This window comes from Tachypleus tridentatus, chromosome 7, assembly GCF_004210375.1.
Source record: "Tachypleus tridentatus isolate NWPU-2018 chromosome 7, ASM421037v1, whole genome shotgun sequence".
NCBI lineage: Eukaryota > Metazoa > Arthropoda > Merostomata > Xiphosura > Limulidae > Tachypleus > Tachypleus tridentatus.
In genome coordinates this window covers 76043812-76594719 of record NC_134831.1, presented here as the reverse complement: position 1 = coordinate 76594719, position 550908 = coordinate 76043812, and the positions used below count along the sequence as shown (strand labels likewise).

Sequence of the window (550908 nt, the reverse complement as noted above, 5' to 3'; positions counted from 1 at the left end):
TACTAAAGTAAGATATGGAATGTACACTTAGCTTAAACGTTTTCTAAAACTTTAATATTTCTACACATGATTAAAGCAGAAGAAATACGATAACAAAGGACGAGGTAATATTAATAAATATTTCTGAAGTTGTAAGATATAAGGACCCTTGTTTTGCGTCAAAACCAATTATGTGAATACTGTTTTAAAGAAAATGAAATTTAAAATTTAGATCTTTCTTGTTTCGTCATAAATATCGTCAGTTATCCAATATGGCGATGAAGTACTTGAATCCCATAATCGACAGAAATACTAAAGACAATAGCAACAATATACGTTGATTTACAATAATTCTACTTCATGTTAAAATATAAATACATTCGGATGGAAAGTTTGATTCATGAGCTTAAATGTTCTACAGCCAGGATTGTCTATTAACCTCTATATTTGATTTTGCATATGTTAACCTATGGTTTGTATGATTGTTTGTAGATTTAGATATGATTACATCTTGTAATCAGTAAGCTTGTGATGGACAAATGCTTTTTGACCGGGGATATGTGGCTATATAACAACGTTTAAGCGTATTTTCTGCGCTTTTCGGTATATTTCTAATTTTATTAATAAATTTAACACCAAAAAATTGTTTTATGGTTGTTTAATTTCGCCCAAAAGCTACTGGATGGTTATCTACGTTAGTCATCCCTAATTTTGAAGTGATAGAGTAGAGAGAAGGCAGCTAAATCAGCACCACCTATCGCTAACTCTTGAACTGCTCTTTTACTATCGAAAAGTGGAATTGGCCGTCACTATGTAACGCTAAAAGAGCGAGCATGTTCGGCGAGAGGATTCGAACTTGCGACCTTCGAATCTTGATTCGAATACCCTAAACACTAGACCCTGCCAGTCTTAACCCAAAAAGAAACAGACATTCTGTTTTGAATAGACATTCGAGTTATTAGATAAAATATGCATTAACGTTCGTGTGAAGAGATAGGTGTTGGCTTTTTTTTTAAGGTAATTGTCTTACTGAGATAGATCGGTCCTTCCAAGTTTAATTCCGGTTGAGGCACCACACCTAAAAATATACATCCTTCGAAAACCTTGCTGGTTTGTTCGAGGGAAGGGTGAGACACTTCCGTCATGCCTCACAACACCTTGTTTTCCCTTCCTTTTCTTCATATGGGTGGAAAAGTAGAATGCTCTGTTCCAAGTCCGTTTTCTTTGATCCAAAAACTGGCACCCATTCACAAAAAAATCAGTGGAACGAAACTGTCCCCTGACAAAGGAGTTTTTTTTTTTTCATGTGATGTGAATAAGGATATAACATTGTGGGCTTCGTGATGTAACCACAGTGTCATTGGGAAGTCAGAATCTTCCCAACATAAACAGAACACAACATAAACAGAAAATTTTCCACTACTCAGGAATATGAAGTATTTTGATTACGTGATATATTTATGATAATCAGGAATATTTGTAATAGCTAGATATTATTTAATTTAGATAACAAGGAATATTTTGATAAATAAGGAAACTTTTCAATAAAAAAGAAATGTTTCTTGAGACAAGGAGTTCGAGCACACCAGAACATATTTGTAGCTGACGATAATTCTAATCCGAAATAAAAATAAATAGACAATACTAATTTTAAGTGACAATAAAGTTTTCCTTGCACAGATGTAAATTTAATAGTTGCTCAAGAAAAGGAAGAATGGAAAATGACGATTCCAATAGGCAGAAAAAAATTCTCATAAACAGAGTTGGTTCCAGTAATTAACAAGAAATGTTTTAATAGACAACGACACTTCTAATAGCATTAATAGAGTTAGGTATTTCGGTATTGGGATTCTTAATCTGAATAGTACGTTATGAGTACTTAGGTTAAGGGGTCATATAGGAGAATTATAGTTTTTAGGTTTAGTTGTCCTTACTTTTAAACTATTGATCATGGAGAAGACAACCAATCAGCACCGGTCTCCATTACAGGAATTTTATTTGACTTTGAACCGACTAACAGGATTAACTGTCACTTTTATAACTCAACTACAGCTGAAGGTGTAAAGCGTATTTAGCAGCATTACTGTGCAAATCTTATATTTTTTGATCCGCAACCTGGCACGCTAACCATTTATTTACACCATTTCTAGTAGCTTGCGCTATTGGTACAATAGATAGATAATGAAGTATATTATACGGTTCTTCTCTGCACTCCACAACTAGTACAGCAAAGGGTGAAACATGTCTCATCACACTACGCCACATTCAGTATCTACCGATTACACTCTAAGCACCACTTAAACGATGCTTTCCCATTTGAGTTGAGCAGTTTTCGACTACCTTATGGTAAGCTTTTGTGGTGTCATTTGTATGGAGTGGATAGAGATAATCGAATCCTCAGTGTTGAAGAAATTGGACAGATAAGACAACTCCTTATGTTATTAAACTTTACGAGCAGATCAATGCTTGCTTGTTTTGTCCTAGGTTGTGATAAGTAATTAGCTGTTCTAGTTTGTTTTTTACGTAGCTGAAAGCATAATTTTTGATGGACTTTGATGAGACATCTTCAAGCACTTGGACAAGGATAAAAATCACTTTCGAAAGCCTGAGAGATCTTTGCTTTACAGTTGCTTTGCAGACAACCACGATAAACGAGAACGTCTCCCGATTTGTATGGGTAAAGCAATAATTTAATATTTAAAGTATAAAAACAAATGCAATGTCTATATCTGTGGAATGTCCTAGTAAAATAATCTTCCAAACTTGAAATGCGAGATATTTCATAGCCATTAAGGTACATTTTTTAAACTTGAAAGTTTTTAAATTACCCTTTATGACCAAGTTACTCTTGGTCTATACAGTGTTAAGAATCAAACATATTTCAGTTAATTAGAATACATACATTTATTTTCCAGTTGTTTTGATCTGCAAAACTGGTAAGGAAATGCATATTTAAACTCAAGCTAATGCATTGCTTTTAAATGGAACTTTTTTTTTAAAGTACCATAGTCATCAGCTCCGGGAATGAATGTCACTTGCACCTACAGCTTAAAGTGCATAAAATATTTTGTGTTTTTACATGGATTCGAACTGCCAGCCAACTTCGAAATCTAATGCTCTACCAGAGCGAAATCGCGCTCTTGATTTCGATCATGAAAGACAGAATGTGCACTAATATAAAACGTTATATCTCTTTTTAAAAACTAACAAACATTTATATTAAGCAATATGAGTAAGGTTTCTAAATTACATTACTAACATCAATATTTTCTTGTTGCCGGCTGTTCCCGACAACACCTCTCACCAAAAACGTGAACTTACCAGAACAGCTTGGTTTCAGCATTCAAATGGTCAAAGTAAAGAAATGTTATTATTGTAGCTTATCAGAACGGCTGGATATAAACATCCGAAGTGTTAAAATAATGCTTGTTAGAGCCAATGTATTTTAACATTTAAAGCATTAAAGTGACATTGTTATTGCTTATAATAAACTGATAACTTTATTAGTGATCTGACTGTTACTTCGACACACAACTTATATCGTAAACAGTTTCATATGATACAGTTAATCATCGCATAACTTAAAGTATTTTGCTAAATAACATCAGCTGAGACAACCATGTAATTCAGCCAACTTTGATGCTCTGGAATTCAGGAAAACAAGAAGTATTTGTCAGTGTCTTTCAACAGCAAAAAATGTATGGTATAAATGATCTTTCGCGACTTTCCTGGTTGGAGATTCATACTGAACTAGTTAGAGAAGCAGGAACAGAAATGTATTAGTTTCCAAGCTACGAGACTTTTTCAGGTCCATTGTTACAGACCATGACTAGAAACTAAAACTTCAGCAATCAGCTAGAAACTAAATAAAACTTAAATATAACACAAATACACCACACGAAGTTAATATAATTTGAACACAAAAGTTAGGTAAAATAAGTTTAAAAAATACTCCAAAATAAATCAAACTTAAAATAATACAACGAAATTATCCTAAAAACATCACAGCAGGATAAATCAAACGAACAATATATTACACTAAAATAGAATTAAACCATGAAGCAACTACAGTGGGCAACAAACATGGCCCGGCCTGGCTAGGATGCTCGGTTCGTAATCTGAGGGTTTCTAGTACAAATCCCAGTGACATCAAACATGCAGCCCTTTCAGCCGTGGGGGCGTTATAATGTGATGGTCAATTCAATTATTCGTTGGTTAAAGTGTTTCGCAAGAGTTGGCGGTGAGTAGCTAATTAGGGATGGCTAACGCAGATAGCGTTCGTATGACTTTGCGCGAAATTAAAAAAACAAACAAACAATACAACCACAATTTACTATTTATATATTCTCTTAATTAATTAATGAAACAAATTAAGAGGTTTTTGATATATATATATATATATATATATATACACAATGGTAATTCTTACCTGCCATAATTAATAATTACTTGAACATAGCATTTGTTGTTTTTTAAACGCTGGTGCCCCTCAGGGGCACAGCGGTATGTCTGCGGACTCCTACCGCTAGAAATCGGGTTTCTATACCCGTGGTGGGCACAGCGCATATATCCCATTGTGGAGCTTTGTGCTTGATTCTAAACATACGAATAATTTTTAATGTTGGTAATAAAAACCTCTATTTGTGCGGTATTTTAATGTACTTTAGGCATAACGTTGTTTTATTCACCTGAACATATACTAAAATCTAATAAAAACGAGCTTTTCTTGTTAGTTTTAACGTTTTCATACATTTCGTTACCTTAAGCTTTTAATACATTCAATTTATACACTCGTGTTTGACGTTAAATTTCAATATGAAAATTTTAAAAGTGAAAATATTAACTGCTTTCTTGGCGGGTACAATAGCATATCTCACATGTAAATAATCGAAGTGGTTTTAGGTGTAGTTAAACATTAAGCTACACACTAAGTCTGTCAGCCACGCTTATAAAGACTCCCTTTTTGACTTTTTAAAGTTAAAAACTCTTACGTTCAGCCACTTGATGGATATGCAAATGATCAGTAACTTTCTAATAAAAAATTCATCGTTGTCTGTAGTGGATTTCTACAAGTATATTGAGGCTTTATTGGTGAAGCATGATTTTCATTGCCTAATTTCTAAATGTAATTACTTTCAAATTATCTTTTATATTTCACTTATGTAAAACTGAGTAATGTGGTAATTATAGTGCACATACTAAAGTGTAATAATAATAATATCACATTTAATTAAAATAAGTTGGAACAAATAAAAAACGTTCAGCTGCATTTGATGTCATGTTTTGTTGAGTTAGATACAACAACAAACGTTGCTTTGGTTTCAAGCCTTAGTTACAAAGTGTTTTCCAGTATTATAATTTACAATTTTGTTATCCACCAAGAATGTTTTAAATATACCATTGGTTGCTTGATATAGAATACTCTCCAACACCTATTACTTCCACCCCCTCGTTACCTTGTTAGTTTTTGGTCGGCGAGGACACCGTTCATAACAAAAGTTCAGGATTACTAAAGCATAGGGTGAGGAACTGTCAAAGTTATTCTAAAACAAGAAAAGGATGCAAAAATGTTAAGTTCTGTAAATACCAGAGTTTACTAGCTGGATAAGAGATCTGAATGTACCCCTACATAAGGAAGCCTGAGGTGTATCTGTATTGGTCGTCTTGGTCGAGTGATAGTCTTATCTGATCCTGCTAATTAAATACGAGTGTAACGAAACGTAGAAAAAGTTAAATAAAGAAAAATATTGTTCCCGAGAAAATGTCATTATAATTCACGGTTAATTATTTTGATAGAATAAAATAACATTACAAGGTCAACATATCCCATCGTCTCCAGACTCGTATGATAAACTTATTGCCTAAACTAAAAGTTAATAGAAAAATTAGTCCTGTCCGTTGTATGTCCACTTTACTACACAGGGTGTGGATAGATGTTTATCAACATTGGTATGGAGGCTTCTTAGTTACACACATATGTCAGTGTTGCAATTTTTATCATTACTTCGCTACCTGTCGTTAGATTGTAACCAAATTTTGCATGAGCATTGGTTAAGTCCATGTGGATATACATGCAAATTTGTGGTTTTTTTTAAATAATTATATACAAGGAAAGCAACTTCATATTCCCAGATAACTTTTCATTAATCATGAAATCATATCTTCTGTGCAGAGGACGGGTACTCCAACTAGAGAAATATTATTCTCATGTACCTTAATATCACACACAGAAACCTGTTGGCAAGAAAAATAAAACCTGCCGTAACCCGAAGTTCTAGCTTTTATTATATTTAAATTAACCCTTGAGTGTCATTCTTGTTGCGATTTCTAACATTAGTATAAAGTTTGAAAATCAAGACGATTTTATTTTCAAATAAAACCGGATTTAAAAATATTAAAAATTCGAGACGAGAAGGAAGTGGTGCAAACGAAGAAAATGTTGCGAAAGGTTGTTGGTACAGGTCAGCCTAACGAACTGGTTAGGGTTACTGATTGAAGCTTTATAGTTAAATTAGCTTTAAGTTAAGTTTAAAACTTCTAAAGTTAAACAAGTAAGTTTTGGCACTTCACAATTAGCATATTATTTACTTAATATTTTGATTTAGGAATATCGTTCAAGGTATGGTTGAAACCTTATTAATATTCTAATTTAAAATTAGCTAGAGACCTGCAGCTCCATATAACGTTAAGATCATGGCGTCCAACGAGTTAAATCCTACACGTTAGAAAATCGTCACATTTACTTTTCTAAAGTAGTGCATTCGAATTTATGACCAAGAGATATTTATAAAGTGCGTGAAGTTAATTCGAAATTAACTTTACGGTCAGCAAAACCAGCAAGACCAGAGTTTTGGTTTTTCTTTAATTGTCTTTATTGTTATTTTCCTAAAAAGTATTTTGTTAAAGTCAGTCACCTGTAACGTTACACAGATTACGATAATCTAGCTGTTCAAGCGTGTCAAAACATTGAAAAAAAAGTAATTTGTTCTTTGCTAGTGAATTACAGGTTAAAAACTTATCAGAAAATTTCAATGAACTCATCTCTGGAGGAATAACTTAATACAAAAATTAAGGATTTTATTTGTAACTTAAACAACGCTTCAAGTTACTTCAGTACTCACAACAGATGTAGCTCATTCCTCTCCTTCAGCGTGTAAACAAAAAACACTTATGCAATAGTTATTTTATTCGTATCAATATTTACACAGATATTTAGATTAGAAAACATTAACAAGGACAAGAGACTCAACACGTAGAACTTGTGTACTTCGTTACAGCTTTTGTGCCCTCTGAAACTGCGTGTTTTGCTAGCTCACCAGGTAGTAGTAATCGCACTGCAGTTTGAATTTCCCTGCTAGTAATAGTGGATCTCTTATTATAATGTGAAAGGCGAGATGCTTCGGCGGACAGCCTTTCGAAGATATCGTTCACGAAGCTATTCATAATAGACATCGCCTTACTAGAAATTCCAGTATCAGGATGCACTTGCTTCAACACTTTATAGATATAAGTACTGAAAGAAATAAGAAGTCGATTTGGAGGAATTTCAGCATCACATACTAGTTACGAACACAAGCCTTAATCGTAACCACATTGTTGACAGAAGCTACACTACCGTAATATTACGATTGTTATTATATCTTTATACCCACATACCTGTAACTTTCCTTCCTCTTTCTTTTCTTATGTTTTTTATCAAACCCTGGTTTTGGAGCTTTAACAGCAGCCTTAGTGGGAGGTTTTTTAGCATTTTTACTTGCAGTACCAGAAGCCATATGAAAACACTTCACCTTATGTCAACTTTATATTTTCTTTTAACTGAAAACATAAAAGAACTCTGTTATTTATACTGTGACGACATGGAACTGGTACGTTAAAAATTCGTCTGTTTGAAAGGGGGTTAACAGCAACACCTATTTGCTCAAACTGAAAAATAAATAAATACATTCTGTAAATTCAAACATAAGCATTTTAAAAATACGAATAAATTTATTATTTGTTTCTATCTAAAAAGTCAGATAAAAATCTAAACAAATTCTGCTACAATAATACAGCGAATAAAAATAATTTTACAGCATTCTCGTGGATTTCGACTTCCATTTGAAAATTGATTCACATCGTTTGTCATAATAATTGTCTAAAGAATATTAAGATTAATTAGCCAGAGGACGAATCGACTAAGTATTTTATTTTTTTCTAATCATGGCTTTTCGATATCTACAAATTGAAGCGTGTTTGGCAAGGTATCGTGGTGTAACAAAATGTTTTAAGGCTATACCGTCTCATTTGACAGCAAATTTTTAACTCTTAAAAGAAACAAACAACCAAACAACTAAATACAAAAGTGAAAAAACATTTACTGAGCTATTAAAGATTCTTATAAGCGTGAAAACAGTGTATAAATAAATAGTACTCCAACATAATATGTTCGCTGTATCCACTGGCGATGACGCGTTTCGCTCAATCCAAATATATTTAGGGTCAGTTGAAGCACAACGAACACAGTAGGGGTTCGAACGCTGATTAAATAAGCTATTTGTTCCTTTAATAATTGTTATGGTGTAAACGACTTTTATCAGGTAGGCTAGACATCGCCTGGTGGTAAAGGCACTCAACTCTCACTCTGAGGGTTAGGGGGGTTCGAATTACCGTTATCAAACCTGTTTTCTCTCTGAGTCGTGGGACGTTTTAATTTTACGATCAATCTCCATTCTCGTTATTAAAAATAATAGCTCAACAGTAGAAGTTGGGTTACAGTGACTAGTTACCTTCTCTCTACTCCTTACTGCTAAAGTAGATACAGGTAGCCATCATGTAGCTTTTCGCGAAATTCCAAACAAACTAAACCAAAATATTACCAGATGGCGAAGCATAAATATAATTATAACACTCATAAGACATCAGTATTATACTTGTTGTATTTTTAAATACTACCTTCTTTATCTAGTCCTTAAGAGTGTTTCAAGAATTAGTTTGATTTGTTTTGAATTTCGCGTAAAGCATTTTTTTTATTTTGAATCTCGCACAAAGCTACTCGAGAGCTATCTGTGCTAGCCGTCCCTAATTTAGCAGTGTAAGACTAGAGAGAAGGTAGCTAGTCATCACCACCCACCGCCAACTCTTGGGCTACTCTTTTACCAACGAATAGTGGGATTGACCGTCACTTATAACGCCCCCACGGCTGGGAGGGCGAGCATGTTTGGTGCGAGTCGGGCGCGAACCCGCGACCCTCAGATTACGAAGCGCACGCCTTAACGCGCTAGGCCATGCCAGGCCCCGCGCAAAGCAACACGAGGATTTGTTTGTTTGTTTTTGAATTTCGCGCAAAGCTAGACGAAGGCTATCTGAGCTAACCATCTCTAATTTAGCAGTGTAAAACTATAGGGAAGGCAGCTAGTCATCAACACCAATCGCCAACTCTTGGGCTACTCTTTTACCAACGAATAGTGGGATTGATCGTTACTTATAACGTTCCCTCACCTAAAAGGGCGAACATGTTTGGTGTGACGGAGATTCGAACCATAAGTTCGAAATTAAGGACGACTAAGACATGTAGCTATTGTATAGAAATTTTATATTTAAAAGGCAATCATTCACTCATTAATATCTTTTAATTAGTACTTTTGAGGCTAAGGACACAACAAGGGTTGACAGTGCTGAACATCAGAGTTAACCACGTGATGGTAATTTCTGTTTGACTCATTAGAACCAATTGAAACTCGAAAATAAACTACGTAACTTTAAACATGTAAAGAAGGAAATATGGAATCAACTATTTAAACATGATGGAGTCACGTGCACCTTGCACCGATATGTGTACACGTTTAATTGAATATGTGAGTCTCCTATTTGGAACCAAAATGTTTATTTTGTTCCTAATCATTGTTACAGGTTAGGTAATATGTGAACAAACAGCCAAACGTAAAGTAAAAGTTTCAGTAGAATGTTCGTGAAAACAAATCTAACGACATCCCTCTACAGGCAACACAAAATATGCTAATAGTCTATCTTTATTGTTATTTAAGAACATAAAATTGAAATGTTCTATTGTTTACGTGGCAGATAGAATATTTAAAAGGAAAGTATGCATTTTTGTTTTAGCCTAACTCTACACAATGGGTTATCTGCACTGTGTCTCTCGAGGAATTCAACCACATGTTTTATCGTTGTAAATACGTACACTTATCGCTGACCCATCGGGAGATATTTAAAGGAATATGACATTTTTGGTTTAGAGCAAAGCCCTATTGAGCTTTTGCTGTGTCCATTGCGAGGAATCGAATCCTAAATTTTAACGATGTAAATTTGCAAAATTACCACTGACCCATCAAGGTCTGACGTGTTTGAGTGTGGAAGTATGCAGTTGTATAGGTTTTATTGTATTCGTTCCATGCATTGCCAGATATGCCAGTTGTAAATTTGGTGGTTCTCGAATGACAACAGTATACGGAGGTTTCGGTACTTCTATTTGTAACACGGGATTTTTTCTATAGCTATTCGTGAAGTTTCTGCATGCCGAACACTAATTTGACATCGCATATTTGTAGGTTCACCGGGGATATAAATATCTAGAATGAAACAGCAGAAATGTAGTCCTAGCTTTGTCCTGGCACTCGTACAAAGGCCTTGAGATTTGTCTAACAAATATCTGTTAATTAATAGAAGTGCGGATGTTCGGTTTCCTGTGTTGGAGTATGATAAGAGTCTGTTGCTCAAACTGAATAGAAGTTCGGTTTACTGGGTTGATGTAAGATTTGTCTAGGGAAAAAAAACCCTGCCTGTTGGTATAGAAGTCCTGGTTTTCAGTTTACTATATTGGATTGAGATTTGCCAAACAGAAACCTGTTCGTAGAAGTCCAAGTGTTCGGTTTACTATGTTGGAGAGAGGTTTGTCTAATAAGAACCTATTATTAGAAGTCCAAACGTTCGGTTTACTATCTCAATTATAACAAAAAACCTTAAACTAGAAGTGTAAAGTTTTGATTTATCCTTTCGAATAATATTCGTCTCATAAGTTTTAACCCAGTAGCAGGATTGACTGCTACAGTTATAACGCTGAAAATGCAGTACATATTAAGTGCTATATCGTACCTCGAGCGCAGGACTTCGATACTCAGCCCAACTAGTTTAACTATTAGACTATGCCCGGTCGTGTATATTACAGATTGTAACTTAAGATATTTTGAATATTTTAAAAATTGTTGAAGTCACTGTTCATAAGAAAATATAAAGAACGCCTGACTTCAAAATTAAAATACTGAAATTGTAACTTTCATAAACAAGTCACTTGTCACAACGATAAAGCCATTCATAAACGTGTAAAGAGAGTGGTATCCATATGTTCCAATCGGTTACGCACAACCGGTCTGATGTAATGCTTAACAGCCTTGATCGGGTATTTCTGACATCATCAAAAGGAAACTCCAAGATCTCGTGAGAGACCTCTTTGGGGTGAAGAAGGATTGCTCAGTCATCGACCATCCTTGGGAATAATTAATGTTATATCAAAACAACTGCCAGAAAGAAAGAATCTCGTGAAAAATCAATTCAAATGTCGATCAGAAACGATAAGTCGTCAGTTAAAGACCAGTGACCTTTTAACATAAATCTGTTGTTTTTAACCGGCAGCGTTTTGACAAACAGGATACCAATCAAATAAAAGCAGCGCCACTTGAAATTGAGATACGTTCGTAAATTTCCTAGACATGTTATGTATCGAAATTGTTCTCTTCAAGTGAAGGAATTTGGTTTGCTTTGAATTTCGCGCAAAGTCACACAAGGGCTATCTGCGCTAGCTGCCCCTAATTTAGCATAGTAAAACTAGAGGGAAGGCAGCTAGTTGTCACCAACCACCGCCAACTCTTGGGCTACTCTTTTACCAACGAATAGTGGGAATTACCGTAATATTATAACGCCCCACCATGAAAGGGCGAACCTATTTGATATGACGGGGATTTGAACCCGCGGTCCTCAGATTACGAGTCGAGTGCTTTAACCTGGCCATGCCAGGCCGTGAAGGAATTTGTGCACGGAAGCTATGCCAACAGGAAGCTGTATGTGTGTCGTAAATGGACCAGAAATAGAAAGTGTTGTTTTCAGTGTGTTAATTTCATATGATCTGTCCTCTTACTAAAAATAACTAAACTTGAAGCCTAATCTATTATTAACTTCACCATTTGTTACTGAGTGATACAATTTAGAACAATACCATCCTTCGTGAGTAATACTGGATAAGGGCAAATAGAAGCAATAAGACAAGGATTAAAGTGTATATTGTATGTACAATGCTTTCAGATGTCTTTCACTCGCCACCGTGGGTGTATATGTGAACATCATGCGGCCTATAATAAACATAGACTTGTTCTTTCGATTTACCTTAAGCCAGAATTATTGATGATTGGTGAAACTCCTTGAACTCAATTAGAAGAGGCGAATCTATTTATAGTTCGGTCTTTATATTTAGCTAAATATTTCAATCAGCTTTAGGCCAAATGATTCAAAAGAGATTAATTAGAGCCATCAGTGATATGCAATCCTATGTTGACGGTGGCGTGTAAAAAAAAACACAAAACACCACGTTTGTGATGTACGATTTTGTTTCTCAAAAATCTTTAGTGGTTATTTCTCTTTTAGTTTAGACATATTTTTTTTTACACAAAGCTGTTTTTCACTGCTAGAAATTATATAGATATTAAGAATGAATGAAGCATAGTGAATGTAGTGTGAAACGCAAAACACTCGTATGAGAAGACCAAAGAATTAAATACAACTAGTCTGTTGGCTTTGATGAAATACGCTGTTTTTGTTAAGTTATACGAAACGATAGGTTTGATTTAACTAACGTGATGAAGGCAAAACTCAAACGTGTCGAAACATCGTTCCTGACTTATCATACCGTGGTTGCAAAATACATTTATAAATCTAACCCATGCATGACACCAGAGGGAGCTAGAGGAAAGGATGAAACAGTCGTAAAAATTAGTAATTTAAAATAATATACTTAGAAATGTAGAGCGAGAGAGAAAGAGAAAGAAAATTAGTAACTGAAAAAAATTTTCGAGGAACCTTCTGGCTAAAAATAAAGTTGAGTACTTTGAAAATGTGTCTAATTACAAGACATCAGTGCTTGTGTGGAATTTCATATGATAAGTTCATTGTTTTGTTGAATAAAACGAATTGTTAGCTTGAGCTAAGTGCATCTTTTGTGTGTTTAGATAACTAAGCCTTATAACTTTGTGTAGTTTAAAAAAAATACATTGACGTGGATTACGAGTTGTAAATATATAAAGAAATAACATTCCTTTCCACTGAAGCTATGTAACTATTTTAATTGCATTTCGTGAACGCTTAACATTTTCTTTTATTCAGTATCAAAATTGAAGCACTGATGTATCTTTTCTCCAAACTTAATGCTGATTATCTTGAAGGAAAAAAAAAAGCGCGACTAGCTGCCAAAAGATTAAAATCCATAAACATCTGTCCCACTGTACTAAAGTCAAATTCCTAAGCCTAGAAGCAGAAACATTTATCAGTTAAAACATCAGAGATGAAAAAAACCAGCAAAAAAGTCTAAAAAGCAATTAGAGCAGCACATCTAATGCCTGTATAAATGTGAAAATATATACACATATAATAATTATTATATTGTTATTTTCTAATACAAAAAATTGTCAGATATTATAATTAATATTTCTCATTGCGGTCTGTTTTTGTTTTTTTTTTAATTACGCGCAAAGCTACACGAGGGCTACCTGCGCTATCCGTCCATAATTTAATAATGTAAGACTACAACGAAGGCAGTTAGTCATTACCACTCACTGCTAACTCTTGAGCTACTCTTTTACTAACGAATAGCGGGATTGACCGTGACATTATAACGCCTCCACGGTTGAAAGAGCGAGCATGTTTGGTGTGATGGGGATTCGAACGCGCGACTCTCGATTACGACTCGAGTGCCTTAACCACCTGGCTGTGCTGGGCTTATTCTCATTGCAAATGAAGTAAAAAAAGTGCTTGAAAATTCGTATGCAAAACGTGTTAAAAGCTGTTTGGGATTATTTTGTTTTCTGATTACCAAAACATGTTTTATTTTCGTAAATTTTGCTAAATAGCATTATAATTAACTTGTCGATAAGTACTTTTTTATGATCTGCGTGTGCATTGCTTAGGAAAACATTTCCGTGCTGCCTCCCAGGTTATCTAATAGGTCAAGTTCTCATTGGTGCATGCTTTCAAACACTGAACTAAGCCTAATAAATACAGTTTACTCAATTCTCTACTGGGATGAATCTATGATACAACAGAAGCAATCATGTTTAAACCAGGTATTGGTTTGTGTTCATCTATGTGCTCATGAGTATCAATCACTGAAGCGTCCAAGCTGAGCATTAAGTCATGGCCTTACCTCTCCTTGAACACAACGATTCCAGGAGACAGCTTACTTGAAACATTTGAGAAAATGGACCTACGTCTTGAACCCGTAAGGTGCTTAATGAAACTACATAATTATAGAATTAAGGAAGAACAAGATAACTGTACGTTTCACAAATACATTGTCTTGTTTTTCCTCAATTCTGGACCAATTTTTTTTTCATCCCTTTAAACATCAATACTTTATTGTAATTTTCACCACCACCATTGAGAAACAGCAGTGCGACAAGTTACCTGCTCTTAGGAATTCCACTACTGAATGGCTGAGATATCCTCGGTGATTGAAGGAGACCCTCCTCATCTTTCATGTGTCTGAAAACATGTGCATTCTGAACTGACACCCTTTGGTGAGGTCAGCAGAAGATTATGCTGTTGAGGAGTACACATTTTCATTGCATTCTGTTTTCACTTGAGCTGTGAGATGTTGTATTATACAATATATATGTATCTTGCCAACCTGCTGTGAGAACCTCGTAAATTACTGTGATATGTTGGTTTCTCCATTTGATAGTTTATGACTCTTCCTAATGAACTTCATTTATCATAGGAATTTCATGACACTCTCTTGTTACAGGTGACTCTGACCAGTGCCAAGTGATGTCTCTTTGTTTCTGTCAGTGAATGCTTAGGTGTCCCACGTAGACATCACAGTTTCCCTCGTTATTCGAACATTGGCTATTGCTATACAGTCCCGGATACCCTATGCTTCTGCACATGAGATAGTCAGTAAGAGTTGAATTAGTGCAAATGCTGAAGCTTTCCATAACCAGTTTTCTCTGGGTTCTGAGCAAGCATAAAAGTACAGCCGTGGTTCTTTTCATGGCTTGCAAAAGTCCTTGGTCCTGGAAAGAGTCTCTTCTAATCCTCACTAAACTCTCAGATCATGTCCTCACCTCAACCACAGTTTCCGTTTTTACATAATACATTCAACATAATATTAGTAAATAACTCCCCATAGTTGTAGTTTATAAACGTAGCAGCAAACAAAATCAAAGGAAACAAAAAGGTAAGTTCAGAATAACGAATAGCCCTCCAAAACAAATTCTTGAGCAATGCACCAAAATGGTAACTTAATAATTTAATCTGTTTTATTTACTGGTATAACTGAAACAAACAGATAAGTTCTAAGTATTACAATAATAAGATGATTGAAAAGACTTGTTTGCAAAGAATAAAATTAATATGTGCAAAAAATAAAAAACTTGTGTAAAACAGATATAAAATATTATTGTCCACAAATGAAAAAACAAATATGCTGAGACTTTACTTTGACATTGACCTGTTTCAATATCATATTTTTAAAAAGATAAGTGTTGAAACAAGAGAAGAACATTTCCTCACAAGGCAAGACATCTCAATATATTACAATTTCAAGTCAGATCTAAGTCCTAGTACGGTATCCCACAATACTAGATTCTTACTAATCAAAGCTGTTTCTATAGTGACACAAACTAGTGTGGTTACATTGAACTGTTTGCTGGGGCCAAAGAAAAAACTGCCAACGGTAGTTATTAAGGCTGGTTCTGCTTCTGATCAATTTCAATAGATTAGCAAAAACAGGCAAATGGTAAATGTGCTTAATGATAGTTTTGTTTTCACAGATGCAGTGAGATGTGGTGTAACTGTTGTGGTTTCTTATATTTTCATATAAAATTAAAGCAATTATAATCTTATTTAACGTAGTGTATCATGCGTTCTGAGTGAAGTCATCATGTTTAGTTCAACACAAACTTTACCAAACAATGATTATATGTAAATAGAGAGTTGCATATCTGACTTTAACTAAACACAGGCCACAGATAAGGTCCTATTGCTAAAGACTGTTAGATGGATGCGTACTTAGTTTGTGAACCTTGAATGAATCAAATGAGATGACCACATACTTCATGTAATGGTGGCATACCATGCAAGTCAAACAATCACTTAGATGTTCTCTGAAAATTTTATTTTGTTTTGGGGAGAAGTACAGATCACATAGAGTTGATATATAGCTCACCATCCAGAGCAAATGTGTTATAGGATCCCCAAGAATTAATGAGATGGCTGTATTCTGAAATAGTTGATGCACATGAATTTAAGCATTACAAGTTACTTAAAGTGGCTATAAATCAAAATAAATTTTACAACTAAGCAACAAACTTCCCTGCTCCTAAAACTAGCTGTACCACGTGCCAGATGTTATACACACCATGCACCATTTACAGAGTGTTACAGTTATGCTTCATTCTACTTTATATAAGTAAAACCCAACTCTGTCTGCATGTTTCAGTTGCTATTTCCAATGTTCCTGGTTATCCTTTTTGTGGTGTTTATGCGTAAGGAGAATTGTCACCACTCTCATGGTTTATTATAACTACAGCTGTAACACCTTTGGCCATTAGCTGACGTTCAATATCTAAACACTAAAAAAAACTGACATAATCTGTATACAGTTGCCACGATAATCCATCAGCATTTCCACATTGCTGACTCAGATGGTCGTGTACTCTTCCAGTGTCATTATCCCTATTTTGGAATCTCATAAGCAGTTTCAGAAATTCAAGATGTCTCAAATGTTGAGTTGTATAACTTTTAAATAGCACAGTTATACAAAAGGTTGAGTATGATATATTAAAATGATTTTAATTACGTAAGTCAGCATAAAGTCATGGAGTACCAATATATACCAAAACTACATTTATACATTGGCTTTTGGTAGTTAATGTGACGCCACCAAAGACTGATTACTTTTGAGAAAAGTGTACAACAGCTTTTTCCAACACAAAACATTCCTACTACACTCAGATAGATCATAAACATGTTCGTATTGGGAATTTATAAACTGTAAGATAGGAATATTCCTTGGACTTAACGAAATTTGGATTCACTTTAGAAGAGGCAATCGAAAAGTCCTCCAGTGGCTCAGTTGTATGTCTGCAGACTTATAACCCTAAAAACTGGGTTTTGATACTTGTGGTGAGCAGAACACAGACGGATTATTATGTAGCTTTGAGCTTAACTACAAACAAGAAAAGCCATCCAGAAAGACACCAACAACACTGTGAAACATAATTAAGGGGAATCTCTATATGGAAAACAAGATTGACAAAGTATGGGTTTACCATGATAAGGCTCCTAGCCATATCTCCCATTCAACCCTTGTTTACCATCTAGTGTAATGTATACGGCACTTACACCTTAGTTTACAATATCGTAATTATTTCGACCTTATTTTACCATGTAGTTTTTATACCTTCTAACTGACCATGTAGTGTAGTGTGATTTATATCCCTAAGTTTACCATGCAGTGTAATGTGATTTATATCCCTTAGTTTACCATGCAGTGTAATGTGATTTATATCCCTTAGTTTACCATGCAGTGTAATGTGATTTATATCCCTTAGTTTACCATGCAGTGTAATGTGATTTATATCCCTTAGTTTACCATGCAGTGTAATGTGATTTATATCCCTTAGTTTACCATGCACTGTAATGTGATTTATATCCCTTAGTTTACCATGCAGTGCTATGTGATTTATATCCCTTAGTTTACCATGTACTGCTATGTGATTTATATCCCTTAGTTTACCATGCAGTGCTATGTGATTTATATCCCTTAGTTTACCATGCAGTGCTATGTGATTTATATCCCTTAGTTTACCATGTACTGCTATGTGATTTATATCCCTTAGTTTACCATGCAGTGTAATATAACTGATTCTCTGTTAGTTATCATTCCTGAATAATAGTGTAATGATGTAAAGGCTGGTTAATAGTGCCTTAACACTGACAAGCAAGATTAATTTGGCACTGGTGGTACATGCTGAAAACACAAAGAGTGATAGTAATTATATAAGGCAATGTTTTCCCATGTGGAGAGCGTAACGTTAAACGGAGCATAATTGATTTTTTGAAGGGCGAACGATTAGATCAGTCAGTAGTGCAAATTTGAGCGTTTTAACATACTATTTTCTTTTAACAAACAAACTAATAAGTCGTTACATATACAACAATTGAATGTGTATCCATGTATGACATCTCGCCGCTTAACTGACTTTTTCACTCGTTTACTTAAAAGCGGGAGGCTGCGCAAGAAACCATATTTATTAGAGGAATGTGGTGTAGATGATAAAAGATTAGAAACGCTGTCTTAACTACTCATTAGAAAGTTCGATCTCCAAGAAATTTACAATGCATGATAGGATTGAAGTCTGGATGAGTGCGCTGGATAGTACACCCAGTTAATCCCCTTTCTTCGAACAAGGTGTCGACCAGTTTAGTATGGCTGGAGTCTGAGATATCATTCAACACTATGTAAGAAGACGAATCCGAAGTTACAAATAATTTTCAAAGACTATTGGTTTTTTTACTGGATGTACTCGTGAACTCGTACATGCTAGAAATTGATGTAATTAATCAAATGCAAAAACAATGTTACAATTCTAGGTAGCGGATTGTGTTGAAAATGTACAAAAAGAAGCTAGTCACACCACCTAAGTGAGACGGTTCCTTATTGAAAGTTTGGTTTGGTTTGAATTTCGCACAAAGCTACACGAGGGCTATCTGCGCTAGCTTGTTTGTTTTTGAATTTCGCACAAAGCTACGCGAAGGCTATCTGCGCTAGCTGTCCCTAACTTAGCAGTGTAAGACTAGAGGGAAGGCAGCTAGTCATCACTACCCACCATCAACTCTTGGGCTACTCTTTCCCAAGAAATAGTAGAATTGATCGTACATTATAATGCCCCCACCGCTGAAAAGGCAAGCATGTTTGGTGGACGAGGATTCGAACCTGTGACCCTCGAACTGGACGGCGCGCGCTCTAACCACCTGGTTATCCCCGGCCAGCAATAAATGGGAAAGTATCTGATACTTAGTTGCTTTCCTCCAGTGGCATAGCGGTGTGTATGCGAACTCACATCGCTAGAAATCGGGTTTCGATACCAAAGGTGGGCAGAACACAGATAGTCAATTGTGATCAATTCGAAACGATTTGATACAAAGTTCGTTGAAAGCAGGTTGTAGGGATCTCTATACTTTCAAAATTTAAAAACTGCTGAATTGGTAGGAGTTCGACACACCTTACAACGTATATAATTCCCACTTTATAATTATAAATACTTAACACTGATTATCACAATTAATTTTAAGCAACTTTACAGATGCATTACACACTGATCTGTGAATGTATTAAATGAAACAACAACAAACAGATCTGTATTTGAGATGATTTATTAACTGTAACAACAGCAAAATCAAACCATGTAATAAAACAATAACATCAACAAAATCAAACTGGCCGATTCTGCCTAAATATTTCTAAATAAATATTTTAGTAATTCACAGTAAATAAGCGTATACAATTATAAACACAAACACTCAAAAAATAAAGTTTTAATATTTTGAACATAATAGTTTTAAATAACAAAACATTAGTCATTAACTGCCTTTTTTTCTCTCAATATTTTTCACTTAAGATAAACAACTCGCCAACAAATAATAAAACTTGAACGTTTCCATTTTATCCCTAAAATATGTCTGTTTCTATTGCATTTTTCAATGAAACTTTTCCATTTTCATTCTGGAAAAGTAATGCTTATTCGTTCTAATATATTATTACAGAAATGTTTGGAAATTTAAACATATTCACGATGTAGATTCCAGATTTGTAAAACCGGGTTTAAAGGTCTATAGTTAAGGTCTTAAACAACATTTACACTTATGACCTGGTTATCATATTTCAATTTTAGATGATTTACAAGTCTTCAAGAAAGGCTTTATTAAATAGTAATTTCAAGGTTAAAATCTCAGACTTTAGTACCATAACAGTTGGATTTCTCGCTCAGATATTTAAAATATCACGTTAATAAGTCTGCCTAACACACAGCTAATAATTTAACTGCCAGTTGTTGTTGTTTTTTGTAGATTATATATATTTCAAGTAACAGATTTACAAGTTATTGGTGTGTACATTTGAAATTTCAACTACAGATCTACATGATGCAAGATTGAGAACTGTAGAGTTTGTTTCCGAAACCTTCCTCTTAGAAGCTTTAAATACCAACGTGTACGTGTTCGTAAATACATGGCTTTTGTATACCAAGGTCTCTTTGAAGCCTAGGTAATATGCGGTTTCAAAAGACTAGTACTTCTTCGAGGTCAACATAATGGCTCTAGAGTTAAAGGCTTATATTCCAGCTGGACTTACGAGTTGGAATACATGATTTATGTTTTCCTAGTTTAAGTCGCAAGATTTCACATGATCTTCAAGATTTAGGCCAGAAATTTAAAATACTAGATTAAGGAACTACCAATACCAGAATTACATATTTATCAAGGTTTAATATGAGACTCTCATCGCTAGGTTTACATGTCTCCAAGATTTAACCCAAATCTTTACTTTAAATCAATAGACTTGCGTTAACTACCTTGCACTGTTTCTCAGTCGCAAGGTTTTCGCGAGAAAAGCTAATAAACAATTTTAACATTACAGAAAACGTGAGTGTGATGTGGTGATTCGTTTATTAAATAAATATTTTTCAATAATTTGTTATTGCTTGGTGAGGTGAGCTGTTCTCAACAACATTGAAAGTTAAGTATTTACTCCAAAATAACATTGTTCATATAATTATTCAGTTAACAATAATAACAAAATGAAGAAACGAAAATAGCTTTTGTTTGAAAATACTATCTTTCAAAGAGCAGTGATGTAGTATTATTGCCTAGGGTGAGTTTGCTAACCATTCGAAATAAACACTCCGAGTTAGATATCTTAAATATAACTGTCTCAAGTAGTTTATATCATTAAATTTAATCATGCTGTTTATGTGGTTCCGCTAATAAACGGTAGATGAACGCAAGCGGTTAAGGAAACGTTTATAACACTCTCAGTTGACACAAACAAGCGAGCTATACCAAACTCTTATGTATATACCTAATGTAAACATAGAGTTAAATCTTAAAAAAGAGAGGCGTAAACACCTATGAATCTCGCTATTTCACGATCATCAAAGCATTTGACTAGAAAAAAACAAAATCATGCTACTACAAAGTTAACTACCAAAATACAACGTTCCCTATTTGAACATTTTAACAACTGTTTCTCCCAGTGAGGAATTTTAGAATCCAAACTTACACAAATATTAAACTATTTTATCAGCCTGAACTTTTTTTAAAAAAAGCAACGAAAAACTTACTGGCCATTACATAGAACTTGTTAAAAACAACTGTTATTACAATGTTTAAATATCATACGACTTTGGCTGTCGGTAGAAGTATTTTTGAACGAGACTCATACAAAGATCTGTATAACTTGAAACATCAGAACTTATAAATAATGCAAAGTTTCAAACAAAATCAGGTGCACGAAAACGGCGGTTTCTGATATTAAACTATTGTTATAAATCGAAATACAGATGTTTCTCCCATTTTCTTAATAATAATAATAATAATAAAGTATTCCAATTAGATGAATCAGAATTACTTTCAGTTAGAACAACCATTCTTCCATTAAGATGGGTTCGAAGTTAATTTCATACAAGATTGAAGAAATTTTTTATACTCTAAGAACAAACCTGCAACCTGTATATACATATGCCAATTTCCAAATATATGCTCTGGTAAACTATAGAGAATGTCGTTCTTACAGTCCAAGGTTACTCGTAAATAATTATGATAATCCTGTTGTCGAGTAACGTAACAGTAAGATGCTCCAAACAACAGTAAAACTTAACGATTAATACAAAAAGGATACAAAATATATAATGAAAAAAGTTTAGAAAAAAATTCAAACAAAAACGTAATTCTCTGACTTGCATCAAAATATTTTTAGGGCAGCCGTCAGCTTTCAATTCTTTGGGAACGTTTATTTGTTAAGCCTGACGATAGACGTGCACGCAGTCATTATTAAACGTTACTCATATATGACAGATGGCGTCTTGATTAATAGTTACTATAATCTAAAAATTCTTATTTTGACACGGGTACACCATATTGTTTACACAGTTTCTTTTTGTCAAAGGGACAGAGTAAATATTATTTAGACATCAAAAATTAGGCATATAAAAAAGAAAGAAAAATGATGTTTGATTAGAATGTAAGCGTAGCAAGAGAGTACTCCCCTCCTCCCCAAACAAAATCAAAGTTAGATATGCGAAAGTCTGAATCAGTGCAAGAATGAGCTGGCTAAACCATAATCAGTAGATAATGGTTAAACTGAAAACAGATATCGCACTTCTAAATAAATAACTACTAATATTTCTATGAATTTTATTTCTAATTGGCAGATAATAGCTTGAATATTTTAGGACAAACTTATAGGAGTTAAAATTTGTCCAACAGATATCCGTAGCCTAAACATAGATCACACTTTACTTTTGAAATACAAGCGAGTAACGATTTCAATCCATATAATGTACACAGAGAAAAGTTATTAATTAGACCATTTCACCTTTAGAATTTTGGGTTTTCTGTTCATTGCATATGTTCATATTTTCACGAACCAATAACTAGTTCAGTTTTACCAAATTTGTCTTTACCAAGAAATAAAGATATTCGATCGCTCATTATATTTGTTATAATAGTTAAAAATCAACAAGTGAAATATGATTTCGTGTTTGAAAATATCCACAAATCAGTCACACTTTAGAGTTAAGATGCAAGTCACTACTTTAGAGTTAAGATGCAAGTCACTTCAATCACATCGAGATCTGTTTTACTGTAAGAACCTCACATCAAGCAGAAGGCAAACTTCAAAATTCTTCTAATGGTGAAATCGTCAACTAATTTTACATTTTTTTTCTGGAAAACAATATTCATGCACAACCATAAAGAAATATCCTTCATGCAAAAACACGACACACGCCCCGAGACAATAAGTTGATCTAGTGATCTTTTACTAACCGTAAAACATTCTTATTTTAATCATCTACAAATTCTCAACATTTCAATATCCTTGATGGTTAAACGCATCTTTGACCGCACGTTCTGGGCCTGTTCTGTCAACCCTGCGCAGATCTGTCTTAATTTCGGCTCAAACATATTCACTTCTTTATGAATTAGACCTGGAAGAATGGAAATTATTTGTAGTGTCATCACATAAATACTACTTCAAACATACATGTTGAAAAGTCTTTTCCATTGGACCAGAAAGCGTGAAAAATATTGTTTTCAAAAAGTGGCAAAATTCTACGACTGGAGGAAATTAGTGTTGGTCGAAGTTACATTCAAAATATTTTGAAGCGGAAAACGAAAACTGCACAACTTTGTGATCAGTCTTGGATAATTAAGTTTTATATAAATATATTCTTGAATCTTATCATAAATTTCGCCAAAGCTACACAATTTCTTAATTTGATAGTGACGTGACTGCACATTTCAACAATATTCGTACAGGGTTTTAAGATATAGTTCACTGTGCTGTAAAATCAGCAGCTGTCTTTATTTATTTGCAATTAATCGCAAAGGAACATAGTCTGTGCCACGACAGGTACCAAAACCAGGTTTTAGCGTTATAAACCTTCAGACTTACCAATGAGGCCCTGGGTGAGCATAAAAAGGTCACTACTATTAAGAGTCCATATTAGCCACTTCTTTGTGGTGGCTACTGTGCTTTGGACACAAAATGCCTGTTCTGAATACTTGTCTTGGCTTTCGTGCAAATGGCCCATAATAAAAAAGATCTATAATATAAAATGGTTGGTAAACATATATACAAGAGTTACGCTTCAGCCACCTTCAGATTCTACTCTTGGAAAACTCACGCTTCGGTTAACTGAATCATGAGTATAGACTAGGTTGATATGCAAATTTAGTATTACGCTATGATAACAAAATATTTAGATCCCCGGTTTTTACCAATCGTTTTGCTGGAAATAATGTAGAGCAATTATCAAAAAGTCTTCCATTACATTTTTCCTTTAGGTGTTTCAAAAGAAATTCAGTTTAGTCTGCAGTACTAATACATGCACTACTTGTTTTACAGTTTAATTTCACCGTGTTAAACTATCTATGCAGCTCTAAATCAAATGACCATTTCCCGTTACATTCCACCTTGGTAAAAACAAGCAAAAAAAAAACCACCAAGAAAAACCAACAGTATAATTCTCAGTTCAGGACTATATTATAATTTGCGCGGCACATTAGTCCCACACCTTTTAATTGTAAATGAAAGGATAAGGTTTCTTTTGAATTTCGCGCAAAGCTACATGAAGGCTACCTGCGCTAACCGTTCCCAATTTTGCAGTGTAAAACTAGAAGGAAGGCAGCTAGTCATCACCACCCACCACCAACTCTTGGGCTTCTCTTTTACCAGCTAATAGTGCGATTGACCGTCACATTATAATGCCCCCACGCAGGTTGGTTGATTTAGTGTTTTATGGCATAAAGCAGCTAGGCTATCTGCGCCAAACATCCGGTACAAAGTTAAAATTAAAGTAAATTTAGTAAAATTCATAAAAGGAAGTTAAGGTGAAACAAAACAAAGTTTAAACATAAATAAATAGCATAAAACCAATGTTTACATCTAGTCTACAACGTTAAGAGAAAAACTACAGTAATACAAGTTGTAAAGGACTTTCTGTAGCATAATTCTCATTATTATAACTCGCCAGGATGGCTAACAGGTAAGTACAAAAACCACAGTCAGTCACCTAGCTGGCCTTTCCAGTACTCCTGGTTCCGAGTTATTTGACGTTATGGCCATTTTCAAAAAGTAAAGTAATAAAAGTTTTAAAAGACTTGTAGCAAAATTTTAATAACTCGCCGGGATGACTAACGGGTAGTTTAAACAGCAGCGTTAGTGACCTGAAGTTGGCCTTTCCAGTTCTGGTTTCAAGTTATTTAACGTTACGGCCATTTTCTATTTTCAAATTGAACTAGATGGACTTTGATTCTCAAAAATTAATCGCATTAAAAAAAGATTTAATATATAAATTAAAAAAACTTAAATGGCATTTAAAAGATTAATGGCCTTAAAAAACTAAAAACATGACCAAGGTGGACAGTGTCACCATCACCAATAACACTGTCTAACGTTATGAAAAGACCTTGGGACAAAACATGTTTAAAATGGTGCTGTCGTTGAGAGTTGTAACGACGGCAAGAAAGTAAATTGTTGCTTGTTGTGACCCGAGTGTTACACAAACTACACACTAGTGCATTAGTCCAAGTTAAAAGAAAACGATGAGTTAAAAAACTGTGACCAATGTGTAGGCTAGTTAGAACAACTTACTCTTTCCGACCCTTACGGAAGCAAGACATCACCCACACGAAGTTCAGGATCACTGAATACCCCCCGTTGGGTGCAAAAGTCCATACAAACGATTTTAGAGAGAGAGAGAAAGTTAAAGCCGTTTGCTGTGGTCCACTTCAGTAAACGATTGAGGGCAGTCTATAGCTGCCGCTCAATATACCTCATGTTCGACGACTGACATGAGATGTGAAAGTCGTCGACATAGAGCCCGTTTGCAACAGTGAGAGGGAGTTGTTCACTGATGGCATTAATTTTTATACTGAAAAGTGCGACACTCAGAACACAGCCCTGAGGGACTCCAAGTCCCTGTAGAAAAGAACGGAAAAGTGTCGAACCCACACGAACTCGAAATCTTCTGTCCCTTAAAGGTTTTTTAATAAAAAATGGGCAAATAAATGGCCACGTAACTCATATATATGGAGGTCTTGCAAAATGCCATACCTCCATGTTGTATCATAACCCTTCTCAATGTGAAAGAATATTGATACAAGATGTTGTCGTTTGAGAAAGGCTTCTCTGACTGACATTTCAAGTCGATTCAGGTGGTTCACGGTGGAGTGCTGTAGTCAGAACCCACACTGGTTGGGCGAGAGGAGGTTGTTTGATTCGAGGAACCAAACAAGACGAGCATTAACCATCCTCTCTAAGGTCATACAGAGACAGCTCATCAAAAGAATTGGACGATAGTTTGAAGGAATCTTGGTATCCTTCCCAGACTTAGAGAAAGGTAGGAGAATAGCCTGGTGCCAGGTATTAGGAAAAACATTCTCCTGTCAGGTCTGGTTAAAAACTATCAGAATAAAAGCAAGAGAAGCATGAGTTAGATGGCACAGCATTTCATAGTGTACATCATCAGGTCCAACCGATGTGCTGCCAGTTTGAGTTCCATCAGTGTAAAGGAACAATTATAATCATATAGACAATCAGCTCGAAAGGAAAGAGGTGATCGCTCTGCCTGAAGCTTGATGGCTAAGAAGGTGGAGGAAGAAGCAGAAGTGCTAGATACCCTGCAAAAGCTTTCACCTCGAGTATCGCTAATCCTCGGGGTATCAGCTACTTCCTGACCAGAGAGCAAGATTGAGAGGGGGGCAGAATTATATTGCCCACTGTCCTTTCGAATCTTGTCCCATGACTTTGGAACTGGTAGTAGAAGATATGCTGGTTGTGAACTTAATCAAGGTTCCTTCTGGCTTTGACGTCTCACCCACTGAGCATGTGCAAGGGTTGCTGGAAAGCATTGCAATTTGAGAGTGTGGAATACCTACGGAAAGCATCCAAGGCCCATTTTTGAGCCATCCATGCCATGTGGCAGGCAGGATTCCACCACAGACGATGATATAGTAGAAAACGTGTCGAGGTTTTAGGAATACATTGAGCAGCTGTTTGTATAATACAGTCAGTTACTGCTGCCACACAGTTGTCTATTGATAGCTTACAGATGATGGTAGGATTATGTTTTTCAAGAGTAGTGAAAAAGGGCCAGGTTGCGTGATCCACTGGGACATGTGGGTCGGGTGGCATCGACCACGGCCAGTCTCTCTCAAAATTACAGGAAAATGATCACTGCCTCGTGGATTATTGTCAACCCTTCATGAAAAATTGGAAAATAATGAAGAAGAGCAAATCTAGAGATCAATAGCAGTAAAGGATTGAGTAGGTGCATGAAAATAAGTAGAAGAACCAGTATTAAAAAGAGAAAGGTTGTGACCAGAGAGCATACACTCTACAGGGCGACCCCTCATTAATATCAGCACTTCCCCAGAGGGGATTATGTTCAATAAAGTCACCTGGGATTAAAAAGGGAGATGGCAACTCTTCAATGTGAATATCAAGGTCTGATTGATCATAGGTCTCTCCAGATGACAGGTAGAGAGAACTAATATTGATGGTATGATCCAAGGAAACACAAACGACTACGACCCCCAAGGGTGTGACAAGCGGCAAAGAGAGGGTGGGCACATGCTGATCAACTAACAGCACAACCCCTCCATGCACTCATCAATCACACAGGCTGTCATTTCTGTACAACAACAACAAAAAAAAAAAACTGCCGAAAGGTGACTGTATTGGCAGGTTTCAGAAATGTTTCCTGTAAGGAAAGACATACAGGATAATAGGAAACAATCAGTGTTTTTATGTATTCAGAATAGAACGTAAACCTCGGCAGTTCCATTGAATCAAGATAGACATTTTTATTTATATGGAGGCGAATTGGGTGGAGAACCCTTCTGTTTACGACCACGTCTTTTTTCTTTACTGTCTTTATTCGAGGGAGCTTTATCGACCTCCATGAATCCTATCCTGGATCAAATGGGTAGGTCTTTGCTGTTGGAAAAGGATTCCAGTGACTGAGGACGCAAACAAATGACTGTTTTGCATCTTGGGGTGGGAGAAGATGATGTCTGAAGAAATGCCTGTACCTGGAACCAAAGGATGTGTATCTTGGGGTTTGTTGGAATGTATGGAAGGGACAGAGATGGGTGTAGAAGTTGATTTATCAACTTTTTTAACCATGGAGGTCATGAGGCTTTTCATTTGTTTGAGAACGATTTTCTTGGAGGCACAGAGAGATCTGTCTGCACTCCCACTGTAGTTGTGGAACGAAATGCAGCAGCATACATTCGAGATGAAGTGGTGGACAGTAACTTTTGATCTTCAGGGCAAGTAATGTTATGAATCGTTTTCAAATGCTGCACCTCTTTTTCTTCCAACGATTTAGGGCAAGAAAGAAAGTAGGACAGGTGAGAGCCATTACAATTGACTCAATGAGGATCTGTTTCACACTCATGGGCATCGTGGTCCTTGTTACCACAATAAGCACACGTCAAGGACACTCGAAACATTGGAAAGGGTTTGGAATGTGTGGCCATACCCTGCCTTGATGGTGTCAGATGGACGTGGTGATGTAATTGTTAGAAATGAGGACATTGGTCAGCATCGTAATTCCATTTTTGTGAGTGGAAATACACCTCACTGCAGAAATTCCTTGAGTGGAGAAACCAGCGAGAATATCTGACTCGGGGATGTTCTTCAGATCCCTCTCAACAATAACTCCTCGTGATGAATTTAAAGTAGCATGAGGTGTAACCTCTATAGGTATATCCCCAATTGCCTTTGAATGCAACAGGAGTTCACTGTGCTGAGATGTAGATGTTTCCACCAATATGTCACCAGATTGAAGCTTTTTTACTGACTTGAGAGCCAACAAGTCCCTTCTGAATGAAAAAGGGAGACATTTGTCCTAAAGGTTTGTCTGAAATTGAGTGCAATATAAGAAAATGAGGTACAACTGGTGGTACGGATGGTGAGGATTGCAGCTCAGGATCTTCAAGACATGGTCGTTTACCTATAGACTGTTTTCACTATTTTATTAAGATTTTTAATTAGAGTATCCATAATAAAGAAAGGGAAATTTCGGTGCCCACTAACCCCACCTACAATGGAGCCCTACGATGGTATTCACTACAATGCCAAACAAAAACACTGCAGCAACGCCAGTTTCGTGAGCACTATACCCCAACACCAGCATCAGATACAATGTCCACAACACCTGTTGGGAATATCCAACACTGGTACTTGGTTGACCCTAGCCCAAATGGACCAACCAATTGAATCAAAGAGGGCCACCCCAAGGCCGTCCGTCTACAGGAATTCAAGGCCATAGTGGTGTGTTAGGGTTGGACCTCTCAACCACCAGGATCCTCTCCTCCCCTTCACAGGCCACCACGCAGGCGGATTGTTTATATTCCAGAGGAGGTAAACTGAAAGAACAGAACCTTCCCTGGGAGGGCCTCTCACCATGTACAGGAATCCACACCGAAAAAAACTCAAAGGAAATGACTCAGCTACGAGTTACTTGTAATAAGACGTTAGAGATCTTTACCCAGGAAAAATACGTTTCGCAGATGTTTTCCATCTATTGTTACGAACAAATACCCAATCTGAAAACACGCCGTGGCTGACTAGGTGTTCAAAGATAATAGAAGTTCTGACACAAAATGACTTTTGTATTCAATTCCTCTACGCTGCAGAACAAACAACATTAGCATACACAAATAGATCTACAGAGGATACAATAAGTTAAATACTTGTTAGCCACAGAAACAAGTTTTACGTTTATTGAAAAGGAAAACTGTAACTATAGCAAAGTTAGTACCAAACGACGTTGCTGTACAACATATTCATGAGGAAACCATACTTCCGGACACACGGACAATCTAGACGATTTTGTTCTGAAAATTAAAATGTTATTTCATCTATCCAAGGTTCAAAATTCAACAACAACTATAAACATAAAATTAACAACTATACTAATTGAAAACATACAAATGTAATTCTACGATTAATTTTATTATCCTTAGTATTCTAAAGTAAACGATCAGGAAATTGAATTATGTAAATCTTAAAATCTATAACTATTAGTCATAATCTTACTGAATGTTGTTTAGTTTAATCACGATTTTGAATTATGTAAATCTTAAAATATATAACTATTAGTCTTAGTCTTGCTAAATATTGTTTCGTTAAATCACGATTTTAAAATATATATTTAAATTTTTAATGCTAAGTCCTCTAAGTTTAATATCAAATTAACAGTGCCTTACATAAGAAAAACATATCTTCGATATTCCTCATCATAGCAATCAGTTTTTTTAAGGTTTCTTTATTGGATTTCCGACATCTCTGAATTAGTTTTCATTTTGAAAGAATAAAAAAATATTTTATTCATTCACTAGCTGGAGTACCCGTCTCATAGATGGAAGCTACTGAAATTTATGATTAACGAAAGATTATCTTAGGACATGAAAAGCTGTCTCCCTTATATGCAACTGCAAAAAATGCAAAAACACCCATAAAAACTGCAAAACGTTAAATGTGAAATTGCAAGTTTGCATGTATCTTCGCATAGACCCAACAAACCTTCATCCTAAATTTGGTAAATGTTCATCAACATGGGGCGAAATAGTGCTAAAAAAATGTAAAAACAACCAAAAGAACTGCAAAAGTTAGCATTTGTGTGCATCTCCCCCACGGATTCAATGAACCTCCATACTAAATTTGGCGAAACTCCATATCAGGTGATGAAGTAGTGTGTGTGTGTGTGTGTGTGTGTGTGTGTGTGTGTGTGTTTTTTTTCAAGCACAAAATCTGCTCAGCCCACCGAGGGGAATCGAACCTCTGATTTTAGCGTTGTAAATCCAAAGACATACCGCTGTACTAGCGGGGGGCGATGTAGTAGTGGCACAAAACGAAAAACAAACCACAAAACTGATAGTTTTTATGTACCCCGTAAAGACCTACTGAATTTTCATACCAATTTTGGTAAAACCATCCATAACCTGCAGAATAGTTACATGGACATAAAACAGAAAGTGCCATTATATTAAATCATTACAAGACAGTAATAGTAGTACTCTCAAACTCCATTAGAGCTAACATGGCATCTTTATTTCTACAGTTTCTTAAGCCTACAAAGTTAATGTGTATCAAAGAAAAAAATGGATTACTTGCCAAACCAAAATAACTTATTGAACAGTATTAGGAAAAATAGCCTTTCATTTTATCCGAGTGCAATTACAATACAATGAATGTTTTAGAAACATTCTTCGGCACAAAAAGTTCTTAAATACACGAGATCACGAAAGATTAAAATATGAACATGTAAAAATGATATAATATTCGACGATGTTCCATCAAGCATGATATTTAGAAGTGGTGTGTAATATTACATCACAATAAGATCGGTTATCATTTACGTCACATTACTCTTCACAATTCCAATACAAGTTTCCAGTAAGAAGAATACCTGTAACAGTAAGTTAATTATACCTTACTTCTTTTATGAAAAAACATTTTGCTTAGTACCTTAATTCATGAAGCCAGCTATGCTACATCCACGAAGTTTTAGTTGAAGTGTTGAATTTATTAAACGTTTATTGGCTAAAGGTTCTTATGGCATAGAACTCGTAGGCTTATAAAGCATGCAATTTAGTTTAGGTATATTTACAAGTAAAACTGTAAGACAGGTAAGTATTGTAACACAAGTGTAAAAAAAAAATCTATACTTACTTCTTCACATCAGTATATCTATAATTACCACACTAACTTCAGACCAAAGTCCGACTTTGGTATATCACAACCTAATATTGCCTATGTCAGTGATTAATTTCATAACAAACATTCTGGGATTAGAATAATTTCTAGCTCATACCACTTTGTACAAGTCTCTGCTCTACCCCTTCACTGTGGTATGCATACCACAACCATGAGAATATACGATAAAGAATGCCAACCAAGTACACAGAATCTTTTGCCAATGACTATGGTGGTCTGTAATCTTTACCACAGGTGATGATTAAAGCAAATTTACAAATTTAAAAAAAATCTGAATATTTAACAGAATAAAGAAATGTACTGTATTTTCACGAAAAACAAATAAAATCTGAGTTTTTAAATACCACATAGTCCATTCCTCTTAAGTCTTCTTAAGCAATAATTTTGAAAATTAACATCGAAGGCAGAATTTAAGCAACTAATGTAATCACCTCTTCTGACAACACATAGGAAGCCATAACACAAGAGAAATACAAATAACAGCTTCGTTAAACATGCAGATAAATTCAAATCAGGAATATACTGAAATCAAACTGGAATACCCTTAACATCACTACTCAAAGTTTTCTTAAATTAATAAAAACAAAATAATCTCAAAATTATACACAACCAGATATAAAACTTCGTAGAATACAAACGGAATTCAAAATACATATAATAAAACAAAGTTCAGTTTCAAAAAGGGACCAAAATTCAGTATTTAAAATAGTAAACATAACGAACATTATGTAAGTAGATAACAACAGAACAAGATAGAATGGAGGTTTAGGATAAACTTAAAATAAAAAAATACAGCACAAATTTAAACCCTTGACCCTCAGATCCACAATTTGTTACATACAATTGGCCATGCCCAGTTTCAATATGAAAGAAGCAATGACAGGCCCGGCATGGCCAGGTAGGTTAAGGTGTTCGATTCGTAATGTGAGGGTCGCGGGTTCGACTCCCCGTCGCACCAAACACGCTCGCCCTTTCACCCGTAAAGGCGTTATAATGTGACGGTCAATCCCACTATTCGTTGGTTAAAGAGTATCCCAAGATTTGGCGGTGGGTGGTAATGACTACATGCCTTCCCTCTAGTCTTACACTGCTAAATTAAGGATGGCTAACGCGGATAGCCCTAGAGTAGCTTTGCGCGAAATTAAAAAAAATCAAAAAAAAAAAAATCAATGCCAGTGTTTAAGGAATGGCATCATCTTCCTCCAATATTCACAAATAACACACATTCTGAAAAATGTTTCCTCAGGCAAAATCAGTTGCAGAATATTGTGATACATACAAATAAGCATAATTTTCAAATTCCATACTGACCTTAAATATTATGTCTGGTTTTAGAGCATAGAAAGCATGCCTTTCTGGCTAAGAAAGCTATTGTCTGTAATACTTGTAGGACGGTGGGAAGGTTTGCGGCTCTTCTTGACAGACACAATTCATTACGAGCATTTCAATCCATGGTCTTTGGTGGCTCAAACCAGCACATGGTAATGCTTTGGTTAGCCATAAAGCATTGAGGGATTTTACCCATTAGGTTTAGAATGTCCAGATTGATCATCACCACCTCTCCTAAGCTCCTACATACAACAGATAGTTGCCAGAAATTGAGGAGTAACAGCCAGTGATTCCCTTAATCACCCATTAACTTTTCAGTTCTAAAGATTAATTTAGAATAAAAACACAACTCTCACCACATCTGGCAAAAGTTAGAGGTCAAGGAAATAGTTTCTTATAGCCTTCACCAACCCCTTGATCATGTATTCACCCCGTTTTTGCTTCCTTATATATAGTTTCAGAAAGTGACTTTACACAACAGTCATGACTCACATAAACTGAGAACCAAATAGAAACAGGAACTTGTTCAAACTCTGTAAAACCATTCTCTGGTCAAAACACCAAATAATAATGTAATAACTTGTTATGTGGTAATCACGTTCACTATTTATAACATGTAAATATTTAATATTTCTGAACTGCTCATAAAAGCTAGGTAAGAAATAACCTCAAACAGAAACTATCCCAGTGTAAAAAAAGAAAAAGAAAAAAAGGAACTTTCAATGGAAAAACTGTGATAATACTGCTTTTGTGGTAGCTTCTCGATTACTTGTTAACAATTTCAGAAAACGTTCTGGCTGCACTAGGTTTTCTGGAGTACAGAATAAGGCAGTGCAAAATCTTACAGCATTTAGGAAACATTTCAATCCCAAGCTTTAGAAATCTGGAAATTTCTACCTGAACTTTGATCTGACAAATGAATATGGAATATTATATGCATTTCTAATAATTCACATGAATTGTCTACTGTCAGCAACTTCCAAGACCAATTCCAAGAAGAAGCCATCTAGAAGAATTAAGTACAACAAAGATACACGTGTTTCATCATTGGTCTTCAATCAGAATAAAAAGGAAGCCCATAATGTTATTTTAATAAACTGCAGCATTACGCCATATTCAGTGAAAACGTCTATGTATAGAACATCTTCACACAGTGTTCCAGAGTATGTCCGAATAAAATTACATTCATTTTCTAGGTTATGAAGAGCTTTACTCGTATATATGTTACATGGTTGACAATAATTTAGATGAGAGCCAAGAAAAAAACATACAAAATAAATAGTAAAAGAATCTATTTTTGATGATTTAAATGAACTGAGTTTTGGCCTTGTTTTCACTGGCATGCTATGATTTTTGAGTTATATAGTCACCGATTTTTCTCATTTTTAATTTGTGAAAAAAAAATTGAAATCTTTTAATTAACGTAGTATTACGAGGTCTATGATAAGATATGTGAAGGCATGACTAGCAATAGTTGTATCATAATGTTCCTTGGAGATCTGTGGCAGAAAATTAACGTTTAAATATTTTATACTTGAAACTGTATTTGGTGAATATAATTAAGGAAAAACAAGACAACTGTAAGTTTCACAAATACATCATTTATTAGAAACCCAGATATGCCAGTAAAAGCATCACCATGGTAATAATAAATTATGTATTTGTGAAACATACAGTTTTGTTTTAAGATTCTAGTACACATTAAGGGATTTGTGATGATTGAAATATAAAAATTACACTTCCTGTCACTTCAGTTCCCACTAAAGGTTGTTACTCAAACAACTTAATGATACAAATAGCATCTCAACTGCTGCTATGTCTGTAATGCTCCAATCAACCTCATCAGCACTCTATATAGCACTAACATATATACACTTGTCAATTCTATTCAGAAGTTATAACCTTTTTTTATGATTCTAGCATAAAATTCTAAAAGTAAAGTAGTATATCCACCCACACACACACGTATGATTTTATGAACATTCAACAAAATGTATAGAAATACCATGTTATATTTTGTATGGAGATTGTAAAATAATATTAAGTTCTTAGGAACCTATATAGTGGTTCACACATTAATACTGCTAGATAAATGTGGTTATATTTGTTTTTAAGGCTCTAGTTGTGAACGAGTTAGCAGTAGTTATGCTACGGTTTACACAGTTGCACTAATGTATCTAAGATATTTGGTTTGTAAGTCGAAGTGAGTTTAGTAACAGCAGGTATGCCAAGATTTCTAAGTTAACTAATTTTTCTCTAGACTTAAGAACTTGTGTTACAATTGAATATGTTGAAAAATGGAACATAAATAATATTTAGTTTTGAGTACATGCACATGTACCTATGTGCATTTATAAAAAAAAAGAAGTCAAATAGCTATACATAATAATTTAGTCAACAGCATGAATTAAAACATAACTTACAAATACAGCTTGAACACCTTATGCTTTAACAAATAATCACACTAACTGAATTATAAAAGAGTTCAGGATTTTTAACTTTCATAGTAACAAACCTTTGGGATGGCTAGGGTCAAGGTGACTAAATGCCAACTGTTAACATATATCATGAACATATAATCCTTTAGTTTCTAGACATTATCCAATTAACATGGCTAATAGAAGCTATATTAAAGTAGAAATTCTAGGATTCCTAAGGCTAGTAATATGCATAGAACAGTAACTTGTGTATTGATTTATTGTGTGAAAAGGATATACTTAAAGTTCTAGATAAAGTAGAAGAAATACATCTTTACAAAACAAGTACACTCCATAACATGCATAAACTGTATGTATCAAGATTTTTAAGAGTTTGGTAATGGTAATACAGAGATTTCTGAAGAACAAGTACATAATACATATTAGTGACCTTAGTTTATATTAGTTTCTGTGAATCCAGCAGTAGGAAAAACAAGGTTTGTAGGCACTTAGCAACAGATATAAGATCTAACACTGAGAACTGTCGCAAAAGTATAAATGTACATGATTTAATGGGGGTTGAACATCACAAAACATATTTGAACAATACATGTTACAATACATTAATGATAACAAGCCTGTCTTCACTGACTCGAAATGGTTTTTGAATGAAAATAATTTTATCTCTATTGCACACCTTATGTATTGCATGTTACTGTTTACAAGGCCTTTCACTCAATACCAGAATTCTAAAAGTTAACTGAGCAGTAAATACACACATACACAAAAGACATAATGTGCTGTAATGGTTGACATTTTATAAACAACTTGTGCCTTACACAGGCAAAATGTGATCTGCAGACCAACTATTTGTTATCACACTTAGCAGACATTAAATGTATTACAGTATTTTCTCCATGTGGTTAAGATAACAACTTCTACTATTCTGATGTAGAATCATAGGATGACTTCATTATGAACAACAGTTTCAAATTATATAGCTTGTTACACCTGTTCTTTTTTAATAGTATCATATAGAGTTGCTTATAATTCTATACTATCTGATGCTTGAGATATCAAATAAAAGGAATACACAGCACGGTATGAAAGAAATGAAACCTTTAATCTTTTAATAACAGAATATTTTGACTAAATTCAACAGCAATTTGAAACTTTGCATCCCAGGTAATCAATAGCTATATTCCACATGTACTGAAATGTGAAATTCAGACTAAAGCTTTTAAAAGCATTATTTACTAACTAACAACATACTTAACATATACTTTTTATTTCATTTATGGTCTAGAACTTTTTGTGTGTTTAATTTGTTAGAAACTAACAGTGTACATAAAAAAAAACAAAAAACTTTCTCACAATATAATTTCATAATGGAATAAAATAATTACAAATGGTTTAAAATAATAAAACAAACATTGCAAGATCCTTAACCTTATAGAATTAGTTACTGCTATCATCTGACAAAAAGCACCAACCAGATCTTATTCTATGCTATAAGTCCTTCAGTAAACCGATTTTGTTTTCATGATTTGGTAATGGGTGTTGTCCTTAACTAATCAGTCACAAAGTTACAAACTAAAACATTATCCTAACTTAAATGTAACAGCACCAACATATGAAATGTTCAAAATCATTTTGCACTTTACACTTGAACTTCAGCATTTCTCACACTGTACAGGCAATCTATGAAAACAGACTTGGAAGTTTCTTTCAAGTACGAAGTGTACCGTGTTCATAAAATAACACGACAATTTATAATATTTAGGGGAGACCCTAAAATGTGCCTGGTACGTGAACAACTAATGACATAATGTATCTTTTAATCTATAATGTTGACATGCAAACGTTACCAAAATGCTAAGAGTATAATTACTTTTTACATATCTCCAACAAGTGGCTTTTGCCACTTAAGTGGAACAAGATTTTATGGTATTCAAAATAAAACAAGTTATCATAAAATCAATTTAAAATTCATCTATTTTTTTCATATTAAAAATATGGGTATATTTAATACTCTAATCATTTTTACAGATTTTGATCACATTATCAAAAAGTTTCAGGAAGTTAGTTTTATTCCAAAAAACATTTGTGAATACCTAAAAACAGCATTAGTAAAAGCTTTTCTCAATACACAAAAAAAAACATTTCTTTTCCTTGATAACTTTGTACATTGTTAAATTCTTAAGTAATTTTGTGCATTAGTCCAATGCTTAGTTTTGAAATTCACTGAAAGCCTAAGGTAATTAGCCCAATGCTTAGTTTTGAAATTCACTGAGAGCCTAAGGTAATTAGAAGATGGAAGAAAAACAATAAACAAGATGATGTTTTAAATTTAGAGTAAAAATAAAAACAAGCAAAGCAGTTCACTATACATTACAACTCCTTTACCAAAATTATCACTAAAACCCATGATAATGTAACATCCTCATAATCTAATACAATAATTATGTTACATACTGAAATTGGGGTTTCAAAGTTAAACCCTGGTAAAAGAAGGCAATAATGACAAATGGATTAATAAGTAAAAAAACTGGGGAAAAATATTATCACAATTTTCCTAAATTATGTAAATATTACAATTCAATTTGTTTACAATCAAATGAGAACAAATTTCAAATGCTCCAATTTCTCATTTTTTTCACTCTTTCATGTAAAAAATGCACACATTAAAATGTTGATACATATAGAAAATTTAAACTTTATGAACAGAAACAAAATCAAATAAATTCCATAGATCTCTGCATGATATAATAATGTAGCGTATGTTTAGAAGTGTTTGTGGGCTGATACATATAAACAGGTAAGATCTATGTAGTTTTTTTAAAGCCCATTAAATACATTCAATATGGTTATTCAGTTTGGTATAAAAAATTATTTAAATTAAACTATTCACTTTGGAAAGAGAAACCAGACTACAAAATATTTGTTCTTATAAGTATTAGAGAAAATGTTTTGGCTAAAACAGATTTTTCAATTATAGTTATTATCATCAAAATCTGCAACAACTAATATCGTGAAAAGCAGATTAACAGAACAAATTTATTCAATATAACTTTAATAATAAGAAACAGATTGCATCAATGCTAAATTTCTAATATAAAAGCATACCATGCTTATATCAATTCTAAACTGCAAAATAGGATATTAAATACAAAATGTTCTATTATAAATATCAAATGTCACTTCTGAAAACCTGACATAAGAATTTTCTTTATTACACATCACACTCTGCTAAAGGTCTAAATCTAAATATCAGTCAGTCATGTTTCATATAGCTAGGTGGTACTTTGTGTACTGAGCTGTTTCAACTTTTGTTTATAGTTTGAACTACTTCAATGTGATCACTGTTTATGGACTGTTAATACATTGAAAAGAGCTTTCCTAATTTAACTTTGAAACATTAATTATATTTATTTTCTTGAATTTCTTTTTACTGCATATACTAATCTAATCTAATCAGAGTCAGTCTCATATGAATACATTATAAACCACAAAAAACTGCAAACAAGTTTTCAATTAATATATTCATTTAAACCACAACTACTTAACTTTTTCACATTACATATACTTTCTCAAATTTGTTTTAGTTACTTAAATTTGAACAGTAATTCAATTTGCACATAATTTTTTTATACGTAACAAATTAATTTCCATTTATTCAGCATGGCAGACTGAAAATACTAATAAAATTAATTTTATATGGACTTTTAAGCCTCCTTTAATAACCTATAATTAAACATATTTTCAAACTAAGTTTAAACTTCAAATGCACCCTGAGCCATATTGATACAGCAGCAGTAATACTTCTTAAATTGTTTTATAACAACCAGTGTAATGATAAATCAATAATAAAAAAATAATTATTGCTGTAACCTTAGTTTTTCTTATGAACTAACAAACACAGGATTTGAAGATCTTTCAGTTAACGGTTTAGAAAACGTTGTGCATGGTTATACCATGTTACCACAATAATGAGTAGAACTGAAATGACAAAATTCAACCCATGACTACTAATATATTTGTTCATTACTTCAAATACAGGTTAAAATAGGGAATTCATACCTGGACATTTTTCTTTTTTCAAAATTTCAGGCACACATGGCTTAAAATACATTTGTCAAATCAAGGTGTTTTTTTGTGTGTGTATTATCCTCTGGCAAATAGCTAGTAAATACACTGAATAAACTTTTAGAAGAAACATTTTACACATTCCAAAATGATCACATAGTATTGCTAATATAAATTCTATAAAACAAGGCAGAACTCTTCCAGTCCAAAGAAGCTTAACTTTGTACAGTGCAAATAAACTCAAACTTATACAATCTTTTAAAGCATTCTGGCTGATGAAATTTTGAGTCACTTTAAGTAGAGTCAAGAGGGAACAGGATATTCTGAAATAAAAGGACTGGAAGAGTCCACAGGGTTTTATCAATTTTCTACTCTAGTCCTACATATATCTGGAACCATTTTGCCAAACACCATTCCTTCCAGAAAGATAATAGTACACCAAAACAAATTGTAATAAAAGCTCTGTATAAGTTATCAAATACAGATTATCAGTGGCTTCTTTTATGGTTGAGGTCTCTCTGATTTAGGAAGCTTGAGAGGCAAGCTCTAATGTTGTTGATTTCCTGGTCTTGGAATAAAATTCTCGACTTCATCAAACACTAAACCTAAAGGGGAACAGAAAGATCGAACCTGTTAATGAGGGACTCTTCCAGTGTCTTTCAGGAAATCCCAATTTATATATGTATACAGTTTTTTTTGCTTGTTTTTTTGCACATGCTCAAATAATACCTACTAAACTTAAGTATTTATTCATTTTGAAGGAAAATACAAGACTAATTACATAATCAGAAGATTCTAGAAACAGTTTGTTATACAAGAATGACAGTCAATGTTTTATATAATACTAATAACAGTGTTAGACAGTAATACCAATGGGTGAACATTACAAATGAACAAACAAAAGACACAAACAACACAAGACAAACTCCTCATGTAAATGTGGCTAGCTAATAGAAGAAACTCCTGCACAAATTTTATGGTACTTGAAATAGGTTTTCAGGACTCATACACACACTTCTAGACTTTTACGTAACTTAATAAAACTTGTACTGAAAGACATAATGCAGTAACCAAATGCAGATGAACCAAGCAAGATGATCTGCTGAGAGACATGGGGAGTAACCAAATCACATTACAAACAGACATGTGGAGCAAACAAATGCAGATGAAGCAAGCAAGATGATCTGCTGAGAAACATGGGGAGTAACCAAATCACATTACAAACAGATACGTGGAGCAAACAAATGCAGATGAAGCAAGCAAGATGTACTGGCAGACATGTGGAGCAACCATGAGGTTCAAGAAATCTTGATACATTGTGATAAAAATCCTAAAACTGGATTGCTTTCAAAAGGTGGGCCTTTCTTCTTTTTCTTTTTTCTCCAGTTTGGCTCTGAAGAAGAAAGGTCCACTTTTCTTCTACAATCAGAATATAAAGTTTTTATCACTATGTGGAAATGCAGATAAGCCCAGCATGATGTACTAACAGGTATATGTAGTAATCAAATACAAAGGAAAAAAAAAAGATATTTCAATACAAAAGTTTGTGTTAATTAAGCTCAAACTATGATCACAATATCCTTACATCTTCTTTGGCAGAATGTCAATATTGTAGAAATGGGTGAGGAATGAATTTGCTAATTGATTATGTTCAAATAACAGATTATTTTAATGATTTAGCTATAAACAAGTTTATAATGCTACAATTTTGTTTTCAATACCTATTATAATCATGGCACCTAAAGCCCCTTGTGTAGCTTTGTGTTTTAAAATAAACAAACATAATAGAAATATAATTATGTGGACAGTTGAAATGACTGAAAATTATAACAATCAGGAGCTTTAAGTTAATTAGTTAATTCATTTCATTAATTAATTTCCTGACACTAATAAATTAAACTGAATAAACCTGAATTAATTGAAAATAATTAATGAAAAGTTATAAAGGCAATATGTTGATTACTGGATAGTAGAATAATTGAAAACAGTAATAACTTGAAACAATAACTGATTATTTTTCCATTACATTAACTAATGTACTTAATGCTCATAGATAATAAACTATATATTTTAATTGAGTCAATCAATCAACTCCTGTAAGTAGCAAATCAAGTCAGCAAGAATACTAATGAGGGAAATGGGTATGTTTACAACACATTCAAACCTGTAAGGTTTGAAAAACAATTGTACTAGCTAAAGTTGGGAGAACAAAAACTTTTCAGCCTAAGAAAACCACTGATGATTCTATCTTAGGTAGATCATTATTGGTTTAAACCTCTGAAAACTAGTATTGGTTAATAAATTAGAAGGCATTAACAATTTTTGCTTGAAAAATGCATTAGGGGTTAAATCATTATGAAATTACTTGTTCAAACCATAAGAAAGTAACATTGGTTCAGACCTACCTAGAGAGTGTATTATTGCATTAATCTATAAAAAAAGTATTACTTAATAAGGCTGCACTGGCTTATAACTTAAAAGTACTCATGGGTCAAACTTTGAAAAAGTATGAAAAACAAGGAAGGAGTTAAAACCATAAAATGTCATTTCAAACCTATGAAAAGTATTTCTGAATTAAATCATTAAAAGGTTTTAAAAACAGAGCTTAAGAAGACAAAGATGGATTAAGAAAACATATGAAGGCGTTATTATTACAAGACATCTGAATGAAAACAAAACAAAAACACCTGACTTACTCTTCCACTCTAACACAGCAAGATCTCTGTCTTCAAAGGATTCATCATAAGGTTCAGCAATTGGCTCATCACTTGGATCAGCATACTGGGCTAGATACGGGTGAGCTAAAGCTTCAGTAGCAGTGGGACGTTTGTCTGCATCTAATTCTAACATCTTCTCCAATAGATCGATTGCTGACAAATAAAATAAAAATATTCTATATAATAACTCATCATAACTGAGAACAACTAAAACATACCTACAGTGCAACCAATATTCAAGACTAATACTGACAATTAAGTGTACCTCAAAGTTTTAAAATCTTAACTCCTTAAAACTGAGAAGACACTACCAGCATCTGATAACAATTATGTCTCTTTAACTGAAAACTAATCCAAACCATATTTTCATCCACAAAATAAAGGAAGTTGAAATTTTATAAGGTATGGTGATAATTATTATGAAATCATGAAAGTAATTCCAGCAGGATGTACAAAAAATTATTGGTTTAATAGAGTTAAAGAGACCATGAATGAAGAAACATTCAAAACATCCTGAATATTACTTTGAAATTACCTTGACTCTTACAATCCAATACAGTTAGTTCTTTTTATGTTGTTAGTACAAAAACCTTGAAAATACATCTGAACTTCATTAAATTATTGAAAATCCTTCTGCTAAAAACAATGATAAAAACCAAAATAAAATTAATCCCTAAATAAATAACTAATTTTACCATTGGGATTAGCTCCTTTAAAGACATCTCTGAAGTTTTTCTTCTTCATTACAGGCAGTGAGCGAATATAATTCCTAGCCTAGAATAAAAAGAAGCCAATATATATTAATTTATATAAAACAGGAGAGTAAAACAAAAGTTAATTTTTCACTGCACACCTTGGTGGAGAGGCACCTCCAATCTTTTTATGTAAGCATCAAAATAAATATATTTTGATACAGTTCCATCTGATAACTTACATTATGTGAAGAAATGATTTAAACCATACAACTGCAAATGCAGGATAACAGTAATATTTAGTCTAAGAATAAACAAGCAAGCAGAAAAAAAAAACATCCCATTAGTCTAACATATAAGTTAAGAATTAAGAACCTAAGTTTATTATGATTAACATAATAACAAAAAAGCCTTATGAAAAATACTTCTTCGGAAAGTTATATAAAACAAAACTACAGTTAAGGCTAAACGTTCATGTTTTATACATATATCAATATAAATAAATAAATAAATGTCTTCAATACATTTATCCACACCAACTCAATAAACATGACTATTTGATACATCAGAAACAAATACATTTAAGGTCGGGAGAACATAACTATCTCAGCATTAGAAAAATCACTGCTAGCATCTAAGTTTTTTGGCACTACTTTAAAATACAAATAAACCTTTGACAAAATGCATCATTGTCAAAATATTAACTATATCTCACCCAGTATTATTACAGCTTTTACAATAGTGTCTCAAAGTTCACATATAAAACACTTGGAAGCAAAAATGAATAAAGACAAATATTTAAAATATATAAGAAAAGGTTACTCATACTAACAAAAATATAAACGTGTTATAAATCTGTGTTGACTTTGCAGCCTTTACGATTGATTTACTGGAACAGCTGAGCCTAAATAAAACTTTCAACAATTCATAACCAAATTTGTCTTCAATCACAAAGTTAAGTTTTTTTTAAATTATGACCTACATGTACACCAAGTTAGAATGAAGTCTAGAAAAATAAACAGCTACTAAAAATAGCAACTTGCATCTAAAATTCACCATCATCTTAATAATCTTTGATTAGGAAACAAATTTGTTTTTCAACTAAAATACAATACTGTTTTATTAATAAGTCAGCAAAATGAAAAGGTATAAATAGAATGTATGCCATTATTTGATTTACAGCAATCACCTACACTGTGATTAAAAAATTACAAGGACTCTACAGTAAGATTAAAGGCACACTTTAACCCACCTCCTCACTAGTAATTTTATTCATGAAATCCTGGGTTGGAGTCCCACATAACACCATGATTCGCATTAGTTGGTCAATATCTACTATGTGTTAAGGTCAGAATAACAGATACTAAAGAGAAAGATATTTTCTACAACTAACAATTAGATAATTATTATGCAGCATGCAAAGAGATAAATAAATAAAACTCAACCTACACATTTCATCATCAATGTTATTCTTTAAATAAAGGTTGATACTACTTAAACTGTTATACTAAATTAGCATTACATTTTGCATAGAAAAGTTAGAGTTATTAATCCTGCTCTAGTTTTATTTTTAAATGATAATACTGAATATTTTGGTTAGCTTAATAAAAAGAAAAGAGAAGCTGAAAGTATAATAACAAAGAAGCCATCAGATTACACAAGTGTGTGCTTGCCTGTGTAAGTATAAAGTTATCTCAAATGAAGTTTCAGGTCATATGAATAACAAAGATTCATTGAGATACAAAGATATTACATAATGTTTATCAGTAACAGATACATCTATCTTCAGAATATTAAAAAAAAATATGTAAACTCTACTTATGAGGGATGCACCATACACAAGCTTTAAATTAGGTTTTAAAGTTTTAAACACTTTTCAGTAAAGATACATACATGTATACAAGTTAAAAATAAACATAGTGGAATATCCAAATAATTTAAGCAAGTAAACAGTTTAGTTCTAAATATAACATTTTTGTTAACAATACTTCTATTATTCATATATGTTTGGCTTTACTGTTGTTTAGTATGAGATATATGCATGTGTATACTACTGCCAAACTACAGCTAAAGAACCAACTTTCAGAACTACATATAAAGAATACAACTATAATAGACCATGAGTGTGCAAGCACATAAAAGAAACCAGTACATTTTAGTTACTTAGTATTAAGTCTGTTACTCTCCACCCTGAAAATTCATGGATGACAATTAATAAATCTTTTGTACCAATTTCATTTCACTTTGTCACAGTAACAAGTTTAAAATACAGTATGCACCTATATCAAGAAAAGTAGTTCAGCAAATTGATTTACCATAATATTTTACTTTTACAACTGGGTTGGAACTTTTTTTTTCAACAAGGAAGCTAGGTTTCCAACAACTGACAAGTCAATGTATTATACTGTGTACTACAAAAATACCATTGAATAATACTTCAACAAATTATATCTTTGCTTCAGCTATAGAGATAATACGATACATTTCACGTAACTGGATTACATACGTTGTTTCTCTCTTTTTTGTTAAAGATGTGTGTGTTCATCATCCCTCCAAATACAAATGATGTTTACTTCACGTAGCAATGGCACCTATTTTTAACTGTTACAAGTTTCAAGTGAACTATAATATTTGAATAATAAAAGTGTGGGCTGCTATATTAGTACATAAATCTAAATACAAAGCACAATTATAATTCAACTAATTACATGCAATTCAGTAACACAAAAAAGGAAAATAATTTCGGTCAAATCAAATCATCAATTTGACTGACAGCATCTTCACGCTCCAATGAAAATGTTGTTAATACCTTGCCTTTCAAAAGTATGAGTTAAGAAAGCAGAAATCTTTAAAGCTAAAATACCTTAAGCCTTACCTTATCACAGTGTAGTAATGTTTGAGATTATCTCATTTCACATGCCATATATAAACCTTCAATCTTTGCAAAATAGAAAAAAAAAAGACATCAATACATTTTATACTGCTCTCAAAACCCTTTAATTCCACATTTGACTTGATGATGAAGGCCATCCATGATGAAGTTGTTATGCATTGTTAAAAGTTATTCACACACACAATTAGATCAATCACCCTCTGTTGCAAAGACCAATAAGGTAATGGGTAAAAATTCCATAAAATAATCAGTATTATTCATTCAAAATTGCAAGATAATTTTCTGCTTGCATGAAAACCACAGGTAAGGAAGGATTGTTAACAAGAGAGAATACAGGAAGTGTGTTAAACAGGTACCTCTTCACTGGAAATTTTGGCTAAGAGAGAATCATCAGGTGTCCCAACCAGGCCCATTATTCTGGTAAGCTGATCAATGTCTGCAAGGCATTAAGGAGAAAACAGTAATATATAGAAATGGGATATTCAGGAAAAGTGCAATAACACCAGTGACATGTGTAAAAATATGGTGGTATCTAGAAGTATGAAATCTAACATATGACAAAACTTTTTCACTGTATTTTGTTATATTGCACTATTTACTCTAGAAAGGTCACAGTATGGACAAATAAAATACTACTTTGCTTCTGTAATATTAATGTCACCTTAAGTTATACAGAATGTTGATATGACAGGCATCAATTTCATTTAAATATTCAACCTGATACAACCAAACTCAAAGGTAGAAACGTGCCATCCCATACATGCTTTCATACTGTTAAATATCTTACTAAAGTCCGTGCAACTTATCATACTATCAACACAGCAGAAACATCAACAGATAGTTACTATTTCCTATAGAAAAACTTTGGTTTACTGATACTGCACTGATTTTTGTTCAATATGAGCACACACACACAAAAGACAAATACTTCTTGACTCCTCTAAAACAAATTTAAGAAGGCATTTTATTTTAACACACAACTAGCATATATAACAATTACAACAAAGATTTAATGTAGAAAATCAAATACCAAATACAAATTAAAAGGAAACAGGTCAGAAAACAATTCATTAAAATCAAGCCACATCACTGAAATGTTTGCAACAGCTGGAAAGACACAAACACAAGTGAAACAAGAGCCACAGAACAAATCAAAACAAAAGAAACTTAAGCCTAAAATAGAAATTGAATAATTAGCACAAAGCAATACTTAGATACAAAGTGGAAAAACAATTACTTTTACATACATGTTATATTTAAATGTCTTTTTCTTTAATGATACAATAATAAATATTTTATATGAATTTTACTCAGTTGAAAAAAAGCTTTTATTATTTCAACTCACAAAAGTTTGGTCAATGCTTTAAGGAAATTTTCTTAGTTATCATGTAAATAATAGACCATTAAATAAAGTTGTATTTGTATGGTGTATGTATGACGTGTTGAATTGTATAACCAGAAAAACAAAATATTAAATATGTGCATTTCTATGAATATCTTGTAGGCAGGTTTCTCCAAAAGTCACAGATGACCCATTCCAAAGGAGTGGCAATCTACAGTAATTAATACATATTTTTACCAAGTCCAAAAGAACTACTAATAGGGATACTGCATAGAACTTTAGCCATATCATTCTTCTTTACATATCCATATTAAATTGTTTAAAAACACTGACCAATTTTCAGTTGGAATTTTTATAATTGTTCAGTCCAAATATAAAAATGTTTCATATCACTAAGTACATTAACTGACTGTTTTGAATTGTTTAGCTTCACATTAAAAACGTATAAAGTTGAAATTAAAAGTAATGAAACTTTCCCTTCACATGAAAAACAACTTGAATATTTACTTCCTATAAATTAATATTTAATTATCCAATTCCAGTTATTCTATGACATAACAGAAAATCTTCCCAAGTACACTTATACTAATCAAGAACACTAAACCTAAACAATATAAAGTAGTAATACTGATAACTGTTTACTAAAAACAAACACTAAACTGATAATAAAAATTAAAATTATAAGAATATGCTTTAGCTTTCTATGTGCTAGTTAGCTCAGCTATGTGAAGAACTGTTACATCTTTAACTTGTTTCACTTGATAAAATCGTATTTTAAAACTGAAGTCAATGGTAACATTAGTCTTAATTAGCTCTCCTTTGATTTTACAGATACATCTATACCAACCTTAAGACCATTTCTATGAATTTACATAAAAAAATATTACTCTGAGGTACAGACTAACAAAATGAGAGCTGATATGTAAATTAAAAAAACTGAAAATAAAATTAAAGATAAGATAGACAGTTACTCTCAAATATATTCAAGAACTTTCATTTTAACACGTTACGTTTCAGCTTGGGTCAGGCGCTATAAATAGAGATAAGGAATAAGTAAAAGAAATGTGAAGGGCAACCAGAAATGATTAGCTAACACCATATAACAAATATGCATTTAAGCCAATAGAATAGAAATATTTCCTTTCTGCTTTTTATATTTTACCTGTGTTTTTGTAGTTGTTTGATCACTAAAAAAGTGTGATTCAGAAGACTTACAGTAATGTATCCAAATATATAGGATATTTTTACCTCCTATACAGTACAATGTATGTACTGTACAAGTATGGTTGATGCATTATGTTGTTAAAATTAGCACAAATTATTATTACACAAAATACAGTTAAAAGTAGGACAAATAAGTAATCAACCTGGTAACAATCCACATGGATGCCATGATATGGTTTTCCAAAATATCACAAACTAGGCATTTCTTACATCCAATTGCTTCTATCTAAAAATCCCAGTGAATGACTAACTTGGCCACTGAAAAGAACTCTTACTCTTGAACTTCATCCCTACTAACATGAAAAATTTTAGACTTTCTTAATAATTCAACTCCTGAAAATATGTTTTTCAGAGTGGACTTGTAAGAATTGTAGACTTACATTTCCATTTAAAGCAATATTGTGAGTGCTCTTAATTTCAAGAGTTTTTTTTAAAAATAAAGAAACTGAAAAATCCAATACGAGGTTGATTAGCCCCACCTTTTGCCATTATGCTACAATATTAAATAATATATCACATACTGCCCCTGTAAACATGACTTTCTATTACTCAACCTTCATACCCTGGTTCTAACTATTTATATGAATTATTCCTATATAAAACTGAAGTTGTTAGACTGATTATTTTACCTCAAATGTATATCAACAACATAATGGATAACAATAATTCATGTTTGTTCTAATAAAGAATATACTTAGATGGCTTATCGTAAAACTTTTAAACCACAATCTCTATAGAGCTATAGCCAGTTCCAGCAACATGCAATCTCTGGTTATTGTTTGATCATTAGACCTGGAAGGATCAGGTGTACAATGGACCTTTATCTCCCTTCTTGGCAGTTCTATAAGTGCTTGGATCTGTTCAATGAAGTAATTACAAGAAGTGAGTAAAACTTGAATCAATATCAAAGAGAAGCTTCTCTCTCTCTCTCTCTCTATTGTCTAGCATTCACATCTGTTTATTTAACTGTTTAGGTGATATCCTCTCAATTAATCACTACTAGTTTACAATGTTTATAATACTGCTGTTAGGTGATATCTTCTCAGTTCCTATTGGCTTACATTCACCTCGGTTTATAAGATTATTGTTAGTGTATCTTCTCAGTTCCTATTGACTCACATTCATTTATGTCTATAAGACTGTTGTCAAGTGATATCTTCTCAATTTCTATTGGCTTACATTCATCTATGTCTACAAGACTGTTAAGTGATATCTTCTCAGTTCCTATTGGTTTACATTCATCTCTATTTATAAGACAGTTAGATAATATCTTTTCAGTTTCTTTTGGCTTACATTCATCTCTGTTTATATGACGGTTATTATATCTTCTCAGTTAATCACTACTGGCTTATGTTAATCTCTGTTTATAACACCATTGTTAGGTGATATCTTCTGTTCCTGTCAGATGACATTCATCTCTGTTTACGTGACTCTTATCTTTTCAGTTGATCACCTGGCTTGCATTCATCACTGTTTTATTGATTAATGTTAACTAGTATCTTTACAGTTATTCACAACTGGCTGATTTTCTTGTTTTCTACTTTTATAACTTATATCATTTATGTTTACCTCAGAACAAAATGTTGTGCATCAAAATGAAAATTTTTTGAAAGTATTTGTGAACAACTATTTTATCTTTCATTTTATTTCAACTTTTTTAAAATTTACCTCTAAATGAAGTCATTATTTGCCATACTTGGAAAACAATTCTCAGGTTTAAAATAATTAAAGCAACTATATATTTTAATACTATTTTATGGTAAAACTGAAATTTAAGTTTTTACTACATAAGCTTCAAACATTTGCAAGAGATTAAATCCTACATAAATATTAAAAACAAAAAGGAAAAATTTTTTTCACTCTTAAGCCTAACTTATGCACGATATCACTCGAACTTTATTGTTAAAATACAGAAGTTAATCAGGGTAGATCAAAATAAAGTACACAAGCTAAAACAACAAACTTGCAAAGATGTATTTGCAAAACATGTCAGAGCATTTTATGCTGAATCCCAAAAAAGTTACAACTGAAAGTAAAAGAATAACCTGTAACAATATATCACCAAAACTATGTATTTTACATCCAGTACTGATAAGGCCTTTCACTCAGTAACAATGATCTTAAGGTTAGCTATGATACAACAAGCACAGCCGCAGTGGGTGAAATACCATTATTAAAGAACAACAACAATTATGATGTGAATCAGATTAAGCTAGTGAAGTGTAATTTTTATAAATTTATTATGGTTCATTCCCAAATCAGACTGAGGACTAATAAACATAATATATGTTTACTTTCATTAACTTTACTCATCAATCAGATATAATTAATGGATGAATAATCTATACTTCTAACAGATAAAAAATGTAGAATATGCAACATGTTCAATAAGTATTTACAGAGAAACAGATCCATACATGTGTCAGCTGAAATTTTGTTTTGTTGCTGTAAAACGAGTAAACAGGTACCAAACAATTCTCTCACTACTAAGACAAAACCAAATCCTCAGAGTATTGCCTGATACAAAAACTCAATAAAATTTTGACCCTACTCTTACATGTTTGGATGTCTAAATAATTTACATTGTTAAGATATGCCATAATGAAATACAATGATAACTGGTAAAATCATATTAAAAAAAACATATTAGACTGAATAATAGTATTTAGATTCACAGTGTTCACATCTTAGTGTTACCTCAAATTAAGAGTTAATTAAACCATAGAGTATTCATGTCTCAGTAATAACAGACCAAGAATTTGATCTTTATATTATGATACTTCACACTCTCTGTAAATCTATACAAACTTTTTCTCTAGGTTAAGAGCAAAACAGAAAAAAAAATTGAATTATCACTTTCATACTGAAAACACCTCCAAAGAAAATGAAAAGCAATGAAACTGAAACAACAGGACATAAAATACAGCATATAACTGGTCTTTTTTTTTTTTAAATCTAAATGACACCTGGTCAGTCATTTCTGTGCTTCAGGCATAGTTATTCCCAATTTTGAACTGAGAACCAAAAAAAAGGCAACCAATCAGCAGCACCCATCACCTGAAACAGATACTCATAACTGAATAGCAAAGATGACTTATTCCTATGGCACACCCAAAGCTAAAAGTGAACTTGGTAGCACACCATGTATTGAATCCAAGACTCCTGGATTGCCAATCCACTAGGCTGCACTTAGACCATAATCAATAGAGACAGAGTAAAAAAAAGGTTTTAACCTTTAAGAATATTTCACACTCTATGTAAAATATTTTGTTAAAACTTGAAAAAACAAACATTTCATTTAACTTTATTACTGAAACTGAGAATTTATGTTGAGAAATGTGTGTGTGTGTGTGTGTGTGTGTGTGTGTGTAAACAAATACATCAACAAAATAATTTTAAAATTAAAAAATGTGTAGTGTAACTCTGGATAATTAAATTCAAAAGAAGTAGGTTTTAGAGTGAATCAAAATTCACAGATGAGCTAAGATAAAAACAATTTACTTACATGGTCAAATGGAAGTATAAATCTAAACCTTAATCAGTACTAGGTGAGTACCAAGCTTAATATTTAATATTTTATAAAATATATTTCCAATAAAAAATATGAAAAAATAACCAACAAAAACTACTTGAACTATATTTGTGATACTCATATGCATACCAGTGTGTGAAAGGAATACAAAACAGTAAAAGGCCTATACTGCCCAAAAATATTTGAAAAGAGCCCGCAGTAAAAACTTGAACACATGCATGAGATTTTTGACATATGTGTCAACCTATACATTTCTCTATGCTGTATTCTAGTAAGTTAATATGCATAAAAAGGTGTTTCATTTACATTTCTATGATTCTAAACACAAAACATACTGATTTAATGCTAAAAATATCAAATAAAACTGTAAACATAACAGATGAAATAAACATTTTACTAATTTTCTTGTACATTATCAAAAAAACTATATTTAAAAAAGTACAATTCACTAAAAAACAGTTTATTAACAAAAATAATACTGACTTTGATCATGTAACTTTTACAGACAAACACTTCAAGCTGTGAATTAGTGAAACATGGGTGTGCAATGTATACTGCCTGATAACCAGGACAATAAATCTTACCATTGTACTTTGCCCATTGGACAAGTATGTTTTGCCTCCCCCCCTCGCATTGATAATTGTATTTCTAGAATTCTAGCACACACACAGGAACATTTAGAAATGTTTACCTCTGAACTTCAAATCAAAATTTTATACCAAAATATCAAATTCAAACATACAGTAAAACACATACTTAAATCAATGCACTATTATTGTTATTACAGTTCCTTTTTTTGTACACAAGAGCCCATTAGAGTTTAACTGGTAGCTGTAGGAAGAACGTATAACTTAGCAAAAAATTACAAAAAAGCTTTAATGTTATGAGAGTTTTTCTTAAATATCAGTTCTTGCATTGGATATGCTTCACTGTAACATGTGAATGTTAAAAGGCCATAAAATATGTGACTAAATATACATGGATAATCTAGCACATAAACTTTTTGACAAAACCAATCTGTCAATGCCATCATACTGATAAATATGCAGCATTTTGGCCAAAGAAGACCTAAATGTATATATATAGTTTTGTTAAATAATGAAATATACACTTGTTATGAAAGGTTAAGTTTTTTTTCACATGGTTTTGATGTAACTGGTACAAATACAATACAAAACTTACTGTACACATTCTTTTCAAACAAGATGCTTTGTCAAAAACAAATGTCCACTGATATTTAATATCATAACTAGATACTACATCAGTCGAAACAAATTCACCAGTTTTGATTTAAAACACTATACTGAATTTTAAAAGACTAGTAAAATTGCTATTCAATAAACTATAAGAGAATATTAGCCTACAGAAACCCAAAAAGATTAAATTAATGCAGAATTTTTTCTATCTTAAACAAGTTATTAAGCCTATAAATAAAGGAAGGAAAAATCACAACAAAATAATATGTTCAGTACATGAAAAAAGAAGTTTTAGGTACAGTTACTGTCTGAAGCATTTCCACTGACCATTGATAAATAACTAATTCAAAGCATTCAAGACATGATTTTAAAAAATAAGAAATTTCATAAAAAACAAACCTGGCCAAACAGCTTTTTTCATAGTTGGCATTACTTTAACAGTTTTTTAAAATTAAAAAAAATATTTTTATGTTTGTTTACATTGTTACTCAGACACAAGTGAGTACAATAATCATTAAATAAATTATGGAATTTTTAGTGTTAGTTTTGTAAATTAATTTCATTATTGTTTAGCATTCTGGTTATAATTTAAAATTTTCTTTAAAAAAAAGACTAACTTTTTTAAAAATCATTTTGCTTTACTTATGCCATACAAACTATCTTGTGTAAAAAAATAATGCCAATCGAGCATACAAAAATGATCACTTCAGTACAACAGTGACCAACCTCCTTTCTATCTTTGGTTTGGAAAGAACACTCAGCAATTTATTGATCAAATCTTAATGAATTTTAACAAAGTCTCCCATTTTCTATTAGTTAATCTCTACATGAAATGTTATTTAAAATGTTTATATGTAATTACATTAGATTAAATAAGACAAAAGATTAAAGAAATGAGGGTAATTAAAGATAATGTTATTACAAAAATTCTCAGGATCCTTTAAATAAATAAAGCTTTACTAGAAAACATTACCCAACAATTTTCATTTGGGAACCAGTTTCCTGTTGTTTTTTGCATATTAAACAAAACTAAAAAGAGTAAAGATATTGAAATAAAAGAACATAAGTTACATCTGTTTACTAGAGTATGCTTGTAAATGAAATACAAACTGAATAAGAGTTGTTTCATGCCAAACAGCTGCTTTAAACTAAATAATCTGGTTAAAGGATACGGTCAGTTCCTGGGAAGAGAGTTCTTGATGTTATAAGCTCAGCCATGATACATCCTACTGACCAGATATCCACTATAAAAAAATTACAATTGAAAACAAAAATATCCTTAAAATCCAAATTTTGATACAAAAAGATTCAATAAGAAATAAGTGTACAGAAATGTACTTCTCCAGAGAACATTTCAATGTTTTCATTACACTATATCTTTATTAACAAGCTCCCCTAAGCACTTAAAATCACTATCACTTTGTAACAATGATATTTACAGAGATAAAAAATAAAAAGGTCCTATTTCAGCTACTTGTTAACACAACTAGTGCAACAGTAGTTTTATTTTATAAAGTATTTATTAAGTTGCATCTTTAGTTATTCAACCCAAAGTAAAAATATTTGTTAAGCTAAACTTATCAATTTAATCACTAGTAGTGATTTCAGATTAAAAGATCTTAGTTAGGATATACCATCCCACCTGCAACAAATTGCAAAGATATTCTGTTTAAGTAAAGCTATTAAAAATGTGCTGTGTAATACATTTATCATTTCAGAAATAAAGTTGTCAAATTAAAGTTAGCAACTCAAAAAAGAAAGAAACATACCAGTTTTCTTCTCTTTAGACTCATGAACACAAAGAATGCATTATAGTTACAAACATGAAGACAAGTAATGGTATCTTATTTACTGTTCCTGTACAGTTATTGTTAGTATACCCTAAAATGTTATATAGACTAATGGGTGTGGTCATCAATACTGACAGTTCACAGATTGCACCTTTAGCAACATAGTTTAGTAATAATTTCAAACTATATTCTTTATTAGGTCTGGTTTTTAATTCATATTTTTACTAGAAACAAATACATGGTATTTTCAATTTAAGCAATACTTTATGCAACACACAAGCAAAATGGGATTAAAGCATAACCTTAATATAAAATTGCTAACCAGAGGGAGAGAAATAAGTGGGGCTGATTTTTTAACTTATGACAATAAGAACAAAGGACTAACTAAACAGTGCCCCCCCAATCAGGTTTTTGTCAAGCCCCCACTTAGTTCAACTCTCAGGCTACACCTTTACAACAGTAACTTTATTGATTTTATGGAGTTTATATAATTATTTTTATAATTAATCATTTATAGCTCACTAACAACTGACTTCAAGTAATAAGGTTTTTAAAAAATAACTTTTATCTATGGAATTATTCAATCCTTAAACTACAGGAGAGGTGTAATTTCAAACAACAGGTCACACCATCAAACTCAAAACTAAAAAACTATTTGGAACCCCTTAAACACAGTAATAGAATAGAAAGAATATATATACGTCTTTCAGTAGTTTCTTTGCTTTCTAACGAGAAATATGTAGTTGTCCCTACTTCATTTTGACAGATTACCAACAGGTTTTTTTATAACACTATATAATAATCAATATTCTGAATCATTTGAAATAACACAACCTTTGTATCTTGGTTACAACCTGCAATGACTTATTACTCTTAACATATTCACTCTTAGAGCACATTTTTATCTCAGACTATAATATGATTTTCTATCAATTTATAAGAAAGTACATATTGATCTATACATGCACTTTTATTTATGTCAAGACATTTATTTTTAAATTCTGATGTATTGGCCCTTCTTAGATCCTATAAATATTCCAGAGCTTCCCACTTTATATCTACTTGTCTGGTTCTTTATTTATAAAAAAAAAAAAGCAGCTTTTCATACAGACATCCTTTTCAACACATGCCACAAAATTATACCAAAAAACATTTAAGATTTAATTGGGGTAATTCGTTACAGTATACAAATAAACTTGACATGAAAATATAGCTAATAATCCAAGTTTTAACATATGATTTAATTTTTTAATTGAATAAAGCAATGGAAATTTGTTCTACTATCTCCTCTTGTATAATGTATTTACCACCCCTCCAAGAAGTATGTAGTTGAACACAAGTTACTCATAACAATGTCATTACCTAAACAAAACAATTTTTATATATCTTGCACCTCAATTTATTAATGCCACAAACTAGAAAATCAGACCCTATTGCCACACCCACATGTTACATCCTCTCTTTCTTAAGTTGCCAATAGTTTTCTCTGATATTTAATACCATATTATTTATAACCAATATAAAGTTAAGGTTTTAACCTATCAAATGAAATATTATACTACATTGTTTTTCGTACAGAGAATTATCTATTTTTCTTCCAGTTCAAACTTTATTGCAATGAGAAACATAGTGATGTGCCTATCTAAATTTTTAATAGTTCTTATCACATAGTCAGAAAGCCAAAAAAAAAGAAGAAAAAAGATAAATATAACATATTGTCTGCTTTATACATGTTGTTATACTGTCTTCTTTGGTGCATTATTTATTTAAATTAAAAGCATTAACATAAAATAATAGGGTTAAGTTTCATAAATAAGAAGTAACAATCAGATCAGGTTAGATCAGGTGCAACAAAGAATAATACTAATAAAAAAAAATTGTAATGAAGTGTACTTGCAAGTAGGCTATGTAACTTAATAGAATAATGTGAGAAATAAGTATGAACATATAGAAGTTATAGTATGGAAACTATAATGTTCAATTTGGAATCAAAGACTCAACCAATTTGACCAGTCCTTTAGCAAAAATGATAATGCAGTTAAGTGTAACAGGATTGTTATGCTAGTTTTTTTAGTTGTATCTTTACCTGTCTGGTTGTATCTCATCCAGTTCAACATGATTTCTGGTGCTCGATACCATCTAGTGGCAACGTAACCAGTCATCTGTGACTCAGCTTGCCTCGCAAGTCCAAAGTCCAAGATCTGAAGTATAAGAGGAAAACCACTCAAACTTTTAACATACACTGTATCATACAAGTGGTTACTATTCTGTAGGTGAAATAACAATAAGAGTACCATAACTGAATCTGTATTATTAAATAACACACACCTCTCAAATAGATGGATATGATCCTACAGAGTACAAGTCAAATCATAAAACTACTTACCTTGAGTTCACAGTCTTCATTTACAGCAATATTGCTTGGCTTCAAGTCCTGGAAGTCACAAAAATGAACATTTAGCAACCTAGAATTATAACAACTTGAACCTACTTTGTAGTAATAATAAAAAGAACAGTATAGTATTCTAGCTACTAAATGACAAACTACTGAAACAAAACAATAAAAAAAGGGGAAGAACTGCTATATACAAGGGTAATGAATTAACAAGAAATAAAAGTAATAGAAAAATATTAAAAGGAAATAAAAAGTTATTCAACTAACCTCAGGTAAAGAAACAAAGGAGAATGTAATAATGTTTCTGGAAGATTTAATTTATTTACAAGTAGTAAGGAAATACACAAAGAGAACTTCTAAAATATGAATTACATTAAAATACTACATACGGAGTAGTAACCTTAGAAACATGAAAATTAAAAGGTACATGGGAATTTGTTAAATTCAACTTACCCGATGAATAATACCAGCAGAATGGATGTACTGTAAATATTTCAAAAACAGATCAAATTAAAACAAGTTAGTCAATAGAAGCATATAAAATCTTGAAAACTAGTTAATGACAGAATAAATTAAGATTATTTCATTCTTTCTGGTATGTGCGATTAACTGCAACCAACTTTTGATAAGCTATTCTTGGACTTCCATCATAAAACAAAAAATTTAATTAATACTTAAAAGTAATGCAAGATATTAATATACACAAATACATCATTCAACTGTACCTGATGCAAACACGTAACTTCATGTACGCCACACTTAAAATAATGATCAATATATGTAAAACTTGGATTTTCATAAAATATATTAAGATAGTGCCTGTAAGTTTATTTAGCTTACCTGGTTACTTTGCCCTCTTATGCCTGTCTACTAGTCAGTATAGATGTAAATACTTAATTACAGTATAGTCACTTATACAGGTCTTTTTGGCAACCATAGTGTTATTCTATTTGAAATCACTATGGTAACCTTACACTCCATAATTACAAAAATAAATCTTTTTTATCAGTCAAACTACAGAACAGTTATGTTGGTTAAACCACTTAATACTCTTATATTCATTGTTCTAGTTCAAATTAGTATAGACAATTCACATTGACTTAGCTCTATTTAACTTTGGCCATTTTAAACATCAGTTTAGTTGTTTTTTTTGTTTTGTCTGATCACCCTGCACTGCTATGCTTTTGTTTGCTACTAAAGTGGACCTGGTTAGTTTGCAAACCACATTTAGCTTTGTTAGCAATTTAAGTTGATCATTTTACACAAATATATTAATTAGGGTTATTGGACTCAGTACTGGCATAGTTGGTTTAAACCACTTACATAACCATTACATTTTACAGTTTTAGACCTCCATTTAACTCTGTTTATCAGTTCCGATCACATTTATTTGTATTAGTAAGTCATTAATATGTTTACTCATACTAATCAAAGTTGATTTACACTATTACTTTTGATTATTTTAGTCCAACAATGTTAAGCCTATTTTTTTGGTAGTGTTAACACAATATAACATACAGAGATGATGGAATGATTTGGTCCTTCAATGCTATAAATATTCTCTTGAATCTAAAATGTAAGCAGACAAATAATATTTGGTAAAATGCAACTATAGCAAAATTCAGTTGTTTTTTATTATCCTCGAGTCTACAAATACAATCTAGTCCACACTGAAATACCACATGACAAGAAGCCTTTGGATGGAGGTAAGGCTAGATAAAATTTTAAAAGTGCTAAGTCAAACTTGAGCACATGAAAAAAAGTTAAGGTTTGACACATTTGTCCAGATATTTTTCTAATACAATGTTACAAGTGCTGTAATGATTGAAAGGACAGAACACTGAATGTATGGCTTGTCAATTATTTTTCACAGAAAAGTGAATCTGCTACTGCACTTACAATTTAATATGTATACTGACTGATATATACTAAATAGTTATTACTTTAATTTACAGGCCCATACTGTTATCAAAACCTTAATATTTCTTATAAAGTTTTGTTTTAATTGTTGATTTTAATTATTTTTTCAAAGATTCTAAGAATAACATTAAACAACTGTGTAAAGTTTTAGCACCCACTGGAAATAGTTTACATACATTTTAACCTTACAGTATGTATCTTCATTAAGCAACAGAAAATAAAAATATTGTTTCTCAAAAAAAGCTTCAACACATGGCTAAGGTTTTCTTTAAAACATTTCAGAAGAATTACAGTTATCCACTTCACTAATCAGGTTTACATGAAGTTCACAAAAAATATCTGAAAAATTCTAACAATACACTGAACAAGTTTATAATTTTATAAGAATAAATTTTTACAAAGTGGTGTGTGTGTGTGTGTGTGTGTGTGTGTGTGTGTGTGTGTGTGTGTGTGTGTGTGTGTGTGTACATTCTTAATAAATAGTGTTACTAATGTGGATTAGTGAAATCACAAGTTAAAGGTGCTTTAGGTTAATAAAACAGTATTCAAAGATAGATTTTTCAACACTTATGAATACAAACTGCTCATACTAATCATAATAATAATCAGAGAATTGTGAAACAAAGTATCAGATGTTTTAAGTATTTAAAATCAGTACCAATACTATACTGAGTCTTGTAAACTCAAAGACTATTAAAATGTGACATTGGTAATGATTATATGATATGCATTGTATTCTTAAAACTTAACCCAAAAGGCTAAAAACAAGGTCACCATTTATCTTGTTTAATGTATCTAAACAAAAGTGCTATCTACCACTAAAGTGTTTTGATGCTGTCCAAAATATGTGTTGTTACAACGCAACACAGTGTACTTACTTTTAGTCCTCTGAGGACTTGGTAGATAAGGAACTGTACGTGATCGTCACTTAGTTTCTGAGTTCTGATAATGTTGTTCAAATCAGAACCCATTAGGTGGGTTACCAAATATCTGTAAATCAAATTTTTTGTAAGCTTAAGACATTTTTGAACAAAAAAAAGTATATATATCACATTTCCTATAAAAGTTATTTCACAATAAATCATAGTAAAAATAAGCTGAAGCCATTTGTTTCACCATAAAGATAGCATATGGTAAGAAATACAAATTTGTTAATTTAATACAAATTATACCAAGCTTTTAGAAGGGCTTCATCTTCCACAAACACTCACTAACTATCATTACATTACCACTTTCATCCCTGGATATACCCAGGACAATTTTTACAGAGATATACCCAGTGTTTACATTTGTAAGAAAAATAACATTTCATTATTTTTTAGCTAAACATTTTAGTTTTACCCAAAAATAACAACAACAGTGCAAGCATGCTTTAAATAAATAGTTTCATTTGGTATGCTTGACTTGGCAAACCACATTTGTTTTTAGGCATTAATTACCTGTTCCCCTTTATAGGTTTCATTCAGCGTTCAAAATAATTTACTCTCAGAAATGAACAGTAAACTGCAATATATATATATATATATTAATAATTATGCAGAGGATATATTTATTTTGTATAACCCCATTCTGTGCTGTGTAAAAATACAAAAATCACATCTAACAACTTAAATGTACTACTTAAAACCTAGCCATATTTTCATCTTCATTTTAAGTTGTGAATAAGCCCCTGTTAATATTGGCAGTGACTACATGGACTGAGAGTGGTTACTAAGCAACATTTACTGCATACTTGTAGGAACCTGATAATAAAATACTTTAATTCCAAAATCTTAAGTTTAATTACAAAACAAAATAAAAAAGGAGGAAAAATATTTAACTTCACTAAGCTAACCATTAAGTGGTTGGATGGTTTGGTGCTTTCTGGCACAAAGCAACTAGGCTGTCTGTGCCAAACATCCAGCAAAAGGTTAAAATTAAATTTAGTAAAATTCATGAAAGGAAATTAAGGTAAAACAAAACAAAGTTTAAAAGAAACAACATAAATATCATTAAAACCAATGTTTACATCCAGTCTACAGTGGTAAGAGAAAAACTACAATAACACAAGTTGTAAAGGAATTTCTATAGCATAATTGTAATTATCATAACTTGCTAGGATGACTAACAGGAAGTTCAAACAACAGCATTAGTCATTTAAAGTTGGCCTTTCCAGTCCTGGTTTCGAGTTATTTGATGTTACAAACATTTTCTAATTTCAAATTGAGCTAGATGGACTTTGATTCTTGAAAGGGAATCACATTAAAAAAGGTTTAATGTATAAATTAAAAAACTTAAATAGCATTAAAAAGATTAATGCCTTTAATAAACTAAAAACATTTCCAAGGTGGACAGTGTCACTATCACCAATAATACTGTCTAACATTATGGATAAACCTCAGGACAGAACATGTTTAAAGTGGTGTCATCGTTGAAAATCGTAACAATGGCAAGACAGTAAAATGTGGTTTATTGTGACTTGGGTGTTACACAGACAACACATTGGTGCACCAGTCCCAGATAAAAGAAAATAATGAGTTGAAAAACTGTGACCAATGTGTAGTCTAGTTGGGACAACTTCCTCTTTCCGATCCTTACGGAAGCAAGATGGTCAAAGTCCAACATGGGGTTTTATTTGGAAAAGCTTGTTTTCACGTTGCTTACTCCAAGTCAACTGCCAACTGGCATGGAATAGAGCCTTGAATACGGGACCATACTCCATGCATGGAACAGACACAGTGGTGAGAGTGTCAGAGCAGATAGATTTAGTTGCAGTGTCAGCAAGCTCGTTCTTGCGAATACTAACATGGCCCAGTACCCAGAAAAACTGGGTAGAGGTAGATGTTAAAGAGAAATGGGCCAGTCAGTTTTGAATATCAGTGAGAAGACGGTCAGTAGAGAACTAAGAAAGTCAGTATAAATAGTGCAGTTTGAGTACTGCTTAGCTTTTATGTGATCCAGGGCAAAGAAATGGCATACAGTTCAGCAGTGAACACAGAAGCTGTAGAGGGGATTCTGTGTGCAACAACAGAACCACAACAAACCATGGCAGAGCCCACATAGTCACCTGATTTTGAAACAACTATATAAATAGGAATGGAAAGATGGTTCAAACAGATGTTCAGCAAATGACAGATAGTATTTCCAACTGGTAGTGTCTGCTTTTCTCAGATGACTTAAAGATAGGTCACATTTGGGGACTGTAATAAGCCATGGTAGGAAAGGCTGATCAGTGGATACAGCAATGTTATCCAAGGACAGACCCAATTCATCCAACTGTACCAAGATATGAAGATCAAAAGGAGCAATGACAGATCTTCTGTTTTGAAAAAGTAAGGCTCACTGAGGAAGAAAAACACATCCCCAAGTGGGATGCTTTGGTAAGGAGCTTCCAAAAAGCTTCGAAGCATACAGTAAAGACAGTTGTAAACAGCGAAGGTGCAAAGAAGGTTCATGAGACTATGTATAAGCTCTGAACTGGGGAAATGCAGAAAGCCCCAGTGCAGAGCCAAAGTCCTTGATGATGAATGGGGTCCAGCATCTTTAAGGCCAATGGTTTGGCAAAGCCGTAGACCACTGATCCATAATCAAATTTCAATCTTATAAGAGCATGATATATCTTTAGCATAGAACATTGATCCTCTCCCCAAGTGGTGGAAAAGAGGACATGGAGGATGTTCAGTGCTCTTGTACATTTGACCCGTAGCTGCTTCATGTGTGGTATAAAGGTCAGCTTACAGTCAAAAATAAGCCCCAAGAACTTTGTTTTAGGGACCACAAGCAGAACAAGTTCACCGATATGGAGTTTAGGATCATGGTGAATACCCTGTTGGAGGCAAAAGTGCATGCAAATGGTTTTTAGAGAATGAGAAGTTAAATCAATTTGCTATGGTCCACTTCAGTAAACGATTAAGGGCAGCCTGTAGCTTCCACTCAATACACCTCATGTTCGACTACTGACATGAGATGTGAAAGTCATCGACATAGAGCCCATTTGCAACAGTGAGAGGAAGATGTTCAGTTATGGCATTAATTTTTATACTGAAAAGCGTGACACTCAAAACACAGCCCTGAGGGACTCCAAGTTCCTATAGAAAAGAATAGGAAAATCTCAAACCCACATGAACTTGGAATCTCCCATCCATTAAAATTTTTTTAAATGGGCAAATAAATGGCCATGCAACCCATATATATGGAGGTCTTGCAAAATGCCATACCTCCATATTGTATCATAAGTCTTCTCCACATCACAGAATATTGATACAAGATGTTGTCGTTTGAAAAAGGTTTCTCTGATTGATGTTTCAAGTCAAATCGGGTGGTCCACGGTGGAGCACTGTCGTTGGAACCCACACTGGGTGGGCGAAAGGAGGTTGTTTGATTTGAGGAACCGAATGAGACGAGCATTAACCATCCTCTCTAAGGTCTTACAGAGACAGCTCATAAAAGCAATTGGACGGTAGTTTGAAGGAATCTTGCAATCCTTCCCAAGCTTAGAGAAAGGTTGGAAAACAGCCTGGTGGCAGGCATCAGGAAAAACTTTCTCCTGCCAACTCCAGTTAAAAACAATTAGAAGAACAGTAAGAGGAGCAGGAGATAGATGGCACAGCATTTCATAGTACACATCATCAGGTCCTACTGTTGTACTGCCAGACTGATGAAGAGCCAGTTTTAGTTCCACCACCAGTGTAAAGGGACAATTATAGTCATAGAGACAATTAGCTCGAAAGAAAGAGGTGATTGTTCTGCCCAAGTCTTAATGGCTAAGAAGAGGCAGGTTTATCTTTGCTGTTGAAAGAGAATTCCAGTGACTGAAGACTTGAACAAATGATCATTTTGCATCTTGAGGTTGGAGAAGATGTATCCGAGGAAATGCCTGTACCTGGAGCCAAAGGAAGTGGATCTTGAGATTTTCTGGAGTATATGTAAGGGGCAGAGATGGGTGTTGAAAGTGATCCATCAACTTTTTTAACCATGGAGATCAAAAGACTTTTTTATTTGATTTTAGAACGATTCTTTTGGAGGCATAGAGAGATCTGTCTGCACTCCCACTGTAGTAGTGAAAAGAAGTGCACCAGCATTTGTCCACAATGTCCATTAAAGCCTCAGGGTAAGTAATGTTATGAACTGTTTTCAAACGTTACGCCTCTTTCTTCCAACCATTTACAACAAGAACAAAAGTAGGACAGGTGATAGCCATTGCAATTGATGCAATGAGGGTCTGTTTCACACTCATAGGCATCACAGTCCTTGCCACCACAACGAGCACACACCAAGGAACTTTGACATAACATCTTTGAGTAACTGAACCACTGACACTGGAAATATCGGAGGATTTGAAATGTATGGTCGTACCCTGCAATTAAGATAATTTGCCTTGAAGTTGGCAGGTGAACATGGTGATGTAAATGTCAGAAATGAGGACATTGGATGGCATTGTAATTCCATCTTTGCAAATGGAGATACACCTCACTGCAGAAACTCCTTGAGTGGAGAAACCAGTGAGAATCTCTGACTCAGGGATGTTCTTCAAATCTCTCTCAACAATAATTCCTCATGATGATTTCAAAGTAGCATGAAGTGTAACCTCAATAGGTATATCCCCAATTGCTTTTAAATGCAAGAAGAGTTCACTGTGTTGAGATGTGGATGTTTCCACCAATATGTCACCAGATCAAAGCTTCTTGACTGACTTTGGAGAGCCAGCAAGTCCCTCTAGCCCCTTTTGAGTGAAAAAAGGGAGACATTTGCCCTAAAGGTTGGTCTGAAAAAGAATGTAGTATAAGAAAATTAGGTACAACAGGTGTTACAGATGTTGAAGATTGCTGCTCAGAGTCTTCAAGACATGGTCATTTACCTATGAACTGTTTTTTCACTATTTTACTTAAGTTTTTATTTGGAGGATCCAAAATAACAAAAGGAATATTTTGGTGCCCACTGACCTCACCCCACCATGGAGCCCTACGAGGAGATGCACTACAATGCCAAACAAGGACACTGCAGCAACAGCAGGGTTTAGTGAACACTACCCAAACATCAGCATCAGATGCAATGTCCACAACACCTGTTGAGAACATCCAACACTGGTACTTGGTTATTCATAGCCCAAGTGGACCAGCCAAATAACCCAAGGGGGGTCACCACAAGGCACCCATCTACAAGAATTCAAGGCTAAATTGGTGTATTAGGGTTGAACCCCTCAACCACCATGATCCTCTCCTCTCCTTCACGGTCATCACACATGGCAAACATGTGGGTAGATGTTTAGATCTCAGAAGATGTAAACTGAAAGAACAGAGCCTTCCCTGGGAGGTCCCCTGACCCCGTACTGGAATCCACACAGAGGGGCTAAGCATTAAGAAGCACTTAATTATAACACAAGTAACTTTGGGAAATATGCAAGTGACATTAATATGTTTATAATACATTATTATTTTTAATACAGCTATGACATTTTGTAATCAAACATTTTATGTTTTCAGTTTTGCTGCTAAAGCCTGTATGTTCCAAGTCCATATCTTTTTCACCCTCTTTTCAATACTGATATTTCTTCATCTTCAGTTGAATACCCACAAAAAATGTAAACGTGACTATCTTACAAAGAAACAAAAAAACTAAACAAAGAAGGTTCTACATGTACTTGCAACTTAAAAGCATTCCATAATTTCAGGTTGAGCTGCCATGACAACAACTAGACCAATGTGAAGAAAGTACAAAAATCACTATTGTATAAACACTTCAAAGCAAATAATGGTTTCTGTGACACAGTTACCTCAACCCAAAAGCTCCTTGAAAGTTGAAAAACCAGTTTATGTCACATTAATGAAAGTAGAAAAGCATGAATAATGTTAGATTAATCACTGGATATCTATAACGATAACAACAAAAGAGGTTTACTCTTTACATCAGTCAGACTGAAATTTGGTTACAGACAGGAACAAACTGAAACTAGTTACAAATATGGCACTATATTTCAACCAACAAAAAGCAACAATTAATAAAATAAAAATACTCATGAAATTGGCAAACTCAATATCAATAACAAATTTTGAAAATTTTTACAATAATTTTACAATTAGCAAATTAATAAGTTCTAAAATGTGGATCTTTCCCATAAAAAAGCAGTCCTTAAAATAAATCTACTCACACATCTTGGAAGTCATCTAATGTAGTTGTTGGAGTAAAAACATCAAGCAGGCCTATCACCTGTTCAAGACATCAAAAACATCCACATTCAACTAGTGTTCTCACACAACAGGTCTTAGTTCTTGTAATAAGTGCCCTGGCATTAATGAATATACTTAACTTCATAAAATATTAAGAAGTCAAAAAGGTTAACCAACCCAATACATACTTGCTTTCTGTTTTCCACATATTTGATAAACATAATTGAACAACTTAAGTTACCATCTAGAAGTTTATTGAATCATCCTACCATTGTTTAACAAACAGTCCTGACCTGAAGTACATAATAAACATACTACAAAATTTACTATCATTCTTTATCATATTTTACAAGAAAAAACACTGAACTTTGACAGATGTTAATGACCTATTTTTAATCTTTTATAAACTGACTAGACATATTGATGTTGCTTATCCCAAGTGATTAATCAAGCTTGTGATTTTTATGTAGATAATGTATTAAATAAAGCTAATTCAATGAAACAAATAAAATGCATTTCTTTCTTTACCTGTAGTTTCAAGTACAATACCATATATCCACAAGTTTATTATTTCATAGCTTCAATCCACAATTAAGTTTAAAATCAGACTAAACTAATTTAATATTTTGTAAATATGATCTAGTAATTCTATTGTTGGCTATATCCAATTCTAATGCACTTTGTACATTCTTCAAAAGATGTGTAATAATATTACATGTAAATGGTGTTTGCTCATTTGCCGAGGTCCTGACATATTTCACATCCATCTGTATTTCTTTAGACACATTGCTATTGTTTAAACTGCTAAATGAGATCTTAATGTGTTTACTACCACTCTTATTTACCACTGAAATGTGCATAATACATCACCTGACATGTTTCGTATAAACATAAGCTTATGAATGCAATTTATATCATTCAATAGTAATTTGTGTATCTTGATAGAGCCAGAAGTTAAAATTCTCATATACTGAATTTGTATTTCTAAAAGGTACTTAACCTCATCCCACAGAGTAGCTATTCTCATTCAGTGCTGTTCTCTGTATACAAACTTCTTCTATATCCATGCCACAAGTCTTGAACTCTACCTTTTGTTGGAATACTACATTCCAATGTAACTTTCTTGCAAGTCATCATGCATACTCTATTAATCAATAGTTTCACAGTATGCTTATGTGATGCATGTGACCACTTCTACCAAACAGAACCTTTACTTTGAAGTTTGGCAGAAGGTGTGAGCACTGAAGAAGTGAGGAGGAAGGGTGAGAGGAGGTAATTACCCATCAGACATACATTTTTAGTATAGGAAATTTATAATTTCCAATATGGTACTTACCTCTTCTCACAAAATCAGCTAAAATCACACACTGAGAAAGAGGAGAGACCTGTGTGAGAGAACAATGAAAGCAACTCCAGAAGCAGCTGAGGCTACCCTTGATCATGAGAGAAAGAGATCCAGATACCAGAGGAGGGGAACCATTTTGGAGCCAACTATACTCTTCAGCCACGTGTAGAAATTTTTGAAACATCAGGGCAGAAACTACAAGATGTAGAATGGCTAGGAGGTGTCCAAATGTACTCGGCAAGTCAACTATATTCAAAACCTCCTGTACAGGGTACCGACATCCATGCAAGGGTAGGATGAAGATCAGAGTTTTTGCACCTCCAACCCTAGATTTTGGGGATTAAGATTTGCTCCAATTCCTGTGTACAACACAAAAATCAACACCTTACAGCACTCTGGGACTGGCCATCTGTCATCAGAAGGATGGATTCAACTTGTGTGAGGATTTATTTTATTGGTTCATTCGAATCCAACACCTCAATGCTTGGGAACCAACATCCATGCAAAGGTATGGTGAGAGTTCCTCATCAAAAGGAATGAACTACTTGTGCAACAGTTCAATTCCAGATGGCATGTGTGACAGGAGAAATTAACTCCAAGGTAGCATATAGGGAATCACATCAGCTTGTAATGTGACAGATCAACTCCAATGATTGCAGGTATTGTAAAATATGTAAATAGTATAAAGAAGCCATGTCATCCAAGAAGGCAACAGATCAACTCCTGTGATAGTGTGAAGAGTATCAAAAGGCCAATCATCCAGTAAGAAAATGGACCAGCTTCACATAGTGTGATCAAGAGGCCACATCCACCAGCAAGGGAATGGATCAACTCCTGTGAAAGTCAAATCAAATTTACACCAGAAGAACACCACTTAGGTGGACTGTCTTTAACCAACATTTGACCAACCCATGCTCTCAGGCTCTTGATGAAGAAACTGAGTATGAACATCAAATTTGACCCAAAAGGAAGCCAAAAGAAGTCAGCTGTCAATGTGGAAAATGAAGCCCTCTGGTATGAAGCAGTTTAGTAAATGACCTGACTGCTCAGCAGAAGACACAAGGAGCCAAAGATAGGCCAAATTGTAGAGCCAAAAATTGATAACTACACACACCTCTGATGAAACTGAGGAACTACCATGATGCCTGGGCAATGGGAATGCATAGGTAGGTATTCAACATACTGACCTTTGTCACCCACAATCCAGGAGTGAAAATCCACTGAGTGTTAAGTAGAGACTCCATCGTGAAATTGGAAATGACCACGAAATAGTTCAAGGGCAATAAATTATAAATGGTCATCAATTTCCAATATTTATTGGTACAACATAGAGACAGGAGTAAAACCTTAACTGAGAAGGTTCCCCAAGTGCTATTGCTTCTTTGCAAAGTAAAGTCCCAAATAATCTCCTGTAGATGCTGGCTAAAAACAGAATCCTTTGTTGAGGGAAAAGGCAATGGGATAAGGAGACAACAGAGGAGAGGAATGAAAGTGAAGAGCCGGATCTTCTGAAAGTACCTGTAGGACCTATAAATCCTTTATAAATGGTGTCCACATGGCAAAATAGGGAAATGTCTGGCCCCCAGTTTGGGGCACAAATCATCAACACTATTTTGCTGAAACCCCTTGAAATAATAATTAAACTGCAGATGGATGAAGAATAAGAAGCCTACCAAACTGGCAAAAGGTAAGAAAGAGTCAAACACACAAACAGTATGAAGAGGTTGGGATAAATAGGAACCTGAAGAGGATAAGGAATTATGCAGATGAATAGACTCAACTTAGGCCTTCAACGAGTTGAGAAAACCATCAAACATCTCTTCACATAAAAAAAAAGCTATCATATACAAGTCACACTGGGAAGTAGAGTAAATATACTCAAAAAAGAATTGCATCCTGACTTGAAAGGTCCCAACAGTATGTCAGCCATGTCTGAAGAGCCAGGACTAAAAATAAAAGGCACACCATTATAGTAAACAGAAGTCCATGAACATCATCTGAAAACACTTCAGGACACAAGCAAAAAAGTAGAGTCAATAATGCATGCAGAACTGTGAGCATCATTAGTTTGATATGGGAAATTTGAGGTTGAAAAACAATTAACTAATGCATTGAGGTTTAAAGCCTCACAATGTAATGAGAGATTCTAAAATGTTCAAGATAAGAAGTAGGATAATAAGTAGATCTAGGAAATGCACAATCAAAATCTTCAGATGAATAAGCCATACTACCTTCAAACTGAAATTGATTAAACCCAAAACTGTGGGCATGAACCTCAGCATCATGTGAGAAAGGGAACGCTAAATATTGGCCCATAGATTCATCACCAAGTAGGACAGATTGAGAAATCATAGGAAACAATAGATAACAATACAACAAAACAAACCTGATTAATTATGTAAAGGATGTAGGAGACAAGGTAAATCCCTTGGAAAGGAAGTTGGAAAAAAACAACCTTTCACAATTGAAAACTCAAACAAGTAAAGAAATATTAGAGAAAAATGAAGTCTGTAATATAAAGGAAAACATTAAAAAATTTGCAAGTAAAAATAAACACATCTACACAGTAATAAGAGTAATAGTGCCAATCAAGAAGTGGTTAAGAAGTGCAATGGTGAAGAGGTTACAATATATTGTCACACTCCTATTTGAAAAGAGCTGCTACACAGATCACTTACAAGTTGATATGCATAACTGAGAGATGGAAGGCTAGAGGCAAGCATAAACAATTTGCAATAACAGAGGGCAGTACTGAATAAGAAAAGCTATTTTGGGAAAGGAGGTAAGATATTGTATTGTATCAGAAAAGGTTTTAATAACCATTGTAGACAGAGCACAAATAGCCCATTGTGTAACTTGGCACTTAACAACAAAGAAATATAATAATAACATTTCGTTTACATGAATAATTCGAATAATTGAAAATTTAATAACAGAAAACCATTAGTTTTGATTAGTTATTTTCTTGAGTTGTGCTATTAATTAAGCTTCCCAAATTTGAATTCAAAATAATATTGAAAAATCTACCCCTGTGCTTCAGCTAGCTGACATTCAGTCATGTGAAACACTTTTTAAGATATCTGTTTTTAAAATTTCACACAAAGCTGCACAAGAGCTATCTGTACTAGCTGTCCCAAATTACAACGTAAGACAAGAAGGAATGCAGCTAGTCATCCCCACCCATCGTCACCTCTTGGACTAATCTTTGAATAGTAGAACTGACCATCACATTATAACATTCCCACAGCTGAAAAGGCAAGCATATTTGGTATGGGAGGTTTTGAACAGGTGACCCTCAGATTACAAGCCAAATGCCCCAGCCACCTAACCATGCCAGGCCAACTTTTTAAGTAATAGCATTAAATATGACATATTGTTGCTGGTGTTTAATGTTTTAATGTAATTATTATTATTTCTTAAGAAATATATTATAATAATATTTTAAAGAAATGTTTATATGGTAATATTCATATAATAATTGCTCACACATTGTTATGATAAAGTGTTAAGTTCATTTTAAAATAGCATACTTCCATTTTCTTCTTACAATTTTATTATACATAGATATATTACACTCCAAGGTAGATTCATAATCCTCATATAGCCCAGTATGATTCAGATATAAGGAAGGATGTAGAGTTAAAAAAAAAAAAAAGTCACAATGGGTCAAATGAAGAATACTATTTAATATTGAGTTTAAAGAAAACTATGATTGTGAAGTATATAACTGTCAAACACTGTTAATTATTTTACTAACCATTTCCAAGACTGACATCGGGATGTTTGTTATGACCAGTCATTCTGAATTTTTGTGACAAGTGTTTACAAATAAATTACACAATCATTGTCTAACAAGAGAATTTATTATTTAGCAAATTAATGCAAGTCAAATGCAAACCTATCAATCACAAAACATCCATAAAAATGTTACCTTTCCATCTGACAAACTTACATTCTCATGATCCATGTGCTTTAGCAGACGAAGTTCCCTATAGGTACGTTTAGCATGGACTTGAGACTGAAATGGTCTGGCAAGTTTTTTGATTGCTATTTTCATGTTGTGTACAGAGTCCCATGCTGAACTGCAAATTGGGTAAGCTTGTAAGTATATTATAAAGAACCTTATAAAAACATAAGTGCTGGTAATTTAGCATTATTCTTTTTAAATTGTCAATCACATTCATGAAACATCTATGCTCAAGCAGTTAGAAGTTTCCAATGCGAGTGTTTAAAACTTATTTTTACCTAGAACTATTGTGAAGTCACCCAAAAATATATTACATTATCATTAACTGGTCTGTTATGACTAGAGCTGGGTAATGAGTTGAGTTTCCTAATCATTTACATTTAATTAATTAATTATTCTCACAGACTTGGATAGTTAGAATAACTGAAAGTAGTAGTAATTTTACCAGCCTTGACTACACACACAAAAAAACTACCAAATGCTGACTCCAAATTCTACTCCATTTGTTTATAAGTAACATTCATAAAAACATAAAATATATATAATGATTCTCAAAAACAATAAGCTAATGAAATCTATACTGTGTATAATGTAATGGGTTTGAGTTTTATTTTACCACTACAACCTCTACACTGAATCCCCATTTCTAAATTTGTATTTGATATAAATTTTACGAGTTACACTTTAAAAATACAAGTATTATTCTAGAGCATAGATCAGATCACTCAGTGATTCACCTAGAGTTAATACTTCATGTAAATATATGAAGAAAAAATTTTTGAAATGTAATAATTCTCTTCTAAAATACACTGTATACTGGCATATTGAAAGCTTTTAATTACCTACCAAATTATTAAGTACAGTAAGTTAAAAAGATAAAAATATCTTTTGATATAACTTTGATAAATGCACCTTCATGCTAATGATATGTATTTTATTAAAAACTACATGTAAAACCTTTTTGGTATAACAAACTTCTATTAATTGTGTATAAAAACAATTTCTAAATGTTTAGAAAATGAAATTAAGGCTTTTTAAAACAATGTAACTAATAGTGAATATGACTGTAACTTAGTTTGAAATGAATCAGCCTAAATTTCAATCATTTTATATTATAAACAGAATAAAGTGGTTCCAGCAAAGTTAGATGCAAAAACATTTAAAGTAGAAGCTTCAGAAATATTTAATTATATTAGGAAAAAAGCAAATCGATGAAGGGATCCATAAACTAGTCACCAGCAAAATAGAATATACAAAAGGTAATAATGATAAAATATTGACAAAAGTTAATAACAATGAAAACTTCTATGGATTAAGAGAAGAAAATTTAAATGCTAATTGAAAATTACAGAATGAAAAATAGGGGCTATCTCATTAAGTATAATGAAAGCTTTCATTTTTGAGTATTATGACGGAGTTAAATTTATTATATCAAAATAATTTTATATGTGCAAAAAAAGAGTCATGTTGCAAGCACAATCAGTACATTTGCAGTGGAACTGAATATATCAGAACTGTTTAAGAAAAGGTTTGGAAATTTCTTAATGTGACGATAATGAAAAGTGATCACTTGTAAAAAAGAGTTCATGGAAAAATTTAATTTTTTTATCATTATCATCTCACTTATTAAGTTTCTGAATATGACATTTTAATTAACTTTATAGCAATAAATAAAAATCTTTCTTCATGACAAGAAATGTAATACTTATGTTTAACCTTTTTGTTGTTGTTGTCAGCCCTTCAACAGAACTTAATCTTAATTCTTTGTAATGATATCTATGATAAATAATTTGTTTAAAATATTTATTAAAAATATAAAATAGCTAAAACATTGTAAACAATATTTATATGACTACTATATTGTCACTGGCTTTTTAATTACAACAAGCATAACTACCATAATTCCCTTAACTATTACATCCAAACTTAAGAATATCCACTTTCAATCTATAATGAAATTATTAAAAACTTCTATGGATAACAGGATAGCATTATACATCATTTGTATTTCTATAGGTTAAAACTCAGAAATTCAAGTCCACCTGTTACCTTTTCTCTTCAACAAGTTGCCAGTAATTTTCACTGACATTTATTGTTGCATTTTTATATCTTTATAAACAAAGAAGTTGAATAGTATAAAAATTAGATTATGCATTAATAATATCTACACTGAGTAATTTACATTAAAGTGAGGCCAATGAAGGATCATAAAAACAGACAATAAGCAATACACAACAAATTAATATCACATTATACAGATAAGAAAGTGACAATTAATTCATGTATTTTGAAATTAAAGAAACAAATTCTATATAAAATTGATTTAAGTACTTTTATGCTAAATTTACTTATCTGTATTGATAATAATTTAAACTTTGAATGTAACTATGTAAAACATCTTGATGTGCATTTTCATCTACAAGTTTGAAAATTAATTACAAACTAGTCAATTACTTGCATGAGATATTTATAACTGTCATAATTGAAAATAGTAATTGCTATAAATACTAAGTTTGATGAATTAATTATTTTCATGAATCTTAAAATTAATTACTAAGCAACCATCTTCCATATGGCACCATAACAAAAATGATTTGATAATCTGAAATGTATAAAGTCAACATACTTTTCATCATACAGATAACAAGAAACATCCCCAAAATAACAGATTAGTAAGACAAGATACTGATTTGGTAAATCCATATTTGCTTTCATTTATGACTAATTTACTAAATTATTTTTAAAAGTTTTTTCTACAACACTACAATTTTTCCCTTACAGAGTTAAGACTGGTTGGTCTAGAACTTCCAAGGCAACTCTTAACCCTCATGTCTTTTCCAACATTGAGGTACATACTCACTTCCTACTGACCAACGAACAATAAACAGAAGCTTGCATACCTGGTCTTTAACTTCATTTTAAACCTTGGAGAAAACCTCGTTTATCCCCAATGTTTTATACGTTTTTGAAATAACTTTTTATTCTATTTCCCATCAAATGATCAGTATCTAGTTTCAGAAAAATTCAAGTATTGCTCACAGAATTCTCCAAGCCAGAAATATTGCTAATATCTTCTCTTGTAAAGAAAGAGAATATTCAAAAGCTTACCCATCTTATAATATTCAACAAAAACCTTCCTATCAGTTCTCACACCCCATTTTAATATAGTGCTCAACTGGTAAGAAAATTAAAGAAAATATTCTTGCTATTAGTTTTAACATTACTATCCAGCTGTTTCTTTATCATTTTTCCATTCAACTACAGTACAATATAATTAACTAGTCTTCACCCACCATCAATGGTTTGGTTGCACAGCTACTCTTGTGTAGCACCTTGTCAAAAGTTTTGAAAATCTAAATATACCAACTCAATAACATCTCTCTTATCTGCATGAGTAACATCCTCAAAAGATATCCCTTTGGTGAATCCATGTCTATTTTAATTAAGCCTGTAACTGGTCTCCACATCATCCACCTATACTAATTCTATCTAAAGAATTCCCTGCTATTTTTACAATCAATTCTCAAGAAAACTGGATCAGTCAGTTTGTTTACCTATGAAAACAGATTAAGATACCTCAGAGATGAAGAAAGTGTAATGTATCACAAAATGAGGATTTGTTAATTTGTTTAAAGGTTTACAGGAAAATAAAGGTAAGAGTTCTTGAGCTTCTAATATTTTATATATTTTCACATACATATGTACACATGCACTTGTTTTGTACTCCAGTGAAAATGTGTCCTTTTTGTCATTTGGAAAGTGCTCGATTCCTTTGACAACAAGTTATGAAGCTTGATGCATGCTACTAGTGCACGTGCACCACACACACACACACACATTATAGACATTCAAACACATGAAACACAGGAAAACAAACTGTCAAATTCTAGTCCCATTGACAGTGCATTTAATTGTAGGTTCTCATTATGGTACTGGGATCATTAACGTTTATAGAAAAGAAAGTAAAAAACTTAATGTGTTTTGTATTTTCTTTCAGGTAATCTTTCTGAAACAAACACATAAATTTGATTCAAAATTATCTTCACTTATCAGAACAAGAGTATCTCTTAATTACTAAAAGACATCTAATAATGTGCATTGACATCAATATACTGCCACCAATCTGATGTCATTCAACTCATATGCTTAGCCTTAATTAATGATATTTTGCTAAAATATTTTGTAAAGCTTGTTTTATTAGAACAAAAAGAAATTTTTCCCATTAAAAAATTAAACCTAACTGGACTATAGTCTTCAGGGCAAGTCTTTAAAAAATTTAAATAATATAAGCAGCTCTCCAATAATTTGACACCTGCTTACTCTGTTAATACATGAAAAAATAATAGAACCCTATGGAAAAACCTTGTATAGCCTTTCAATTTGACCTTTTACTTCCCACCAAGAACTTAATATCCACAAAATTGGGGTCAATTCCAGTATTTCCTATAGAATGTGAGGATAAAAATCATTCCTACTATTTGTTCTAGAAATCATAGAACATAAAATCTCAGTCCTCTCATGAGTTGAAAAAAGGCCCTTTCAATCAGCATCCAGTCAGTCATATTCTAATATTTGCCTACCTTTAACAGATGTAAAATAAAATCCTTGCTATTAAATACAATCAGATTTGTTTTTTGTTGGTTTTTTTCCAAATCCCTATCCTTCATACAATTCTATAAATCTTTCAACCTATCTGTCAATTTAAAACTTTTTCTTTTTAGGTCTTAATTAAGCAAATTAGACATGATACTCATTTTTGCTTTATACATAAACATGACATTTGACACAGAACTTGTTTATTAAAACTTATGTTTCCATGTTTTGGTTACAAACTTCCCTGTTAATTTGCACATATGCCTGGTTTTTATGAAATGATACATCAGGTAATAGCTTATTTATTAAGTATTCCTGTAAGATCTCCAGTTACATCTTTTATCCAAAATTGGTTTTAATATGCAAAATAAATTGGTAAATTCAATAAAAAAATGTAGTTACCTTTTGCTTATAACCAAATGCTGGATTTAAGGTATCTCTGAATTAGTTTAAAACAGACTACAATGGACGTTGCCTTGCTAACTTTACAATATTTAGTAATTTAAAAAAAGTGTTAGAAATGTTAATCTAAAGACTAACTAATGACTAATTCATAAAAAAATAAGATTTCCATTCTATAAGTTTCTTTTGTTTTAACCCCTCAACTGTAGGCTCAGTATAATATACAAAAGTTTGTATATTTGCACACGATAAGTATTCGCACTGTCTTTTGATACATGTGTATCTTCACAAAATTTGGTATACTTTTTGTATTACACATTTTTGTAAAACAAACCAGATTTTTGAAAAATAGTCTCTTCCATTACTAGTGTGAGCACAAAGTGATTTAATGTTACAATTAAAAAAAATATATTCTTCATCCCAAAAGTCTCAAGTATTTGTGTAATCTCTGAAACCTAAATACATTTCAAATGTTTGTTTTCAGAAGACTATATTTTATGTCATTTTCTATACTCTAACTATAACCAAACTCATAACAATCTTAAAAAAAATTAGAAATAAATATAAGTTATGCTTTATTCAAGCTAGAGTTACTACATATTATAACACAAAAATACAAATGTTTAGTTTCAGTAGCTTAAGTCTTGTAACACTATATATTTATTATCTTTTATTATATTGACCTTCTAGTCAAGCCTAGTTAACATTGCATAACTTACATTGATGCAGTGCACATATATTCATGTCATATATCCAGTAATATAAAACTGACCTTCAGTCTTCCCTGTCTTGGCTGTGTTTTAGTGAACTAGTATTTTGTAAGTCACATTTCAATTATTATACATTGTATATGTGTATATAGATTAACACTATTTAGAAATAAATCAGTAAACTTATTTTTTTTAAATATAGAACTATAAGTCAAGAAGTAAAGCAAACAATTATCTATTCTTTGTATCCAGTTGCTGCTGGGCATAGGTTACCAAGTGTTTTAAAATTTTATAAATGCAGATTATTCATTTTTTTTTTAGGTTTTATATATATACCATGTTTCTCCGAAAATAAGACAGGGCTTATATTAATTTTCACTCCAAAATATGACACTAGGGCTTATTTTTGGGGGATGTCTTATTTTGATATATTAAAAAAATGAAGTTACAAAGTAAAACTATTAAACTAACCATTTAAAATAAACTATTATTAAACTATTAAACTAACTGATTAATAAAACAAACTAATTAACTAACTATTAAACTAATTAATTTAATTTTTTTTATTTCTTTCCTCTTCCTGCCACTCTTAACTAGGGCTTATTTTAAGGGTAGGGCTTATATTAAAACTATCCCCAAAAATCACACTAGGTCTTATTTTATGGGTAGGTCTTATTATCGGAGAAAGACAGTAGTTTAATAACCAAGAAATCATGGATAACTACACTGATACCACAGAATTCCACTATAATTTATTAAGCTTAGTAACTATGCTGTATTTAGATTTAAAAAAATATAAAACTGCAAGCAGACTAAAGACACAACAAGATTAAAATGACTGAGAAAAATCACTCTGGAGGCATTCTAAGCTGTTTCTTAGTTATTCAAGTTATATACTGAAGCAAACGTATGTAAGAAACCATTTTCAAAAACAGAAAGAGGTGAATGAGGCCACTGTCTTTGATTCATAAACCATATCTCAACAAAATAGAAAGACATGAGCTTATTTTATATTCTAGATTGAAAATTGTAGTAAATTTAAGTTCTTAATTTCTACCAAACTATAGACTTAGTATTTTGACATCACAAACATCTAATTTTAAACAGAGCTATATTTAATATACACACAAATCTATATTTAAATGTGTTCTTTTAATATTTACTTTTAAATTATGAAATTAACTCATATGACATTAAAATTTGAATTACAGTTTGATTCCAAATTTATTGCATTAATTGATAAAATAGTAGTTCAATAAAATTTTAATGCAAGTCAACAAATGCAATGACACGACCTTTGACCCATCAAAAAAAGGTTAATGCATGTTACAGCTTTAAAATCTGACCAAAAAATAACTAATATTTCTTGAGAGTTAATCACAAATGGACAATTAACTCAATATAATCAACTACCCAAGTCAACAATGCACTAATCCTATTGTTTCTGATTATTCTAACTATCAAAACATTACCATTATAATTTCTCATTATTCATGATTAATTCAAAAGTGAAGGTCAAAGTGTTACATGTAAAATTTAATTAACCATATTTACTCTCATTAAAATTAACATGAAAATTGTCTTTAAGTTAGTACATCATAAGTTTTCATTTCTTAGTTTCAAAATGAAATATTTAAATGTCAGTCTTCACCTTTCTGTGTTATATGATATCTCTATACAAAATTCTCCATTACAGTTTTCATGCTGATTTCAGTGTCTTATCAATTAGAAAGAAACTATACATGACAAACAAGAATATAAAATTTGATATTTCTACTTTCTCAATTTGTCAAGACATCAAAATATTTGTCAAACCTGTCAAACAAGCTTCCAAAGTATTATCTAAATTGGAAGCCCTTATTTGATGGATATTTCTATAATCAATAGAAAGGGCATTTTTTCCACCTCTATAAAAACTGTATTAGTTATTGCTTTTTAACAAGCATAGGTAGTTAATTGGCTTTAAATCCTTTGTCTATGATCTGTGTTGTTAAATTTCAAGCAGCTAACAAAATTCATTTGTTTATAGTTTAGTTAGAAAGTCACTTAAATTATAGTGATATTAGGAGATACTATTCTAGTGCCCAATAAACATTTTCTGTTCTAAGATGCATATCTCAAAATCCCTATGTATATATATGCATATCCCTATGTGTTTTTATTCAAACAACTAAATCAGAAATAAAGGTTACTGGGCCAAAGCACTGAATGAAAAATAACTGAACCAAAATGCAAGTCATAAATTTTGTTAATATACATTTTCTTCATTTATCATTATATTGTAATAAAAAAAAAAAAAACATAAAAAGCAAAAACATTTAAGATCAGGAATTATTGGAGCGACAGAAAAGGATATGGATGATAATCTTAAAGAAGTTATAGTTATAGGTAATTCCTTCACAATGCATAGGATAAGATAGTTTATGTAGTAAATAGGGAGAAAATAATTATGCTACCCAGGGGCACAGGTTGAGAATATAATGGAGCTACCAAAGATGTAGATTTTGTTGTGCACATAGGGGCTAATGATGTAGGTAAAGGTGGGCCATAGGAGATAATTAATATACACAAGAGGTTGATAAAAGCATTTAACTCTCTCAACATAGGTTCAGTCAATCTGAACAATCATGTAACATCTCTGAAGTCGTTTAGTCTTTATACATTTAATATTTCTAACTTCCAATACAGCATGTACATCTTTACAAAGTTTGACAGTTTTTCAGGTGGCATTACAAGTCTTTCACATAAAAAATTATTTTTAATTAAAAATTTGTCTGTGAATATACTGAGCATTTGTTTTGAATAAAGTCTGTGTGCAAAGTAAGTTTCATGTTATGATCATAAATACTTTTACTCATTTAAAAATCTCAAATTTAATTGTGTAATCCCTAAAGCTTCTTAAATACAGTTCAAATGTACTTTCAGTAAAACTGTATTTTTCTGTTATTTTCTCTACCTTATCTCAAAACAGGTCAATTTGACCGAACTCATAAACACTGTAAAAAAATTGAAATACACTGAAGTTACCCTTTTCTTTCTATAATGATTTCAAGTTATAAGATGAAACTGCATTCATTTCGAGTAGTTTTAAGCTTGTAACAGTTTACATCTATATACACTTAAATTTTGTTTTATTGTTCTTTTGATTGCCCTATGAACCATGTCAAACTCCTATCTGCACCATTATAAGTTGTAAATCACTTGTAGTAAGTGCAGCTCATGTTACACTCAATTTACATTACTCACGTGTATGCTTTGTAAATATTTTTATTATAGTATTTATTTTACTTAATCTAATCTTAACTAACCAAACAAGATTCCCTATTTTTACATTTTAGTTAATTTAAAAATAATAATAAAAGAATAAACATTAAAAACAAGAAATAAAATACTTACAAAAACTTTTTTCTTGCTGTCAATTTTCAGTGAAACTAAAGCCTATTTTCTTATACTAATGGTAAGTAATGCACTAAATTTTTAATTAACTAAACACAACAAAGAACACAGACTAGTAACCTGCAAAATGCAGGCAAGCACAATTTTTCTGACTTTCAATCTAAGCGATAAGAGCAGTTACAAATTCATCCAAGTGAGGCAGGCATTGTAATTCCTGTGGGAATCAAAGTTATATTATGTGTGAAACTAACACTTATCTATTCAAAACACAATGCAATATATCACTTGATAGATGAAAAACCTTGACTTTATATTGGTTAGAGGTAATGTATAATTTAACATAAGAAATAACTATTATCAAATCCTGAAAGAGATGATGTAATAATTGGGTATGGCAGTAAGGGTTTGATTTTCTATTTTGTAGCTCTGTAATCAAGCAAACTTGAAGATTATAAAAACTAATTTGTCTGAGTAATGATGTTCCTATAGTGAGTAATTTACATTTAATTTTGTACTTTTCCAAGTGGTGGTGGATAAAATACGAGACAAGATGCCTAGAGAAAATGTGTCATGTTTTTAATATTGCTTTATAGAATTAAGAACTTAAAACATATACTATTAAAATTTGGATCATTAGTTAAGATTTTATGCCATACCAACTGATGTAACATAAAGTAATTTAACAAACCTCTGAAGACACTAACACTTTCTGTCACGAGCAGAAAAGGATGAAATTATAAATAGGTAAGTGCTGGGCTTAGGTTAATATGTAAAACTGACTGGCTGGATTTGTGGATCAATTCAATGAACACAGACAGAGTAATGGTTAATAAATTACATAAAATTACTGAAGATATTAAGGTCTTGAAAATTGCTAACTGTGAAGAGAATGATACTGATTTACAAAGTGATTTAGACCATTCAGTGATGTGGACAAAGAAATAGCAAATAGGTTTTAATTATGATGAATGCAAGACAATGCATGTGGATTATGATAATTTGAATTATATGTATAGTTTGGAATAGGAATAACCTAACAGTGTCATGAAAGAAAGGGATCTTGGTGCAAATGTTGATCAATCTCATAAGCCATTGAAGCAGTGTGCTATTCCAAGTAGTAGGGTAAACAGGATTTTAGGTTGTTTCTACAACAATATTGAATACAAGCCTAAAGAAACTTATAGTTTCATTGTACAGGTCACTGGTTAAATCACATTTGAAATACTGTGGTCAGTTTTTGGCTCCTTACCCGAGGAAAGACATTGAATTTTTGAGAAGTGGTCAGACAAAGGTCACTAGAAAGGTGCCTGAGATGGAGGGGTTATCACATGAAGAGAAATTTAAATCTCTCAATTTTTTTTTTTTTTCAATTTAAAACGAGTTAGGGAAGCAAATGTTATTGAGGTATTTAAGACTGTAAAAGGAAATGACAGTACTGATGCATCATACTTAGTGATGAGAACAGGAGACAAATGCATACATTTTGGCAGAGTGAGAGTCATCTTCAGCTGAGATAGTTCTGGTTGGCCTTTAGAATGGGTTACCTTCAGATGTTTTGGAGTCAATAAATTTAAGTGAGTTTAATAGAAAGCTTCATAAATATATGAATAATAAAGGCTGGCTTTAAGTTATTTTATTTTTTAATTTATTTATTTAATAGTTTTAAATTTAGTTCAGATGCTGAGACAGCCAAAGTGAATCAATTGGCCCCTTGTTGTCCCAAATTTAGTTAAGTTAGAAAAAAAACTTTAAATTTTACAGTCTCAGTCATTCAAGCTCCTGATATGGGTGTGAATGTAACCTAATTGTTTATCCTAGGCTTAAATTGAAACATCTTGTTATTAAAATATAGTTTTACAAAAAAAATGAAAAGAAAAACATATTTGGTTAGGAGGTTCTAAAGCGTTGTGTAAGTGAATGCGTAAAGTGCAAGATGAAATGAGGTATTTATATTTCTATCATGAAAATTACACCTCACTCACTAATAACTAGTGACTAAGTTTAATTGATTAGTGTCACAAGTTGTGAAAATGATCAACTAATCAAAACTAGTATTTCACTATTTCAACTGTCAAAGTCTCACACAAGAACAGTTGAATGTAACAATGTGGTATAATTTAAGATTAACCAATAACTTTCTTCCCACTTTCATAATCAAGGCCTGTTTTCAGATGATGTCATTAGTAAATTGCAAATTTGAATTACTGAAGCTTTTAACCTTAATTGGGTAATGTATTCCAAACTTTTGAAGATCAAAATCTATCCTTAATTATAGCCCTATTTAATGATATGCTCGAATGAACTAATAATATTAGAATTGTAAAATTGTCTGAGAAAAAGCATGAAATGAAATCTATAATAACTTTGTGATGAAATTCATAAATGAATTTAACTCTATAAATTGTATGTTCAATAAAATCATGTATGTTTCAAACACAGTCATACTGTCATACATGTTTTGGGATTAGCTATTATAAAGTAGTAAATGTCATTGTAATGCAGGAGAAAAACATCACTATGGCCACAAATCTCAACCCCAACAACATATACACACAAAGTTAAAAAAAAAAAAATTAACATCAGATACTTTTCCACTAAATAACTGTATGCAATCTGATAACTTTCACAGTAGATGACTTACTGTTCCAGATGTACAGGGTTCAAAGCAATATGAAGAATATTTAAAAGGAAAAAAAAAAAAAAAAAGTGTCAATATTATATTATGAAAACTAATTCTTATAGGTTTAATATCTGCAGTTTGTTTTTCAATAAAGTTAGAGAAATAATAAAGATATGAGGAAAATTGTGTGTCCTGCTGAGTTTCAATGATTATACACTTAACAGTTATTTTACACATGCTAAAAAAAAATGATTCAATAAATGCTAAAAATATCGTAATACATTTTCTATTTGACACAGAGCTACAGTTTGAAGTGATGAAATGAAATGTACTTTTACATTTTATACAAATCCACTATTGGCTTGATGTTTACAATTTTATAATTTAAGAATCTGCTATTAAGTCCTTATTTAAATTTAGAGGTAAGACCTTATGCTATATGTATTTGGATTGAGAATTCTTCATCTACAAGTACAAAAACATCTAGAATAAAATATAAAGATGATTACCAATGTTTCAGTTGTTCTGCACATAAATATTTTACCCATATCCCAATTACTAGTGACACTGCTAAAAAAACACTCTCCAAAGCAGATTATTTTACTTTGATTACATGAACTTCATGATGAAGTGAGAAATGAAACATTTGCTCAATTTATTTCTTTAAATAAATTAAATTACACTTACAGTTACACTTTACAGTACAGCATTAATAATTCTAACACTATCAAACCTCCTTCTTTAAACGTTTTTAGTTATAACTTATACCACTTATCAAGTGTAATCAAACTCAGAAGTCTGACTGTTAAAACTGTGACAATAAATAAATAAATAATCCACTGTACTCGGTAATCTAGACTAAATTTCAAGACAAATCTTATCTTAGGCTTGGCAATACTTACCAAACTTGTCCATAAGCACCAGATCCTACAGGAAGAAGAGACTGATAACGTTCTGGCACTTCCCATACTGTTCTATTTAATTCAATTCGAACAAATCCACTTCTCATATTGTTCGTAAGTTTATAAAGATCTAACCCTAAGCCCGAGTCCAAGTCTTAGGCTACGCCCGTCTACACAGATTTCAGGGTAACGCAAGTGAACCTGTACTGTAGCTTGGCAGTCACTCACTCTACAGTAATACTTATATATCATATAGGCCTACTAGACCCAAGGAAGACTATAAAATATATGTATAATGGTACACGAATACTATCAAATATACTAAAATACTGCGTTTATATCTGCTGCCCTAAAAGTTTACAACTGAAAAAATATAAAAAAATTACTGTCGTCTTCTGAAAGCTCTTTTACGTGTCCTTAAACTTACTTTCAATCTATCACCGCGAAACTGCTATTTTTACAAGTTATTTGCCTCACTCTACTCAACATGGCGCTCCAAGTTAATAAATTCAGATTATTTCAATTTTCCAGTCGTACTTTTATAGTTTATCTCCCAAAGTTCTCATCGCAGCCGAGATGAAGCTCGTTATTTATTCTTGATTCCAGATTTAATTAAATTATTTACTTTTTCAAGATTGAAAGGTGAAGCTTCTTATTGATATATTATTATATGCCTCACATTACGGAAGTTGAATCGCTAATATTATGTATCATTCTAAAGCATGAGACGTTTCTGTGATGACGAGAAACCCACATGAAGTTAAAATTTATCTCAAGATGGCTGATATGTGTATAAAAAATTTTATTAAAATAAAGTATATAACAATGTTTCGACTTTCTTGGGTCATTTTCAGGTTAACCTGCCGTCTTGAGATACATGAGGTGTTTTCCTTTAAAAGTAAACTGTACATTCTACAGTACAGCAGCACAAGCAAGCAATCATAACTTACACGATGAAAATAAAAGCCCTTTCCTCATTAATCGCTACACAATAGCTGCTTACGCGTTAAACAAGATTTACTTTGTTAAAGATTAACTACGATTTTGTAATTATACCTTCCTACATATGGACAACCAAAAACTTTATATTTTTTGATAGATGGAGTGGATGGATGTTAGTCATTCTATTCTTTTATAGACATATATATATTATTTTCAGGCCCTTATGCAAAACGTTTGAAAGAGGAGTTCTAATTTGTGAGATTAAAACCCAACACAATAAGTATCCAAAGCATGCTAATGCTATGGGAGTCTGGGAGCAAAATGCTAATACTTCATCAGAAGTTTGTATACTACACAGAAAACGTTAAATACCATAATTGAGCCCTCAAAATTAAAATGCTGAAAGATTGTTTTGCCGCATGATAAAAGCTTGTTTGTTTGTTGAAAGCTTCGACATTGCAGTCCATATGAGAGAGAAAGTGAAGTAAAACAAAATACAATACTGATGGATAGATACTATGAATGAAACTTAAGAAAGTGCGATAAGAACAGCTGGAGTAGTGTGATCTAGGTAGGGTCTGTGGCACAATGGTATGTCTGCTGACTTATACCATCAGAAACTGGGTTTCAATATCCATGGTGGGTGGAGCACATATAGCTCTTTGTTTAGTTTTGTACATGATAACAAACAACAACCACAATATTTGGCGTGTTGACAATACAAGTTTTCTATATCACCTATATTTGATTGTTTATCTAAAAAGGTGTGTATTTGGCGTATGTTAGGAAGGCATAGTATGAAACTCAGTAAAGATTTCTGGTTATTTGCTTAAATTCTTATTTTTAGTCAAGAAACACGAATCCCGAGGAAATATGCCACCATGTCTGCAAGCATATGTGGCATAGTTCCGCGTCTAAATTATGTGACACACGAATCTGTGCATCAGCATCAAGGAAAAACTGTCATATGTTAGAAGAGATGTTGTGATAAAGCAATCAAAGACCAAACATTTTGGAAAGAGGTTATGTGAGGCTTTGATACATACCCAAAACATAGAATCAACTTGTTCTATTTCAGCATGCTTTTATTTTGTTCTCCGATATTTCAGTGAACCTAACTTAAATTTATAGTTGGAGTGTGGCATGTATAAGCATATTCAACTCTTTTATAAGCTAAGGCAATATAAGGAAGAAGCTGCTAGAAATAATTATCTATCTATCTTAGGAGAGTAAGAAGAATAATTTTCAGTGGAGGAGTCATGTAACATATCTTATGATTAGCCAAGACAACACTGTCAACCTCTTGATCAGTGGACTTTGATTAACTACCTGACTAACAGTTATTATGTTGGGTTGACTGACAGATTTATTAGTAAAAGAGAGTTGTTACCTTCATTTTAAGGGATACTGAACACCTTTCCTTAGTGGAATGTCTATAGGACATCACGTAACAGCTGCCCATTTGTCGTGCAGTTAGGATGAGCACCTGAGTGAATGTTGACTGACTAAACGAAAGTGGCTAGCAAACGGTGTTTCACAATAGGATGAATCCACCACATCATGTTGTAACTTTGTGTTTATCATACAGCTTAGATTATCGGTTGACTTTAAGATTAAAGGGAGAAAAAAGACATTGCTACATCTACTTTCTGATTCATCAGTAGAGCTTCATTGAAAAATGACTACACGATTTTAAGTGATAGCCCCTCAATTGTCACACAGTTAATGCAGCTGATGTTAGTAGATGGATGTATTACATGTGAACATCAACAGTTTTTGTTTTTTTATAAATGTCACAAAATCCTGGGAATTCGCAACATTTATAAGCTTGAATGACATTTACTTTATGTTTTTAGTGTCTAGTCTATCAAATGGTATTTGATAGTAAAATATATATATTACATTATGTGATAGTTACTTGATTGTAGTATAACTAAGCTAGCTAAATATCGAACTTTACTTAGGTTACTATACGATGAAATAAAACGGACTAAAATTCCCATAAGCTAGTTGTAAGTTAGCTGTATTATCAAGAAAAATACAAATGAGCATTTTAAATATTCGTCTTCGTCAATGGCTTCATAATTTATTCCAATGAACAGTCTTCCCAGTGACACTCGTCATATCATTGCAAAAAGAGGTTAACTTTAGGACTTCCATGATTTGGGCTGTTCCATCTCCATCAATGAAGCTTTAACAACAGCATGTAACACCCAAAGTTGCCGATGAAAGTACCTACCACGATTTCATCACACTTTACTCTACAACAAATGTTTATTCTTGTCAGATTTTTATGTATGTATGTATGGGCTGGATTCTTCACAGTAAATTGAAAACACGCAGTTCACTTGTTGTAAAATAGTATACTAAAACATGTCAAATGTATGCACAAATGTTCGTTACACTGTTGGTTACCACAGTTGTATCAATAGCTATAAATAATCATCTCTTTTTCATCAAAATCCACACAGAGAGATTCAGTTACTTTAGAACACAATTGATAAGACGATTTATTTCTTCTCTGCTCTGTTATTATAATATATCTGTGATAATTTTACTTTAGAAATTGCCACTAGACGTACTTTATGGCTAAACTCACAATCACTCAGTCTACATCTATCTATATAATTATATCTTACTTGAACTTATGCATATTTACAACCCTCTCGAGATCTAGAACATTCTACATACTACGAGATATTATGATGCTATAATACTGAATCAAAGCAATGAGAAAAAACTTTAAAATGTTCTAGTAACATGACACAATAATACAAAAAATTGCCAAATTACAAGAATTGAACCACACAAAGTATGAATCTTACACAGTTGTGCAAATAAACCTACAGTAAACCATCCTTTCTATGTTTAACACTTAAATCACACATAACTTGGAAAAGTCATGAATATCTAGCAGTCCTTAAATATTACTGCTAGACCCAGAAACCTAAGGATAGAAGCCTGGGGCCTGTGTAAAAACAGATAACAGATGAAGATCTGTGAAATAACCGATCAGTCTGTAGTGGCAAGAGTACTTCGTCAGGTTCTAGAAGAATTATCTAAGACCAAACAAGACCAGACAAAAGCCAAGAATTTATCTGCCAGACAATAACGGCTCACAAAAAATCAAATAAGTTCTGAAGAATCTGTTTTCAGGCTTATAAAAACCATGTCTATGCGTATCTTCCTTTTGTTTTCAATTTATTTTAACTAATTCTCTCTCAGTAAACGCTTAGCTCAAGTTATTCATATTTTTATTGCAAAAAATATGTCGAATTTCTTCATTGTTTGTTGAAATAACTATGACAAAATATTTTATTTGTTTGTTATTAAGTCCAAAGCTACACAATGGGTCGTCTTTGCTTGTGCTCATACGGATATCGAAAACCCCACTAGCGTTATAAACGTTTAGACTCGTCGCTGAGCCACTAAGGATCCCAAAATTCTTTTTTTTTTCACTTATTATTCCTTCTGGGTCCGGCATGGCCAGGTTGTAAGGGCGCTGGATGCATAACCTGTGAGTCGTGAATTCAAATCCCTGTCACGTCACATCTGCTTGCCCTTTCAGCCACGGGGACGTTATAATGTGACGGTCGATACCACTATTCGTTGGTAAAAGAGTAGCTCAAGAGTTGGCGGTTGATGGTGATGACTAGCTACCTTCCCTCTAGTCTAGCACTGCTAAATTAGGAACGGCTAGTGCAGATAGCCCTCGTGTAGCTTTGCGCGACATTGAAAACAAACATTAAATAATTTCAATTAAAAATCCTTAGTAATTCTGAAATTCAAATTTTGGATAGCGTTCACAAAAATAACTTACAGCTGCAATACCGAATTTATTTTTAATGTTATTTTATAAAGATTTTACATCTAGTGTAATTAAAGTGGTTTCATGGTCAGCTGTGCGAGGCAGTTTAGATATAAAATATAAATTACATTTCACTCACGTATTTCTTAAGTTTAACTGTAAACGGTTTTAACGGTTCATCCACAAAAGAACTAATGTATGGAATAGAACATTAGGATCCTGCAACAAGCCTCCCACTGGTACAGCGGCAAGTCTACAGATTTACATCGCTAAAATCAGCCGTTCGATTCTCCTTGGTGGACTTAGTAGATATCCCGATGTGGCTTTGCTATAAGAAAAACACACACACTCCTGCAACAAAAGATTAACTGGCAATCCGGATGTTTGGCTCGTAATCACAGATAACAAAAAACTCATTGTGTATCTTTGTACTTAACTACAGATAACAACAATCTAGCAATGCAAAATATTTATGAACGTTTTGGATTTTTTTATACTGTTTGTAATGAGATTTATTTCATATCATTTCGTATTTTTCTGTTTTGTCTTGCCCTACATAAAAAATGTATCTCTGACAGTATTTGTTGATTATTAGGCCTCCTGTCAGTCAGTCATGTTGCTCTACAGTGTACATGTTCCCTGTTTAATATGCAGACACAGCTCTTATTTCTCGAGACGTTTTTACCCACCATATAAAAAACACATACAAGACTGAAAGTATATGATTATAATTTATCCCAAATTTTTATAAAATAATCGTTCAAGTGCACTAAATTCATGAAGTTACAAAAGCCATAAATATATATTAAGATACACTAAGATGTGCAAAAGGCATGTATATTTCAGCAAAGGTAATTTGATACATGCATTTTAAAAAATGACAACAAATCACGTCTAAAACCTGGAGCTTCATATTGGAATAAAGTTGGTATATTATCATTATTCAAATTAGTAACTCTATTATCATAGATTCAGAGTTACATCATGACAGAAACTACTCGTTGTTTCATTATTATAGAGAAGAAGACGGATTCAAAATCAGCATGAAAAAAATGTAAGAAAAAGTAAATAAAACAACATTAAAAAATTATTACAGGTCTACCAGATGTTGATGTAAGTAAAAAAGTACTACACCCCACTTGATAATATAAATGTGTGTAATCGTTTATTAGTTCATAAATCAAAGAATGTTTTAAACTTTATAGTAATAACAGTTAACTATCAGAGTTGGTGTAATCATATTTTGCTTTTGCCAAAACACAGAGGTTAAAACTGAGGTTGTAATGTTTTACGAAACCCTAAACTCGAGCGCTTTCGAATAGTTGGCAATTCTTCTTCAGGAAAACAAAGAATAATAATTGTCAACTATTTTAAAGAGCTCGAGTATACGTCAGTTTTAACCTCTGTGTTTTGGCAAAAGCAAAAGATTGCTTTAAGAGTAGGCCTGCGATCTTATAAGCTTGAAAATCATGGTTCGCTCAAGATATACTTGTTGGAAGATAAAAACCATTTCTAATAGAAAAATGGCAGATACGTTTATAAAATGACACTACGAATAATGTTGAACGAATTTAAACACTTATCAAAGCGAGAGTTTTGTAAATGACCGTTGGTGACCTCTACGTACATCTTAGTATTTATTAGTTAGTTATCACCAATAGATTCCATCTAGGAACTTAGGGCCGCAATCGCTTGCGGATTCTTCAACAAGTATTTAAGTGAGTAGGTTGTTAGCCCACTGCACCGAGCCGTCCCTAATTTAGCAGGGTAAGACTAGAGGGAAGGCAGCTAGTCATCACCATCTACCGCCAATTCTTGGGCTACTCTTGTACCAACGAATAGGGGGATTGACCGTCACATTATAACGCTCCCACGGCTGGGAGAGCGAGCATGTTTGGCGAGACGCGGCCGCGAACCTGCGACCCTCGGATTACGAGTCGCATGCCTTACGCGCTTGACCATGCCAGGCCAGTATTGATTAGTAATTTACGTTATTTCAGTTACAGTTTCACGCCTATAAATTGCTACTTTTAAACTTTGACCCTTGAATGACATCTAAATAACATTGATATACGTTGATATATATAACATTGATATATATATAATATTTAATATCGAGCTATAGGTTTTACTATTTAATATCTTTGTCACCTTTAAATATTCATTTTGGCAGTATTTTAAATTTTATCCTGAATGATTTCTTTTCTTGGAGCCAGGTTCTGACAACCATTATTTTGAAAACCTAAAATATTAAATCTTCTATTTCAGATGGACCGTGTTTTATCAACGGTGTCTAAGGGCATCCCTCCAACATGTGGGGTTCGTTCTTTGCGAAATATTATTATACTGTGCATCCCTTGTCATTCTACGACGTTAGTGTCCTCTCTAACCAAGGACGGTATTTTTCAAATGATTTCCACCAGATGGCGATTTGAATGAAACATCGCCATCAAGTATAAGTCGACTTGAAGACAAATGTCAAGAAAAGAGAATTCTTCTGAAATGCAAATATCACATATCTTACTCTCCTATGGTATATACTTTTAATATAGCAAGAACATATTTAAAATTCTCTACAGATTTAGGTTAGGACTTTGTAAGGACATATGAAGTTAGAAAGCTAGAAACAAAAATATCTGTTACTCTCAATTTTGGTTTTATTTACTGTTAACATTTGGCTTACTTGTTCGACGTTAAGCACAAAGTTGGACAATGGGTTTCTGTGTTCCACCCACCACGGGTATCGAAACCTAGTTTCTAGCAGTGTAAGTCCAAAGACATACCACTGTACCATTGGGGTGCATTTACTGTTGAAATAGAACACTTGTAGGACTCTGCGCATATACATCTAGCATGTTATAACTAGCAGTCTGTTTTACGAAAAAGTAGAAAGAATCAAAGAATTTATATAAAAATGAATTCATTGCCTTTATTAGTTACTAGTTAGTCTGAACAAAATAAACTTAAAACTATCTCCCCTCAAACGTTACAAACTGGTGCCCTTGTAAATGTTCATTACCTTAGTGTGACAGTATAATTGAGAACATAAAATTCCAAGTGGAAACAAAGTAAGGAAATTAATTGGATATACATATCTTCAAGAATAGTCAGAGAGTATTTTTCAACCTATTACCAGCATATTTCTTTCTCAATTTTATTTTGGGTTAGTATGCCATAAGATAGTCATTTATAGCTCTTTGCATACGTACATACCCGTGCTACATCATAGAATATGTGGGCTCCATCATTAGATATCTTTTCATACGCGTAAGAGGACATTTACCGTCAAAAATTGTGAATGCATTCTGTTCAGTGCATCACCATGCTTGCAACATTGGTCTTAACTCTAGTCATTTTAAGATTATTAGCAGAGGCTGTACATCCCAAAATGACTTGGTAAATAGAAAGCCTGTTAATATTTTACTTAAAGCGTAACAACAACATAGGCGCGGCATGGCCAAGTGTATTAAGGCGTTCGATTCGCAATCCGAGGGTCGCAGGTTCGAATCCCTGTCGCACCAAACATGCTCTCCCTTTCAGCCGTGGGGGCGTTATAATGTTACGATCAATTCCACTATTCGTTGGTAAAAGAGTAGCCCAAGAGTTAGCGGTGGGTGGTGATGACCAGTTTTCTGTCCTCTAGTCTTACACCACTAAATTAGGGACAGCTAGCACAGATAGCCCTTGAGTAGCTTTGTGCAAAATTCAGAACAACACCAACGTACTTAAGACTAATCCCAGTGGAAAAAAAGAGGCAATGAATGTGCGGTATGTGCGAGGTCATTGGACAAGAAGTGAAGAATCTACAAAGAATGAACGCAAGGTTTAATCTATTCATGAACTAACTTTAATTTATATCACAGTTCTAGCCCCGCCATAACTTTCCATTACCATATCACTCATGCAATCAAGTCAGTCTCATAAATAAAAACGAGAAACCAGCGTTTACGTCTTTTATATCCATGTATAAAATACCAGATAACTCGTTAAAAATTGATTAACAAATCAACCACCGAGTTTCACAAGTGTGAAAATATACAATACACAATACTTCGGCGAAGGCTTGTCTACAGCTTGCAACTAATAGAGAAATTTGCACTCAACATCTCCCGAGTTATTTGAACTTGTCCTCCATAAAATATGTTAAAGGATAATCTAGTTAGTGTTAATATATATAATTTCTGGTGTACGTTTCAAGTAAAAAACCTAAAAGTCAAACATTCCGAGTGTGATCAAAAAACAATAAAATTACTACATAAATGAGCTTACACAATAATTTATTGTTTACTAGTGTCTGTTTGTTTTTGAATTTCCCGCAAAGCTACTCGAGAGCTATCTGCGCTAGCCGTCCCTAATTTAACAGTGTAAGACTACAGGGAAAGCAGCTAATCGTCACCACCCACCGCTAACTCTTAGGCTACTCTTTTACCAACGAATAGTGGGATTGACTGTCACATTATAACGCCCCAACAGCTAAAAGGGGCGAGCATGTTTTGCGTGATGGGAATGCGAACCCGTGACCATCGGATTACGAGTCGCACGCCTTAATCCACCTGGCCATGCCGGGCGTTGATAGTGTCTTCACATATGTTGTTCTTTATAAAATTTGGTGATTTAAAAATCACCCACGACAAGTTATTATCCTTAGAAGACTAAAGTCAAACAATGGGCTATCTGTGTTCTGTCCACCTAGGATATTGAAAAACATATTATAAACCCTCAGACTTACTGTTAACCCTTAAATGGTGGCCATCATTAATTGATGCTGGTACCTACAACATTTCCCCTGTTTAATAAGAGTCAAGCCAGAGGGGAGGGACACCAAATCTGATGAATGCACGTGGTTACTCTGCCCAATTTAGAACTAAGCACGTGCCTCTGTTAAAAAATTCCCGTACGAGGTCAAACAAGACTTATGCACACACATTAATAACTCAAGAGATTAGGTACCTACATGCATCATTCAAATTTTCAATCTGAATGAGACCGCATGTGAGCTTAACGGCAAGATTATAAGCCTTCAAGATTCAGAAATATCAATTACTTATTCTCGACTACTGACCAATAGGAATGCAACAGACAACAACAGTCGCCGTCATAAGTACTTTTTATAGATTTTAGAACTTGATAACCGGATTGACTGTTGTTTTTATAATATTCTCACAACATAAAATAGAAAACCTGTCCACGTCTTCAAATCTGTAATCTTTGATCAAATGCCCAACCATTAATCAGGCCACACCTTTGTACCTATTATTTCTAGGAGTAAGTTTTATTTATCCTTCTAACTTGTTTAATACGTTTTGAAATACAGTATGCAGCTCTTCACATTTCCACGTACATTCTTCCCCTGGAAACAGATCATGTAATAATTAAAAGTACTTTTTATATTTGAATTAAATTTGCTTTAGGGGTGAAAAAAGTTTCTGGGGAACATTTGATATTAACGTTAGCTCTATCTCAACGATTTTTATTTTTTAACTGGGAAAAATTAAGTTTGGAAGATGTTTTGTTCACGATGCAGAACTTGGTAAAAATAGTTTCGGCACCACGCTGTTTGCCTCGTCAAACTGATTATTTTGAAAACATTCTTACGTAGCACTTTCCTCAAAACTAGGCTTAAATAGTAGTTGCTTACGATCACGCGTTTCTCCATGAAAGTCTGCTGCTTTATCGAGTTGACTGTGGCTTCCCCTATCAGCATTTCAATCAATCTTTTAAATATTTTCAAAATGGTGTATTCAGATTTTTCTGGCTTTCACGCTAGGTTGACCAAGGGTTTCATCAGTTAAAGAATGTAGACGGAATATTTCAGTCCTTCATTTTCTCGGGTGTATTTAATATCCTATTATTTTAGTATTATTCGAATTTGTCTTTTGATTTTCTTCTTTCCCATAATGGGTTACTACAGCTCAATTAGTCTTGCAGGATCTTGTTTGTCTGTTATGCTCTTGAATTGATTTTTTGTTTCTCCAATGAACTGGAATTCACATTCACAGAGGAATTGTATTTTTTTCTAATAGATATTTAGGTAATTTGATGTTTACTAACTACTTCCAAGTACTGCTTCGACTTTACGTTGCTTACATTATCCTCTGTATGTTTTCCGAGACATTTCTGACACACAGTAATGCGACTGTGTGGTTGCAATCTTCTTCCTACATATTATCGGTGTTGAGTTGTTTGTTAGATTGTTGAATTTTGCGCTAAACTATTCTGAGGTTGTATTCGATAAGCATCTCTACTTTTAAAGTGATAGGCTAGAGAAAAGACAGCTATTCAGTGTCACCCACCCCAAACTCTTTAGCAACGAATAATGAGATTGACCGCAACATTATAATGCTACTACGGCTGAAAGAGCGAGCACGATTCGGTAATTGGAACCCGCAAATTGCAAGTCAAATTTCCTAATCATTATTGGTGGTTATTATCTATATCACGTGTCTCGGGTGTCCAATATAATGTTGTAGAGACTTGTTTTTCATCCTTTTTTTTTTTCAATATATTCGATGGCATGTTTTCTTCATTCTGGAGACAAGTCGGTCTATGATACCTTTCTTTACATTACTGGGGTAATTTCACTTATAGTCGATGTATTAACCTGTATCTGTGGATTTTGCATAAACCCCTGTGGAATAATAACCATGATGTTAAGAAATGGGGCCCGGCATGGCCAGGTGGGTTAAGGCGTTTGACCCGTAATCTGAGGGTTGCGGGTTCGAATCCCCATCACACCAAACATGTTCGTCCTTTCAGCCGTGGGGGCGTTATAATGTCACGATCAATCCCACTATTCGTTGGTAAAAAAGTAGCCCAAGAGTTGGCAGTGAGTGGCGATGACTAGCTTCTTTCCCTCTAGTCTTGCACCGCTAAATTAGGGACGGCAAGCGCCGATAGCCCTCGTGTAGCTTTTGCGCGAAATTCAAAAACAACAAACAAAGTTAAGAAATGAGTACTTTTATCTTTCTATTTCCATTATAAACTATATAGCGAAACATCGTCTTGTCTGTTCAGGTCGTTCATAGGTTTTTGTCCGCATTGTGTGACCATATTAAATGTATCATCAACATATCTGAGCCAAATCTTTGGGCGCAGAACAGATGTTTCAAGGACGTTAACTTCTAAATATTCCAAATAGAGGTAAGAGAATACTGGTGATAGTGGGTGAGCCTATAGCTTGGCCTTCTTGTTGTTAATGATGGGTTGTGGTCACAGAGGGAGACTAGAGTTCTAATAGTGTGGGAATTTTAAATTAAAGGTATTTTTTAAGAATTGTATTATTTGTAAACAGTTGAAAAGCATTTGCAGTGTGTGAGGGCCCGAAACGTCACAACCGATCATTGTTTCTTGTGTTATCTGCATACAGAGGAATGAACACCTACCATGCAAGGATATTTTACACATTAACAGCAAATTTCTACAGCTAAACAAGACCAATGAATTTTAGGTAAACCACAGATAAATGTAAGAGATGGTGCTATTAGTTAATTTGTAGATGACCTAAGAAGGTCGAAACGTTGTTCTCTGTTTTATTAGTAAAACTGTTAACACCCACACCAACCACCTTGAGATACATTTTTATTTCAAGTGGACTTTTCGTCCTCACGAGATCGTTAATTATACCACGAATTAAGTGTTTTTTAAAAGTTAATATTTGTTTCCGTCTTGAAGTATGTACGACTTTATTAACTTTAAACTTAGCCTTTGACATCACAGGAGCAGTAAGTCCTTTAGGAATTACGTCATGTTTGTTAGATGTATGGAGAAAGACGAAATGACATTTAATTTAAGCTTGTTTACAATGAAGTTTTTTTAAATACATTACGAAATCCGAGGTTGTACAGGATGATTAATTACCTATGGCAAGGTTGAGACATTCAAGTATAAATTGGTTTTATAGAAATGAACTCTAACAAAACTTAGAATTCAAGTACATAACAAACAAACACGAATTGATAAATACCACTTTATCTGCAACAGTTTATTATGCCCGAGAAGACGACAATAAATAAATTAAAACAATACTCAAATAATAACACATGAACCACAGATCAGGAAAAGAAAGATGTCTTCTACATCTATCCGGTTGATAACACAGTAAAGGGATCAGCTCACGGTGGATACATAATACGAAAACGTTTAACTAACTTATTAGTTCAAGTTCTTATGCGATCGAGTGGACAATACGCCAGACTTTCATCAGGTATAAGTAGGATTCAATCTGGCCACTACCAACACAGAAATAGTCCTGTTTTCCTAAAGATGATAGCAGAATAGCGATTGAAATCCATATTTGCTTGGTTGATTTGGAATTCCGCGCAAAGTTATAGGAGGACTAACTGCTCTTGCCGTTCCGAATTTAGCAGTGTAAGACTAGAGAAAGACATTACTACTTACCAAGTTTATAAAATCCTCACGCTTGAAAGGGAGATTCGAACTCATGACCCTCAGATTGCAAGTCAAACACACTAACCACCTGACCATGAAACGTAGGATAAAACTAGTTTGTAGCAAATATCTCGTTGTTAAACTTAATCTGTTATCTGTTACTAATTAAATATCAGAGTCAGTTAATCAAACAGTTCACACATCATGATCACAAGTATGTTAATTTTTATTTGGATTTTTAGAACTTTTGTCCAAAGCTACATAAATGTTATTTGAACATAGCCCTTTACAGAAGTCGTCTCCAACTTTGAGCTGAAAAACTAAATGGTAAGAAATAAGTCAAAATCACTCTTCATCTACTTATCGAACAGCAGATAGTGGCAGTGACTTTCGTAGCGACGGGACGTGAACCGTATATCATCAGATTCACATTTCGGGTATGTTAATACTTGGCCACAGGGTGTAGATTTTGTTCCTTTTCTCACAATGTTCAGTAACAATTACAACAAAATTTGAATGTTTTTTCTATTGTTTTACTTCAAACTTTTTCAATTATACTAAATCTTATTTTTGTCTTTCTCGCAAAATGCCGGTATCGAAAGTAATATGTACAATATTTAATAAAATATTAATTTTCAGTTATTTTAATGTCCACATTCATTTCAGAGATCAAATACGAGTGAAAATAACTACGTTATTAGGACGATACAATGAATTTTAAATATATTCGACCCGCTGTCATAAAGTAGATTGTGATACAACCGAAAATAAAGTACGAGGGCTGTTCAAAAAATACGCGGACTGTTTGAATTGCGCGGCTCCAGTTGGTTTCAGGGGAATCCGCTTGGTGTCGCTAGGTTCGCACAGATCAGCTGATTACGACGCCATTTCCCGATTGCAGATATCTTCATTTGTGTATTAGCCACGCGGTTTTAAGTGAAGTGCGATTTTTTTCGTTTGGCGGATTTCAGAATGGATGACCTGAAGGAGCAACGGCTTGCTGTGAAATTTTGTGTTAAACTTGAAAAATCTGCGACTGAAACTTTTGCTATGCTTAACACGGCTTACGGTGATGCTGCTATGAAGCGTACGACATGTTTCAAGTGGCATGAACGTTTTAAGGATGGTCGACAGTCCATTGAAGATGATGAGCGTCCTTCCACATCAACTGACGACCCACACGTCGACAAAATCAACACCCTGGTGCGGGCAAATCGACGTCTGACTGTCAGGGAGCTTGCTGAAGAGTGTGGGATATCAGTTGGATCTTGTTACGAGATTTTGACCGAAAAATTGAAGATGCACTGCGTTGCTGCGAAATTTGTGCCTCAGAACTCGTGAGTTTTTGGCCAAACACTCGATCACTGTTCTTCCCCATCCCCCTACTCACCTGACCTTTCTCCTTGTGATTTTTTCTTGTTTCCCAAACTCAAAAGACCCTTGAAAGGAAGAAGATTTGAGACGATTCCTGAGATTAAGGCAAATGTGACGAAGGAGCTGGAGGACATTACAAAAGAAGCGTACCAGGACTGTTTCAACAAGTGGAAACACCGTTGGGATAAGTGTCTGCGTTGGGGAGGAGAGTACTTTGAAGGGGTCCCAGACCTGTAACTTCTAAATAAAGTACATTTTGTTTTATGACGTCAGTCCGCGTATTTTTTTTGAACAGACCTCGTATATAAAAGGCAGTAATGAGTCAAAACCCAGTTGCAGAGATGCCAACTATTTCAAATGACTGAGCGTAATGACTGTAGACAGAGCCCTTTATCATTTGCAGCTACTAGGCCTGACCAATGTCTCTAAGATATTTATTATTATTATAACTATTATTATTTATTACTGCTATATATTGCTCATTTATGACTGTGTTTTGTGTATTTAAATAAATTTAAAAATTCTTTTGAAATTATGCCTTTTATTCAGTTCAGAGTAACAAACATACTGGTAAAACTTTGAACATGCACAAACAGTAACCAGAAAAAGCCTTTGTGTAAGGACTAGTTTATATCATGTTTATGACACTTATTGTAATGGTTTTGCAGCTGTTGCAGCCTTTGCTTTCATGAGAATGTCTCTGGATGGTTGGGAGTTATAACAACATTGTCCATTTGACTGCATACACATCTTGTGTGTTATAATACTGCTCAAAATTGAGGTGCTCAAGTTTGGTCTGAACTTGCTTTTGTTTTTAGTCATTAAACTAAATATCCTTTCACTGTCAGCATGAGAATGGAAGATTGTAAGAATTCCAAGCATAACCCTACACAGATTGTCATACTTCTGGTTGCCATTTTCATCCTTAACTGTAGACAGCTAAACCCAAAACTTGTCAACATTCAACTGAATGACAGTTTCTGAGAAAGTATCAGTTTGATAGTTCAAATATTGCCCTTCGAACTGGCAGGATACCTGTCTGTGAAGAAGCGTAGAGAAGAGAAATCTTTGTTGACTTTCAGTTTTGGATCAGCAACCTCTGCATGAATTAGAAGTTCATCATTTAGAGGAAAATGTTTCATTATATAATTTGTAGCTGCAATATAGTATTTTTTTTTACACTAGTGTAGAAGCTGATCAGGTCCAGGTCCTTTTCATATTTAACAATGTATTCCTTAGCAGCATTTCCAATAAAAACTGCCTCATCAGATTTGTGTAAGGATTCATTGTTGTAGTCAAGTTCAGTGATGTTGCTTTCAAGATATTCTGGCTTGATGTATCTGACAAGTATATTTTTAACTTGTGTAATCAGAGTTCTATGCATAATGTGTATGAAAGGTTCTTCTCTTTGCAATATCAAATTGGCTTGCTCAAATAGAGGAATTGCATACTAAAGAAAAAGACAAAATATCAAGTTCATTTTGTTGTCCAAGAAAACTGTTAACTTATCTAACTTGCTCTGCGCATAACTTTTCTTGGTTACTTCCTTGCTAGCTTTCGTTTTCTTCTCTTTTTTTTCATTGTTTGTCTCTTCTTTAGTTCAAGGTAAGACTGCCTAAACATATATTGAGTTATATCAAATGGTTCTTTGTCTGCTTTTGGAGACTGTTGTCTTGCGTCCCTGTGTGACTGGGATGAGGTCTTGACTCTGTCCCTGTGTGGCTGAGAGGATATCCTGACTGTTAAAGTTTTGCTGTCTGACTGAGCTGCACGTTTAGATCCTTTGAATCTAGTTTTTCCTTTTCACAGTGAAAATACTTTTTCAATGGCTTCCACACGTGCAATATTCTATTGAGACACACTTCAAGTGATAGCCATCTTGTGTTAACAAGTTGTAGAATTTTTGTTTCTTTGTCATACAATTCTTGAAACTCTTTGAAATGTTGTTTCCTGCTAGCACTTTTGTCCAAAAAAATAGTAGATATCTATCAATATATCAGAAACTGGACAGGGCAGTTCTCTGGAAACTTTCTGGGCAGCAATATTCATGAGGTAAATGCTAGGCTGTCGTCTTGAGATATGTCCCATCACACCTTTACCTATACCAGACATAACTGAGGCATTGCCTGAAGTAAAACTAAGATAGTTTTTCCCATGGAATTTTCCTCTTTGTCAGTTCGTGATCTAAAAGCTTGAAAATATTCTTTCCCGTTGAAGCTTCTTTCCATTCTACTATTGTCAAAGAGAACAAACAATTTTTTTCAAGCAAAGGGTCAAGATATCGTACAACCACTGGATACAGTTTTGAGTCATCCATGCCTGTGGATCCATCTATAACTAAACTGTAAACACTGTTAGTAAGTATGCTTGAAATCATTTTGTCATCTTCACAACCCAACATTTGTACAATGGCTGTAGTTTTGGTTCCAGCACAGCCATATGTTTTCGCTATATCAGAGTCTGGGAACGTTTTTATGAATAGACGTCCTGCATGATCGGCTAGAGGTAAATTATGAGCAATGACGAATTGCGTGAACATCACTTCCGCATTTATGGTTTCATGTTCTGAATTCTTACTCATAGATGTCGTTATCCGCATCGTTTTTGTCTTCGCCTCAGCCTTTTGTTGGTGAGATGCCGATTTTGCATGTTTGGAACAATCGTTTATCCCGCCATGCGCCACAGAAAAATCGATGTGACAAAACGCATGACTGTCACTAACTTTTGATACAATGACCGGATATTTTGCACTATACTCTTTCCTAATTTTTTTATTTACAGTTTTAGTCCTTTTAAATTTGCCAGAAACAAGACAATCTGGTGAACGAGGCCTCTTTTCTTCCATCTTGGGAACGATCACATTGATGTTTCTATGCCGCTAAGAAAACGAGAAATACTCATTTACGCAAGCGCTGATCACGTAATTATGAATTTCCCCACGTACCCAGTATGAAGAAGCACCGCACTCAAAGTATTGGTAGACGTCGGAGATACAAATATTTTTTATTATTTCAAGCACAAACATGATTATTGCAAGTAGCCATTCGGACTATGTCTTTTATTTATTATCAAAATTTATTTGTATCTCACTAGAAATTTTCTTTTCACCCCTTTCAAGCCCTGGGGGAACAATTTATCACTTTATTCTTTTGGCCTATATAATAATTTGGGTGTTGCAACAAGTCGTAATATTTGTCTGTATGAGTGTATAGTCGTAATGTATACACCAAAATCGTAATGATTGGCATCTCTGCACTTGTAACTTATAATCTTTTAACTATCTTCTACGTGTTGAACTCTAACACGTTGTCAAATAATGAATGTATTTTGCGCCAAACACATTTACAAAAAAAAAAAAATATATATATATAAAATTAGACGTTAAACGAGCAACATTGTTTGTTTTGGAATTTCGCACAAAGCTACTCGAGGGCTATCTGTGCTAGCCGTCCCTAATTTAGCAGTGTAAGACTAGAGGGAAGGCAGCTAGTCATCACCACCACCGCCAACTCTTGGGCTACTCTTTACCAACGAATAGTGGGATTGACCGTCACATTATACACCCCCACGGCTGGGAGGGCATGTTTAGCACGACGGGGGCGCGAACCCGCGACCCTCGGATTACGAGTCGCACGCCTTACGCGCTAGGCAATGCCGGGCCACGAGCAACATAGAATTAAGTTTATTCTAATTCTATCGACGTTTCCTTGATCTGTATGAAGTATTTACTTATTAATAGGGTGGGTTGGGGCAGAAACTCAATTGAATAAATATTTAAGAAATCCAAACATGGTATTCAGGTCAAAATTTTAGTTGAATATAATAATTGATTTGATTTTTGCCTTATGTAGTATTAGGAAATACAAATTTTCCGTAACTAATTTAAATAACTCTAAATTGTCCTATTTGTTTTTGTTATTTAGTCTTTTTCTTAGTCCATTTTTGGTGTTTATACTTATATACCCCAACTATCGATGAAGATATTTTGTGTTCATCACACCATATATTTCGCCTTTCTGCCCCGTGCTTAAGTTAGTCTATTGTGTTGTAACGTTTAAAATAAGTGACGAAGGGTTCTGTTGTTATCGATACCACTAAATTACGACTGCTCGTACCAACACATGGCCGATTGAAAATATTTTGCCTGTCGCCAGATTCTATGTGTGCATGCGTAGACAGTGACATTTCTACAATGTTGTTGTATAGTTGTGCCTTGGTAAAGTATAAAAATGATTCTAATAGTCTGCTTAAAATCTATAAAGAAGTATTTTAAATAATAAAACTCTAGTAATTTTTTTAAAACTGTGCTACAATAGTTTTAAGCTCCTTATCTTTGTTGAAAATATCTGACGATTTTTTGTTCCAGTCAGGCTACTGAATGAATATATAAAGTAATAATAATTATTACAAGTGTTTGTGATTAATATTTTATTTTATACAGGTACGGTGGACATCTTTGATTAGTCTTAGACACTGTAGATGAATTTAGGGCACTTGGTAGGAACAGAAGATTTTATAATACAACGAGAATAACTGAAACATGGTTTAAATGTAGATGATTTGTATGACAAATTTCTTTTGAAATAATAGGGTTATAATACACTGTTTAATAGAGATGGAGTAATAGAAGAGCAGTGGCTCTATATATAAAGTGTGACATATCTTGTTGAGGTTGAGTATATTACGGATAATAGAAAGGAGATTGAATCAATTCGGGTTTTTAAAGAATCAGCAAAATAAGCGTAAACACAAAATGCCCGAGTTTGTACTTATCCTTTGATCATGGTAACCTTTTTCGTGAACACTTACTTTAAAATGAAATGTACGGCGGTACATGTAGGAAAATGGAATGGAGGCTAAAGCAAGCCCCCTCAGATTGGCCATTTTATGATTATTCAGGCAAGTTTCATCATCACTCAAGCTACTCGTAGAAAATAAACCTTCAAAAGTGTTTCAGTATCTGTACGATGACTTCATTGGCACTGAATGTTTGACCGATGATGTACAGACTTACTATTGTGTGAATATCTACTGTGACAGCCTCGACACGCCATGTCAAAAATGAAATCTGTTTGGTGAGAATGACCAAGCTATTCTTTGTGCATTTTCAGATGTTGTTTTTGCAGATATTCAACTATTGCAATGTTTTATGAACATAATAAGAAAAAATCTATGAAAACTATAAGAGTAAAGAAGATTCCAGTTATTTTCTAAAATTTACTGTCGAGGTTATTCAAAACGTTTTTCACAATAATCTCTTCCACGTGTTGCCTGTGAGTTTCAAGGTTACATCAATTCTGGCAACTTCCTGTTTCTCGAGAAAATCGGTGCCTCATGTCGAGTGAAAATACATCGAAGTTAATCATGGCTCCAGAGAGGTTTTCACTTACTTGATAAACATTGAGAAGTTTATAAAATGAAACTTTATCGAATAACAAACAAATTTGGTAAATTTGGTCGTTTAAATGGCAGGAGCTCTTAATTTATATTTTCCAGACAAATACGCCACTAGTTCCAAAAGTAATAAATTCACTTGTGAAATCATTTTGCATTTTTGTATGATTATGATTTCTCTTTTTACTATTTGCTCTCTATTATGCAAATAATTTTTAGTACGTGTAAAAGATTTTGTTTCACAAAAGGCTTAAAATAATTTTTTTCCCACTTTTTAGAAAAATATTTTTCACACAAACAAAGCTCAGCCCTACATGAGATCTCCATTACACTTACTGTAATAAGCTTAGCATATAAATATAGAAACGTGGAAGGATAGGCAGATGAAATAGATACATGTATTATTAATATTTTATAAAGTTATATAAACATTTCATGAACAGAAACAGTTGTTTAGGTGGTAATATATACTAAATGACATCAAAAACAGTTACTATTGAGATGAACAAGTTTGTTTTGTTGGTAATAGGTGTTATATGACTTCAGACATCATTTATTGTTTAGATAAACAGGGGTGTTTAAGTTGGAAATACGTGTTATATGACATCACACAACACTGTCTTTCTCCATTTATAGTATATAAAAAAACAAACAATAACATGAGTACATCTAAAGGAGAAACAAATATAATACCAGACTTTTTTTATCCTCAGTGATTGTATTAACCCTTTCTTTCACTAGATATACATGTCATAATACAACACAGTTATGGCAATAATACCCACGTGTTTGTACAACATACTCATGAGAACAATGAATACAGAGAGCTGACCGACAGTTAATCTTGCCAGTAAACGTTCATTCAAGAAACACTATAAGGTGTTTAAATACATTACTCAGAGTTCTTCAATTTCATTTTAACCACAAAACTAATAGAACAGCTTCTTTTTGTCATAAACAGATATATTTTACATTTTTACTTATCTCTAAATGAATTTACATGTCAAAAACTAACAATAATGTGTAAGTGAAAGATTGGTAGAAGGCATAACCAAAAGCATTCTTTAAAAAACAACTAAGCAGAATGTTTGACCAAAGTATTTCTTCTAAGGTAAAGACTAATATTTAGCTGAATGGATAATAGAAAATGTAACCAAAGCCTAAAACATGGGTTGTTAATTTTTATGTAAAATAGAGTAACGTAATTAATGAATAATCCTTATTTAATGACCAGTACTTACCTGCCTAATATGTATGTTGGTACAGACATTTTCAGCTTCGTGTAGTTTGACAGATAGACATTCATATAACTTTGTCTCCTGAACTAAAGAACACTAAATACCTTAACAGTTGAACGTAATATGGGTACCATACACTATTAGGATACACGTAACTTACTTTCAACACAATATTACTCGAGCAATTAAAAGTGATCTACAAAAGCTTTAAAATTATTTCAATACAAAAACAAAATTCAATGTTTACTTTAGTAATTTTCATCTAAGGCAACAGTTATTTTAACTGACTAATGCAATTCAGAAGTTTCTAGAAAGTCAGTCAAATAGTGACAAGTACCAATACAACACATCTAATACTTATAGACCTTGCCCTGTGCTGAACAGTATAACAGGTTTACATCCATTTGCTGCATTAGGCTTAGAAACTTCATATATATACGCACGTGTAGGATATATTTCACTGGAAATTCTAGGCCCTCACAACATTTTAATATTATACAAATCATTGTACTTGAGATAATTCAATGATTCCATTTTTTTCCTCAAAAAACACACTACAGAACAATATATAATAATTATTTTAGTTATGTTTACTAAAGGTAAAAAAACCAAAAGAAAATATATATATAGTTAAATAACTGTATACACAGTACTAATGAAAAGTCTCTATTGATTTCTACAACAAATGGAAAACATGATTATATCATTTCAGTCTAGTTTTCAGCTTTCTAGATATGGTTCAATAAAATTAGAACTAGGCAGGGTATTTGTTAAAGAATATTTTTTATAATTAAATAACTAAGAATAGCAACCTGAGAAAGAACACAAAAACTGCTTTGCTTGTTTAATATGCTCTAACATCACAGTATCTCAATACAGTTTTTTTGAGAACTGGTTAACTTCTGGCAAATACCACATCATTTAGTAAGAAAGCACAGTTATATTCTTGCTATAAGATCCTATTTCATCAGCTATTGTCTGGAAATTACTAAAATGGTTTTGATACAAGATCGAACTATGTTGCATTAACTTCTGGTTAGAGAGTTACACGAGTTTTGTTACACAGTTCAAACACAATGCACATTATAAAATACGAGTTACATATTTAAGAATGTTGAAGAGCTTGGAGGACTCAAACCATGTTACCTGTCTCTCTTAATGATGAACTGATTTTAGTAGTGATATGAACCAAAGAAAAAAAATTATCCTGGTTCTCATTCTGTTGTTTTTCATTTCATGACACTCAAGCACTTTTGTAAATATCCTGTGTAACTAACAGCATTCCCACCACTAAATCTTTAAATTATTGGACAACAAAATTGCTACTAATTAACATCTGGAGCAGCTAATCATTGTAACATATGATTTGATGTGTATTTAAAGATTCCCTTTGCACTCCATTAGAGAAGTGCTTGGCCATATTAGTATGGTAGTATGTCCTTAACAGAAGATAAAATGTCTAAACTTATAATTAACTTCAAATCTTTTTCAAATGCTAATGCTATCAAGAGATTTTTTTCAAGTATATTGTAAGATATAAACATATGTATAAGATGAAAAAAAAACACAGACTGAAGTTAGTAAATATATTCACTATTGCATCAGTTTTGTAAAATAAAAAGAAAATATTATTTGTTCTGAAAATTCTTGATTTTCTTTACTTAAAATGTGTTTTGTATAGTATTTTTATTTGAACTGAAACAAAAAAAAACAGAAAATTAAAAACGTGTTCAAGAAGCAGGGGTTAAAAAAACAACATACATATAAACAATTTAGTAGGTCTGGTACGATGTTACAAGAAACATACATACATGAAGACAGCATAGTAGGCCTGGTATGGATGTTACAGTGGCAGTGAAACTTCTTAAATGAGCTTAACTTGCCCTCTTTGAGGACAAGTTATTGAGAATACATACTAAGCTTCAAGAGTAGTATGAAAGAAATGGAAACCTACATCTATACAGATACTAGGTGGACATATTATTGATTTTCTTCTAATGTTTTACTTAACTGGTTCTTCTATGATACGAGTCACAAAGTACACACAGTGAAACTACAAATTAAGAATATAACATCAACAGTTACAAATGAAACTAAAAAACAAAAGATTTTTATGCATACACAGTGAATTCTCAATGATCAAACTGACGGGTCAAAATGTCATCAATCTTGGGTGATGCAAGAAAGCTTCCACAAGCATCATCACACGGTTTATATAAAACCACTGAGATTACTCAACTCTCCCTCCCAGACCATTAGTTTAAATATACAACTGTAATTCCTTGGGAAAGAAAACCAACATAATGATGCAACAGTTATTTCAAAACACCACTGTGTTGGTACAAAAATATTATGATCACTATGAAGAACCAACAATGAAACTGAAAGCACTATTATATAGTGCAACACCTCTGTAAAGATACAATAATGATCTTAAAAACTTACTAATAAAGATGTGAAGATACAAAATACACGGGTTATAGTGAGGAAATAATGATTACCAGAACCAATCTATTGTGGTATTAGAAATAATAACAAGAATATAGCTGTAATGAAACGGTAGTTGTAATAATACTACAATGTGGATTTAGAAGAAAATGGTATGATGATACCATAAAAATTTATCACTAACAGCCCTGTAATGATTTATCACTGTTTCTATGGCAACTCAACTGTACTGTGTCCAAGGAGTTTTCAAAGCTGAAATGTTTTACAATGACAGAAAGCTTCTCATTTGTCAAGTGTTTTATTGTTGTTACAAAGATGTTCTGTGACTAATTTATAAATTTATTTCTAACAGAGGTATTGACATAAGAAATTTAAAAAGAGAAAGTTTTAAAATTAATGCAGCTTTTCAACTAAAAATTACTTTTAAATAAGGCAACTGTGAAGTCGTACGGTAAATGATAAATAAGAAACCATGATGAAAGAGAATTTAGACATTTTTGTTTTTTTCAAAGTTTTTACACAATAATTTGTGAAGAATTGTTTACCCAACTGCTGACTGTTATTTTTACCTTATATGAGTAAGCTGATGCAAAAAACTTAATCATCAGGTGAATGTTTTCTGCTTTAAGTACTGCAAACATCATGTACTAGTAACTATATGTCCAATCATGCAAATAAAATAATGCTGCTACCACAGCATTTTGAGATTGCTTTTGCACTCTAATACAGAATTAAAGATAAAAATGTTTGATACCTTTAGTTCAGAGAATGAGAAGCATTATCAAAATAAATGCTTTGAACTTCATTTTCCTTCAAACATATAAAATTTCAGATTTGTTTAAAACTAATTATGACAAAAATATATCAAAATACAATGCTACAAATGACACATTAGCATATCTGAAGCTCTATTATTTTGCTGCTGATATTTAACTTTATGAAATATGGCTATAAGAACAGTGAAAAATATATGTTTGGGGGAAAAAAAGAGAGAGAAAAAAACACGAATAATTATGACTACACAAAACACAGTTAAATTTTCCAATTTGCAAAAAAGCATTGCTGATACCCTAAATGCAAGTTTCCAATTGTTCATTATGATGTTTCTATTATGACAAGTAACTGTATTGAAATATGAAGATATTTACTACCTATAAAATTTTTTAAAAATCATAATAGAAGGTTTTTTTTGTGTCTTAAAAATCAATATTTTTATACTAATAAATATAACATTGCCAACAATCACCCACATGTATCAAATAGTTTAATGAATAATATAGCATGAAAATTATATAAAACCTTGATCTAATTTTGAAATAATGGTTTTTCTCGTGTGTGTGTGTGTGTGTGCATGTTCATATTCCTACACATCCACAAGTGCGGGAAATATTCAAGTTAAAATTTCCACAAATTGCCATGCTTGTATAAAACTGAGAATACAGTACCACACAAGAAAAACAAAGTAAAATATAAAGTGTACCTACACTTATGACAAAACTTTTTTTTTCTCTCTCCTATTTTTAAGAAATAAAAATATGGTATGACTTAGCAATTTGTTATCTTGGATAACTGAATCTTAAAGAATCTCGATTAATACACCAATACAACTACTATCCAGTGGTAATTTTCCAAAGTTTTACCAAGACTAGTATTGAAACAGAGAGAACAGAAGGTGTATTTAATTTGGTGAGCATGTACAATAATCTACTTAACTGGGATTAATCTTATTTAGGCTTAGCTGACTGGGAGTACAAAGTACTTGTAAGTTTTATGTACTTCAACTTAATATGACAGAATCATGCTCTGTTTGATGGTGAACTGAGCATTCATCTCTGTCAATGGTCAAAATTAAGACTCGCATAGAAAAAATGTATCAAACACAAACCAAGTGAATTGCTGATTACTAGAAACACACTGTATAAGGATGGACCTATGATGACAGTGAATCTGCTCTTCTTTCAGCATTCTAACTGAGAACTGAGGCAATGGGCTGTATATGCATGCTTAAAGGACTCATTCACAAAAACAAAGATGAAGTTGAAAAAGGTCTTCCTTTGCTAGATATGTCTATTAGTATTCAGAGCTATTTCTTTGTTATTTAGTAGATGCAGACCTATCAGATTGTTTTTTCTTTGGCATGTCTCCTTCTGACTCGATCAACATAAACACATAAATATACAAGTATATTGATACTAGTTTTGTTATTACATTTTCTATATTCCATTGAAATGGATGTTTCTGACTATTATACACATGGCACTCGTGGTATTCCCATAGTCACCAGTTGCTGCGGCAGTCAGTACCGTGGTGGAATCTTCTTTAAACTACCTCCACTGATTAGCCTTCTTGCAAATATTGGCATGTACATATAGTTATCAAACCAAGCGATCACCCTGTACATTGTGGGGGACAGCCCCTGAATGAGACGAATGTCGAGGAGCCTGTACAATGGAAGACAAAAATTATAATTTGGTTAAAAGTTTTCCCGAGGAACGTAACACCAAATGCGCATGTGTGTGTGTAATTAATAAAAAAACAAATAACAGCAAGCCATGCATGAATAAGCTAAAACAAACATGAATAAAAGCAGCACAGACCAAGCAACAAGGGACAAGGTGGTGCTCTTACAAAGAGTAAGAAGTTGGGAACTGCAGGTCTAGCTATCTACCATGGAGAAATCTTCTAGCCTGTGAAAAATAAGGAAAAGCAGTCAAGCATACATCTATAATCTACTAAGCTGCTCATAAACAATGGCTTAAAATAAAACAGAAATAAATCCAATACACTCCAGTGCTCATTAATATATATATACACAATCAAAGAATTGTTTACTATACAAAACTTGTGTTTTAAGTGTTATTGTAGATTGGTAAAATCCTTACCACAGCAAATTCTGATATAGTTGAATAAACTAAGTGAGTAAATGCCATAAAATAGGAAACACTGTTGCACCTGCATAACCTCACTTTTTATCTTGGTTGTTAGTGCTTAAACTTTCTACTTACCTCATCTGGCTTTCTATCTGTTCCTTGAAGAAGAAGGTTGGAATATTCCCTTTTCAACAACTGTTTAGCCTTTAGGAAACAAAGAGTTACGTTTACAAACACTTGCATGTCTGTAACTGCAAATACAACACTATGTAACACAAATTTTGTTCCTGGATAGTATGTGTTATTTCTTAATTGCTTACATTATAAAAGTACAGAAAATGGCCATTATTCCCTTCAAACTTTGCTTTTGTGACATGGATAATGAAATGTAGAAATTAACCTATTTTCTATGTAAAAACGGGCAAATTTGTACATTTTCATTTATTTACATAAGGTCAGAATAAAACAATACATGAATCAAGATTTACATGTATTAATACTAAAGTTATACAAAAATGTTTAGAAGTTAGTAGTTTTTTCAGATTTGCAGGAATTATGTGCACTCCAGGATCTTTATTTGTGGTCCAACAAAGACAGCAGGTTTGACCTTTGCCTCAAATAGGTTAAAGAAGTCGTCTTGAAAGTACTTGAAGGCTGCAGACTCCTTATCAAGAGCTGTGATAAATTGTTTCATAAGACCCAATTTTATGTGCAATGGTGGGAACAACACCTACTGGAGGCCCACTAGTAGCTTACACTTGACATTATGCATTCCCCCCCACGGAGAATTCGGTCCATTGTGACCAGTGCTACCTGTTGTAGTGTGCTGCAGTGTCCCTGCTGTCCCAAAGGCAAAGATAACAGGGAGACTTGATAAAGCCTCCTTGGAGATCCATTAGGAATGCCTCCATTTTGAAGTCTCCGATAACTTCCCAGCCATCATACTTCAAGGCTTCTAGCAAGATCTTGACACTGTTGTATTCCTCTTTGAGGTGCACCGAATAAGAGATGAATACTTATTCCTGTTATGGAGCAGCACAGGTTTGAGGCTTCTGGATGAGCTATCAATGAGGAGGTGCCATTCATTCGGGTTACAGGCAATTCGAATTGCTTCGCACAGACTGGATATATTGTGGCAGAAGCAGAGCTCAACTTGACAGGTGAAGAAGCTTGAAAAATACCAGTGACGCTTCTTCTGACTTGCAACTTGCACACTTTCATCTAACAAATCCCACTCCTTGAGCCCAGATGTTAAAAGCTCAGCATTTGAATTGGTTAGACCAAGATCTCTGATCAATTCATTGAGGTCTCTTTAATTTGGTTAGTATTGGTTTCTCTAGCCAGCTGCACCTCTGACATTGTAATCTGGATCTTCAACATCTACCTTCTCTTCTGATTTGCTGCTCTCTTCTGAGGATGGCTGCTTTCTCTCTGGTAGAGTGGGTACAGGGAGCTCAGGATAGTGTGGAAATGGATGATGGAAGGTCTGGATATATGACAGCAGATGCATTCTTGCCATCCCGACACTTGGAAGAGTCCACCATGCAGAAGTAGCAATTGCTTGAGTGGTTAACGAGTTGATGCCAAATTCTTGGAATAGCACACTTCATGGCTCTTTTCCCCTCTGTACCATCCTGCAAAAGAGCAAAATAAAATTATTATGAAAAATAAATTTATTTCATCTACAACTAATGTGTAAGAGGTTCGTGCAAAATATTTTACATGTGATATTTTTTCTGTAGTATTGGAAATTTACAAAAAAGATACTTAAATTTTAAAAGGTCTAAAATTTGTATAATATAAAATCTTACTATTCAAACAAGAAAGAATTGTCCATCTTACCTTCTAGTGTTTTTTTGTAGTGCTCGCAGGTAAAACGAGGTGCCCAGGGTTTGTCTTGATCCCTGACAGGCATGCTGAAATATGTCTTGTAGGCTTCACACATTTTAACAGATGTTGTCACAGAGTACTTTTTCGCTCTTGTCTTAATAAATTGGCCACATACATAGTAGAATGCATCTGGAGAATGCTTGCAGCTTCTTGATGCCATCTCTCAAAATCAGATAGGTCTATGTGTTCATTTAGGCAGCTAGAACTAAAGTGAAGTGGTGTGTGGTGAGCCCCTGTATATATATATTACTATGGAAAGTTTTAGAACTTTCTCATAAGTTCTACAACATTCTAGAAAATTCTTGTAAGTTCTTGAAAATTCTCTATCAGCCACTCAGCACTAAATCTACCTGGAAAATGGGTAAATCTGAAAATTTCATTACCCAGGTCACAAAAGCAATGTTTGAAGAGAAAAGTAGGTCTTTTTCATTTACTTCAGGCATAAGCAATTGGAAAATAACATTTTCTGCCCAAGAAGAAGAAAAAGTAAAACTTTCGTTACATAGTGTAATTGAAGAAATGTATTGTACCTTCTCAGAGTCTTTGTAATTACAAAATAATATTAAACCTTTTTCAGTATCAATACTTACTAAACAAGCATAACTTTTCTTTAATAGATGTATACATGTAAAAACGGCTCGTTTGGGTTGAAAATATATTTTACATAGAAGAGCGAACAACGTTTTGACCTTTTCCGGTCATCGTTAGGTTCTTTGGATTAAACCTCTAAATTAAGTCTCTCAAACAAAGCTGGGCCTTTAACAGAAATGTGACTTTTATTTAATCATGAGACAATTTCACTTGCTCAGAACAACTCCTGAGCGATAGTATCAGAACAATAGCAACCCACATGTGAAAAGTGAAAAGAGAACAGGCTTTGAAAAACGTTATATACAAGGAGAAATGACCTAGAAAATATCCACATTTGATGAGAGTAGAAATACATGTATATATAATTATTTTCTTTATCATTTCAAGTAGAATTTTCTTGCATGAAAAATTACTACATTATACTTATATCAAAGCTTTATTGAAATTTTTCACTAGCAAATAAATAAATCTATAATAATTAATCATCTGATTTCTTAGGGAAATTTTAAGCAGCACAGAAGAATTGAAGCAAAGTCCAAATTTAGCCTCTGAAAATAAATTGGCTTATTTAAAAAAAAAGTACAAACTACAGAGACAAAAACTAGCTGTAAATATGGAAATTTGAAGTTAGCTAGAGCTTTAGTCAGTTCATTGTTAACTACAAACATTTTTTACTTATCTTGTATGATATACTGTAGGAGTTTCAAAGAAAATATTTAATTTCAACAGAACTATTTATGTAAGGTTTACCTGAGTGTTAGGAGTTGGAATTTGAAGAGCTAAAGCCATTGAGTTATAGTCAAAATTATCATCTAGTGCGATAAGAGCTCCATGAACTCCTGATTCTAATAAATTTTGGGAATATTCTTTTAATCCCACAGAATTCAACCATTTGATGATCCTGTCATTAGACCACACCAACACATCTGTGAAGGAATAATTCAAAATAAAAAAAAATTACTGCATACATAACTTGAATGATACTTAAATAAGAGAGCTAATCCACATTAAATTATAATTAATAAAAAATATATGCAAGAACAGATGAACAGTTAAACCATATCGTAGTTTGTTTTTATCACAACAAATTTATAAAAAATTTACCTAAATCTTACTTGAATGCTAAAACCACCTTAGTTAGCAATTTCAGTTTGCATGTTTTATTGGCTAGTTTGTAATGATGCCTAGGAAGTGATGGTTCAATATCAACTTTAGTATAATGCTAACAAAGCACTATGCCCAGGCAATACAAACTTCACACTGACTCTACTTCTTATCTTTTATATTGTCCAAAGTCAAAGAGACTGGAGTGAGAACAGGAGTCATGAATGTAGTTTCTACAACTACATGAATTATAGCATTACAGACATGAAGCTTCAGGACTGAATGTAAATTACCTGGTGACAAAATGTATGCAAATGGTCTTGCATGAAGATGATGGAAATCATCTGCAGCAGCCCACTCCAGTGGAAGCTTGTAAGATAAGAGTAGCACTGAGTTAAGGATCAAGATAAACAAAGAGTGGAAGAATACTTCCAATTTACCTTTATCCAAACAATCTTAAACTCACTGAGGTGAGAGAAGAAACAAGTAATGAATTATTATCCACATGTTTGTAGAACTCCCACTTAGTACATTGGGTTCAGGTTCAAGTCTTCAGAGAAGCAATAATGTTGAAACAAATGAGATACTTGTGAAAGATTCTAGAGCCCTATTCCTGGGTTATGTGGGCCTACTGGTTCACCATGGACAATGGTAAAATAGGATGTAGGCTAAAGTAACTGTATTAACAGAATATCAGCCAACATTGGGGGGATCAAGTTTGAAAGAGTATTACAGGAAGACCTGTTGTTCTTCAACAATTTTCTATGTGACAAACAAGTCAAATTATACTATCATCTCCTTCCTCTTGTGTTTGAAATTAAAATATTTACCATGTGAATTGTTGTTTACCTTACAAGAAGAAGGAAACAGACAGAGAGACCTGATTAAACATGTGGAAGTATATAATGGAATCATTATTCAAGAGGAAGGAAATATGATCCGAGAAAATACACTACAGAGATCTCTCGTACATTTGTCTTCACAGAAACTACAAAACAGGCTGTGTCTTCAAGAACAACAGAGAGAAGCACAGGATGTACCAGTATTTTCCCTAGATGATAGATAACAAACTGTAATCAAAGAGAAAATGAAAACTTGAATAGCATTGGATTCTAGTGACCTATAAAATGGTGTGAGACACAATAGCTAATGAACACTAGCTAACGTATAGACTTCTGCTCACTATAAACTTTATTTTTTGAGTCATTAGGGATGAAATAGAACCACATTTTTTTCTTAAAATATCAGTTCACTCTAGACAATCACACACTTTTTAAATATATTTCAAAATTTTGTAAGATTGAGGCAGAGCAGTGAATTATTTCTGGAAAATTATTGGTTGGAAAAAATATTGATGAAACAATTCCAAAATTACACATAAAATTGCAAAATAACATAATTCGTAAAGGCATAAAATAAAAACAAAGAAACAATCAGAACAATTATGTCTATTAATAAGAACAGGTCTGATAGTACACTAGGTGGCTCATATGTTTTATTATTCTTATGGATAGAAATTAATTTCAAAGCTGTAAAGCCTTGATTAGGAAACGTAGGAAGATCTTCCTCTGCTTCCAGGATATGTGGATATTTCTGACCCTACAATACTTAATATTTAATGATAGCAGCACATAGGATTCTTTTTCTACAGTAATATATATGTGTGGAAGGACATTATCTACCCCATTAAAGATGAAGGGAAAAAAATCACTGTCTAAAATGTGTGAGAATAAGTTAAAATCTTGTTATATTTGCTTCTAACTAACTTGTTATAAAACAGTTTATATACCCACTTCAATATAGATCTCAGTGTGCATATTTCTGTGAATAGTTCAAAAACTGCTCTTAAGTTGTCAACTCGAATATGACTATTTTATTGAAATGTTATGGTAAATTTAAGGATAGAATTTTCTGTGTGTGATTTATTGTGCTTTTATAAGACATTAGATCAACACCACACTTGTTACACATGCTTTTTTAAATGCTATTATTACCAACTTTGGCAAGTTTTTACTGTCAAATTGTAACACTTCATTAAAGCTATACCTGTTATGAAGTTTTGTAGATTTTTATTTAAAAAAACATAAACATCTCCTGGTATTTGATCTATTCTTTGAAAATAACAAAATTTATATGTACTTAACATGAAGGAAAATAGTTTTATATTTTATGTCTTTACGAAAGTGATAAAAACCTCATACAGAAAATATTTGAAATTCAGAAACATTATGTAAAGCATAATTTAAAAAGATACTGCATCAACAGATAAATACTAAGCTTATATTCTTACCTTTTATTTCATGTTCACTGTTTCTCCTTCTTTCAGCAAGAAGCTGCTTATCATAATTTAATCTTTTTAAACAGTTAATACCATACTGTAAGCTTGTCCTGGTGAAAGAAAAAACAGGGTCTCAGAAGTGTAAAGGTAACAATATTACAAAACTAAAGGTTGGAGATGGCTTATTCTGTGATTACATTACTATTTTTTAGTCCATGATTGCTGTTTGATATTTTCAGACAGAAACTGGTTTTCCGAGTAAGTGTTAGATACTAAGTCAGTAAAAATAGCAGATTTGCTCAGTAAATAAAGACAGTAATATGAATCCAGTTACTTTATTGAGTTTTCCTGTTGTATGTGAGCCAAATATTGGAACTGAACAAGTTTGACAAAATGAATACAAAAACCTTTGTTATACAATAAATGAAAAAGAAAGCGGTGTATGCATTTGCATACATGAAACAACAATTACTTTTACTAGACTGTGATTACATCTACAGCATTCCTTCTTTCAAATTAAATATGATAATCTTCAAGTAAAGACTTAAAGAACTTCAAAGCAGAACAGAATAACACCTGAATTCAACAGAGAAACTCAGTTTCTTTGTACCGTTAACATTGTCACCCTGTAACCTTTGCTCTCTCTTGGTTGTCTGTAACATTTATACAATGTTAAGTCTGTCAGTAAAAGATATTATGGTCATTAATCCTTTTAACCCAGACTGTTATATATGTTAGTGCAATATTCTATTGAAGAGTGTAAACATTATCTATTATAAAGAACAAAGAAATAAAGCAACTAAATACAACAATTTCAATGATTTCCCAGACCATGTGCTTAACTCTTCTGCATGAGGTCACTCAATTTAACTGATCCATTTTGTACACATTGCAGTTCCATACTATAACCTTTATTACAGCCTAAGTATCTACCAAATATTTGGTAAGTACTAAAAGTATTTTGTACATGGAAAATAATTTCTTCAATGAAGTATTACAACCAGGCATGCCAATGACATTTATGAAAAAAAGAGGAAAAGGTATATAGCCTGGCGCCAGAGGCGCCACAGCGCGGCTCAGCCGCGCCTGACTAGGGGGTCTGGGGTCATTTATAACTATAACTTTCATTTACAGTTTTTAGCAGATTGATTTATTCTTTTAATTTGCATTCATTTTTTAGAAAATATATCAAAATATCTAAAATTAACAAATAAAATAAAAAGTAAATAAATGAAATTTAAGATTGTTTATTTGCTATTTATTCAGTTTAATTTTTTTCTAAATCAAAATATATTAGTAATATGAGTTAATAAAGCCAAAATAACTCAGTAAATATTTCAAATACAAATCATTTCATTATTATCCTTTTTTGTCATCAATAACATCATCATCATCAACTAATGGTATGCTGCCAATTAAATGTTTTACAGTCATTGCCAATAACTACTTCTCTGCTGCATATATTCCATACAATTTTCAAATCACATAAAATTACTCTTTTGACTAATCATGACTACCTACAGTTCAAATTGTTCATCCATGCAATCTTGTCATTATACTACTGGTACCTTAATGTCAGTGAATTTTCCATTCTTTCACAAATTGACAATACAAACTAAAACAGCATATGAAGGAAAGCTATGACATTGCTTAAACATTCAACTACTGATATGGTTCAATATTAAACTGCTGATATCAGTGATATGCCTCAGAAATAAAATTTTGTACAGTCACTGACATCAACAACTACTGCTCTGCTGCATGTATTCCATTAAAATTTCAAATTACTTAAAATTACTCTACATGACTACCTACAGTAAAACTTGTTCATCTATACAATCTTGTCAGTAAATTACTGGTACCTCAATATCAGTATATTTTTCATTCTTTCACAATACAAACTGAAACAGCAAATCAAGGAAAGCTTTGACATTGCTTCAAAATAAAATGAATGATATGCTTTAAAATAAACCACTGGCACTGTATGCTGCAGATAATAATAAAATGTTTTTCAGTCACTGATATCAACTTCTGCTCTGCTGCATAAATTACAGTCAAATTTCAAATCACTTAATTTCCTTTAATCAATCTTGGCTACTTTCCTCTTTTTCGAGACAAGGGTTTCCAGTGCTCTCTTCCGAGCTTTTTTTCTCTCCTTCTCTGAATGGGCAGCTCTGTGTGCCTCTGTGGCTTTCTGGACTTTTTCTTTAGCCAAGGTGGCTGGGCCAGATTTCACAGAACCATAGGCCTCAAGCCTTTCTGCCCTTTTCTTCTGATTCTCCCTCAGCTTTGAGGTAGACTTTGAAGCTGCTGATCTAATGTCCTTACACATTCTCTTGTCTACAAGATCAAAATTAACATCTTTCCTTTTAAACATTTCAATCGCTGTTGTTTCTTTGGAGCATAGAGAATATTTTATCGTCTGGTATGCACACGATACCAGACCATGAGACCTGCAACGAGACGAAACGAGACTGCCTCCAAGATGGCGGTCAGATTTTTTTTTTCTGCAATAAACATTGAAAAAATACGATTTCTCCTCAAAAACCACCTACCCGGCCCCCAAATCGCTCATATTTTCTCCTTGAATTTACACGAATCTCGTAGGTGATCGTTGGCCGTTTGAAAACCGGGGAAATCCACGTTTCAGCGGAAAAATGGCACACATGTACAATTGAAAGATTTGTTTCTAAATATATAGTTTTTCTTTACTAATACAAAAGCAAAGTGATTTCCTCCTAAACAAATTTCAAATTTTTCTTTTCAATAAAACTTTATATTTTATCTATCTTCTCTACCATAACTCTGTACAAGATTGGTCAATCTGACCCAACCTCATAATTACCAATAGAATGATTTCAAACTAATATAAAACTACATTTATTTATTTTTAGTAGCTCTGACCCTGAAACATCTGTTTATTCTCAAATCTTAATGTTTTATCACTCTATGAACCTTGTCTAACTACTCACTATTCATGCCATTACAAGTTTTAAACCACTTGATAAACATGCAGTTCACATTGCGCCATGATATTATATTATGCAGATGCTACTTGAAAGTGAAACATGTAAAAATGTTTTCATTATATTATTACTAGTCATTTTATATGATTTAATGTAACTAACCTAAAGTTTCTTATATTTTAGTTATTTTTATAATAATAAATAAAGAAGACATATGAAATAAAGTATTTACTTTTTTTTAAAAAATATAATAATGGTATTACTGCACTATATAAATTATATTTAACTGAACAATACTCAAAGGCACAACATATCATAACTATATCCCAATTTTTCAGGCTTTTCATCCATGCAACAAGATCTGATAAAAATTCAGCTAAGTTCATCAATACGTTTCCCACGTGAATAAAACTGAATATTCTCTATACAAAAGACAACGTAACATTATACATAGAGTAAAACCCTGAGTTTCTATTGGTTATACATAATTTAGTATTGAATGCAAGAGGGAAATATTTGCAATTTCTGAGAGAAAGAATGAGACAGATGGGCACAGCAAGAGAGGCCTGATTTTCTATTTTATTGCTCTGCAACTGAATAAGATTGAAGGCTATGTAAATTACGCTTTGCCTGAGCAAAGATAACATTATAATGAGTAATTAACAATAATTTCATACTTCATGAAGCAGTGGTAAATAAATTAAAGAAAAAACATTAAGAAAGAAAATGTCATAGTTCTCATACAAGGTGAAATTCATGATTTTCAAAAAATATTGCCTTAAGAACTTAAAGTTTCCAAACTGTTAAACATGTTAAATTTTTTATGCTATAGTTATTGATGTAGTATAATAAGAGAGTAATTTAAATTCTGAAAGTAACTTACTAAAACCTCATCACATACACACAAACAGGTATAAACCATACAATAAAACTATAAACCATAGTTGTAAATGGCTTCTACTCCATTTGATCATTTTAGATATATTCTAAGAACACATTTACAGCTACCCTATGCAATATGTGAACTTTCTTGAAACCCCAATATCACGCTTACTTCCTTGTTGAAATTTTGGTTGAAAAACAAAATCATACTTAACAATGTTACTTAAAATAATCAACCATTCGGTTTACATCAAAAGTACTTAACCACAGCCATATTTTTACTGAAACTTTAAGTTTACTGATAATTAATTTGGTACTATCATACTTAAAATAAAGTGCAGGATTTAACATGTTTATTGATCATCAGAGGATATACACATGATGTGTAAAATATATTTAACTACAGAATTATGAAACTTTTTTCAAATGTTTGATATCACTTGCACATTAACAGCATTCACTTGCTCATTGTTCACTGCAAAATTAGTTAAACAAAATGAAATACTAATTATTAATATATCAATATGAAATATAGCTTATCTACTTGTTTTTACTTTTAACCTTACTGAGTCCGTTTCTAACTGAAATACCCAGTTTAAAGATAGTAATTACTTCATTTTTTAAATCAAAATTGTCAATATTATACACAACCTATAAACAATTAATTCTTCTACATATTGAAAAGTTGAAATTATTCATTTATTACCATACTTTCATGCACTTTTGTTATATACTGTATTTATTGAACGTTTTTCAAAGGGTAAAAGTTACATTTCCCACTGCTATTATTGTAACTCTCATGTATAATTATGTTTTGTATCTTCTAAATTTACATCAGCTTTCAAAGAAACTGCTCATTTCTCTAAACGTTACATATACAAATAAATTTCATAGTTTTTTTTTTTTTGGTTTTTTTTTTGTCAAACTTACTCACCTATGGAAACTATCCACCATTTTTAGATGAACTCGCAAATCTTTCTTAGTTAAGTGGTCAAGCATCCGGGCATCAACTAAACACTCCATGAATGTAGATCTGTACTGTGGTAAGCCAAGACTTGGAAGCCATTCATTTCCTATCCATTCATGATTCATCTCACCAAATGCTAAAGTCTAACAGTACAAAAGATAAAAAAAGTGTGTAATATAAATTTTGAACAACATGCTACACATACTCACTATTAATTATTTCAAGAGCATATAAAAAAAGTTAGGAAAATAATTCAGGACCAGTAACAACACCAGAAGTAAATGGCATATTTCCACACTTTACATTTAATTATACTCTTTACTGAAGAAAAGTAAAGCAAAAAGATAGCAATTTGTTTAAAGATAAAAAACTATAAAGTTTTACCAATTAATGATAAAGTTATTTAGGAAAAACACGTGAAACTGACTTTTCACTAAAAGTAAAAAAAATCATAATTCCTGAAACTATTTTTTTGTAGGAAAGAGTTTAATCATAATTTGGCAAAACTAGTCATTACACTAGAGGGAGCTATTTGTTATAGATAAATTTTACTTGCATACTAGCTTTGACTTTTCATATGGAACTTCTTATTGTCAAAAGTTCCAATATCTAAGTGAATCATGTTCAAATAGAAAATCAGTCATTCACATGAATCTAAGCAGACTAATAAAATTAATTTCATGAATTAATTCATAAAACTTAAATAGGTGTAAAGTTCACTAAAGTTACAAAATAATGAAAAACTTTGAAAAACAAAAATCTTTGAAGTAAGTTTTAAAATGTGTTTGACACATAAAAACAAAGTATTTCATTTGAACTTTCTTTTTTTTAATTAAACACAAAATTACATAATGGGCTATCTGTGCACTGCCCACCATGGCTATCAAAACCTGGTTTTAGCAGTGTGAACATACAGACATACTGCTGCACCATTGTGCAGGGAGCCTTGTTTTTTTTAGTTATGTAATTAGTTTGAACATTAATAATTTGGTAATAACCTACATAAATAAACATGTCAAATCATGCAACTTACTTTCAAAATATGTATATATATATATATATATATCTTACTCTATGTGCATACACTAAAACACTGTTATAGCTTTCACTATTTCAACCATTTTTGTGATTTGTCCAAGGTAACACTCAAGCAACTCTTCATGTTTCTAAAAAATAGTTGCAAAAGTCAATTCAGGCAAACCATTTTTCACATTTTTAATTATTTGACTTCATTTTTTTTGCATGTTGTCATGTATTACAGTTATTGCTTGTAAGATGGCACTGGAAATGCTGTTTGTGCTAACTTCTATTAGATTTATTATGAATCATGTATGAAAAACACTGGAGAAAATCATTCATATTTATTACTGCAGGTTTATTGAAGTAACATATATCACTTACATATCCAGTTGTGTAACATTTATTTATTGAGTATATTTTATGCAGAAATGTAACAACAAATCATAAAAGAACTTTTTGTTTCATTAATATGTACAAGCTAAAAGTAACTTATTTTAGCTCATTTCCAATAAACCCCTGATACGGAAGGGGCTAATACTAACTTTAATGGTCTATCAAAAATACAATATTGTATTTAGTAATGGAGTTATGAGCTTTCTTTAGCTGAACATTCTAGGAGCTAAAACATGTGTCACTTTTTCCAAGAGTAACAACGATTAATGTACCATGTCTTGTAAAAAACTGTACAACCATTTTTAAAATTGTGCCAGAGTTAGCTTGATTTTAAAATTTTGTTATTTACATCAACCTGTGAACAGAAAAAGATCAAATAATAAGGTTGACTCTTTCTGTTGTTACTTACTTTTCTGGTTTAAGCTGGAATTCACTAAACATTGCAGATGCATGTCAATAAAGTATTAATAGTACTTCAATCTATTTACTAAGCTCCAGAACTACAGACGTAGTATTAAAAACTACCATTTCACAGTTTTATAACAGATATAGTATCTTCAAAAAAATAAATGTTTATTAGCATTTTTCATTTACAAAGTCAGCTCATTGTCCAGCTGCAGTAAGATTCAATGTTTCTTTTAAGCCTATTTTGTTTTTGTAACTATAACTTTCATTTCTATGCACAACACTAATGAGTCAAGTTTGTTTCACACACATGTAAGGAGACTTAATGAGATGACAACTAAAGAGCAATATTTTAGTCTCATTTGAAATAAATGCCTTTGACACAAGGTTTCCTAATTGATGGTTTAGACACAACTTTGTAGAGTCTTCTAAGTGCTGGTTTAAGACAAACATTTTGCTCTGGAAGATTTACTAACTGTTTAAGAAATAGCATTTTGTTCTATAAGGTTTTCTACTTGCCAATAACCACTAATTTATAATCAACAATATACCTAATTAACATCTTCAAAGACTTAGTTGCTAATTCTTCTGATGATTTTTCACATCATTTGTCCTGAAATATTTGACAAGTAATTTACTTAAATTCTGCAATATTTAGTAAAATAATGATTTATGAGGACCTTTTAAAACTATATCCAGAATACCTAAGTTGATTATCTTACATATATTTATACATCATGTTCACCTACTGTTCTGGAATGTTTAGCAGTTGCTTAAGGACAAATTTAACATGAAGCTCAATTAACAAACATGTAAAGTCAAGTTATGTAGACAAACATGCCTGATAATACAAGTTGAACAATGTTTTAAATCCTTTTCATACTTTTTATTTTCAGAAACATAAAAGTGATCCAAACACATCATTCAATGTCTCAATAACATCTAAAACACATCCATGTTCAGTGAGCAACCTGAGGAAATCAGTAAATGGTTGATCTGATGATTTTATACCATCAAGTCAATGTATTGTTCTAGAATGTTTGGTGGGTGTTTTTCTTCTTCTAAGGACATTTTAATGTTAACCTCACTTACTGTTCTGGAAGGTTTAGCTGCCGATGGGCTGGTGAGAGCAACCATTTCCTGGATGGCTAAGCGAAGTTTTAGTCGATGCAGAGGATTGCTGATACCAATTTCTCTCTGGATTTCCGTATCAGATAAAGCTGACATGATGGCACCACTTTTGACATTAGCTCGACAAGCTGCAACGTACCAGGGTGGCATCCCCACCCACAGCTTCAGACAAAAAAATGTATTGTTAAGTGTAAAGTTTTACAGCAGATAACTAAAGAAAAAAACTCAAAATGTTAAAATGCAGCTCAGAGAAATCTGTTTCAATATGTTTAAGGGAAGGCATTTATGTACTATTGATATATTTTACATTTCTTAATTTGATTTTTCAAATATCTTTCTATTCTATACAATACACAATATTTTTTTCAAAGCCTCTAAACAAAGATCCTTTGATTAAACTAGAAAAATGTACAATTGCTGATACTGATAAATGGTGAAAAATATTTTTTTCTTTACACTTATAAACATGCTCATTTAGTTATTTTTGAAATGTAAACTTAGGCTACAGAAAATAAACTATTGAAGAAAAACAACACAAATACTAAAGAATCTAATCAATTTAGATTTTGTATCTCTAAAACTAAACTAAACCAATCACTTAAACACAGGTGGTTGTATAAAAAGAAAACAATGCATATCAGTCACAGTTTCACAACAAAACATATCAGTGGATTACAGTCACATGAAGTTTACTTTGGCAAAAAGTGCAAAAAATATACAAATACAATTAGATATCAAGACCTTGCTCTTCTGGCCTTGTATTTTGTAAGTCAATTTTTTAGTTTCCGAAATAAACAAAATTAGTTCTTCCTCTATTTTGTAAGAAACACCAGTTTAAACTAAGCTTTCTATTCACCTCTAACCATGCTACTATAGTTGGACCATTCCACAAAGCAAATGGAGTTCCTGCCTTCATTGCTTCTGCTAATAATTCATGTCTGAAAGTAAGAATAACAAGGTAATTAGCATGTCAAAACAAAGTACTGGCACTAGATACATTTTAACTCAACAGAACCATGCAATACCAAAGTCCTTCTTTTGAGTGGAACAAATTTATTTATCAAACCCCTGTACTTCATAAAACATGAGCAAAACTTCAGTACAACATATTTTATTAAATTAGTGTACATAAAGATAGAGTACAAAAATCTTGAGGCACAAGACACACAGAAAAATTGCAGTCCTCTTCTATGGTTAAAGTTCATGTTTGTTTTTATGATATCAATGGGTATTTGTATTTCTTTTTATTACCAGTTTTGGATAAAGACAATCAAATGAATGACAATTCACTAACTTTAATTTTATTTCCACTAACCTTTGAAATGTATGAACTTTTCTCTTAAAAGTTATCCTTCGCAAAAGGTGACAGTTCCAAGAAAGAAAGAGGATGAATGCTTACAACAAAAAATATTGAATATGTACTTAAATAAGAGTTATGTGGAGGCAGATGCAGCCCACAGAGACCTATGGACTCCAGTGGAGTACAATCTTCTCTAACTAAACCTTCTTTTCAACAAGAACAATGAACATGGCTGTATTTATCCTCTTCACAGCCCTTGACAGAAACTCTGGTTAAAGTAATTCATGCATAAAAAATGAACTGTTATGATGTAAAATCTTATAACTTTGTAGTATTGTAATAGAACTGTAGTTTATATTTTACTGTTGGGTAAGTAGGATATAAGCTATAAAATGTTAACATATTTTGAAAATACATTTTAGACTCCAACAAATGATTTATATTTGTAAATGTTGTCAATGATGTTAAGAGACAGCAAATATTGTTCTTTTTACTCATACTGTTCTTTAAAAATTAAAATCTTATGTTGAGATCAAATAACATTGCAGTTCAGTAAGTTCATATAGTTTTCTTTCCACTGACTACTTGGTTTTTTGGTATTTAATGGCATAAAGCAACGTAGCTATTTGCAATAAAAAAGAGTAAACCAGCCTTTGTAAAAAATATGACTTTTCATTTTTTTTGAAGTAAAACACTTCCCTGAAAAAGTAAAAAAAACCAAACAACATAGCAACAAATGTACAATAGTTAAAAGTAAACAAGGTAAAAATGGTACATATTAAAATATGGGTTTGCTGTTTTGTTTTTGGAGGTGGTGTTGAAATTCCAGAATAAAGTTAACACAGTCAAGACAGCCGGTATCACCATCACCAATGTCACCATTCAAAGCTAATGGTACATTCTGAGTGTAAACATGTATAAAATGGTGACACCTCTCCTGGCCATAATGATGGCACAAAGGTCACACAATGGTGCATCAGTACCAGATAAAAGAAAACAAAGGGTTCAAGAGCTATGACCAAAGTGAATCCTTGTGAAGACAACATCCTCGCTATCACCACTTCAAAAAGTAGAAAGCCAAAGAGCAATAGCAGATTTGGATTGAAAAAGACTGTTGGAGTGTTCTTTACTCTGAAGAATGGGTGTTCTTAGGGAATTCAAGGCCAAAGTGATGTGTTGAAGTGCTACTAATATAAACTGACCCACCAATGACAACCCTCAACCACTAGGATTTCTCATCCCTTTCACAGAATGCCATGCACAGCAAACATGAGGGTGGATGTTCAGATCCTAGAGGAGGGAAACATAAATACAGAACCTTCTTTGAAAGGTCCCCTCACCACGTACAGGAACCCCACCTTGAATGGTACTCAAATGTAGTTTTCCTTTATTAAACTATAATTCTTCATTGGTCAAAATTCAGAGTTGGCTTTCACGAGTGTATTAGTATTTAATGCAGGAACAAAATATTTAAAACTTTCTGAAATGAAATTATTAAAATGTACATAAAAAAACCTGAATACAGGAGTATATGATATACCTTGCTTAAAATTTACAACTACAATTTTAGGGGTGTGTAGGAAAAGTAATTTGTGTCTACTTCTTCAGCAACAGACCCAATTTGAGGTTATTGTGATTGATAAAATAACTATACGTCTGTGAGAATTTAGGAATATTTATAACTACATGGTACCATTTCTCTTCCTTTTTTTTCTTTGTTACAGGCAAATGATTCATGATTTATCTCTTCAATGGATTTTAATTTTTTATTTACAAGAAATTATTCTAGCATAGAAAGAAGTATACAGGAAGGTATGGCATAAGAAACTGAAAAAGATTGTTCTAAGGTGGTATCCTCTTTATTTTTAAAACTCTTTTTCCCCATACAACGGATAAAATAAACAACAAAATACCTGTTGTATGTAAATATCTTCAGCAAGTTATATTTTGTATTTTCCAATTACTCCATTATTCGAGGCAGAGACCCATAGAAGAATAAAATTCAATAAAGTAAAACTTAATAAGGCCACACAATTGTTTGACCTTCAGTAACTTTCCTAGTAGAAAAAGATCATAAAGATAAAAGAATGTTGTTATCAAATCTGAAATAAGCCCATACTGCATATCAATTTCATCATCAAGTAGAAAGTTAAGTACAAGAACTACAGAAATTCTTATGACATACACTTTCACAATGCAAGTGTGTTTACACGGCTCTCAGATGCCTGATATTTATCTTAAAAGTGGAAGTTATTTTTGAGGAGCAACCTAGTTATCGAACAAAGTTTTGTGTTACTTACTTTTTTTTTGTACGTCGATCCACGTCGGCTTTCTGACCCAAACCACCAGTTAATCCTAATGAATCTGCCACCAATAAGTCATTCTCCTGGTAAGTAGCACCTATGTGAGATAATATAAACAAAGAGGAAAATTAAAGGCTTTCTTGAGGAATCTTGGAGACTAGAAATGTGCAGTAGAACCAAGTAACTTGTTTAATAACAACTGAAGTAACAATCAATAAAAATATAATGTCATTAAAACCTTATTACTTTTACTTTATGATTTTTATTAAATTGTTTAGATAATAAAATATGTTTTAGTATTTTTGCTTGTTTAAGCTTAAAGCTGTACACTGATCTACCTGCACAGTGGGTATTACATGGACTAAACCCCAAATTTAAGCATTATAAGCTCTCAAACTTACTGTTAAGCCACTAGTGGAACTTTCAGATTTTTTACTGTTACAGTTAAATTTTCACAATTTTACAAACACTAAAAAAATAACATAAGTTCAATAAGGATAACATTATTACTTTTTAACTGACTTAAAATGTAGTTTTAGGTGTCTTAACAGTTATGTTTGTTTGTTTTTGAATTTTGTGTGAAACTACACGAAGGCTATCTGCGCTAGCCGTCCCTAATTTAGAAATGTACAACTAGAGAGAAGGCAGCTAGTCATCACCACCCACTGCCAACTCTTGGGCTACTCTTTTACCAATAAATAGTGGGATTGACTGTAACATTATAACACCCCCATAGCTGAAAGGGAAAACATGTTTGGCATGATGAGGTTTGAACCCACAGTGTCTTAACAGAAAAATTAAGTACATAAATTACCCTGTCAGTGTTAAAGTAATTGGCAACTAAAATTACTATGCTAAAAAGAAGTTAAAAACAAATAAACAATTTTAAAATAAACTAATTGCAATGGTACTGTCAAGGAAACAGTCAAACAAAATAATGTATATTCTATATTTGATTTCAAAAGCCAACTCTCTCACCTTGTTGTATGATTTCTTTACTTAAGGCATCTTTTGTTTTTACTTTGTCCTTTTTACTGAAAAATCTTCCAAGGGAGGACTTCAGACCTTTCTTCTTTGGTGTAGTTTTGTGCAAGGAATCTTGGGAAGAGTTGGCAGAGCTAAGGTGGAGGATCAGCAGCAAATTAAGCTTTATTTACTTTTTTTCTCCCAACAACCAATTTTTTTTTAATATTATTAGTTCAGTGTCAAGACTGAGTTTTCAGGGGGTAACATCAAAACTTAAGCTCCCTAATCTCTTATATATTTTAAAGAATTTTCCTCATTCTTACAAAGTTTATTTTGGGGGAGGGGATTCACAAAATTTAAAATAACATTATACTTTCTAGAGCATAGAGTAATTTTGAATGAACTTAAGTACATAAAACTAATAATTTCTGAAGAGTAAAAACTATGATTTGATATTTTTTTAAGAAATAAACTATTTTCTTGATTGGGCAGAGATGGGGTCATGGGAGAGAAATTCTACCTTTTTGAAAGAAAGCTGTGAATATTACCTTCTGTGTTTATGTATCTATTAAATAAATAGATAAAGATACAATTCCTCACAAAGCTTAAATTGATTAGAGGATGAAAAAATATTTAAGAATAGATAAATGTTTGTAAAAAACAAACAAACTTGTGTATTTAAGCCTACTAGGTTTCACAATAAAAGATATATTTAAAATGTACAACTGGTTGTTCAACTTCTCACAGGATTGGTATATGTGTTATGATTCATTTCCACATCATCACAAAAGTGAACAATGTTGTTTAACTTAAGTATTATTATCTAACTTATTGTGAAACTTTACTTCTCTCTGAACACATCCACAAGCCTAGCACATTATTATACAATATAACAATTTATACAAGAAAAATTATGAAAGAAGGTATGAACATAAAAGTTTACTATTTTTAACCATTTAAATTTATATTACAAATTATCACTTGCATATATCTGCAGTTCAATGATACCATAAAACATAATTGCAAGTGTAACAGATAAATTATGTTCTGTATGTCAGTTTTTCCTTTTTATTATTATGGAAAAGTTGCTAGGGTTGTCAGTTACCATTTCTAATTTTTGAACTACTGATTCAGTGGAATGCAGCCAGTTAGCAGCTCCATACTACCTGCCATTCAAATTTTGAAATTGACTGTCACTCTTATAAATGCACACACAGCTTAAAGTGCAGAGAACAGTTTGTGGTATCACAGATATGAACCTGGCTCACGAGCTCAGAAAACAAGAACTCTACTATAGTGCCAGTCTGCACCCATCCCGTTAGAAGGTTGGGTGCATGTTTATATTTCTCATTCTTCTCACAGAAATACAAAAATTACAGTAACTAACTTAATATTTATAACTTTAACATTGTATTTACATGAAAGAAAGCAAATATAAAAAAAGAAATTGTGTTTTATGAAGTGAATCATATCATACAACTAAATATTCTGGAAAACTTGCACATGACCAAGGAAGAAACATTTCTATCTATGTCAGTCTCATGTTCTAAACAGAAACATAATGCTAACAACTTTAGGTTCAACTTCCAAAGAGAGCCATTGTTTATAAAAGTAATAAACTCATGAACTAAAGAGAAACAAATCTGATACCACTGTTAAATCTTTTCTCCAATAAATAAATAATAATGAAAGAAATTCTTCCCCTGGCAAAATCTGGGTGCTAGAAAAATCATGTTGTCTCAAACCCCAGCACTGCCTCCTTCCTCAAAATTTGAAAATAATTTGATGGATGGACAATTTGACAACAGGAATGGTGAAAGTTTGTCAAACTTCAGCCAATTCTCATCTCTAAAAGCTAGATCTGTATTTTAAATACCTCTGTTAATCCATTGTTTTAAATAAAAATACTCAATTATTACTGTTACATCTGAGCTCTAAATAAAATCATCTCAGCACAGTTATTTAGACCTTTTAACTAACTAAAAATGCTGCTATTACTTTTAGGTCCGAGTTCTAAACAGAAACAGTTCTGCTGGTACAGTTAGACCTTTGGTCTAACCAGAATTACTGCTAGAGCCAACTCTGTTCTAGAAATATTCTGTTATTACCATTAGAGATCAGTCTTAAGTAGATATAACTATGTTAAAAGTTATACCTGTACTCGAAACAAAAACACTGTTCTCTATAGAAATGTTCTATTAATATTCTTTGACCCATATTCTAAAGAGAAACAGCTGTTACTGTCACTAGATTTATGTTCTAAGTAGAAATAGCTCTTTTTTAATTGTTATAAATATGGCTACTTCTTATAGACATCATGAGACAAAATAAATTTAGTTTGTATGAATAACATACTTCCAATAACTCACTGGAAAAAAAAATTATCCAAACAATAAGAACTGTTTAAAATATGAACAGAAAATTATGTGATTGGTCTTTGTTAGTGGACAACAATAAGAAAAAAATGTTTTAAAGTACACACAGCAGAAAACTAAAACGAGAGAATTTTCTTCAAGACAATATAGAACCTTTTGTGTTTTATAAAAGATTGAAACAACTTGTAAGAATTTGCAATGTTTCGGATAATTACATTTTATACAGTTAATAAAAAAAAGACTACTAACATATATTCTTTTCTCCCAATGTAAGATCACAAAAATACTGCCTCTTACCAAAGACATTTGAACTCTTAAAAGGTAATATTAATAATAGAAAATGCATGTTTTCTCTGAATACTTACAAATTCAGAACTACTACTTTTATCATTATCCTTTGTAGAATACTTTAATGTTGTATGTAACTATATGCAAGCATCTGTTTCAAACTGTTTTCAAATGCTTATAATGACCGTTGAAATTTAACAAGTTCAAACGAAGCATTTAAATAACTTGAACAAAACATTCATGAAAACACTGCTGAACATAAAGCAAAAAAAGACAAATAAGAAAATTGACTGTTGCAAAAATAAACGGAGGTGGAAACACAATACAATGATTTGTACATCACACATTTAAGCAGGAATAAGAGGTTAAAAAACAAAAGATAAAAAAAGAAAGAACTCAAACAGGACCACCTCAGATACATGTCTTGAGGAACTGCAGATATGGAAGATGGCATTGATGATGATGTCATGGTGATGGATGTTGTGGTAACAGCAGAGGTAGAGGGATGTAAGCTTGTATTATATACATTGGTTCTTTTCATTTCAGCACACCATCAAAAAGAAAAAAAAAAAAAGCCAAAATTACAGTGGACCAAACATATTATCAAAATACTTTAACATGTGACACATACATTGATGAAAAAAAAATTTAGAAATGAAGCATTAACAAAAAAAAGCATACAAAAGTTACACTTAATTACAATTAAGCCACTCGTATTTGATTTAGACTCTTCTAATCTCTAATTGTAATAATACCAAAGAAAATATGAATTGAAAACTGCATCAACTAAAGATAAAAACAAATTCCATACAAGTCAGTTCAGGTAAAATGCTATAAATCCAATTATTTTTCATTAATAAAAGTTTTAAATCAATGTATTTGACAACACAACTGACAAATGTCACTGGCAGAGTTTTATTCAAAACAAGTACTGAGAATAATAACAATGGAGCACATTACAATACTGCAGTGATACTTGAGAGAAGGTAGTTTTAAGTACTCAAACAAAGTAAGTATTCATCACTAGGGGATTTTGAGACTGTTTTAATTCACCAAAAAAAAAATCTTTAACATGCAGCTATTCATCTATTCCTCCACAAAAAATGGCATGTCAAAATATGTTGTTTAGACTTACAAAAGGTGGAAATAAAAAGTCCAAGAAAAACTGGTTATGTGTCCGATATTAAGTCATGTTGTGTTTGTGAAATTTGTTTGTTCATGAACTTCTCTCATAGTTTTGGAGCTAACAAGATCACATTTGGAAGGAAGACTTCAGATGTTCCAAAGTGGGTTGCTTTATCCGTACATTGTAGCCTCTTAGTTTTACACATGGGAGTCTAAGAGTAAGTTTGCTGGGATGCTAAAGTCAATTGTAACTTTGAATATTATGTTCCTAGCAATTCTCAGGATCCTAGGGAAAACATTTTTGAAACTACATTCATACCCCTACCCAAAAACCATCAAACACAAACTTGGCACACACACAAGTGATCTAATAGGATTTTATTTTATTTTTGTATCAACCATTCCTTGGGATATCAGTAGAAATGACTTGGGATAATGAAGGAGTTTGTTTGGTACACTGGAGCCTCTATTAATCACAAGGGGACCTTTGAGCACTGAAGTAGAGCAAACATGTTTTCTTCAAGTTTCTAAAAGGTATATAATGTAAAGATGTGCCTGAACCTTAGTTGACTGAAGAACTTGCACAAAGGTCAAAAAATGGTAATGTTCTGCATATTACTAAAGCAATGGTTGATACTCCTCTTCTGCTTTGATGATCTCAATGCCTTAGAGATTAAATGACCAACTTTGTTCCAAAAACATAACATCAACTTTTACAGTATTTAGAAGTTTAAACATAATCACACAACAAACCTACTCTGCCACCTCTTTATGTTTGGTTTGCTGATTATGTCATGAAGAACTAGTTTCTGGAGTTAAGAAGAGCACAGACCATAAAAAGTTTTGTAAAAAAACAGATTGATAATATACACAGCAATCAAACCACATCTTGCTACAATTTACAAACACTCAAGTTTTCCACATAATCATTATTAATATTTTTATAGAAGTTCAAGCAGTTAGCTACAAACCTAAATCTTAATATGGCATTTTACCTGAACAAAAAATCTGTTTCATTTTGGTAATTTAGAGGAACTCAACTAATTTAAAAATACATTAAGGGAAGGTTAATTGCATTAATTATACTATGAAACACACAAATTATTGAAAGGAAGCTAGAATAAGTTACTAAATGAGACTATGAATGTAACAAGTAATTTTAAAATAATCTAGATATAAATGTATTAAAATAAATACATTTATAATACACCACCAACATAATGAACTTTATACCACATAAAACCTCATAAAGGCTGAAAACCTTTATGAGTAATGTATACAAATGGAAAATATATAGACAGATCTAGAGAAAGAAATTTGTGGCATAAAGGAATTAGTAATTGTAAGCTGAAATAAAATTTATTACATAAATCTTGAAAATAATATAAAACACAAAATAAATTTATATTTAACTGAAGAAAAACCTTTACAGCAAAATTTGAGCGGACAACCAACAATGTTTCTCTGGATAAATAATTACATATAATGTAAAATGGGTTATCTAATACATGCTTTGTAAAAGATAACGTAAACAAAGAAACAGGTGTCACTACTTGATTGATAAAAGCACACAGCTCAGTAGTATATAAAATGTTAAGGAATACAAAAGCTTTGCAGTTCTTCACACTTATCAGAAGTGAGCTTCACATGCTTGAAGACCATATTTTGTAGTTCTTTTCTTTTAAAAAAAGATAAAAGCTTGACATGATCAAAGAGTTTACCTTTGTAGTTCTTCACTACTTTGTGCTAAAGCCTGTGCAACACGTTCCAGCCTTAAAGATCGCTGAGTAGGTGGGCTAAGGTCTCGTCGAAGCAATCTAGAGTCATCTTTAGATTCTGGAATCATTGGGGCCTAAAAAAATCAAAGATTTTTGATAATTTAAATATGTGTATTTATCTTCCTGGCAGTGTTATATTCAATTACATACATGAAGTCACCTCACAAAGTTTGGGATTAAATCCTTGTCATGCTGAAGTTCTAAAAAAGGGCTTTGAAAGTCTCTTTTGCAATCCACACAGTTTCTGGAATGTTCAATAACTTTCTTTTCCTATCTGAAAGTATATTCTTAGATCACCTAATTTACAGCTAAATAAATTGTTTTTTTTTTATTTGGTAAACGTAAGTAACAAAATACACAATTATAGTCTACATATGGATATTTTTCATTTATCAGAAAACACGAGCTGTCATAACTTTCATATGTCTCTAATCTTATACAGTGATGCTATGATCTATTCTATTTTACAATAAAAATTTCCATTTAAAAATTAAATGCAAAATTTGACCTTAGACCTACAGTAATTAAGTAATAATTGTTTTGTCTACGTTATGCTACAAGCACCAGAGAAAATGAGCATTGTTATACAGTAAACATATAAAGTACCCTTACTTTTAAAGTGTTAGGAAAATCACTTGTACTCTCTTACAATGAAAAAGAGATCTTAGTTTTGTTCTGTGTTTTAAGGTGAAGAATGTATGGGTGACCATTTCTTTATATGTTTGAAGACATATTTGTTGTCTTATGAAAAATACTACTTTTCAGTCTTGTTTCATGGTCAGAAAAGTACAATTAATTCTGTTTCAGTAAGACAGTCAAATTAATATTACATTGTAGTGACAATTACAAGGTTAATAGTGCTTTACTAGCAAAAAATTTTATTACTCGTATCTTAACAAGGTTTTTAAAGTGATGAAGATACAACTAGCTTTCTTTTATCAAGACAGACAAAATCACTTTTACTTTAGAATGATAAAGGTATGATTAATGTTGTTTTAGTGAAGTGAAAACAATCACTAGTCTTACACAAACCCTTGATTAATTAATTAACTTTCTAAAGTTATTTTTAGTCTTGGAAAATCTCCCTTTTTTCTATTTAATGGTAATGAATAAACTATTTTTTTTACCATACTTTAATAACAAACTGTTAATGTTTTGTCAAGGCACATACACCAAGTCTATATAATTACTATTAATTTTTGCTCGAAGCAAACTATAATACCTACTTAGATTAAAACTAAAATCAATGCAGTGAAGACAACAGTTAATATAGTTTAAGTTGGTTGGGTATAGTTCCAGTTGTAAGTCCAGTAATATTTCATAAGGTTCAGCCACCTAGTTTAGGAGATTTAGGTTTGTCCTATATCCACATGCCAGGCTAACAATGCTAAACAATCTCTAAAATAAAAATGTAGTAACAGAAAATTAAAAATAACTAGATATATTAGTTATTATAATCAGTACTGCTAATGAAATGAATATTAAAGAAAGAGTACCTAACTTACAAATAACATTTGTACAATAAAGTATTATCATTTCACCAGTACAGCACAAAGGACGGCCTTATATTAGCAAATCCAGGTACACGAAACTCTGCCATTGTCTCAAATTTCACATGAAAAAGTGGAGATTTTTAGATAGAAGTATTAAATTAGGAGAGTGGATATGAATAATTATGGTAAACAACAGTTTTTTTTTTATTTGCTAGAGACAGTTGACATGGATATTAAAAACATTTAGTTAAAATGTAAATAACAATGTTTCAACCTTCTTAGGCCATCATCAGTTTGTGTGTTAAATAAAAGGTTTTAATATTCATGTCAACCATATCAACTATATATTTTCTTCAAGTGGGATCCCTCTACTCATGAACAGCTTTTTTTCTTGTTAAGATCAGAACATGACATCAGAAAAAAATTACCAAAATATTATGCATAGCAGTTATGTTCGACTTCAAACTACATTTATAGAATCAAATATTCGAATGCCTATATAATGTCTGAGACAAAAAAACAAAAACAATCATTTTAATTAAAGCCTGAAGGTACTGGTGTAACAATTTCCATGGTTCTGTAAATGCACCTACCAGAACTATTGTTTTTAAAGTAAAGTTTAAAATATATACAATATATATGGGTAGAAACATTAATAATGTATTAGAATGACCTACCCATAGATCAGCCTGAAGGATTTATTTATAAAGGTAAGATCATGGTCTTCAAGTGTCTGAAACCAGGATATACATTGCACTAGATATTTATCATAACACAATTAAGGATATGCCTTGTATAATAGCAACAGTTAGTCCAAAGGCAGAGCTAAATCACACAACAGTAACCACTGTGGCCTCCCTCTAACAATGAATGTCTGGACACTTACAAGACCTTAAATGAAGGCATGTCAGGGGATACAAGCAATAAACATGTTTAAGAACCAAAGCTAGTTTTCACTCAATCATTGTGTCAGTAATAAAAATCTAACTTGTAAGAAGTACTTTTGATTCTGTTCTGTTTTACTGAAACAATGATTAAACAATTTTCAATGGGTATCTAGAGAAAACTAACATTTTTCTATATAAAATTACCATGCTTAAGCATTCTCATAGAAATTTTATATACTATTAAAATATCTATCTTCAAATAAGATAACTATTTCACTTTAATGTGCATTTTTTCTTTATATATAGGTCTTGCATAAAAAGAAAACCAAGAGATAAATGTAAATACTAGTACCAATTATAGAAAAAAATATCAATTGGAAACTCTAAAAAAAAAGTTTATTTGAAATATGAAATGTCATTTTATGTGAAAAACATTCAAGGTCAAATATTAGTTTTGAACATTTTTAAACATGTTATTTCACTTTCACTTCAGGTAAATAATTAATCAGAAACTGTAAATTTGTACTGTATGTTTTTTACTGAAAATATAAGCTCTGACTCACAATGGGAATAATTAATATGTGGAGTTATTCTAATCTTAGCACTTCCTTCGAAATTAAGAAACTAAAAATCACCTCAAAGTATCAGAAGAACTAGTTCTTACATGGTTACATTGAGAAATGTTATCTTCATCACATTTTAAATACAAGTTAAAATTTAATATTAACAAATATCAAACTTGTAATACCTCAAACATATTTTATAGTTATATAGAGGAAAAAAAACAAAACAACAACTTGCCTCTGAGTTACCAGTTAAGACTACATTTTTAGCATAAAAATGTTTTGTAATGGACCAAGGAATTGAATCAAAGTTTAATATCCAAGGTACATGAAACTTACTGTATGGTACTTCTGTAAATATTCCATCTGTGGACTGTGATGAGACTTGGGTGTGGACCGGCCACTGAGTGGAGGAGATGTTCTTTCAAATGTCTGTCCACGATTATTAAGTCCAATTGCTTCTCTACTTGCAACTCTGGATTCCAGTTCTTCAGCTCTCTGCTCAGTATTTTGTTTTTCCTCTTGTATTAGTCTGTGGAAAAAAAATATTTAAACCTATTTACAAGTACTCTAGAACTGGATATTAATACAATACTATAAGTTGCAAGTGAAAAGGTGTAATTATGTTAAACTTAATACTGATGAAACCAATTTATTATTGCAAGACCTAACTAATCAGTTTCAGAGTTTCTGTACAATCTGTGCTGTCTGCAGAGACTCGAGTAAAGATAATAACACGAAAAATAACTTTTTCATAATTTCTCTGGGAATTCATATGATATTAAACTTGCTTATGAAGGAGCAAAGTGAATTATTAAATAATTAGGAAAACACTGATACAAGTTTAGAAATGCATTTTTTCACACATTACTGTAAAAGTGTTCAGTGTCACCTTGTACATATTAAAAGATCCAGATCATAAAGTTGAGTTTCATCACACCTGAACAGGTTTCAAATTACTTTTCTTTATAACATATCAGTAAAAATAACAGAGAATAAACTACGCTCTTAAGGTACAACTAGGTTTGCATAGATAATACATGTATTCCAATCATTTTAATTACCAGCACAAGTTCACTGTTAAAAACAGACATCAACAATCAAACCACAACCTTAATTGCTAAATACATTTAATACTTTGGGACGAATAGTTTTGTACAGATCCTTATGACAAACCTGATTTCATTATTAATAGCATCTAGCTGCTCTTGAAGCATCAGGGCCAAAGTCTGAGCGTCGGTTTGACCAGAAGGAGATAACATATCAAACATACTTTCGTTGTCATCAGTTTGACTACACTCAGTGTCACTAGCATCAAATGCTTGTTGAACATTTGCAATTATATGAGGCTGTTCCACCGTTTCCCATTCTTGTTCGCTTATTGGTTGAACCTAAATGTAGCAAATGAGAACTTAACACATCCTAAACTGTCATGAGCTTAAATAAAATGATTAAATGCGAGATAGTACCATCTTTGCACATCTTTTTAGCATAAGAATCTAAAAACAGGTTTATCACTATGATCATTAACTTCCCACTGAAGATAATTATCAATGTATTCTAACAATAAGTAAGAATGACACATTAAAACTAACTTTTCATTAATTAGCAATTTTACCTTAACACAATACTATGTAAAGCATATTGACTATCTATTTTAAAACCATCTTTATAATTAAAATTTGATAACTTATCTCATTTGTCCATTTTTAATTACTGAATTCACCTTTTACTTGTGAAGACTGAAATAAAAAGACAGAATTTAACTCAATTTTTTTTGAAGCACAAAGCTACACAAGTTATTTGAGCTACGTCCACTCTGAGCATCGAAACCTTGGATTTTAGAGTTGCAAGTCTGTAGATTTGTATGCTTACCCACTAGGAAATGTTTTTTTTCCAACACTAAATGTTGGATTTTACTTTTGAGAACAATCTTCTAACTGGTAATATTATCTGCAATAAAACTAAATTATGAGTCGATTTTTAGAACAAGTTTTACAGATGATTTTCTTCTTAGAGATACAAATCCTGTCTTTTGTTTTAAAGATTTATTTTCCAAGTTTAAAACTACTTAAATTACAAAACTATTGCATTTATTTTCTAGATAACCAGGTAATAGATTCTTTTTAAATAACAAAGTTACAGATCCATAAGACAACAAAATCTTGGCCTTACCATTTCATGAGTAACTGAATATTTGGTTGTATGATCTTCTACAAAATCAAACCTTTGGATCTGTAGTCTTCTGAATAACTGATTCTAGGGCCACCAGAAAACTAACTTGTGAAAACTGTCCCAAGCCAATTAGTTTCTGGAAAGGTTTTGTCTAGTTTGCCACTGTAAGAGCTTCACACATAATCTTCATACAAGTGTAAAGGGCACACTCACCTTTGGTGGTTCTGCTTCTAGTGGCTGTTGGCGCCCCTTCTGGGTCCTACGATTAATAGATGCAGTAGGGGAGATGAAGTTAAAGCCAGTCACTCTGTGACTTTCATCAGTACTATCTAAACCTGAGCCAGATGATGGTCTGTTGGGTGAAGGTGTAAGTGGTGATGGGTGGGAGTACAAACGACTAGGCCCCACCCTGATCCATTCCAAAGCAGCCAGCATCATGGCCATGCAGCAATATAACATGCCAAAATGGAAGTAGAAAAAAAAATACAAAATGCTCTGTCAGCAAAGGCAATGCAGTGTTGGTGTATGAAAAGATGAGATAATTTATTTAAATACAATCAAACTGATTCAACTAAATCATCTGTTATGCCAATCCATGAACCTAAAACAGGAAACTCTGAAAGAAATATTCAAATTTCATACCCACTTTCAGAAAGTACTAGGTCTTATTGTGCAAAACTCAATGATGAGATAGTACAGTGTTTATGAAAGTATATTAAAGAACTCTTGCAAAAAATAAAAGTATGTTTGAGAGAATCGCTAATGTGTTCAAGTTCTACAGTCATGCACTGAAAGGGTAAATTGAATTAGTTTTATCATAAACTGAAACTATGAAATATGTTCAATTAATATACACCAGTAACTGAACAATTCACATGGAGTTAAAGTTTCAAATGAAAAATACCAAAACAGTATTTCTATGACAATTATAAAAATAAATGTATCATGCCCATAGTGAATAAAAAATATTTTGGCTTAACAAACTAAAAGTAACTGAAATTACAGATTTTATTTAATAAATTAGTCCTTCTGGTTTCCAGTTTTTTACAGCTTTAGTTATTATTTTCTTAAATTTGAAACTTAAAACAGAAATGTTAGTTACAGCTAATAAAATAAAACCTCACATCACCCTGATTTTCCAACAAAACAACAAACATGCATGATCCAGAGCATTAAAACAGCTATTCTAATATCTAAACAGACAACTAACTAGTAGCTAAGTAAATCCTATTTTGCTTCAAAAACATCAGAAATAAATGTTGTAGTGCTTCTAAGTTGTAATAATAATAATAATAAAAAAAGATGTGAGGGTAGAACCACCAAGATCATAATAAACATTCTGTTTTAACAGTTACGCTATGCAGGCTATGCTAATACACAATTCTAATCTGGAGAAACCGAACATCAAAGAGTTTTTAACTTAAATTGTAATATAAGGAAAATACAAGTTTTTATTTACCTGTATATATGATATTGTGGAAATTCCCATATACACAAAATACATATTTTTATATATTTCATGTGAAAAAGCACAATTTTAAAATTTTTGGAGAATAAGTTAAAAGTAATTGTATGAAATTAGCAGTTAGGAATAAAACCAATTAATTGGGTTTGAAAATAATTTGTGTTATTATTATTTAGCAATATGATGCACACATACATATATTCATGTCAAGTTTCAAAACACACTAACTCCAGATGATTTGATAATAAAATTAGCTTCTACTAAAATCTATGGATTACATTATTTTTAATTATATTGTTCTCCTGAACTGTTTAAATTTCAGAGCACTGAAGACAATAAAAGTATAATTCCATTACTTAACAACTGTTAATTTGGTTTTCTTACAAAAACAAAATTTTTCTCTTTTTTATACTTAACCCTGCATTAGTTTTCTGGAGTTTTCATGGACCCCAAGTAGTTTATAAACATTAGTGTAGACAGATGGAAGCACAAATATATTTGTTTTTTTCTCAGTAGTTTCAGTATTCAGCTAGTTTGTGTTAAATTATTACACTTGGTTTAGGTTGTCAAACAGAAACAATTTGTAATATTCAATGTTTATTTATTGATTAATAAAGGAACAGGTTTTGAATTTTGGTGTTTTTTGTTACTAAAATATCAGTATTTTTATTTAAATATTTTAAAATTACATTTTGATGATAGGGTCTACTGGGATTCCAGAATAGTGTTTGTTTTTTTGAAATTAAGCATAAAGCTACTCAATGGGCTGTCTGTGCTCTGCTGACCATGAGTATCAAAACTCTGTTTAAAGAGGTATTTGTCTGCAGACACACCGCTGTCCCACTGGGAGGCCCCAGAATAGTGATCATGGAAAATTTGTTACAGAAAATTAATGCAAGATTAAATTTCCTCTGATAGGTACTTGTACCTAAATATTCACCAACAATGAAAATAACTTGAATTTCTATGTTAAGTTTATTAATATTTAAGAAATATATCTACTATTGGAGTTGTTTCCAAGCCCTAACATGTTATTGCTATTATCCACACTGATATTACTTTTTCAACTAATAAAAACATACAAAAGAGTACATAATTTCCACATAAAAAAGAAGTCTCAAGAGTTCAAAAAACAGCAAATTAATCTTGCTTTGTGTCATTAAGAGTTGTCAGCTGAGAATGATTGAAAACACATGGCAATGTTTGTTTAAAACACCTACAACACTCATGATTTAAAAACTGACAATGATGCAAGTTAAGCTTTTGTTTCATAAGATGAAACATTGATGACTGACTACAAGTGGTAATGTAGCACCTTTGTATTACATGTATGATGACAAAGAATAATTCATTTTCCAAAAATATGAAATACATTATAATGGTTGTTATACAGGTTGAAGAAATGATACATAATGGCATTTTTTGTTTTTTTATAGGTTGACAACAATAGCTGATACATTATATTGTTTATTATCACAGGTTAACAACAAGAGATGGCACATTATAATGACTTTTATATAAACTAGTAACAAGAGCTGATACATCACAGTTGCTATATGTTTTGAGAATATGAAATGACACGTGACAATGTCTACATGGGTTGAGAACAAGAAATGACACGTGACAATGTCTACATGGGTTGGGAACAAGAAATGACACGTGACAATGTCTACATGGGTTGGGAACAAGAAATGAGACGTGACAATGTCTACATGAATTGGGAACAAGAAATGATGATGAAGCTTGTTATGCAAGTTAAGGAAAACATGTATTACACAATAAAGGATGATAACTGATAACGCTTGTTACATGGATATGGATAAGATAAGCTTTAATCTCTGTCGTTTAATAAAACTTAGACATTATTCCTTTTCAGTATTTATCAAAAAGTTTAGGTGAATACTTCTAATCACAAAAGTTTTTGCTGATAACAAAAAACAGCCTTAAAAGATAGGCAGTCAACAAACCTAACTAAACTCTCTGCTCGATAATTATTCACATCCTGTCGAAGTTTGTCCATTTCACCACGCATTACAGCAAGCTCTCGAACAATCTTTTCCTATAAAAGTATATAAAATTATGCTCTCATGAATCTCTTCTGAAATGTTATAATTGTTACAACTACATGAAGTTCATTGCACTACTTGAACAATATGTATGTGATAATTTCATCACATACTACAGCAGACCAGTTATGGTGCATATGTTTGACAAGTTTAACACTTATTCATTTAATTTAAAGCAAATTTCCAATCATCTGATATTTTAATGATGATACAGGTAAACATACAGCTAGAAGAAATTAACTAGCTCTTCCAATTGTTTAGGGAGAATAGTCTTTGAACAATAAAGAGCCAATGAAGAAAACTCTCATGCAATGTTTACATGAAACAAAAATGTGCACAGCACAACATTTAGAACAACAACAGGTTTCAAAACAGCAGATATCAAGTTAATTCAAAGAGATGTCTTCATTCACAAAGTGAAAACTGTGGTTATGAAAGAGAACCTCTCAGATAAAAAAGCCATTATGATGAATCAGGACACATCTATTAGTAAATGATAATAATAATAAAAAAAAATAATAAAGAACCTGATGAAAGCTAATTAGCCAAAAATTCATAAAATTTCAGTCACATCTCAAAATCTATATCTGTTTCTTCTTAAAGAGAGCCAAAGAAGAGGATTTACAACAATCCTTTTTGATTACATATTTGTCAAATCCTTGATGCAGTTGCAATGGACTTTGTTCTTATGTTTTTTCTGCTTAAACATGACCTTGGAAGCTAAAGCTCATGTACAATAGTATGTTAAAATGAGTGACTTAAAACTATCCTCATCATCCTTGCAAGAAGTGTATTACAATGGAAACTGTGATGTCAAGCAACAGTGAATAAATATGATCATCAGAGGGAACATCACTAATGAAGATGGCATTTCGAAGGATACCACATGACCTCGAACATCTTTCTTATGAATTGCAAGACATCTCTTTGCTAAATAACTTAATGTAAAAAATGCTTTTAAATATAATTTATAAAAGTACTGAAAAATAACATCGTTAAGTATATGTCTTAATAATCTATTTCTAATTAATAAAACGTTTTGTTATTTATTTACAAAAGTATACACAATTACTCTTTTTGAGCTAAAAATGGAGTCTGGGTGTTTTGGGTTTAGTTAAATGAGAAATTTGCTTCAGGAATATTAACATTAAAGAAGTGACTAGAGAAAAAAAAAGTTGTTACTTTTTTCAGTTCTGTAGAAAACAAAAGAATTAAAAAAAGCATATATAAAAACAATGTTACAAATTTTGATATTCAATCCTGATAAGGAGTTTTACATTATGAAGCACTGATATTCAACTTTTTTATCATGCCTCTAAATGTTTTGCAAACTGTTGAATTTCCCTTCTCCTAAAAGCAAACAGTGATACATTGTACTAGTTACAGACACTACTTCACATTAAAAACAAACAAGGTTCTAGTTATGAGAGAAAAAGCTTAATCAAACTAACTCTCATTTTTGAGTAACATAACTTCAAGTGTATTATCTTAAATTTAAAAATTATTTAAAAATTAATTTTTATGCTCTATTAATTGGTGAGAAATGTTCTAATTAATTTTTCTGTTGTATCATTTGTTCACTTTGATGTTGTTTAATACAATAGAATAAGTTTTACACATGGTGATTACTACATGCATATGTTGAATGGTTTTGCCTCATATATTAAAAGTAATTAATTACACATTAAGTTTTTTGTTTTTCTGTATGCCATATAAACCTTATGTTAATTATAGCATACACTTATTTAAGAAAACATGTAAAATCATTATATATACTGGGAATTATATAGTAAGTACAAAAGAGGATATAATAAAGAGCAAGTATTTCTATTTATACTTTCAGTAGAAATAACACTCCATTAAATGTTATAAAAAATTATCATATATGCATACTTCTATAGAGATGTGAAAAAACACCACCCAAGTTGACAACTGTTGCATCCAGGTACAGTTTGAGGCAACATAACTACTCTTACAAATTCAAGAAGTAAAAATCTACTAATAATAACTACATGGATTTCTTGATAAGAAGTTGAGAAAAACAAAAACATAGCAGACCTTTTCATTAAATGTGTCATCTAATAGTTTTCTAGTACGATCTAGTTCCTGAGAGAGATTGCTTTTCTCTTCTAATGCATTCATTCTTTCTTTCAGGTGAAGCTGAAGACGTTCATTTGATTCAGCCAGAAGTTTATCTACAGTTGCTGAAAGCCTCTGATTGTGTTCTTCATTCATTTTCTCTCTTTGCCTTGCCTAAAGCAATAAGTTAGTTGGTACTCAGAACTAAAGTCAGTAGGTTGCATTTTGATATAATTTCATGAATATGATGTACATCTTGGTATATTTTTATATTAAATGCAAATTACATATTTTTTTTAAACATAAGCTTAGATATGCAAAATTAAGCAATACTCATTTCAAAAAAATTAAAGCTTTATTTTAATTTCACTAGGAAATTTTTGCTCATTACATATACCCATTTACAGATAAAGAGTTGACAGCATTTGTTAGGAAAAAATATATATTAAAAAATTTATATAAATAACTGTCTGGACATTAGATACTCCAACATAGCTTGCAAGCTTTTGTTTCACATTAAATAAGACTTTCACATGAATAAACCTAAGAAACAAACATAAAACAAAGTATATTATAAGAATATCTGTAATGTTAAAAATTACTTGATTCAGAAAGTTATCTTGTAATTTGTGTAAGAACATTATTTCCTTGGAATATTGTTGAGCCATGTGGAGGCTTGATGACGAAATCAAATATCATGAAAAAATATTCTCCAGTTAACTAACTTATTCTGACAATAGGGTACTGTTGAAGACACAATTGGTACTGTTAAGACAACATAAGCTTGGTACTTTGGAAATTAGAATTAAAATCATTTAATAACTTACAAAAGTTAACTATAACCCATACATAAGTAAAAAAGAGATATGCAGAATTATGCATGAACTGTTCCCCTATATTAAAATACTCTTCTTTTATTTGTAAGCTTTTAGCTCTCTTACCAAACAGAGTCTTCATCAAACAACAATGAAGTCTCCAATAAGAGTCAAAAGCCTGTAAATAAACATATTTTAAAGTAGAGAACAGTCCATTTATAACTATACACATTAATTTACATACATTACAAGTCTTAAAAACCAAGGAAACATATATATTCACAATCTGAATAACAAATACGTACAAAGATTAAGAAGTTTCACACTAAAGGAATAACACCTTTTCAAAACATCATAATTCAATGAATATTATACCTTCAAATTAGATAATACAGTGATATTATATTATGCAAAAAACAAGTTTAATATCAGAAATAGAGAATAATAGGTTTTCAGTACTTCAGAACCAAGTGAATAACACAGCTAGTTACTCTCTGAGAATTATCTCATTAAAAAACATGTATCTTTGTTTTAAAAGTTAAGTAGAATTCTAGTTTTACCTTAATGTTTCAAAATAAAAGCATTAGATTACAATTTATTAATATTTAAATAAAGAGAAAACAATGTTTTCATCAGAAGTGAAGATTTATTTTTTAATAATTTTTTTGCCCAATGACAAAATACAGATATAAAACCAACAGAATGTTTTACTTTTGACTGTACATAATTTTAGTTGTGAAATGAAAAATCTTTAGATGTACAGTATTAGAAATAATTAAGGAAAGATCAAAGAAGATAAAAGGTGAAGGATAATAGGAAGGTCACTCTTAACACCCAACTACAATCTGTACCTTGAAACAATCTGCTGATAAAATTTGGAAGTTTTGGACAAGTAAAGGAAGGCAACACACACACACACACACACACACACAGTGTACTGAACAAAAATACATTTGGAATATAGCTTATAAACAATTTAATCCTACTCCTGAGACCTGCATGACAGAATATTTTCTTTTATCACACTTACCTTCATAAGCTCACTACTTTTTTCTTCAAGTTGCTGTTCTAACCTCTGTACTCTGTCTTCTATACTCATGTGTCTTTCTTGAGCCTATAGTTAAAAATATTTATACATATCTAACATTAATTGTACAAACAACTTACTATCTAAAATGTAAAGATAGGCCAAACCTTGTTAGTTTAACCTAGCCTCATTTTAGCACTCGGCAAGCCTTCTCCCATCTGCAAGTGCAATACATCATCAGTTCTATTTAAATTATAGAACTGTCACTAAAAACCTTAAAATTATATACACAGAACACATACCCCATGACACTGGAAAACCTCTCCCTTTTTGTTATTTTCTTTTATATAACTGTTTAACCCTTTAGTGGAAGAATATATTTATTTCTTTATGCAGACTGCTTAGTTTGATTGGCAGCCTGAGCTGGGTTATGCAAAGCATATTCCACTACTTAATGATGGACTTCAACATATTCAAACGAACAACAAGTGGCTTTGAAATCTTCTTGTAACATTCTCCTGATCTGTGCTTCTCTACTACTTAATCTCTGACTTGTTTGTGAATATCCTTGGTCTTCATGGTTCATTTCTCCACTATGTGAGTTGTAGCTTGAATAGATGCACTTACTCTGACATCAAGTTAAACCACACTGACCACACATGGACAGAGACCATAACATTAATTTCATAACTGTTCACACTAATCTTTTGCACCTAAACTAATTTATGGTTGCCATAACAAAGGAGTTTAATACTTGAGCAGTTGAGAATATTCTAATTTTCTTTAAAAATCTCATTTATTTACATAATATCAGCATATTTTTAGCTTCCTCAGTTTGGAATAAATTGTGTAGATTTTAAATAAAAGGTCCCATTTGAAAGTTTCATGACTGCAAGCTCAGACAACGACAAAATGTGGAAACTTCAAAGTGGGTAAATATTTTTGCAAGTTACTGTATTGTGTGTTTTGCAAAAACAGTCAGATTTAAATCAGCTATATCAACACATATTACAAGTTGAGAAGAAGATAAATGTTTAATCTGATGGGACATTTTCCATCATTAAGATTTGCGAGATAAGTTACAGCAAGTTTCTAGATATCATCAGTATGTGCAATATGTGTTGGTTTGGTTTTAACATTTTATGCATACAAGTTTTGTAAACAAATAAATGATACATTGGTTGGGTCATTCTTACTGCATTTTCTGTGTGAGTAGTAATGTTCCACTCAATTGTGTACATGTCTATGTATGTGTTCAGTGAAACAATAACTGGTGCATTAGCCTAGTCAATTTGTTCAGCAATCTGTGAGAAACAGTAAATATAACATTAAAAAACTGTATCACAAGTTTTTGGTAAATACCAGTATATGATGTACTGTTAGGTTGGCATATGCCAAAAATTTCATGAGAAAATAAACACTTTTAATGTTCATGCAAAAAAGTTAAGTTAAAGAAATTATGTAGATGGGAATTTTTTTTAAATATAAAATATTCAGTAAAAACATCAATGGTATTCATGACCAGTTTAAAGAAACACTTACTGAATCAACTTACAGTTTAATGGTACATTCTGACTGGTCCAAGGTTATAATCACAAATGTCCTGTTAAACAAAATTAACACTTGTCTATACAACTCAGTGATCCAGGCTGACCATAAAACCTATTACTCATAAAAGCATATTGTAACAAACCTGAGACAATGCCTCCATTCTCTGCTGAAGTTCAGCTTCCTTGGCTGGCAAGGCTTCAGCTTTCTTAGAGAACTGAGAAAGCTTCTGTTCAGTCAGTTCTAGCCTTTCTTCCAGTGCTCTAACTTTTTCTTCACTCTAAAAGATAACATTTTATTTTTTCATAACAAGAAATGCCATTTGCAATATTAGTTATAACTCACTGTATCACACTTGTATTTGGAGATGTGATATCTTGTGTATAATTCAGGAAGAAAATTTTGTAAGATTTTTTTAAATATCAATGCTTTATTATAATTAAGTTGCTACGTTCTGCCATTTTTGTAAGAATTGAGCCTGTATCTTAAATATGAAATAAAAAATAATAATATGAAATACTGTGACACATACAACATTAAAACATAAAATACTGACAACTTAGATCGAGTTACTGATGACATAGTTAGCTCCTTAATACATCGGCTACAACAAAATAAATTTAACTACTAATGATATTAAATAACCAAAATGGGCCAAGGAGCAGTCGCAATGTCATAAACTCATATACCACAAGAAACATTTTATCTTTGAAATATAATTGTATGTGACCCACCAATATCATGCAGTCCATAACAAAGCTATTTGTGACCCACCACTTGTCAACTAATATGTCGAGAGTATTCTGGTAAGCATAAAATACATTCATTTAAATTTCTGTTGATTCATTTGCTATAAATAGTGTTTACCAAAGGCTGATTCATCAGACACAGGAAAAAAAAATAAAATATTACAATAATGAAAGGGAAGAACTACATGTTAAATTGGTATGATGAACAGGTTTTTGATTGTCTCTGAATGTTAAGATATTTTCTTATTTCAATGTTTTTAGATCAAATGCTGAACATTTAGAGCACAGTTAGATCAAGGTTATTTTTTAAAGAATCAGTCCATAAGATACATATTAACATTTCTTCTTTTCACATTATAGAATACTGCTTAAAATAGTATTTTTTGGAAGGTAAAAGTTTGTTTTTAAAATCCTTTTAATTAAAATCCCTTTGTGAATTTCTAGAAAAAGGAATGTAAACAAAACTTACTAGTTTTAATTGTGCTTCTTTATTAATTAATTCTTGTTCTAATTTTTCATTTAGATCATGAATTGATGTTGATTCTCGTTGGGCGTTGAGATATCGTTTTTCTAGGGTTGTTATTCTTTCTTCCTGGTCTTCTTTTTGGGCGTTATTCTAAACGTAAAAAAATAATACTTCAGTTTTCACTTACAATCAGAATTTTATAAACATTTAAACTTTTCTTTGAAATTTGTTGGTCTGTAAAACAATTTGTGAGCTTAAATAAGTTGTGTGTGAATAAAATGTACGTCTTTTATAGCACATTATTAATAAATGTATAGAGGTACAGATCAATGTAAACACTGTAGAAATATTAAAGATCAGTTTGATTTTCACACGCCATTTAAAAATGCTGGATATATCATGTTAACAAAACAGAAAATGTATACACTGTGATGATTATTTTACTTTTTTTTTCCTGGTGGTTGGATATCAAAGTATAACTTAGTGGTTCAAAACACAATACTGTTGTTGAGTTTTTTCTTAATAACATGTATAACATGACTGAAGAAAGAAGATACAAATACAGAGTGATTTAGACATGTATTAAAAGTTTTTAAATCCATAATATTTTCTGTGTATCTGTCTGTATATATATATATATATATATATATATATATATATGAATACACACACCTTTTTCTTTCACACCTAATTATCTGAAATAAAACTGGATGTTGACAAAGGTAAATTTCCTAAAATTTCTTCTTGTAAAGTTATTGTTCACAAATGTACTTTTTCCAAAGTTTTAGGGAAAAAAAAGTTGGAGGACAGACTAAAGATAAAAAAGATCTGTGAATCCAGATACTTATATTAAACACCTGGATACAAAACTATATACCTTTAGGTACTTCTAACCCTTAATTTAAAACTATTTCTTCATTCATCTGGAAAACAACAAAAACCAGATGCTTCACTTCTTTCCTACCTCTCTGAGGTCACGTGCTAACTTTGTGTTTTCAGTCTGCAGCTTTGCAACCTCTTTCTGTGATGACGTCAACATTTCCTCCATATCTTGAATTTTAGTTCCCAGTTCTGATAGTTTTGTTCGAGCCGTTCCAAGTTCAGTATTTTGCTTATCTATTGTATCCTTAAGTTCCACCATCTTGGCCGCTTCTGCTGCTGCTTCTATTGATCCATTAGGTACCTGAAAACATGTATTGTGAATGTTAGCTCGATATATTACACTTTCAGGGATTGTTCATGTTGGTTTTAGTTCGGAAATTATTGACATGTTACAACAATTTAATAGTTTGTTATAGTAATATTGTTATTTATACACTTTGTTTGGTTTTATTACAACATGAGTAACAATTCCTTCAAATCAAATTATATTTGCAACATCTCATAGAATTTACATATTAAAAAAATAATAGAAAGATCACACACACAATTTTCTATTATTTGATATCTAAAAGTTTAATATTTAAATTTATTTATATAATGTGATAAAGGTTATTTGATAAAGAAGGCTTGGACTTCAAGTCAAATCAATGAAATGTATGTATATATAGCAGCCTATTCATCACTATGAATAAATTATGTACATACTAGGAATTAATGCAGGCTTTTCAAGACTTTTTTAGGGGTTCAATTCCAAATGTTTAAAATACATAAAACATTCATAAGATTAAACAGTAGTTTTTCTCATTTTCCAAAGAAATATATATAAAAAATTAATTTAAACTGATTTTATGAACTGCAAGTAATGAAAATATACATTTTCTAATTTCAGAAAAATTGAGTTTAATTTGTCAAAAATGTCAGAGTTTTCCCAAAGTTTATAGCATTTAATTATCTCCATAGAAAGAAAATCATAGTTAATAAAATTGTGTATTTATCTTTCTGATGTGTTTATGCAAATACACACAGAGACAGAGCAATATACATACAACTACACATTTCACATGAAACTTAATATAATGAAGAAGCTTACACTAACCAAAACAAATCTTTTACAACAATTTTCATTTTTGGAAATAGAATAACACTGTAATCAGGATGATCTAATTGTAAGTTATGGAATAGTTTAATACACTGCAAAAATTAAACTTTAAAGGAACTCATCCATCCGTACCTTTGACTGCTGAGATATTTCACCATTTCCTGCACCTATTTTATCTTCAGATACTTCACTTCCTACTTTACTTCTGAGGTACTGTAACTGCAGAGTAACTAGTTTTTATCCAGTGTTCTAACACAAAAATTTAATGGCTGATAAATAAAGAATTAATATTCATACCCTTGACTGGTGTGTTAATGTTACTACAAATCTCATCCTTTTTCACTTGCTTTTAATTGGTTGAAACACTTGACTATTAACACTACACATATGATAGTTTACATTCCTTATTATATATATATATATATATAAAATACACTTCAGATGATGAATAATGTCTAACCATTTCCAACAATTTATAATTGATTTTGCAGAAGTTCTTATACTTTGAATGTGTCAAGTAAATAAAACCTAGACCATTAGCCACATCGCCATTGGCGAAAAGAAACAGCCTGTGATTTAAAAATCTAGTGTTGGTTTCGCCACAGTGGCAAAAGATAATTTTTTGGTTTGGATGGTTTTCCTTTATTTATTCTGCTCAAGTTTAGGTCTTAACAGCTTTCCTGGTTTATATTGCCATCCACGTCATTAATGATGACAAATAACCAAAGGTGCCCCCCAGCAAGTTGAAGAAACAAGAAACGTTTTTATAAACTACCACTAACTGTAATTTATATTTTATTTAAATATGTATTTTTATGATTTCAGGGATATGACAACTAACAAATTAAATTAAAAAAAACAACTATTACTCAGCTGTGCTAATTATTTCTTTTATTTTCATCTCTTATGCTACATGTTTGATTCTGCCTGTGGTACACAAACAGTAAACAGAGAAAACATGACTTTCGTCAAACCAACAAATGGTCTGCATCAAAGTGGAAATCCCAAGTTTCGTTTGACGTGTGTTTGAATTGATATCATGACAACTCCTAGATTATATAAAAAGACATCTAAACAGTTAAATATATTAAGTTTTTTTTCAAAAGAAGGTCGAAGCAACAACATCAACTGATGGTGGGAAATCCAGTTCCAAAAGAAAAGACGGTTCTGAAGAAACTGAAGCTTGCAGCAGTGATCAGACTGTCAGTGTGAAAAACAAAATATACCCACAAGTTTCACAGAGTTGTTAAAGAAACTTGGTTTTCACAGTTTCCTTGGCTGGAACGTGTTTCCCAACAAAATACATTTCATTGCAAATTACGCAGGGACAACAAGAAGACAAATATTTATGCTACCACTGGGAAAACTGCTACTAAGCCTGAAAAAGACAACTTTGTGAAGCATGCATAATCAAAAAATCATAGCAGTGCAGTAGCATCACAAATTTTGAAGAAGGATATGTCAACTGCTGCTGTGAATGTGTAAAGGTGGCATTAAGGCACAGATGGCCACATTACTTATACAAGCAAAGGAAGCCATCCCAACTGTGAAGTACATTTCAGTTTTCAACCAGTTTGCAAAAAGCCTGAAATATTCTCCTAAGTTGTGTCGGGTTCTGGAAGAGAGAAAAGCAACAAAATCAAGCAAGTGTTCTTCACACAATGGCTCTCTTTTGATGATTCTGTCCAAGCACTTGTCAACTGTATTGCATCTGTGATAAAGCTGCCTGCAGGTCATAGCAATGGAACATGGTGGTACTCCAGGCCGAGCCTTGCTACATGGTCTAGTCCAGCAAATGTCATGTTACAGCTTTGTCATGATGACACTTTTTTTGGCTGATGCTGTTGGCATTCTTGGACTTTTGTCAAGATCTCTACAGAGAGCTGACTTATCTTATTATCAGGCTAAAGCAATTATTTATGGGTCAATTTTGTCAATTCAGTTGCTGGTACACATCCCTGGTCCTTACACACAGACTGCACTGAAGGAACTCCCACAAGCTCCTGATGCCAGTGGTTACACTTCTTACAGAGGCCATGACATCAAAGATATTGATCAACAACGTGAAAAGTACAGATAAGCTGCTGAGTCATTTGTTGAAGAGGTGGTCATAAGACTACAAGTAGCATTCCCAGACACTAACATCATGTCATTTTTTCAATATTTAGCCCATGCCACAGCAGAGCAGTATCTGATGAGGATGACCTGAAGAAACTCATCCAGCATTTCTCTCCTTTTGTCAATGAGGATGAGGCACTGACTGAATGGCTATTACTAAAAAACATAATGGAACAGGATGCTCACAAAAACAGAAACATGAAGAGCTTCTACAAGGAATACATCCACTAAACCCATCAAACTTTTCCAAATCTGTCTCAGCTTGCAGCAATTGGATTAATAATTCCAGTTACATCTGTTAACTGTGAGCAGGGAATTAGCAGGTACAACAGTATCAAACAGATGCCAAGAGCAGTCTGTCTGTGGCCAAGACAGAAATGTTACTGAACTTATCCGTGGAGTCCAAAGCTTTAGATTATTTTAACTTTGACTCTGCATTCAGATACTGGGTCACTTGCAAAGACAGACGTGGGTACCATTCCCTACTGAAGAAATGTGCTTCAGAACCTCAGGTGTCAACTTCTACCACATCTTCTGTTGAGAATGATTTGACTAAAGAGCTGCCATTGGATTTATCTACTTACTAGTCATGTTACTGTATTCTAGTTTTAAGTCATTTTTTTCTGTGTTATTTTGAGAAATGTATGTCTTTATTTTCCTCTTTATTATGTTTATTTTGTTCATTTTTTTTTGGCAGGGAAGATTGCCAAAGAATAAAAAATAGTACAAAACTTAACGTCTTGTAGATTTTCACATAATTACAACTATTTTTTTTACTGGATGGAATTGATGCATATTAAAAGTCACGCACCACACAAGTTTTGGCGAACTAAAATTGTGACTCAACAACTGTCACTGTGGCTATAGATTAGTTTCCAACAATGATTTCAAGATAGTTTGTCAATGAAAAGTTCTCATCATGAATATGTTATTTTTTTCTCTCCTACTTATTGAATATGCACTTACTAATAAAATAATATAACCTAAACTGAACATACTGTGCTTAATTCTTACTTCCAGCATTAGATATTGTGTTTTTTTTGTGTTTTTTACAGGAGTGATATCTCACTGTATTTTATAATAGGAACTCGCAATGATAAGTACTTAAAGTTAGTTTTTTGTATATTACATCATAAGCATATAGTTATGAAGAGGTCTGAATTTCCTCTTCCATGCTTCATCACTCAACATCCAATTATGCAAAAACATGAATTAGTAACAAAGAAAACTATTATCTAAACACAGAAAATTTTTATCTTACACACTATAGATACTAATAATCCATCAATCATATGATAAAGTAACAATAGCAACTACAAATATGAAACAAAGATAAATACACCAACAAAATGCAGCTCTTGAAAGCACCTTGTAGAGGATCAATAAGATGCACAAAGCACAAACTTAAGTATTGTTGATTACAAATTATTTAGGATTATAGTTAACATTTCAAACATTATCTATACTTATAAATAGTTCTTTTACCAGCAATGATTAACAAATTTGTTTTTGTACTGATTATCATTTTTGAAGCAGTAGCATAACATACATACAAGTATTTAGTTTTGTTACACAAAGACTGAATTGGTTTGTTTTGAAGGGCTATTTGTGCTAGCTGTCCCTAACTTAGCAGTGAAAGACTAGAGGGAAGGTAGCTAGTCATTACCACCTACCACCAACTCTTGGGCTACTCTTTTATCAATAAACAGTGAAATTGACTGTCACATTATATTGTCTTCACAGCTGAAAGGATGAGATTGTTGGTGGGATATGGACTGAAACCTGCAACCCTCAGATTGCAAGTCAAGTGCACTAACCACCAGCCATACCAAGCCCAATATACAAAGAACTGGAAGCAGCGTGTACAAAGTACAATCTATCAGGAACACTTACTACTAAGCAGATAAACTAGGAACTAGCTAACTACATGAACTTATGTAAATAATGTACAAATTAACAAGATACAGACACAATTAGGTACAAAAAAAAACAACAAATAATTACTTTTACTAACAACTTGCAGTTTTGATCAGTTTATGTAGTCCTGATTACAGGTTCGCTTATTAATCTAACTAATTTTAATTCATTAAATATACTAAGGTATAAGTACACAACATATATAAATACACACTGAAATGTATGCATGTGTGTATTCAATATCTAAAACCAAGGCTTATTCAGTGTGGTATCTTTAATGTGAGCCATGATATGTTTTCATTTAATGGAAGGGATAAGTAGTTATATTTATATCTTTCATAGTGATAGGAAAGTTATCTTAAGTTTGAGTGATTCAATGCAGTACCCTTTAGTGAAGAATATCACTCTCCTTGAAACTTGAATTTAACTGTACTGCTCTTAGTTATAATTAACATTTTACACGATGTCTCTGGAAGACATGTCAAATTATTTGTTTCACAGTTATCCTGCTGCTATTTGTATATCTTTCAGATTGGAACAAAAACACATCCTGCACATCTATTAAACATTTGTGAAACTACGAGTTTCACCACATGTGTCTTAATACTGGGTTTTCAGGTTTTAACAAGTCCTTATCTTCTGTCTATAACTTAGCTTTCCTTTTTTCCACAACAAACACCAATCTTACAAATATCTCTAATGAAACACCAATCAGTGACTTCTCTATTTAAAAACAAGTTATAAATTACAGCTCAGGTGATAAATGATGCCACTTATAGCCAATTACTACACAAACTCAATCACAAAACTAATTTTACATGAGACCTTGTGAGAACAGAATATATAATGGCCCCAAGCAATCCTTGTTTAACTTTACAGTGTTATTAGTATCATTAATTGAAATAACTTTATTGTGGTCACATGAAATGAAATGGGACTGCTATCTACATCTATAACAAAACAGTTACTTGTTTTAGCAACAAATATGCTTGGTATTCACCACAAAAGGAATGACATATTTATGTAATATCATTTATAGTTCCATGCCTCATAAATCTATATTTCTCTATAAAGACCTTTCTACATTCATTTATTACTTGAAGCAAAGATAAATTCGATAAATACACCCTCTATTAATGCTATTAGGTTCTTAAACAATGGTAAACAGCAGCACACACATACCTAGTTCTAATAAATGGCAAACCATAAACCACTTTAATGGCAGAGTTGATATCTAGTAACATCAGGAGGTGTGTATCATTTATCAAGGATGCCACTAGGGGTTTTCTATATGCTTTGTACACTCAGCAGTAAATGAATATACTTAAACATACAGAAGATTCTAATTACACAAATAATGGTAACAAATGGTTACGTAGCTATTCACATGTTAGATAGCACTGAGATTGCTTATGTAAAAGGTTAGTGCTAAGAATTTCACACAAAAGAAATCTTATTTTAGAAATAGAAGGTTTCTAAGGTCTGTTGAAATCAATATTAGAGTATATTCTTGATGAGAGTTATGTTAAAAATAATATGGAAAAATACTGTCAAACTACATCATCCATTTCATAAGGTGAGTTCAAAACATGATTTTTTTTAAGTAATGCTATTTGTTAAAAAAAAAAAGAAGTTAAATTTGTTGATTAACTTCCATATAGAATTTACCTGGAACATTCCAGCATGCCGTATTACTGTATTTTTCAAGTGCACAAAAATGCTGAATTTGTAATATTCTTTACATAAAGTTGATCAACAAAAATTGTTACCATATTAGTTTGTTATTAGTGTCATAGTAAGAGTATTGTTTTCAGTGCTTGTAACATATAATTTACATATGCCAAACCTTACGTGATTTTTGCTATTGAAATGTAAATTAAATTCACATAAAAGTCTAATAATTGTTCTTGTTATTTCTTAAAAGAAGTTATGGATACTGTATCTCTAATAAATGTGCATAGTTATGATATACAATGTACATATTTCTGTAAATCATAAAATACATTATTAAAATTTTCCTCATAATGCATACTATCTTATATGCATACATTTACATGCATCATTTTGCTGAATAGACAGGACTTACTTCTTCATTAGATCGAACCAGCTCCTCTTCTAAAGTAATGACTCTTTCTAGAGAAACTCTGAGCTTCTCCCGAACCTGTCAAAAATATGTGTCATTATAATGTGGTTCACTAATGTATATACAAACTACTTTGCAATGCACACACTATCACTCAGGCTTAGCAATCAATTTTTATCTTTCCAGAGTTTTAAAATATTTCAACACCCTTAGGTGAATTGTAATGACGAAGGTTTTTCACTTTATGTAAAGATATACTGATGTTTTCACCATATCAAAATATATACAAGTGATTAGCTAGTCTAAAATATAATTTAAAAATTATAACAAAATGTTGGAAGACAGTTTAATACAAAAAGAAAATCAGATACAAGTACCTTTCATTCAGGAAAATACTATAAATAAGAGTCTCAAGTAATTAGAGCAAGGTTTTATGGAACGGAGATCAATCATTGTCATTACTAGGAGACTAAATGATCAGTTATATTTAATTATTAATGTTTATTTTTTGTGCCAACTACTTAATTATTTTTCATCTGACATTTCTCTACTCCACTTTTACTTCCTGGCAATCCCTGAGAAGAACTGCATGGCATAGTAGGGCCCAGGATTTAATCCTGGTTCTTTTTGGTTGGTCTACAATATACTCATGTGATGTTTCCCTACTCATACTGTTTGAATGATTCAGCTGTTTTTTATGCAAGGATGACCAAGTTCTATCAGTTAGATACATGCAGAATATTTCTTTTATCTTTTTATTCTGTGGTCTATACCCCCTTTACTTTAGCATTACAATATGTAACAAAATGTTTACTTTTTCTTATTCCTGGGCAAAAAGTGTTATTTCCCAATTGCTTATGCCTAAAGTAAATGGAAAAGACCTATTTTTCTCTTCAAACGTTGCTTTTGTGACTTGGGAGTGTATAACGAAAACATGATGGGAGACTATATTTTGGAACCGATACGTGAAAGTGATTTACATTACAGTCACAAGTCTCAAAAAACTACTTACTTCTAAACATTTTTGTTCATTTTTGTATAACTTTAGTATAAATACATGTAAATCTTGATTCACATGTTGTTTTATTCAGACCTTATGTAAATGAAAATGTACAAATTTGCCCGATTTTACATGTAAAAATAGGCTAATTTCTAAATTTCATTATCCAGGTCACAAAAGCAAAGTTTGAAGGGAATAATGGCCAGTTTCTGTACATCATATGCAATTAAGAAATAACACATACTATCCAGAAACAAAATGTGTTACATAGTGTTATTCCATATCATTTTATGATGTCTTCTGACAATAGGTTATTGTTGATGCATTGACAGTCTTGAATGTCTACAATACTTCTGAATTCTGATTTTGTTGGACTATTTGATTCTGATGGAATTTTATAAGCAATGTTGGGCCTTCATTAGGTTCTTGAATGAATTATTACAGGCAAAGGGTTATAGTGATGGAATATTTCCCTTAAGGAGGGTTATAGTGATGTATTTCCCTCCTTCTTTCAGCACCTTCTATACTACAAACCATGTTTAGTCATGAAACTAGTCTGTCTACAGCTTCTATATTTAAGCTGTTGGGGTGGTTTGATTTATAGAGAAGTATTCACTCTTATCTGTGGGTTCTCTGGAAACTCTTAAAAGTATAAGAGTTGGTTGTCTTGATAACTATCGTGTTCAGTGCTTCTCATTATATCCTATTTGTCTTATGAAATGTACTGCTGTATATTGTCTGTCAATCAATTCTGGAAATTTGTCTCAGCATCTGGCCATGCTATTTCAGATATATATGAATCCACAGCTGTGTCTAGAGTGGGTGATATGGTAGTATTACCTAGGTAATGGTGATGAAGGTGAGTCCAATGTTAACTCCTTTACAAGGTAGAAGTATGTTGCATTTCTAAAAAAAAGTTCCAAGTTCTGTTAACATGATGATAAACAGTTGGCTGCATTTGTTGACAACTGCATATTGAAGAAATTTTCCCTGGCTAAGAAATGTGGGAATTATGCCTTTTTTTGTCTTTTTACTTACAATAAAGTACTCCAACTATCACAGTCTGTTGTAGACAGGTTGAAAATTCAAATAATAATGTTTACTCACTCTCTTTCAAAACTGAAATTTATGTTAGGCTTATAATGCGACAGAAGTAGTAACTATTTCTTGGTACTGCCTTCTAGCTACTCATATTTTAATAGTTGGCATCATAAAATAACCAATATATGAAAAATTTAAATGTCATAAACTTAAAGTGTTTACAGAATAAAAACTACAAACTATGCAATAAGCAGGTTTTCTTTTTTTAAAACACCAGTTGCTCATAAAATTAAATAAAAAAATAGTCTTAAAATTTTAAATTTTAAAACCCACAGACTTCTGCATTACCTGATCATTTTTATTTAATTGTCAGTATGGTAACTGGAGAACAGGGTAAAGAATAAAAGTCATAAGCAATGGTAAAACGTTTATGTTCAAAGTCAAGTTTTCACTGAGTGTGTGTGTTTCAGTGCACGGTTGGGGCTGCTACAGTTGTTGAATTTTGATGTGGGGTAATCACTGTTCATATTTATGTCCCTCACAAATTCCATTTATGTTTTACAACCTCAGAAAGTTACCCAATTTATGTGTACAATACTATAAGTATTACACATAGTTGGTGCCTATTGGTTTTACAAGATGATGTATGACAGATCCAAAAAGCATCCATTATGCTAACAGGAAAATATATTTAAATATAGCTACAAATCATCAGTTCCCTTCACATAGGTTTTAAAGCACCACAACTTTAAGCTGTTTTAAGCTGCAATTTAAATGATTTAATGCCGAGTTATAACACGCTTGGTTCTCTAAGCACCAAATCTGGTAATAACTACTGATTCAGCAACATCATTACAATCAATAAAAACTTAAGGATACTTTTATCTAATATATTTAATGTTTTTTAATCTACTAACAGTAATAAGTTTTTGCATAAAACTTAAATATATTTATCTAAGCTGGGTTATTCTAAAAAAAATATTCTAAAAAAACAACAAAAACAAATTTAATACATTGTGATATCACAACTTATTGATTTAAACCTCAACACTGTTTGGAACAGCATTTTTTTAAATCTTGTAAAGCCACACATACACATAGTAATGCCAAACTATGCACACATAGATAGAAAAGTAACTCTTTCTTCCAACATAAAATAAGTATTTAACTTGTATAGTATTAACTAAATATCAATGATAATATAAGAAACAAGACTTCAGGACAAAACACTAACTCAGTGCGATGCTTTACACTTTCAAAAGACAAAACATTAACTCAGTGCGATGCTTTACACTTTCAAAAGACAAAACACTAACTCAGTGCGATGCTTTACACTTTCAAAAGACAAAACACTAACTCAGTGCGATGCTTTACACTTTCAAAAGACAAAACACTAACTCAGTGCGATGCTTTACACTTTCAAAAGACAAAACACTAACTCAGTGCAATGCTTTACACTTTCAAAAGACAAAACACTAACTCAGTGCAATGCTTTACACTTTCAAAAGACAAAACATTAACTCAGTGCAATGCTTTACACTTTCAAAAGATAGTGATATTTTAAATCCTATTTCTTTTTACAATGAATTTAGCAACATCAAAATGATGCCATTTAAATCTGCTACTAGCAAAAATCATTTTCTAGAAAAGATTTTTCCACTAAACTTATTATAGAATCCTGTTCTTTGCATGCTGTGGCTAATTTATCACAAATGTATTTGTCACTACAAGAAAGGACCAAGCTGTATCGTGTGGAAAGATTTTAAAGCTGACTTTCTTGAGATGTACTAGCAGTAATGTTGTGGTGGTTAACATAACTAGTTCCAGCTGTCTCATTCTTCTTGTAAAAATTTCTTTATAGAAAGGGAATAAGATATTTATTCCAATAAAGACATGTCCTAAAAAAATTCTTAACCTGCATTCAGTTGTTATAAAAGTGGAGCCTTTTTTTTTCCTAGTACGATCACAGCAACAACTAAAATGTTACAATTTTTTATAGTCAATTTAGTGTCAAAATTATTATTACTTAGTGTACTGTTAAACATAGTAAATTGTTGCTATGGTTTCAATGTAACTTAAGCTGAAAATATATTTTCTTGATGTTTCATGAAAATTTGCTAAAAGTTTTATATATGTAACAGTTACTAACTAGTTTTTTAATTATAAACTTTTAAGATTCTTTAAGTTCACCTTTTCATCCAAAGCTTTGTGATGTTCAAAAAGTGACTTGAGAGCCTTGAGAACCTCCACTTCTGAAGAAACTCCAGCAGCAGACTGAGTCTGTCTTTTTACCACAGTCATCCTTAATGAACGTTCATGCCGAGAGACCAGACATTCCAAGTGTTCCAACAGCAACTATTAGAAAAAAAAAAGTTAGAAAAGACTGAATATTCTAAACATACATCTGTTAACTTTAAAGGATAGCATTAAAACAAACAAAACAGAATAAAAATGTTTATACTAGAAACAAGAGTTTCAAGTGACAATTCTTACAGAAAAACAAATCAAATACATAACTGGACATTTTGGTAGCTCTACACCTGTTATCTCTTGAATTAAAAAGGATATGAAAGTGAAAGTTTAATTGATGGAAAATCACCAAATGTTCCAGTAATCAGATGAAGAAAAATTTAAAGTTATTTTCATATTATGCTTTCTTTATTTTTGAAAAGCATCATCTTTAAATAAAATAACTTATCTGTATATGCACACACATGACAAACATGAATTAACATGGACATGACTGGTGAATCACATAAAAATGTAGTGAGAGAGTACAACTGACAAAGTCAATCTACTGATAGATACACCGACATGTAAAAGAGATGTTAGATGAAGTGAGAACCCCTAAAAAACACAATAACAGAGACAAGCAGATTTACATATATATCACTACCTGTTCTAAAATAATGAATAACAATAACTCACTTAAGCCAACTAATTTATTTAATTATCCAATAATTAAACACAGCTTTAAGATGTACCAAGTCATTGAGTTTTGCTAACTTTTATATCACTGCTATAAGCACATCTTGATTACAATATACATTTCATCTTGAAGACAGAAAACCTCAGCAGGTGGATACTAGTGCTATTAAGCGAGAAAATATTATCCAAGATACTTTATTATTATAATGTGTTTAAAGCCCCATATGTGAGCTACTTATCTCAACACATAATGAATAAGCAACTGGAGACTGGAAGAGAATGTAAGACATCAATTAGTTGATAATTATTACATGTAAAACAAAAGTAATTTAACCATTCAGATTACTCTGATTTCCCAAATAGCACAAGACAGGTATAGATAACATAAAAATAAGCATGTTTTGTCAGCTTTACTGATGATGGCAGGTAGGTGAATTAATGAAATCAAATGTTTTTTCATTATAGCACAGAATTCATGATAAAAGAGAAAACCAGAAGGTGGAAATAAGAGGGCCAAAAAGGACCAACACTGTCTGAAAATTAGTTTACCTATCTGGTAAATAACAGATTTACATCATGAGAATAATAAAGCTCAAAAATCAACTTTTTTTATGAGGATGATTAGAGAGTTATAACAGTGGATGGTGTATATACTTTTCAATATTGTTCACTCATGCATATTACAAATTCTGCAAGGTGCTACTATACTAAAGTTTTAATTTTTCTTTACAGCTATCTTTGTACTTTTAAATTTTGCACTCTGTTCAGCTACATTTGTTTTTGTCTTTTTTTGTAATAACATTTTGTTAAGCCTGGGTGAGTTCAACTCACACACAAACACGAATGGCAAAAAAAACAACAGAATACTCACTTTTCTTTTTTATACATGCATGACTTAAGTGAGTGTATTAAAATAAATAAATATCACACTACAAAACAGAAATTACATGGTCTGTCAGTTTCATTGGTTCATCAGTTATTATTCGATTCTCATATCTACGGGTAAAGTGTGTATGTTTTCATATAGTAAAGCCTAATGTGTGTGTATTTTCATATAGCAGAGCCACATTGAGCTATCTGCTGAGTCCACCAACGGGAATCAAACCCTTGATTTTAGCATTGTAAATCTGTAGAACTACTGCTGTACCAGTGTGGGACTAGGTAAAGAATCAAATGATAAATTCATTTGTGTAAACGTTCTTCCAAACTACATCTTCAAACAAACCAGATTTAGTAGTTGTAGTTTAGAATGCGTGAGTACTCTGCCATGTGATTTTTCTGTCTTTTGAAGTCTTACTATTTCAAGAGAGAGGAAGTACATGTGTAAAGTTGAGAGATTTAATTCTATCATCAAGAGGAATGCACGACAGTGCATTCATCTAATATTTGGTTATGATTAATTTTTAGAGGAATTTTTCTTTGATCTGTTCTGTACAGATTGGCTATAAGCAATGCAACAACAACAACTGAAATAAAAATTATGCTTCGATACCCCAGCAATATAATTTGTCTGCTTCATACCCATATGGTCCCAGTTTTATTCCTACAACTAGAGACAGAGAGATGTTTATTACATCATACACAAGTTTCAAACTAGACTTTCTCCAGTTATTGCTAAATGTTGTGCTCTTTTTTGTTTCAGGAGATTTAAACCTAGGTTCTCAAGACTTTATCTAAACAGTAATATCACAGCTATAATATCCAATTGATTTTGAAACCAGAGTGTATATAACTCGCTTGAGATCTAATTTCTACAGGATTGAAATGAGTTTCTTAATTGAATGTTTTGAGCAAGATTTAACCTTATAACTCTGGAATAAAGGCTAGATTTAAACTTATTTAACTTAAGTTTTAGTTGCACATCTAGAGCCCAACCAAGTTTCAAACTTGTAGACAGACAAGTAAACTGAAGTATAGTAGTAACTAACCTTACAAACCAAGCAAGTTTTAAGTTTGCATCTTGAGGACCAAAGCAAACAATCTAGAAAAAAATCTAAGATTCAATTGTGTTCCACAATCAAACCTACAGAGATTTTATTTCGAAGGTCTAGATCTTTTTGGTTTTAATCGTGAATCTATAGAACATGGAGAGACACTTAAACTTGGTTTTTGTTTGGTTTGTTTTGAATTTCACGCAAAGCTACACAAGGGCTATATGCACTAGCCATCTCTAATTTAAAGTGCAAGACTAGAAGGAAAGCTGCTAGTTATTACCACCCACCACCAACTCTTGGGCTACTCTTTTACCAATGAATAGTGATACTGACCATCACATAATAATGCTGAAAGAATGATCATATTTTGTGTGACAGGATTTCGAACCCGCTACTTGAGAGATCATGAGTGGAGCACCCTAACTACTTGGCCATACAAAACCCAAGGTGGTTCTACTTAAAGGTTCACACTCATAGCACTCTCCCCAATAATTCTGATGAGTTTGAGTGGGGGGTAGTCCGAAATGTGGTCCACAAACTAGAAAGTGCGAGAATGATCAGTTCTTTGTAACTTACTCTTGTATTGTTCCTCTCTGCCTTCAGCTCTTTAATCTCTTCTTCACGCTCTAGAAGCTGTTCTCTTGCTTGGTTTAATTCTTTTGTCAAGCTGGCAAACTCCTAAAGAAAAAATAAATTAGTAATTTTTTGGTAACAAGAAATTACAACAAAAATAAAGTTTTTAACATTCCTGAACTCGTGTAGAAGTGTTGTAAATGATATCTTCAGTGGTTCTGCCTTGTGACTTAAACTTGTATTTATTAAAGACCACATTAATATAATGCTTTTCTTCTTATAAAGGTGGGATTTTCATGTAATAATATTTAAACTTTAGTCCATCCAAACACTACAACAGAAAAAGGTACTTCAAGTGTTTATGTACTTTACAATTTACATTAAACTACAGGACTTTAAGTTCAGATTAAAGCCAAAAACTTGAAAAAAAAGTCTATTTTAGAGCAAAACCATATTGGTCTAGCTGCTTTGTTCACTGTGGAGAATCCAACCCTAGATTTTGGCATTATAACACCGTAGACTTACAGCTATCAATTGAGAGACAGTGAAAAGCAAAATAAATCACTAATGTAAAGTTATGCTTTATAATTTAGTTGACTTCCAAAGCTTTTCACAATCCAAAAATATCAAAAACAACAAAATGATTACTTATTTGTCATGTTTCTTGATAAAACAGACTGTCACTTTAAAAAGAAATGATTTCTCACTCACTTTCAGTATTATAAATATTAAAAATATACATAAACAAAGTTAAAGTTCCTATGTTTCTAAGACGCACTAGGTGAAGTATTTGTGTGATTTACTTTCACAACTGTTAAACATTTCAACCTAAAACTTAAAAATATGCATAAACAAAGTTAAAGTTCCTATGTTTCTAAGACGCACTAGGTGAAGTATTTGTGTGATTTACTTTCACAACTGTTAAACATTTCAACCTAAAACTTGTCTAATTCACATCCATTATGTCATGGCTGACCTATGAATGGTGAGATAAGGAGGTGACATTATGGGCCCTATAATTAATATTTTCAAGTTATTATTGGAAAATGTATGTATGTAAAATATATTTTATTTAGTTAAACGGAATTTTAAATGAAGGGGACAGAACATCTAAGTTCAATATTTATGAAAGACGAGAATGTTATATTTACGTAAAAAAAAAGAACATTGTACATATTTTTGAAAGGAATATTTACTAAAAGCTGAAACTGAGCAGAAGCTTCAACATAATTTCTTCATTACAGTATGAAAATACAACGTTTAGTGTTTTAACATTTCAAACTTATTTTCAAAGATAAACTATTTAAGATCGAATTAAAACCTACACAACGAATAAATCTCTAAAGGTCTGGGATAATACGATTAATAAGAAACAAATATAAATTTAACTTATAGAACAAGTAAAATTTATTAACATTTCAAGTTATTCGAAACTACTGTACGCGTGTGAACGCAGAATGTTAGGTTAAATCACTAAATGTTTAAACATCATTTCATTTTGTATTATTTTCCCGAAAAAGGGCCAAAGGGTTTGTTTTTGAATTTCGCACAAAGCTGGTGTTAGTATACACTAAAATAACGTAAGATATGGAACGCTAAACGAACGTTCGTTACGTTAGCAAAACCTGTGCATATTATGAATCACGAAAAGAATCAAACGACAGGCTGTAACATAATGACATATATTAACTTCAAAAACAACAAATAAAAATTATATTAATATTCATTTTAGTTTTATTTACTTTTCCAAACGGAACACTTTCTGGCACCCTGCGTAAGTAAATCCAGTAACAGTCATAATATCAGTTTCTGCTCATTCTTCATGTGCTTTGTAAATAGGCACTTATAAGGTCACGTACATTTAGTATCGTTATAATTTTACAAAACATGTTGGTTGAATAGATATCACGTCATTGTTTTATCTCAGGACGACTGGTATGGTTACTAATACTTTCACCAAAATAAAACAGAGACGGTTTGGTGTGATTTGAATTTCGCGCAAAGGTACACGAGGGCTATTTGCGCTAGCCGTCCCTAATTTTGCAGTGTAAGATGAGAGGGAATGCAGTCAGTCATCACCACCAACTGCCAACTCTTGGGCTGCTATTTTACCAACGAATAGTGGGATTGAGCGTCACGTTATAACGCCCTCAAGGCTGAAAGTGCGAGCATGTTTATTGCGATGAAAATTCGAACCCGCGACCCCCGGATTACGATTCGAGTGCCTTAACCACCTCTTTTTTTGTTTTTTGTTTTGCCATAGCTACGAGTAAATAATATTAAAAAGGAAAGAAGTAATGTAAAAGTGCATGCACAAACAAATACTATACAGAAATGGCACGTCATGCTGTCTGTTAACCGTTTATATAGTAGCGGTGTGTCTCCCGTGGGTTCCAAAACGATCGATAAGACTCGCGCGTCGTGATTGGTTTAGAGATATCTACATTCAGTTTACAACAAAGTGCGACCCGATATCAGTCTTTGAAAATGATTCACTTATTTAAAAGAATAAGTGATGGAATAAAATGGGTGTCATTTTTCTGATTCAGTATAAATAAACTACTGTAGAATATCATGAACTGGTCTGAATTTTCATGACCTTAATATCAGATACGTTAGTGTTTAAAAGGAAACATAACTTTCTTCAACAAGAACAAGCGTGAGCAATAGATGTCTGGAAAACATTATAAAGGATCCGTACAAGCCTATCTACTGGTTGAGTAACGCGATAGTTTAATTTTCTGTGCACATCTGTAACCTGCTTCATTAATACCATCATCAAAGAACCACTGTTACATCACCACATACACTTGCGATCTTAGGCCTAATAATAGTTTATATTTGCTACACTTGTGGTTTGATGTTATCTTAATAGTTTTAACTCAATGTTTGTTGACAAAGGCTCAGTAACTGGTTACGAATATATTTGTATGCACATACACAGAAAATCTTCGTACGTAATAAATCCGATTATTTTGTTTTACTTATTTAATAATTTATTAAATTATTACAAATTACACACTCGTGCATTAGATTAACAAAATAATAAACTGTTCTTCAGACACGACATTACACTCAAGTTATTTAATATTAAAGAACCACGGATTTTACAAACTTAAATAATAATGCAGTTACTATAAATATTTTAGCAGTGAATATTTCACAAAACCATATTATCTGCACATCTAATTATACTTTCTCTAATAGCTCACTGCTGTGAGAATTAGACAAAATACGTCTTGGCACAACAAGACACCTATTGGTTCACCACGACTGTTTCATCCATTACACTAAACTAAAACTGTTAATCTTAAAGCCACCAGCCCTTATCATTCACGTACTTATTAAGCCTTCTCTTAAAAACGTAAATGTAATACTTGCATAACATCATAAGGCAACCCATTTCAAAGGCCAACCATCCAGTTAGAAAAATGAAACTGTCTTAACAAAAGATGACTACTACTCTATTAAATTCATATCTGTGTCCCTTAGTCCTACTATTCTCACTGTTAAGTATGAACAAAGACGATGTAGCAACACCATCAGTTCTCTTCACAATCAAATCACTCAACTCTTCTTATATCCAAGAGAAAAATTGAGAAATTTCAACTCCTCGAATGAAGTCTCCTCTATCATCTCTTTAAACATATATTTAATATTTCTACAGATACAACTTGAAATAATAACAACAGCACACTTCCTGGATCGCTTCAGAGACTGTTCAACTACTGACACCAAGATACCTTCCTTTCGTAACACTGTTAAACATTCCCAACCAAATTAAACGTTCAATTAAAACTGTGATAACTCAGGTGCATGTGATATATTTAAAACCCATCCGCCATTTATTTGCCCAACTCACTAAATCCTTTTATAGATCAGCAGGATCCTATTCACAGCTAGCAATACCCAAGACCTTGGTACCATCTGAAAATGTATGTAATTTATTGACCATTTCTTCATCTGTATCACTGATGTAAATAAGAAATAAATATGTTATTCTGATATTGTATCTTGACAGTTGATATTAACAAGTATGTTTCACAATTTCACCAGACGCTACACAGCGGCTACTTGTACATAGTTAAATATACAAACTCCCTACATTTGCGCTACGCGCACACATATTTACATACATTCTTACACACAAATACAAGGTGCAGATGCAGACCGTTAAACAACAGGAGTGAGGGGTAAGTAGGCAGGAGATATAGGCAGAAAAATCTAGACTTCCATATTATTATCATCCTAAGTTCTATTTCTAGCGTGTAAGCTTAACATGTTTTTGTCAATGCAAATATAAAACTTATATTTAATATAACTTAATAAATGTATGTTTTAGCCTGTTGACTGCCACGTATTTCAGCTGCTACAATAAAACCCTAATGCTTCATAATTTTGTAACTTTTGTTGTGACGCCATTTTGGATCGAAAGTGAAACAATTTGTATGTAGGTCAAATGCATGCATGGTGCTGACATCTAGCGCTGAAGTTTATTGAGTACGAATTAACTCGTCCGTGGCACTGTGTTACTGATTGGTTTGGACGAGTTATTTGGTCTACGGCACTGAACAGGTTAATTTGGGAACTTCTTGTCAAAATAAACAAATTCTTACAGTCGTATATCGAAACCCCTGAAATTGTTTTCAGTATTTTCAATCACACACATGAATGAAACACTATGACACCGTGTCGTTTGTTCGTTGAAAATGGTGTTGTATATAGTGGATTTTTTAAACTTACAGTAACAGAACCTCCATCATCAACAACTACGATAAAGATCAATTTGCAGATTTCACCTTCTTGATAAACTTAAATAAAAAGTGCTATAAACTCGAAGGAGTACAAGAAAAGCATTTTAACTTCGAGATTTGATTTTGATGTTACAGTTTTTGTTGGTGAAACGAAACAGTTTTCCCACACCCAGTACAAAGTTCTAGGCCTGAAAAGGTTAAGTGAATGAATACAATTGAAGCGGAGGGATTTATCTCGCGTGCGACCTGGAGTTTAGTGTAAAACCTGCATATACTTGTGTGGGAAATGAGCAGAAAGTATAATAAACTATTCATATGAAAACAAAAACAAGCAGTTTTATATATGCATGTTTATCATTTCAGTTACAATTATTAAATTTAGTTTCGTAAAATATTCATTACCTATTAGAAAGATTGTAAAAGTATGATGCTGAATATGGACCTTTCACAATATTTTTTAAAGCCTGATTTAATGTAATTTATTAATCATAAGGTACATTTTGAAGTTTTATTAACAGAAAGATGTTAGCATAAACTACCGGGTGAAGATTTCTAATTCCTGAATTATATACATAATTCTTAAAATACAGTTGCATCACATTTTGGATGCTTGCTTTTGCCAGACAATTCTACGTTTACTTATTACAGAATAACGTGTCAACTTTTAAGTTTGGAAACGTAAAGGGTCGGTATTAGAATGTTATTGATCCCATTATAGTTTCTGGGATAAGAGCCAGCACTAGTATATTATTAAACTGTTGGAGCATATTACAGATTCCGAACTTCTCTAACCAGAAACTCAGTGACAGAATATTACAACTATGTTAACACAATGTCAGTATTGGTATATTATAGACCCCTAACTTGTATTAGCAGAAAGCCAACATTTGTTTAAAATTCCAAACTCTTGTAAACAGATAGGCAGTGCTACTGTATTATATATATATATATATCTAAACTCTGTAAACAGTAAGTCAGTAGTGGTATGATCCAGATCCCTAACGTCTGCAAAGAGTCAGTACTAATATATTGTAGATTCCTAACTTCTGTAAACAGAAAGTCAGTACCAATATATTGTAGATCCCTAACTTCTGTAAACAGAAAGTCAGTACCAATATATTGTAGATCCCTAACTTCTGTAAACAGAAAGTCAGTACCAATATATTGTAGATCCCTAACTTCTGTAAACAGAAAGTCAGTACCAATATATTGTAGATCCCTAACTTCTGTAAACAGAAAGTCAGTACCAATATATTGTAGATCCCTAACTTCTGTAAACAGAAAGTCAGTACTAATATATTGTAGATCCCTAATTTCTGTAAACAGAAAGTCAGTACCAATATACTGTAAATCCCTAACTTCTTTAAACAGAAAGCCAGTACTAATATACTGTAAATCCCTAACTTCTGTAAACAGAAAGCCAGTACTATTATACTGTAAATCCCTAACTTCTGTAAACAGAAAGTCAGTACTAATATACTGTAGGTCCAACTTCTGCAAACAGAACAATAGATATTGCAGTTTAACTTTCTTAAATAGGGAACTACGAGTATAAAGTAGATAAATAACTCCTGCACGTTGAAACAAAACAAAGAATACGGTACACATAAATAATAAACGTCAAAATATCTTATTTGGAAAAGAAGAAATGTATATGTAGGTGACAAGACTTGAAGGAACTTTCACACACCAATACGTTGGTTAAACGCTGGCTAATGTGTTTGAAGTTAAAATAAACCAAGGTGGCTGTCACTATAATATACATTAATTACGTCTGAAACGATTTGATAAAGTTACTTTATGACTATCTATTAGAAAACTAGTAAGGAAAATGTTCTTGCTTAAATATCGATACATTTTCGAACCGACAGATTCATTATTGGAATTTACAATAATAAACAATACTGAGCTACAAATAATACTTCTATTAAATAAATCATTACTATACATTTGTTTCTATTACAAAACAGTTATTATAATTCAATTTGATTACGTAATCAAAGTTTACTATCAATGTAATCTTCTGCTTCATCTCATTAACAATATCTGAAAATTGTTGCTTGAATAAGCCACAGGGGGACCAGAATTTTTAAATATTGTTTGTTTTTGAATTTCGCGCAAGGCAACACGAGGACTATCTGCATTAGCCATTCCTAATTTAGCAGTGCAAGACAAGAGGGAAGGCAACTAGTCATCACCACCCACCGTCAACTGTTGGTTCTTTTACCAACGAATAATAGGATTAACTATTACATTATAACGCCCCACGGCTGAAATGGCGAGCATGTTTGGTGTGACGGGGATTCGAACCCGCGACCCTCAGATAACGATTCGAGTGCCTTAACTGCCTGGCCACGCCGGGCGAGATTTTGTTAGTTCTCGAGTGTCTTTTACAGGTTTGATTGCATATGTTAAAAAAAACAACAACAAAAACACGCTTTCACGGTATCAACAAGCTTAACGAACAGGAAAATTTAATTAAACATACGGTGACAATTCAAAAAGGGGGCGGGGTGAAACCAAGATACCAGAAATTTAATGAATTACTTCTTTTTCTTGAATAAATCATTAAAGGATCAGAGATTTGAAACAAAAGTTGGTTTGTTCTGAATTTCGCGAGTGCTGTCTGGACTAGCCTTCCCCAAGTTAGTAGTGTACAGGCGATAAAAAAGGAAGCTAGTCAACACCACCTAACACAAATAATTGGGTTATTCTTTTTACAAACCAATAGTGAAACTGACCGTCACAATTATAACACCCCGACGGTTGAAAGGGCAAGCACGGTTGGTGACGAGATTATTTGGAAAACAAACCTACAGCTTTCTATATAGATTTGACAGGGAAAGGCTCAAATCATTATCAGACTCGTTCTTCTAGAATACTAAAATGGCTAACAAACAGAAATGAATTGGGATAGTGCGCTAGAACGTAAATAACATACTGTGGTCATTGTTTAACTGAATTATATTAAAGTAAGCAATGTTGGCAGACCTTTTTACAATGCTAAAGGCGGTTATGTTTCTGCTTATTACAGTTTTCTGGAAAGTTCTTTGGAGCAACCTGCAACTGTGAAGAATCACACGACAGAAAACAAATTAATCCACCTCGCGCATGTAGGATCCGATCTATAATACGCTTTCTTCTCTAAGGAAAAGGAGAAAATCGTATTTCTCCTTCAGTGTAGTTATTAGATTTTTCTTAACGTTTTCTGTGTGAGCCATTACTGCAACAAATTACGGTTTTTACTTCTGAAAAGACAAATACTTCATTTTTTATAATAGCTGCTGTCTCAGGAAAAAGAATCAAATTCAAGGTAGGATCCGTCCAATACAAGTATTTAATTGGACATTTCAAAATTAAGCCTGCCTCCTTGCGGGGTTGCAAGCCAATCACATCAGCAAGATTTGTTTATTTGTTGGTAAGCAAAAAGTACCAAAGTTGTGCTGTGCCCATCGCGGGTATTGAAAACCAATCTCAGCCTAATAAGCTCTGAGAACCACCAATTAACACGCTAATCTATCCACATGAAACCATTCACGATTTATTAACGAAATCACACATTACCTACTACTAACAACTTAAAGACTAAAAGTAATATATATATAAATAGCTAAGAAAATATTGATTACATTTATTGTTAATAGACGATTAATTTAGCACTATAAAACAATGAATTAAATACTGCGTTATCAGTTCAGGTTGTCAACTTATTGTTATCCGCTATGACAATATAATGCCTCAATATGTTAAGTTTCTAGATTCACAGCTTGCAGTGCGGACACACTCGCCCAAGAGTTGGCAATGGGTGATGTTAACTACCTACCTTCAATCTAGTCTTTTTCTGGTAAATTAGAAATGGTTAGCGCAGATAGCTTTAATGCAGCTTTGTGTGAAATTCAAAAACAAATATTAAACTCGGAACAAAAACGAGACAAAATTACATATTGTAAATAACCATACAAAATCGTGAAAAATCGCTTTACTGTAAAAGCAAATCCTGATTAGCAAATTGGGTGAAACAAAAAAGGCGTTTACAATGTGTAAAATAAATTATACGTAAAAATTATTAATATTAATTTAAGCCTAAAATTTGAGATAAAAAATAGAAGGAGAAAGATTTTTTCCCTCTTTTAAAACTGACATGCACGTGAAATATTAATGTTTTGACAGTTGGCCAGACGCATTTCTTCGCAACTTCTACTTGTAAGACGTCTCAGCCAGCATGTAACACTTGGAAGGTACTCACAAGGATTAACAAATTGATTTTTGGTGGCTTTCTACTAGAAGACCTTCTGTCAGAAAGCCTCTCTAACAACGGAAGCAAACTAAGCGAAACAAATTTAACACGACAATAAAAATCCCTTCCAACAAAGAGCGGACAGGCAAGTGTAAGGTTGTTTGTCTGATTCTACAACACGAGTTAGATATGTATAAATACAGAAATATTAAAAAGACGGAAAAATTTTCAATTAGTTCAAACTTCTATGACTAATAATTAGCAATTTCTGATGCCAGATCCTACTGTAATTAAGCTTTCCAACTCTTCGTTGTTAAGCGAAATCCTACCCAATTGGACTATCTACGCTGTGCCAACAGCGTGTATCAAAATACAGTTTTCAGTGTTTTAGTCTCTCAGACTTTTAGTGAGACATCGGTTTGGTTTGAATTTCGCGCAGAGCTATACAAGGGCTATTTGTGCTAGCCGTCTCTAATTTAGCAGTGAGAGTCTAGAGGGAAGGCAACTAGTCATCACCACCCACCGCCAACTCTTGGGCTACTTTTTTCTTTTACCAACAAATAGTGGAATTGACCGTCATATTATAACGCCCCCACGACTGGGAGGGCGAGCATGTTTGGCGCGACGGGGATGCAAACCCGCAACCCTCAGATTATCAGTCGGATGCCTTAACCATCTGGCCATGCAGGGCGGTTTCTGAGACACCGGAAGGGGGTATTAGTAATTTACGACGAAGTAAATCTTCGTGTGTAAGTCGTAACTTCACATAAACACATATTACAAAGTCTAAATAAAGTGTCATCAAATTACTTAATCGAATTAAATGGTATTATCTCAGTGTTTAACTGAGGCATTTTCATAGATCATCCTAAAGTTCATTTTTTCGAGTATTATGAGGACAACCTTCAAAATTACACCGTATTATTTTATTTGATTCACATTAATTTACAGTTTAGTTATTTATCTCAAAACCTTACTTAATCAAGGTACTTTCACAGATTATTTCAGTGGTTTAATTGAACGGCGTAGATAGTTTGACTTACGCCATTGTTTCTTTTTCCCGGGCAACTTGACAGTTTAATTTTTTCACGGGATGTTTTTACCTTTTGTCTTTTTCTCACTATATAGCTTATGTAATTGTGTTTAATAGTAGTTCAGTTTATTTCACTCAGAACCTCTGGCTAATTTTATACTTATTTCCAAATTTTATATGGGTAGATTTTACCAATTTTCCAGAATAAATTATATAATTTAGTTGATTTTACATGACCATCACAGGGTTCGTTATTCTAACTTGCCACCAGTTCCGACTGTTTTGGGTTAACTACATTTAACTTACCTGGTCCACAGTGCTGAAGTACTTTTGAGCACTTCATCCTCTTAAAGTACTCACTAGTAAAACGCACCAACTGACTGGTTGAATATCAGGACAAAGATGTTGATCTAATAAACGATGCGAGCAAAACTTTATTTTAAATCAAATCCACCTTGATGTATGCAGTTATGAAATGTTGTTTTAAACTACCAAAATGAAAGACCTGGACAAATATCATGAAACAGTATTCATTATAAACGTGCAATTTTTCCCGACTAAGATAAAAAAAATATGATAATGCGTTACATTTCCTTACAAATGTTGTTGTTTCTCAACTTCCTTTAAATAATAACTAAAAATAAAAACGTGTGTAATTTCCTTACTTTTGTCTGTTTGTATTGCTCTTACGACTAAGATAAAATACTTAACTACTTCAAATGATCGAAAAACACAATCAATAACCCAGCTCGAGTTATGATGATACAGCAGTCTGTCGATAAGAGTGAATGAAAAATGCAATGCTTCCTTAAATGCAAAGCACCACAAAATGGATTTCTATGAGGAAATTATGTAGTCAATCTCCACTTGCGTTATCTGATTCCAGCAATTATGTGCGATGCCTACCTAATGACGCATGCGTTAGAACAGTGACGTAAATCCATGTGGGTTCGTACCATTTTAAGTTACACCCCTGCCTTATTCAGAAAGTTTACCTTTCGCTATTATTATTATTTTATATATTATTGCCTCCTGTTTGCATGAGTTTAAACAAAATTAATTTAATGTAAGACAATAAAGTACAGTGTTGTCAAATGGGTTCGCCACTCGCCACATGTGGCGGGAAGTGACGCTATTAGTTTTTTTTGTATTAATATTTGAAATTTGAAGTTTTTTCACATTACCGTATTTTACTGCGTATTATTCTCGACTGCTGACAGTTTAGCAACTCAAAACCCATTTTCAAAAACTTTGCACTGGTTTTATTAATATTGCACTTATTATTACGTCACACGTTTGTCGAGCATCGAAGTCCTATCTAACACCGTTGGTATAGCAGCTTTCAAGTATTATTTGAGAGTTCAACACAGCGTAGAAAGAGTACGTTTTTTGACCTATCAGTTTCTAATAAGAGTTCATATTGTGTCGAAGATAACTACAGTAATTATTACACTAAATTAATTATATTTACATTGAATAGAAAGAGGTAATTATTCATGTTCGTAAATACAGAAAACAATAGAGAATTCTCAATAGCCGCGACACTCAAAATTATTTTAGGCAAGATTAAATTTAATCTAGATTATTTTTTCTCCCTCCTTTACATTAGCTATATTTTTTAGGCGCCAGAAATGTTAAACGTGGGGCGCGCGTATATCAAATTCGATTATTTTACTCATCAGGATCTTTATTAGTCTACCCTCAAAATGAAAGTCTTTTAGGCAAGATTATAGTAAATGTGTGACATAATGGGTGTGGTCAAATACATGAAATGAAAGGGGTTGATTTCATAAGTTCAGAACTATAACCAGATCTCAGCCTCTTCAAGAGATGAACAAGTCTGTGCTTGAGAAAAATAACAAACATCCATTCTATGAGCCGCGGCTGAAACCCATTTGAGCATCTGCTTTAAATATCATGTTAAGTATCATGTTAACTACTATGCTGATGATACTCTCGCTATTTGAATTATAGGTTTGGAAAGGGCACATTTTGACAATCGTAGATTTAAAACCGTACTGAATAAAGGTTCGAGCTTTCGTTGGTACTAATTTACAGAGCTTCCTAAAGACGTCATCATAGCTACTAGTTTTTCTTTGACTGCAAATATTTTTACTTTAAAGGTAATATACATAAATTATACAACGCATTCACGTGTGTTTCAATAATATATTCATATTTAAAAAATGCGCGCATTTGACATTGAGTGCGACACGTGTATATTTACATATAGTGAGCTTGCACTGTACAAGCAAACTGTTGTGGCCAACCAAAAAAAGAGCGGCTGATGTAGGCAAAACAAATCTTTATTTAATACTTAACGTTACAAACAATTGAAATATTTTAAATTCAAGACTGTTTATTAACATTTTTAATAAACTTAATAACAAATAGACAATAAAACAGAACATGTTGACTGATGCTAACAGTTCGACTAGAAAATAAATACGAAGTTTCTTATGTATTAAGTAGATATTTTTAAATATAGTATATAAACGTTAAATGTTTCCCTCATGCTTTACTATAAACGGTCTGTTCAAAGCATTGAAGGAGCGAGCTACTATATGTAAAGTACTGACTGTACGTTGTTTTTTTTTTCCCGTTAGAGCAACAATCCTTAGTAGTCAATATTATGCGTTTCAAAAAATCGAATTTTCCATGCGAATGACATTCAATATGAGATTAATAATATATACCGTCAAACGTTAACAAGAAACAAAAAGTTTAACACTGCTTGACTGCCCGCTGACGATGTTCAAAACTACTTTTGAATTTCTTATTAGCGAATGAGCCTTCGAGAACTTTCTCAAAGGTAAACAAGACAGAAATCGCATCGGATTTTTAAAACTATTTTTGCACTAAACTGATCGTAAGTCCATGACTTTATCGATTACAGATCTTATAACAACATATACGCCTCACAAAATAATAAAATAAAATAGATATATGAAATACAATTAATATCGCATTTTGCCCCGTTAATATTTACGGAGGTCCACGTATTTCACAAAGAAATGAGTGATTTCGCTCTATATATTTTTTTAATCACTCCTTTAAATGAAAAGCAAATTCATAATATATTCAGTATAATGTAAAATGAAGATCTCATCGGTAGAAAATGGTTAGTGAAGGTGCTTGTTTGTTTATGGAGAAAGCTGGTAAGGTGTATACACCGCTGCCCATAATACTGAACTACCAAGGAAAGGACAGATATTTACCGGCCGATAGCACCCACAGTTAATTCTTGGGCTACTCTTTACCAACTGACATTGGGATTACAATTTACATTATAACACTTTCACGATTGAAAGGGCAAACACCGTTTGATGCCAGATTTCGATCCTGGACCTGCAAGATTGTCCACTCATTGTAAGTGACAAAGTCAGTAATTTTTTCATGGTTAAACGGTTGTAATGTACGTTCTGTTGTAAAGAACACGATACAAATTACTTTTTAATATAAATATTAAAACCAAAAACGTTTGGCATGTTGACAACAAAACAGCATTACAAATTTGTATACTTAACACCTTACACAGGCAATAAATATCCATTTATCATTAGTTACGTTCTTAAACTAGCACACTGTTTAAATAACAGACAATACAAAACTCGCATACTAACACAAATTCCCAAACTGCCATACAGATAAAGCGAATTGTTTAGTTTGTCTGTCTGTTGTACCGTTCAACACAAAGCTAAACAATAACTTGCACGTGCTGTGAAAGCCGCCAGAATGGAACAGAGGGTTTTAGTGTCAAATAAACCCGAGATTCCCACTGTGCCACTGGGAGGAGGGCAAAAAAGAAAATAAATGCGTTTATTTGCTATCAGTTTCTTACCCGTGTTCTACATTCAACGTCAGTAAAACATTAGGTTCTTATTATGTTCAACTTGGGCAAGCATTAGTGGAGGTGTCCGAAAACGAATAATTGGTTTTATGGGAGTAGAAAAATTATATCTGAACTGAGGCTGCCCTGAAATAATTATCACGAAATTAAACGATGATGACAATATGTTACCGTAACATAAAACACTGGTCAGAATGACCTAACACTGAGCGCGTGCGCGCGCGCACAATTTCATCCTGTAAACACGCACGCAATAACTTCATTAAAATCTTTTGGATACAAAGACAAGGCCCCGTACTGCAGTAGGGGCCAGAAAAAAACTCTACGCCTCTGAATTTCAACTTAGAATCTAAGTTCTTTCAGATCAATATATGCAGAAATTTCATTACACGCAAGTTCTGGCGTACTGCACTACACACAGTTAAAGCAATTTAACTGTACATTTCCCAGCTGTGTAATGACTGATGCATATGATGATAGCTTTAATGATTTAATGATTGAAGTTTAATAAGGTTTCATATTTTCTATTCATCACCGATATTATTTTTTTAAAAAAAGGCATCAACCCAAATAATTTCTACAGTTTTTAAGTTGTTTAGTTCTATGACACCAGGAGGACCGTTAGTTTATATAGTAGTGGAAGTAAAAAATTATACAAGTGCGATAATGAAAGACATTACCTTACAAGACGAGCTATAATTACAGAAATAAGAAAACTTAAGAATATAGAACCATTCTCATGTGGTAAAGTGTGTGCATACATTTTAAAAGAACGACGTTAAGTACTAAAACCAACGGTACAAAACAACTTCTTAAAAACTGCTAAGGTTAAACCAAGTTTCCATTTTATAAATAAACCTCATTATAGTACTCAAAATCAATTTTTCGCAAGTAACTGAACGTTCTATTGTTTTAACACTGATTGATGTTAGGTAATTTTTTCCCCTGAAAGTTAAATTAGTTACTTCTTAGAATTGGTTTGTTTTGTTTTTGAATTTCGCTCAAAGCTATCCGAAGTCTAACAGATGGTAGCCGTCCTTAATTTAGAATAGAGGTAAGGTAATCAACTGGTCATCACCACATCCTCTAATTCTTGGGTTATTCTGTTAACAACAAATAGTTGGATTAACCGCACTTTATAACGCACCTATGGATAAGATAGCGAGCATGTTTGGTGGGGCGGGGATTCGAACATGCGACCTTCAGATTGCAAGTCAAGCGCCCTAACTGCCAAGCCTGCTAGAAGTGGTTCTTCTCATATATAAGTATCTTATTGTTGTTGTTGCACGATTGAGCTTCATCATGTAATTTCACCAAAAGCTAAAGTCGTTACCTACACACCAACGACTAACTTCTAAGGGCAAAAACGACGTACTCCACAGCTCTAAGTAAATTACAGCCATGAGATAATTAAGACGTTGCTTTCTTCTACTTAACATAAAGAAGATACCGAAATATTACTTTTATAGTAAGAGAAGCATGTTCGAATTTCTGTGCTGATTTGTTTCTAACCACTGTTGCAAACACTAGCTGACTAGGGGGTGAAGGCTTTTTCTAGCTACAAACCAACAAGTTTTAACTTAATTGAATTCGATATAAATGATGTAAGCTGATATTATATGGCGCCCATCCAGATAATCGCGTCCTCTCCCCTTTTGAAAGTACAACATCCGCTACTGATTGCAAACACGAGTGTTACAAAGGCCCCCGTTTATTAACTTGTAGTTGTGCTAAGTATTTTCATAAATGCTGTAACTGTGAGCGGACGAACCCAAATCCGTATCACGGCTGGTTACATTCTATATAGTGTATACGATTATTCAAAATTAGGGGTCAAACTATATAATAATCAGCTCTAGCCTGCCTTCAGTCAAATGTTGCCAAAACAAACGTCCAGCATATTCAAATTAACTAAGACTTTATAAAAGACATCGAAAATGGCAAGTTTTTTTTTTTTTTTAAGGGCTGAAAAAGATTTTCAAATCACAGATGCATGCTGCGGGGTATGTATATACTTGGAACATTTATGTGAAAGAAACAACAACAAAAAAAACGTTGGAAGCCTTGGACCTAGAAGTTTTAAACATACCCTTAGGCACCTACATTTTTCAAACCCTAAATACCATAAATAAAATACTCAAAAGTATACAATGTTAAGAACCACAAGAAAGTCTATAAAAACATTTTGTTACATATATAATTTAATGTTGTGACATAAAGGGAGGGAGAAGTACCTTGCCTGGTTTGTTGTCTGCAGTCTTCTAGAACTGTTAAGTTTCAGATTGTTTGGCGTGCATAAACACACAATCAAGTCAGGCATCAACTTAAGAAGTATAAACTTCACTAAACACTTGTACATATATGTGTGTTTTTGTTTCTCATTCAAGACTGATTTGCATTGTTCGCGCATTTCCTCAGAATCTTTCGTCGTTGTGCCTTGTAATATCACAACACGACGTACTTTTCCAGAGCAAATCCAAAATAACCTCAGATCAATGTGAAGTTAAATATATAAACGTTATTCGAGCATGAATATATCTTTAAAATGTAGAAGCTCCTGCGATGAGCTGAACTTAGGTTTTGTTTGTTTGTTTTTGAATTTCTCGCAAAGCTACACGAAGGCTATCTGCGCTAGCCGTCCCTAACTTAACAGTGTGAAATTAGAGGAAAGGCACCTAATCATCACCAAACACCGCTAACTGTTGGGCTACTCTGTTACCAACGAATAATGGGATTGACCAAAACATTATAACGCCCCCACGACTGAAAGGGCGAGCATGTTTGGTGTGACTGGGATTCGAATCCGGACTTACGAGTCCAGTGCCTTAACCACTTGGCCATTGTCGGACCATTTTGTCGTGAAAACAAATACAAGTAATTATTGTTTTCAGAAGCTCGTGAATAAAGTTTGGCCTTTGACATGTGCGAGTCGTGATTTTTGAACTGTTGTCAATGTTTAGAAGTGATTAAATAGCGGTTCTGTTTAACTGTAGTTCCTCTCAAAAGTGAGCCATTCATCGAAAAACAGAAGCTTTACGTAATATGAGATGAGTTGTTCTTCAAGTAAAGTTTGATAACTGGTTAAGCAGTAGTGGTGGTGTACTAAAACTCCAATTATATATTATGAAGCACTAGTGTTCTATAACTATCAAACAGGTTTCCACGTAACAAACACCCAGTGGTATTAATACACATACAGCAATCACCGTTCATTTTTAACAAAGCAAGAATCAACGACATCTCCGGTTAAAGCATAACAGACAGGAAACTTGGTAACGGTACTTTATTATTTAGCGAAAACACTCAAGTACCTAGCTTTCTTTAAAAGTTGAGAAATAATAATAATTCATTTTGTTATTATTATTTTTATTTATATAATTATTTAATTTTTATATTTAAAAAGGGCAGAGTTGAAACCCACATGCCATCTTAAAATCTCAACAAAGAATTGTTAAAATGATATATTTTTCAAATAATTTTTGCTATCCTTGTTGCGTGTAAATACAGTGAGCAGTGCAAGTTTAAGCATGCTTAAACCAAAATGCAAGTCACGAAATAGGCACGATTAAGTGGAAAAGCTTAATACAACAAAGAGAAAAGTAAACTTTAAGGAAAGGATTTACAAAGTTGAAAATTTTAATAAGTCGGAAAAATAACAAACAATTTGTTTTTCTATGATAAATAAAACGTAGCTGTACGAGATAAGGAACAGAAAGGAAGAACGTAATTAAAACGCTTCAAAAGACGATATTAACAAACGATATACCAAGTTGCTGCAACATAATGCAAAAGGTTAAAGTACCGTAACTGAATAAAAGTCTACACGTGTTAGCGACGATAGGAAAAGCTACCATTATAGTTTCACCACAACTACAGTCAAGTATTTCAATAGAGAAAGAGTGGGTGTTGTCTGTAGCATCTTATTATTTAGAATATTTTCCTTCAATTGCGAAGCAGTAGCGTAGCCACGTTTTCCACTCGGGAAGGAGTAGGGAGAGAAAACTTTATTGGGGGGACCAATAAATTAAAAGTCTGGAAATAATATAAATTTTAAATAAATTTTTCATTAAAACAAATCATTTGAAATGCAAGTGTTCATAAAGGTTTTCTCTTTTAATTAATTAACAAGAAGGTCCGGTCCCTCTTGGCTACGCCTCTGTTGTAAAGTAAAACTATCAAAAACTATTAGGTTGTCCAGAAATACATATCGGAATTCTCATGATGACATTTAGAAGCTGAATATTGAGTAACTTGGTGTTGTTGCTTATAAGATGTCTTAATTCTCTGCTGTTTCAACTCTACTCATAGTAAGTTTCGCAACCCCTAAAGCAGCATGGACAAAAAGGACTTTCGTCTGAGTTTGTTCTACGACTTGAAACTTGGATGAAAAGCTATCGAAACTACACGGAACATCAACCAGGCATTCGACCACGGATCTGTTACTAAAGGTACAGTTCAGCGTTGGTTCCAAAGGTTTTGACATGGAGATGAAAGTCTTGAAGACCACGAAACAAGCTAGGCACAAGGAAATCGATCATTGCCAACCACCTGAGTACGATTGGAAAGACGAAATTTGGGTAAGTGGGTTGAGCATGGGCTGACTGAAGATCAACAAAATCGGCGTTTTAAGACCTGTCAAGGACGACGGTATAAAAATTGAACCTTATTCCTCAGGTCTTACAGATTTTCATTTTTTTCATACACTTTGACAACTTGTTGAACAATAAACAAGCTGCAGAAGAAGCTTTCAGAGAGTTCACTGACTACAGATTCTCTGATTTCTACAGCAGGGGCATAAACAGTATCGTTACATGTTGACAAAAGTGTGTTGAAGCAAATGGTGCTTACTTTGATTAAACCACGTTTTACAACACTGGTCTTTACTTTTCCCAGTTCAAAAACATTTATTTCTGGACAACCTAATAAATAAAGCTATTCCATACATCCTACAGCAATCACCGTTCATTTTTAACAAAGCAAGAATCAACGACATCTCCTGCGTACACATTAGTATTAACTAATGAAGCAGTTAAAATAAACAAAGAGTAACATTTAATATTCTGAGATAAATTATCAAACAGATATACATACATACACGCTGAAAATCACTACGAAAATCATGTTTTGTTAGTTTTGTTTGGGTAAATACGAGTTCGTCATTAAAATGAATTTTAGATTTTTGTTAAGTGCAGAACTAAAAACCTGGCTACACGTGCTGGGATCAAACCCTGAATTAGTGTTGGAAGCACTCAATCTTGACACATTGCTACGTGTTAACGATACGTCTCTATTTGTAGGTTTCCGCTTCTTCCTTACAATAAAAAAAAATTACAATTGCATTTGTACCTACATAAAGTGCAGAGCATGTTTTTGAGGCAACGCGACGCGTTGCAATGTAACTCAGGTTCACAGTCTGAGCAAACCAACAAGTTGGCCACAACCGATATCCGTACGACATATCTTTAAGGCAGAATTATTTCAAATATATTACCTACTGTGTTTCATTGTCATACTTTGCAATTCTCATGTAGAACTAAAGATGTAAGTATGAAAAAATAAATCGATACAGTTGTAAACAACTACGCCCAAATATCAGTATGACTGTATGTTATAAACAACCAATCGAGTTACTGCTCATTCATTTTTAATGACTTGTTTATGTACATAATATTTCTTTCCCTCTTATGTTTAAATCAAGCAGAAAGGATTTATTGTAGTAAGGAATGTGTATCTCTCCAAGTGTAACAAAGATAATGAAAATCCTAAGTATCACAAAAGCTGCTACGCGTCTTCAGTTATTAATTGTATTAAGTTATCGTGAATACGCTTCTAAAATAATAACAAAGCTGTTTTTCAGAATGAAAAAAAGTACGTTAGAAACACAATTACAGAAACAGGTCATTTCATTAGCCTTTGTTTTGTTCTTCATTAACATTTACCAACACACTTACCACGTCATTTTATGAATTTATCTCGCATTGATCAACGTAAATTCATGTTGAGAAAAAAGGAGAACCATACAGCAATGTTTGAATTAACTAACAGTTTGATTAATAATGTTTATATAACTATTCTTGAACTACAAACAAATATAACTCCCATTTTTTGCTATTAGTTTCGGATGTTGCTTCTTAGCTAATAAATACATACAAATGAAGCTTCGACACTTTTTTTTTCAGAAATACTTTTAAAAGCTATTAATGTTCGCACAGTTTGTAAATACAGAGACCTGCCCTTAACGACACAGGAGTTTTGATAATTGGTACTTTTTTTATCTCAACAATAAAGACGACGACTGTTATGGCGTGAAGGCATATGTTAAGCTGACGACGCAAGGCTTGTAAATTATTATATTTGTGATAAAATATTACTTGACCTATTATATTTTAACACTATGTTCTTTATTCGATGTAATTTTTAAATGAAGAACTGAGAAACTGAGTTCTTAAAACTATAAATTCAGTGAAAGGTAATTCTTTTAACATATAAAACATTAAAGTTTATTTATACCAGTAAAAGCTATGAATATTTTTAGCTCTGTATTTGAACCGTTTTGATGCACTTAGTGGCGTATTTTACTACAGCACAATATGAACACATTTTCCGTGCAATACTTCTCAAAAACAAATCCTTTTCTAAAGAAAAATGTCCATTTTTTTCTAAATTAATAAATATATAGATCAAACTTCTAATTTACTGAAAAACATTACTGTGCGTTAGGCTGATAAATAAAAATTTTCAAGAGAAACCTCGAACACTCAAAAGGTTTCCATAAAGCTTATGATGGTAGTGAGGAAATGTTGACTAGCATAATCTAACCTCTGATAATGTTGTTGAAAATCTATCAACAATTATATCAGAACTCCTTCCCAAAATTCCTCTTTTCTTCTCCGTTTTCCGAACCAGTGGATCATGTGTTATAAAAAAAGGCCAATTCGGAAATTATCCCAAGGCTTTCTAATTACGTACACGACGTGGTAGTTTAATCATATAATTTTATGTGGTTTTCAATTTAGAAAAGCTCTAAATACGTTGGTTTTGGTTTTCTTTTTTTCGTTTAAGATAAAAAGTAATCAGCCGAAGAAATCCAAAACAACAATAAAGAACGAGATACCTCTTCTAAATATGCTAGACATTTGTCACAGCGTAAAAACTTGTTCAAAATTATTTTCTCAACGATTATGAGTTGCGTATCATCTTTTTAAAAGTTGTTAAGGTACCAAGAATAGATATCTTGATAAAAAGGTACTTCAATTGGGAATATCTGCTCTTCTCAGACGACTTAAAGAAAGGTCACATTCGGGGATTGTAATAAGCCATGGTAGAACCCACACAGCCACCTGATTTTGAACCATCTATATGAATAGGAATGGAAAGATGGTTCGAAAGATGTTCAGCAATTAACAGATAGTATTTCCAATTGGTAGTGTCTGCTTTCCTCAGATGACTTAAAGACAGGTCACATATGGGGACTGTGATAAGCCATGGTGGGAGGAGCTGACCAGTTGATACAGCAATGTTATCCAAGAACAGACTCAATTCATCCAACTGTGCCTGGATATGAAGGCCAAAAGGAATAACGGCAGATCGTTTGTTCTGAAAGAGCCTGGGCCACTGAGGTAGGAAAACACAACCACAGGTAGGATGCTGTAATAAGGATAAAAGTTTCAAAGCATACAGTAAATACAGTTGCAAACAGCTGAGGTGTAAAGAAGGTTCAAGAAAGTCTGTGTAGAAACTTTGGACTGGAGGAGTGCAGAAGGCCCCTGTGTAGAGCTGAAGCCCTTTATGGTAAACAGTGTCCAACACTTCCAAGGCCAAAGTACTGTCAGAGCCATAAACTAGAGATCCATAGTCCAGGTTTGATCAAACAAGGACACGATAGATTTTTAGCATAGAGGATATGGAGGATGTTAAATCCCCTTTTACACTTGACACGTTGCTTTTTGATGTGTGGAATAAAGGTCAGCTTACAGTCAAGGAAAAGCCCTAAGATCTTTGCTTTAGGGACCACGGGAAGAACAACTTCTCCGAGATTGATCTCGGGATCGGGATGAATACCCCCCTCCCCATTGGTAACATAAGTGCATGCAAACGGTTTTGGAGCAAGAAAAGGTAAAACTGTTGCTATGGTCCATTTGAGTAAGCAATTGAGGGCAGTCTGTAGCTGCTGCTAAATAAACCTCCACGAAATATGAAAGTCGTTGATACAAATCGCTTGTAATTGTAGGGGAGTTATCCATTGATGGCATTAATCTTTATAATGAAAAGTGTAACATCCAAGACAGCCCTAAGGACTCCAAGTTGCTGTGGGAAATAACAGGAAAGCATCAAACCAACATGGACTTGGAATCGCCGGTTCATTAAAAATGTTTAATAAAAATTGGTAAATGACCATGCAACCCATATGGGTGGTGGTGTCGCAAAATGCCATATCTCCATGCTGTATCATTAGCTTTCTAAAGGTAAAAATACAGAAACAATATTTTGTCACTTGAGAAAGGCTTCCCTGATTGGAATTTGAAGTCGAATCAGGTGGTCAAGTCCATGGCAGGGTGCTATCGTGAGAACTCACGCTGAGTGAGTGAGAGGAGGTTGTTCAATTCAAGGAACCAAAAAAGACGAGCATTACCCATTCTCTCTAAGATCTTACATAGATAGCTCATCAAAGGAACTGGACGGTAGTTCGAAGGAGTCTTGGAATCCTTCCCAGGATTATGAAAAGGGAGTACAATACCAAGCAACAGAAAAAAAAAACATTCTCCTGCAGATCCAGTTAAAAATAACCAGAAGAATAGCAAAAGATGCAGGAAAGAGATGTTGCAGCATCTCTAATGAATATCATTGGGTCTCACTGATGTACTGCCAGATGGATGAAGAGTAAGCTTCAGTTCCACCAGCGTACAGGAGGCAATGATAGTAATAGAGATAATCAACCCAAAATGAAAGAGGCTATCGCTCTACCTGTTTCTTGATGGTTAAGAAAGTCGGGGATGAAGCAGAAACGCTAGATGCACGAGAAACGCTTTCGCCGAGAGTATTGGTGATGCTCTGGGCATCAGCAACTTCTAGCCATCAGAGAGAAAGATCGAAAAGGGGCAGAAGTATACTGTCCATTGATTTTTAGAATCTTGTCCCTTATGATTTTGGAACTAGTGGTGGAAGAGATGCTAAATGTGCACTTAATCCAAAATTCCTTCTAACTTTGACGTCCAACTTGCCGAGCATGTGCACAAACTCACTGAAAGGCAATGCAGTTCAAGGTGTAGGATACCTACGAAAGGTATCCAAAGTCCATTTTTTAAGCTTCCCTTACCATGTGGCAGGCAGACTTCCAGTTTCTCTCAAAATGATAGAAATATGATCAATGCCCTGTGGGTTACTGCTAACCTTCCAAGAAAAGTGAAGAGGAGCAGACAGAAAGATCAATAGTAATAAAAGGCTGACTACGTTCATAAAAATAATATAAGAACCAGTACTCTATGTAACAACTCATCCCACGAATATCAGCACAACAACAGAGGGGATCATGTTTATTAAATAACCCCAGGATTAAAAAGGGAAACAGCAACTGTTTAATGAGAGTATTAAGATCCGATTGACCATAGTTCTCTCCAAGAAACAGGTAGAGAGAATAAACAGTGATGATTGACCCACAGAAACACGGATGGCTTTGGCTTCCAAGGATGTAACGAGTGGCAAATATAAGGTGAGCACATGCTGATCAACCAACAGTGCCACCCCACAATGCACTCATCCATCACACGACCTGTCATTTTTGTACAAAAAAAAACTGCTGAAGGGTGACTGTATCAGCAGGTTTCAGAAACGTTTCCTTGGAGAGACACACAGGATGGTAAGAATAAATCAAATCCTTAATGTCATCTATATTTGAACGAAAACCCCAACAGTTCCACTGGATCAGAGTGACAATTTTTATTTATGTGGAGGAGAACATGGCGGGGAGAGCTTATGTTTTCGACCACTTATTTCTTCATTGAACGAAGGTCTATCGACCTCCATGGATCCTGCCTTGGGTTGAGTAGGTAGGTCTCTGTCTGTGCTGCAGAAGAGGATGGACCCGAGGAAACACCCGAACCTGAAACTAAAGGAAGTGGAACTGAGCAGTCATTGTAAGGGAGAGAGAAAAGACGAAGATATGTCAACTCTTTTAAACGTGGAGGGCAAAAGACTCTCCAGATGTTTTGTAAACGACTCTGCTGGAGACACGGAAAGATCTGTCTACACACCCAGTGTAACAGTGGTTAAGGAGTGCAGCAGTATATGTCCATAATGGAGTTGGGGACAATAATTTCTGAGCCTCTGGGTGGGAGATATTATTCACAGTATTCAAACCTCTTTCTCCTCCACCCATTTAGGGCAAGAAATAGAGTAAGAGAGGTATTGACCACTACAGTCAACTCTGTGTGGTTCTAGTTGGCACTAGTAAGCGTTAGTCGTGATCTCTGCCACTACAATGAGCACATCTTGAGGAACCACGACATGGTGTTTTTAACTGATTAAACCATTCACACCGGAAACATCCGAGAGGATTGGAATGCATGACCATACCTTACAGTTCAGATAATCTACTTTGACTGTGGCTGGAGGTCGATATGATGTAAACGTCAGTATCAGAACATTAGTAGGCACCATAATTCCCTTTCTGCGAATGGTGATTCGGTGCAATGCAGAAACCATCAATGATCTCCTACTCAGGAATGTTCTATAAATTCTTCTCAACTATAACTCCTCTGGAAGAATTCAAAATTGCATGGGGAGTAATTTCAATGTCCTTCGATTTGAAGAGGAATTTGGTATGTTGTGGTGAAGACGTTTCCATCAAAATGTCTCAAGAGCAAAACTTCTTTACTGTCTTAGTGGAGTCAGCAAGCCCCTCTAGTTTATTTGTTTTGGAATTTCGCGTAAAGCTAAACGAGGGCTATCTGCGTTAGCCTCCCCTAATTCAGCAGTGTAAGACTAGAGGGAAGGTAGCTAGTCATCACCACCCATCGCTAACTTTTGGGCTACTCTTTTTACCAACAAATAGTGGAATTAACCGTAACATTGTAACGCCCCCACGGCTGAAAGGGCGAGCATGTTTGGTGCGACGGGGATTCGAACCCGCGACCCCCAGATTACAAGTCGAATGTCTTAACCCACCCGGCCATGCGTGACCGCAAGCCCCTCTAATCCATTTTGAATAATAAAAAAAGGGGAACATCATCTTAAAGATTTCTCGGATGAGGAACAGATAATTAGATAATCGAGGTATAGAATCTGACTGTGATGTTGACTGTACAACAAAGTCGTTCATGCGTGATCATTTTTCGATAGTCTTTTCTTCAATTTTTTTTTTCATAAATGAGGGTATCCATATTAAAGACGCTACATTATGGCACCTACTGACCCCACCCATCATAGAGCACTGCAATGGAACGTACTACAATGTCAAACAAGGACACTGCAGCAACGTCAAAGGTTAGTGAGCACTATACCCGAACACCAGTATCAATTACAATGTCCACAACACCGAATGAGAACATCCAACACGAGTACTCGTTTGACCCTAGCCCAAGTGGACTAGCCGATTGACTATGGGAGGGGGCACCCTAAGTCCACCTATCTACAGGAATTCAAGGCCAAATGGTGTGTTGGTGTTGGACTCCACCAGGATCCTCTCTTCCCTTCACGGGTTGCCACGTGCGGCAAACACGTGGGTGGATGTTTACGATCTCGGAGAAGGTAAATCGAAAGTACAAAACCTTGGAGTACAGGGTCTTGGAGAGCTTTTCAGCAAACCAAAAAACACAGATGATGTTACGCTGCGGTGTTTCAGTGGATATTGTTGTTTTTAAATTAAGCACATTACCACACAATGGGCTATCTGTTCTCTACCCACCACGGGTATTGAAACCCTGTTTTTAGCGTTGTAAGTCTGCAGACATATCGCTGTGCACTGGGGGCTTCAGTGAAGGTGTCTCTTCTAATCCTCTCCTTCTCCCCAACAGAAAAAGGATGTTTGCCTCATGATGCTTGAAGAAAAAAACTGCCACATTTTTGTTAACGATCCTCTGCCCCTTTAAATGTCCTTCATATCAGTATATATATATATATATTGGGAGTGTTTGGGGTTTTTATATGTAGCTTTTGTTTTATTGTCGAAACTCAATATTCTTGTGCACTATGGGTTTACACGAAAAGTAGAAGGGCACTTTGACTTTTCTTTTCCACAGTTCGTGGACAATATAAAGATGGAGGTTTGTCTTTCCTTCTGTTTCAGTAATCCGAAAAATGGTAGTTAATAGCGGTCATACGGTGACCATAAGCCAATCACAACCGGCTATTTACTTAGAAAGATTTTACTTGCTAGTCTTGTCACCCAAAGACTTTACCATGCCAAGGAAAAACCTCCCGGTGTGGAAGGGATTAAACTATGTCCTAACTTAGACTCTCACATATGTCTGAGTCCTTAACAGATACAAGAAACTAAAGATGGACCATGGAAATAAAAATACCCAGACAGAACTACGTGGAATTTCTACTGGGTTTAACTCAACCAAAGAGGAAGTGTGAAGTGAATATCCCCTCCCATCGCATCAGTATATAAAACAAAGAACCTCAGCACAATTTGAAACAAAGTCGAGAGGTTATTTCCTTTAAATAATTCTAGTTAATAAGTTTTTATTATTTTTGTGTTTGAAGACAAACAATCTCAGAATCTCTAACTCGTAAGAAATGTTTCAAAAGCTTCTGTATGGTAAATATATGAACGATGTTTAAAAACAAATGAATTATTGTCATCGTAACTAAGGAAAAATACGTAACGACCAACGAAATATCGTGCAATGGGTGGAGTTAATAACAGTCTTCTGTCAGCGAGAATATATGTTCTGTTCTTCTGCGAGAGGTGGCGTGTGATACAACTGTAAAACAGAAACTGTAACTAACGCTTACTTTGAATACTGCTGTAACAAGGTTTGCATCAACGATTAACAAAATTTAAAATCTATACTTCCTCATCACACGCACGAATGTATAAATGTGTCAAGAGATATGAAGTTGGTCCACAAGGATCATTGTCGAAGATACTGTGTTACGTATAACCATTTCAAATAGCATAAACTGAGTTAAATTGTAATTTACATTTAGAAGTTATATAAACGTCGATATGTATCAAATTTATGATATTTGCCAACAAGATTGATACATAGTTTTCTTTCCTAATACAAATATATTTTAATACACCAACAATAACACATATAATAACGGTTGTTACGAAATTATTATATATAACGATCTGTACACAAACGTTTTACAAACAATACTGAGTATTCTATCTGGTTTAGCACTGAATACTTTATCGAGGTATGAGCGAATTAATTTTGATTGATATAGATACTATTCACTTAACGGAGAGCTTTGTCCAGTTTTCCACCAATAAAGTTGTATAATGTTTTCGTAAATATATTAATGTATTATGTGAATCCACTAAAGTTAAACGGTTTGTAATATTTAGTGTATATAAACGTACCTGTTCAATACATCTGAATTTTCCGACTAATAAGCGTTAATCACAATTATAGCTACCGAGGTTTAGCAACTGTAGCAAATCAGTAATATCTATGCTGTCTCTTGGCGAGTCGCGTTGATTACATTTATAGGCGTGAGGTAAGTTTCTAGAAATTTTAGATATACTATTGTTTACGTACACACACGTTGTTGATTCTTACACTCGAGAATCTTCTACAAGTTTAGTGAATGGGCGGAAACTTTACAGTAAAGGTTTAATGGTATAGGTTATATACATTTGTAAACATAAATTTAACTTAACCCTTAAACAGCGGGAACATTGTAGGTAGCAGCATCACTTGATGATGGCCGCCGTTTAAAGGTAAAACAAATATCGATATTAAAACACGTGATAGTAAATCCGTAACATTTGTCAAGTATTACATATCTGGAGCCTCTATCTCTGGAGTAGCTTTGTATTTAGAGAGAATGTCTTAATTCTTATGTATGTTTCATTATGTATCTGTTCTATTGTAACCAGTATAGATCCAAAATTGATAAAATAACTAACATTATTACAGCTATTGTAATTAATATTTACTTTAACTGAATGTAATACATTTTTATTATGGAATAATTACCGCACTTTAAAGCACACTATACATGGTCGAGTTGAGTTTCGGTGGTTTACGTCCAATTATCATCAAACAATTGTCATGCTCCACACTTCGGGACAATGAGAAGCTATAGGAATAACAGTCATGTCACCATATTTGGTTTTACAAGAATAGTCAAATAGTCGGCGATAGATGATGTTCACTAGCTGCCCTTCCGCTAATATATTACTTCAAAATTAGGGACGGCTAGCGCAGATAGTTTTGGTGTAGCTTTGCGCGAAGCCATACAAACAAACAGACGCGTGTGATTTTAAGTTTCTCAGTGTAAATATAATTAAATAGAGTTACTACTGAATTGTATTAAAAGACACGATTTAGGACATATTGGACAAATTACAAGTTCGTCTACCTTGCACACAGGCGCTAAAAATACATTATACACACACACGTCTTATACACACAACATCTTTAAACACAAACGAGGATTCGTGCATGTATAAACTGTGTGCGCCAAGTAAATGACGTTACTGAGTAAACACCATGTTTGCAGAACTCACAATAGAACAGGAATGAAGCTGGATATTTTCAAAAGGTTAGAAACTAACTTTTCTATATAATGCACCCTGTTTCTATAGCAACAATGTAAGAACGTAAGATATTTGTGGAGGATCTACGAAGCAGTACAACAGCGGCCTGTCAGAGTTGAGAGATACACCTTGCACAAATTTTACCAAGTTTAATTTTCTTTAAATAAATGTTCTAACTCAAAACTCACATCTCATCGTTTCTCCATATACAATGGAAACTTATGAATATTCTCCAAAAATGCTACAATGTTATCACACCGTCCATAATACTACATGATTTATTGAAATCACTCCATGTACTCGTTTGTTTCAGAATTTCGTGCAAAGTTAAACATGAATTACACAAGAATATCCATTTTCAATTTTGAACTCGTAGACTAGATGGAAGGCAGCTGGTCAATTGTACACCTGCTCGTTAATACATAAACAGCTAACGCACAGGCCTTCCATTTACTACCTGACGTGTCTGTTCAACACCACCGAACAGGTCAACTATTTATTACTTGAAGTGTCTGTTCAACACCACCGAACAGGTCTACTATTTATTACTTGAAGTGTCTGTTCAACACCACCGAACAGGTCTACTATTTATTACTTGAAGTGTCTGTTCAACACCACCGAACAGGTCTACTATTTATTACTTGAAGTGTCTGTTCAACACCACCGAACAGGTCTACTATTTATTACTTGAAGTGTCTGTTCAACACCACCGAACAGGTCTACTATTTATTACTTGAAGTGTCTGTTCAACACCACCGAACAGGTCTACTATTTATTACTTGACGTGTCTGTTCAGCATCACCGAACAGGTCTACTGTTTACTACCTAACAGGTCTATTTACTACATGAAGTATCTGTCTAGCATCATTGAATAGGCCTATTATTTGTTGATAACGAAAGCCTAATTTAATATAAAACTGCATAATGTCAGTAAATGTATTCAAGCTGGTTACTGTATTATAAAAATAACTCGAAAGCAATTAACTGTATGAGCACTAATTGGGTATTCAATAAAAATGTCAGTTTTCGTCTTACATCTCTAATAACTAAAGATAAAACGCTACCAACTCTTATGGCAGCTCTAAAAAACAAACATTAACAAGGAAAATAATTCACTGAGTACCTGTGGAAATAAGCTGTATTCAACGAATAACTCGTTTGTAAACACATTGAGTAACTCAACCGTTTGACCATTGGTTTGTAGTTTTACTTTCACTCACAGGCTTCAACAATGTGCACCTTTACTACAATAGGTTTATGTGGTATTCTTACCAAATTACTTGGCCACTCAGGAGTGATTACACGTCTTAATTTCTTGATGTTTCCCAGGTGAGCTATAAACTGGCAACATTTTGCATTAGTCATATTAACTGTACACACACACATACACACGTTCACAGCGATGACCAATTCAATGTTCGTGCGTACTCTTCTGTTTCAAGTTGGTTGTTATAGCACAGAAAATGTCAACAGAAGTTGCTAACGTGTACTAACTCATTTGTTCAATTATTTAAGTTTTTCAACCTAATAAACCATATATCTCAATTAATAACGCAAGTTTGGATAATTACTTTTACATTTACAACAATACAAGACATAAAACTAAATCTAGCGACCATAAAACTTTATAGTTCTATTTGTTATTTAATTTCTAGAAGTGCATTCTCTCGCTACAACATTCAACTACATATACACAAAATACAATTATGTACGCTCAAAGGTACATTCAAGTATCGTGAATGCAAAAGCCACAGTCCTACCCACTCTCTACTGATGAAAAAGAAATTCATGGAGAACGAACATATTTAAGTTCGAGAAAAAAATAATCCTAGATTTAAAACAAACCATGTTATAATGGTATTAAGTCAGAAAAAAAATCGTAGGATAACAGTTTCCTCGTATGAACTTGTTATTCTTAAAAATGAATTTGATTGTCCCAACTTTGTTGTAAAGTACAACCAAACTAAAGCACCTCACAACACAGGGACATTGCTTAAAATACAGCCAAAGATTGGTTTGTTCAAGTTCAAATACACAACGTACTTTATGCGTTCTATTCACCAAGAGAAGTGAACCTCGGATTTTTTTAACTGCAAGTTCGTTCTTAAAATTACTATTGACCCATGGGTCAACCAAAGACCGAACCTAAGTGTATAAAATGAAGTGTCCAAGTTGTATACTTTGGAACAAGACCTGGCCAGGAAAACACTTCTTAAACTGAATGGTATGGTTAACTCCTTACGTTACAATAAAATGCAGTGTTATTTTTCAGTATTATTGTTATTACGTATAAGGTAAAAGATGTTCAAGCCTTTTCTAATACTTATTTTAACTGAGTGCTGAAAGTGGACACATTCTACTTAGGGATATGGGAATAACATCATAGTGAGCTAGTGTTAGAGATGTCTGAATGTGTCACTATTAATGCTTTAGTACAAAAGATGAATTAATGGGCCACGGAACCTGTGTCAGTGTAAAAAAAAAAAAGGTATTTTCAACTCCTTAGCGTGAGAGATGGGTGACAAAACCATGATAAATACATTAGTTCGAGAGATGAGTAAACTAGTTATAATGCATACGTTAGTGTTAGAAATGACCGAGTTACACTGACACGTTAGTGGCTGATAGACAAATAAATAAATTGCAGTGAATGTGTAGCGTAGTGTAACCATGATAGATGAGGTGTGGTCACATGCGATAGATTATTGAAGTAATGTAAGTTAGACCACCGAAATAAATGTAAAATATACGATCTAATGACACAATTGTGTTAGGTAAAGGAGCTGACGAAACGAAATATTAAAAGAAACGCCATGTGCAAAAAACTACAGATAACCTTATTGGACATTTGCACAACTTGTTTGTCGGGTTCCATACAAACAAAGCTACTTGAGGGCTATACGCGCTACACGTCCTTAATTCTGATATAATAGAGGAAAGGCAGTTCAACGCCATCCACCGCCACAGCTTAGGCCTTTCGTTTACCAACAAATGGTGGTATCGGTCTTTACATTACAACACCATCATGATCGAATGATCAAGCATGTTCAGCGACGGATTTGCGATCCTGCAAATTGCAAATGAATTGCTCTAACCAGCAGGACACGCTGTACAAATACAGTACACGCATGAAAAAGTATTAGCATCTACACCTGGTGGTTGAACAACAAAATATGTTTCAGCAGGTTTAAACTGATCTGGTACGGTTGTTGGAACTTTTTTTTTTGGGGGGGGGCGACGAAAAGGCAAACAGGCCGCCTCTAATACACGTGCCTTACTGGACTTGCAAACACGAGCGTAAAATTACATCGCCACTACAGACTCTAAAACTGAAGGGCATGTACACTACCAATCCCAACAGCATTATAGGACTATCTGCTCTTGAAGGAATGGAAAGAGTGAACTTCTCTTCTGTTAAGCCTGAACACCAGGCAGATAACGTAGCAGTAGCACGCCGTAAACGTCGACCACCTAAGAGATACTGAAAGCGTATTCTATTTAACTGCCCTTAGAACATAGCTAGAGCCCTAAGAAATCTCTTAACATGTGTACTTGTTCCCAGAATCAACACAAAATTTTGTAGAACACACAATGAATTCAACTGGATGCCATAAAAGCTGTACACATGAACCGAGAAACACAGCGTACTGGTATTAAAATATGTATTTAATAAAAATAAAATCCAGTTGCACTGAAAGATGTTCCTATGTTTTATACCTCTAATCTTTACGAAAGTTAACGCTATCAAGATTGTAAATAAAATTCGCACGTTTTTCAAACATGAAGATGCGATACTGCTGCCTTCACACAACGTCAGAAAAACACAAAACACGTGACTCAGTGGAATGCTTCTATTTACAAGACTAACTGTATCTCTCAAACTGTGTGCGATACTTTAATACTAAAGACATCGCATTTGTATGACTTCTTACATCTTGTTTAATAACTTTCAAATGATTTGTATTTATTTACGTGACCCAGTTGGAGTACATTTTCATAAGTCGGTTTTGTGTGATGGGAACCGAATAAAAATGGACTTACATACACACAGACTACTGAAGGACACGCTCCTAGAAGAACTAACACATAGGAAATAAAATGAGTAGTTATGAGTATGCAAACATGCTTAACTTTTAATTTTCTCGGTGCCATATTTATAGAAATAAGATGGAATGTTCAATAGTCACGGCAGTAACTAGATTTCAAATCGGTCCAGAGGTGGAGTTATTTGCTAAATGTTTGTACTCGAAAAACAAGGAATCGTCAAGAGCCGCGACGCTTGAAATTATTTTATGTAAGATTAGAGTAAATTAATCTATAATACTTTATTTTCTCACTTGTTAGCTATATCTCTATGCGCCAGCAATACTAAGTGTGGAGTGCGCATATACTCAATTCGATTTTATTACTTAGAAACTGCCAGTCTACCCTCATACTAAAATTCTTTTCAGCAGGATTAGAATAAATTAATTCATGAGATATTGTTAGTGGTCAAATACATCAATCCAAATGATTTGATCTTCCACTTATTATTTGCAGTTTAAATCTGAAATAGGTCAAGCGATGAAAAAGTTGTGAGATAAAAATCAGCACTTGGGAAAAAACAACTCATCCTGTGAGCCACTCTGTCGCGGCTGAAAACTGAAAGTTTTGAATTAAGAAAGCTGAGTTTAATGTCACACAACTAACAAAACTAGATCCCGCCCATTCAAAACAAAAGTCACCAAGTAAAAACAAGGCATACTTCTATGCATAAGAGGGATTCCGAAGGAAAAAGGGCAGATGACTCTCACTTTTTGTTTCGGACAGTGTACAATAATTCAGTACTAGATTTTTGACCCCACACACATTTTGATCCTAAACTTCTCCAACGCTTCCTTATCTCTCTGATTTATAGATGTAAAAGTGAAGACTTGTGATATGAGAGTAGAATACACAGTATTATGATACCTTTGGGGCTAAACGACAAAACGAGGTTGTTTAACAAACAAAAACAGATCAATTAACAAGCTCTGACACGTTAAAAGCTGCATTTTTAAATTTAACCTTTCATAAAACTACACATTGGGTACAGCTATCAGCAGCTTAACTTTCCAGCTACGATTATATATTGATAACAACGAAAAAGCTGGTCAGGTGGTTAAGGCATTCGATTCGTAGTCCGAGGGTCGCGGGTTCGAATCCCCGTCACACCAAACATGCTCGCCCTTTCAGCCGTAGGGGCGTTATAATGTTACGGTCAATCCTACTATTCGTTGGTAAAACAGTAGACCAAGAGTTGGCAGTGGGTGGTGATGACTCGCTGCCTTCCCTGTCGTTTTACACTACTAAATTAGGGACGGCTAGCGCAGTTAGCCCTCGTGTAGCTTTGCGCGAAATTCAACAAAAAAACACACGAAAAAGCTTGGAACCTGTGTATATACATATGAAACATTAACACTAACTAAAAGAAACTATCTCACCTGTTTCACCCCACTTTTTGTTGCTGTTATCGATAACGAACTTCAGCGTTACTCACCTTTAGTCACAGAACCATTTTAATAAGAGTCTTAAAATAGCCGAAGTGAAAAGAAATTAAATCGAAAAAGCAAGCACAATAACTTGGGATAACATCGTTTCGTGTATTGGGGGGACAGGGAAGTCCGGTACTTACCAACGAGTAGCTTATCACTGGGGTGGCGCCTGCTAATCTTTCTCCAGCAAGCCTAAGGTTAGTATCGTAGTGTGTTACGCTGGGAAGGGAAGATATTGCAACATGAAGGAAACGTTCACCTAGAAACTACGCTTATGGTTCTATAGACTAATAATTGACTGTATAAATCTGTTGAACAAATAAGCCCCCGTGTTTAAAGCGATGCTCTATATAATAACTGTAACGAAGACTTGAAACTAATGCCTCCACTTGGTCACGTGAGGAATCAAGATTCATAATGCTCGTGACTCCACGTAAGAAAAAGTTGAACCACGTGGTATTCAAACTGTTTACCAAGCTACCTTTTTTAAAACTACATTTTGTCATTATATAATTGTATTTCTACAGTAAAATAACAGTGAATCATAAATGAAATTAGAAATAAGATCAGCTGTATATTCGTGACAAATCTAAGCATTTCTTGTCGATTCATATTTTTAAAATTAGTAATATATATATATACACATATTAAAGTGTATGTGTGCTTGTTAAGTAATGTAACACGATTGTTTACTGACAGTATCAACCGTTATTACTCATTTGGACACCTGTATATGATATAGTGATAGTGCTATTCAGAGACCCACAAGAAGATAGCTACAATAATATCTTTTCTACAATAACAAGAAATGAGAGTATGTAATTATAAATACTGAAGAAATAAATAAGGAGCTACAGGTATTCAAAGAAACATTTTAGTTTGGAGTTGTTGTAAAGACGTAAAAACTTGTACTCCATTCAATGCGACCCACAACATAGTGTAAACTTTGTCACACAGCTACACAGTGTGAACATTACACTCAACTAACAAACTGTGCGCTAAATATGGATGTTTATTATCTAATACCTTGTGAATACCGAGAGGTTTATTGACATAAGCGTAATACGTTTAGCATTATATATACTATTAAATATACCCACATTGGCAGGTTGTGGTTCACAAATCACCGACTACTACAAACTGACGGGTAACGTTTTACCACTGCGAACACGAGTTCCAGAGTATTCTTTCAAATTAATCGCTTTAAAAGAAAATCGAAACCGGTGTAGTTACTGCTACAATTTCGCTTTTAATACCGAAGCTATACAACGAATAACTACATTAGTAGATTTAGCAAGCTAGAAATATGATGTAGACATTACCACGAGTATGAATCCAATACATGGATTATCTTATATTCATAAGGTACGCCTGTCGTAAAATACAAGTTGAGTTTTATTCCAACTTGGCACGGTACAGTATAACAATATTCGTACGTACATCCAACTGAGTATAACAATATTCGCCCTAACATCCACGTGATTATATCTGTAGGGTTTTCTTTAAAGCTTCGACATTTTTTCAACCTAAGTCTGAACTGTGACAGAAGAAATACAGTAACATAAATTCATTAATTTAAAGAATCGCGTACGTTGCTGAGAGAAAGCGTCAGCTTTTAATCACAGATGATACTCCACTTTCACGTTCATAAAATGGCCAAGGATGTGGATTCTATTGTACATAATGTTTATATCTGGGGTCAGTTTTATAAGCTCAAAATAAAATGTTAAAAACTTAAATAAAGCATTTCGATGCACACTAATGCTGCAGACAGTCATTCTCGCCTCTTGTTACTGTGTCGAGTTAGTGCTATTAATATTTTTATTTAACAATCCAACTAAAAGAACTGTAGAAAACACTATAAACATTTTTATCCCCTTTAAACAGAATACATATTGTGCTCCCCCCATTAAACGGAATACATATTGTGCTTTCCTTTAAACAGAATATATGTTGTGCTACCCATTAAACAGAATACATATTGTGCTTCCCTTTAAACAGAATACATATTGTGCTACCCATTAAACGGAATACATATTGTGCTACCCATTAAACGGAATACATATTGTTCTCCCCATTAAACAGAATACATATTGTTCTCCCCATTAAACAGAATACATATTGTTCTCCCCATTAAACAGAATACATATTGTGCTCCCTTTTAAACATAATACACATTGTGAACCACAGTTCTTCTTCATATCGCTATTATTCATTATAGAAAAACTAATGTCGGTTACAATTACAACTTTCTAATTATAGTAAAGGTAAACCACCAACAACATAAACTACACAAGCAAGCATTGTCCAACATACCCTTTATGTGACCTACAATCACAGCCATAGGAACTTCTTGAACTATGATTTATAAAGAACTAAAAACACCTTTATCTCTAAAAGCCAATTTTTTTTTTGAAACGCCTCAAAGTAGTACAAACTTTTCCATACACCTTCCTAATTTCGTACAATTCTAACATTACTGAACATGAACTACAACTACAGAATACTTAAATGTTAGCACACATTCACAATTAAAAACTAAAAGAGATCCCTGAATATTAGATGGTACAACTACTGACACACCCCAAATTTTAGCATCATACCGATAGAAATACCCTTTAGTTTCGTACCTAAAATATTTAGTATTACAGACTCTTCAATAATAGATAACAATTTCCAGCTTAACAGTCATTTACCTTGTGTTCAATTTCCTTATTAATTGAATAGTTAGAAATGGTGTAAAGCCATTTCGTCAACACACTACTTTTGATTTTGGCGAGTTATAAATATAGGAAGATTTGAGCCATCACATAACTTTAGTTAATTCAACCGAGATATAAGGGTGAAAAAACACACATATTTACTGTTTGACTGTTAATTCTTAGTAGGTTTACAGTAACTTAAAAATACAAGAGTGCACATTTTTTACCTGGAGCAGGATTAAATGGACGATACAGCTGCATGGCTTCACAATTCCATTTCGTGTAAAATTAACGTTTCCTAATAAATATTTCAAAGCGCACTCGTTTCTACCCTTGCTGTTATTCTCGCTATCGGTGCAACATGGCACCTCTGTCAAGGTTCTCCAATTCTGCATGGGGTTGATGGAACAAAATATCCCACCTTCAGTTGGTGGATCCACTGAGTAAAGTTGCTCCGTTTTAAAATTGGTGAAGGTGTTTACCACATACACGAGTTTTCTCTTACAATTCTGCTTCTCTTTTGATATTTTTTTAGTCTTGATTTATTTTTGCGTAACATAAGAATATTCTGAAGAGAAAATTATAGCGAGTCAAGAAGCATGCGAGCCGAGTCTGATGCTTCCCACCAATAGAGTATTGTAACCAATTGGCGCAACCAATCAATCGATCCATTATAAAGGTGAATCAATTTTTTTCCTTTTTCCGTCGAAGCCTTTCACACTATATAACAACCATTTGCCAAATACTATTCTTACATATCCATCTTATGCAGCAAACACAAACATTCCTTCGTTGGCTTCTAACAAGGTGACTATCTATACCACATTCTGCAGCGCAATATCCGGTCGGTATCAGTTTGTCTGGCGGTGGGGGTGTCCGTTTATGGGTGAAATATCTAATTATATCGTGAATAATAAAATTATTAAATATTCACGAATCAAAAGTTGGTGGTTTCTTGCAATTACTTTAGATTTTATATGAACTGGATATCATTATAGCAAACTAAAATTATATTTTGTACACAATGACAACATGTTCATAAACTGTGGGTACATAATTTATTTTCATATGTTAATTCCGTTCTACACTGACACAGAATTATGCTGTGAGGGTAGAGTTCTGTTACTTAACAAAACTAATTTTGTATATTTATTAAGTGAATCCATTCAACAGTTTGAGAGAACTTTCACTGGTGAATAATACTGTTTAGTTTACATAGTTTATTGAAAACAACTAGTACAATATATATAACCAGAGCGTGGATCCTAAAGAACTGTAGTCTGAAAATGAACGTTGAAATCCAACAAAACTTTTGTTTCACTACGCTATAATTGCTTTAAAATTAAAAAAAAAATTCACAACAGTTATTCAAATATGCAATATGATACAAGGCTGGAAAATTCTGACCAAAAATCATGCATGTGCCTGAAAAAAAAAGTAAAAAAAGACACAAAACCCTCACTAACTACTTGTGCACGCAGAACGCTATTCACGTGCGTTTATCTGCTAAAACCTCCACGCTTCTATTTTATCTGAAACAAAATCAATTCTTTCTTCAAAAGCATCACTAGCTAGCTACTCTCGAAGACTAACAAAGTTTGTCTTCGTGTAAAGGCAGTATCAGTTCTTAATGGTGAAGTAAGACCGTTCTTTAGCGTCTTTGTTTTAGTTTCAGCGTACTGTAATGGCTTAGAAAGTAAAGTTCAGATCTGTTAACAGTCGTCGCTCGTAACAGAATCACTACAAAGTTCCGTTCTGCTTGGTAACAGTTCTGTCCATGTCAAAGTTCAAGACAGCAAATTAATGTCTTGGTAAAGCGTAGTATCACTTGATATTCGATTCAGTAACCCAGACTTACCTGTAATCTACAACACCATTTTGTTTCAACAGCGTCAAACGTAAACACTGACACTATTTTCGGTCATTTGTGTGACTGTACCTAAATTCACGTGCACGTGATAAGAAACTCGACTCAAGAAAATAAAGGAAAAGCCCCACCAGTGTAAAATGCCTCATCTTTGAAACAGATTAGAAAAGCAGAACAGTTTTTAAAATATTTAATTCAGTTATTTAATTCCACTTGAAATTTATGTACACTACTTCATAACGGAGCTGCTCTATAAATCCAAACACTACAAATGCCTTTTGTGAAAGAAACAAGCCAAATGCAATTTGATGAAGTTACCCGAGTATGAACGACCGTTTTCTCACCAAATACTGAACTGAAGAATTTTTATTAACAAATTATCATTATAATTCCATCAATAAACCTATAAAAGTATCATTAAAATTCCCAAAGCTTCAAACTATTAATAAACCCGCAGAATGCGTGTAAAACTAGTTTTTTTATGTATTCACTACGTATTTTTTGTTTGTTTGCTGATACCTCAAAGTGTTAATAATGTCATCACCTGATAATGAGTTTTTGAAATGTGACGTACATTAGACAAATTATACAGCAAGACAACCTTATGATGGAAAATACGGCCACAATGAGGCGAGTTCCAGTGTGAGGACAAACCATGTAGAAGTACAGCAAAGGTAAACAAAAACAAGAGGAAATCCTCAACAACCGGGGTACTTTGTTTCTTCAATTACGCGCAAAGCTAAACGAGGGCCATCTGCAGTTGCCGTTACTAATTTAGCAGTGTAAGACCAGAGGGAAGGCAGCTAGTCATCACTACCTACAGCAAACTCTTGGAGTTTGCTAAGGTGGTTAGGACGCTTGACTCGTAATTTAAGGGTTGCGGGTTCGAATTTCGTTACACTAAATGTGCTCTTCCTTTCAGCCGTGGGGCGTTATAATTAGACGGTCAACCTCACTATTCCTTGGCCATGCGGATCTCGCCACAGTACTACCCGGTTTGATTTTACTACTCATCAGGATCTCTAGCACCTCATCCTCAAATTGAAATTATTTTAGGTAGGACTAGAAAAAATTAATCTACGAGACTTTGGACGTGGTCAAAAATCAATCAAAAGGATTTGATCTCTTAAGTCCAAACTCTGATTAAATCTCAAATCGTTTAAGAAAATACGGAGCTGCGAGCTACAAGTTTGTATTTGGAAAACAACAATAAACAAACAAAATACAGTGTCGTTCTATGAGCCGCAGCTAAAAAAGAAAAAAGCCAAGGGAAGGAATACAACGGATCACTGTGTTTATTGCGTTATCTACCACAACAGACGATAACAGTACTGACCAGACCTGAAAACGTGTTAAAAGTCCTCGTAAGCCAGTGACCGAACGTTATCCATTTATTAAAACTAGAATAAACTAAAAAATAAAGTCTCAGTTAATGTCCATTAAAAAAACTTCATATCGTCATTTCTTTTCAAACAAAAACTGCGGAGTCTTTAGCCTAATTAAATACGACTCGTATGACAAACAACGCCCTGAAAAACCGTGAAAGTAACGTAGTTATTTCACTGAATAAAAACATTTCAAATACGTTACAACTGACATAGAACATCTGACAAAACAATAAAAGTTATTCTTTGCAGGTTACTGTAATGTATCGTGCAAGAGCAATGTTAAAGTGTGTAGAAACATCTTTACAATAACATGCACATAAATCTTTCATTCATGTAGTTAATACGTGTGGTCGTCGAACGAAGCTGAAGTTGTGTGATGCTATGTGTGGAAAAAACAGCAAAGGCAAAAAACGAACAAACAAAAACAAAAAAAGCACTTAAACCATTTCCTACGATGTGGTGATCAAATTTCGATACTTACTCGGAAAGAAAAAAAAACATTATTGAATAGAAGATGACAATCTAACCGCAAAGAAAGATTTGTTTTATTCTACACGCTACTATACCGTCTAGCAATGGATTCACCGACTTACCTTTTGGTAACAAATTATTTGTATTTTACAAATTATTAACACTTGCTATCTTTTGGTAAGTATTATATTAAAACGATTTTAAATGTTTAAATCAGAAATTCAAGTGACAACCACGGTCGATAATATAAAATCGTAGTAAAATAGCATGTATCAGAAATACATTTTGATATTTTTAGTCTTCATAAGTGGTTTGATGTCACTGAACATTGCTCGCCTTTGAGCAAGCTCTGGAAGAACTATTTCCGGCGCAAAACATTCACACACCCCTGCCAATAAAGATCTGTTAAGATTGGGGATTTAGAATTATTAAAACTGGAATATTCATTTTACCTAATGGCACTGGAAAATATGGATCAACTTGGGAGCTCAGGGCTATCCAAAAATAAATCTGTAATAAGTCGTAACCCAGTCGTAGTGAGCGAAGTGCGGCGTCTTGTAACACAGAGATCAGTGACACAAGTTGCCCATACGCCTTAAATAACAGTACACAACATAATTAAGATGGGTCATGTTACAACAACACGATACAAGTCGCATGTAATTAGTTGTTAAGAAGTATCTGTCGAACTGTCGCATGTCACAAACAGTATTCCACCTATTCTACACAAGGGCATATCGGTCAACTCGCTGGAGATTTTATTTACTGTTAAGCACAAAGCTACACAATGGGATACTTGTGCTTTGTCCACTAGGGGTATCGGAACCCGGTTTTCAGCGTTGTAACCCTTCAGGCTTACTGTTTAATCACTGAGAGGCGTTGGAAGATTTAGACAGACTCTGGAAAACTCTAATTGCCGTACACTAGATGAGTTAGAAAAGCTTTAAACTGTTGACCAGAGGTTCCTTTACGCTGTGTTAAAGCTGTATAATTAGACAGGTTTCAATACAAACTTTGTGTGTTTAAAACAGTTGACTCAAACATATTCGTCTGAATTTTTTGTTTGAGCCATAGTGCCCTACAGGGTATTGGGTGCAAAAGTTTACGTCTAAAGATAATCTATTTTATTTCTATAGCTTTCAAGGTAAATATATGTACACGTAATTTCAATGCTACACACACCTCTCGCATTATACTGTGAGAACATCCAGAACATTACTTTACGAATGTGTTCAGCCATAACACCGATTTTAAATAGATCTTTTCTAATGTGCAGAATATTTTCTAATTTGCTCCAAATAAATGTTATCAAACGCGCAAAAATCAGTTATCCAAGTTCCACATCTTTAAGTGAAATACACCCTTTATTCTTAGTTAAAATATTTCGATAAATCTGTCAATCGAATTACAAATTACCTTTTTGATATCACTTGTCACAACTAAGGGACCACTCTTCGAATACTGATATATCAAGGAAAAGTTTAAAAACTATGACAAGATGTAATATAGATGTGTGCGATGCAAGCTACTTCATAAAAACGTTGGTTTCAAGTCAGGAATTCGTCATCTCATTCCGAGCTATTTTGTGTCAATTAGACTATGAATTGTTTACCGAACAGTAAATGCAATACTGAAACGAGTCTTCTGTACAGTTAATAGGTATGTCTGTACACAAACACTAATGACATATGTAACCTGATTAGTAAACATGTCTTATATGTTTCAATTACGACTGAGTACAAACCTAGAGAAGAATACAATGCAATATTAAGAGTATTATATCTGATATATCCTTTATCGACTTCGGACGAAGCCTTTCATCAGGCCGACTAAGAAGCAAGGGATATAGCAATCGTCAGTTACTTAAACATCAGCTCTTCATGTCAACTAGGTTATGTTGGTTAATTACAATTGTTATTAATTCTCGTCAATTCTCATTAATTATCAGAAATATTTTTATGAGTTTTGTTATTAACGTAACAACATGCAATTACTTTCATAGATATTTCAAGGGGTAGTCAGTGTAGTATTTGAGCAGGTATATCAGAGGGAATATTCAAATACTGCATCCCCACCAACCGCCAGAGGGAAGCTAGAGATCGAAAATCCGATGTCAAATGCGGGATCAGCGACCCTAAAAAAACAAATACTCACCCACCCACCCCGACACCATGTCTGGACAACCTTCCATGAGTAATTCAGCCTATTCACACTTGTTATGGGAGCTTCGCCATACAGAAAAGGGCAGTGAAATGTTAACCCCAAGTCTACCTGACAAGTTTGGTCCTGCTTGTTAAAAAACTGTGATGAGTTCGCGAACAAACAAAAAGTTATACACAAAATCAATTAAAAGAAGATAATAATGTTTATTTCGCTAACTCTTATTAACTGCGCAAAACGAATAAGCTCATTCAACATTCGTTTGTAGGCAATTTCCAAACATAGTTATCCTTGCGTTAATAGTGACTATCATACAAGTCCATAAACTAATCTGCTTCAATTGTCGTAACTAAGGAAACATAATCGTTATAAGTGGCAGAAAAATTTAATGTTCTTTAAGATCTCGATTGGTTCTTATGCCAAAACAGATACGTCACTTGTTTGTTTACTCGTGTGGCATTTATTCAAGTAAAACAAAACGTACAAGCGCTGAGTAACCCGACAGAAAAAAAATGTTCTCACCGAAGCATGACACGCAACGAAAAACATGCAGGCTCATATTCTTGCACAGAATATTGACCATTATGACGGACAAAAAATAACAAAAAATCCAGCTAATTCCAGTTATTAACTATTCCAACTTTCTTTTAGAACACAAAATATATTCTAGTTTCAAATGTAAAGAAACCTAACAAGGCTTTCGAAGCATGTATATATTATTTTTGCATTAATATAGCAATTGAGTATTAAAAAGAACTATATAACAATGAGGAAATAACTCGATTGACCACGCCTTTACTTTCCACAGGCATCCAAGAATAAACGCCACTGCAATTAATATACAGTAACAATTTGGAAATCTAAAACCAATTCTCGACGTTTCAAATTAAAATCAATATCAAATCACATAACAGACAATGGCGAGGTATTTACATGTATTTTTATTATAAAACCAGACAAGGGTATCTTACGAAACATGCAGGGTTTGTTTTCTTATATATATATTCCATGATGCCAAAATAGGCAAATTAGTCAGAGTACGATTACCATGGATAATTCACTATCAAGTGTATCCATGCTTGAAAATATGTTTCGTGAAAGCTGTTACAGCTTAAATGTCACTAGTTATTTAATTTTAGGAAGCTGTATTTCAGAAGCTTCACTAATCAATAACTGAAGAACAAATACGTTACATTCTATCCGGTTGTGGCAGCAAATCCAACAAAGCATTTGAATGCGTTACTACTTTTAAACAATTTCTGTTAAGAGACTTAAGTGATGATTAGTCCACAGAACTTTTCCCTGAAGATTATTTCACACATATTATGGCGAAATCCTTTTATATATACAAGTATTAGACGTTTTGAAATATACAGTGGTTACAACAAGGGGGGTATAGCCCAGACACAAAAATATAGATTGAATTGAGCTTCTCGGGGTATGGCTGTCATAAGAAATGGGAAAACTATGACATACAAATCTCCACCAGGTGGCAATGGGCATTCTCTCAACCTACTTTAAAAGCAGAATAGATGAAAGCTATTTGGGAATTTTTTTAAAACTTAATTATTTTCTTCTTCCGGAACAAAATAAAAAAAAATAACACGAGCAAACTGGAGAATTACGTAATACATGATGAATCTAGCCCTAACTATCTCTCACGTGTAAACATTATAAGAAATTTACAAGCCAAATATAGCTAGGTTGTGTGAATCGTAGACATAAAAGTAGCTCTATTCTGAAACTGTTTTGTTTGTAAAAACAGGATTATGTGCGTAAATAACTGCTAAGTGGAATTATATTGTGAACATGGACTAATACTGCGATCATGCACAAACGAAAGTAGTGAAAATAAAAGAATTATTGCCCATGAACTGCACATGGCACAAAAGGGGTATGTTAATTAAAACAGCAGACCACGGGCAAAATTAAACATATTGTGAACATTGTAACAAGGGTTATGTAGAATTCAGTAACATTAAGAACAAAATATTTGAGTGGGAGGAAGAGGTCAACACTGAAATAACCCTGTGTGGTCCGAAACATGGACCGAATCTTGATGGCAAAGAGAATGAGGAACTGGCTCATTTTGTCACGTGTTTCGGTCCGTCCAGTTATCTTTAACTGTTCATCTTCTTCACACTACTTCGGTCTGGAACATATCTTTCAACAATCAACAACTTATCATTACTTCTCCATAGCTTTACGATCCATACCACTAATTAACCCTCCGCTAGCGGGAATGAAGAGACGATAAACGTTTCTAAGTGTTCCCACTTGCTTCTCTTTATCTGATTGTAGAACTCTACAAACCGAAATTCCTGTCAAGATTCGATTCGAAGATGTTTGGATTTCATACAGGCAGCCAAGTAAGAAGCAACCTGAAAGACGTTATACACCAACATGGAAGCAATACTGTGGAAGTATTGTAATTTGTAAGTGTTAGGCCTACTGACAAGAATGTTTTACATCATAATGTCCATCGTACTGTGAAGACCACAGCTTGTGAATTTCAAGTCATTTGACACTCTGAGTTCCATCCCTCTAAAATGTCCAGCCCCTTAAAACAAACAATTCTATGCTAAAAGAGTAAAATAACTTGTAAACTGACAAGGCTTAAACATCACCACGCTTACATTGATTCAATACTTGTAACGCTTCTAAACTTAAGTAAAACACTACAAGTTCAATACCTATCATATATTTCAGTAACTTCAACATATAATTTATCTCAAAATTTTTAAATTACAACAAAACTTCTTTATAAACAACATTTAATTTGACTTTAGTCTACCAACAAATAAAGATATTGAAGTGATTCCACCCTCGGAAACCTCTCATTGACCATGAGAAAAACATGGTTGTTTGAGAAATAATCCAGCAACTTTCATACTTTCAATTACTCCCAACCTATTGACCAACAGGTTTTACAAAGTAGAAATAGATTTGAGATCAAATTTTGATCACCTCAACGTATTCCTCATATTTCATAGTGTTTACACAGAAAGTTTGCTTTGAGACTGGCCCAACAGGCTATGAAGTGTTATGGTGCACATACAAAACTATTGTCACGTACGATATAGTTTTACATTGAAAACCACTTTGCAAATTTGCTATATTCGTAAGCACAACACCTTTGATAAACATTCAATAATAAACACATGTTGCTTAGTTACCACACATAACACATGCGAGATTTATTCATTTAAATGGTTCTCACAAAAACTATTTTCTACAGTTAATCACACATTAATGTTATAAAAACAAGATACTGTTTGACACACAACGCTGTTTTATTTACGTGAAAATCGATAATGGAAGACAGTTATATTAAGATAAAATATAAATCTAATACGGACCAGCAAATATTTTTGTTGAGCAACAAAACCTAGCTTAGCAAATATTAGTTTGTTTAGATATACGCAACTTAAAGGCGAAAGTTTATTATGAAACAACATATAGCTAAACAACTAATTTAACGTGGCATTGACACTTAAAACTTGGCATGTTCAGAAAACACGGTTAAACACTTTTGATAACCTTAAAGTTGAGCGCAACTATGATGTTGTTAATAACTTTCAAGTTGAGCACAACTATGATGTTGCAATCTCTGAATATGCATTATTAATACCAGGGATAAAGAAATGGTTAGCATAAACTGTTTCATCACCACAGTTTTACTTAAGAATGACAAAAAATTGAAAATTGATACATCTGCTCTTGGAAAACATCCTCATAGCTTAAATTAAAAAACTGCAAATTTTCTTCAACGTTAATGAGCTATAGCCAATTAATTTTAATTAATACCTTCGTTAGTTGTAATTAAACTTATAACAAGATAATTTTTCAAGCTAAAGGGAAGAATGTAATATCAACACGTACTAAATTTCATGCTGCTATTGATTTTAATGGCGAAGTGGAAACGAAATGAAAGCAAAGTAATATTTATTACAGGATAATAAGTAAAGAGTTTAAGACAAAAACAAGTTATCCGCGTAGAAGTTAAATTATCAATTAAGGTTAAATTTGAAAAATGCGAATTTTGAAATATTGGGGGCGCTAGCTTAAACACAATATATAATTTAATGAGAAAAAATCAGCTTGTCTGAATAGGGAACAAAAATAAATATTAACACGTTTAACAGAAAATAAAATCAACTGCATTATTTAATGCATAAATTAAATTATCCATTCAGCCAATGAAAAGAAAGGAAAAGATGTAACACCACAACTGTCCGAAACTGAAATATTCGGTGTAAACGGTGGCGTGTTATTTGACACCATAACTGATTCAAAATGAAATATCAATTGTATACGGTGTGATATGCAATATCCTCATTGTCCAATACTGAAATATTCGGTATAAATGGTTGTGTATTACGATTGTGCAAATGGTCAGATGATATACTGTACCATAACAGAAATATCGCTGTGTTCAGATGATATACTGCACCATAACAGAAATATCGCTGTGTTCAGATGATATACTGTACCATAACAGAAATATCGCTGTGTTCAGATGATATACTGTACCATAACAGAAATATCGCTGTGTTCAGATGATATACTGTACCATAACAGAAATATCGCTGTGTTCAGATGATATACTGTACCATAACAGAAATATCGCTGTGTTCAGATGATATACTGCACCATAACAGAAATATCGCTGTGTTCAGATGATATACTGCACCATAACAGAAATATCGCTGTGTTCAGATGATATACTGTACCATAACAGAAATATCGCTGTGTTCAGATGATATACTGTACCATAACAGAAATATCGCTGTGTTCAGATGATATACTGTACCATAACAGAAATATCGCTGTGTTCAGATGATATACTGTACCATAACAGAAATATCGCTGTGTTCAGATGATATACTGTACCATAACAGAAATATCGCTGTGTTCAGATGATATACTGTACCATAACAGAAATATCGCTGTGTTCAGATGATATACTGTACCATAACAGAAATATCGCTGTGTTCAGATGATATACTGTACCATAACAGAAATATCGCTGTGTTCAGATGATATACTGTACCATAACAGAAATATCGCTGTGTTCAGATGATATACTGTACCATAACAGAAATATCGCTGTGTTCAGATGATATACTGTACCATAACAGAAATATCGCTGTGTTCAGATGATATACTGTACCATAACAGAAATATCGCTGTGTTCAGATGATATACTGTACCATAACAGAAATATCGCTGTGTTCAGATGATATACTGTACCATAACAGAAATATCGCTGTGTTCAGATGATATACTGCACCATAACAGAAATATCGCTGTGTTCAGATGATATACTGTACCATAACAGAAATATCGCTGTGTTCAGATGATATACTGTACCATAACAGAAATATCGCTGTGTTCAGATGATATACTGTACCATAACAGAAATATCGCTGTGTTCAGATGATATACTGTACCATAACAGAAATATCGCTGTGTTCAGATGATATACTGCACCATAACAGAAATATCGCTGTGTTCAGATGATATACTGTACCATAACAGAAATATCGCTGTGTTCAGATGATATACTGTACCATAACAGAAATATCGCTGTGTTCAGATGATATACTGTACCATAACAGAAATATCGCTGTGTTCAGATGATATACTGCACCATAACAGAAATATCGCTGTGTTCAGATGATATACTGTACCATAACAGAAATATCGCTGTGTTCAGATGATATACTGTACCATAACAGAAATATCGCTGTGTTCAGATGATATACTGTACCATAACAGAAATATCGCTGTGTTCAGATGATATACTGTACCATAACAGAAATATCGCTGTGTTCAGATGATATACTGCACCATAACAGAAATATCGCTGTGTTCAGATGATATACTGTACCATAACAGAAATATCGCTGTGTTTTGTTCTGACTTGCAGACTGTCCAACTCAGGTTCTTGAAAAATGTCATCACATCCACATAGGTTTACTGTGTGATATGGATTTGTCAGAACAAATGTTCCAGTCGACAGGAAGGTATGGTATGACACCTGGAGTGAGGACTGGTTTCTGAATATCTACTCAGCCATTTGTATCCGTGTTATGATGATGATTTTCTGATGTGGTGGGTCACATTCAGCTGTCTGATGTTGGTTATTCTTCAAACTTCTCTTATCACTTAGTGTTAGGTCGGTTTTAGACGCTTGGATTTTGAAGGAACTGTAATTTCCCGGACGTGTCTGAAACTGAATTATCAACATATCACCCTATTCACAGTGGATAGCTGTACCGCGAACATCCTGGTGACTTCTCTTTGAATTTGACCTCCATCCTATCGTTCAATTATACGAACATTTGAAAACGTGGTTGATCGTATTTCGCGAACTAAGTGTGTGTTTATGTTACGTGCGATGTCACAGAGATGATTTATATTCCTGGGGTTTCTCTTTGATTTGTAAAAAAAATTCTAAAACCTTGGACTAAATTTATCGTGGCCGTAACTAAGATTTGTTTTTATTTATCTGATCTGACCTTTGTTAAAGCTACTATGACTATAAGTCGCCGTCCTTATTGTTGAGCTGCTGACCAGAGGAAAAAGTACCCATCGTCAACTCTTGACCTTCTCTTTCACCAACTAATATCAGAATTGACCGTCGCATAATAACATCTCTGCGACTGAAAGGACGACGACATTTCGATTACATGACCTAGAGATTGAGTCGAGCGCCTTTACCACCAGACCAAGAAGTTATAAAATAGGACAAGTGAAATTGTTTAACATTGCATGTACAAGTTACATTAATTCCAATTTTGTACGAAATATTAATTTTAATAAAATTATTTCACACTTATTTAATAAGCTGGGGACTTCAACCTCCCCATATCCAACTACGCTTTAGTAGTAAGTTAAGGCTGAAACTTGAACAACGATATAACAGCTACATGGTACAACTATACTGCGAGTTAATTCATGTAACATAAAGATTGACCAGAAAGATGTGCATAAGAGATCGCTTCCCGTTCCATAGGCCTAGATATAAATTGTAAAATTCCGTGTTCGCTGAGGGAATCCAGAGATTCAATTAATGCGAACAGTTTGAAGAACACCTAACAAGCACCCACCCACCTATCTAGCTGAGATATCTAATCATGACCAGACCATTAACAGTGAATATTTCGATACCACCTACGTCCACGATATCAACTATGACGTCGATAAATCAAGTTAGCAACAAGAAGAACACGAATATTTCCTTACACTTTTAGACAGCCGGATTGGGTATTTCACAACATTAATCTTTTTTATTGGCGCTGGACATAATAACAACTTGATAAATGTCCAAGTTTCAGTGAATGTATCTAAAAAGGAAGTGGCCATCGACAAGATAACCACCGGTAAAAGAAAACACACTAAAACTCGGCAGGTAATACGTGGATAGAATCAAGTTCAAAAAGAGCATCCATATAAAATCACGATAATAAAATACAAACAGTAACAAGTGATACAGAATGGGGGAGCTGTATATATTATTTGTGAAGCATTTTGATAGATGTAATAATTATATTCAAAGCAAAAAAACAAACAAAAAAAAACACACGAGGCAATACAAAAAAGTTTAAAGCCAATGGAAAGGTATGGTGAATATACGTAATACTGTTCACAAGAACGCCTTGTCATTTGTTTATTTTTCTGAATAGTTTCCACGTAACCCTACCATATTTATTGTACTGAATTTTTCACTAACGTGCAAAACTAAAATAGGCATGGAAAAGAAATAACTTGTGTAGAGTTGTTTTTCTCAGGAATAAAATAAAAGGAAAACTTAACTAACTTTAGTCGGTCCATCGTATATCATGAGAAAGTTTTATAGATGTTTGAAATGAATGCCCGCCTAATAAATCAAATCCCAACAGTGTACGCTCCTCACTTTCGGCTGTGGAAAGCATTCTCCTCAGCAGGTACACCACCCAGCAAATTCGATAATCATATTATCAGAACAAAGAAGATAATAAATCAAATTAATCTGATAAAATTACAAACATAATACAATAGACCTAACAAATCAATTGATGAAAGCCTAGATAAATATCTTTTTCAATTATATACAGTTAAAAACACAAGGACAAGGGAGTCCTAGTAATGATACAGAGTTCTAAATATAACTGGGCGAATCACAAATTGAACATACACGAAATAAACAAGTTATCATATCGGGCAAATAATTTTTCTCTTTACACTTTGTGACACTAAATTCGGTAAGATTCTTTCCACTACGATGACTTTTAAAAACAAACGTACAAACAATCTCACCATACATTAAGTAACACACACAAGATACATTTCTAGATAATATTTTTTTACACAACCCACACACATATTGCAGGTGTAAGGATAAATACATTGTAGTTAGTGCATGCTTATGATCACATCAAACATCTCACTTCTGTACTGTTATTTCATATTCTGTACCATAGGAAAAATTATTTCCCAGATATTCCCTAACCTATTTTAATTTTCCTGGCTTCCCAGGCTTGTGAGAGCCCTGCAGACAATTTTCAATGTCCTTTTTATATTTGTGTATCTCAGTGATTTCTTCACTCGCTTGAAACGACTTCCTTATTTGATTTCAAATACGGTAAGAAAACAAAACAGGCAACGTGATAATAATTATGACATTCTTAGAAGACGACACGTTATCAGCTCAGAATTTCCACGGGAGCAAGTTAATCAGTCACACAATATTAGACTGATATCGACAGAAATTGTTCTGATTACAAACAGATGATTAAAGGAGTCTTTCGGTCATTTATCTCAAAACACGACAACAGAGGGAGTATTTCAGACATTTACCACAAACAATGTACAAGAAACAAAATGTTTAGACTGGACAAATTTTGAAAACAAAACCGAAAAAAAGTTTTCCGATAAGGTAAATATTCAAGATTAGAGGAACCAGACGGATTTAAACAATGTACCAGTGAAGTAATGAAGTTTACCAAAACAGTACAAAAGAACAGAATACATTTAATAAAACATTATTGGATAATAACTAAATAGAGAGGAAACTATAAAACAAGACACACGCAAGAACAGAATTAAATATTTTACACAAATATCACACTAACTTATATGAAGAAAAAAAAATTATTAAAATAAGATTAGACCAATCGAGTACCGGACAGGAGAATTATATGATAATATAAACAACAAAGAAGTTTAGATGGTCGTTTCTTAAGACTCTTAACGCGTGGATGTAAAATTACGCACACACTGTTCTCTACGTTAATATATATATATATATATTTAATTTGTGAGCTTTCGGTTCTATGATCGGAGTCTTCACCAGGTACGTTTGGAGAAATATCAACAGTTACGACCGCAGTGCCATGCTTTACACTTCTCATTTTATATCTTTTGTAGTTTTACGAGATTATCAAAACAGGTCATGTTTAAAAACTAAAACCCAGCCTGTATTCTACAGTTTTGCTAAATCTATAAGATTATCGATATACATATATAATACGTATACCTTAAAATTATTTTCGAATACCGGTTACTGCGGTTATTAGCATTCCTAAGATCCAATTCAAGTGCAATAAAACAATAACGAAAACAAAACATCCTACATTCCGCTATCTGCTTTCTCTACTGACTGCTTACAAAATGATCAAAGCGTATAGACCTCGTGAAACTTTGTGCGAAGTTAATAAACAAAGTCTTCGATAAACGTTGGTTGACCCCAACTAGATGAGCGAAAACAACTATCATCCACTTCATATTCCGGTGTATTTAAAATAAACGATATATTTTAAACGCCATCTAATGATTTAAAAATAGTATGTGTAGCCATAACGGTTGCTTTACTATGTACACCAAAATAAAGCGCAAATCATTTCGTGAAATCATAGTTATTTCACTTTTGTTTTCACGTGTGTTTTTCCACATAAAGTGATACTGAAAACAAACTAAGTTTTCATATTTAATAATAAGTGTATTATAATATTAGCTGGAGTACCCGTCCCTGTACGGAAGTTGTGTAAAACACGCTGATAAATACTGTAAAACACAAAATGTGAAACCCCAAAACTGTATATAATTCTGCATGAGTACATCAAACCTTCATGCCAAATTTGGTGAAGATCCAAAGGGCAAAATATTGGTAAAAATCCGCAAAACTATATATGTACCTCCATATGAACCGAATGAACGTCTATACCAGTTTGGGTAAAGAACCATCCATGTTCTCCGAAACAGTTATATGAATATACTACAGACAGTACTCGTACATAAATTAAAAATCACCTGATTTTTAGGGATAGTGTTGGCGTTGTTCTTAAACGCAGAAACAAACACGCATTTTGTTACAAGCAGTGACAACGGAATTTACAAATTCCAATCCTCCGAGAAACGCAAGCCTTAAACAAAAAGAAACTACACCGAGAAGGGGTGGGGAGTACAACAGCAATTCTAACATGGAAATGTACTTTCGTTGAGAATGCCAGTAACAGTTTATGTAAGTTCAAAACACACGTATAGCAGTATATAACGGCGAAAAATGCTTTCTGTGACGATTGTTGGTATGTTGCAAAGTCGTGAACTAGGAGAAAAGACAGCCCGCAAGAAAAGCACAAAGTTGAATACATCACCGTGAAAAACTCTCAGTAGTATGTTAAAAACATGTGAAACGTAAAGATAGAAAAACCCAGAAACGTACAAAGCTGAAAACCTTTCTACAAACAAAACCTGGAGTCAACAGCTGAAACTGAGAAGCCTGTTCCACTCCATTGCACTTCAAGTCTTAGTATTCCAAATTCTCATCTTGAAAAGCTAACATCTATACATTTTATTGCGTATTGTATTGTGATACGTCAACCTACTACGGAATAAGACTAAAGTAGTGGTAATAATTCTAAGAAAAAACCAGCACGTGTCTTGAACAAACAAAAATAGATTAATATTGAAATACTGATGCTCAAATGGGCTTTAATTGACCGACCGACACACTGGGTCCTTTAGTGTTGATTTTAATATTTTCGTCTGAATTACTTTAGAGTTATTAAAATTACCTAATTACGTAGGGCCCGCTACTTTATCATCGTTAACTCAAAGTAAAAGTTCATGCAAAAATCTCAACTTTTATAGAATATTTCACCAGTGTAGAATCACTGTCGGCCAAACGAGTATAGTAAAATCGTATAATCACTAGTAAATAATAATAATAATAAAAAATTAAACGCTACATGAACGCAACATATTCTGTTATGTTTGAAGACTGTAATAACTATGAAATATTTAATATAATTTGCACACTAGATAAATAGTGTACTTGTGGATTGTTTGTAACGTTGCTTAATGCAAACTATGTGATATCACAGGACACTTACCTTTTTTGGCTTATTAATGTTTACATAATAAATAAATAAATATTGTATTAAAAAACCAATAACTAAACGCCGATCCACGTACTTATTTAAAACAGGTTAGAATATTTCTACGCGGGCCGTTTACTTGTCACACTACCGTCAGTAGTTTAACACACCCCACCGCCATACATAACATCACTAAGTGTTTAGGCCAGAAATCAAAAGTGACGAAATAAGACAGCTTCTACCGTTGGGTCAACATATAAGTCATCGGTTATCCTACTTGCATGATGTGCTACCGACGATAACGCATTCATTGCAAGCGCAGGTGAAACAAGTCGACTGGAACACGGCCGTCATCGTAAGCTCGTGTCGACGAGCGCGCCACCTAGCATTTACTGCCACACTTTATGCTCCTTACTCGAATAAATATGTCGTATTTCAATACAACAGATTGTTTTTCTTCTGTGCCCTAAAAGGTTTTTAGTCCGTTGTTTGTTTTTATTAGTTTCCTATAAGTAACCTTACGACACTTTAAGGAAAACAAAGTGAAAATAAATCACATTCGTTTTTGTTCTGCACATTTTCCAGACTTCAGCAAAATTTGACTGATGCACATTTTCCCATGCACTTCGTTTTTTTCATGAACACCAATTCGAGTGAATACAAATTGAATACAAAAAAGGGGGTAACATAACAAATTATCTTACCATAAAATGATTCAATTCATTTTAAACATTTCTACACACGGAAACACGTTTATCCATCCATCCAACACAAAGGTTTTTCTTAATTAATTAATTATAACCTCATATTATCGGGGATCGAAGTACTTAAAAAAACTAAACTCTTTTAACTACAAAAGAATTATTTTTTTTACCCAATTTTTCATATTAGTTACCTTACAAGGTTTATTTTCTGCTGTTGCTATAGAAATGTTATTTTATTTCCTTTTTAATTACAACTAAAAGTACTGTAAACTGTAATTACAACTGAATTTCAAGAAGATCACATACAATCTCATAATTATTAGTTACCTAAAATATTGTAACATATTTTATCCGTGAAATTTCATATAACAACAACTGTTAATGTGGGATTTTCTATTTAAAAGGATAGTATCGCCTGTTTAAGTTTACAGAACCTGAATAAAGTTTTCCCAAACCAAAAATTTTAATCTTAATTGTATTATAATTAACACGCAAGCACAACAAAATATACACTGTTAACAAAGGAGAAAGCAGGAGGTTACATCAATAGGGGGCGTGTCAATCGGTTTTGCTTTCAGATATTCATACAAGGCTATTGAACAGTTTAGCAATAAAAAGGATAATGATCCTTAAGATGAACAACTGTTTATTTATAACAAAAAGGTTTGTTTGTTTGTTTGTTTTGAATTTTGCGCAAAGCTACTCGAGGGCTATCTGCGCTAGCCGTCCCTAATTTAGTAGTGTAAGACTAGAGGGAAGGCAGCTAGTCATCACCACCCACCGCTAACTCTTGGGCTACTCTTTTACCAACGAATTATTACGAATAGTGGGATTGACCATCACATAACGCTCCCACGGATGAAAGGGCGAGCATGTTTGGTGTGACCGGGATTCGAACCCGCGTAACGCAAAGGAACACAGGTAAACGTTTCGGAACTCTATAGGTACTGTTGTCATAAGCATTGCAATCCTTTTTATTGTAAAAGTTATCTTTCTAACACAACGACTGGTAATGTACTAAATAGCTACTATCCATCCCTAATTCTGAAGTGGCAGACCAGAAAGAAGATAAGTAATCAACACCGCTTTCCCTCTAGTGGATCAGTTCGAAATTGGGGTTTTTTAAAGTAGTCACTTATGTTTACATGAATTGTGCATGTACACAAACGAATTTTCAACCGTGTAGAAGTAAACTAGTTCTAGGTAATAGGGAAAACGTGTTCTACTAATAATCAGTTAGGTACACAAAATATCCATTTATATACCATTGTTATTTAAGAGAAAAGTTCTTTCAAGGCAATTTCAATTATCGGTAACTTAAGTATATTTAAACAGAATATAATTCATAATACTTTTAAATCAATCTCATAAAACGTCTAATGTGTAATAAATAGCACGCAACACTACATTTATGTCAGCTGTTTCATAAAATGTTTTACTTCAAATTTTCGCGTAAAGCCACCACACGAGGGCTATCAATGGCAGTCGTCCTCAACACTGTGCTACTCTTGTCAAACTTAATGGTGGGATTTCACTGTCACCCTCATACAAAACGCACCCACAGTCTCGTTTACGTTTATCCATGAAAGACATTTGGGTTATAAAGAAACGGGGGCGCTCAGATACAGAAAATTTCTGTTCACCCTGCTTTTGGCTTACAAGATGTAACTGGGCAACTTTGTTAAAAAAAACCAAAAAACTCATTGACCTTCGCCTCATTCCGACGAAAGCAAAGAAACCCGAAAGGCTCAAACATCCGCCCCTTCTTGTGGCGAAGATTCGTTATGGGGATTAACAGTAATAACCATATCGTATTTACTGTTAATTATCCAAGATACACAAGAGTAACAAACCGTAGTTTTTGAGATTTAATGTGACAACGGTGACAGAAAAAGGTTTATAACAAATGGTACTTTCCAGTTTACCCTTATTTTTACTCACTAAAACATCCAAAAGGTAAACACCCATTTGTCAATTTCATAATTAAATCTTATAGAATTATCAATGCTATACAGGTAAGTAGCTGGTCTGTCTGTATCATGCTGCTGAATTAAAATGTGTCATCATCAAACCTTAATCATACATCAGGTTTTCATCGCTTTTATAGCGCTTAACTTTCAAAACTGTCCACAAATAAATCACATAATAATGGAGATAAGAAGAACCCATAGCTAAACCTTTGTTCTATTTTTAACTTTGTTATTAATTTGAAAACAGAATTTAACACATACTTCTATCAAATTAATCATATCCATTATTTCTAAAGCTGAATAGTTATTTTCGTTTAGGTTTTCTCAAAACATGTAATAGCTTTTTTTTTTTCCACAGGTACTTTAGTGAAGGTTCACAACATTAAATGACACTACAATGTATTTTTGACATAAAATTATGTTAAAATCTTACCACAAATTCAAACAAAGTATTGTTTATTTATTTTTAACACTTTGAAAATGGGAATTTTTAAATATAAATTTTACTATACTTTAAGTTGAACTTTTACTATTGGATACAATACGTCTGAAATTGTTACTAATTTTATGATCTTTAGAGAAGGCAAGTAATCCAGGTAAAATAAAATTGTTTGGAGTTAAACTATGCTTTTCATAAGGTGTTACAGTTGCACAACTCCTATATTTTCCTTTAACAATTGTATGTGTTTATTTATAAGATCAAATTTAATACTTTCATATGGACCTTCTTTCAAATTTCATTCAACTTAAGAATCACAAGTTTTATGAATTACTATTTGTCCCCTTTATCAACGTGGTGACAACATCTTGTTCCTTCAAACTTTGTAAAATTTCAAAGTTTTTTGTTATTATTTATTATTTTCAAGTTTAAAATTATTTAATAAAGCACAATATTCAATTCAACAAGGACAAAAACGTCAAGATCACTTGCTGAAAAAAGTAAATACAAATGTTTACTTATCCTGTCAAATAACGAAAAATTAAAAAAGCAAATATTTTCTGATATACAAACTGATAAACAAAGCCAAATCGTTAATATGATTAAAGATAAAATAGATTCAATGAAAAAGATCTGGTATATATAAAATACTGTGAATGTAAAATAAGACAAACTACAAGAAATTTAAAATTCAGAATGAAACACGAAAGAAATGTTAGAAACAATAATATTACTCTTTCACCTTTAGCAGAACATATCAGTGAAACTAAACATACAACCCAATGTGGAAAAAACAATGCTGAACACAACATGAAAATTTAATTAGTATGAACATATGAGAATCTATTGTGCTAATTAGTAAATTTAAATTATTAAATAAGGATTGTGGACCTCATAAAAATAGGTCTTACGGTAAGTGTATAAATAATGGTTATTTTTGTAAAACATACACACTTGAAGATAATTCAATGATACGTTAAAACATGTAGACTGTATAAGACTTTTCCAGTCTCAGGCTTTTTACTGATTTTAATCCTGTAAAGTAAGGTATTGGTATTTTATTGTAATTTTAAGACTTGAAACTATAAACAGTTATTTTTTAGTTGTATATAAAATAACTGTTTTAACATGGAACATTAACAAGTTCTTGCCAAGGAATTTTTAAGTAAGAACAAAGTGCATTAAATATACTTTCACCACTTTTTGCATTACAAGAAAATTTAACTTAAAAGCAAATTGAACGTTATACACCAGCATATATGGACGACTATAAGAACGTCAGTTCATGTTGCGTTACATGAAATGACTGTGTAGATTTTTGTTATATGGTTCACGCAATCTTCGAGAGAAATGTCACAGATTTGAACAGACCCCCACCCCAGAGTTCAAATGCTTAACGAAAGAGAATTTCGTTAAAAAGAAACGTATATTTGAAAGTGTTAAAGTCAAGGTGTATGTTATCTAAATATTAACTCTTAAGAGCCAGCACGACCATGCCGTCACAATAGCGCTACTTTGTGAAGCGAATGTATACTACCAATGGTGAAACCATAGTGATTATCCCTATAAACGGTATTATTACACTGCTAGCCCAGGTCGTTCTCATGGCCTTCGCTGGAATTTTCATTTTATCATTTTCACGCACGCCATTTAAATTACGTTTTCTTGCTGGTCTTATGTATTGGATCCATAAATCCTGGTCTACCTGGAACAAAAATTATGCTGTCAGACAAACATGCACAGGTAGGTGTTACTTTATTCTTTACTTAGTTGTAGTTTTATTAAATAGTGTACAGAGTATGAAACAGTTATGAGTGTTCAGTGTATAATTTGGTTTTCGCGTTGAAAGAAAGAAACGCCAAAAACGAAGAATAAAACCCGCAGTAAAGAAAAAGTTAATAAAAAGTGTTTATAACAATCTGTGAAATGAACAGAAGCTAAATTATTGCAAAATAAGGTAAACAAAGTTGTCAAGAAAGCAAACTTAGCTGATATGCAGAAACGTCTCTATGAGTGTACATAAAGTAGCAAGTTTTGAATGAACTGCGCATGCGTATTTAGATCTAAATAAGTGAAAAAGTCCCAAATAAATTGTATTATGTAATATTAAATTTTACGAAAGTACAAAGAAATTAAGAACTGTTTGTGTGAAATACCTTGCAAAAAAAAACCAACAAAAAAACCAACTGGAGTTGAAATCGAAGTCAGTCGTTACAACATAGCAATGTTGTGCAATTGTAAACCACATTTGTTGCACTGAAAAGTTTGACTAAGTATACATGGTGGCCCGTAAGTCCCTACCCATCCATATGTTATTATGTGATATTCAATTACTCATGAAGTATAAATGTTTCTTTTTTTTTCAGAGAAATATGGCCGATGTAAGCCCATTTACACTTGAAGAGCGTTTTGTGACAAGTACGTCGCATAATATCATGCAGCGAGAGTGAGGGGCAACACATAGATACACTGAATACATAAGATATATGGATGGGTAGGAACTTACGGGTCACCCTGAATAAAGATAAGGTAGTTCAGAATTGAAAAGCAAATATGCAATGTGGACTCCTCGACAGGAGCCCTTTCTATTATACAAACGATACGAGATTTTTAGCATTTCATCAAGAAATGTTCGAGAAAAGTTTCGGATACATAAAGTAAGTTTTTTATTCATATAGATATCAGTCGTCCTTGAAAATGTGCAATTTATATGCGTTGAGTAAATAATACAATAATTACATAAGAGTGTGATAAAAATGTATAATTGTATACCTGCAAATAACAAGTTCATCACCACCTACTGACAGATTTATATATTATTTCAAGCACAAATTAACCTTTTAAAATGTAATATTTCGTCTGTATAAAGCAACTGAAGTGTATTACGCAATTCATACATCATAAAATATCTACAGTGTTTAAGTAATATAACGAATTACATAAAAACCTGCTACACTATAATTCTTCAGATGACAGTATTAATCACGGTTTGACTCTGTGCACAAGTAAAAAGACAAATCCGACAAAGGTTCTCCTAGGTTCTAAAGTCTTTACTAGATTGAACCATGAACGTTTTGTCACCTGCACAAAATAGATGAACGATTGAATACATAAATCCTAAAATTGTAAAACGTAACCTTTAAGCTCTGAAGAGAAAAAAAAAATCGCACACTGTCACGAAATATGATTAACGACAAATATTTTAAATTAGATTGTGCGTGCTGGAATAAACGTCATCAAATTGCTTGCCTGATATTATATATTTTTTAAAAATTCTAAGAAAAACACCCATAAATACACACAAAGAATCCACGAAACAATCAATAATAAAGTACCAGTACCAAAGATGATTTTCAACATACCGGTATCGCAGGTGACTTTCTAACATATTATTAGTATTCGACGTCACGTTTAAAATTCGTCATCACGTGATGTTGCCCGCCAATCTCTGTTAGTGTTCTCATCGCTGAACTGAGACGCTGTTCACGTCACCAGAATGAACGCACGCGTTAAGCCTCAGAGATTAAAATCCTATTACAATGAAAGCTCCACAGACGTGCATTACCGAGCCTGTTCCCGGTGGACAAAGAGTGAATAACGAAGATTTACACTGAAAGTTACACCATAAACAGTGCAACCCGATTTCATCACACGTACACTCGCGATGACACAGCTGAACTAATGTATCAGCGATACGTTTAAGAGATGTAAAGCAGGTGAAAAACTACACCGAGAACAAACTTTCACACCAAACTGAAACGTGACTGAATAAATATGTAGGTTTTTCCCCACCAATGGAAAGCCGTAATCCCATTATTTTTCTGATATTGTGTTACGTCAAACAATATCAAGTATTTAAGAGCCAAGTATCTTCACAGACAGATATTAATACGACGACCTCTTGTCAACAACAGTATCAATATATCTATTGCACAGTCATTTCAGTTACTACTTACACTACCGAATGTTAATATTTCTATCCTTTTATCGCACCATAATGTCAGTAACGGAATTACTAAAAACAGTAAAGAAGTAAAAATACAGTGAGAAGAGGGACTGCCAATAAATATTTTCATTCATCAAACTGTAATGTTAGTAATGGACTTTTTACGAAGAGGAAAATGTTTAACGATAGTAAGACTGGGGGCGTGTTCATAAATATACTCATTTTTCTCAATCTACTACCACCTCAACTGTTACGGTATCACAAGATGAACTTTCGTGTGCTTTGGTTGCGTAACGTTAGTAAAAAAACCCTCAATGTTGTATGAACGTCCAATAAGGAATAATAATTATAGGAGAGACCTAATATGAAGAAATCATGTGTAGAAACGCAAAGAAACAAGATGTTTAATGTTTTGGGGCAACAGCATCCAGGTGTTACAGCCATGCCTCAAACATCTACAACTTACTAGTGCAAACGACTGGTAATATGGGCTCTCCTATTTCACTAAAACTATACTTTATATACAAATCCAAATGCATCTCGCTCTTTCAAAAACTTATTTTTTTAAATATTAGTAGATCATGGGGTATGTCAGACCCATTAAACATATATTTTTATTGGAGGAACTAGGTTCTAACTGTGCCCCCTGTTTTTAATTCTATATATGAGTGGATCTTACAAATCTTAGAGAAGCACCAACAATTTCGACCCACTTAATCTTACATCATTGAATAACCGTGTGTGTGTGTGTGTGTGTGTGTGTGTAACAAATGCTAATATTTCACATGTTGTACTTCATTTAGGATTAGTGTATTTTACGCATTCTTACAAACTAATTTTAAGTTTTAAGCGTTTCGCCCGTATGTCAGTCCACTTCTAATTTCATCTCATCTAATTGATCGACTTCTCATAAAGTTTAATAAAACAGAAAAAGAAAACTCAATGCTGTATGAACGTCCAATTAGGAATAATAATTACAGGAGAGACCTAATGAAATATTCGATCCATAACACAAGACGTAAGTTGGGTAACATTGGACGTGAAAATATTCGGTGCCTCGAAGATATAAATGTTACATATGTTGTTTGTTTTGAATTTCGCGTGAAGCTAGAACAAGGCTACTTGCGCTGGCCGACCCTAATTTACCAGTGTAAGGCTATAGGCAAGACAGCTAGTCACCATCACCCACCACCAACTCTTAGGATATCCTTTTACCAAAAAATACTGGGATTGATTGTATCATTATAACGCCCTCACGGCTGAAATGGCGAAAATGTTTGGTGTGACGGAGATTCGAAACGGTGACTCTCCGATTGCGTGTCATGTGCCCTAATTACCAGGCCATGCTGGGCTGTCTTGATGATGAACTGTGTGTGTGTGTGTGTGTTGCATAAACTTACATGAATAATTTACGTGACATTCTATACAGGCTTGATACAGTTTTCCAGTAAGAATAACACAGCATAATTTAAATTTTACAAAGTACATAGTATGTCACTCATTAGGCGCAACAAAGAAAGTCATGTAATATCACACACATACTATTATATATTATATAAAGTAGCTAAAGGTTCTATATCCTAAAGCTTGGTGTATTTTAGGTGTCAGACACTGTTCGATATTGTGAGTAAAGAGAGCTCATTCTAGCTTTTACATTTAAATTGAGCACAACAAAATATCTCATCTGGGACGCTATTTTGATATACTCTGCAAATATAAGGTAAACATCTGTTCCTTCCTATTCGCATGACGAGTTTGCATACAATGATAATAAATATTCAACTTGAAGTTACAGCTACAACCAAAAGGTGAAAATTTGATGACGATAAACCACTCTTCGGAACTATAAAATTTGAAGAGAGCTTGAATGGGCAGTGCAGGAGGCTATAGCACGTTTCACATAGTAGCAGGAGGCTATAGCACGTTTCACATAGCAACAAATCGTAAATGCTTTGAAGAAATTTTTCTTCAAAAGGTACAAGTGGTTTACGCAAGCACAGAAGTCCATGACTGGAGATTGCTTAACGGTTTAGTAAAGATATCTTGAGTGAGGATGTTTGCCGAATTAAAACTGCTTCCGAGATTTGCCGGTTGTTTTTTTTTTTTTTTTTTTAATCAATGATTTTCAATACACACACACAATGTTTTTCTGAGTTGCAATGGTGGTAAACGTGGAAGGGATTTTAATCATGTTCTACTAATCTGGCTTTCAATTTACTTCTGGTTTCTCTTATGTAAAATTCTAGGTGTTTATTACAAGTTGTTGAGAAAAAGAAAACGTTCTAATTGTATGCTTGTAGATAATGTTTGTTAAATAAACGACTTTAATCCAGGGTCGAGTTTTGAAAAATTTGAGCTTGACTAGATTTTTATGTTTAATGGTAAGTTTGATCCAAGTGTGAATTACTTTTGAATTGATTGAAGGATAAACTGCAGTAACGTTGTGTATTTTAGGTTACTTGTATCAACTTTGTTCACAAGATTCATTTTGATGTCTTTTTGTGTGAGGATGTTTTTTTCAACACGGAAATGCACTGGTATGAATGAAGGAAATATTTCCTAAGGTTAACATCTTGATCTAAATCGCCATTTGAACGTAATTGCTTACAAGGGTTATTTAATGTTTTGATCTTCCGTTTGGTTTCATGAGTGGAATTTTAGTTTTGTAATGAGTTCCCGATCTAATCATGTTGAGGTTAAGAAAATATGACTGCTTGTTCGTGTTCCAAAGTCAATTTAATGTTGGAGTGAAGGTAGTTTTAAGTGTTTGAAGAAAGTTAAGTGTTCAGTAGAAGTGAAACCACTAAGAGTTCCATAAGCATACCTGTACCAGGAAAGAGAACATGGCGTGGAATGTCAATTCCTGTCATAAATATGTTGACTACAACAGATGAAACGGGACTACCCATGTTCAAACCATTTATACGAAGAAAACTGTTGCTGTTGAAAAATAAATTGAGTTTAGTTGTGACAAGCTCTTAAAGGGGACAAAAACCACGTAAGGAATGTAGTTAATACAAAGGCGGATTGCATATTACAAACCTCACTGATGAAAACCGACATCAAAATTAGCTATAAATGCTTTAGAATTTAGTTGGTCTTGGGTATTTCTGAAAGTGAAGACATCTTTAAACAAAACAAACCCTGTAGACTTTAAGTATGCTGTGAGAGTCCAGGCTACCTATCTGCCAAGTTGTGTAGTGCATGAGACAGACGTATATAACATAAAGATCGTGAATAATTATATTACCCTTTTTATTATTCGTAACAAAATTCTGTTCAGCTGTTTTTATCGTTAGTACGGTTGTTTGGGATGGCTTTGAAATTCCTTTTATCGGAAAGAATTTCTGCTCATATTAACTTTTAGAATTTAAACTAATGTTAGCGTTTTTCTTCAGGTTATAAATATGTGTGATTTCATTGCTTGCGAAATTACTTTTCCGTTTACAGGTTTGGTTCACTATGTTTATTATTTTGTAACCGAGTTGTTGTTTTTTCTTTTTAAACTGTTTAAAATGTGAGTTTGGAAAACTCCGGGAATCGCATTATGTTATTGTTATCTATCACAAAATTATGGTGGTTAAGGTTTTGGATTTTGTTTTTGAACTGCAGGTTGTTTAAAGTAGAGATGACATTTTGTTATTTTATGTAGTGGGTCAGTAGTCTAACATTTTTAGGGAAGTTTTCAACTGTAGGTAAGGAATATTTTTGTGGTTGACGGTAAAGTTGAGGCCTTTTTTTGTTTAGAAGTTGCAGTTCTCTGGTAACGAGGTTAGATGGCGTTTTTTTGTTGTGTCGTCTTTCAAGTTTGTTTAGTTTCCTTAGTTGATTTGGTCCAGTTCTTTGTCGTGCAAAGATTTATCTTGATTTAATACAAACTTATCTTGGACTAGCTGGTGGTCTAATTTCTATTTGAAGTTTTCTAAACAGTCCAGTTATTTACATTTAGAATCCGGGGATTGCTTTCAAAAGTTTTCTCTGCATGTTTCATACATATTTAAAATAAACAAAAACGATTTAACTTTTGGATAACTTCAACAAATTTTGATGGTTGTTAAGAGAGGACAAAAAGGACATAGCATTTCTCTTTTGAACGATTTTTATATTTAAGTCACGACCGAGATGTGCAAAAATATAACTTCTGAACCTTTAAACGGCGGCCATTATTATGTGACGCTGCTACCTACAACATTCCCACTGTATAAGGGTTAGAACTGTTACACAATCTAAGGTCATGTGACTTCTTTGCTCCGTACAGTATACGCACATTACTGTACCCATGTGTACTCACTGAACCCGATGATGACAAAACCTTGAAGACACTTTGCAGGTTTATCACGATGTTAAACTTGTAGAAAAAAGTGAAGATGTACTCTTAAAAAGTCACTTGCTCAGCTTCTTTCATGGAACATATAAATAGGTAATGAAGGAACAACTTGAAGTTAAAGCTGTGCTTCAAGGTATACCTCCTCAACTCGAGAAACGATGGAACATACAAGCTACATCTGTACGTAAAATAACATAGATTTATACACCGGAATTGTAATATTCCCGCTTTAAGCGTCTTATTATCCGTTCAGCCGGAAACTACGGAGAATTTTAACTAAAGAAATAAAATAAAAGAAATCGATCTCATTTTTAATTTTTTAAAGCAGAATAGTTTAATATCTTCAGAGAAGGATGTTGAAATCGAACAAAGGTCACTAAACACTCAAGCTAACATACACTACGTGTTTTAGAAAGACTATCATGTAACTAACACGCAGTAACAAGCATAAAAACCTCTCAGACTTTTTAAAAATTATAAAACGGAATTAACAAGAGGGGAGTTTGAATTATCACAGGCTTTTTATTTTCAACTATAGTAATACAGAAGTTTAACATTCACATTACGTGTGCAGTACCAGAAGAATAGATATAAACGATTCGGTGACTTCCGCATGTAAAAGAAAATAATAACGTATTATTTTAAATGCAGCCGCCTTCTTGGTACGTTGAAAACACTACATTAAAAACAACATTAGTTTAAAACACACTAAATACATTTAAATTACTGCAGAAACTATCTGGTACTTGATCAGTAAAGTCTAGTAGTATAGTCAAAACAAATTTTATCCAGGATTATCTTGAGGAAAGAGAAGTACAGCTGCTAGTCAGCTGCATGACCGCATGACTTTCTAATGATAGTTACACATAAAAAATAAATTAGACGTTGTTTTTACTGATAAAATAAGAGCAAATAATCAATAAATTTACTCGATACATGAATGTTACACAGAGAGCGAATCAACACTGCAGGCTGAGATTTTCAAAATACTGAATAAAATGTTTTTGAATTTCGCACAAAACCACACGAGGGCTATCTGCGCTAGCCGTCCCTAATTTAGCAGCGTAAAACCAGAGGGAAGGCAGCTAGTCATCACCACCCACCGCCAACTCTTGGGCTACTCTTTTACTAACGAATAGTGGGGTTTATCGTAACATTATAACGCCCACACGGCTGAAAGGGCGAGCATGTTTGGTGTGACGGGGATTCGAACCCGCGATCCTGAAATTAAGGCGTCGAACGCTTTAACCACCTGGCCATGCAGGGCCATCTGAAGAAATTGAACAATGTACGGACAGATGATGTAAGCGTTACTTAAATTCTGTACCACTATTGTTGGTTTTTACTGTCTCTCACTGTGTACGTGGTGGTATTTTACATAAAGTCTGCAGCTCTGATGTGAAGCCCGACGAAGGGCGTTTGCCTGAAAAGTCGCAAGAAATAACATTTATCACGTGAAGTTTTAATATTTCTATTTTTATACCGTACGGAAGAAATATAGTCTTCGCTGTGATGCATCGTATGATAATCAGACCTGTTTTTAATATTAATGGTTATAATATACATATAGCTCATACCAGACATTTTATATCGCCTTGATATAAAACTTCAGCGCCCTCTTACTGAACTCTGATGTTTGGAAAAAATTAGATTGGCTGCACAAGAGTAATACGAACGTGCTTCAAACTGCATAATAAATCACGTGATCATCCAATTTGTGAAATACTCTTATCAGTGATGTAGATAGACACATGCTCAAATTACAATACAGGAGCTAATTAATAAACTGGAAATGAAACCTTAATTAAACAATGGATTCCATGAGGTATCACGTGCAGCAACTTTCTTACGAGTAAACTTCTTGTTTTGTTTTAGTACAATGTGCTACCTTCGCTCTGACAACCACAGGAAGTCAAATCCTGGATTTTATGACAGTAGAAGGCCTTTAGAAGAGAGCATATATATATATACAATACCCCAAATTTTGCTGTTTTGTCGGAAAAAATAATCTCTAAAGTGCTATCAGTGTGGACCATAAACAGTGCAACTTACATGCAAATACCGTTAATGTATATTTAGTTACTTTGTAAAAGAAACAGATCACAACAAGCGAAACTTGTTCAGATTTCAATGTTACATGACTAAACCAGCTCAAAGATAAACTTGAACTGAGTTCAAGCTTAATCAGATACGATTGTAGAGCGACATAGACATGCTATTCATAGTTTCTTGTTGTTTTTTTTACAGAAATGCAGAAGAACAGACAATAACAGAATGAACAGAAACTGTGATCTGATATCCAGTAGAACAAATACGAGGGTACTGCGACATATAGATGCTACTCATAGTTGTTTTCACAAGTGCACAAATGAACAAACAATAACAATAATCACAAACTGTGGTCTCATATCCAATAAAGTAAAACGATCTAATGAGATGACTCGCACGTTTTTTTTCCTTCTCACCAAACGCTGACCTAGGAAGTAACAATATATAAAAGAAATTCAACGAATTAATGTAATTTAACAGATTTTACCTGAATGTTTTCAGTAGTTTAAGGGAAAAAATAAGTATTTTTAACGATGATTTTGTTTGTGGATACATACCAATGAAGTGGAGACACAATATTTACGAGTGAGACACATTGCACCAATATATTTCCTTGGATTTTTTCTTCTGTTGTTGACACACAAACTTATTTCAGACTTGTATGTCTGGCTAGTTCACTATATATATTATTAATTTATTTTGCTACAAAATGTTACCTCACACAACAGAACGTCCAGTAATGGCCCAGCACTCCTTACGATCAACTGCACGTACAATATAGGATAACACTGAGAAGAGGTTGTTATCCCAAGGTTCTCCATACACTAATTGTGCTCCATAAGTCCTTGGTTTTTTCTCGCAGTAGCGAGATTTAACGAATAAATTTTTTATTAAGTGTTATCACGTTTAAATCAATCCGTATAATTTGACATTTTATTTCATCATTTGTTATGTTGTGTATTTTCCAAAGTTTATTGTGAGAGTCTACACACTAGACAACAGTTGATTCCTTCAAGTGCAGATAGACTTAAAACGTAATTACACGAATTTTAGAGTTTTTTAACATTCTTTATTTCACGCAAAATATTTTCTGTAATTTTTGCCGATGTACCCACTTTTAAACAGATTATTAACCAAGACCATTTCTTGATTAACGTTCCTGGAAAACTAACAAAAACCGGACTGTACTCGACTTCAATTACTCTCGGGGTACTGAACGACCTATCTTGTTGAATGATGGTGGTACAAACTTATGTACAAAGAGTATCTGATTCAATGGTTCATTAGATAACGGTTTTAATAACAAATTTATTTGTGTAAATGTTTACAATTTCATCAGTATCGCATTTTCGCTATATATTGTAATAATTCAAGTTAAATAAAGAATGCAACTAGTTCAACCACTTTTGATTAAGATTTAGAATCCTATTATTTGAGTCACTAAAATCACGAACTCTCAGGATTCAGACAAAAGCTTCTGGACTACAACTCCTAAGCCTGAGCATAACTTATAGAAACAGTGCGTCAATGATGATTTTTACTTTTGTTTTACGCCTTAAGAATAAACGGGAGCCTCAATCAAAACAACTATATAAACAGAAGTTTTTCTCTCTTGTGTAGAAATTGAAAATATCGGTTATAATGTTTACTAATTCCATAACTGTTATTTTGTGCACGCTTGTAAATGTTTGTTTCAAATCCTTCCAAAGTTTTAACCAGAAACAAGTATGCAAGTAGCACGAATTTGAGTCACACGATGTCATGTACTGGTGTTAAAAAAGTAGAAACATTTTATACAAGACGAAGGAAAAGTGCCGAGACGAAGGAAAATGTTTTATACCACTTTCCACGAGCTAATGGACGAACTTGAGTTTGTGCAAAATCAATTTCTTTGTCACGCCCTCTCAATTCTAAGAAACCTTTTTCTACTACATGCTAATATTGAAGAACGAAAGAAATTTGACATTTAATATAGCCAGATAAACAAGGAAAAACGACTGACTTATATCAAAGTACCATGAGTTAAATAACACTATGAATACCGGAATACTATACATCGAACTGCTACCGTCAGTTCCTCCAGTGTCTGCAGTATTGACTTGTGATCTCGCTCACGCGAGAAAGAGAGAAAACACGTTATACAACTAGTCCATTTAAGTCTCTTGAATAATGAGGGAACGAAAAGCAGACAACAACGACAAAAGGACAACGGGCGTTGTCACGAAACAGTCTTGACGTCTCGGTTACCGCAGAAATGTGTTAAAAATGTTACTTCCTAAAGCCATTCGCGTGAAATATCTTAATTGGAGGATTGAAGAGGCGAGTGGATAAAAATAAAACTGCCACAAGGAGTCGGTTCAAATGTTCCTGTAGAAAGAAACGAGTCGCAAGAAAAACTGCCAAACAAGGTAAATACATGGTTGAGAAGATGAAACATCAGTAAACTTATCTTAAAGTGTGGAAAGTATGGAAACAAACGAAATAAACTCGCAAAAGACCTATAAAAAGATAGTTTAAAATAAAATCATAGAATCCGAAATAAAAAGTTCGCAAAGCAACAGAAGACACACGAAAGAATCAGTCGCTGATGAGTTGAACTAAACACATTAAATCATGGGAACAATAAAAAAAAACTTGGAAAATTAAACTAAAAACACGAAATCACGTGAATACAACACTGCACACTTTTATGGAAACTAGGATAACAATCTGAAATAACAGCATAGAAACTGGACTGAGAAACTCAGCCAGATCAGAAATAAATAACCAGAACAAAATATGAAATCGTGTAAAATAATATCTTAAACAATAAAACTGTAAAGAAATTCATTGTTCACCATCAACAAATCGGGTGTAGCAGTATACATTATTTACCTTTCCAATAAACTACAACTCAACAAATCGGGTGTAGCAGTATACATTATTTACCTTTCCAATAAACTACAACTCAACAAATCGGGTGTAGCAGTATACATTATTTGTCCTTTCCAATAAACTACAACTCTTCTGTGTTTCGAATTTAACAGCAGCTCACTAATCACGTTTAAAGCTGTTGGAGCATACAGTACCTTAATCGTCACCAACACATAGAAAGATGAGAGTATTCAACTCACTATCTTTATACAAGCGGTCATTTATTACTTATTCAACATTAAAATATTACTATCTAATGATAGTTTGATACTACATCCTACAAAGCCTAGAGTAGAGTATGTAAGCGGTTTCTTGGTGGATTACATACGGAAAAAGCAATCCAATTTCGACGTCCATGAGGAGTTTGAGATAAAACGTTATCAACATGGTAGACCGTTCAGGATGCTACAGTTAAAATACAGTAACAGTACATGTCCTTACAAACTAGATGCGAGTTGTATAACTAAACAGTATCTAACGCTTTTAACACATTACTCGCCACCAACGAACAAGTTTTACATGATACTACAAACATATGCATGTGCAGTATTCACCGTTTTTACACATTATTCGAGCCACAAACTGTTTATCTTGCATTGCATTTAGTAGTTGAAAAACCTGCTCACCACATATTAATAGCAAGCTTACAATGGTGAAAGTTCTGCTTGGTTGTTGTTACACAGCTAAACAATGGGCAATTTGTGTTGTACAACAATAATTTACTAGCAGTATACGACTTGGTCTGTTAACAAGTTTGTCATTCAAACTAAGCTTAACATATTAACTAAAACAAGCAAAAATACTACAAAAAACATTCAGAGTAAAATAAAATCTAAACACAATAACCAATAAAATTTCAGATTATAATCTGACAAATAAAAATTTAAGTTACATCTACACAATCACTTTTTAGGTTTGTTGTTTGTTTTGAATTTAGCAGTGGAAGGCTAAAGGGAAGGTAGCCATCCACGGCCAACTCTTGAGCTATTCTTTTTACCAACGAGTAACCTCATAACGTTCTTACGGCTGAAAGGGCGAGCAAGTTTGGTGACGTGGAGATTCGAACCCGTGACACTCAGATTGCGAGACAGGTCGTCAGTTTGAAGACAAAAATAGTTTTATAACAATGTTAATGTTACAAAAATATATTTTTACAAATTTAATGTAGCTTGTGATATCGATTAGACAGAAAACTAGAGACTGCATAATGCTTTTTAAAAAATACTTAAATTACTTCGAACGTTATACAATTTAATGTAAAAATTGTAAATAAGTTATTTTTATAACAATAGAGAATGGAGTTTAGAAAGATCGTGGCAAAATTTTACAAATTATGGAAAATTTTGAAATTTACATGATTTTAAAATTAGTAATAGCCAGCTGATGTTTGACCATTATTTCTTTTTCAGAAAAGTTTTTTTTGGTTTTTGAATTTCGTGCAAAGCTACACGAGGGTTATCTGCGCTAGCCGTCCCTAATTTAGCAGTGTAAGACTAGAAGGAAGGCAGCCAGTCATCAACACCCACCGCCAATCTTGAGCTACTCTTTTTAAAACGAACAGTGGAATTGACCGTCACATTATAACGCTCCCCCGATTGAAAGGGCGAACATTTTTGGTGCAACAGGGATTCGAACCCGAGACCCTCATATTACGAGTAAAGCGCCTTAACCCGCTGGCCATGCCGGGCCTTTTCAGAGAAGATTCGTAACACGTGAGAATAATAAACGTTAATAATACGTGTTTCAGATAAATACTGTTTTCAACACTTTTCGATACAGAGATTAAGCATGTCTTTTCCTTGTGCCAATAACAAGGATTTTATTAGACAAAACGTTTACAAAGTAAAAACAATTATTTTGTAAGATTCTGAACAAATACGCATATTGAAACTTAAATAAATTCAATTTATTAAATATTTACATGTAAAAGACTATATTTAGTTCGTTATATTTCTGATATATATTATAATTATATTACGTGTAATTCATTAAACATTTTTGTATTAAATTAGATATTATATGCTTACAAGATACATAACCATTCAGAAACCCTGTAATAAATTTATTAATATTTATATTTTTAAAACTTCAATTCATTAGGTATTTTCTCTTTAGGTTATAATTTGTTAATGAGATATCCTACTTTCAATTATTTAACACATTAGATACCCTGTACTTAATGGGTGGGAACATATTTTCGTAATTACACTCATATGTACTAGTTAACCTGGATTTTATGAGCCATAATGTGAAATTTAATGGCAACATTCTTATCTTTAACTTACAATCCAACTACCTGGGCAAAAGAGTAGCAATTCCTATGTTTCTTCTTCGCACCAAATATTCCAGTTGATAAATACTAAACTTACCTATAAAAAAAGAGAAAATATACATTAACATGTATCCTCGTGGAAACATGTTACTAAAATGTAAATGTACATTAATGATACCTATTAATTATAAATTCACATATCAGACAAAAAGAATAAATACGAATTTAAAATACATTTCGAAAGCACCGCAGAGTTGCTATTGCATTAGAAATGAGGTTCTTCATCGTACAGTTTGTTCTTTAAAATGTATTTGTGATGATGCTTTGCGTGATAAAGATATAACATTTGGGAAGGTTTGCAGCAGTAAGCAAACCTGGCCTCGTTCTTTTATTCTACCAATATTTTTTTAATATAAGAAAGTTCATGTACGCATCTCAGTAAATGTTTGATAGATCATTATCACAGCGAACTAAACTCCACTTAATGAATTCTTCATAACGCTTTAATTCTCAGAGCTTCGTTCTCAGTTGTAATGTAAACAGCAAACATAAAATAATATAAACTACGATGGTTGAATATTGAAAAACAAGAGCAGTTGAGAACAAATCGCTCATTTACTTAATTATGTGTTTTTATCGTTTTAATCTTTCAGTTGTTCAAAAAAAAATTATTAGATCATGTATATACACAACAAATTGTAATGACAGTGGAAGTTCGGATCATATCCAGAACACTTGAAAGAACAGACTCGAAAAAATCGTTTCCAATAAAGAAAACTAAATAATTTTAACTTTTAAAAGCATCACAAATCAGACGAATACGATAAAGTAAGATACTAAAGTCAATTATTCCAATCTTCACAAATTTTATTTAATATTCCTTGTTCACGGCTAAAAGCTGATGCTAATATTAAAGTTTCATTTAAAAAAAAATCGGATATAAAATATCTATATTACAAATGGATAAAAATATAGGAAAGCGGAAAAACTATTCTATATCTATGAGTGAAAATGTTTTCAAAACATAACTTCCATTATGTGATGAGGGTAGGATTATCACTAATTAGAAATATGATAATAAGAATACTCCAAATTTAAAAATACTCATAAAAATTTACAAAATTTGATAATAAAGTTCCCAAATGTAATAAACAAAAAGATAATAAAATAGCATGAACGAAGTTATGGTATCTAATTTAAATATTTGAAACAATAAAACTCGCATCCTCCTAAGAAATCCAGATAACGCCATCTTGAAACTTCATTAAAGGTACTTTAGGAAAAAGGCATCGATTACCCAAAGACTAGCTTTGTTTGAACCAGCAACTGATACTATAGATCGTAAGTTACTACTCGTGTCGACATTGTAAAATGTGTTGCAATCAGTTTTTATACGTATGTTAATATTGAATGCCTAAAGTGTGTGTATACAGGTTTGAATACATTATTGTTAGTTTTAAATTTAAAAAAGTGGTTTGAAATACTTAATTTAGAAAGTCCATAAGAAAGGAGTTTTGGAATGAACAATCAAGAGTTATTCGTGTCTCTTAACTGAAACTTTCTCCATCAAACTGAATAAAATTTTAAAATCTTCAGTTCGATTTAAAGGTTTTAATTTGGAAAGAAATAATTACAGATCTTTGGAAGTATAAATAACATGCAAAGGCATTTGTAGGGTACGCTCTTTGTTTGTTTCTGCCCAATTACTGGTAACGCTCGATATAGAAATGTTATAATTCGCTTCAATGCCACGACGAACTAATTACACGAGAATTTCCTTGAAGTTAAATTAATTACTGTCGTCTCTGCTTGATGGGTAATTAGCTATTCTCCTGCATCATTTACTTTGCTTGTTATTGCCACTGATAGTGTGTGTATGTATATGACGTAACATTTAGCGTTGGGGTTAAAAATGTAACCAGTAAATATGCCCTCCCCCTGCGATAATACTACACTAAAATTATATTCTCCTACCAAAGTTAATTACAATCACCTTAACTCAAGGGCAGTTTGCACTTTGAACGTAATAAACTGTAAAATGTTAGTGAGGATTTTATTACAAGAGAATTAATATTATAAAGTCATAAGAAGCAAACAAACAAACACTCTCACAACAAGTTATAAAAATCTGTCATCGCCTACAGTGAAATTCTCCAAGAGGATTCTAAGGTAGACGTGAAGTCCGATCCACAGAGAAATCTTGACAGGTTTATCCTTCCGTCAGTGGATGGAGACGCCGTTGCTGTTGAACATATTGTTGTTTTGTGCGCTTCGTTGACCTGATACACTTCTTCAGGGTCCTGGTTGTCACACAGCTCTGTTATGCCTGAAGTAATTGTTCTCTTCACTGAAATGTAAGTAAATCCAATAATCTTTGTGAATCCCAAGTCCCATCCTTCGCAAACATTGTAATGTATGTGGAAACAAAGTACGCTAGTTACTTGTAAATTATGGCTTCCATCATGGAATCTTGGAAAAGCGTACACTAATGAGACAAAACAGCAACTTCTCCGATTCCGGTCAGCTGTCGTAGAACAGGAACCGACTTGGGTCTTCATCTCCGTTGTGACCACGGTCCATCACCTCTACGACTTGTAGTCTAAGCGCGAAATTCTCTACAGTTCTTTAATTCCGCGTTGTTATTTTGCTTACAATATTTTGTGGTATGAGAGTCTCTCGTGAAATCACTAAGTTGCTGAAGTGCATCAGAAAATATAAAAAAAAATAAGAGCTGGATTGTGGCTGGTATCAGGAGCTGACGTTTTCATGTGAGACAGGCTTTAGTGGTCGGTTTGAGTTTCGGCTGTAGTTATTCCAACAGACTGGGTCTTGTACACTTACGGTTGCCCACGGCCTTCCTTTACATCCAGAGGTCCACTTGGCCAATTTCCACATTAGTAAGCCAAAAGTTCTCTTTCTTTATGGTGTACACAATACTTAAGACAAGGCACCCTTATACTTTTCTTTGACATGTAACTTCCACCACCAGCTTTTAATGATTACTTGGTTCCAAATTTATAAAATGTCTTGAGTAAAACTACCAGTCTTTAATACCCACAGTATAATTATAGAAAGTAGCTGTAACAAATGATACTCCTGAATATATTTCATGACAATTTGGAATAGATTTGTGAAGACTATGCATCTCAGTCATTTAAAGCCAAATACGAGGTCTGTTCAAAAAATACGCGGACTGACGTCATAAAACAAAATGTACTTTATTTAGAAGTTACAGGTCTGGGACCCCTTCAAGGTACTCTCCTCCCCAACGCACACACTTATCCCAACGGTGTTTCCACTTGTTGAAACAGTCCTGGTACGCTTCTTTTGTAATGTCCTCCAGCTCCTTCGTCGCATTTGCCTTAATCTTGGGAATCGTCTCAAATCTTCTTCCTTTCAAGGGTCTTTTGAGTTTGGGGAACAAGAAAATATCTCAAGGAGCAAAGTCAGGTGAGTAGGGGGGTGGGGAAGAACAATGATCGAGTGTTTGGTCAGAACTCGTGAGTTTTTGGCAAATCGACGTCTGACCGTCAGGGAGCTTGCTGAAGAGTGTGGGATATCAGTTGGATCTTGTTACGAGATTTTGACCGAAAAATTGAAGATGCACCGCACCAGGGTGTTGATTTTGTCGACGTGTGGGTCGCCAGTTGACGTGGAAGGACGTCCAGGACGCTCATCATCTTCAATGGACTGTCGACCATCCTTAAAACGTTCATGCCACTTGAAACATGCCGTACGATTCATAGCAACATCACCGTAAGCCGTGTTAAGCATAGCAAAAGTTTAAGTCACAGATTTTCCAATTTTAACACAAATTTTCACAGCAAGTCGTTGCTCCTTCAGGTCATTCATTCTGAAATCCGCCAAACGAAAAAACCACACTTCACTTAAAACCGCGTTGCTGATACACAAATGAAGATATCTGCAATCGGGAAATGGCGTCGTAATCAGCTGATCTGTGCAAACCTAGCGACACCAAGCGGATTCCCCTGGAACCAACTGGAGCCGCGCAATTCAAACAGTCCGCGTAGTTTTTGAAAAGCCCTCGTAACATATTTAACTAAATTACGTCAAAAGAAACTAACATCAGCCAATAATCTTATTAAACTAACGAATGAAATCTGAGCCTCACTTATAACAGAAACATCTTTTGCATGTTTACGGTTTTAACACGCTTATTGAATACCAACAACCAGAAGGGGAAGGAGAGGTGTCACAAGATGATATTTTCATCTACTTTATACAAAGGAACATTTTTATACAAATTCGACATCAATATGCCAATAATAAATTTCATAAAAATATTTTTGTTACTATTAAGAAAAACGTGGGCTAGGTTCTAAGTTATATTATACTCGCCCACATTTTAATGTGCGACCTCAGTTTTAAAGATGTTGGTTGGCCACGTTACGTTATCACCGGAAAACAATCGTTTTAACAGTATGATAATCAAAAGGCCACGTACGAAAATCATTTCACCAAGTATACTTTTTTTATATTCATAACAAGCCACTCGAGTAGATGTAGATCTGACATAAATTTGGTGCGCGAGCATTCACTGTTGGTTTAGTACAGGTATGATGACTATATTTAGTGACCACATAACACAGATTCAGTATGAAGTCCACATAATGTAAAGACAGAATCACTGCTGGTTTAGTACAGGTATGATGACTATATTTAGTGACCACATAACACAGATTCGGTATGAGGTCCACATAATGTAAAGACAGAATCACTGCTGGTTTAGCACAGGTACAATGACTATATTTAGTGACCACATATCATAGATTCAGTATGAGGTCCACATAATGTAAAGACAGAATCACTGCTGGTTTAGTACAGGTATGATGACTATATTTAGTGACCACATAACACAGATTCGGTATGAGGTCCACATAATGTAAAGACAGAATCACTGCTGGTTTAGCACAGGTACAATGACTATATTTAGTGACCACATATCATAGATTCAGTATGAGGTCCACATAATGTAAAGACAGAATCACTGCTGGTTTAGTACAGGTATGATGACTATATTTAGTGACCACATAACACAGATTCGGTATGAGGTCCACATAATGTAAAGACAGAATCACTGCTGGTTTAGCACAGGTATGATGACTATATTCAGTGACCACATAACACAAATTCAGTATGAGGTCCACATAATGTAAAGACAGAATCACTGCTGGTTTAGTACAGGTATGATGACTATATTTAGTGACCACATAACACAGATTCAGTATGAGGTCCACATAATGTATAGACAGAATCACTGCTGGTTTAGCACAGGTATGATGACTATATTTAGTGACCACATATCATAGATTCAGTATGAGGTCCACATAATGTAAAGACAGAATCACTGCTGGTTTAGCACAGGTATGATGACTATATTTAGTGACCACATATCATAGATTCAGTATGAGGTCCACATAATGTAAAGACAGAATCACTGCTGGTTTAGCACAGGTATGATGACTATATTTAGTGACCACATAACACAGATTCAGTATGAGGTCCACATAATGTAAAGACAGAATCACTGCTGGTTTAGCACAGGTATGATGACTATATTTAGTGACCACATATCATAGATTCAGTATGAGGTCCACATAATGTAAAGACAGAATCACTGCTGGTTTAGCACAGGTATGATGACTATATTTAGTGACCACATATCATAGATTCGGTATGAGGTCCACATAATGTAAAGACAGAATCACTGCTGGTTTAGCACAGGTATGATGACTATATTTAGTGACCACATATCATAGATTCGGTATGAGGTCCACATAATGTAAAGACAGAATCACTGCTGGTTTAGCACAGGTATGATGACTATATTCAGTGACCACATAACACAAATTCAGTATGAGGTCCACATAATGTAAAGACAGAATCACTGTTGGTTTAGCACAGGTACAATGACTATATTTAGTGACCACATAACACAAATTCAGTATGAGGTCCACATAATGTAAAGACAGAATCACTGCTGGTTTAGCACAGGTACAATGACTATATTTAGTGACCACATAACACAGATTCAGTATGAGGTCCACATAATGTAAAGACAGAATTCGTTACATTACAGAATTATGGGTACGTTATACAAGAGAATTATAAATGAACTGATGCCTAAAATTGATTGAGTCACATATACAACATCAAAAATAAAACCATGGCGAAAAATACCCTCTAACAAGAAACCAACCAGTACTTTTCAGTCATTGGTTACAAAAAAAAAAAGTACACTTCACAACTTTCAAGGAAACAACCGACCAAGGACGAAGATAAACCAGGATCGATGACCTTACAGTAATGTGTGGCAGTCATATTCAGTAAGAGTTATATGTGTCAACAAATATACTTGTGAAATATGTCTTTTACGTGTACCTACATTTATGTTATGAGTAACTTTATACAAGACACTAAAAGGTTTGGAGTCCTGCTACAAGGATTTGTTTTTTAAACAGGGCAGTGACACCGACTGTGTGTTTCTGATGCTTTATCTGTAACAATGACAACCAAGTCATATGATTTATATTCTTCATAATCCAAGGATTTGTTTCTGTGTGTGAAAAGTTCTCCTTAGTCAAGGTAAATTTCAAAATCATCATTATGCGAGAGGGAAAACGAAAACGTACTAAACTTACTTTGATGAAGAGCAAATGTAAAGAAAAAAATAAGGTTAATGCAAAACCAGAACCAAAATTAATAAGAGATCAATGGAAGAAGTAACATTGAGCCAGAATTTTCTAAACTTAACGTAGAGAATTTCCAATATAAAATGTAACCTTCAATTCTGATTGCAGAATTTGTTCACTAGATATGAAAGATTTCCAACTGTTATATAAAGCTCTACAAAGAAACATTCCAACAATAAAATATTCATGGAAATCATGGAAAAAATGTGTTTTCTATACATTAGAGGACAGAGGTTAAGATGAAAGTCACACACACATACATACATAAAAAACACAAGAAAAAATATTTAAGGAATGGATGATATTACAGATTCATCGCCAACTGAATTTTCGAATGGTTCTTATAGTTTGGTTTGAATTTCACGCAAAACTACATGAGGCCAATTTGCGTTAGCCGTCCCTAATTTTGCAGTGTAAGACTAGAGGAAAGGCAGCTAGTCATCACCACACACCGTCAACTCTTGGGATACTCTTTTACAAACGAATAGTGGGATTGACCGTGACATAATAACGCCCCTACGGCTGAAAGGGGAAGGAAGCATGTTTGGTACGACGGGGATTCGAACCCGCGTCCTTCGAATTAAGTCAAGTGCCTTAACCACCTGGCCATGCCGGATCCTATTGTTATAGAGGTCAACGTTTTATGTTACTTACCTAACTCCCGACTTCATTCTATTCTGGCCGACATCTATAACCTTAAACCGAGTCATAATATAACATTACAAATATAATCAGCGAGGCTACATATTTCATTCTATAAACATCCGCAAACAACTAGCATTTTAAATCAAAGTCACAATATGTTTTTCTTGCACTACTAACAATATTCCTTATTTTGTTTCCGTTACCCGCATCGAACAAATTCCATAGAGTAAATAATAAATTTCCCTGGTCACGTTTCGCGACTATGACATGGATGACTGCGTTGGAAGACCCCAGAAAACATTTTTTTAACAGAAATGTTTATGCAATGAGGCTAAAAGATAGTGTAAACGTGTAAAGATGGCGAACTTTATATGCCATTCTGTAAATGCATGAATTTCGATTCTGAGTCCTTATTTTAAATGTTTTTTACCTCGATTTTCAGCTTTTGTATAGAATCCTACAGACAATCTGTACATTGAACCAGAATTTCAGAATCGTCACGAATGCAGGAACAAGAGCAGCTCATAAAAAGCTAGCAACCGAAAAGCATTTAAAAAAATCATGCTACACTAGTGCCATCGTTTGACAGGAATTTAAACTAACCTTAAATATTCTATTTTATCGATTGCTTTTCGAGCAATACTTACTTCATTCATGGTACAATACAGCAAGCAGCAAATGCTTTCGCTTTTATTGTAAGAACTTCCTAAGCTTTTGCAAGTAACGTAGTAGAAAAGCATACATATTTATCTTTTCTAAAGTGATGATTTTTATTTCACAAAAGTCTATGTATTAGTATATTATAATGAAAGTCAAGTAGCTATTGAAGCATCATTTTGCGATACATTAATAATACAGTTTAGTTTCTGTTAATCACAAAGTTACACAATGGGCTATCTGTGCTTTGCCCACCAAGAGTATCGAAACCGAATAGCGTCATAAGCATGCAGCAGACTTACTTCGAGACACCGCGAGGCTAGTGTTACGAACACAACTGAACAAAACCTTCGTGTTAAAGAGCAGAACACGTTTGCAGCATGAAACGACACAGATTCTTTGCACTCACGTCCTACAACTGAAGTAGAAACTAGATGAAGTGAATGACAAAGGTCAAATCACTAAAGTAATGTGGCCCCGTATGACAAAATCCTCATTCCCGGCATTCTCAGTCACAAAACAAGAATTTTCCTGTTTTGTAATAGCATCAAATGACTACAAGGTCACTAAAGATTAAGAAAACATCGCCTTCGAAAGCACCGTTAAATAATCTTCATCCGAAACTCAAACATGTTACAAAACAAACCTCAACAAACACGTTTAGTGGAAATCACCGAATGAAGTGCGTAAACCACCTACACGACAATTTCGACCCTTCACAAATGAAGTAACGTGATGTATTTGCCATCTTTAAAGTTTTCAAAAAATGCTTTATAATTTCCCCGTCGCCTTTGGGCCTACTTTCTGTATTACCACAATAATTACAAATTCTTAAGTAACACCGGCATGTTCTACCGGATGTTCTCCGAATCCTTTATCACAAAATTCCCACAAAACTGCTTTAAACTCGCAGGCAATCTTAAACTCAGAACCTCTGAAGGAGGGGTTTAAAATAAAAACAAGTCGAGGAGTTAAGAAAAACAAATAGGGGGTCACGCCAGATCATAAACATATCAAATAACGCATAAAATGTATCTTAAACGAACAAAGTTTGAAGAGTAGAGGAAGGGGGGGGGGGTAGATGGTCACATATATGAGAAACACGGTATTTTAACTCGATTGATCATCTTACACTTCTCTACCTCTCTTCTGGTGCATAATGAAATGGTTATAACAGCACAAATTTTATTATTCGGTATTATACTCTCAGTAAACGTGATCTGGATTCAGTAAAACTCGTTATTCTTAGATCACCATTTAGTTTCACGGAAATTAGATTTCACGAATGGCCAGGTTTAACTAAAAGCTCCACGAAGCTGCAGAACGGGTGAAACGTACACATTGATAAAACGTGTCCATTCTAATACAGGAGGCTACAGTTAAGGTATCATTAGATACGCAAATGATTGCGAGAACAACATTAAGATGTTGATATATGAAACTATTAAGGAGTCTGGTGAGCAAGACAGTTTCTCACCACCATCCCTGTTACGCCATAAAAAGTCAACCGTAGTTTATTTGTCACGACTCTTCATTAGCACGACTGAGCTAAAGAAAGAACGATTAGCTCAGGGCGAGAAACCAGACATCAGATCATTACTGTGGAGCAGAATGGAGCATAGATGTCTACATCTTTCTGACCACGAAAATAAAACATTAATTTTCAAACTGTATTTAATCATCACGACTTTGAAACGGTTTCAAAATGTGGGACTGTCAGCGACAGTTCGTTTCTGAGCAACGCAACTTGGACATTGAAAACAGTGAACCATCTCATTTGTATAGGTAACTGACGTCAGTATGGTCATTTTTTACATGCACTGGTTAGTCACCTCATCAGGATCCCCTTCACAAATGCGATGAGTACTCAAATTACTTCTACAAAAGTTTAGGAAAAATCTGACTGGCAGGCATCAACTTGCCTGTATAGTAATAAATATTAATATAGTTTCATACGTCGTTATAAATTGATTTTAAATTACGAAACAGCGCTAGTAATTAAATTTAAAAACAATCATTTTTCACCTTTTTGTTTCTTGTTTCCATCGATAATCGCAATAGTAAAAACACACTATCACGTCAAAGCGATGAAAGTTTGAACTTGTCTTTCACTAAACAATCAATTAGTTATACGAAACAGATAATCTTCATTATTGAAAGCATTTTAACAGTTGTTTTGTAACACTTCAACACGAGCATAAAGTTTGGTAAAAAACAAACAATAAAAGTTGAATTTTTATTGGCAAAAGTATTTGAACAGAAAATCACTAACTACGCACTACTTTCTGGTGTTTTCAGATGAGCAATTACGTACCGCGGAGAAATACTCAATATGGAGCAGTGGAAAGGCCGTGCATGACGAATGTTTCTACCGTAGTTTTTCGATTAACTTATTAACGTAAAAAAAAACAAACTGTACGTAAATATTCAGTATTAAGCTGGATTAATTTCTCAACTACTAGAAGCCAACTAAACATCTAGACTAGAGAATATTATCAAAATTTTCATCGCGCTGAAAACAAATGGAGTAAGGATACCTAAATTAAATAGCTTTGTTTTATCGGTACTCGATTCATACAGTCACACTTCCACTGAAAAAGGGGCAATATAACTACGACTGATACAGAATTGCAACAGGACCAACCATGTTACAACACAATAAGAACAGGATTTAAGACGGGTAGTAATTACGTTCAAATTTACACAAAAACATTTGGGAGCTGGATTTTTCACTTCTAGGGAAAACATTAGAATATTAAAACGATTTGCTTCGTGCTTTAATAGTCACTTATTGGTTTCCTGTACCACAAAGTGAAACAAACTCTGAACATGGGAGAAAAAAAAACACACCTCAGAAAAACTTGCAAAGTTTGTAATGTTTTAATGATAATACTAAGATGGGAACTCAAATTGAGTAACCTAACTGTTCCACACGAGTCGTGACTGCAGTGACCATTTAAGATAGTTCATGTTTTTGTGTTTGGTTTGTAGTGAATTTCGCACAAAGCTACAAGAGGATGTTTGTCTGCTCTAACCGTCCCTAGTTTAACAACGGCGTTCGAGAGAGAAGACAACTAATCATCACTACCCACCACCAAATTTTGGGCTACCATTTTACCAACAAACAGTGAGACTGACCGTCACGTTATAACGACTTCACCGTTGAAAGGTGACAATGACTGGTGGAATGAATAATCAAACTCGTGAACCGCAGATTGCTTTTGTTTAGAGTTCACGCTTTTGTATGTACTCTTTAAACGACATAAAATAATTGATACTGTTTGATCATACAGTGAATATTATATCTCTCTAACACTCAGTGTTTCTCTTTCAATCTAGATGTCCACAAGACGAGTTCTTACTGATTATTTCTCTAGGTAACTAATTAGTTAAATATGCATATCTAGCTGCTTCTCATGTTTTTGTGCGTATTTAATGGTGTAAAATTTTCGGTAATATTACATAAAACATTGTCTATGACTGTATTTTATAACACTATTCTAACTACAGTGACATCGTAAATTGGTCTAAATGTTTGAAAGTTTATTTTAAGCAAAAATAATTATTGGTATTTATGCAATTCTATTACTTAAATAACACTATGTAACACAAATTTTGTTCCTGGATAGTATGTGTTATTTCTTAATTGCTTATGTTGTAAAAGTACAGAAAATGGCCATTATTCCCTTTAAACTTTGCTTTTGTGGCCTGTATAATGAAATTTAGAAATTAACCTATTTTCTGTGTAAAAATGGGCAAATTAGTAGATTTTCATTTGCATAAGGTTTGAATAAAACAACATATGAATCAATATTTACATGTATTTATACTAAAGTTATATAACAATGAACAAAAATGTTTAGAAGTGAGTAATTTCTTTTTTAGATTTTCGACTGTCATGTAAATCACTTTTATGTATCAGCCCTCAAGTATAGTCTCCCATCATGTTTTCGTTATACGCTCCTTGGTAGCGGCGTTCAAAGTCCAGTATATCTTGGTGGAAGCACTCACCTTGCTCCTCTGAGTATGCTCCCACGTTCTCCTTGAATTTATCAAGATGAGCATCAAGGAAATGGACTTTCAGGGACATCCTGCAGCTCATTTTACTATAGTTCTTCACCAGAGCCTCAACCAGTTCCACATAATTTTTAGCCTTGTGATTGCTCAAGAAGCCCCAAACCACTGCGACAAAGCTGCCCCAAGATTTTTTTATCATTCATACTGAGCTTCTTGGGGAATTCTGTGCACTCTCCAGGATCTTCTTTATTTGTGTTCCAACGAAGACACTTTAACCTTTGCCTCAGACAGCTTAGGGAAGAGATCTCGAAGGTACTTGAAGACTGTAGACTCCTTATCAAGAACTGTGACAAATTGTTTCATAAGACCCAATTTTATGTGCAATGGTGAGAACAACACCTTCTGGAGGTCCACTAGTGGTTCACACTTGACATTGTGCCTCCCTACAAAGAACTCGGTCCGTTGTGGCCAGTGCTTCCTGTTGTACTGCGCTGCAGTGTCCCTGCTGTCCTAAAGGCAAAGATAACAGGGAAACTTGGTAAAGCCTCCTTGGAGACCCATCAGGATTTCCACCATTTTGAAGTCTCCGATAACCTCCAAGCCATACTCATCATACTTCAAGGCAGATGCTGTCACAGAGTACTTTTTCGCTCTTTTCTTGATAAACTGGCCACATTCATAGCAGAATATGTCTGGAGAATGTTTTTAGCTTCTTTATGCCATCTCTTATAAATTCAGATAGGTCCATGTGTTCACTTCGGCAGCTAGAACTAAACTGAAGTGTTGAGTGGTGAGCCCCTGTATATAAATATTACTATGGAAAGTTCTAAAAGGTTCTTGAAAATTCTAGTACGTTCTACAACATTCTAGAAAATTCTTGTAAGTTCTTGAAAATTCTCTATCAGCTACTCAGCATTGAATCTACCTGGAATGTTCTGGAAAATGGGTAAATTTGAAAATTTTATTACCCAGATCACAAAAGCAAAGTTTGAAGAGAATTTTTTTTTTTTCCATTTACTTTAGGCATAAGCAATTGGGAAATAACACTTTATGCCCAGGAACAAGAAAAGTAAAAATTTTGTTACATAGTGTAATAATCAAACACTTCTTACAGATTTAAATATCCTTCCAATTAATAAAAATGTTAACTCTGTTAATGTTTATGTTGGTGAGAACAGTATTTATACAACATTAACCGAGTTATTATTTTTACCAAATAATTTCCATTTCTGTTCTGTTTAGCATTTTATTACTAACATGTTAATTCATGGTAGTCTGTTACTGATCGGCCGTATCACTGATAATGATAAAATTATGTCAGAAAGCAACAACATCTGTCATATGACTAAACAGGTTGTCCTCGAAAATAAATTTAATTTGATTAGTTCTTGGCATGGTTCTTTTCCATCTAATTATCGTAAATATTTTCACTTTTAAAGCCGGTCTTCAGCTTTGTTCTCAATCCTTTCAAGTTCATCCTTGTTCAATTCTTCTGTGAAAACGGAAATCTCATCAGAAGACTGGTTCTTGACAAGATACAGTCTTATTGCCAGGTTGGAGACATCAGAAGACTGGTTCTTGACAAGATGCAGTCTTACTGCCAGGTTGGAGACATCAGAAGACTGGTTCTTGACAAGATGCAGTCTTACTGCCAGGTTGGAGACATCAGAAGACTGGTTCTTGACAAGATGCAGTCTTACTGCCAGGTTGGAGACATCAGAAGACTGGTTCTTGACAAGATGCAGTCTTACTGCCAGGTTGGAGACTCGGAGTTGAACATTCCTCTATCAGTTCTTCTCTACAAAACCTTTAGAATTTGCGTTATATGCAGTACACAGCATGGTGGCTCTTATTGTTCAAGACGAGTCAAACAGTACTCTTCTCTCGTTAACATCACGCGCAACTACAGCGACCTTTCATAAGTAATGTGCTCTAATAGTATCCTCTTCCGTAGAACCTATGATGTTAGCAGCTACGTGAAGTAGATGACAGATAAGATCCCCATGTTCCTTACAGAAAACAAGGATTGACTTGCTTTCTAAGTTTGTGACTAGTGGCGTAAGTAACTCAGTTACCAAATGCTTCTGGGGATCGTTGAAAATGTGGACAACAAATACGATCCTTGGGGTGTCTAACTGTTGGATAATAACCCATTTAGCGCAAAATTTTAAAAAGAATCGAATATCGCAAGCCTTACTCACACACTGCCAATGTGCATGGTTCGAGCCTTGATCATTTTATCTGGGAAAGACATGCTTTCTTCAAGATACTGCATAAGTCTAGAGGACAAACTTTAAAGTCGATTGGTAAACCGACACACGTTTGCAAACAGTTTAAAAGAGACGCTCGGACCTTTTTTCTTTTTATGAATGTCATTATGCAGTGAAAAATAGAGGGGGGAGGGAAGAGAGAGACATGAACATATTTTACAATATACAGTAACTTGCAAATGTATTCACCCCTTTAAAGATTTAGGTTTTGTTGTTGTCTGAGCTTGCAATCATGAAATCTTTTGAATCGGACTTTATATTTAGAATCTATACAATTTACTCCAAACTGAGAAAGCTAAAAATAAACTGATATTATGTAAATAAATTAGCTTTTCAAAGAAGAAAAATAGAATATTCTCAGCTGCATAAGTATTCAACCCCTTTGCTACGACATTGGTAAATTAGTTCGGGTGCAAACGATTAATGTAATGGTCTCTGTATGTGTATAGTCAAAGTGGTTTAACTTGTCTTCTCAGTAAACTGATCTGTTCAAGCCAGAATTCCCATAGTGATACGATAAACCAATATTCAAGAGTTAAGCGAAACAACTGTAGAATGTCCAGTGGTAGTCAGGATATTCGTCTTGAAACAATCACCAATTGGGCAATGTTATGATACTATTGTCTGTCTCAACCCAAAATTAACTGTTTATAATTTCGCATTTAACAAGTCTAAGTTGCAGAGCTAGAGTTAGTTCAATAGTATTTGTCTTGTATGACATCATAAAGCTGAAAGCATATTTCACTACTGAGACAGCACAAAGACTGGCTTGCAAAAGTATTCACCCCCAACCAATGTCACATTCGGATGAAATACAAATGATGTAAGTTTTAAAAATAAATTTGTTTTTATTCAAAACTAATGATCGAACTTAACACTGGTACGTATGAAAGAGTTTTACTGTCAGCAAAACCTGCAAAATGAAAAAAAATATATACACATATATATATTAACTTGAAATTTGCTGATTGCGTAAGTATTGAACCCTTAAGTCGGTGATGGAAGGTAAGTATTGAACCCTTAAGTCGGTACCTGATGGAAGGTAAGTATTGAACCCCTTAAGTCGGTACCTGATGGAAGGTAAGTATTGAACCTTTCGGTACCTGATGGAAGGTAATTTGAACCCCTTTCGGTACCTGATGGAAGGTAAGTATTGAACCCCTCGGTACCTGATGGAAGGTAAGTATTGAACCCCTTAAGTCGGTACCTGATGGAAGGTAAGTATTGAACCCCTTAACCTGATGGAAGCACCTTTGGCAGTAATTACTTTCATGAGTCCGTCAGCAACTTGTTGCTTCGCTGTCCTGAAATATACAAACATATTCACGCTGTCCTTTGAATAATTTGGAAAGACATAGTAAGGATTACTTGGTGATACCGAGTCTGTGTGTTACCCAGAGAAGTTATCTTCAAAAAGCTATTTAACACACAGCCTGGTTATTTCATTTTCCATTAACACGCTTTTATTGTGGTATAAAAAGAAAACTTATTCCGTGATTTTGATTTATTATTATTATTTGTTCATGTGGTTACTCATCCTAGTTTCTTTAATAGTTGGAAGTATGTCCTAATATTACTTTTATCCTGATATAAAAGTAAGCTTACTTCTCGGTTTTTGGTTAAGTAATACTTGTTCATGTTGTTATTCACCCTGGTATCTTTACTGTATCTTCACGTATACACTTTCATCACTGAACCACATAAACTGAAATAACAACTGTATACAAAAACACAACAACAAATTCTGAAAGGTACCTGATCATTCCTATTAGCCTAGAATGTTCTCAGCTGTTCATGATTGGTAAAGCGAATGCTGAAACCATTTAGTAAGTTCAATGAAACCTACTTACAACAAACAGTTGATTTTACCCTTACAGTTTGCAGCCCTATGTGTAAAACAAGTGTTATACGTCAATGCTAGTTTATTTACTTCAGGCCTAACATGTGGCATATTTATATAAAGGCCTATTTGAGAGTCAAATTTAAGCAAACCCAAATAAGCAAGAACTTTGGTATTTGTGCCTAACTGCGCTTATAAAACGAATATAATAATAATAACGAAAGTGGTAAAATTACCATAAAATTATCTTTACGGGATATAATAAGGATTTATATCATTACGCTAATCTATATACCAAGTTGTCTGATTATCTACCGAAGTCGTTGATGAAAAGGTACTCAGATAAAATGGAATTCCATGAATAAATTCTTGAACCGAAAGATGTTTACACGGCAAAGAAGCCTAGAATCAAACAAAAAGCCAAACCAGTTTTATATCTGTAATATTATTAGAAAAAATATGCTTGCGTTATATCATCCATAAGAAATAAAACGGTTTATACAAAAAATAACGATTGAAGTTAAACTTACAAAAAAATCTAGACTTCATGTATAAAAAACGATCTATAAGCATAGAGGATATTAACACATTTACCTTACAACGTTACTTAGTTGATACCCGACAACCAGTTTTACAACATTACGTAGTTAATACCGGACAACCAGTTTCACAACGTTACGTAGTTGATACCCGACAACCAGTCTTACAACATTACGTAGTTAATACCCGATAACTAGTTTTACAATACCACTTAGTTAACACCCGGCACCTAGTTTTACAACATTACTTAGTTAATACCCGACAACCAGTCTTACAACATTACGTAGTTAATACCCGATAACTAGTTTTATAATACTACTCAGTTAATACCCGGCAACTAGTTTTACAACATTACTCAGTTAATACCCTACAACCAGTATTTATACTTATTTCAAATCAAGGAATGGTAGTACCTCATCAGATGAATGTTTATACAGAAAACGTTAAACACCTTGAGATACATTATGAATACACATGTGTGATTTTTTCATCACAGACACAGGGGGTTCTGTCATGCCCACTCGATCCCCACATGTACACGCGTCATTATTTTTAGTTTATAGCTATAAACGCATGTAACTTCAAGCATGTATTCCAGAAAACACGCTTTCAATTATTATGCTGCGTTTTATGGAGCCTTCAAAGTTTGTTTCTTAAATTATGAACATATAAGCATGAATTATCGTAGAGGAATCACATGCAGCATCATCCTTACTGCTATACCCCTTCCCCCTAAACAAGGCTTAACGCACTCAGATCAATAATCGAGATCAGAATAACTGGATAACTTCCCCTACATTCCCACAACGTGAAGTGTTTCTCTAACCTCATTTCCATAAACTGAAACTGTTATGTACAAGACAAACGGCTTACTCTGCTCGGGCGTGCTTGAAGTTGGTGCCTGTTTATATATGGTGATGTGTAAATTGTCACAATTTTCCCGGCTTCTGGCTTTTACTCATAATACACAATCCAATAAAAACAGCACGTGGTTATAAAAAGTAGGATCTATAGGCCTAGAGGCCCCCCATAGAGTAGCAATGATACCACTTCAACAGCATCTCTAACCTCATATATTTTGTTTTGTCTCATAGCCGATATGAGCTGTTTGTACTCCTCTATCATGGTAGAATTGGTTAAAAAGCAAATAGTTAAGACTTAAAAAATGTAAAAGTCAAACTTATAGAAGAATTTCAAGTATATAATAAATAGTATACTATATTTATTATATTCTTAATATACTTAATCAGTACCAATCTCTCTTTTCTAACTGCCTAGTTTCTATCTATATGCGATTCCGATTGATCGCTTATTTTTCTTTCTACCTATCTGTAGGGTATCTATTTTTAGAGTTTGCTTATAAAGCTACTCATTCATCTTTTTACCTTAACAATGTTATGAAAACCGCCACTTCTAACTTTAAATATTGTAACATGCTAAGTTTAGCAGTCCTTCTTGCCTAAAGTTTTATATCCCATGAGCAAAACTACATCAGACTTTCTGCTGTCTCCACCAAGACTGACTTCCCGGTCTTAGAGTTCTAAATCCGAAGACATACCGCTGAAAGAAAAAAAAAAAAAGAGAATGCAAAGGAGAACGTATTTTGACACGTCAACCACGCTACATCTGTTCTATCCAGTGCTGACGAGGTCTTTCATACAGTACCAAAGCTAATCACAGGTGGACTGCGATACGACAGACATTATTGTGGTCTACACGTTAAACATTTAAATGAATAACAAATGTTATGGTGTGAACTAGACTAAGAAATCATTAACAGTTTTACCTCATCTACAAATCAAACCTTTAGGATAAGAATTAATAACACAACACTATTTGCTTTATTTATAATTCATAGCTTATTAATTCAACTACATTCAGTTCGTTAAGATAGTTCAGTCTCGAGGTACATAATTCTTACGAAATTAAGAATTTTTTTTGATAGTTTGGAATTAAACACAAAGCTACACACAAGTATCGAAATCCGGTTTTAGCTGTAAGTCCTCAGACATATCAATGTGCCAATGGAGGCACGAAATCATGAACCGGATGATCAATTAATTCCAAGAGATTAAAGAATCAGGTATGTTTATGTTTTGTCACACGTGGATATCAATAGAAGTCTTAAACAATATAGACTCTACAACAAATACATCAGTTCATCTTCACCACATTCGAAAATGACTAGTATTAGTAAACAAAGGTACACAGTTATGTGAACATTTTCATAGTCCTGAAAACTTCAACTTGTCAGTCATATCTCTCTGTTATTAGTAAGTTTCATAAACTTTCATTCAGTTGTAAGAAGAACAGCCAATTAATTACAATGGTGCACACACGTAATACCGCTATGTTCTTGAACAAGCACCATTCCAGAGGGTTTCTGAGAGACTGTGGTGGGTTAGAAATTTAGAAATTAGGAAAGCGAGATGTATGTACTCAAACCCACAATGTCCCACATCTGTATCACCCCTCAGTGCCTTAGTTAAAAATACGGTCATTTATGAACTTAACACTACTTTTTGCAGATGTACACCTTGAGCCGCATATAAAAGCACGACAGTCACAGCAAACTATCACTTAACTGATGTCGTGTTAATTAGTGCCTCTACCATATTGGAGGGGGATTGCTAACTTCAAGAAGTTAGTTTATCTTACTTACCCCTAAATGGCAGTACCTTATTTTCCTTTTTTAATTTATTTATTATTTATTTATTTTTCATCTTTATATTTATCTTATTTTAACTTAGTAGAGCAGTCACCTTCCCACAACTGTCGGCAGGCAGTGAAGGGAGATATTGGTGTGAAACGTTGTGGGCTTAAGCACTCACATATCCCTCTCCTAATTTCTAAATATCTAACCTTCTTATATGAGGCTAGCGAATTGGAGGTTAAGACTGAAAAATGGTGCATCCCCACAGCAATGTGGGTCCCACTTCCTCAGTCACCTCCAAAACCTAAAATACATTTTATAATCTCACGTTTATGGCTATAATATATATCTGCACTTGAATTTTCACAGCTCAATCCTTCTTTGAATAAACAGAGACTGAAGAAAAAGCTATCAAATCAAAATTAATAAAGTTACACAAGACATCCGCTGTGGATCAAAATAACAATAGTAAAAATTACTTAAGTAAAGAAACCTGTAGAAATAGATAATACTTCCACCAAGTTGTCAAGAAAATCGAATGAAAAATGTCGTCGCCTAAAACAAGGAAGCTGCAGTTTTCACATCATACCAACTGGATGAAATTCTTCGCGTCTGTAATCTTAAGCTGTTTTCATTTCAAGAAAAAGCTTCAAACTGAAAAACAAATCTTTATTGTTATAATCCTTCGATGTGTAGCATTTCTTATGCAACTGCCATGAATGTCAACAACGAACCACGTGCGATCAATACAGCACGAATATTAACCCACTCGACAGATCACACATTTCAAAATCTGAGAGAAGGGTATGTATTAGGGCTAAAGTAGTGATTTTCCCTCACACAAAACTATATAATGGGCTATCTGTGCTCGGCTCACCACAGGTATCGATACTCAGTATTTTAGCATTATAAATCTTCAGAATTATCGTTGAGATAATAGGGCGAAAGCCACACAGCAACACTAACATTCCCCATCAACAGTAAGAGAATGACTGTCAATCTTATATCGCACCCACAGTGTTAAGATAATATTTTTGTAGTATCACACGGATTCGAACCTGCGTTGCCACATCAGAAATCCAGACCTTTGCCTCAGGGTCAACCCATCTCCATAAGAGAGAAGAAAAAACAAACTAACAACAACTTCATTGTAACAGAATATCAGTTCTCTGTTTATTTCAAATGTTCACGCAAAGATACGTAAGGCATGCCAGCACTAGTTGAACCTAATTTAACTGACAGACGTGAGGGAAACCAGTTAGTCAAAGAAAACTTCAAGTCTTAAGATGCTCTATTCGAATAATGGGATTTGCCCATCGCTAGTATAACTCTAGAGTACGAAGCGCAATTTTGATGCAAACCATTTTCTATCGTATTCACAGTCAGTCACGTTAACTGCAAGACCACATCCGGCCTAATGAATATCAGATAACACTGGGTCCTTACCATCAATTGTCTTAACGTAAGATCCACCTGGACACAGGTTTCTAACGCAGCGATTAGCTATTTCATTCGATTAAAAAGTAAATTTTTATCTAATGTGTCTGAAGATCCGTGAACCAATTTTCCTAAAACCGTTGTTGCATCAGGCAACTTAACCAAAGTGCTTTAAGTAGCATCCATAGTGCAAGACAAATAACTCTTTGAAAATGATATACCCATGAGGTACGCTAACACATTAAAAAAAACAGCAATAACTGTGGTATCAGACAAACAGTTCAATAAGGAAAGAGCACCTGAAAAGAGCTAAAATAAAAATATATATCCGACCTTGGATATCAATCTTGAATATTTCGGGAGTTCGTGTGAAAATACAATAATTCTTATTCGTATGTGCAAGCTTCTCGTTCCGCCACTTATAGCAAGCAAAAAACGCCCGTCCTCTATATTAATGTGAGCCCTGTGAATACACCTCCTTTAACAAGGAGCTGATGAAAGTTTTATGATCTTTTTTTTATTTTTCCCCTTGAGGCTGTATCCCTTCGTCTTTAGAGCCTTTTCTGATCTCCCTTTTGAGTGTTGCGCCCTTCATCCTCACGGAGGAATGTATCTTTTCGCGTGTTATAAGATCATTACACAAGAAGAGATCAAAAGCAGACAAAAAGTAAAAAATTTGATAGATCTCGATTAAGAACACAAGAGCTATATAGATGACAAAACGTTAAAGTTACATTAACCTTAACAGCTTTTGCTTTCTTTAAATTCCAATATATTTGTACAAAACCATGCCTAAAAACGTAAACAAAACTGAAGTAGTGTTAAACACTTCGGGGATGTGGATAGTTTATTTTTACTCAAACACAAAGCTACAAAATTGGCTATCTGTGCTCCGCCCAGACGGGAACCAAAACTCAGTTTTTAGCGTTGCAAGTCCGCAGACAATCTGCTGTGTCACGGGGAAGGGGAATAATATGGGCATAATGGCGGCTATAAATATAAGATGCGAGTAGAGTGGGAAGGGGGAACAACCTCCTCTTTCAGCATCTATTCAATCAACGTACAAGATCAACGGATCATCCTCAGTTACTTCAATTTATATTTGTACGCAAAATTCAATAAATTTCAACTTCTTACATTTGTAGTTATGTTAAAATTATACTATACTTTTAACATGATGGCCCGCTCGAGTTGTCTATATACTATATTGTCTCAAAATGGGTTTCTTGTCATCGAATTTATGGTTGTAGGTGTTTAATATGTCTATATTGTCTCAAAGTGGATTGCTCGTCATCAAATTTAAAGCTGTAAATGTTTCTTGTATATTAAAGTTGTCTCCAAGCAAGTCCCCCGTCATCAAATTTAAAGCTGTACATGAATCACGTGTATCTAGATTGTCTCAAAGTGGGTTCTTTGTTATCAAATTTAGAGTTGTACATGTTTACTGTTCCTCATCAAATGTTGTCCTGGTTAACGTTTCTTTTTATTTATACTTATAGTGTGTGTAATTATATACGTAACAATATGTTTAGCTGCAGTAGAAGATGTACAGTTGTGACTTGAAGAGATTTTTAACTCCAATCAACCAAATACTTTTGTGTTTTGAACATATTTGGACACTATCTTCAAAATCTCTTAGTCCAAACAAAATTAGCTATTCCATTTACTTTAACTTAAAGCCACATGTGAATGTTATACATGTTCTTAGATTTTATTTATTTTTTTAGATATTAACTGCATCTATTGTTTGATGACAATTTCGCGAACCCTATAAATTTCGTCTTTTATGTTCCATAAAATTGCCGAGACTTTCACATGGAATGTTTCTATAATGTTTTCCTTTGAAATTAACACGTTTCAATTGCAGTTAATATGCTATGATGTCTTTTACGAATTTACACACACGCGCGCGCACATACACTTTCAATTTTTCCCCTCCATCCACCTTGGTAACTCTTTCTTTGGAATGTTGTAGTGTTTTTGCATTCAATGCGAATTTTTTTCTCTCGTTCTGCTATCTCGTCCATTGATGATGAAAAATCAGTCCTAACGTGAGGTAAGCTTGAATATTAATGGGGGATTCCACACTGTAGCTCAAAGTATCGTTACGTATATAACCACAAGCACGCGCCATAAGTCTAATATAAAAAACAACAAACAGTTAACCAGGACAACGCGAGGATAAAACACGACATAAGGAACATCGAATAGAGGCGTAAAACACGTACAACTTTGAATCTGATGATTAGAAACCTACTTTGAGACCACATAAGCAGTTAAGACTGATACCTGAGGTTGGATAAGTACTTATTTTTACTTTAAGAGTTTTCAAATGTTCTTCTCTGATTGAGCCATTTACCTGATGCCTTAGATCTTTTTACACTGTGTGTGTGTGTGTGTGTGTGTTAGCGTACCAAATGGGTATATTATCTTGAAAAAACTATATTGTACAACAACCGTTTCAGGAAAATTGGTTTCGTGCTCTTCGGATGCATTAGATAAGTTTTTATTTTTGGCCAAATGTGATACGTAATCACTGCCTTATAAACTCATTTAGCTGTCTTTTACGCGTTTAGACTGTTGATGGTAGAGAAGTAAACAGTGTAATCTGATAACCAAAAGGCTGGATGTGGTCATGTGGTTTACGTGACAGACCATGAATACAATAGTCAGTGGTTTGCGTCCAGTTACCGCAAAATTGCGCTTCGTACTCTAGAGCCATGGTTGAGTTATAATAGTAATGGTCAAATTCCGTTATTCGAATAGAATAACCTAAGAGTTGGTGGTACGTTATTTTGACTAACTGCCTTCCCTAAAGTCCATGAGTTCAAAATTAGGGACAACTGGAGCAGATAATCCTCATGTATCTTTGCGCGAATGTGATTCAACTCTCCCACATTGCGAGTTTCTCTTCCATTACAATGGGGGAATCCTCGAATCAGAGAGTAAACTGAGATGCATGTCCGTCCCCCCCCAACATCTATACGTTCGTTTTATTTTGGAAACTTGTGTATTCATATTGACTGTTTTTGTTTTGCGACGTTCTTATAGCAACACAGAATAATACCAACTGTGTATTGATATATTACACACACGTATCAAATTAGGGTTAATTTTCTAATTCAACACAAGCTTTTCACACCATTTTCTTTTGTCGAAAAGATTTAGCCTGAAAAAAAAACAAACAAACACGGAAGAACAAAGTCATACCAGCAATCTAACACGGAACTCTCAAATCATAGTGGAACTCAGATATACAAGTTATCCCCCCCCCCCAACATGTGCAAACAACTATATCGTTGTTTCACTTTCACAAAATTGATTTGAAACAATCGAAGTAAACACGTGGTATAACGAAGTTTTAATACCCTCACAAATATCATGCAACAGTAAAAGATATAACTGTATATTAAATGTTTATTACCAAACACTAAGTAACACATACTGAGGACGAACACAATCCAATGTGTCTACCACACTCGCTACGCAAAACACACGAAATGATCGATACAAGGCTGACGTCACATCTCCCCACCTCTTGTCGCCGTTCAAGAAGTATATAAATGGCCCCTCTCTAGCTCGTAGATTTTTACGATCTAACCTTACGAGAAATTCTATACTAAACCTTATTTATGTTCGTTGATGCACTAGATCCCTTTACCACTGGGCGATAGGAACCAAGACCTGTCTGTCCCTGCAACTAAACACGTTGTAAAACACATATGAGAAAATGACCAATAAGGTGCAAGTAATGTCAAGGGAAAAAAGTGTTGTTCTCTTTGGCAGTGTTTGGAACACAGGGCGTGGAACAGAAATAACAAGGCTTCTCATAAGCTGAAATATGTCATTAAAATCTTAATGTATGCAGTGTGCAGCCTTCAAGTCGTTAAGAACAGACTCCAAAACAGTGTACGCATAGTTATATATGTTGTCTCAATAGTAAAACCAGATCTGCACTGTGGGTGTTATCAGTATGCCAAGCCGTAATATATTCCTCTAGCCTTGTTTACAAGTCTTGCCTCCAGGGATAATCTATCTAGAACCTTATGCTGTATTACTAAAGTTACAATCCACGTTAATATGTTAGGTATTGGTCTGTATGGGACCGGTTTTGAGGTTAAGAAGCCCTGGCATTATGCTTCTTAAGTGTATACTACTTCCGTAGACAGACAGCTCGAAATAGATAAAACCCACGATTCCCTAGAACGCCATCTATTTTTGAGTTTGAAATTATTAAATCGTTACTTGTTTCGATCTTCAGCACACACACTAATAAAACTTAGGATCAATACTGTTGTAGCACTTCCAGTTTATATCCTTCTAAAAATAAACTTAGAACTGCCAAGTAGTTTTGTTATGCACACCATATTTCCTTTTCTTGACAATTCAGTTATATCCCAGCCACGTTGAGTTAAAATCTAAATACAGCCAGATGATAAAGGCTCATACACTTTACTAAGTATGAAGTAATACCTATTGAAGACCAAACAGGTATGATGAGATTTGCAAAAATATGCTGATCTCTTGAAGAGTTTTGAAACTTACATTTTTAACTCTGTTAAGGCTTACTTATATTTTGTTTCCAAGTACAAGTTACAGTGGCATGCACACTTACGGCTCTTTCACAACGTGAAATATTTTCATTCCAAGACCCACGCCGTTAGTGAAGGGAATTGTTGTTGTTTTTTCATATTCTCACAAAGAATTTAACACAGAAGCAAGCTTACAGCACATCCTATTTTGTTAAAAGTCTTCACGCTAATCACGCAGATGCAGTACAGAGCTGAGTTTGTACTTTCATAGGGAACCCTCGAATCAAGCAGAGATGTAACCCTCATTTTAACAAAACAGATTTGAAATACAATGGAGCGCCATTAAGCCTCGAACCAGTAAACAGCGAAATCGCTTAAGCCGCTGTAGCAAATCTTGTGAGTGAGGTCCAGATATGGGAAGATTTTCGTCTACTATCTGCCCAAGAACACATCTAAGATCCAGTTCCTAGATCAAGGAATTATTTCAGCTTTTAAGACCAATTTCAGAAAAGAGTTAATTAAGTCCATGGTAGAAGAAGACAAGAGCGTCACCGAGTTTTTCAAGAAGGTATGGGTTAAGCAAGCGCTCTATTTATCAGAGACAGTGTGGCAAGCGGTAAAGGTAGAATCGATCCAGAAGTGTTGGAACAAGGCCCTGGGGGGTCCATGCACTGAAGGCAGAGAAGAAGACTCAGATGATGATGATGATGAAGAATTCCTTGGTTTCACCCCAGCAGAAGTGAATGAAAGCTGTCCACTCAACTATTGATGATGATGTACCAGTAGCTTCCTCAATTTTAGCAAAAGAGACCATGAGCGAAGATGAAGAAGATCCAACAAGAACTGCATATGAAGCCGTCAAAGGACTTGAGGTAGCCCTAGAGTACTTCGAGCGTGAGGGAAACAAGCTGAAAACACTACAACTAAAGTCCATGATTAGAGACGCCAAGAAGAGGACAACAATGAGCAAGAAGCTAGCAACAATAACGTCATACTTTACCAAGAAATAAACTGTATTTGAACTATATTATCTGTATTTGTAATTTTTAAAATTAATATATTGAATAAAATTGTGATAATAATGTAAAAAGTGGATAAAAATTTAATGTGGTTTCGTATATATTCGTAAGAATTTCAAATGTAATAACTCAGCATGAAACTAACTTTTTTGTTTATATTTGTGATGTTTTTAAAAAATGTGAAATAAAATTGTTTGAAATGTATTTTATTTGTTTTTTTTTCTTATTGTTTAACTGCCAGTTAATAAATTCGGTATTAAAAATTTAATAATTTATGCAACTGCGCAATATCGTTACCACGACATTTAAAATGGCGGCCCGCATGTAACACGGGAAGACGAAATTTTACAATAAAAAGGTTTATTTTTATTGTAATCTTTATATTATATTATTAATAAATCTTACTCAAAATTGTGTTGTATATTTTATTTATTAAAAAGGGGAAAAGCGAACTATCGTAATGCATTGGTCGTTTGTGTTAAAATGGCACTTGCCAATTGTATCTGAATAGTCTATACATTAATATTATAATGATCACGCAATGGCCCGGATGAGGCTCCTCGGCGGAGCTGTTGGCGACTTCGGCTTTTCAGTCACAAAGGTTTAAGCCGCGGACCATTTAAGCCGCGGTTAAGCAGGCTGACCCCCCAAATACCGCGGCTTAACGGCGCTCCACTGTAATAGGAGAAAATACCTGGTACAAGTAAGGTTGCAGAGACCTCATAATTATCACACAATAAATTAAACAATACCTTATCATAATAACGTCTGAAAAGAATCGTTTAACAAACCACCCACGTAAAATGTAAGGAAAGGTTTAACAAACATTTAACAAATATTAAAATAACTGATTACGGCAGCGAAGTTAGTGTGTGTGTGGTTTTCTTTAAAAACCAATATAGAATAGTTATTTTTACAACAATGATAGTCGTTACGTTAATCAATACGTCACATACGGCGAGGACAAGTATCTCAAGGACAAGTGTATTTAAATGTACTTATAGCTAACAGTGGATAGCTGGACATATCAGCCGCGGCTGAAAGAACTGCTTTCCGTCATTCCCCCTAAAACAGACTTAGTTCACAGCTCTGTTATCTCTTCACTGATTTGAGATCTGATTACAGTTTTGAACTCAAAAGGCCAGACCCTTTCGATTAACACACTTGACCACGCTCAAAGCCTCATAGATTATTTTAAACCTACCTAAAAGAATTTCAATATGAGAGTAGGTTGGTAGAGATCCTAACGTGCAATGTAGTTGAATTAGGTACAGGTGCGCACTAACCCTAGTATTGCCAGCGCACAGGAATATGTCTAATATAAAAAGGATAACAAAGATGTCACAGATTAATTTATTCTAAACCTGCCTAAAATAATTGCAATTGAAGCGGCTATTGAGGATTCCCTATCGTTGTACGTTTTCTAACGTCCACAAATTTCCAACTGTCCACTGCAAGCTATAAATAAATTGAAATGCTACAATTCGGGAGGAAAATTAACCCTTTTTAATATAACGATAAGCGTATGTTGGTTTGTTAGAAAATATATCGATAAATGTAAAGAAAATAAATCTGATTCTCTCAAGCAAGTGAAACTGCACAAAAAGTAAATTAAATGGCGTAACGTAATGGTTTTAGTTTTAGTAACTAAAACTTCAAAAAACTCATCTCACAAAATTATTGATTCTGAATGCTACACGTTAATATTATCATGAATAGCTTATCCTCTGACATTATGAGATCAATTTAACCTTTAACGCTACAAAACAACGCCCTAGGGCAGTCCTTTGTTTTTTAACAATAAAGACAAAGTCCTAAGGTAGTGCTTTCTTCAATACAGTATTTAATGTAATAACTAAATAAACAACTAATCTAATTAAAGTAGTTACGAGAAATACCCAAGAAATAACCCAGCTAATAAATTATGGTATTACATTGTGGTGTCATAAATACACAGTAGAACATACCAAAACACCATCAGTGGTTGTAACACAGTGTTACCAATGCCAAAGGTTTTGATATGTAGCAACAGCATGCCAAGCAACTGAGCGCTGTGCATGCTATGGAGAAAATCACCACATTTCACAATGTACCAAACAAAACCGCAAACCTAAATGCTGCAATTGTGGGGAAGAACATACGGCAAACTATAAAGGATGTCAGAAATACAAATCAATTAAGACTCTTATACGAACTCAGAAATCCAAACACGAACAAGCCACGAACAAAATTCACGAACCATCAAAACTAACTACCACCCCAGCACCAGAAAACACAAACACACAAACAAACTCATATGCTGCAGTAGTCAAGAAAACATCATTCATGCAGGAAAAACCATCAAGTTATGAATATTTACCTAAAACAACTGAAGACACACAAAACCACACCTACGAATATTGAAAACACACTAACCAATGTCATTACTTCCACCTTTTCGAAAATATTGACAGAATACACAAATCCAAATAATGAAAACAGTCTAACAGACATAATCATTAAAATAATTATGAAAAACAGTTCAAAATACCTACCACAAATGTTAACATACATCATGAACTCTGTTAAATATGGATAAATTCATAGTATTACACATCAATATTCAGAGTGCTATTGCTTCCAAAACCTTTCCCTGTTAAATTTGTACATCTGATAAAATCAAATTTAAATAAATAATAATAATTAATAAAATAGTGCTAAATTAAAACAGCCACCTACGTAATAGACTTATAAAGAAGAAAAAATAAGAACATAAATGGACATTGCTCTGAAAAGGACCAGTCTAAAGTAGATATTACTCCATACTAACCACTCAATTTCAACAATGTAATGGAAGGAGTAAGAGGTCTCGATGTAGCTGACCATCCAAGGTATTCCACATAATTACCAGCACAGAGAAAGCTCAACACTATAGTGTATTTTTGGTAAATTTCAACCTTTAACCTTTAAATGGCAGCCATCAACAACTTATGCTGCTACCTGCAACATTCCCGCTGTTTAAGGGTTAATAACACATGATAATGCTCTTTGGGTTAAAAGACAATGCCCAAGAAAGTTTATAATTTTATAAAAACATGTAGGTTCAAAACGTCTTGATAGAAATGAATAAAACCCTACAACTCGAGCGTTTTCGAAATGTGGATCTTTTTCAGGGGCAAACTGAAAATTAGAGTTGTTAGTCTTAAAACTACAAAACTCTCAGACTGTAAGATAGGATGCGACATTGAATACACAGCTATCTGTTTATCTTCGATATCTTAAGTACGTCTTGAATAATTAGATGACTGTGAGAATAGCGACAATCGTAACAATTTCACTAAACATATCTTGCGTTACAGATACTGACAAAGAATCGAGAAATCGTAAAATTGTATAGATACAGATATCGATTACTTTAAACAAATGGAACAACAAATAAATGTACAGAGACAAAGATAGTTGGCTAAAATATCTCAAATTACCACTTAAAAGGTCTGAAATTAGAAAATACTGTTTTAATCGTGTAAGATTTGGAAACAACGCAATGTTTATTATCATATTTTATAGAATTTTAATACAAAGTAAACAAAATTGTATTTAAATGGTCCTTCTTAAGCTATGATAAAGTTATCTTTCCCTCTGGATAATCTTTATAATAACAGTTAAAAAGGACGAGCTTTAAGATTTTTCGTCGTTTCCACTTACTTCTCTGTTTAATAATCACAACACAGTACACTGGAATTATCCTGCTTTTGTAAATCACGTGCTTCAAATGATTCGATATGGCGGGAACACAAGCATCAAGAGGATATCTCTACCCCACTAATTCTCTTCTAAGCCTGATAGATGCGATGATTGCTCGAATGCTGGTGGTTTAATAGCCTAACTATCAGAAAATCCCATTACAAAGGTGCACAGTGTCGTACGTTAAAGAAGCGTTTAGAACACTAAGTATTAGCAGGACTTGAATCTGAGGAGTTTGGAATGTAAGCAGTTTTCCTCTTGAGTTTGATACCAAATGTTCTCTCGTGAAACCTTGAAATTTCAGAATGTTTGCGGTGTTGTATTCTCAAAACTCAACAACAAAATTCGTGAAACATGTCAAATGAGGTCATTTTTAAATGAAAACTGATAAAGGATTTACAAACTAACAATCATCATGCGATTACCAGCGAATACAACAAAGCTTACATTTTTTTATTTTTTTTTTACTGACTACAATAATTCGATGTAAGTCATCACACTACGAAGTAACTAAACTAGTGAGATAACTCTGATAAAAGCCTTCAGTGAATTAAATACGAGTATGTTCCATTTCATTATAATAACAACAACTTCAAATACTGGTCTCCACCTGTTTCAGATGAGCCGGATTAAAAACATTCAACTGACATATTTTATGGTTAAATCGGAATACAAAACCCACAGAATATCAAGTTATTTTATAACTTTTTATCGTTATAATACTTTTGAAAGTACAATTACGTGAGAATCATGGAACATTACCATATAGCTATGATAATATTTCTTTCGTAAAGAGACTTATAATAGTACCATAAATTAGGTTTAAAGTCAATAGGAAGCAAGCTAACAAATAGAGTTTATGCATAGTGCTGCTACCTAGTATGGAAAATGTAAACTGCTTTTGTAAATAGTTTTCACTGCAACTGTTAACTAGACGTCAGTCAACAGTAAACAGCTGACAACATTCTAGATTGTTTTTGCGAGTAAGCCTAAGCCTGAAGGGAGGGATTTACGAGCTTCCAAAATTTATTTGTATGGTTGTGTTTTTAGACTACAGTAACAATTACAACTTTTTTTTTTCAGTGTTTCACGTCACACGAGTTAAGTGAGAGTGAAAAGAACAAGTCAGTTGTCCAGGAAGAATGAGTAACAACAAAAATACTGTCAGGAAGCATTCTTACCAATAACTAAAAAAAAATCAAAACCTGAGACGAACACAGGCTACCAGAATTGTTATTTACAACCTTAATTGCAAGAAATGTTCTCATGAAATCCAGATAAAGTATAAAAAAAACCAGTAAAGATTTAAGCGTTAATAGCTCAAAAACTAAAACAAGGTTTACCAACATACGTACATCATCGCTTTAGTGCCAGAGAAATAGCTTATATTGTGTTTTGTGTGTGTAATAAAAAAACACACACAACAAAAGGCATTTAAATATACTAAATTGTTAGGGTTATACGTATCATTCTGGTGGCATGAAATCTTGTCACGCCAACTTCACGACGTTCAAGCTCCAGCATGGGAAGGTACTTTGATCTTATAACAACAGAACAAAAACAAAATACACTCTGCTTACAACAACACTGAACATCGCCAAAGTCCAAGCTGCCAGCTGGCTTTAAATAAGGTATGTCCAGCTCTGCACTTTAAAATTCAATACAAATTGTTAAGATCTCTATTGAAAAAATAATTATAATAACGTTAAGCTAAAAGTGAAAAATAGAAGCACACTGTGCCTTCATTGTGATAGTCAGAAATGGCCACGGATTAAATCAATTGTGAACTAAGACACCATCTGTTTCCAAGACGGTTAGTAGAGCCAAACTCAAACAAAAGAGCGAATACATAGTTAGCAAAATATGCTAGATCACTAAAGAAAATATTATTGCAAGGTTCTTTGGTGATGTAAAGACAATGCATTAACATGAACAGGACCTTGGAGTTACTCCAAAAGAAACATCCTTCCTATCTCCTAACATTCGAGTAATATGTTTCCTGTATTGAAAATTTTTTGTAGTGAACATCACGACGCTGGTGATATATTCTTCAATCGAGATGGAATGCAAATATATTGAAAAGCGCATTAAAGGTTTTCATGTCATGAACATAGTGTATGCTAACATTCAAAAGAAGGAAAAATGATCTAAAAAATATGTCTGAGCGTTATCATGCTTGGTTCTGCATCTCTTGTAAAAATACAGTGTACTCTCCAGGTTATACTGATCTCTGGAGAAATCATGCTTGTCCTGAATGAAATAATCAATGCCCGAATTCTGAACAATGAGGCTTTTGCGATGACAGCTGAGAAATTGAGCTTTTGGAAACTCGAGCTAAATGTTCACTCTTCAATCAATTACCCAAATAATAAACCTTGTTTAACATTATTTCGACGGCTTAAAAAGCATTTGGAAGCAAAGTTGCCTATTTCTGTAATCGTCAACTCTGAAAGACACACCAATCAGTTCTTTTACTGAACGTTGGTTTACAGCATGTTTAAGATATGCGAATTTTTGATGTACCTTGCAAATATATTTAGTATTCGTGTAATTCACTGTAAACATTCTGGATCATGTGAACATGGGAATGTTTTTCTGTCTCCAAGAGACTGTCGGTGAAACATGCTTGATGCTGACAAGTTTTATGTTAGTTGTCTCTCTTCAGAACCAAAGAACGGCGAGAATTTGTCCACTTTGAAAGGTGAGAAAGACACGTGTCGGTCTTTCCTACAAACATGGTAACTATCCCTTAACGTCCGATATCTAAATTTGAATTTACGAACAACTTACCACCAGATCTGGGTAAGTAGCAACTTCTGGTGAAATAAACTGAAATCAGGTTACACAGTAAAAGCTACTATAGTAATACTAAAATAATCTTCCATTTTTCGCATTCAAGCCCACGTAATAGTTCACAATTTTATAATATTATAAAAAAAGCAACTTAGACAACTAGCGCAGATTACAATACTAACCATTTAAAATAGCATTCAAATTTACCCTTCTATTTCCAGCTAATGACGTTGTTTTAATGTGTCTATTTCGTGGTCAAAGAGGAAGATGTATGGTGTAATGAATAATTTAAACTCTTCATACGCCTCTTAAAGACACATTTAGTTGTTGGAACAATACTGCTGTTAAATGTTTAGTATATTCTTTCATAACATTGTAAACAACGGTTAGCGTTTTCGCATCACAAAAGCTGGTTTTAAATTAAGTACTTTTCCGATATTAAAAAAAGTTATAACTCGATGAGTAAGTTCTCGTTTTGTAAATATCAATCTGCTGAATTTGATGTCCATAATTAACCATTTCTATTTCCATCATCATTCCTCCACTGCAACAAGATTCGGCAATGGATGATGAGGACAATCTACATCTGGGCCACAGGCTCTTCACTACAAGTGAATGTCAGCTTCCAAGATTACGTTTAGGAATAATAAGAGCACATGAAACAACAGTTTAAGCTGCACTGGTAGAACTCACACGAGCACGTGCGGTCGAATGGAATTACTATGGCTTTGGTGTCTTCAGCATTTATTATCGTGAAAATAGCCAATGATTTCAACATTTCGTGGGGATATTCCAAACTCTTGGAACCACAAAAATAACATACGAAAATTACTCTATAAAGATGCGACTAATCCTCTGTGTACATAACGCGTATCCACGTATAATCTTATACGTATAAACACATTCTAAATAATTATAACTAAGTAACCACCAGTTCAAATGGTATCAGAAAACAGCACTTATCATTACAAAGATAATCTTGCATAACTATATAAAAATCATGAGGGTTCGTCGGGACGTAACCCTAAAACAGCCGATTCCAGTTGTCAGTTCTCTTTAGTCGATCCAGTTAATTGAACCATCGATTAAACTGGACGTCAAATATAATACCAGAAATGGGATGCTCGCTTTAAAGATCAGTGTTTACTTTTTCCTGATTGAAAAGAAGAAAAATGCGCGCTCAAGAAAATTTTGATTTCTGCTACACAAGAGAATTATGTCATCCAAATCACTCAAAGAAAGTATAACTAATGACAACGTCATGATAACCCCGCCGACATTTATATCCATTAAATAATTTGTATCGCTTATATTTATCTTTCATATAAACCTTTTAATGGTTTTATTATGCCACTGCGTTTCTTGAAACTAAAGATCTGAAGAAAAAGAAGTCAGATCATTCGAAGGCTTAGTGTTTGACACTGTAACGTTCACTCTTACAAAGTAACGTAAGTATATGATGCTAATTTTATAACAAACAATTTTAATAACCACTCAATGATTTAACAAATAAAACTTTTATTATTATCAACAGCATCTCAAGGTAATAACACAGTAAAATGTGAAAATTAGATGAAAATCACTAGAAAAGTGTCATACTATACTAAGCTCTTAAATTATGTTGCTATTAAGTACAGATCGTTAGCTTGTACAGGCATGGCGAAAGGTATGGTAATTAGTAAACGAAAATTCAAATGTGCAATTACAATTAAACAATTAACTCGGATACTACTTTTAAACAATTTATTCGCAATGCTGTTGGGTTATATTTAAGGTAATAAAAGTTTATTTATTTGAAGAAAAAAAATCAACGTTTGGTGAGCACGTGTTCGAATTTAATTGTATTTATCATCCTTGTTAAAACGATAACGTATTATTTGACACAAGTTGCAAACTGTTTTTAAAATATTGTAATTGGTTTAAATTGTGTTGAAAATTAATAAAGGGCAATTAATTCAGCATATGAATACCAATTATTAGAAGCAACATACTATCTGCATTGATCAAATATAGACAAGTGCTTCAACAAATAACGACAATGGTTCTAACGTCGTTTGGAATCAATATAACGTTCCCAATTGGTCGATTACCTTTATACTATCTAATCACTATGTGCTTTCGTGTTTGACCCAGGATGTGAAAATTGAACAACAGCGTGTGATTACTTAAAGAAAACCTGGACGTATCTCCACCACAACTTCATGGATCATTTGGTTTCCTGAAAGGACTTCCAGCTATTGTGACAAAAAGACTGGAAGATAAAAGCCATCCGGGGCACTCTCCTAGAATTGTTTAGAATTATGACTCTTATCAATGCGCAGTTTTTGTTATTTAACACTGGGTAGTCAATATTCACCTAATAGAACATGAACAACGTAAAACAACAGAAGATAAAATGATTGGTAAGTTATAATATTTTACCTCCGATCGTAATTTCAATTATTATAGTCCATCCGATATTTTAAATTCTATCCAGTTTTATCTTGTACGCAGTAGGCAGAACAAATACAGCCCACTGAGAAGTTTTGCACTTAACAAAGCAAACAGACTTTTCATATTTTAATCCCATATCTTTCATTCTCCTATATCACGTGACCGTCTTCTCAATCATCATTCTCCATCTTGTTTCTGCTGTACCTCCTTGTTACGCCTTAGTTCATTCTTCTGTACTGTTTTACCGTTCGGTCTCCTATTTTTTACTCTTAGTTAGATTTGTTCAATTTTTGTCTTAACGACTGTCTTTCTCTATTCATGTTGCCCTATATCTATATCATACCTGTTTTCGCGGTTTATCTTTGCTTTCCTTTTTAATTTCTTTTCTACACTGTTTAATCCTTTTTCTAACTGTCTTCCATAATCCACATTGTCATGTTTGTACTTTAATAGCTCTCACAATTTCTCTGTAACATGACTTCTTCCGTCTTCCGATAGTCACACAGTCAAGCTTGCACCTTAGTAGGTCACATGACTTTCCTGTAACATGTTTTGCACTGTTTCGTCATTCCTAGTCTTTTGTTAATAACTAATTTCCACCAACTTATATTTTAGTCTTTCATAAGGTCTTCCCCCGTGGGCACGGTAAATTTTCTGATTTACAATGCTAAACTCCAGGGTTCGATTCCCCGAGGTGGACACGGTACAGGTAGCTCATTATGCAGCTTTAGGCTTAACAACAGCCATTTTCATTATTTCCATTGAATCATTTCCTTTATCTTTTCTTAAGAGTGTCTCGTTATTAATAAACGACTTCTATTTTTCCCTCTTCACTTCTCGACACGGCCACTTCTGATTACTTGGAACTTTCCTCTTCTTCTGTTCCTCGTGAATCCTTTCCTTCTTTTCCAACAGATTTCTAAAGAGTTAGATCTCATTATGAACATAAATTATACCTTACTTTCTACCTACTTGTTGAAACATTTCTCAGTTCGTCCATCTTTACATTATTGCTCATCTTTATTCATTACTGAAATGGTTTTCCATAATTTAGTTTGCCCTTTGTTCAGTACATATTTCTCACTAATTTCTACTTTAATTTGTTTCTTTTTATATACGTTATCAGCTCTCTGACAGTTCTCATTTCATATTAATAGTTTTCACAAATGGACTAATTACAACTATTTTGATACACCATAAAATGTCGCTTGTATATCCATAATTCAAGTCTCACAAGTACAGAAGAAATGCAAGTTAACTTTAATTATAGTTGAACTCAAATCGTTTACACGAAGGAACGAACCGACTTCGCTCACTGTTCCTGTGCTATTAAACCCACGCGTATCAGATAAATTACAGGACAGGAAAATAAAAATTGTAATTACTGCGTTAAAACATCCACAATACGTGTACAATTATCCGATTAAAATTAATAAATAGGTTAACTTAATAAATAGGTTAACAAGTGTCTAAGCTTGTAGAAAGGCACTAAATTTATTAACTATGAACTGTACGAAAGAAGAAGACAGAAAACCACTAAATACATCAACTTTAGGAAACATAGAACAAACAGAGAGGACTACAAGTATACTTGAAATTGTGCGTGTTGTAAACACATACAAGTAACTGAACTATACGCACTAATGCTCATAGATTCGCCTGTTTTGAAGTTTAAACACAAAACTACACAATAGGCTAGTTGGGCTCTATTCACCACGTGTATCGAAACCCGAATACTAGAGTTGTAATTCTGCAGAGTTATTGCTGTGACACTAACATGGAGGGGGGTAATACTCACAGAAAAACGTAACAATGTAATGTATAAACATGCCAGTTCATAAGGTGATTCCCAGATGTGTACATCCTCTCGCAGCGCTTTAGAATTATTACTGTATTCTACATTCCACGGACGTTGAATCAGACGGTGGTTCGTGCTGATTCGTTAGTTTTGTGTGATAAATTTAACTGCTGTAAAAAATAAAAATATAAAACTAAATATACAAATAATAATGTGTTATTAGTTCTTAAACTAATCCGTATTTATAAATGGTTTAGATCTACATATATAACTAATAATAATAATAATTATTATATTTCACGTACTTAATCAGGTTCATGAAATTAATAATACAAATAGCGCCAAGACAACTTTTATGTCTGTATAATCATTTGTATTTGGCAAAACACTCGTTGGCATGGGATATTGATTTTTGTTTGTTGAATTTCGCGCAAAGCTACATGAAGGCTATCTGTCCCTAACTTAGCAGTGCAAGACTAGAGGAAAGGCAGATAGTCATCACCATCCACTGCCAACTCTTCGGCTACTCTTTAACCAACAAATAGTGGGATTGACAGTAACATCATAACGCCCACACGACTGAAAGGGCAAGCGTGTTTAGTGTGAAGGGGATTCGAACCCTCGAATTACGAGCAGAGTGCCCTACCCATATGGCCATGCGACTGATCTCTCACATTCTTCCTTGCTTTCATTCACAGGTTCTTATAATTACAGTGATGTAAAAGCTCCCGCTTACGAAGAAACCACCGTTTAAATTACATTGATGTAAGAGGACTTCAGTTCACATGGAAACATTATTTACATATAAAATACATTAATCCATAAGTATCACATTTTAGGAAGACAGTAGTTATTATGATTAATGGTGAGATATAACCATAAAGGTTAAAGAAAGAAACCATAGATGTTGTACAGTAAGGTGACTAGGAGTTACATGGACGTATGAAACGTGTTAGTACACAACACCTCAGTAACAACTCATGTGAGAAGAGATGAACAGCAGCGGGTTTCTCTCTACTAAAAAAATGCCTATAACAGAAGAGATGAACAGCAGCAGGTTTCTCTCTACTAAAAAAATGCCTATAACAGAATTAATACACAGAAAATTGTAACCAAGAAAATAAGAAGTCCGTCTTTCTTATCTTTCAAACTAGTTTGAAAATTTTATCTCAGATACAGTTAAGATTACTTCAGTTTGACTTTTTCAATCTGATCTATTTGACCTGCATGTAAGTATAGAATTTGTATATTTGTAGTTACGCTAACGGTCATCTGCCTTAATCCGTTCTTAATTTTTAAATACTGACAATAGGGTAGAAAGCCAATCAGCAGTAATCTCTCACCCATTATCAACGTTAATGGATTAACTGTCACTCTTATAACGCACCAACAGCTTAACGTGCTGGAAAAATTTCGTGGTATCGCAAGGTTAAGATGCCGGCTCGTATACTATTATGATAAAATAAAACAAAAATTCATTTCTGGTGGTTATTTACTTGGTTGTTCTTGATCACTAAACTACACCACGGTTTATCCGTGCTCTGTCCGCCACAAGTATCAAAACCGGATTTTTAGCGTCATAAGCCTACAGCTTACAACTAAGCTACTAGGAAGCTTTCTTAAACGAAGTCGTTTGTAAGAAATCGTGTTACTGTAATACTATTAGATATCAGTTCCTGACCGTCCTACTGTCCAGTACTCACGTAAAATTAGCTAAAACGGCGAAAGTAAATTAATTTTTCCTGCGTTTACGAGAGAGAGAAAAAAAAGACTGGCTTACATTTTTCTAAAAATTCTCCAAAAGAAAATGTAAGAAGTGGGTTATTTTACTCATTACTCATATGATAATAACCGACGCGAAGCTGCGAACAATAATATATCGATTTGTTTATGTATTCTTCACCAGATTACTTGCAAAAAAAAAAAAAAAAATCGAAATGCTGTTCAAAATCGTCGCAGATTCTATTTTAGTAATTATTTTAGCTGTACCTTTTACATTACTATATAATTTATTTTTCTGTATTTCATCTAATATCCATCGTGTGGCCCAGATTTCTATATAAAAAGCGTAACGACAAATGTTAGTGTATGCGGATACAATTCCTGAAAGCATGCAGTATTTTAAATCCAACCAGAGTCACACAGAAATGTTACAATGGTATACTTATATTAGACCATGTATCACAAACTATAGTACAATGCGTTCTTCATGACCAAGTCTATAGGATAATCAACACATGGGTTTCATCTAAAAGCGTTTATAACCGATTATACATTTTTTTCATCTCTAATTATATTTACAACCAGGATTCAGTGAGAGAAAACTACCTGAAAATAAAAGTTTGACACTTGATAAGCACTATATTAAACACAGGCTTTTCCGATATTAATTTTAGCCTTGAAAAATTAACATTCTATGTTATTATGGAAGATATATTTGAATAACTAATCGTTACAAGTGCCAGAAACTTTAATGTATATTAACAAGTACATTAAAAATAAAACACTACAACTCTGCTATTTTTTACAGACACAACTCATCGGCAACGTAATTAAAAAGAAATGTACACAAACAGAAAAGTGTTGCTGATTTCTTGGTGAATTTTAATAATTTTATTGTCTAAACATTACTAGCATTGTCTAGATAACTTAATTAAAGGAAAGAGGTAGAAATCCTCAGGGTGTACCTCTTTTAGAGCAAAGATTTTCAGGAGATTTTACATCCTAAAATCAATACCAATTCTTTGGTAAGAAAGAACAAAATAACTTCTAAATACCGTAAACCACTCAGACCTTTAACAACAAAAGTTTATAACAGTAATAATCTGAATGAAAGTTTTAATGTCGGGTCATGGTAGGAGAAAAAGGATCAAAGATTATTTACATTTGATCATAATATCAAAAAATATCTGCGAACGGCAAATTAGTACGCTAAATTTTACGTACTTTTAAAAATCTCAAATTTTTAATTCAAATTTCTTCCAAAATTTTTAAAGCCTACAAAAAATGTTACTTTACTGTTCCCAATTCGATTTCGATGGAGGGTGAAAACCATAAGAACTAGTTTAAAAGATAAGCCGCCTTCATTCAATTTCAACAGTCAATTCGAACCCATCTGGCGTCCAGCTGGTGGGAGGTACATGTCTGACAAGTACAGGAGGACCGACAGAACTATCTGTACATCGCTGACTATACATAATCCGTCACTTGTTATATACTATATAGAATCTCTAACAAAAACGTATTCCTTTCTACACCAAAGTCGTTCTTTATTCACGAATAAATACACATATAGTTTTAAACAATAAATAAATGTTTACATCTCATTATCGTACACTTATTAAAGATATTGAACAAGTCTTAGAATAAATGCTTTACAGAGTTGTCTCAGCAGCTTACGCTAGGATAATAGCATTTTAATTACAACTGTCTTAGGCTCGAATATTAACACTTGGGTCGCCACTCAGTCTTACGCTCGAATATTAACACTTGGGTCGCCACTCAGTCTTACGCTAGAATATTAACACTTGAGTCGCCACTCAGTCTTACGCTAGAATATTAACACTTGGGTCGCCACTCTAAAGACCTTAATACGAGTTTCCCCGTAGTAGTGTTAGTATTAGTAAGGTCACAAATCTAATTTTCTACAAAGTAAAATCTATTACTGATTATCACGAAACGTACATATGTTCCGCTTTCTTCAAGCCAATGCTTTCCCACATCACAGAATTAGCTCACCCTCCTTCCTCAAAATATTACAACGGACATTTCAAGATATACATAAAACAAATCAAAGCTTATTTTACTCAGATTTAAAACCGTGTGGAATCACCGACTCCAACACGTTGCAAATTGTCTACTGTAAATTAGAAGGCTCATTTCAATCCCATACTGATACCGTATTAACACATATGTACTGTTGTATCCTAGCACAGTTTTATGAGAACCAATTACAAAAATTTTACCCATCACACTACTTTAACTCTTGCTTCACAACTAAACTTTAAATATAAAAAATAGCGCGTATAGAAACCAAAGTAAAATGATTTGAAAATAAATCTTTAAAAGTGTTTGAACTTTACACACGTATGGCGCTTACCCTTTTATTATTATTATTATTCTTTACTTGCGACAGCAGTATGAATTCTCGGGTTCAAAGTTCGATGTGGCATTAAGAATGCATAGTAAAAATCAAACCAAAAATATATACAAGTCAATATTGATTTATCCTCTAATATAACGCAGGCACACCAGTAGATTTCATTCGGAATAACAAATAGCACTGTGCCTATTAGCAGTGTGGCCATCAGCAGAAAAAGAAAGATCCATCAAGTATTCTGTGTACAAGCAACGGAGAATAACAAAAAAAATCGAGTTGTTTCATTAACCAAGCCTAAATGAACTGGACTTCTTCATATCAAAGTATTATTGTCACGTTTTCTGGGCGAAACAAAGATTAATTTCCCCGCTGTAAATGAATTTCGAATTTCGTCCAGTTTAAATAATGCGTATAATAGCAAACCGTATCACATCTTTCTCTAAAGGAATACGTTTCTATATAAATTCAGCGATTCTCAACCTTTTCTAATATCATTCACACCTGTAAGTTTTTCACAACAGCTCACTCATCCAAGTTATAGAAAAAACAAAAACTTAAGTAAAATTCGTTATTATGACTACAAATTACAAGGCTACAACTCCAACTCCCTATGAATACCACATAAATGTATTTATCAAGCTACAACTGGAATAGTTTTTTTTTTTTTGCTTGTGAATTTGTTGTACAACTGATAATCTTAACTCACCCAACCATTTACCCCATCATTCTCATAACGCCTGATTCTGATGTCATTCACCCAGTTAAGAAGAACCAAGATAAATATATAAATAATGATATACAAACCAAGAAAGGGGAAGACAGACTGTCTGTAACAAATTTGTAAAGCAGACTGTTTAGAATTCAGTTCTGGGTTAAGATCTTGAATACGTACAGTGTTTTATTACGTAAAGAATTTCAAACAGATGCACTGCACGAAATACCGAAATAGAAGAAGTTCGTGGAATGAGAATCACGATCCTTCACGTAATGTTGACAGAAGTTGGATGGACTCGTTAAACACGCAACTGAGGACGAGTTTAGATCCCACGTAGCCTCGTTCACACTGAACATAAACGAAGTGTTGTTTGTTTTTGTTGTTCTTTTAATGGCAGGGCTACTATGGATATTTGTGACCGTCTCTAATTTTTGAAGTACTGACCATGAGGAAGACAACTGACGGGAAGTACTTACCGCCAACTCTTGGGTTATCATTTTAACAACGAATAGTGCATTTATCCTCATATTATATAGCGCCCATGGTTGAAAGGGCGAACAAGTTCGGCGCTGGGTTTCGATCCGGTAACCCACAAATTGCGAGTCGAGCGCTCTAACTACTGAACTATGCCTGATCCAGACAAATAGAAACATGTGCAGTGCACGCGCATTCAAAAGGTAAATTCATTATATTCCTGAGCCAAAAAAAAAACATCTATTGACACGCCTTGAGAGATATAAAAAGGAACTTGTGGAAATACACGCCGTTACTTAATTGTTTCTATTGATGTTCACGAACGTATATTACGAAGAATACGGTTCATTTGAGTACATCAAACTGCACGAACAGAGGAGCGTGAAGTATATTGAAGCAACTAGTGATCATCACTGAAGATTAACTTGAAATATTTCTGAAGAAAATGTTTAAAACGATTACAATTCTAAAAAACGAGAATATATCCTTATAACGATGTAAGTAGTTTTACAACAATCAGATAACAACAAAAATACCTATCAGCATTTTCTTGCTTATAAATTTAGAGTGTTTTTAGTTTTCCAAAATAAGATGCTTAAATAATAGCAAAGATTAAACTGCCAGTATTTATTCTTTCACTATTTTATGGTTAAACAGTAAATATGTAACATCACACAGACTGATCTAAATAATATAGAATTTTGGTGTCAAAAATATACTTATTATTTTCTTTGACGTCATCACACACAAGAAAAAAATTTGTACGAATGAACGTTGGCTTGTAATATACTGCAAATTTGATTTATATTCCACATGTGAATATTTTCGTATTGTATAAATATCACATTACGCAAAATTCTACAAGACTTTCAGTCCAATGCAACAAAATTCATGGGTCAAGGGAAAAACACGTTGTCGTAAGCCAATAGTATTTAAATATGTGAATTGTTAGAATTGTTACTAAGGGATAGTCCAAGTAATCGATTAAATTCGTAGAATCCAGCTGATGACATGCTCATGAGTAAAAGGAAAAATGTATTCATCTCTTGAGTTATGCGTGTCTGCAAACAATAACTTTGCATACAAAAATGACGAATCATCATCATGTCATACAAAAAGGACTATGGTTATTTCAGACATTCTTTCAACTAGAGTTGTTCAAACTAACTCAGCAAATAGCTAATACTGATCTCTTAACAATTTGATAATACATTTAACATTAAAAATGTGCCTGTTTAATGGGAAATTCAAGGATTTTAATAAACATGGACTTCGCTGAAATCCATTATTCATTAAAATCATTTTAGTATTTATTTGAATTATTTCATCTAGATATATATTGTTTAACATAAAGTAACACACTCGCACAAGTTCGACATATTGTAAATTCTTCATATGATCAAAATAGAACGGTTTGTTTTTTTAATACCAAGTCAATTCAGTTTTTATAAACGTATGCTTGTTTCTCTCGAGATAGATTATTTTCCCTAATTTTGAACCGGTAAAGTAGAAGAAAGGCAGCTATCAACAGCAAACTGTCAACTTGTCGGCATCACTCTTATAACGTGACGTACCTACGGCTCAAACAGCGTGGACAGCGATTATGCGACAAAGGGACGCGAACACTGAATTTTCAGATTTAAGAACGGTAAACACTAGGCCACACTTTGTAAAGATAATTAGTAAAATTCAATACAGAAAACAGCGAATTTAGTACTGTATTAACGTTAGATATAATCTGCCCTGGTGAGCAAATAAATTCTGATTTATGGTAAACCATACGAAATCAAACAGCATGAAACAATATCGCTAATCAAAATTGATTAATTTATCTAATTTTCAATCAATACCTTTGTAATGTGCTTTCCCTTACATTAGATTTACCAGAATTTAAACAAACAAAATTGTATCACATCCAAAATATCGTAAACATTTTCAATACATCCACATCCTAATAATATATCCAGAGAAGAAAAAAATATTTAAGAAACATGAAAAGACAGATAATACATACACTGATAGACAGAAGAACGATCAAACAGCTAATCCGAAAAAAAAACTAATACTGACCATCAATCAAAACCTACTTCTGCCTTGCAGAACAAATATCTTCCTCAAAATGATAAAGATGAAAATAATCTTCGTTATCAACATTTGGTCAATGTTTCGGACCAGTGAGGGTCAGGTAAAGCATTGACCTCTTACTCCATCTTACGAATTATTTTATTTGCACTATTACCAAACCGTAGATAATATCCCTTATGTTGTTGTATTGCTCACAGTATGTTAAATTCTACACGTTGTTCATAGTTTTAATTAACATATCCTTTTCATGCCATGTCCAATGCAAGGGGTAGTATTATATCATATTTTTACTAGCTTCCTTTATGTATGCTTCTAGTATTAGTTCGTGTTCACAATATACGTCCACTCAACAGTCACACACAATCCTATTTTTACATACAAAACCCTTTTAAAACAGAGCTACGTGTGTGTCTAGGATTCAGTTAGCCTAGCTTTGTTTGAACTGTCTGATTCTGATTGATGATGTTTAAAATGGAGAGGTACTTAAGGCTAGGCTCATAGTGTATTGTGTAATTCTCTACTTTGCACATCAGTTCGTTTTTATTAATATTTCTCTCATAATTTTGAAGCGAGTAATATAAGAATCTGTTTGATGTTTGAATAGTTGTGTAGTAGAAAATGAAACCTTGTTTGTCTTTCAAAGTCGTACTAATTTTGAATAGATAGACCACCAGAAGGGAAAAGGCGCAGCTCTGGAACTATTTTAACTTAAAATTAGAAGATACCTCATCGGACAAGAAAAGTTAGATTATGAATTAGCTGAAGTAAACAGCTATTGAAAAAAATAATTTATGTACCAAATTTATTTAATACACTTTCAAAAACTTAACAGATATTAACTCTATACATTTATGAAAAATAGCTATTTAATAACAAAAATAATTTTATGAACTAGTGTATACAATTAAAAAACATTATGTACTGTCGTACTATTGTATGATTCTTGCGTGATATGTTTTAATTTTGTATAGTACAATTCCTGAGAATAAGGCTTCTAGCTTAACTGGATGTTATTTGAATGTATTATGTTGTATTAACATAAACTGATTGATTAGTCACTACTCTTACAACGCACCTACAGTGTAAAGGCGCTATCCATAGAACCTCAGATATGCAGTACGGCACACAAACCATCAGACTCAAAACAATTTTTAAGGCCTCATTTTTGTTTTTCTCTTTATAACTACATGCATGGTCCTTAAGTTCAGAAACTAATTTATGCTGATAAAGAACAAAACAACCATCTTTGTCTGCTATAATGAACAACGCTGCCAAGAACTAACGATGCAATTAGATATTCGACCGCTGAAACGAGTGATGTAATTGATGACTGATCGTACTTATAACACGGGGAAACAGCTATACACACCATCGAATGAATCAAGTATGGATTATCTTTGTCTGGAGAATCAAACGTTTCTGATTTAAAACTAAGAACATAAATACTGTTGTAAAAAGTTAATTTACTAACGGTTCTGAAGCTAAAAACGTTTCAGAAAAGACATTCTTTACTTGTATAACCAAACAGATAGGGAATTACTTTCCTTTGAACTTGCTTTCCGCCTAACTATGAAAGTTTACAACGTCCACCAAAGTTATTATCTATAGTGAATAAAACATAAAATGATTTACAAAAAGCACACAGGAAAACGTGCTTTCATTTTCAGTAGAACCGTAAGACAAATATGCTTCAAATACTTAACTCAAATTTAACGTATTTCCCGACTACTGTGCATGTCTAGTGTGGTTGTGCATGTGAACAACCTGATCTTATATTTATTATTGTACCCCCTAGAATGGATTACTTGTTGTGACTGGTCGAGAACGCATCACGTGGTAACATTTTCAAAATTGTTTCGAATGATGAGGAACAAATTGCGCCAATGCTGCCTGGTAGTTATGCCATTGTCATGCATGCGTTAGTTACGTCGCAGAAAAAAACTGCAGACGACAATTTTTGCAGAATTGTGAGGAAACGCCGTTTCATTTCGTTCTAATTACAATAAATTTCATCATAACCATAAAATGGATGTGGACATCGACATGAAGATTTCAGTTATTCATAGACTACACAGTCGTTTAGGCAACAGAGTTGTATAAATAACATTCATACTGATTCATTTAGGCCTAAGTTACAAACAATGTCAAAACTTCTGCTAGCATTCCAGGCAAATTTTGTAATAAAGTTAACAGGTGAGTTATAACTACTACGTTCACGTTATGATTGTCTGTTATATTTTAAAAATTAAAGAAAATTCTAAATGTTATTGATTTACAACTGATTATTAAAATAAGACCAATATACTGAATGAAATATAAAAATACATGTAGACTAGGCAGGGTATATAGGTTAAATATACTGAGTGACAGCACTTAATCACATTAAATTAAAACTGAGAAAGAAGAAGGGTGAATAAAACAACTGACTGGCGATTTCGGGCAGCATACAATTGATTCCTCTCATAATCTGTCAATAATTGTTCACTGTTATTACAGAACTATTTTTGTGACTGTTCAAAGTTTAATAATTTCAGGAATAATCCTACCATTGTTTTACGTCTGTGATTACCATGGAAATGTTGTTATTATGACTATTATATATGCTAGATGTGACTTCATGAGTTTTTGATTTATGGCTGCTCATCTTAGATAATCATAATGTTACCGACAACTGATATTTATCCGCTGTTTACGGTTCTGCAACAAAGCAACTCGCGATATTTTTTACCTTGCATTTCTATTATCAGATCCATCGAAAATAATTTAGTCAACGGTTTAAGAACTCTAAACTGTAGGTCGCTACAGGGTTTTCTGTAGCCTGTTTTTGTTTGCTAATCCGTTCTTATATCTTATTTTTATTTTCGCTGGAGCTACACAAGGGCTATCTATCTTCGCTAGTCGTCCCTAGTTTAGCAATGTAAGACTAAAAGGAAAATAGCTAGTTCTCACCACCCTTCAACAACTCTCGAGCTAATCTTTTACCAACGAATAGTGGGATTGACCATCGCGTTATAATGCTCACACGCCTGAAAGGGCGAGAATGTTTGATGTGACGGGGATTCGAATCCGCGACTTACGAGTCGAGCGCCCTAACCACCTGGCCGTGCAGGACCCATTTATGTCTATTTCATCTTATCTTTAAAGCTGCAACTTCAGTGCGACCATGGTTATGTTTTTTTTATTTACATGTGTGTTATTTTTCTTTATAATCGTCTACTATAAATTCCTCATCTCCTATTTTTGGACTTCAAACTCAGCGAATTAAATTGTACACAACGCTGCTCGAAAACTATTTGGGTTAGTCGTCCCTCATTTAGAACTAATAGAAAGAAAGGAAGGTGCCTTGTCAACAGCACCCAACACCGACTCTTGAACTACTCTAATGGAAGCGGGATTTACCACAACATTATAACGCCCTCACAGACTGAAAGGCCGAGTACGTTTGGTAAGGGAATTCGATTACACGATTCGCTAATTGCAAGTCGAGCACCCTAGGAACCAGATCCTTCCTACTGGACAGTTAAAGTAACTAAATGATCTTCTGAAGGTTACAGATATCCACAACTTCAATATCTAAAAATCATACATGCTGAATTATGAGTGTCAAAATAACCAACACTTTTTGTAATAAATCGTCTTTTTATTGCAAATTTTATGCTTTTGTTGTGAAAGTGAAATTATGAACATTTTAGAAATACGTACCGACGAACTTGAAATTTATCCTAACAAAATTTGGAAAGATACCCATAAAACACGCGTTTATATTTTCACACATATGAAAATACTTTCAGAGATGTGTGAAACCTACTACTTTCACAAAGTCCTGCACCTTTTGTTGTACTTATTTTGAAATTTTAAAGGTAATCAATCTCACATTACCTTAATATACTACATGACATTTTCAGGTGAAGTTTTATCTTAAAAAGTGCAATCAAAGAACTTATGAAGCATGTTACGCACACTTATCACAAGTTCCCGTACTTTTACAAATACTTACGTCTTTTGAACAAAAATCTTCCTACACTTACATCTGCAGTTACGCCCTAACGTTTAATGGCTTTCTAATTTAGAAGTGGTCTTATTTTACCCACTTATGCGAATCTTACATACCAGACATTCTTTTCAAAAATGTTTGTTCGTATTTTAATTTCATGGCACTTTTATTAACACAAATACATTTCCCTAGTAAAATGTATTGTGGCCAAAAACTAATATAGGTTGCTCGTTTGTTTTAGAACTATACCACAATGGACTCTCTGCAGTGCCCACCACGAGGATTTGAATCCCAGATTTTGGCATTATAATTCCATAAACTTACCGCTGCTCCACTAGCGGACCTTATGTAAGAAGTTGTTCAACATGGCTTGAAAAAAAGACTCACTGATGATAAACTTTGTACCACTTAACAATATATATTTTGTGCTGTAATTCTAATTAAAATTTTAAATTATTCGGCCACGAAAATGAGCAATCGCAAGTAAGCTTCAATAAAGGTCGACGTGATTTAACAGATAGCGTGTCCGGGCTGCAAATCCAGGTATTCGTGGTTTGTAATCCGTTGTCGCAAGAAAACAAAATTCGCTCCGTACTTAGTTGTTAGAGGCGAGTCTTAAGAGTGTCAATGAAAATCACGGACAAGAGTAGCCTCCTAAAAATTGGTGTTGGACACTGCCAATTAACCGCCTTCCCTCAATATTCTACAAATTCAAAATGAGGAATGGCTATGTGCAGGTAGCCCTTTTTTAACTTTGTGAAATTCTGAAACAAACAAACACTAAACTCTTTAATAAACTAGAAATGGCATTTATCACGCTAAGTGAAATCATATTTAACTTGCCAGGAAACAGTAACAGCTATACGATTAGCAATACAGGACTACCGCAAAGACAAAATTCGGACGTAAACATTACCAGTTTTGTTGTTGTTGTTAACAAAGGCCAAACTTTGCAGCTAACTACTTTCGAACAATTTTATCTAGATGGTTATCTCACAGAATGAAGAGCAAGATAAATGAACACAATCCCATAATAACAGATAAAAACATAAATGCACAACTGCTTTATGCAGTTCTACAAAATTCGAATTCCCTTTGTATAATTTCAAACGATCCAAGAGATTTAATTACACTAGCAGGTTTTACACTGTTTGAGAAATTCGCTGTTGTTCCATTCTCAGATGGTCAAATACCCACTTCACAGCTATACTTGTGAGATTTCAATCACGAACTCGAAGTGAAACCATCTACTGATATACAAGATTAAATCTCTAGACACGTTAAGCGTTTTTACAATGTCTTTCATTCACAGAAAAAGTACAATATTTCATCTACGTAAAACACCTCTCTCTGGAACACAATGAAAGTTAACTGAATTAACTAATAACGACACTGGTCCTTTAAAACTATTGACTGCACATTGTAATAATAGTATTACACATAGTTTGTATGTGGAGAAGGACTACTTTGTAGCGTATCTATATTCTTTAACAAGCAATATGACCCTTATTTTACATATCTAAAAAAAGAACATTTATATTTCGAGTTCTCAGGTTTTCCTGTCTTTTCTGGTTTTTCAGTCGGTTTAAAGCTTTTACATGTCAAATTTTATTAGTTTTTCTGAACTTCTCAGTGGATTTCAAGCAGTCTCAAGCCAGAGTGCCAGTCTTTTCTGGACTCATCAGTAATCAGACAAATCACTTGGGTTTTGATTGTCCTTTTGGGACCTTCAAGGAGTAACATTTTATATAGTGAATTTATAATTTTCCCCTTAATTAAATTTACTCAGCCTTAATCAGCTTTTTAAAGTAATTTTGTTTGAAGTTATTATTTGATTTACAAATATAGTACATATAGCAACGAATTTTTGGCCAAAATTACATTGTTTATATATGAGGAAATTCAAAAACTGTAAATTCGCTTCCGGAATGGATAAACAATTCACTCAGTGACAAATGAACACTGTGCGGTCTGCATTACCCTAATTCCAATGTTTACGTATCCTTAAAACTAATTTATTCACATTCTCACATTATTTCCCATAATACACTACTTAAAAATAGAATATCTCTTCTGAGCACAACATTAAATGATAGCCAAAATAAAGAAATGTGTTTGTGAAACTGGATGTTGCATGATGCTTGGAACAAGTAACATCTAACACAACAGGATGACTACCGTAGTTCATTGCTTTATTTATAATTATTATTAATCACGACTTGACAGGCTTAGAATGTCAATTTTACGTAAAATTACATTATACTACGAGCTTAGATTCGTTTCAAATCCGAATTACGTAAGGAAAGAGATACGGTTATGCAAGTAACATATCACATTGAGCTGGAAATTGTTTTGTTGTTGTTGTTGTTGTTTTTTGGGGGGGGGACTTTACATCAAATACACTAAAAAATGTGACAATTTCCTTCGATGCTTCAAGAAATGAAACTCATTAAATGTGTTGCTCTACTCCTCAATGCGGGTTTTGCCTGCCTGCTCAATAAAAAAAAAACAACGCAAATAAACGTTATATCCTATTACACACACACACACACACACACACACGCTATATATGATATAAATAGTGAGAGAGAGGGGGTTCTCCTGAAAAAAGATTGTATAATGTAACCAAAATAATTGAAGTAATCCCTAGTCACATCCGATGACAATACAGAGTACACAGTTGTACTATATACTTGTATTTATACTTCTAATGATCACCTAGTTTAATGTACTGTACTACGTGTACAAAACTAAACTATTTAACATACATTTCTAGAGTGTAATCAATGCTACAAATATTTGTTAACACTAAAAATAAAAAAACAGATTCGTTAAATATGTAGTTCGAAATTAAAACCACAAAATAAATACGTTAATGACATATTTACTGAAGGCGCTGACAATGACATTGTAAGATACTTTTCTTCAAACTAAGGTATGAAACACTGAAACCTTAACAACGGATTTTCAAAATGACAGTGAATAAAACTGTTTGTTTTGAATTTTACGCAAAGCTACACTAGTGCTATTTGCGTTAACCGTTCATAATTTTACAGTTTAAAACTTGATAAAGGGAAGACAGCTGGTCATCACTACCCACTGCCAACTCTTGAGCTACTCTTTTACCAACGAATGGTGGAATTAACCGACACATTACAACGCTCCCACGACTAAAAGGTCAAACATGATTGATATGACGGGGATTTAAACACGCGACCCTCAAAGTACGAGTCGAGTGCCTTAACCACCTGGCCTAACACTAGAGGGAAGGGTAGTTAGTCATCACCCCCCGCCGTTAAGTCTTGGACTACTCTTTTACCAACGAGTAATGGGATTGACCGGCACATTACAACGTTCCCACGACTGAAAGATCAAACATGTTTGGTTTGCTGGTCATGCTTGGCAAAGTGATTAAAATGAACGAAAAAAATACCGTTCGTAAATTAAAAATTGAAAACACTGAAATATTTTTTTTCTTAATATTTTCAGAAACAGTTTTTATCTCGCACACTGTATCTCGTAGAAGTAAGATTTACCCGCAGTTCGATTATTTCTTATCTTCTTTCTACAGGCTTAAACACCATATGTACCTATTTGTATTACCAAACTCCATATTTTACGATAGTACAATTACTACAACGAAACAGATTTAACATCTTAAATATAAAAGAAAATACGTTATTCGATAAATTTGTACAACCCTCATGAATACAGCAATCTTTCACATAACAGAAACATTCAGGATCAAAACAACGGTAAATAAAACTGAAATTACTCTAAAAAAAATCAGGTAAATAGTAGACTGTAAATAACCGACATCTAACGCGTGAAAGGTTTTAACAACGAATACGAGAAGAAAAAAAATGGATTTGCAACATAAATACTGTATAAATACTGTCGTGACGCAGAACTTTTTCCATTCCTTTTAGTGTGTAATCTATTATCCTGGCTAGAACATTTTGACATATAGCTGAAGCTAACGACAGAAGTCGTTGTTGTTTCTTCTGGCAGTGACTTTGAAAACCAAAAGTATAATGGCTCATATTTTTGGCCTTCTAAAAATACCATTATACTTACTTACCTGAAGTTAACTATACAGATATCTTGCGATTATGCATCTCTGGACAGTTGGTATGGGTATTAACACTAACTACTAAAGCAGAGAACAACATTTCCATCTTCTATGGTCATCTGCATGTTACCAAAGATGACCTAAGAAGGTCAAAACGTTGTTCTCTGCTTTAGTCGCAAGTGTTCAGATCCATACAAGTCGTCCTGAGATAAGATACATTTTCACTTCAAGTAGATTTTCGTTATCACAAATTACTTCGTGTTTTCTAACCATATAAATATAGTAAAATTATATTACATTTATCTTGTGTTTTCTAACCATACAGATATATCACATACATTGTGTTTTCTAACCATACAGATATATCACATACATTGTGTTTTTAAACCACACTGTTATACCACATTTACCCGAGTTTTCAAACCATAGTGATACAAAGTTACCTTGAATTTTCTAACCACACAGATGTATCAAATTTATCATTGACCTTCTAATCACCATTATATTACACTAAACCATCACTCGGTGGCTACTTAAAAAATGGATATGATATATACCATCAAGATTTTCACTATACTATGTACGAGGTAGCAAAGACAAACCATCGCATCCATCTTCCAGAAGATGGATGCATATACATTTATATACAAACACCTCATAGGGTTTTAATCAATGTTCTCAACCACGTGCGACTGGTTGCGGTGTTTTAACACTTGATTAACTAACTGAACAATGGTACGGCTTGCTCAAACCAGATTCTTCAATAATGGCGTTATAAAAACGTATGAACAAAAAAAAAGTGTAAAATGTTACCTGTAGAAAATGACGTAGACACTCCGAGCCGTGGGTTTTTAGCAACTGTTGCAAGTTTTCCATGCCATACCGCCGCAAGTCAAACCCATTGGTGGTCATTCTGTGTTACGAGCAACAGAACACAGCAGGAAACTATCTTGGTCATCGAGAGGCAGAAGCTTAGGACTGACCATCGTCCAGAGTTGATAAGTGATCCCATTAAAGTACAGGGCAATCATTGATCATTCCCCACATTCCGAACAGACTGGCAGTTCTACTGACCCCTACATTATGGTTGATGGTTTTGCTAAGACTGAATATTACCTACTGCACAACGTAAAGTAGCGAAAATTCCACATTCACACGCAAGGAAAACTAAGCATACAGTAACGATCTCTGTTCCCCCACTATATGAATAAAGAGGACAACAACATAGGAACTCTACACTATTAAGAAAACTCTTGGGACAGAACTGGCATTCACTTGATATTCTTCTGTTTCAAAATGTCAACGGGTGTTGGTTGAGCATTATAATGTCTCGTTAGTTTCGATTTTAACAACTTCAGTTATCAAAACAACGGTAAAAACATGTACATAATATACTCGTGTTTAATCAAGAAGATTACAATGCATGTGCCACAGGTGATTATTTGGAGAATGCATCTATATATACTTACTAGATATGGAATAAGGATTTCATTCACCTACATCACCAAGGCTGATGGATCAACACGAAATATCCATTGCAGGACTCCAAGAAATAAATTATGTAAAGAACAGATTAGGTTAAAATATTAATACTTGCGTGCAGTATGCTTAGAAACACACTAGATGGTGTTAAATACAGCTGTGCTCTGCACTGATGTTAACGAGCTGTAATATACAGCCTCCTGCAGCCAGTAGAGTATTGTAGGAGTACCCCAGAGAGCTAGAAAACAGTGGGAGAGTCTACGGTTTATAAGCAGTGGCCATCATTAAGAGAGTTGGAGGTAGGCATATCCGATAAGGTTGCAATTTCACGATACATAATAAAACCGCCATCCACACCACATAACTTACAAGAGAATGAAAGGTCTAAAGTTTCAATGCTTTTCAAGAATATATCTATTTTGATATATTTATTCTGCTAAACTTGACAAGTCTTATCAGGTTCACGTAATACCGTACTTTAAAAAAAAGAGATAAACTGAAAGTTGCTACATTTTTTACTCATTTTATCCCGAATAGTCAAACAATCCGGTGAGCAGAGTTACTTTAGTATCAGCATTTTTATGCCGGCTTAATAAAATCTTTACTTAGCTCTACTAACGCTCAAGAAGAAGCGCTGGAATAACCACTCACCCTACAACGCGGTAGCTGGAACTCTTCTGTTTCGTTCATTCCACACAGTGGAGGCGAGCAGCCTGATAGAGTGGCCGATAGGTGGCGACAGAGTAACAAGAGCAGTTGATTTACAAAAGGAACAAGCGTGCTAACCCCGCCCCGTAACAAACGAAATATCAGTAGCAAAAATACACATTAGATTAGACTAGTGTTACTAGAAAGTACAACTCTTTTCACTTCACATTTACAGAATATTCTGATTATTAAATCCCATGTAAAATTACCAATATTTTTATGAGTTTCATGAAGAATTAAATCAAAACTTCATATTCACATATGTGCAAGAAACTCCAAGTAAATGTGTACTTTACGTGGAAGAGTCGCAGTGACCCATCACAGATTAAGTAGGGGCGACATAAAGACACTCGTGATCTGTGAAGGTGGTTGTGACACCTTACCATCTTTGCTGTTTAGGTGCACAATAATAGTGCCTCAGAGAAAATATGGTCTAAGAAGTAAAGGGACATCTCGGACATACGATGTCCCGTCATAATCGGTAAAGAAAAAACAAAAGTAGGAGCGATACTCAGATCAGATATGGGCTGCACACGAAGTATCACTTCAGAACACATTCGACCTGCTCTACAATCTCAGATTTTATAATATAAAATTTTCGTTAATTAATTCAGTTGTTCTACACTGTGGTTCAGAATAGTGTAATTAGATTTAATCAGGTATCTTATGTTATAAAATTGTTCAAAACTGGTATTAAAAGCCAGGCTTTCTCCACTCTGACGCCGTTATGAAGCAGAACAAATCTTATGAAGAAAACAGACGCGACAGAAGGTTAATAAATGAGAAGGTCCTTGAAGAAATGTAATCATCCCTTTATTTAATATGATCCGGTTAGTCAGAACTTTATACAGCGCTAAAGATCAGATTAAAAAGGACTTGTACTAGCAGAGTACGATTTTCATAAATGATATTCATTCTTACAGCCTGAGAGTAATTATCACGAGTTTGTTTAAAATGGACTAGTCACTTAACACGTTTCACGAAGTATACAAGACAAGGCTATTATGAGTACATGGAGCGCTAATATACTTGAAACAAAGTCGAACACAAGAAGTTAAGACTACACTACCTATTACGACACAATTAAAAGTTTGATTTATAAGGAGTGCATTCACAAGGAAAGGGAATTGTTTTCTCTCTACCTTAAGGATGAACAAGTTGCGGCCGACAACGTATCTATTCACAGGTAGGCTTATATATAACCTCCATAGTCGTATTTTATAACATGATTATTCATATAGTGTCTGTTGCGTAAGAACATAAAAACGAGAAGTTTGGATGGAAAGCCTTTCGGCTGACCACTTACAGTTCCGATTTCCCTGTGAATGTATGGACTGTTCGGCTGACCACTTATAGTTCTGATTTCCCTGTGAGTGTGTGGACTGTTCGGCTGACCACTTATAGTTCTGATTTCCCTGTGAGTGTGTGGACTGTTCAGCTGACCACGTATAGTTCTGTTTCCCTGTGAGTGTGTGGACTGACCCACGTATAGTTCTGATTTCCCTGTGAGTGTGTGGACTGTTCGGCTGACCACTTATAGTTCTGATTTCCCTGTGAGTGTGTGGACTGTTCAGCTGACCACGTATAGTTCTGATTTCCCTGTGAGTGTGTGGACTGTTCAGCTGACCACGTATAGTTCTGATTTCCCTGTGAGTGTGTGGACTGTTCAGCTGACCACGTATAGTTCTGATTTCCCTGTGAGTGTGTGGACTGTTCAGCTGACCACTTATAGTTCTGATTTCCCTGTGAGTGTGTGGACTGTTCGGCTGACCACTTATAGTTCTGATTTCCCTGTGAGTGTGTGGACTGTTCAGCTGACCACGTATAGTTCTGATTTCCCTGTGAGTGTGTGGACTGTTCAGCTGACCACGTATAGTTCTGATTTCCCTGTGAGTGTGTGGACTGTTCAGCTGACCACGTATAGTTCTGATTTCCCTGTGAGTGTGTGGACTGTCCCCTTTTTCAGTCCCTTCGATTACGGTTGTGCGAGATGCATCTCACAGGATAACGAAGAGCGTATCGGGAACTATATAACAATACAGTTCACAGAACAATAGTGGAAGTATATATGGAACTATATTATAATGTAGCTCACAGAACGCAGAAGGAAGTGTATCTGTAAATATTATAAATGAATTTAAAAAGAAAATATAAAGTAGGAGCTATGATAACACGAAACTTTCAAGTTTAATCGATACCTCTCTATTATATTGTGAACATGTTACAGTACTTTATCGCATTTTTATGATTTGTACTCAATATTTAACTTTACGTGGTTTTAGGATGTACTTTATAAATGTTTAAATATTACAGAACACTCGCATGTTTAATAACGCACTCGCAGAGATCCGCAAAATATTTGCGGTCAAATCAGTATCTTTGTTGCAAGAGTTATTTTTTTAAATACAGGATTTCTACAATAATATAAGATAATCAAAGACACCGAAATCCGTAACTACACTTGTCTTAGACCTTTGATGGTTGATACACTTCAACTTTGTTCGCATTTTATAAAACACATGGTTGTGTTGTATACCATAGCTTTCTTGAATCACACGAAACATTTCCTACACATGACTGCTTCTTTGTATCACAGGAAATTCGATTTATTCCACAACACTGGTCATTCTCAGACAACCGACCTCCAGTGACACAAAGCTGAAAGTACAATTTCTTATCTCAGGTTACGGACTTTCATAATGGCAGATTTTAACAAATCAGAATTGTGTCAAACGTTGCACATCTGTGCAAGTTCTACAAAATTAATCCACGTGTTTGATATGATTGTCTCAGTCTTTTACTTCTAAGGTTAATTGATTAAGGCTGCCACAAGTTACATAATTTCATTTATAATTATTAAATTGAAACAATGAAGTAAATGAAGACATTCCTGCCAGGCTGATTTCACTGTTGATATTTCTATTGATTTGTATGCACACAAACAGAACGACTACATGATATGCCAAGTATTCCTTCTGAGCATAATAAATGATGTAGTAATATCCTGGTTAGTGTGCATGGCAATGGGTATATACAACAGCTTTCTGAGGGGCACTGCAGTGTATGTTCGATTAGCAGAAACGCTGTTATTAAATACCATTTTTCTGACCGGTTCTTCAAACATCTGTTACAAGAGTTTATCGACAGCAGAAAACACGAAATAATGAGTCTACCACTAGGAACTGTGTCTGAGAGTAAGTTACTAAGAAAAGTATCAACAGAACCAACCACTGGAAATTGTGTCACAAAACCAGCCACTAGGAACTGTGTCTGAGAGTAAGTTACTAAGAAAAGTATCAACAGAACCAACCACTGGAAATTGTGTCACAAAACCAGCCACTAGGAACTGTGTCTGAGAGTAAGTTACTAAGAAAAGTATCAACAGAACCAACCACTGTGTGTCACAAAACCAGCCACTAGGAACTGTGTCTGAGAGTAAGTTACTAAGAAAAGTATCAACAGAACCAACCACTGGAAATTGTGTCACAAAACCAGCCACTAGGAACTGTGGCAACAAACCAGTGGATCAAGAGAAAAGACGATTAAACAGCCCCGAATACAGTAAAACACCCATTACTCTGTACCTCAACTGACCAACTGTTATCGCCAATTGACTTGTATCATGGACACGAAGAACATTATAGTGCGAAGTTAGTCCAACTTGATATTAAGAGCGGATTCTAATAAGTGTCCACTGTGTGTAGTAGAAAACTCGAGAATGCATCACAATAAAATTATTGGGTTGAGGAATAATTCGTGAGCGTTTTTCAAGTTAAAAAATATATTCATAAATGAAACGCTTTCGCAAAATATTTCATGTCATTTGGTAGATAATTTTTTGCTCTAATAGATGGTGTGTTTGATTTTCATATGTCTTTAATTTTTGCTTTCATTTTCAGCTCCTTAAATGGAATGTCAAGTGGACAAAATCGAGCATTTTCGACACCATCTGCTTTTCGCATTTAATTTCTTGCAATTTCGTTTAAAACAATGCATACTATATACCTAGGTATTACATGAAATAAAGTATCATAATAAATGTTTTGGATGTAATGTGTTCATGCATTGAAGTATTTTATAATCTTGCATGTAATGCTTGAATGAAATTATTTAAAAACGCTCACGAATTATTCCTAAACCTAATATATAATGATTACTTTACGCATACGCGTAATGTCAACTGATATTGCGGAAAAAAATCTCACGAGCAAGTCTGGCATATAACTTCCATATGACAACACCTGAGAAAGGATTTAAATGAAATCACACAAATGTTACCCCATTAAAATGGTGGATTATAAGAAATGAAAGTGGAAAAACATAACGCAACTGAAGAGACTCATAACATCTCCTGCGAAGGACGAATTTATCCATCACTAAAAATATTTATATCGAAACAAAAAGTTATTCTTTACTCTACAGACATAAATAGAAAGCGCCGAAGTTTTCCTTCAAAGACACATTAGAAGAGTCCTCTCAGCTACAGATAGCACCTAGTTATTAAAGAGTGTCAAGTTGTTCAATGATATGACGTGCACGCACTAACAACCCGCAGTCTATGGTAAGTTAAAAACTCAGTTTTAATGTCCACTCATCTCAGGTCTCGTGTCAACATAATTTGAGCGGTTACACAGTTGCAGATTCAGGGGGTTCGACACAGACGTTTCACAATGTTGACCAGCTGAACGCTGCAGCACAGACTCCCTCCCATTCCAGCTAGGGAATCTGTATTTCACGATTTAGCACCCGTGAAAGACAATAAAAATAAACAAGTTTTGATTATTTACGTTCTAAACATGTTTATTATGAAAAAACTACAGAAAATCACTTTAAACATGGAATGTGCTGCATAAACTCTCCCCTCCTTCTCCAAGCACACAAAGCAAAACCAGTTATATTATTGTGTAGAAGTTTGTTTATAAAGTCCGGTTACAGTGTTTAAAATATGTTTTAAATTTTGCAATACCAGAAACATACAGTCAGACGTAGTTGCACTAAAAGCCACGCGCTGCGCCATGTTTACTACTTTAAGAACATAAATATAATTACCGCTTTTCCTTTATGGTTTAGCTCTTTTTCATATAATCACATGCATCAATGAATTTTCTAGAGACGATATAGACGTGTCAACCAGTGGACGATCTGGAGTGTGCGTGTCAACCAGTAGACGATCTGGAGTGTGCGTGTCAACCAGTAGACATCTGGAGTGTGCGTGTCAACCAGTAGACAATCTGGAGTGTGCGTGTCAACCAGTAGACAATCTGGAGTGTGCATGTCAACAAGTAGACAATCTAGAGTGTGCATGTCAACAAGTAGACGATTCAGTTTGTTTTAATACAAGCACTTTATATAGACTGAGTTTGATAACAAGTTTTATTTCTTGTGTTTATTACAAACTATTGGTCCCAAGTAATACAACAAATGATCGCATATTCAATTATAGAAACACTGTAGAAGCACCACAAATACTAAAAGTAATACTTCACAACAAATTAATGTGTGTGTGTTTACATACAGTCGAAGACAAAAATATTTGGATGGTTTAATTAGAGGAATGTAACAATTTGATTATAATGCCGAATATGAACTTTAATACACATTTGAAGAGAACAATTAAAGACGATAAAACTACCATCTTTGTGTTTTTAAATCAAATATTTGTTTTGTATGCACATACAATCTATGAGGATAGAAATTTGTCATATGTATCTATATATGTATGTGTATGTTCATATTTCACTTATTCTAACATGGAAACTCCAAACATTCAAATGTATACATAAATTTTGTGCAATTATTTACACATACAGGTTTACATTCTGGGTTCAAGTGATATGGGCATTTGATTATTCAGTTTGTAAAACTGTTACTTGTTCTTTGACAAGTAAACTCGGCAAACGTTTATTAAGTCTAAAAAATATTGTCTAAAGAGAAAAATTTTCTACCTAAGAAATAATTAATTGATGTGTACTTTGGTAAATGTAAAAATTTTATGAAAACAGATTTTTCTAAACTAAATTACTGAAAAACAAATCAACTGGTAACTGACTTTGAAATGGCTGGTATATAACGTCCGGTCAAAACACGCGAGCTTGTGTTATGTTTCATAAACCTCGTGCACTTTCCACGTACTATACAACATTCTTCGGTATTGTAGAAGAGTTTATGTTGCAGATATTCTGCACTTAATGTGAACACATACGTGTGAGGGAAATTATTTTCTGCGTTGCTGTGGTGACACGAATGAAAGAAAATGTATTCTACCGTTGCTAAGGGAACATATCCCGTTAGAAACGAACGTTTCTTCCGTTGTTATGGCAACACCTTTGCAATATTTCTTCATTACAGTGTCCACACAAATCAGTGGCTCCAAACCTAAATACTTCACATGTGCAATCTTCAGTCATGCTCAATGCAAGATTCTGCCACTGTCATTTAGTCGCACAAAGTCAAGATATACAGTAACCATACAACACCTACTTTCTACAAACAGAATGATATTTATTTCCATCATTTTATCCATGTGTTTCCACGTTTCATTATACATCCTTCACTGCATTGGTTTACCCTCGTTTCCATAGAGATCCCTACGTGTTCTCGTAAATAAAAACTGTAGCTCTTCTGCTTCAGGCCTCATTTCTTTTACCACTGATTTCACAGCAGAAAAACAATTTTAGTGTTGAATAAGTGTTTATGATGGTAAATATACTGACAAATTTAAGTTTCCACGCACATGTGTCAAAGAAATAGACAACGTTTAACAGTTCACAATAAATATTTACAATGAGACTGTACACTAGCAGGGTACAAAATAGATCGGCGAATTTGATTAGTAGAAACTGCTAACCAATAATGAATTTCATTAACAATTAGCAAACACTGTTTGACATCTATTTAACAATCATCGTTTTAACACACTTTGGCAACTAAATTCAACATTAATAACCTTAAATATCTGTACAGACATCCCATCAGTGAAAAATAGATAAATGGTTTTCATTGTAATAATACTTTTACTCAGCTTCAAATCCTAATATTTAGCTGTATTAAACATAACATTTCACGAACAATATACATCATAGATATTTAACGTAAAACTTCGAAACTGCAAGAAATACCACACACCTCAGCCGGACAAAATAACGCAAGATTCGATTAGCCAGAGAAAGAAGTTACTTGATATTACAATTGAACAAGATCGCCACAACTCGTTTTTGAAATCAATCTAGTTTATTATGTTGACTAACGTGGAGTCGTTGACATTTTGCAGAAGGAAATGTCTAGTCACTTTTCAGCGGTAATTAGTAATTAACTCCTCTCACCGTGGGTATCCTTTATTGAGCATTTCATGAGGTTTTTAATTGGTTAAATTCGAAATGTAATCAATCTACTTGTTTGTTCATTATACCAATCAGTATATATAAAATCATAGCTAATAATCCATATTTTAATGTTTTAATTTTTACAATACAATATTAAAAAAATAATATTGTTACAAATAACTTTTTTTTTTCTCAAGACATCGCCCCATTTATTTATTTTATTTACCACCACCCCAACAAGCACAAAATTTAAGGTTTATTGTAATGCTGTAACATCTCAGGTAGGGAATACTGCGCATGACAAAGTTTGAAAATCCTGTTTGAGCCGTTTGGTGGGAATTTTCGAGAAATGAATATCAACTCTGGCTTTGGTGTATCAAACCTAAACAGTGTGGCACTTTCACAGCGTTGTTGGAGGCCTCAAAGACCTCAAGAGAAACGAATGACTGGCACGTCAGGCTAAGCAAAAAGGAAAGCGATTCGCAAGTTGCGATGCGAACCCTGATATTTCATTCCCAGTATCAAAGCAAATAAAATTATAGTACTTAATAACGTTACTTTATACAGATAACATACTATGCGACTGGGAACAACATCACACACACAGAATTTAGCTTAAAAGTATAAATCTAGGTAACATTGAAATTAAATTGCAAGTTAAGAATTTTACAGCTACAAATAACAACAACAAGATTACGACTTTAAAAGTGACGAATTACTGAAAGATGTGTTTGAGGACACAAAAATTAATCCAACAAATAAGCTTCATACAATAGTAAAATTAAATTAAAACTGTATAACCTCATCATCTCGAGCAAAACAAGGCTTAACTCCATATAACTTTATATTACTTAGATGTCATGCTGTACCTGAAGTTTATGAGACTGGGAACAGTTTTAGATCTATTATATCTAAAGGTTCCACGTACAATATGGTCCAATTTATAGTAAAAAGTTCTTATTTTTAAGGGATAAAAATAAATAAACAACTATAAATTCATTAAAATTTGTTGAAGAAATTAAACATGTGAAACCGATATTCAAGTTTCTTGATGTTACAATGATCAATAAAGAATCTGTTGGGAAAAAAAAAAAACCATTGTATGTTTTGAAAAGAAAAAAAAAAAAGAGAGAAAATCCAGCTTTGGAAATAATAGGTATGACTAACGTTCTTAGAGCTTGTGTTTAAAATATTAATTCAAATCAAGTGTAAAGTTTATGAACAGAATGAAGGTTCAGTTATAGGTCCTCCTTTATCTCTGTTATTGTTTGATTTCAATGTGTACATGAATAAATCACATAATAATCGGAAGTTTGGTTAAGGCATGATGTTGACACATGTTTTGATATAATGGCAAAGTAAAGAGAATTTAACTGGTTTTGCTAATTACCTTAACAACACCTATAATTCTATTAAATTTACATACGAAATTGTGGGAAATGAGTTTCACTTGGGGGGGGGGGATATTTTACTTAAAAAATTAAAGAAAATTGGAAACCGCTATTTAACGGTAATCACTTCTCATAAAAAAATCATGCCCCACTAATTCTCAAAACAATAACTGCTTTTTATTCTTATGTGAATATAATTTCAAAATTTAGGTTGTAAACAGGAGGATATTAGCAATACGTTGTTATTAATCAAGTTCGTAGCAGTAGACAAATGTTTTAATCTTGATACCGTTGATAGAATGTCAACAAATTGAAAAACACGTTAAAACCATTTATTGAGAAAAATGAGAAAGACTTGAAATACCACTTACACCTGGTTTATCTTGTCAAATAATATATAATAATTCAGAAAATAACAAAAGATGTTTCATATATAAAAAATCGACGAACAAAACTAGACAAATTGATTTAATGGAAACAAAAACTAATATTCGCAAAATCACGTGCGAATGTAAAAATGTTTATATAGAATAAAGTAGACGAAATTTAATATTAACAAAAACGAAATTTTAGAAATAATACTGATCTGAAAACGTCCGCTTCAGCTGAACTTACGAAAGTGAACATTTGATTCAATAAGAGGGGAAAAAAAATCTGGGAAGTACACGCAAACACCACTCAATGGTAATAATAATTTTATTACGTTCGATTATCTCAGTTAAGTTTAAAGTATTAAATACGGATGGAGGACCGTATGGAAACGTTAACAGACGGCGTGAAATTCTTTAGCTAAGTGGTATGTAAAATGTTGATCGTGTGATTTTGAAAGTGTATAATGGCCTCAAGTCTTGCCAAATATTGTACTATTCAAGATAACGCCGTGAAACGTTAAAACTTGTATAACGTACGAGACTGTTCCCAGTATTTTATCTACATATAGTAAAATTACCAATTAAAACAATTTTTGTTGCGTTTTGTAGCTGCAGACAAACTTATTTTAAATATTTATTGTACACTATTAAATGTTGGCTTTATTTCTTTGATACACGTGTGTGAAACCGACATCTTTCTCCGACACAGTAATGACCATATGCACACAACGAAAGTTAACACAGCTGTTTTATCATATTACACAGTGACATTTAAGTATACTTAACTTTTTCAATACAAGATTGAAATAAAAAATGTATACAGCTCTTCAAAATTGTGTGACAAATAAATTTAAATTGATCTCATGCTTTATAACCGGTGTTATGATAAACTGTTGAACTAACGTTATTCAGTTTATCAGATGCCATGATGCACCCTGACCTTATGCTACTCAACTAAGGTCACATTAATATTTATAATTCACGCTCTTCTCTTTAGCCGAGGTCACAGTAAGTTCCTTGACTGATGTTACGCTGTTTAAGTGTAATGAAACAGTAATTTATTGTAAAACAAGAACCAAAACCTAAAAGAGCTATATAACCATAAATTGGAGGAACTCTAAGAAATAACTAATATTGGAACATTTTATTAAAATTACTTCCAAACCAAAACTAAAAGACAAAATAAGTACTAAAATTTGGTCCTTCTGTCCCGTCAGCTCAGCTCAAACTAATGGAGAATCTTGTTGGAGAAACAAGAGACTATTTTTATTTTATAAAAATAATGATGGAAAAACTAGAATTACAAATTATGTTGCATTTCCGGTCACGTCAAACAGTACCATATTATTCATATATAGCTCAACTGTCGGTTTCAGGTTCATAGTTATGTGAACCTACTAGTTAATGCACTTTAATAAAAACTGTTTAAAATGGATAAATACCCGAACTGACAATCAATATCTTAACGTATGTTTTGGTTTTTTTCCAAAAGAAACGCTCCAAACCTTACGAGTTTTCCGAAAAGCTAAAATTGTATGACTAGACATATTATACTTTTGTCTTTCTTGCTATTCACATAAAGGACTAACCGTACGATTAATGAGCAGATTACAAATGATAGTAATTCCGGAAGCTTAATGAGGCTATTAGTCTGACAAGAAGAGAGTCACTTGTCGACAAGATGGTGTCGATTACCCATAGTCTGACCACAAACATACCTATAGAGGGTTTAAATTGTCGGATAAGAAATTTAAAATTGAATTCCTTCCTTAAACCAAAGCAACAAAAAAAAGTTTCATGTACATGTTTTATTGGTGTTTTCAGCTTAAATTTACCTTGAATGTGAAACACGATTTCAACTAGTTGCCTTTCTTACTATAACTGGAAACTTTTGATCAGAGGACACGCAACTGATTCTCAGCACAACACCCTCCGCCTAAACATATACTCTTAATCGAACAGCTGAACAAACAAGCACAATTATGACACTTAGTCACTGACACACGCACCCCTAACAGATGAGAGTGCGAAATGGTTCAGTGCTTGACCTTTGATCCGCAGTCTGTCCCGTCAGCCATTATACCAAGTTTGGCAATAATAATGTATATGATGGAAGCTACATTTAACCACGGATTAGAATCAATATATATATGACCTAAATTCGAAATCTTTTTTTTTTGACCAAAGATCACTGGTATCCATCAGTCAAACAAAAGTATGAGGATGTAAACCTGAAGCATACACACACACACATACAGGAACATTACAGCACCAACAGAAAGGTTGGGTCGCAGCATCCAAAAATTACGAATGGCGACATGGGAAACACAAGTCTTGAGAGGCATGAATTTTTAACTTCATGTTTCATAGCTTGTCCACCAAAAACTGAAGGCAGCGACCACTCTTCCTAATTAACGTCTAACTGGTGTACTATTATCTGTAAGTTATATATAGTTATTCAATAAAATAGCTACAACGTTATTTTTTTTGTTTTTGGTTTCGTTACTTCTTATTGATTAACCCTAACTTTTCTTTATCAGCTACGATCTTCACACACGATAAGGTTATAATGCCTGTGTTTGTATATTACAGATTATATATATTGTCATCAGACATTAATGTTGGGCCTATATATATAGGAAAGAGCATTTATTTACAAAATTAATTCCTTATAATCATAATATAAACAGAAAGTTACTGATATAAAATTATAAGTTTCGATTCCTACCAAATGACGTACTCTCATAACAACATCCCGATTAATAAAGTTTATTTTTATCTACATTAATTTTAAGTTGATTCTATTGTCACAGACGTACTTAATATGAGTAAATTACTGAAATACGTTAATATTAAAATACCAGACACTTACAAAATCCAGACCTCAAACTTATATTACGACATGACATGTTCTAACCACAGACTTAACTACTTACCTTTATACAAAATTTATTGAAACAGGTTAAATTTAGCTCTTCATTGGATGTACTTTAGGTTTAACTAGCGCGGAAAAAATAAAATGCCATGATGAATACAAACACACATCTATCATACTCAATTTCCCGCAATGTTTAATTGTGCCATTAGCAAATAACCATTTGTTGTGGCGTATATAATGCAAATATTACTGCTCCTTAATTATGCGTACGGTTTAATTAATTATACTTGTCATCCGACATTAATGTTGGGCCTATTACTTTTTTGACACGACATTCTTAATCTCGACCCTTAGAGGTTTCTAAGAACGAGAAGAATGTATAATAACAGTGTTTAAACCATATTACATACGTCATACCAACTGCCGACAATGTTTTTCCTCAAATTAAAAGCTTTAACTTATAATAAAATAATATTTATAACCAGCAAGTAAACTTGAAACGAAAATACTTTGGAGATAAAACACGCAGATCTTTCAAACAAAACTGGTAAACCAAAACTTAGCCTTGTGAATGCCCGTAACAACATGAAGGTAAGACTGGAGACAGTAATTTGCATGGGACATTAAAAAGGCGGAGACTCATTAACAAAAAAGGACACTTTTAAATAACGTAAGACAACATTTTTGGAGGGGGGTAGATATTTGATGAGACTATGGGAACTTGGGGTTGCTTTTAATACATAGCACACACAGTGAAAACTAATAAACATGTCTTCTTTTGTTCCTATTCAATTTGTTTTACAAACACTCATGATATAAATAAAGAATCCTTGTATAATAACACCTGATAGCATATTAGATATATATTTACTTTGATATCCTACAAATATCATGCTTCATTCATTTTAAAGCTGAAACCCCTTTTACCCTAGTAACTCGTAGCAAGGAGGGTGTAGAATGGGGTGCCCATTTTCGTAATCGCTGACAATTTTTATGATAGGCAAAAAAGGGCACTTTTGGGCACAACAATGGAGTCTTGAGCTCACCTTTTGCAAGTAACTGACTGAAGGACTACCAATTTCTCTTCAGAAAATTATCATCAGCATTTTCGAACGAGGATCTTATCTTTTGTTCACTGTTTGTATTAAGATTAATGTTTTCCTTGTTTCTGTATGGTCTCAGAAACAGGTATCAATTTATGCGCTGCTTATCATATAAAAACAAACTTGGTCGAACGTCCATATATGACATCAGAAATAGCATAACTTACACTATAAAAAATTCCAGTGATTTGTTTTGCTTCTGCAACACGAGTAAAACCTAAACGCAGCGAATATGGACCATGATGTTATATTTCCACGTAGATTCACTGTCAGTTAAGAAAATATTCGTTAACATAATCTGTACCGAGTTGCCACAGGGAAAAAGAAAAATAGACAGTAGATTATATACTCTTACTATTACCTACTAACACAGTGGTTTTAGCATAGCACACAAATCATCCAATAGCCATGATTTAGTTAGAAATACAATACCTTATCTACTGTGTACATATATATAGTAAATTCAATAAGCTATTCTAACTCGTATATTGTCTGCTTGTCACATTATTACATTCAGACGAATTATGATATATTTAACTCATTCTTCACTTTTATTTTGTTACATCACAATACACACACAACTATCAATATCTTGTATCCTTTTATCTATCGCATATCCTATACATTTATCTGGGTCCTTTCATGTCTCATCTTATACCTTCAAGTGAAAAGGGTAATCAAGACACGACTGACTAAATAATGTACAATAGCATTTTCAAAAATGTTACCAAAAAAACGAAGAGATATGTGGTTTTATACTGTATTGAAATTAAGAGTACTTCTTCAGTTTCCATATAAAGTAAAATATTTATACGTTATTCTCTAAGTTTAACTTGTCCTCGTGTTTTTCTGTCATTTTCTTATTTATTACATAACACTTCCTATAAATTTGTTATTACAGTTATAAGTCATATTTTGTTTAATGAGAAATATACGTTGTGTTACACCTCTGTACTTGCTGTACCAGCAGCATAATTTTGAATAATTCACCCAGGGCTTATAGAATTTATACATGAGCTACAAATCGTTTATATTTTGCATAAAACGTACCCACTTCGTGGATAAATCAATGCAACTCCAGTACCAATAAATCATGTGTAACATCTGTATACACACACACAAAGCACGAGATACGCATTGGTCTCGAAAGCTCATAAACGCACATGTATGTCATCTAGACATGTTGACAATCACATTTACAGACTTGTAACTTCCTAACGAACTGTAAAATGATTGATGACCTTTCACACTGTGCTTAGAACCTAGAGTTAAATTTCGAAGTGCAACGTCTATTAAAAGTTGGAAGGTCTGTTAATTCAGCATATACATTATGATCTCAAGCCGTCCGCCGATTTAGTCTTTGTTAAAACCTACATATACTATGACCTCAAGCCGTCCGCCGATTTAGTCTTGATAATAACCTGTATATACTATGTCCTTCAGTCGTCCGCTAATTTAGTCTTCATTAGAACCTGTATACACTATGACCTCAAGCCGTCCGCTGATTTAGTCTTCATTAGAACCTGTATACACTATGACCTCAAGCCGTCCGCTGACTTAGTCTTCATTAGAACCTGTATACACTATGACCTCAAGCCGTCCGCTGACTTAGTCTTCATTAGAACCTGTATACACTATGACCTCAAGCCGTCCGCTTATTTAGTCTTCATTAGAAACTGTATACACTATGACTAAAAGCCGCCCGCTGATTTAGTCTTCATTAGAACCTGTATACACTATGACCTCAAGCCGTCCCCTGATTTAGTCTTCATTAGAACCTGTATACACTATGACCTCAAGCCGTTCCCTGATTTAGTCTTTATTAGAACCTGTATATACTATGACCTCAAGCCGTCCGCCGATTTAGTCTTGATAAGAACCTGTATATGCTCTGTCCTTGAGCCGACCGCTGATTTAGTCTTGATAAGAACCTGTATATGGTCTGTCCTTGAGCCAACCGCTGATTTAGTCTTGATAAGAACCTGTATATGCTCTGTCCTTAAGCCGACCGCTGATTTACCATGTACACTGAATACAACTAAGATCTTTCTACAAATATTTTATATAGACATCAGAGGAAGTGTATGTTAAAACATTTGACGCACGTCTGAGAAAAGTAAGTGGAATAATCCCCACCAAAAAAAAACATTCTGACTAAGATATTAATTACAAGATATCAATGAAGACGCGCATGCAACTTTAGAGCTGCAATTTAATAACAGTAAATTTGGTTAAGTAAAGTACTCTTGTAGATAAGTTAAACAAAATATATCCCCATATACAAGTAGGTTGGCGAGTAAACACTGTCTGTTTCCCAACCTGTTGATCTAGTAAAATAGCACGGCAGAAAGAACCATAACTACCACCATACTATAACACCAACAAATTTCGGAGTTTTTGTTTCTCGCAGCAAAACTGGACATAAAACATTCACAGCTTGACATGGAAACGCAGTAACTACAACGTAATTTCGGCCCCAATCCATCATGGAGATATTCTTCTGTGATATGCATACTGGGGTTTTACCCAATTGAGATAAGCTGTGTTCAGCTTTATTGGATGGAAAAAAACAATTATCGTTCAGCGATTAAATGTTGATTATTCATGGGGCTCAACTTCGTATGAGATAATTCATCTTATATTATTGTTAACGTGCTCAAAACATAAACACAAACAGTTGCGTGACGCTACAGTTTCTGTCAACGTTCATCCTTCGTGTTCCGGAAAGTTTTTAGACAGCGAATCATACGCAATCCATCGTGTAAACCACGTGCCGTTACAATTCGATAAACTGTGTGTAATTTCACATAATTCAACTAAAGATAATAAATACACTGAATAGATGTACAGAAAACTCCAGACGAGTAAAATTACAGGAATTACTAGGTTACGTTATTCTGAAGATTTGAATACAAAAAGCATCCCACGCAGCGTAGTATGTTTGTTTGAAAAATATAAATAAAGCTTCGAACTACGAACATATTTTAGTTAACATTAAAGTATGTTTGCCATGACTTACACGCCACTGTTGAATAGCACGCAATGAAGCCAATACTAATAGAACCTCATCTGCCTCGAAATACAAACTTGTATTTCTAAGTAATTTTGAATGATCACGCAAGCTTTAACTATGCCCTAATATAATCGTTATATTGCTTTCTCTCTCTCTCTCTAGTTTAGATTTTTATTAAGGTTATTTAATTACCACTAAAGCCCGCTCCAATGGTTTGGTTAGATAACTACTTGTACGTTTCTTATTTCTAACTTTATTTAAAGGATTATTAATTATTTTAACCCTTTATTTGGAGACTTCAACGCTCATCAAGTATTTGGTAAGAAAATTTGCTAAATATTGCACCTTCGGCACCGGGTTTTTAAGGCAGTTGAGGACCCCGGAGGATCAGGTGCATTTTCAATATCTCTTCCTCAAGCTGAAGCATTGACTTAACTGTCAAAAGCTACTAATAGTATTTCAATACAAAACCCAGTTTTCAGCTTCTTCGCTTTTTCAGAGCCGTGTCTTTGAATATAATCGTAGTAGCATAGTAAGTTATTCTTTTTGTTTGATCACAAATACTCGCAAACAGTTCGTACCGCAGTATTTCACTTCATTTGGTTGAACAAGATCACAGACTTCGAAATAACATAACGATTTATTTCTCTTAACAGATCATTTTTGTATACACAAAAAATCACCATATTTCCACTTAACAGACATTGATAGATTGCTCGTTCTGCTAAGTGGAAATATGGTGATTTTTTGTTTATTATTATTACCTGATTTGGTGTTTTGAATTTCGAGCAAAGCTACACGAGTATTATCTGCGCCAGCCGTCCCTAATTTAACAGTGCAAGACTAGAGGGAACACAGCTATTCATCATCACTTACCATCAATTATTGGGCTACTCTTCTAGCAAAGAATAGTAAATTAATAGTCACACTATAATGCCCCCAAGTACTGAAAAGACGAGCATGTTTCGTGGGACGGGGATATAAACCCGCGACCCGCAGATGGCGAGTCGAGAGTTCTAACAACTTGGCCATAACAAAGTATTAAATTATTTATATATACACTGCTGGCCAAAATCTTAAGGCCAATGAACATAAAGAAAACATGTGCATTTTGCACTGTTAGACTCAACCACTTATTTGAGTAGAGCTTCGAAAGATGAAAATAAGAAAAGGGAAAATAAATATAAATTCTTTTAGCATTTAACAGGGAAAATGCGAACACCATGAAAATAGCCTAAATACTAGCTGGTCAAAAGTTTAAGACCATGCCAAAAACAAGTCCTAAACAGGATAGGAAATGCCCAACAAGAGGTCTCAGTAGTGAGTTGCATGGCCGTCATTGCGAATAACTTCAAACATTCGCTTTGGCATGACCGATATAAGCGTTTGCAGAAAACTGGCTGAAATGTTATTCCAAGTAGTGAAGATGGCATCACGAAGATCATGCACTGTTTGGAATATACGTCCATTTCTATAGACTTTCCTTGCCATCCACCCCCAAACATTTTCAATGGGGTTCAGTTCGGGCGAACACGCTGGATGGTCCAAAAGAATTGCATTATTCGCCATGAAAAAGTCTTTTGTCCTGCGGGCATTGTGAATTGCAGCGTTGTCCTGCTGAAAGATCCAGTCATTTCCACACAAGTGAGGACCTTCAGTCAATAAGGATGCTCTCTCCAACATACCAATGAAGCCAACTACTGTTTGACACCCCTGTATAACCTGAAACTCCATTGTTCCAAGGAAGGAGAAAGCACCTCAGATCATGATGGAGCCTTCACCACTGTGTCGTGTAGAAAATGTCTCCGGTTGGATATCCTTATCGTGCCAGTAACGTTGGAAGACATCTGGACCATCCAGGTTAAATTTATTTTCAACAGAGAACAAAACTACTTTTCTACGTCCCATATTAGGTGCTTTTCAGCAAAGTTTAATCGAGCTGTTTCATGGTGTGGAAGAAGGCGTGGCCTTTGAAGACGTTTACGATTTTTAAACCCTTCTCTCGTAGATGCCGTCTTATTGTTCTTGAGCTGCATTCTGCGTCAGTAAGGGCCTTAATCTGGTTCGAAAATCGGCTAGTGTCTTGCTGGATAACCCGTCGAATTCCCTGCTCAACGCCGACGAAATTTTCTTGGGCCGACCACTTGAAATTCTCATTCCGTATCCCTCACGGTCTTTTAAGAAATTTGCAACAGCAGTTATACTTCGCCCAATCTCACCAGCGATGGCGCGTTGAGAAAGACCATGCTTTTGCAACTCAACAATTCAGCCACATCCAAACTCTGTCAACTTTTTAGCCTTTGCCATATTTTTACCCAATATAACACAGGAGATGTCAGTGGGAGATGTTGACAACGCTAATGCTTGAACACAAATAACTAAATTTCGTTACGTATTTATCGATTAACGCTTCGTTTCAGTATGGTCTTAAACTTTTGACCAGCTAGTATTTAGGCTAATTTCAGGTGTTCACATTTTCCCTATTAAATACTAAAAAAGTTTTTTATTTTTATTTTCCCTTTTCTTATTTTCATCTTTCGAAGCTCCACTCAAATAAGTGGTTGAGTCTAACAACGCAAAATGCATATTTTTTTTTATGTTCATTGGCCTTAAGATTTTGGCCAGCAGTGTATATATTTTGTAGTGAGAAATTATATTTTAGGAAACCCTAGTTTTAGAAGGCTCCATTATATAATATAACCTAGTGTTCTGTGAAACGTTATCTGAAAACATATTGGGCGAGAGTTCTATCAAAAATGTAATTTTAAAACATTGAAATGCTAATTCAAAATTTGAAAAAAGTTTATACACACATCCAAGTACCAGCTTCATTTTAAATATTTTAAAGTTAACTACACATTCAACATGCAGTAAGTGTTCATACACCAGCTGTTATTAATTTTAAACGGTTCACTTTTCTAACAATCTACGAGTTATACAACTTGAATCACTGTTGCATGTAATCTGTTATGAACAGATCTTACACGTGATAAATGTTTTAGTGGTTGCAACAATAAGTAATCAGTCGCGCATTGAGTCGATGTTACATATAAGCTGTCATTAACAGTTTCTTTCAAAGAAACGTCGTGTTTATACACGTTTCGGTGGTTGTAAAGATGATCAGTCAGTCGTTAACTTCAGTCGGTGTTATGTACTATTATGAACAACAACATTTTTGAAAGAAATATATTGCGCATACAAATGTTTTGGTGGTTGAAACAATCAGTTGTGAATTGACGGAACGTAAAAGAGAAGCACTATCCGACGTCCTGCTTTGTCAATGTACAGGATATCCGGAAATAATGTTAAGATGCTGAATAGCATTTATCTCTGAATGTCCTATGGAAACCGCGTTATACTACCCCAAAGTTCCATGTATGACACAATATACCTCCGTTGGTCTAATAGACTTTTGAATGCCATTTCCATATCATTAACTTCAGGATTCTTTATGTGAAATGTATATAAATAATTTGGTTTTCTGACATCCTGAGCTGAATCTACTCATGAGATACCTCATTCCTATCTTTCCTATAATACATCCAAGTTCTAGACAAGAGATGAACAAAGTTGAAAGCATAAATTATGAGTAATAAATGATGTGTTAACAAAGTAGAGTTACTTTGGTTTGTTTTGAACTTCGCGCAAAGTTACACGAAGGATATTTGCGTTAGCTACACCTAATTTAGCTGTATAAAACTAAAGGGAAGGCAGACATCACCACCCACCGCCAATTCCTGAACTATTCTTATACCAACAAACAGTGGGATTCACTGTTACATTAAAACGTCTCCACAGTTGAAAGGACTAGCAAGTTTGGTGTGACAGGGATTCCAACCCGCAACCTAACCATTTGGCTATGGCGGGCAGTTACTTGGAATCTCGTAAGACTGAATCCAAAAGTGTTGAATGCGCATTTTAATCCAACTGTTCAGAATCTCACTGAGGATTCGGAATGCTTTAACATCTAGAATTTCAGAGAATTCCGAATGTGCAACAATAATAAAGAAAAAACTGGTTATCGACCGTTTTTACTGTTATGATGCACAGACAGTTGAGATACGGATATGTATGCTGTATTATATTATCTCTTGTAACTATATCGAAAAAAAAGGCATTTTCGTGTGTATTCTTTTTGTTGTTTTTGCGGTGTCTGAAACCTATCTTCTAAAAAAGACTCCAACACACCAAATTTAATAAATCACCTCAGGGTACGCCATTCCACTGAATACAATGATGGCAAAGCAAAAGCAAGATGTAAGCTCAGAATGGTAGAAAAAAAATGTGCCAAAGCAGCTAGTAGTTACCTTTGCTTCGAGAACTAAAAAATACAAAGAAATCAGGTTGGGAAGATAACAGGGAATGAAACATGACGAACCTTTTAATGAAATTTGTAGTTCTAGATAAACAAGTAACTTAAACACTATTTTTACTAGGTTTGATTAGTATTACGAAATGTACCACATCACTTTCTTTTCGTAATTTTACCCGCCTTGATCTCAAATGATCGTTAGCACATTTGTGTAGTGTTTACTTTCAGGATAATGAAGAGCAAAGATGAGCTGGAAACAGAAGCGACACCAAATTACTCTCGTTCTGAGCTATGCGTAATGAACTATGGTAACGAGAGTGATCTGATAATAAAGGGTGGGTTTTACTTATTCTATTTTTTCACTGATAAACGTTATTTCTCATTCATTGCTAATTTGATAAGCTTTCAGAAATAGACATCGACAACGAACACGAAATAGGCAATTTCTAAGTTAAAGAGAGACATATTGAAGTTATCGCTTGATGCTGCCAGCGTTAGGATCGGTTTACATCGTAAACTGGGCAAGATTAAAGAAATGTTAAATAAAATTTTATGTGCCTCTAAAATTAAAAGTAGGAAGAACTGGTGAATTAAATATTAAACGTAATAACGTTTAAACCGTTACTTTTACGAAACTCAATCCGCCCCCGTCAACAAACACATACACACACGTGTGTGTGAAAGTACATTTTCACATTTTCTTATTTAAAACGTGATACTACAAAAAGGAAATTGTAGCATATGATAAATTACATTAAACACTTCTCCGCTTCCTCGATAGCTTTTAACCAATAGATCTGACGGTTTATTGAAAGAAACAATAAAACTGCTTTTCGATTTTGCACTAAATAAAATCTCCTTTTCTGATCACTGGTTGTTTGTCTCACCCAATGAACCAATAAATTATCGCTTGCAACTTCCATTTTTCAATAATATGTAATAAACGAGGTGAACATTACAGTAGACCTGAATATAAGCTTATGATGGCTGTTGTACAATCGTAGTATCTCGACTTGACCAATAAGATGTTCATCGTTTACTCGTGTTGGCTAGTTCTGGAGCAGATTGGATAAGGTTTTATCTTTGATTTATTTTATTTAGTATCTAAAACTTCAGACTATGACAACAAGAAATGTTAACATTGTGTTCAACTGCAAAAACAAATTGCATTTCAAATAGGATTTTTGCGAGAAGATTGAACACTGATATTACAATGGGTTTATTAAGAAAATCCAGGATTCAGAACTTCTTTCGACATCTATAATGGAAGCAAAGGTGTGTTGTTTTTTTCATTAAATTACTTTCCGAAGGTGATTTCTTGACAAATCATCCACGTGCTACATTCAAGTATGGGTATTTCTCAGAAAAATAAATATACCTGTGGTGGTTCTGAACATTTTGTCTATTTTAAATTGAATTTGCTTGGAAAGACTAAGCGGGTGTTTGTTCAATTTACAATCTATAGTGTTTTATCATTGCTTGTTCACAAATTTGATTTTTGAATTTCGCGCAAAGCTACGCGAGGACTATCTGCGCCAGCCGTCCCTAATTTAGCAGAGTAAGACTAGAGGGAAGGCAGCTAGTCATCATCACCCACTGCCAACTGTTGGGCTACTCTTTTACCAACGAAGTGGGATTGACCGTCACATTACAATGCCCCCACGGCTAAAAGGGGCGAGCATGTTTGGTGTGACGGAGATTCGAACCCGCGACCCTCGGATTACGAGTTAAGTGCCTTAACCACCAGGCCATGCCAGTTGAAAAATAAGGCTTAAGCTTTTGATTACTTAGAAACCCTCAAGCTAACCAACAAATTTCTACCACTTTCTGGATTTACTATTCGCCTTCTGGTTACGAAGAAACTTCCAAGCTAACAAACGTTTTCTGGATCTACAATTCGTATTCTGGTTACGAATAAACATCAAACAAACAAGCTGCTTTGGTATTTCTTTCTTTCTTTGTTGAAGCTGTAAAAACCGGCAACTGCCTAGTGGAGAGAACCTTAAGATAGACTTGGGAAACAAATTCAATCAGATGAACTAACATTATATAGTTTATGTACTTGGTAATTGTATACACTTCACTTATTCCTACATAAATGATGGGGGAATGTTTTAACTTGAAAGCTGTTTTAATTTTTGAGATCTTGCACACAGAGCTAAAAATAATGGAAGGTAGGTGCACCAAAAGCCTCGGGTAAAAGTCGTTCGAAGCTCAGAGCTCTATACTTTCTGTAAAACTAGTTTCACTCCGAAAAAACTGTTATTTCACGATAAAGGAGTTACAACTCCCACAAGTGACGTTTTACGTTGGAATGCACGTCTAGCTTCCACTTGAATTTTTTATCCTCAGTTTGTTTTCTGCAGCTCATGAGACCTTTACAAATATAACGAATGTTAGCTATCTTTTCACTGTGTCATAATATTTCTTCTAAACCATAAAGTATAGCTATAACAAACGACAAACCCATGATTCCCATCAGTTACACTTACATTTGTTCATCATATTATATATTTTGTTGTTGTTTTCTTAAATGGTCATTTTTGATTTATTTTAAGTTCGAAGAGTAACTCCTAAACGTCCAATACATAAAATGTTCACAATTCGTTTCACCTTTATACGCTAACGAGGTGCTGGACATTTGATTGTTCCAGTGTTTGGGAATAAACCGGTTAACACACTGTAATACACAAGTCACAAGACAGAAAAATTACTAACACGTTACACAATATTTTTTAAAACAATATATATCATTCAAGTTTCAGGATTCTTCAGATAAGGAGAATGTATAATGTTTACATGTCATCACAAGACACATACGGTATTATAGTAATACACATAGTAGTACTTTCAATTGTATATCAAGAACTACCTAGATTATTTGGCGCCGTACCTAATTTTGAGCTACTGCCCGAAAAGAAGGCAAATAGTAGCACTTATCACAAGCCAACCATGCTAGGGAATAAATGCCACTTATAACGCACCCACGGTTTAAAGTGATGTAAATATTTAAATTAGTAATCGTTAATTCAGTTGTTTTTATTTCTCTCTGGTAGCAATAACTTTATGAAATGATTAATCACCTGAATATTCAGATGGACTTCGAAGTTTCATTAATGAACGCTTAACTCAAAACTATATTTTGTTAACTGTGTCATATAGACAAAGAGGCTTGTCAGTATGTTGCAAAACCGCACACACATTCTATCGTCTAATCTTTAAGGTCTGTTTGTCTTCGACATTCCTTCGCAATCATTTTGTACTCAATGACCTATACAGTCTGAATAAGTTAGAATTTACTGAATAGTTTCCAATATATCTGTTAATCTGATATCGAAGAATCTCTCTATATCTACGTTTTAGCTCCTACTTAATATTTCGGTTTAAGTCATTTATAAATGGTAATGATAGGTTAAAGTCAGAGTTGCAAAGGGGCTTGACTCTGGATCCTTGCATTATATATATCGACCTGTATATAACACTATTATTTTTGCCTTGTCTCGCTCACGGTTTTACAATAAAGTATTTGTTATGTATTGCAGACAACAAGAAATTACTATTCCCCCGCGAGTATCCATGTTCAACACTTTTAATTGCCTCAAGAAGTGCCACGTTCAACGTTGCTGTTCGTAAACTGACGAAATCTATGTCTTGTGGCTCAGGATGAATTTCTGTTACAAGTTCGCAAATTGTGTGAAAGTCATTTTTAAAACTGTAACACTTACTGTGAAGCCAGATAATGAAATATATAAGATAAGAATTGTGTGATGAAAGAGTGTAATATAATTCCATTTCTCACAGCAGATGCAGTTGGCTGCTTAAAAGATTTCCAAATCGAGGAACTCAACGTTTCAAGACTTACAAGTTTTTCAATACCTTTTAACATTAAACCAAACGTAAATTGCTCTTTTATTTTAATACACCTATTTAAATATATATTTAGTCCACCCATGCGCAGAAAGGAGACTGGTATTCAACTTTTTTTTATTCACGTACCGTGACAAAATCAAAACTGTTGCATAAAGAGCTTGGCATCTCTTACACAACCATCAGTAACACTATTTAAGCACCTCATGCTGAATGTATCCATAGTTTTCTTGTAAAGGAATTATTTGCCGCTTTCCCCAAGAAATATTTCAAGATCATTGTTTATTTGCAGCGAACAAGATGGTCAAAATGCTTTAGCAATATATTTATGTTTCCATCCTGAATAAGGTTGAATTACACCCTTGATAAATACAGCATTTCAGGCCAATATCAAGTTAGGAACAACATCTAATATTACTTTACATTTTATAAACTGAACTAATAAACTACACTGAATTAAACGTCAATTCCAGAGTTTTAATTTCAATAATATATCTGACAAAAAAAAATTATTCGATTTCACGACAATGAGTGAATATATATTGTTTGTTTTGAATTTCGCGCAAAGATACTAGAGGGTTATCTGCGCTTGCCGTCCCTAATTTAGCAGTGTAAGACTAGAAGGAAAGCAGCTAGTCATCACCACCCACCGCCAACTCTTGGGCTACTCTTTTACCAACGAATAGTGGGATTGATCGTACATTATAACGCCCCCACAGCTTAAAGAGCGAACATATTTGGTGCGACCGGGATTCGAACCCGCGACCCTCGAATTACGAGTTGAACGCCTTCACGCGCTTGGCCATGCCGGGCCTGGTGAATACATATAACAAGCAACAAACGTATACTGTCATGTTGATTACAACATTAAAACTATATATTTTCCCTTTAACACACATTTATTCTTCCCTCTGTTTTAGCTTTCAAGCGTAGTAAGCAACCATGTTTAGTGGTACGACTTGTTTCAGGACTATACAGGATACTCAATATTTAAAGATTCAGGATTCTTACTCCGGATTTTTAACCAATAAAGTTTTTTTAAAAACAATGCTGGCAATATATAAATACGTCTTTTACATTTATAGAAATTATATTAAGCCTAGTAATAAACAAATCATTTTGTTTCTTTTGTTAACGAAGCACTAAAAATATTAAAAAACAAGTGTAATAGTGAAACCAACACTAACTTTTGGAAACCATGGTCATTCATGCTAATAATGAAAACTGGTATGCAACAAATAGTAGGTTGAAAGTTATGTCTATCAGAAAATAGACATTTCTACGAGACTGTCGAATTATTATTTATTCATTTAACACACTAACACTGATAAACTGTAATATACTAGGCTGTACGGTAGCCGAATGTTTTTAGGAGAATGTAACTATTGATCAATATAGAGATAGTGCAAGGAAAAATGTGTGAACTTACGAAACACATCAAGACAAAAACAATAACAAAGATCCTGAAGAAAAAAACATGTTTCGTATTTGTGTTAGAAATAATATCTCCCGGACTGTATGAGTCCAAAAAACTACAGTGGGTGAAGAGAAGCTATACTGTTATAAAAAACAAAGCACGTGAACATTATGGACTCCTTCATCCCAAGGAAAAAAAATAGAGTGGGAGTGATTCAGTTATCCCAAAAAAATATTTTACGTAAACGATACGATAGGTGGTCTTAACACACACGAGGAAATAAATAAGATAGGGGTGATTAATTTTTATTTTCTATCCTGCTAATATCTATCCATTTTAACACCATCGTCAGTTCCTTTCTACAAAAAAACAGGTTCGTTAGCAATGAGACAAACACCAACAGATATTGAAATACGGACAGACAGAAGAGCATTATCATCCTTGCTGGCAGACTGACACTAAAGCAGAAACATACGGGTATTCAGCGACACAGGCAGAGGCACCAAAACAGAAATACGTAAATATTCGGCAACAGAACCAGACACGAGACAGAATAAATACGAACAAATGGAGCTAAATCGGAAAGAAAGTATATCTCATGATATTACCCAAGTGATATTGATCCAAAATGTGAAAGATCTATCGATATATCATTTGTGAAAACCTTCCCGATCAAGAAATATGGGTAATCTACGGTAATTTAAAGTCTAGCTCCAGTCTCGTACAAAGTGTCTCATACTGTTTTTTCTCTACTTAAATGAGGCACCAATTCCAAGCGCAATGTATACACACCTACATGTATCCCTTCCTACCTTTATCTCACCAATGCTGGAGTGTCTAGATTAACACGTGTTTTATTCACACCTGGGTTACACTGAAAGTTTCCCAGCAACAAGAACTCACTCTTCTTGAAGTATAGCACTCAACAGAGGGAAGTTATGCACACGCAAATCCTGAAAAATTAACACACGTACGTGGTAATGAAGAAATACAAAGGTAGACAATCAAATATATACAAACACTTCCTTGGGTTGTTCCTTCTTTTGCTTCAACATAATTTTAAGATTCTCCCCTTCGATTCACAGAAATATATTTTCCGCGACTTGACATTTTAGACAAGCACTTCCATTACAAAATTTACACTGTACATTAACATCTCGAACATTTTAAAATATCGTCCTACTTTGTTAAGTACCAGTAAAATAGCATATGTTGTCGTTTTTATCCTCATTCGTGGCTTCCCAGACGTCTTCGTCTTACATGCCCGGAATCAGTTTAGATTTCCAACCTTGGTTGTTTTCTTTTTAAACCAGAGTTTCAGAGTTGTGCCACCAGTCGTCTCCCAGCAGATATAAAATTTTACATTCTAATGTTATCACTTCATTAACTTCCACTGCAGAATAGTGATTCCCTGAAGAATCAGTAACGTTTTCGTATGATGTCCCTCAAAAGACAAAAAATACCCCTTACTAGTTGCTTTGCTCAACAGTATCCTCAAGTTATTTTACCTCATTTACATCATGAAATCACTTCCAAACAGTACAATATAGGTGTGAAAAAAAACAACCTAAGGTTCCATAGAACAAATTCTTTCTTTGACATTCAAGCGTGGAAAGTTCCGTCTTTGTCTTCCCCCCCTTTGTTTTAATTGCGTTTGGTAAAAACAATGAAACTTTATTTTGAATTTCGCCAAGGCTATCTACGCTAGCCGTCCCAAATTTAGTAGTGATAGAAAGGAAGTCAGCTAGTCGACATCACGCACCGCCAAGTCGAGGGCTACTCTTTTGCCAACGAATAGTTGGATTAACCGTCACACTATACCGTCTTCAGGACTGAAAGGGGCGAGCATGTTTGATGAAGGGGACTCGAACCCGCGACCCACAGACTGTGAGTCGAGCGTCCTAACACAACGCTAACAGACACCAGAAACAAAACTAAATGTAGTTTTAACATTTCATATTTATTAAGAGTCTATAATACTAGCCATCCTGTTGAATATACGAAAGTAGCTTTTCTAATCTCTACATTTTTGTAAGCTAGATATTTTAAAAGTTTAACCGAAAGACTAATTAAACGGTCTAAAATGGTGATAAAAATATTGCCCTACGAAAGTTGACAGTAAAATGGCAACATCCACGGCAATTGTAAACATATGCTATATATGTTAACGTAAACAACATATGTACTGTGAACTGTCGCAACAATTTTTCAGGTGTGTATGTGTGCAAAATCGACCAATGTTATCAGTAACCCCTCCCATTAAATTATTCACACAAATAAAAAACACGATTTTAAAGAGCATTTATTTCAGGCATACAGAAGGACAGTATTCCTGAATGACCTTTCCAGACAGCATGGCAAGCTTTGTTTTCTTATACAATCAATACTAATTTCATCTTGCTAGGCCGTCGGTGGCGGTATCCACATTAATTATTCCACGTACATCGTCCGGAATACGTGCGGGCTGGAGGAAGATATAGGGGACTCTGGATCAATGCGCACCGTACCACGGCAGCAACAATTACGGATTTCCACAGGAGACCAGAACACTTCTGTAATAACATGTACATACTCTGCAGAAAATTGAAAAGTAGTATTAGAGGGCTGCTGGACAGGTTTTTTTTTTGTTTTTTTTATTGGCTATATCGATTCAGTTTTAAAAGGTTCGATTTATTAGTCCCCCCCCATGCCCTCTATCAGAACAGGAAACGGACATTGATAAAAGAATTCTGAAGTCGCGTATATCGCAAGATATGTTTTTTTTTTATTAATGTAATATGACAAATAACACAAAGGCTGACAGAATTGTATACAGGTAAACATTTTCAAGACCACCACAACTGAATACATTCAGTTACCTACACTTTGAAAATGAAAGAGGCAGAATTTCGAAAAGCAAATAAATAACAGAATAAAACAAAGTAGAAGAAACAAAGATGGAGAAATATACACATATCATGAGAGAGATGCATATATACAGACCTAAATGTAGTGGAAAAAAGACAGTAAAATGGATATACACAAGTGAAAGTATAGATGGGACACCACTTAAAAACAAATCTGATATATATATTATGTTTTATATAATTCAGTTGCTGTTTTTACGAAGTATACCACTTAAAATTATCAACAAAAGTGTAGCGTTGTGTCACTATTCAACACGACCTCCATCTTGTTTCTACAGAGAAAATAGGTTCATCTGGCTTATCACTAACAATTTACGCAAGATCAAATGTTAAAGATAGGTTAATATTCCCTCTAGTAATTGAACAATACACTCACACACATAATAGTTACATTATTATGCATCTGAGAACTGTACGTTAGTTTATTAGTAACAGTCAAACAAGTTTAAGTCAACACGGTGTGAATTTAAAATGAAAATTAAATTTGTCAAACCCTATCAGCTGCTGTTCACCTCGAATAGAACAGCACGACAGTTCACAATTCCTTCGTTACCATGGAAGTCTTGGTTTATGGCCACCAGCTGACACTGCTATCTTGTTTAATGTGCTCAATAATGACATTTTAGTTGCATCTGAGCGCTAAGTACACATTCTTAAAGTTACTATGGAAACCTTCATTCACGGCCATGACTAGTCGCTATGAAGGACACTGTTACCTCATGTTAAATTCGTTCAGCAATGGTAGTTTGGCTGTATCTTAGCATTAAGCTGTAATTACACACCATTACCACCGAATTTACGGCCATGACTAGTCACTAAAAAGGATACAGTTATATTTCGTTTACTCATTCAACAATGGTTGTATCTACGTGCGAAGCAATACGTACAAAGTATTATTGTTACGACAGAAACCTTGATTTACGAACATGACTAGCCCTTGAAGACACTGCTACCTTTTGTTAAATGTGTTCACCTCTTTTTAATTGCAAACCCACACTACTGACTATTTGCTTGACACCCATATCAACCTCAATTTTTGGCGCTACAATCTTTCAAGCTTATCACTTATTTGCCAGGAAAATATGGGGGGGGCTGATGGAAAATAGAAACTCATTCTACCAATGGAGTTTCGAAATATAACCACACCACAAACGAATGCCGTATCTTACGTTGGTTTATAATATAAAATCCTAACAGACAAATGTTAAAAGATTTTCTGAAGAAGACAAGTGAAATATTCGAAAACGCTCGAGTTTTGCGTCTCGTTTGGAAACCATTACGACTTCTGCTTGTGAACCCGAGTGCTAACTTCTTCACCAGAGGACAAATTTTAAAGTTAGTATAGTAATAAACTTTTTAAAATACTAGTTGAATATTTTACTTTTACCGTGTATATATACATGTATTTTGCGTGCGACTATAAACAAAATACATAAATAATGCACAAAACACTATTTTTACTTACATACACACTACCAGTCGGATACTAAACAAAGTAAAAATTGAAATTAATTATTAACGTTATTTTTGGAACGAAAGTTTTATTTTTTGTTTCGACTTCTGTGTAACTTGACTGAACAATTAACTGTGTGATTAAAAGGTCCAGCAATGTTTAAAACTGTTGTTGATACTAAATAACTAAATTTATGGTTTATTTAATGTATACGGCACACACTTTTAGGATAAAAAAAATCGGATATGGAATGAACTGGTAAACTACACACACACAAAACACGTTATTATATACACTTAGGAAACGATAGAAGGGCAGAACACGGATTTGGTTCATATGACAAAACTACAACACATAAGAAAGACGTTGTAAATTTCAGACGTTTTGCAGGTCATATTTCAACTTTTTTTTGTTCTTGAACGAAAAATGTGATAAAGTCATGCTGTTTTTATCTAATGTTACTTAAATAACCGTGTTTGTGCACACATTAATTTTACAAAGCCTAACAACACCTAATCAGACATCAACGAGAATACACACAAACCATCCTCATGACTATGCGCAACTAATCACAATGTATAAAGAGATAACTTGATAAATACTGTTGAATGCAAACAGCCGTTCCATAAAGGAAAAGATCCCTAGAATTAACGACTTCTCCAGTACTCGAGTAATTGGATGATGGAAGGGACAGCCAAAGTGAATGAAAAAATCTTAGATCAATTGCAACACCACTGTCCACAACAAATACGATGACTCCAGTCATGTCGAAATAACTGGACGAAAAAAACAACAGATGAAACAGACCAACAGTGTAAAGCCTGATGGTTTGGTTGCTGTTGTATGTTCCAGTACGATCACAAGTCATCTTCATAGCAACAGAAGGCTAGCTATGTGGTATTTCTGTTAGGGTAAGGGGTAACATTTGGACAGCTGAACGATTATAATCGGCGATATCCAGAGGGAAGGTCATTGTTGCTCTAAGAAACCTGTCTATGAAAATGACCACGTTACCGCTGTCACCAAATATGGCAGTTGTTTCATGTATGATACCTCCTAGTCATTGAGCCCGGGTTACAAAACGATGGCTTGAAAATATGGACAACCTTATTCACGTTCTTAGACAATAATGAGATACGGTGTCACAAACCCAGATACACGATATATCATCTAACAGCTTTCCTACCTGAACTATAGGAAATGAGAGAACTAGTGAATACTGTTAGTGATCTTACTTCCCGTGTTTGTTTTTATCGAACGAAGTCGCAACCTTTCTGGTGTAGATATCTATTTACTTATTGGTAACCTGTGTGTGTGTAGCTTCTTAATCGATAGATGTGCGTTTTTCTGGAAATAAGTGGTGCTGACGTTCAACACTATTAGTATCGTATTTTACCACAATCTGCATTATATCCGTATTCTATAATTAGAAGCTTCAAATACGAACAAAAACTCGGACAAAAATATGACTTCTACACCAAATGCAAATATTCATTACAATTCGTAAACCATCAATCAATACGAATATCCTCTAAATATATATGCAATTATTTTTTGCGCTCATCAGAATAAAAGTGAAATCACAGTACGTTACTTAACATGGTCTTAATTAACAAGGGGAATGAAAATGTTGTATATACTAACAGTTAAGGGAAAAAATATATATTTGCACACAGCAGTAACCTACGTTGCCTCTATCCACAGGCAATATTGCCTGTTGCAGAGTTTGGGGGGTATTTTTTTAAAAGGTACCTTTATTCTTAAGATATTAAAAAATGCAACAGACGCAAGTTACTTACGAAATCTTTTTTTTTTTTTTGTACGTAAGAATTGGGAAAATGTAATCAAGACAAGAATAGCTAAGTCAGAAATGAATCAATACACCCAATTTAGTGGAGACATTTTACACCCTGGAGGCGAAGCCACACAGAACTCGAGTATATTACGTCCATTTCGCAGTTTCCTACATAATCTATAACATTCGTATGATGCATAACGAGTACTTAAAAAAAAAAAACGGTGAAGATGTCTAACCTTTTCTTGGTAAACACTTTATTTTCATTATTCTAAAATAATTATTTTAATTGTCTCGCTCCAACAGACATACACACACGTATCTGTAAATGTATCAGAATAAACAACAAATGGCAATGTAGGTTTTAAAACTTACAGTACAGCTTCCCACACTCTATGGTATACTGAAAAATCTATTGTTCATATTTGGCAGGAAACTTGAGTCGTATTTTCGAACTGCAAATACAACTGAAGTTTGTTTTTGAATTTCGCGCAAAACTACACGAGGGCTATCTGCACTAGCCGTCGCTAATTTAGCAGAGTAAGACTAGAGGGAAGGCAGCTAGTCATCATCACCCACCGCCAACTCTTGAGCTACTCTTTTACCAACGAATAATGGGATTAACCGTCACATTATAACGTCCCCACAGCTTAAAGGGCGAACGTGTTTGATGTGACGAGGATTCGAACCCGCGACCCTCAGATTACGAGTCAAGCGCCCTAACCACCTGCCCATACCGAACAGAACACTTCTGCCCATACAGAAGTGTAAACTGTTAATTTTGTTCCAAAGTGTGAATTGTGATCTTTTATAAAAAAAAATGCCATACCCCCACACCAAAAATACAAAACAGGGTAAACTGAAATTTTAACACGAAGTATGAGCAGTGATAATTTTCAGTAAAATACAAAGTGGATAAACTGAGGCTCATGATAACGTTCCTTAAAATAGGTGTGAATTATGATAGCTGTCGATAAAATATAGTTGTTTTTCAAAATACAAACAAGGTTAACTAAGTTATAACGTCTATTAAAATGTCAATTTCTACCCTAACAAAAAAAAAACGTATTTCTATAACAAATATAAACTAACATAACACAAATTTGATAAAATTCGAATGGTCTTGCAAAGCAGGTCTGTAAATGAAGAAAGTGTAATTACAGCTAGAGACGAGCCAAGTGTATCGGGCAATATACACTAACTTTCCTCAGCGAACTGTGTTACAGCCTCGTAGTATTTATGTTATACCTGTTAAAATACAATTAGTCCATTTATTCAGAAACAGTTAAGCGTGTGATTAATATAACAAAATCTCAACTGTACACAGATAAAACCAACAGTCATTATTTACCAGTTACGTAACATATACAATTCATTAAAAATTTGAGGAATTTCTGCTAAACAAAGCTTGTTGCTAACAAAGATAAAATATTCACTTAGATTATCTAATATGTTCTCATCTTCTTCTCAAAGAAACTGTAAATAAAATGAAGCTTAAAAGCCCGTCAGTGGATCCAAGTAGCCTCAAAAACAATAAAAACTGTTTTCCCAAACACTGAAAAGAGCGTCCATATTTAGAGGATATAAAAGAGGTATACATGTAAGAACTGGTTTGTTTAGAAATTTGCATAAAGATTTTTGCGTTAACAAAAGTCCCTAACTTACCAGTGGAAGACTAGAGGGAAGGCAACTAGACCTCATCACCCACCGCCAACATTTGAGCTACTCTTACGAACGGAGGGATTACATAATATCGCCCACAGGGCTGAAAGAGCGAAAATGTTTGGTGGGAGAGGGATTCGAACCCGCAACCCTCAGATCGCGACTTAATCGCCTTAACCATTTGGCTATGCTAGGTCGGTAAGAACTCGTAGGTAAATATAAAACATTTAATACAGCCTACGATAACTGGTATGTTAATACTGATAAATACATGCGACATATAAATCGACAGAGAAATAAGCAGAAAGATTGAAATACAAGCGTATAAATGAATCGTGTATTAATAGACGAGTGAGTAAATGGTTAGGATTTTCATTCTTGTGTATACAAGTAAAATGTTTGTTAGGCCTATAACACAACTAGGACTTCATTACAGCCAGCTAACAGCGGAGAAAATAAAAGGGCACGATTCTTACCTTCTAGTTCTTAAATAAATTCATTTGTTAAACATCCGTGTAGCTTATACACACACACACATCAAAAAGACCTCTCTTTTTTTACCATACTGAATAACAGTGGCAATATTTTTAGCGTGAAACATACATCCCACTTTCTATACAGTGATCTGTGCACAGAAATGTTTCCAACTTGTGTCAGCATAGAGCTGAAATTGATTATTGATATTTCGCCCTTTCATGATTCTACTTAGTTACACGTGTTTACTGTGTTTCTTTTGTTCGTATAATAACCGGTTCAGGTGTCATGGACCTTGGTAGAACGAGTCATGATATTAGCGTTGGGCATTTTCAAAAACTGTAAAGACTCAGAGGAAGAAAAAAAAATAACACGTCGAGCGTACAATACGTATTCAGTATTAAATGACCTTTCTTAGGATAAAATATGTTGGTCAGCGCATAGAAAATTCTTTTTTTTTTGCAAAATACAGTAATGCAAAGTTATATGTATTCCGTCCAATCACGTAGTGTGCATAGATAGCCTGCCCATTACCCATAATAATAACAATTAACCATCTTCATGACACTATACTCAAATAACCCCAGTGTACCCATTGAATTATATTACCAGTAAAGACCACAAAATAAAAAAATCCCACGCCACGAAAGAAACGAATACCGTGAACTAATTGTTCTAACTAGCTCGTCTGGAGAAACGAAAGGAGTGTGGTAAAACGATAAATCGTCACGTCACATGCAATGCCACTGTCCACAGTAAATAGGGTGACAATGCAGTTCGAATGACGTAAAGAAACAACAGAATGGACTATTCGTGCCATGAAATAAAATGTAAAGAATGTTCCTCAACACAACCAGAAGTTATCTTCATAGCAAGATTAGCTGGACACTCCTCATCCTAGGCAATATGGTATGTGGATACCCTTTTAAACACTTCATAATTTTCTTAAGACGAATTTATATTTACACAGTTACAGAACAGTGGACGCAGATGGGTGACTATCCTCCCAGGAACTTTCACTGAACCGTTTACAACGTACAATAAAATACAACAATATGTTTATGGTGTTGGACACCACTTAACCACCTGCACAATCACAGCTGGCTGTATGGTAGAAACACTACTTCACACATAAGGCTTGGAGCAAGGTTTTCTATCGGTCTCGGGCAATCACCATCTTACCACTACTGTTAAACAAGGTAGTGGTTTTGTGTAAGATGGACTCTTGCTCGTTCAGTCCGAACCACAAAACATGGATATTCTGTGGTCAGATCAGTCGACGGATATCAACCCTGTCGAGTATCTATGGTCCATCGTAGAACATTCCATGCATAAATAACTAACTCCTAGAACCATCCTCTTCCAAGTAACCAACTCCTAGCACCATCCTCTTCCAAGTAACCAACTCCTAGCACCATCCTCTTCCAAGTTACCAACTCCTAGCACCATCCTCTTCCAAGTTACCAACTCCTAGCACCATCCTCTTCCAAGTTACCAACTCCTAGCACCATCCTCTTCCAAGTTACCAACTCCTAGCACCATCCTCTTCCAAGTTACCAACTCCTAGCACCATCCTCTTCCAAGTAACCAACTCCTAGCACCATCCTCTTCCAAGTAACCAACTCCTAGCACCATCCTCTTCCAAGTAACCAACTCCTAGAACCATCCTCTTCCAAGTAACCAACTCCTAGAACCATCCTCTTCCAAGTAACCAACTCCTAGAACCATCCTCTTCCAAGTAACCAACTCCTAGAACCATCCTCTTCCAAGTAACCAACTCCTAAAGCCATCCTCTTCCAAGTAACCAAATCCTAAATCCATCCTCTTCCAAGTAACCAAATCCTAAATCCATCCTCTTCCAAGTAACCAACTCCTAAAACCATCCTCTTCCAAGTAACCAACTCCTAGAACCATCCTCTTCCAAAAACCAACTCCTAGATCCATCCTCTTCCAAAAACCAACTTCTAGGACCATTCTCTTTCAAGACACCAACTTCTAGGACCATTCTCTTTCAAGACACCAACTTCTAGGACCATTCTCTTTCAAGACACCAACTTCTAGGACCATTCTCTTTCAAGACACCAACTTCTAGGACCATTCTCTTTCAAGACACCAATTTCTAGAACCATCCTCTTCCTAATAACCAACTTCTCAGACCATCCTCTCTTCGCCTGAGTGGGTGTAATTTCACAGATACAGATTTTATATATTGTACTGTGCACAATCTTGTGCCTTTTGTTTGATGTTTGTTCATTTAATAAAACATTATTTATGTGATTGGTATCTGTTTACTTAATGGTAGGCAGTGTATATTGTCATACTATCTGCATTAAAATAAAATAAAGAGATTATCCCAACATACACAGCAATATGTACACCTGTATACATAAATATAGTGTATTTGGAAAAAACGTACTGACCTGTGCACATTAAACATGTCCGTTTACTGTGTTTATAAAAATACCATGATAAAAACTGTAATATTACTCGTTTAAAGAAACACATGTGAAGGATCAGTAGGTTCTGTTTATCGTTTAAGATAATTTTCAACATGAATTAATTATAACCATAAATGAAGCAGGTGAATTCAATATTTGTTTTCAAATACAAGTTTCGGTTTTAAAACATCACATAATACACAACCACTTCAGGCTTCCATGGTGGATAATATACAGTACTTAAATGCCTCTCTGATGTTCTTTAAAAAACAAATCCAGCCATTCAATTTGAAGGAATGAATTTTTTTTATTGCTGTTTCAATGTGTCAGATACTTGATATTACAAATACGGAGTTCATCTACCACAAAACGACGGATACGTTACAAAAAAAAAAAGTGTGGACGAATAAAGTATAAGAGGCTTAAGACGCCAGATTTTTTGCAAGTACGTATCATAAAGCTGTAAATTATTACATGCAAGACTTAAAAACTCGTCACGTCGCCATGACAAATAAAGACCAAGAAACGTAAATGTCAGTTTCCATGGAAACTATAATGCAAATAAATCCTCGCATTGTACATCAAAAGAAAAAATAGGAGGTGTCTACCCTTTTCTTTACAAACAGTACAACCAATTAGAAATTAGTACAATCTGTACGGTGAATGTTATACACAAACACATGCGCAATGTTTTGTCGTGATAATTTAATGAACGTTGTGAAAGCAGACCAAAGTCGATACCAGTTGAGGTCATTCGACCCGGTTTTACAGAAATGCAATCAATGATTTACTATATTACTAACAAAAACACGTATCCAGGTGTGATTAGTGTGTTACTATACACAGGTTATTATTAACATTTTTACACATGTCTACAACTTCCGTAAAAGCTAGAGGGGCACTCGGTAGTCAGTTGAGCATATACCTTGGCTACACAGTATTTATTGTATTTGGCTCTTAAAAGATGATTATTTCAACAACAGTATGTTTCAACTGTTGTTATTGCCTACCACGAACAGCCCGGCATGGCCAGGTGGGTTAAGGCGTTCGACTCGTAACGTGAGGGTCGCGGGCTCAAATCCCAGTCGCACCAAACATGCTCGCCCTTTCAGCCGTGGGGGCGTTATAATGTGACAGTCAATCCCACTACTTGTTGCCAAAGGAGTAGCCCAAGAGTTGGCGGTGGATGGTGGTGACTAGCTGCCTTCCCTCTAGTCTTACACTGCTAAATTAGGGACGGCTAGCGCAGATAGCCCTCGTATACCTATGCGAGAAATTCAAAAACTTACCACGATAGAAATTAAAATATTTTTATGTTTCTTTGTTCTGTTGAACTATTTCATAAAAAGATTTCCTCGATATTTCGAAGTAGTTTAATTACCTTCTGTGTTGTATTTTTAATAAGTATTAAAATATATGTAGCCGCCAACAGAATATTCAATATTTGAGAAAAGTCAAAGTTTTAATCCCAAGGCAACAGGCTTACACATGAGCATTTTATCACTTCAGTTATCTGTACATTCTTACGATTAATTCAAAATGCGGTAGTTTTTACGAACAATTTTACCCGATTTTAGCTAGTATTTTGCGTTCACTAAAAGATATTTAAATTATACATAATTACACATGGATTACAGAACTGATACTGAAATAATGGTATTTAATCACTTAATTACCTAATTTCTTTACTTTAATAACCATCCGAACGAAGAAAGGTTTATCTGATTTCATATCACGTGAAATTACGTTTGAAGTTTTAATTCGGTAATACCTCAAAATCATTTCCTTTTCAAGCGGGGACTTCCTTCAGAGAGGATTTTCAAAAATAAAAGAGCATTAAGGCCTAAAGGTTTTATCAATAATTCATAAGATATCAAGACTACTTGGATGTATTTCCAATGAGAGTTAATCAACCATATCCGTCGCTTCGAACATACGGAAAATAGGCCAAAAAATCATAAAAACAATTTGATCTTACAGTGTTTGTTTCTACCATATCTCATATTGAAAGTTTTTCAATAATTTATTAATATTTGACTCTTGTGCCAGAAGTTTCTTGTGAACTTACCATTCAATGACGACTTCGCACAACCCACCGATGTTGATCGTTTTGATGGTTTGTTGCATCTAAAGGTCAAACATTAACAATTACACGTTGATACTTAGGTGTAAGACAGCAACACGCATACGATTCCCAACTTAAACTATTTATACTGTATATATATTATACACAGTACATGTGAATAACTAATAGAGTATCGTCGCATAGAAAAAAACACTTACTCTCAAAATCAAAAGCTCTTACATATTCCACTACTGCCATCTGTTCGGACAATATTCAACACTTGCAATGAATATCACACTCGAAAAATGTTACTTTAGAGCAAAGCCTCAAGGAGTTATCTGTTATGTCCAGCGAAAAGAATCGAAACCCAGATTTTAACGTTGCAATTTGAAACAATGAAAAAGGTTTATTTTGAAGCAGACATCTAGTAATGTTAAGCTTCTCTTGAGCTTTGTTAACAATATTATAAAAATTTTAAAGTATATATTTCATTACCAACAATCATAAACCACGTTAACTATGGTGTACACTGCCAATCTCAGTCACCATCAAAATGGAAGTCACCATGTTAAAGCAATTTAACGCTATTAATAGTTCACAACGTCGTGCCAGTTTAATAATCACCAATTCAATATTACAAGTTGTCACCATGTGATATAAATTTGACGTTAGAAACAGTTACTATGTTGCTTGTATCCCTGTCGCGCCAAACATGCTCGCCCTTTCAGCCGGGTGGGCGTTACAATGTTACAGTCAATCCCACTATTCGTTAGTAAAAGAGCAGCCCAAGAGTTGGCGGTTGTTGGTGATGACTAGCTGCTTTCCCTCTTCTCTTATACTGCCATATTAGGAACCACTAGCGCAGATACACTTCGTGTAGCTCTGCGCAAAATTTAAAAACAAACAAACAAACAATATATTGTATCAATTTAACGTCATAAAGAGTCACCATGTGGTATCAATTTAACGTCATAAAGAGTCACCATGTGGTATCAATTCAACTTATATAGTCACAACGTCGTATAAATTCAATGTTAGTTACAAAGTCGTATCAAGTTATTGTTGTAAATTGTCATCATGTTGTATGATCTTATTGTTATAAATTCTTACGATTCAGAAATTCAATCATGAATCATGCGTAAATTTGTGCAGTTTCCCCCCATAATAAAATTAAATAATAGCATACGGATTTATCTAAAGCACTTCAATTACACTGTGGAACCTTTACCCTTTCTTGATGAAGCAAAATTCGGTATTTCCCTACATATACTCTTTTGAATGTAACAATCACGTAACGTCGCACATGACAACTGAAATGTCACTGTTTTGCTGTTGAAGTTCCCAACATTAATAATAACTCTTTTACTTAATAAGGATCGCGGTCCTCTGTTACAGCTTCAGGAAGCATTACTTTGATAAAAATTTACGAAAAAAATCCTATTTCTGCGCACAACTTTCATTAATTTAAGCGATTATATTAATAATTGCTTCGTAATAAAAAAATTACATTTTTACTCAATCCTTATTCTAAAACAGATCTTAAAACAAAGTGTTAAATTTCTGTTGTGTAACACGAAACCAATATACGCTTACAGTTTCCTTTCTCACGAAATTGGAAGTTTGATTAAAGTCAATGTCTACGATATAGAAGAAACTCAAATGTTCTACGTTATGGAATAAAACAAAAGTGTTCATAAAAAATAAGTGTATCGCTACCCACAAAAAATCAGTTTTACTTCGAGATATACTTTCTTGCAGATACAAACTACGTTTGAACAACGCACCACCTACAATTCTTTTAGAACGCTGAACAAAAAACTTTTCCCACGTTTTATCTTAAAAGATGAGCCTCTGATTTGAATTTAGCGTGAAACTACACGAGAGCTACATGGGCTAAACATCCTTAATTTAGCAATTAAAGACGAGATATTGTTTTTGAATTAAGCACAGTGGGCTATCTGTAACCTGCCCATCACGAGTATCGAAACCAGATATATAGCGGTACGAGGAGTCCGCAGAAATACCGCTGTGCCACTGGGGGGGGCGAGACTGCTCGTCAACACCCCACACCGCCAACTCTTGAGCTACTTTTTTTTTTTTTACTGACGAATACTGTAACTGGCTATTGACCGTCACATTATAACGTACCCATGGCTAAAATAGAAAGCATGTTTGGTTGGATGGGGATTTGAAGCCGCAACCCTCACTCACATCTCGAGCCAACAGTCCTAACCGGATGGCCATGCCAAGCTGAAGATTAAAACAGAAATGTGAGAAAGCAACGGTCTATCAAATTAAAATAAAATTTGTGGCTATTGTCCTTTACGAGGAAAATCGTCTATACCGTTGTTTTAGTCATGTTTCAGGTGTTTTCTCAGGCGAAAAATACATTTCATTAGAGACTTGTAACTTATTTGGAGCCCGATTCGTATTTTGAGTAATTGATAACAAAGTTCAATAAATTGAAAGTGACTACAAATATAAACTAATGGAAAGAAAATAAACTCTGGAGAAAATGTTAAGAGTTCACTTATACGTTTGAGAATGAAAGAATTAATTTAAATATTTAATATGTAGATGAAAACCATGGTTTTTTCGAGTTACTTTTAACACCTTTCTTATAAATCTAAATGCGCGTCGGTACGAAATTGTTGATATACACCTAACACCAGAACATGAGAAACGCTTTGCAATGTATAAGTGCAAAAAGTGCCATCTGTTGGCAGCTTTCCGAATTTGTATTGGTAAAACCAGCCACAATCACAAAAACACTTTAGCACACCCTTATTGGAATAAATTTTGCATAATGAGAAAAACTTAAGTGATGAATTTGTATATAGAAGAGTATTATAATTGTTTCAGAAGTTCTCAAATTGTAACTGTAAACCGTCTGGAGGGGGGAGGAGGGAAGGTTGGCTCTTAATTTATTCCGTGTTAAGACTTCCAACTACACATCCAAAATGAAGCTTTTAACAATTATTTCCAATAGTATTTCTTTAATATATTTCATTATTCACTTAAGCATTTATTTATTTACACACCACGAGTAGTAACCAAGTTTTACATCTTTGTCCATATACACATTATCAAGTTTGAGCTACTTTTAACAGTAATACAACATCTTTAATTTAGGAAACAAGCCATACAACTGGGGTAATACACAAGTTAAAACACGAGGACACAAAACTTTACACTGGGACAATAAGCCACTGTGGTTTTGAAGGATTAGGATATTCAATTGCAAAACTTCATGCTATCAGACACACAAACATACAGGTAAGCAGGCAGCCAGAATAGATAAACAGCTAAAGCATTCGTTAAATAAAAACTTCGGAAGACGTTGTCAACTGATCTTTGAAACATTAATTAACCAGTAATTTACTTAGTATTTTATACCACCTAACTGTACTTTGTGGTCTATCAGAAACTTTTTAAATAAAACATTTTCGAGATTTTCTTTGTCATTATTTAGGCTGCTGAAAACTAACCTCAGTGATTTCGTAAAGTGTGAAAGTATTAGGCTAACTTAAAACCCTCAAAACTAACGTTAACGACAAGCGATTTAAATTCATGTTAACTTTAAAAGTAATATTTCTTCCCTACCAGTGTCTCCATTGTAAAACACTGTACAAATACCTAGCGCCCATTAGTGAAATCAAAATGCTATAGAAGCTCTTGATGGAAGTTTGTAATTATCAAGTTGAAAATTGTGAGGAAATTGTGGCGAATTTTGTCACAAATGAAACGCAGTTTAAATAATACACCATAAGATGGCAGCACTAATGCTACCAACGATATATACATTCCTTCAGCCTATATAACGCGTTCAAATAATATTGATGCTTAGGTTCTGAACTTCGCAATGCATAAAGGCAACAGAATATTCGTATTTCAAACACTGCAAACGACGATATATTGTAACAGAACATAGAAAATTAACTACGTTGTAAATACCTTTGATTGACAAACAATTTGGTACATAAATAGTTCAGCAAAATATGTTAAGTACAGTCCGTGAACCCCAATTGCTAATTCGTGGAGTAATAACCTCTTTCGTACATAGAAGAATAAATTATACAAATCACTATTTAGAATGCTTTAACTAACTTAAATATATTTAATTAACATTACTAATATTTTGAATATTATTATACGTTGTTTACTAAGCATATGAACTTATTATGACTTATCTAAATGCTCTAAACTAACCAAGCTTGCAAGGCATTGATAGAATTGAGACTGAAATGATCGAATAATAATTCAATGGATTCTAGTTTCTTGATACTGATCTGTTACGCTATACTTCAGGGTATCCTGTAAACTTGTACACGTTACGGCTCGGGCTGTATCGTAGTTTTTCTGGAGCATTCGGGAAATCCGAAATATGAACCAAACATAAATTAAAACTAAAATCTACTGATGCTCCAGGGCACCATGTAACGAGACACAGCATCAACTGTTTCTAATGCTCCGGGGCACCATGTAACGAGACACAGCATCAACTGTTTCTAATGCTCCGGGGCACCATGTAACGAGACACAGCATCAGGTGTGTCTAATGCTTAATGCTCCGGGGCACCATGGAACGAGACACAGCTTCAGGCGTTTCTGATGCTCCGGGGCACCATGGAACGAGACACAGCTTCAGGTGTTTCTGATGCTCCGGGGCACCATGTAACGAGACAAAGAAAGCATCAGGTGTTTCTGATGCTCCGGGACCCCATGTAACGAGACACAGCATCAAGTGTTTCTAATGCTCCGGGGCACCATGTAACGAGACACAGCATCAGGTGTTTCTAATGCTCCGGGGCACCATGGAACGAGACACAGCATCAGGTGTTTCTAATGCTCCGGGGCACCATGTAACGAGACACAGCATCAGGTGTTTCTAATCAATTTCTTAAAGATGGAGAAAAACTTACCAATCATGACAAGCACGGATATTTAATATTGTAAAGTGATAATTATTACGTCAAGGACGGAATCTTTAATACGGGAACAATACACACACACACACAATATAAGCTGTACAGTAGTAAACTAATAAATATTGCCTGAAAGTTCATTTTAGTGACATTCATTACACGTACGAAGAATGAGCTTCAAAACGAAGTGTCTGTAAACGGGTTAAAAAAAACGAAAAACGACTGATAAATTATTAACAACGCACACGCTTGCTGTCATATTCAACTGCTGAAATACATATATTCTAGTTGAAGATGTCTTCGCGTTGGCTCCTTATACACAGAATATAATAATTCGAGAATTCTTACTGAATATATGCAATATAAAAAGGCATAGGACCCTTCTCGTTGGACTTGCAAGTAATTTTCTATTAAAATATTTCAAGCACAAAAATGACGTTTTCAAACGACCTCATTTTGGCGCGCACACTCAATTTCTTTGGCAGAAGGAAGAACACCACGTGATAACCAAACGTCGAAAAATACGTGTGAGAAGTTCAACCAACAATATTTTCTTATTTAATAAAGGTTAACCTATCGACTATCGTTGTACATAACATATTTGAGGAAAATGCTATAAACATAACATGATTAACAAGTAATCATGAACATCTCGTATTCAACGATATTTTAAAACAATTTTTATTTTAGAATCAGGGAGCCCAACAAACATTTGGTAGGAACACGCTCAACACAATCTTTAAAACAAGAAACATAAAGTTCGCGAAGTATTTCTGGTTGTGAAACTCGGGAAGGAGGTGCTCGTGGTTATACATAAGTATGACGTTAATCCAACAAAGTTATTTGATTGGTTTAAAAACTTGCTTTTACACTGTTCATTTCACTTTGTAAATAACATCCATCACTTCACTCACACTCTTCTAGCATTCGATATAGAGTATTTAACTAAAACGTGCCACTTAAAACAATACTACTTCGTGAGAACGTGCTGTATAAAAATGATAATTTAAAACAATACTACTTCGTGAGAACGTGCTGTATAAAAATGATAATTTAAAACACTACTTCTTGAGAACATACTATATAAAAATGATAATTTAAAACAACACTACTTCGTGAGAACATGCTGTATAAGAACGATAATTTAAAACAACACTACTTCGTGAGAACATGCTGTATAAAAACGATAATTTAAAACAACACTACTTCGTGAGAACATGCTGTATAAAAACGATAATTTAAAACAACACTACTTCGTGAGAACATGCTGTATAAAAAACGATAATTTAAAACAACACTACTTCGTGAGAACATGCTGTATAAAAAACGATAATTTAAAACAACACTACTTCGTGAGAACATGCTGTATAAAACGATAATTTAAAACAACACTACTTCGTGAGAACATGCTGTATAAAACGATAATTTAAAACAACACTACTTCGTGAGAACATGCTGTATAAAAACGATAATTTAAAACAACACTACTTCGTGAGAACATGCTGTATAAAAACGATAATTTAAAACAACACTACTTCGTGAGAACATGCTGTATAAAAACGATAATTTAAAACAACACTACTTCGTGAGAACATGCTGTATAAAACGATAATTTAAAACAACACTACTTCGTGAGAACATGCTGTATAAAAACGATAATTTAAAACAACACTACTTCGTGAGAACATGCTGTATAAAAACGATAATTTAAAACAACACTACTTCGTGAGAACATGCTGTATAAAAACGATAATTTAAAACAACACTACTTCGTGAGAACATGCTGTATAAAACGATAATTTAAAACAACACTACTTCGTGAGAACATGCTGTATAAAAAACGATAATTTAAAACAACACTACTTCGTGAGAACATGCTGTATAAAAACGATAATTTAAAACAACACTACTTCGTGAGAACATGCTGTATAAAAACGATAATTTAAAACAACACTACTTCGTGAGAACATGCTGTATAAAACGATAATTTAAAACGATAAAAACGATTTAAAACAACACTACTTCGTGAGAACATGCTGTATAAAACGATAATTTAAAACAACACTACTTCGTGAGAACATGCTGTATAAAAACGATAATTTAAAACAACACTACTTCGTGAGGAACATGCTGTATAAAAACGATAATTTAAAACAACACTACTTCGTGAGAACATGCTGTATAAAAACGATAATTTAAAACAACACTACTTCATTGAGAACATGCTGTATAAAAAAACGATAATTTAAAACAACACTACTTCGTGAGGAACATGCTGTATAAAAAACGATAATTTAAAACAACACTACTTCGTGAGAACATGCTGTATAAAACGATAATTTAAAACAACACTACTTCGTGAGGAACATGCTGTATAAAAACGATAATTTAAAACAACACTACTTCGTGAGAACATGCTGTATAAAAAAAAACGATAATTTAAAACAACACTACTTCGTGAGAACATGCTGTATAAAAACGATAATTTAAAACAACACTACTTCGTGAGAACATGCTGTATAAAACGATAATTTAAAACAACACTACTTCGTGAGAACATGCTGTATAAAACGATAATTTAAAACAACACTACTTCGTGAGAACATGCTGTATAAAAAACGATAATTTAAAACAACACTACTTCGTGAGAACATGCTGTATAAAAACGATAATTTAAAACAACACTACTTCGTGAGAACATGCTGTATAAAAACGATAATTTAAAACAACACTACTTCGTGAGAACATGCTGTATAAAAACGATAATTTAAAACAACACTACTTCGTGAGAACATGCTGTATAAAACGATAATTTAAAACAACACTACTTCGTGAGAACATGCTGTATAAAAACGATAATTTAAAACAACACTACTTCGTGAGAACATGCTGTATAAAACGATAATTTAAAACAACACTACTTCGTTGAGAACATGCTGTATAAAAAAACGATAATTTAAAACAACACTACTTCGTGAGGAACATGCTGTATAAAAACGATAATTTAAAACAACACTACTTCGTGAGAACATGCTGTATAAAACGATAATTTAAAACAACACTACTTCGTTGAGGAACATGCTGTATAAAAACGATAATTTAAAACAACACTACTTCGTGAGGAACATGCTGTATAAAAAACGATAATTTAAAACAACACTACTTCGTGAGAACATGCTGTATAAAAACGATAATTTAAAACAACACTACTTCGTGAGAACATGCTGTATAAAAAACGATAATTTAAAACAACACTACTTCGTGAGAACATGCTGTATAAAACGATAATTTAAAACAACACTACTTCGTGAGAACATGCTGTATAAAAACGATAATTTAAAACAACACTACTTCGTGAGAACATGCTGTATAAAAATTATAATTTAAAACAACACTACTTCGTGAGAACATGCTGTATAAAAACGATAATTTAAAACAACACTACTTCGTGAGAACATGCTGTATAAAAATTATAATTTAAAACAATACTACTTCGTGAGAACGTGCTGTATAAAATTATAATTTAAAACAACACTACTTCGTGAGAACATGCTGTATAAAAACGATAATTTAAAACAACACTACTTCGTGAGAACATGCTGTATAAAAACGATAATTTAAAACAACACTACTTCGTGAGGAACATGCTGTATAAAAAACGATAATTTAAAACAACACTACTTCGTGAGAACATGCTGTATAAAAAACGATAATTTAAAACAACACTACTTCGTGAGAACATGCTGTATAAAAACGATAATTTAAAACAACACTACTTCGTGAGAACATGCTGTATAAAAACGATAATTTAAAACAACACTACTTCGTGAGGAACATGCTGTATAAAACGATAATTTAAAACAACACTACTTCGTGAGAACATGCTGTATAAAAACGATAATTTAAAACAACACTACTTCGTGAGAACATGCTGTATAAAAACGATAATTTAAAACAACACTACTTCGTGAGAACATGCTGTATAAAAATTATAATTTAAAACAACACTACTTCGTGAGAACATGCTGTATAAAAACGATAATTTAAAACAACACTACTTCGTGAGAACATGCTGTATAAAAATTATAATTTAAAACAATACTACTTCGTGAGAACGTGCTGTATAAAATTATAATTTAAAACAACACTACTTCGTGAGAACATGCTGTATAAAATTATAATTTAAAACAACACTACTTCGTGAGAACATGCTGTATAAAAACGATAATTTAAAACAACACTACTTCGTGAGAACATGCTGCATAAAAACGATAATTTAAAACAACACTACTTCGTGAGAACAAGCTGTATAAAAACGATAATTTAAAACAGTTACTTCATCCTGTCAAACTTGGTTCAAAACCTCAAAAACAAACTAATTAAAACGTACTAATTTCAAATGTTTGGAGGAGGGGATTCTGTTAACAGCCTGCATGTTTCTAAAAATCAATCACACGTTACAACAGCTGCCCCAGATGTCCTCTAGGATGCTGGTACATATAATACTAATACACTCCAGATAAAACATCATATTAAACACAGATATGCGGTATCATACTTTGATGTGTTAGTTGCTCGCTATCATTCGTTAAAATAGTAATAGTTACTCATAACACTTCCAGAGCACAGTGTTACACCAATCACATACAAACATGTTCGGAATGAAACTCTGTAACTAATTGTTTACAACCCACCCCTCTTGTCCTGTTTGTTTTTCTGTACTTTTAGGCCATTTAACAGCATGGCCTTCTGTCTGACTTTCTCTCTCAAACCTGCTATAAAATTAAACTATAACTGAATGTTTTCTTTTGTTTAAACTTTATTAACAATTATTTTTTAAATAAAACTATATAAAAACTGCTGCTCCTTATTTTAGTTTATCTGTGGAAGTTTTACTACTTTAGTTTTAATGTTAGTGTAGCAATCTGATAATTCATATAATTTAATATACATCTTTCTGAATTACTTTCTTAGACACACATAACCTTCCATTGTTGATCAGAAATCAAGTGACAAACGGATAAGGGATGTGGATAAGCATGAGAACTCAGAACAGAAAAGTTTGGGAGCATCTTATCTACACCTTAAAACATCTGGAGACTGTTCACACCAAGGGATGTGGACGAGCATGAGAACTCAGAACAGAAAAGTTTGGGAGCATCTTATCTACACCTTAAAACATCTGGAGACTGTTCACACCAAGGGATGTGGACGAGCATGAGAACTCAGAACAGAAAAGTTTGGGAGCATCTTATCTACACCTTAAAACATCTGGAGACTGTTCACACCAAGGGATGTGGACAAGCATGAGAACTCAGAACAGAAAAGTTTGGGAGCATCTTATCTACACCTTAAAACATCTGGAGACTGTTCACACCAAGGGATGTGGACGAGCATGAGAACTCAGAACAGAAAAGTTTGGGAGCATCTTATCTACACCTTAAAACATCTGGAGACTGTTCACACCAAGGGATGTGGACGAGCATGAGAACTCAGAACAGAAAAGTTTGGGAGCATCTTATCTACACCTTAAAACATCTGGCGACTGTTCACACCAATATTGATCGACGACGAGGCAGTCGAAAAACGTTGTGAACAAGTATATTAGAAACATACCCCGTTTTAAAAATATAAAAATACCGAATACTACCACGAGCGCCCTTATGAGCAGAAAAAATAAACTTGTGACAGAATATTATTGTTATTACGCCTAACATAACCTATCATAAAAGGGATACGAAAATTACTTTGAACATCATGTAAAACTAGGTTTAACAAGCTAGGAATATGTGAACACGAGTCACTTTTTTTAGAATGTAAGCAAAACGAGACTGGATGTTTTAATAAAACAAGTTGGGAAATAAAATCGCGAGTTATTAGATATTATGTTGGCAACTAGAGGTCGTTACCGAACTTCAAAGTAATATGAATTAGCCGCTTAACTATGTCCATAACAAAGTTTAACTTATGAAAAACCGATTGCTTTACAATGGTCACCTCACAGTTACAAGCTGCACTCTTTATTACATTGTTATGGTGTTCTCTGCAGCGGTCACTCAAGAGCGTTGTTGTTGAAAACGCTCACATTTATCTAGTACCATTACATAAATATATCTAAAACTATCTAATAACAAAGTATTTATAGAATTCCGTTTTTCTTCGGATACAAGGTTGATACCAGCTAAGACGCACAACGATCAATGGAGGACTCTATACAGTGTTATCCAATATCTTCTCACTGGAGTACCATACAAGTTACAAATTATTCCAATGTAATGTGTTTGTTTTTTTTATCCAGTCACAACAAACTTTGTGTCCTGTTGTTGCGAAACAATTTAAAAGTCATCTCAAATTATTTATTTTAATTTTAGGTTCAACACTATTACAAAATTGTATACTTTTGCTTGAGTTTGCACGCATCTAACGCTACACGAATAATTCAGTAGTGCAAATATATATTATTTCAGATCTATACAGGGAAATATTAAACAATGATAAAGATAAATAAACAAGCAAAACACGTTAATTGAAAAACAAACAGACATTAAAAAAGTAAACTATCACATATTACGATGCCTAAAACAACAACGATTGTATACACAGCTGGCAGCATTTCCAGTTTATTTTCCACGTATATAAAACGACGGGAGATGAAGGCAAGTCCACCGCAAACTAACATGCGGTGCCTTTAAGCTCAAGCCACGTCCTTCGTAATGAACAAAAGGCTTCCAACCTGCCACTCGTGATCAATTTCCCAGGCGCGATATGGGCATACCGCAGCGATACTTATTTCACTTTATTCACTAACTGACTGGCTTGCTCAAGGAATCATTCTCGCTTTAGTTACAACAATGGTAGAACTCACAACAGATCTGTATGTATGGCATTACTTTCTGGAGATGTAATCCTTCCCAATCCAGTACATACCGCCGTTGTGGCATCAATGTTCTCTAACGTCAAACGAAACGTCTTCTATTTATATGCAAAAACGGCTCGTTTGGGTTGAGAAAATATTTTACATGGAAGAGCGAACAACGTTTCAACCTGACGATGACCGAAGAAGGTCGAAACGTTGTTCGCTCTTCTATGTAAAATATTCTCTCAACCCAAACGAGCCGTTTTTGCATATAAATTTCTCAACAAGTGGGTTTCTCGACATCACTGATTATTAAACGTCTTCTTACACTTACAATTGAAAGGAGTGAGTGAACGAAAAACTCCATACTACTGAGCACAAGACAGAAGAAAAAAAAAACAGCGTGATGCATTTCATATAACATGTATGTACAGAAAGGGAAGTGTGACACTAAGTTCCTCTCCAAATACGTATAAAAGATAATTACTGTATCTAAATAACACTTCTACTGATATAAACTTTTGATCGGATCGAGACACGAACTCGGATCCTCACGATTATCCATCAGACCTGTCAAGGTATATCACATATTTATGCTTTATATATTAAGGATTTTATTCATTTCTTGTTTTAAGTTCCCGATTCAGTCTAAGTGGAAAGAACTTCTATCACAAAAAAACAGATACACTCATTTTGATAATGTACAATTATTTCTGATATTTGATTAATTTATTTTATACATTTGGGTACGAGGTGGACGAAATGTTACAATGTTTTCATAGTGTAGCGTTTTGTTTTTTTTAAATAAAACTGCTATTGTCTGTCAGTGGTCACAATTTAATTAAGAAACATTAAACGTCAGTATCAACTTGAAAACTAAAAATAATGGGCTGGTCTTGGGAAATTTTGCACGGACACAATAAAATACATCCAACTATAATTTTTTTAATGAAAAATGAGGTCATCTTGATTTGCGGTCGCAGTACGATGTAACACAGAAATGTTACTGTAACAGTCCACAATCCCGTAATACAGCAGGAGAATAATAAATGTCGAAGCACAAAAAAAATATATCCAAAATCATAGTAGAAAGAAACTGGTCTTAAGTCTTAACAACAGTAATGCACAATACCGAAATGTTACTAGAACACTATGCATTCCAGTAGAACAGAAGGAAAAACTAAATAAACAAGAACTTGGGCTTAAGTGTTAACTAAACTTTGGTCAATAAGTTCCTAGTGGGAATTTAAAAATGTAATGAGGTATAGCATTTTGTAGAGAAGTCCCAAGACTATATCAGCATTTTTGCACAAGAAATTAAAAAGTGTAACACATGGTTATGAAGTTGCCTTTTAACAAGTTATTAGAAAAGTGAAAATCTGAGAAATTCATGGACACACTAGTAAAAAGGTGGACCTCAGCTTAATGTAACCGACATTACCCACAGACGAAACTGTTGCATACTCAATGAGCTATCAACTCTTCCATTTAAAACCCTTGGTGCTTTTAATATATTAAGAACTGCATCACAAAACAGGCAAACACACCTCTAACAAAAAAAAAATGAAAATTTTCGTTTGTTAAATACAAAGGAAAAACCATCAGTTGCTCAATGGCTCAAGGAAATCAGCATTCAAAGTTCTGTCTTCTAGTTGTGTTACCAACTCTTAAAACATTCAGCTGTCCACAGGAGAAACATGGTGAAAAAAATGTTCAAGCCAACTACTTTCAGTGACTATCCTTTAGTCTTGCTAAAAGACAAGCCAAAACCTGCATGGATTAGAACCTGCATGGGTTTAAATTCAAAAGAAATATCTCGAGGTAAGATAAATATTCTCGATATGAAGACATCCACAGACTTTGGTACTTCTGGTGAAGATTGTGGCCTCCAAAACATGAGACAATAGCTGTTTAATGCATAATCTAGTCTTGGAGGATCCAAATTACTGAAGAGAATTGTAGATGCACCTACCTTACGTTCCAAGTTGTGTGGAGAAACACCAGGAAGTTAAAGAGTATCTTACATCTCTGTTGGACAGTGCACAACCTGATCAGTATTTATTACAGTGTCAATTGACTTTGTAGATGATTTTGGTCAAGTACTAGTTCCAACATGGAAATATTAATTTCATTTGCTGCTTCATTTTCACAAGCAAATTGTTCTTCCACACAATTGCTTATAGCTTTTGAAGTGGTCCTTGACATTGGGGAAGGCATTTGTTTTTAGTTTATCTCTGGTTTGACATTTCTTTCATGGAGGTAAGCATTTAATTATCAAACTGTAAACTAGAATATGATCATTGTAAACAAAGCATTACAACAGTGGCCTGCTGTTCAAGAAAAAAGACCAGGTTTTGATATTGTTCTTTATGTAATGCCTTTGTATCATGAATTTTTTTTATCTTTCTTCTCCAGCTCTTACCAGCCAATTTCAACATCCTATCAAGCAAATTATCTTTATGGGACATCTAAGGCCATAAAATACGTTTTTAAAACGTCTTTTTTTTTTTTTTCCATTTTCTTGATAAATATGCAAGTTATTATTTCTATGGCATGACAAGATGCTAATACAAAGGCTTGTGAGATTTTAAAAATTGGATAAAGGATGAGTAATCTAGTTTAGTTTAATATCTTATAGAAAGTTAGGTAAAGCTTATACATGTCACACAGTGAAATAGAATTCCACTTAACCTTATGCCAAAGGATATATCAACTGGTGACATCCTAAAGAAGGTTTGTTTGAATAGCACTGCAGGGGGAAAACTTTATTATCTACACTACTGTTGTAATAACCTTTTGACACTCTTTGTTTAACCTTAGGTACCTGTATATCAAATTTCATCTCGTATGAATAAATATCCACCATCTTCGTAGTGATCATAATTTATAGGTTGCCAGCAAGAAAACTCAGTAGTTCATGACCATCCATAGGTCAGTGAGGGTGGTCTTGAAAAATTAGGTTTCAATTTGTTAAAAACTTGGGCATGTACAAAGAACAAGCTTTAAACTTCTCGAATATAGTGGATGTAATATGACTAAGATTGCCAGTAATATCAAAAAAAAAAATTTTTTTTTATCTTGTAAGTTCAGGAAACTTGTGTTGCTTTAAATAACTTGAATTTTATTTTCAAACAAATATTATTGCTAATAAAGCACTTATTTAAAAACATTAGTTTTATTACTTAAATGTTGATAGTTATTACTTGTATACATTCTGATACAGACTTCTTATACTTTACAAAAATAATATTCACTATGATTAAGCAACTAAATTAATACTGTTGTAATTATTTTAGACGTTTTTAAAATTAAAATGTACTTTAAGGTAGTAATTTCAATTTTTATCTTTTTAGTTATTTACATAAGATTATAAAAGGACTATTTGAGTTGATTATCTCTAATTTCAAGCTTACAGAATAGATTAAAAGGGAAGGCAGCTAGTTAACAGCACCTACAACCAAATCTTAAGCTACTCTAATCACTGGGATTTGACATCATTCTTATAATGCACCTGTGGCCCTAACTTGCAGAGGAAGTTTTTGTTTTATATATTCAGCAACAGAATGTAAACCTTGGGCCCTTGGGATCTACAAACCCCATGTAACCCATTATATCAAAGCAGACAATGTCTCTCAGTCATACTAACCATCTGCCATAAATTTTCATACAAATAATTTGTTCTACAGTCTTCCTCTTGCTTCTGTAGTGACAGTGATTCTTACAAGAACATCAAGGTATATGCTTCTCTTTAAAGTTAAATATCTGATTCAAGGATGGTACTACCTTTACTTGGTAGTACATCCAGTGAAATATTCAATACTTTCTCAAATCTTACTTAAAATACATTGTCTAGAATTTGGATAGTGATTGTTCTATATAGGATAGGCATGACTTCTTTAGAGATTGCAACATTATTTTTGTCCACGATCTCATTATTTTTTTCGTTGTCATGTGTGTGCTCGTATATCTACCCATTGATTCCTTGTAGATAATTGTGTAGTCAATACACAGTTCACTCTGAAGGTAAGTAACCTACAATACTGAAAGCCCACATTCAGTAAACACAAATCTATGAAGGTAGTTGAATGCCAGTACCAGCACCACTGGTTATTATTAATAATCAATGATATCCCTGTGTCATACACTGCTATATAAGTCAGCAATTCTCACACACAGTTTTACTACTGTGTGTTGTCAGAGTGAAAAAAATTTTCTATCTTAGAGTTTGAATCATTTGAAATCAGTGTCAAATGGCACGAGCTAAACAGCTTGCCACCTTAAAATGTTAGTCAAACGTTTTTGACACATGCACAGAATACACTCAAATTGACTATTTTATCTTTATTTTCACAAATATATGGAGCTAGAACAAAAGTAGACCAACTGCTAGTTTAGTTTATTAACAGTACAGCCTTTGCCAGTTTTCATTTTTAAAAAAATACACAACTTCATTAGGGCATTTCTTACAACTGTTGTGTTTAACTCATTCTTGTAACATCTGAAATTAAGATTTTTTTCCCTGGGTTCTTTACCGCCATGAAATACTTATTTACCTTTCTTTCATTTTTATTCTCTCTTCCTGAACAAGTTGTATTACCCTTAACAGTTACTTAAGTCACTGAACTCAAAAACAGGACACAAACTATAATGCTAATTGTATCTATTTTACGTTTAAAGGCACAACAACAAAAGATACCAAGTCAGTCCAATTGACTTAGACACAAAAAATGTAAGAGCTAAATTCCTGCTGTCCTATTCAGGTAGTAACTGTTGAATGGTTTACAATGTAACTATGACTAGTAGAAAATTAAAATGCATTAAAATGTTAAGATATATGTAAGAAAAAGTCAACAAATGATGCTAACAAAATGGACCATCAAAAGAACCAGATGACTTGGTACATTGGACTTTCCTAGTCCATCAAATCTCTCCATCTGTCATACCTTGAAGCAAGTGAAAAGCATTTTAAATATTTATGTTTACATAGTAACTTTTACTGGTATTTTAATATCATACTGGTTTTATGTATTAAATCTTAGAATATCCACACTTTATAAGAAAATTATATGACCAATCATATTACGAAGGCAAGCACACAAATTATATGACCAATCCAAGTGCAACTTTGCCACAGTTAATTTTATTAACCATCTCAACATGTACGTGGTAGCCACATTTGGATGAAGGTGTCAGTTTTGTTTTTTTACTTCCTTTTGTTTGCTTGTCTTCCTACTATGATTCAACAAATAGTGGGATACAACAAAGATTAGATAGAACTCTTGAAAGATTCTTTCTCAGAAATGTCAAGTTTATTTAATGAATCATTTCCTTATAAATATTCTTGTTGTTACTGTTATTTAGTTACCCACAGTGACCAAAATATAGTTTTATGTGTGTGTCTCAAATGTGGGGCAAGAACTTTTAATTTCACTACTTCTTAATCATTCTTATTCTTTAGTGTACTTACATAAAGATTACTGGACAATATTCCAGAATACCGAAGTGATCCAATAAGATGTATCATAATGAAGACAACTAAATATCAGTAATATCCTTCCATTGAGTCAGTGGAAAGTTTAAAGACTTGCAATGCTATAATCCTTGAGATGGATAGAATGCAAGTAGCTCACTGTGCAACTTAGGATTTGAAAAATATAAACACTAACAATGATAAGATACGGTATAATTGAGAAGACTCTCCAAGGTCAGTAACAATAAGATACGGTATAATGGAGAAGACTCTCCAAGGTCAGTAACAATAAGATACGGTATAATGGAGAAGACTCTCCAAGGTCAGTAACAATAAGATACGGTATAATGGAGAAGACTCTCCAAGGTCAGTAACAATAAGATACAGTATAATGGAGAAGACTCTCCAAGGTCAGTAACAATAAGATACGGTATAATGGAGAAGACTCCCCAAGGTCAGTAACAATAAGATACGGTATAATGGAGAAGACTCCCCAAGGTCAGTAACAATAAGATACGGTATAATGGAGAAGACTCCCCAAGGTCAGTAACAATAAGATACGGTATAATGGAGAAGACTCCCCTAAGATCAGTAACAATAAGATACGGTATAATGGAGAAGACTCCCTAAGGTCAGTAACAATAAGATACGGTATAATGGAGAAGACTCTCCAAGGTCAGTAACAATAAGATACGGTATAATGGAGAAGACTCCCCTAAGGTCAGTAACAATAAGATACGGTATAATGGAGAAGACTCCCCTAAGGTCAGTAACAATAAGATACGGTATAATGGAGAAGACTCCCTAAGGTCAGTAACAATAAGATACGGTATAATGGAGAAGACTCTCCAAGGTCAGTAACAATAAGATACAGTATAATGGAGAAGACTCCCCTAAGGTCAGTAACAATAAGATATGGTATAATGGAGAAGACTCCCCTAAGGTCAGTAACAATAAGATATGGTATAATGGAGAAGACTCCCTAAGGTCAGTAACAATAAGATATGGTATAATGGAGAAGACTCCCTAAGGTCAGTAACAATAAGATATGGTATAATGGAGAAGACTCCCTAAGGTCAGTAACAATAAGATATGGTATAATGGAGAAGACTCCCTGAGGTCAGTAACAATAAGATATGGTATAATGGAGAAGACTTTAAAATTCCTTTTAGATGAAGTTGAGAGTTGTTACCTCACTCATATCTTAACTTCATAACTACAAATTTTTTGGATGGGTTTTCCTCCACATGCATATAATAGCTAAGAATTCAAATACTCCAATTAAAAAAAGATTTCTTCTTTAAGAGAAAAATGCTTTATGTTTTCAGCACAGTATACAATAAGCAATCAGTGTAAACTTACAAATACCACTGAAGTAAGATTACTTACTATAAAGCAAGACACATACTCCAATTCCTACTGTTTACCATCAAGCGTACCACTATTTCATTGGATAAATGTTGGAACTTACCTAAAAATGAAAAGAAAAAAAAAGGTTTTATCACTTTATCAATACACAAACTCAAACATCAAGAACAGTTACAACAGTGGACAGAAATAGTCACAAATTTTAAATATCCAAATAGAATGTAAAGCAATACAATTGAACATTTTTAAGTTACAATAGTAGCATGATGCACATTACATAACATTACACAAAAAGTACATAACATCAAAGCGTTACATTTATATTCAATGACACAGTCTGTTAACTTGACAAGTGTATTTATATATAATCCACAGTCAAGTGCATTCTTCAAGCATATACAACAGTCATCACTTAAACAACTGGCATAATTCAATAATTTAACTTCCATGAATTCAAAAAAAAGTAGAGATTTTCAAACTGTCTCCTTTCTTCCTGTGACTTCTTCCCTACATACCAGTCAAAGGAATAGTTTAAAAAGTTCTCTACTATTAAGACACTGGATTTACAAGGCACATTAACAGTGCCTCCATGTGCCAGACACCCATGATTTTGCAGAAACTAAATTGTCAAGTCATTCTGGATCATTTGTTTATTGTCTAACAATTTTACTAAAACCTGATTGGACAAAAAGCAGGTGAATGTCACATCATATGTGAAAACCAGATCCACAGCTGGCCACAAAACAGGTTACATTCAAAATAGTGAAAGAGAGATTGAAGATTAGAGAATAAGTTTTTTAAACAACTAGATGGCACTTTCAGCAATTGCAGTATGGGTTTAAGCTAGAATTTACAATGAGGTCTGTCTAGCCTTACTGCAAGCAAAATGAACTGATGATGAGAACTATCTCACTGATGTCAAGCTCAAGACTTTCATATCTACTCCGAAAACTAAAAACAAGAATGGGAACAAATAGCCAAAAACAAAAACTATGCTTGGTCTTAACTAGATGACCATGATGATAAAGTCAACATCACGTGTACATCATCATGTATCATGGGAGTTAAAAGTTTGCAACAGCATCACAAAATCTGCAAATTTTTTCATAAAATGTTGTGTGGAATTTTAGGTCAACCTGAAAATGATAAAAATGGAGTTTTAGCTCATCCCAGAATGATGTCATATACTAAAGTCTGACATGCAGCCCAAATCCTGGATGCCTGACCTATGGAAGTACCGATAAAAAAAATAAAAAATCAGCAGTAACAAAAAAAAAGATATAACAGAAGACTTTCCAAAATTGTTATTTAACAATTAACTTTCAAACTTAACTTTTTTGTGTGCAATTTTTTACAAGTGATATTTCTCCATTGATTTTTAATGACACCTAAGGCATTTGATTTTGACAGATGTCAAATTGCTCTTTAAAAGAATTAAACCCATAAATTTTCTAAAATGTAGTTTTTAGTCTGGTATTTAAATTGAGAAAAACTTTACAGCAAGCATATCATTAACAGAACTGTCAAGTGTGCCTCTCTCATGTAAGAGCTGATAAACATATATCTACATACCAAGATACTCCATTTCAGTTGCTGCTGTGTTATTTAAGATAGCTGTGAATTAAGTTCTTAATTTATATTTTTAAAAGAATTTAATATAATAGTTAGCTAATGTAACTCCTCTCTTCAAGAGAGCTAATAAAAATCATCTCAGTATTTACAGACCCAGTCGTCTTACATCAGTTGTGGGAAAAGTTTTAGAAAGTCTGTTAAAATATACCTGCAAAATCATTTAATAAGTTTAAAATTTTATTGGATAGTCAACATGGTTTCACTAAGGGAAAATCTTGCCTTACAAATCTTGAGATTCTTTGAAATGGTTACTATTTATGTAGATGGTAAGGATGTAGAGGTTTGGTGTATCTTGATTTTCATAAAGCATTTAACAAGGTGTCACTTAAAAGACTTGTAAAGAAATTGTCTCTATAGGTATGGAGGATAAGTTAGCAAATTGGATATGTTATGTATTATAATTTACCTTTAATGAGTCTCTGACTTACTATGTTAGGCATTACAATTTCAAATAGCTGAAAATTTAATTCTAATTTGAAGTTTATTCAATGTTGATATGTATCCAATATATGGTATTTGCCAACAGCATTCATGCACAGTTTTCTTTCTTATGATACAAACAATATAATTTCTAATAATAGTTATTACAAGCAATGATTCATAAACAAAAGTTTTACAAACAATACTGAGCCCTTATCTTGTCTAGAACTGAATATTTTATCAACTGTTCACAATGAGCTAATTAATTGTGTTGATACATAGGTGGATGGGAAGATAACTAGCTTCCTCACATGCAAGTTTTTCCTGACAAAAATTTCTAATGTCCTTGTAGAAATACTAACATCCAAAGTTGATTTCCTGAAGTGGTTTGTAATGTTCAAAATCTATAAACGTTCCTGGTCAAATGTCTCCACTTTACTGATTAATAAGTATCAATCACAATTACAGCTTCCGAGGTTTACAGTAAACTAACTCTAGCTAACCAACAACATTAAAAGGTCTCCTCACACATCGATTTATAATCTTTAAGGTAAGGTTCTCAAAAGTTCACTTGGCAATAATACTAGTAATCACAAGTATTTTTACATGCATAGTACTCTGTCGATTCTTACACTTGAGAATATTCTACAAATTTGAATAGGTAGGAATATCACAATACATATTTAACACTAAGTTATGCACTTTTAACTACATACAAACATTGATATTCAAATAAATAGACAACAGTAAATCTGTTACAGATAGAAAAATGGCTGGATAGAAGAAAGCAGAGGGTTATTACAAATGGAGGTCAGTTAAACTGGATTAATGTCACAAGTGGGATACCACACAGCTCAGTCTTGGGACGTTTGCTCTTTTTCAATTACATCAGACATAGATGAAGAAAGTCATTAAATTACTTAAATTTGATATTATGGTTTTGGATGTTGCTAGCTGTGAAGATGGTGCTGCTGACTTACAAAAGGATTTAGATCATTTAGTGTGTTGGGCAGATAAATAGCATATGGGGTTTTAATTGTAATAAATGCAACATAGTACATGTGAATTACCATAATGTGAATCTTAAGTATAATTTGGTTGGGAATAATCTTAACAGTATTATGAAGGAAAGAGATCTTGGTGTAATAGTTGATCAGTTTCTAAAACCATTCAAACAGAGAACTGTTGCTTGTGGTAGAACAAATAGCATTTTAGGTTGTATCCACAGAATTATCAATTATAAGCCTAAAGAGGTTATAATTTAATCATACAAGTCACTGGTTAAGCCACATTTGAAATATTGTGTTCAATCTTGGACTCCTTACATTAGGAAAGACATTTAATTGTTGGAAAGAGTTCAGATGAGGGTTACTGAAAATGTAACCTGGGATGGAGGGGTTGTCATATGAAGTGATTGAAGATTGAAATCCTTAAAATTGTTTTTTTTTTTTTCTGGGGGAGGAGAGTTAGAGGATGACAATACATTTAAGATTGTAAAGGGAACTAATAATGTTGACTCATCTTTTTTTTCAATAGGACAAGGGGACAAGTATAAATTCTGCAGGGTAGAAATCATCTTCCACTAAAACTATTTCATTTTTCTAACAGGGTGGTGGGCCTTTGGAGTGGGTTGCTTTCAGATGTTTTAGATCACTAAGTTTGAGCAAGTTTCAAAAACATCTTGATAAGCATTTTAGATATAGATATCTTTAATTTAGTTTAGAGGATGGAACAGTCAAGATAGACCAATAGGTCCCTTGTTGTCCCAAAATGTTAAGCAAACATAAGACAAAAAGAAACTACAGCCTATTGGGTATCACATGTTAGAAATGGGTAATCTCCAAATGCCAACTGTCTGTATTACTTAAGGGTGAATTTCAGGTTTCACAACAACTGAATCAGTGGTTTGTCAGTTGTAAATGAATGAATGCTTGTACTTTTGACAAATAACATTTTGATTCCAACTGACATTTCATGCTGCGATTCTTTTCATTATAAATATTATCATAAAAAAAGCACACTCTTTGTGTCTTAAGATATTCAGCTTACTGCTGCAGTAGCTTTCAAATTCAAATAATAAACTTCTTATACTGAATACATAAATGTCATTCCAGATAAACTTTTGTGTCTCGTCATCATGGTACGTGCATCACATCTTCAACTTTCCTTTATTTATTTCCTCCTTAAGACTGACCAATCAGTGTACAAGTATACATATCTAAGGACAAGGTGGGGCACTTTTGCCTCTTGATCTTGAGGGTCCCAGATAATGCCATTGTCCCAATGTACCTGACAGTTACTCTTTGAGGAGAAAATGACTTTACTGTGGAAATTTAAGATGTATATTTCCTCAGCTCTCTGTATCCAACTCAGAACTTCTAACCAAACAAGTTTTATCAACTGAACTAGAAGGTTAACCCACAAACACTTGCAAGTATGACACTTTTTAAAAACCAAACTACAACACTGCTATTAAATAATACTGCAGGCAGCAGCTTGTGAGAAAGAAACAAAATCTGTTATATTAAGTTTTGATACTTCAGATTTGAAATCTGTGACAGATAAAGAGAAATTAGTGTGTATATGGGGAGTATTGTGTGTGTATACAGGGAGTATTACGTTATTTTTGATATGTATAAAGTTATTAGTTTCCAATATTTGGCCTAGCTTTTGGCATTTAAGCCATAATTAATTAATGGTTTTTCCACAATTTATAAAGTATTCTACCAACCCACATATTTTCTGTTCAACCCATGTATGTCATCAGGGTAACTGTACCTTTTATTAAAAGAATTAGGGGCAAAACTATGTATCCTTGAAAAGCCTCACTAATTCAAAGAGGGTGATAAACAAACAAACAAATGTTAAGAAAATAGGTTTACACTGCATTAATATCTTGCATCCAGTTTTTAATGGAGCTAGGTTTTAACCTTCTTCAGAAGTTATCATTAGGCTTAATCAACATAATACCAATATAACAATGAATATGATCAATATAACATGCACTATATTTTTTAAACACTATTTCTGTGACAGTTGATATGGAAATATATGAAAATGAAATTAACTACAATTACAGAATAAAAGAATTGTAAATAAAATTAGAAGCTTAATAAAAATTGATTCTCATGGTTATTTGATTGAGACACCATATATAAAACCACTGTGCTGGTGTCACTAATTCATTTCTCTGACACCTATTAGTACCCAAAGTGAACTCCAAACAAAAGTTTGTGAATAATGCATGTAAATAGGCTACAATATTAATAATAATAAGTTGTTTCAATGTTTCCCTACTATGGTTTTATCAGAGTTAGCACTATAAGAATCATTTCATGTTCTATTAGTCCTGGTGAAACCACAAGTGCAAAAGGTTAGCTGAAATAGTTATTATCTGGAGGGTAAAAGTAATTCAATTAAACATCTAAGCACCTCCATTATTGATTAAAAATTCTTAAATATTTTAATTATATTTTCACTCATAAATTTCAAAAAAGACCACTGCCAACACATCAAAAGGATATGGAGTACAAAATAACTTGTGGATGTAATTATGCAGATGAAATGAACACCCACAAGTCACAATACATGACCACCTTCTAAAATACCAGAACACTGTATGGAAATTGACAAAAGTTGCACTAACAAAAAAAGCAAATACGTTAAACAAAGCCAGTTCAAACAATGCAATATTATAACAACTCTTGACACACGAACTCAGTGTAGTCCCTGAAAATGTCAAATGCTTTAGATATTTATTATTACACTGAAATGTTTCAAAGACTAACAAAGAAATTATTGTAAATATTTTGTTTTTAACTCAAAGTATAGCAAAAATAAACTTTGCTTTTCTTAACCATAATATTTTATTAGGTTCTTACTGTGAAACAAACAGCTTAATAATAAAGACAACGTTTTCCAAACCAACTTCAGTATTATCATCAATAACAGCATAAAATTACCTTACAAATTGTTGTATGTCAGTATAATTTACTTATTTTTATTGTTGTGATTTCAAATGCTACAAATATGGAAGCCACAAAATTGACATACCCACTAATAGCAGGCCTATACACAATGTTTGGGAGGGTCAATTTAACTTGGGACCATTTCAAACAAAAAATGCTTCATCAAAAGAGTGTAGGTGAATATACCATAAACAGTCAAACCACAACAATATAAGCATAGTTGTTTTACATTATAAAAATAAGGGGTTCAGCCCTGTGCACTTGTTAATAGTGATTAAAAACAACAGTAATGATTACAGATGTTTCTTTCTTGATTCCCCTTAAATAGTCCATGATATATTTCAGTTTAGAAATAGTGTGTGTGTGTGTAGAAATGTTTTTGTCTGCCACATGTCAGTGCCCAAAGGGCTTTTTCGTTCAATGCTATAACTTGTCAGCTGCGTTGAACATGTCGACAATTTGTTTATATATCAATTTTCTTTAATTTCTTCCACATTTATATTATGTTCTCACTTATTTAATCAATTTCAATTTTATATATTTATATTTAAACATTTTTTCACCAGTACAGTAGAAGCTACTCTTGGTAAGTTGAATGTTGTCATTTTTCTACTTTTAAATTTATGCACATATCACCTTAACCTTTCAATAAACCTATTGATGACTCCTAAAATGGTAAAACCCAACAAAAATTAGATACAAGATAGTGTGATGCACACTTGTTTGTTTTTGTTCAGACCTCTGTAACCTTAAAGATTCCTAATATCCAAACAAAACCTCATAAATCAATTTATTTTCTAACAAAACACAATCTGTTAAATTCAATACTCCAACATGGTGTTATCACATCGCTCTAGGGAGAGACAGTTTTAATAGCTGATTGCAATATTAAAAGTGATAATACAGTTAATTACTGTGCTTATAATGATACTACTTGCATTGATATTAACACAGTCTTGTTGTGTGAGTTAATCATCTGTATAGGTTTACATCACTAAAGCAGTAGATTACTATATTTTAATTAGCATGTTAAAATATGTATTCCTAATTACTGTTTTAAAATTAAGATCATAACTAATTCTCGTGATGTAAAAAAACGTATTACCACTAAAATGAACATTTCTATATTTACATTTATCTATTGCATTTATTGTGTAGCTTTTAACAATTTCCACAACACAAACCAAAGCAGTAACAATCTGCAAGATAATGTTTATACATATATATTCTCGAAATAGGTAGTATCCTGTATAATATTTAATAATGAATTTGAGGAAATGTCATAATATTAATCACATACCTAAATTAATTTGGGTTAAGGATAACAAACTCAGAACCCTAAAAATAGTTTCTAAGATTATTCTAGCCTAACAATATTTGGTTTTGGTTTGTTTTGAATTTTGAGCAAAGCTACTTGAGGGCTTACTACCAGTAAGCTGCCATCCCTAATTTAGCAGTGTAAGACTAGAGGGAAGGCAGCTAGTCATCACCACCCACCAACAACTCCTGGACTACTCTTTTACCAATGAATAGTGGGATTGGCCATCACATAATAATCCCCCCACAGCTGAAAAGGCAAGCATGTTTGGTGTGACAGGGATTCAAACTTGCAACCCTCGGATTAGGAGTCGAATGCCTTAACCAGGTGGCCATGCTAGCTGATCTAACAATATTTACATGTTTTAGTAACTGAATAAGAGATTTAGTTCTAATAATGTTAGAGATGTAAATAGTTCTTTGTTTCAGCTTTATTCAGTAATAAGAGTTGAACTAGTTAACCATTCACTTCTAACATGAAAAGAAATTAACAGAGAAAATTTTAATTTTAATAACATTTTATAAATGAAAAAGTGCTTATAATAATAATGTTATTCCCTGGTGTTTTAATCAACTAAATGTTCAAAATATATTTTAAACAATTGAAGCCAAACATTAATTCTTAGAACTTATAAGTGAAAGCAAAAGAATGTATGTAATCATCAACTCTATATCCAGTACTGACAAGACCTTTCACCCATTACAAAGGTTTCTCAAGTCAGCTGGATGTAACTTGGTAGTGATCTAAAGCTATTTATATCATCAATTTCATGAACAGTTTTGGTATGAATCAGGTTATGCTGGTAATGTTTAATATTTAATAGCACAATATTATATTAGAATTCTTATTTGCTCACATTTATAACTTCTACATCTATCAAAAAAATAAATAGATTAATTTTAGCTTATTTTCAATTTAATTAGATTCAGTTTACATACATAAAATTATTTAAGATACAAAAGGAATAGTTGAATTATTTATAAAACTAAATGAACTGTTAAGTTACACTTAACATTTATAAAGGTCATTAAGAATTTACTGTTATTCAATACCATACAACTTTAGAAAGTTAAATTTGATAAAGTGCCCCTGGGTCTATATATTTCAAGAGCCCCTCTTATTACAAACAAAAAAATAAAAATCACAGAAGGTGAATTTACTTTTCAGTACTCTATACTGTAAGTTGAAAGAAAAATGAATTCTTAAACAGATGCTGTCAATTTCACTCACGAAGATCCAGATGACAGTCTAGTGTTGCACACAAAAGAATAGTTGGAAATCTTTGTATGTCATTAACTGCCTTTCCTTTTTTATTCTTTTTCCTTGCTGGTCTTATTTCAATAAAATATAACAATACAAAACAGTTTAATTTTTATTTTTCAGAGAAGCACGAAAAAGAAACATACACCAAAACAAAAAGGGGAAGGTTAAGGAATATCCACATGTATTGAATCACTAATTAACAATTGTATAGTGTTCCCTCTATGAATTTGGAGAAGAGAATTCTTCATTAATAATAAAATTTTACATTCTGATACTATTTGTCAACAGCTTTACACCTTTAATTACTGACATTTTGGAATTTGTACAAATTCCATCATCATTGTTAAAACTTCAAACACACAATTAACAATATTGTGAATTACGTTTTTGAGGTTTTAATGCTGAATGTGGATTTGAAGTAATTCTGAAACATCCATAATTAAAAGTGTTTTCTGGTATTACAGTGTTTCAATATCTATCATAAAGCTTCCTTTTCTATCTGATGAATCAGTCTTACACCCCTCAAACAACATCCTATTGGTTAAATAATACTATACCAACATTTATTATTAACTAGTTGAAGTACCGATTTCCTGGATGGAAATTATGTAAATTTGCTTGTTTATTTCCCTGAAAGGGGGTAGAAGTAGCCTGGAAATCAGATTCAAAGATCAGAAAAAGTCACCTTCACACGTTTTCAAATACTGCAAATCAAATAAACACAACATAACCATAGAAAGCACCTAAATACTAAATAAAGAAACAAACATAAACAAATGCAAAATTAAAGAAGCCTTACTTATACAACAACTCAAACTCAAAATAAACCAATACAAAGGAACACCTTTATACCTATACTAATAAATATATCCAACATCTAAGTATACCCTCTATACTCCTACACTCAATTACACAACTGCCTTCAAGCATGTGGTCAGCTATTGGTCAGTAACCCTTTCTTTCTTTGTGCACCTGACGAAGAAGGTCGAAACGTTGTTTGTTCCTCTACAAGGTGCTTTCTCTATCCATACTGGCCATTTTTAAATATATAAACTTAATCTCTTATTCACTTACATTTAACTGGTTTAAAGAGTGAGTTAACATGCTAATCTTCTGGTTCACTTTGCTGTTTCAGAAGCTGATTTTGTTACGTATATGTGCATTATAAGTTACTTTTTCTGTGACTGTTCATGTTACAATTTCCTTTCAACTGGTTCAAACAATGGTTACATATACTACTTTTACTAATTTCCTCTTCCATACAAAGTTGTTTTAAAATCAAATATCCTGTTTAAATTGTCTGTTAAAACAACTGATTATAATTTCCCCTCAGTTGTAAACATTTACATGTTAATCAAGTCCTGATGATTACAATGGTAGCTTTATACATGTTTAACTTCATTTGTTTCATTGGTTTAAGGGTCTTTACATTATTTTATTATTAATTCTGACTTATTCTCTTAACAGCTTTAGCATACAAGTTATTGATACTCCTCCCAACAATGCCTTTACATGATATTGTTCTTTCTTTAAACTAACCTAAGAAGTTTTTTTATAACTGTATACAAAAGAAAACTTCAAAGAGAAGCCCACGTACATAGAAAGACAGAATTCACTTTCTATGTGAATTGGAGGTAACCAGTCATGGAAAGTAAAATAAGAGGTAGAGGTCATCATCAGAACACATTCTACAACTAAATAATTTTACTTCAAGTGTTATTTTAATATATATACATCTGAATCCTCAAAACACTTGATCAGAGATCAGGAAGAAAACTGGAAACATTCCGACATCTTTGGTGATATTTCTTTGCTTGATAAATCTTAAGATACATGGATGATAAAGACCACAGCGCCAAAACGTACTACTAATTTAACAACAATTCCAGTTGAAATACGTAACACTAACATGAAATTTTAGTAAAGCTATTTATCAATTCAGTTATAACTAGTCACGTGCACAATGTACCAAAACACTCACTAAATGACCTTGAAATTCGTAAGGCGTATAGTGAACGAAAGTCCTTGGGACTTCTTCCAAACACTTGCTCATTCTTGAAAATTAATAAATTTCAAACAAATCAACAAGGCAGGTAGAAATCACATTCCTAAAATATTTTCACATTGTTATCAAATGTACTAAAACAGTGTTTAACTTTTTTTTTCAAGGTCGGAATTTCAAAAATTACTGTACTAAACACGTTTTGTCAAAGGAAGAAAAACATTCATTGATCGAAGTGCTAAGTGATACAACTACCTTTATCTTCGTTGCATGAAATAATAGCTATACAAAAATTTCAATATTAAATGTTTCATGAAAATTAATCTTTACTACTATATAAAAATGACGGTTATTATTGGATCACGAAGTTCAATTTTTGAAAGGGTCACAACTGAGTTTATGGCTCTGACAACACTAAGACCTTTAATTTTTTCAAGTTTGGTAGTGTTGATGAATATTTGAAAGGCTGAAGTTTCAAATTTAAACTTATCAGCTATCGTTTGATCTTCCCTGTTCGTTCATAAGTTTCCCCAATTTCGATGAGTCACGAATAAAGAAAGAATAGAAAGAGCTGTACTATTCATACAATGTGCGTCTTATTCTACAAATCTCTTACTCAGATACTCACCAATGTTAGTAATGGCTTATCTCTCCCTCTTAAGGGGAGAAATTGTTAGTCTAATCACTTTATGAGAGGCCTACCGTTCAATGATGCGCTATATTTACTTACGAAATACAGCTGCACTAAAACGTCACTAGAAAATAGTATATTAAACCAAAGTGAAGCCTATTCAACCATCACCCGTATTCATGTTGTGCCAAAGCCTGGAAAGCTATCAGTTTTACCAGTAACAACAGCATGTAGTGAGGTTTCTACCCTTATATTTTCCCCAAGAAATATAAAAACCACATACATATATGTATATATTCTATACAATAAAATGTTACTAAGTGCGCATACAAAATTTAAAACACATTAACAAGACAGTGTAAAATTTGGAAAATAAATTTCAATAAAAAAAGGATATTGATAATAGCGTCCATTAGAGGGTGAAATACTTAAATGATCGATCGCAAACTTTAACACTTCCTGACGCAATGACATCATCTGTATTTTGAAGGAGTTTCACTGAGCCAAACATTGCATTCTATATTTTAGATTTTTAACGCTAGTCATAGAGCATATTGTAATAAAATTTACTGATGAATAATTTTCAAGAAATTAATAATCGAACATTTTTGGTGGGTGTTGAAGAGCTGTCTTTCACTTCATGTAAGCGGGAGAAACCAGAATGAAAAATGCAGAACGGTAAACAACAGTTGTGGATTTAGGCTGAGTTACTCTGGCGAGTTTCACTTAATATGCAATTTAAATCTGTAGGTTTGAAAAACAGGTGTTTGTCTTTCATAGAATTAAACGTAATGGTTCAATAAATATACGACATGGAATACAATAATCATTAAAATGCGCTTTAGAGGGCATGACCTACATACGACCTTTTGCTAAGTAATTTGTTACACAAATTGTGGTATATCGAAACTTGGATGGTGTTTACGTGGAATTCATCTACAGCAGGTTACTAATTTGTGCAACAAAATCAGTCTTTTTGATGGCACCTTCATTACGTCACTGCTTAAGATGCTGAAGGGTCTAGGAACGAGTTAACAGTTCGTTTTCTTCTTTCAACGAACCCTGTCAATTAACCATTGTGTGAGCAGTAGACATGTGGAGAATTTGATACCCTTTGCTCCACTACACATTAAGCACGATTCTCACGACTTCTGTTTGCATATGTTCCATCTCTGTCGCAAAAAGATACGTTATTTCTGTCTACACTTTCCGAAAAGAACAAAACTAAATGATGGAAGACTTTAAACATTCCACTATTTGGATTAGTTTGATTTAAATGTCGTACAAAGAAAGCTACACGAGGGCTACCTGCGTTAGCTGTCCCTAATTTAGAACTGATAGACTAGGGGAGAAATAGCTAGTCAACTCTTGGAATTCTCTTTTAAAAACGAATAGTAAGGTTGACCGTAACGTTATAGCGTCCCCACGATTATCTGCTATTACAAAAATTAACACATTAATGAACATGGATTTATAGACATCGCTTCAGGAAAAACAACAACTGGCACTTTATTTGTATTACTTTGTACAGAAATATCAATACCAAGCCTCCAAAATAATGAAAAATCATAACTTAAGAACAGATAGACTTACGAAATACAAAAACAAACAAACAAACAAACGAAAACGTGGGGCGCGAAAAAAACTCATCTCTCACGAAGATGACACCACGCTCACAATAAGTACGGTAAAACTAACGTAACCAAATATCGACCCTTGACCAGAACAAAACAGAGTTCGTGTATCAAGTGACTTCAAACGCTTTTCATCACGTGATATGAACATAAACGTGACTCATTACATGCAGGTGTATCAGCGACATGTTTAACGATCTGTTCCGCCCCCCTGTTAATTTGATCAATGAATGACTGGATCACGTGCACCACCAACTCAAAATTCTTCTTACGTCAGGTACCAAAGCATGGGCGTAAAGGCTGAGTGAGATTCATATGTCATATACGTGAACTATACAGCTATGTAGTTTGGCACCATATGTCCATATTGATTAGCTGCTCTGAACAAGGAAAACTTTTCTCAACCACCGATATTTCTCACTTTGTGTGTGTGTGTGTGTGTGTGTGTGTGTGTGTGTGTGTGTGTGTGTGTGTGTGTGTGTGTGTGTGTGTGTTTACAAAGTATAAAACTACAACGCTTTTTTGAAACTTCTGAGGGCACGTGAATGAAACTGACAACGAGTGAAACAAAAACACGCACATGGACGAAACAACTACTTCTTATCAAAGAATATCTTTGCATTGTTGATATTATTAACTCCGTAATACAACTGTAATTTGGTTTGTTTTTTTTTTCCATTAAAGCTTCAAAAGTTTGAAAATTCGTTTTCTTTTAATTTTCAGGTTCATTTTAACACAAGTCTTTCACAACCACGAATCATGACTCCTCAACATGTTATTCTAGCTACAGCTCCCACGTGCTCTTGGAACCAAACACACCTTCTTGATTTTAACATAAAAATGTTATATTACGATATTCTAATGTAAAGGCCAGTGAAGTACAGTATGTGTGTGTTTTCTTATATCTACTGAGCCCACTGAGGGGAATCGAACCCCTGATTTTAGCTTTGTAAATCCGTAGACATACCGCTGTACTAGCAGGGGGCTTGAGAAGTACAGTAAAGTACAAATGTATGTGTGTGGGTTTAATTAAGGATTCCATTCAACCACGTGATCAAAAATCTCGATTCATTTGAGTAGTGTTTAAACACAATATAACACGTTCTGATTCGAATCTCTAACGATTCTTTCTTGCTACAGAACATATAAATTACACTCATTTGACGTATCTATAAAGTACACAATGTATCACCATACTATGGAATATATAAATTTCATACTTACATTTATCATGTCTGAAAGATATATGATTTACCTCGTGTCATGTTTATACATTACAAGTGCAAAATATATACCCTATATATATATATATATACATACATCTCAAATGTAAATATAACCCGTGCCACGTTTATGCAACAACACAAGTGTAAATAACATATTTACCCCACGCCATGTTTATACAATAACACATGTAAAATACTTACTTCATGCCATGATTATACAACTGTAAAATATTTATTTCCACCCATGCTTTTACTTACCTCAGGTCACGTACGTCAAAAATAAACAAAAAAAAACGTGTCATATTCATACCACGCGTATAAAACATTTATCACGTGACATGTGTGGAAAAGAAGAGAAATAGAGGAACAGCTACGCTGAGAAACGTGTATAAAATATATGAAACGCAACTCCAAAAGCGTCTAAAAGAAGTAGTGTACAACGTGTCCATAACAATTATAAAACACCTATTTTGTGAGGCGTGTGTACAATATACACAAAGTATGGAAAATTGTTTTTTGTCCTTGTGTATCAATACTTCTTAGTTATGTATATATTGTCACATAAGTTTTTGTCTGTTAAAACACTCCGTTTCATAAATAACACACAAAAGGTTTCCGTTTACTAAAAATGACTGGTTACCTCTCACCATATGGTTATCATTAGGTCAGTTGAACATATGAATGTTTTAAATACATCGATACTCTAAATATGTGTGCGCGTGCCTCTTATAGCAAAGCCACATCAGGCTATCTACTGAGTCCATCGAGAAGAATCAAACCCATGATTTTAGCGTTGTAAATCCGGGGAACTACTCTAAATGAAATATATACTAAAAATCATTCTGATGCCTTTTAGGTACCGAGCATTTAGTTTAGAATATTACTGATATCCCCATTAGCTTAATTAACCCTTTCATTTCAGGTTTCTTTAAAATGAGCTGAAAAAGACAAGTTTGTTTTTATTCAGCTCTTTGGCTGGTTAGCGTTTATTGCTGTCAAACAACCAGTAAAATATTAAAGTAAAATTATTATAACATGTAAAAAGAAAAAGAAATCAAGTAAAAAAATTCGGATAAAAGATTTCAACAGTATTAAAAAGGCCAATAGCCCTTTACAGTTTATAAACACAAGTAAAATGGACAATTTCACCATCGCCAATAACAATGTGCACATGAAAAATGTCTAAAATGATGCCGTTGTTCAGGGTCATAACGACGGTACAACAGTAAAACATGGGCTATTATGACTTGATTGTCACAAAGACCATACATTGGTGCATCACTCCCTGATAAAATAAAACGGTGAGTTAAAAAACTGTTGCTAATGCGAAGCCAACCCAGGACAATTTCCTCCTTTCCGATCCCTATGGAAACAAGATAGCGAAACAACAAAAGAAGGTTTGATCTGGAAAAACTTGTGTTTTCCACCCAAGTCGACTGCCAACCGGCGATGAGCCTTTAGCTCTTTGACAGCCCATTGTAAAACTGTTAACAGAAAAATAAAATCGGGCAAATAATTAACAATACGGCGAGTATTAAAGTAAATATATTTTTAACCAGTTACTACTCAGTAAGACCCACACAGAGATGTCTCTAAAATCTACCACTACATACGCAACACTGTTAATAATAATCAGAAACCTTCGTTCGACCCACACCTGTCATACACAGATTTACAATCACCTATTGGTGTACAAGTCTACGTTATCAGCTGACGTTACGCTATCTCACTTCGATAACAGTGCTCCCTACTGTCATACTGAAACAGAATATCCTGTCGTGTGCTTACAAGTTCAAAGCCTTTTCCTGCGCTCTTGAATGGAAGATACAGGAATTCTACGACATATACGCCAGTTGGATTTTTTAATTCAAAAAACATTATTGAATCAGCTTCTTTTTTTTTTTTTTGCCAATTAGAAGCAACATCAAAGTTAGTTGTGCAGCAAGGACATTTGAGGATCAGTAGAAATTGCAACACTAAATCCTGCAAACCACAAGCCATGACTTGCAGAAATGACCAGTTCAAATATTTTACATGTATGAACCACCAAACAACACACACAATTAAAATATTTAGTTGTGCCTATTCCAGCCGTATTAAAACAGCAGTTATTGTTGTAGCCCATTACAAATGGTGCTTAGTTTAGCTTACACAAGCATCACCATTTCGTAGTCCCAAGCAAAGCTGAGCAGCTTTAGCATTTGATGCAGACTTTCCTAAGCCTCGCACGAGCATTTTATGGAAGGGAAAAGGGGGTGGGGAATAAAAGAGCGCGTGTACCTAATGGTATGCAGACCTTGGCCAAGAGTATTCCTGATATTTCAATCCTAACAGCATTTATGTCTCCATCCAGTTCAACAAGAACGAAAATAGCTGAGAGTTCTAACTTAGCACTTACGTCCAAGAGACGAACAGTGCTTTACTGTCATCGGAAATGTCATATGTCTGTTTATACACGTATACAAATTATTACCATAAGAGACGAGTACATTATCAAGGTCAGTCCCACTATTGTTGTTTTGTTTCGTTTTAGAGAAGAACAGAGAAAAATCCTCTCACACTGCTTAAATACTGTGACTTGGAACACACAAAACACTAAACCTAACATGAAACAACGTATACTTAAAAAAAAAAGCTTTAAGTAACACTACAGATTTGACAAAAACTTATCGAAGGCCAAAGTACAGGTCCAATGTTGAAAATCGGTTACCAACTTTTTATCATTCACACCCACGAACCCCCAAGTACTCAGGTATGCCCATTTAAGGAAACTGGTTCTACAACGTCTAAAAAACTATAGTGACATTAATATTTAAGGTAATGAATTTTTCAAATAAGACATTATTTTAATTTATCTGAATATATCGTTAATTAAAAAAATGAAAGCATTTATTAAACTATCTCTACCAATGTGAACCGCCATTAAAACACTCACGAATAACTAAAGTCCGCGAACTGCAGGTTGGGAAGGCATACGTAACCGATGCGTCAAAAGTTTTCTGGTTTATTTAAGTTTCATCCGTGGAAACAATTTACCTACTTCAGAGATTAAAACATTAATTCCTTTCCGTTAAAGAATAAATGCGTCTCGCCTTGCATGGATGGTTGTTCATGAAGGTCCGGAACGATTTCTATTTACCGTATTTCCCGGCGTCGAAAATGCTATTTTGTACCAAAATAAGTCTCAAACATTTACCCTGCGTCTTCCAGGCCGAAGGTTACGTTGCTCATAGGCCTAAACTTAAGCCTAGAAGAAGCGTTTCGATACTAGACAGTAATCCAAGCCTCTCTATACGACCCAGAATGAAATGTATAAATTATTTAGTATTAAATAACAAATAAATAAACAAGAATATGTCACCGTACATCTGGTGCTGTAATAATGGCACTCTTTTTTTTTTATTTGCTCAGGCTTAGAATAACATTATTTTAGTGGTAATATAAGGTACACACTTTCAAAGGTTGATATGATAAACATATAACTCACAAAATACAAGAGGCCAATAGAACTTATATAAAGTAAGTCACTAAACAATCCACGAAACATCTTGATAAGACTGGTGGAAGTGATGCAACATTATTATGTTTATCTTTTGTTGTTTTGTATTTTTTTTCAAACTTTAGCTAATCAACTGGGGGTGCGTCCTCAACACCGGGAAATACAGTATATCATGAAACCTAAAATTCCGCATGATCACAACGCTACCTAACTGTCTATTGTTCTTGTGTGACTTCATGATCACAACGCTACCTGTCTGTTGTTCTGTCCTGGCTTCACACACAACGCCACTTAATTACCTCCTTCATAAAAACAATGCCACTTAACTTCCTATTGTTGTGCCATGACTTCATGCAAACAATGCCACTTTCATAAATATACTTTCAGTTGACACAAAACTATCCGTCCTTCGCTGGGATAGCGGTAAGTCTTCAATTTACAACGTTAAAATCAGGGGGTACGACAGCAGATAGCCCGATGTGGCTTTGCTATAAACCACACACACACACAAAACTATCCTTGAACTTCACGTAAAGAATTAGCTGATATCGAACTGTAAAGCGAAGAACAAGAATACAGTTTTGTGACAAGATTTTTACAGTAACGCCTAAAGAGAAAACAAAAACAGACTTAAGTGTCAATCACTTTGTAACACAAACTCACTTATTACACACAAGCAATCGAGTTTTTTAGAAAAGGTTTAAGTTGATGAGTAAATAACGTCTCGTACATAACTCTACACGTGGGTGAAACTACAATGTTACCTTTATGTCTCTGTAGCTGAAACAAACGAGGGTGGGGTACTTGTCACCTACAACTTAAGTACCCCTGTAGAAATCTGTACTTTAGCTTTTTTTTGCAGCACAGTTTAACTATCAAGGTTTGTGCACGTATGCAGCTGACGAAGCCCCCTCCCCTTATTCTAGATTCTGTACGTCAATTTGCATAACACATACACACAATGTAGTGGCAATAATAGGACTTATTTATTCTCACTGTAGAAATTTCAGCTATTTACTGTATTAACCTATTCTGTTGATTTGTAATTATACTTTTCTCCCGCTTGTCAGTGTTGTACCAAATGTCGTTTTTTAAAATAAACAGCTTAAAACGTGTGCTGTCGAGGATATTAATTTACAGAATGTCCTATAAAAAAAAAGGCGTACACATTTTTTAGCACACGGAACTTCATTAACAGTCATTAACTTCAAGCGAAAATGTATACTGGTATGTTATAACAAACGAAAAGTATACCGCATGACTGACGTTTCAAGATAACAGGCTCAAGTTTAAAACTTTTGATTAGAACAATAACGTTTAACTAATTAACAGGAGTGGCAAGGGGGGGGGAGAGAAAGGAAATTATGAAAAGGAAAAAGCCGATCACTAATAAGAAATGTGATCGACTTCACCTATTTACTTAATTCATTATCTTGTTCTCGAACAGAATGCTGTGTAAAGTAGCAATACAAAAAAGTATGTTACCTCCTTCCAATGACATGACTGAAACCAGATTACAAGTAAGCTGATATGATAAAGACTTCCAATTAGCCTAACGATTACAAACAGAGTCAACATGCTGACCCATAAGAAATATTCAGGTAGTTAATCTCTATGGGTCCTTAGCTAGAGTTTTAAGTACTATACACCCAGAATAGTTAACACAATACACACCGATCTAGCATATAATTTTGTTAGTTATATAGTATTTTCATCTATAATTCCTTTTACTGTATATCTGCTTCGTTTTGCAACTCGACTGTATGGTTAAACAGTAACGAGTGTTATATCAATTTACCTTAAACGTGAAGTTCAATACCCGTTAAGTGCGCTTTCACTAGCCACAAGTAGCGAGTAATTAGGGGAAGTTACATTAAGATTTGCGTATACTGACGTCAAGTCCTTCCAAGGACCAAGAAATCGCCGACACTGCGCTACAAATCCTAGTTTTTGTATTTTTTAACTGGTATTCCTTCGTTAATGTTACCATCATTAACAGTACTGGTAATAATATCTGATATAGATGTATTTATTCTTATACTTTAATTTTATCATTATTATATATCTTTATTATAAGGATTCTTTTTGGAAAGTTAGTTTATTATATGAATGTGCGACTAACCGAAATATTGTAAGTTCCAGGTTGAATATCGTGTTATATTATATCATTGGGATTACATTCGTTCGAAAACGTTGCCAACAGCTACTAAAGTTCCGAGTTGATGAAGCAAGTAATTACGTGCACAGTGTATTAAATTATATATATTCTCTAAAGATCTAATTTGTAGTTCTGATATACACGTACAACTCTGCTTTGACAAGAAGTTAATACTAAATAATATACACCGGTCAAAGAACGAGTTCACGCGCTATCCACCAAGAACTATTTTCTCACACAATAAACTTGACAAAACTTAACCTTCGTACAACTTGGTCAGAAGAAAAAAGAACGTGGTTATTTAAAAGAAACGTAAAAACAAAAAACAATCTTACCACATTTCATTAACCGGTTTAAAAGAAACTCAGTAAACAGTAACATCTTTAACACTTACGTACATCACACACATTTGTTTATTACAGTTCTTATTTTAAACACTATACGATTACAGCCTCCTTACTCGGTGCCTTACACCGAATCTAAAAGATATCGCTTTCATAAGTTGTACCAGTATGCAACCGTATACTGGTGACCTTATGATGGCGTCAGTATACGCTTTTTGTAAATAAGCAAAATTTAGTGAAACTTGCTGTGTAATATTTATATGTGGAATTAACACTTGCAGTACGTGATTCTAACGTAAATCTATATCCGTCTATCACTGCTAGTTCATGAATTACTGTGATAGACACTTAAGTTTACAATATGCCTCACACGCACATAAACACTAGTTAAAATAACAAATTATTCCGCTGGTAAGACGCCACTAGCGTTAATATTACACACAGCGATTTCTATTGGTAATCCTGTAACCAATGGCTGGTTCTAATTAGAACAGATAACCGAGATGAATAAGTTTAATATGATATTTGAAATTGGCATTGTCATACTTGGTACCATTCAACCAGATAATAATTTTGTTTCGTTACTTTGTAGTTAAGCGCACAGCAACACAATATGCTCTTCTCATCACGAGTAAGTCTGGTAAGTCCTCAGCCTTACCGCTGTGCCGCGAGGAGACAGAAAATAAATATATTGTTAATTTCACAAGTGTAAACAGACAGTCGTATGTTCAATGTTTCACACAATCTTCAAGGGACAAAAAGGTCATTATTTTCCCAGTTAACAAGTATAATCACCCCTTACCTCTCAATCCAATCTTTTCTTGAACTTAACTTTTCTACCTCCCAACCATTGAAGGCAGTTCATTCCAAAAACCAACCACAAAATTCGAAAAGTAATGCAGTCTAAACTGCTGACAACTTCTGTGCTGCCAAAATTTGAACTTATGACCCCTTGTCCTCTTGTTTTCACTGCTAAACATAAAAACGTTTGAAGAATCTATTATCAATATCTTCAGTCAAATACCCTCTGACCCTTTTCCTCTCTAGAAAACAATAAGTTCAGAGATTTTAGTCTCTCCTCAAAGGACAATCCCACCATCCTAGTGGCCCTTCTGTGAACCTTCTCAACGAATTCAATGTCATGGAAAAATAGTTCATTTGAAATTCGTTCTAAAATATTGTCCGTACACACAAACACTTGTAACTTGAAACTTCAGTCTTCGGATTCTGTGATGGAGCAGTAACACTTTGGCGTTTAAATTATTAAACAATCTATTTTTACTGCAAGCCTCTGTATTGTAACTACAAAAAAAAGCTTAAATTTACCAACAACAGATTATCTTTTACCGACATAAAAGCCAGACTGAAGATTTCCGTAACTTAACCATTGTCTTTCTAGATTTCATCTTCATGAATATTAAATGAAGATACTTAATCCTTTAAGAGCTAGCAAAACCTCTCTCATGTCACTGAAGTTGTCTCCATCTTATCTGAATGGCTTCCAAGTCAAACTGAAAACGTCGGTACAAATAAAAAACAAAGCCATGTGATCTTGACTTTTGACAAAGGTTACTAATTTCTAAGATAAACCGAAACCGTCCTATATTACATATGGCAAGTTTTTCCTTCTTATTTTGGTATTGCTAGAGAAATGTTTGTGAACTCAACGCTCTAACATTGACCACAAACCAAAAACACAAAGTTATGTTGTGTTGTGTTAACAGTTATTTTCACACAATGGACCAAAGCTCAGGTTATCTTTACGTAAAAGAACAGTTCGAGGTATGGGTATGGGTTGATTCTCAGGGATATTTTTACCGTTCCCTTTATCATGTACCTTTTACGCTCGGGGTAAAAAAAAAAAAAAACGTTATAAACAATTCGTTGTGTACATTGTATCAATCAATGGGTGGATTTCAATTTCCTTAATATGAATCAATTATATTTTTAATTTCATTGTTTTATTTTTAGTTTCAATTCTCCATAAACTGTTGTTGTTTTGAATTAAGCACAAAGCTACACAGTGGGCTATCTGTGCTCTGTCAACCACGAGTATCGAAACCCGGTTTATAGCGTTGTAAGTCCGTAGACATACCGCTGAGCCACTGAGGGGCCTTCATAAACTATCTGAGACATCATCAAATGTTAAGAATAATATGGTAATTGATAGTATGCAACATTTAAAGCGGTCAGGTAAATTTGCGGATTTACAACGTTAGAATACGAAGTTCGATTCCCACATTAGACAGAGCGCACATTACCTACACTGCGCTGATAACAACAAAATATACATTTAACACGATTCTTAGCCCTTGACTGTTCTAACAACAACTTTGTCCGGAGAATTAATGTGAATAAGCCTTTCCGAATGTTGTGTAGTCGCGTCTGAAGTAAACTTTGATCAAATTTATATCCAATCAACAAGTTCTGTACGTCTACACAACTTCTAAAGAACTACGTCTAAATAATTTCTATAAAAATATACTCATTTTCTACAATCTAGATGGACATATTCTTCATCATGTCTGTACCAAATTATATCATATTTACACAACGTATTCATGCTGACAATCAAAGCATATCAACAGAATAGTGGTTTACACAATGATAAAAGCTTCATTAAAAAGTCCTGTACGTTTTCACATCCAACACATACATAAAATCTAAATCAAATCCTGTGAATTTGCACACTGTACATAATCCAATGATCAAATCAATAGTAACTAATTTCTAATCGTTCGTGCAATCAAAATGAATTTGTATGTTCAAATCCAAAACAGGTAAATAAAACTCAAATAACAGCCAATAAAATCGCCGAAGCTATATAATTATAAACATGTAAATTTGTTAATATACATAATAGCTAACAAGTCAGCTTGTTAATACGTGGGTTATTGAAAGTGTACTCAAACTTAAAATATAAGTTAGTTATATTTTCCACTGTTTCTGTATAGTTTCTTTCGGTGTATTTATATATATTACCATGCACAACTTTGGTTCTAGAACTGGCCATTAAAATCCGATTGCATCACTATCATGAGGCTTGTCTATTTCTATACATTTTTCTGATGAAGCTTAAAAACGTCACTGTTAATTGTCCAAGAAAAAACAACCTTCATAAAAGTTCTAACATTCGAACACGTCGATATGTTAACCCATCCAACATTCCAAGTGTGTGTGACCAATTCAACAAATACATACATAGAATTAGTTGTCGTTTCCGGAAACGCGAGACAACGTGATGGGATACTTCCGGTTTTGCGTTGTTGGGAGGATATCCAGAGAAGATTAACTTAGTGTTACAGGATATAACAAAAACGGGATTTTCTTGAGAACTTGATTGGTGAAATGTGTTTAAAAAGCAGGAATACACGTGGGTATAAATGATTTTGAAACGTTTAAAATAATAAACGGTACGAGTAGTAATACAAAGATGTCCCAAAAAAATTGTTTTTCAAGGTCCTAAGACTAATTTCTATGTATATAACAGTCCGCATTTTAGTCTCCACAGTTTAGTAGCTTTGTCAGGAAAAATGTTTCGGGTTAACGAGTTCAACTTATTGAATCTCGGCGTCCTACAAAACAGTCGGTGATCGGCCTGGAGAGTATATTCGCGAAAATCAGCAAGGAAGAGTATTTTACTCGATTTAACTACAAAAGGCAAAATCACGCGTAATTTGACACCTTCGTCCACGTGTTCGGTGGCGACTGAGCACCTTGGGTTGGTTAACGGTAGAACGCTCTCGCCAACTGTTCACAAGTGCAATGAATTCTGTTTACAAACGAATATTTCTACTCTCGACTTTATCTCTCTTCTGATGAAAATAAACAACAAAAGATGATTGATTCGAGAATATACACTATGACAAAAAATTTAAATGCTTTAAAAACTGTTTTTATAGGATAGTTAGCAAGAAAAATATTTAAAAGTATTTATTGTGGTCTAGACAAATACCATGACCGTCCACTTGCCGTCTGCAAACATAGTTCCAAAATATATATGTTCAAACAGCTGGTTTGGGTTGAGAATTTTTTTTTTTTTTTAAATGTAGAGGAGCGAACAACGTTTCGACCTTCTTTGAGTGGGTTTTCTCGTCATCACCGGTTACAGTTCCAAAATCACTATATATTATACTAGATCTTCACTAACGGTCATACAAAATAACTAATATCTAAATGAAGTTAATGTTAATTACTTTATAAATATGAGACTTATGAGAAATATGTTATTCATTACCAACAAATATTTTTAGATCATTTTTTTGTGTTTCAGGTTCTGTTGGCAACAAGCCTCCAGTTATACTTCATGAAAAACAAGAGGAACTAACGCGTATAACCTATAAACATGAAACGACAATGAAAAACAGGGGACTTAGACTTACTCGGACCCAGCCGACTGTACCACAGTACCGTGGTGCGTCCATTAGTTTTAAATGTGAAGCGAAACAAGACGCTTACGACCTTCTCGGGCACAGCTGTAAAAATCTTATGTTAGTGGGGAGTTATATATTCCATTCACAAAAATACTCTCGGAGACTCGTCTAAACCAAAATCACGATAACGATAAGGGTGTGGATTTTACGTTAATCTTCCACCTCGTGCAGATTGAAACGTAGTACAACTCCAACACTACACCACAAAGTCAGTGAAAGAAATGAAAATGTTGTTCTTGTAATTCTGTTAAAACAGTAGCAGCACTTCTGAACAAGGTATCACTCACAGTCCTCGGTTTGCTTCACAAACAATCAATTGGTTGTGTAGGTCATCAGTCAAATTCCTACCCCTCCCCGCAATAGCAGTTTCAAGACTAAAATACAGCGATATCTACAAAACAATGTCATGGAAATGCACACGTCATTCAAAATACTGTTTGGTAAAAAAGGTAATTTTGAGTATCATGGACCAGTTCTGTTATCTCACTTGTGACGTCTGAAACGTTATCAAAATATTTAGAAAATATCTTCAGCCTTCTAGTGTTTGAAATAAGATGAAACTAAGATATTTTGCTGACTTACGAAAGTAACATGGTTTATCCACTAAAAGAAGTATCTATACAGCTTTCACAATAAAAACAATAATAAGAGAAATAGTTACAAGTTTGTTTAGTACTGAGTTAACTCACTGTCCAGTTTTCCTTACGCTTTTCAAAAATCTCTGTATCCGGTTAGGTTCTTGGTGCAGAACTCTAAAAGTGAAATGTTTCAGAAAAATAATTTCTCAGATCACTACTTAACTGACAGATCCTGATATCAGGCGAAATACCTCGACGGCACTGGATATTGCAGATACAGCGTGGTTGACGTAATATATGACCTTTTTACTTTCACTCAAAAGTTCATTAACACTTGCACCATCTGGAATAATGATAGGTCGTAATGTTTTAAATGAGCCACAGATTCATCATGAAAATTGTGTTAACTGTCATACTTATGACGTCATTACTGCTGTCGGCAATAATCAGCAATCTGTTGGTCAGCGTGTGAAAAATAACGTGGTCGACCTCATGTAGCTTCTGTGGACGATGTGGAAGTTTACTCTAAAGTAGGTTGGAAAGAACCAAATGAAAGAATTCTTTGACAGATTGTTTAGACAATGTCTCCTGAATGACTAGTACACTAGGAAGGACAGACGGGAACTGTCCACTATAGAAAAAAAATCAAATGCAGAAGACGAAGTCTAGAATGTCTTTCATCTTCAGACTTTCGAAATGCCCTTCACATCTGTTTTTTTCTACAACAACAGTTGCCGTCCATTCCAACGTACTCAAGTTTGTTCAGCCACAATACGATTCTGACTGTTCTAGTTTTATCTTATTTACTGACCTCCACTTTTGTAATTTTTGTTCGAGATTTTACGAAACTTTTTATCCAAAATACTATAAGACCGCAGGACTGACCCCAAATGCAGCATTTCAAACAAGTTGTTGTCCAAACTTCCGTAATAAAACCAATCACGTGCAATGTTCTTTGCAGTTTTCAATACACCAAGAATATCTTTTAATAAATCAGATGGCGAAAATTAGTTAAGTATCATTTTAATAAGGTACTAAAGGATCTAAATAGAGAGAAAAACATAACTTGGTTCACTTTCGACAAAAATTTATTGGCTATTATTCAAATATTTAAAAGCAATGGTAAGGATTTTAACAATTGGTGCATTCTGATACTTGGAATGATCCATAATTACTGAACCAAGAATAGGCATGTTTTCAAGAAATTTAACGTCATTGTGCTTAGAGAAATTCGTTGTCAATATAGAAATTCACAGATGAAAAATCCATTAAGTCTTATAATAAAAAAAGAAAACAATATTGAACAGCAGTGCAGTGGATTGTTTCACCTAGGTCTTAAGTGATGCAATCCAGATATGAGCAATACAAACGCATAAGGATGTCATTGTATGCTGACTTAAGAAATACCTTACATTTATTATGGTATATAACGTCTCTATATTAGCGAAGTATGATCCATTGATCACTAGTTTGTTATATCACGATACACACAAACACATTATCTTTATTTACTGTTCCTATACCTCACATAAATAAATACATTCTTCTATTAGAAACTCGTAGTACCTGGCTATTAAAAAATATCGTCATGACTATTGTGATGTAGTACCACACAACCTAGATTACATTTACATTTAACTAGTTCATTCAATTTTTCATTAACTGATGGAAGCGAAGGTTTGGATTTTGCACAAAGCAAAATCAGGGCTAACTACACTAGCGGTCTGTTATTTAGCAGTAACAGAATACAGTGAAGAAAGCTAGTAAACACCACCAACAGCCAACTCCAGAAGTACTATTTCACCAACAAACAGTGGGATTGACCGTCATATATTATAATGCTTCTACGGTTGAACGGGTGAGCATGTTTGAGATTAGAACTCACAGATTGCGAGTCGAGTGGTCTGATCACCAGGTTATTGAAAATGAAGGAATGCAAAACAATGTTTGTCCCACAAACCTTTGCAGTTTGGCTATGTTTATTTCGAGACCTTCAGGTGAACTGATCGTTATTATATCCAGTCCTTTGGGAGGATTCATATTGACATTGTGCATATTTTTGTGTAAACACCGATGTTTTCATTATATCGTTACTAACTTTAAAAACAATGGAGGAGTGCGTTACAATATATCAACCACATCTGTTGTGGTATCAAATGATAGAATGGATTAATCTAAATTTCCAAATAGTCTCGTGAAAAGCACGAATTTTTCTACAACTTGGCTTGCTTCAACAAATAAAACAAATTAATGTAACCGAATAAACTGGTCTAATCTATAAAACCACAGCGTTTTAGTGCACGAACTGGTCTAATTTATAACACTAAAGTGTTTCAGAGTTGACACTTGTATATTCTTCGTGAAATGATTTTCACCAAGCACGTATTATGGCGAAAGTTTACACAGATCATAGAATTATACCATAGCAAACAAGTGCTTGGGACCTGCTATCGCACGTGCACCCCACATGTTTTCCACCTAAACTGGAAATACCACGACCCTTGCAAAATGCGATGGGCTAGTTTCATCTTCTAAACTATTACAAATCAGTACCTCCTGAGCAAACGTTCTAAAATAAGTTTGGTATTTCTGCACCAAACTGATAGAAATCACGCAAGTATATAAATAACGTTTGGAAGTCAGCACGAAGTTAAAAAGGTAATTTACTGATTCATGGAAGACATTGAACGGTATACATAAAAACTAGCAAATGTATCTACAAGTTTACTGATCAATGGAAGACAATGAACGGTATACATAAAAACTAGCAAATGTATCTACAAGTTTACTGATTAATGGAAGACAATGAACGGTATACATAAAAACTAGCAAATGTATCTACAAGTTTAATTTTGTGAATACTAACCAAAATATCTATTAACGCACTAACTTATAAACAATAAGTTTACTTTCTATATTCTAGATAAATCTGTACAAATTTTACTGACATGTACGTCTTCCAGGTTAATGGATGGTGGTGTTATTCTGTAGACGTGAGCACATACCACGATTGTTACGCAAAAACAAAACTGTAATTTGAGAAATATTACAGTTAACGTGTTTTCAGTAGGTAAATATTTACATATATTTAAAAATGATACTGTTTTATTTGCTTCACGGAAAAATGGGAGATTGGCACACATTCTAATCATAAATCACGTTACACCTTCAGGTTCTTAAGTGTTAACAACGACTGGTTAAAATGTCACCTGTTCAACACTATCTACATCCATCACATCCTAAAGAGGTGTCACGTTATCCTTGTTTCAATCTCTTAAAAACATGCAGAAAACATCAATAGCCCTTTCTAGGTATTACTGCCCTCTTAAAAGTTACAGAGATTGAAAACTAGCTATCTTACCAACTTTGTTGAATTTACCATTTTACATTATAACAGTATCCCAAACTTTTTGCTACAGCGCCCCCTTTAGTAAACAGTGTGAGCACTTGTGTCCTAATAAATTTTTGGACCATTAAAATGCTTTAATAAATTGAAAGTTGCAAGACAATAACAGTCAATTCTTATGGTTTAATTTTAACAAATATAGCTTTGATATCCTCAAAACTTTTCTGCCCATCTCAGAGTATACAGACCCCCTGAATTTTAGAATGTACACTGAGGGATGTACAGTACCCAACCATGTTAGTAAACACTTTACAGCAAACACTTCAACTACTATGAAGGTAGTAAGAGTAGGTTAAACCATTTTAATAGAGTGTGACAAGAATAAATCAAAAGGTTAAGTAAAGAACAGCTGAATTTTCTTCAGCAGTTGAAGATATTAATGTTTGAAATTCCTTGAAATCATTAATCAAATGTTTTACTTATCGATGCCACATATTTTTCAGCTCATTATTTTCAATACTTCCAAAAGACTAAATATTACTACAGTAAATATAATGCACTTGGAAACTTTGGCAGTATGATGGAGTTCTAATGATTTATTAAACTGGTAACCTGTACGAGAAACTAAAATTCTTTCACAACAGTATTTAAATGCAACCAATAAAGTTACGTTTGACTCTATGTTAATTGGCACAATAAGGTAATAGAATACACCAATAATTTAATTCTAAATGTATATATTTGTGGTGAGACATCCCCCACCCTTTAATTATGTTAACTGTTTTGTGGTATGAGCTTTAATTTTACCCAGCAGTGTACCATCTGAACAGCATACGTTTTTTAACTTATTTAAATATGTATACAGCTGCTTAAAAATGTTTTGATTAAGTGAAAACTAAAACTTAGTAATTAGCAACTAAAGTTTGAGTTAACTGTAAGAGTAAATATAAATAATTATGAATATTTATAAAAATAATTTTATCAAATTAGCCAATAATAATAAAAATAAATTCTTGAAAAACTACATTCTAATCTTCTTTATATAAACTGCCACAGGTAAACCTCACAAGGAAGTTACTACTGAGTAACTTTAAACTTGTGAACTTAATTGCAAAAATGTCTACACTTTTAACAATTATAAATTTTAGCTAGTGAATCTGCTCAAAGTTTAAATTAACTACTTTGTTAATTTTTGTATGTTTTAAAACACTTCATTATAAAATTATAAAAAATACAAAACAATTACATTATTCATTCATTTACTTCATATTATACCTAAGTTACATAAACCTTTAATTATCCATCAACTACAATTAAAGTAATCCAGAATGTCCCTTGTAAAGGCAAAGAAAAACAACCAAGTTAAATCATAATAAAAATATCTATAACACCATATGAACCCAGTCGTTGTCAAATACAACATTTAAAAATAATGTGTCTTAACATACAAATTTAGTATAATACAAGTGATTAAATTATACACACACACACACACAGGAAGCAAGATGACATAATTAAACAATCCTGAAACAATCAAAACTACCACAAAGCTTTGAAATAATTCTGTCATTTATAGTAAAGTACACAAGATTTTAACAATGATGTAACATGATAAACAAGTTAATTTAGCTGTTGATGTAATTTGAAAGATCCTTTTATTCAAAGTGGTTCTACATTTCTAATATTTCCAAGTTTGAGTTAAGATAATATACTTTCATTTTATCAGTATGTATGACCCCAAAATTCTAGGTAATACATTAATAATGCATGTAACAATATTAATATCACAAGAATACAAAATCATATAAAATGCAAACAAATAAAAATATATTCCAATGTATGTATTCTGTTCATTCAGCACAAATAAAAACTATCATTCTGTTACACACATATAGATATCCTACAAGATCTTGTACCAAATACATACATTGTATAGTTACCACAATACTTTGAATTTGCAGCTGATGTTTGTTTATTACGATTCACAGCATATATGTAGGTAGGTATGCATGTGAAAATGGTAACATATTGGATCACAATAAATCATACAAAATTGTCACTTAAGGTAGCTTCTGATTTATGTCAATAAAATACATACCACTTTAAGTCTTAAATTTCCAGTTTTATCTTAAAAACTAAACAATACAATTTGCCCCCTCAAAAAAAAAGTTATTACAATAAAAATGTTTTCTCTATCAACATGATTATTTAGCTTACTTTCATACATTAACTATACTGTTTTGAGAAGTGTTTTATGAATTATCTGTAAAAACCAAAAACATATATAAACTTGTATAAACTTGTTATGTATTTAGTTATACCTTTCTATAGGTTTGTTTTCTGCACTTGAAACATTCTAGCAATGTTTCTTTCACTATAAGAAACTTTTTGCATTCATTTTTAAAACTTCTTTTCATCTTAAATTCATAAATAACACTTTGGAGTCTTTGTGGTATATTTTAACAATTAAGAGGTTTTGCTTTGGCTATATTTGGATTTTTTTTTCCAATAAAGAAGAAATAAATGCAGTACAGATGTTATCAGAACTTTCAGTTACACGTTATGTCCTTCTAAAATGTGTCACCCCTAGTAATTATTCTAATTGTGTCAACATAAGTACTATTCAACTGACATGTACATGTGTAGCATACTTTTCCTTGATAAACTTTCTGTGAAAATGTATGCTATTTGGATGAAATATGGTATGCCTAAACACCATTCAAACTTACTGTTTCTTTTAACTAAAGCTTTATACAGTGCACAATGACATAGAAAATTCTACATACCTAAGACAATCCATAGAGTACCAATTATACAGGCACTGTTCTACTGAAAAACAACTAATTTTTGGCTAGTGAATATACTCATATGAAAGTTTAAACTTATCTGTGCCACAGTGTTTTTAATAACCAAATTTCTATATATTTGGTGGCATTAATAGTTTTTTTTGTTTTTTTCTGGAGCAAAAATTATTACTGTACATAAATACTAATTCTTCTACAGAATATTAATCATATTCAGGAAAAGCAAACTTGATTAAAATATACTGATTAAGGAATTCAACTGAAAAACTAGCCCTCACATGTGTAGCTATTATACATTGCATACTGATGATACTTGTGCTTACTTTTGTTTGATTACAATGGGAAATGAACATGGGAAAAAAAATTAATCATACATATTCAAAGTAATAGCATTTCACATATTTAATACATGTATGCGAGAACAATGTATACAAAGTGAAATAAAAAAAACCAAACTATAACTAAAAGTAATTTATCCTTTTAAAACACTTTATACGTACTGATACCTAGAGATTAACTATTCACAACAAATTATACTTTAAGTCAATTTTTAACTGATAATAGATTTTTAAAACAACACATTGTAGGGATTTAATTGTAACCTCTAAATTGTTTTAATATTGCGTGATGCTATCATTTTTAGGTTAGATTTCAGCTAGAAATTGCTACAGTCACAAATAGTGAGGAACACTCTGAGGGAGGGGAACTTGTTTTTGCCAATTCAGTGCTAAGCTGGCATATGGGAGACTTTTCAAACCATGAATTCAGTTCTAATAGACATAAGCCTCTCAGATGCATAAAAAAAAAGGATCCAGAGGGGCTCAAGACCTCCAAATACACAACTGAGATACGTTTTTCAAATTTTGCTCATTTACGTTTACTATTTGATGGATTTAACACACTGTTTTAATACTAGTTATAAACAACCTAAATTTTGTTTTTGTTTCTTTAATAGACCATTCAACAACTTACTCTACAGCATCTGGAGCATTTTACTAAAACTGTAACTGTCAATACAAAGCTTTAATTGGTTTGACATGTTAACTAGTAAAGTTTACTGTTTAAAAAAATTACATTGTTTAAACAAACTACTAGGCATAATAAAAGGTTTAAATCACAAAAAATTAAAACTAAAATAATTATAATCATTGGTGCCAGCATTTGTTTTTGTTTATCTGTTGTCATAAGTGCACCATGAGAGAGCTTTAAAATTTTCTATCAATGTAATTGGTAGTGTTGGTGAATATTTGTCAGGGAATGATAGGTTACTGATCAGGAGGAGATTGTCCATTACTTTAAACATCACCTACAATTACACTTCTTTTATATTGTAGTTTATAAATACAGCCACATGTTCTTCTATCACTTATGTAGGGTTCTTCTGTTTTTCACTGATGTACACATGATGGCAGGCAGACATTACTTTTAAGTTGGTAAACAACACTGGAGGCAAGAAACAAATGTAAGTAAATATGATGTCCCATTAGTTATTTTGTACTTTTATACAATTACAACTGTTGCACAAAGTTTTTTTTTTCCCAGAATAATGTAAATTTTATAACAGTATCACTCAACTTGTTGCAACTAGCAGTACAGAGTCCCTTTTCCTAACCTACATTCTGAATCTGTCCTTTCTAATTACCCATAAAACTTATAGAAAACTTAGTTTTGACCAGTTATTACATGAATGCCTCTTGTAACATTGTTTGGCCAATAAATGTTCTCTTGTTATCTTTACCAAGTGCAATTAGCAAGTCACAACAAAATAATTTTAAGGAAACACTTAAGTTTCCACACAAGGTCTAAATCATTTTGTAATAGCTGTAGCTGACTACACATTCATAAGTGGCTTTTAATCAGCATTTATTGCAACAAAGCATTTCTGCATGACTATAAAAAAAAAAAAAAAATCACGTTTCCTCTACATTCACAGAAGTCATATAAAGGCAATTCTCACATTAACAGTAAATGGTTCAAAATATGTCCATGATGCAGAAAACAACACTCTCATGCAAGACCTGCATGAAACATAAGAATTGGAATATTTTTATTGAGGAAAAGACAGCAATGTCAAATATTCTACCACCACTAGCTTTGTTTTTCTTCTAATGTTCTCTTCACTTGAGATTCATAATTAATAACCAATTACATACTTCTGAATATAAGCTAGAAATAGCCTTGAGGCTTCTAACCAAAAAAGGCAAAGTTACTGTAAATATTTTATAATGAAAAACTAAACTAATTTTAAATTGTTTAATTCTCCACAATATCCAATAATTAATGTAATTTCTTTCACACATAAACTAATGAAAATGAGAAAATAAAAGGAATATTTAGAAATGGAAACACTTTACATTTTTATTTTATACCACTATTTTATTCAGTTTTCAGAAAATTTGGTTTGCAAAAATTTAAAATCAGTAAAACCAAAAACAGATAACTACAACTAATGTAAATAATTCACTTTAAAAACCACAAAACTAAAATACAGATTTAAAACTGTCTTGCATATTTGCAAGTGTAATAAACACCAAATTTTCAGTTAAAGTGGTTTTTGAAAAATTGTCATATCTTAAATTATTTTAGATGTATTCTGATTATAAGATTGACAAATATCTATGCACAGTCTCCAACACCTTTAATTGTAAAAATATCAATCTGAAATACATATCCTTACGTACTACTCGTAACTTTAGGTAATAGGAATAAAAACTGTCACAACAAGAATGGCCAAAACCCTCAGCTATTAGCTTTATATTGACACACACAGTATATTTAAGAGTATGTATTTTGTGGTAATATACTTTTGTATAAAAGTAACAAAAACTAAAGTAATGACAATTACTTTTTTTTTTAAATCACAAAATCAATAGGGTTCTTCCTCATATCCAAAGAAAGTAACCTGTACTGTTTGAATAATATCTCCAATTTAGAATTCCAGCTACCCTGCAGAAAGTAAATTACTACAATATGAATATAACATCATCTTGGCTAAATGTCCCCACAAATCTTTCAAGTTGAAGGGGTAAAAAAGAATTATGAAAACAACAGATAACTGAATAAAAATTAACTTTTTGGTTAATCTAAAATGAAAATAATACAAATAAAAAAACATCAACTTAATATCCTGCACCAGTGTACACTATGTACCTCCTGTGTAAAAGAAACAGGTAATTTCTAGAAATTAATCATAACCACACCTATTTCACTTTAACAAATCAAAATGCATATAAAGTTACACAAGGTAAAAGTTTCCTTTTAGGTTTATTTCACAAAGCAACAATGTTTGATCATGTACAGTTAAATGTAAAACCATCCAAGAGGCAAAAAGGGTCTACAGTCATATCAGACCCAAATCAACCTTCTGTTACTTCGACTCAATCACTTCATAAAAGAAAGCCTTTTATGCAAATTTGTGAAACTAAGAAAATATGTAGGATATAAAAAAACAAAAAGAGACTAACCACAAAACAAAGAACTCATTAATGCAAACCTCTTTGGAAAGAAAGTTACCTTTACTTTTCCAATTTATGTATAGGTAGGTGAGTCAATTTTTAAATCCAATGTTTTTGTTGATAAAAATGTTGGACACTTTTCAAACAACAAAGCAAGATGTATGAGTAATAATTTTTAAAACTACTAGCTTTTAAGACTGAAGGACAAAATGAGATTCCTTACTTGTCAAATTTACTTACAAGTAAATTTATAAATCATGTTATTGTTAAAACAAGTTATTTCACGTAAGTTGGACATTTTCAAGTGAGTAAAATTAACCCATTTATCTTATTTTAAAAATGTAAAATTTGAGTAAGGAATTTATTCAGGAATTTACCCCTTTTACTGCAGATGGGACATATTTTCCGATGCTCCCACCCCTTCACACTGCAATGAAAAATTGTCATTCAAAATTGCCCACAAGACACATAGGAATAAAATGAGTTAGGAAGTATTTATTGGCATCTCACCTGATCTTGATACATGGTTTTTCTCAATGTTTTCCCCTTAGTCCTTCAGTAACCAACAAGATGCCTAAGTGGAATGTATGGCACCTGCATGCTGTATTTGCCCACATCACCAGAGTGGCAAGTAGTAACCTTAGTTATTATGCAAAATATGCTTGATTGATATAACTTAAAAGATAGTGAAAATGAGTCAAGTGGTGTTTAAATGTATGACGATAAAGAAGCAGAGAGACAAGAGGATGCCAGATCTCCATCTGGTGATGACAGTAAAGATAAAACTGAATGCAGCACAGGAAGGAAAAAAAAATTTACAATGGGAAACATTTGTCCTTGTGATGGTGTGAAGCAACAGGAAATATATGCCCAAGCTGCAGTGAATGGGTTAGTGAATATCTTTCATAATTTTCCAGATAATGGAAATATTAATGCATTGAAATATTCTAAGATATGATGAAGGATCCAGGAAATTACATCATCTTCATTTGAAAACAGTTTGAGAAATGCATACCTTTTACTATTCTTTGTTAGAATTTACAATGTTACTGTAAAATTTGCTTTTAGTAATCCATCAATATTTTGCATGAAATGGTAAATTCAGAAAATCTAGTGCTTCTTGTTTAATAGAAAGTTTGGCAAAGACTGTAATTAACTAAAAACTCCTGCAGACTACATCTGCCTTAGATGTTAACCCTTTCAAAGCTGGCTCAGTGTAATGTACACAAATTAAGTATTTATACTAGTGATGCAGTGTCCATACAATCACAAAATTTCGTAAACTTTTATTGAAGATTTTGTTTTTTGTGAACAAAAAAAATTTTAATGAAGTATTTCAATAAGGTTTGTTTGTAAAAGTGCCAAGTATGTTTTATTATTATTATTTCAAGTCTGAAGTGATTTTCATGTTATGACTAGAAACTATTCTTCATACCAAAAATCTCATTAATCTCTAAAACCTCCTAAGTATGGTTCAAACATTTGTTTACAGTAACATTTATATTTTATCCATTATTTTCTCTACCCTATCTATGGGGTCTGTAAATCTGACCAACTTCATAAACACTGTAAAAATTAGGCAATAAACAAAAATTAGGCTTTTTTCATTCTAGAATGATTGCAAAATAAACAAATGTTTAGTCTAAATTTAGATCTCATAACCTTGTACATTTTTTATACTGACACACCACACAACTCCCTCCTGTTACTACTGTTTATAAATAAATTCTTAAACTTTTCTTAAATCACAGAACAGTAAATTAAGTACAGCAAACAATTATCTTTTAGTTATGATGACCTTTTTACTCATTTCCTGCTTACTGTTAGTTGCTAAGCCTTTTCAAATTTCAGACATGGGTTTTTGGTTACTTCGATGCACAACTACATCAATACCATAGACTGGCACTATAATTTATCAAGTTTAGTGACTAAGCTGTATTTTGTCTAAAAATATGTTATTTTGAGCAGACTAAAGATGACCTACCTACTTAAAGTCTTGGTTCAAAACAAGGTGGCTTTGCAGCACTTCACAATGACTGGGAAAAAAACTAGAAGAACATTCTGAGCATCTGATTGGTTATTTACGTCATATACTTAAGTAAATGTAATTTAATGGACCATTTCCAAAAAGGAAAGAGGTGGGCAGGACCATTGTGTTTGATTCAGTTTATATGCTGTATCTCAACAAATAAGAAAAGATATGAGATTCTTACTTTATATTCTAGCTGGTCAGTATCATTACCTTCAGTTCCTAATTTGTACAAAACTACAGACTTAGTATTTTGACATCAAACATTTAATTTGAACCAGTGCTGCATTCAACGTACCACATGACATACGAAGATCAATGTATAAATCATTAATATTTATTTTTAAATTAAGAAACTGAATAATGTATAATAATAAAATTTAAATTATAACCTATCCATATGTTAGAGAAAGGTGAGGTTTCAGCATCATACTAATTGATTATCGATACAATGCAATGTATATCCAGTAAGTTTCTCTTATTCCATTTACTTTACTTTGCAACTAAAGTATTATTACTTTTATTGCTATTTATTGATAGCATTGTTCATTTTATCTTATTTTTACATATATTAGTTGTATTTTTTACACTTTTACCACCATCTTATTACCATCTCTATAGCTAAAAGATAACATGTAGCTATCTCAAATGCCATGATAATCTAAACTTATGACATTTGAGCCATCTAATTGGCTTATTGACATAAATTCACAAAGCAGTTGTTCAATAAACTTTGGAATGAAAGTAAAAATGCGATGACATGACATTTAACTCATGACCCATCGAGATAAGGTTAATGCAAATCATTATGTAATGATGACAACACATATCAAAATCTCAGTTCACAACCTTCAATCAAGTGTTTTCAGTGAAATGTTAAAAACTGACTCATATGACTAAAACAGAGAATACTGATCAATGGTACTTACTTGACCAGATGAGTGTCATGAATACGGATCGCGAGGATCTGTCCTTTGAAACTTTATGATTCTTTAGCTACGTCAAGAATTTAGACACTTATTTGGGTAGTAAGTTTTCCAAATTAAATAAAAATACTCAACAATAGGTAAGACTGATTCTATTGATAATGTTTATTTAATTCAAATGGAACTGAATATGCCTGGTGACCAGTCAGGAGCTATAACTGTATTTAAATATTCAGAAATGTACCCTGAACGAGATGAAGGATTTAGATATGGTGAAATGAGCAAGAGTTCTAGGACCCACTGATATCATCTTCAAACTCAGAAGTTTATAATATAAAAACTATGATGATGCCTCTCTGTAATACTAACCAAAGACTTGGTGATGAGAAGAAATATTAGAAATGTAGCTGAATTGCAAAGCCCAAATTATGAGGAGAGGCTTGAAGCCTCTTTTGACTTGCTTTTATTTTAGCATAAAAATACTAGAGGTGGCTTCATTAATATTTTTTTTAATGTCAGGGACTGAGATTAGTTGACCATGAGAGATGTCTTTGATAAAGTCAGAAGCATAAAAAAGCATGTTCTTGAAGTCCAGGTCTACACATTAGACTAACTGCTTTTCTATTTATGAAACAACTTTCCAAAAATCATAGATTAAATTCTGTTGGTACAGAATAAATAAAATGGTTCCAGATATATCTACAGATATAAATTACTGTAATTATCTTCAACTGATATTTTTGTTTGGCAGAAAATGAGTAACACCTGTAATAATTATCAAAATAACCACTTTTTTTTCATAGCTTTACATATATTTAATGTTATACAAAAACCAAATCACAAAGTTTATTTTTGATTAATTTAGTGTCCTCCAATTTTACAGGAAGAAACAGTGTCTCAGAAGAGTACTTTTTAATCATTTGTTCACAGGAAGATTTCAGCCACTTCAAAAGAAGGTTGAAAACATAAGTGTTGTAAAGTGAAACACAGCTACTGAAAAATACTGTTTTATTGTGTAATTTAAAAGTTCTTGAAAAAGTTAATGTTGTATCAAGTGGTCCATGAAACTTTGGGATTGGAACTAACTAGTCCTCAGTTGGAAAAAGGTTCAGTCACTGTTTAAGGTGTCTTATACAGGTTGATCTGTTTATTGTTTGTCTATTAAGTAGCACCCTAAATCCTAATAACACACGATTAAATTATACATTTGTTATTGCTTATGCTTATCCATATGTGAGAGATAGGTGTGGTTTTAGCATCATACTAATTGATTATAGATACAATACAATGTATATCCAGTAAGTTTCTCTTATTCCATTTACTTTACTTTGCAACTAAAGTATTATTACTTTTATTGCTATTTACTGATAGCATTGTTCATTTTATCTTGTTATTTTTACACTTTTACCACCATCTTGCTACCAACTCTATAGCTAAAATACAATATGTAGCTATCTCAAATGCTATGATAATCTAAACTTGTGACATTTGAGCCATCTAACTGGCTTTCAATTGTTATAAGCCTTGTTAACAAAGATGGTAAAATTTCTATATATACTGATGCCATATATACTTTTCAAAGGACAAGAATATGAAACATTAAATGAAACAAAACAATAGTTGTATGTATCTTGTAAGCAAAGTTAGTTTCATTAAGTGTACTGGCTAAAATGTAAAAAAAAAAAAGTGTGTGTGTAATTAATCACACTATTGCTCTATTTTGTACACTCATACATACAATAATATGAGAGAGAATCCATATATGGATTTAGGCAAGACTAAAGTTCAAAAGTTGCTCAAATCTTATGGGATTACTGATGTAAATAGTTTTAGGTGCCAGCAAGAATACCTAACTGATGAATCGATGCATTTTAATCATAAGGGGCTTTTATTTTATGACATTACGTGCCCCTAGTTAAGACTAGTATATTAAATTAGCCACATTATTTACCAAGTTAAATGTCATTCTTATCTACATACATTGCTTGTTCTGATCTAAAACTATTTATAATAATTGAAATTATAATTTAAATCTCTATAAATTAATATTACAGTAGAGAGAACCTAATAATATTGTGTTACTCTTTACAAGAAACAAAAGATAATTTAATTTATGCTCTTAATTTATCAAATATTCCTTTACTTGACATCATGTTGCAACTCAACATTACTCTTACATTCTACATTTCTCTAACATTTTTCACTTATACATGTAGAATAAATTAAATCTTACTCATTGATTACTGATGATTACTAGCAAAATAACCTTAAAACAACAAGGCCACACAGTTTGTTCACTCTTGATAATAATACTATAACAGTAATCTGAAAATTACTGTTTATTATAATCAAACAAAAATACTACGAGAAAACCTGAGAGGCATGAATACCAGCATAGAGACCACAGGTATGAACAAACACTGGAATTTTTTACACCAAACGATAAAAACACTGAATGTCCAGTAAGTTCACTCTGTAGATAATTAGCCTAACCTACACATCCTTTACAAGTTAACAGTCACACTCAGTATGACCAAATGCTTATTTTTACATGTGAGAACTAATGAAATTAAGAAAAATGATAAAAGAAAGAATTTGCCTAATAATTACTCCTCACTAACAAACACTGGAGACCAAAACATGAAGAATAATTTTATTAGAAAATTACTCCAATGTTGGGCTATTACAGTTTAAGACTATTATCCTTACTATTAGAGAACATATCTCCAACTGTTTTATTTCATTACTCAAAAAGACAAGCCACAGAATGGTTGTAGAAACAAGTTTTAATATCTGAATGTAAACTGTCATAGTAAGAATAAAATACAGTGACAGTTTTACCTTGTCACTTAAGTTACTTGTACATTATTCTAGTTTGTCTTCTTTTCATCACATATCACTTTTATTGTAAGAGGATCTAAACTGCACACATTAATTCACGGGAGATCCAAACAGTATGAAATAAAAATAAACTTATTACTTCTAAATTTAAAGTTCCTGAAATAGAATCTGGATCTCTAGAAAGATCAACAGTTACTAGATCTTTATGATTTTAATAAAAGAACATACAAATCTTCTTCCACAACATCAATTTTTATCACACAGAAGATGACTTATCCTTTTATGATCCACATGCATAACAATATCTGTCAATATTAAAGTTTATTTTATATATCCTGGTCTACTGATTCAGACACTCACTGTCGTTTGGAGTAAGATAAACATCTGTAACAGAATTAACTCTTCCCACAAACTTAACATCACAAGAGAACTTAAAAACAATATCCACAGAGCAAACTCAATTTCTAATGTAAATTAAAGGTTTTAAAACAAACCCTTAAGAAACCACAATAGCCCTACTCTTTCAACCATAAAAATTACATTTATTTACTCCTCTTTGCTCTCTGTCAATTAACCAGTTTTTATTCATTCTTAACTTTGACACCACTTCTATAAGTTTCCAACTACTTGTGAGGTTCACTGAAACTCAAGGGATACAAAAATAACCATGAAACATTCTTCCAAAAGGCAAATCTCAATAAAGAGAAACCAACAAGTGAAAAGGGAAAAAAGTATTTGCCAAGAGTTATTAATTAAGTTCTACTAAGCTTCTTCTAGGCTGAGATATTTAATGTCAAGTAAGGTAGTTTTCAAAATTTTTAATCTTTAATGCAAAAATTAAAATAAAAAAAACACTTAAAAAACCTAGTGAGCTAAGGAATCTCTCCTATCTACCTATAATAACAATACCACTCTAGGGAAACTATTGTTTTAGCTATATTCCCCATTTCTTAGATACCCTTCAAGTTTTTATATAAAAAGAAGCTATCATAACCCTCTTTGTCTCAACAGCTTTCTTGTTTTTATTTTGGTAAGCCTCTGCACTTATCACTCATCTAATGAACTTTACATTTTTATAAGCTAAACAAAAGTCATTTAATGCTTCCATTGACTTATTCAGGAATGGAATGCAAAGTATCCAGCTTGACAGAACTAACAGAAGCACTCCAAGACCCATTAACATTTTTAACAGCATATTCTAGAATTTTCTGGAAGTTGGCTTTCCTGTAATGAAGCTCACAGTTCTTCTTAGTACCACAAAGTATTAAAACAAACATCTTCCCTGGTAGAAATTCATCATCATGCAATAATACACATTAACTCTAAAGTGAAACAAAGTGGTTAGGAATAGTAGTAGTAGGAAACCTAGATGCAGCCTTGTTTTAGGACAATCATTTTTAAGCTAAGTTGTAGTTACATATTTAAGTACTTCATCTAATCATGTGACACGTAACTTATGTTTATGATCTCTATTTGACAGTTATAGATTTCCAGATGTAAAGAGTTGTACTTTCCATGCAGTTTACAAAACTAAAGTGTATAAAGTGGTGACCATGCTCTGCCAAATAACCTTCCAAACTTTGCCTTTTCATCATCATCATCATCATCATATGTGGAAATTTTTTCTTTCAAGGACTTTAACTCAAATATTTAAACATTTTTGTCAACATCATAACTTTCTACCCACAAGCTTTCAGTCAATTTCTTATGAACAAAATTACTACTTCCATTGCTTTATTAAATACCAATAAAAGAACCTCAAAACATTCTCAAATAATATAATCACAGTGGTCTTTTAAAGAATTAGTAATATTATTAACATCTAAATACAACACATTAAGTGCAACATCAATCAACTTGTAACTCAAGCAACTTGCAGCATCAAAGTTTAGAGTATCCTCACATCAGTCTAATCTTAGTTTAAACAATCATTTAGTATATAAACAGTCTCCTTATCAAACTACTCAAGTGAGGCTCATATATAAATGCTTCATCCCATCCCACAGTATTAACCAGTTTATTGGTTGCTCCAGAAATACCCACAGTGTTTTCTAACTTACTCCTTGAATTCTACTTCAAGTACTCTTCTGAAAAACTTGTAAAAAGCTACTCAATGACTTCTGTCCATAATGTTCCAAAGTAGCTTTTTGGGTATGGTTAATAAAACCCAAATTTTCATTAATCTTGAAATCCTTAATGAATTAAGGTTTGTCTAAAAATATGCAACACAGAACAATGATTAATGTGTCACAATTGTGTTGTTTCACACAGCATACATGATTGATGGGACTTCTAAAAATTTTGTTTTGATATTCTTCCTTATTCAATATTTACATCCATAATTTGAAGAGGTTATTTTTAACAGTAATATTTCTAAAATCCCTGAAGATATTCAAATGCTGGGAAGAGATGATTTTACTGAGAATGTATCTCTCACTGATAATGACTTTTGAAAGTCACAGAGAATAAGTCAATGTGAAAAAATTAATTTCAATAATGAGGAGCAAACAATTATGCATGTAAAAATTAAAAAAAAAAAAAAAATCAGAAGTTACTTTCCATTTGAGATGTAGCAGTTGTGTTGTGAAAAAATAAAAATTAAGGCCTTACATTAGGGGAGGTCAAAGAAACTTTGAAATTTAATTTCAAATAGTATGGGAAAAATTTGCCTTATGTAGCCTGAAGTATATTACTGTAAAATATTATTGAAACTGGAAATTATTTAATGGTGCTCCAAAACTTTAGTACTATAGCATTTTATCATACAAATTTACCAGACATTTATATAGAGAAATTTTCTAATGGAATGCTACTTCATTGTATTGGTTGATATAACCTTTATAGGTACCTATTGATATGTCTTGAATCCTGCTTCAGGAATGCCTTATTTTCATATCTTAGAGAAATACAAGTTTGAAGCAATACTATCTAAATAATAGTTACAAGTTTCCTTTTTCTAACATACAAATATAAATTAATTCAGCTCCTTATTTTAATTAATTTGTTACAAAATTTAATGAGCTCTTTACTTAATGCTACAGTTGTGCTATATATTACTTGATACAATATGCCACTAGATCCTATCTTGATTTGAAGTAACAGTGATTGAATTAACTGAATATTAACTACAATTGAATATTGTAACTTGAAATACCACAAAATTTCTTTTGCTAAAGTGACAGTGACACTAAGTTTGCAGATTAATACCATAATTCTGACACTATGGTTCAGGAAGTGGAAACATGGAGCAAAACTTGTCCCATTTTTGGTACACTTAACAAACTAGACTGTCACATTTCTAACCTATCAAGATGTGATATAGTATTACCTGTTAGATTGTATCAACATAAATGCAAAGAATGATGAAAATGAATCATTTCTTAAAAACATATCACAGACAGTTGCTCAAGATGTGAAGAAGATGTGGGCAGAAACTTTATTGCCTGCAGTGAGTTAGGATCAGGTTGTGCAAAAGATTAGGAGCTATCACGATAAATGCAGAATGCTTATGAAACCAATAAAATACACAAACTGCAACAAAACCAAAGTCAAAGAAATTCAAGAACAAGCAGCAAAAGATGTTTTTCAACATTTATTCCTGTAAGTGTTCAGATTTTTCTTTTTGTGATGATGCTAAGGAATACAAATGACCAAAGAGAGCAGGTTTTCAACTTACATCAAAAAATGTGACAAACATAATTATAGACTCAGATGACACCTCAACAACTAAAAGAACTCCAAGAAAGGAAGAAAAAATCTAGAGTATTACCTATCTCTGTACAAAGTGACAAAGATGCTGGATAAAACACAGACAATAAAATCAAGACAAAATGTGATGATGAACTACATGATAATGAAACTCTCCCTGAATCCAGTACCAACATTGACCAATGTTTACCCAAGTACTACTTGTAGAGAGCTGTGGAAAATGGTGATGAAAAAAAAGCCTTCATCACCAAAAGGCAAAGAGATATCTCAAACAAAGCTACAATTATGAGCATTGGCAGATGATTTCAACAGGACAAGAGTACATGACATAGCAGCTTCTACAGTCACTAGTGCAATTATAGATTGGTTGGTTGGGTATTTTATAGCACAAAGCAACTAGACTACCTGCACCAAACATCTGGTAAAAAGTTAAATTAGTAAAATTCATAAAAGGAAATTAAGGTAAAACAAAGTTTAATTTTTGAATTAAAAATATACATAAATAGCATCAAAACCAATTTTTACATCTAGTCTACAGTGGTAAGAGAAAAACTACAGCAATACAAGTTGTAAAGGACTTTCTGTAGCATAATTATAATTATCATAATTCGTGAGGAATACTAACAGGCAAGTTCAAAAACCACTGTTAGTCACCTGAAGTTGGCCTTACAGTCCTGGTTAATAGTTATATGACGTTATAGCCTTTTTCAAAAAGTAAAAATTAAAAATCTTAAATAGCATTAAAAAGATTAATGGCCTTTAAAAACTAAAATCATTTCTAAGATGGACAATGTTACCATTGTCAATAACACTGTCTAACACAGGGGTTCCCAACCTTTTGGCACTCACGACCTCTTACCTAAAAGTTTGAAACCCATGTGACCCCCTACTTAGGGCTTACTATCAGCAGCTTAATTTTTCTTTTATTTTCTGTAAAGGAGAGGGAAAGAAACATCTAAAAAAAATATTTAAAAATTCTATAATTATTTATTAGCAAATTAAATCACATTGGTCCAACCAGAATTCACAAAAAGAACATATATTTCTTAAAATAATATTAACATAGGTTTGAACAGCTATCCAACCTAGCTAGTGAGATGCCTGATGTTGCATTTCAGCAGCAAGCTTTGAAATTCGTGGCCGAGCATTTGTTAGAGCCAGTCTCATGTCATCTCCAACATCCAATCTGTTCCTATTCATTGTTTTTATATTGACAAGAGTGGAAAATCCTGTTTCACACAAGTAGGTAGAAGCAAATGGAACAAGGACACATAAAGCTATCATGCTGACTTTGGAGTATGACTGATACATAGTGCACTAGAACTGAGTCACAGATTTCACCTTGAAGAGTTCACGAGCTGAAGAGTCGTTCCTTAGATCCAGAAATTCATCTTGGATATCATCTGGGATGCTGGATACATCAAGTTCAGTACAAAATGGGTTCCTTACCAGGGCCTCCTGTTCCTGTGATAGCTCAGGGAAGTAACGCTCGACTTCCTTTTCTAGAGACTGAAGATGTTCGGTAATCTCATCCTTGAGGAACTGATCCAGTTGTATCTGAGACTCATCCGTCACTCCACAAAGTTTTTCAAACACAGCGATGTTTCCAAGATTGGTTTTCCAACGCCAGTTCTGCAGTTTGGAAACAAAGGCCCGAAGACTATCTTGAAAAAGGAGAACATGTGTTTCCCTTCTTTGAAGCTTCAAATTGAGATTGTTCAGCTGGTCAAAAATGTCAGCTAGGTACGCAACCCTTTTATTCCATGCTTCATTTTTGAAGTGAGCTACAAGATCTTTCCTTTCTTATATCTCCAGGAATAGCTTTATTTCATCTTTCATTTCAAAGACACAATTAATAACGTTTCCTTTCGACAACCAACGTACTGCTGTGTAGAAGAGAAGGACTTTGTGGTCAGCATTCATGTCTTTGCATAGTTCTTTGAATAGGCGAGTGTTGAGTGCTTCAGTCTTCACATAATTTACAATTTTGATTACAGATTCAAGCACTTCCTGCAGAGAGACAGGGAGAGTCTTACTGGCAAGAGCATATCGGTGAATCATGCAGTGGATGCCCTTTGCTTGAGGTGCTAGCTTCTTCACTCTCGACTGGAATCCTGATTTCGATCCCAGCATAGCCAATGCCCCATCTGTACAAACCCCACACACGTTTTCCCATTGAAGATCTTCATCTTGAAAAAAAGTTGAAACTTTTTCCATGACATCATCAGATTTTGTTGTGGTTTCAATGCACTGCAAAATAAGATTTCGTCTTTGATGTCACCTGAATTAATGTATCTCACAAAGACAAGCAACTGAGAACATGAACTTACATCTGTTGACTCGTCAAGCTGAAAGGAGAACAGAGGGGAACCCTTGATTTCAGTCAAAACCTGTTCCTTCACATCCATAGACATTTTAGAAATGAGCCTCTGTATTGTATTATTTGGCCGGGATACTTGCTGCATCTTCTTTGCACTGGCTTCTCCAAGAATAAGATTTACTGCTTTCATCATGCAGGGTTTAAGAAGTGTTTCTCCAATCGTGTGAGGCTTTTTTTGTTTAGCAATTTCGAATGCAATCTCATATGAAGCTTCCACTATGGCTGCACTCTGCTGCTGAAACGACCCACTTCTATCGATTCTTTGGCTTTTAAGACACCATTCATGCCGTTTGAAGAAATCCAAACCCTTCTTTGCATGTTCTGGATGTTTTGTCTCGAGATGGCGCTTGAGTTTTGATGGTTTCATTGACTCTGCACTCAGGACAGCATGGCACAAAACACACTGTGGTTTCTCGATGTCGTCGTTGGCGAGCACAGTGGTGAAGCCAATGTTGAGGTAGCATTCTGAGTATCTGCACTGTTTAGCCATGGACACAACTCACCTCTACTGCTTACTTATCTCCTTGTTAAAATAAAATAAAAATGTTGAATAATGAACACTTTGGTAAATGTAGATCTTACACTGACTACTTGTGGGGTGCAGGTAGAGTAATGATGGGGTAAGTATTTGGAGGGAAGGGAGCGTGGCTAGTCGCGCGATTTGTCATCCACCATTGAGCAACGGACATGTGACTCACGTGTCGACAAGGAGCACATACACACTTAATCACAGCTAAACAGACACACAAGCATACGTACATGCGCGTGCACTCACATACTCGCTACTCACTAGTACACACATACATACAGTTGCAGACACACACATTCACACAGGCACACATGCATACACCCATAATATCACCTAATGACATTGAACTAACGTAGCACACGTTTTGCTTTGCACCGAAACAAAAAAAAAAATATAAGAGCATGAAAATGTAATTGATGAAATAAAATTAATGTTATCCCAAGCTACTTCTAACAAGGCTTTGCGACCCCTCTGCCAAGGCTTCCCACCGGTTGGGAACCCCTGGTCTAACATTATGGATAAACCTTGGGACAGAACATGTTTAAAATGGTGCCATCGTTGAGAGTCACAATGATGCAAGACAGTAAAACAGAGATGCCAACTATTTCAAATGACTGAGCGTAATAATTGTAGACAGAACCCTTTATCATTTGCAGCTACTAGGCCTGACCATTGTCTCTAAGCTTTTTATTATTATTATATTGTTATTTTTATAACTATTATTATTTATTTCTGCAAAGACTGCTCATTTATGACTGTGTTTTGTGTATTTAATAAATAAATTTTAAAAAATTCTTTTGAAATTATGTCTTATTTAGTTCAGAGTAACAAACATACCAGTAAAACAACATTAAACATGCACAAATAGTAAGCAAAAATAGCCTTTGTGTAAGAACTAGTTTATATCATGTTTATGACACTGAACATCACTTCTGCATTTATGGTTTCATATTCTGAATTCTTACTCATAAATGTCATTATCTGCATCATTTTTGTCTTCGCCTCAGCCTTTTCTTGATGAGATACCGATTTTGTATATCTGGAACAATCGTTTATCTCACCATGTGCCACAGAAAAATTGATGTGACAGACTACAAAATGCATGGCTGTCACTGACTTTTGATGCAATGACTGGATATTTTGCATTATACTCTTTCCTAAATTTTTTATTCTCAGTTTTAGTCCTTTTAGATTTGCCAGAAACAAGACAATCTGGTGAGCTAGGCCTCTTTTTTTCCATCTTGTGAACGATCGCATTGGTGTTTCTATGCCTCTTAAAATATGAGAAATACCCATCTACGCGAGCACTGATTAGCTAACAACCACTGATGACGTAACTATGGATTCCCCCCTGTACCCAGTATGGAGAAGCACCACACTCAAACTATTGGTAGACGTGGGAGATTTTTTTTTATTATTTCAAGCACAAACATGATTATTGCAAGTAGCCATTTGGGCTATGTCTTTTATTTATTATCAAAATTTATTTGTATCTCACTAGAAGTTTTCTTTTGACCCCTTTCAAGCCCTGGAGGAACAATTTATCACTTTACTGTATAGGCCTATATAGTATATAATAATTTGGGAGTTGCAACAAGTCATAATATTTCTCTGTATGAGCGTATAGTCATAATGTATACACCAAAATTGTAATGATTATGCTCAAATTGTAATAGTTGGCATCTCTGGTAAAATATGCCTTTTGTGACCTGAGTGTTACACAGACAATACATTGGTGCATCAGTCCCAGATAAAAGAAAATGGGTTAAAAAACTGTGACCAATGTGTAGTCTAATTAGAACTTCCTCTTTCCAATCCTTACAGAAGCAAGATGGCCAAAGTTCAATAGAGGGTTATATTTGGAAAAGCTTGTTTTCACATTGCTCACTCCAAGTCAACTGCCAACTGGAACAGAGCCGAGCCTTGAATACAGGACCATAGTCCATGTATGGAATAGGCACAGTGGTAATAGTGCCAGAGCAGATAGATTTAGCTGCCATGTCTACAAGCTCATTCCCGTGAATATCAATGTGACCTGCTATCCAGAAAAACTGGATAGAAGTAGATGTTAATGAGAAATGGGCCAGTTGGTTTTAAATATCAGCGAGAACGGGGTGTGAACCAACGTGAAGTGATTCCAGAGCCAGTACATAACTGGGCGAGTCTGTATAAATAGTACAATTTGTATACTACTTAGCTTCCATGTGGTCCAGAGCAAGAGAAATGGCATACAGTTCAGCAGTGAACACAGAAGCTGTAAAGGGGATTCGATGCACAACCACCAAACCACAACAAACCATGGCAGAGCCCACACAGTCACCTGATTTTGAACAATCTATATAAATAGGAATGGAAAGATGGTTCAAAAGATGTTCAGCAAATAACAGATAGTATTTCCAATTGGTAGTGTCTGCTTTTCTCAGATAACTTAAAGACAGGTCACATTTGGGGACTGTAATAAGCCATAGTGGAGGGGCTGACCAGTGGATACAGCAATGTTATCCAAGAACAGACCCAATTCATCCAACTGTACCTGAATACAAAGGAAAAAAAACAACCCCAGGTGGGATGCTTTGGTAAGCAACAAAGTTTCGAAGCAAATAGTAAAGACAGTTGCAAATGTTGAAGGTGCAAAGAAAGTTCATGAGTCTCTATGTATAAGCTCTGAATTGGGAAAGTGCTGAAAGCCCCAGTGCAGAACTGGAGTCCTTGATAATGAATGGGGTCCAGCATCTTTAAGGCTGAGATCCTGGCAAAGCCATAGACCAGTGATCCACAATCGAGTTTCAATCAAACAAGAGTGCAATACATTTTCAGCATAGAATATCAATCTGCTCCCCAAGTGGTGGAAGAAAGGACACTAAGGATGCTCAATGCTCTTGTACATTTGACCAGTAGCTGCTTGATGTGTGGTATAATGGTCAGCTTACAGTCAAAGATAAGCCCCAAGAACTTTGTCTCAGGGATCACAGACAGCACAACTTCACCAATACAGAGTTCAGATTCAGAGTGAATACCCCGTTGATGGCAAAAGTGCATGTAAACGGTTTTAGAGAGAGAGAAAAAATGTTAAAGCCGTTTGTTGGCATTTGCAACTAGTTTTAAAATGGGATTGAAAAAATATTGGATATGTATAATGATACCAGTGGGATTTCTGTTTTTTTAAATAATGTTTATTTTAGATGAGGTGTGACTTTCAATGGCTTCTGTCAACTTGCTTTTCCTTGTGTTCTTTATATTTTGAATTGCAATCCCAAATTAACAAACATGTACTTTACTTACCATTCATAAAAAGCCTTAAAATATTTCAGTGTTGATATAAAGAGGCTGCACCTTTATACTGTTCTTAAACACAGAAAGAACATGTTCTTTCCCTTCTTGAAATTGTAAAGTGGTTTTGAACTGTTAGAATATGTAACAAAAAGTGGTAACTGAAAATTTATTTACAAAAATAAAGAAAATCAGACTAAGTTACCAAATAATTAGAAGTATTGAAAAACACCTGAAATAAAATTTTCATATTGAACACAACAGATTCCTGGTTAGATGAGTAGATAATGTTTATGTGGAGGGTGAGACAAGTATATGCAAGGTACAGGCTTTTATCTAATCAGGTTTGAGAAATCAAGTGTATGAAGTTGCATTAAATAACTATTTAATGTGCAAAATGTGTTATGGATTTTGGAGACATCAAAAGAACAAACTGGTTGGTAATGTTTTGTGGTTTTTTATGCTCAGATTCTTTGTGAAGTATTTGCAGTAAATTGACTGAACTAGAAGCTATAATTGTAGTACTGTTGAATCATAGTTGGCCCTTTCATTAGAATCTGGGTGGAATCTACCTAGCTTGTAACGATGGCAGTATCCACAACAGTATTCATACCTGATTTTTGTTAATGTATGCATGTGTTTACAAAAGTTTGTAGATTATTAATGAACATTACAAGGCTTTCTAGACCAAATATCAGTTTCTTAAATTCAGATTAAGGTATTTTAAAGATTTTCTCATAATTTTATTCTTTCAGAATGTTGACTAACATGCAGAGTAATTTTCATTTTAAAATTAAAAATACTTGAAGTTCAAGACAAGTACAAAGATGCTTAGGTAGTTTTATTATCTTACATGGATAACATGTTAAAAACTGGAAAGAGTGAATCTGTTTGTCCTGTGCTGAAAGTTTCTGAAACAAGTGATAAAGGTTAAAAAAAGTGTTTGAGTTGAGTTTCATGACATGCAGAGAGAAAACTTGCTTATTGGTATTTTCCATAGACTACAGCCAAGTTGCCAACTTTAAAAGGTCTTCGATGTATACAGAGGTTCATTATCATGCCACTAGAAACAGGCTCATTTCGAGTTAGTCTCTCTTTATTGTATAATTTAGGATTAAAGAATTTCTTTATGTGATGGACCCTTTTACTCAGTATGTGAAAGATACTACTGAGAAGATATCATCTTAGATCAAGTTCTAGCAACAAGAGAGATACTGTTTACAATTCTGGGCAAAGAGCACTTTTGAATTAGCAATTATAACATTACCTGTGATCTTTTTACCTATTGAGTAATTTAGAAATATAATCTCTAATCTTAAAAAAATCCAACTTTCAAAACATGCAGCAAATATTGAGCAAGATTTGATAGCTATCAGAGAAACAAAAAAAGGTAATATGTCCCAACTTAAAAACATTTGTAAAACACATTAACAGAATAACTTCATACTTAAAGTTAAAATCCCCATTTTATTAAAATATAAAATTAATTTGTAAAATGGAAAATACTGAGATTGAAAGAGAGGAATAAAAGGAGATGAACCATCACTAACACTTTCATGAATTATGAATATTTGTTTATCTCAAAACATCAAATTTAAATAAAAGGACTATTGAAAATGCTTAAATGCATACTAATTGAAAAAAAAAGTTAGTAACACTAACACTAAGAGGATGTTTAAAGGAAACTTACTACAGAAGAGAACTTGTCAAATTGTTATTCTACTTTTTCCCAGTACTTTTTACAGACAAAACCAAATAACAAATTCTTAACCAATCAAATTTTTTTCAAAGAAGGGAGACTTTTCACTTAACTCTACTTATATTGCAGTAATGTATTTTCTAGAAAATGTTTTGAGAGTATAGTTCCTTGTCTTGACAAGGTTTGTCCTAATTCCCTGAAAGTACTTGCAGGTAGTTTATGTAGGAGATACTTCAACGTTATTTACTGAATTCTCTGCCATTAGAAGTGGAAGATCAAATTATGATCCTTCTTTTCTGTTTTAATAAAAGATGGTCTAAGATGATCTAATATCAAAGAAACTATGAAAATACTGATTTCACTCCCACTATTAGCTGTATTTTGTACTTTTTAAAAAACATTTTCTCAATACAGCTTTTATTTTGCATAACAAGCATGTTACAGAGATTTTTAATGGTTTCCACCATTTTAATGAATATATTCCAGTTAATTTATACACATACTTTGACTTTCAGGAAGCTCTTAATATGATTCTTCACAAGAAGCTCATTAATAAGTTGAATATATACGTATGTAGAATTGAAAGAAGAGTCAAAAGGTAGATTGAAAATTAGCACACACATAGAATAAGATAATAGACTGGCATTTTTCTGAATGCAGAAAATTTAATTACTGATCACCCACCACTAAGAAAAGAAAGACTGAGAGCTGTCCTTTACTTTTCAAGAAACCATCAATTCCATTCTTAAACTTCTCTAAATTTCTGGCTTCCACTCCTGGCAAACAGCAACTCATTTCATAAGTCAATAACTCAGTTAAACATAAAAGTGTCTTAAGTGGAGCCAAAACTGTCTTTCTTAAGCCTCAAGCTGCTTCTGTCCTCTCATCCTATTGCATTCAGAAATTAAAGACCTTTACTTTATCTCATTAAACCCCCAAGATAATCTTGTAAACCTCAACAAGATCATCTCTCTTAGCATTCTTTTCTCAAGAGAAAATAGGAAATCTTAAGCTACAGTTGTTGGATAGGAACATATATTTAACATTTTCTAAAATCGAATCTGTTATTTCCAATAACAAATTTCCTACTCTCACATCACAGATATTGCTTGACTTTCCTTCCTTTATCCACTTGAACACTGCTTTAAATTTTTCTCACTTGCTCCAGTCTTTTATTCCTCACTTAATTACCCTTGGCAATATGTGTTACATGATATTCTTCACCTACATCAATGTGCACTCCATTCTGGTGCTGTACGTATGCACCTCATTCAGATAATATCATCACTTTATCAAAATATGCAGTCTCTAACACTAGTTTTTAGTGAGTAAGAAGGGCAAGATAATGCATATAATGTGAGATAGAAGTAGTGGTGGAGGACTACATACCAGCCAATACCATGTCCTCCAGTGGGCAATTCAACTAGGCTGCTAAGAACATACAAATGTAATGAACCTGAAGAGATCTAACTTGCAGAAGACTCATCTCCAAAAACAGCCCAGAAAAAAGCAATGAATAAATTGCCTTGTCCACCTCAATCAGGTAGTTTGGGAGAAGCCTTATGAAACTGAAGGATCCCAATGAATAAAAAATCATTGTTTAGCACCTCGAAATACATCAGTGTGGTCTTGAAGTGTTGTTGCCCCTCACTGGACATAACAAGCAACTGAAATCTCACAGGTCACAGAGGTGAGAAATAGTAGTCTGATGAATCAGCGAAAAGGATTCATCAATTTTTCTGGCTGCCAGTGTCTTAGGGAAGAACTGTCTGAAAAGTACAATCAGCACAAACTCCACTTCACAACATGTATAGGTTAGCAACAACAAAAATCAAAGCTTCAGAGAAAGTTGACATGTGATGCAAGTAGCTAAGGTTTCAAACATTGAGAATGGTCATGCAATGCCACCTTACTATTACTATACCAGTTAGAGAAATGAAGTAGCAAGAAAAAACTCATAGGATTGACAGAACCCCTATGAATAGAAGGTGCATTAACACATGTGGAAAGTATCATGTAACAGATATCACTAAGGTAAGTTACATGAGAAATAAAATATTGTAGCAAAGTGAGAAAAATTCAATGCTTAGGTGAGCAAAGGAAGTAATAGCTGTATTGTGAATGTGATAAGAGGTGTGTTTTGGAAAATCCAAAATGCTACCTCTTGTAGCATACATCCCATTTTTAACTGATTCATAATTTTATTATTCTAAAATTCATAGGAAAGTTCCAAAGCCTTAAATATTCATTTAAATACTAAATATATTATTAGCAATCAATCAAGTACAAAAAAGCTTTTTGGGAAATGCCACATATATTAGAGATTTGGCTTAAAATTGTAAATTTACAAAACCTCCAAGTCAATATGAAATTGGTATTATATTTTTTAATCAATGTTGAACAATAGTTAAATCTGACAGCAAGCTTGGCACAGCACACAGTTTTCCTCGTATATGCACAATTTCTTTGACATTTTTGATGAAACAAACTGTAAATTGAACCTTGAAAATTGAACTTTCATAACCTGTAATTGATCTTTTTCCTTTCCTAAGTATTTAGGTAATAATCTTTACAACTGTAAATGTAAGCATACATAATTGCATGCCATTCATTACACTAGCCTTACAGGCATCTGAAACTAAGCATTCACAAAAATTATATTTTCAAAACACACATACGTTCATATACACAACTTTTCTCACTATATGAATAGAAATAACAATATATCTTAATGAACAATGTTTAACTAATTCCAGATATGTCTGATTTTGTGTACCAGTTGTTTTGCCAAGCTCTCATCAATCAAATGTTCATGCATGCTGGAGAAGTGATACTGACTACAAATCTGAACTCACTCTGTATCTACATAAAATGTAACAAGCTTTTAGTAAACTGCAGAAGTCTGTTGTATCTGTCCAAAATATACATCTGTGAATCAAAGCTGGTCTGATTCAGACTGTCAAGTTAAATTGTATTGAAGTTCATGTAAGAATTAGCACACTTTCTTCCAACAAAGAGTTTGCATATTTCTTTTTTCTAACCTCTTCAACCTCCCAAATACAAATACCTGTTTTCAGAATTTTTGTTACAATATTTTGTATTTTCTCTACTGAACTACAAACTGTCACAAAGTCAACAGCGTAGGATAAAATGAAAAGCTGGTAACTCTGACATCAAATTCATAATACCACGTTGAATGGTACTTTATACAAGGTGTGCACTTTGATCCCCTCCACTGGTCACAATATTTACACAAACTTTAGTTTCTGAGATGTTTGAACAGTGTAGATGCAATTAATAAGTAGTTCAAGAACTGAATGGTCACAATTATCCCTGTGTATTAGGATAAAATATCTCAATAGATTAATGGATGACTGAAGGAGAAGTTTGTAATAAATATAGTTCAGTAAAATGTCAAGCTAGATTAGAGCTGCAAGTGAAGTACCTCAAGGTTATTTTCTAGGACCCTTACTATTTTTTCATATACATTAACAAATACTGATAAGAGAATTATCAATAGGTCAGTCAAGTATGTTAGTGATATTTAAGGTTTTTTCATACATGGCCATGAGAAGAAGGTTATTCTACAAGGGATGTAGTACTTATGTAAAATAGGTAAATTAATGGCAGACAGAATTTAAGGAAGCTAAGTGCAAGGAAATCTATACAGGCTACCTTAACTTCTAAATACCACCTTGATGGAAATCAACTCAAAATGTTGCAAAAGAAAAGTATTTTGATGTTTCTGTCAATTAATCTCTTGCACTTTACAGGCATTATGTTGTTGCTAGTGAAAAATCAAATATTATTTTGGGATATAACTAAAGAAACAATGAATGCAAGTTAAAGTTATCATTTCTTCGTGCAGATCTCTCGTTAGAACTCATTTAAAAAGCTGGGTTCAATCTTGGTCTCTTTTCTTTGAGAATGGCACTGAATTGTTGGAAAACTTTCAAAGTAGAGATATGACGTTTCCAAAGTTAGAGAGGATGTCATACGAGAGCAGTGTGAGGTCCTAAAAATTATTTTTCTCTTGTAAAAAAAAAAAAAAAAAAAAGGTATATAGGAGATGTGATTCAAGTGTTGTTTAAATTATAAAGGAAATAGATAAGGCTGATGTTCCACCTTTTTCATGTTTAACGGTAAGACTAAAAGGAAAAGATTTATGATTTTGTATGGTTGAAACCATCTGCAAATTGTCAATATCTGGAATGAACTGTCTTCAGATAGGGTAGATATGACTGGACTGGGATAGTTCAAGAAAGAGCTGGATGAGTACTTTGAGAAATATGGCTATATATAGATAAATGGGTGTTCTGTGAAATGAATGGGACAGCCAGAATTAGCCAAAGAACTTTTTGTTGTCCCTCAATTGTTGTTATCAATGATATGCAATGTAACTTTTAACCTCTTTTTCTCATTTCATGTAAGTTTGTTTGCATACATTTCTTAGTCTTCAAATTAAATATTTGAGGTATACCAATGAAAAATAATTTAAATTCAACAATGTTCACATCTGCTTGTACACTTAATATTAATGTTGGGACTCTTACACAAAATAATCTTATTTAAAAATTTCTGGTAGTATTTTATTATAGTTATTACTTAATTTATTTCTCTATTTATTTGTTTCATTGAACCAGAAGAAAAGTTAATTAAAAGCATGCAAACACTACTTATTAAAAAAAAAAAAAAAAAATCCAAGTTTACCTTGTTATCAAGGTGTTATTCATTTGATGGTTACAAATCAAATGTTAAATTTTGATATTTTTCCCATTTCATTCAGATGTTTATTTATCCTTTTCAATTTTTTATTCCCTTTAAACCCAATTATTTTAGATGTACACAAAATGAACCCCCTCAAAGAATCTTAAAGCTCATTTTATTTTTTTTTACAAGATGGTTGGCCTTTGAATGCACTATATTCAGATACTGTGGATATAGTGAATGTAAAAAGAGTTTACGGAAAGGCTTGATATATATTTAAATAATAAGAATGAGCTTTGAGTTTGTTTTCTTTTTAATGGATGAGATAATCTTGATGGACTAATACATTCCTTGTCCTTAAACTGTGTATATTAATTTTAATAGGTCTCCTTAACACACGAGTAGGAAGAACATATCAGACCATTCATTTAAACAACCAAACCTTACCTGAGGAAGGCTGGCTTGTAGCTGTCGTTGTAGGGAATCTCTTTCTTTTTCAACTTCAGATAGCTTTGTCTGAGCCTCATGCAGTTTTTCCATAAGTTTGTCCCGCTCATCGAGCATATCAACCATAAGCTGTTCAAAATTGGCTTCATCTCCAGTAAATTGTCCTGTCCTCTGACTGACACTGTCTTCAGATATTGTTGGCATCACATCACACATCATCATATTCCACATTTTTTTCAAACGCACCACAAAACGAATAAAACTAAGTAGTTTTTGTTTTACATTAGTCTTGAAATTGAATGAAACTGCTTAAAATTTATCAGAAATTATTTCAATGTTTGGTTTTGATACTGATTTAGTCTTATCTATAATTCTTGTTGTCCTGCCATATAATGCAAGCAATTTACCACAAACTATCGAGTCAATTTCTCATACTCCAAAAGCACAATTAATATTTAAAGTATTACTATTCTTCACATCCAACCAATTATGTCAACCGAGTCCAGTATATGTGGCTTACCAAGCAATATTATTTCAGTTTTAATGGTAAAAAAGAAAAATATTGTGACTAACTAGTTTATTTGAAAATATTAACAACTTGCAATTCAATAAATTTGATCATAAGCCTAAGTATTGGGCATTTAAAGAGTCCTAACATTTGTACCGTGATTACCTTGTGTTACTACGCCTTCACAAGGTTTTACTAAGATACTTTACTAACGAGTAACGTTGCTCAACTCACCGGCGTGGTTTACGAAATTACGTTGCTCACGGCGCCGATGGACAATCCTAAGATACTCTGAATTTGTGGTTAATTTTCAGTTACGTTGTTTAAATTTATTAATTAAAAATCACCATACCTACAGAATAGAATAATTTTCCACATACCTCACTTTTATTAGACAATAAATGAGTACTAATCGTAATACTGTAAAGGAATAAATACGATATAAACTTTGGCGCAGACTACAGAACCACACAAGGCCACAATCACCAGCTCTAGCGGGGCTTTAACTTGTAAGCTCGATTGAAAAAACATAGCTGCTTATATAAGATACTCGAATATTACTGAAATCACTATTATGCACCTTATGAAACTGTAAAGAGTTGTCACAGATTACTTAACAACTAAATCTAAAGCATTATGACTAGATAAAGGATTCTATAAGCCAGAAAATTTGTCTCCATTTTTCCGCACTCTTAACTTCCTCGACTGGAAGCCATATCATATAAGAGTCCAACGCCGACTACTTCCCACAATGCACCGTAATAGCCTCAACTGCAGTGTTCTATTATGTAATGCAAGGCGCGAGAAATCAATCAAAACTATATACCTATGATCAGTGAAGTGAACAGAAATATTTATTATCCTAATTTTAGTAAAATATGTTACTAAATAACTCAGCTGAATTAAATTCAGTGGATTAGCAGAAAAATAATATTTTTACACTTAAACTCTCAATGTATAGAATTGAGTATCATTTTATAAGAACTGTGGATCATGACATGAATTCCAAGAACCATATCAGCAAAACAAAATTGGGTTCAACTAAAAAATGCAATAACTTACGAAAATTCATGCTGTTCGAAGCTATAGGTATCTGACTATAATTCTAAGAATTTTATGCGTGAAATTAAAGAAGGACGTATAACAACATATCAACTACGCCGTATTTGCTATATCTAATGCCGATAAAAGGAGGAATCATCACGCCGGATGGAATACGACACATACAATCGTGGTTGACACGCTATATTTATATTATGAAAGTTCACTTTACCAACTTAATGTAGTTCACGTAATAACAGTTGTTGTTCCTGTAATCTGATAACATAAATATAGCGTGTTAACCATGACTGGATCTGTTGTATTCTTTTGAAAATGAATTTGCATAGAAATCGTATTAATTAAAAACAGTTATTTATTTTTACTAAAATTAACTTTATTCATCGTTCACAAAATATGGTAGACCAAGAGGCTAGTCTTAATTCTCCCGAAGAGCGCATCAAGCAAACACATTGCCAACGGGAAAAAAAAAAAAACACATTAGTAATTATAAGAATGTATAAGTAAAAGTAAGAAACAGTGTATAATTATACGTAAACCGCACTGCATCTACTATACCCCAGCCGATAAGAACATTCGCACAGTACCATGGCTCACTAGTTTTAATTCATATTAGAAATTATAGTTTATTAACACTTTATGTAACGTAACCAGATTTTTTAATCATAAAATCGTAAAATTCTTCGATTTTCAAACATTAAAACTGGGAACCATAATTTTTAATTGAAACTTATAAACAATTAATTATGCAAGTATTAAATGCCATCGAGAGAAAAGGATATTGTTATTTACATCACTGTTGCTATAGATACCAATCTGGCGAGTGACTTTTCTCTGAGCAACTTATTCTTGGCTTAGAGTTTGTTGAAAAATTCTTAGTAACTGTCATTAATGTTTACATTTAAGCAGTAGCGGATTTGAGGTTTTGTGGGATCAGAGGTTAATAATTTTTGTAGGCCCTAAATCCCATGTAATTTCACATAGAATAAAATTACCAATGGACCCCCGTTAAGACCATAAACCCTAAGGCTCAGCCTCTTCTGACACTTACCTAAGTACGCCACTGCATTTGAGTTACTTTAGAGAAATACTTCACAAGGTGAATATCCAACATCGGCTATAAACAGCTCATTCTATTTATATTCAGATAACTTCCTCTGTCAAAAATCACCTGATCGATGATGTATTTAGCAATGACATCAGGTCGTTTGGTGCAGCCAACTTTCAGAAAGTGGCAAAGGCTATGTCGTTATAAGCTGGGTGATAATTTCCATTCTTAGTTCTTAAAAATTCGTATTTCTTTATTCATGATCGTCAGAGGCTCAGGATACTAAACACAAGTATAAAGGTTAAAGACATTGACAAAAAGTAAAACCAGAATACTCATGACGTCTCAAAAAGATTTTATGAAGACACCAGGATAACATTTCAGGAACCGGAAATGTCCATGCCAAACCTTAAGTGACTCACAAGAGCTAACTAACCGAGTCAAAGACTACTAAAGTTAAGGCATTATCCTCCCTTGTTTAAAAATACTGACTAGAGGAGTACCTGGCACCTGCGCATTTACTATTAACTGACGCATATTCACATACAAAATTTACAAATGTTTGGCGTCGGTGCACAATAAAAACAGATATCCTTTTTACCCAAACTATTAAGTTTAATTTTTGGTTTCATGGATTAAGTTAATTAATGGTCCAATTCAGTGTTTTTAGTTACTTTACATTTAGACACTGGCGAAGAAAGATAGGATTGAGATGTATGTCAATTATTCCCTTAGAGAACTCTTTGGATTACATCGATTTATAAAAATAGGGACTAAAACAAAATTTTTAAAAAATGCAGCAAATATAATTTGTTTTATTCAGAAAGTAGGAAATATCAAAGTATTTCTTCATCTTCAGTATAATTATACTATTAATAGTCAAACATCGTTTTCCTTGGATACACTGATTGCTGATGTCTTGATATGACCATATGTGAATGAACTGTTGCCTGAATGCTGTATGTACTTTAAAATGTCACTTACAATTTAGGTCAGTTATTCATGACCATAAGGTACATGACATATATTATATTAAATTTTGTGACTGTGGTGAGACAGTAATGGTTAAGAGATTTCATTAAGTTTGACTAAAAGAAATAGGAAAAGATTTAATTGTATTGTAATCAAGGTGATTTTTCGTAGTTTATAAATAAGGAACGTTTACAAAACCTAAGATAATATAACACTGGTGCTTCCTATCATTTTCTAGGAGTTCTAAATGCGTTGCGGCTGAGATTTCACCTCGCATTTCCTAGCTAAAACGATAAATGGACACTCCACTTTTCGCGTCTGCGGAATTCGGATCCTATAGACATGTTATTGTCTTCATCAAAATGTTTGCATATTTTGCAACAAATAAGGTAACTACTATTAACTTGGATTACAAATACACTGAGCAGTGTTAAACTGAAAAACGCGTCATGTTAAACGCCTACATATATAATTTTTATAATGAAACAGGTTCTATGGACATCATGAACAATTTATTAGAACATAAAACAATTTTATCGGATGCCTGTAGAAAGATGTGCAATTCAACATTTCACCTATTACAATAAAATCTCACCTAAACAGTTCTCAATGGGATTACAATCTGAAGACATTGCTGGCCATGGTAATCTTGTAACGTCCTCCTGGTCGATATAATCCTGTATAATAAACGCATAGTGAGCAGTGACATTGTCAACCGAGAACACAATGTTGCTGCCGAACCTTACCTTAGCAAATAGCAGAAATATCATTTCCACGTAATGACTGTAGGAGGCGCCATTCCTGTTTCCCTTGAGGATACGAAGGGCAATTTTTTTACCATGATGAATAGCTGTGGGAAAAACAGTCTTTCCTCGTCTGTTCTTCAGGCAAACGACGAACACGAACTTTACCATAAACTGTAAGTTGGCATACCGTCTTGCCTAAGTAACACAGTAACAGCGGTGAATTCTGGTTAATATTGGTTTGCAGATAACCCTTCTTGCATAATGACCTTGTTTAGTCAGTTTCATATTCATTATTCTCCTGAACACCCTGGAATGAATGTGTTCATGTCATTCCTCTCATAAGGTGTTGCAAGACTTCTTTCGATGTTAATATATTAGCATGATCAAAACATGGCCCACTCGAACAATAGTTTTCCGCGTCTATCAGTATTCTTTCCGGGAATGTTGACGTTTCAGAATGCTAGATACAGTACACTGGATGTAGTCTACTGTCCTGACAACGTCCGTTTGCTTCAAACCACTTTTGAACAGTCGAACAATTTGGCATCCTATAGTTTCTTGCACGTGACAAAGCATGACTCTACAACAAATACTGAAAAACTGTCTGAACAAAGAGTTTGTCTGTTTCGAAAAAATATTATATACCGAAAGCACACCTTTTTATACAAAACAGGTGTGCAAACGTGTGTTTCGACAAACAGATGCTCGAAACACCTTGTACAGATCAGAATAATAGCTCGTATATTCTCTCTTATTATTGGATATTTACTCAATAACTGTAGACAATAATATAAACATAGAACAGTATGCAAACATTTTGACCAAGACTGCATAACCAGTCACATCACATTCATCTGAATAAACTCCTGGATTTGTCAGTGTTGGACAATAAGAAATGAACTTTCTATAGTTTTAACAATTATATTTAGATAACAATTCAAGTGCTTAGTTCGATACTCTACTACAATAATTGAAAATATTTCATTTTAAGTCGATGACGTGGAAGATAAAATATTTTGAATTTCAGTTTGAGAGAATATCCTGAAATCAAAATATACTGATATTCGAAATAGCTATTACAATGGAGGTTTTCTTATGACAAACTCTGTAGTTAGTAACGTCAAGGCATGTCATGACTAGGTGGTGAGAGCGCTCGACTCGCAATCTGAGGGTCGCGGGTTCGAAAATCCCCGTCATACCAAACATGTTTGCCCTTTCAGCTATGAGGTCGTTATAATGTTACGGTTAGTCCCACTATTCGTTGGTAAAATAGTAGCCTTAGAGTTGACGGTTGATGGTGACGACTAATTGCCTTCCCTCTAGTCTTACACTACTAAATTAGGGACGACTAGTGCAGATAGCCCTTGTGTGGCTATATGTGAAATTCAAAACAAACAAACTAACTAATAAGTGTCAATTATTATGTTTTGTTTTTTTTTGTTTGGAATTATATACAAAGATACACGATGGATTATCTGTGCTTTGTCCACCAAAATGATTTAAACCTGATTTATAGCGTCCTAAGTCTGCAGATATACCGCAGTGTCACTGAGGGGTCAATTATTATAATAACATTTGATTTGATTTTTTTTATATAACTGTCGTATGACCTGGTATTTCTTTTTCTAAATCATAATATCTAATTATTGGTTGTGTATTTCACTTTACATCTCAATCGTGAACTATATTAAAGTTCTAATTGGTTTATGTATATTTCACGCTTTGGAACACACTTGAAATTTAACAAACTCTAAAACAAATGCAGACTGGAAAAAAAGCACGACAAAAACAAACAAACTGGAAACATTTTGATTCAAAATTTTCTCAGATTATTAGATCTTTACTCTGAAAGCAATACCGAAACCCACAAATTGGTAACGTATGGCTATTAGCTGTAGTTTGACATCATGAAACGTCTTCCGTTGAAAACAATCTACTTTCTGGGTCCCCAAGAAACAAAATGGAAAATGTGGACATTTCCTTTCAGAAGGAATTACAGTAAGTTTTTCTAATTTGGTAAACAAAAATAATGTAGACCTTTAACGGAACTTAGGCTGACTTGTGTCAACATAGAATACGAGTGTAGTGGTGGATAATTAATCTTTTAAACGATGATATTAGAAAACTGATCTTTCTTCATGGTAATATTAGAAAATCTGCTGTGTGTAAAGTGTACAGTTGGGTTTATGCATTATTTTGACCAGTTTATATTTACGTACTAAAATTACTGAAGTATGTTTATGTAAAGTGGATCTCATTCTCAATGATAAGGTCACATCTCGATAGAAGACATTGTGATATTGAAGTCTGAGTGTTAAATTTAGTTGGAAAATAGCCTTAAAACCTCTTTATAAATGAGAGTATAACACCGTATATGTATATATATAAGTATACAAACTTGGGCTGATTTATGTTAGGAGTTAAACGCGAAGCTACACAATGGGTTATCTATGTCGTACTCACCATTATATCAAAATCTAGTTCCTAGTGTTATAAGTTACGTCACTAGGGCATCTTGGGATGACAAGAGCAATCAATGCTCGAAACCGTAGTTCTCAGTTGGGTTGGTCATGATACAAATTTTGTAATCTAAATTTTGATATCATAGTTCATCCTATCGAAGTATATGGTTTACTATGAACCTATTGGCATTCTTACAATCGACATACCATTGCTTTAATATGAGAATTTTCAACATCTTTCTTTAAAAAAAACATAGAGCAAACTATGACAAATCCATCATTATTGTGACTACGACAGAGAATTGTTTGTATTGTGAATAATAATGGTTGTCTAATGTCATCAAGGTTCAATCAACCAAGAACATTTTATAATTCAGTTTCTTTTAGACATTGAGACGTTTGTGAAAGGATGGAACAATGGTAACGAAGGCCTGTAGAATGAAGCTTTAGTTCGTAATGTTGTTAAAAATGAGATAAAAAAGCAAGATAGAACGTTGTGTAGATATGGATATCTATTCTTCTCATTTTTCCAAATAAATAAATATACAGAACTGTAATATGAAGAAATATCTGCTTGTGTATATATCATACGGAATTACTCATCACTATCGTGTAGAGCGACCAGTCTCTCATCATTTTCCAATGAATCTTTGTGACAGCTAGAAATCTTTCAAGCAAAGAAGTTAACAGATTGCCTGTGAAGTTTGCTGTGTTTGAAGAATCAAATGGATGTTCGGATAGGATAACATTAACACATTACCACATAGCTGCAAGTGATGGTGAAATCCACTTCGCACGCTTTCTTGAAGCAATAACGATGTTTCAATAGGAAAAATCAAGTATATATTGAAAGACGAAATAGTATGCTGAAAATGTTTGGTATTACTAGTAGTTATTATGAGAAGGAAAAAATGAACTTCAAGACCCATCAGACATTAAAAGGTTGAATGTAGTAATACGTGTCAAATCCTTTCCTTTGCTATGAATATATAAATCCTGGACATAAAAACGTTGACTGTTGGTTTAGATTTTTAAAGCTCATTAATTTTAATAAAGCATGGTGAACATTAACGATGAACTTTCCACTTTACAAATGGTGCCAATAGTAAATTGTGAAACCTACAACTACCAACATTTTTTCTTTGTCATGGTGTATCTGCATTCAGGAATGATAAACATATATTATTACAAATTCTACTCTATCTTGCTTCACTGCTTCAATTCCACCATAACTGTCATTAATGTCTCATAAGAATCCACTCTCTTGCCCTGCTGTTAATGGAAAATCTGTTAATGCAAATTACTGCGTTCACACATCCAAAATTAAGAGAATCTACTAAAGTACATTCCCTCTTTCTGATCCCGTTCTTCAATATATGATGCATCTCAGTGTTGACCACATCCATAGTGCCCTAGGAAAGCTGGCGGAGCAGTTACCTGATTGGATGTGCATCACTTCTATCTGTGTAACGGTGAGCTACTGATGTTTGATCCATTCTACCATCTTGTTTCACAAAATGACGTTCTAGAGTCAGTGACTAGGCAAGACTTGAGCTCCATTATTTTATTAATGTCAGTATTTACATCTTGCATGTTCATTCAGCAAATCACTGAGTTGCTCTCACTGTAGAGGGTCCAGATTGTTTGCACAGTCGTTTAACAAATTATGATATGTGTTGGCATGTATTTGCTTTTAAACATAGCGCAACTGATACAACCATTGTATTACCCCTATCCTAGGTTACTTTTATTTCGCTTACTATACCTATGTTCATTCAACATAAAGTTGGATAAAAATTGCTCAGAATTACAAAACAGCACTGGGAAATCATACCATCTTGAACATATAACCATAAGAGCTAATGGTGCTGCATTTATTGGCAGGAAATAGTTTGTTTCGTATGTAGGCTTTGGATACGCTAGTCTTCATCTTTATTAAAGCATGAAACACCACTTAGGTATGTGAAAGTTACGTTATAACCTTTACTACATATACTTATACAATTCACTGCTACTGAACTCAAACAGTCTATCAGTTCAGAATTAGATATGGCTATGTGCAGATAATTTTTGTGCATACTTTTGCGAAAATTCTTAAACGCAAAACTAAAAATTTATGTAAACACTATTTAGAGACTTAAAACTTCAAAATAACGTTCTGCTTCTAAAACTTTAAAAGAACGATAATAGCAAATTGTAATCCTAGTAGGGTGTAATCCAGTGGTTAAGATGCCCTATTTTGGAACTAAGATTCGGTAATTATCCCTCGACTCGTATTCTAAACGTTTTGAATTTAAAAACCTGTCCCATCAAACATGTTCATCTGTTCAATTTTCTTTTAATTCTCAGATTTGTATTCTTCTTCCCATGTTTCTCTTGAAAAAAGAGAATTTGGCAGAAAACTTTCATATATTATTTATTCAATAAATGAGTATTAGAAGGAAAATATAATACTTTTATTCAGACCTCCAGAAGGCAGAAATGTGGGGTTATAGAACAAAATATTGTCCAAGATTTTTCTGAGTTAAATTAAAAAATTACTACCCAAATACACATCCTCCCAATGTCCTTAGGTAAAAAGTTTCAGATCTATAGGTTTACTACTCTTCGTGCAGTAGCGATCACACACTCATATAGACACGTATGCGCGCATGGGCATGTTTGTCTGTGATTTCTATTTGTAGTACAATGAACCACTTTTCTAGGTGTTTTTTTTTTTTTTTGCTAGAATGCCTCATTAAAACGATGCGAATGCGTCTACGCGCGTGCATGTGAATAAGCAATAAAATATTCGTAACAAGTATACTGAAGTGTGCAAAAGTGTTAAAACAAAATTAAATTAATTTCAGGCTACTTTATAAAACAATGGAAAGTAAATCACAGGTTAAACATCAAAATATTATTAATATTCATAGTTAGTACAACAGAAACTCAGTGGAAGTCCTCGAGTTGAGCAAACAGTTAATATTTTACGTCCTCCTTGTGCTATAATAACCACAGACAGTCTTTCAAGCATTGATTCAACGTATTTAATCAAAGTGTCCTTTGGGATTTTACCCCGAATGTGTTTAATATACCTCCATAAAATTTCCTTCGAAGTGATTGTTTATTTATCAAATGTTTGACCTATTAAATTCCAGATCTACATGCACAAATGGGTTGAAATCAGGGTTCTACGTAGGCCGTTGGATTATTTGAATGATTTCAGCATCTTCTTTCTTAATTAAGTAATTTATGCATAGGTTGAAGGAGTGTTTGGGGTTATTATGTTTTTGGTAGTAGAATTCTTTACCAATAATACGCAAACCATTTGGTATACCATGACGGATCAGTCAATATCTGACGGTACTTGTGCTGGTACATTATTACATCTATTTTGTAAATATCTCCTGTCGTCTCAGCAGAAAAATACCCCCAAACCATCACACACTCGACCCCATACTTCTACGCATCGAGGTAAGTATCTTTCACCTCACTTCTGCCAGGCGTACAACCAACGCTTTGAATCAAATATTTCAAAATTGGACTCATCCGTCCATAACATCTTTTTCCGATCATCAACAGCCCAGTTTTGTACGTTGTAGCAATATCTAGAAATCAAAGTCAAGGTTTTTTAACTGCTACAGAACCAAACACTCCATTTTTGTTGAGCCCTTTTGATACTGTAGATGTGAACACTTTTCTGTCATTTGATACATAGTTGTTTATCTCATACTTGAAATCAGTGGCAGTCTTCCTTCTGTCCCGAAGGCTGAATAAACGAAAATATTTAGCATCAGTATCATTGAGTTTAGGTATTCTACCTCTTCTTTTCCTATTTTTCCATTTATCTGTCCTCACGATCTATGGTGTACTTAATTAATAGTATTTGGGGAGCATTTCAAGCCTGCAGCAATCCATCGAACAGTCCAACCAGCATCATGTGAAGTTTTAATGCGAACTCTCAGCTCTAGTGACAACTCTGTACGCTTTCTGGGTCGTGGCGTGACAACAGGCTTAACATATAGGGTTAACACTGTGTTTTTTAACATTTAATTGTGGAGTACTATTAACTCGATTTTTTCTAGCATATACCAGTACAATATGCTAGTTTCTTGCAAGCTTATTTCTCTATAGTTAAGACGCTGCATAGGGTACCACAACAGCTATTTCAGACCCTGAATTTGATCAGTGTGTTCAAATCATTCAAGCAGAATTATTGTTACATGCTCTTAGTAGAAGTATATGGGAATTTTAAAAATGATAAGTATTCTCATCCTGGCGCATTCGGCTGTCAACAAAAATCCGTGAAGCATTACCATAACGTTGAAATTTATATTCTGTAATGGCATGGTAGAACTAGCTCAATAAAATAGAAAGAATCGCAAAATATTCTCTTAACACTGTACTGTATATCATATCAAACAAAGCTCCAACAGTACAACTAAGTATCTCTATGATCGCTTGTCTGTTTGTTTTTGGTGAATTTCGCGCAAAGCTACGCGAGGGCTATCTGCGCTAGCCGTCCCTAATTTAGCGGTGTAAGACAAGAGAGAAGGCAGCTGGTCATCACCACCCACCGCCAACTTTTGGTCTACTCTTTCACCAACGAATAGTGGAATTGACCGTCACATTATAACGCCCCCATGGCTGAAAGGACGAGCATGCTTGGTGCGACCGGGATTCGAACCCGCGACCTTTGTATTACGAGTCGATGCCCTAACACACTTGGCTATGCCGGGCCTGATCGTTTGTCCTAAAATATTTGAGACACAAAACCACTATAAAAAAGCAATTTATAAAATTCAGTAAAACTTTTTAAATGTGAAAAAGTTTGAAATATTTAACTGAAAGCAGATAATATTTTTATATATTGATTAAAATAATATCTATTTTGAAGAAACGTTGGTTTTATTCTTTGAATTTAAATTTTATTATTTGATTTTAATTATAAGATTGCTTAGTATCTTTTTCTTATGACGATTTCATTTTAGAGAATAATAAATGAAGGTTTAATATGTGGTTATATATTCATATGATTTAAAACGCCTGCCTGTGGTTTCCTATAAATTTATAACATTTCTGTATAATTATTGTTTGAACGTGGTGTGTAGATATATAACTTTAGAAGAAATTATAACGTGAACTAACTGGGACATTCTATACATTTATAATAGTTTGAGGCTCAAACAGAAACTCCTTTTAAATATTAAATATGCACCCCACCCATTACATAAAAAGGTTAAGACATTTTTATGAAAGGATAACCCCCTGGGAGTGACTTTTAGTGATTTAATATTGTATTATGCGGCGATAATTTAATAAATATGGATCGTTTTCAGATTAATGTGAAGGTGCCATGATGCAACTGTAGAAAATATCAAAATAATAACTTTCAGTTAACATGATTTACGTGCAACATGGCTATTTTATATGTGCTCTCTGTTTCTTACTTGGTTTAGGTGTGTAGTTTATGATCTACTTACGTGATACGATTTATTCATCTGTTAATCGTATGTCTACAATTCATGACCCAAACTTACAAACCTTTAGTTAATGAGTTGGCTTTTTTTTTTTTTTCGGATATCATTTTATTTTTTAACAAGTACAAATTTCGCACTTGCCTGTTGTTTGTTTGTTTTAAATTAAGCACAAAGCTACACAATGCGCTATCTGTGCTCTGCCCACCATATCACGGATATCAAAACCAAGTTTCTTGCAGTGTGGGTTTGCAGAATTCCGCTGTGCCACTAGGAGGCCTGCCTTTTGCCTAGCCTAATAATTTTTTTGTGCAAGTCCTTTTTTGGATTAACGATTAGGCTTACCGCTACAAAGATAGTAGAACGCAGACATTGCAGGTAATGAAATAACATGTGAGCCAACCTTCTTGCGTTAACTTGTCTCACTTTTGAAAACATGAAGTTTCTCTATATCTGGCTATAAAACGTTGTAAGTATCTTTATTATTCTCATGTTTACTTTCAGTACAGACAAGAAGTTATTTAATAGTCTTGTAGTCGTTTCACAGAGAAGGGAGATCCATCAGAAGGAAGTTTCCACACACAAGTCCTTTATAGTTCAATTTTCTCTTTAACATTCTGATTGTACCCTGAATAAAACTTCATCAAATTTTAACTATAGCTTGAATAAGAAAAAAGAAACAGAGTCACTGTAACAAATGCCGGCATTTACCGTGCCCTCAGCTTGAATAGTGGGCAGCATGGCTGTTATACAAATGGTCAGGAGAAGAATTATCAGTAGCTTTAAAAAACTTCCTATGTTCGTCTTTAGAAAAGTAAGCTAGAGTTATGGATGCTGCAAAAGAGAAGATATCGACTTCGATCCTTATGATATAAAAAATTCTGTTAAAGTATTTGGGCATGCACAAGGACAATTCTCAAAAAATGATAAAGTTAAAATCCATGGTTGCAATTGAGTAACTTCATAATAAAGAAAACATGGTAAAATTTTCATCAAAATATTTACTCATCCCGAATCAGAAAATGGTTATCGCAGATGGATTCAAGGACGACCTCATTGTTTGAGTGGTTATTTCAGGTTGATTTGTAGACCAAGATCTATTCTCTTCACGAGAAGAAATAGGTACCAGGCTTCTACTTCATGTTTTGCATGCTTCACGAGAAGTTCTTCGCTTAGAATATCTCAAGGCATTGAAGTTGCTTGTCTGTAGATGCATCGTATCCACAGGTTGGAAGCAATACAATAGCTTTGGTTTCGTATCAATTGAACTTGGTCAATGTATGTTGCTAGAGTACACACAATGATTGGGTGTGGCTCAACAAATAGTTTTGTAAGGGTTGGCAAACTAAAGCCATGGCGGTTTGTCAAAAAAGAATCCACAAACATTTAGAAGCCTTACCAGGTTTGGAATTACTAATTGTTTATCTCCTGCTAAAAGCTTCTGACAACACCTCCCAATGACCCAACTGCTGACTTAACGCATATAAGTTGTGTACGATATCAGCTTTTCTATTATAAACAGGTTTGGATTGAAGCTCTCTCCCAAATGATAATATTCTGCGAGATACCAGATAGGCAAACTATTCTTATCTGGAACCATTCTCTGGAAGCTCAGCCTAACATTCCCTCACCTATGGTAAATCGCAAGCATCACGGCAAGGATAGACACCTTTTTCTAACACAGTGGTTCTTAACCTGGGTTCAATCGAACCCCAGGGGTTTGGTGAGTCAGTCTCAGGGGTTCGGCGGAGGTCAAGACACACACACTGTGTGTGTGTCCGTTCCGTTCACCCCACTCGTATTATTCGTGACGTCATGCTCCACTTGGCCATCAGTGGCTGCGGCTGATTACGTAACATCACTTGGCCTTAATATCTGTGCTGCAGGGAACTTCGTGCGCTTAGCAGTCGACTTGAGACTGTAGTAATCGTGCGTCATTTGTGATTTTTTCCCCTAACCTTTCAATCCCTTTATACTAACTATGTCGAGCGAAAACAGAAAGTGGTCAGACGAATACGTACAATATGGATTCACGTGTATAACGGAACTTGATGGGAGTCGGCGTCCTCAATGCATGATTTGCAATGCCAAGTTGAGTAATTCTAGTCTAGCACCTTCAAAACTAAAAGAACACTCCCTAAAGCTACATTGAGATGGGAAATACAAGAACACAACGCTTGCTGAATTCAAGGTAGAGAGCGCCAGGTTCGATGAAAAGGCTACTTTGCCTGTTCTCAGCTTTGCATCCATCGACAAACCGATCCTCACAGCATCGTACGAAGTTGCGTACTTGATCACAAAGCAAGGCAAACCACACACCATTGGTGAAACACTCGTAAAACCAGCTGCGTTGAAGATGGCGAATATCATGCTGGGAAAAGCTGCTGAAAATAAGTTATCCCAAATTTCTCTGCTGATGACACCATCAGCAGTAGAATAGATAACATGAGCGATGACATCTTGGCTCAAGTAGTTGCAGATCTGATTTCAAGCTCAGCAAAATTCAGCCTTCAGCTCGACGAGACCACCGACGTTTCCAATCTAAGCCAGCTTGTTGTATTCGTGCGCTATGTGAAGAATGACGAGATAAAAGATGATTTTTTATTTTGTAAGCCTCTTACAACAACAACTAAGGCAGCCGACGTGAAGAAACTTGTGAATGACTTCTTCAGAGAAGACGATCTTTCGTGGGATATGGTTTCTGCAGTTTGTTCTGACTCCAGTCATGCTGGAACGAAACTCTGGTTTTGGTGCGCTGGTGAAAGCCGATGCACCACACATCATTGTAACGCATTGTGTTCTGCACAGGCATGCGTTGGCAACACAAACCGTGCCTTCAAAACTCACAGAACTATTAAAAATTGTAATGGAATGTGTAAATTTTGTGCGAAATAGTACCCTGAAGCACCGCATCTTCAAAGAGCTGTGTAACGAAATGGGCTCTGAATTCGAGGTACTTCTGTACCATTCTAACGTTCGGTGATTATCCCGGGAAAAGGTGCTGAATCGTGTTTTTGCCATGCGTGTGGAATTTGCGAGAGCACCAACATTGTCATGCAGATTGCTTTGAAAAATCTGAGTTCATTCTCATTTTGGCATACGTGGCCGATATCTTCAATGCTCTCAACCATCTCAATCAACAGATGCAAGGAGGTGGAGTCAACATCATCGAAGCGGAAGAAAACCTGAAGGCTTTTCAAAAAAAAGCTACCGTTATGGAAACAACGAACAGAGAATGATAACTTCGCAAACTTTCCCCTGCTGGACGACTGTGTAAGTAAGATCGAAGATGTGTCTGAAATCGGAGACATTTCTGTACCCGGGGAACTGAAGCAAGCAATTGCCATGCACTTAGATGAGCTCGCAAAGTCTCTCGACGGATACTTCCCCACCAGAGAGTCATATCCAGCATGAGTAAGACAGCCGTTCACGTTTAGTGTTGCGACAGCAGACGTCAATGATGAATACCTCGACGAAATCATTGAACTTCAGAAGAGCCAGGTTCAACAGCAACTTTTTAGAACAACAACGCTCTTGACGTTTTCGTGTCATTAAATCGTAGCGTACTCTCTTATTGCTGAGAAAGCCCTTGAGATAGTCATACCGTTTGTTACAACGTATCTTTGCGAGCAATCCTTTTCAAGGATGGTAGACATAAAAACGAAGGAAAGGAACAGATTTTGCTGCGAAAATGATATGAGAGTGGCACTTGCCAAGGTGAAGCCACGCATTTCTGAACTTGTCTCTGAAAGGCAAGAGCAAAAGTGACATTAATTTGCAGTAAATATTCATTGAGTTTTTTGTTTTTGTGTGAAATTCATTTTTTGTTGGTTTAGTTCTTTGAACACAGTGATATTGTGTGCAACTGATGCATGGTTCATTTTGTGCACTAATAAAATATCTACTTATGTTTTGAATTTAAAAAAAATCATATTCTATTTTTCCAATTACGAAGGGTTCAGTGAATGCAGGTACGAAACTTCCGGGGTTAAGTTCCTCCAACGAGGTTTAGAACCACTGTTCTAACACTAATGTCAAAAACACCTACTCTAGTTGTCTTCTGGAACTCATTACACTTAGGTGTAAAAATATGGACGTAGCTTCTGCTGTTTGAGACGAAGCATGGAGGTTTGCTTGTGTAGTGGTGGTGAGAGCTGATATAATCCTTATAAAGTTGGCAGTGTGAATACAAATTAGTTTGACACTACATGGGATTCACATGTAGACATATAACGTATGACACATACATTGAAAAAAGACTAGACACAAATATGTATATGCAGTGTTGTCCATTGTTGAGAGGAGGGCACCGATTGGCAATTGTTTAGCTCCATGATATGCAGTAGTGTTGCTGACTTCTATTATAATGAATTCAGTATTTAAAAGTTTAGTGTAATAAAGTAATCTGTGCTTTAACTATCGGGTCCTCTTGTGCCAAGCAAAACTTCTTTTACGACAAGTACTTTTTGTCTATCTAGATAAGTTATTAATCTGGGTTAAAGAAAGCTTTACATTACGAAAATTAGCTTTGTCTTTAAAGTAGCTCAAATCTCTATATGTCAATCCTTTTTTCTTTAAGACTAGTCTTGATAGATTAAGTAACTTTGTTTGACCTTTCAACTTGAGCAAAATGTTGTCATGGATATAAAACTCTTTCATTTCCATATTTTTTACCACTTTCTAACACAAAATTCACCCTAGACAAGTGCCTAGGAGATATTCGGGTTATTTTTCAATAACACAGTTGATGATATAAGGGACTATAAGTTTATAAGGTTGTTTGTACGATGTAACAAAGTGAGCAGTTTTTTTCGTTTCAGTGATTCTGTGTTTATATATACGATGAGTGTTTTATTTGTTTAACAGTTTCTGAAACATAAGACTAAATATGATTTTTTTCCACAAAGGAAAAGAGCAGTAATAATCTTTGTGAATTTTGATCGTAGTTTTGTAGTTTCATTTTAAAAATCATAATTTTCAAATTTCGAGAAATAATTTATAACACCTAAAATGAAAACATTGAAAGAACTAACAACTAAGAACTCGGGGCCCGGCATGGCCGAGCGCGTTAAGGCATGCGCTCGTAATCTGAGGGTGGCGGGTTCGCATCCGAGTCGCGCTAAACATGCTCGCCCTTCCAGTCGTGGGGGCGTTATTATGTGACGGTCAATCCCACTTTCGTTGGTAAAAGAGTAGCCCAAGAGTTGGCGGTGGGTGGTGATGACTAGCTGCCTTCCCTCTAGTCTTACACTGCAAAATTAGGGACGGCTAGCACAGATCGCCCTCGAGTAGCTTTGTGCGAAAATTCAAAACAAACAAACAAACTAAGAACTCGGTTCCAGCGAAATGTTAATTTCACGAGAACTGCTCAGACGAAAAACGTTGCAACGTTCCAAATTTAGAGTAAAAAAAACTAATTTTTATAAACACCTTTATCGTAAAGATAACATGTTAACATTCTTTCTTTTAGCGAACGTCTTAAAAAAAAAAGCAACTTGCAACATACTAGCTTGCTGTCTAAAGATATGCACCTAACTCTACAAGAAAGTTAATTATTTGTACAACTACTGTAAGAATGCAAAAAAACATTAATTTCCAATATTATGCCCTATGAGAAGAGAAGTGAACTCGTTTATTCGCTTTGCTTTACTCGAATGTTCTATGCTCCGTATTTACTGTTTGATTTCTCTTTTTCATTATACATTTATAGGAAAAATCTGAAACCTGGCTCGACGTCTGGAGGATTGATTCGTTTTGTCTGTTCTTGTTTGCCATGCACTTTTGAAAGAGTATTAGTTAGCCTATTTTGTAAAGTTTCAAATCCATTCATTGATCCAAGAAAGTCGTATTCCCTCGGTTTCAGTAGTTCATTCTTTAAGAAAGGCTGTTTTTACATAGTTAAACATCAATTGACTTGCGTGACTTCATTCAGATAACTTCTTATGAATTTCAACTGATTAAAGCGTTCTAATTTCACAAAGTCCCACTGATAACTGAAACTTTGATTAGTGAAACCACTCAACTCCATTGTTCGTACACTGTTCATGTCAATACTTATTCCTGTACACAATTTTCAGAAACAAAGAAAACAAAAACAACTGATTTTTGAAACTTTTTCTATTGAAATTTGAATGTTTTACAAAAACAGTTTTAGATGTTTCAAATCTCAACGTCAAACGTTTCGATAGGTAAACTATTAGTACTCTGAACAGTTATTCCATGTTAACTTACTGTGTGATTTATTGTATTTAGTAATTATTTTAGCTTAGGACAGAGTTTTAAGCGAGTTTGAAATCAATTCAAAATATTAACACTTGGAGAAAACTTGCCATTAAACACAAAATTAATAAACTGCAGTGTAATGCTTGATGTATTTGTGTCAAATTCTCTCAAAAACCTGTCCGAAACTAAAATAATTATTTAATAAAAATTATGCAAAATAACGTATAAACTTCATGTATAAACTATTAGTATTTTTTATATAGCAAAGCTACTGACGTTATCTGCAGCTGTTCCTTATTTGATCTATTTTCCAGAGAAAATGTTGTTAGTCAGCATTACCCTACCACCCACCATCCCCTTTAAGGTACTGATTGCCACTCTTGTAACGCGTAGCTTAAAAAGCAGGAAATAGTTTGTGATATATTACTTTTAAACTCTGCTTTCCACCAATGAATAAGTAAATCTGAAGATTAATTTAAGAATGTAAGTGTTTATAACTCTGAGATAGACAAGTGTGATAATCTCTAACATATTGGAGCATTGAAGCTGCCATAATATGTCTGCAGTCTTATATAACGTCTGAGGTAAAAAATAAATGTCATATTTTGGAGAATCAACTACAAATGCATACTTCAGTTTTAACTCTATCTGTTTTTAAAAAATGAGGAACCACAGTTGTTTCGAAAGAACAAAATATAACTGTAAATATTTTGTTTTTGTAGAACTATCTTTGAATTATGTGGTCTTTGTCTTCAAGTATAAATACAAAGAAAAACAGATTTTACACCTTTTGCGCTATACAACACTTAAGATCAGTGTGTTGTTAATACAGCAAAACCACATCTGCTGTGTCCACTTAGGATCAGACGTTAATTTTGTGAGTGTGTGTTTCTTATAGCAAAGCTACATCTGCTGTGTTCATTTAGGATCAGATGTTAATTTTGTGAGTGTGTGTTTCTTACAGCAAAGTCACATCTGCTGTGTCCATTTTGGATCAGACGTTAATTTTGTGTGTGTGTGTTTTTCTTTTTACAAAGTCACACCTGCTGTATTCAGCGAGAGGAATTGAGCCCCTGCTTTTAGCGTTGTAATAATTTTTTGTAGTGGTTTGGACTTACTATTGCTGGGATATAGTGAGGTTTATGAGCTTACGTTACTATCTGCTCGAATTTATACTTAAAGCAGTTAAAAGTCAATATTCTTGATTAATAATACTTACTGTGTGTTTTGATCGTTCACGAATACATTATCAGATTTTTCTTGATGACGTGAAACCCATCTTGAAATAAAAGTGTATCTCAGGACGGCTGGTATGGATTTTAACACTTTGACTGAAGATGACCTAGGGAGGTCGAAACGTTTTCTCTGCTTTATTAATAAAAGTGTTAATACCCATACCAGCCATCCTAAGATACATGATCAGATTTTGTCTGATAAGATTGTTTTATGAACAGCCATTGGTTATAAAATCAAGTTTCTATAGCTATTTAGAAGTATGTAACTGGTACAAATGCTTACTTATTTAATAATTTGGAGTGATAGCTTAAAAGATAGAACGACATTGAGACATGAAACTGAGAAAAAATTACAAACAACATTTTAAGGTTAGTGGAAAGATTTAAAAGTGATTAGTGTATTGTATAATTTTCAAGTTATTTTAATTGCCATGAACCCCGAGGGCGATAATTAAGTACTGTAAATATTGCTTAATCTGTATAGACTATTTCAGAACTTATTTCTTATAAGTCCAAACAATATGTTTAAATTTTTCAATTTACAGTTATATTTTATATAGTATTTTATAATTTCAAAAAAACCAAACGTATTTTGTTATATTTCATAAAAACCTAACACAAAATGTCTCTCACGAAATAATATTCTATACGCGATTAAATAGAAAGATGTCAGAAATTAACAGAATAAAATAAGTACAAAAACTTCGTCTGCTACTTATTAAGCGTAAATCTATACAATAAGATATTTGTGCGCTATCCATTATGACTATTGAAACCTGATTTTTAAAATCGTAAGCCTACTAACTTACCACAAAGGAACTGGAAGAAGACAAAAATAAATCCTGAAATACAATTCAAATAACAGTTTTATTAATTAAATAAGCTAATTTAACTTAACAGCCCACACTTACGTGCTTTCTTTGGAAGCAGTGAAAATTGTCAACCGATAACTGACAACCAAACTATTTTTGCATAAAGCTATTCTCGAACCAAGGAATTTTTCTTGGTTTTCTTCGATTCCTACTAATACCAGCTCAGTTATACTGGTGTTTCCAAAGCATGTCTTCGCACCAAACATGCTCGCCTTTTCAGCCGTGGGGGTGTATAATGTTACGGTCAATCTCACTATTCGTTGGTAAAAGAGCAGCCCAACAGTTGGCGGTAGGTGGTGATAACTAGCTCCCTTTCCTTTAGTCTTACTCTGCTAAATTAGGGACGGCTAGCTTAGATAGCCCTCGAGCAGCTTTTCGCGAAATTAAAAAAACAAACAAAACAAACCAAAGCATGTAAAATAAAATAAAAAACATTTAGCTTTAAAAAACTTTAACAGTGTATTCAATTATAAAAAGTGACGCTTACTTATGTTAAAAACACTGAACAAATAGATGATAAGCGAACTTATGTACAGTTATTAAAACAAAAATATTAAACTAAATGGGCTATCGCTTGGCAAAAAAGTATTTGTGTGGTAAATGTGTAGAATGATTCAGTTAATATGAGATTTTGTATTCTTAAATATTTAGCTACATCATTAAGTTTCTACAAAAGTGTTTTTGTTCTAAAGTGGCAAAACTACATGAAATCCTAGAAGCGATATTATGAGACATAGTGAAAATGAATGTTGGAAAGAAGCTTATACGTGGATTAGGAACTGAAGAAAAAGTACCACATAGTTGAAGTAGATGTCTGGTTTTTGAAATTTCGCGCAAAGCAACACAAGGATTATTTTCGCATAGCCATTCTCAATTTTAAACTGACAAATTAGAGGGAAAGAAACTACTAAACAGCACCCTCCGCTAAATCTTGAGTTATCTTCGTGTGATCGAATAGCAATATTTAACTGACACTCTTGTAACACATTCATTCAAAGTCTCCAAGTGCAGGACGTGAACCATGAACCTTCGAATTCACAGGGTTGGGTTGTTAAACACATTGAAATAAATAAAGCAATATGAGTGTTAATATACAAAGTGGTGAAATATTGTTTTTGACTGTACAGTTTGAACGGTATTGTCAAATCAAAAGGCTTAGTGATACTGAATTCTGCTGCACGGTTTCTTTTAAGCAATTAGTTTATTGAGCTTAGTTTGTACAAATGAAAAATGTCACACTTAAACGAAACTAGATTAATTTCATATTGGGATATGATGTTCGATTTTTTTTACTTCATTTACATATTTTAGTATAAATATCATTTGAAGCCAAAAGTGTAAGTATAGTATTTCTAATATTGGACTGGTACAGAGGAATACTTTAACACTAACAGAGATCCGCAAAACATTTGCCATCAGATTAATATCTTTATTGCATCAGCAATTCTTTAACTATCTTATTTCTTCAATCATGCAAAATAATTTTCATCGTAAACACCGAAATCTGTAACTCCACTTGTCTTAGGCTTAATATAGTTAAATCTTTATTAAGTACGACCAATATTCGATAAAGAGACAAATTAACACTGTAACTTATGTACGTTTTTTGCTTTAGTTTAGTTAGGGCTAAACTTCACTGTACATAATACTATTAATAAATTTATTATGGTATTCTACGACCTAACGTTAGCTCGTTTTCGACACTTTGATATGCTCTTAATATGCTTTACAAAATGTCTACTAAAGTATGTTTACATCCGTTGAAATGAAGTGCGCTCACATTTTCAGGCAGACAAACTGATTGTTATTATAATCGAATGCTTTTGCATAGACAGGTTGGGTTCCTGGCGCCGGGGCGCCTACATGTTTTAGAGAGAAAAAGTTTATAGCTATAATTTGACATACTTGGCAATGTGAAAAAAACAAAAACAACAAACAAATGATTTATATGTTGGTAGATGGCTGCTATGCTGCCGGTAAAAAAACAAAAACATTCAGTTACCCTTTACTTAAGAGTATGCTCTGTGAATAAGCAATTTTATAATTTTATAAGCTGATAAGCGTATGCTTGTAACTAGCATGCACTGACACATGCCTTACTGTAGCTTTGCTGGGTACAAGTTGAAAAGTACACATTCTACTAAGGTCCGGCATGCCCAGGTGGTTGAGACGCTCGACTCGTAATCTGAGAGTCGCTGGTTCGAATCCCCGTCACACCAAATGTGTTCGACCTTTCAGCCGTGGGGGCGTTATAATGTTTCGGTCAATTCCACTATTCGTTGGGCTAATAGTAGCCCAAGAGTTGGCGGTGGATGGTGATGACTAGCTGCTTTCTTTCAAATCTTACACTTTTAAATTAGCGACGGCTAGAGCAGATAGCCCTCCTGTAGCTTTGCACGAAATAAAACAACAACAATAACACTGTATTAAGTTTATGGAATCATTTTTTCGCTTTGTAGATAATATACCACAGACGAAGTGAGTGCTATTGGCTATTATGAGGCTTGTTAACTATACTTACGAATGGCTTCTCTTTGATGCTCGTTACCTTATAATTTAATCGCACATTATACTGTTGCTTCGACATTTTTGAACGACATTTACACAGTTCAGCTTGCAGAGGTTTACTCTTTTCAACAGATGTTTGTGACACAAACACGGAGTCCCGGCATGGCCAGGTGGGTTAAGGCGTTCGACTTGTAATCTGAGAATCGTGGGGTCGAATCCCTGTCCTACCAAACACGCTCGCCCTTTCAGCCGTGGGGGCGTTATAATATGACGGTCAACCCAACTTTTCGTTGGTAAAAGAGTAGCCCAAGAGCTGGTGGTGGGTGATGATGGCTAGCTGCCTTCCTCTCAGTCTTACTCTGCTAAATGAGGGACGGCTAGCGCAGATAGCCCTCATGTAGCTTTGCGCAAAATTATAAAACAAACAAACAGACATAAGCACAGATGGTTACTTACAATGTATTTGAAATGAAATAAAGCAATATTTTTGTGTAACTTAACATATTTTACGGACTGGAATTCTTACAAACGTTTGAATTTTATGTACAACAATTTGGCAGTTGTTACTATAAAGTGAATGCCAAGAAATAATTTATTCAGTACTTATACTTGTAGTAAAATAACTTGTAAATTTTCATATACATAAATCAAACAAACAAGACAATTGTTAGGTATCAATTAACTATAAAAAGCAAAATTACTATAAGTTTAATTAAAAAATAAAACAAAAAATTTTGAAGCAAATCATATTCAAAGCAAAATCGTTATCCTACTAAATACCAATCATTTCCCTGTCCCTAACTTACTTTTCACAAACGCTTTTGGAATTAAAAACTAGTGGTGACCCACATTTTTTTTTTCACTCTGACTACGCCCTTGTGTCAAAAGTATATATTATAACCTCAACCAGGCTTGAAAAATACGACCTTTAGATCTACAGTCATTTGTGTCAAAATTAAAAGTAAATAAGATAGAGGTATTTACCTAAGCGTCAAAATATTATTACGTTAACCCAAAGCAGTACTGTTAAAAATGGAGAACTTTAACTCAGGATACAAACAAATCTTATAGTAATCTGGAACACCCATCAAGAAAGAGGGCCCTAAATCAGCATACAAGCAGTGTTATGGTGTCCTAAAATGTAGAGTTCCTAGCTCAGGCTACGAACAGGTCTTATAGAGGTCAAGATGAGTTGTTGAGAAAGAGATCCGTAACCAATCTTAACGGAGATAGTGTAGCAACCTAGACCAGTTGCTGAGACAGAGACTATGAGATAGAAACAGGCTGTATAATAACACATAGCAGAAGTTGAGACGTAGAATATTAACTGAGCATACAAACAGTATTATATTTATCTATAAGTTATTGACATGTAAAATAATCTAGCATGTCCACAGACGTTATAATGTTTATGCTGATCACGTAATACATTTAAAAAAAAGTTGGGTGGTGATTTGGAACAAGTTTTTAGAAATGTAATCCTTTACTGAATATAAAAATTAAACGACTCTTGCTAAGATTAGTCCTGTATTGAACAGGTAGATAAAGTTACTGTCAGTCAGAAAGACAAAATTCAAGCTGGACCCTAGAGACTAAAATAAGCTAACCTGTTATCATTGTCCATCCTATGAAACTGACACGCTCCCTGATGCATGTCCTCCAACGATAAGCTTTCGGACTTATAACTCTGGCTTCCGGCATGGTCAGGTGGTTAGGGCGATCGACTCGTAATCTGAAGGTCGCGGATTCGAATCTTCGTCACACCAAATATGCTTGCCTTTTCAGCCATAAGAACGTTATAATGGTACGGCCAATCCCACTATTCGTTGGTAAAAAGAATAGCCCAGTAATTATCGAATCTAAATCTGTAAAAGCCCAAACACAAATCTTCTGCAATCATTTACAGATTAATGGCTAGAATTTATAGTAAATACGTATTTTTCTCTTACGAATATTCATTTGAGATGGAATCTGATTGAAGTTAATAGAGGAAAATGAAATACATTTTGTCTTTGTAGATTTCCAGATTAATATTGTTTCTAATGATGCAATGTAGCAGGACACTCCGTATTTTCCAGTCTTTACTCGTGTGTAAGCATTTAACAGTAATGCTCATAATGGTGAATTGAAGAATGATTTGTTTGTTCGATTTTGAATTTCGCGCAAAGCTACACGAGGGCTATCTGCGCTAGTCGTCCCTAATTTAGTAGGGTAAGAGTCTCGAATTAATGGTATTGCTTTTTTTATTGTCAGAAGTACAAAAAAGCCAAAACTGCTTCCAGAAAAGTCGTGTTTTGTGTATCACTTTTGAGCCTTATGATCACGTCATTGAGCTTTCTCAAGCAACAATAACTTCCAATAAAATTGAATTTTGTATATCATTGTTGTGCCTTACTACCACATCATTGAGTTCTCAAACAACAGTAACCTGCAAAATGGCTGAGTATTCCATGAACCATTGTTGTACATTATGATCACCTCATTGACCCCAAGCGACAGTAATATTCAAGAAAACTGAGTTTCTGTGTGTGTTTATACATCATTGTAATTATTACGTCAAAACTAGATATATAAACAAATCATTGTGAAAATAAATTGATTAAAATGTTGAAAAACTACAAAAATATTTGAGAAAAGAAGATATTTCAACATGCGTGCTATCACATTAATAAAACAGTAAAGCGTTTTAAGGTTTATGTTTTAAACGTTGAGCTTGCAATGAGTTCTTAATTCTTATATAAAATTTGTTTGTTTTGAGAGCTATCTGCGCTAGCCGTCCCTAATTTTGCGGTTTAAGACTTGAGGGAAGGCAGCTAGTGATCACCAACTACCGTTAATTCTTAGGATATTCTTTTAACAACGAATAGTGGGATTGACCGTCACTTATAACGGTCCCACAACTAAATTGGCGAGAATGTTTGGCGTGGTGAGGATTCAAACCCGCGGCCCTCCAATTACGAGTGGAGTGCCTTAACCACCTGGCCATACCGGCCCCGTTATATTGGTTTTATATGTGTGTTAAATAATACTAAGTTAAAAGTAACTTGCTACAGTTTGTCAGTGAATTTTCAGAATCACATTTATTGTACGTTTTGCACAAAGCCAATTTTACGTTACGAGTCAATACATAGAAAATTCTACTGTAAGACCAACTACTCGCTTTGCAATATTCCACTGTTAAGATACAATACTGCTTTAGCCTAAAACAGCTTGACTTTTCATTTTGGTCTTTTCTTAATCCAAGGATCATATATAACTAAAGAAATATAACCTGGAAGATCGGCATGGCCAGGTGACTAGGGTCGCCGGTTCAAATTCCCGTCACACCAAACATTCTCATCCTTTAGTCATGGGGCGTTATAATGTTCGATCAATCCCACAATTCGTTGGTAAAAGAGTAGCCCAAGAGTTGGTGGTAGGTGGTGGTATTAGCTGCCTTCTCTCTAGTTTTACACTTCCAAATTAGGGACAGATAGCCCTCGTGTAGTTTTGCGGGAAATAAAAAAAAATATATGGAAAGTTATAAACCTGGTTTTGTAAATGGTTTCTTTTTTTTTAACCTGACAGAACTCCAAGATAATAACAAGTTATATACTTTATAAATGGACAAAAATCAGCTATATTTTACCCCACTGAAACACGCTAGAAAAAGAACTGTTTAAAATAATGACGATTGGTAAATTTAATGATGCATCTTTGTAAATATATTAAAGTGATAATTGTTATTTTTAGTGGTAAAGTAAATAAAGGAAAACTTAAGTTTTACGAGTGGACAGAAAAGCCTATTTTAAATAAAATTGTGTAAGTCATCATGTAATGTTGATAAAGATTTTTATAGTTTTGTTTATATTATACCTAATTAGCTTGGCCTACAATAATTTCTTGGCTCACATTTTTCATGTTCTTTAGAAAAAAAAAAAGTCAAAAGGTGGCGTAACTAAATGACTCAGTAAAGGAAAAATCCAAGCTTTTCTGAAGTAAACATTTAAAAGATAAATTTTTACCTCCCTGGCTGCATAAACAAACAAAAGTGATGGGTACTATTCTAGGACATTGTCCTCAAACGGAGTATCTTTTGCTCCACATCATAAAGTTTTCGTGACTCTCTCTTTGTATATATATATATATTACAAATTCCCTTTCTTTTTTGCCAAATACGAAATTGAAAAGACAATTTGTGACGTAAAAGTCTAATGCTTTCTTTGACTGGCCATACCCTTTGCTATGGACTGTAGTTTTGGTTTCTTTTGAATCTCGCGTTAAACAACACGAGGGCTATTTGCGCTAGCGTTTCTAATTTAAGAATGAAAGACTAGAGAAAAGACAACTAATCATCACCATTTACCGCTAACTCTTGGGCTACTATTTTGTCAACGAATAGTGGGATTGACTGTAACATTATAATTCCCCACGATTGAAAGAGCGGACCAGCGACCTTCAGGTTACGAGTCAAGCGCCCTGACCACTTAATAATGGCAGGCGAAGTGCAATTCCACTTATTCAAGACTCATCAGCACAAAATGGGCTAACAAATCAAACTATGCAGTCTAACCTCTAATAACGTTTATGGAATTTTTAACTTCTTTTCTATAAAGTAACATAAAATAACCTAGGTGTTTGAATAATGACGATAAAAAATCTGTAAGGTGCACTGTATACATAGTGTAGTGAAATAGTTGGTCCGATATATAATATAAAATAACGATTTAGGCAACATTCGTTACAATGTTCACATACCTAAGTTATTTTCGGTTATTTTATTGCTGACTGAAAAGGACATAAAAATTCCATAATGTTTTATGCTTCGTCATGATGACTGCTCTTCCTATGTCCAAAAAAATTTGCATCATTAATATAATATTGTTTCTCCGTTCATTTAGTTAGCTTTGTCATCAAACGTGAACCAACAGAATATTTTTACCCGTGAAGTTTCCTGTTTACGTATCAGGACAATTTAAATAATCACACATTGTAAATATTATAATACGGATTTCAGCAATAGTTGTAACAGTTTTCTCGCTGTTCCAGTAACATTAATTTCAGGCCTCAGATTACACTGTGTAACACCAATTTTATTTCTGGATAATATGTGTTATTTATTAATTGCGTATGTTGTAAAAGTACAGAAAATGGCCATTATTCCCTTCAAACTTTGCTTTTGTGACCTGGATAATGAAATTTAGAAATTAGCCTATTTTCTAGGTAAAAACAGGCAAATTTGCACATTTTCATTTACGAGAGGTCTGAATAAAACAACATATAAATCATGATTTACATGCATTTATACTAAGTTATACAAAAATGTTTACAAGTGAGTAGTTTTTCAAGATTGGTTACTGTAATGTAAATCACTTCACGTATCAGCCCTCAAATATAGTCTACCATCATGTTTTCGTTATATGCTCCCAGGTCACAAAAGCAAAGTTTGAAGAGAAAAATAGGACTTTTCCACTTACTTTAGGCATAAGCAATTGGGAAATAACACTTTCTGCTCAGGAACAAGAAAAAGTAAAAATTTTGTTATGTAGTGTTATAGATGGGGACACATTCTTTTATTCGGCCCGACATGGTCACGTGGTTAGGGATGCTCGACTCGCAATCTGAGAGTCACGGATTCGAATACCCGTCCCACCAAACTTGCTCGCCCTTTCAGTCGTGTGGTCGTTATAATGTAACGGTGAATTCCACTATTCGTTGGTAGAAGAGTAGCCCAGGCGGTAATTACTAGCTGCTAAATTAGGGACGGCTAGCGCAGATAGCTCTCGTGTGGCTTTGCGCAAAATTCCAAACAAACCAAACCATCATTTTATTCGAATGCTCTGTTCAGCAATGGACCTTACTCAGACCAAATTCTCGAACTTTCCCTACGTCCAAAATCACAATTATATATTTGTTTATAAGTTTCACCGATCGAATAAAATGAAACTTGTTCACTCACAAGCTGAGGCCTGAGATTAACGTTATTGGAACAGCGAGTAAACTACTCTGATTATTCTAAAGCTGCTGTTATTCGTTGAGGACAGTAATAAAGCTCATCGCTAAAGAATAAAAACGGTCTGAGAATATATCATTCAAACGAATTTTCTACTCAGCTCAAATCAACCAAATAATCAAATATCCTACTGTTTAAAAAAAGTTTCACACTTACATTAACGACTTATTTTTATACTATTCACTACCAGTAGAGGTTCACTCTCATTGCATCATACTGAGAAATTATGTGTGTTTATAACTGTTAAAATTCTTAGTGTGAACAACTGAGCAAAGAAAAAAAATAAAATCGTTCTCTGTGTAAAATGCACATGAAACAGCAACAGCAAGTAGTCGAGTTAATTATCATACTTATGGAACAGCAACAATTAGTAGTCGAGTTAATTATCATACTTATGGAACAGCAACAATAAGTAGTCGAGTTAATTATCATACTTATGGAACAGCAACAATAAGTAGTCGAGTTAATTATCATACTTATGGAACAGCAACAATAAGTAGTCGAGTTAATTATCATACTTATGGAACAGCAACAATAAGTAGTCGAGTTAATTATCATACTTATGGAACAGCAACAATAAGTAGTCGAGTTAATTATCATACTTATGAAACAGCAACAATAAGTAGTCGAGTTAATTATCATACTTATGGAACAGCAACAATAAGTAGTCGAGTTAATTATCATACTTATGGAACAGCAACAATAAGTAGTCGAGTTAATTATCATACTTATGGAACAGCAACAATAAGTAGTCGAGTTAATTATCATACTTATGGAACAGCAACAATAAGTAGTCGAGTTAATTATCATACTTATGGAACAGCAACAATAAGTAGTCGAGTTAATTATCATACTTATGGAACAGCAACAATAAGTAGTCGAGTTAATTATCATACTTATGGAACAGCAACAATAAGTAGTCGAGTTAATTATCATACTTATGGAACAGCAACAGTAAGTAGTCGAGTTAATTATCATACTTATGACAGTTTTCTTTAAATGGCTCACATGTAATTAGAGACCATGTATTTAACAAAGTTATTGATAAAAGAAAAGTGGTTTTGTCTATAAATAATACAGAACTAATCCAAAACAATGTAGACGATGGTCTGTCTGCACTTTATTCACCGCATTGATCGAACTCTGATTTTTAACGTTATAGACTAAAACTAAACAAAACATTGTATGCAATATTCTAACATACTTTAAATAAATATATTTCAAAACAATTTTATAAATTGAATAAATGAGCTAAGAATCTTACACAAAATTATAATATTATTAAAATTTTCAAAGAAGTGTTTTTATTCAAATAGTAATATATTAATATATTTATATAAAACAGTTTTTAAACACATTATTTATCCATTTTTTATTGCTTTCTTATTTTTAAAACTTCAGAAAAATGTAATAGATAGTAATGTATTACTAATAAAGTTAATATCTTATGGTGTATTTTTATTCACAACTGTTAACTGCTTCTACAACGTTATTATCTTTTTTGTTCAATATTTTTCCTTAAATCATTGGAATTCAATAAGTTTTATCTCGAATGAAATTTGCTGGCACTGAAAACATTTTTGCCAACAAAAGTTAGTTTTGCATTTCGAATTGACCACTCGGTTTTTTAAAACTATGAATCTCAGTAGCATTTCGCACCCCAGTGGCACAGCTGTATGTTTGTAAACTCTCATTGCTAAAAACCGGGTTTCGATATCCGTGGTGGGCTGAGCACAGATAGCCAGGTGTGTAGATTTGTGCTTAGTACCAGATAAATGGCCTGGCATGGCCAAGCGTGTTAAGTCGTGCGACTCGTAATCTGAGGATCGCGGGTTCGCATCCCCGTCTCGCCAAACATGCTCGCCCTTTCAGCCGTGGAGGCGTTATAACGTGACGGTCAATCCCACTATTCGTTGGTAAAAGAGTAGCCCAAGAGTTGGCGGTGGGTGGTGATGGCTAGCTGCCTTTCCTCTAGTCTAACACTGCTAAATTAGGGATGGCTAGCGCAGATAGCCCTCGAGTAGCTTTGTGCGAAATTCAAAACCAAAAACAAGTTCCAGATAACTGATCAATAATCAAACTAAAAGTAAAAACAAAGAGAAGACATTTTAAACAGTAGTGATGTGAGTGAAACATAAAATCGATATATTAAAGAAAAATTGTTTATTAGAAATATTACTCAGTAACATTAATCATTTCTGATTTGAATAAAAGATTAAAACATTCATGAACACAGTCTTCGATTCAATTTGGCAGCGCCATCTGTTGACAATGTTGTTATAAATTGATTAGGAAATACTTTTGATAAGCCAGCATATGGAAAGGTAAAAATATATTATACAGATTATTGTAATGAATCAACAGACAGTTACGAGCTTTTTATATTAATAATAGCTCAATGAACAAGGACATATTTTTGTTTAAACTAGGCTATTCCTTCAACCTTTCCTACTATTGCTTATGAGTTCGTCTTGCAGAGATGTACCATGACAAAGCCATTCCCATGTTTGAGCTTGATAGTTCTATTTATTCACTGTTATATACATCGTTTATCATTCAACATACGAAATACAGCAAGAGAGACTCGTCTATTCTATGATATTTTACACGACAAACGAACGAAGTCGATATGAAAGCCTGAAATGGAAAAACATTTCTGTTGTCAATCGATCGTTTCTCCGAGAGTGTTAACAATGGCGAACGACATTTTTCAACATCGGATAGCAATTCTTAGAAGAGTTATATTAGAGTGTTACCACAGTGAACGAAACGATGAAACTAGAAATAATATGTGGAAAAGCTAATAAAGTAAAGCTTCTAAAATGAGCGTGGGTATGTTCTGTTCATGCGTAAACCATTCGTGTGTACAGTAACTGTGTTTCAATTAACCAATCGCGAATAGTCATCAAGGTTCAACCATTTCGTAAGCCTCATCGTTTTAACCAATTAGTTATTTACACATGCTTAAAAACGACACTTTTAAGAAATAATTTTCGTGAATATGTGAGGAATGATTATAGAATCAGGTCCATTTGACTTTTGACTCAACTTGACCTTGTGATGTCACATGTGACATTTATTGTTTTTATGGAAATACATGTATTTTTTACCTTACTATTTTAATGATACACATTTAAAATGTTAAAGATTTTTGTGTGAATTTATTACCTGAAATCAGTTATTGTATAATTTTATGATGTTTTAAAAATCTTAGTAGCATAAGGAAACGATAATGTAATAATGATTAATATTAGTTCACAAATCTACCCATTGTGTCATAGTGTGAAATTTCTGGTTTGGGGGCTGTTCGTTTGTCAGTTTATTTCTGAATTTCGCGCAAAGCTACTTAAGGGCTAACTGTGCTAGCCGTTCCTAATTTAGCAGTGTAAGACTAGAGGGAAGGCAGCTAGTCATCATCTCCCACCGCTAACTCTTGGGCTACTCTTTTACCAACAAATAGTGGGATTGACCGTTACATTATAACGCTCCCACGGCTGAAAGGCGACCATGTTTGGTGAAACAGTGATTCGAACCCACGACTCTCAGATTACGAGTCGAACGCCTTAACACACCTAGCCGCGTCGGGCCTGGGGCTGTTCGTTCCTCTGAAAGATAGTTTATTCAGTAATGCTCATCAAATTCATTTGCACGAGTTTCAAACAATAGAGAATTTATTCCTGACAATTCTTAAATTGTTTTATAGCAATAGTTTCTCTTTTTTTTTTCTCAAAAATAAAAAAGAATCATGGTTTAAAAAAAATGTCTCTCGTCAAAAAATATTTTCTATTTCTGTGGTACAAAAGAAAAATGTAAAACGTGGTATTTATGTTTTCCATTTTTGTGTTGCGGCAAAATAAAAGCTAAACAAAACAACAACATAAAACTGTGAAAATTGAACAGTCACGTCCCTGGAACACTTTTGTAAAAATCTTATTATGCATTTTTCCCACTCGAACTCACTTGCCCGGATGCATATCAGACTTTTTAGGGAATTTTGAAGGTTTATTTTTGTCATTTTTTATCGCGACTCTAGATTGGCTGATTTTGCTGTTAGGAGAGGTATGTCTGGAAAGCAAGTCAGTTATTTCGAGAAACAATGTGAGAGAAAAAAAAACATTCATAAAGAAGCATGTTTTGGTAGGACGTAACACCAATATTTGAAGTTCTTTTATTAGCACAAGGTAAAAGAAAACCAAACCTTCTGCTTGTTCGTATGTTGTATTTCGCATGAACTTCCACGAGAGTTATCGCGCCAGCCGTCTCTGATTTAGCAGTTTAAACAGCTAGTCATCATCACGCCAATCATCGGTTTGCTTTTTTATCAACTACTAGTGGGATTGATCGTACCATGATAACATACCTTGACTGTGAGGGTGAGCATGTTTGGTGTAACGGAGATTCTAACTCGCGACACTTTGATTGCGAGTCGAGCGCCCTAATCACTTGGCCATGTCGGGCCTTCAAACATTCTGGTGCATCGAATTTACTAAATTGAAAATCACTGAGGTTATAATCGAGGTAAATTTCCTTCATAGTTGAGGAAGCACACAAACAGCTACAGATTAGTGTAATACACCCACAGATGAATACGTTTAAGGGACTTATAACCTAACATTTAAGGTTCAGTCCTCGCAGTGGGCACAGCAATATAGTCCATTAGGCATCTTTACAATTAACAAAAAACAACAAGTAGTGTAAAACATGGATTAGCTAGTGACCAACTTCCTTCATTTAGAGGCATTTTCCTCCACATTAATGTGGGTACATCAAAAGATGCAAACTTTATATTTATAATTCATGATTATCCATATAATTAAAAATGGCACAGCTGAATATGAAAACTTTCTTTTTTCATCATATTGAGTCTGGGCAGCCAAATGCGTAATGCATACTCTGGACAAATATATTATTATTTTTCCTCTTCTTTTTTTTTTTTTTGACCCCAGTCAGAGGAATCATCAACAACTGCTAGCATTTTTTGATGGTCAGTATTTTTTCAAGATAACCACGGATTTTAAAACTGTTAATTAATCTGTAATCATGACATAGTGTGTTGCAAATATAGAAGATAAAAAAACGGCCATTTACTAAAAATATATTTAGTTGGTCCAACACTTCGCATTTATGGCTTCTTCAGGGTTCACATAAAACTCTTCTTTTTTCTTTTTTTTTTCAGGGAGAGAGTCTGGGTGAATGGTTTGTAGGATTGAAAATATATTTTTCATGACAATATTAGCAAGATTAGGTAAATATATTCCGTTTGAAACCATTGAGGATTGTTTGTTTCGAATTTCGCGCAAAGCTACACAAGGGTTATCTGCGCTAGCCTTCCCTAACTTTGTAGTGTAAGACTAGAGGGAAAGCAACTAATCATCACCGCCCGCCTACAACTCTTGGGCTTCTCTTTTACCAACGAATAGTGGGATTCACCGTAACATGATAATGTCCCCACGGCTGAAAGGACGAACATTTTTGGTGTGACGGGGATTCGAACCTGTGACCCTCAGATTACGAGTCGAGCGCCCTAACAACCTGTTTATGTTTGGCCGGTCATCGGAGAATAGATTGAAAATGTAGTTTTGTAGACTTCAAAGTACCTAGAAGATTAATTTATGAAATTTTTCTTCAGGGGTTCCTTACTTTCTGATTTGTTTCGAAACTAGAAAATTATCTCAAAAGTTCTCGAAAAGAACGGTATTATGATCTTCAGAATGACTGTCACCTTTGTTCTCTTAGAAATCAATATCTACATTCATTGACATTTTGCTTTGCACAATAATTTTGACTTACTGATTTTCAGTGTTTAAATCCATACGATTACTGAATGATTACTTTAAACTAAAAACACAGGATGACACAAACAAAAATCCTACTGTGATATACGAGTATATCATACACTTTCCATCATTTTAATTGATAGCTAATTGTTTTTTAAATGTTCAGAGTGTTTCAGGGTTTATTCTTTCTATCGAACATCTTTCCAGAGAATTACCAAGTTTCTCTTCAATTAGTTATTTAATGGACTGCATGAGTCACGTAAGTCTTCACATGTGCCTTACCGAGGTTACTGCGGCATGAGTGATGCTAGGAATCGAAACAATGGTCTGTTATGACCGCGAATCATGTGATTGTCTATGGGTATGACAACAATGCTAACAAGTGGTCGTCAGTCACATGGATGATGCGTGTGCCGGAGGAGAGAAAACACTTATATATCATTAGGCTGATTGTTCTTGACATATATACTACATTTGGAAGATATAAGTCAAGTTTAAGAGAGATTATGTGTCTATCAGACTTATAGTGATTTATTAACACTCATTGAGACTATTTGTTTTAAGTAACACTTGAAGTAACACTCATGTGGCGTACTTTATGTTTCTCATTAAATAGGCTGGTCTGTATCTCAAATAAGTTAAAAGGGAATAACACGCTAGAGTTAATGAGCTTCCATGGTCTGAGAATTGAGGTTAGCACCTATACGGTAGCCATCTTATCCTTTTACTTACTTGTCTAGATTGAAGCGTTTATATTATTGTCGTTTATTTTCTTTATTCTATTCAGAGCCCTGCCTCCTCTTTGGAAGGAATGTGGCTGGTTTCCAGAAGGGTTGGGGATTATTGTCATTGCAATGGAAATAGCAGAAAGCACAGTTAAATTTTCAAGAACAAAACCCAGTAAGGCCTGAGCGGATGGGGGACTTTTAAACCTATCGAATCATCATATTTCCAAGGCAGTAGTTTTAACGTTCTACTTCTAAAGGAAATGCTATGATAAATAATATTTTAGTGTTACTGGCCGATTAAAAACTCAACCTTCATTTTTTATCAATTTTTCTAATCAATCAGAGGTTATTTGGCCTTACACTTTTAATGTCAACTCTTTCTAGTTTGCTTTTAACTTGACAGTTGCAGAAATATTCTCTTTGTGTTACTCTTGAATCTTGAAGTGATATTAACATCATGGGCAGTGAGTATGTAAAGAGCTACCTGTTTGGTGTCTTTGAAGGCCTACATGAATATTCATTGACATTTAAGATGCCTGGAACTAGTTTAATTTTAATATAATTAAAAGTCATGAACAGGAATACATTACTGGACAACACAATGAAAATAAGAGATGTCGCTAGGGCTGTAACTGGAGTCGCTCTGAAATTCGAAAAGTATCCAGCGAAAATCCAACAAAATCTACTCACCATGGGACCACCAAAGGAAATGCCAGTTAAGCTGGAGATATCATTTTTATCAAGTAGACATATTATTATTAATCTCTCTGAAACTAAAAAAAAAATAAAACCAATTCCTGAAAAGTAGCCTAAAGTTTGTGTTTCACTCAAGCACAATGAACTGACCTACAGATGCCCGCTGTAAGTTTGCAGTATAGAGGAACCAGAAGGACACTATCTGCTTGCAGATTAAATACAGAAGTGCTCTCTACACCTCCTGACCAAAACATCAAAATAACTCATCTGTTAAAGTACCACTGTCAAAAATAGGCAGTCAGGTGTGTAAAAGCTTGGGTTCTCTGAGACAGTAAGGAGAGTAAGCTACTGAAACGTAAGAGACTCAATTGCAGATGGAGGAAGATGAAACAAGCTGGTGAGGACTCAAGACACTTTAACTAAGAGATCATTCACTAGCCTACTCTCATGCATAACAAATCCACCATTGTTTTGGAATTACTGCTGTCAGGGCTTTCATTGGTCAGACATTGTCCTTTTCACAGTAAATTATGTGTATAATAAAGGTTTTAGTTACTTCACTTTTATTACATTGGAGTGAGAGGGCAGAAGAAACTATCTGTGCAAGGTCAGTAGGAATTGTGAAACCGTGAAAACTGTTACTGAAGCTTACAGAAAAAAGAATAAAGTAAGTAAGAGGTATGAAATTATGAACTAACTAATCGCAGTTCTATAATAAACAAATAAAGTGTAAGGTTAAAATAACATTTTAATTTTAAAAGGGTAGTGTTTTGTATTTTAATACACTTAATTTTTATGTGTGGAGTGTATTACATTTTTACACGCTTTAAAAATACACTCTTACTGAAAAAGGTTGTTACATGTGATATTTTAAGGCTTGTTTGTCCTTGTTTGTTATTATTCTTGTGTTTTTAATGTGTGCAATACCTTTTCTTTGGTAATTATTGGTAAGTGTGTTTATAACATGAACAGTCATGTAATATTTCATGATTATGTCTTTTTTATGGAAATTTCTGTCGAACTTAAGATCTGTACCACCAGAAATGGACATTTTTTTCTTCAAGTCAAAACAAAGACTTAAACACTTTTAAGTCAAAACAAATAAGACCGTCACATTGTGAAAATATTTAGTATTAATCTGAAACTTTCAGTAAACGTGCAGCAATTACATTCACATCAGAATATTTAACTCAATAACGTAGGTGGCTCCCACGTGTTACAATAATTTCCTCTAGGTGGAGTGACATACTCTCAACTAACGTTACAAGTCTTTGATTTGGGATTCTGTTCCATTCTACAGTTAGGTTGTAGGGGGATCGTTCCTATTTCTGACTGCACGGACAAGTTCTTCCCAGAGATGCTTTATCGAGTTGGTGTTTGGGCTTACAGGTGGTTTTCTCAAGAACCAACACACGTCGTTGTTGCAAGAAATATTGCACATTCCGAGCATTATCCTGCTGCAGCCGGAAGTTGTCCTGGAAAATAGTTTGGGCAAATGGCAGTAAGAGGCGATCCAGAATATCCTGATACACACTACCAGTGACGTTTTGATCCAGAATGACCAACTGGCTGACAGCTGCAGAACAGAATGCACCCAAAACGTGCACTGAAACTCCGCCTCCTGCGACGTTGGGTTGAACATTTTCATCATTCAGTTGTTCTCCAGAAAGCCTGCGCATTCGTATCCGTCCATCACCGTAACATAATAACGCCCCCACGGCTGGGAGGGCGAGCATGTTTGGCGCGACGCGGGCGCGAACCGGCAACCCTCGGATTACGAGTCGCGCGCCTTACGCGCTTGGCCATGCCGAGTCTTATTTTTAGAAATTTAGTTTAGTTTAGTTTGTGTGGCCATTTCAAACAGATATTTTCTGTATTGAACTTAAAAGAGTTTTTAAACCTAGATATTAATCATAGGTTTTTGTTAAAAGCTATCATTAGTTTTTTCATTTACGATTCTAAAGAGTCAGTAAGTTTAAGATATAATCTCAAATTTTGTAACTTCTGTTAGCCTTATGGTTCAAGAAGTGTTAAAAAACCTTTTTGATTTAAATATTGACAAGTTTTGTTGCAACTGATATCGGAATAGTGAACTTTTGTAACTGTACATCTAGCGTGAATATCAACTTTAAATTTACAATCTGAAGCTGAATTTCGACATATTACGTTTGAGGGATTACGTTGAATTGGAGAGACAGTTTTTATGTGGAACTACCAACAAAGTGCGTTTGTTTTATATTGTACACTTTTGTAAGTTATTGTATAATATTGATATTTGATGTTTGTGTTTTTTTATGTTATAATATATCTATATATATTTTACATTTCGCGCAAAGCTACAAGAAGGCTATCTGCGCTAGCCGTCCCTAATGTAGCAGTGTGAGACTAGAGGGAAGGCAGCTAGTCATCACTATCCACCGCCAATTGGGCTATTCTTTTACCAGCGAATAGTGGGACTGACCGTCACATTATAACGCACTCACGGCTGAAAGGGCGAGCATGTTTGGTGCGACGAGAATTTGAACACGCGACCCTCAGATTACGAATCGAACGCCTTAACCCACCTGGCTGGCCATGCCGGGCCAGAATATATCCATAAAATAACAAAACTGAAAAATGTTGTCTTTTTTTTATGTATTAAACAGTACGGTAAAACGGGATCGTCACGGAGTATACATATATGCCTTTTTTTTATTTATGAAGGTTTATTTTACACGTTTTTGCATTTGTTTCACATTGTACGCGACCGAAAATAATTTTTGGTTTTATATGTATATATAATATAAATATTTTGTTTTAATGTGTGATATTTTGTATTTTTATAGTTTTTTCTGAATATGTTGTTTGTTTGTGTTATCGGGTAAGGGGTTTAAAATGGTAAGAACAAGTTCTTTGATTTTTTTATTCATGTATTAGTTAATTTTGTATTGGTTTTAAGGTTTAAAGTTAAGCGTGGCTGTGCATGTACGAAATAATGTGGAGAGGAGAAGTGTGATAGGTAGGCATAACGTGCGTTTTCTTCCCGCCTATCTGTAAGGTAACGTTTAGAAACATCAACGTGTTTCATGGTTCATTCTCACTATAGAACACATGTTTTCCCAATTTCATCAAAGAGGCGATAACTGCATCATGGGTGATGCTATGAACAAAAGCAGTGGTCTGTTCTGACAGTGAACCGCGTAAATACCTAGGTGTATGATATCCATTACTGACGTAAGAATGGCCTTCAGTCACGTGGATGACATGTACACCTGGAGAAAGAGAACTATATTTATACACCGATACTTACCATTGTTAGTTAGATGGCTCTTGGCATATTAATTGCATTTAAAAAATGTAGGTTATGTTCCTGAGGGAGATTTTGTCTGTGAGACTAACGGAGGTTTACAAACAATCATTGAGATATAGATAATTCAGGCACATAAATTGCAGTAAGCATTGAAGAAGTTAAGTTATAGAGAACACAATCTATCTATCTCTCCAGACGACCGCTTGCTCTACTGTTATTATTTTTTTCAACGAACAACGTTTCCACCTTCTTTGGTCATCGTCAGGTTCACAAAGAAAGGAAGAGGTAACCAAACGAGCCGTTTTTACATATATATTTTTCTCTACAAGTGGGTTTTCTCGACAGTACTTGATATTATTTTGTCTGTACTGACGATAATTATTGTTTACAAATCTGTGTTCAGTCTCTTTTGTGTAAAGACGAAGCTAATGCAAACACTGCTTAGTAATACATTATCTAACAAATCCTCCAGTTTTAACAAGTCCTGTAGGTTTCTTTGAAAAAATAACACACTTCTAGCATTGTGAGATAAACAGTGGAAACATAAGTACATTATTAATATAGAAGATCCTATAAGCTGTATATAAAGAATTTTAAAGTTCTCCGTTCCTAACGAAACAAGTTGAACTATCACCAAAAACTCTACTTGAGAATTATAAGATGTTAAATTTCAGTACATTTTATATTGTTTTGTAAATATCATTTATTGATTCACTTTTTGTGGGCAAGGTAGTATTTATATTATTTAAAAATAATACGTTTTTAATAACAAAATGCCATTTTTGCTTGACAGATGGCACTAGTAGAAGAGATATGAAATCGAGGTGCAATTAAGAGGCGTTATCGTCTTTTTAGATTTAAAATCTAACTTTTTGTTATACAGATGAGTTATAAGTTGATTATTTTGTCTTAAGAATAGTTCTTCAAAATGTAAATTGTTTTTAACGTTAGAGTCAACACATTTTTTTTACTTATTTACTAACTAGTAGTATGACCTGTGAACAGCCATCAAGTGTCTTCAGTATGTGCTTACTTTACATTTATTCAAACAAGAATGAAGACATAAACATGAAACAGAAAACATTTGTGAAGCTCAGTTAAAAAAGAGAAATTGTAATGGTTTAAACAAAAAAAACAACTGATAACTTCTGAACACCAAATAATTTCACACAAAATAAAATATAATCGTTTTCTTTCTTCTCTCAAAATGCCAACTTAACGTATAAACCAAACTATCGAATTAGAAAGATATGAGACTCCTAGAACGACTTCAGTCTATTCTTGATTATAGCTTAGAAGTGCGAGGGGTTTACACGTGACTTATCATTGTTTTCTTACCATAACCAACAGCTATAAAAGTGCTAATAATACATATGGTAAACTTTGTATTATCATCAGTAACTACGGGAAATTGTAGAAATATATATATATATATCGACTGTAAATCTGTTTATTTGTTGCAAGTACACTCGAACTAGTTTAGAAATGTACAATATTTTAGTTTCTACACAGTGTAGCCAATCTTAGTCACAGTAGTATACTTAAGTAAACTTGAAGATAGATCACTACATACAGACTGAAAAATTGTATTTGAAACTTTTTAGGAAAGCATAAATTTATATGAATTATAAATAAAATTATATTATTATTACAGAATTAAAGTAGTTTATTGCTAAACTATTTAATAGACATCATTAGTTTCCTATATCAACATGGTTATTAGATAAGTGAATAATTTCTGAAAGATACAGTACACCTTGTAGCGTAATAAATAATTCATTGATTATATCCACTCGTTTTCATGTAAGGTCATCCTCCCATAAGGAAATTCTAACAGTGAAACGTTATTAGGTCACTACCAGTTTAGGGCCCGACATAACCAGGTGTTTGTTTGTTTTGAATTTCGCGCAAAGCTACTCAAGGGCTATCTGCGCTAGCCGTCCCTAATTTAGCAGTGTAAGACTAGAGGAAAAGCAGTTAGTCATCACCACGCACCGCCAACTCTTGGGCTACTCGTTTACCAACGAATAAGGGGATTGACCGTAACATTATAACGCCCCCACGGGTGAAAGGGCGAGAGTGTTTGGTTTGACAAGGATTCGAACCCGCGACCCTCAGCTTACGAGTCGAACGCTTAATTACCCTGGCCATGCCGGGCAATAACCAGGTGGTTAAGGCACTCTAATTGTCAATACGACAAGTTGACGACACAAAAGCACTCTAGTCAAGAAACAAGACTTTTTAATAAGTTCACGACACAATAGCACTCTAGTCCAGAAACAAGACTTTTTAATAAGTTAACGACACAAGAGCGCTCTAGCAAAGAAACAGGACTCTCTTACAAATTGAGGACACAAGAGCACTCTGGTGAAGAAACACGATTCTCTTACAAGTTGATGACACAAGAGCACTTTGGTGAAGAAACGCGACTCTCTTACAAGTTGATGACACAAGAGCACTCTGGTGAAGAAACACGATTCTCTTACAAGTTGATGACACAAGAGCACTCCGGTGAAGAAACACGACTCTCCTACAAGTTGATGACACAAGAGCACCCGGTGAAGAAACACAACTCTCTTACAAGTTGATGACACAAGAGCACCACGGTGAAGAAACACGATTCTCTTACAAGTTGATGACACAAGAGCACTTTGGTGAAGAAACGCGACTCTCTTACAAGTTGATGACACAAGAGCACTCTGGTGAAGAAACACGATTCTCTTACAAGTTGATGACACAAGAGCACTCCGGTGAAGAAACACGACTCTCCTACAAGTTGATGACACAAGAGCACCCCGGTGAAGAAACACAACTCTCTTACAAGTTGATGACACAAGAGCACCACGGTGAAGAAACACGATTCTCTTACAAGTTGATGACACAAGAGCACTCCGGTGAAGAAACACGACTCTCCTACAAGTTGATGACACAAGAGCACCCCGATGAAGAAACACGACTCTCTTACAAGTTGATGACACAAGAGCACCCCGGTGAAGAAACACGACTCTCCTACAAGTTGATGACACAAGAGCACTCCGGTAAAGAAACACGACTCTCCTACAAGTTGATGACACAAGAGCACTCCGGTGAAGAAACACGACTCTCCTACAAGTTGATGACACAAGAGCACCCCGGTGAAGAAACACGACTCTCTTACAAGTTGATGACACAAGAGCACCCCGGTGAAGAAACACGACTCTCTTACAAGTTGATGACACAAGAGCACTCTGGTGAAGAAACCCGACTCTCTTACAAGTTGATGACACAAGAGCACCCCGGTGAAGAAACACGACTCTCTTACAAGTTGATGACACAAGAGCACCCCGGTGAAGAAACACGACTCTCTTACAAGTTGATGACACAAGAGCACCCCGGTGAAGAAACACGACTCTCTTACAAATTGAGGACACAAGAGCACTCTGGTGAAGAAACACGATTCTCTTACAAGTTGATGACACAAGAGCACTCTGGTGAAGAAACACGATTCTCTTACAAGTTGATGACACAAGAGCACTCCGGTGAAGAAACACGACTCTCCTACAAGTTGATGACACAAGAGCACCCCGGTGAAGAAACACAACTCTCTTACAAGTTGATGACACAAGAGCACCACGGTAAAGAAACACGATTCTCTTACAAGTTGATGACACAAGAGCACTCCGGTGAAGAAACACGACTCTCCTACAAGTTGATGACACAAGAGCACCCCGGTGAAGAAACACGACTCTCTTACAAGTTGATGACACAAGAGCACCCCGGTGAAGAAACACGACTCTCTTACAAGTTGATGACACAAGAGCACTCCGGTGAAGAAACACGACTCTCCTACAAGTTGATGACACAAGAGCACTCCGGTGAAGAAACACGACTCTCCTACAAGTTGATGACACAAGAGCACCCCGGTGAAGAAACACGACTCTCTTACAAGTTGATGACACAAGAGCACCCCGGTGAAGAAACACGACTCTCTTACAAGTTGATGACACAAGAGCACTCCGGTGAAGAAACACGACTCTCCTACAAGTTGATGTCACAAGAGCACCCCGGTGAAGAAACCTTATCATACAAAATGGCTAGTATTTATTAAAAATCATTCTTTCTGAACATTTCCATAAGTATATTACAACACATACCTTACGATTGAAACATTTTACAAAACAGCCCCCTCCCCGAAATAACAAACACTAACTTTATAAAATTATCATTTATTTTGCTCAGGATTGAAATTACAATGACTGAAATGAAATCGAATGTTGTCGTTGAAATGTTTTATCTGTTACTGTATGTCTTAATAGTGTTCTACAATTTTATTGTAAGTGTCTTTTTCAGTGTTCCGGTTCTAGGGTATGGTTCAGTCGTTCCCCAGTGGCTCAGCAGTATGTCCGCCGACTTACAACGCTTCAATCCGGGTTTCGATACCTGTAAGGGGCAGAGCATACATAATTCATTATGCAGCTTTGAACTTTATTCAAAACAAAAATAACAACATTTTAGTAGTAAAATATTTCGAGACCACCTGTATATTCCAGAAATAATATTTTATACTCTAGGAACGACCATGTAAAAGGAAATATACAAAATTAGATAACTAACTACGTTAAAGGATTATTTGTGTCTGTGGAGCTGAGGGAGTTATTCATATGAATTTGTAGCTTAAAGGCAAAGCTTCCTTTTAACTGCGTTGTTTCTGTTTACTGTATATATAAGAGCAGGTCAATAGCAAAACGTCCCTACAGGTGAGACGATTATGCAACATATTTCTTACTTTATGGATCCACATATCAAACGGAAAACTTTAATTCAACTCGTCAAGAAGTTGACTGTTGAAAACATGTAAGAATTTGAAGGAATAATTCTAAAATTAGGCTTACTTCTTGTTTACATTTTTCAAATTTAAATAACAGAAGTGGTTGAATCTTATAAACATGTAGAAATTGGGTGGTAAACAGGTTCACAAAAAGTAAAATATTTTATCTTTCTTTGTTCTTGTGACTCAACTGTAATTCACAATCATTGTGTTTGTTCACTTTCCATGACTTCACGAACTGTAGGTGTATTATGGGTGTATAAAATGATCATGTTGTCCTTCTGTATAACATGATCATTTTATACTTCCATCATACGCGACGACTTCCTTCATCTATAGTTCATGACCATTCATATTGTTTTACTAAGTTGTTTTGTCTATGCATAATTTGTGACAACCTTGTTTGTCGCGAGGCAGGGAAATAAAACAAGGTCAAAAAATATAAATCATATTTCAATATAAATGAATCTGAGAAATCGATAGAGAGATAAACTTGTAGTAAATTAGACTCGTATATGAATATATGAAGTCTAGAGATGTACATGGTGGTTCATGTTTGTGTACGTATACAATCTAATATAATTTTATAATCCCACGTGCATCGTTCTCAGGATATTATGTCCATCACAATATATTTGGAAAGTGTGTTTGGTGAATTGTCAGGATGCCACTTTATCAGCTAAATACTGAGAAATATGATTAATAAATGAGTATCAGAGGGTACAAAGCGTACTTTAACAGTAGTTGTTTAGTATCATTGATAAATCTTAATTGACTTTCTGGAAAGGCTTGTCTCTCTCACATCGTATCTTAATCAAAGGTTAAAACAATACAGTTGAGAAGATACACTAAAGTTCATTGTCGATTTGTTGACAGTAAGGTTGTTGATGTAAATATATCTTATAAATGGTTAACTAATTACGGAAAATTCGCTGAGGTAAAGATTATACACCAGATCAGTTATATGAATCAGAACAAAATATTATTTTGCAATATTTAAAACAAAAATTAAATTACTAAATATTATAATTATCATAGTTCTAATTCGACAGAGTAAAGGTAAAAAGAGAAACGAGAACCATTACGTCAGTGAGATATATTCTACATCCATGTTATAACAAAAAGTTGACCACCTGGCTTCAAGAATAACAACTTTTCAAAGTACTACGTTGTTCTTGGGACGTATGTGTGATGATTCAGTTATCTTTCCTTAGTTTCATGTGACATTTACTGGACTTATCAAGACTGCATGTGTGATAATTCAGTTGTCTTTTCTTAGTTTCATGTGATATTTACTGATCATATCAAGACTGCATGTATGATAATTCAGTTATCTTTCCTTAGTTTCATGTGATATTTACTGGACTTATCAAGACTGAATGTGTGATGATTCGGTTATCTTTCCTAAGTTTCATGTGATATTTACTGGTCTTATCAAGACTGCATGTGTAATAATTCAGTTATCTTTCCTTAGTTTCATGTGATATTTACTGGACTTATCAAGACTGAATGTGTGATGATTCGGTTATCTTTCCTAAGTTTCATGTGATATTTACTGGTCTTATCAAGACTGCATGTGTAATAATTCAGTTATCTTTTCTTAGTTTCATGTGATATTTACTGGTGTTATCAAGACTGCATGTGTGATAATTCAGTTATCTTTCCTTAGTTTCATGTGATATTTATTGATCTTATCAAGACTGCATGTGTGATAATTCAGTTATCTTTCCTAAGTTTCATGTGATATTTACTGGTCTTATCAAGACTGCATGTGTGATAATTCAGTTATCTTTCCTTAGTTTCATGTGATGTTTACTGTACTTATAAAGACTGCATATGTGCTAATTCAGTGACTGTCCTTAATAAAGTAGAATATTAGTGCTTACAAGACCAAAGTCTTAGCGTATTAAAGTCTAACTCCTGAAGAATTAATTAAATGGAATATTACTAATGTTTGCGAGATCAAGGAGCGTATTAAAGTCTAGCTCCTTTAGAATTAATTAAGTGGAATATTACTAGTGTTTACAACACCAAAGAGCACATTAAAATCTAACTCCTGAAGAATTAATTAAGTAGAATATCACCATTGTTTACAAGACCAAAGAGCGTATTAAAGTGCAGCTCTTGAAGAATAAAATAAGTAGATTATTAGTGTATTGATGTCTAGCTCCTGAGGAATTAATTAAGTATAACATTATTAGAGTTTATAACACCAAAGAGAGTATTAAAGTCTAGCTCCTGAAGAATTCATTAAATACAATATTACTAGTGTTCACAAGACCAAAGAGCGTATTAAAGTCTAGCTCCTGAAGAATTAATTAAGCGGAATATTACAAGTATTTTCAAGACCAAAGAGCGTATTAAAGTCTAGCTCCTGAAGAATTAATTAAGCGGAATATTACAAGTATTTTCAAGACCAAAGAGCGTACTGTTTTTATTGTTTTGAATTAAGCACAAAGCTACACAATGGGCTATCTGTGCTCTGCCCACCACGAAACCTGGTTTTTAGCGTTGGAAGTCCGCAGACATACCGCAGAACCACTGGGGGGCAAAAGAGTTTACTAATGTCTAGCTCCTGAAGAATTAGTTAAATGGAATATTACTAGTGTTTGCTAGATCAAGGAGCGTATTAATATCTAGCTCCTGAGAAATTAATTAAGTAGAATATTATTAGCGTTTACAAGATGAAAGATCGTGTTTAAGTCTAGCTCCTAATAATTAATTAAGTGGTATATTAGTGAAGTAAATACATATTAAAGTTTAACTCCTGAAGCATTAAGAGGAGTATTCCCATAAAATTTATCAGACTGAACAGTGCATTAATAATCAGTATTTTGTTTCGATGTTTACAATATGTTTTATGGACTGGTTTGTAAATTTTTTAATTATATAATCCATAAATACACAGGCCAGGTGGTTAAGGCACTCGACTCGTAATCTGAGGGTCGCGGGTCGAATCCCCGTCGTACCAAACACACTCGCCCTTTCAGCCGTAGGGGCGTTCTAATGTGATGGTCTATCCTACTATTCGTTTGTAAAAGAGTAGCCCAAGAGTTGGTGATGGGTGGTGATGACTAGCTGCCTTTCTTCTAGTCTTACACTGGAAAATTAGGGACAGCTAGCGCAGATAGCCCTCGTGTAGCTTTATGTGAAACTTGGATTAAAGGTTCTGATGTGACGTTTTTTGTGACGTGTCAATCGAGTTCATTATGAATATTTTTCTGGAAACTGGGTGTATCTTGTTAATCTGATCCTAAACGTTAAACACGGTTTTCCTGCTTCTATATATATTGTTCAATAAACTCGTGCTTTCTTCTTGTTGTTTCTTTTTAAGAGCTTTGCATTGCATCATTGTTCGTCTTACACCTTTTAAACTTATTTCTATTGGTCAATGATGATGACGTCATTAGCAATTTTATTAATAAATGCTGCGAGATCGAAGTTGAGATGGACTCATCTGACGTCAAATCAAAATCTGGTATTTGAGGTAAACCTCTGAAGATCGAAAGGTACCAGCCTTATTCTCTCTGAAAGGAACGGTTAGTTAATCCTGGATACCGACTTCTACCACTTTACTGACCAACACTAATTACTGAAGGTAAGGTACTTATTTGAAAGTTATTCTAACAGGAGCAGTCGGGTGAATATTATTCTGATTTAAGAATATCGTAGGTTGGAAATTATATTCATTTCGGTATATCTTTGAACTGTTATTTCGTAAAAAAAAAACCAAAAAAAACCTGGACTTTTAACATTAACTAGAGTAGTGACTTGATTTATAATTGATTGTACTTAGCCCTTCAGATATTCACTTACTGTAATTCAGCTGTAATGCTATTAATTCCACTCATTTCTTTTGTATTTTTGTTCTTCTTTTATTGACCAGATGATTCGAGTGCGACTATATTTTATCAAAGTGAACTTTCAGTTTAATTCTTCTCCTACAAAGTGTATTGGTTAGAATGATTTATTTTATTTCGCGCAAAGCTACACGAGGGCTATCTGTTCTAGCCGTCCCTAATTTAGCAGTGTAAGACTAGAGGGAAGGCAGCTAGTCATCACCAACCACCGCCAACTCTTGGACTACTCTTTTACCAACGAATAGTGGGATTGATCGTAACATCATTACGCCCCTACGGCTGAAAGAGTGAGCATGTTTGGTATGACGGGGATTTTCGAACCCGCGAGCCTCAGATTGCAAGTCAAGCGCTCTCACCACCTAGTCATGACATGACCTGACGTTACTAAGCACAAAGCTACACAATGTGCTATCTGTGCTCTTTCCACCACGGGTATCGAAACCCAGTTTTTAGCGTTGTAAGTCCGCAGACATACCGCTGAGCCACAGGGGGGCTTAGATAAGATGGCGCCAGAATAGTTAGTTTCAAGATAAATTTCCGCTTCAAAAACAATAGGACCCGGCATGCCCAGGTGGGCAAGGCACTGGATTCGTTATTTGAGGGTCGTGGGTTTGAATCCCCGCCACACCAAACATGCTTGCCTTTTCAGCAGTGAGGCGTTATGATGTGACGGTCAACCTCACTATTCGCTGGTAAAAGAGTAGCCCAAGAGCTGTCGGTGATGATGACTAACTGCCTTCCCTCTAATCTTACACTGCTAAATTAGGGACGGCCAGCACAGATAGCCCTCGAGTAGCTTTGTGCGAAATTCAAAAACAAACAAACAAAAGGAAGGCAGCTAGTCATCACCACCCACCGCCAACTCTTTGGCTACTCTTTTACCAACGAATAGTGGGATTGACTGTCACATTATAACGCCCCCACGGCGGAAAGAGCGAGCATTTTTATATTTATTCTAATAAAAGTTATTAGGACACTTTGAAATAACCATAAGAAAAGCTATAGAAACGTATTGGAATATCAAATAGAGTTATTAAATCTTGTCGTAATGTTAGTGATACGTATGAAGATAAACAGGAAATTTATCAGAATACGCTTTAGTAAAACAAATAGCAATGTTGAAGCTATGGGATGGAGGAATAAAAATGTTGGGATATCATAGAATAATGAATAAAAGTTATTAGAACATTTTGGAATAAGTACTAGATGTTATTAGGTCATGAAAAATGAGGAATAAACGTCATTAGGGAATAGTGTAATAAGGAATATCTGTGAAGGTTTTGTTACTTACAGGATATCTAGACTGGTTGTCCAGCTATGTGTCCTACTGTCCAGTTATCTTGACTGGTTATCCCACTATTCAATTATCAAGAAGATTATCTTACTGTCTAGCTATCTAGTCTGGTTGTTTAGTTAACTAGAAAATTTATCGTATCATCCAACTACATAGGTTTATTATCCTGCTATCCAGATATCTAGGAAGGCTGTTTTACTGATATCTATCTGGAGTAGATATTATATTATCTAGCCACGAAAGAAGTTATTCGATTATCCAGCTGTCATGACTGGTTGTTCTACTGTCTAACTATATAGAATGATTGTCTAACTAGCAACTATTTAAAGTGGTTATCTGCTACTCAATTATCTGGACTGGTTGTCCTACTATCCAGCTATTTAGAAAAGTTATCTAATTATCCAGGCTTGTTATCCTACTCTTTAACTATCTCAACTCGTTATGCTATCACCCACGTAACCAGACATTTTGTCATACTATCCACCTATCAAGGGAATTTTTTATATTATATCTACCAATCTAGCAGGGTTATCTTACTATCCAGCAATCTAGACATGTTATCTTATTGCTCGGCAACCTAAGTAAGTTGTCTGGGAACGTTGTCCTATTATTCAGCTGTCCAGGTAAGTTGTCCTACTGTCCGATTGTATAGGTATGTTGTCCTAATGAAAAGTTCTACTACCCAGTTGCCTAATTTGTTCAACTGTTCAGTTTTCTAGATACATTGTCCTATTACCTTCTTATCTTTGTAAGATGTCCTACTATCCAGTTGTCTAGGTACGTTGTCCTATTATCCCATTATCAATGTAAGATGTTCTACTATCCAGTTGTCTAGATACGTTATTCTGTTGCCTATGTAAGATGTTCTACTATCCAGTTATCTAGGTGCGTTGTCCTATTATCCTGTTATCTATGTAAGATGTTCTATTATCCAGTTATCTAGGAGCGTTGTCCTATTATTTTGTTATCTATGTAAGATGTTCTACTATCCAGTTGTCTTGGTACGTTGTCCTATTATCCTGTTATCTATGTAAAAAGTTCTACTATCCAGTTGTCTAGATACGTTGTCCTATTATTCTATTATCTATGTAAGATGTTCTACTATCCAGTTGTTTAGGTATGTTATCCTGTTATCTATGCAGGATGTTCTACTATCCAGTTGTCTGGGTATGTTATTCTGTTATCTATGTAGGATGTTCTACTATCCAGTTGTCTGGGTATGTTATTCTGTTATCTATGTAAGATGTTCTGCTATCCATTTGTCTAAGTAAGTTGTCCTGTTATCTAGACATATTTGAACTTTCATCTTTATACTTTCCAAAGTTGTTATTCTCTCCAGTCAACTCAGCAAAAATAACTGGCCAAAATAACCCACGTAAATACTAATAAACATACTATAAATGCTTTTTTTTTATTATGTTGTAATTGCATCTCGTCGAGCTCTACAAAAGAAATCATATCAATTTCGACAAGAGCATTATGATCAAACCTTATTTGTGTAACATAGAAACAGGAGAGAAAAGGTATCTCAAGTAAACTGTATATTCTATCATAATTCACACCTGGAAGGAAAACGTTTTCCTTGAACTTTTAAAGTTTCTTATAATCACATCTAAAAGTTGTTTTTGAGATCGAGCCAGATCAATCAAATTAAGTAGAAAACATTTACCTAAAACTGAAGAAAGTCATAACTGATTCCAGACTCTGTAAAACGACGTTTATGTTTTCTAAAGTAAAATAACAAACAAAATCATTATTTTTAAAGACCTATAATGAAAACTTAATACTTAACACAACAGTTTTCTCTTTTCGTTTGCTACTAAATCCAGTTAATTTTTTTTTAAATACTTTATAGTGGTATCAGAACAACTACCACGATAAGTGTTAGTTTATCTACCAATGCTGCTTTATAACGAAGTCAGTGCTGATACAAATGTGTAACTCTATAACATTTTTACAGTAAACACATTTAAAAAATTACGTACAACTCTAGGAAAACTAGCTACGTAATCCTGTTACGTAGAAAACCACAAAGGTGGTTGTTTCATTTTCACGATTGTTTGTTTGTTTATTTTGAATTTCACGTGAAGCTACACGAGGGCTATCTGCGCTGGCTGTCCCTAATTTTGCAGTGTAACACTAGAGGGAAGGCAGCTAGTCATCACCACCCATCACCAACTCTTGGGCTACTCTTTTGCCAACGAATAGTGGGATTGACCGTAACATTATAACGTCCCCACGGCGGAAAGAGCGAGCATGTTTGGTGTGATGGGAATTCGAACCCGCGACCATCGAATTATGAGTCGAGTGTCTTGACCACCTGGCCATGCCAGGCCTAAATTAAGATGTATATATTAGCTATATCCGTGTCTTTAGTTTTTAAATTGGATTCTATGTCTAAATCTAGGGTTGTTTTTCCTTACAGGAAATGCCAGGAAGTGTGTCATTAATGTTTGGCCTATGCCTATGGCTTGTATACTTTCATCATTATAATGCTCACAGAGCACAGAGAGAGGTGGCTCTGCAAGAACTATCATTTTCGGATCCTCTTTGGTATATTGGTTCCAGTGGAAAAATTATATCATTCGGGTACAAAAGTCGTAACGCAGGGGCTCAACAGAAAAGAAGCTGGTAATTATTTTGAGAAATTCTGCTTCCATAGGCAATCGTCAACATCTAATGGGCGTAGGAGACAACATAAATCTTATGTTAAGTGTATTTGTTCGTCAACGGCCTACACCTTCGTTGTTCGGCAATGTACCATTCAATAATGCTGCCCACTACAACACCAATTTGTACACCGATTCAGATGTGCGACAACGACGAAAGTTTCCGGAGGTGGATTCACGCGGTTTCGGCGAAGACATATTTGACAAAGGCTTCGGAGAATGGTCTCCAATGAAAATGAAAAAATAATTATTTCGAAACGTGCCATGTTTACTTTGAAAGTCGGGAATTTTGACCTCATGTGTTTGTTATATGTATACCATTAGATTAAAAAACATTTACCCATAAGCATTTTTTATCAGTTTAATATCTGGAGGCGTATTTTGATGGTCAGTCATCAGTTTAAATTTAAAAACAATCGATAAATTTCTCTATTAGATATATATGCAGAAGCTCTGAGGAAGTCACTAACCAAAGTTATAAGAAAAATGTTTTGGAACCAAACACAAATTAGATATTTTACAAATACTATCGTTACTATCTTTTCAAATCGTTTTCACTTTCTAAGATAATTAAACTTGACATCCCGCTTACCTTCCGTTTTCTTAACGAAACCTATTTTTCAAATATCCATAATATCAACTTCGTTTTGCTCTAATCGTAGAATATTTGTAATATTGATGTAAATGACCAATGACTTGTGGTCTCATGTACTTTGTTTCATTCTTTCACCTCAACGTCTTAATATTCTACATGTGATGAAATTTCGATTCTTATAAATGGAAAAGAAAATAATAAAATGGTTGAGAAAGCATTCCTTTTTCACTTAAAAATATGTTTTAAAGAAACTATGCTCCTCATTCAGAATAATATCTTCCCTTTACTTAAAATATTTCCTAATTCATAAGTATATCTTCTTTTACTTTCACCCTAATGTCTTAATAAATTGGAGGTGATGAAATTTTGATTCCTGTAAGTGGAATAGAAAATGATAAACACTAGACAAGTTAAAGAAGCTTTTCTCTTTCAAATTTCAAAAAGATATTTAAAATTTCTTCCTTTACTGAAACAATGCCCTTTATTCACAAACATTTCTTCCTTTACTTAAATAATGCCCTTTATTCATGAACATTCTTTCCTTTACTGAAACAATGCCCTTTATTCACAAACATTTCTTCCTTTACTGAAACAATGCCCTTTATTCATGAACATTCTTTCCTTTACTGAAACAATGCCCTTTATTCATGAACATTTCTTCCTTTACTGAAACAATGCCCTTTATTCATGAACATTCTTTCCTTTACTGAAACAATGCCCTTTATTCACAAACATTTCTTCCTTTACTGAAACAATGCCCTTTATTCACAAACATTCTTTCCTTTACTGAAACAATGCCCTTTATTCACAAACATTTCTTCCTTTACTGAAACAATGCCCTTTATTCATGAACATTCTTTCCTTTACTGAAACAATGCCCTTTATTCATGAACATTTCTTTCCTTTACTGAAACAATGCCTTTATTCATGAACATTCTTTCCTTTACTGAAACAATGCCCTTTATTTATGAACATTCTTTCCTTTACTGAAACAATGCCCTTTATTCATGAACATTCTTTCCTTTACTGAAACAATGCCCTTTATTCACAAACATTTCTTCCTTTACTGAAACAATGCTCTTTATTCATGAACATTCTTTCCTTTACTGAAACAATGCCCTTTATTCGCAAACATTTCTTCCTTTACTGAAACAATGCCCTTTATTCATGAACATTCTTTCCTTTACTGAAACAATGCCCTTTATTCACAAACATTTCTTCCTTTACTGAAACAATGCCCTTTATTCATGAACATTCTTTCCTTTACTGAACAATGCCCTTTATTTATGAACATTCTTTCCTTTACTGAAACAATGCCCTTTATTTATGAACATTCTTTCCTTTACTGAAACAATGCCCTTTATTCATGAACATTCTTTCCTTTACTGAAACAATGTCCTTTATTCATGAACATTCTTTCCTTTACTGAAACAATGCCCTTTATTCACAAACATTTCTTCCTTTACTGAAACAATGCTCTTTATTCATGAACATTCTTTCCTTTACTGAAACAATGCCCTTTATTTATGAACATTCTTTCCTTTACTGAAACAATGCCCTTTATTCACAAACATTTCTTCCTTTACTGAAACAATGCCCTTTATTCATGAACATTCTTTCCTTTACTGAAACAATGCCCTTTATTCATGAACATTCTTTCCTTTACTGAAACAATGCCCTTTATTTATGAACATTCTTTCCTTTACTGAAACAATGCCCTTTATGCATGAACATTCTTTCCTTTACTGAAACAATGCCCTTTATTCATGAACATTCTTTCCTTTACTGAAACAATGCCCTTTATTCATGAACATTCTTTTCTTTACTGAAACAATGCCCTTTATTCATGAACATTCTTTCCTTTATTGAAACAATGCCTTTTATTCATGAACATTCTTTTCTTTACTGAAACAATGCCCTTTATTCATGAACATTCTTTCCTTTATTGAAACAATGCCTTTTATTCATGAACATTCTTTTCTTTACTGAAACAATGCCCTTTATTCATGAACATTCTTTCCTTTATTGAAACAATGCCTTTTATTCATGAACATTCCTTCCTTTACTGAAACAATGCCCTTTATTCATGAACATTCTTTCCTTTACTGAAACAATGCCCTTTATTTACCAATATCTCTTCCTTTAATGACAGATTACTCTTTATTCAAAATCTTTTCTACATGAAAATTATGTTTTCTGATCTTTTATCACGACACAATTACAACTTTAATGATCATTACATCATACAGTTAGCAACGACATGAATTTATTAGATATTACACATTTTATTATTCAAATGAAATTTTATCAAAACTCCTTACATTTAAAATGGACTGGGAGTGGTTAAGTGGACAGTGTCCTCGGACTATGAATTCGACGTGTCTCTGTTCCCTCTATAAGAGTGAAATCTGAAAATACTTTTTTTAGTAATGACTATCTAGAACCAGGACTCAGTAACTACAGAATATAATTAATGTATAAAATACAAATTTCTGGATCAACAACGAGATATGGTTAAAAGAAAGGTCATATTATAACGTCCACCAGCTGGGAGGTTGATCATGTTTGGCGCGACCGAACCCGCGACCCTCGGATTACGAGTCGCACGCCTTACGCGTTTGGCCATGCCGAACCTGAAAGAAAGGTTTTATTTATGGACATTATCACAAAAATTACTTGTTCAACTGTTCAAAGAAATTTACGGCTTTATTTATAGACATTATTACAAAAATTACTTATTTAAATTATCAAAGAAATTTACCTGAAATAAATAAAAAGAAAAAAACAATTACAATAAAAATGAAATAAAAATTTATTGATCACTATTAAAGGTACACCAGTCAGACCTTCCATCGATGCCCAACATGGCCAGGTGGATAAAGCACTTGACTCTTAATATGAGGGCCGCGGGTTTGAATTCCCGTCACACCAAACATGCTCGCCTTTTCAGGCGGGAGGGCGTTATAATGTTACGGCCAATTCCACTATTCTTTGGTAAAAGAGTAGCCCAAGAGTTGGCAGTGAATAATGATGACTAGCTGCTTTTCCTCTAGTCTTCCACTGCAAAATTAGGGACCGCTAGTGCAGATAGCCCTCGTGTACCTTTTGCGCGAAATTTAAAACAAACAAAACCTACCATCTATTTCGTTTGCCTCGTGTAAATGAAAAGACTGCACGTGTTTGCATAACAGAAATGCAGCAGCAAGAAGGAAAATTGAAATGGCTGTAAAAGTCGTAAACTCAGAAAATGAATAATATAAAGTGTTTTATAGTGGCATACATAAAAACATCTGAAAGTTCCATGGTGATCAAAGATCGGGCGATTGGAAATTTTTTGTCACAGGACAAATAAGACAAACTGACACAAACCAAATTACAGTATACATTAACTTGAACAACACTATTGTTTTATATAAATATTTAAAGATTAATTTTACTATACTGTTCAGACTTTAATGTTTAGCACAAAAATATTTTTTAAAAATTAGTTAAAATTATGAAATTAAACTTAATTGGAAATCATATAATATTTTACTTTCATACAACTTTGGTTGTTTGTACATTCGCGACTCATTGGGTGTCAATCTAATCTTTGTATATATATATATAACTCATTTGTATTATAATTAATCGACATTTATATATATATTTGTGAGCTACAATACGGAAATCTAATTTAAACCATTTTTATAAATTAAGATGAATTTTTGTTTTATTTTTCTCTCAAGAACCTATTTTGGAACACTTGTAGAAAGCTAATTTTCCAAACAGTTTCTCTAAGATATGATGGATTTATTTTTTAACTATCACTTACCCACCTTGATAATATTCTAGAATATTGTTTGCAGAATTTTTCACGTAAAATATATGTCATTAAAAGAACAACGTGTGTCAGTCAGTTTTGTTGTGTATTCGTGCTAGTTCACGTGGAAACCCATTATTCTTTTGGCTAACTGTACACTGACAATTTTACACGAGTGCAAAAAATACCGATGTTTAACACGCATTGTTCTATACGATGCAAAAGTACAATTAATTGTACTTAACTTCTATAATTAAAAGCTGTAATTAACTTCAAAGACATTTCTTCAATGGCATAAAGAAACACGCAAGGAAACGCGTTGAGTTAATTCTTTACCTTTCTGTAGCTGGTAAATAACGAAATATCATTACATTTCTATACAAATCCCAACAAACGCCTAAACATCGACAATTAGACTTAAAGTTTAAATAGGCTTTGTACGCCAAATCCAAATTTATACGCTGTTTAATTTTCGAAAGTTAGCCTTAAAAGTTAGTCACTGCTACAACTTCATTCGTTTTCGTGGGCATACAGTTAACACATTGCGCGAAAGAAAATAATTACAAATTTCGGATGATACACAAACGCGATTTAGACACATATACACACAAAAGTTAACAAAAAAAGGCATAACGACGCTTGACTTTTACACCTTTTGATACGACACTTTTAAAAATTCACTATTTAAAACTTATTTATGTCCAATTATCTCAATATAGGCGTCTAACAATACGCTAGGAGATTAAAATATTATATATCCTCTCTTCTTTATTGGAGCTAGGCCCGGCATGGCTAAGCGTGTTAAGGCGTGCGACTCCTAATCTGAGGGTCGCGGATTCGCATTCCCGTCGCGCCAAACATACTCGCCCTCCCAGCCGTGGGGGCGTTATTAGTTACGGTCAATCCCACTATATGTTGGTAAAAGAGTTGGCGGTAGGTGGTGATGACTAGCTGGCTTCCCTCTAGTCTTACACTTCTAAATTAGGGACGGCTAGCCTACAGATAGCCCTCGAGTAGCTTTTTGCGAAATTCAAAAACAAATAAACAAACTTTATTAGAGGTAGTGGATCCAAAGATTTGTTAGTCAAGGGCTACTTGCTACTCAAGGGCTATTTACGCTAGCCGTATCTAATTTATCAGTGTAAGACTAGAGGGAAGCCAGCTAGTTATCACCACCCACCGCCAACTCTTGGGCTACTCTTTTACCAACGAATAGTGGGATTGACTGTCACATTATAACGCCCTCACGGCTGAAAGGGCGAGCTTGTTTGGTGCGACCGGGATTCAAACCCGCAACCCTCGGTTTACGAGTCGAGCGCCTTAACACGCTTGGCCATGCCTAAGTAAAAAGAAAGAATTGATACTATTATGAAAGAAAAAAAGAAAAATAACTAAAATATCGACAGACGAAGACAGTTGATTTTTAAACATCTTGATGTCACAAACTCTGCAATTAGACTGAAGTTGTTGGTGTTAATAGATCAAAAGCTTTGCTAATACTGCATGGCAGATTAAAAAGGAAGAGATAATGCCATTATGGAAGAAAAAATGGGAAATAGCGACAAACGAAGACTTTCGAGATTTACATATTTTACTTTAAATCTGAATACAACAGGCAGGATTATTTACATATCTTTACTTTAAATCTGAATACAACAGGCAGGATTATTTACATATCTTTACTTTAAATCTGAATACAACAGGCAGATTATTTAAAGGAGTAGTGTATTTAAAAAATATGGCATTCTCACATGTGTATGGTATTCCACTTAATAATACAACATATGTGAAATAAATATTTAGACATTTGCTCACATGGCACAGGACATATTTCGTATGAGGGAGGTCAAGGATTCAGTCTCGTTTTTTATTTGTTTTTTTTAAACAAATGTTTTGGTAGTCTTGATTTTTGGTGCAAACATTGTATACGAAACACGAGTGCATGCCCTAGTTGTGTATTGACACTAGTTACTCTCGGACCAACTATTGTTTGTTTCCAGCTTCAGCGTCGAATATGTAATGGTGTGATCTCAAAACATAACAGACCTAAAATAAATGAGCGAAATTGTAACCATAAGACTTACAATCACAGTTTATTTTCTATGTTAATAACTATTAAATTAATTATAAGGCTGAATAAACAGGTATGTTAAGAAAAATAAAACTAGATATCGACAACAAATTATTCATATTATCATTAATGTATTATATGTGTTATATAATAGTATTAAAGTATCACTTACTCTAACCACAAACACCTATTAGAAATAATCTACCTCTCGCAAAATAAAGCATTTAAAATATTTTCCGGTTTCATTAAGAATAGAAAGCTTAAGAAAGTGGTCCCCCGCTACGGATATACAACGCGAAAATCAAGGGTCCGATTCCCTTCAATGGGCTCAGCAGATAGCCCGATGTAGCTTTGCTTTAAGAAAACACCTACATCTTAAGAAAGTATCGCCAAACAATGATCTATTTTATATCCATGGGCAATGATACAGTAGCCCATTAAAAACAAAGAAACTGAATTAAGATCTTATGTTATTACACACTTACTAGCTCACATTACCATTGCCCTTAGAAATACAGAAACACTTGTTAAATAACTCTTCCACAAATGTATACATAACAAAATAAAGCAGCCATTGATCAAACGCTCAAATTAAGAAAAATAATTAAAAAAACACAACATATAACTGACAACTAAAAACATGAGATAAACTGATTGTCGTCGAAAGCCAGCCCTTCCATCTCCTTGGATATATCGCCCCCAAGTGGCCTGTACAGTTACAAAGCTAAAATCCGGATTTCGATACCTGTGGTGGCTAGAGCACAGATAACCCATTTTGTAGCTTTGTGCTTAATTTTCAACACACAAATGTTGGTTATATCCAGTTATGCAAAGCGACCTCTTTTTTTTTGTGTGTGGAAGTTATGCCCTGACTTGAATGGCTAACTTGAAATTTTCCTGTGCTGTGCATTATCAGATTACATTTACCATTAACAAGACAGAAAAAAGAGTGTGGTAAACACCCCTTGCTTCGTCAAAAGTGGTGCAGATAGTCGTGAAAATATTCACAAGCGCTACCCATGATAGCTTTCTTTAATTTGAAGGTGATAGACTCGAGGGAAGGGATATTCTAATCGAATAGGTTGATTGGACTGTTAATCATATAACGAATTCACAGTTCGCCGTGTTAACATCATGGCATATTTCTTTCAACTGTGCTTTGGTTTATTATGGACTGCTCCTACCTTCCGTCTGATTTTGAAGAACCTTCCTAATTAACCCTCAGAACTAATGAATAACACAGCACAAAGTCTGAAACTTCGTTTCCAGCACCAGATAGGCGCCAAAACCGGTTCTTATAAAACCATTTATCATATAAACACATTAACTATTCTTTTCTTTAAAAGAAAATAAATAGTTGTTCTACTCTGTTGATGTGTCTTAAACTGTTGAAACCTGGAAGAGCAGTAAGAAACAAACAAACTTTGCGTCATAAAGAGGTTTGAGTGAAATAATTCGTTGCTAATTAGGTATGGCAAAACTGACATCAGAAGTCTTTCATAATAGTATAAATACACCAATATTTGAAGGCATCTAGTGTTTAAAGTGTGAAATATTACTGAGTGTGTCTGCTTTTGCCTAACTGTTAGACAGGCGCTCAAATTAACACTTTGTTTAAATTGGAAATAAAACTGTCATTCTTTAATTTATGAAATAATATCTGTACTTCTTAATCTAGTATTCAATTATATTTGGAAAATATATTTCGTGTTTTGGAAAACTCGTCGCTTTATGACAAAAATGATTCCTGCTGGTCAAACGAGTGGTCGTGATGCAGACAATTAATAAATAATGATAATCACTGGCATATCACTTTATGGTCTAGATCATGCACCAATATTATCATCCTAATAAACATTTTTTCTAAGTCTCTTTTACCTTACAGCCAACGTCTGTAGGAACTGATGTCCCAGGTGGATCTTTAGGTTTTAGTACAATAGGAAGATATGATTTATTGTGGCTGGGTGTGATTTGCCCTGCAGCAAATTTGCAAGTCTCCAAAACTTACAAATGATGGTTGGCGAGCGGCATGGCTTTCGTACACCAAATAAATCACTTTTTATATTTAACTCCAAAGACAATATGCAGTCAACCTCCACCCTTTTGGAAAAACAATTTTTTGTAGGAAATATTTCTAGGGTACAAAAATGTGCAATGTTCTTTCTCGCCCGTTCCTACTCCACAGTTCTTGATTGCGGCAAGTAAACTGATTTAATAATTCTATCCTGAGTAAGGCTCGACACCTGCTTAGTCTGAATTAATGTTCATCTGTGTAATTATTATTTTGCTTTGTATAAGTTTTTTTACCATTTGTTGTCAAAACACGCATACACATCTGTTTTGTATAAAAAGGTGTGTTTTTGGTGTAATATTTTCAAAACAGATCAACGCTTTATTCAGGTAATTTCTATGTATTTGTTGTTAAGTCATGCCTCGTGACATACCAGAAATTATAGAGCATAAACTTGTTTGATTGTCCAGAAATGGTACGAAGCAAATGGATATTGTCAGAACAGTAGGGTACCCTAGTGTATTATATTCAGAATCCTCAAACGTCATCATACCACAGGAAAATTGTTCCAAGAAAGTTTAATGGCAGATGCTGAAAAGCTACTGCCTGAGACGACAGTCTTGCTACACCTTACGACAAGAATGACATGATCACGTTCATTCTAGGGTGTTAAGAAGAACAATGAATATAAAACTGACTAAACAAGGTTATTTCGCAAGAAGGGTTATCTGCAAAACAATATTAACCAAAATTCACTGCTTTTTCCCTACACGATATTTTTGTTAATAATTAATAATATCATTTTTTATTTATTCTTGTATATTGTATATATTTTGTGTGTGTACTTTTATAAAGTTTTTTTAGTACTATTTATGAGATGTATTAGGTTGCACTTCAGAAGACGTATTCTTTTGATGATGTGACGATATCACATGTGAAGAGATTGTCACGTACAAATGCACACACGAAAAGGAATATTCTTTGGTATTCAGATTTCTTTGAGCTATGTTTCATTTTACACAGGGTTGAAGCAATTATATCTCATAGCAGAGAGTACCACTTGAATGTTTTTTTTTTCTTCTATTTTGATACTGTGACTACAGCTTCTTCAAAATGAATTTGTTTGAAACAGCAAAACCTTGTAAGATTAATTGAAACTTTTTTCTTTAGAATTAGACAAATAAAACTTGTTTATAAGATGTTCTTACGTTACTTCCACATGACACACAATTATGTGCATATAACATGTTTCCATAAATAGTTCTTGGGACACATGCAACCCAACAGATATGTGTAAAGAAACTTTCAGAAACCATGCGTAGGAAAATTTTTCAAAACTTCGGAAAGCATTCCTTACGTATCCTAAGTCATTTATACATCTATTTATCATACTTTTTTCTATTTTAAGAATACAAAATATGTATTGAAAGGTCTAATGAAGCCAAATGACCCTTTGTTGTTCATATCTTAAGATATTTTTATATAAATATTTGATACCAAGGCTCGTTTGTTAGTTATTTTATGTTTGTTTAAAGTTAAGCAAAAATTTATGCGATGGGCTATCTTTGCTTTGTTCCACGAGTATCGAAACGGGGTTTTTAGTTTTGTAAGTCGCTGGCTATCCGCTGTGCTCCTGGAAGCTGCTGTTTGTTGGTATAATAATCAAATTGTGTAAATTGCAATAGTAAACTGAACAATTACATATGTGAAAGGAATGCGTCCAAAGTATGTGTTTGGTATATGTTTTCCTTTCATTTTCAATTTCACTCGAGTTTCATTTTCAAAATTCCCTACAACGATTATATTATTAAATTATAGAAAATCCCAGTTACATTGCATTGAGGGCGCTTGGATTTTATCTGTCTTTATTATTAGATGACATCACTTGAACTTATTGTCCATTGTGCTCTATGATTGGTTGAACTGTATTTTGGCGGTTAGGTTTAATTGAAGCGACTAAAACGAACCTAAGCCAGACGATTAGTGGAATAACGAATTTTATCATTTGAGCATTTGTGTTAGACTTTATAAAAGAGATTAAAGTTAAGGTGAAGTTTTTACCGAAGAGTGATTACACCGAATAAAAATATTGTTTGATCTTGTTATTAAAGCTTTAAGCGTGCTTGATAACAATTACTGTTTGCAGTCTTATTAAATTTAGAGTCAAGTTTGGAAAGACAACGATTAAAATGAGCAAATCGGGAAATGCTGGAAAAAGTCCTCTAAGGGTAAGACAAACTTAACCTAATGTTAATTGAATGTTACTGGTAGTAAATATGTTCTTGTATTTCACCTAATTATGCCAGTTAAACCTGTTTAAAAGTTGAAGATAGGATAATCAAAAGTTTTGCTATATACAATCGATAAACATTGTGCGACGTTACTAGTACTACAACTAGACTAACAAATATATACGTTGTTAGTAGTAGAAAGTAACCGATTTAATATTTTTAAGCTCACATTTTCATTCTGAGTTGTTAACCCTAGTAACTATATTATTCATTATTATTCATAGTTTAGTGCTACTATAACGAATGATTAGTTTTATTTTTCCACAAAAATGATGTTTCAGAGTGAACCATTAAAATTGCAAAAAAAAAAAATGGAGTGAGTTTCAATTATAAAACAATAAAAAACAAACTTAATTTTTTTCTTTTTGACTTTATTGAATATATCGTGAGGGTTGCAACAGAAAAGAAAGCACTTTCATTGACAACTGCATACAAAGAAATACTTAAATAAAATTTAATGTGTAAAGTGTAATACAATGCTGTGACAATAGCTCATCTAAAATTTCAGTAAAATTCTTTTGTGAGTTGGCAGTGACTGCTAAATTAGGGATGGCTAGTGCAGATTGCCTTTGTGTAGTTTTGCACAAAATTATAAAAAACAAACATTATGACTGTAAGGTTGTTAAAAAAATATCTTCTTTCTATCCCTGATTATTTAAATATCTATTAAGCCTTCCTTTAAGCTCCCTTAAATTTACTATATTCACCATATCCAAAAGCAATCCATTCCAAAGGCCAGCCATACTGTTAGAAAATAAAACTGTTTAGTTGGAAGATATCTTCTAGACCTAGTCCCACACTTTCAAAATTAATATTTGTAACCTGTTGTCCTACCACTATCACTATTAAACATAAGGAATGTTGCATCAGTAAGATCCATTTCATTAATAACCTTGAATACCTCAATCAGATATCTTTTTGCATAGAGTCCTTTTTTATACCCAGTCTTGATCTCAACTACTAATCCAATCTACGCTTAACTTCATTCATGTAACATGTTTTACTAAACCTAAAGCTAAGGCAAAACTTCACAAGATAACCACTTTATTACTGTTTTATATAAGTATCACTGTCATAGACTCATCTGGTTTTTCATATTTTAAACTTATGACTGTTTAGTTTTGCTGTAAATAATTTTTTTATGAAAACGAGTATTTATAGTTTCTAATTTTTCAAAACAAAGTAATCCCTTCTACAGAAAAAATTTGGGAGATTTTAATATCATCACATGCTAACCTATACAAACTTAAACATTTTGGTGGTGGTTCACAGAGCCCTCTTTTTAAAACATTAGTTTTGTTACTTTCAGTGTTTAATAGGATAACTTTAAATGCTTATAACTGTTGCCATTGGTTGGTTGCATAATGGATATTGAAAACTGAAGTGAAAGTGTTGGGAAAGCAAACTTGGTAAAGAAATATGAAACTATGAGGAGGGACCTTTGATAGTAGTGAAATGTGAAATATCCCTGTTTAAAAGAAGGACCCAGACTTGCAAAATCTGTGTTCTTTTACATTTTACATTTTATTTGACCAAATAAAGAAACTTAAGTTTTTGTATATATCACATAAATGTTGGTCTAGTGTTTCTGGCAAATCAGCAGAACAACTGCTCATCACTGGTCAGGCCACATTTTATACCAAAAACTTGTGAAACTAATGAAAAGAAACTTAAATGTATACTAACCTGGACTTGGAGACTGACCACTTGAACATTTATTTTGTTTTGGTAGTATAATTAGGATGACATAATTTTGTGATATGAAACTCCATTTGTTTATCCTAAAACGCTTAAAACTTATAACAGTACACATCTATTTATATTTAAATTTTGTTTTATTGCCCTTTGAACTACGTCTGAATGCTATTTGTACCATTTCAAGTCCTAAATCATTAATGGATGTACAGCTCTTGCTATGCTCTTCAATTACACTATGCACAAGCTTGTGTACTCTAAGGTAAGGATATTAAAGTTATTGGTAAGTAGGTATATAATATGTTTATCTGAAAAAAAATTTGTTTTTAATGTATGACAGTTTTTGTGTTTATCTTTTTCATAAATTAAAAAATAAAATTATGTTTTTGTTTATTGTCTTTTATCTCACATTCTGGGGCTCTTAATGAGTGCATGTTTCAACCTTTCTAAAGTACTACTTGTGTAAAATTTGATTCTTAAATTATAGCCTAAAAACTGGTCACAAAAATTCAACTATTAGGTGATTATGTATATTTAGTATTAAGTGAATGGGATTTTTTAAATGTGTACATCAATCTAAAGTTGTTAAAAGCATCATTGGGTCCTTTCATTTTTCTATAATTCTTCCTTTTGGTTTGTTTCTTCAAATGTTACTTATGTTTGAATTAAGGTTTATAAACACAAGTACAGTCTCATTAATAACTTGAATAATATTCAGATCGGTGCTTCTCAAGTTGGTGAATGGTTCACCCAGGGTTTGATAAAGTTAGAATCATTGAAATGAGTATTATCAATTATAATCCTGTTAGGGGCCCATTCTGAATGATCTTTGGTGAACAAATTTATAAAAATTCTGTTTTGTGTTTATTCCTGAAATGATCCTTCAACATATGTTTGTGTGTTATCACAACACTGTGTGGGGAGCTCTTGAAACCTGCATTACTTCTCACTATGTTGGAATTGTGCAACAAATTCAAGAGCAAAAAAATCATCACTTATTATTTATTTCAGTTATAGTGTGATAAATACACTTAATTTATTGATGTATATTTAAGTCATAAACATTTTGTTTTATTTTAATTTAGTACATTTTTGGTTTCTTTTTTTTGTTAACTGTGATGAGAACTTATGAAAATGTATAGGGTTGAATGATGCTGGAAGAAGTCGAAGTACTACTGTAGGCTATATTTATAATGAGTTGTAACCATCCAGAACAGTTTACTTGATAATTGTAACAGTTGTATGTTTTACTTACTTTTACTTTTAACTTGATGTTTTTAATTGAATGTTTGTGTTTAAGACATTGTGATCTTATTAAAATAAGCAAGTCAGACTTTAGAGTTGTGATATATGTATTTACTTTTAGCTTTAGTAAAAGCTTCATTATATCTGATTGTTGTTAATTTTTAGAGAGTTTTTGGCATCTTTTATTTGGCTATTAGGTGATTCTGTGATGTAAAATTTTTTTCCTGTTGATTATCTAACTGTACTATTCATGTATTTAAGTACGGATGTTTATAGGAAGTCAGAAGGAATACCAAGACTATGCCCTCATGTTTTGAAGAATATATATACAGGCTATTAGTTATTTCTGGCTGAAATCATTCAAGCCACTTTTGAAGTCCTTAAAAAATTGTGAAAAAGATATAAACATATAAATATTGAAAAACTGGCCATATTTAAATCAGTCTTAAGAAACACTCAGTGTTCCTAAATCTAAACTTATTTGTTTCTATATTTAACTGTCTTTTGTTTTTGTTATGCTTAGAAAATTTATCAATACATACTTAACATTGAAATCCTAAATAAGTCCTGTTTTGTCAATTTCTTCATTACTGGTATTTAGAGTTATAAATATTTGTATGTCCAAAGTAAAACAAAAAAAATAATCCCCTCATGGAACCGTTTAAATATAACAATAGTTTTTCACATAATATATTAAATATTTACAAATTGGCAAAAAAATAGTTTCTTTAAATGTGTAAGACTTTTGAAATTCTAATTAAAATCCCATTAAGCAAGTGGAAAGTTTTAAACAATCAAGTGCTGAAGACAGCTTAATGCTCCTTAATTTTGAGGAAATTAGTTTCTCAACCTGCTTAAAATAGAAATTTTTATGACAGTGCTTATTGGTAATTTCTTAATTTAGTACATAAAATTATCTTAATGTGTTATAACAAAACATGCATGATTGGAGGCAAGTGATTAATTTGATTACCTATGAAAATCAGTTACCTCAGTTCTTTATAAGAAAAGTTCCATCTGTTTGTTAACAGTTTTTTTCATACGAATGATGTCATAGTTGTAACCTTGTTGGTGATGGAATTTAAAACAAATTCTGAAATTTCATTAAACAAATGTCTGTTGCAGTAGTTTAAAATAATTTGAAATATTGATTTCAAAATTTTAAATTATTTTAAAACTAATGAAATTACCCATTGTTATGAGTTTCCTTGACAAATAGTCAATGTGGTACAGTCATTTTCTGATTGGTTTGAATTTTCCATTAAATTATATATTTATCCCATGGTGACAGATATTTTCTAGCCTTACTACATGAATTCTAAAGTTATTTTCAACAAAGAATTAGTTTACTTAGTTTTAGAGCAATAGTTATGTGAAATCATTTAGAAAAAAACCCACAGAATTAGAAAGAAAAATCAGTACATGCGTATTACTGAGGGGCCATTAAAATCACTTGAATGTATGAGAAATTTAAAACATATTAACACAATATTAAATGTATACAGTTTATTTAGATTAATTTGTTTTGTTTTTTCAGAACAACATAAAACACTTAATAAGAAAGCATTAGACTCGTACATACTACACAGAAGAAACAATTATTTTTGGAGCCCAAAAATTTTGATTGCATTAAGAATGGAAGTGAATAGATCTTGATCACATAGCGACTGTATTCACATAAATTCAGCTAAATATGGCTGTCACGTAGCGACTGTATCCACATAAATTCAGCTAAATATGACTGTCACGTAGCGACTGTATCCACATAAATTCAGCTAAATATGACTGTCACGTAGCGACTGTATCCACATAAATTCAGCTAAATATGACTGTCACGTAGCGACTGTATCCACATAAATTCAGCTAAATATGACTGTCACGTAGCGACTGTATCCACATAAATTCAGCTAAATATGACTGTCATGTAGCGACTGTATCCACATAAATTCAGCTAAATATGACTGTCACGTAGCGACTGTATCCACATAAATTCAGCTAAATATGACTGTCACGTAGCGACTGTATCCACATAAATTCAGCTAAATATGACTGTCACGCGTGGCGACTGTATCCACATAAATTCAGCTAAATATGACTGTCGCGTGGCGACTGTATCCACATAAATTCAGCTAAATATGACTGTCACGTGGCGACTGTATCCACATAAATTCAGCTAAATATGACTGTCCGCGTGGCGACTGTATCCACATAAATTCAGCTAAATATGACTGTCACGTAGCGACTGTATCCACATAAATTCAGCTAAATATGACTGTCACGTAGCGGCTGTATCCACATAAATTCAGCTAAATATGACTGTCACGTAGCGACTGTATCCACATAAATTCAGCTAAATATGACTGTCACGTAGCGACTGTATCCACATAAATTCAGCTAAATATGACTGTCACGTAGCGACTGTATCCACATAAATTCAGCTAAATATGACTTTTGATGGTAAAATGTAGATTTACTAGAAAATTAAAAAAAAATTGTTAAGTTAAATTTTTAACATTACCTTTATATTAAATTGGATAAAAAAAAAGAAATGAATGCCCCCCCCCCCCTCCATTTAATATGTAAGTACTGAAAAATTTGTAGTTTAATCAGTATGTTGCATTTCAAGGCAGTTGTGATTCAGATCAAGCATTATAGAAGTGAACCAGATGAAACTTGTGTTTTGTGTAAATACATTATGGAACACAAGCTCACCTCATAACCTAAGAAAAACTTTCATTTATCAGAAACTATAGAAAGTTTCATATGATGCAGAGTGAAACTTAAAATTGAATTCTGGTTTAACCATATCAGAAGAGCCTTAAGTGTTTGTAAAAATTATTTGCATATTTAGTGATTATCTGAAAATAAATTTTATAAGGGGTGTGATACTTTTAGAGACTATACCAAAATAAAACCTTCAAATGTTACAATTTATTCAAAGAATTGGTTTCCATTTTGAAAACTTGCATGCAAGTTGTATGTGAAATGGCATATTTTTCTGATGTAAGTAACTTTTGTTATTGGGAATGGCTCATAACAGAATCACCAATTCCATATGAGAATTTTCATCATAACTTGAAAGTCTTGAGGGAAATGGATACCAAACAGTTTGGTAAATATTGGTGTTATGATTTCCACATGAAGGCATTAACCTTCCAATAAGTTAAATTGTATTAGAATACAAGAAGATAAAATATGTCATAAGGTCAAAATTTTTTATTTTATCATAACAATAATGAATACAATTTCTGTGTAAAGGGTAGAATGTAATTTGGGAAGAATGTTGTGGATGATTTTTGTGGAATGAGTGGCTAAAGGCATACCACTCCTCTGTAAAGTTGCAGTGTGTTATTTCAATGTCATAATATATTTTATTTGTTAAATTTTAGGAACTTTTTGCAAACATTGCTGCAAAGCAAACTAAAGAGGTGCCATTGAAACAAGCTGAGGAACAGAATGATGGAGACATGGTGAAAGATGAAAATGTTCTAATGACTGCTGGTACCAAAAAGAGTAACAAAAGATTGTCTGTAGAAAGAATTTATCAAAAGAAATCTCAGTTGGAGCATATTTTGCTCCGGCCAGACACATACATAGGCTCTACTGAACCCTTAACTCAGGTAATTGTTTCAAGTGTTTATTTGTTTATAAGAATTGTTTTTCAAACATTTTAGTTGTTTAAGAAGTATAAAAGATAAAAGGAAAACATAACCTAGCCTACAAATGAATACTTTAGTTTCTGTTGTAGTGGAGAAGGTAAGTGTTTGTATACCTTACTTTCCTATTTCATAAAAAAAATTCAAAACTTCTAATTTAGAACATAGTAAATTAGATTTAGATTGCGTGCTAATATCAACTCTAGGTGTTTGCATTCTGCAGATTTCATCAGCAGTCATGTTTTTATTATAATATTTATCATTAGCCATTAATATTAGGTCTATTATATTCTTAAACACTAAATTTTTTACATAGTCTCAGGGATTTTTTATAAATTAGAATAGTATATAATGGTATTCCAACCCTACAATATAATCCTGCTTTACCAACTTGTAAAAGGCATTCACCATAATAACTGTTGTTGTAACAAATGTTTTGTATAATTAGTGTTCCAACTGCTACTGTGTGTTGTATTCCAACCAGTTTGAATAGCTCTAGATTGAGAAAAAGGATATGGCAAACATAGTATGTTTGGAATATTATTATAATACACTCTTCTAAATCTTGAAAATCAATAAGAGACTAGATAAAAACAAATGTAGTGTTCAAAAATATAATAGGCTTAATACTAATTTAATGTCTTACAATAAATATAATAATAACAATCATGGTTTGCCAGATTGCAGAATGATGTGTTTTATTGAACACATGTGCTATATCTCATCTTGCCTTGTACAAGACTACTTTACAGTTGCCATTTGGATTGTTGGAGCAAATATGCTTCTGAGTACTTTTTATCAAAATAGACTTGTTTCCACCTTAAGAGAGTTAAAACATTGAAGCTATCGGAGATCTGCATTTTACATGTAGAAATTTATCTTGCAGTGTATGAATTTTTTTGGTAACTAGACAGATAATTGTATTTTTTTTCTTCCATTGAATATAATATTTAATATTTTCTCTTTTAAGTTTGACTGATTGTTTTAATTGGTAATTTAAACTCTCAAGTGCCCAGATGTATTTATTCAACTTACCTGTTGCATGGTTTTATTGTACTACTAAATGGGATCTTTTGAAATTTCATAAGACCTTTCAACAGATACTGTTGTGTATGCAAATATTTTTTTTTATCATTATCATTGTGGGATATTTGTGTGAATTTGCATCTGTAACAAAAATGTAAAAGATTTTATTGCAATGTATCTTTTTAAAGAAACAAAAGTTTTTGCACTTTTTGTGAGTTTCAAATATTTTTGTTTTCCAACATGTGAAGTTGTTATACATTTTATTGTTGCTTTGAGTTGAATAACAACCATAGAGAGAGATGTTTGTATCTCTGTTCAGGTTTTGTGCATCTAATGTAAATGTGTTTTTTCTAGTAAGTTGTCATTTTATGTATGTAATGACAAGGGACACCAGAATATAAAGCAATAGTGTAAAATGAAGTTTACCAACATTTTTATGTCTTTGTTAGCAAATGTGGGTTTATGATGAAGAAGCTGGTGGGATGGTTCACAGAGAAATAACGTTTGTGCCAGGCCTCTATAAAGTTTTTGATGAAATTTTGGGTAAGTTCTTTTTCAAGAACAATTATTTGCTGGAGTTCTTTGTTTATTTTAACTGCTAAATATTCTTTAGTGGTAAGTTGTCTATTTTAGGTTAAGTAGTTTCTATAAAGAATGTTGTATAAGAACTTGTTATTTAACAAATGCAAATTTTCTATTTTCACCTTTTGATTGGATCATTACAGAGGAAACACTAGTACTCAATATTTAATGTTCTAGTCATGGTGTAGATGTTATGTGCTTTTAAATGTATTGTTTTATTTATATCTTTCAACATGTCCTCACTAAAATTAATGTAGATGTATCTACTCTTTAGTGAATGCAGCAGACAATAAACAAAGAGACAAAAAGATGGATTGTATTAAGATAGAAATTGACCAGTAAGTTGTCTTTTAATCTTTCAGTTAACTTGTGTATATCCGTGGTTTACTTTTAATGGAAGTTTTTAACAAATGTTCAGTGAATTTTAATCCACTTTAAACTTGTATAGTTCTTTCTGTGTATTCAACTGACAATGAACTTTGATTTTTTTTCAAACCTTTCTGAAAGAAATGGTTTGAGAGGTAAAAAAAATCAAAATGCTGTTTTGTTTCCTTTAAAAAAAATAAGTTTAAACTGGAATCAAATGTTTAGTTTTACAAATAAAACTGAGAAATGGAAAACAATCACAATTTAACCTATTGACTTGCAATGATACAATAAATCTCTTCTCCCGTCTGTTGAGAGTTCCTATTTTATGAAGTAAAATCCAAAAGTTAATTAACTGTTGCACTGTGAGAAAATGACTTACACTACTTACAATTCTTTTTCAAATTATGATTATTATAATCAAAGATTAGGTTCATACATTTTTAGTATTTGTTGCTGATGAAAAGGTTATAGGTTGTATATGGTTTATTAAATTATTAATTATCTACTGGTTTTTGGCTTGAACTTTTAATGTTAAAGCACTGCTTAAAATCCATAACTAATTAAAAGTGTAATAAAATGATGAAATCATGAAGTTTATTTAATGTATGAACAGTTATTAATTTTTACTGTTATCTTGACATAATTACACTAAAGTTGGTGTTAAAAAACTGGTCAGCCATTCTTTTTTTTTATGGACTGGTTAGCATATTCAATCTTGAGAGAGAACTGAATTATTGTGTAATCTATAACTTTTAAAATTAATTAATAAAAAAGGCCAGTGCCTTGAGATATTTGAGAGATGAAAGAAGTATTTTAACTTTGAGGATCTTCCTGAAGTTGCATTTGAAATCTATTTTAAAATATTGATTATGTAACTTCCTTCTGTTGTAGAGAAAACAACAAAATCAGTGTTTGGAACAATGGTAAGGGCATACCGGTTGTTGAACACAAAGATGAAAAAATGTATGTTCCAACCTTGATTTTCGGACACTTGTTGACATCATCCAACTACAACGATGATGAAAAGAAAGTTACAGGTAAGGTATTTTCACTAGTTTAGAAACATGTTTATTGGTCATATTTGACTTAGAAGATATATGAACTCAAGAATTGAAATGTGCTTATGTGTAAAAGAAAACAGTCCTTAAATGTGTATTGTTTCTCAATCCACCATAACTTTGAAAATAATCACATTATGTCTATTTTGACACATTAATTATGCCATTTCTTATATATATATTTTGTTCTGGTGTGTATGCCATTAGAAAATACTCTCTAACATTTAAGTTCGAAACATTTTAAGATGCCTGATTTTTGGAATTTTTTTTCCCTCGCAAATTTTGAAAAACATTTGTGTTTGCAATTACTGCCTATTCAGTGGAAAACATGAACTGTTAAGTTTATTTCAATTTTGCAAACAGGTTGATCTGGCCTATTTGATCTTAGAACTATAAAAGATTAAATTTTGGTAATGTTACATACACACTTTTTGAATCTGTGAATCACTTGTTGACCATGGTGTATACAGTTACCAACTTACAAGCTTTAACAAAATGATACAATATTATAAGTGTTAGATGTATGGAATATATACCCTTGTATCTAATAACAGTATTCATTCATTCTTGGTTGTGCTAATAGCTCTGCAAGCTCTTGTTTTTTGTTACTAATATGTGTTAATTATAGATTAAACTTTATCTGTAACAGGTGGACGAAATGGTTATGGTGCTAAATTGTGCAACATATTTAGTACAAAATTTATTGTAGAGACTGCTTCAAAGGAGAGTGGCAAATCATTTAAACAGGTAATTGTTATTGTTATCTTTTAGACAGTTAAACTTGTTTGATTTGCAAAACATTTATTTTAAGTGCAACATTTCCAGCTCGTAAATGTTGGAAATTGAACTCAACAAGGTTACAATCAGTTAGCTTTTGAAAAGTGCACAGTTTTTAGTGGTGCAACAATTGCAGAAAATGTATTCTAGTCTTAAGAAAGTGAATATGCTTTTTTTTTTTGTAATTAAAAACAAGTTAAAAGTAGTCTGACATTTGCAAATAAATGCATCTTCAACGTGTGTGTGCATGGGTCTTGTAATGTTTCTTTTCTGTTATATAGGTATGGATGGATAACATGGCAAAAACAACAGATGCCAAGATTAAACCTTTCAGTGGAGAAGACTTCACATGCATCACATTTTATCCAGATCTTGCTAAGTTTAAAATGGAAAAACTTGAGAAAGATCTTATCTCATTATTGTCTCGACGAGCATTTGATATTGCTGGAACATCAAGGGGTGTAAAAGTCATTCTGAATGGGAAGAGACTTCCAGTATGTTATGTATTTATGTACATATTTTATAATTATTAAATTAAACAAAATATTTAAATGATAAGTTTCCTAGTCTTAAGTTAGTGATGGGCAAACAGTGTACCAGACATGTAAGCCCCAAAGGTCCTGAGACAATTTCACCAATGTTAAATCAAAACCTAACGCCTTAAGTTTCATGGTTGTGTGGAAATATCATTAAATTCAAACTTTGCGTTAGAGCCATTGGAGCTCAACAAATTACTTAAAATTATAAAATCAAAATATTTTATAAAGCTTATATTATGATATATTCTTTAGTTTTATATAATTAAGTCATTCAGAAGTTAAGTAAGTTTAATCAGTTACTATGTTTGTTTACCTTTATTAGTGGTTTGTGTCATAGTACATGGTTTCTGAGAAGTGTCAGATTTTTCCTTCAAGAACAATATTTTGTTAACATGGTTTTCTAGTGTCAGTGTGACCCCACAAGTGTAGTGTGTGAAGCAAAACAGTAAGCAAGATAAAACAGTAGTAAATGTTATTGTTTGTGTATGTTGTAGTTTCATGTCTTAAACCAAAGAAAGTCTGTATTTAATAGAGGAATTCAAAAATTGTGACAAAGGATGTTACTAGAAGGCATATTGCATTGTTTGCAAAAAGAAACAATTCATCTGTGTAAGACTAGATGAAAGTGTGCTGTGATCATGTATGCAAAGTGAAAAATTGTACATTGGGTTTCTTCAGAAAAAGACAGCACAGCTGTTTTTTTATATGGTAGGACAAATCCAGGGAGTTATCTAATGTTTCAGGAATGTGTTGTTGGGAGTCCATGAAAAATAATAGATGGAGCTTTAAGAATCCCTTGAATTTTATCATGAATGTGTGTAAACCCTAACTATACACTTGAATACAAAATGAGCTATACATGAAACACAAAACGAGCAAGAGAACTTTTATGCAAACTAATATTTTTTCCAACAGCTATCACCTAGCTCTCTGTTAAGTTTAAGATTTTGGATTTAGCTTAATTTTGTCACATACAGATGACATCAACTACTGTAAACTGCTTGTGTTATGGTTTGAAAAAAACAACTGGACTCGAATTTAACTCCTAGGGATCAAATGTGGGCTACAAGTTACACTTTACTAAGCAAGACTAAATGAAAGATGGAAATTGATATTTTATTAAGAAGTACACATTGTATGACAGAATGGTGGTAATTCTGAAAAAATGTATTATGATTACTTTTAGGACAAAATATTTTTGTCTCATTAGTTTGCTCTCCTTGTTTTTAGAATTTTATTCATTGATCCAATGTGTGCTGTTTTTTAATTTCAATATTGTCTTCAATTATTCGTCTTGCTTCACTAGATTAAACAGTGCATCTTAAATCATTTGTTGATATTTTTGGTTATTATAGAACTAGATTGTAGTTTGCATGATACACATTGTAAATGCATTTTGGGTAAAAAGTTATGAATCGTAAGAGGTGTGAAGTACATTTTACTCTTAAGTTGTGAACTGTAGCCAATATGTAATTAAATTAAAAAATAAAATTTCAGGAAAATAATCTAATGTGTGCATGACATGAGACCATTAATTTGGATCTCTGTTCATACAGTTTAATAAAAATTACAAACTTAAGTGAAAGCAAGTTGATACTAAATTTACTGTGAAGCTTTGCAATATAAAGCTCACGTTAGAACCAGTATTTTCTTCCACATTCACCTAAATTGTACCTACATAAATAATCTTGTTTATTGATTTCCTAGGTTAAAGGCTTCAAGGATTATGTAGAACAATATGTAAAGGGACGTGAGGATGAGGATGGCAACCCCTTAAAAGTTGTTTATGACAATGTGAGTGAACGATGGGAAATAGCTGTGACGCTTAGTGCCCACGGATTTCAGCAGGTCAGCTTTGTGAACAGTATTGCAACAACAAAGGTATGGAGCTAAGATACTGTAATTTCTTTAACATTGATGTTAGAAAAGAAGTATTATTTAACCATAAAAATCTGTTACAGAACCATAGAAGTACAATATCATTTCTGAATTAACTTTTTTCTTCCATAGTTTTATATACCATTGTACAAGTTTCCTTAATTCATCCTAGATTTGTTTTAAATGTACTACCCCCTTCTCTTCAAAACTGTTCCATTATCCATAGTTTAGAACTATCTAGTCACATGATTTATAGTGGGGGGAGGTGGTTTTTTTTCCCCTCAGTGGACATGCTAGCAAATTTATGGTCATTAATTTGTTGATGTTTAATTTGTGTACTTTTAAATTTGTCATTGTTCCTTTTTACTGCTTTTATGAAAGAGATATTACTTACATTAAAATAAGGATTAATAGCCACTGTATTCTGTGTAAACCAAGATTTTACATAAAGACAGGGAACCAGTCAAACTTATGAACCACAGTAAGCAGGGGTTACCTAGATGTTGCTGAGTATTTCAGTTAATGAGGGTTTTTTTGTTGGCTTTGTTAGTGTCAGAATGGTAGTTCAGTATAACAGTGTGTGTAATTAAATGGACATTAAGTTTTGTTTAATATACATTTACACAGGAAATGTACAAATCGACAGTCACATCTGTGTATTACCTCCTCCAGAACCTTTGGCTAGTGTGAATAATTTAGTGTAATCCAACCTTGATGTGATCCAGTTTTTTTGGATCATTTGAATAAAACTAGAAATCATCAGGACGTTGAATGCTGTATCCAAGTGTCATTCATACAGATCTTTCCAAAGAAAGTCTGGGATAGTTTGCTGCTAAAATAGTTTTCTCGTGGTGAGATAAGAATGTTTTTATTTAACTTACTTTAGAATTGCTTCATATTATAGGTCATTTATGTCAGCCAAAGTTAATGCCAAAATGAATCACATATGTCAGGAAATGAGGTGAATTTTGCATCACATTTCAGGTCACTTCTATCAAACAAAATTAACAATGCTGAAATCTACATCTTCCTTTTCCTAAAACTTGGAATCACTGTGACAGAATGAGCAAGTGTATTTTGGCAATGTGATAACACACCAGTATGGATTTTGTATCTTTGGACATGTTGGAAGAGAGAGTAAATTTCACTGCTTGTGTTAAAGATCTCAATCTGTTCAATTGTCTACAAATATTAATGTATGGATTTTAAGTAAACGGGAAATTCTTTAACATGTTGTGTGATAAAATGAAAGCTGACAGAACATTTGTAGTAAACAGTGGCACTTGACAATAACATTGTTTAACCACTGGTTAGGACTTTAAAAACCTCTTCCTGAATATATACTGCCTGAAATTTTTAGATACCTGTGTCAGCTGTGAAGATTTTGTCAAAGCTAAACAATATAGTGTATCCAATGGAAGTATGTGAAATAACATTACAATATGATGACATTCCATTAAAGAGAAAGTCCTGCTAATTTTTCCATAAATATTGACACACATGCAAAGAAACTGCCATAAAATAGTTTACTGATATTAAAACCAAGTCATCTGAAATAGTGAAAGACCTGCAGTAACATTCTGTATATTCCCAAAATACAGTTTTTCATATCTATATTAAGAATGACCACTCCATTTCAAACAACATTACAAACACAGGCTTATGATTCCATTTCCTTGCAAAACAAAATGTTAGTTGCCTGGTGCAGAGGTTCATAGGAGTTTTGAACTTGAAAAAAACAATTAAATTTTTCGGACTAGTTTCTGTGATGAAAGAGAACTGATTTGAAGAGTCTTAATCCTTGTAATGCTTTAGATGAGTATACAGTCTGTTTCACAGAACTGTGGCTGGTGAGGCAAAGCACATTTCAACATAGCGACTTATGCTCTCGTAGAGTAAAGTGACTGTAGAAAGGAACTCAGCATCGACATAAAGATAGAAGTAATGAATCTTCATGCTTGAATGTTTTTTTTTAGTGGTATAGAGGTTGATATATGACCACTTTATATATGTCGGTGGTTCTGAGGGATGAAGTAGAAAGGTTAAAAAGCAAGAAAAGGGTTAGAAGATAAAAATTCTAGTCTTGTTCAATGTGATGTAGGGTATAGAGAAAAGACAGTCACCAGCATACTAGACTCATTGGCAAATCTAATCTCATGAAACAGTCAGCCAAACAGCATACTTTGTCATAATGGTTGTTCTGTTCAAACACTAATTTATGTGATGCAATATTCATAACTACATTTTAATTTTCAAATATGCATATGAGATATGTGGATTTCTTATTCAGTGACAATGAAGTGTTATTTGTAGCATAAAGTATATGTATACTGGAGGTCCTAATTGTATGAATTTTTCTGTTCAGGTAAAACTTTATTTGGTGTTTAGTTTGCTGTATTATTAAATCCAAGTTACTAAAAAAAAAAAAAGAAGCAAGAAGATATTTCATATCTCAAAAAAAAAATTGGACCCACAGGCTAGTTTTCCAGATTGTGGATCTATGGTTCTTTGGACTGTGTCCTATTAACATGCAAACTTTTTTTTTCTGCACTTTGGGGCTGTGGTTGCATTATGAGGGTGATGGTCAAATCCCAATATTCCATCTCACAAAAGTAGTCTAACAGGTGGAGCTGGGTCGTGTTGAGTAGCTATGTTTCTTATATTTTAACACTTCCAAATTAGGGATGACTAGTTCAGATTGTCTTCTTGGAGGTTTGAGCTCAACAAACAAAAAACCTGGGAAAGGGCTTGAACTTTACATTTGACAAAGTGTATGTATGTTAAATAAAACATTTAATTTGCTAGTTGTATTAGTAACTACTAATTTCTGTTCCATTTTTTTAGTGTTTCTCGAAGCCAGACTTGTTAACTTAAAACTTTCATTCTGAATTTGAATGATTCTCTTGAAATTTGTATTTACTTAGGTGTCCCATAACAACAATGTTTTTGGGAGAAAATAAAACAACAACAAAGGAGACCCCAAAACTAAACCTTTAATTATACAGGTTACAAATTTTTATTACAGGGTGGTCGACATGTTGATTACGTTAGTGACCAAATCATCAATAAACTTGTGGAAGCAGTGAAGAAGAAAAATAAAGGTGGCATACAAGTTAAGCCTTTCCAGGTGGATATTTGTTTTTAGTGTGTTTATATTTTTAGTACTTTATTATGTGATTAAACATTTAGATGTTGGTCTACGGATTTACATAAATTGTGTTTATCAAATTATTCAATTACCTAACGTATTTTCACTCCCAATGAAAACATTCATGCTGACTTTCTACAGTTATGACAGAAAGTGTTCATACCCCTGAGTTGTGAGTAGTTTTTTCCTCATAACTTAAAAAGTATCACGATTAGGATAATGAAAGTATAGTATATTATAAATATTATACTAATACACATATACATAATTTTTTTTGTAAATTGAATGACAAATAAACTGTTTATAAACAAATAACCAAACAGAGGAGGGTCAGAAAATGTTCGTGCATCTACTTTAATGGTCAGGTGTGTAGCCTTTCAGGTGAAATACTTGGCGCAATTTCTCCTCATAGCCCTCCATGATCGTTTGACAGAAATTGATTCGTATTTTCTTCCATTTTGCCTTACAGAAGGCCTCCAACTCTTGCAAATTTTTCGGATAACTCTGATGAACCCTGGTCTTCAACTCATGTCTAACGTTTTCAATTAAGTTGAGATCGGGTGACTGTGATGGCCACTCCAGAATGCTTATATGGTTCCTCTGCAACCAGGATTGCACATATTTTGATGTGTGGTGAGGGTCATTGTCGTGCTGGAAGATCCAACGACACCCAAGCTGCAATTTCTGAGCATCATTCTTGATATAAGTGCCTAATATATCAACGTACTCTTATTTCATGATTTTATTGACACGGTAAAGGCTGCCTACACCAGAAGAGCTGAAGAAACCCCATAGTATAATTGAGCTACCTCCGTGTTTAACTTTAGTAACGGTGTTCTTTGGAAAATTTCATTCCCCCTTCTTCTGAAAAATATAGCGAACATCATTGTGGCCGAAAAGCTCGATTTTTAGTCTCGTATGACCAAATAACCCTCTTCCAATAGGTAAAGGGTTTATCTACATGCTTTCTTGCATACCTCAATCATGCTTCTAAATGAACAGGCTTTAAATATGGAGTTCTATGAGGATGGCATGCTTTGAACCCAGAAGAGCATAACATGTTTGTAACTGTAGATGTGCTTACTTCAACCCCAGTTTCTCTTACCAGTTTCTGTATGTCATTGCGTGTTAAACGAGGTTTCCTACTAACTTCTCTGAGAACCTTCCTCTTGGTTCTCTCTGGAATTTTGGTGGGGCGTCCGGAATGAGGGAGGTTAGCAGTTGATCCTGTAAGCTTAAACTTGACAATTGTGCTTTAAACAGTAGATTTCGGCACATTGCGTTGTGTAGCAAAACCGGAAAGAGACACGCGAGACTTGTATTTTACAATAATTTGATTTTTTAATTCACTGGGCAGTTGTTTCCTGTTCCCCATGATGACCAGCAGATAATGACGGAGACGGTGCTAAATTGTCGGAAGTAAATTTTTTGCTGGCTAAATGACAATAATTTTGAACCCAGTGTCTAGTTCTGGAATGGTATAATGTAGTTTATTTGCCAAACTAAACAAAATTTTTACAGGAATATCAGTTTTGTCACACGTTCTGAACTGTACGAACACTTTCTGCTCCTCCTATTTTCGGTTATTTGTATATAAATAGTTTAATTTACATAAAAAAATTATGTTGATGTGTGTTCATATAATATTTTTATAATATACATCTATTAGCCTAATTGTTATACTTTTTAAGTTATGAGCAAAAAACCACTTGGGATGCAGGGTTATGTGCATAAGTCAGTGGTGTGTGCTCATTTAAATTGTACAATTGCTTGAAATATTTTGTGAAATTATTGTGAGGATAGTAATAAATATTAATTTGAAATTTTAATTTCACTTGCCTGCTATCTACACCCAGATCAGAAACCATATGTGGATATTTGTCAATGCCCTAATTGAAAACCCAACCTTTGATTCCCAAACCAAAGAGAACATGACCCTACAGTCAAAGAACTTTGGATCAAAATGTCAACCAGGTGAAAAGTTTTTCACCCAGGTTAGTGATATATATTATAATTAGTTAGTTTTGATGTTCATGTGTGAAGATGGTATCTTGTTATGATTTTTCATGCATGTGTATAATTATTAATTACTATATTTTTTGTAGGAGGACACATTTATTTGTTTATAGTCTTGCTTTTAAAAAATAGATGATAAACAAAATATTACTAAATACAAATCTTCCCCTTCCATTTTACCTCTTAATCTGTCTGTTGCAGATCAGAAATGGATTTTAAAAAACTGGATAAAAGAAATGCTAAAAAATAACATGAAATCAAAATTATATATTTATCACAAATTATAAGTGGTTTCTACATGAAATCACAAATTTGTTGCCATAGTGGGAGCAGATAATAATGAATCTCATAACTTCTGGATGTAATGTATAAAACATAAAATTGAGAGTTAAATAACAGTCAGGCATAGCATTACTAATTTTAAACATTAGTATTATATAATTAAAATTTCTTTACTTGTTGTGTTACCTGTAAACAGTGAGCCCCAGAGTATTTTTAGTTTTGCAGTAGTTTCCATGTGACAATCATTTTACATTAAAAAAAAAAAATTTAGGAAGAAAGTGAAAAGTGAAACAATATGATACTTGTAAAACTGCTTCTTCTGTAACACTGGAAAATTTGTCCTTGTTTTGGTAATACTATAACTGCGTGATACAATAGTTGATTATATTAGAAATATTTCATTGTAAACTCAGTTTTAGTAATTAATTATTACTTTGGAAACTCACAATTTGAGATCCTATATTTTTTACTGAATTTTCATACAAGTTAATCTTTCTTTCAGGTTTTGAAATGTGGAATTGTAGAGTCAATCATGAACTGGGTGAAGTTTAAGGCTCAGGTATGAATATTTTTGCATATGTTTGGGGTGTGTAATTCTGGTTACAAGTAGGTAATTTATTTGTGGAAGTTTAATATCTGATAGCTTGAATTTTAAAAGAAAAAGGGGTCTGATTTAAACTCAATATTTCTGAAATGTCCAAAGAGACAGTAGGGGTTTGAAATTAGTTGACTCACTATTTTAGACATGGAATAACTTAAACACTTGATATATTAGTCTTCAGACAAGAATATAAAAGTTACATGAACCATCATACCACAAACTTCAAAAATTGTTGTGCATTACCAGTATTTATTCTTCTATTATAATTGTTTCATTGCTTGAATGTTGTGTTAACATATTTCCATTTCCTCAGCTGCCTTGTTACAGCAAATATTAATAAACAATTTGAAAAAGAAACTTGGAAATCTAGGTTGAAGGGCTGGCTGCCCAACTAGTTTAAAGTAACAAAAGTTTGGTTTGCTGTAACTGATGTAGCATTGATTGATGAATATATTTTTCTACGAGAAGAATTGTGTCTAGTTTTAGAAGTAGAACAGCATGTTTGTTTACTTTAGTTGTCAGTTTAATTTATTTGTGAATGAAAAGTTGCAAATTAATTGATAAAAAGTTTGGTTTATAAAGGTTTCATGTTCCTTCAGACTCAGCTGAACACAAAATGTAGCTCTAAGAAACATTCCAAACTCAAGGGTGTTCCTAAATTGGAGGATGCCAATGATGCTGGCACTAAAAACTCTATCAACTGTACTCTTATCCTGACTGAGGGAGATTCAGCCAAATCTTTGGCTGTGTCTGGACTTGGTGTTGTGGGTAGAGATAAGTATGGTGTTTTCCCCTTAAAAGGAAAGATACTGAATGTCAGGGAAGCAACTCATAAACAGGTAAGTCAGTTCCTTGTGGAATAGCTGACATTTAGAATTATCATTGGACAGCTGATTACTATTATTTTTGCTTGTATTTTGTGATTGGTGAAATTTGTTTTCAACCCCAGTAGTCATTCGAATAGGGTATTTAATGAGGTATAGACAACTTTTACATGTAAAAAAGTAGTATTGATAGGAAAGACTTAAAATATGAGGGTAAATGTTTGTGCATTTGTGTGAAAAAAATGTTAGATGCAACTTTGTTGGTACTTATCTGGCTGCTTAAGTTCTACAATTATGTATTTATAATTTTCTTCTGTAGATCTTAGAAAATGCAGAGATCAATAACATCATCAAAATTATGGGCCTGCAGTACAAGAAAAAGTATGAGAGCATGGAAGACTTGAAATCACTGCGTTACGGAAGATTGATGATCATGACAGATCAGGACCAAGATGGTTCACACATCAAAGGTCTCCTGATCAACTTCATCCATCATAATTGGCCCAGTTTGTTAAGACTTCCATTTCTGGAGGAATTTATCACCCCCATTGTGAAGGTCTTGTGTTTTTTATTACCGTTGCATTATTTGTTTCAGTAAATATAACAGTATTTTGTATCTTGCTATTTCCTAATGAATGAAAACAAAACTGAAACTAATTAAATATTTACAGTCATAAACTTTTTAATGATGTGTGTATGAATGTTTGTGTCAAAACAGCATTAAAAGTTTACCAGTGCAATTTAAACAAAAGTTTAGTTACAAAAAATTCCCAATATGGTTCATCTCACTTGTTGTTCCTACTGATCAAATTGATTCTATGGGTGAGAGGAAGCTTTAAACTTGGTGTAATTACAGATTGGTACTGATACTTAAATGCAAAAGAATATTATGATATTAAAGAAGTACATGGAATTTGTCATCAGGATTTGAGGAGAAACTGCACTAAAGACTAAACATGGTGTTATATGAGTAAATGTTTGAAATCATCAAAAGTATTAGCTTATCACTCCTGGCTTTGTTCTAAAACTTTAATAGTCAAACATATGGTTTGATATGGTGTGACTGCTGGGATAAAAAAATATGAAATTGTTGTCTATGGAAGCAAGTTTGTTGCAAAATTAAGTTTTAATTTATAACAGGTTACCAAAGGTAAAGAAGAAAAGAGTTTCTTTAGTTTACCAGAATTTGAGGAATGGAAAACTCAGACATCAAATTGGAACACTTGGAAGGTGAAGTACTACAAAGGTATCATATCAAAGTTTTGTTAATCAGTTTATGTATTGTGTAAAAGTAGTAATTTATGTGGCTAAGTTACAAAAATACTTTATCATTAACAAAAAGAAAGTATATTACTTGAAGCATTAAATATGTATGTTATTTAACTTTTGATTTCCAAGGGAAATGTTTAGGTGAATTTTCAGTCATCACTCCTGTAACATGTGACACTTCATTCTGAATTGCTCATTTTATATTTTCTTATTTAACCTTACATTATATTTGTTAATCTATCACCAGTTATACTTATAACTAACCATAATGCAAATTTATTGCCATCAAGCTTCTTGTTTTATTGAGATATGAACAAGAAAGTTAAGTGCATATGCACACCCCTCGTATCTCAGTCTATCTTCCAAAATATTTCAGTGTTTCTCTTTGACAGTAGCCATTAAACCATTTATAATCAACAGAAAGAGAATATTCTTTGAAGAAACGTTCAGTCAGGTGCCAGGTTTGGAAGTACTTAGCCTATGTTTATTTTCTCCCTTTCTGGTGTTTGGCTTGAGTAGCTAAGTGAATGTTCTCTTTATAGTTTAATTAAAAAGCATATTAAATTGTAGTATTTTTAAGATATTCTGTTTTTTATTGTTATATTTTGTTTTCTAAATTGCATATTTGAATTTAAAATAATTTTGATCACCAGCATTGATACAGAAAAAAGATTAGGCCTATGATGCTTTATATGCCAATGGCAGAAAGATGAGAGATCAAACATAAATAGTAAATTTCTTAATTATTTGCTGTTGTAAAATAAAGTAAAATGTAAAAATTAGAAACTAATTAGGTTATCTAGTAAAACTTGTGCTGGTCTATCATGGCACATGTACATCATGAGGTGTGATTGTATATCAATCATGACAGTTTTGTAGATTGTTTTCTAAAAGTTGTCTAACTGTGGCTTTTGTTGTACTCTGAGACTGTATGGATGGTTATAAAGCAGCAGCACTAAATAAACCTATATTTGGAGAGTATTAGTTATAATTGTAAGAATAAATAGTGTATAGTTGTTACAATATGCAGTCTTTTTACAAAAAGTAGATTTATTTTATAGTTTCCAACTTATCATTTCACTGCACCTTGCTGATTTTGTTGTAGTCAATGTTAAAGTAGAGAAAATAAGACAGTGTAGAATTTTGTCAACAAACTTTTCATATTCAATTAGGAAGATCTAGAGGTTAAGCAAATGAAATATGGAAACTAAGATAAAAATAGTTATTATTTCTAAGATGAAAATCAGTTTGCACTCAGATTAATCTGAGACAGACTGACTCAGTAAATTCAAAGTTATATTAATACTAATTTTCCAACATGATCATTTAACCCAAAGCTCCATCATCTTGCACAGGTTGACCTCATAATCAGCAGATACTGCATCATTAAACATAATATTTTATAATTTTTTTAATATTTTTAATATTTAATTAACATATTGGATGACACTACTGTCCCTACATTTATGGATACTTGAATTGAGATGGGTTTTTAGCTAAGTGATGAACATCTCACTTCCTAGGTCTTGGTACTAGTACTGCAAAGGAAGCCAAGGAATACTTTGGTGATATGAATCGACACAGGATAAAATTTCAGTACCAAGGACCTGAAGATGATGAAGCTATTCAGTTAGTAAGTTTGCAGAAAGTTATCTGATTTTAATATATTTAAAAAAGAAAAGTAGTGATTGGTTTAGGAAATTTTCTTTTAAATAAGCTTAATTTTAAAGTATTATTAATTTCATTTATTCTTAGTTCTACAAACTTCCAATTTGTTTCCAGATAAATTTCTTTTATTTTTACATGTTAGTAAAAAAAACTGGCATTTTATACACTATGCAAATTTATAGCTGGGATTCAGAGCCAGATTAAAAAGAACATTTTTTTCCCTATTTGAAATGGTTATTGTTTAGTTTTTAAAAAAGTTCTTGTTTTTAGTAGAGAGCAGAATATCTATATATTTTTTTAATATTTATTAGGCTTTCAGTAAAAAAATGATTGAACAAAGAAAAGATTGGCTTTTCAGTGGCATGGAAGAACGGAAACAAAGACGAGAACTTGGGCTGCCAGAGGTTTATTTTTCTATTTCTTAAGCTAAACTCATACTAAATATTGACTTACATTGTTCTTAAAAGAAAATGACTAAACATCTTTTTACAATGTTGATTTAAAAAAAAACGACTAAATATTGTTTTACATTTTTTCTTAAAAACCCTGTTAAATATTGTTTTGTATTGTTCATTTTAAAAACTGCTAATTGTTTCACCATTGTTCATTGAGGTAAAGTGAAATAAGTTAGAATTTATAGAATAAATTTAAAAAAAAAAATGTTAGGGTATTTTCAACTTGTACATACTTGAAACTTCTTCATTCACTTATTGCCAACATTGATCTTGCAGTTGATAAGGATGGTCAGAAAAAGACCAACAGAGAATTAAAAACTGACATATCATTTTTAAGGTTGATAGATAAATGTATTTATAGTAACTGTTTCAGGTTCTAATAGTTTTGGTTGTTTTTGCAGCTGTACTTGTATGAAAAGACAACAACCCACGTCACTTACAATGATTTTGTGAACAGGGAGTTGATCCTTTTCAGTAACATGGACAATGAAAGGTCTATTCCATCACTTGTAGATGGTAAGTTGTCCACTATACTTTCAGTTTTATTTCTTTTATCATATTTATTATACATCGATTTAACTTTGCAGATTCCACACCACACATACACAAATCTAGATTAAAAAGCTTTCTGACTCAGCTGAAACTCTGAAGAAATACGTATTATTTGATGAGGTATCCACAAAGTTATGACTGAGTTTTTTGGTCAGTAGAACTATTGGATACTGTTTCAATACATTATCTATAAAATTATTGTGAAAAAAAAATGACAGTGAACCAGAATTTTGAGCATTTGTACAAGTTGAGAAAGAAACAAGGTCAAAGCTAACCTGCAAATGTAAAGTACCAAAATGTCCACTGTGTTACAAGTGTAGTAGGTGTGGATGAAATAGGTCAGAAAAGGTATTGTCCAGTGCCCAAAGATAGGTTTGTCTAGGACTATGCATGTAGGAGTGGTAAACTTAAGAATGTATTTGAGGACTTGACCTTAAACAAGGATAAGAGCAGGAGGAAGAACATGATTTAATATCAGGAAAACAATGGGAAATGCATTGTTTTTGTTGGTTTTGTGTGTGTGAAATCCAAGAATAAGAGGACAACTAAGATACAGGCCAAATAGCATGCAGTTGGTCCACTTTGGTTAGAAAGGATTGTCATAATGACTACTTGGATTGAAGTAGACAGCATGGCAAAATTTTCCCTGGATCATGCCCTATACAGCTATGTATGTAACTCAGGATTCTGAGACCCAGCATTACTAAGGGGTTAAGGAACTCGACTCGTAATATAAGAGTCATGGATTCAAATCCCCATCACACCAATCATGGTCGATTCCACTATTCATTGGTAAAAGAGTAGCCTAAGAGTTGACGGTGGGCGGTGATGACTAGCTGCCTTAGAATTCTGAACTTAGTAGGGTACTTCACTATCTATCAAAATGGCCATTCCAACCCTCCACCCCATTAAGTCAAAGATTGCTTGTAATGAAATTAATGAAAAAGCCACCTGCTCTTTGTTACACAAGTCCTGGACACTAACAACAAATGACTACATGTCTGACAAATATGTCAAGTTTGCTGACAATAAATTTTTCTTAATCATAATATTCACAAGATACTTGATCATTTTATTTCATTAACAAGCAATATGGTTTTAAATGCATTTCATTATGGCTTTCAAATTATAAAAATGTTATTTGAGTTTCAATTACCAGATGAAAAGAAAAAAATTGGGCTATCATTATAGAAACTTGATACATTTATTCTAAAAGACGTAAACTTCAAAAAGTAATCTTTGTTATCATAGTTTTACTTCAGTTTTAGAACTTTTCTGAACAGGTATTGTTTTTACTAGATTTGAACAATGTTATTTTTGTCTAACTTCATCCTTGGTGTTATATGGTTATTGTTATGCACAAAATAATTACAAAGTAATTCTCAAGCAATGTTTGATTAAATTAGCATTGCTTATGTAGTTACTTATTTAAGAATAATGTAAATCTGTAAGATAATGAATATTGGATTTTTAAAATTGGGATTAAAAGGCATGGGGAGCTGCCAGTTAGAATATTATTGACATTCTGTTAATAGTTAAATTTAGTGAGAACTTTATCAACTGTAACAGGTATGCAGGTTTTAAATTCCTGATGTAAATGCATAAGTAAAGTTTTATTACCACACCAAAACAAAGACTTTGATAGCAAGATAACCAAAAGTTTCCAGTGAAGAACTGGAGACAACTCAAGCTCATGTTTTTAAGATGTGCTACCTAGTTGAACTTGTGACTCTGTGTCAATTTCTAGGTCTTTTTCATGATTGATTTTGCAGTGGACTTTGAACTCTTTATAACTGTAATGTTGATAGCACTTCTGTTAAAGGCAGTGACGAAATTTTAAGAAGAGCAGTAATTAGTATTTATCCCTAAATATACTAAAAGTGAAATTTTTGGGTTTATTTTGTTTAGGGTTAAAGCCAGGACAAAGAAAAGTAATATTCACCTGTTTCAAAAGAAATGACAAAAGAGAAATCAAGGTTGCACAGTTGGCCGGTTCTGTTGCAGAACATTCTGCATATCACCATGGTGAAGTAAGAACATTAATGTTTCTTAAATTTACATGCTTAGGTACTAAATGACATTGTTCATATTGTTATGAAAATGGTATCAGAAGCATATGAGTTTGCAACTGTTAATAAAAATCTTCTATTTTAGTTACCGTGAAGGTTTTGTACAGGTATGATTGACTTAAAGAGCAGTAATCAATTTTTAATTAACGTCCAATAAGTGTATTTCTTGTAAAATAGTTTTTACTTCAGAGTAATCAGATAAACTTGTTAATTAAAGGTTTGGAGAACAGATCTTTCTAAACTTACAAACAGAATTGTCTCCAAAAAAGTCTTGACGACAATAGAAATATAACTCCAGAAATGTTTTATTTATAAAAATACAATATAATGACAAAATCAAAATAAGTACATGTCATACCAATAAGAGTAAAGTAAAAGTGCTTTTCAGTTCGGTGTTCACTCCTCTTGTTAGTATGGGCTAAAATAAAACTTCAAACCAAAAATAAAAATAAACTCCAAAGTTAACATTATCAAGTCAGATGAAATTAAAGGTTTACCACCTAAACTTAAAAGTAAACCAATCAATGTGTTTGCTTACTGACAGTTAAAACTCATATTTACTTACAAATTTAAGTGAGAAAAATATTCAAGTAATTCATCCAATAATCTATTGTTAAACATTAGAAGTACCTAATATCCTACTTAAAGTTTCACCAAATCAGAATAAACTGTCAAAAGTTAATGCTAATAAATGTCACCATTTAATATGGGATCAAAATTCTTCTCTGATCCTACTTTACAACAGAAAACCTGCCTTTTAATACAATAACTAAAATATACTGATAAAAGCGAAATTAGTTCACCTCAAATCAAACTCCTGTGTCTACTTGGAGTTGAGCTTTGTGGTATGATTGTATATAATTTATAGCAGTGATCTTGGAAAATGGAATGGGATTTGGACCTTTTCCTACCATTTTCTGCTAAATGGCACTTAATGTTTTGTGTTTTACAACACCTGTGTCAGTATTCCACAGATACTCTTTATCTTAGAATAGTTCTAGTCACTGCTATGTTGCAAACTTGAACAATTTACACCCTAACTTCTCTTTGTTCATCAAACAACTGACTGTCCATCACTACTGTATTTGTTGAATCTTGACACCATTAATATGAAAGAGGAAAATACAGGGTGAGGATTATAATTAACTGGGATATGTTTGTTTTGTAAAATTTCTATATATGTTCTAAGAAAAATCATTCAGTATGAAGTTTTATATTGTATAACCACAAAATAATGAGAGTATCTTAGTTTTTAGTCATTTTCAATTATGGTGGAATGTCATTTGAGAGTAACAACTGAAAAATAATTTGGTAGCTGTATTGGGTTTTTGCAAATTACCTCGTTATTCGTGGATAGTGTTACATGCCCCATGTACATATGTTTTCAAAAATGCCATTTAATTATCCAACTTAAAGAAAACTAATATGGAAACAATTTCATTGTGGTGTATTGTTTTGTTGCCTTATTGAAATTGTGCTGATGAATCTTTCATCCAATTAAGTTTAAATGGTTTTCTTGTTATTCTCCATATTGAATACCCCATTTCAGAATATTGAATTGTGAAAATATGCAATTTAGAAGCAAAAATATTACAATATATATATAGGTATCTGATAGTCATTTTGTTTTATTCAAATTAGGCATATTTCCTGTACTGGTTGACAGCTCTTTGGACTTTTGTATGTTGTTCAGGGAATCTCAGAGAAATGCATTGTAGTGAAATATATATATATTGTATTTATTTTTTCTCTTGAGTGAAAATTTGTTCTAGATTGCCTAGCCTATATTGTATGCTCTCAAAATATGTAAAAGTAGTGTTACTTTGCATCAAAACTCAAATCTAACAATTTTGAAACATTTTTCATCTTAACTGATGAGGTTATAGACACACACTACAGTTCTGTACTATTACATTCAAACCATCTTTTGAAAGAGCTTAATCATTTGTTAAGAAATTGTAAATTCCAATTTTTTTTCCCAACTTAAACTTCTTTGTTGCTGATTATAAAGTTGACCTTGGTCACATTATTTATATATAAAAATTAACCATGGCTTTACATTAGAGAAAAATAATATTTTAATATTTTCTATAATAGAAAATAGTGTTGGGCTGGAAGGCCGGAGGTTCAAAATGTGTAATGCTACTAAACATACATAGCATTTTCAGCTTTAAGTTCATTTTTACCATGAAAGTCAGTCTTGAAATTCGGTTATCAAGAAGTTCTTCTAACTAAATGTCCTTTTGATCAGATGTTTCAAATTAGGGGTAGTTGTTCCAAACCTTAGAAGACTTGGATCTGACTGTTTTTCTTGTGTTGTATAAGATGCATTTCAGGTTGAAATTTTAAAAATAAAGTGTTCTGAAGTAAATTGTATACTATAATATAAACCTAGAAACAGACCCCTAATATCCAGCTATATTAGATTTGATTGTCAGGCTTTAATAAATGAAGCTTCCTTTGTTTTTATGTTGGTAACTTTAACAGTGTTTTGTATTTTTAGACTTCCTTGATGGCAACTATCATTAACTTAGCACAAAACTTTGTGGGTAGTAACAACATAAACCTTCTTCAGCCAATCGGTCAGTTTGGTACACGTCTTCAGGGAGGGAAAGATTCTGCCAGTCCTCGATACATCTTTACCATGCTCAGGTGAGCTATTGCTCTGAAAGACCTTGTATGTGCAACATAATTTTTATGTATTTAACATATGAAACTGCTATTTTTTGCTGTAAGGCAAGGCTTAGTGTAACATGAATTCCTTTTTTCATGCTTATGATGACTCATTCCTGTTCTAATTTAAAATGTTGTGGTAATGAACATATCTGTTAAAATATAATGTTAATTCTGATAAGATCTGACATTTATGAATAATTTTCATTTATACCATTATGACTTCTAAGAAAACATGGAAAATAGCCTGAAAATCAAGTTGAAGTTGCTTATTACCAATAATAGATAATTTGCTTATTTTTCTCTTATACACTATATAATTAGGTTTTATGAAAGACGTTTTTAAAACCAAACTTTTTGGTGATTGTGTTTTACTTTTATACAAAACATTAATGAAAATGATGGGAAAGTTTGTGCTCGATGCAGTAGAATTGTTTTCATTTTGTGTGTTCTTACTCAATAAATATAAATGCTGAAACACTTCCTTTGTGGAATAGCACTTTATAAGGTTTAATTTATAATTTTCCATTTAAATTTCCTGACAAGTAAAATCACAAAATCTGATATTAACTTTGTAAGGTGTAGTGTAAAATAATTTGTTTACAAACTTGCATTTTATTCAGCCCTTTGGCTAGGCACATTTTTCCATCTACTGACGATCCACTACTGTGTCATCTATATGAAGACAACCAGAAGATTGAGCCTGAATATTATGTACCCATAATTCCAATGCTACTTGTAAATGGTGCAGAAGGTATTGGAACTGGTTGGAGTACCAAAATTCCAAATTATAATCCAAGAGAGATCATTGATAATATTCAAAGGATGTTGGATGGTGAAGAGCCACAACTAATGGTAAGCTCTGTAATGCACACACCTGTTTAGTAACAGTTTACCTAAAACTGAGATGTAATGACCACAGTCTAGTTAGAAAGACAAGATGAAAACTGATTTTGTTCTTAAACCACCAAGAGACATTTAACTCTTGAGGGAGCTATGTTTCAGTCCCCAAAATAGGCTGTTTATTCAAATAAAATGCAATAAGTTAAAGAAATGATTTGAACTGCATTTTAATTCTTTTTTTTTTTAGTAAGATTTTTGCAAACTTGTAATATCATACCAAGTAGTTAATGTCTTTTGATGCTAATCATTTTCTTAGAAACCCTGGTTCAAAAACTTCAAAGGTACTATTGAACAGTTAGACAGTCATAGGTATGTCATTAGTGGGGAAGTATCTGTATTGGAGAAAAATAAGATTGAGGTTACAGAGTTGCCAGTACGCACTTGGACACAGCAGTATAAGGAACAGGTCCTTGAACCAATGTTGTATGGCACTGAGAAAGTCTCGCCACTCATTACGTAAGTTCACTGTTTCTCTGATGTAGCTAAATTGATTATATTACGGTTTTAGTTTCTTGGCTGGGAAGCTATTAAGTTTGTTATTATAATTATCAGTTTACATACCTTAAAGTGAGTAAAATCACAGAAATGTCCTGATATAGTTGTCACTGAAATTCTAATCACATTTATCAATATAAGATAATATATTGTATTAATATATTTAAATAATAAATATGCTGCAAATTATAGATTATTGTTTAGAATATTGTGTTAATATTTTTAATTATAAGATAACTGTAAAAGGTATGAAGTCTTGTCACAACTGGAAGAAACTTACCACTGATTTTTAACATGAGATTTGGTTATTATATATAGATCAATGTTCATTCTCCCTGTTTTCCTGAAGTACAAAAAGTATGGGTTTATAAAACACTTTGTATACTTATTTGTAGTAAATGTTTTTCTTTTGTTAAACATTTTTTTTCAGTGATTACAAGGAGTACCACACAGATACCACAGTAAAGTTTGTTGTGTCTTTGAGTGAAGACAAGTTAGCTAAAATACATGACGATGGCTTACATAAAGTTTTCAAGCTCCAGTCCTCTATTACTACAACTTCAATGGTAAGTGTTATCAGTTACGGAATAATGAGTTCTAACTATTGGCTTTAAATTAATGTTGTCCTCTATTCTAGAAAAGGTAAAACAAGTGTTTCCATTACTTTAAATCTTTTACATATAACTGTTCTGTACTGTATTTATCATGCATTTATTCTGGAAGCCTGTATAATAATTTAAGTTTAAAATTGCTTTATTTTGTCTTGTGTTTTAAAACTTCTCAGAAGGTGTTCATGTTTCATTACATAGCTACTTTCTGTTTAGGTTTTATTTGATCACAATGGGGTTTTGAAACGTTATGATACTCCAGAAGATATTTTGAAGGAGTTCTTCAATGTTCGATTGGATTTCTATAACAAACGTAAGGATTTTTTAGAAGGAATGTTGTCAGCCGAATCCAGAAAGTTAGAAAACCAGGCAAGATTCATCTTAGAAAAAATTGAAGGAACAATTGTTATTGGTAATATGTTCTTCTTAGATTAACTATTATTGTATTATTTTTTTCATATGGCTGATGAAATGTTTACTTTTGTTATTTTTGTCTTGTAAACCAGGCTCATTTCCTAAAAATGCAATGTGAGAATTATGTTTCAGGTGAACTTGATTAGCAGGTTGTTTTCTTAATTTCACTAAGGTGATTTGCAAAAAAAAATATCTCTCAAGGTGGATTTTTAATAGAGGTGAAAAAATCATAAAAGGGCTGCTCTTGATAAATTAAAAAAAAAATGACAAAATTAATATTCAGGATACAGTGAGACTGGTTATATGCAATTTTATAAGTTATGAAACTTGTTTGAGTAAGAATGTCTTTCATACCTGTTTTTATAAATTGATTAGTGTAACATATCTTTTTTGGTCTGTTTCCAGGCCACCTTTATTATAAAGTAAAATATTCCTAATACATTTTTACACACTCTTTCCATTGGCTGCATTGTACCAGAAATGAGATACTTACAACAGGATGTATAAAAATAGATATTACCTGTAAAATTGGATGATCTTTATGATATCACTTTATATTTATCACTCATTTAATTACATCACCACTCCCAATTTTCCTCTGAAGAATGGTCCATCTTTGAAAGCTCTCAGATTATATGGTTTTTATTAATTTCTACTAAATATACATTAATATTTTTCAGCCAGAGTTTTTTGATGCAAGTCTGTGAATGGAGTATATTTGAAAGCTGCTTCTGTGCATTAAATACTTGTTTTATAAATAATCTCTTCTCAGTTGAAACAATGCAGATTTCATTCAGTTCTTGGTAAGTGACATTAAGGATTGCCTCAAATTCACTGTTGCCTCCATAGCTCATCTGTAAGCAGGGTTCATACACATCATGAAAGTCCATTCATCTAAAGGTGCCTTTCTTTGCAAAAGTGGTTGAAAATATTATGTTAAATAATATTATATCTGACTTCAATGCATGTTGCATAGTTGAGAGCATTAAATAGTCTCCTTTTTATTCTACATTCATGTGTTGAACAAATATATAGAACATTTTATAAAATTACAGTAGAATCCAGTTGATTTTGATGTGGATTCTAGCTTCCAAAAAAATGCTTGAAAATCTTTCTGAGGATGTGTAAACTGTCCTGGAAAAGTGCTTGAAATTGATCTGAGTGATTCAATATGAAACATGAATAAGTTGAAATGTAATAAAACTTTGCTAAAACACATTACCACCAAAGCATATTGTCATCCACAGAAGGAAAATAGAGCTGTGTGCATTGTTATCAAAGAAAATATTAATTACAAAGGTATTAAAAATACACAGTGAAAAACTTAATTAACATTTGATAAATTTGTTAATATTAGTATTGGAACACTACTGAATTTTATAGGACATTACTTTAACAGATCTTTCATGAATTGGTCTCGCAGGATGACGTCAGATAAGGTTTGTTTACTCAGTGATAAATAAACATTTTACAAACTAAATACATCATTAACACTTGGAACACAACCAAAAATGTGTTTATTTCACATGGCAGCTGTTTGTGGTGTTTTCTCAATTTTGAAGGCCAAAAACTTGGAATTCAGCTTGGTAAACTATGTTTTGATTTAACATCTTCTAATTTTCAAATACAATTTGCTAACTAAATGTTTTCCTAAAATGTCTTATGTTACCAGAATAACCACTTTTCTATGAAATTAGCCTAGTACAAGTAGTTGTTTATTTATTTTATGTACATATGAAAACAGGCAAGTAAATTTCTATAACTTTTCAGCAAGTCAAAAAAATTAAATTGGAACACAGGGCTAACATACTTCCTGGAAAAACTGTTAGAACCTTTTTAAGATCCTGGAATCTTCATATATCAGTAACATGTGCAGTACATGTACATCACTTGATGTCCGAATTTTTAACACTGGTCAGAGGTTCCATCAGTAGACTTATTTTAGACCTTTGTTTAACCCCACCCTTGCCGTCTTTTACATATAACGATATAGAAGTGTGTGAGCTAGTTCTTGCATTCTATTTAGTAAATTTATTACTGATGCTGCAAAGATCAGTTTCGTGTATAGTTTTAGCAAAATATTATTTAATGTGTAGTTTAGAAATACAGTTCTGTCAGTCTACATCAGCCATAATTAATTTGGAACAGTCTCATATCTCACTTGCTACCCTAATATACAATTTTATTTATCTTCTAAACTTGTCTAATAGGTTCACTAAAGGATATACAAATACAGTAATCACGTAATGACTTGCTACTATTTTTGTACTTTCTGAAAACAGACGTTACTTCAAAGTAAGCTAGAATACAGTTTGAATTTATTTTATTATATTTTAATAACTAAAGAGAAATGGTTGTGATTAAATGAAGAAAAACTATCTTTAATTATTTCAGTCACTTCAGTATTGCGTGATAATAATCATACTGCTAAAAACTGTCTGCTTTTAAGTGGGCTATTGAATAAAAAATGAAAGTTTATTACTGACTTCATTTTCTTTGCAAATTTGACCATAACAAAAGAGACGTATAATGTGATTACTTGTGGACATTATGGGATGAAGAATGTTTAGGTCTACAAAGTGATTGACAGTCATACAAAGGGCAGAATGTCCAACCATTATCACTGATTCTGTGTTAAGTGTATAAGTATGATTTAATCGTTTTTTGTATATTGTTTGTATAAAGGATTTTCTTTCAGTTCAATATTGGAATTCATTATCTACATTTGAGCTACAACAGCCAGAATCCAATAAGAAATGCTATTTATTTGCAGATTTATGGGTGCATGACTGTTTTCAGTAGTGATTGATACCAGAATAATTTAATTAGAAGAATCTTTGCTGCATTGTAGATAAAATAATTACTTATGCAGTGTTCAGAAAGTTCTAAGACTTCACTTTTATTCCAAAGAATAATGTACATACATCAGTATTATATCCTACCCCCTTCAAAGTAATCTCTCCCAGCTGATGCACACATATTCCAACATTCCTGCCATTTTTGGAAGCAATGCTGGAAGTCTTCAACTGTTATTCATCTAAGTTTTGTTTTCACGTTATTATGGAACGTTATTTGTTTTTTTGAACTTAATTTTAATTTTTGGGAACAGAAAGAAATCTCACAGGACAAGACCAGGAGCATATGGGAGTTGTGATATTGTAAGAATGTTTGCCAAAAAATTCTCGTACAGATAGAGCAGTACATGAAGGCTCGTTGTCGTAATAAAGAACCAGTGACCATACTCCAACAGCTCATGACAGTTTTTAACTTTCTCCCTTGAGTGAATTAAAACCTCTTTTTAAAAGGCCAGGTTAACTGTCTTTCACATTAATGACTGTTTCATCAGAGGACAATGTTGACAGTTGCCCAGAATGTGGGTCATTTTTGACCAGTTCCCAGCCCCAGCCATCTTAACATTTTATCCACTGGTGAACACAATAGCCTTACTTAAGCAGTCATCACCAAAGGCAGTTCTAAACATTTCGAGGATTTTTGTTCCTCCTTTTACCATTTCTCACACAAAACCTGATGCAAACATATTCTTCTTTTCTGTCTTTTTTTATTATGACGGGGGCAAGAGATATGTCTGTCTTTGAACAACGTTTTTCACAACACGGGTATAAATAAGGTCTGGAGAAATGGCTTGTTCATGGGGTAGACCACTATTTGTAGACACCTCAGTGAAGCTCACTGCTTCTGTACTGACACCTGTAAGAGAAGAAGTCTTAGATCCTTTTGATTAGATTTCATATTTTCTGATTTGTGTGGAAGGAAGAATTAGGTTATTAATTTCTTTTCCCACAAAATTCTGCTCATGAACAGTTTCATATGATTTGATTCTGTAACTTCCAGAAGTGTCCTGATAGTACATTTTGTCTCCTGGATAATTTCTAATTATTCCACTAGAATCTGTTGGAAAACAGTTTATTTGGAAGTGTGGAAACAGCTAATACAAGAGGAAAGATTTGCCATTGTTTAAATTTTTCATTTCAGTATATATACATGAGAAACAGGTTATGTTATGCTTTCTCTTAGGGACTGTTGTCATACTATAACTAGCCAGTTTTACACAGAAGGAAACTGGATGTGATTCAAAATGTATTTCTTATGATTAAATATGTGTGAATACTTTTTATTTACTAATAAGTACAGTTTTTTTTCACTCTTGCCAGTGTATTTACTGTTGTATAAATTTCAGAGAATAAGAAGAAATTGGATATGATTCAAACACTGATTGACCGTGGCTATGACTCTGACCCGGTAAAACTCTGGAAAAAGGAAGCCAGCAAACAGCAAGTAGAGGTATAGACTATCTGTAGTTTTTATAAACAGTAAATCAGTATAGAATTATATAGTTAACTTGCATTATTTTTCTTTCAACTTTAGTATAGGAAGTTATTAAAATGACAAGGGTCAGGTGCATTACAAAAGAGTCGTTTACATATAGCATTTTTATATACCACCTTCAAACTATTAAATATGAATATTTAAAAACGTATATATGTTTCCGTTCTTTTAACTCTTGTTTCATTATATTTGAAATACATGAATTCTTAACTCATAATTTTGATTTGCTCATGTTTGTAGTTATTTTTCATTGTGTCTGAGATTTAAATTACATGCCTGAAACATGACATTTAAGCTTGCACATGTACTGGTTAGCAGATGTTTTATTTAAATGTAACAGAATGAAAACTCAACTGACAGTAGTGAAGAGGAGACAGAGGTGAAATCAACAGGGCCAGATTATGATTATTTACTTGGAATGAACTTGTGGAGCTTAACAAAGGAAAGGAAGGATGAGCTGTTGAAAAAACGTGATGACAAGGTTAACTTTTACTGTGGTTTAACAGTTGAAAAACTCCCATCATTTAAAAAGTAGTTTTACCTGGATAGAACTGACAATTTAAATGTTAATTTACTGTTCCATACTTTTTTTTGTTTTTCACTATGGCATTTACTAATCAGTGTTCTTATATTCTGAACAGGTATTTCAGTTTTATGTTGTTTAATGTAATAAAATTCGATATATGTGCAATGCAATATAGAATACTATGTATACTATGGCTGAATATTTTAATGTGTCTAGAGTTTAAGGAGCTGTGCCCTCTTCAGTGGAAGGTAGTTTCACAAAATTTAAATTTTACTTTTGTTCATGCACCGATGTGAATTTTTGTTATTATGCTTAAGTAAAAAAGTGTTCATATATTACATCCTATTCTCCTTTTTGTCATAGTTTAATATCCATTATCAATGGTATACCAGTATTGGGCAAAATGTGCTAATATTTCACACCTTGTTTGCTCTATTTCTTCCCATTTAATATCCAATGTAAAAAGTGTAATGGTATTAGGCTTATTTTACATTTGTGTTCACTTGTTGCAAGGCTAGTGTGAACACGTAAATTGTTTGAGTTTTTAAAAAACTAGATTTGAAAGGTTTAATGAATTTTCAGATATGTATATTTTCATTATGTGTATCAATCAGTCAAATTGTGTGTATTTTATACACTGAAAGTGTAAGGCTGTTCTAATATTTTAATCTACTTTGTTACTACTATTACAGAGGTTGGAGCTCCAAGTCCTTCAGAAAAAGAATCCAACTGAATTGTGGAAGGAAGACTTAGTCAACTTTCTCAGTGAACTAGATGTAACAATCTTGCTGATATTTTTGCTAACTTGTGTAAAGCTATTAAAATAATGCAGTTTATTATATGAAAATTAATATATAACTCCCACATTTTGAGGTTTCCACAAAATGAACTTGCAGTCAGTTTCTTCTACTTGTTTTTACTGTTGTTCCTTGACAAAATTATTGTTCTTATTTTTGCTGTAAGTTCATCTTCCCTTTTAATTTGTTTGTGTCGATGTGAGTTTGTACTAATAGTGAAACCTTTAAGTTTTTATTACTTTAAATTAAGATGATGTGACACATTTCTCACTTGACATTTCTATGTAAATTCCTGCAGAAGAAAGAAAATATGGGGGGGTAAGAATTCATGAAAATTGCAATTTCCTTTTTGTATTAAAAATGCTTGTTATGAAAGCTATATGAATGAAAAAGGGATTGGTTATTAAAGTTCTCACAAGGAGTGCTGTCAGTTCCAGTTTTAAACATGCTCAGTTGATATGCAAAAATCTTCTGGTACATTTTCTAGCCATAAAAAGTTATCACCAAGGCAAATTTATTTTATATAAGATTCCATGTATTTCCGGGCTGGTTCAGTTAACGCTTTCACCATGGGCTCGGTATAATATACACAAGTATATATTTGTAACACATTTGCACATGTTAAATATTTGCACTATAACCTTTGATACAGCATGTGCATCTTCACAAAATTTGGTTGACTCTTAGTAAAGATTATAGTATTTTGTATACAAAAAATCAGATTTTTTTTTAGTGAACAATTTTTACTGAAGATTTGTTTGTGAAAATAGTATTTCTTTACTAGTCTGAGCACAAAGTAATTTCATTTTACGACTTAGATTATGTTTCATTCCAAAAATCTCAAATATTAGAGTAATTTCTGAAACCTAAATTCATGTCAAATGTTTGTTTTCAGTAAGACTTTATATTTTATTTTCTATACTATAACTATATGGGGTCTGTCATTTGACTAACCTGATAAACATTATAAAATGTTAGCAAATAAATATAAATTGTTTTTGTTTCATACTAGAATGACCACATATCATATGAAAACATAAATGTTTAGTCTAAGTAGCTCAATTCTTATGTTCTATATTCACACAGACATTTTTTTTATCAAACAAAATTATTTAGGTTTTATATATATATATACAATTAAATAACCAAAACAATCATAGTTACACTGATACCAAGGAATGCTCACTATAATTCAGTAAGCTTAGTAACTAAGATATATTTACATTTAAGAAAAAAATATGAAACTGAGCAGACTGAAAACACAAGATTAAAATGGTTGAGAAAAATACTGGAAGCATTTTAAGCTGTTGATTAGTTATTCCATTTCATCTTTTAAATTAACTGTATAAGGGACCAGTTCCAAAAATGGAAAGAGGTGAACCAGGACTACTGTGTTTGATTCAGTACATAAGTCATATCTCAGCAAGATAGAAAGATATGAGCTTCTTATTTTATATTCTAGCTTGTCACTATTAATTTGAGTTCTTAATTTGCACAAAACTTTGGACTTAGTATTTTGACATCACAAACATTTAAATTTTAAACAGTGCTGCATTCAACATACCAACTCAGCTCATTAACATCTATATTTAGATGTGTTCTTTTAATACTGAAGTTTGAATTACAATTTGATTCTGAACTTATTGCATTAATTCAAAAAATAGTGGTTCAATAACATTTTGAAGGCAAGTTCACAAATGTGATAAGGATTTTGACCTATCATAAAAGGGTTAAAAAACAACAAAAACTATGGAGACAAGTAATTATTGTTGTTTTATTAGTGACAGCCTACCAGAATAAGGCAAGGATCTAAATATTTTGACTAGTCTGATAAAACTGGTTTTTACATGTAATTCATGAAGTTCATTATTTATTGTAATCTTACTGGAAGAAGTTCAACATCCTAAACTTGATGTCCAGTGTTATCGATTTCTGCTTATAGTAGTTCATGAAGATAATTATTTGTAACTATCTTACTGGTGACAAATTAGTAGAACAACTAAAACTTGTGAACTTGATTGGTCTGATAAGATGTAAAGATTAACAGTAACTTAAAATTCACATTATAATCTATTAATAAATTATAAATTAGGACTCTTGTCATTGTAAAAAGATACAGTATAATGTGTCAAGTTAAATTTTTAATGCAAAGGCAAATGCTTTTCCTTTTATTTGTCATGTTTTTCAGTTTTGAATTGTGTTTATTTTTATTATGTAATTGTAAAACTAGTTTTGATATGTTTCATAAAATCTGTAGAAAGTTGAACAGAAAGAGAGAGAAGATGAAAATGAGGGTTTAGGTGGTAAACCTTTGAAATTTGGCAAAGCAGGAAAAGGAAAAGGTAGAGGAAAGAAAATTAACTTGGAAGAAACTCAACCCTCTCCTATTGGTGAACGTGTAATTCCTCGCATTGATCCAGAACTGAAGAAGAGAGCTGAAAAAGCACTTAAGGAGGGCAAAGGCAAAGTAAGAGTAAGTTTAGTATTTAATACTGTAATTGTTGAATAAGATTCTAACAAGTTAATATGTGATTTTTATTTTAATAATAACCTTTTTGTACTTGTAATAATTTTCATGCTATAACTTTCAAATTACGAAGTGTATGTTCACAAAATTTGACATTGGTAAACATTACAGGGCTTTGATTCTCAAAATGTCAGTTTTTTTTAAAGTCTTAAGGTTGTTTAAACAATGTTTTTCTCATGCCTTTTTTATTTTAGCATGTTACCTATCCAACATGCAAAGTAATTTTCATTTTAAGATTATAAAAAACTTTTGTGCATCAAAAGATTTTCAAATTTCACATGCAAAATTCCCATAATGTCCAGATGTTTTTTTAATTTAAAAGAAACAGACTATTATGTTATTTTCACTAACAAATCTGAGTTCAACTGATTAAACCGATTTTGTAACCACCATAAATGTTTAGACTGTATAGCTTAAATCTCATAACATTATATATTTATGTAGATTTATTGTTTTTATTATATTGATATTTCAGTCGTGTCTAGCTAACAATACAGAAGTTACAGCAACATAGCAGTTCATGTTTACTCATGTTACTGTATCCAGTAATATAAAACTGTTCTTTAGTTTTTACAAACTCGCCTGTCTTGACCGTGTTTTAGTGGACTAGTATTTGGTAAAATGCACTAACATTTCATTTAATATAAATTGTATGTGTTTAGATTTACTATTTACACACAGATTATTAACCTTGTTTTTTTTAAGACATGAGACAGTAAATAAATGCAGTTATTTATTCTAGTTATAACCTTTATTCTTGTTGCTTGTCTTAGCGTGCTCCAGTTTGGTATCAAACTAAAGGAGATAAGTTCATAAAGGAGTAGTTCAGTAAAATTTTGAATACAAGCCAACAAACACAATGACATGGCCTCTGACCCATCTGGAAAGGGTTAATGTAGTCACATTTATTTAAATAATTAAGAAGTTGTGTAATATATTGCAGTTTAATCTTCTATATACAATGTAACATTTAAAGTTATTAGACACTGCTTTATGAAATAGCACTGTTGCTACAACAATTTAATGTTTCTCTAATCAAACTCTTTGTATATGTAGTATCACGTGTGGAAAGTAAATTGTATTTCAAAGATTGACTAGTAATCTTTTGTATAATAACTCTTGGTACTGAAAATTTAATTATGAAAATATCACTAATGATTTATGAGAAATTAACTGTAACCCTAAAACAGTGTGGACAGATGTTTGTAAAATGATTTTTTTCTCTTAGTGTCTTGTATAAAAGTTTTTCATTATAACATAAATACAGTTCTGTAGATAATTAATTTTTATGTGGTCTCTTAATGTAATGAAGATAACATGAAATAAACTGCAGAGAATGTGTTACTTGCATGTTCTCTTTAAGAGGAAAGTAGCCTAAAATAAGCTTGGAATATTTCCTATCAAGAAACCAAAAGAAAATGTGAAGAAAGAAGATGATAGTGATGAACCCAAACCTCTGAGTTCTAGATTAAAGAATGCAGCTAAGCAAGACCCAGGGAAACATGCAACAGGTAGAAGGTTGTTGATACCTAAAACACACTCAAAATATAGTAAGGTGTATTATTAAATTAAAGATGTCTTAATGGTTTAGTCATACAAACACTTTGGCATTTGATGAAGGGGTCCTATGTTAATTTGAATGAGGTAATTTATTAATTTTTTCTGCTTAATTCACGTGTGCTGTAAAATAAAGTAATTGGTAAGTTTTGTATGTTTCTACTATTTTTTGAATGGTTGTCATTTATTATTTTAACAAACATCTTTCACTGTACCATCCTGTTGTCCCACACTAGTTAAACAGATATACATGTTGCAGTAATTTATCTAGGATTTTAAGTTATTCTAAAAGTGTTGTGTAACTTACATTGGCTACCAGATGTTGAGGATATTGTCTTGTTTTTTATTATATATCATATTCAAGTTCTTTGTTTTTTGTGGAATGTGAAACCTATTATTGTTGTAATGTTTGTGCTGTGTAAGTATGAGTCATTCTATTTTGCTATTAACAGTATTTGTTAGAATGTTTAATATATTTGATTTTAGTATTTTTGATTTGTTAATGCATGTGTTATTTTGCACTTTTAACTTTAGTATTTAGGTTTTGGAAATTTGAGAAGTTTTAGCTCTGACTAATGAGGCTTTGTTATTGAAGTAAACATAAAGTATACTTAAGTGGTGTAAATAGAAACTTGATTAGTGCTTCCATTTGAGTTGTTTAGAGTTTCTCTTCACTGCTTGTTTCATAGTCTTGTTTTGCTTGAATAAAATTCTTCTGTTTTTATTGTTATGGCTTGGTTGTTCTTGTAACATTTTGTGCAACTGTTATTGCATTTGTTTTGTGAAATATAATAAAACATTAGTTACCTAATTTTGGTGAAGTATCTGTTTGTTAAAAGTTATAAGTTTTTTTCCTTGAAAATAACAGTTTGGATCCCAAAATCCTGGAGCAGAAAATAATTAAGTAATAAAGAAAACTAGACATTAAATATTTCTAACTTTGTATGTTTGGAAAATTACCCAATAAGAAATATAATTTTATATTGTTGAAATAAAGAACTTTTCTTCTCAGGATTGCTATTTTCAAAGTTGCTATATATATATATATAAAAAAGGTGCATCACTCTATTTGATTAACTATTCTTTGTTTTTCAACAATTCAGGTAGTAATATTTTGTTACCCAATCATGGGTAATTATTTGAATAGTGAAATAATGAGAAATAATTTAACAGTAAACACATTTTCAGGAGGGATGAAGCAAAGCAAGTTATCCTTCCTTCCAATGCAGAAAAAGCAGACAAAGAAAAATTCATGGTCAGGTTCTGATTCTGAGTTAGAAATATCCAGTGGATCTGATTTTTCTGATTTTATACCAGAGAAGAGAGAAGTAGCACCCAAAAGGATTGCTGGTACATTGATTTTTATCTCATTGAATTTAATTATCTATAAACTGTTTTTCTGTTTGTTTTTAATCAAGGTATTATTATGTGGAGAAGGTGTCTAACTTGTTTGTGCATGATATCTTACAGAAAAGAAACTCATTTATTTGTATGAAATTGGCTTCCTATTAGTAGGGAGACAGTTAATTTAAAGTATTAAGTCTTTGGCCTTAAAACTGAATTTTTTTATTTTTTTTTTCTGATTATATTTTTTAAATCAGATGCACATCTGATTTAAGGTGTTTGAAATTGATTCTTGCTTACAGCTTCCAAAGTGAAATACAATTTTGACAGTGAAGATGAAATAGGTGAATCTGAAAACTCAGAAGATGGAAGTTTCAATCCTGGTGATGAACATTTTGAGAGTGGTCATAAACCAATGGAGTTACTGCTACAAGAAAGTGATGAAGAAAATGCAGTTTCAACTGGTCATAATATTAATTCCAAGTGAGTTCATCTTGTTCTGAACCAATTTACACAGTGCATGTATTGCCAAGTTTCAGGTTAGTTAAATCTATTGAGATTTTTATTCAATAAAAAGGAAAACAGATAGTGTTTTGAGTCAGGTTTCACATGAGGTTTTATACTACAAAATGTCATGTGACTTTATAATGTACTTGCCACAACTTTTTTCTATAGATTATTTTATCTCTTATAATAGATATAATTAATAACTACCTTTTGTTTTTTTTAAATAGAAAAAGTAACCAAGTTGTGAAAGGCCATCAAAAGAAAAATGACAAAAGTAAGTTCTTAACTCCAAAATTATGATAATCAAGTCTAACTGGCATAACTAATGGTGTTACACATTTACTGGATCTTTACACATAGTTGGATTGTTTATTTTTCACTTACTTCTCTGAAGTATAAATAATTTACAAAGAATGACCTGTTTAAAGACTTTGTTGTAAGAAAGGTTGGCTTACAAATATGATCTTTTAAAATAATACAGGTACCTTAACATTGACAGTGTGCTTTACAGTTTCTATGTGCATTTATTTGTATAATGCTTTATGGATAACTATAACTTGTTGCATGAATAGTCTGTGTCAGTTGGGTATGGGTACCATCATCTGTGTAGGATGTTTCTTGTCATCACGATTTACTCTTAAGTTTCTAGTGTTAAATGAGTGTAATGTGTACTTAAGATGTGTTGAATTTTTACCCTTTAGGGGTTAGTATTAAGACAAAAATGCCAACTAAATCAAGATTTTTAAGTCACTTTTAAGTTAATTTTTTTTATCTTGTCACTGTTCTAGCAATTCTATAAGCATCTTGTTTTTTTTTTAAATAGAACTTTAGTAATGATAATGAAAATGTGTGCCTGTGTTTAAAAATAATCTTTACTTGAACTGATATTATAGTTTCTTGGTTAGCTTGCATTCTGTGAGTTGTGGAATTGAAACCTGTCACTCTACATGTTTGTCCTTTCTGGTGGATGGTGCTAACTAGCTACATTTATCCTAGTCTCTCAACTTTCTTAGTGACATCGATTATGGTTGTGGTTTTCCATCACAAGTGCTTCATTATAAAATATTACATTTTCCACACTTTGCAGTTGCATTTTAACTGGTTCTGGTTAATGTCTTTGATTATTTATGACAATCTAACAACTTTTGGTCCAACTTCATCAGTAGAAGCCTATGAGCAATGTCTTCTCTGGTTGGTTAAGGTAAATTTATTCTTAACAAGTATTTCTATTCGTGTATTATTTAGCTGTTATGTTATTTTTGCAAAACTTAAGCATATTTGAAGATTATTGTTGGAAGTGACGTGCTGACTTTATTGTTGGTGTATAGGTTATCCAAAATTAGTATAAAAAACTTATTATTTCTTTGGTTTTTTTTCCTTTTTAAACAATCCAAATAATTGTAAATAATAAAATGTTACCATTGTCATTTCAACTTAAATTTAGATTTTTTTTTTTTCTATCACCAGCAGTCTCACCTGTGATGGAAATTTCAGACATTGAGGGTGAGGTGAAGAATGCTGTTTCACCCATTCAGATAGATGGAACTGATTTAGAGGGTAAAGGTATGTGGTGCTCAGTTCTCAAAGAACTGACATTTGTTTCTATGTATTTTCCATCTGTTGGGCACATTGTTTAAGAAAGAATGTTCATTTTAATCAAATATACTGTTTCTGACTGACTCAATTACAATGGTACATTGTGGAAGTAGAGTATTTAATACTGTTGGTGAAACTGTCAGTGAAGTGAGTGTCCACAAAGCCATTGTTTATTAAAATTAATGTTCAGAAATCGGTAGTAACTTTTTATAATTTCCTCATCTTGTTGGATAACTGAATTTGTCCAAGCTCATTATGAAAACTTTTGCATTATGTTAATTGGTATCAGTTTGTTATCTCCTAATTAAAGAGAAACTGATTTCTGTATGTGTGTATTTCTTGAACATCCTTGATATTTGTGTTGCGCAGTTATATGATATAAGAATTTCATTCTACATCTTGAAAATTATTTTATGAACTAAGTGTATTTCATAGAATTTATTCATCCATATTATTATGCATGATACTATTTTGAGTCCAGACCATAAATTTCAGATAACAGTATGAAAACGTTTGAAGTTAATCAGAATATAAATTTGTCTCTATACATTTAACTGTGGAAACTTGTGTTGGGTTCCAGGTTCTTCAGAAAAGGAAGTACAACAGACTGATAAAACAGGTCCTTCGTTGCTATTAAAGCCTGCTGTTAAAGTTAAGAAGAACGTTGACAAAAAAGAACAGAAAAAAGGTACTTCTACTGTGCTGAGCCAGTTACTTCCCTGTATCAGTAATTTTTTATATTTTCACTGTACTAAGCCAGTTACTTACTTCCCTGTATCAGTAATTCTTTATATTTTCACTGTACTAAGCCAGTTACTTACTTCCCTGTATCAGTAATTCTTTATATTTTCACTGTACTAAGCCAGTTACTTACTTCCCTGTATCAGTAATTCTTTATATTTTCACTGTACTAAGCCAGTTACTTACTTCCCCATAGGCCTGGCACGGCCAAGCGTGTTAAGGCGTGCGACTCGTAATCTGAGGGTCATGGGTTCGCATCCCAGTCACACCAAACATGCTTGCCCTTTCAGTCGTAGGGGCGTTATAATGTGACGGTCAATCCCACTATTCGTTGGTAAAAGAGTAGCCCAAGAGTTGGCGGTGGGTGGTGATGACTAGCTGTATTCCCTCTAGTCTTACACTGCTAAATTAGGGACGGCTAGCACAGATAGCCCTCGAGTAGCTTTATGCGAAATTCAAAAACAAACATACTTCCCCATATCAGTAATTCTTCATATTTTCATAAAATTCACCTACGTTTGAAGCTTACACTTAATAATAACTTATGGCATTGTTATAAGAATGTTTTTACTGTGAAGATGAAACAATACAACTGAAAAATATATGGACTTTAGTACTTGTGGCTAGTAACATAAAGAACTTAAATTTGATCAAACACATTACTGATCACTTGAGAGCTATTAATATCAAAAGATTATTCTTCGGATAGTTTGCCGTTTAGCTTATTAGCCATTGTGCTTGTATTTTGACTTTACAGGTTGATATTAACTTATGGTTCATAGTGTATTAAAAATCTCCATGTTGCCAAGGTATTGGTTTTATATTATAAATTCCATATGACAGCTACTACCCAGAAAAGGCCACTCAAAAAGGCAACATCTGAGGATTCAGATGACCAGTTTAACCCAAAACATGCCAAGACAGTGTCAACAGGGCCTTCTAAAAAGAAAAAGGCGAAAACTGAAGATTCTGAGCCAGTTAAAAAGGTGTGTATCATATAAAGTTACATATAAACTTATCTTTTACAGATTCTTATTTTAATGAATAATGTTAACTATCTTGGCTTCAAAACTGAAGTTTGTAAGAATATTTTCAATCAGTTGTTACCTATATATATCCCATGGGAAAAATCCACTTACAGTTAAATATATGTCTTGTTTACATTCCCTAGTAGTTCAGAGATGAATCTGAAGGCATAGCATCTTTGAAATTGGATTTTAATACCTGTAGTTGGTACAACATAGATGGCCCATTATGTAGTTTTGTCTTTAGCAATGCAAAAAAATCCTTGTCTTATGAAACATAATGGAGTACTAGAGTGAATGTGAAATGACATAATATATCAGATTAGGACATTCTTGATCCAATGATTTTAAACTTTTGCAATACTAAATTTCAAAGGTTTTTTCAGCCCTAAATGTTAATCTAAACCACCTTTGTTTTGTTTTTTGTATTAATTCATTCTGGTTTTCAATGTAAATACACTAGTTGGACTTTGTCAAGCTTTTAATATTGAACTAAAGCTAATATGCTTAAAAACTAAAGGTAGCACATAACTTAGGTTAAGAGAAGACCTGTTTTAAGATCATAGATAGAAAGTTGCTGGGAATGAACCACATTCTTTAAAAGACACTGGCAGTTAACAACTGCAGAGTCATTCCAGAAAAAATCATACCTGTTTGTTCATTTTAAGGTAACAAAAACAAAGGCTGCTACCAAAAACGTTGACAGTGATGAAGACATTGTTATACCAGATTCGAGCAGTCCACCACCACCACCAAGATCTCACACTGCTCGTTCACGTGCGAGAATCGTATATAACTTTGACTCAAGTGATGAAGAGATGTAGCTTTCAATTTAGCTGGTCAAGTTACAGGAAAAAACCTTTTAAATGTGGTAAACTGTTCATGCATTTAATTTTTTGTAAACATTTTTAAATAATTGTAATTCATATCAGTTTAAAAACGAAAAGTAATACTTTCACCATAGCTTTCAAAGTAAATGAAATGAAAATTTATCTTTTTATTGTAGTTTGATTTTAAAGTGTAAGAATGTTTGAATTTGACTTGCACAGTTAAAAATTTCTGCCAAAGTTTCTGTGCCTTGTAAGATAACATATTTTGTGATTACTTGAAGGAAATTTTTAGTATTTTATAAACTTTGTTGTGTTTACTTGTAATTGAATGTTATTGTCCTTGGTCAGACTTTTTGTTTATGGTTTGTTATTTTGTCATCTAGATGTGCTTGTGATTTTGATACTTTAAAAGTAGTTTTTGGCTGTTATATTTTATCTTGTTCATGGTCAAATTTTTTGTTTTTGTAATTTGCCATCGGTGTATTCATGACTTTTGTAACATTCTGTACAGCCATCAAATTTTAGTGCTGATGTGTATTGTTCTATTTCTCCTTTAGGTTTGATTGATACAAGCACATTAAATTATTACATTTATTCGTTTGGTCTCAATTTTTGCTTTAGAATGTTACTATTTTTCTTCATTAGGTAGAAAAAAATAAAATTTCAAAATTTAGTTTAATGTGATCTATTACATACCTTAGTTTTTGTTTTATAGACTTATGTTAATTATGAATTGAAAGAGGACAAAAAGTGAAAAACCAAATACACCAATTAATTACAGTGGTTGTGAATAAAAGCATAAGCTTGATTTGATATATAAAGTTATATTATCAGAGTTGCACTGTTTATCTGTTTGGATAATAACAGGACCAACAGAAAAACTTGAAATATCAGTTTCTGGCAGATTAAGTTTGAACAGAGACTAGATGAAATGTGACAAAGGCAAACAACGTGAACATGTGCACCTTCTGATAGTTTTTTGGTTAACATAATGAGATTATCAAAATCACTTTTAATGTTTGTTCTATTCAGAATCTAATAGAATAGCATTATCTTTTTTTGCAGTTGCATTATTCACATAATTCTCATTAATTCCAAAAATTAAAAGAGATAGAGATTTGTAGTGATTAAAATTACTGTGAACATATACACACAGTTAGAATACAATGTGCACATAATTGTAATATTTTGTATATACTAAAGGGACAATTACAGCAAATTACCCACAGTTAACTCTAGTGTTATATCTCCCTGCATGTGTGTGTGAAAATATTTAAGAAGTGGACACTTGCATCCTAAAATCGTAGTGTATGGGAAGTGAATCTCTCAAAGTTTAGGCATCAACAACCTCAACACAACAAATAGGTTATCTATGGATTTATTGTTTGCAGGCCATTGCTACATTTGTACTTAGAAAGCAGTGCATAGCATCCACCATGTTTTTGTAATTTACTCTTAGAGACTACTGGGTGCAGATAACATTTATGTGAAACTTCTCAGAGAGAAAAGAATTAAAAGTTAAGGGGTTTCACATTGTGATAATACACTATTACATGAATCTTGTAAGGTTGTAACACTTCAGTTTTCAATTGTCTTCTCAAACTAAGTTAATAATTAAGCTGTTGTAAAATTGTATTCATGTCAGCTTACTCGAATCTGAGTTTCCTAGGAAATTTAATTACTGGGAATACTGTTATTCCATTATTTGGTTCAGCCAGATTTAATGAGGTTTCTTTTTAACAATAGAAGGTGAAGTATTTTAATAAAAACAAACCATTTTTCATATTTAAATAAATACAAACTATCAGAATCTGATACCAGCTGTACTACACATTGAGAGAGAGCTTTAATTACAAACATTCCTTTCAGTCTTGGAGAATACCAGGTTTATTCAGTTCCTTTATCTATGGTTCACAGTTAAAAAAAAACATTTGCATTGTTTTGGGACTGTGTAGTTTACATAGCATAACAGGCACTGTTTTCAATGAAAGTTTGTCTGTTTTGATTTGTACTCTCAAGCCCAGTTCCTGTAAGACTGAGGCTTCAGTAAATAAAGTCTTTGAAAATACTTATTTGATTAAACAGATTAAGGTGTATATATATTTCACAAGGAACAGTTAATAAGAAGCCATTTTTATTATAAGAAAACCTTTATTACAATGACAGTAAGTTCACATATATTTATATATGTACATACGATGCAAAGGACTCAGACAAGATTTATTTACAGTTACAGTCCTCGTTACACCTACCATCTAGTTTTACTGTTATTCTTGTTATGTGAAACAATTCTAGAGTAAAGTTCAAAACAAAATTCTTCAAACATAAATAATGCTATGCTTGGCTGACAGACTTTATATAAATAGATTATGGGAAGATAAAATTGTTTTGGAATAATTTTCAGAACAAACATGCTGTACAAGCAACATAGAAATACTCTAATGACACTTTACGTAGAATATAAATTAACTGTTCAGTCTGTGTGTGTGTGTATATTGGAGACGACTGACTGAATGGTAATACAAGTACCATTCCCTTTACAAGACTGGTACATGATTGTCTGGTGGAGCTATCAGCATTAGTTATTTGAAACAAAATTGAATGGCTATCATAATAACCACCCAAATTTGATGAATATAGGTGAAATCTACAATATAACAAGGTCCATCTATAAATAATAAAACAGTTTGGATTGTATGCAACATCCAACTGTAATTAAAGGAGTCAGAATCCATACTTTGAAATATCTTGTTAGAATATAAAAATCTCTAATGGCAAGTATATAAAACGTTATTGAAGTTACTTCTGAAAGCTACACTTAGAGCCAAATAAAAAGTTATACTGTAATTCACTATAGCTGAGCAGTAGCTTTAAAAACATTATACAGTGCACAATGTGACACAGGCAGTAACATTTTCAAAAGTACCTACAGGATTTGACTTTTTTACACAAAAATTAGGTCTAAAAGTGAAACTGGTTATACATTGATATGTGAAGGTAAGGATGTATTGGAGATGTGAGCAACATTTGTATACACAATGACAAGCAAATTTGAGTCAAATGTAAAACTCATTTAAAAAAATAGACTTGCAGGGGTGGAATTTAACATTTGTATTTTATTCTAAGCTCTGCACATGAATTACCTAAAATACTGTCTTAGGCAGAAAAATAATTTCTTATAACATCTTTAATTGATATGCTAAATTTCAGACAAAGTAAATTAATCTATTAAAAGTCCATTTATTGCCTATTCCTGACTCCTATACACATAACTTCACATCTTTCAAAGAATAAACTGGCCCTGAACTAAAATAACTGGAATTTTCACTTATACGTAATTAGTCTAAATTTTTCTGGGATATTTAACTTAGAACCTATAAAGAAATATTAGTTTTTAAGCTTTAACAGTACTTAAACCAACTACTATAAAACAAAATGTACATCTTATGGTTGAATACTTGATAGCATGTTTTATTTAGTTATGAATGCTCTCCTACAGTTATATTTCAATATATAAATATCAGATTGTGGATGCCCAACTAAAGCAAGTAAATTAAATACCCATAAATAATTTCCAAACAAGACCAAAAAGCAATGACCAAAGAATAGAACACTTGAATATTTGGTTTGTACTTGACACAATTAACTCTTTTTGAATGACGTGTTCTACAAAAGAGCCATGAATATATTATTACTACCTGGTTTTGTTTTTTCACAACACCTGATATAATCAGCACATCAAAATAAAAATATGCCTTCATACCAAGAAGGGTGCAGAGCAGGTTCACGACATTCGATTCAGACTGTGAGTTGACGAGGAATAACTTTCTGCACAAGAGTCACTGAAAGAAATGTGGTCCACTGATCCTCCATCTTGGGAAAGGAGAGTCATGGATGACAGACAACTTTCAGTCAGTCTCCTGTTACTACATGTCAAAGTACTTTCAAGATTCAAATGATCTAAAGGAGCAAAACTGGACACAGATACATCAAAAGGATGAAGAATATTGGACGTTTCTATGGATTCCTGGGGCAAAATGATGTTGTTGTTTTCAATTACAGGAGTTATTGATAGATTTTCATCATTTAATATTTCAGAAGATCCCACTTCACTAGGAGAGGTAGAAAACTCATCCAAAAAGTCAAAACAAGCAACAGCTTCTCTCTCCTTTTCTCCAAACCGGTAGAAAAAATTGAGAGAGTTAATGATAGATGTCCGTATTCTGGGCATAAAACTGATTACATCATCTTGGTTGGAGGCTGGAAAAGTAAGTAAATATGGTTTTGAGTAACACATTATAATTCCTTTACCAAGACGTACCTAAATATGACCTATCAAGTTTCATTTAATATAAATGGAAACAATTCATACACTAATTTAGCTAAGATCAAAAATAAACTGTTTCTTGACTTTAGAAATAATAGAATACAATAGTATTGGATAAACTAGACTCATATTTGTTAAATTTTACTATTACAACTTCATAACACTGCAGTTCTTAATTTGTTGTACAAATTTACACTTATTGGTCATAAGCACTTTGATGGCCATACATCTTAATTCTATAATTAATCATTAGGGTGTGTGTGTGTATATATATATAAAACACTTAAGTATACACAGATTTCTTTACTTTAAGATGTACACTACAGAACATATACTAATGAAAATTACACAAATTTGAATGATAGTTTTTGTCTTGTGTTTCTTGCTTTACCAAAACAGTCATGTGCACTGACAAATAATTTGTAAGAAAACATTTACACTGTAAATGCTATATTATCTCATGAAAATGGATTCACATGCGAGATGTGTTGATTATGTCACTGAACTTTAATATTGCAAATAGTTCCTGTGGATAACATGGAATAACTTCATCATAACATAAAAGAAAAAAAAATACTATCACCCAAGATTAAATTACCTGATTCCAACAGTATGTTGCTATCAATGTTTTTTTAAACTGTAAATGATGTATTTATAAGACATAATCAAACGAGAAAACAGTTGATGTAAAAGTACATACAATAAGTTAAACAGACCTAGCTTTTTATGTCTACGGAATCTGTGTAGAGCATGAAGCCGTTGATTGTGTTGGTGTTCCTGTACTTCGTCATCATCTTCCTCACTGCTGCTGCTGCTGCTAGCCATCATTGAATCTAACAGTTTAGCTCTTGCCTGTATTCATGTTAACAATTTAGAAGTTAAATTAACATCTTTGACTTTGGTCTCTCTATATATAAATAGATGTATGAGACAACATAAATTTCTTGTATGACCTGGAACAAAGTTCTCACTGACACATTTCAGGTCTTAATAACATATTATTCATAAACATGTGTAAAGGTAAAACATACATTGTACTACACAAACTGTGATTAAAAACTTACTGTTAGGACAATTCAATAACACTGGACATTAATAATATATGACAGTCAGTTTTAAAAGTGTGGGAAATAAAAGTAACAGGAATCAGCAAATAAGAATTAAAATAGTCTAGTTTCAAATACAAGGGACTGCATACTTAATGTGCAAATTATATTGCACTCTTGTTGTCACGTCTAGACATACCTTTATACTACAGTTCCAAACACCATACCATCAAAGAATAGAATTTGAAATAGGTATAATAATAGAGGATCATTAGAAGGAGCAGATATATTAATGTGTCAGAAACAATCATCTCTTAGTTGTTGTCAGCGTGGACCATAAGAATTGTAATGTAGAAACAAACACCAACATACGTTAAGCCACTTTGTTAAAAAAAGAAAACAATGAGCAAAAACATGCTTAGAGTTCACTTGTAGATACCCATAGTCAGTTCAGAGATAAATTGTAGAATGTAAGCTTAATAATATATGATGGTAGAATAGCATATACATGTTATTTATCATTTTAACAGAAATGCAAAACTGCCAATAAAATGTTATAACCACAAACTGTAAGACAGTCTAGTTAGTTGAGTCAACACACACTATCTTATCAAACTCAGAAAACACACAAGAAAGATTAAGACATGAGTGTATTGTTTAAACTAGAAAAAAAGGCCTAGAAAAATATTCCAGTGTTGAAACCAATCAACAACTAGCCTTACTGTTATTAAACTATTAATGATTCTTTAAGACCTATGGTGGCCTAAGTCTTACTAGACTTTTTTTTATACTAGTCTTTGTATTTTCTCTCATCTCTTTATAATTTCTTTTAATGTTACAAAAAACACAATACAACCTCAGTGAATCAGTTAATGTAATACTGTGTGTGAGAGCTACCAAGTCCTTCAGCCTACAATACCTGCAACCCTGCTTCAAAGACAAAATATGTAGCAGTGCTGTTGGGTTGTTATTGCTGCTTTGGGTAGCCATGTTTACTATTAGTTTGACAAACATCCCAAAACTAGAGGCAATATTTGCATCCACAAGTTAGAGAATTGATCTTTCTCTAATAATTTGTAAGTTGTAAACTAGCTGTTATATTCTAAAACATGCTCTAATAATTTGTTCATCCATGATTTATAAATAAATAACCTGAACTCCTTTTAGTACAGAAAACAATTCAAAAACAGGTTAAATACTTTCTGGTATTAACATTATGTTTGTATTGCATACTAATATATTAATTAACAACACCTTATTCTAAAAATTAGATACTAATTTAAACTGCCATTCTTTGGATCAGAAACAACTTAATATTATTATTCAAAAGATGTTTTTAAAAAAGTTAGATAATACATTGTATATTTTTTCTACCTTTGGATCACTCAGGTCAACGTCAGCTTCTACATGAATCCAAGATGTCCCACAGCCTTCTTTATCACCACATTCTTGGGCTTTTTCTGTTTCTTGTCTACAAGTATGTACTGCCCTTTCTGAAGCAGATTCTGTACGTGGGTATTCTTGGACTACTTCTGGCCTATGTATTTCTGATTGTTTTAAAGAAGGAATTAAACATTTTCTTTCTTTCTCACTCTCAGCAAGAAGAGAGTTCAAGTGTTGAATTTTATCTGCCACAGATAAATCTGGAACGTTGTCAAAGTTAAATGTTACGTTTTCTTTAGGTATTAGCAAGTCTTTAAAACTGTCGCATTTTCCTTTTTCTTTCTTTGGAAAACAATCTCTTTCCAGAAGTTGGTTACTATGTTTTTGTTTCATGTGCACATCTTCTCTACTTTTACTTTCCGGTTTTGGTTTCTCTTTCAAAAATACCTTAATATCTTTTCCTTCACTATCAAACTCTCTTCTAAAACCACATTTCTGAGGATTCCTTCTAGTTTCTGGACTAAGTTTTCTTCCACCACCATTTAATCTGGAGGGAGATTGTCCAACTTGTTCTGCTACTTGATGTTGAAATTGTGGATATTTGCTACTGCAGTATTTGTCTTTTGCTACTTTTCTTCTGTCAATGTTCTGCTTGTCAGAAGAGATAATGAAGTTAACTGAATTAACACTGCTGTGACTTCTGCGATGAGTTGGGCTCTTTGTTATAATTGGAATCTTACTTTTGTCACGCTTGTTTAATTTTCCTTTTTCACGAAAATGGATGGAGCTTTGGAAATCTGAACTTCTGGAAACAACTTTGGCTTTGGATTTTTTGGAAGAAAGTTTATGACTTAGTTTTGAAATAACATACAGATCTTGTGCAGGATTTCCTTTCACATGAACAGATTCTTTTGAATTCTCTGCTTCCACTGGAACATTTTGAGCTATTTTCTTGTCCTGTACATTAGGAAGAGTCTCTCTTCTAGAACTTTCTTTTCCATAGACTTTGTTTTCTTCCTGTTGTAAAATTGTTCCTGGACCATCATTCAACTCATATTCAACATTCTGATGTGAAACATCTTTGAGAACTGGTGAATTTGATGTTAGTGTACAAGGATCTGAGACATGTTCACCCGTCTCTTGAAATTTTCTTTCTGAAATACAACTATATGAAACTTCTATGCCTGTGTTCTGGTGCTGGATATCCAAATCATTTTGTTCTATATACATACATGGTTCAGAGTCTGAAATATTATTCAAAGAGTCATCCAAATTAGTAGCAAAGTGTTTTTCTGCTAACATTTCTGAAGAAATGTTTACCTGCTGAGAAACATTCATTGGTTCACTTTGTAGAGAAGTCTCTGGATACTCATCAGATAGGCTTACAAGCTCTTGTTTTCTTGCTGAAAAATCTTCAATAAAACTCTGTCCACAGCCTTGTACAACATGCTTCTGTGGAGATAACAGATTTACTGAAGGACTCCCCTTCTCTTCTAATGTATTCACCAATTCAGACTTTGGTGAACTCTTTACACAATTAACATAATGTTTAGAGCACTGCTCTTTTAATGTTGATAAACTTTCTGTAGAGATTTCTTTGCGTTTCAGACTGTCCTCTCCTTTATATTTTGATACCTCTTCAGGAAAACTGTCCAGGTCCTTAGAATAAGACTTCTGTGATAATAAAGGCATTACAAAATGGTTTACTTGTTCTGTGGGGCTCACCGATTTAGATTTTGGTAAAGTTCTTGGGGAATCATTCAAACTTTTATTAGAACCTAGAGGACACAGTCTGTAAAAGTCCCTATTAAATTCAGATGTATCAGTAGGGATAACTTCATCATCACAGTTCTCCTCTTCAATTACACCACTACTACATTCATTGTTTGGAATTCTGTCATTAACACCATACTCAGCTGATTGGTTCATTCTGTACTCTTGATTATTCTCATATTCACCAATAATATTCCAAGTAAATTTGAGATTTGGAAGTGACATACTTTTAAAAAACATGGGATAAGTTTGTATCTTAAGGTGTTTATCAAGCAGTACTGCAGAATTTTCCTTGATGCTGGTTGACATGCTGCAGTGGCAAGATTTATCAAATTTGTCATTGTGAGGAGAGTCAACCATATCTTTATCATTTTCTTCACTAGTTGGAATGTCAGTCAGTTTGGGATTAGAATCATTATTTGTTGCAACTAATAAGTGAGGCAGCTCTTGCTGACCACTACTATCTGTCCACACTGTGTTATTCCACAATTCCTCTTCGTACACATCTTCTGCTGTTGATTCTTCCTCAATTCTTCCCAGATGAATTTTGTTAAAATTTTCCTGGACAGGAAGTGTCAGATCCCAACTATCACAGGTAGGTTGGCTGACATCCTCGATGGATAACTGGAAAGTCCAGTTGCCAATTTCTTCTTCATCATATGAATAGAAGTCCTGGAAATTTTCAAAAGTGGTATTTATTTTAACGTAATACCATAATTTGTCTTACATTATTCAGTGAAATTAAAAGTAGAAAATAAGGGAATTATGATTTGATTGCAAAAGTGCAAACTTCAACCATTCAATTTGGCATTTATTTCAAGAAAACAAAATTTAGAGTCAATAGAACTTACACTACAAAGAACATAGAAGTGCATTCAAGTCAATTCGTTTTTTGTAAGAATATTCATGCAAATTTTGAAACAATTATAAATTTTAAAACAGAAAATTTCTCTACGTTCTGATGAATACTGAAAATCAGATGTCTATTCTGAAAGTTTCATAATTATTTTTATTACACTTCTTACTTCAAACAACTCATCAGAATCTCCAACGTTTTTGTTAACACACAAAAACAAAACTCACATTTTTTTGTACCTGAATGGTCAAAGTATTTCAGAATACCCACAAGAGTATTAAACTCACATCTCAATTAAAGACAACAGAGTTCCACACAAAAATCAGAAATATATTATTTGACCCAAGATTCTAGCTACAAGGTTTTGTTCTACACATAAAATAACATCAGAAACCAGAAACAACTTTCCAATTAAGAATGCAAGAAGGTGCACTAATGATAGGGCATAACACACTGACAGGGGATACAATTCAATAAATATCACAACCCACACACACAACTTTTCTCAACTACTTATCAAACAATTAACAAGAATATTCAATACTACAAAACAAATACATAAAATGCATTTATCCAGATAGAATAGTTCAATTACTGTAAGACATTACAATTAAAGTGACAGTGGTGCATGGTAGCCCATTGTGATGAGGGTGTACTATGAAACCCTATAAGTATAGTAAGTGTTGATATAATAAGACTGAAAGACAGTTTGGGATCATTAACCAACAGTCAAATAAATAAAATTTATCATGAAAGTAAAAACAGGTTAAAATTTAAACTTACTCTTTCTGTATTAAGCTATTTTATGTTACCAATGTTTTAGTTAAAAACAACATTCTTTAATCAATGGAGAATCTAAATTACAAAATCAACAGATATTTGTCCAGTTTTCTTGTCTGTCTATACATTTCATTTTATATTTCACATATACAGACTAACAACAATATGAGAATACGCTTTTGGTGCTAAGCAACATAATATAAAAGTCACTGTTGGAATGCAGTGTTACCAAATGTACTGGCTTTTCTATATAAGAAAAGCTTTTAATCTGATTTTATCAGTAATTTTGCAATGAATGTGCCACAAGTTAATTTCACGAATGATCTTAATTTTGATTGGTACACAAAGGAATTTATCAACGTTTGACTGTCTCAATTGCACTTCTCTGCCTCTTTGCTGGTCAAGCTTGATTTTGCAAAGTTTATTTCAGTTAGCTATGAATGAGATTAGGGAATACTATAGAGAGCAGATGGTAGTACTCTCCCCCATCAAAAACAACAGGCTATAGTCTCATTACTTTAATAAATATAAACTCTTGTAGTACTGACTATTCTCATGTTATGGTTTCTTCTAAACCAAAATTATTCCATTTATCATATTTGGCTAAATGTATCACTGTTATCTGCAATTTTAATTTCTTCATCTTTTTCCTTCTCTGTATTTTTTTTTAATTATAGTCTTGTTTTCATATCTTTTTAACAGAAACAATAAATAAATATAATTAGATATATTTCATGTATACTACAAAAATTAAATTCTTTAACAAGTACACAAATATTTATTATACAACACTTATCAAAGAATATTGGTCTTTTCAAACAACTGTACCAATATTTCACTTCATACTAATTTTGAAAGTTCCTGAATCCTTGCTTGTAAGATGGCTGGCCTTTCTCATTATTTATGTGTAAAACAATTCTTATAAGTGTAATGCTGATAAATTAAAATTGTTTTTCTTCAAATTTTATTCTTTTTAAATGAAATGACACGCACAGTTAAAAAACAGAAATACCTTGACGAAATGACACACACAGTTAAAAAAGAGAAATACCTTGACGAAATGACACACACAGTTAAAAAAGAGAAATACCTTGACGAAATGACACACACAGTTAAAAAAGAGAAATACCTTGACGAAATGACACACACAGTTAAAAAAGAGAAATACCTTGACTGATTCTTGTAACCGAGAGTCATCTTCCTGAAGCCACTGCTGAACAAAACTCTGGTCTTCCACCAAATTACACTCATCTTCGCTCTCGCTACTCAAGTGATAATCCTTGGAGAAAAACATGAGACAAACAGTTACCATGTCAATGTAAGTACAATAATTTAGATAAGTTCTTAACATTTTGGAAGGAAAACTTCTAAAATATAAAAAGGAATGACTGCATAATAAAATAAATACATAACAAATATTCTAATCCACTTTAGAATAACTGGAATCCTGTATCAAGCAAAATTTATGCTGTGCATTATTATATGCACAATACAAAATAAAATCATATTCCAAAAGCATTGTGATTTTAAATATTGTGTTAAAGCCCAAGTGATACACTACTACACATTTAATACACAGGAAATGCTGTCCACAAAATTATTTTCTAATTTATAATTTTCACATCCCTTAGTATGCAAAGTGTAATAATTTATTTGCATTTTTCTTGCAATGCATATGAAATATTTTGCAAGTTTAGAAACTTTAATGTATCATTAACATAGGAACAAGTTTTTAAAATATGTTTCTTTTACTGACACTCTTTGTGACAGCCACAAGCCTAAAATTCAAACTACTAATCCTAGCAAAATAATTCACAAGTTTATCTTTTTAACTCTTTCAAGAAGGGTCATAGGTTAAAGGTCATTTTATCAGGTTTGTTGGCTCACATTCAAAATGTTATTACACCACTACTTTATGAACTTATCTCCTTAAGTTTGGTATCAAACTGTAGATAATTCAAATTTTAATGTTATACATTATTAAATTTCTTAAAAGTTAATATAGAAAAAACAACACTTAAAGATCAATTTTTGTATGTCCTGTTGTATGTTAAATGCAGCATTGGTTCAAATTAGACATTTCTGATGTCAAAGTACTAAAAGTCTATAGTTTCTTACAAATTAGGAACTCAGGTTCCCAGTATTTACAAGCTATAACATAAAATAAGAACCTCATATCTTATATATTTGCCGAGATATTCCATATATACCTAATCAAACACACTGGCTCTACTCATCTCTTTCCATTTTTAAAACTCTCCCATATATAAGCTTACTTCTTTCTGTACATGACATGTAAATAACCAATCAAAAGCTCATAATGTCCTTCTCATAGCTTTGTTAGCCATTTTTAAGGGTTACAATGTTCTTTCAATACAAAATTTCAGAGAGGAATGTTGAGTCTTCAGTCTGCTTTTTAAAATAAGAAATGAACACCTAAACTCAGTGATACTGATGTTAAGTATCTTCATTTATCAAGCCTTCGTGAAAGAAGAAAGACTGCTGCTGATGTCGAGCATGAGATAACCATCTACCAAGTAGCAGGAAAGGGTCCAAAAAAACTCAACACGAATGGCATATTTGGTCATGTAGCAGTTAAGAAAACCTTTACTTGGATCTCTATATATTGTTAAGAGACTGAAATTTGATTAAAAACAGTACAAAACCTGGCCTGTTGACTGGAAAAGGTGTAATAGATGGCCAGTCCAAGTCTGAAATATATAGTTTGAAGTGTAGGTTGTACATCTGGCAGATAACAGGTGAATGATGCTTACTATACATTATAGTTATGGTGATGGAAGTGTGATGGTTTGGTGGTTTTCTCTGCTATGACGACAAGAGATATTTGCAAGATAGACGGAATAATGGATCAGTGCAAGTATCAACAGATACTAATCCATCATGATATATCCACTGGCTCATGTATTATTGGTAAAGGATTCTACTACTAAGAAGATATCCCAAATACTCATCCAACCTATACAGAAATTTCTTGGCTAAGAAAGAAGCTACTGGAATCATTCAAGCAATGCAATGGCTCCACACAGAGAGATCTCAAACCCAATAGAGCACACCTGGAATTTGAGAGATTAAAAACTTGACAAATCAAATGTTATTTCCAAAGAAACTACAGGAGTGCATTAGAGACATCAGGAGTAAAATTCCAAAGGACTCTCTTATCTCAACTTAGAGCAGATCTGGGATTTTATAGGTCAAAAACTAGACAAATCGAAAAATACTTCCAAAGAAACTTTGTTTCACTTATGATTTACCTTCCACTTTTCTGTAAAAGTGGCCTAAAATATAACTCTTGACTTTGCCAACAATTTTTGCACAGTACTGCATAATAAAAAGTTTCATATCCTGTACAAGCAGAATTTTAAAAGGCTTGGCCATCTATGACAGACAGCAATCAAGTACAAAGGTCAACATAGATGATTGTTTGCTTTTCTAGTTTATTTACTCTTCAGTGTTTTAATACAAACAAGTTTAAGAATTTATTGTAAATTGTAATAATCTATGTATGTATATAATGTATAATAATCAAAATGTGAATATCTTTTACCAAATATTAGTCCAGTAAAACACAGACAAGACATGTGGTTATGAGATTGGTCAAATTGACCAAACTCATACAGAGGTTCATTAGTAAAAATAACAAATACAATATAGTGTTTTCTTATGAAATGTTTGATAATCCTCTGGACCTTATAAAGAATTTGAAAGTGAAATTTTAAAATTTTCTGATACATAAAAGTATTTTTAACCTTAAAATAAAAATTACTTTTCATGTTGGCAATATGCAAAAAAAAAAAAAAAAAGGCATGAGAAAATCATTGTGTAATGAACCTTAAGCCTTAATAAAAAATATTATATTTTATATGTAAAAGCATTGTAATGTTTACTGATAACCTATCAAATTTCTTGAAGATACACTTCCTATAACAAGTAGACAATGATTACAAGGTTTGTCTCATAGACCGAGCCAGTGTTGAAAGAGTTAATCAAATTTTAGTACTTTGAAATATTACTCTTCAAAAATTTAAACTGTTTCTCTTGGATATGTTTGTTGTTGTTTTTCTTTACTGTAAAGCTACACAAATGGCTATCTGTACTCCATTCATTGAAGAGAACAAAACCCAGATTTTAGTCCATAAACTTGTCAATGAGCCACAACGGACAGCTGAGTTGGAACAACTATAAGATTTATCATAAATTACACAACTAAGAAAAGAGCATGAGGAACTTGAGAAGTAATTGTTTAAGTCACTTTTTTCAAATTGTTAAGCCTTATCTTATTAGTCATTTTAACAACCCTGGTTTGCTGTTAGCAGCATGCAATAGGCATCTAATTAGCATTTAACTGGTTGAGCATTACACAACCAGCAGAATAATAAGGCATTTAAACAGAAATTTTATGGGTAGTTGAATTCCAAAAAGTACCACATAAATAACAGATTCATTTATCACACTATGAGCAACATACATTCTGATCAAATTTCATAAATCTAGAAAGGGATAAATTTATTTTGAAATAACCACAAATAAATATGTTAAACAATGCCATGTAGCAAGTTTGGAAAATTTCTTATTAAGCATCTGTTTGTAAGTATTCTACAATTTTGATTGACAAAACATCAGTTTTCATTAATTTAGGTAACAAAGAATAATGCACTGCACAAATATAGTAACATTCTTTTCGCATTGTATTTTATATTCCTTCTTGGATGCCATAAGAGAACACTGAAAGATGCACCTTCAAAACATTTTTACATTTTGTTGAAACTTACAGTATCCTTTATAATGATTCAAACTTGATTATAACACTGATGATTTTCACAACTGAATGAGCTCAAATGTGGTCAGACATCTACAATTCATAACTAACTCTAAAACACACAGACTTTAGGAGGAAAAATTAGAGAAAATTATTCTTTTTGTGAAACACCTTTTATTACAGTGTGTGTGCGTGTTACAAAAACAATGTCTACGTACTAACTCACCCTGGAATATTTCTGGTTGGATATATCATATTCTTCATACCCTTCGCTGCCAGAATGCTCAGAGGCTGATGACTTAATGGAACTGAGAGAGATGCTGTGTGAAGGATCCTGTTCACATTTTTTCCTATTCTGACAATCCTACAAGGAAGGAACCACTAATAAATCAAAGTTTCCCTACATAAATTGAAAAGTGTATCTCGAGAGTACATGAACTTTTGACAGAACATGACTGATGTTATATCACCAAACATATCTATGACCTAACCTTAGTTTCTCAGTTTTGTCATTTCTAACTACCAGTTCATTTTAAAACTAGCTGTATTCCCAAAAAATATATATAAATGTACAGTTGTGACTTAGTACTTGTTTCACAGAAACCTCTTTGAACGTAAAAATTAAGTATTCTATTTGCTGTAATATTAAATTTATCAGCTCAAAATAAGACAAGCTATTGCATGAATATTTTGTAGTATAAATGCTTTTCGATAGTGAAATTATGAACTAATTGGAAATAGGTCATTCAATAATAGGACTAATGATACTAAAAAAGTTGTATCTGTATTTTGTATTTATGGCAAAGCTACTAAGTTTATCTGCCAGAGTCCCTAGTTTTAGACTATTGACCAGATGGAAGACAGTCAGTCAGTAACACCCATGCTGAGAAAGTGAAGGTTATTCTTTATAATGTATCCATAACTCAATGTGAGTTGAATATTTTGTGGTATTGCAAGGATTCTAAAGTTAATTGCAAACTCTGAAATCCAGAGCTTTAACCATAGGACCAAACCACCCACACTAAAGTCATTAAAAAGATATTAATAGGTCAATATAATAAATTATAAATAAACTTCCATATGAGTAGCTGTTAAAAAAACAAAACAGACCTAATGAACAGTATTGTCACAGAAGCTTTGCCTATTCAATGGAGATCTCTATTTGTTGAATAGGTTAGCTTTTTTTCTAAAAAAACAAAAATACCATTACTGGTTGAACCTTTTAATACATTCCTTGTAAACCACTATAAAGACTTTTTCTAATGAAAAACCATAAGGTTTAATTTTTGTTAAAATTATCTGCACTTACATAAATGCTATTATATTCCCATGGACTACTGATATAGATGACCCTCCTCCCAGGTTAAACAAGCAGCATGTTACAATACAAATGAAAACAGAACTTCCACTTACTGTTTTTGGAGAAATCTGATGTTTAAGTTTTGTGTTATTTTGTCTTTGGTCCACCAGAACTCTGCAATGGGTTCGTCGTAAACCTGGTACAAAACCCGAGGAAAAAACTGGAGAAGGGTAAGTAAGGTTCTGGACTGATGTGTGGTGCTCTAATGGGGGATCTAATTTCATAAGATCTTGAAAAAGATACTCTGCATGCTCTTTGATATAGAGACAGGAATCTGAAACAAATTTTCTTATGTTTGAAGAGTTTAGTGTCAATGAAGCTACTGGCCACTCTAAACAGCTTTGGCAACGACTGTGAAAAATATGGTTTTTATATGTACTGGGATATTGGCATCTCAGAGCAGACTCACAGTGAATATTTTGATATGTATTGTCTTCACTAAATGCCTTTTGGCTATAATCTGCCTCTACACTAGAAATACTCATTGAACTCCTCAGGTTCCTATTACTGTTTTTCATACCAACAGAGGATTCTGAACAAGAAAATTTATTATATTCTGTTGCTGTTTCTCTACACACTTGCTGCTTTTCCTTCAATTCCTTTAATACTTTCACTCTACCACCACTTCCAACAGAAGACACAGAAAGACTACTGTCACTATGAACATTTAGGCCTAAACACAAAAGATCCATTGAAGTAGATTTTTCTGCAGTTTCAATTTGGCAAGTTGGGGGTAACTTAATGGCTGGATATGTTACTTGCCTCGCATCACTTCGTCCAGTCTTGAATCCCTGAGGTGTAAGCAGATTAAGAATTTTATCATAGCTGGAATCTAAGCTTGATTGATTGAATTGTAGTGAACTCTTCTTTTCTGGCTCAGAGAACGATGTCAACCGAAGAACAGGGGGAGAGTCTCCAAGGCCACTATCAAAATGTATCCTGTCTTTATCATAACTTTTAGGTGAAGTAGGAGAAACTCCAGTTACTTGGTTTTTACCTGTAGAGGAGACAATTCTTTCACTTCTAATCAATGAGTTGTCCAAGTCTCGTTCGAAACCCACACATCCATCTTCATGGTTTTCTGACAATTGCTTTTGACTCTGTGGGCATTGGAGTAGCCCCAAACCACTGTCAGATGATGATACCATTGCAGAATCCACATCCACTGCATTAATTACGTATTTTGGAGGAGCTGGATCTGTGTCTGTTGTATGGTCTTGGTTCTTTCCCACAGAATTACTGGCCATGTTTACTTCTGTCTGTACATCACTAGACATTGTGGAATACCCTTCATCTTTTCCACCACGTTCCACTGGTACAAGACTTGCATTTGCAGTAAAAGTTATGGAAGATTCTGGATCTTGTCTTTCAGATGAGTGGACTCTTATGTTTGATTGCTGTATTTCTTTTGAACAATGTGTCTGTGGCTGCTGATTCAATGCTCTGGAAGTCTCTGAGCATTCTTTCATGGACTTAAGGGGTGAAAAGACAGGAATGGATTCAGGTTGAACTTCTGTTTTCACTTCTGAAAAACTGACATTTTGTGAATCTTTAGGCACAGTACAGTACTCATTGTCCTCAGACATTCCATGTCCTACCTGACTTCTTCGAATTACAGTGTTGGTGCACTCTTCACCTAAGGAATTAATCTTTGGACTAGATTCAGATGTGTACCAGTTTTCAAGGCTTTTTCTGTTTGGAGAAGCCATGGAATTTGCATCTGTAGAAGTCCTTGACACACTATTAGTATCAGCTGAAAAAGAAGGTGGATCTACTTCTTCGTAAACATTTACACAGGTGTCATGAAGTTTTTGTTCTAATGCAGGGAAACTAAAACTATGAGATGTTTCACACTGGACAAAAGGGACAACATTTAAAGTAGTGGGTCTTTGAACACTAGTTTCTGATTTACATATATCACTTTTTGATGAAACTAGATTTCCAGATGGTAATGCAAAGTAATTATGATGAAGCATCTGTGGAAGACAAGAAGAATGTCTATTTGTTGATGATTTGTGATAAACATCTGCAGAAGTCGTTTGTACACCTTGATATGTATGTGAAACATTTGGAAACTTGCACCCCTTTGATATTAATAATCTTTGGGATGTAGTCAGATATGGAAGGCTTTCTAATGTTAATATATGTTCACTGGGAGTCTCTATGGTGTCCAGACTCCCCAGATCAGCAGATTGGCTCTGACTGTTTAGGTTATACTCTGCTTGGTGGATTTCACTATTCAATAAAGAATTTGATCTTGCTACATTGTTCTTTATCCTTCCACACACTTTACCATCTAGCAAATTTCTAGTACCATAGGACTTGTTAGGTTTATGGCTTTCTCTCAATTCCAACTGCTCTGCTTGAAGAGCATAATTATGAACTTCATCTCTGCTGTAACAGTCTTGATCAGATGGTCGTGGAACAAGGTCAGACCAGCATTTTGTCATACTTGTTCTATGATGTCCATGTGGAGTACTTGTTAGAAATGATCTTGCTAGAACACCTGTGCTTGAGACCTGAGGTTTAACACTGTATCCTAATGTAGACAGAGAATCTTGAGACCATTGAGGAGGTGAGCTCATATTTGGGAGCCCTGGATATGACAGAACCTGTGAAAGCAAAAACAGTCAAAGAAAGTGAGTAATTTGATACAATTATTTGCATGCAGAAATATGTATATTTTATCTTTCTATGGTGGTGTGACCTCATTGATATTAAACTATTCTAATAATGACAATAAATAAATAAAGATGTTACACAATTTTATACAAGTAATTTATGTTTCATAACAAGCCTTTTAAATGGAAATTGACTGACATACCATAAGTTCAACTTTCTGAAACAATCAATGATTTATTTAACTTAACTGTACTTCCTTGTATCTTAAGCATTCAATATATGAGAAAACTGTAGCACAAAACTTAAATGAATTAAATCTAAATAAACAATTTCTTCTAAGTAGTGTATATCGCACATAGTCTCTTAAACTGCTAGAAATAACCTTATATGAAAAACTAACATGTAGTAAATTCTTCTATATTCTAAACACATCCTATAATTTTACAAGCCAAATGAATTTTCCTACATTTCTTCCACTGTAGCCACTATTAAATGAGTAGTCACTACAGAGACTTGCTAAAGAGTCTGTACTGTCTTCAGAATGATTAGCACGACTTTGAAAATTTCTGCCTGTTCTCTGATTTTGGTCCTGATTATTCTGTCCAAACTCCAAGTTCTGTAAAGGTAAAATGTTGTCTAGAACCTGAGCCTTCACTATACTTTGACATTTAATACAACCAATTACATGAAGAGAATTATTAAAACTCCAATATTTTAATACAGTAATATACTTCAACTGTGTTTTATTATTACAATGCTAGATTATCATAACACAGTGGTTCTGCAAGTGTGATACGTGATGTACTGATAAAAAAACAAACAAATCAGTAACACGCAATGCTATGGCAGAAGCTATGTAAGAAAACAGAACAGGCAGGGTAGGACTGATGGGTCAACCTTGTTAACTTGTATGATCAAATATTCCACAGAAAGGAAAAGGCACTCATCAGTTTGTTTCTTTCTAACACTAATTAAAAACAGCATATATACATTTATATGTATTTTTCAGATAAATCATTATCTACAATAGTACTATACTAACCTGCAGTCTGTTGGCCAAGATCATGTCAACAGTGTCTTGATCGGGTGAGTTATCAGCTGATGGCCAAATTTTCTGTAAAGAATCTCTGTGATACAGCTGTGAAAAAAAGTTTTCTTTAGACACATACACACATCTTACATTAAAATTATATAATGAGACATACTCTCCAACAACTTTTATTTAACTTATATTTAACAAACTACTTTCAGAAAACTAATTATTTTGTTTTTTGTAATAGCAACCCAAGGTTTATAAAATATTAAGTTGTCAAATCCAAATACTTTGTCCTTTTCTGAATCTAGTGGTATTTACTCTAGTTATGAACACTTAGTAGCATCTTTGAGAAATTTCAATGAAATAGTCTCTAGGATGATAAGCCTGAAAATCTAAAACTTATGAAGATTAAATATAATAATTGAAACTGTATGCCATAACACATACATTTGTTATTAATAACACATTTTTACAGATCTTGGATATACATGTAATTTTTAGTATTAATGCACATTTAGCTACACAACTGTCTACCTGTGCTCTGCCTTCCTTAAGGAATTGAACCCTAGATTTTAGCACTGTAAGATGACTCATTATGTTGTAAATTTATGGTTTTCTTAAACTTTTGTACTTTATATTAGAGAAGAGATCCTATAAGTGGCTTCATATTAGAGTACAGTATATACTATAGAAAGACATCAGCATCCATGGCATTTCAATTTTCTTCAATATATTTTTGCTTAATTGAAAAGATAAATTTATTAGATTTTGAAGTTAAGAAATGGCAGTCATCATTAACCCTGCTCATAGAAGTTTTGTTTAGTGTATTTTTCTAACACTAACAAAAATCACCTGAGATTGGAATTCCCCAGAATGAAGTAGCTGTTGTTTAAACAGAACAGACAAGGCCTTATTCTGTTGTTCTAGGTCCTGGACTCTTCTTTGTAATTTTCCACATTCTTCTTGTAAACTCTATAATTAGGAAATTTAATAAAACATTACAAATTGTCTTATTTTCTTATAGACTCTTTACACATATTTATTACTCCTTTTAAAATCAAACTCTGTTTTCAACAATGACTTTTACATGTTGCATAGTAACGAAATACTGTAAGTCCATGTACTGACAGGGTAAAATGGAATGTCTAGACAGCAAAACTGGAAATATATTTGTTGATTTTTAATGTAATGTCTGTTCATTAAAAATATTTGTCTGATATGAAGTTTTAAAAATAAGGATTGATTGAAAGTAATTTTAAAAAATAAACTTTGATCAATCAGATGGGTTTATTGTTATTCAGATTGCAGTTAAATGTTGTTTATGTGATAACTTGCTTTGCCTGACTTCTCAAAAACATGATAGGTTGAAGATTTTTTTTGTAAAATATCCTGGGGGCCCCCACCATTCCATCAACATAGTATTTAAACTACACAATAAAAAGGGAAAACGTTAGGTCATACAATAACACAAGTTTATTTATTGATAGTATTAAGTCCAGCTCTAACTAAACAATAACAACAAACCTGCACAGCTTATAGTGGTAATTCATATTTCTATCTAACACAAGAAATATTTAATGAAAGGTTTAACTATTGTTGAGCTAGGAGAAATGGGCTTATACACTTAGGTGTCTGTGACTGGAATTCTCTTTGCAACTGAAAGTTTCCGATACATTAGCTTAATACTTGGCAATTGTTTTCTTCCCAACAAACTTCACCTTTCTTACTCCACTGCTTTAGATATTTTTTGTTGAAAGATAAAAGTTGCTCAAGTAAGCAAATATATAAACTAAAACTTGACAGTTGGATGGATGGGCATATAAAACCACAAAACTTCCAACTAAATAATTAAATCTATACAAGATCCTACTCTCATAACAAATACGGTAATGCAATTTAAAAATCAAATAGATAATTATTCTCTTCAACGATAAATTTAGTTGATTAATTTTCAGAGGGAAGAAAACAAACCTTTTGTGTTAATAATGCCTGAACAACCTGATTTGCAACATCATCCAGACAATGTTCATACTGTAAACGCTGTTGTTCATTTTCAATAATTAAAGCTGTATTTTCTTGTTCTAGAAGTCCTAGTCTTTCAAGCAAAACCCTACACAATGTCTGTTCTCTCTTTTGCTCATAATCTTTGTTCTGTAAGAAAAGAAAAGAATTCAATAACAAGTATACACGTACAACACTAAACAACACAGTATCATAACATTCAGATTATGTTATAATTCTATCTGATAACTTCAAGAACTTACATGACAAGTGTTAAAACCAAAATTTAAAAACCCTAAAAAACACTAATTTGGAATTAAAACACAAACTGAATGTTAACAGATAATTTTGAAAACTTACTTGGCAAGAGTTAAAACCAGAATTTAGAGCATGGAGAGAGATTCAGTTTTTATTAGCTAAGAAATATTTTTCTTCAATAAGTAAATTTCATGTGCATTGAAAAAAAAAATCATAAGAACTTGATAGAATCAAGTTCATGCTCAAAAATATGTGAAGTTGTAAAATGTTTATCTAATTTTGTGGCATTAGATATGAATGAAATACTTCTCATAGAGAATTGATGGCAATGCCAAGTTACTGTAACTTTACTTTTAATATGTAGTTTTATAATATTTATGGTGTTACTATTTCTTCTAGGGTAATTTAACAAAATTTTATTTGAAACATATTATCCTAATTATCAATAGCCTGTTTTCACAGGTGACCACTAACATTATACCTAATTTCTAACTTCAAAAAGTTTCTCATCAAATTTCTTCATATAAAATGGGGTAATAGTTAAGTTGTTTTTCATTAATGTTGCTTATCTTAAAAAACAATTAACCTGTTTTTCCATTATTTTTGTACTTTTACAATAACATAAACATACAAATACACTTTCTATTTTGAATACTGGTAACTAAACATAAAAGTATCTTTTATACACACAAAACTGTTGGAACACTTATTAGTCTTTAAATAATTAACCTATTTCAACAATCAATACTCAACATATGAATTAATCTGTAAACCTTGTGTTTCTTAATGTTGAAAGGAATTTTGTTTTCACCTGGTTCACATATTCCATGAACAGTGAAATGTTTATCATTTATTTTTCAATTAATAAATACTTACACTTTGATTCAAAATGCTGGTATTTCTACATGAATGCACATTATTTTACTCTACTAATTATGTAGACATGAACACCAGTTAAATAGTAGACTGAAAGAACAGCATGAGTAACATTGAGAGAAAAGTCAGAAGAGCTAAAACAAGCAAGTTACAAGGTGACTATTACAGATGTGTGTTTAAAGCTTTGAAATTCTACAAAATTGGGTATTATATAAAAAAATTTCAATTATATGTTAACATTATCAAAATTATTATGTGTTCATTGTTGTATTAATATAATATACATTATATATACACACACACATTTTTAGAACATGAACTTTCATCTAATTTGTAAAACACTTCCATTCACATACCAAAAATCATATCTTGTTACATTCAAATATATGAACACAAGTGTAAAACATCCCAAAGACAGATCTTAAAATCTTTACATCTATTAATAAATGTACAGATGTTTGCTTACATATTCAGCCAAGCTATCCAATACAAATGTACTTTAAGTACATTACAAGTTACTCCAAAAATTTAGTAATTATGCACGACTGTTGATTAATATAAAATAATTTGTCCTCGTAACTGATAGGGCTTGCACTAATAAAGATAATGTACTGAAAGCAATACTACACAGATAGTCTAAAACGCACGCATACCTTGACTCCACAAGCATAAGGTTATGACCATTTTTTCTGCAGGAAAACCACAAATTCAAAAATATACTTGGAAGTAACAATTTAATAATAAAATTTCAAGAGGGTTAGTGACCAGAAAGTAAAGGAAATAAATTATGCAAAGAAAGAAAATATTATAATTCAGTTGACACTTCAAACAAACTTACCGATCCTTCTAAATTATGAAGTTCATTCAAAAGCATGAGGTTTTCTTTCTCTAAAGAAGCCAAACATGTTTGATACTTCCTTATTTTAATCTGAAAAATTAGAGAAGAAACACATTCAGAGAATTAAAACTCAACATTAAAACTTAAAGTTTCTCTTGACACCACCTGCACAGATTAATTTTTAATGACTAAATTTATAACTCTAAAATTATCAACATGATACAGATTTCTAATTAATGTGATTAATAAATTCCAATACTGATGGTACTCAATTTTTTCTCAAGAAACTCTTACATCGTTTTGAGAAACTTACGTCATTAGGGACCTTGTAATCAACAGTATTAACACAGTCCTCACCAGTAATTCTATTATAAAGATTAAACTTCCAATTTGCTTCCTAGTATCACAATATAAGTAGGTATTTTCAATTATACAGAGTGTCTGAAAAGTCTTCAACCATCAGTGATTTGCAGTTTTTGATTTTAGATACACAACCATCCTGTTGTTTAGCAGAAACAGTTGGTACCTGCAGAAGATCACTGTCCAATTTGATGCATACTATATCCAGAGAGAGAAAGAAAAACAAAAACATCACTCATAGTGCTGTTGGGAGGTTGCTAGCTAGATTTTAAGGCAACTGACAGTGGGGAGCATTAACAATAACACATATATGCTTTACAGTGGTCAAATGGAATGGAAATGCAAACTTCAAACTTGTTTTGAATTACAAGGACAACATGTGGAATATATTCTGTAAATGTTTGTTGAAAGTGCCCATGGTTCCATACTTTTTTGACACCCTGTATGTATAAAAACGTAATGCTATTATAATTGTTTCAAGTATAAGTCAGCTGATTAAAAGAAAATAAAGTTATTCGGGCTCTATTGTGTTGACATATATTAAGGAGAAAGGCCAGGTTGACACACAATTTTCTAGTCAGGTGTTTCAGAGTTTTAATTTAAAAGTTAACATAGTTATGATGAATTGTTAATAATCACCATTTGTGTGAGCTGTTATCAGTCTAGGAAACTGAAGTGGAAAGTTTCCAAATGCATTATAAACAACAAGACTATTTATTCATCTTCCTAAAATAAACATTACACTTCGTTTTTTTTTCATAATGCCAAAATCTATCAGTATCAGAATACATACACAATCATGTTTTTGTCTTTTGAAATTGGATTCAGTATAAAAATTAATAAAATTACATTTAAAGCAAAACTTTTGATATATTAGGAAAAAATCATTATTAATAGAATAAAACAAAAAAAATCTAAAGGTATTTATCAAATTATTTTTCCTTATTTCAGAATGTATGAATATAATTTTGCAAGCTACAGACTAAATTCAATACTAGAAATAAAAGATTATTTTTTCTATTTGTCATATGAATTTAGAGAATTTCATCTATGAACTATCACACAAAAGTCTCCTTAGGATCAACCCAGTTAACTATCTTATGTCAGGGTCCACCCAATCATGACAAAGTAAAACCATTGGGCACTTGAAAACTACAGTCCATTAGCAACCTAATTAGATGTAAGATGCTTAAAGGTCTTTGTTTCTCAAGTGAAAAATCAACAAAAAAACTTGCAGATCAACAAGTTATACAAAATAAATAAAAAGACCTTAAAATATTTAACTAAGATGTGCAATATTTGTTTGGTTTGAATTTCATGCAAAGTGACATGAGGACTATCTATGCTGGCTGTCCCTCATTTTACAATGTAAAACTAGAGCGAAAACAACTAGCCATCACCACCCACTGCCAACTCTTGGGCTACTCTTTTGTCAACGAATAGTCGGATTGACCATCACATTATAATACCCCCACGGCTGAAAGGGCAAGCATGTTTGGTGTGACAGGAATTCGAACCCATGGCCATGCTGGGCCCACAATATTTGTAAAAGCATTGATTTATCAACAAAAATATTTTTTTCCATTAAATAATGATAAACTATAATAAACAACAAAAGTTTGAGTGAAGTTTTCTCAAACTTACCTCATATGTTAAGGCAAGAGATGACTTTTCATGTTTCAACTGGTCTATACGAGACTTGAATTGCAACATGTTTTTAATCATTTCTTCCATTCTGGTAAAACAAATTAATGATCATTATTCAGCATTTAGACTTTTATCTTGTTTCTTTATTTTGATGCAAAGACACACACTGGGCTATCTTACTCCAATACAGGGAATTGAAACTTGAATTTTAGAATGATAAATGCATAAACTAATCATTAGCCCAACAGAGAATAACTTTTACCTTAAATACATGGACACATAAGCAGCCCAGTGACCTAACCAATGAACTATTACTATTATAAGCTAATACAAGTACAGTAGTTCTCCTCTGTTCTCTCTCAGGTAAAGTTGGAGAGAGTTTAAATCACAATTTTAAAATCCTATAGTTGCTAAAAAACATGCAAAACACATTTATGCTGAACACAGATTTTACAGCTTTTAAATTAAAAATAACAGTGAATGATGCTTTGTTCCATCTCATGTACTTGTATCTGTTTGAATACATCTTTACTCTGCAATTCTGTATAAAACTGCTTTAATAAAAAACATTATGTTAATGCTATCAACACCATGCATATATATTTATCACCATTGTTTACAACATTTTGTACATATTACCTAACTGAATAACATAACGTATAAACACTAGCTATGGTCATCTTACTATCAAAGAAATGTCTGAAATGGTAAAAGCAGGTCTAAGGGCTGAACAATGGAGGTTGAAGGTAGGCAGTTTTGGACTGTGACAAGGAATTTATCAGGTCATGTTTTCAAAGAGGAAAAATGTTGTCTACTATAAAACTTCAAACTGATGCAGTCCAAAAAATTGCCTCTGTGTGTTATTTGTAAAACAAAGACTAGATCGATTAAAGACATATCCCTAATAATTAAGTTAGCCTTAATAAACACTGAAAAGATTGTATGGTAATCCTCAAGGTTGTGTTTACCAGGTAACAAAACACATTTGAATAATCACTTACTTTAGGAAGTCTTCTTGAAGACTTGCTAATCGAGCCTTGCATTGTTCACTCTCTAACCGTACCTCTCTAAGACATGCCTCGGCTTCTAATCGATGCATTTTTTCTATTTCCAGTTCTGTTCTCAGACTTTTCTTCTATGAAAAATACAGTAGATAAATGTAACTTTATGCAAAATACAGAAATTATAAATATTTCTCATTATGAAGGTAATCTAGTTATGGCCAATTTTTATCATTGTAATAACTTTTTACTACTTCATACCTGTAGTTGTTGACAAGTCAATTATGAGACAGTAGTTAAACTTCATGTTTGGATGCTCTGAATATATAAAGTGTACACTTAATATAATCAAAAGTAATTCATTTAGTCTTACAACAAGAAAAGTAGAAAGAAATGAAACTATTCTATGGCTTTGAAGAATAATATGTTGATAAAAGTTATTACCATTATAATACAGACTAAATAGTTCATAGTTGAACTTAAGGACTGACAAAACAGCATAGCAGTGTGTATTTTCTTTACACAAAACTTGAATAAATGTTCATTATTTGATTTGGAAATAACAAACATTCAAAAGGATTTTAATTAAAATCTGTTCCAACTACATTTTTGTTTTTTGCTGTATGTATATATAAAAAAAAAATTCAAGGCAGACATTATATTAATTCAAATTATTGCAAAAATTTATACACTATTTTCTGTAAAATTTAATTTCCACATATACACATTTAATATTCTATATTCAATATTAAAATATTTCAAACTCATTTTCTGAAACATTTTTGTAAAGGAAAATAGTAACACTAATAAAATAAAAGACTAAAATACAAATGCCTCATTGTCCAAAACTTAGCACGAACCAAATATACACACACATATAGACAACGTAGTATTGCACATCCAAAAAGGTAGTATCTTCTCTATAAAGGATTACACCTTGTGAATGAAACAAGAAATATTATTGGGAATACTCGCTCATTTTCTCTTTCTCAGAATCTTCCCATTAATGTGCTTCAAACTACTGCTACCATTATTTTATTAATGTTTATCATTAAACACATTCAGAAATGTTTCAATGATGAAAAAAAAAGTACCATTACATAAATTCATTTTGCTTATAAAATCAGTAAAATATTAACTGCCATGAAACTTGTTTCCACGATAAGTTGTCTATAATTCACCACTAAATGTTGCCAAACAAAGCAAAAATGGAATGCACGCCCTCTATAATTCAACAGTGGAAGTCTAATAAATTTTTGCCAATCTTAAAAGATTAGTTATCATTTTCAATGCAAAGGTGAATGTTGTTCCAAATTCAACATAACTATCATGTTCAGAGGTGCTATATATGTTCAAGTAATAATTTAACAATTTTAAAAGTGTAAATTCAAATACTCTTAATTAAATGTACTAACACACTGAGGGTTGTTTGTTTTTGTCCAACATTCAGGTATGGTGATTTACAACATGTAAGTTATATATCATACAGACAAATGAGCTCCACTGGAAATACTTTGTGAATAAATCAAAAGCAATGTATGAAGTAAAAAAACTGAGCATAGTTCTTTGGTACAAAACCATTTTTATTAGACATCTGTACCAGCTACCTTATTTATTTTATCTTATCTCAAGACTTCACAAGAACAAATGTACAATGCTAATAAATGTCTTGAACATCACATAATTTATTCATAGCTTTTGGTTTTAGGACTTACGAATGTACACCAGGTCCAAAAATTGCATTTTTGTTTCAGTTCTACATGCAAGGCTTAGCTTGGCCGGGTGGTTAGGGAAACTAATTTGCAATCTGTGAGTTGCGAGTTCGAATCTTCGTTACACCAAACATGCTTGCATTTTTATATATAGGCCATTATAATGTAATAATCATTCCCATGATTTGTTGGTAAAAGAGTAGCCCAAGAATTGGCAGTGGCTGGGGATAATTAGGTGCGTTCCCTCTCGTCTTTCACTGCTAAGTTAGGGACAGATGGCACTTTGTGTATCTTTGCGTGAAATCCATAACAAACTAATATACTGGCTAAAGAATGACTAGTTATAACGTTACTCCTAAGTTTTACACCCTGTACAAATGTTCTCACATTTTCACAATTTAAACCATCCTTTTTTTTTAATGGATTTTTTTTTTGTCTTCACACATTCCCTGCTACCAAGGTACAACATGAAATAAGCATTCTACTTTGTAGATCTAGCACCCCAAGAGAAAACAAAACTTGATATACAAATAGACAATTGTATCAAAATATAAAAAAAATTGAAAATAAAAACTTGGTAATTTAATGTTAATCATATGTTTCATCCTTATTTCACTTCGATAATTTTATAAACACTTACGTATAAATACGAAGTAAATATATTTAAAAATATGTTGCTCCATAGCGATAACGCATTTGCTTTAAGACTCAACATCGTAAAACTTCATGACGTCTTTTATTTGAATCGATTTTTTCAAGTGTGCGCCGACCTTGATTAATTCACGGTAATAAATATCATCTAGGCCGACACGGATTCTTGTTTTTTAATACATTATGGTGCTTTAGAAAACATTACAGACCATTCAAACACTGGTTTTGCCAATATCGATAGAAGAAAATGTAATATCTGATAAAATAATTTATTTTGATGTTTTACACAAAAAGTTACACTATAGACGACCTATGTTTTCTCTCCACTAGGGGTTTCGAAACCAGACTTGCCGCTGAGACGCAAGGGGGTCGAAAATAACTTTACAGATACGGATAAAAATAAACATGCTTTACTGATACTGAATCGAGCAAGCAATGTGAATGTATATTAAAAAAAAATCACAATTATTAACGGCTTTACAAAAATTGTGAAATAGGAAATAAGCAAAACCCAAAAATAGAAATATTTAAATACTATACTTTACATTGTAAATGTTTTCGATAAATTAAAACTGGAAACGGCTGCACGAATAGGATTTTTGGTTTCGTATTGATCAATTTAATGTGTTTTCCCGACAAAATTAGAATTATAATGCAGTACAGTCCCAAAGTTATTATAATTGCAAAAGTCTACTAGACTTTTATAAATTAAAAGTCAGTGTAACTTTTTTTTTTTTTTTTTTATAATTGATCGTAGAAGCAAGCCACGATGTTTCACGATTGAGCCAAGCCAGAAGTGCAATTGCTGTGCAGTTATAAAATACAGAATATATTTTTTACATATTCTGCAATATTTTTAACATTTGTAAACTCACTGTAAACTAAGGCAATATTAAGTTAAAGAAAAGTGTGCTTTAGTTGTTATAGCCTGATCACATTTTGCAAACTATTCGTGTAAATATTAATATAATAGAATTGGATTGTCTGTACGAATTAATGTTAAGGACAAACGTGAATTAAAACCTATGAAACTTGGGGGTTTTGATGAATAAAATTGTTTTTGAAAACGACAAACTTCGCACACTAATAGCAACACACCCAGAAAAACTCTTACAACTTATACAAAAAGTCTTACATTAAAATCCAAAGTTTATTTGGGCTGACAATTTTGAGAGAGTTTGTTTGTTTGTTTTTGAATTTCGCACAAAGCTACTCGAGGGCTATCTGTGCTAGCCGTCCCTAATTTAGCAGTGTAAGACTAGAGGGAAGGCAGCTAGTCATCACCACCCACCGCCAACTCTTGGGCTACTCTTTTACCAACGAATAGTGAGATTGACCGTCACATTATAACGCCCCCACGGCTGAAAGAGCGAGCATGTTTGGTGCGTACGGGATATTTTGAGAGGGACAATGTTATATTCATGTTTAAAATATTTTTAACTCTTAGACTGTATGTTTTTGTTGTTGTTTTTTTCCAATCCACTTCGAGGATTCAGTATTTTGACAGTCCTTTAACGACACATTACAACATGGGAATGCCCTGAAATTTCGAAGATTGAGTTTTGATGTGTACACAAGGCAAATAATTATTTCAGTTGTTTTGGGGAATGAAACAAACATAAAAAGTAGGTCGGACATATTAGTGTAGTAATTTTACAGAAATCCCAAATATAAAGATATAAAAATATCAAACATTTAAAAATTACGCCAATTTGTAACTCGTCCAATTTTGATTAAATTTCTGTCTCAAATCCAATTACGAAATGATAAAAAATTATATTTATGAAACACATTTCGACTGTCGCTTTGAAATAACTGTCTTCGAAGTCTGACATTTAAACCTCCAACAGAAAATTAGTTTGGCTATCGGTGAAAATGGCCAAAAATATAGATGAAACCACTTCGAAATAGCACAAAAAATAAAACGAAAAAAAATTTTTTTTACTTGATTGTTACAATGTTTTCTACATACAACTCGAGTCAGAGTAGACTTCCAAACACTCAATACGAAAATATAAATAAACCAATGATGAATAAATACACATTTTATAGAAAATATTCTACTGTTTTTAAAGAGGAAAGAATTAAATCTGAATTTATATTTTTAAATTATTAGGTGTACCGCCTCTAACACCCTCGTTCACGAGCAGTTGATAACACAGGCTTGCGATGGTTTTATTGTCTTCTGCAATAATTTCTGTATCCTGAATCCCAATATATCCATTTTATCCCCATCACGTAAAGATTTTCCACAAAATATCATTTGTACTTTTAACTAAGACTATTTTAAATGAAAGCTGGTCACGTTTTGTTAGGCTTAAAATAATAGCAACTAGCTATAGATTTTTTTAAACGAATCGCGACCCGAGTCTTATTACTCGTTCTAGAACCAAAAAAAACGTTAATTTCATACGCACAAAGTAGGATGAGTGAGGGTGCATCGTCGTTTACACCAATGTTCTTCTCTTTTTGTCTGTTTTTGTTATTTTAACGAGCTAAATAATTTATAATGTTTATTGTGATAAACGATATAATAACTTGATCTAAGCAAGTTTTTTTTTCTTCCCGATTTGTAGAAAATTCTTACGTGAAAGAAAACACGAATATTTTCGAAATCTGCGCAGCTGAATTATGGAAAATCCGTGATTAAAACCAAAGCGGCTTTTACGAACTTCGAATTCGCAGGCCTGTGTTATGCATCACATACACACAACGTGCAGTACGGCTAATCACGTATTTTATCGTACATCGTTGTGGTTCTCATTGTTTATAAGGCGAAACGGCCTTGTCCTCAAGCTATGAAACGTGTTAAAGATCGATCCAGCCGGACTTGACGAGCAACGTGAAACACGTGATTACTTAAGAGCATGTAAACCTTTGCTGTAATAACAGAAATTACAGTAGTTAATTGCGACTCCTGAGAAAATTGCTTATAACATTTTCATAAATTCATTATTATAATCTACAATGCTGCCAGGTGTGTGTGTACATTCTGTAGATTTGTTAACAATGTGAACCTTTTGCTGCCACAAAGTACACGACTGGATTTATATAACGTGAACAACAGTAGGCAGATAGTGTTAATCACGTGAACTTTTTGGTTGTTACCGCCACAAAGTACAAGGTTGAATCTATACAATGTGAACAACAGAAGACAGATATCGAGCTTTATGTCACGTGGCTGCTTATGAATCATCAACACAGGTAACACGTGAACTCTTTCACTGACGTTTGTGCTACTAAGTTTCTGTACAAAACAGTTATTCAAAATATTCAAACCGAAAACATCACGTAAAAAATCGAAAAACTGAAATCCACGTTATACACTGTCTATAGCAGTTAGTCAAGAAGAGCCGTCATAAATACAGTGATAGGATCTTATGGTCGAAAATAGAAAATGTTCAACATTCGAGACATTAAAGAAGGATAATGTAACAAATATTCAGTTAGGTTCAAATTCAAACGTGATTTTAGTAAATACAACGGATATTAATGTGCACCGTCTGCCAAACAGTACGACTGAAAAATAGCATAATGACCAATCTTTAGTCAAACTATCTTAAAATTACCTGTTTATCCATATATAAATCATAGGTGTTTCTGTTTATTATCAATATTATAGGCCGAGCTGTGAAAACTGCTTTACCGCCGAACTGTTGGTAAAGCACTCGTTCATAGTGCAAGGGATTTCGATTCCAGCCAAGGAAATAGGAGATAAAAAAGGACTACCCCAGAAAAACCACGCCTAACGCGAAGTTCTTCCACAACCATGTGATATGATTATTACAGGGGAAGAGGGAGTTTGGGTAGTTATGAAAAAACACAAGTTAACGCTATGGAATTAACCCTTATTTCAACTGGTATAGTATTTGGTTGGTGTCGAGTTCGAATCCTAACCGAGGAAAGATAAATAAAACAAGTTAATACATCATTATGTAATTAAATAGCAAACTACAATTTACCCAATATGTTAATTGTGTATTGAGCAATTATTTTTGTTTAGCCCCTAAACCGGGGATATACCCAGTAGTTAAACTCTCACTCAATGGAGAATTGTTTCAACCGGGCACTATCAAATTTAGTATAGTTATTTGGCTTCTGCACGTTGCGTTTCTCCTGGGGAAGACGAGTTGATTCGTCCTGATGTCGTTTGATCGTTTCAGAAATGGGGAGGTCGTTTTGTCTGCCAAATTATACCACTAGTACATAGTCATATAACCAAAACATTTGGTAAACAACAAATAATAGCTACGAAAGAAGAAATAATTGATCAGACGAGATAAAATGCAACATGAGGAAGCCGAGTTAACTCGCCTCCCCCAGTTAAGGGGTTAAATGAGAGTAAAATGATAAAATCAGATTAAAAACAAATAAAATAATCGTAACTTTCAATACAAACATTTGAACTTTTATACACTTCACCAGATGGTTGTCTATTATAAAATAAACTTGACTCGTATATTTCTATTGCAAACGTTTTTTTTCGGTGAGCTGCATCTGGGTGCTTATTTTGAAAAACGCAAAGCGTCACTGAGCAATACTCATTTCTATATAATTTTAGGCCTAATGGTGATGACATACTAAAAACAGTTCCAGTGGAGAAATAAACTGCGAATTACATGACAGATTAAATTACAGGGCAGATCTGGTTTATTTTGAATTTCGAGCAAAGCTACACGAGGGCTATTTGCGTTAGCCGTCCCTAGTTTAACAGCAAAAGACTACAGGGAAGGCAGGTAGCCACCACTACACACAGCCAACTCTTAGGCTACTCTTTTACCAAAGAATAGTGTGATTTACCGTAACATTATATCGTTCCCACAACTGAAAGG

The 550908-nt window shown here is 33.3% G+C and overlaps 5 protein-coding genes and 1 long non-coding RNA gene across 28 annotated transcripts in view; 1 reads left to right on the top strand and 5 right to left on the bottom strand.

The window, feature by feature from the left end:
- Positions 1-7147: 7147 nt before the first annotated feature.
- Positions 7148-7797, bottom strand: LOC143256011 (histone H2B-like). The gene is made up of 2 exons (XM_076512561.1): positions 7636-7797; positions 7148-7492 (listed from the first exon to the last, which is right to left on the bottom strand). Exons 1-2 carry the CDS (start codon positions 7752-7754, stop codon positions 7225-7227), a joined length of 387 nt encoding a protein of 128 aa, XP_076368676.1. The 5' UTR covers positions 7755-7797; the 3' UTR covers positions 7148-7224.
- An 11802-nt stretch (positions 7798-19599) lies between these two features.
- Positions 19600-85142, bottom strand: p38b (p38b MAP kinase). Of its 4 annotated transcripts, none has more exons than XM_076512556.1 (12): positions 84364-85142; positions 71726-71855; positions 66410-66468; positions 60162-60273; positions 57817-57846; positions 57355-57402; positions 57055-57169; positions 54351-54422; positions 46241-46320; positions 42995-43073; positions 42279-42452; positions 19600-23447 (listed from the first exon to the last, which is right to left on the bottom strand). In XM_076512556.1, exons 1-12 carry the CDS (start codon positions 84468-84470, stop codon positions 23308-23310), a joined length of 1146 nt encoding a protein of 381 aa, XP_076368671.1. In that variant the 5' UTR covers positions 84471-85142; the 3' UTR covers positions 19600-23307. The 4 variants fall into 4 exon arrangements, with proteins under 4 accessions (XP_076368671.1, XP_076368672.1, XP_076368673.1 ...); XM_076512557.1 differs by lacking the exon at positions 46241-46320 and adding an exon at positions 44244-44323; XM_076512558.1 differs by lacking the exon at positions 19600-23447 and adding an exon at positions 36601-40187.
- A 19744-nt stretch (positions 85143-104886) lies between these two features.
- On the bottom strand, positions 104887-408463 carry Liprin-alpha (PTPRF interacting protein alpha). Of its 10 annotated transcripts, none has more exons than XR_013030960.1 (26): positions 407201-408463; positions 165499-165600; positions 162251-162415; positions 158023-158097; positions 152034-152120; positions 150885-151103; positions 149924-150070; positions 148851-148985; positions 147161-147244; positions 145295-145489; positions 143138-143229; positions 139919-140114; positions 138707-138921; positions 137870-138062; positions 134531-134661; positions 132095-132217; positions 129034-129173; positions 128053-128152; positions 125309-125390; positions 124414-124614; positions 121471-121646; positions 116701-116798; positions 114057-114232; positions 110961-111029; positions 110553-110642; positions 104887-110396 (listed from the first exon to the last, which is right to left on the bottom strand). XR_013030960.1 is itself a non-coding variant. In XM_076512547.1 (26 exons), exons 1-25 carry the CDS (start codon positions 407429-407431, stop codon positions 110616-110618), a joined length of 3459 nt encoding a protein of 1152 aa, XP_076368662.1. In that variant the 5' UTR covers positions 407432-408463; the 3' UTR covers positions 104887-110396; positions 110584-110615. The 10 variants fall into 10 exon arrangements, 9 of the variants coding, with proteins under 9 accessions (XP_076368662.1, XP_076368663.1, XP_076368661.1 ...); XM_076512547.1 differs by having other exon boundaries at positions 110584-110642; XM_076512548.1 differs by lacking the exons at positions 110553-110642; positions 407201-408463 and adding exons at positions 202528-203195; positions 219647-219837.
- Positions 111046-113708, bottom strand: LOC143256009 (uncharacterized). Its single transcript, XR_013030961.1, has 2 exons — positions 112668-113708; positions 111046-112459 (listed from the first exon to the last, which is right to left on the bottom strand). It is a non-coding gene; the product is annotated as an uncharacterized LOC143256009 (long non-coding RNA).
- A 61344-nt stretch (positions 408464-469807) lies between the features above and the next one.
- On the top strand, positions 469808-517366 carry LOC143256007 (DNA topoisomerase 2-alpha-like). Of its 2 annotated transcripts, none has more exons than XM_076512545.1 (35): positions 469808-470110; positions 476503-476733; positions 478245-478338; positions 478652-478715; positions 479638-479783; positions 480454-480551; positions 480863-481075; positions 482828-483001; positions 486024-486125; positions 488003-488140; positions 488947-489003; positions 489645-489884; positions 490189-490425; positions 491010-491115; positions 492662-492771; positions 493118-493210; positions 493663-493777; positions 495722-495843; positions 498386-498534; positions 499179-499410; positions 499715-499914; positions 500384-500519; positions 500778-500973; positions 505174-505277; positions 505663-505803; positions 506541-506624; positions 508903-509112; positions 510578-510683; positions 511918-512079; positions 512376-512556; positions 512808-512854; positions 514048-514143; positions 514757-514864; positions 515761-515903; positions 516611-517366. In XM_076512545.1, exons 1-35 carry the CDS (start codon positions 470072-470074, stop codon positions 516764-516766), a joined length of 4830 nt encoding a protein of 1609 aa, XP_076368660.1. In that variant the 5' UTR covers positions 469808-470071; the 3' UTR covers positions 516767-517366. The 2 variants fall into 2 exon arrangements, with proteins under 2 accessions (XP_076368660.1, XP_076368659.1); XM_076512544.1 differs by having other exon boundaries at positions 508903-509118.
- Positions 517367-518871: 1505 nt separating this feature from the next.
- LOC143256004 (uncharacterized) overlaps positions 518872-550908 on the bottom strand; it is a 148785-nt gene continuing 116748 nt past the window's right edge. For 6 of the 10 annotated variants that reach the window (XM_076512533.1, XM_076512531.1, XM_076512532.1 and 3 more), the window contains 13 exons: positions 543714-543847; positions 542710-542800; positions 540706-540795; positions 538704-538883; positions 537585-537704; positions 536739-536834; positions 536163-536312; positions 533128-535686; positions 531941-532078; positions 528106-528216; positions 523520-525973; positions 521816-521951; positions 518872-521032 (listed from right to left, as the gene is read on the bottom strand). In XM_076512533.1, coding sequence (XP_076368648.1) covers positions 520557-521032; positions 521816-521951; positions 523520-525973; positions 528106-528216; positions 531941-532078; positions 533128-535686; positions 536163-536312; positions 536739-536834; positions 537585-537704; positions 538704-538883; positions 540706-540795; positions 542710-542800; positions 543714-543847 — 6735 coding nt within the window. In that variant the 3' untranslated portion in view covers positions 518872-520556. Of the gene's footprint in view, positions 521033-521815; positions 522007-523519; positions 525974-528105; positions 528217-531940; positions 532079-533127; positions 535687-536162; positions 536313-536738; positions 536835-537584; positions 537705-538703; positions 538884-540705; positions 540796-542709; positions 542801-543713; positions 543848-550908 lie in introns of those variants that run through there. The other 4 variants (XM_076512537.1, XM_076512538.1, XM_076512536.1 and 1 more) reach the window with 3 other exon arrangements.

Coding starts and splice junctions, on each gene's coding strand:
- LOC143256011 (XM_076512561.1), bottom strand. CDS start 7,754: ATGGCTTCTGGTACTGCAAGTAAAAATGCTAAAAAACCTCCCACTAAG. Junction 7,493..7,635: donor AAGAGGAAGGAAAGTTACAG/GTATGTGGGTAT, acceptor TATTTCTTTCAG/TACTTATATCTATAAAGTGT.
- p38b (XM_076512556.1), bottom strand. CDS start 84,470: ATGAGAAGTGGATTTGTTCGAATTGAATTAAATAGAACAGTATGGGAA. Junction 54,423..57,054: donor GATGAGATACAACCAGACAG/GTAAAGATACAA, acceptor ATTTTTTTATAG/TGGATATCTGGTCAGTAGGA. Junction 46,321..54,350: donor TCTCTTCCCAGGAACTGACC/GTATCCTTTAAC, acceptor AATGCCTTGCAG/ACATTGATCAGCTTACCAGA.
- Liprin-alpha (XM_076512546.1), bottom strand. CDS start 407,431: ATGTGGAATATGATGATGTGTGATGTGATGCCAACAATATCTGAAGAC. Junction 132,218..134,530: donor AGTAGTGAAGAACTACAAAG/GTAAACTCTTTG, acceptor TGAAATGAAAAG/AACCAATGTATATAATACAA. Junction 125,391..128,052: donor GATCGACGTACAAAAAAAAA/GTAAGTAACACA, acceptor TCTTACTTTCAG/ACATGAATTATTAGCAGAAG.
- LOC143256007 (XM_076512544.1), top strand. CDS start 470,072: ATGAGCAAATCGGGAAATGCTGGAAAAAGTCCTCTAAGG. Junction 493,211..493,662: donor GAGAACTTGGGCTGCCAGAG/GTTTATTTTTCT, acceptor TTGTTTTTGCAG/CTGTACTTGTATGAAAAGAC. Junction 505,804..506,540: donor TGAAAAAACGTGATGACAAG/GTTAACTTTTAC, acceptor CTACTATTACAG/AGGTTGGAGCTCCAAGTCCT.